Source organism: Balaenoptera ricei, chromosome 11 (assembly GCF_028023285.1).
Source record: "Balaenoptera ricei isolate mBalRic1 chromosome 11, mBalRic1.hap2, whole genome shotgun sequence".
NCBI lineage: Eukaryota > Metazoa > Chordata > Mammalia > Artiodactyla > Balaenopteridae > Balaenoptera > Balaenoptera ricei.
In genome coordinates, this window is record NC_082649.1 from 89,390,589 (window position 1) to 89,967,304 (window position 576,716).

Genomic DNA, 576,716 nt, shown 5'->3' on the forward strand with positions numbered 1-576,716 from the left:
CCTCTGCCCCCCAGCCCCTGGTAACCACTTAAGTTTCTGTCTCTATGAATTTGCCTATTCTAGATATTTTATATAACTTGAATGATACAATATCTGTCCCTTTTTGTCTGGCTTGTTTCACTTAATGTTTTAGGGGTTCATCCATGTTGTGATGTGTATCAGAACTTCATTGCTTTTTTTTTTTTTTTTTATAACTGAATAATATTCCACTGTATGTTTATACCACATTTTGTTTAGCTCTTGATGGATACTCATGTTGTTTCCATCTTTTGGCTGTTGGGAATAATGCTACTATGAACATTAGTTTACAAATATCTTTTCGGCTCCCTGCTTTCAATTCTTTTGGGTTTATGCCGGGAAGTGAAATTACTGGATTATACGGTGATTCTACATTTAATTTTTGAGAAGCCACCAAACTGTTTTCCAGAGCCGCTCTAGCATTTTTACATTTCCACCAACAATGTACAAGGGTTCCAGTTTCTCTCCTCCTTTCCAACACTTGTTATTTTCTGTTTTTCTGATAGCAGTCCTCTTAGTGGATGTGAGGTAGTTTCTCATTATGGTTTTGAATTGTATTTCCCTAATGATTACTGATGTTGAGCATCATTTCATGTGCATATTGGTCAGCTGTATATCTTCTGTGGAGAAATGTCACTTGAAGTCCTTTGCCCGTTTTTAAATTGGGTTATCTTTTTGTTGATGAGTTGGGTTAAGGTGGGCCCCTATCCAACATAAGTGGAGTTCTTTATGTATTATAGACAGTAAACATTTATCACATAGATGATTTGCACATCCTTTCTCCCATTCTGTAGGTTGTCTTTTCACTTTCTTAACAATGTCCTTTGGTGTACAAAGTTTTAAATTTTGATAAAGTCCAATTTGTCTATTTTTCTTTTGTTGTTCATGCATTTGGTATCATATCTGAGAATCCACTGCCAAGTCCAAGTTCATGAAGATGACCTGAGGTTTTTTGGACTAGGAGATCAAGTCAACATTTATCATGTCTTTGCTTAAGATAGTACTGATACAGTGGTCCTGTGAATCCCCTGAATTATATGCAAAATTTTCTGCTTTTTCTGGCACTTTACATGTGTCTCTTTGTTAAAAAATATATAACACTGAAGCATTTTGGTGTAATATGAGTTTCCGGCTGATTGCTACGGAGTTTTGATTGTGCACATCTCCCAAGGCATTACTTTGAGAGGCAGGTGTCCTGGCTTACCCTGTGGACCTTGAACATGCTCATTGGGTCTGGTAGTGGATCTATCATACTTGTAGGTCTTTTCTCTTTATATAGGATGAGGATTCACTGAGCTCTTGCGGGTTTTAAGAAACACAGTTAATATTTGGCCTTGTTACAAAATGTAAAACTACACACCAAAGTATATAGTTCTTTTGGAATTACGCTTGATGCTAAATGAAGGAATGACTTCCGAGATTGGCTTATAAATTGTGCTTGTTGCTCATAAGGAAAATGAGATCATGGTACATAAAGTAGGTATTAAAGATGTGCTTCTGGTAAGGAGGAGGGAAAAGCAAAAGGGTTAATGGAGTGGAAAATAGAAACAGGTCACATTCCTGGAAAGGCTGGGTCAACAAGAGCCAGAAGATTTAAAACTCAGCTAAAAATTGGTCACGTATAAGTCTCCCCTCGGAAGTACCGCTTAAAATGTTGGCTTGGAATCCGGCAAGCGGGCATGCCCATGTACTTAAGGAAACAAAGTCCATACGTACGGGCAACAGGGCTCAGGTCAGACTGAAGGGGGTGCTTAGAGGCTCATTTTTCCATCAGCCCCCAATACCCCTTGTGCCTAAGACTCAGCTCGAAAACCAAGTGGGCAGGTTTTGTTTGTTCATTCTGGGTAAATGTTAGGCATTTGCAAAGTCAACATTCCTTGCCTCAAACACCCTGCTTCTCAGAAAATGGAAAAGCTTAAATCGTATTTGATTAGGATTTATTCAGCCCCTCTATGCTCCCAGTTCATTGGCACCGAGAAACTTCTTTCTGGAGGTGGATGGGCCTTTGGGACCTTGCGTCCTCTGCTTACGGCACTTTGGAGATCATTTATGAAGGCAGGAAGAGCTGATTGGGTGGCAGCAGGGGTTGGAAAGCCTCCCTCTTTGACAGGAGTCATCGACATTAGTTTATACAGCAGGGGACCATTCAGGAGAGTGTTTCAGGAGCCTGCCTACTTAGAGAAGCTGTGTGGCCCTGAAACGAAATTTCCTTCTTCATTATGCATGTGATGAGACCATTTCATCAGATCAGGTCCTTCTCCTCTGGATGGTGGTAAAAACTGGTAGGAAAAGCTTTAGCTGGAAAGGAAGGGAGGAGGAAACTCACTTTTTGTCTAAGCTCCTGATCTGTGTGTGCATGACGGGTGATGGCAAATGGAGCCCTGGATGGAGAAACATGTTCTAGCCAGAAGCCAATTTGCACTTTGTAGAAGTGAATTGACTAAGCTTATTAAGCTTATCACCTGCCGTGGCATAGAAATGGGAAGCAACGTGGTTATAAAGAGATTTATCCTTGAGCTGGAAAAAGGCAGAGGATGAAAAGGTGGCAGGTTATCCAGACTCTTAAGGACGAAATGTTGTGTGCCCCCAAAGTCATGTGTTGAAGCCCTAACCCTCAAATGTGATGGTATTTGGAGGTGGGACCATGGGGAGTTAATTAGTTTTAGATGAGGTCATGAGAGTGGGGCCCCCATGATGGGATTAGTGTCTGTGAAAGAAGAGAGAGAGACCAGAGCTTTCTCTCTCTCTGCTGTGTGATGACCTAGCAAGAAGACAGCCATCTACAAGCCAGAAAGAGAGGGGCCACCACAACCCAGCCATACCGGCACCCTGACCTTAGACTTCCAGCCTCCAGACTGGAAGTGAGAAATAAATTGCTGTTGTTTAAGCCACTCAGCCTGTGGTATTTTGTTAGGGTAGCTTGAGCTAAGACACAGTCAATTAGGTATGAACCTCTCGCAGAGTGAAAATCCATGAGCCCCTGTCATGGAGATGCTACTTCCCAGCCCATTGATGAAGTGTGGGTAGAAAGAAGTGGTCTCACTTTGCCCCTTAGCCTGTACAGCTCTTTCACTTTGAGTGAGTTGCTTCCCTAAGTCTTTGTTTTCTTATCTGCAAAACAAGGATAATAAACCCACCCATCTCACAGGCTATTTAAGGTTAAGCAAGTTAGTACATGTAAAACATTTAGCGTAGTTTCTAGCACATATTAGGTGCTCCGTGTCGGCCATATTGAATAGGGATTTATGGTCAAGTGTTTGGTTCTCTCCTGTCTCCCCACTCTTACTACATACCATTCTCTCTTCCAGTGCTTTATGAGCTCAAGCCACACTGGCTGTCTTTTTGGTTTGTTTTAAATAAACCATGTCTCTCCCACCTCAGGGCCTTTGCACGTGCTATTTGTGTTGCCTGGAATATCACTTCTGTCTTTTCCTAGTTAACTCACATTCATCCACTGGCTCTCAGCTCAACCATAACTCTTGTGAGAGACCCTCCTTGAAATCCGTGGCACTAGCTCTCCTGTCCGTCCCCTCTCCCACTCTAACCTTGTTGACATTTTAAAAGTATTTGTGTGATGACTGGATTTTTATTTTCTTTCCCACTAGACTTAAGCTCCATGAGAGCTCATGGCCCTGAACACAGTGGGCACAAAAACTCCTGGCTGAACAAGTCCATGCTGGCTTCTGACACAGTGCCTAGAGCACAAAGGTGATCATGATTCTTCAGAGCTAAAACTGCTAAATCAAACCCATAACGTCTGGGCTGGCAGCTGAGGAGGAGGAATGAACGCACGAGTCAACGTAATCCTAATGTGTTTTCGAGAGACCCAGACGTCTAGGGAGTTTCATTGGGCTTTTGACAAGAATCACTGCATTGGTAAGCAAGTTTAAGTTTGCAATAGCCCCAATTCAAGTAAGGATCATTAATTCCTCATTTTTCATTTTAAAAAGATCCTGAGTGCATGAGGTCAGCGTTCCGCCATTGAAAGGCAAAACCACGTTCGTTATAGGCAAAGCACATGCTCCCACGGACCGTGCCCTTTTAGGATTAGTTGAAACTGGAAGCTAAAGGAAAATGGATCATGTAAGCAGAAAAACCCATCTGAATGAAACCCAAAGAACCACACTTTGTTTTCTAGCTGCTTTCGGGAATTCACATTTAATCAAAATTGAAGAGTACAGCGGTTGCCATGAGAATTCTTGCATCTCATCTCCGTTTTAATGATTTCTTTTTAATTAGTTGATGCTCCGCAGAAATCCTAGTGTGCTTAAAACAACTGGGAAACAGAACTAAAAGTGGGAATTGCAGTTGCTTCTGGCAGAATTGTGTTTGCTTCCTTGGTTCTGGGCAATCTTGCTAACAAGTAACCTGTAACCTACCACTAAGGCTACAACTAGATAATTATTTGGTTAATTTTCATACTTTAGTTTACAATCCTAATGAGTTCTCCGACTCGTATTCCCTAGGCAATGTAGAGTCCTACCTCGTCACATTTGTGGTTCTTGTTTTTGGAGTCTCCTGTTTTCATTTAAAAGATGAAAAGCTTAATTAGTGCCCCCAGTTCCTAGATTTTTATACGTTGTCGTATGCTTTTGCCAGGAGTGTTAGAATATTTTGTCATTTAAAACTCAAAAGGGAACTGAGTGAAATGCCTGTCACTTTGAAGTAGTTTCTTTTATCGTAATCATGACTAGGTTACAAAGAGTAGCATAACCTGAACGGACTTAAGAGTCACTGCTTGAGAAGCCCGTGGAGGCAGAATTGGGAAAGGTAAAGGGTTTGGCATCAGGCGGATGCAAATTCAAATCACATCTCTACACTCATCTGGATAAGGTTCTTAGTCTGAATGTGAACAGGTGATAAGGCCATTTGCCTGGCAGAACTGCCGTATGGATTTGGTGAGATCGTGAGGTCCCGTGTTTTGCACACCCATGCCTGATGGTCTCTGTATTGGTGCTATCCAATAGAAATAAAATGCGAGTCACATCTGTGATTTAAATGTTTCTAGTAGCCACGTTAAAAAGTAAAAAAGGTGAAATGAAGTATAATTATTTTATTTAATCCAAGATATGCAAAGTATTAACATTTCAACATGCATAGAATTCTTGAAATATTTTACGTCATCTCTTTTTTTGGAGCACTAAGTCTTTGAAATCCATTTTCTCAGAACAGTTCAATTTAGACTAACCATACTTTAAGTGTTTAATAGCCAGCTGTGGCCAGTGGCTACTGTACTGGAAAGTGTAGCACTGGATGATCAATAAATTTTCATTTCTTTCCCTTTATATTTTAGGAATAAAGTTGTCATCCATCCAGTGGCGTGGCTGTTACGGAGCCTCGGGACTCTTACGTCGTCGTAGTTCGGAAATCTATTTAATCATGGGAGAAACGACCATTAGCACAACTGGAAGAGTACAGGTATCAGTGGTTTGTTGAATTTTAATTGCCTTAATATGGGTCTAATGGGGGAAAATGTACTCCTTGATATTTAAAATGGTCACTGAAATCAAAGAGTGCTTATAAAATGCACCTAAAAATAGTGTGAAAAATATAGAGCTATCAAATTCAGTTGGTCTAAACTTGAGATTTTTGTACCTGTAGAAGAGGTCCATGAATGGACTTTGGGGGCACATAAAGCCTCCAAAATTACATGCAAATTTAGTTGTGTTGTGTATTATACGTATATTTTTCTGTGGGGAGAATCCATAGCTTCCGTCACATTCTTAAATGGGCCACAAGGAAATGAAACAGTGTAAGCAGCTGCGGTGGTAGAAATCCCTGTTGGCTACAGGCGACATTCTGTTTACGTGGGAACTACGGTTTCATATCTGGGAGGACAGAAATTGTACATCGTCTCTCGTCACCGTTAACCAGGAAAATCCCTCAACTCGCGCAGCAGCTTGGAAATGGCTGTGCTCGGAGGCACTTGGGGGGCTCAGACTCACTGAAAAATGGCAGATTCACGTCTCCTGGCTGAGGTTCACTCCAGGGCATCCACTGGTGAGCTGTGTTTATCTTTTGGTTGAGGGCACAGGACTGCATACGTTCAAGTTACCTGTGCACTTGACAGCGAACTTTCCCCCGTGGGAGTGGCCGTAAGGGCTATGGGAACGGGTGTTGGGTTCTGAATTCAAATCCCAGTTTGTTCCTTAAGCAGCCACATTTGTCTCCTTGAGTCTCCTGCTCATTGATCAAATGATTTCTCGGGTCTCTTCCGACTCCTTTTAGGAGTTGATTTGCTAAATTCGGTTTGGGAGACCTCGTATGACATTGCAAATTAGGACCAAGTGTATCCATATGAAAAAGTGATTGAAAAAATAAGTTGGAATTGAAGGGTCCGGAATTGGGATTAGAATGTATGTTACTTTTTATTTCCCTCCAGTTTTTCACACGGGGCACAGGCTGACCCCTAAATCCAGAGGCACTCAGGGAGCCCTGATTAGAAACCCCTCAACTTCAGTCTGATAGCACATGACTGTTTAGGTGGGAGCTCTTTGCTCTTGTGGCCACGTACACCCCTCTGGCCTTTAATGAGAACACACAAGGCAGGAAGGCTATTTCTCCAAAGAAACCCACGCACTTAGTCTTATACCCAAACTGTGTATGTCTTGCCGCAATTTGTAATTCATCTGACTGGTGTTGGTTCTCGGTGACACATTAACTAGCAAGAAAGGGTGTGAGGTTAAGAGAGCTGGATATGGGGCGCTGCTCCTGGGAGCCAAGGATCCAATGCTGTTGGAAGTTGAACTTGGAGAGTATTGGAAAACCACGGTGCTAACGGTCCACCTTTTGCAAACACTAAGGTAGCAGGTGTAATTATCTTCGCGATGCCTGGTCTGGAAGAGGTAATGAACAGATATCTTAATAGTGAGGAATAAATATATCGGTGTCGTATCTACATTAAGTTTGTTCTCATGGAAGTGTGACTACTAATGACTAATGACTAGTCTTAAGATTTTGGCCGCAAGGGAGGAATATGGGTTCAAACAGGGTGTGTTGGAGGAATCTAAGTCTCAGATACCTAAACACCTGGCCACTTCAATCCAAATTTCAGTGAGAAAACCAGATGTCTGGCATCATGGCAAATGAAAATGATACCCTTTGTAATCCCATTCATTCATTTGTGTATGGATGTACGTATGTCTTTTTAGTAGACATTATAGCTGAAATTTGTGTGAACACTATAATCGGGGAACAAGTTGTAGCAAATTCAGTATTTGGGATCCTGTGGGTTGTTGCGGTGTGAAAGGTGCCAGTTTTGAAGCCCACCCACTTTGGTGACCCTTGCTATTCTATGAAAATATTGTGGGTTTTGCAGATGCATCTTAGAAATGGAAAAAGTTGGGCCTAGCTACTCACTCAGAGATGTTGTTAGATATTACTGACAGGCAGTAATGGCGGCAGTAAACCAAAGGGGTTTCGTTGTGAACACGAGCTTGGTTGATAAACTTGCTGTTATTCCAGTTTATAGCATAGTGGGCCAAGTTGAGGCTTTCTGCAAGACAGACAGACAGTCATTCGAATGCTAGATTAAACGGTGAGTTTGATTGATTGCTTTTTTTTTTTTTTCTTTTTTCCTAACAGACCTGTCTTTGGATTCCGGGCAGAATGAAGGTAGTGGATGATCTGAAACGCTCAAATTCTTCTGAGGCAGCAGGTAATACAATGAAGGAAAAAAAAAAAAAACACACACACACTGCAAAAGGCTTTTATTTTATAGGCACCACTGCAAAATGAGGAATCACTTCAAAACATATCAAATAGAAAATAATAATAATTTATTTTAACTTCATTTTACTTACTGTTTATAACTAACCATGGTTCTCTGAATTTGCTCGTAAAAGTCTGTCCCTTCGAAGCTACAAAGCAAAGGTTTACTACAGTGAGCACTTAAAATTCCACAAACTGTCTCCATCCACAACTTTCCTGTACATGCAAAGTCCTCCAACGGGTTGCAGTATCTGCAAACATGCTTTAAACTTCCACGAAGCTGCGTTATAGTTTGCCTTCTGTTAAAAACCTTTACACTCTCTTGGGAACTTTAACCAGAAGAAGAATGTTTAAATGCGTATCCCAATTCTAAACAAACACTGCTGGTTTGGTTATGTGTAGTATACATCGTGAACCACAGAGTTTGGTGGTTTTTGGAGCTGAAGCTTTGACCTAAATAATAATGTTAAACGGTCACTCACATGAAACACATTCAGCAAAGTAACATTATAAGGTAGGGTTCCATTAAAAATACATACTGGCAGTCGTATCTGAGTTTTCGGCAGGAAAAAAAAAAAAGTTGTGTTTAACTTTCGTATATGAATATAGCGTGTAAACAAATTATTCTGTGTAGGTATGCTTAGTAAAAGATCTTTTTGAAATTTAAAAACTTCATGTAAAAGGTAACGAGTATAAAAAGTACCATTGCTATTTGAAAAAAAGCTCTGTGTTTTGTTAATATTGCCTTCCAAGACAGTTAAGGGTGGTTTCTGTCTGCTTAAAATAGAGCTAAGACACCCAGAGTGGGTAGGGCTCGCTGATTTCGACTATAAACATGATGACGCTATTTATCTTATATACAAAAGCTTGCCGCATTGAACGAGGCAGGAATTGCTACCTCAACGGTAGTGTTCTCTCTTATGTACATAACGCAGAAGTGAAAATTATACAGTAGTCACCGATAGGAACGAATTGTATACTCTAGTGCCGTCTGGAGATTTCGTGCCGTGGGTTAAGAGTTCTTGGATCGTCATCCAGTTATCAAATATCTTTTTATTCCTCTTCTTCATCATCTTTTTGTGGCTGAGTTCCAGGATGTTCATCTCCTTCCTGTCGTCGGCCCCCTGCTGCTCCTTCAGGCAGTCGAGCCGGCTCTGCATCATGAACTCGCGCCTCCGCCTCTGCTCCTTGGCCTTCACCACGTGCTGCTTCCTCTCCTCCTTGCTCCAGTACCGCCCCATCTTCAGCTCGCTCACCGCATCGTCGTCCGTGGTCATGCCGCTGCGCTCCTCGCGGATCTTGAGCGCGCGCTCCCGCAGCAGGCGATCCCGCACCGGCCGCTTGGTGATGTAGCGCGTCCCGTCGCTCCGGATCTTCACTTTCCACTCCATTCTCGGCTCCGACTGGTTGGCAGAGTTCAGGTCCTTGCACATGCTCACCAGGCTCATCTGGCTTTGCGCGTACTCCACGGCCGACTTCTGCTGGATCAGCTGCATGTAGCTCTGGTAGTGCTGCGCGTGCGCCGGGATGTGGGCGTGTTTGTAGGGGGAGTGCGGGAAGGGCGACAGGTACGAGCCGCCGCCCAGCTTCTGGCTGGGGGTGGGGCTCCCGCTGCCGTCGCTGGGTTTCCTCTCCTTGCCCTCCAGGGCCTGGCTGGGGTCCAGCTCTTCAGGGGAAGGGCTGTAGTCCGGGGAGCCCACTTCGGGATCTTCCGTGATGGAGAGCAGATTCTTTGGGGACGGCCCGTACGCCTCGGCGGTCCCCGCGGCGCCTTCGCTGCCGGGACCGCCGACGCCCTCGGCCGCTCTCCTCAGGGAGTTGTCGGGGGACATCTCCAAGGTGAGCGGGGTGCTCCGGCAGCTCTCGCCGGTGTTGTAGGCGCTCGAGCTGTCTTTGTCGGACTTCTCGGGGAGCTCGGTGATGTCCGAGAGCTCGCGCCTGCGCACGTCGACGCTGGTGTTGTAGTTGCGGAAGCCGCTGTTGTGCAGCATCCAGGGCTCGCGGTACTGCTCCTTGAGCTGCTGCATCTTGTGCGCGCGCACGATGCTGAGGCACTCCAGCTCGATGCTGCGCAGCTCCTCGTTGAGCAGCTCCAGCTCCTTGTCCACGCTCTCCGGGTCGCTCTTGCTGGCGTCCAGGGGGCTGCCCGGGTAGTACAGGCCGTAGGGGCTGGCACTCTTCACCTGGCACTTGAGCTCCAGCAGCTCGCGGAAGCGCTCGCACTCGTCCACCGGGATGCCCAGGTAGTCGGCGTCGGCGCAGTCGGCCGAGATGAAGGACTCGTTGCTGAAGGGCAGGTCGCCGCTGCCCAGGGTGTCCTGGCTGCACGTGAGCTTCCTCTGCCCGGCCAGCGGCGGGGAGGCCGCGGGGGCGTCGTCGCCGTTGTTCTCCTGCTCTGAGCTCTCGTCGTTGCGCGTGCTCTCGTCCGTCCGGCCCACGCCGCTGTCCTTCTCGTGCTGGTTGGACAGGATGGTGGCCGTGTCTGTGGTTCCCCCGTCTTCCTCGTGCTTCTTCTACACGACAGAAAACAAGAACACACGGGCACAGTGAGGGACGCCGGAGGTGCAGTTCCCAGGTGTGACTCTTCCTGTAGGAGGAGGGCCTGGGAATTAGCTACGGGTTAACTACCCGGTCAGCCTGACCGGGGGGAGCCACTTAACCTCCTTCTCGGCCTCAGTTTCCGCACCTGGGAAAGGAGGACGATAGTCACCTTACCTCTCCGAATGATTCCAGCCATTCGAGGACCCCCTGTGCACGCACGGGAAGCGGGAGGCACAGACGACGTCCTTTTAGCTCCTAAGGCCCTCGATTAGTAGTTAGTTAGTTAGGGTATCTCTGACAATGGTGGTGTTATAGAAGGGACGGAAAGGGTGCCAAGCAGCTCAGGTTAAACAGAGGGAACTGCTTTGCTTTTGAAAACATGACTTTTTGTTTCTCTGATCTAGCAATACATTAACGCCGGCACATGGGGTTTGCTTTCGAAACGAGTATCAGAAGGTCAGGGGTACCCGGGCATGACTGCTTTTGCTTTGTAAGCCACACAGCTCTCTCGTGGTCAGGGAAGCTATGGGCTTGCCTTTCACTCGGGCGAACAGAAAAGCAGTTAGTTACTTTCCTGGCCGTCTTCGCGGCGGCAGGCAGCCGGGTGGCTCGGGGTCTCCGGCATCCCGAGGGAGACGCGGGGGCGGGGTTTCCCCGCTGTGGGCGGGGCGGAGGGGCGGGCGGGGCGGTACCTGCTGCAGCGCGCCGGCCGTGAACCGCATGGCCTGCTGGTGCTGCTCCTCCAGCATGTCCATGTGCAGGTCGTCCAGAAAGTCGTTTCTGTCGTCGTCCATCCAGCCCTCGTCCAGCTGGGGAGAGGCAGCCGCCCACACATGCTTCAGCTGAGGCTCCTTTCGCGTTCATTTAATTTACTTATTTATTTTTAAGAGAGGACAGTGGCCCTGGGGAGAAATACCTCTGGGGCCCCCTCCAGGAGTCATCGAAATGCAGGCTGCCTGTCGTTTTGCTCTACGACACGACAGACAACTCCCCCACCCTCACGGTGCAGACAGCTCCCGCCCTACACGTCTGGGGGACGGGGCTGTGGTCTGCTGTTTCACTGCAGGAGGGTGAAACGCTTTCCCCCAGGTTAGCTCCTTTCAGCGAAGGAGGCCACTGAGTACAGGGGCGGCGTCAAGGAGCCCTAGCCCCGCCTGCTCTTCTGCGTGACGGCCCACGCACAAGTTTAGCAGGCCCCAAAGAGAAGGCACTTACTTACTTACAGTACGGAAAGAGTTCTTTCTGACAAAAGAAAAAAAAAAGGTAGCTCTACGAACCTAGCCGTTTGTTAGTCTTGGGCAAGGCCTAGCACTTTTATCAGGCCCTTCTCTCTCGTGCCCGTAAAAAAAGCAGACCACTCAGGGGTCTGACGTCTACCAGCCGTGGGCCAAATCTGGCGTGCGGCCTATTTTTGTTCGTTTCAAAACAGTGTAACTGGAACCCAGCCAAGCCCCTTTGTTTACGTATTGTCTGCGGCTGCTTCTGCACTGCAAGAGGCCAGCAACTGCACCAGAGACCATATATACAGCTCCCAAAGCCAATCATACTTCTTCTTTCGCCCTTTAAGGAAGAGTCTGCTGACCAAAGTTTCTTTCCTTTCTTTACAGTAAAAACTGTACTACCTGGCAGATGTACGTCACGATGATTTGATGTGCATATACGTAGTGAAATAATTACCAGTCAAGTAACTAACAAACAAACAATTACTATTTTTTTGGTGATGAGATATTAACTATAATAATCATGCTGTACGTTCCTTAACACTCTGCAGTTGTAAATGAGACCCACACAGATACTGGTCAGGTCCTGGGAAGTCAAACATGTTAACGGGCATGACCCTGGCTGTGTTTTCCATGCCGTTATGTTCCCTCCTCTTTTCCTTCATTACGCTCCCTGCGTTAACGAACGCGCGGGGCCCGCTGTGTAAATGCCAGGGTGGATGTCGGCACGCTCCTTAAAAGGTCAAAACGAGAAACAGATCGAAAGTCCGAGCAACTCAGATTACCTTTCCAGGGTACGGAGTACCTTCAAGTTCAGATTCGATACGTGGGCAGTGTCCTGCAGGGACAGGGACTTCGCTACTGATTTTAGAACTACAGACCCAGCTTCACGTGCCGGAAGCTGACTCACCTGGAGTTCGGGCCTTGCAATTAGCAAGGAAAAGTTCTTGTTGTCTTCACTGGTTAGAAGAGCCACGGCCTCTTCGCGGTTCTGTACCTCTATCCCGTTAATCTAAAAAGAGAAAGGTGGAGGGGTGGGCAAGTAGCGTGATTAAGTTGTGCAGAATCATCCTGCACTGTTGCAGGCCTGCGTCTGTCACCCACTCACAGCTGAAACACAGAACTTCCAGGCAGCTAGAAAAGAATACGCTGGTTTTCAGAAGGAAAGGCCTTGCTCCAACTGACGCAGTGTCTCTGGTCTACATGACGGCCTCCACGGGGGTAGTGCACAGGAGGAGGCTACGTGAACAGAAGTAGCTGGGACTCCAAAAGGCAGCCCTGAGAAAAATGACAGCATTGTGAAGAGGGAAAACATCTAAGCAATTTAATGACACATAATTAAATATACTCAGGCAGGAGTCTAAATGGAATATACTAAAGCATGACTACAGCTAATTTTCAGATAATGTCGGAGAAAAAAGCAGCAATGGGGGTTGTACGTGAACGTGCTGGAATTATGCAGAGTGTTCTCTGTTCCCAGTTTCACACTTTAATGTTTTAAGGTGGGACAGAAGGTCAAGCGGGAGGGAGTCTCTCACCATCACACCTGATCACTCTGGAAGGATTTTGGCTTCCTGTCCTGGCACCTTCGAGCTCTGCTGGTCTGGAGGTCTCAGCTCCAGGGTACATAGCAATGGTCCCACTGAGCTGGAAGGGGAGCCTGCCCTCTGACTCTCTACGCCAGTGAAGGAACGGGCAGCAAAGGGGGTGATGGATCTTGGTCAATGAGGGGATGTGGGGTTGTCTGGGAGGCACGGAGGGCCAGATAAGGAACTCAGTGCTTCCGTGGCCAATGGCAGATGCTAGTGGAAAACTAGAGCCACTGAAAAGGCCGTTACTCCTGAGGGTTCAGCCCCGTCAGGAATGACAGTCTGGGCTGAAGTCAGGGCAAGTGTAAGAATAAGCAGTGGAAAAAGGAAATGAAAATTACTTGCAGTGAGGTAGGCAGTGATAAGTATAAACACAGTGGATTCGAAATGAGAAGACAGGAATGAGCAGAGGTAGAAGCTAAGTCTTCTAACCATGAACCAAAGCCTCTCAATTTCCGTGAGATTAAAAAAGACTGTAATAGAATTACCATATGATCCAGCAGTGCCACTCCTGGGCATATATCCAGACAAAACTATAATTAATTCCAAAAGACACATGCACCCCAATGTTCACTGTAGCACACTGTTTGCTACAACAGCCAAGACATGGAAGCAACCTAAACGTCCATCGACAGATGAATGGATAAAGAAGGCGTGGTACATACAGACAATGGAATATTACTCAGCCATCAAAAAGAAAGAATGAGACAATGCCTTTTCCAGCAACGTGGATGCAACTAGAGATTATCATACTAAGTGAAGGAAGTCAGAGACAGACAACTATCTTATAATAGCACTCACATGTGGAACCTAAAATATGACACAAATAAACCTATTTATGAAGCAGAAACAGACTCACGGACACAGAGAACAGACTGGTCGTTGCCAAGGGGGACGAGGGTGGGAGAAGGTTGGATTGGGAGTCTGGGATTAGCAGAGGCAAACTGGCATATATAGAGAATGGATAAACAACAAGGTCCTACTGTGTGTAGCAGCAGGAACTCTACCCAATCTCCTGTGATTAAACCGTAATGGAAAATAATAGAATGTATACACATGTATAACTGAGTCACTTTACAGCTGTAATTAACGCAACATTGTAAATCAACTGTACTTCAATAAAAAATGTTACTTGTTAAAAAAAAATAATTAAAGCTTAAATTAAAAGACAAAGGGAAAAAAAGACTGGTCTCATTTTGACTCGAAAGAGCAACAGGTATCCTTTACAGATAAGGAAACTACTCTTAAAAGCCATCGCATAATACTAGTTAAATGCTGAGTCATGGAGTTTAAAAGATGGCTCAAACTTGAAATGATCGGTCCAAAATTAATCCTTCAGAGAAAGCTCAAATGAGCATTATTTTGGTTCACGAGAACTGTGGGCCTGATTTGGCCCCCATGTGTTGTCTGTGGCCCAAAGAGAAGGGAAAGGAAAGGAGGTGAGCTGGCTCGTGCTGTAAAGCGCTGGGGCAGCTTTCCTGTTCAGGTGGGCCATGCGTCCTCTCTCCAGTCTGTCTCACGCCTCACCACACCCTGTTGCCAGGTGTTTTCCATAGCTTGTACTTCAGCCATTACCTTCTCTGGCCTCACCACACACCTGATATTTGCGACCCCCTGTTTGTTAACTTCTGCATTTCCACCCCAAAGCTATTATGAGAACCAGTTTGCTCTTGAGTGATAAACAGAGGAAGCTGACCTACCTGGATGATGCGGTCTCCTTCTCGGATGCGCCCATCCTTGGCCGCGATGCTGTTAGGGTCGATCTGAAACACACAGCAGACATCTCAGCACTGAGTGGGTAACTGAAACACGCACGAAAATAAACAACAGCCCTTTCCAAAGTCTGCGTCTAACACATAATCGTGCTCGTCCCTCTGTTTTCGTTTTGCACCGAAATAAACAAGACTTAGGGTCATGCAGAGGGAGACGAACAGGGACTGATCTGTTTCCAAGCCCTTTCCAGGCTGTGTTCCTGGATCCTTGCACGGCAACCCTGCTACACAGCAGTGTGCACAGACCCTGGTGACCTGAGGGGATGAAGAGGCACAGCTGACTCCTGTTCCAATGCACAGGAATGAAAATCAAAAGTGTGCTGTAGAACAGGTTAAAGGGTACCCTTCATCATGTGGGCTGGGCTAGCAACCAGAGCTTAATTATTTTACCAAATGCGTCTATTAAATTTTGGAAAGTAACTTTAAAAATGAAATATAATTGAGACAAGTGGGACTGAGTTTGGGAGAGACACCCCTGAAATGCAGTAATGATGGGCCAACTTAAGCTTGGTGGGTGAAGTATACCCAAAGGGATAATTATTAAGCCTAGCAGACACATCCCTTGATTCATCCCATGGGGATGGATTTTATTTCCTGACAAAATGGGGTTTCTGTGCTTGCAAAGAGGGCAGTGCGTGGTCAGGTATCCATCCTGAAATCAGTTGCTTTGCATTGTCTTCTCTGGGAAGATCAAGAGAGATTCCATCTATGTACTTTGAAGTTACACTGAACTTACGTGAATTCAACTATACACACTGCACCAAAAGAAAAGAAAAAAGAGAAACAGACACAGAAATACTTTAAAAAGTGTAAATGATGCCCTCCCCCATCCCATTCAATGAACACGAGAAGGGAAATGTGAATCTGCTCTTCCCTCGGGGTTGAACACACAAAGCCATGTAAACGGCTCCATTTTATGGCCGATTTGCAGGCTTCTGAAGGGTAGTTTTGTCTTATGTGCCGACATTAGAACTTAACCCCTATGTAAAGATGTAACTCCATGGAGCGTGATAAAGGGGAGAAAGAAATCTGTCTGCGTCTTTCCAAGGACATCTCAGTGAGCCAGAGTTAAGGTTGGTTAACACATAAAAGGCAAAAAAAAAAAAAAAGAGAGACCAACTCTCTTGCTCTTGCTATGATAGTTATAAAAAATCAGCCTCGATACCTCGCTTATGTAAATCCCAATGTCATCTTCATCGTCCGTCCGGTAGCATACTGTGAGGCCCAGCTTGTCCTGGCTGTTCATTCTGTAGAGATCCACTTCCTAGACAAAGAAAGGGCATTCCCTGTGAGACCGCGGCAGGCAATGAGGGCTTGGGAGGACGTCAAATGCTTTAAAAAAACATTTTGTTTAAATGATGAACTGGATTTCTTTGCATTCGACGTGGGCAGAGCAGTTAACTTACTAAACAAAAAAGTGATTACGGTCATGGGATCAATGCCCAGGGCATTTCTGACCTTTCAGTCAATATAAAGTCATTTTGAAAATAGTTATTTTATTGATCCCCCCAAAGAAAAATTACCCATATTTCACTCAGCGTCAAGACTTCTGGGGTCGGGCTTCTAAAAAGCATTCTTTCAACGTCTGCCACAAACAAGAATATTTCCAAACCCTAAACCATCCAGCCATTTCAGTACAAATGTTTCCAATGTGTTTGGTGAGATTATTTCCCGTTGTGTTCCGTTAATATGCACAGTAACAGAACTCGCAAACAGACTACACGTAAATTGATCCAAGGAAGGAGGGTAACGTGATAGCACGCAATTAATGCTTTCCCCAACAGCTGTGATATTTACAGTCGAGAAATTAGTTTCCGCCGCTGTTACAGCAAATTAAGTAAGATAAAAGCAAAGCGAGCCCAAACGCGAGACACAAGGGCACAGGGAACGCCACTGTATTTGCCAATTAACCTGCGCTTCGGAATGAGGTCAGAACTTTGATAATTGTTGGGCCCTTGGAGGATGTGGCGTGGTTCTCTGAAAGCGTTCATGGGCCAAGTCTCCCTTTCCACCCATCCTGCCAACCACCCATGCGAGACGCGGCAGCACGAAGGGCCAAGGGCTGCCCGATGATAACTTCTCAGGCAGAGGCCCCGGTCTGGTGTTTAGTGTTAGCTGCTTGCCAACCAGCAGGAGCTCTGAGGTGGGGTCTGTCTCTGGAAATATCTTCTCTCTCCTGGCTCTTCTTGGTGAGGGCACAGTTGTTTTTGTGTTCAAAGCTCAACACAGTTACACAGCAGATACTTACGGAACCCTCCCCTGGGTGCCCAATATCATAGACACTTTCGAGACAGAAGAACAGGAGGTGCAAAGGCCCTGGGGCCAGGAGGGCTGAAGCCCTGTGAACGAGGAAGAGAGAGGCGGGCTGAGCATAGCCAGGCAGTGGGGCCAACGGGCCAGCGTCGGGGAGCTCGGATTTGATTTCAACATCACGGGAAGCCTTGGAAAACTTTTAAGTGAAGACTGCCATGATCTGCTCGATATTTTCAGCAGGCTTTCCGGCTGTTGTGTAGAGTAGAGCGTCGTGGTGTTGAAGAGTTGAGGCTCGGAAGACAGGCAGACCTGTGTGCAGATCCCAACTCTAGCTCTTTCTAGCAGCTTCATCACGGGGTTTCATGGGCTTGTTACTATATCTAAGCCTGCTTCCTCACTAGCGCATGTCACCCTGCCGCTTGGACAGGGTGAAGAGTCACTGAGACGAGACTGCCGAGCTCTCAGCACAGTGACTGGCCCAGAGACAGTCCACAGAAAACCGCAGTACAATACGTGCAGGCAGCTTCTTGCCTGAAGTCACAGCCGTTGTTTGCAGCTGAGTGCGTGTTTTTCTCACGCCCCCCAATAAGATAATTTTATTTTCTGAATATTGACATGTTAATTAATTCAATGACTTCCTCATTATAGCTTTAGCAACCTGGCATGCTTCCCTTAAATGAAATCCCATTAATTTCTGATAATTTAGTTGAGTTGGATGGAAATTTCTTTTCTCGTGTTTTGAGAAAAAGACTAAGCAATCAAAGAGGTAGCACGAGTTTAACCACGAGGGCGCATTCTTTCCAGGTACTTTGGAATAACCCACTTGCATACCACAAATATACTAGGCCCACATCATCCTCATGTTTCAAACGCATGCCCAAGTCTCTGTCTCAGGTTACACTTCATCTGGGTACAGGCAAAAGGGAAGACCTTCTCCGTTTCGGCGCTTCCTAAGAGGTAGTGTAAATCCGTGCAATTTCCTGATAACTCGTTTGGCTCCAGATGCACCACTGCAGCCCCACTGCTGCCACAGAGCCCTGGCTTCAAGGTGGAAGCCAGCTGGTTCTGGAACAAGTTCACGTGCAACCAAAGCAGAGAGAAGGATAACTGGAGAGGCTGTAAGAAGAAAACTTAGAAAGATAATAAACATTGTGATATGACTGTTACCAGGATAAAAATGATAATACAGGTTATAGTTTTCACTGAATGATTGGCCACCAAGGTGAATAGCTCTTAAGAAAGGTCAAAAGATACCAGAGCTCCACTGGGCTTCATTCTACTATGACTCAAAGTTTGCTTCAAGGTCACGGCGAGGAAGGTGCAGAAAATGAGGGCAGTGTTTCGAAATTTTACAGCACTTAGACACTGTCATGATCGCCAAGGATAGGATTAGCAGACTTGTCTCACTGACCACAGTGCAAGACTGCGTCAGGTACTACTGAGCTGAAGTGGCAAGGGGCGAACTATGGAGTCACTCATGGTAGAATCACGTATTGGGTCAGTGACATGTTAAAAATTAAACCAACCGGCTAACCTGGTCCCCCCGGTCTTTCACCACCGAGAGTCTGAGAAGCATGACTCTGTAATACACATGTAGAATTGAGGGCTCCGTTTAAGAACTCGGGAAAGTGAAAAGTCCGGAACTGATGTCTTGGGGGAAAAAACAGCATGATGTACTAGGAGTATTCAAGTAGGAAAAAGGAAGACTCATAAGGATTGTGATAGATTAAGGTCTGACACGTAAAAAAAGATTTCATGCATTTGGCCTAGTCCCAAAAATGTGTGCAGTCTGCTGTCTACAATCAATACGATTTTGATCAAAACCTAACTTGAAAAGCATTCCTACTCTATTTTTTGTCAATATTTTGACTGACAGAAATTTGAAGAACTACTATAACAAGAGACAACTTTCTTCGAACAAAACGGCAGGCTGGCATGGAAGATATCCTAAAACATTTGTTGCTTTAAAGTATTTTCACCTGAATCACTGATAATTAATCAAGAATAGTATCTTACGTTCTTCCTTACTTAAACCCTTTTTATATGCTGCCATTAACCCCATATGTGGTTCGAAAATTAGTCATAGATTCCTCATAAATGCTGTTTGGACTTATGTTACAAACAACACATGTTGGTGAAACATAACATTTTTGCCTGGTAGAGAAGAGGTTCTGATTACCAGGTCTGTTTGCAGTCACTGATATTCTGAAAACAATGCTTCCTCACTATAGCAGAATGATATACAGCCCAGCACTGCACTGAGCCTTTAAATCCCACTGCAAATTTTCCCAGGACAGGCTGTCATGGGGACACTCACATTCTCACTTTGGATGGACTTGACTTAAAAACTGCAAATTTACGTCCTTGCTGTGGAGGAGAAGCCCAGGCCTGGCTCCAGCCTGAGGCATATGCTGTGTGTCAGGGCAGTGCATGGGAGGAGCCAACTCCAATCTGAAACACTCGCCTGAGGATGTCCAAGCCCCACACCCCACCCCAATTCCAGCTGGCTGCGAAGCACAACTTTAGGACTTGATCCTTTAAACCAGACTCAAGAAGGGGAGTGCAATTCTACTTTAAGGGCGGTCCTCTAGGAGCTGCTTTCTATCTTGGAAATGGTCTGGTTCTAAAAAGGATGTGTGGTACTGGATAAACAGATGCTGGTAAAGCACATTTTCAGTAATAATAAAGCACAGTGGAACTTCCCTGGTGGCGCAGTGGTTAAGAATCTGCCTGGGGCTTCCCTGGTGGCGCAGTGGTTGAGAGTCTGCCTGCCAATGCAGGGGACATGGGTTCGAGCCCTGGTCTGGGAAGATCCCACATGCCGCGGAGCAACTGGGCCCGTGAGCCATAATTACTGAGCCTGCGCGTCTGGAGCGTGTGCTCCGCAGCAAGAGAGGCTGCGATAGTGAGAGGCCCGCGCACCGTGATGAGGAGTGGCCCCCGCTTGCCACAACTAGAGAAAGCCCTCGCACAGAAACCAAGACCCAACACAGCCATAAAATAATAAAATCAAAAAAAAAAAAAAAAAAAGAATCCGCCTGCCAATGCAGGGGACACGGGTTCAAGCCCTGGTCTGGGAAGATCCCACATGCCGCGGAGCAACTAAGCCCGTGCGCCACAACTACTGAGCCTGTGCTCTAGCGCCCGCAAGCCACAACCACTGAGCCCATGAGCCACAACCACTGAAGCCTGCGCTCCTAGAGCCCATGCTCCGCAATGAGAAGCCACAGCAATGAGAAGCCCACGCACCGCAATGAAGAGTAGCCTCTGCTCGCGGCAACTAGAAAAAGCCCGTGTGCAGCAACAAAGACCCAATGCAGCCAAAAGTAAATAAATAAATAAATTTATAAAACAAACAAGCAAACAAACAAAGCACAGGGTATTACTCTGGGGTTTACTCTAGGTGTGTACTTGACAGTGATGTTAAGATAGCATCGGCTATAATATTTCCTTGTGTTATCTGGACCTTCTTAGGAACTCTAAACAGAAGTTGGAAAAGTGTCACTTACAAGCCACACGAGGGCAGAGACAAGACAGTGGAGTAGAAGGATGTGAGCTCGCCACTTCTTACGAAAACATCCAAATCACAACTAACTGCTCAACAACCATGGACCAAAACACCCCTGGAAACTGCCAAAAGAAGATATACTACATCCAAAGACAAAGAAGCCACAACAAGATGGTAGGAGGGGGTGCAACTGCTATAAAGTCAAATCCCATACCCACCGGGGGGGCGACTCACAAGCTGGAAAATAATTACACCACAGAAGTTCTCCCACAGGAGTGAAAATTCTGAGTCCTACGTCAGGCTCCTCAGGCCTGGGGGTCTGGTTACAAGAGGAAGGAGCCCTCAGAGAGTCTGGCTTTGAAGGCCAGCAGGGTTTGATTGCAGTAATTCCACAGGACAGTAGGAAACAGAAACTCCACTCTTGGAGGGCACACACAGGGTCCTGTGTTTACTAGGAGCCAGGGAAAAAAGCAGTGACTTCATAAGACTCTGGGCAAGACCTACCTGCTAGTATTGGAGGGTCTCCTGCAGAGATGGGCATTGGCTGTGGCTCACTGAGGGTACAAAGACACTGGCAGCGGCAGTTCTGAGGAGTACTCATTGGCATGAGCCCTCCTGGAGGCTCCCATTTTCTTACCAAGTCCTGGCCCCACCCAACAGGCTGCAGGCTCCAGTGCTGGGATGCCTCAGGCTAAACAACCAGCAGGGCAGGAACACAGCCCCACCCCTCAGCAGATAGCCTGCATAAAGTCTTCCTGAGCCTACAGCCCTCTAGGCACGCCCCTTGGCATGGCCCCACCCGCCAGAGGACAAGACCCAGTTCCACCCACCAGTGGGCAGGAACCACTGCCTCCCACCGGGAAGCCTGCACAAGCCTCTCAGACAGCCTCCTCCCCCAGGGGGCAGACAGCAGAAGCAAGAAAAACTACAACCCTGCAGCCTGGAACAGAAACCGCCATCACAGAAAGTTTGACAAAATGAGATGGCAGAGGAATATGTCCCATATGAAGGAACAAGATAAAACCCCAGGAGAACAACTAAGTGAAGTGGAGATAGGCAATCTACCCGAAGAAGAATTTAGAGTAATGATAGTACAGATGATCCAAGATCTCAGAAAAAGAATGGAGGCACAGATCAAGAAGATGCAAGAAATGTTTAACAAAGACCTTGAAGAACTAAAGAACAAACAAACCGAGATGAACAATACAGTAACTGAAATGAAAAATACACTAGAAGGAACAAATAGCAGGATAACTGATGCAGAAGAACGGATAAGTGCACTGGAAGACAGAATGATGGAAATCACTGCCACGGAACAGAAGAAAGAAAAAAGAATGAAAAGAAATGAAGATAGTCTCAGAGACCTCTGGGACAACACTGAACACACCAACTTTCACATTACAGGGGTCCTGGAAGGAGGAGAGAGAGAGAAAGGACCTGAGGAAATACTGGAAGCATTAATAGCTGAAAACTTCCCTAACATGGGAAAGGAAGTAGTCACCCAAGTCCAGGAAGCACAGAGAGTCCCAGGCAGGATAAACGCAAGGAGGAACACACCAAGACACATAGCGATCAAACTGACAAAAATTAAGGACATAGAAAAAGATATTAAAAGCAACAAGGGAAAAGCAACAAATAACACACAAGGGAATTCCCATAAAGTTATCAGCTGATTTCTCAGCAGAAATTCTGCAGGCCAGAAGGGAGTGGCACGATATATTTAAAGTGACAAAAGGGAAGACACGACAACCAAGAATACTCTACCCATCAAGGCTCTCATTCAGATTTGATGGAGAAATCATAAGCTTTACAGACAAGCAAAAGCTAAAAGAATTCAGCACCACCAGACCAGCTTTGCAACAAATGCTAAAGCAACTTCCCTTGGTAGAAAAGTAAAGGCCACAACTAGAAACAAGAAAATTATGAATAGAAAAGCTCTTCAGTAAAGGCAAACATACAGTAAAGGTAGGAAATCATCCACACACAAATATGGTATCAAAACCAGCAATGGTGAGAAGAGAAGCACAAATGCAGGAGATTGGAAATGCATTTGAAATGAAAAGACCAGCAATGTAAAGCAATCTTGTATATATATAGACTGCTGTATCAAAACCTCATGGAAACCGCAAACTGAAAATCTACAATAGATACACACACACAAAAGACAAAGGAATCCAAATACAACACTAACATTAGTCATCCAATCACAAGAGAACAAAAAGAGGAAGGGAAGAAAAGAGACCCCCAAAAACAAATCCAAAACAGTTAACAAAATGGCAATAGGAACATACATATTGATAATTACTTTAAACGTAAATGGATTAAATGCTCCAACCAAAGACACAGGCTCACTGAATGGATATAAAAACAAGACCTGTATATATGCTATCTACAAGAGACCCACTTCAGATCTAGGGACATGTACAGACTGAAAGTGTGGGGATGCTAAAAGGTATTCCATGCAAATGGAAATCCAAAGAAAGCTGGAGTAGCAATACTCATATCAGACAAAATAGACTTTAAAATAAAGACCGTTACAAGAGACAAAGAAGGACATGACACAATGATCAAGGGATCAATCCAAAAAGAAGATATAACAATTGTAACTATATATATGCACCCAACGTAGGAGCACCTCAATATATAAGGGAAATACTAACAGCCATAAAAGGAGAAATCGAAAAGTAACACAATCATAGTGGGGGACTTTAACACCTCACTTTCACCAATGGACAGATCATCCAGACAGAAAATCAATAAGGAAACACAGGCCTTACATGACACGTTAGACCGGGTGGACTTAATTGATATTTACCGAGCATTCCATCCAAAAGCAGCAGAATGCACATTCTCCACAAGTGCTCATGGAACATTCTCCAGGACTGATCACATGCTGGGCCAACAAAGCGAGCCTCAGTAAATTTAAGAAAACTGAAATCACATCAAGCACCTTTTCCGATGACAACACTATGAGACTAGAAATCAACTACAAGAAAAAAAACTGTAAAACACTCAAACATGTGGAGGCTAAACAACAATATGCTACTACACAACCACTGGATCCCTGAAGAGATCAAAGAGGAAATCAAAAAATACCTGGAGACAAATGAAAATGAAAGCACAATGATCCAAAACCTATGGAATGCAGAAAAAGCAATTCTGAGAGTGTACTTTATAGCAATACAATCTCACCTCAGCAAACAAGAAGAATCTCAAATAAACCACCTAACCTTACACCTAAAGCAACTAGAGAAATCAGAACAAACAGAACCCAAAGTTTGTAGAAGGAAAGATATCATAAAGATCAGAGCACAAATAAATGAAATAGAGATGAGGAAAACAATAGCAAAGATAAATGAAACTAAAAGCTGGTTCTTTGAAAAGACAAACAAAATTGATAAACTTCTAGCCAGACTCATCAAGAAAAAAAACAGAGGGCTCAGATCAATAAAATTAGAAATGAAAAAGAAGTTACAACTGACACCCACCACAGAAATCCAAAGGATCATAAGAGACTGCTACAAGCAACCATATGCCAATAAAATGGACAACTTGGAAAAAATGGTCAAATTCTTAGAAAAGTACAACCTTCTAAGACTGAACTAGGAAGAAATAGAAAATATGAACAGACTAATCACAAGCAATGAAATTGAAACTGTGATTAAAAATCTTCCAACAAACAAAAGTCCAGGACCAGATGGCTTCACAGGTGAATTCTATCAAACATTTAGAGAAGACTTAACACCTACCCTTCTGAAACTGTTCCAAAAACGTGCAGAGGAAGGAACACACTCTCAAACCCACTCTATGAGGCCACCATCACCTTGATACCAAAACCAGACAAAGATACCACAAAAAAAGAAAATTACAGGCCAATATCACAGATGAACCCAGGCGCAAAAATCCTCAACAAAATATTAGCAATCCCAATCCACCAATACATTAAAAGCACCATGAGCAAGTGGGATTTATCCCAGGGATGCAAGGATTCTTCAATATCCACAAATCAATCAGTGTGATACACCACATCAACAAACTGAAAAATATAAACCACATGATCATCTCAAGCAATGCAGAAAAAGCTTTTGACAAAGTTCAACACCCACTCATGATAAAAACTCTCCAGAAAGTGGGCACAGAGGGAACCTACCTCAACATAATAAAGGCCATATATGACAAACCCACAGCAAACATCATTCTCAGTGGTGAAAAACTGAACGCATTTCCTCTAAGATCAGGAACAAGATAAGGATGTCCACTCTCACCACTTTTGTTCAGCATAGTTTTGGAAGTCCTAGCCACGGCAGTCAGAGAAGAAAAAGAAATAAAAGGAATCCAAACTGGAAAAGAAGAAGTAAAACTGACACTGTTTGCAGATGACATGATACTATACATACAAAATCCTAAAGTTGCCACCAGAAAACCACTAGAGCTCATTAATGAGTTTGGTAAAGTTGCAGGATACAAAATTAATACACAGCGATCTGTTGTGTTTCTATACACTAACAATGAAAGATCAGAAAGAGTAATTAAAGAAACAATCCCATTTACCATCACATCAAAAAGAATAAACTACCTAGGGAGAAACCTACCTAAGGAGGCAAAAGACCTGTACACTGAAAACTATAAGTCACTGATGAAAGAAATCGAAGATGACACACAGATGGAAAAGATATAGCATGTTCTTGGATTGGAAGAATCAATATTGTGAACATGACTATACCACCCAAGGCAATCTACAGATTCAATGCAATCCTCATCAAACTACCAATGGCATTTTTCACAGAACTAGAACAAAAAATCCTAAAATTTGTATGGAGACACAAAAGACCCTGAATAGCCAAAGCAATCTTGAGAAAGAAAACTGGAGCTGGAGGAATCAGGCTCCCTGACTTTAGACTATACTTCAAAGCTACAGTCATCAAAACAGGATGGTACTGGCACAAAAACAGAAATCTAGATCAATGGAACAGGATAGAAAGCCCAGAGATAAACCCATGCACCTATGGTCAACTAATCTGTGACCAAGGAGGCAAGACTATACACTGGAGAAAAGACAATCTCTTCAATAAATGGTGCTGGGAAAACTGGACAGCTACATGTAAAAGAATAAAATTAGAACACTATCCAACACCATACTCAAAAATAAACTCAAAATGGATTAAAGACCTAAATGTAAGACCAGATACTATAAACTCTTAGAGGAAAACATAGGCAGAACACTCTTTGCCATAAATCGCAGCAAGATCTTTTTTGATCTGTCTCCTAGAGTAATGGAAATAAAAACAAAAAATAGACAAATGGGACCTAATTAAACTCAGAAGCTTTTGCACATCAAAGGAAACCATAAACAAAACGAAAAGACAACCCACAGAATGGGAAAAAATATTTGCAAACGATGCGACTGACAAGGCATTAATCTCCAAAATTTACAAACAGCTCATGTGACTCAATATCAAAAAAACAAGCAACCAAATCAAAAAATGGGCAGAAGACCTAAATAGACGTTTCTCCAAAGGAGACATACAGATGGCCAAGAGGCACATGAAAAGATGCTCAACATCACTAATTAGAGAAATGCAATCAAAACTACAATGAGATATTACCTCACACCAGTCAGAATGGCCATCATCAAAAAGCCTACGAGCAATAAATGCTGGAGAGGGTGTGGAGAAAAGGGAACCCTCCTACACTGTTGGTGGGAATGTAAATTGGTGCAGCCACTATGGAGAACAGGATGGAGGTTCCTTAAAAAGCTAAAAACAGAGCTACCGTATGATCCAGCAATCCCACTCCTGGGCATATATACGGAGAATAACATGGTTTGAAAAGATACATGAACCCCAATGTTCACTGCAGGGCTGTTTACAATAGCTAAGACATGGAAGCAACCTAAATGTCCACTGACAGATGAATGGATAAAGAAGGTGCAGTACATATATACAATGGAATATTACTCAGCCATTAAAAAGAATGAAATAATGCCATTTGCAGCAACATGGATGGGCCTGGAGATTATCATACTAAGTGATGTAAGTCAGACGGAGAAAGACAAATATCATATGATACTGCTGATATGCGGAATCTAAAACGAATGATACAAATGAACTTATTTACAAAACGGAAACCGCCTCACAGATTTAGAGAATGAACTTATGGTTACCAGGGGGAGAGGGGCGGGGGAGGGATAGAGTGGGACTCTGAGATTGACACTTATGCACTGCTATATTTAAAATAGATAACCAACAAGGAGCTACTGTATAGCACAGAGAACTTGGCTCAGTATTCTGTAATTACCTAAATGGGAAAAGAATTTGAAAAAGAACAGACACATGTATCTGTATAACTGAATCCCTTTGCTGTGTCTACCTGAAACTAATACAACATTGTTAATCAACTGTACTCTAATGTAAAATAAAAATTTTTTAAAAATTAAAAAAAAGATTTAAAGTAGAAAAAATTAAATTCAGAAAAGTGCAAAGAAGGGAATGATCATTTATATTCTTATCACCCAGAATTAAACACGGTTAACCTCTTGACAGGAAAACAAAACAAAACAAAAAACAAAAAACCACCAAAAAAACCCTACTATGACTTAGCTGTGGTCACTCCATTTCCAGGGGATGGTTGCACATCATAGAGGAGAGCCTGGTTGCTAACAGTTAAGCAAAGAGTGAACCATAAGAGGTTTTCAGAAGCTCTGGAAATACAACACTGTAAGAGCCGATACCGTCTTGCGATCTGTATAGATTTAGGTTTTACCTTGGCTGCTCATAAAGATTACAGTAATGCAGTAGTAGTTGAATTGTGCACTAAAAACAGCGTCTAGCCTTATATACCATGCATGGTAGGTGCTCAATAAAACTGAATTAGCTTGAGATTCCAAGGCAGACTAAAGATCCAAATGAAAAATAAACTTGGCTCTGCCATTAGCAAGCCAGGCTGCCCTAGGAAAGTCACTTCACTTCTTTGAAACTTCTCGGCTCTTCTACCATCTTATCCCCAGAGACAATATTCTGGGGCTCAGTGGAAACTGCCGTTCCTCCAACTTATTGAGTGGTTAGTAAATTCTCAACATTTCATTCTCACTCCAAGCTAGAGGTAGAGCCTTACACAATTGAGTACATCATGGAAAGCACAGAGGGCATGAATACATATCTGTCTGTGATGATGGAGATAAGATGGCAAAGAAGACCATTAATCAAACTCGTGTGAATAATGTATTACCATTATCTGGATTACACCTCCCCCACCACTGGTGTCCTGTTGCTTACCGGTCTAGATGGACGGCTGGATAAAAATGAACAGCTAAGCCTGACATTTTAGATGAAATTGAAATGATAGCTCAATTGAGTAAAGTACGGGGGCCAGTCTACCTTGGTTGATTCAAGCTTTCTGTTTCAACGACAGCCACTTTAATCAGAGGGCGTCCCAGAGAGTAATTTCGATGGCTTCTGCACCTCTAGGAAGACTGGTTACTGAAGCATAACTCTAAGACCTTATCGATCCAGAACTGCTTGTGCATATTTCTGGAAATCATCTCCACACTTTCTCTATCTATGCGTGGCACTGTCGGGGACGTAGAGATGTCTCTAGAAAGACTGTACTTTCCTTCAAGGTCCTGAAAAGTGAGATTGGGTCACAAGGCATTTATTCCTTTATTCGACAGATGTTTCTTGGGTGCCTACCCTCTGCCGGGCACTGTCTGAGCAGGAAGAGTCTAAGTAGGAAATGGCCCTACTGGGGGAGGGGTGCTTTAGCCAGAGCGGTACGTAAGCTTCTCTGGAGATGAGCCACGCTGAGCTGGGCCAGGATCTGGGGGGATAAAATAAGAGCAGGGGGCAGGTTCTGATTGCAGGTGGCAGGAGAAGAAGGGTCAAGTGCTGATGAAATTGGGAGGGTGGTGAGGAGGCTGACTCAGTGAGGGTAGGGCCGACCAGGGAAGGTTCCCCGGAGGAGCCCTGGTGCTGTGCCTTAAAGGCTAAAGAAAAATGCATAGGTTGGCGGGGACAGCCTGCATTACCTCCAGGACGGTCTCGCTTCCCTTGAGATCTTATGACGTTACACTATGCAACCAGGTTTGGAGATCATTTTAGTCTCCCTGGTGAGAGCGTAGCTTTCTTTTCCTTTCTGGTTTCAAAATGACATCATCAAGACACAGCATAGGTGACGGCAGCTTCACAGCCTGGCTAGGATGCTACTGATGAATCAACTGGGAAATTAAAACAAGACTAAGGGAAAAGAAAAGCCTTCAGACGTCTATTTTTCCGTCTTAATTACCTACAGGAAGATCCAGAGCAGGTGTTCAGTACCTGAAAATTTACGGGTAATTATTTGGCGGCTCAACCCTTGAGTATACTGGGGTGTAATCCTTTTAATGCTAAGCAGTTTCACAATAACAGGGATTTGACACTTACCTAAATATGATCATTTTGTGTGCTTTAAAAGAGAGAACATCTGTTTTTCTCTGTGCATTTGCTTCCATAATATCCCCAAACACTCATATATTTTCCTCCTATATAATATCCACGGAACGGGTTATTTTTCGAAAGGGGCGGATGTTGATCTAATTCAGCTTAAGACGAGGAGCGGTGGGCTGAGATTGGCCCCCTTACTCACAGCAAGCCTGGGTGGGGGGACCCAACAGGCTGATGGGACCTAGCAGAGACAGACTGTTGACGGCTCTAAGAAATCTCGCGAGGAAGCGGGGATGATGGTACATGCCATTCCCCCAGAAAACTGGGTCTGCTTTAGGAACCACAGCTCTTGGCCGTGCTGCTGTTCATTAACCTTCTCGAACTGACCGGGTGATCTTCCAAAGACACGCCTCTGCAACAGAGCCTTCCTGGAAGTATACACACTGTTCGCTCCCGGAGATTCCCTCCTGGTGAGGAGCCGCGGAGAGAACCTACCTGCATCTTGACCTCAGAACTTGGGACGGGCCGCTCATCCAAAACCACCAGGTTCACTCAGTTAACAGAAATAACCTGGTGACATCCAAGCTGCTCTAAACAAAAGTCCAAATGTAAAAGCAGCCTTCCTGCCTGATACGGACTCATGGTACTTCGTGATAACTGCTCAAAGGGGCTGTAGATGGAGAATGGCCACAGTTTGGTTTTCTAGATGAAAAGCTCATGTCTAAGCTAATGGCTGATGAAGCAAAGGGACTTTGAGCTCCTGAACGGCAGGCAGGGTGATGACTCGCTGATTTTGCCTTTCTAGCACCAAAAAGGATATTCAACGTAACAGATGCTCAGTAAAAGCAGGCGAGCAGAAATGAACGTAAGCGTGCATGTAGAGTCTCTTTGTGCTTTTTCTATTTAACAAAAGGAAGAAGTCTGAACAAGTCTTGAATGTCCATGAGGGGCTTAGTCATCTCTAGTCCATGGGACTGCACTCTGCCCGGATGGTGTGGGTGGTATTCGAGGCTCGGAGGCACAGCTTCACACCACAGTGAAGGAAACGCACAAAGCCCCCATCGTGTGACCCATGACGAGGGCAAATGGAAGCCTGGGCTTCTTTACCTGGGCCTGTGGCCTCCAGGTCAGGGCCCCTGGGACTTGTGCACCAAAACACCTGGGGATCTTGGTAAAATGCAGATTCTGATTCTGTACGTCTGAGGGCCCAGATTCTGTATTTCTCACAATCCCCAACGTGCTGCTGTCCCAGTCTCTGCACCACACTTTGAATAACAAGGCTCCAGGAAGGCATTTCAGAGTGGCCTCCTCCCACCAAAAGCAAGATGCTCTCAGATAGTTCACGTGGAGAAAGTTACTTCCTTTAGGAAGAAAGCCTCAGTTTGGGCTAGTCTTACCACTTCTGTGATACTAGCCCATCTCCTTAGACAGAGAGAAAGGGAGCAGGAGGTAGTGGAGAGAACGGGCCCCAGGCACCCAGCCCTGGGCAGCTACCAGTGACAAGCAGCGGGATTTAATAACACTGCCTCGTGTCCGCTGTATTTATTGGACAGCACCTTCTATTCATGGCAAGGGATGCTGATTTTCTGACTGAGCTAGTGATACAGCATTTCCTTTAAAATTTTCCTTAGTTTACAACCCAATCAAAAAATGGGCAGAAGAGCTAAATAGACATTTCTCCAAAGAAGACATACAGATGGCCAAGAGGCACATGAAAAGATGCTCAGTGTTACTAATTATTAGAGAAATGCAAATCAAAACTACAATGAGGTATCACCTCACACCAGTTAGAATGGGCATCATCAGAAAATCTACAAACAACAAATGCTGGAGAGTGTGTGGAGAAAAGGGAACCCTCTTGCACTGTTGGTGGGAATGTAAATTGATACAGCCACTATGGAGAACAGTATGGACGTTCCTTAAAAAACTAAAAATAGAATTACCATATGACCCAGCAATCCCACTACTGGGCATATACCCAGAAAGACGCATAATTCAAAAGACACATGCACCCCAATGTTCACTGCAGCACTATTTACAATAGCCAGGTCATGGAAGCAACATAAATGCTCGACAGATGAATGGATAAAGAAGATGTGGTACATATATACAATGGAATATTAGCCCTAAAAAGAAACGCAATTGGCTCATTTGTATGAGACATGGATGGACCCAGGGACTCTCATACAGAGTGAAGTAAGTCAGAAAGAGAAAAACAAATATTGTATATTAACGCATATATGTGGAATCTAGAAAATTGGTACAGATGAACCGGTCTGCAGGGCAGAAATAGAGACACAGATGAAGAGAACAAACGTATGGACACCAAGGTGGGGGAAAGCAGGGGGTGGGGGGGGGCGGGGGAGACAGTGGTGGTGGGGGATGAATTGGGAGATTGGGGTTGATATATATACACTAATATGTATAAAATAGATAACTAATAAGAACCCGCTGTATCAAAAAAATAAAATTCAAAAAAGAAAAAAAAAATTTACCTTAGTTTAAAGGAGTTGGGTTAAGTTAAAGGGAAAGAGAAAGCAAACAGTGGTTCTGGTGTATCAGATATAACAAAACAACTGTAAGGCAGAGTGGGCCACATGCGGCAGATATTGTGGGAGCTCAGTGACCCTCCAGAAATCCCATGCAAACTCTTAGAGACAGGAGCATTTTTCCAGGGAGAGACCACAGCTTCCATCAGATTCTCAAAGGTGTTAGAAAGTAAGACGCAACTAAAGAACCCACTGCTGTAAAGTTAACGAAATATCAAAGACTTACAAAGTCTACATCCTACTCCAGAAATCTAGCTCCTGAGATATTTGGTAGCTTTTTAAAGACCTCTGCTTTGTCACGATGATCATCAAAAAGCAGTGTTGTCCTATGAAGGTTATTAAATAGCCCTTCTTCTTGCAAAGCAGTGTTCCAGAGAGGCCTCAACCCACTGAACGTGGTTCTTCTAAAAGAAATCCATGAGAGGTGGACATTGCATGAGCATCCATAATCTCAGTTCATGCTGATAGGGACTTATTAGCCTTAACAATGACTATTGAAACGAGACGAGGACGTTCTTCTTACCTCCAGCTCCAGCTCCTCCCTGTCTATCTCCTGATGGACGCCTTCAATGTAGTCATTTGGATCGTAGTATTCATGGGCTGAGGGATGCCTGGGAAAAGATGAAAGATCGTTAAGGCCCTGCTTCCAGTTCTAAGTATCTGTTCCCATCCCCCCATCACAAGGCCCATCAGTGCACAGGGGCTGTTCTCAGAGGCTGAGGTTCTTACTTAGTTCACTTCTCTCTGGTTGCGTTTCCCGGCACAGTCAGGACCTCCCTCACAATATTTCCACCATCTTCTCTAAAGCCCATTTCCTCCACAAGAAGGAGTTTAGATGCAGGTTGAGGGGGAGGGATGGAGTGGGAGATTGGGGTAAACACATATAAGCTAGTATACAGAGAATGGATAAACAACAAGTTCCCACTCTATAGCACAGGGAACTAGATTCAATATCCTATGATTAAACCATAATGGAAAAGAATATAAAAAAGAATGTATATATATGTATAATGAATCACTTTGCTGTACAGCAGAAATTAACACAACATTGTAAATCAACTATACTGCAATAAAAAACTTGTTAAAAAAAAAAAAGATGCACGGTGAGAGAGGGACTGGCTTTGTGGCTTGCAGTGATCATTCCCTGGCCCACTAGTCATTGAGTCAATGTGACTAACTTTTAACTCACTCTCTAGGTGGGAGACAAACTCTTATTTACTGCTCATGGCTTCATTCTTAGATTTTATCTCTGGGGAGAAAAAAGTTTAACTTCAGGCAACACTTAAAGGCATGTGCCGGCCTCTGAGATAGGTTCAAAGGGCTGTGAAACTGCAACTGCTATGCCGTCATCTAGGACAGTCTCTTTTCAAACTTTTTTGATTGTCTCGCAATGAGAAATACATTTGACATCACCCAGTGTACACGTATACGTATGTAGAACATGTGCATACATGCACGCATATAATGCATGTGTGTAAATATGCAGACCCGCATACATACACACGCCTAGGAGAACGGAAGCTTGCAAGCTTGCATTTCTCTAGGTTAACATGTGTACAGCACAATTCACAGAGCCCACCACCTCTTTGGAAACACCACGAATGGAACCTCTAGGACCCAAGGCAGTGGGAATTATAACATGCTCAGTCAGGTCTGTGGCTCTGAAAGGTGTCAGATGCGGATGGAGAGCTTCAGCCTGATTGTTGGCTGGGGACCCAAACCTCCGCGTTCTCAAAGGTCAACAGAGCAATCAGTGGGCTCTGGTCTTCTCACCCAGGCACTTAGTTTTGAAACAACAGACCAGACATGAGCGGTCATTCAAACGAGGGCTGGCTTTCAATTTTCTGCATCCATCAGGCAAATATGCTGCCTGCACTTAAGGGGCTGTTAGTACTGAGGATGCTGCTGGAAGGCCTGGGCTTTCAAGCCTCAAGGTAACACCCCCCCGCGCCCCCCATTCAGCCCTGATGCACACTCCTGCTGTCCTCTGACCTCGCAGCCAGAACCAGGAGAGCACTGACCTCCGCACTCTTCTGACATTTCTCAAATTGCCCCTTGGGGGAAGAGTCATGTCACGTTAACTAGACTTAAGAGGAAATTAAGGGTTTAGCTTCTAAAAAGCCTGTCACTGTGACGGTTCAACATCGAGAGTCAGGAGTAGCCTTAAAGGCCTCATCAATATGAAAGGCAGTTTGGATCTAAAACATCAAACAGCTGATTTGAATGATTGTAGTCACTGAATCATCCAGTTGTTTCCTAGCAACTGGCATGTATGGAGTATTGTGGTTAAGATCTGGAAGTTGAGGTGGGACAGACCTGCCTGTCAATCCAGCTGCCAACTTACATGCAGTAGCACTGCTGAGTCTGCAGTTCCTCGTGGCACAGAAGGGACAGTCGTGAGAAATGGGTGAGATGACAGTTCTCTGCATACTGCCTTGTGCACTCTGAGTGTCAGACGGGATCGGGGGCGGGGGGGGGGGGTACTCCCTCCTCTACCTTTACATGCTGCCCACCGCCCAATTCACTTTGTCGCGCCCGGGGAATTAGCCCTGGGTTCTGATGACAGCTAACCGTCAGAACCACGGGAGGGGAGGCCAGCCTCTGTCTGGAATCTGGCAGAACAACAGGAAACGTGTGCTCACTCCAGCTACTGAGCTACTAATAGGAATCCGACAGGTATCGCTCAGAGGATTTCCCTAGGAGAGGTGCAGATGCCCTTTGAAATAAGGCATCAAGGCAATGATCTGAACCAGGAGCAAGATGGGAGGAGGGCCTCTAACGTCAGCCAGAGAGGCTAAGAAAGGGAGGGGACACCTTGTCCAGAGGTGTGCAAAGTCACATCCGAAAAGCCACCTTAAAACGGACAGCTTTTAAGCCACTTGTCCACCTGAGAAAATTTCTTGCTCTTCATTTTTGTCCCTACATATTTGACATCAATCACTAAATTAACAGTGATCACCACTATCATTTATCCAGTGCTTACCATACGCCATGCTGAGAACTTGCCACGCATTATTTCATTTAATCCTTCAACAATCCTAAGAAATGGGTACTATTATTGTCATCCCATTTTAATAGAGGGGAAATAAGGCCCAGGGAAATAAACTACCCAAGTTACACAGCTAGAGATTAGGTTTGTCCAACTCGAAGCCTCTGAACTACCTGATATCTCTGGCAGTAAGTAAGGTAAGAGGAGAGTCGTGTGTAAAGTAATTTACGTGATGTGTTGGATCACAGCTGTTATTTAATCGGTAACTGCAGTGCTTATATGAGGCATGTGTGAATTTACTCCATGGATCCAGGTTTGAAATGAGACCCAAGAAACCAGAAGGCACAACCTCCTGGGCTCTCTATACCCTCACAACTTGCTTTGTTGTCTCTTTAAAAGAACCATCAGCATTCCCTCTAGTGATAACTACCAAACCTTACCACTGCCATTTGCAGTGATTAACTTTTATTCGGAAACAACTTTTATGACATTTGTAAGTAATTTTGTTCTTCGAATATAATTTGAATAACTCCGCTCCAGGGTTATAACAAAGTAATTAATATGTCGGAGCGGTTTTGAGCAGGATTCAATTTATTACCTCTATAAACAATAAAGTGAAACGTGGGCAACTTGGAGGAAAACTGTTAAGATGTGTTCATTGTTTTCACCACATGGAAGGGAAGAAACCAACTTCTCTGTACTTCTGTACCACACTTAACACATTTAAGATTCATTATCATGTGACTTACTCCTCGGGCAAGAGATAGGGATCCAGCACAGGTGGGGTGGGCGAGGACATCTTGGTGAGGGCCATGATGTGCTCAAAGGTGATGTCCGTTTGGGTTCCCGTGTCCACCATCTGTGACTCTGACGGAGGCGTGAACATTTTGGTCCGTGGCGTTCGCCTCAACACCTGGACCACGATGGGCTCCTTAGCTGTCTTGAAGGCTTCCACAGCTTGGTCATGAGTTGCTCTGGATAAGTCTTTGCCGTTGACCTGTCGAAAAATAGTAGAGGGGGAGAGGATTATAATTAAGCAGAAGCCAGAAAGACGGTTTTTGTGTGTAAGCAGCTAAAAGGAAAACGTGCGGGTGTCCGGGGACTTCACTGCTCTGTTTCAGGTTTCCCCAGTAATGCCTGGTGGGAAGGGGGTAGGTTTGGAGGTGTGCAGATCGGGCAGGAAATCATAAATCTCACGGCAGGGAAGGCTTGGCTTCCTACTGGAGTGTCTTTAACACAATTTCATCCCCTCCTCATCTTGCCTGTGAGAGAAATGAGCAGCCTCAGGCTCACAGCCTCTATCGGGCCATACCAGCTACCTGGAAATTAATTATATTGTTCTGTTTTAATGGTGTGTATTTTCCCAGTTCCTGTCAGGTGAGATTAGTCTCCCTTTTATGGAAGCGATATGACATTTCCTTCTTAAATGAATGCCTTTGCTTTTCCTTAAAAAGTCAATGAGAATATTGAGTAAGTGATAATACAGGTCACAGGTAGATATGGCAAGTATCAAGGAGGAACTCACATGACCTGACATTTTGGCCCATGTTTGGGAAACAGCAGCTAGCTTCATTGCTGTGTCGTTTCCCACTGTGCACAGTCCTTTGCTACTGCTGCATCCTCAATGTCTACACTTACCGAGCGCCCACTGTCTACCACATGACTTAAATGAAGATGCCTCTTAACACGTCCGTCATCACAGTCATGGGAAGCTGGCAAGACCAAAAGTATGTTCATTCCCCTCCCCTTATAGCCACAAATAAACTGCATGAGATGACCTTGCTAGTTACTGATGGGTCAGAGCTTTGGATGCTGCATCCAGGATTCTTTCCAATGACAGAATCCAAACTAACTGAACACGGCTATCTTTAGAACAGCTTACACAAGAGGAAATAGAAGCCAGAACCTTATGTCTAGAAAATGAAGTTATTCCAAGCAACATGGAAGCTCGACTATTTCCTTTACCCTCCCCGTCCCATTCCCCACAGCAAAGGACTACGACATTGTGTTCCGATAGCTAGGTGATGTCTAATGATTGCACTCACACGAGAGTTATCAGGCTCTGAAATACTTTGATATCATCCCCCAAGTGCTTGGTATACTGCTTAAAGGCAAATATAAAATGATGGTATAGGAATCATATTCGGCAGAACATATGTTTGCAGAAGTTCCTTGGCTTCTCAGATCTTCTCTGGACAGCACCGCTGACAAACTCATGTCATTTATTTGTAAATGCCAAAACCAACACCGAACCTTTTCTAGTCTGGCATCGACATGCCCCACCTTAGCATCGTGTACTTCACAGCACACTGACGATTAGGTCTGTCCTCTGAGGTAGAGCACTTCGGTTTCTCTTTGCCAAGCAGAACATGAATACCGATTATGCAGCAGTTTTTCTGGTTTTTTCCCTAAGCGCTTTCACTCTGGCCCTACAGGGGCAAGAACTCTAGGTTGGAGTGCCTTGCAAACAGCTGTTGGGCTGAGGGATAGATGTCAGATTCTTCCCTTGTAATGCAGCCCAAATGAATCGCCACTGGAGATGATTAATGATTTGGATCCAGTCCACTTAAGTAATTTACTATCATCATGAGCGAGTTTGGCAGAGCAGGAACTGTGGGCTGCAAAATGACTCCGGTGCACCAGTAAATAAGTGAATGCCTGAACCGTCAAACTCTTACCATCCCTCACCCTGGACGACTGGAAACCCCAGGATTTAACACCACGGCCGTCTTCACTCTTCCTCCTTGGAGGACAGAATGAAAGGACATGAAGGAATTCTCTCTAGCTTTGCAAGCCAGTTGAGCACCTCGACCCCTTCCCTGCTCGGAGCCTAGAACTCTGAGGGCTTGGGGATGAGGTGAGGGCGGAGGACTGAAGCCCAAGTTGGAGTGCTGTGAAATTCGCTCCAAGGCCGAACTGTCTGAGTCGTATTTTCCATTAATGCGTGACACCGGGAGTCAAATCATCTACGAATTTATGATGCAATAGTAAATTTCTTCCTGGATTAAATGAATGCCGTAGACAGCACCCTGAGGAGATATTGCTTTGGCCAATGCCAGCTCGCCATGCTGGGGATGGCTTGTGCTAAAGGTAGTTCTACCCACAGTGAACTCACAGTAAGACTTTTGAATGGGTCTGCAAGTTGGCCTTTTGCCAAACGGGACTGAGCATGGGACTTTCTTCTAAGGGAGTCTTCCGATTGTGTCTTAAAAAAAAAAAAAAAAAAAAAATCTGTCCTAGGAGTCTTTACGTTTTATCCACATAATTAGGTCTTGCAAATACCTCAGCGGAAAGGTCAGCTGCCTGATAAAAAGCATCCTTCCTTGTTCCTCCTGCTTCCTCTCTGCTGAAAGAGCTTGGACTTTGTTTCCTTTCCACCAGATCAGAGAGCACTCCCTCTGGGGGAGACTTGAGATGTGGGTTTAATTGGCTTTAGCCCATTGTGGAGGTCTGGTTCCTTTTGCTTAGACATGGAGCTGGGTCTCTGAGGCCAGGTTAACACACTAAGGGATGCAGAGCAGAGAAATAGAGAATTGGGGTCTCTTGATGATTATCACTGAGCAAATGAACCGACCAAGCTTAGAACCTCTTAACCCCAAACTTCTTGTCATATCTGATAACACAATCCTTATACTTTAGGCCATTTTCACTTGTATTTTAACTCCCTGCAGCCCAAAACACCCCAATAGGTATAGGTATTGCACAGGTGTACTGTAAAGTTAGACAGGAATGTAGTTATTTGTTCCTATAGACATTCCTCTGATGTGTATAAAACAATGAGTGAAGATGCTTTTCTGATTAGGAGTATATTTTACTCAGCTTATTTTTTTATTACAGAAAAGTGATGGCAACTATTGCTTTCTTGTATAGGTGTTCTAAACCAATGCTAGAACCACTAAGCAGATGCTTAAATGGTACCTAAAAAAATTAAAGGACGGACTTGTCTGCATCAGTCTAAGCTAAGAAGATTCTCGGGGGCAAAGAGCTGCCCTGTGTCTGGGCGCACATGATTACAAACGCAGGCAAGCTTTTCCGAATCTCTCTGACTTTGGGTATTATTAAACGGCATTGATGCAACAGCACCCATAACATCCCTAGGGCCTAAGATGCAGAGAGAGAGGAGGTGGCAAATCCCAAGGGAGGCTAGGAACTTGGTCGGCGACTGTGAAGCGCCCTCTCATCCCCCACCAGACCCGCTCACGGCTGGGTCCCACAGAAAGGCAGCTCTGACCATTGAACCTGAGGGAACAATTTCAGGAGCCCGGTGCCGTGTATATGTTAATCAAACACAGCTCAAATATGCCGCTCCACAAGCCAGGCGACCCACTCCTTTCTTACGGTTCAGGGCTGCAGTGCCCAGGGGCTGAAACTGTGGAATCAGACCGGGGTTAGAATCCGGACTGTCGCTTCGGACCATTTATTTCCCTCTGAGTCTCGGTTTCCTCATGTGCAAAATAAATGTAATTATAGTGTCATGCCTCTTAGGATTATTATAAAGTTTAATGAGATAATCTACTTTACAGCCTAGCATGCACATCATAAGAATTTACTAAGATACCAGTGCTAATGGGGATCCTACCCCAGAACAGTCACATTTTCCCAGGAGACAAGAGTCCGCAAATCAAAGAAGCAAAATGCAGTCTAGTTAGGTAGTCTTAAGAGACATTTGTATACTGAGAGGCTTCTTTATTTTTCAGGGAAGTTCCCAGCCCAAACGTTCCTGAGCTACCAACATACATATTGATGTTTTCAGTCCGCAGGTTGGGGTTCTCTGGAGCGGGCAGTGCAATGGATAAATCTTACAGGACTTGACCCCTGCCACACAAGCTTCTTGACAAGGTATTTTAGGCATCATTACATTCTCCTAAAAGATGATGAGACAAGGCAGGAACTTACTCTCCTAGACAATCCATTTTTGCGGCCAAATTTGTTTGGAATTACCTTGTGCACATAACACTTATTACCCTGTCATCTTGGAATCACATCACTGAGAGACTTAGCGAGGTGATGAGCCCAGTGCACGCCGTCAGCCAACCGAGAATGACAACCTTTATTCCCGGGATTAGCATTACATGTACATTACACAAGACGGCGGTGATGATGGCTGCAATTACAGGCGCAATGTTCATCCCGTGACGTTTGGCCCAGTCAAATTAAATATCATTAACTCGCCCAATTGAGCAGATTGCTTTTAAAACAGTTTATGCAGCTCTAAAACCAAGTAAATTGAATGTTTTGGAAGAAAAAATGCTGATGGCAAACTTTATTATAAATTAAATGCTTAAGTTATTCACCTAAGGCTCTGGATGGTCCCCTGGGATGTAGGTGCAATTAGGGTGAAAATCCAATTGCTTTATCTCAGGGCAAACATCACTGCTGCAAATATGACAGGACACTAAGGAACCTTCAAGAGGTCCTTTAGCATACGATCTCCAGGGACAAGATGCTGAGGGCATGGAAGGATTCCCTCCCGGTTGCATTTAAGCCTGGGTAGCATGACTGCGGCTCTTTGCGTGAGGTGCCCATGAGTATGTTTTCCACGGTCCTGAGAACGGACGCAAAGCTGGTAGGTTTTTCCACATGGGGGTACATTTCATTGATAACCCAGCTGTCCATCTTTCACTCATTCACCAAGTATTTTCTGAGGTTACTCAGGGAGACTTGTTCCCCTCTTGGCTGATGGGATACCACTTAGAAGAATTTCTTGGGGAAAAATGAGGCCACAGGATGTGCAAGCCACTTAAGAAATGGTCACATGAAATGCATTGTGGGTAGCATTTCACCGTGGCATCTAATGAGGGGTTGGATCTGGCCGAGGAAGACAGAATCTACACACGCTGGAACGCTAATTAAGCTCACGACCTAGAAAGAGTCTTGGTTTTCACGGTCTACCTAGAAATTCCATTGGTGAAACTACTGTCATACGCTTTTTAAAATCACCTTTCAAAACAGGAGCCAGAAAGCTTTCAAAGTTCCCTACAACATAATTGTAAGCATTTCGGGGTATTTTAAGATATATTTGGAAAAGACATAGCATATTCTCTCTAAATTAGACAATACGTTTCTATTTATGGGAAGACATTTGGTTTCTGAGGATCGGCTTATCACAATCACCTCGATTTCTATTACATGTGCAAACGACCCCAGTATAAAGTGCTAATGCAGTTTTCAATTCAGCCTACTATAAATTACGCCCCGGGCTAAAACCCCACTTTTATAGGGTTCATTTAATTAAATACAGGGGCAGTGATTGCATTCTGTAAAATATCACACCTATGTTGTCAAACTAATTAAAACTTAGATTCCACTGGAAGCAATAGATGATAATAAACTACATACAGAAAAGTAAAAGGTTTCAAGCTCTGATTTAGGTTGGATTAAAAAATTTTTTTCATTCAGGAAACTCCTGTCTGCCTTAATTTATTTCGAATTTATAGTCTGCTCTGGGGCTTGATAAAGGGAAGGCCAACTTATCTAAAATAGAGGTATTATGGCAGTTAAGAAGGAATATGGGTCTTAGTGAACAAATGGTGTTCAAATTAATATGTTTCTGTGCAAAGTACTCACTTTCAAGACGGTATGAACAAGGAGACTACACTCACAGAGACCTCAGTTCCGATGTAGTAGAACTTACATCTGTATGGGTGCATTTGGTTTGCAGTAAGGACTGCAGTGAGGTTTGTCCATGGTAATTTCTAAATGTGTCCTGATGTTATTTTCCTAGGTTTGGTATTTCTTCAACGGGAAGATCCCCTCATTATATTCTGAGCGCCCTGCGTGGATGAATGTATAGCCTGGGTAATTTTCCTATTAGAGGAGTCTTCCTTCTGTCAAACTTAAGCCTATCATGTTTCAAAATGCTTTACTGTTTTTTTTTCCCCCCTAAATATAGAATATACCTGGCTACCAGCCTCCGAGTGATAAAAGAGATGACACGTCTTAAAGAAAGAGGCTAAAAATCATAGATGTACTCAGATTAAAAAGTATTAGTCCCACACTATTACAAGATGCTTTCTTCTCAGGTCAAAATCCTATCTTCATCAAGAAAATCTTGCTTATCTCCTTTTGGAAGCCTTGATTTCATCACCCCGAGATCCCATTGTGAGCGATAGGTTACAGAGGTCCGTTAAACTACAGTGTACTTGAACCATTTTGCATCTTAAAATGAACATGCATACTTTAACCTCATCTTAAAGGTGGTAATTTAAAGAAGCAGCCCAACATATTATAGGAAAGCCCAGTGGTGAGTACTTGGAAACAAGGTGTTTCTACAGCTGAATCTCTCTACAGTCTAGGTCCCTTAAGTTCTTTGAAACTCGAGTGTCTTTTCCAGGTATGTATTTAATTCTTCTGGAGGAGGGATTGGTTTCATGTTACAAGTCAGTTAAATACGGTCCTTCACATTCCAAGGGTTCAGCGCTGTTCATCCCTGGGGGATGTGCTTGCAAATGTCTTCAACCATCCCTGCCCCTCTCTTATTCCTTCTGACTCATCTGAAAAGCCCTGGCCTATCTTTCCGGCCAACCACCTGCCTCCCCGTTTCTACCTGCGGACTAGTGATGCTGGAGGACATTCCCACAAGGAGATGTCGCTGAGTCAGATGGGATCACACCCTTCACAGCTGTTTTGAGATGTGTAATTACGTAGTTATTTGATTTTCGGTCGATTGCCGATATTTTCTCATGGGGCCCTAAGTTCCACAAGGGCAAGAACTGTGTGTTTTGTTCACTATAGGACACCCGGAGCTCAACACAGCAGCTGGCATGTAGCAGCCTCGCAAATAATTTATCACCTGAGTGACCTATTCACGCGTCTGTAGACTGTCATGTTCCTCTCGCGCACGTTTGTTGGCATTTCATGGTCTTTCCTACTCTGGAAACAAAAGCATTTTCTGCTCTGATCTTATGTTCATAGCTAAGATGAACACAAACCTGATTATGTGTCCATTTTTATAACTGGCAGATTCCAAACAAGAATAAAACGTGTGTTGTATTTGGTTACATACATACATATTTCGTGAGGAGCACTTTCAATCTTAAAATGTCTCCTGTTCCATTTCTTGATACGATCAAAGTGGTATCAAGGAAAGTACCCTCTGCTCTTTTGGAGAATGAAATACATGAGGCCCAGAGAGGTCTTGGAGTGTTTGTGAAGAAACAAGGCAGCCCTAGCTAAGCTCTCCTGAAGTCCCTGGGTTCTGAACTTGCAGGTGACAAAGTGGAGCCACTGGAAGTCAAAAAGGAACCTTGATCCCCAATGGAGAGGAAAGAAACAAGAAATACCAAATTGACAGACCTCATCGAAAAATCAGAAAATGGGTAATTGCTTCTTTCTCTTTCTCGGACCATGCTCTCTCCTCCCCATCCGTACTCCCCTTTCCAGCAGCGGCGCAGACTCAACCGTGAGCAACGTGCCCAGGCCGGGAGGCGAGGAGGATGGGTGGGCTACAGGTGTGTCCACCCAGGGGAAGGGGGGCCCTTGTCTAAGTCACAGTGAAAGCCAGAAGGGTTGGCCTTGGGCCCGCTCGGCCGCCCAGCTCTGGAGTCGGGTGTAGTGGAAGCGCGCGATGGCCTGGCCTACGGGCATTTACACTTGAGTCCTGGACACATGGAGGGGACTGCTGGGTGCTCAGCTACCTCACCCCTCGCCAGGAGGGTTGTCAACAGGGGTCCTCCCTGAGTGCATCCAGGTTGAGCACTCTGAGAAAGCTCTCTGTGCGGCATCGTTCACCTTGGTACCTAATGAGTGAACAGGATACGTGAGGCCAAATGCTGGAGTCTCTGACACGTCAATCGTGATACAGCCAACAGGGGGACGGCACCCTGCTGTGCCAGACGAAGACTTGGTCTAAGCACTTTGTATACGTTAACTCACATAGTCTTCCCACGAGGGAGGTGCTACTATCATCACCATTTAACGGGGATGAAATCAAGAGGCACAGAGAGTGTTTGTGCACCTGAAGACCTTCCGCTAAGGATGCTGGTGGCTTTCACCTTGAGTTGGGAGATGCACGCTTAGTTCAGAAGGGTTCACGCTTCTTCCTACACGTCAAGTTTACTGCATTTAACCATCCATATTGGCATGATCTCCTACGGTAACAGCAAATATAGCCACACGTAGAAGGAAGAAAGCGTGGCCAGGTTTTTGCAAGCATCACAGCAAGGCCTTATGAAAACCATTTTATGTCATTTCCATCTCCTTGGTATAAACTTCATATTGGTCTCATAAATCTCTTGTACAAACTTAAATTTGTTAGTTGATTTCCTCAAAGACTAGAGGGCTGGCTAGAATAAAATTCCTACCCTCAGGTCTCTGACCATTAGAGGAAGGGACGTGTAGGAAGATTCTTCCATCAACAGAATTGTTGTCACACAGGATTTACATCAATGTTTAGTGATGTTTTATGTCACCACAGTCATTTAAGTTTCAAGTGAGGAGGGTCTTCTAACGGATACTGCATGAAGACGGGCAAGAACAGGCAGGAGTTTTACATGTGATGAGGGTCCACGGTGAAGGTTGAAAGCTCCAGCCCTAGGGCTGATTGCCTCGGCTTCAATGTAGGCTGTGTCACTTACGTGCTGTAGCACCTTGGGCAAGTTAACCTCTCGGTGCCTCAGTTTTCTTACCACTAAAATGGGTTTACAGCAGGACCTATATCATTGGGCGGTGTTAGAATTAATTAGGCTGTGCAGAGAAAGTAATTAGGGTGTATGGCCCTGCACAGAGTGAGGGCTCAATAAACTTTAGCTATCTGTTGTCCTTGCTCATTTGTAGAATTACTGGGGAACCCAACATGTGCCAGGCACTGATAAAGTGGTACCCAAGGCCCAGTAACACTGGGTAAAGAATGAACACTGTCGGGGCTCTGGGGTGAGACACACAGGGGTCTGAATCCCTGCTCCGTTTACCAGACGTGTGACTTTGGGTAAATCATTCTACCCCTGTGCCTCAGTGTCCCCAGTTGGAAATGGGGGATATTAAAGTATTTTCCTCTTAGGGTTTTGAGACAAAGATCTTAGCACAGTGCCCAATGTTAGCTGTTGTTATAACCCTACAAACCTGGACAAACTACGTACCTCTCCCTGTGCCTTATCTATAAATGGAGTTGTAAAGATTTGTTGCAAAGGGCTTAGAAGGGAGTCTGGCTCGTAGTCACCACTTTTACAGGAGACACTGGTCCACATGTGGTTCCTAAAAATTCCAGCTGTCAAATTTCAGTAAAAACTTAACTGCAAATAAATCACATAAGAATACCCATAAAACAGATTTTACGTTTCACTCATTTATGTGGAAAGAAAGCCTTTTCTGGATCCTGGCATCCATCTCAAGGATGTGATACCCTGAACTCCAAGCACTCAGTGTTTGCCCTGTGCCAGGTGCTGTGCTGAGTGCTTCACGTGGACAATTTCATCCCATTTCACAGTGAGAAGGTCAATGGTGAGGTGAGTGGTATTACCTCTGCTTTTACAGACCAGGAAATAAAAGCCCGAGGAGTGCTGGCAGCTTCCTAAAAGATGTGCCTCTCATGAGCAGTAGAGATGGGATTTGAAGAAGGCCTGCCCAACTGCAAGTGCATGCTCTAACCACTGGGCAGCACAGCTGGAGTGCTATGACCCAACCTCAGCCCTGAAGCGAAGGGAAGTGTTAACGGCTGATTATACTGACCCCAAGAAGGGATGGTGGGATGAAACTGGGATGAAACAGCGTCATCAGAAAGAGAGAGGGGTGGGCCCTAGACAAGGAACATACGCTCAAGTGGGAAGAACAAAGATCCTCGTCAAAGGAGGACATTCACTGGACATGCCTTGGTGGGGATGGGTGGGCTCCTCCACGCCGAACCAGGTGGGCTCAGTCACCTCACCTTTCCCAGGAACTCATGGTGGTGATGGTACCCCATTTAATGATACTCACTAACCCATCCCTTCCCACTTAATTGCAGAGAAGCTCAGAGCAGAGGGGCATCTATCTTTTCTCTAAATTCTTTTCTCACTAAGTTGTCTCATCAGATTTTAGCATGTCTGTCCTACGAACGTCCATGTCCCAAGGCATGTTGTGAAGCTCTGGCAACGGAACACCATTTAAAACAGTCCAATTAGGGCAAACGTAGTCTTTTGTTAAAAAAGAACATTCTTGAGCAGTAATGAAATAAGTAGCCTCAGAGTTTCTGAACCCTTTGAATCTTAAAGAGGAGTCAGGCCAAGAGAGCTAATTTTGAAAAATGCTTACTGGCCTGAATGACCTGCACTTTATTTGCTGCTTTTTAACAAGATTATGAAATTTCCTAACTATCTCTAAAGAACACGAAGGTCAGGCAACAAACCAATGAACTCCAGAAAGAAAATCAAAGCTAAAGTTGATTCACTTGAAATAGAATTTCCGGGCTCTCAAGGATTTGTGTAACCTCAACAGTGATTTGGAATCTTGTTTGTTTGTTGTCGGTTTTCTATCCAAAGAAATAACATTATGATGTGTATCACTTAGATGGAAACTAATTTTGGCTCCTGCATCACCAACTAGTTCATTTAGTGGTCTACAGATCGATTAGTAAAACGTCTGTTAAAATGACTGTGGAGGATCCTTGAAGAAAATGCCGTAAAAATTAAATGTCGTCTTAGTGGTTGAAAAAAATCAGTTGAGAAGGGCCTGGTGTCAGTATGAAAATAAAACTACCCCTGAATGTTTAGAGAAGGGCTAGTTTTTCTTCTGTCCTCATATAGAAGTAATCATTAGTTGGCTTGTCCATAATCACCTTTCTAAATAAATTATGCTGTATCTTCTCAAATACCTCCAATTTCCTAAAAAGCATTTTTAAAAGTTCCACATCAGGGGAAAACTAGAAAGCAGGGCTGGAATTCGAAATGTCCTCCAAAGACCAAAGCTACTTGATTCTTTGAACAAATAATGTCTAACACTTCTGAGTATTTTCTATGTACCATACACGAGGCTTAGGCACTGTACATTCACTTATTCATGTGCAATCAGCGCATGAATAATAAAACCCGAGAATGACTATGTGCCCAATACCCCTACTGAAACCCCAGTGCATCAGTGGGCAAAACCAGAAATGGGAGCTGCCCCGAGCAGTTCATAGTCTGGGTAAGGAGACAGATGCTAATAATCCCATAACTGAGGGAAGGAAAGAGAACCTGGCAGGGTTAAGGGGGCAGGTGTTGGGAAGAGGGGGCTCCTCTGAGGAAGAGATGTTGAGGACAAATCAGAAGAATAACCAGGATTTATGTGGAGAGGAAGAGAGGAGAGATTATTGCAGACAGAGGGAGCAGCATGTGCAAAGGCCCTGAGGCTGGACGAAACCTGGTATAAGAGGATCAGGATAGGTGGAACAGAGATGCTTATGTGATGAGACTAGAGGGGTGGGCGGGGGCAGACTATGTTGACCCTCAGAGGCTACAGATAGGACTTTGGTCCTGAGATGATTTAAGTGGGGGTGGGGGGGGGGTGGGGGGGCAGTGGAGAGGTGACAGGACTCAAAGGCTACGTGTTCAGGTTTACTTCTTAGAAACATGATCGTAGCATCTGGCTGCTGTGTGAAGAATGGACTGTTAGAGGCTAGGAACGAGGTGACTGAGTGGCGCAAGCAGACCAAAGAGATATTTGGGAAGTGGAGCCCTCCCAACCACCAGGGGAGTTCTTTCCATTTTCACAGGAAGTTGAGACTCAAGAGGGTAAGTGACTTGCCTAAGGGTTCCATAGCTATTAAACAGGAGACCAAGTTCAAGCTCCCCCGAACTACTAACTCCAAATATAGCATTCTTTGCAAAAGTAAACTACCTGTTGAGGTGTGACCATCAAGCCAAAACAAACGCAAGCTCCAAATCTCAAAACCTTTGAGCTGAATAGGGACCTAGGCAGGTCCTGGGTTTCTTGATAATTTGGATGGTTCTGCTACTGGGTTACTTCCTGCCTACAGGCTCTCTGTAATGGGCGGGGTCCTAAGTCCCTGCTCCTTCTTGGGGTGCCTTCCTCACAAGTTCACGTGGACGATGACAGCGTCCTGCCCCGACCGAAGCTCCTAGTTATTGCTGGAGACTTTGCTCCCTGAGACTCTGGAATCCTGTATCTCCACCCTTTTGCCGGAAAACCATAAGGAGGTTAGATTAGAAGAGGAAGAACGGTTTATCTTGCTGATTGATTAAAAAAGCTACTCAATCTCGAATCTCAACAATTCTGTCTGCCAAACGGGACACATACTCCCCAGCTTCAAAAAGGGGAGCTCCACCCACTTGCTCCTAAAACTCTTGTTCCTTCACGTAAACTGTCCCACATTATTGGTGTTTTAGTATTAAAAATGCACACCGTGTCCACTGACAAGAATTTTTGGATTTTTAGTTTTGACCTTTACTGGACATCAGCAGTTCAAAGTGGTATTATGATAGCTAACTGTGGGCATTTTCATTATGAAAAATTTCCTAACCTTCCCACAGGGAGAACTAAGAAGGGAAGGAAAAATTGCAGAACTGAAGCCTGCAGTTTGGCAGGAGAGCCCTCGTTTTGGCTTTGGTTTTGGTTTTGTTCTGTTTTTTTGGGACAGCCCTTGTTGCGCAAGTGTTCTCAGAGTGGGGGACATGAGTCCATATTTTATGCGAACAGAATCATTTTGCAGAGTGATGCTGCGTAACTGCGGGAGGGGTGCCATTTCACTGCTTACCTAGTTGACATAATTACAGCACAAAAGCTAACCTTGTGTCTGTCCTCAACTTTGGAAAGATTCTATAGTTTTAATTGCAAATTACTGTTCAATTTGTTAAGGAAATTCAGGTTAGAGGAGAAAATATTTGCCTCTTTTCTGCTGGGTTGAGATGTATTTCTAAATTTGAATAACATTTCCAAAAGGAAAAACACTTCATCCTACCCAGCTCACATTTCATCTGTAATACGTATGACTACTCCATTTAGGAGTGTTTACATGCAGTCATGAATCCGGACACATCTTTCCTGGATTGCCAAAACAGTCATACTTTGCTGAGACCCCTCCCTGCAACCAGAGCCCAGGAACAACTTGACATCAATAGATTGTGTAAATCCTACGTTATCTCCACTGAGATATGCAATTACCTCGTGGCTGCTGTGAGAAATTAATGCAGATTTCTGGAAATATTGGCTGTGAAAGAAGAACCAATGAAAATGAGTGGGAATAACCAACTCTGGAGACATCTACGGTGGAAGAAACAGAAACTGGGAAGATTTAGAACCTTTATGAATCAAGAATAAACTTAAGTTGGTACTTCTTTCTCAAAGATTTATAAATGTGATTTACAAATGGCACGAAAAGAATAATGATCACATTCTAGGATATTTATCACCTCTGAAATAGGAAATAAAATGACTCTGCCTCTTGACTTCACAGGCACCGAAGCGCTTAAACTACGACCACATTATAATAATTGATCCTCGCTTTTTTGGTGATTAAACTCTGGGAAAGAAGAATGGCAGAATAATTGCATATTTCAACCGCACAGAACACCTAGCACATAGGAGGCCCATGATAAGTTTGTTGATCTGAACAAAAATAAAAAATAAAATTAAAGATATTTGTAGAAAATATGAACTGGGTTAAAAGTACTAAATCACATACGCATGAGTCTTGTCATTGATAAATGCTGGGAACCAAGAAGATAAAGTAAGCAAAATATTATACTTTTTGTCAAAAGAAACCACGGGTCCTTTCTGGGCCTCAGTTTCCTCACCTGTAAATGAGGGCATTACTCTAGGTGATGATGATGACTTTTAATGTAGGATGAATCTCAGTGGCCCCTGAGGGCCTCCTTGATTATTTCTGATTACCCAACACCTGGCCTATGCCTTACAGCCTTTCTAGACACAATCCCATAATCCCCTGCTCCAACAATTCAGTCACATCCTGGGAGCAAGACCTGTGTCCCTAAATCCTTTCACATCCTCCGGATACTCACTTAAAACCTCTTGATTTCATTTTCTTGCTCTCCATTTTGGTTATATGGAAGCATCCCATCAGGGTAGCAGGTCCTTTCAGTCATCCCCCTGACTCTCAGGTCCAGCAGGGGACAGAGAGGAGACGGACCCCTTGCCTGCAGCCACCTGGAGAAACTTTGTTTAGATGACAAAACAACCCTGAGTATGTTGCAGGGAAGCGAGCCATTCTGCAATCTCTCTTCTGCTATTGGATGGTTCGAGAGCTTTAATAATGAAGCTGAAGAGGATAATCTTGTGAGAGGAAGGAGAATAAAACCGCTTGCAGGGGTGCAGGACTCTAGTCTCTAGGACGGAGAAGAACCTGCAGCGTTTTCTAAGATGATTTATTAGACATGGGTAGAACTTGCTAGAAACCTACCAGGAGCAAATCATCTGGGAAGGAATTAATGAACCAAACAAAACACTTGACAATGCAATTAGAATATGAGGAAATGTAGGGGTTTTCCAGAGAGAGAGAGAGAGAGAGAGAGAGAGAGAGAGGCAAGTGTGTGTACATGATTCTGATTATGTCATACACAAGGCCGGAAAAAGAATGGAATAATATTTTTGAAGAGTAAAGTTATCACAGGGGAGAGGGAGATGGCTGGGGTTGATATTTGCAGTTTGGATGCTTCAGTATAGTTAGCAAGTGTGCCCAGATGGGTGGAAATTCACTTGCAGCTATGTTTCAGCAAAATGGTGCGTGGGTCGGAGGAAAAGAAATAAGACCGCTGGCGGCAAAAATATGATTCCCCAACACGCGCAGCGGTAGAGGGCAGCCGTGGAAACACTGTTTCTCTTTAGTTGCTTTAGGCAACAGCAGTTTTTTTTCCCTCTGCCTTGGTTTGGGTCAGGGATTTTTCCTTTTTAAAACCTTTTCTTAGTTGAGTTAGAAACCGAGAGTCTGAAGCTCTGGAAACTTCTCTTTGACCTCATTTCATCGTGCCTGTCGGATGAGCTCACTGAAAAACAAGCTTGGCAGTGGTAACATTCGCTGTGTGTGTCCAGAGGAAACTTCTGGCTGAATACCTGTGCTAACTGCTATCCTAGGCTTTGCATACAAACTCTATCTGGGAATAATATAGGCTCCTTTTTATTGATATGAATGTATAAGTCTAAATACATATTTAAAAAAATTTTTTTAATTGAAGTATAGTTAATTTACAATGTTGTGTTAGTTTCAAGTGTATGGCAAAGTGATTCAGTTATAGATGTATGTGTGTGTATATATATATTCTTTTTCATATTCTTTTTTTAATTTTAGGCAATAATTTTTTTTTAATTGAAGTATAGGTGATTTACCTTTTCATACTCTTTTCCATTATGGTTTATTACAGGATATTGAATATAGTTCCCTGTTTTCAAAATCTACAGTTGGACAACTTATGTTCCCTCATCCCCTTCGCTAGCAGGGAGATAGTTAATGTCAAAACATTTCTTCTTTTAAATATATGTCATACAGTCACACCACCACCTACACAGCCCTTTTATTCGTTCAAAAGTGTTTTCATCGGCTGTAGCTCAACGAGTAAGTGTCAAAGTTTGCATAGCATGCTGGAAACAAAGCCCTCTCTGGATACCGAAGCATATATGGGACATGTGCACATGAAAGTAATGATACGCTTCTCCTAGAATCCAGGACTCTTTCTGCCCCAGAGCCTCTGTCTGGGGACCCGTGACTATTCACAGGTCAGGAAGCCAGCCTGGCCACCATGATTGAGTCCTAATCCCCATTACAAGTGCCCCGAGTGCTTGGTAGTGGCCACCCACAGTGCTGGTCACAGGTGTGACTTCACCTGAGAGGCAACTTGGCGACGTCTCCCTCCCTCTCTGAGTGGTGAGAATGTGAGGACCGCAACCTGTTTAGTTACCTCTGCAACCACTGCAGCATCGTCGGTGGCTGTCCCGACGGGGCACACGGCAGGCGTTCAAAAAATAACCTATTGAACAAATGACCAAATCTGAGCATTTCCTCCAAACATACAGCGTCATTCCACCTCTGCATATTATTTTGGGGAAGACCTGGCCTTACAGACATCTCTTGAAAGCCCTCTTCTCCACTGTTGCTTTAACAGAAATGACTTAGCTACAGTGGTACCCAGTGATGGCCAGAAGCTGGCCTTTCTGGATCCATTCGCGGCGCTTTACGCACTCCCCCGGAGACTCACGACCCATAACGATGATCCTCTTTGACCCAATTTTGGAGACCTGGCTGCCCCCGTCTCCTCTAGAAATGCCAGTTTTCTCCCTCGGTCCCCACAGATCGGCTTGTTTTGACAATATATAACAGTGTTCAGTGCAATATCGGGCCGTACATACACTCGAACATATCAGAGCTCACTTGCACACTCCCAACACCCTAGGAAGAGGGGGAGTTTGTATTCCTGTGCTTCAGAGGAAGAGTCTAAGGTTCAGAGAGGCTCAGAGAACTTTCCACAGCACAAAGTTACTCCACGGCACGGCCCTGAGTTTCCCCCTTTTATACATCAACTCTGAGTAAAACGAGGTCTCTGGTTTGTCTTCTCAACTAGGCCATGAATGCTGTGAGCACAGGGGTTGTTTTCAGTCTTTCTCTCAGCATGTGGCCCAGAGAACACAGTAGGCACTCAATACATGCTGTCCGTAGGACCACTAGAAGGTGACTCTCAACTGGGGTAAGCTGCAGGTGGAATCCCTCTCCTGCCTTAATCAAACAATAAGATGAACTTCCACCTGAAGGCGGTATCACACTGATAACATCATATAACCTCCAAAGCTGTAGACCTACCTCCATTTAAAAGAGGACAAAACCATGCACAGGTTCTTGGTTAAGCCTTTCTACGATGCTTTTGTAGTTGACCCATATTCCTTTGCAGTTTACCTTACACTCACTGGTGTAAGATTTAATTTCGGACCCCCTCCCCCCTTCTCCCCACAAATGTCAGCCCCACAGGGCAGGGACTTTGCTTTCCATTGCAATGCCTGATATTTAGCACGTTACCAGGACCACGGAGGGACCTCTGAGTGTGTGTGGGAGGAAGGAGTGAGGGGATCTGCCCACAGTCAGGTCTCTGCTTGAGTCAGGCAGTCCTGCGCTAGGATAACTGCTCTCCCTCTCACCAGCCACGTGATCCCAGGCAAGTTAGTCAGCTTCCCTCACTAACTCTCAGTTGTCTCATCTGTAAAATGGAACTAACAATAGTACCTGGACTTTAAGGGGCTGTGTGAGAATTACACGTATATGACACATGTATATAAATCACGTGCACAGCAAATAACACTCAGTTATTTATCATTGCTATTATTATTATTTATTGTATGCTGATAAGCATAAACCCCCAAATCATGAGAATATATTGTCCTTGGGCCTTCACTAGTCATTCAAGGATAAATAATACGATGCTGGAATTGCTTCCTCCTTTGTCTGGACATTTCTTAACTTTGGTTGGATAGGGAATAGAATTGGTTCTGAAACCTCAGAGCCAACTGAGAAAAAAGAGATGCACTAACTCTCACACTGATTTGCCCCCCTTCCTTCAGTCTTAGGGGAACAGCCACAAGCTCCCAGGTTCCACTCCATGGCAGATCTTGAAGAGAAACTTCGTCGGGGTGGGAGAGATGAGACAGACATGCCAAACAACTCAAACTTCAATTCCTGCAAAGTTTCCAGAGACCTAGCCCTACCCTACAAATCTTAGGCTTACAAAGTTGCTAGATTGAGAACTAAAAAGGAGAAAATGCCAGTACGGGGGCAAGAGAGGCACCCCTTGCTAAGGAATTATTCCAAATGGGAACACATCAATATATGCAGGTAAGTGCAGCACAGGGTCGCTGGTATCTAACATGGAGAGGGTGTGCAACACAAGTTACTCATGCCGGGCATTTCGTAACTAGATAAAAAGGTACGGAATCCCGGATGTAAAAGACTACTATGATTCTGGGGGGGAAACATCCGCTGCTTTTCACCTCCTGATGCCACAAGGAATATTGTTATGAGGGATACTTATTTCTCTCTAGGTTTTTCCAACTCCCCAAATAGTGAGCAGCTGCCTGATAGAGGGAAATTGGTTCCTATCCTTTGGAGTTTTCTTTTATTAAAATGCACGTCACTTTGAATGTTATGTGCGACAACCACTGACACTTCGGGCAGGGGAGGGGAATAATTAATTGTCACATGGGGTAGAACAGGAACATGTCTGGTAATTCTATGGTAAACTGCTTAACACAGGGAGGAAACTGTTATCTTCCTAAATGTCTGACAAATTAACTGTTTTTGTTGGTTTAATGCTCTGAATAGTAGGTGTCTGCATTATTTAGTTTACGCATTGTTTGCTCACAAAAAAGACAACATTTTTGCCAAAGACTTCTTTACATAAAAACATGCAAACTCATAGGAAATGTGTTTATAAAGATGCCAGCTCTGACTGTAGTCTTATGGATGTCTTCTTTTCTGTTACAACAAATGTTATGGTTTGAGAGGATTCTTTTATGGAATGAAGAATGCTATATGTGAAGAAAAATATAAAGTAGTATTCTATACTTTTTAAAGATCTTATAGCTTATCAACTCCTCCCCACCCCCCCTTACTATTTGTGATTTACTTTCCTTCAGAATTGGGGGAAAGGGGAGGTTTTAAAATGAGTTATTTCTTCTTGGGTCTTTTATGAATATTTTTATTTTATTAAATATTGAATAAATTTAAAAATATCAAAGATATATGTAATTGAAAACACTGCTACAATGAAGACTTGTAAATCTCCCAGCCACTTTGAGAAAAAGAACACTACCCATATGTTACCCTGACAAGCTGAACATCCCAAGTTCACGAATGATAAGAGCGCCATGAACAGCCAAGAAGAATGCACCAAGGTGGCTCTGGGAAGGGCCCTGCTCTATCAGGGACCAAGAAATACTGCATAACTACAGCAGGATATAACAGATGCTCTAAGTGCAATACTGGTGCAGAGGGAAGAAAGGGAGCAGAACAGAAAGGCCAGAAACAGTCCTGACCACACAGGGAAGCTGGTATCGCCCCTTGATGGGGAAGAGATAGGCTTTTCTCCAAGTGGTACTGGAAAATCCATATTAAAAAAATGAAGTTGGACTCCAGCCTTCCACCATATATAAAAAGGTACTGTGAAAGGCAATATTTATATTAAATTTTTAGAAGAAAACAGGTGAGTAGTTCTGTGACTTCAAGGTAGAGATCATGTTTCCCAACAGAGACTAAAAGCACAAACTGTAAGAAAAGACTGATATATTTGACAACATTCAATTAAGGGATTCGGTTCATTGGAAGACATCCTAAAGAGACAGGAAAGATAAGTTACAAACTGGGGGAAAACGTGTATAACTACTGAGGGATTCGTATCCGGACTATGTTTTAAAAAATCCTACAAACCAGGTGAAAAAGATGCAAAATCCAACAGAGAACTGGGGAAAGCCTGAACAGGGACTTCATACACAGAAAAAGAAACTCAAATATGATGAATGTACATATGAAAAAAAATACAGTCATCTCCCTGTATTTGTGGGATTCACATCTAGGGGTACGAACAGCTGACTATATTCACTTTACTACACCATTTTATATAAGGGACTTCTGCCCCCTACGGATTTGGGTATCTGCAAGGGCTTCTGAAACTAGTCCCCTGAGGATACTGAGGGTATGTGCTCAACTTCATTAATGATTAGGGAAAAGCAAATTTAAACCATAGTGAGCTACCTCTCCATATAAATTACATTGGAAAAGTTAAGAATTCAGACAGTACCAAGTGTCGATAGGGACGTACAGCAACAAGAATCTCTCTGCCATGATGATGAAAAACAATTTGGCATTAGTGAAACTGAAAAGGTATATCCCCTAAATGCCCCCCTTTCCTTCACATCCTGTCCTTCCTTCCCCGCTTTCCTTCCATCCATCCAATCACTCACCCACCCACCTACATGTAATTACCTACGTAATCTCCTAGAGCAGTGGTTCTCAAAGGGTGGTACGCAGACCAGCAGCATCTAAAACCGAAGGGTGATGCACAGGACCTAGTGTTTGGACAAGCCTTCCAGGTGATTCTGATGCCTGTTCACATTCGAGAACCACTGTCCTAGAGGGATTTTTATACCTTGAGACTGGTGTCAGAATGAAAGTTACAAATGAGATTCCATTCTCCTCTCCCGCTGCTCTCTGCTATCAAATAGGCAAAAAGAAAAAAAGAGGAAAAAAAAAGTGAGACTCTTCTTAATACCCAGTGAGTATGGGAGTGGGGGTGAGGAGAGGTGTTGGGTGTTACACAGAGAGGCTTATTTGGGGGGTAATTTGGGAACACTTAATAAGAACCTCTAAAAATGCTGATCATCTGACAAAAGAACTAGAGATATGTCCTAAGAGAATTATTTACGATTGGCCAATGATGTCGTTTAATTGACAGATACTGTTAGATCAAGTCCTGCAGCCTGAATGTCCCCCAGAAGTGGGGTCTGTAAATCATGAACTGTCATTATGGTGACAGCTAAATGACTCATCTTCACAAAGAAGTCCCTGATCAAACCTACTTCCTCCAGATTTCTGAAAATCAGGATTCATTTGGGTAACAAGGTCCTTTCTAAAAACACATTTTCTTCTGGCAGGAGGACGCTGCCCATCATCATTCACATTATTCGGCATTACTTTAGATTACTTTCCCATTTACTACTGGGAAGGGAAGTGTTTGTAGAAGTAGGAGGGTCTGTGGCTAGGAGGACACAGGATAACTTCGGAGCCTGGGGTGACTCTGAGAAGGACAGTGGTTAAAAAAAAAAACAACTGAAGGTTACTGTAGTTTTATCTGTGAAAGATATACATACACACACACACACACACACGTGTGTGTGTGTGTGTTTATTTTATAGACAAAACTTCACTGACCTACAGTTTTTCGCTTGTCAACTAGAGAGTACACAACTGTTTCCTTGAAAACTCTGCTTAAGCAAAATAAAGTAACATTTTTGGTATTAACCAACAGATGGTTAAATTTTCGATCTGCATTTGAATGTCTGAGATAAGAGCTTGTCTTGATGCCTACTTATCTAGAGGAAGACTTAAGAAAATCTGCCAGAAAACTTAGGTAGCGAAAGAATCCTCTTCCAGTACTTTTGGTTTAACATAGAACAGAGGTTCTTGAACTTGAACGAGCACCAGACTCATCCAGAGCGCCTGTTAAACACAGACTGCCGGGCGCCATCACTTACAGAGATTCTGGCTTAGCACGTCTGGAGTGGGGCTGGAGAACCTGTGTTTCTAACAAGCTCTCAGGTGATGGCTGCCGGTCTAGGATCAACCATACTTTGAGAATGAACGACTTAGAAGAAATTTCTGGAGACTCTTCAAAAGTCAGAAAAGCTTTCCTGGATCCCTACTGTCACTCAAGACCCGTGTTCTCCACAATTGAACACTGGTGCCACTAATTTTCTTTCACTTCTGCACTATTTCAAATTATTTTTTATTACAAGCTGATGAGTATAATCAAATGTAGTTGAAAAAAATATTATCCTGCTAGTTAGGCGACCAGTAGACTGGGAATGAGACCGCTCCCCCAAAGTTCCCCTACAGACACACACAGTGCAATATGCCCTTGGTGAAGAAATAGGAGAGCAGGCCATTCGAAGTAGATGAATTCATTCTTGACAGTTTTGGGCTTGACTCTCTGCCGCATGGCCCGACTGCATCTCACTCGTATTATGACCCCTGCCATACCACTGAAGGTGACACTGCCAGGAACACGGCTTTGTGCGCTTCAGAGAGAGGATGCTACGTTCCTTGTTGAATCCCACACTGGCAGAGGGTGCGTGAGGGTTATCTTGGCTCTGGTGGGCCTTTACCCAGAGCTGCTGCCGGTATTCCTTTGTACCTCCCCAACTTAGCCATGGCCTCTCCCTGCATTATTGATGCGGGTAAGAAGTCATGTATAAAAACTGCATTTTTTTCTCACTGCTCCATATGGCAGGCTGGTGACAGGAATGTGGCGAGCAGGGCAGTCCCCTCCCCCGTGACCGCCTGCCTCATGGCAGTGTGCAAGCTATACCGATGGGAGCTATTAGAGGCCTGGGACCCGGGCTCACGTGTCACCGCGTAAACCTTCCCAGACCAAAGTGGGACCCACTTGAGCCATTCCTCATTCAGAAGTTAATTTGGTAAATATGTCCTGATTAGTTATTGGTTACGTGGCAGGCCCGGGGGTGCCACAGAGAACAAGGCAGTGTCCCTACCTTCACATTCTCCTGGGGGCTGGGGTCGGAGACAAACGGTAAGCAAGTTCATAAGTGCATGAGTTGTGATAAGTGCCAGAAAGGGAATAAACTCTGCAGAGAAAGGTCAACGCAGGTGCGGGTCGGGGGACTCTCAGATCAGGGGCGCTCTCTAGGGAGAGGGACGTTTAAGCTGAGCCCTCAAGGATCAGTGAACTACGCTGCAGGTGGAGGGGAACAGTCTGTTGGAAAGCCTTGGGAGGGAAGGAGGAAGGTGGGTTCTGGGTGCTGAATGGGCCCTGCGGGGAGCAGGGCAGATGAGGAGCAGGCAGGTGTGAGGCATGAGGCTTATGGAGCCGTAAGAGGAGACCAGATCACACAGCGCCCTGCAGCCTGAGTGAAATGGTTCCTTTCATTCTAAGGGCGCGGGGCAGCCAGTGAGCAAGGCACAGAGAAGCTCAGAGTGTGGCTGGCTGGTTGAACCTGTTGGCTGAATGAATGAAAAATAAAAGTCTTGTATCCCCTCTGCTCTCCCTCCTGGCCTCTTGGGTTCAAATCATGGTCATCTCCTCTCTTTCCGGGCTCCTAACTAGAGCCCTTGTTTCTTTTCTCGCTCCTCACCCCCCACAGACACATACAAAACCCCACATGGTCAACCAGCCATGTGCTGAGGGTACATGTGGTGATGAGACCTCCCAGGCGGTTCAATGAACAGAGAACATGGAAACCAAGTGGAAGGAAGTGCAGGGATAGAGTGATGTGCAGGGTATCATGGGAATACTGTGTGCAGGGCCTCATGGGAAGGCTCAGTGGAGGGAGCTAGGGGTGCGCAGGGCATCTTGGGAAGGCTCAGTGTAGAGATCCAGGGCTGTGCAGGGCATCATGGGAAGGCTCAGTGCAGAGATCCAGGGCTGTGCGGGGCATCATGGGAAGGCTCAGTGCAGAGATCCAGGGCTGTACGGGGCATCATGGGAAGGCTCAGTGGAGGGAGCCAGGGGTGCGCGGGGCATCATGGGAAGGCTCAGTGCAGAGATCCAGGGCTGTGCGGGGCATCATGGGAAGGCTCAGTGGAGGGAGCCAGGGGTGCGCGGGGCATCTTGGGAAGGCTCAGTGCAGAGATCCAGGGCTGTGCAGGGCATCATGGGAAGGCTCAGTGCAGAGATCCAGGGCTGTACGGGGCATCATGGGAAGGCTCAGTGGAGGGAGCCAGGGGTGCGCGGGGCATCATGGGAAGGCTCAGTGGAGGGAGCCAGGGGTGTGCAGGGCATCTTGGGAAGGCTCAGTGCAGGGATCCAGGGGTGCGCCCGGCCTCAGGGGAACACTTAGAAGGGTATCTAAGCTGGATGGCGGCTAAGTGGCCTCAGTTCTATGGGGAAAGCAGGACAACTCCCTTCTGGTTCCCCCACAGCTTTCTCCTTACAGAAGAGACAGGGAGAAAGAGGGGAGTAAGCCCTGGTCTAACCATAAGCTATACCTTTCCATTTCTTAACATAAAAGTGGCTTATGATCCACTGTTAGAAAACAATAGCTGGTGACAGTACCCCATGTTGAAACAGTGACTTTCTCAGCCATAGACAGGTGCCATACTCAACAAAGGGCCCCCAGTTTGTTAAGGCAGGAGGAGTCGGGCTTTCTTTTTCCATACCTGCTTTGCTTAAACTAATTCAGAATGGAAAGCCATTTCGGAAACAAAGCTTTTAGAATCTACGGATAGGTTGTTTAAGCGAACACACTCTTACTTGCAGGAAAACGATGCCAGGCTCAACACTGCTGTGTAGAGGTCAAGTTTATGTTCATCTAATTAACCACCATTAACTCTGTACCACGACTGGGCTGATTCTCAGCGGACTCACAGTTGCTTTGCTTTAAAGCAGTAAATTCATCTAATTGAGTACTGAATGTAGCTAATTGAATATGAAAGTAGGACTGTGTACACTCAAGTTTCCAGAATATTCCTTAAACTTGTTGCTTTGCATTAGCATTTCCTATAGAAATCTGTGTTTTCCTAGTCAACTGGCTTATTAATAGAGTGAGGGAGAAACGGTCACAAAGACATACATCTTTAGTTTTCTGGCAAGTCACAGTTATTGGGTGAAGTTTTGGCTTTTCAAAACCAACAACATTTATGGCAGAAAGAGGCACAAATCCTCTTATACGATATTTTTTTTGTAACTGAGAGGCAAAAGAACATAAGCTTTCTCAAATCATCCATTCTTAAAGCTGCCTGGGGCGTTAATGAGAACTCTCTGTTCCACTCCCCCTCCCATGCCCTGCCCCATGTGAAGGACCAGAGGCTCTACAGAAACCCCTCTCATTTGTAAGAAAACAGATCCACGTAACAGCACGCTGACAGAGGTGTTAAGCAGCACATGGCTTGAGTGAGACTGTGGTGTCCGCAAGAGAGCCCCACAAAGGCAAGAGCAAATTTTAAAAACGAACCCAAGTGTTCCATATAACATTGGTGACTTTGATGATAATGATTTATACAAGAGAAGAATGCACAAACTTTAGAATTATAGCACAGATGTGGCTCCTGGCCCCATTTAGAACTCCTTTGTGTTTCAGTTTCCTCATCTTTGAGATGGGGATAATAACACCACCTATCTCTTGGTGCTGCATTGAGGATTTGACGGGGAAATGCATGGTCGGCGCTTAGCACAGCACCAGCATGTAGTAAGTGCTCGATAAACACTACTATGGTTAGAGTTTGGGATTAACAGATACACAGTACTATATATAAAACAGGTAAACAACGAGGACCTACTATATAGCACAGGGAACTGTAATCAATACCTTATAATAACCTATAGTGGAAAAGAATGTGAAAAAGGATACATACGTACATATATATGTATAACTTAATCACTTTGCTGTACACCTAAAACACTGTAAATCAACTATACCTCAATAAAAGAATAAAAATTAAAAAAAATACTGTGGCTGCTAAAAGGAATATCACGACATTTATCAACACATTTTACTTGCCATCTTGAAAATGTGCATGCAGATTTTTAGAGAACGTGTTAGCTGTTATAATTTTTCATTTGAAGCCTAAGTCCCAACCAGAATTATTTCTCTGTTGTGTAATCAAACAGCAAAGGTCACTATGCTGAGTTTCTGGCTGACCTCAGAGGAGGTGGGAGGAATGAATGATACTGCCTAGTGTGTCACTCCTTTCCCCTCCCACAGGCCTCCGTTCGTGGGAAGAGCCTCCTCAAAGCGTCCCCTGGGTGGCTTTCCCTGGTCCTGGAGGGGCACAGCTGGGTGGAGGGCTGGTGCCTGGCCTACGATGGAGTCACCGGCATAAAGCCAGCTGAGCCGCAGACCTCCCCATCTCTGCACACATCCTTCCCGCACAACAGGTCATCAGCTTTAGCTGGATTCCAGCCACAGCCCTAGAGCTGCCAGGCTCCCTGTCCCATTACCCTGTGAACATGAGATCTCCCGGGCCAATTAATTTATCCAAGAAGAAGACTGCACCCCTTGATAACCTGAAAGCATCTTCCCTTCCCACTTCCCCAGCCTTTCACTTTAACAGTGCTTCTGAGTATTCTAAGTCACCCTAGGCAAGTGAAGGCTTTCCGAAGCATGAAGCAGCTGCTAAGTTAAATTTTAAATCTCTCATAGGCAGGGGCCCTGTCTTGACGCTCCACAGGATGCCACAGTCACCGTAAAAGCACAAAGAACTGCTGTAAGTCACCTGATCCTACAACCCCAGGGTGGGCAGCGGGCACATCTTATACTCTCCTTCGAAGAGCTCCAAATATCTCAACGCATCCCTTAACACACGGCGCAGATCACTGGGATGTGTGCACTCTGTGCAACGTCCTTTAACGACCAGGCGACTTCGTCTGTTGTTGGTGTTTTTCTATTGTGATTAAAGGTACAATAAGGTATGTTTGCAACAAGAGGCAAAGCCATTGTTCTGCATCATTAAGTTCACAGCAGCCCCTAAAAGAAACTGTGGGCAGCTTGCCAAAGGCCCTAATGAAGAGCATCTCTTTGAATTATCTCTGGATGAGGAAAGGATCAAGTCTGAGCCCCAGAATATTTGATCCTCTTTGTGCTGCTGTTACAAGCGCTTACTGAAGCCAGACACACCGGACCTTCTGGAACTGTAATTTATGGAAACCTTAATTTCTCTGCTCTAATAAGGCTTTGCATAATAAGAGTGGGAATGCAATTATTAATTCCTGCAAGTGTTTTGTGAATTCCTTTATGCTACGGTTCAGGACTTCCAAAGAATGGGAGAAAGGGGAAATTCACTTAGTTGGCACAAGGGTAATGGGTCTGAAAAGTAGTTTGAGTTTCCTGAAAATAAATCTGCATGGCTTCCCAAATTGCTGACAAAGTGTATTCCAGATGGAAGTCATTTATCAGCAATTTACTGCACGATGCTTTGGCCAGAAATATTTCCATATAAATTCACCTAGTAAAAAAACAAACAAACAAACAAAACCCAGGCTCCCTCTTTTTGGAGGCAGAGAGGGGAGGAGCCCAAATAACACAGACGAATAAAGCACAAGTTAATGCAGATTCGCAGGAAATGCGGTAGGGTCACCTTTTGGAGGGTGCCAGTTTAATTATTACATCTACAGCAACGTATGTGAAATAATACTTTCGTGCATTGATGGTTAAAAGAAAAAAAAGCAAGTTATTATAACTCCATTTTTACACAGAGTATTTATTTTATATGCAGCGGTGAGTGACTGTATACAACCACCTTGGTGATGGTTTTGTCGTTCTGCTTGTCTCACTTCTGAATGCCTGACTCACTGAACACCAGGGCTCACTGCACATGGTAACTTGGCAAATTTAGGATTACAGCGTTACCATATGATCACATAAGGGGTGGGGGCCAGATCCCCAGTGGCAATGGCACTTCTGCCCAGACCTCCAATGTGCCCTCGGACTGCTCTGAAAGGACGGGAACCCAGCAAAGCCCTGAGCATGAAGTCATACGTCAGAAGTATTATTTCCCAAACTTATTTAAGATGATTGTTTTTTGTAGGCTATGTGCTCTCCACACAGGAAGGTGGCGGAGGCGCCTAAGCCCCAAAAGATAAGATTTGTTTTGACCTGCTCTGTGCCTCAGTGCCGGCGCGTACGCGCGCGCGCACGCACACACACACACACACACACACACACACCCTTTTTATTCACCCAATTATTAGAATTTGTCCTTTGAGGCAGCCAACTCACAAGCACCAGTCTCGCTGTGTTTTTAATGCTAAGCGCCCTCTGCTGGCTGATGCAAAAATGGCACCCAATTGACGGCTAATCAAATTCTTTTTTAAGCTGAGTCTAGCCCCTCTAAAGACTGTATTAATATACCATGTATTGTCATAAATGAAACAGCAAGCGCCTTTTTTTCTCAGAATAACAACCTTCTTCTAATGTGCTAATGTTAACATTCCTTTGTAACAGAATTATGATTTTCTGATTACTGGAGAGAAATTTGAAGGAGTTAGAATGATTTAAGGGGAAAATCATTAACTGCCAGGTATAGCAGTGTGAAAACCTCCTAGGTGAGGATAAGACTGGAATATTAAAAAATAAAACACTCAGCATGAACATAAGATAAGTTCTCTGGGTCGTACCGTAAATACCCCATTTCAACTCCACTGAAATTTCCTGTCAGCGATGCTGCAGAAGTTTAGAGGACTCATCGGCTGTGGACGAAAGCACCCGAGATCAAGCCACTTGCTCTGGAAGTTCTTAAAGTTTTCACAGGAGGAGGTATAGAAATGGCAAGTGTGAAGCGTGAATCTGAACCACATGTTCTGGTACGAGAAGTTGCTGAGAGACTGAAGTGTGCAGTAGACGCCTGCGCTCCCCTGAAAAGAGCGCCTTACAACTATTCGTAAACAGAGACAAAACCGTGCCGGCGTTAATCATCCTCCACGTCTTCTGCAACTTGTTCAAAGGGTGCGTGACCACGCGTTGACCCTGCCTAGGACATCTGTCCGCCACTCCGGGGACAGCGGGCAATTGTAAAGGAGCTTTGTGACATTATAGCTTGAACCACACCTTACGGTCCTCAGCATCTATTGAAATATTCAAATACAGGCGCTTAGGTGCCACTGTAAAGGAAATCACCTAAGAGACTTAATAGAAAATATGCAGAAACGTCAGAGAGGCTGTCACATTCCAAGTACACACACACGCACAGAAATCCCCAATTCCTTCCCCAGAAGTTACGCTCAGCCAGGTGAGTGCCCGGCCACGCCCACAGGAAAAGATGCAGCGCGTTGTTACCTGACAAACTTCGTAGAGTAATTTGTACTGCTCCTCTGGCTTCTGCAGGCTGCACAAACTGCATCCCATGTTTAGAGAACCGGCAGAGGAAGGCTGCAGGACTCGCCGGCGCCCGGGAGGAGCAGCGCCTTCAGCATGCAGGCATGAAGGTGTCCTCGGAGAGCCTCAGGTGCCAGGTGCTGCGACACGACACTGCACGCTGGCGGTGCTCTCCTCAGAGGCTGCAAACAACTCTCTCCCCTTCCACGCTCCCTTCCCTGGCAGCAGCATGCACGCGCACACACAGACACACACGCACGCACACACACACGCACACACACCGCTCCCTCCTCTGAGTGACTCTGGCAGCTGGATTGTGGTCCAATGCACATGCTATATATACTGCCGCTCATGCATATTAATCAGCCCTCATTGACTATTCATAACAGACAATGATACAGAAGCTATAATTGCCAACCATGACAGTTGAAATTTCTCTAATTAACAAGCAAGTACTCCGGTGGCAGGGAATAATAAAAGACACTAACAGTTTTGCAAGCCATTTTCTGGCAGTTACAAATAAACATGACTGCATTTTGAGTCGGGTCTCTTAGGATAATCCTTAATGCATTTAAGCTAAGTAGAAATTCATTTTTAAATATACCGTAAAATTTCTGATGATATAAAATGTATTTAATGCTGTAGAAAATGACAGCACATAAACGGGTTTTATGGAATGGACATGTTTTGAATCACATTCATATAATATTTAGCGCTTTACTAAGCTGCAGGAATAATCCTCCACGTATGAATAAAATATAAAAATTTAAATTGCAAGATATATGTGTGAGTATGCAAAGTAACCAGGGGGGTGTATGTAGACAGGCTGCCCTAAAGGTGAGCAAGCAGATAATCATTGCCAAGGTGCATTTCCAATTCCCAAAGCAGAAAGTTATTTGTGAAAGGGCTTCCGGGCTAACTGGAAGAGAAGAGGCCAGTCTCGTGCATCCCCACAACCACGCAGCAGTGAGCTAAGTATCACTGGCTACTGCACATCTGTATCCAACGTTCTGTATCTGCCTAGACTTCTGTAGCTTTGCCCTGCCCTGAGTCTCAAAGAAGCAGGGACTTGCCATTGCCCACGGAAGGTGAGCACAGACAGGACTGAAGAAATTTGGTCTTTGCTGCATTGCTTCTTGCCCCCCTTTCATTCAGCCTCTGTACTATGTAAGTTGGATGGCTTTAAAAAATCTTAAAAAAAAAATTTATAAACAATCGTCCCACTACCAGAACGAAATGCACAGTTCCTTTTTTCTCAACCCGAGTGGTTGATGTTTAAAATTCTCACAATTGCTTCCACAGCCTTCACCCGCTTCAGTTTATAAAGGCTGAACTGTTTCTCAGGGGGACTCCCACGTCTCCTGTCAAGAGGCATCGCGGAACCTGAAGAATAAAGCTCCCTTTCTCTGGGAACCAAGACACACCTGCAATGTGAGTAAACCAGTCCCAGTAAACTTCGGCTTGGGCTGGTGGCCAGCAGGCACAGTTGGTCCCATTTCTCGGGCCCAGAAGATGAGGCACAGGGACGGGGCTGGGATCAGCTAATGGCCTTGCTCCCTGGAGGGGGGAGGAAGGGAGCCTTTGTCTCAGGTCCTCACCTGGTGTCACCATCTGGGCTGGAGCAGAGAGCTGAGGTGTGGCACCAGGGAAAGGAAGCCACAGACAGAGTTGGGCAGTGGCACTGACCTCTGACTTGCTTTGATGCTAGGAAGGGCCTTATGGATCCATGAGTAAGTCAGTGAGACCTCAGTTTCCTAATCTCCAAGTAGGTATAATGCGAATGACCTTGCAGAGTACTGTTGCCAAGATGTGAGAAAACACAGGTGGTTCAAACCCAAACCAGAGGCTATGTTTGTTCATCCCCCTGGCCTCCTCCCCAGAGCCTTCCGTCAGGAAGTCTGCTCTCTTCTACTCCACACTAGATCTCAGATCTGCCCACTTCTCTGTTGCCCAGGGCCCGCCATCCAGTCTCACCTGGATGACATCAGGAGCCTCCTGCCCCGCTCTCTGCATCCTCTCGTGCCTCCCCACTGACTACCCCTCCCCCAATCCACTCTCCACACGCCAGGTTGTTCTTTATGAAGCAGGTACCAGACCACCTCTTTCGTTTGCTTCGGGACCCTCCGATGACCTTTTGTCACACTTGGATTAAAATCAAACTCTCTGCCAGGGCCTCCAATGCCCCATAAAGTCAGATCCTTACCCATCGATTGCTCCGTTCCCATCATCCCCTGCACTCCGCCCCCCCCCCCCCCCCCCCCCCGTGCCAGGGCTCATCTCACTCCCACCAAGTCATGTCCTTTGTTGGGGCCTCTGCAAGTGCAGTTCCCTCTGCCAGAACGGCTCCTACCCTTCTCCTTACCCACCCAGCTCAAATGAAGCCTCCTTAGAAAAGCTTTTGCCAGGCACCTTGTATGAATTTATTTCTCATTCCTCCAAATTACTGTGTCATTTTAACCCATTTTCTTTGCGTCATTCTTCAAAATAATGAATGATCGTGTCCACGCATGCTGATTTGCCTACCGAGTCTCCCTGGCTAGGAATTTCAGCGTCCTGAGAGCAGGGACGGGATCTGAACTTCCACCACAGTCCAGCCCTGTGAAGGTGCTCGCAGAACACATATTCTGTGGCTCAATGAATAGATAAGGTTGGCCCAGCGGTCTCAATAACTTTCAGTTAGAGCGCAAACCACAAGTGCCACATGCAGAGGAGAACGGCGTGCTTGGGTCCCCACGAGGGAATCACGGTTACTTTTCCTCCCCCAATGCTGTGGGCCTCCGAATTATTTATTTTTTTTTGGCAAGGTTTTGTGTTTCTCAGTTAGCTTTTCTCGTCATTTCACTGTACATCCCCAAATCAGTGTAGAAATGGGCCCTGGCTAAGTGGATGGGGAACTTCTGCCAATCCTTCTCCTCTTGCTCAGAAAACTTTCACATCTCAACCACAAGCCAGGAGAGTTTTATTGCATAATGCCCTGTACTTCAGAGCGGTGTTTCTCAAACTTTGGGGGCTTACAAACCCTTCACACTCTTAAAATATCACTGACACCCTCCCCAAAGGGCCATTGTTTATGTGGGTTATGTCTACTGCAGTGTAGCATGTTAGAGGCAATGAGAAATTTTAAAATATTTATTCCCTAATTCATTTAAAAGAGCAATAACAAATCCATTACAGATTAATATAAACAACATTTTTGGAAAAGTTACCATGTTTTCCAAAACAAAAACATTTTTTGAGAAGAATGGCACTGTTTTACATTTTCACAAAACTCTTCATGTCTCGCTAGATTGAAGACAGCTGGCCTTTCACAGTGCTTTCTGCATTCAGTCCTTTCTGATACCGTGTCATAGAGGAGCTTCTAGAAAACTCCACAGTACTGTACACTCATAAAGGAATGAGAGTGAAAGAAAGAGGAAAATAATACCTTGGTATTCTTATGAAAATAGTTTGGACCTCAAGGACCCTCAGTGGTGCCTGGGTCACACTCTGAGAAGGTCGCTTTAGAAGGACACGTCCATGAGCTGGGTGTCTTAGACCTCTTGCTTGGGGGGAAGAGGAGGAGTAGAGAAATTACTCATGCAGATTCAATTCATGGTTGGTTTTCCACCCGCTTGTGATTAATTGGAATTATTTGGATTAATTAATTGGAATTAATTGGTATTATTTGGAATCAACAATGCAAAATACTCATGTACCCATTACGGTCAAAACAAGACTATCTTGTGATAATCTGCCTTAAAACTACCCTTTACTCTGGAAAATCATCTAGGGCATCAAGAATACGGTTTCGCTTTCAAAATGTTGCTTTCGCAGAGTATGTAAGAAATACTATTGTGTGAAGGGAGGTTCACCTATCTTGTGCCATACACAAGGCATTTCACGCCATGGATCCAAAAGGCGCAGAGAGTCTGTGAGCGACAGGAAGTCATTTACAACAGAACTGTTTTTGAGAGAACAGCTGTCCCAGTAAGAATGAAAACTACTGGCTGCCCAAAGGCGCACACGGTTTGCCGAAGATGCTGAACATCCTTTTCAAGTTAGTTATCAGACCATTGGAAAGCGCTTCGTAGGCTCACCAGCGCACATGGCACTCTCCCCTCTCTGCACCAACTGACGCCCGCTTCTTCCTGCCTTCATGGAAAGGAAAACTACAGTGCAAAGCAGGGTCACCGAGGAAAACACACTGAGACAGACGGACAGAAGAGACGCAAGCAGTGGGGGCTGACGGGGACCGGGGAATATCCTTTACAATCATCCTTTGAACTTCCGTAAGGCATCAGGGATGCTGCAAGAGTCAGCAGATGGAGACATCAACTCACGTTCACTTAATTGAGGACTCACCCAGCTAATTCAAGCATATCATTTTCAGCTCACAGACTGGGGCGTCTATTCGTCTGACACCTGTAAGATGGCCTTCTTGTTTTTCCCACTGTATGATAAGCCCGGGTCTCATCAAAGTACAGACTTTCAGCCGAACTCTATGTTCTTCTGGGAAGAGCCATGACAAAAAAGAGGAGGGACGACGGGGCCAAGGAGGAAAAAAGCCATATGGAGTGATGGAGCCCCTTCGGGGCCAGCCCCAGCTAGTGGAGGAATAAATCCCATCTCCCCCCCAGTCTCTGAGAGACCTGCCCACTGGCTCTGCCTTGCCTTGGGCTCTTTCCAGCTTTCTTCCAGATCATACGGATCCACTAACTTGGCTTCCTCCTGGTTTGAACCTCACTCTCACTTCAATTTCTACCATACACTGTGGCTAGGAAACTCGCGCGCACACACGCGCACGCGCGCACACACACAGCTGATAAACTCACTGCCCTCAAGACGCAGTCCAAGCCCCGCGTGTGTGGCTCTGGCCTTCTTGCTCTGCCCCAACTTCCTCTGTCTTCTCTGCTATCCAGCAGCACTTCCTGCATTAGGTTCCTTCACGCCTCTATGACTGTGCACCTGCTGGGTTCCTGGCCTGGACCGCCCAACTCCATCACCTTCAGTGTGCCCCTTAAATCTCCCCACCTCTCCCCACCAGCGACAGGGACCCTCCTCAGTGCTCACTGCATTTCTGCTGCCTCCTTATGGACGCTTCACCCTGCGTGGTCCTTCTGTGTCTGCAACCCCCTCTTCCTCCCTGGAGAGGGCTATTCCAGTGCAAGGCCCAGGCCTAATCCAGCTACATGTCTCCACCACCCTCCCCCAACCAGAGATGCTCAATAATGAATCAATACAGCATTGGGTATGTATGGAGCGCCCACTCTGTACCTGGCACTTTCCTGGGTTCTGACAATATAGCAGTGACCCAAATGGACAAAGAAGCCTGTTCTTACCCTCAAGATCAAGGCCATAAACCTGGAAAAAGCACTTTTTATGTCTGCTAGGGTCTGAATGTTTGTGTGCCCCCAAAAGTCATATGTTAAAATCCTAATGCCCGGCTTCCCTGGTGGCACAGTGGTTGAGAATCCACCTGCCAATGCAGGGGACAGAGGTTCGAGCCCTGGTCTGGGAAGAGCCCACATGCCGCGGAGCAACTGGGCCCGTGAGCCACAACTACTGAGCCTGCACGTCTGGAGCCTGTGCTCCGCAACAGGAGAGGCCGCGATAGTGAGAGGCCCGTGCACCGCAATGAAGAGTGGCCCCCACTTGCCGCAACTAGAGAAAGCCCTCGCACGGAAACGAAGACCCAACACAGCCATTAAAAAAAAAAAAAAAAAAAAAATCCTAACACCCCCCCCCCCCCCACCCTGTGACGGCATTGGGAGGTGGGGCTTTGGGGAGAGGCTTAGGTCATGAGGGCGGAGCCCTCCTGGATGGGATTAGTGCTCAGATAAAAGCCACTCCACAGAGCTCCCAGTCCCTTGCACCATGTGACGATACAACTCAAAGTCTGTGACCTAGAAGCAAGCCCTCACCCATCATGCTGGCACCCTGATCCTGGGCTTCCAGCCTCCAGAACCGTGAGCAATAAACGTCTGCTATTTATAAGCCACAGAGGCTATGCCGCTTTGTCACAGCAGCCCGAACGAACCAAGACAGCACCTTCAGGACAAAAACTGCTCCTACAAGCCCCCCTACTAGTCATGGCCAGAGATTCAAAATTACAATCTGTGGAGGAAACGGGTTAGTAAATTCTAGTTAACCCTCGTCTTTGTCAAGGTGACTTTTCTACAGCTTGTCTGAACCCCATTCAGTGACTTCTTGAACTGATTCTTGAACAAAAAGTAAGAATTGCTAGAAAGCCAAGTGTGGACGGAAACCACATCATCAGAGGAAAGAGAAAAAGCAACTTCAAAGATGTCAGAACACATAGAAAAATGTCAGATGAGTCAAAAGAATATATCAGAGCAGCTATGAGTGCCGTTTTATTTCTGAAAAGCTACCTAAACTCAGAACATCTGCTCAGGACCTCAAATCTTATTTTTAAAAAATGAAAGGATATTCTTCCCTTGCCAAATGGATTGAGGTGCTGCTGTCCTGGGCTCCAGGTACCTGATGAAGCATCCTGGGTGCTGGAGATGGACAGCTCGCTGTTTCTACTGGGAGCCATTTGGAGAGAAGGCGCACGCTGGGCCCCGCAGGGGTGGGGTGGGTGGAAGAGAAGGCGGGCTGAGGGCAGCCTGGCCATGGCTGCTGCTCAAACCCCATGTGGGTGTACGAGCATCGGTCTCCGAGAGCTGCTCAGTGAACCACGAAACAGGCCGCCGGACACGACTGCAGCAAGAGCAACAGGGATCAGCCCCTGGGAGGCTGGAACGTGGGCGTCCAGGATGAGGACAGCCAGTGGGAAACAGCTCCGATGGGCCGTGAGTTCAACAGAAGCCCCGGGGATGCCCCTGGAGATGCTTTTCTTCCTTGGAGCCCCAGAGCACGTTGTGTGTTTCTGGGGGGTGCCAGTGCCTCTATTTCCCCGAGGAGATTTGAAATTCCTATAGGGTGGATTCCTGAGTGAGTCATCTCTGTGACCCCAGAAATGCCTAGAAAGCATCTGACCCCAAGGAGGCTTCGCTCTGAAAGGCATGTGGAAGTGACGTATGTCGTAGCCCTGTGACTCCGCCCAGGCTCCCAGCGACCCTGGGGGTTATCCTGGCCTTGAGGAGACCCTGGTGGGTCTGCTCCAACCACTGGACGTGAGACCTGACAGCCAGAAAGAAGATTCGAGGCCGGGAATCCAGGCGGGAGAGATGGAGGTGACAAAGGGACATGTGGACATGGAGACAGAGGAGACAAGAAATGACCGGAGAGGGTGTCGGGACAGGATGTGGGAGAATGAAGGTGGGAGCCCTGCACACGCTTTAATGTCCCAGGCGGCTGAGCTGTGAAGAGAGACTTGGATGAGAGAGAAGGAAAGCAGGTGACAGTACAGACAGCCAGGACGAAGACACCACGGGAAGAGGAAAGTGGGGAGACATTCAGAATTGGAGCCGAGGGACACAAGGAAATGGCACCAGGCATGTTATCAGGGATTCAGAGGAAAGACTAGAATAACAGGCTGGAAGAAAAGTACACAAACAGACAAATAAACATTATAAAACCCTGGAGGGACAGAGGAGGAGATGTGACCTCATTAAGTTAAAAATCTAAGTCCGAGGTTACAGACTGCATGCTGGACCAGCACGGCATCTTCAACAGTTTGGATCAGGTGCTGATTCAGTGAGTCAGGTGTTTTCACCTAGATGTGTAGAGTTCCTGTTTGTTGTTCTTGTTGTTGTTTTTACATCTTTTGATACATTTTCTAGGTCTGGCACACAGGGCCTTGCATCCCCATGTGACAAACACGGGCAGGTGCAGAGTCCGGGCTGCCGCCTTGAGATGCGGGTGTGGTCCCCATTTCCCTCCCAGGCCTCCTCGCTGGCAGTTTAAGCTGGAGTTGCACCAAGGCGCCCAGGTCCCCGCGGTTGCTGGCTTAAAATATAAAACTTAAGAGTCTGGGTATAAGACCACAGGCGGAGACTACAGGCCGGGCTGCTGGGCGGCCCACCTCCCTCCTGCACCTGGGGAAGCGCTGTTCCCCCAGGCTGGCTCTCCCGGGGGAATGAGGCTGGTCTCAGCTCAGCAGCTCTAGCCCAGGGGTGGCGGGAGGAATGCACCTGCAGGACTCATTGCCATGCGTGGAAATAAAAGTCTCACCTCATACCTTCCACCTATTGACTCATTACCTCCTTACTAATCGCCTGCTGTGAGCCAGGCACTATGGTTGAGGGATAAACAAAACAGAAAAGCCCTGCCCTCATGGAACAGCCACCCTAGACTTGACCTGGGGCCTCCCCAGGACTACAGCTGCTCTAAATTCACCGATGGCTTCTCCACTGTCAAACTGCAACACTCCTTCAGCCCTTGGTCTGGGTAACTTTTCTGCAGCAACTTTCCACTCAGGGTCTTCCTGGGTCTACATCTGTATGTTCCAAACTTCCAGCCGTAAGGAGCTACCATGATTGTTGATATATTAGCCTCAACACTATTTACCTGATACTTTTCTTTAAAGCTACTCAATTGGTTTTATTTAAACACATGTATCTTAAAGTGAAACCTAATCCTGACTGTAAATGGGAAACCATTATCACTGGCTATGCACTGATATAAAAAATTACAGTAAACATTATCACATGAATTCCAAAATATAAAAGGGGTTCGTTCTCATACCACAAATTCTTCTGATGTCCCACCATGTTTACCACGTTGTGTGGAATGTACATCCACTTGGCACTCAGTTTCAGCCTCACTGTGACCTCGCCCACGTCTGTTTTGCCAACCTTCTCTATCTCCCCCTACCCTACCTGATGGACATCCCCAATCTCTTCACTCCATTTATGCTTTTATTGAGACTGTTAGCTCTAACGAAAATACCCTTCGACAAGCACAAACCTTTGCTTGTCGAAATGTGGACTCCATCCTTCAAATCCCATTCATATTAAGGCCAACCCCAATTTCCTCATCAAAATTCCTCTCCCGTTCCTCGGTGCTCTGCCAGAACCATGTGCTACAATCTGCACTGTGCTAGCTTCTTGGGGGCATGTCTGTCTGTCTGTCTTCCCAATCACTGAGCTCGAAGCTGGTGAACATTACCCTGAGGGTCTGGGACAGAATGGTGACCGTGACCAGCTTCTACCTTCTAAGAGGACAGCTACAAGGTCCTGGAGACAGACACTCTGCCATGTTTTATGACCAATAAATAGTGATTAATCAGGAAGCGAGCATTTAGTGAGCATCTGTGCTCCACACCGCACCAGCTGAGGGAGCATGGAAAAATGGTCAAACCTTGTCTCTGTACTCAGGGAGCTCAGCACCTCCTCTGGAAGACAGGACTGAACTGTGAAGGGGGGAAAGGGGAAGTCAGCACTACAGACAGGGACTGAGACACAATCCTCCTAATAACCCCATTGGGGCACCTACAGCAAAGCTCCTTGGGACCATGCTTCTGGGTTTGTTGTGATTCCTCCAGCCTCTGTGGGGCGGGCGTGATTTGAGCTGCTTGCTGCAAGATGGAGGGAATTGGGACCTAGGAAGAAACGATCCAGGCTGGAGACTGAATGCACTTCCTGCTGGAGGTGAAGCTGCGTGCCAGGAAAGGTAAGCCCATGGGAATGGTGGTCTGGAAAGCAAAGGGGTGCTGGGACAGAGTGACGTCTGAGAAAGTGGCCTGGGATGTGAAGGGGGAAAGGTATCAAATGGCAAGAGGGTAACACCAGGGTAGAGCTCACATCAGAATTCAGAACTGGGTGTCCCAACCGGCAAATTACTTTGTACTTTTCTTTGGCTGATGTCAGGTAGAACTGCAGCCATAAGTGGACCTGGGAAATGCAGCTTCTCTTTTTCGTTCCTGGCCAGATTCTAGGACTCAGGACATGCCCCTGCAGCAGACTGTCCTTTCCAATAGCCTGTAATTGAGCCACAGGCTACTGGACGGTTCGCATCTGAAGGAATTTGGAGGACAGGAGAAGCATGAGCTGGATGGATGACTTGGGCACTAAGCAGAAGCTCGTTCAATATTTTAAAATCACTCAGAAGATAAACAAGTCATTGTGACAAAGAGACTTACTTGAGGAAAAAAGAGCATTGCAAAGTGAGGCTTCATAATTCACCTGTGCCTATAAGGTTCATGTGCCATCAAGTCTGAAATTACTTATCAGGCTTCTATCCTGGATTTACTTTCTATATAAAATAGCACTTCAGAGAATAAGTAAACACTATTATGACCAATGGCTGGTTTTAAGAGAAAAATGCTCTCTCACCAATGGCAATACAATTTTTTTTTTTTTTTTAACATTCTAGGGGAAAATATAACAACGCAATATACTTGAGAACCGGGTAAGAACTATTGACGTTGTACTTAATCTTTAAAACTGATATACGTGTGTCCAAAAGCTAATAAAGTTCCCTCTAATATAAACGGCGGGGCCGGGGGTGAAGTAAAACACTAGATCACAGGCAGTACTCATGCTTCGGCTTCTGGTCTTATGGGCAGAGCCCAAGGGCAGAGAAAATTGAAGTGATTTAAAATAGTCCCTGATAGGATATATCTGATATTAGTGGGCTTGCTGAAGCGGAACAGTAATATCGGAGAAATACAAAGGTGTAAAACCCATTAATGTGCATCCAAATGTTTTGATGGCTGGACCTCAACATCTTTCAGAGATCTGCCCATGGGACGGGCAAACTTGTGCTGGGTAATATCAACGAGAAAGCCAGTGAGTGGGTGCTTTGAAACCACAATTTATTTTATGGGATGAAGCGAGGAACACCAACAGCTTCTTTCACTTTGCACCTTTCACTGTAGAGGTGTGCCCGTCAGCATTCTGAGTTCTGCCCATCTTGTTTCTGCATCCATCTACCATGACCTACCTTGGGGCGAGGTATTTTATTATAGGAAAAGGAACAAATACACTGTTATGTTAGCAGTGGGTGTTCTTTCAAAGCTTTGCTTGACCAAGCCATACTCCAGTCTCACTCACTTGCACACCAGCCAATCTTTGAATCGTGCCATGCACACTACAAACCGATACTTCTCCATCACTTGGAGTTCATGGACTGGTAAAATTAAAGGCGAAAAGATATCTGAAGACTAATAGAATGGCCAGATACATATCGTCTTGCAAGGACCTTAAAAAAACAAAAATCATCTGTTGGTACCTTAACTGAAAAAACAAACAAACATAAGAATCATTGGACTTAATCTAAGAATTTAAATAACAGAATGAATTTATATTTCCAAAATACCGCACTGTCATATTTGACTCTCTTTATAGGTTATTTGGTGGTTGTAGCTACAGACAGCCCACATTCCAGGGAAGCTGCAGAAGAACACGAAAGCCAGGCTGCTTCTGGTAATTTCCCTGACTTTAGGAAGGCGGGTAAACCAGGGCGCTCAGAAGAACAGACGATTGAGCATGTTTTCTGCTCACTTCCTTCTTTCCAATACTGAACTGTAATGCACCACGCTGATCAGCTTTCTGTATCTTACCGCCTTTTTTTTGTAAACTGAGGAATAGCTAATTTACCCTGTTGTGTTAGTTTCAAGTGTCCAGCAGTCATACATGTATAGGTATGTATTCCTTTCCAGATCTTTCCCATCATAGGTTATTATGGGATATTGAGTAGAGTTCCCTGTTCTATCCCATAGGTCCTTGTTGTTTGCCTATTTTGTATATAGTAGTGTGTGTATCCTGCCATCTGGACCAGCCTTCAGTGTCTCCCAGGTCAACGGTGCCAGGTGGGGTTGAGCCCCAGCTCCTGCCTCTCCCCGCTGCAGGGGTTCCCAGCCTGCTCTAAGTTCACCTCTGCTCCCAGTCACAAAACAGCACAGAAGGATTCCCGAGGGATTCGCACAGACATGGGCTGAACTTTCCCTGCTTCTTTCCAACCTCTTCAAATCCACATATTTTGCAATCCATGTATTTATCTCTGCTACCTCCTCTCCCCAAATTATTTGCATCGGTGGAGAAACAAACTGCGCACCTTCTTTTTTAAAAAAATTTTTTTATTGTGGTAGAAGTCACATAATATAAAACATGCTATTGTAACCATATTTAACTGTACCATTCAGGGCACCAAGTACCTTCCCACTGCTGCGCAACTCTCACCATCAGCCATCTTCCGAATGTTTCACCTTCCTCAACCGAAACTCTGTCCCCACTGAACATTAAAAGTCCCCATCCCTCCCATGCCCCGCCCCCCAGCCCCTGGCATCTACCAGTGTACTTTCTGACTCTATGAATTTGACTCTTCTAGGTACCTCGTATACGTGGCATCAAACAGTATTCTTCTGCACCTACCGCAGAAACCGCGTATCCTTCCACGTTCCTCTCCCCCAGCTTACGCCGGAAATGGAGGCCTCTCTGCTTCTGAACTCAGGCCCTCCGTGCTTGCAGCCGCGGCCTCCCAGACTGTGACCCCTCCCACCGTCTAGTATGGTCTGTCCAGTCTGGCCCCTGCTGCCTGTCTCTTCCCTCCCCAGGCCCAGGGAAGTGTCCCCATTTTAAAGGGGGGGACACGCTCGACTCCGCCCTGCCCCCTCCTCCTCCTCCTGGTCGCTGCGCGCTTCCTGACGGTGGCGTCCGCCTGCGCCCGCGCTCCTTCCTCACCTCAACACCGCGTGGGTTGGTCGGCACCTCACCCCTCCCTCCCACAGCCAAATGCGCTCCACTGTAACTGTCCCATCTCGGGTCACACTGCCCTCTCAATTGTCACAACTGAGGACCTTTTGCAAATCCTCGATCCAAACTATCTAAGCAGGAGGACCTAGAGATCCACGGTCCAAGACTCACCTCCATCCACTTTAGGGATAAGCTGCTGTCCAAAATGATTAGGGGCCGGTGGCCAAGGTCACCCAGCTACTCAGTGGCAGAACTGGGATGTGACCCCAGCCTTCTGGCCACTGTGTTAGGGTCCTTTTTCCTAGACACCACCACCTGCCTTGCCTTCTCCGGTAAGGTCTGACCCTGTGGACCATCCACTCCATCTTAATTCCTCCTTGGTCCTCCTGTTAGCATCTATTCCTCATCTCCATGGATCCCCCTCGTGCTGGTTTCCCTTCCTCCTCCTACCTTACAAATAAAGGTGGAACACCTAAGTCAATCAGAGAAAGAAGAACAAAAAAACCCCAAAGTTAGCAGAAGGAAAGAAATCATAAAGATCAGATCAGAAATAAATGAAAAAGAAATGAAGGAAACAATAGCAAAGATCAATAAAACTAAAAGCTGGTTCTTTGAGAAGATAAACAAAATTGATAAACCATTGGCCAGACTCATCAGGAAAAAAAGGGAGAAGACTCAAATCAACAGAATTAGAAATGAAAAAGGAGAAGTAACAACTGACACCGCAAAAATACAAAGCATCGTAAGAGACTATTACAAGCAACTATATGCCAATAAAATGGACAACCTGGAAAAAATGGACAAATTCTTAGAAAAGTACAACCTTCCAAGACTGAACCAGGAAGAAACAGAAGACATGAACAGACTAATCACAAGCACTGAAATTGAAACTGTGATTAAAAATCTTCCAACAAACAAAAGCCCAGGGCCAGATGGCTTCACAGGAGACTTCTATCAAACATTTAGAGAAGAGGTAACACCTATCCTTCTCAAACTCTTCCAAAATATAGCAGAGGGAGGAACACTCCCAAACTCATTCCAAGAGGCCACCATCACCCTGATACCAAAACCAGACAAAGATGTCACACATACACACAAAACAAATAGGGGCTTCTCTGGTGGTGCAGTGGTTAAGAATCTGCCTGCCAATGCAGGGGACATGGCTTCAAGCCCTGGTCCAGGAAGATCCCACATGCCACGGAGCAACTAAGCCTGTGTGCCACAACTAATGAGCCTGTGTGCCACAACTACTGAAGCCCGCACGCCTAGAGCCCATGCTCTGCAACAAGACAAGCCACTGCAATGAGAAGCCCATGCACCGCAATGAAGAGTAGGCCCCGCTAGCCACAACTAGAGAAAGCCCACGTGCAGCAACGAAGACCCAATGCAGCCAAAAATAAAAAAATAAATTTAAAAAACAAACAAACAAACAAAGAAAGGTGGATACACTCAAATGCCATAGCCTTTCCAGCTTGACGCTGGAACATCTAGCACAGATCTTAATTTCCTTCCTCCTGCCTTTCTATGTACTCCTGTCAATGGCAGTTCAACACAGCAGAAATGCCCTCTTCCATCTAAAAATACCCTTCCCTTTCATTACCTATAAACACGCAGCTACCATGTGAGGTTCAGCAGAGCAGAGTGAGGAGACGGGGCCCAGGGCTCTGACTACCACATTTCAAATCCCAGCTCCGCCTTTAATTTAGCACACGACTTTGGGACTTGGCAAGTTTCTTCCTAAGCCTCCGTTTCCTCATCTAAGCACACAGGACTGTTGTGAAGACTAAAGGGAAAGCTTTCATGAGTTACTCAGTAGAGTGACGGCCTCAAAGCATTCGTGGTAAGTTCTCAATAGATTTCTTCTTCTTCTTCTTTTTATCTGAATTTTCATTATTAATGTCTTCCAGAGATGATGCTAAACCCTAGTTCCTTCTCTTGAGTAGCTCAGTGTCTTGTGCCCACAGACGTGTCCACTAAATGGTGCCATCAACTTTGGATGTGCTCTGACAGATGTATGCAGAGGCGTGTGCGGGAAAAGGAGAGAAGAGTTCCTTCTGCTTAGGGCACCAGGAAAAGCTTCCCTTGAAGAGCTGAACACTGATCTGAGTCTTGTTTTCCCTCCTGGGAATTAAGCTCCTCTACGGACCACATGCAAACTTTACATAAAAGGAAGCTTTGCAAAAGAGCAATATCATGGCAAGGAAAATCTCCCAAAACATTTAGAACAGAATTACTCAGACTTTGGGGTGCATCAGAATCCCCCCCTCTAGGGAAGTGAGATGTTCGTGGTTGTTAAATGCAGATCCCTAACCCCTACCCATTCAGCAGACCTTGGCACCCTTGTATTTCATGTAGGTGGGCCCTGAATCCTACGATAAACACCCTGATTGTGGGGAAGGGTGGATGCAACGACAGAGACAAAGCAAAGTCACTTCTGATGATCATTACACGCTCTCATTTCTTTCTAGGAGTGACCTCCGTGGCCTGGGTAGCAAACCTGCTTATGGTTTCAGAAGGAAAAGGCTGCATTTCGCAAATGTCACGGCTTAGTAAATAGTTACCTAGTTTGAGGGTTCACCCCGCGAAATGGTTTGGCTTGTCTGCCAGTCTCGTCTTCAGAAGGAAACAAGTTCACGATTCTCTGCTTTGTTCTAGCCACCAGTGGCAGGCAAGAAACACAGGCCGGTATAATTCACGGCCACCCCCGGAGGCATTCACAATAGCTAATACCTCAAGCCAGAGAAGCCACGGAAACAACCTGGAAGGATACATCCACACCTGCAGCACCAAAGTCAGAACAGGGTCTTTCTATTTTAAAACAATCACCATGACGACCACGACCCGATTTCCAATGCTGTGAAGACCCGTGGTTTTCTCGCTGCGTTGTGGGTGGTGTGTGGTGTGCCTGGTCGGAAGGCTGATTTTCACGGGCCTTTGAACCTCGAATGTTTGTATGTTTCTTTGAGTTTCATTTAAAGCCTGGTCTTTGAGAGACTGGGGAAGAAATCACGGATAATTACAGCTGAGAATATTCTCATTTCATGGCGGGGCTAACAAGTGAAACTACAAGTAATGATGTAATCCAACTTGTCAAAAGGAAAATAAAAAGAGGAGACAGAAGGCAGGTCAGAGCCTTGGGACCCGGCATGCCGTGTCACCTTCTAATTAACTAACTGATCCTTTAAACTGTCAAACTCCGAGAGGAACTCCCTGGCTTGGCGTCTGATTAATATTCATATTTGGGCACGGGATGCTCTGATTTAGGTCCCAGTGGCTGTAGTTAAACGTGAGTCTTTAAAAAAGAGAGAAATGAAAACCTGTCTGGGCAGCCTCAGTCCCCAGGTCTTACATTCATAGGGAAATGAGGGAAGGCCACCCTGGAGTCTGTAACCCCTGGCGAGCACCGACCCTCCACGGATGCACATTGATTTCTGAATCATGATGAGGACTTGTGTACTGAAAAAATAATTATTTTGCTTCTTTCTCCTGGCAGCCACGTTGTTAATCACACTCCATGCCTCATGGTTAGATAAGGGAAGGATGCATGTAAAATTACATAGCATTCAGTAATATAATCAAGCATTTAATTTCAAACAAAAACAACTGAATATGTAATTTAATCAAAGCAAGCTAGAATCGATCATTTCGTTAAACTGTAATAAGTGGCAACCTGGACTTTTACTTGTATGGCACAGGCTGCAAAAGAATACATTCCCTTGTTACTACTGACTTCCCTTGACTAAAAGATGTTTCGACTGGGTTGAAACACCATTGAAAAATGGGTGGAAGACCTAAATAGACATTTCTCCAAAGAAGACATACAGATGGCCAAGAGGCACATGAAAATATGCTCATCATCACTAATTATTAGAGAAATGCAAATCAAAACTACAATGAGGTACCACCTCACACCAGTCAGAATGGCCATCATTAAAATGTCTACAAATAACAGATGCTAGAGAGGGTGTGGAGAAAAGGGAACCCTCTTATACTGTTGATGGGAATGTAAATTGGTGCAGCCACCATGGAGAACAGTATGGAGGCTCCTCAAAAAACTAGAAATAGATTTGCTATATGATCCAGCAATCCCACTCCTGGGCATATACCCAGACAAAACTATAACTCGAAAAGATACATGCACCCCTATGTTCATAGCAGCACTATTCATGATGCCAAGACAAGGAAACAACCTAAATGCCCATCAACCGATCAATGGATAAAGAAGATGTGGTACATATATACCATGGAATACTACTCAGCCATAGAAAAGAATGAAATAATGCGATTTGCAGCAACATGGATGGACCTAGAGATTATCATACTAAGCAAAGTTAAGTCAGAAAGAGAAAGACAAATATCATATGATATCACTTATACGTGGAATCTAAAATATGACACAAATGAACCTATCTAGGAAACAGAAACAGACTCACAGACATAGAGAACAGACTTGTGGTCGCCAAGGGGGAGGGAAGGATTGGGAGCTTGGGATTAGCAGATGCAAACTAGTATATATAGGATGGATAAACAACAAGGTCCTACTGTATAGCACAGGGTACTATATTCAATATCCTATATCCTGTATTCAATATCCTATATTCTATAATCAATATCCTATATTCTATCTTCTATCCTACTATATCTACCCATAATAGAAAGGAGTATGAAAAAGAATATATAAAAAATGTTTTAGCCCAGGGTGTAAGAAGTTCATGTTCTACCTACATGCTTTTTGTGGAAAAGGCAGTTGGCTTAAAAAAATAAAACCAGCATCCCAGACAGTGTCTGAGTTGGGTTCACACTCCCAGCCACCAAGAGCCACGCAGGACACCCTGTGGGTTGCTTCTTTGGAAGATGGTGACATGAAGAAGGGTCCTTCAGAGACACTGGACTGGCCAGGCTTTTTCTTTTACTCTCAATCCACAGTTTGTTAAAGGCCTCCAAAAGAAGAATATAATTCAACTCACTTCCAGAGCGAGTTCTAACAGCATTGGCTTTTAGAAAATATTTCCCAAATTCTAATTAGAGCCTTGCCTCTCAGGGTGTCATCCATCCTACATTACTCTATCCTGTATTGAGACGCCACGAATCCCGTAAGCCTTCTCCGTAGGCATTCTTCTTTATCCTTAGACCTTGTTAAACATTCTTCAGCCCTTGCTAAACTTACCACTAAGCTATTTCAGCTCCCATTAAACATGGGTGACACTGCTAATGAATGCACATATTGGGATCATGATTCACACGCATATGGAATACAAATGGCGTGGAACGGCTAGACTCAAGCTGATCCATTCGACCAACAGATATAGAGGCCTAGCATGTAATCAGACACAGTTCATTTCCTTTTTTGGGCGGGGGGAGGGGACGAGGACATGCCACCTATACAATGAATACATTTTAATAAAAGAATAGCCTCCTCCTAGTAAATAAATGTATACATTCCAAATGACTTGTAGGGTTTTCCAGATTGAGAAGAAACACATGGTCAAGCTGGTTTAGGACATAAGCTCACATTCCAGAAGGCATTCAGGTACTTCTGCTAACTAGGGTAGGAGAAGGATGAAAACCACCCCACAGCACCAAGATTGTTCTGGCTGGGTCACGCCCACCTGTGAAAGATGAGAACTAAAAAGCCAAAGAGGAAAGGCTGGCCCATCAGGACCCTCAGTTCTTTCAGCCCCTCTGGATGAGACCATCAAAATTAACGGTCAGAAATGTTCTTCCCCTTGATAATTATTTCTAAGATGACTTGGAACATTTCTCATGCTCTTGAAAAAACAACAACAAAAAAGCTGACACACTCCAGATTCACTCCCACCCATGTGGAGTTGAGACCATTGGGAAAACCCACCAGGACTGCCAAGCCTGACCTGTGAACTCCACACTGGAGAAATCCAGTATCAAGTCAGGGAAAGTCTTGACATCTCACTTCCAAAGTCAAGGCACAGTGTCAGTGGACTGTTTGCCAGGCGACATCCTGAGCTGTGTTCCCTGGAGCTGCAAATACTCCTTCTGGTGGGGGGCAGGCTCTAGGGACACCAAAACTGGCTCAATTCCATAGGCAGTAATTGATGGTATCTTTCAGGGCAAGTGCCGTAAAGAAAAAAAAATTGCTCTCAAATTTTGACTGCTAAGGAATGACTGGTACAGCCCATATTTGTGTTGTGGGGAGTAGCTATGTGAGAAAGAGAAGGACCTAGAAGGAGAGAAGCATCTTGGCTACAAATACCCAAACCAGCCCATCAGCCCGGTTAACAACTCTGAACCGCCAGATCACAAATGCTGAATATGCTGACTTTCAGTGTCTACGGGGAACACATGCCATGGATCAAAGAGCACACTGATTAATCCAACAGGGACTAAAGTCTGTCACTTCGGTCATGGTGCACGGATGTGCCAAACGGGGTCACTAAAGAGTAAATGAAGAGGAGGAAAACACCAAAGCAAAACTGGTTTCAGAAAGGGGCTCAACTGCCAACTCCCTGTCTATACGCAACTTAACGAGGTAGGTAAATAGCCTTGCTCCCCGGCACATCCGCCCACGTGTGTTAAAGCAGGGCTTCCCCTTTCTTAAAACAATAACCCGTCTGCTGACGCCAGGTACCTCTCACTCACACCATCATCTTTTAATATCACATGAGGTCATCCGCTTTCCCACTACTGAATCCCCCAGACCCACTAGCTTCTCGTCACACACACGGCCCTGTAAACAGAGATTTAAAGGTAACTCTGCTCACGTTGTTTATTGGGAAGTCAGTTCTCATAAGTAACAGGAATCCATTGCTATAATAAACAGTGAACACAGGGAGAAAACTGTGAGAGCCTAACACAATTGGATCTCTACTGGTGTATGTAAGAAATGAGCTGCCATGTGTTTACAGGCCAGCTGGCTTGGCTGGTTGGAACACGGCTGCAGCTGAGGCCACTATGGTGAGTCTGATTCCCATGTGAAAAGGACAAAGGGCCTCAGGGCTACAGAATGAATCCTTAATCTCCACCCATCATCCCACATATATACACTCTTGGGATGACGGTGGAACATAGGACTAAAACAAAGACATAGCCAATATGGTAGATTGGTAGTGGGGTCTCAAGCAGAGGCGTGGTAGGAGGTGGATTGATACCTAAGCAACAGACACTTTTCTTTTCTTTGCCAGCAATGTGGTGACAATCATTTGTTATTTTCCCCCAAGAGACCACAAAATGTCTGCCACACAGAGCTCTCCAGAACTGATATGGAAATATACACTTTGGGTAATTCTCTTTAAATTCACTTTCCTCTAATTTCACAGAGGGCAGAGCCATGTGCTGGGAACTCCGTGCTCACAGGGAACCGAAGGTAAGATCAAGTCAGTTCTGCCTGGGCGGGGCTTCTAGGACCATCCCAGAGCCCCCCCAACTGGTGGCGTTATTAAGGCACTCATCTCATACTTGGAATTCCAGAGTACATGCTCTCTTTTCGGGGCAACACATTTTATTTGGTTTCAAGTTTTGAGCTCCTCCAGTGCTATCCCCAACACCATGCTATAGACACTTGACTAAAAGCATACAGTAGAATGAATTTGTAAGTTATTCATGAAGTAACAACTGGTGCCGACAAAACAAGCTTTCCACAGGAAATTCTTTTTTACCGGCCACGTGTTTGTTTTTTTGAAAGTCCCCCGCAGTTGTCCTTAACGTGTTCCTCTGCCTAATTTATTGGGCAGCTGTCAAACATACATATTCTCTTGTCTCGTATCTGACATTTGTACAGAGAGGAATGACATCGGAAACGTGCCACGGACAGACAGACACTCTGAGACTGAATAATGAGAAAGAAAAAAGAGTGTAATGATGAGAGAAAACAGCTGGGAGAAAGCACGCTACTTTCTTACAGCCAGGCAGGCCTGTGAGTGCGTTCACGGTAATTCTGGAAGAGTCCACAGAACTGGACTTACTTCACAGAAACACTTACTTTGCACTGGCTTTTTTTTTTTTTTTTAAAGCACAATAATTTCCATGTACATGAAGTCGTTTTCTTCATGCTTGAAGTATATGAAAATCTATATATACATAGTTTTTTATAATCTTATACTTTTAGACGATATCTATACAATACATATACATAGTTTTTTATAATCTTACTTTTAGACAATGATTTTGTCTACAATCAATATTGTAGACAACAATCAACAGTCAACAGTGTTGATGTTATAATGAAAAACACAGTTTGAACGACTTTCTTAAACGTCTCAGAAGAGAACGCCTAATGCTTCCAAGTGGGCCAAACAATATGATTCTGAAAACCTCACACGCACAGACCACTGATCTCCGTGTAAGCCCACGAAGCACTGTGACTGAGCTAACACTCATTCTTTTTGATCTCCTTCCATTTCCTGCATTGTATTCAGTGTTTCTTATCCTCGTCCAACATCAACAGGTCATTTCACAGAGGGGTCAGTGTTGGCCAATATAAATAACCATTATAAAACCTCTAGCACGCTTTAAGTCAACAACCAAAGTGACCTACACTGTTTGAAGAATAAATTCCAAATATTTTCACGGCAGAGGGTAGCCAAGGCCTGTGAAAAGTACAGGTACAGATTACAGCTAAATAATCAGATGGCAGCAAGCTAACCTAGCACACGGTTCCCTATTTTTAAACCAGCTTGAAAACAAATAGCAATGGCAGCTTCCCTTGGGCAGGACTGTAAGCCTGGGCTCTGTACCACAGGCAGGTATGTTTCAGAAGACTTTCATGCACGTGGCTGAAATGCCCGCCACGTACATCAACACAAGGGGTCTCAGCCAAACCTACAAGAGCCAGCAAATTAGAGAGCCCAGAGAGACTCAGAGGCAATGATTCTCCTAGTTTCTAGGTGCCTCTTCCCCAAGCCCCTGCATGACCCATTAGCAATGACTCTTACCCACCCCACCTGAGCAAGGTGATGTGCTGCAACATCAATGTGGCACCAAACTCTCCCTTGACAGGGGTCAGAGAAAGGGGCCGATGTGAATAGTTCAAGAATTACGAATATCTGGCTTTGGGAAGCACTGCATGTATCCTGACTCCAGATTTACCTCTTCTGTCTGCTTTACCTCGGTTGTTACTGGAATTATGTGCATTACCTAAGAACACAGTCATTAAGCTGGGTGGAGTAGTATCTATAAACGCTAAAGACCAAGCAAGCCAAGGATAACACTGACTGACCATGAGTATGGTGAAGATCTACATTTATTGCTATGGAGAGATTGCTAGAACATGGTGCCGACTGAGAAATAGGAGGTTCTAGGACAAGCATGAACAGTGTGGAATTATTTTACATAGAGAACTAAATAGGTGGATTTAAAAAAAATGCATGCATAAATAAATGAATACATAACATCCAGAGGATGTTTATTAGATCTCATCTCTGTGTACTGGGATAACAGCTGATTTGAATCAGCTGTTATCCCAGTACATCATTATCATTATTTGTTATTTATTTATTTTTTTGCATTGACATTTTGGTTTGATTGACTTATCATCCCTAGGAAATATGTCTGAATTTCTATACTTTCTTGTGCACTGGCTGATTTCTCCTGGAGTTGCATCCAAGTTTGCACCTCCTGTTCTAAGCTGTTGGTTTAGGTATGTACATATATACCTACTGAACTGAACCCTTATCCTTAGTAAGTTTATAGTTTTCATAATTGGGAAAAAAAGCTGTTTTCGTATTAGAGAAAGAATCACCATGAGTAACGACCAAAGACTATTCCCAAATCATCATCATCAATACACTTTAAGAATTACTCTGCACCATGGCGTTATGTCATTTAGTCCTTATAGTAACTCCATGAGGTAAAAACTCTTGCCTAGAATATTCTTTCTAATTTATGGACAAGAAAGGTGAGGTCAAGAAGGTTAGGTAACCGACTCAGAATCACACAGTAAGTGCTGGAACCACAATTCAACCTCGGTTGATCCAACTGTAGAACTTTTGCTCTTATTGATCACATGATGCTGTGCTGACATTAAGAAATGGCTATATTACAATCCCCACATTGGTAGAAAAACACGTTTCAGATCCGAAGTCAAGACACTGGCTACTACGTGCCACCTATAGGAACCTATTTTCTTAGCCTGTAGAGACTTCCAGAAGTCAGGCATATATAATTTCTGAGCTTCTATTTTTCTCACCTGCAAAACAGGTATTACAGTAGATTTTGTTCTAAAGATGAAAAAGTCATATTTGTTTCCAAAATCCTCTGAGAGGGTGGAATGCATTATGTCAGTTTAAACGACGACACATCATTTTTTTCCAGTATTGAGCAAATAAAAGCATAAAACTGTGTTTAGGTTTTTCACACAGATTCAGACTAGTCAAAATGTCCATTTTCGGGCTTCCCTGGTGGCGCAGTGGTTGAGAATCTGCCTGCCAATGCAGGGGGCACGGGTTCAAGCCCTGGTCTGGGAGGATCCCACATGCCGCGGAGCAACTGGGCCCGTGAGCCACAACTACTGAGCCTGCGCGTCTGGAGCCTGTGCTCCGCAACAAGAGAGGCCGCGATAATGAGAGGCCCGCGCACCGCGATGAAGAGTGGCCCCCGCTTGCCGCAGCTAGAGGAAGCCCTTGCACAGAAACGAAGACCCAACACAGCCATAAATAATAAATAAATAAACCCAAAAGTTAAAAAAAAGCATGTCCATTTTCTTCACTTTCTTAATGAGGCCAACTGTCCTCCTCTGACCTGCTCATTTTCCTGATGCTATCTGAACAGACATGCTGATTTGGGTAGTTCCATGTCCATACTCAAAAATAATTGATGACATCAGCATAGTTATGGGGATTAGACTTATTAGTTAATTACAGAACCAGCAGAGGGAGCACAAAGCCTGCATAAATAATAACCATTTCTTCTGTGCTTCTTAAAAAACAGCAGTAAGGGCAGTAGTGAGAAACACATTTAAACTTCAGTGGTCAACAGTCAGAAGATGGTCCTTGCTTTATGGGAGCAGTGTTAGGTTAAAAATCCAATGTGTTATTCATACAGTTTAAGTACAAATGTTGGTTTCTTGGGTATCTAAGAGGAAGAAAGCTGTGTGTGTGTGTGTGTGTTTCCCTTGGTACCACAGTGATACCTTCCCCACTGGTGGTGGACTCATTAAGGTTAGATGACGAGACTTGCCTAGAGTTGGCAAATATTCCCTTCACCCTGATATCAGAGCATCTTTCATTTTAGCGTTGTTCCTCCGAACAAAGTCCTCAGTGTATAGGCCTGTATTATTCTTCTAAGATACAATCAAGGTTTACATTTATGGTTGAATAAAATTTTGACTCAAGTAAAACAAAATAATGCCTATTGGTAAAAAATATAATATTTCTAGAAATATCTGCCTTAATTGCTGCTAACATTTTTATTCATTCATTCATTCATTCTTGGCTGCGCTGGGTCTTCATTGCTGTGCGCGGGATTTCTCCAGTTGCGGCAAGTGGGAGCCACTCCTCGCCGTGGTGCGCAGGCCCCCCACTGCGGGGGCCTCTCCTGTTGCAGAGCGTGAGCTCCAGGCGCGTGGGCCTCAGCAGCTGTGGCGCGTGGGCTCCAGAGCACAGGCCTAGTTGCTCCGCGGCACGTGGGATCCTCCCGGATCAGGGCTCGAACCCGTGTCCCCTGCACTGCCAGGCGGACTCTCAACCACTGCGCCACCAGGGAAGCCCAATTACTGCTAACATTTTAAATAAAGGATCATATTTTCGAATGTGAAGCAAATGACTTTCATCTTTTCTTCTGGAATAATACTGATAAATAGTTAAGAGACACAGGCCTCGAACCAAAGTAACAGTTTCATGTATAATGGAAGTTAAGACAAAGGATGTCCACTTATCCATCCTTCGAGAGGTTAGGCCCATTGCTTTAAAGACAGCTATGATCACTACACCACCACCTAGCAAGATGTAAAATTTAGACACAGACATGAATAATATAACAAAGGACTTATTTTCTATGCTATGAATTCCTTTTGTCGATTTTGAGAAGATGGTCTCCCCACACTTGAAGTGGGAAAATTAAAAAGGAAATAATGGTACTTATATTGATTTATTAACATCTAAATTATAGAAATCCCAACAGTACACTAAAACACAATGTCTATTTTGAAGAAGTCTCTGCGGAGGGGGGTAGTGAGCAGAAATTGCGGCTTTAGCGCACATGCAGAGAACCATCCAGGCTCAGGAACAGAGAAATGGTGTTGGTGAAAAAATGGTCCATATTGGTGCAGAATGGGACCCATGTGGGCTTGTCTGGCTCTAGCTGGAAACAATTCAGGGCTGCTGGGGGCAGTCACACTGCTAGGGTGCCTGCTGTTCCCACGTATCCCCTTGGGTTTCTGCTGACCTCTTCTTCCACATCAAGCCCCTGTCTTGTGGGCACTGTTTCCCATCACCCTGCCAACCCAGTGCCTGCCACCCCAGGGACGTGCAAGGGCAGAGTCAGCAGCAATTCTGCTGTGGAAACTGGAGAGGCATTCAGGTGCAGAGACCTGGGGTTTGCATACCAATGGGGAAAACCACGCCGTGCCCTTGCTTTTCATCCCTTTTCTCGGTTGAAGGATCCTGAACACAGTGGACCCTCGAAATGTGGCCCTCATCAACTGGCTGCGGTTCACCTTGGGGTGCTTCACTTTCTTCATCAACATGATCAGAAAACAGGAGGCACCAAGGTGGTCCTAGTGGGTGGATTCACCTCTGTGTCCAGCAGGTGCCCATAACATCTGTCAACTGACTGCTCCCAAATCAGAAGCCAACACTGCTCCTTCAGAGACTGGCCACATCTGAGTGTTAGCTTCTTTCACTGCTTTGAAAAAATTCAAATGAGTTTACCTTACAGGGTCAGGTAACTCCCTGTCCTCTGTCTCACTGCAGATATTTGTGAATCTTGTCTCCATTTAAAGTAATTTTCCTCCAACTTTTGTGCATATCTGAGGTTTTAATGGCAATCTAGGATGTACTGGACACCTATTGTATACTAGCACAGTGCTAGGAACCTTAGCTGTGTGTTCTCACTTAGCCCTCAAAATAACTTTATGAGTTAAGCACTCTCTTTTATTCCAGCGTCATCGATGAGGAACCCAGGACCCAGAGCAGTTAGGTAACTTGCCCAAGGTCACCCTGCTGGGATGCGGTAATCAAAAGTCACATCCAGATGTCTGCCTGTGCAGTCCACACCTGCCTTTTCCACTAGAGCTCACTGCACCTCCCATTTCAAGTGAAGAAAGGTAGATGACAAGGTTGATGGGAGATGGGAAAATCTCTTATTGTTAGAATTCTCATACATACATCGTAGGGTTTTTGTTGTAGTGCTTTTATGCAACAGAAAGTTTGCTGGTTTTGAGAATTAACAGCCAAAGAATCCTGTGACTGAAAAAAATAGCAATTGGTGAGAGAATGACGATTGGGACAGTAATGACCGACGCTAACATTCTCTCTGGTAAGCCTGAGTGCCTGAGTTATGAGTTGTGTCCTCCATGGAAAGGAGCTTTTTTTTTTTTTGGCTGGTCGGCATGCGAGGTCTTAGTTCCCCAACCAGGGGATCGAACCCATGCCCCCTGCAGTGGAAGCGTGGAGTCTTAACCACTGGACTGCCAGGGAAGTCCCCAGGAAGGAGTTTTCTTTTCCGTCATGACGGCTGAAGATCACCACAGACCCGATCGGCAAGCCAACTATCCCCTCATCTGTCGGTGTCATTAAGACCAAAATAAATGGGACCAACATTCTGAAGCCTCAACTTCTGGTTTATCTGGACAATCCGCTGGAAACTATAGGTTTCCTATGAATTAAGAAATTTTTAAATTCTCCTCTGGGAGCATATTAGATTTCTGGCTAGTGTAACACAATCATTTTCTTTATTAACGATGCCACATTTTCTAAATGAAGAGTTTTAGCATTGAATGTGATGTGAGTGCACTCTTAGTAAGCTTCTGGAATCAATCAAGAACAAAGAAACAAGTTAACAAGGCTTATTTTCATCCAGTTAGTGAATTTAGCACAGCTCCCCTATGGATTAGGCATGAATACAGGGATTCGTGTTAATATTTACTATTACTCATTATAATTTGTGTCAAATGGGTCTCAAAATGAGTAAATCAACATACACTAGCACAGGGTCTCATCCAATCATGTTAGGAAATGGTTGAAAATCTAAACCCTATAATATTTTAGTGAAAATAGCCAGCCTTGAAAAGAGCTAACCATTCCATCAGGCCTATGTTACCTGTGTAAGTTTTTATTTCTAGTATCTCACACCCATTCTTAGCCAACTTTGCAGATAATTCAGGAAGCTATATAAACTTAGGATAAGTAGTATGCATTTGGAGGCCCCAGAAATATTATAATAAATCCTTTGGACACTACCTTCCCTACCCCCCCGTTAAGCAAATAAACACCAGTAAGATCTGTGTTAGTGGAACTCATCTCATGAACATATGAAGTGTTGATTACCGCAAATGTGTTTTTGTTAAAAATAGGTGGTTTTCTTCATTCATCTGTGTAGAGACACTGTCTCCCCACCAGCACCCTGCAAGCATCAAGTTTTCATGATAATCTGGAAAAGAAACCCCAAACTTTTCACCTAGGCTATGGATTTGCTCTTTCATAGAGAGATGTGGGAGACAGCATTAATTTTCTGGATGGTTCTGTAGCCAGTGGCTGTATCCTACCACAGTCACATCACACATGTGTGAAAAAGTACATGCCACAGCAACTGCCGAGTCACCCACAGCCCGAGGTTCCCCAAGGACAGGGGTTCAGCCATGGGGCGGCCAGAGAAAGAGCCATGATTCACGCTGGCAGGGCCAGGGCCTGGACAGAGTTGTCTTTAATTGCCTGGTTGTCATCCCTGAGATACTCCTGGGTGACATTGTGGCCAGAGTAATGAAGAAAATAAATACACAGCATCCCATATATTCCGGGGTCCTGAAATGCTCTATTTATTTGCTCAATATTCATTAACAAGGAAAAAAAAAAAACTAGACTTCGTCTTTCATGTTTCACATTGATACCATCTATCATCTTTTGCTCCAGCGTAATTTGGGATGTGTGTTCTTTCAATTATATAAAAAGCAAGGTGTCAAATAGATTACGCATTTGAAACGATGCTTTCTTTACCCTTCCATTTTTTTTTATTGTGCAGGCCTGTAGCTGGAAGGCTCAGAAAAACCTGAATGGTAAATTTGCTCTAGAGGTGTAAAAATCACAATTTTATCACTAAAATGTTCTAGGGCTTGTGAACCTTTAAAGAGAACCTGATTCCATTTAAGTTGTAGACGTTTTCTTCCTATTGCATAATGTAGCAAGAAGTCTAGCATTTAAGTTTGGGTACAAGGGCATGTCGAGGGAAAACCAACCAAGCCCTTTGATCCCTCTGCGTGGGCCGTTGGGGGCTGGCCCCATTCTCTCAATTAACTACAGCAGTGGCGGCTGCCACGTACGTATGACAAGTGGCCACGACCAGATACCAGGTCCCACGCTAAGCACTTTGCTCACATTATCACATTTCTCAACATCCTTTTTCCATAAGCAATACTGGTCACACTTTTACAAATGAGGATACAAAGTTTAGAGGGCTAAGTATTACGTCCAAAGTCGGGATGCACACCCAGGTCTGTCTTGCTTCCAAGCTTGTGTGCTTAACCACCGAAATATTCCACCATCTTTAGTGGCTCTGTTTGTTTTGTGACTACTCACTGTTGAGACCACCAAGGATGGAAAGGAAAAGGCAAAGAAAGATGCGAGGATAAACTTTTAGCCTTGCAAGAAAGGTCTGCAGACATTGCGAGGAGAGAAGGCAAGCTGCAAAAAGAAGTGGTCCTCTTATCGGGGGTGGGGGGAGGCGGGGTGTGGCAGAATCCCTGCTCTCCTGGGGCTCACTGCACTGTGACCTCAAGCAGGGCCCGTCCTTACTCTATCAGACTCGGGAAGGAAGGTCTAGCAAAATCAAGAAGCAGGCAGCTGAGACCCTCAGATGGAAGAGGCTGATCCTAGGACAGTATGTGGGAGCTACGTGGTTGCTCAGTGTGAAGACGACCCAGGATGCTAGTAGCATGGGAAGCCGTTTTATCATTTGCGTGATACTACTTATTCCAGCTGTTCCTCATTCCTTGGAAACTTTATATATAGACATTTACTCTAAGAGGATTTATAACTTAGAAAAAGGTGTCTCTTTTTAAAAATCTAGAACCAAACTCTGCTCTGCTAGGTTTTTGGGTGCCCCTGATCACATCTTTCAGTGGCTAAGTTGTTTCCAGGCTGATTACCTGTACTGTAATGAGTTTAATTATACTGGAAGAGAGTATGCATCCTCTCTTTCCCCCACCAGAATAGAAGCGCTCACTGGAAGAGTTGGTGCCTTATCCACTGCTTTACCCCCCAGAGCCTAGCCTGGTGCCTGGTATATGCTGGCCACTCGCTAAGTATTTGATGAAGGATGATGTGTACTTTCTTTTGTGTTTTTCAGTGTTTGCATCTTGACTCTCAGCCTCTCCCCTTTTTTTGTATATTTCCCTTCCTTCACCTCAGATCAATCACCCCTTTCTAAAACAAATCGCCTTCCTTAGTCATGGTGGCAGAAGATGTGGACTGAACATCCACCAAGTTGCTTGTTTCCAGGCTGCAAAATGCAAGGAGGACATTTGGAAAACAAAACCCCAAATGAAACAAAATATCCCTTTCTCATTTTTCAAGGAAAACCTCTGAAGGGGCCGGAGTTGATGAACAAGACCCCATTTCTATACAAGGATGAAGCCAACTGCTGAGGATCAGAAAACGGCTATTGGGAAGTCACAATTATTGTCACACATTATTTGTCTTTAGTGCCAGAGAAACAATTTTCCTTTTGCAATATCTCTGTCCCAGTAAAATTAAGAAAGTGCAGGATCCAAATTCCCCCCAAAGGAGTCAGCTTAAAAAAATTTACTAGCTCTACTGCCACAGGGATTTACGGTTTCTTTTTTAATAGTTGCAGTCTGATATACCTGTTTCTTGGGTCACAAGGTAGATTCATTTATCTTTCTTTTGAACATTTTAAGCAAATTCTGGCCCTGCAAATTGACTGAATTTTTACATCGAGGAATACGTTGTAGAACGGGGTTGGAATACGTCTCCAAAACAGGAAGACCTTAAAATAAAAACAGATACTGAAGTCTGTATTTTCCTGATTGTCAGTCAAGCTAATTATGCTCTACTCTAAAGCTCTATCAGGCAAGAAAGGAAAAGGCAATTGGGGGCTCTTTCCTCGCCTAGCCTGATGTCTGGGAATATAACACCAGTTTATTCACAGCAGGAGGCTGCTGTAATTGGCAGCTCTGTTTTCCCCGACTAGAGGGTAATTCTCCAGCGAAGAAAACACAATGTTAACAAGATTTTACAAATTTGACATATGGTATCCTATCTGAAATGACCAACAAAAGTTCCTTCTCTCCCCAAGCAAACAGTTATCTCTGGTTAGGACTACAAGACAGTGTGATAAAAGTAGGTAAAGGCCCCTGGAGTTCTTTTAGGGGGCCGGTAAATCTCTGATCATAAAAAAAAAAAAAAAGCCAATTAATAACGAAAGGTAAGATACTCAGGGCAGCTGGGTCGCTGAGAGGTGGATGAAATGACAGTAAAAACCTCACCTGGAACACTGGTCTACATTCCTGGTGTTCGATCATCCCTAAGGCATTTAAGGCAAGGATCTGGACCCAGGACAGAATCCTTCGTGAGTCTATTAAGGTGGGGCTGGGTGTGGGGAGTCTACCGTGGGAGTGAAAGCAGGAACCCTAAGAGATGCACTGGACCTAGAGACGGTCCTGGGTTTACCTTTATCCCCACCCTAAACATACAGAAACACTAGAACGAATTTTTAGGGAGGGACAAATTGCTTTGATGTGACTCCAAAAACTTCATGACAACAATTCTTGTTTAAAACCATAAACCCCCAGTGAGATCTCTGCATTCTCCTTTAACTAACAAAGGAATGGAAGAAAGAATATTCCAGTAGGTAAAATACTGGGCAGAAATATATAGAGAGTTTCCAGGAAAAGAGGAACAAGGATTTTTCCCTTCCCTCTTGCGCATGTGAAGGGATGCATCGTTTCATTCGTTCTTGCCAGGATGCTGGGTAGATTCCAAAGAGGGGAAAAAATGGGTCCCCAAGAAGTTATCCTGGATTCACTAAGATACCCACAGTTTAGTGCCTACGGCCGGAATGCAGGGACCGACTCTCGCCAGACCCCATCTCGTGTTCCATGTGACCCCCAGTGCAGAGATGGTGCTCAGACTGCAGATGCACTTGAAGGTTGGTGATCTCAAGGGGGTTACACGAAGGGATTAATGAGCAACTTCCAAGCACCAGGTACTCGGAGTAAAGACACAGAGTCAGGTCAAGTCCTAATTTGCATGGGGAATTAAACTGACTTTTCTCACCTCCTGGTGACACATAATTGACAATCAACTGGGATCTGCCCAGGTGAAGGAAAGAAGCATGGCAGAGCCCCTTTTTGGTTTCTCTACACCCAATGGCACAGACACTCCAAATACTCCAGGAACAATATCTGTTTCTTCACTGAGATCATCTGCTCATTCGCTGTACCTGCCCTTTTCCTCTTTCCTTTCTGGATGTTCTCCGGTGGTGATCGCCAGTAGCACCTGAACTATTTTTAAGTGGTACAAGGACAGTCCTTGAATGAACACTGAGTCACGTTAACAAGAGAGTTTTGCTTTCTCCAATATCTTTCTTTCCTCCAGAGTGTGAAAAAGTGAGAGTCTCAGTCTGGTACCTGATAGATCTTGCATCTCACTGATATCTGCCGATCTCAAAGGGAGGTAAGAACATCAGAGTGTCCAAGAGCCAGCAGAACCCAGCTAGCATCTAATAATGGGCTGTTTTCATTGTATTCATTTTTATGGCTATTCCTTCTCTTATGACAACCATGACTGATTTTCCATTTCTAGATGTTAGAGAAAAGTTTCATTTAAAATATAATATCTCAAACAAAGTGAAATAAGCCAGTCACAAAAAGACCAATACTGTATGATTCCACTTATATGAGGCCACTAAAGTAGTCCAATTCATAGAAATAAAACGTAGTATGGTGGTTGCCAAGGGCTGGGGCAAGGAGGGAATGGGGAGTGGTCTAGTGGGTACAGAGTTTCAGTTTTGCAAGATGAAAAAGTTCTGGAGATTGGTTTTAGAACAATGCGAATATACTTAACACTACTGAACTGCACTCTCAAAAATAGTTAAGATGGTAAATTTCACGTTATGTGTATTTTACTGCAACAGAAAAAAAAGTGGAAGACAAAGGTAGAGGAAGATGTGGCTACAGAAGACAGAGGTAACGTTGCTGATTCTGAACATGGAAGAAGGGGCCACGAGCCAAGGGAAGCAGGCAGCCTCTAGAAGCAGGAAAAGGCAAGGAAATAGATTCTCCTCTAGAGCCTCCAGAAAGGAATGCAGCCCTGCCAACACCTTGATTATACTCCAGAAAGACATATTTTAGACTTCTGCCTTCCAGAACTGTAAGATAATAAATCTGTGTTAAGTGCCCTTTCTCCTCCCCTCACCCTGAAAAATATAGTTACTCAACGTTTTTTCTTAGAGTCAGTTAGAACGCATTTGGAAATGATGGTGATGAGGTACCTGTCTAGGGGAAAATGGTGGTGTTTGGTGAACACATACCCTGTCTTCTGGGCTGTAAAGGGCAAACCAAGTTTTCCAAGATTTATTATACATAAGAGGCATCAGAGGAGAGGAACCAAGATGGCGGAGTAGAAGGACGTGCTCTCACTCCCTCTTGCGAGAACACCAGAATCACAACTAGCTGCTGGACAATCATCGACAGGAAGACACTGGAACTCACCAAAAAAGATACCCCACATCCAAAGACAAGGGAGAAGCCACGATGAGACGGTAGGAGGGGCGCAATCACAGTAAAATCAAATCCCATGACTGCTGGGTGGGTGACTCACAGACTGGAGAAAACTTACACCACAGAAGTCCACCCACTGGAGTGAAGGTTCTGAGCCCCACGTCAGGCTTCCCAACCTGGGGGTCTGGCAACGGGAGGAGGAATTCCTAGAGAATCAGACTTTGAAGCCTAGTGGGATTTGATTGCAGGACTTCGACAGGACTGGGGGAAACAGAGACTCCACTCTTGGAGGGCACACACAAAGTAGTGTGCGCATCGGGACCCAGGGGAAGGAGCAGTGACCCCAGGGGAGACTGAACCAGACCTACCAGCTAGTGTTGGAGGGTCTCCTGCAGAGGCGGGGGTGGCTGTGGCTCACTGTGGGGATAGGGACACTGGCAGCAGAAGTTCTGGGAAGTACTCCTTGGTGTGAGCCCTCCCAGAGTCTGCCATTAGCCCCACTGAAGAGCTCAGCTAGGCTCCAGTGTTGGGTTGCCTCAGGCCAAACAACCAACAGGGAGGGAACCCAGGCGCACCCATCAGCAGACAAGCAGATTAAAGTTTTACTGAGCTCTGCCCACCAGAGCAACAGTCAGCTCTGCCCACCACCAGTCCCTCCCATCAAGCCTCTTAGATAGCCTTATCCACCACAGGGCAGACAGCAGAAGCAAGAAGAACTACAATCCTGCAGCCTGTAGAATAAAAACCACATTCACAGAAAGACAGACAAGACGAAAAGGCAGAGGGCTATGTACCAGATGAAGGAACAAGATAAAACCCCAGAAAAACAACTAAATGAAGTGGAGATAGGCAACCTTCCAGAAAAAGAATTCAGAATAATATAGTGAAGATGATCCAGGACCTCAGAAAAAGAATGGAGGCAAAGATCGAGAAGATGCAAGAAATGTTTAACAAAGACCTAGAAGAATTAAAGAACAAACAAACAGAGATGAACAATACAATAACTGAAATGAAAACTACACTAGAAGGAATCAATAGCAGAATAACTGAGGCAGAAGAACGGATAAGTGACCTGGAAGACAGAATGGTGGAATTCACTGCTGTGGAACAGAATAAAGAAAAAAGAATGAAACGAAATGAAGACAGCCTAAGAGACCTCTGGGCCAATATTAAACGCAACAACATTCGCATTATAGGGGTCCCAGAAGGAGAAGAGAGAAAGGACCCGAGAAAATATTTGAAGAGATTATAGTCGAAAACTTCCCTAACATGGGAAAGGAAATAGCCACCGAAGTCCAGGAAGTGCAGCGAGTCCCATACAGGATAAACCCAAGGAGAAACACGCCGAGACACATAGTAATCAAATTGGCAAGAATTAAAGACAAAGAAAAATTATTGAAAGCAGCAAGGGAAAAACGACAAATAACATACAAGGGAACTCCCATAAGGTTAACAGCTGATTTCTCAGCAGAAACTCTACAAGCCAGAAGGGAGTGGCATGATATACCTAAAGTGATGAAAGGGAAGAATCTACAACCAAGATTACTCTACCCAGCAAGGATCTCATTCAGATTCGATGGAGAAATCATAAGCTTTACAGACAAACAAAAGCTAAGAGAATTCAGCACCATCAAACCAGCTCTACAACAAATGCTAAAGGAACTTCTCTAAGTGGGAAACACAAGAGAGGAAAAGGATCTACAAAAAAAACCCCAAAACAATTAAGAAAATGGTCATAGGAACATACATATCGATAATTACCTTAAACGTGAATGGATTAAATGCTCCAACCAAAAGACACAGGCTTGCTGAATGGATACAAAAACAAGACCCATCTATATGCTGTCTACAAGAGACCCAGTTCAGACCTAGGGACACACACAGACTGAAAGTGAGGGGATGGAAAAAGATATTCCATGCAAATGGAAATCAAAGGAAAGCTGGAGTAGCTATACTCATGTCAGATAAAATAGACTTTAAAATAAAGAATGTTATAAGAGACAAGGAAGGACACTACATAATGATCAAGGGAGCAATCCAAGAAGAAGATATAACAATTATAAATATATATGCACCCAACATAGGAGCACCTCAATACATAAGGCAACTGCTAACAGCTATAAAAGAGGAAATCAACAGTAACACAATAATAGTGGGGGACTTTAACACCTCACTTACACCAATGGACAGATCATCCAAAATGAAAATAAATAAGGAAACAGAAGCTTTAAATGACACAATAGACCAGATAGATTTAATTGATATTTATAGGACATTCCATCCAAAAATAGCAGATTACACTTTCTTCTCAAGTGTGCATGGAACATTCTCCAGGATAGATCACATCTTGGGTCACAAATCAAGCCTCAGTAAATTTAAGCAAATTGAAATCATATCAAGCATCTTTTCTGACCACAACGCTATGAGATTAGAAATGAATTACAGGGAAAAAAATGGAGCTGGAGGAATCAGACTCCCTGACTTCAGACTATACTACAAAGCTACAGTAATCAAGACAATATGGTACTGGCACAAAAACAGAAACATAGATCAATGGAACAAGATAGAAAGCCCAGAGATAAACCCATGCACCTATGGTCAACTAATCTATGACAAACAAGGCAAGGATATACAATGGAGAAAAGACAGTCTGTTCAATAAGTGGTGCTGGGAAAACTGGACAGCTACATGTAGAGGAATGAAATTAGAACACTCCTAACCCCATACACAAAAATAAACTCAAAATGGATTCGAGACCTAAATATAAGACTGGACACTATAAAACTCTTAGAGGAAAACATAGGAAGAACACTCTTTGACATAAATCACAGCAGATCTTTTTTGATCCACCTCCTAGAGTAATGGAAATAAAAACAAAAATAAACAAACGGGACCTAATGAAACTTAAAAGCTTTTGCACAGCAAAGGAAACTATAAACAAGACGAAAAGACAACCCTCACAATGGGAGAAAATATTCGCAAATGAATCAATGGACAAAGGATTAATCTCCAAAATATATAAACAGCTCATGCAGCTCAATATTAAAGAAACAAACAACCCAATCCAAAATTGGGCAGAAGACCTAAACAGACATTTCTCCAAAGAAGACTTATGGATGGCCAAGAAGCACGTGAAAAGCTGCTCGACATCACTAATTATTAGAGAAATGCAAATCAAAATGAGGTATCACCTCACACCAGTTAGAATGGGCATCATCAGAAAATCTACAAACAACAAATGCTGGACAGGGTGTGGAGAAAAGGGAACCCTCTTGCACTGTTGGTGGGAATGTAAATTGATACAGCCACTATGGAAAACAGTATGGAGGTTCCTCAAAAAACTAAAAACAGAATTACCATATGATCCAGCAATCCCACTACTGGGCATATACCCAGAGAAAACCGTAATTCAAAAAGACACATGCACCCCAATGTTCACTGCAGCACTATTTACAATAGCCAGGTCATGGAAGCAACCTAAATGCCCATCGACAGACGAATGGATAAAGAAGTTGTGGTACATATATACAATGGAATATTACTCAGCCATAAAAAAGAACGAAATTGAGTCATCTGTTGAGACGTGGATGTATCTAGAGACTGTCATACAGAGTGAAGTAAGTCAGAAAGAGAAAAACAAATATCGTATATTAACGCATGTATGTGGAACCTAGAAAAATGGTACAGATGAACCGGTTTGCAGGGCAGCAGTTGAAGAACAGATGTAGAGAACAAACGTATGGACGCCAAGGGGGAAAAACCGCGGTGGGGTGGGGATGGTGGTGTGCTGAATTGGGCGATTGGGATTGACATGTATACACTGATGTGTATAAAATTGATGACTAATAAGCACCTGCAGTATAAAAAAACAAAACAAAAACCTGGGCCCTGCAGTGAAAGCGCCAGGTCCTAATCTCTGGACCACCAGAGAATTCCCTATAACCTCTCATTTATTTATGGCAAATCAAGGTTTTTTTCTTCTTTTTCTTTATTTTAATTTTAAAAGTCCACTAAGTGTATACTCATAAAAGAAATCATTTCTGGAGTAATAAATGTTCTGAACAGCTAAAAATAAATAAATAAATAAATAAATAAATAGGCATCAGGACCATTGGGATGGATTGAAAACAGGCGTCTAACATGCTTCGCATACGACTCAACAACAGGCAGTAATCTCTAATTATTACAAGCGTCCCCTTCCCAAACTCTCCCATTGTGCTGACTGATGCGAATATGAAGTTAAGTAGCTCTGCCAACGTACCAACTGTGTAAACTTGGACTGGTCACCTAATCTCAGAGCCTCAGTTTGTGCAACAGTAAGATGGGATAATCACCACTTCCCTCAAAAGAGCTATGAGAATCGAGTAAGAGGATGCCTGTCAGCTTTTGGCTCAGGTCTGATTCCTATTATGATTATGATTACCACACATTATGAGCCTACCAAATATCTATTTTCTTTCTGGAAAAAAAAAAAAGGATTCAGCCCTTTAATATAAGTTAAGTCTGAGCAACTGGAGCCTTTCCATATTTTGAAGGTCCCATTATTTGCAGTCACGGTGACCCTGAATTCCTCCAACATGTCGAGGCAGGCGTGCTCTTGGGGATGGCTCTACCGTTTGGTCTGCTCTGAGTAAAATTCGCCAGTGCTGTTTGCTCGCTCACTGTGCAAGTGCAGTGAATGCAGGGGCCGTCCAAAAGCTTTAGCCGTTTGATGTTTAAAGCCTGGCCTGAGTGCCAGGTTCCTCCACGGCTGTCATTTATCAGCAACGCAAGACCACAGGGATATGTATTCATCAAATGCTTATCGACTTACGCTGCAGGGTGTTTGGTTTTTTTTTTTTCCCCTTTCATAACATTAGAAAATACTGCTTCTGATTTAAATAGTTTTCTTTGCAGGATGGAAATAAAAAACAAAGTGCTATTACATGGCACCCATTTTCTGATTGGATGCATTGATTGAAGGTGAGCACTTACTCATGGAAATATATTGGAGGCTTAAGGCAGGGTTCCTCAAGCGTAGCACTACTGACATCTTGGGATGGATAATTCTCTGTCGTAGCGGCTGTCCTGCGCTTTATGGGATGTTTAGCAGCACCTTTTGCCTCTACCTACTAGATGTCACTAGGACCACCCCCAGCTGTGACTACCAAAAATGCCTCCAGACATTAACAGATGTCCCCTGGTGGCAAAAATCACCTGCCATTGAGAACCACTGCATCAGAGGATGATATCAGTGCTGAGATTACTAACTGCAGCTGTTTGCTAAAAAAAAAAAAAAAAAAAAAAAAAAAAAAATTCAAATGTTTAACATTGGAAGATTCACAGTTATGGCTACCAGTTGTGAATAATTTAAAAGAAGCATTTCTATGTTTTTAACAGTGTCCATCCATCCAATAAATATAAATTAAATGTAATAATACGTGCAATGGCTTTGTAAACTGTAAAGTATGCTATTAATGATTATTAACATTATATCAGCATGCTCTGGGATTACACAAAGGATGGGTTGCTCAAGGAACTTTTTTTTTTTCCCCCTGGCCGTGCCGTGGGGCTTGCGGGATCCTAGTTCCTGGACCAGGGATCGAACCCGTGCCCCCTGCAGTGGAAGCGCAGACTCCTAACCACTGGACCGCCAGGGAATTCCCACAAGGAACTAACTTTTTATTAAGCCCATGCTGTGTGCTAAGTACTTTGCTCTTACCATCTTATTTGAACTTCATCCTCTGATTTTCATGGATGAGGGAACATGATGGAGGTCATCAGCAGTACTAGGACCAAGGTCGCTCAGCTGATAAGAGGTGTTGGCAGGATCTGAATATAGGTCTGTAGTTCCCTAAACTCATGCGCTCCTACTCCACCCACTGCCTGCCATGTGTGGTGGATACCATTCTCAAATGGGAGACAGATAACTCATATACTCTTTGACATGCTTTTCTAGAAACAATGGCATCTATATCTAGAAAAGGCAGCAGGGTTGGAGTGAAATCTACAACCTGGAGCTAAAGCCAGCTGAACTGGTTAACTTGGGCCTAAATTCAGGACCCAAGACCCATTGAACCAATCATCCAAACCAACTGCTCACAACCTGACATTCTGAGGATCAAGTGTTAATACCTGCCATCCTTTTTTTCTCCCTTAAATACCCAGAAAATTCAGCTTTGATGGAAATATCTGGGAGAAATAAATTCCAAATTGCCCTAGATAACAAGAAGAATTTAGATTCGTAATTTTTTAACTCTAATAGGTTGAAATGTGTCCCCTAAAAAAGATTAGGGTGAAGTCCTAATCCCAAGTCCCTAAGAATGTGACCTTATTTGGAAAGAGGGTCATCCCAGAGGTAATCCAGTTAAAATGAGGTCACTGGAGTGGGCCCTAATCCAATACGACTGGTGTCCTGATAAAAAGGGGAAATTTGAACGAAGAGGGAAGATAACGTGGAGAGACACAGGGAGAACACCTTGCAAAGACAGAAGATTGGAGTGATGCTTTCACAAGCCAAGGAACGCCGAAGACTGTGGGCCAACCATCAGAAACCAGGAAGAGCCAAGGAAGGATTCCCCTACAGATGTCTCAGAGGGAGCGTGGCCCTGCTAACACTTCGGTTTCTGACTAACAGCCTCCAGAACTTTGAGTCAATAAATTTCTCTTTTTTAAGTCACCCAGTTTGTGATTTAATGGGCAAAGGAAACAAATGTTATGGCAGCCCTTGGAAACTCAATAGAGTATCTATGTTTCGCAAATTAATCCACTGGCAGTTTTGGGGAAATGCATACGGTGTGTTTTCAGGGGGGTTCTAGAATACTGTATTCGTATGAGTGTAGAGCAGACTTGAGTTTCCTGGGGTGGCTTGTCACTGTGTTGTGCTGGCCATATGCACATGTTGGCCCACAGCCATGAAGTCACAGGGCCACTGTGCCAGCTGACAGCTGGGCCCCAGTCAGCGTTCCCCTCTGGTTTTGCTCTCAAGGAGGCTGGGACTTCCTTGCTGTCTGTCACTGGCTGCTCGCCGCTTCCTGACCTCTTCCATTCACATATTCAAGGTGCGTCTCTCCTAAGTCCCATGCAAAACAGCCTCCCGGCTTTCGCCCCAAAGATCTCAAAGGTTTATACACATGAATTCTAAGGGATCTGTAAAAATCACATCTTAGAGTAAAATTTCTATTGTAAGACAGCTATATAAATAGGTTCAGAGAAAAAGGAAGACTATTTACAAAACACAGAAACACAAGGGACATTCATGTTGTACACCCACCTGGAATGCAGACAAAAAATGGGGATAAGTTAGTGGGCTGCAGGGAAGAAAAAAGAACAAAAAAACTGTTCTCGAAATTTCTTGAAGTATAACGCTGATCTGCTGTCTTTAAGAGACGGCTGTAGAGAAAAATCTAGGTGGAAAGTTAAAAAGTGTCCATCTGGCAATAGGAAGCAATGCAGAAATCAACATAGCTCCTATGCGGTGGGCTAGGCTGGCGCTGCTATTGGATGATTTCAATTCTGCCTTTGTCAGAGCCGCAGGCGCAGGCTTTGTTTATAGGTGTCCTTTCCTTCAAATCCGCCTGCAGGGGCTCACCCACGTCATTTGTCAGGGGCTAAACAGCCCGAGGCCAAGAGTAGACATTTACTTACAGCATCTTCAGACTCTTTTAAATAGGCCTTTGGGATTTTGCCGCTGACCGCTCAGTAGTGCGAGGCCCTGGGATGCCCTGCCCTGGGTGTTTCTTTTAATTGACTAACCTCGATGGTGCTGTTCAAAACCGCTGTAACCCATGCGTGCCCTCAGTCTGAAGCTTCGAATGACCTTTCTCTGGCCCTCAACACATATGGCGGAGACAATGCAAACATCATTTGGAAGAGGAGTAAATTCAATAACTCAATTACAGCTGCACCAAAGCGCCATTTATCAAACTCAGACTACAGCACTCTGTCTCTCTTAGACCTCTGGTTTTCCACGGCCAGGCATTTGGGGAAAGTCACTAATCAATTTAGGAATGATTAAATTGGAATTTGTAACACTTTCCATTATTAAACCTTCAATCTTCATTACAGCAACTTAATGATTACATCATGGTGGAGAAAAGCAAATTATGGGGAGCTGGCATCGTTCAGAAAGCTGGAGTAGCAAGTAAATTGTCAAAAACACCAAAAGTCTAACACACGTGGCTGTATAAGTGATGATTTGATGTGTTTAAGGCACACCTAATTGCTATTCGCTTTAGATAAAAATTGAAACGTGACATACTAGACCTTTACTACATCACTGCTCTTTTTATACAGATTGAGTTGATTCACCTGGAGGGAATGGGTGGGAGCTGGGAAACTCATAAAATCCTATGCAAACTTGGATGTGTGCACATGAGCTTTATTCCAGGAAGAAGGTCCAAAGATCGTTATCAGATCCTTAAAGGGGTGTGTGAATGGAGGTGGTCTCTATTTAGTACGCGAGGGCATATTCTACAACTTTCCACTATTACTTTCTATGCCCCTTGTCCTCTTTTTCTCAAACTCCAGTATTAGTTTTTGGACCAAAAACTCTTGTAGAAAACTTTTTTCTCATTGTTTTAATGACCAGTGTTTTGTGCAGGTTCTCTGCAAATTCTTCCGTTATCCATATTCTCAAGGTTGTGGCAGCCAGCAAAGACTCAGCAGGGCTACCCATCTGACTTTAGGTACTGACGTTCTGGTGGGTTCTAATTGTGCGCAGCCAAAAAAGACAATGAAATTCAAAGAAGTGGGAGGATCATTCATGGCAAAGAATTAAAAAACCCCGGAGATTGGAGATATACAGGCCCATTTAAACACTGCAGAAATTTACAGAGTAGATATTGACAATGATGATGATGATAAAGATGACACGTAATATTGAGAGTTTATCGGGAGTCCAATGACGTACGAAGCATTTTCATTAAAATTCAATATTCACTATAACCCTTGGAAGTAAGTATTATTTTTCATTTTACAGAAGAAGAAATGGAGGCTCAGAGAAGTTAAGTAACTTGCCCGGTTGTGGTAGCCAAGGTCCCAACGGTCTCTGTGTGGTACTCACTCTCTTGCAGTTCTCTCCTACACTGCACCATGGCTGGCCTGTGTGACCAACAGAATGTGGCAGAAGTGGCTGGATGTCACCCCACGATTAGGGCACAGAAGATACTAAGGCTTCTGTCTTAGGCGTTCTCTCTTTCTCTTTCTTGGATTACCTGCTCTCAGGGAATCCGGCTATAATGTCACAAGCAGACGCATGTGGTAAAGAACTGAGGCTTCCTGCAGAGAGCCATGGCCATGAACTCAAGAGGTGGAACCTCCAGCCCCATCCAAGCCTCAGATGTCTGCTGCCCCCAACAACCTGCCTACAGCCTTGTGAGAGATCCTGAACCAGAGCTACTCAGAACCTAAGCCGCTCCGGGCTCCTGACATCCAGAAACTGTGTGACAGAACAAAGCTTGCTGTTTGAAGCTCCTAGGTTTTGAGGCAATTTGTTATAGGCCAGTTACACATCTACCAAGCACTAGAGCTTGGATTCAAACCCAAGCCTGCTTGGCTGTCGAGTTCATGTTCTTTATCACGATGCTACCCTGTTTCCTCAGCGTTTCCAAAGCACTGCCTTACGCACCTAGTACGTACCTCTTTTATGGGAAAACAAACTTTACTTGTGCTCCCCCTGCCACCTTACTAGGCACTTTTAGGCATGGCTACGGTCTTCCCCTGCCTGCTGATCAGCCAAGAAAAAGGTCAGAGGTAACACAGCTTACCACCCAGACAGATGGGAGAAATCCCAGCGCTTAGCAGGTGTGCGCTCTCTCCCTGGTTTTATCAGCTTTGGAAGTTTATTTTAGACACATGGGATTTCTAAGGCAGACTGCTGTCCAGGGTATTCAGTGGGAAAACACAATCACATCTCATAATTAAACCTTATTTATGAAAAAAGACAGAGCAGATTAAACTCACCAAATACCATCTTCCACAATGGGGTTTACACATGAAGGTAAATTTACTCAATAATAAGGTCATCCTCATGTGTTCCATCTTCACTGGAAAACCGCCTGCGTTAAAACACGGCAGGCCCATAATTTCTTTGCAGTCCAAACTTCATTGGTGGTGAGGGTGCAGAGCAAATGCTACTATTTGTGGCAACGGTGTACACTTTTAAGCTCAGAGAACAGAGAGGCATTAAACAAAAGAGGGCCAGCGGGAGACCCATCCATTTCAAGTCCTGGGAAAGGTCCCTCTCGCCAAGTGAAGGGGGGAAAATGAGCCGTGCGGCATTAAGAAAGGAGCAAGCTGTGAAATGAACCAAGGGGTAGACGGTGCGGTTCATGACCCTGCAGCCTCATAACACAGTCCTTCAGCCACGGGGTCGCTAATGAAGGGCGATGCCTGGAAATTAATGGAGCGATGTGGGGTGTGAGGGTGAAGATGGGAGCACGGCGATTTTTCCAGTCCTTTCTGCTCAGAGTCAGGGCAGAATGGTTATTAAAGCTTCCAGCACTTTGATAAGTTAATATTTCACCATTATGTTATTAGAATGAGCAAGTCCAGGCATCAAGTATCCAAGCATCTTCTTTTTGAGACACAGAAGGGATCACGAGCCCTAGCAAGAAGAAAGAGAATAAAGACATGCCCATCTGATTCCAAGCTCTGATGTTCTGATGAGGCAGGAGCCTTCCTCGCCTTTTGTTTTAATTTGAAAGGCCCCTTTAGCCAAGTGGACCCTGTGATAATCCTCTACCGAGAGCTCACACTCTCATCACATCCTTCCAAAGCCTCACAAATAGATATTTATGGCAAATACAAAACACCAAGCGTGCTGACTTATGAAAGGCGATTTGTTCCATCTGTGAATTGAGACCTGAAACCTTCCTACTTTCATGTGAGCTGTCATTTTTCTCCTACAAATGAAATGAATAATTCCTCCTCACGGCAGTCAATTTCAAATTCACAGGGTTTCCCCGCCCCTGAACCCATTATATTTTGTTGCATAAAACCCATCTCATAAAATAAACCTCTCAAAGTTGTAAATTAAAAAATAAACTTTCTTGAGAAAATGTCAAATGCAGGCCTGAGAGAAAGGCCAAAAAATCCGCTTAAAGGAATACTGCAGTGAATCTGTCCCCAGAAAATTGGGGGGAAATACTCTGGTGACTGAATATAAATTCACTGTCTTCAGCCAGTTTGCAGTGAAATGAACCTTTAGCTAGGGGTTGCTATATGCTTTTAGAACTGACTGTAAGATGGGCTGTCCCTGCAGTGGAGGGAGATCAAAAAAAACAAAATATGTAGCAGAATATTAAAATAGAAGCCAGGGCGAGCAAATGGCAGAGGGGCCAACACAAGTGTTTGGCACCATCTATGGGTATGCAAATAAAAAGTCACCGAAAATACTCCCCCCACATGCATGGTGGTTGCACTGGACTTATACAATGGAACCATATAATGACTGGTCAGGCTAGTACTCTTTCGGCAGCAAATCCTTAATTCTGGAGAAGTTTTCCTAGGGTCTCTGGTCAACTTCCCATCTTTATGGTCTGGCAAGTGATTCGATGTAGTACTTAGAAATGCACAAATACCACGGTGGTAGTCAGCCTCCAAGATGGCCCCAACGACCCCTGCCTCATGGTATGCACGCCCCTGGGTACTCCCGTCCCACATTGTGATGGAGTTGTTTTGTGTGCCTAACAGAACACGGTAGAAGTGATGGTATGTCACTTCCAAGACTGAGTTATAAAAGACACCGCCGTTTCCTTTTTGCTCACTCTCCCTCTTTCTCTCTCTTTCTGATCATTTGCTGTGGGGGAAGCCAGTTGGCAACTCCTGAGCAGCACTCTGGAGAAGCCCACATGCTGAGGAACCAAGGCCTCCTGCCCACAGCCAGTGAAGACCTGAGGAAGCCTCATCAACAGCCCTGTGAGTGAACCACCCTGGACACGGACTCTCTGCTGAGCCTTCAGATGACCACAATGCAGGTCGACATCCTGACTGCAACCTCGCGAGACACCCTGAACCCGAACCACTCAGCTAAGTTTCCCCCCGATTCTTGACCCTCAGAAACTGTGTGAGATAGTAAGCTTTTGGTTTTGGTTAAAGCACTAAATTTGGGGGCAATCTGTTACACAGCAATAGATAACTACTACAACCACCACTGACATCATGTATTTACTGAGTTCTTATAATGTACCAGACAGTATGTGAGATGCTTTTCATGAACTATCTCAATAGTACATCACACCCTATTATGCAGGTCCCATTTTATTATTCCCAGGTGCACCTTATGGGATTGCAATGAGGATTAAGTGACATGTAAAGCACTTAGAAGAGTGGCTGGCACATAGTAAGCACTTACTACATGTTGGCTATCAAGATGATTATCATTCCCATTAGACAGAGGAGGAAATCAAGGTCAGCAAGAGAAAGTGCTTTGTTCTAGGCTGTACGGCTGAGAAGTAGCAAATATGAGTCTCTCTCATTCCAAGGCCCATATTCTTAACCCAGGAAGCTTACTCTAACAGAGCAGTCTTCAATAAACAAAATAAAACGCTATTCTCCATGTCTGTGAGTCTGTTTCTGTTTCGTAGATATGTTTACTTGTGTCATATTTTAGGTTCCACATATAAGTGATATCATATGGTATTTGTCTTTCTGACTTTGCTTAGTATGATAATCTCTAGGTCCATCCATGTTGTAGCAAATGGCATTATTTCATGCTTTTTTATGGCCGAGTAAATCACAGACATAGAGAACAGACTTGTGGTTGTCAAGGGGGAGGGGAGGTGGGGGAGGGAAGGATTGGGAGTTTGGGATCAGCAGATGCAAACTAGTATATATAGGATGGATAAACAACAAGGTCCTACCGTAGAGCACAGGGAACTACATTCAATATTGTGTGAGAAACCAGAATGGAAAAGAATATGAAAAAGAACATATATATGTATAACTGATCATTTTGCTGTATAGCAGAAAGTAACACAACACTGTAAATCAACTATACTTCAGTAAAATTAAAAAAATAAAAGGGTACTGACTTTTAAAAGAAAATAAAGTAAAATACATGCTAAAAGCAAAGGCAAATAATTCCTGGATTGTCTACAATCTTGGATTAACCCTGATCTTGGATTCTTTACATTAAAACCCCCTTCATGTGGGCTGCTGACTGAGCCAATAGTATTTCCTAATGCTCTAAAAGTATTCTCAAACATTAAAAAAAAAAATGAAAGAAATGACTTATCAACAAAAGCCCATAACAAATCAAGGTTTTTATCTGGTGTAAAAATTTATCGAATATCAATGACACTTAGAGCACTGGCTAATTGGAATTAGCCATGGAATTGGCTAATTGCGGTGAGTGCATTGCGGTGAGTCACTAAATCATGGCTCTCTTTAAGATGAATTCAGAGCAGAGAGAGGTGTATGTGCATCACTCTGGCCGCATCCTGAACCTACAGAGAAACTGTAACCTAAGAGTTTCTGTTCCTGGGTTCGCCAGTAGTGGTAGGATTTTAAACAAAGAGAGGTCCAGCCCTCTGACCCAGGTGGCCTTTCTCCTTCAGTGCATCCCAGGTGGGGTTATAATCTAAGATTAATAGGGATTAACAGAAACTGCCTACTGATATTGTTTCAAAATCACACGTTGACCAAGTCTTACAGAATCGATTAATCGATGTATAGCTGTTATCCCCAGAGCAGAACCTTAGATTGTATATAATTCACCACTGAATGACCATTGGTTCACCAAGGAGACTCATTTACCATCAGCGTTTGTGCAACGGAAAAAGAAGAAATGTGGCCTGAATCCTATTCTACCTTCAAGAGTTCTCTGCTCCTTTGAGCTCAGGCAGCTTGAAAAAGACCCTGGCTTTTTCAGATCTCCTTTCTTTATGATACTATCATCGTCAATGAAAGTAACCCAGCAACTTCAAATAAAACTGCCACTCAGAGCATCCACGCTCTTTCAGCCCCCAAGGAGGAGAAGCTAAATCCCTTCCGTTTACTGGTGTTTTCGACTTGGGAAGGGAACAATTAGCAGAACCCTGCCCCCGAGCGAGAGCCTCTCTTTCGTGGAGGGGCTCCTTTTAGCCAGCATACACTTTCCCACAGTCAACCCAGTGAGTTCCCTTTCCACTGTTATTCCATTGCTGGGCTACATCCAACAGCTCGCCGAGAACTCCAAGGGGGAGTCGTCCCCGAGCCTGCTGTATGTAGCCCAGGGCAGGTACCTGGTGGAATCACTCAAACCCGAGATCCGTGTGTGGGCTCAGCCTGAGAGGCGGATCCCCATTTGTGTGGCCACCAGCGAGGGCTTCGAAACGGTCTCTGTGATGAGAGCTTGGACCAACAGGGCCAGCCCTTCCCTTCCCCTTCCTCGACCGGCATCACCAGATGGATGGAGTGACCCAAAGCGACCCTGTCTCCCCTCCTGCACCCTGCCAGTCTCCCGAGTCACTATGTGGGAAGCTCAACTCAATATTCACAAGTGTCGTGGGCTCTCACATATTCACTAAAAAAACAAGAGCTGCGATTCAAACCTGGCTGTGCGGGGTGTTATTTGGCAAAGTGAGAGGGACAGACTGAGCGGGAGGGGGAGATGATGGGAGGAAGCGAAGGAAATCAGATTAGGCGCAAGGGAGAGTGTAGTGCATGGAACACAATTTCCAACAGAGATGCTGGCACCAGGTGTTCCAATAAACCCTGTTGTTTGTAATGGGATTTTATTGGGGGCAATCCAATTACGGAGAAGTTCAAACCACCATCCTCACGGTAAGACCTGAGGCCAGGGACGCACTATTAATAACTCTATTAATACTCCTCCTCACCAGACAACACGTGTCTACCCTTGGCCCTGGTGACGGCCCGTCGGAGAGCACCCTGATCCCAAAACCACCGGGGCACGAAGTCCAGCCTAAGGTCTGGCAGGGCTGCAGCCACTGTGGTCAAAACTGTGGCCAACAGGCTCTGGAGTCTGGAAGGGTACAAGCCTCCCGGAGCTGAGCATCTGGGCAAGCCCTTCGTGATCCGCTGTTTCTTACTGTCCTGCAGCCCACTCGACCCTCCCTGTCCTGCCTCTGTTGAAACGTGTCAGTTCAAGCTGCAGGCAAAGCAGGCTCAAGCCTCTGGTCCTCGGCACACACAGGGCTCTCTGCTCAGAAAGGCTTCCCAGCGTTGCCTGATCTCTTTTTGTCTAGCTCTCCTCGAAATCATGCTGATGGCATACTCTCTATTCTTTCCGGGAACCTGCTTCTACTCAGCTTCTCAAGTCTGATTGGAAAGCTCTCCCCGGACCTTGTCCCTACCCTCTGACCCACGGTGCTGGCCTCTGTAAAGGCACTTGCTTCAGCGAGAAGGACGGCGATATTTCCATGTCTCTCCCCACGGCACTGTGTGCTCCTTCATAGGTGGGGTGGGGCGCTATTCCTTCCTCCATCTGCACCCCCGGCATCCAGCATAACCGGAAATGGATCACCCTAAACAAATGCTGTCCTACAGCAGGTCCTTGCTCCTAATTCAGGGTGTTTCTAGCGGCTGCTGCCCCTGGACACGTACTGCTTTCTTAACCCCACGCCCCACATTTTCTCCATCATCATGAAAAGAGGACAAGCAGCTTCTGTATCTCACTTTCTTGGGGTTACTGACTGCTTAATTACATGCGCTATCTCACCTCTAACACTCCTATGAATCAGGTACTTGTATTATTCTTTTTTTTTAATTGAAGTATAGTTAATTTACAATGTTGTGTTAGTTTCAAGCGTACAGCAAAGTGACTCAGTTATATGTATGCGTGTATATATATATATATATATATATATATATATATATATATACACACACACATATATCAATATATGTATTCTTTTTCAGATTCTTTTACATTATAGGTTATTACAACATATCGAATACAGTTCTCTGTGCTATACAGTACGTCCTTGTTGTTTACTTTATATATAGTAGTGTGTATTTGTTAATCCCCAATTCCTAACTTATCCCTTCCCCCCTTTTGGTAACCGTAAGTTTGTTTTCTACGTGTGAGAGTCTATTTGTTTGGTAAATAAGTTCATCTGTATCATTTTTTTTAAGATTCCACACATAAGCGATATCCTATGGTATTTGTTTTTCTCTGTCTGACTTACTTCTCTTAATATGATAATCTCTAGACTTGTATTATTCTTGATTTACACCTGGGTGATAGGGTTTGGGTAAGTGACTTGCCCAAGGTCACAACAGTCCAGTAAACGGCAGAGCTGGGATCTGGCCCCTGTCTGTCTTGACCTTGAAACCTGTGCTATTCACCACTATGCACAAAGTTCTTATTCCTACAGGGCTTCTAACGGGCTTCTGAACCCTCTGACACAGGACTGTGTGTAGTGATCAGATGTGCCAGAGGTTAAACAGAATACAATGCCCGTCCAGGAGTATATCACTTCGGAGAATAATCTCCTCCTCCTACCTTAAGAAAACAAAGAATAAAGAGAAGACAATTAATTCAACTTAATAAAAAGCTTTGACTGATAGGAGTCTGAGAGACAATTAATTCAACTTAATAAAAAGCTTTGATTGATAGGAGTCTGAGAGACAATTAATTCAACTTAATAAAAAGCTTTGATTGATAGGAGTCTATCTTCTACAAGACAAACAACTGGACACAAGGATACCCACTGAGCTCAGGAGCCACAAACTGCCCGTTCTTATTTCTTACCCTTGAAAAAAATGGAATAAAATATTCAAATTTATGAACAGGTTGTTCATAAAATTTAGAGTGTAATTTTAAAAAACTAAGGGATCTCAGAGATTATCCAACCCACCCCGCTTACTTTATAGAGGAGAACAGAAACGCCCATGATAAGTGTAAAAGACTTGACCAAAACCACAAAGCTAGCCAGCGGCAACCTCGGGACTATACACAGGTGTGCTGAATACCAGCCCAGTGTTCTTTCTATCATGCAAACATAGCAAAACATTTTCAATGTTAAGGGCATCTCTCACTGATTGGCCGTGACTGTAGGGGGCTCTGAGGAGAGGAAGGCAATGATTGATTAGTCACGCCTGGTGCAGGTGTCAGGTGAGAGTGCACAGGAGCAAGCTGTTCCCTTCTCAAGTTCCTTTTTCACAGAAATGTCTCCAGGTTTAATTGTAGTAAATTCATAATTTATCTCAAGAGCTATTGTATCAATACCATCCCAAGTCAAGTTCCTTAGATTGTTACAGCTCTATTTTTAAGAGAATACACATTTTGAGTTGCAACACAGGACCCCAGAACCCTAAAGCCATTCTTAGAGGCAAGCTGTCAGAAAGGGAGATGAAGCTGGAACTCACTGAAGATTAGTCCATTAGAGAGTCTCAACTCTTCATTCTCTTAAAAAAAGTAGGTGACAACTTTAGATGGATACACCCTTTCCAGGTTGCCTCAGTGGTGGTTATCACTTTTCTAGGCTGTGTCACAATGGCCAAATCACACATTTACCATCTAGTTCCTTAAAGCATTCGAGATGTTTTTAAATGACATCTCCGACAGTCTTCAACTTCTTTTTTCAAAACATTGTGCGCGGGCTTCCCTTGTGGCGCAGTGGTTAAGAATCCACCTGCCAACTGAGGGGACACGGGTTCGAGCCCTGGTCCAGGAAGATCCCACATGCCGCGGAGCAACTAAGCCTGTGCGCCACAACTACTGAGCCTGTGTGCCACAACTACTGAAGCCCGCACACCTAGAGCCCGTGCTCCGCAACAAGACAAGCCACCGCAATGAGAAGCCCGCGCACTGCAATGAAGAGTAGCCCCTGCTTGCTGCAACTAGAGAAAGCCCGCGCACAGCAACAAAGACCCAACACAGCCAAAAGTAAATAAAAATAAATTAATTAAAAAAATAACAATGTATAAAAAAAACAAAACAAAAACACTGTGCGCCCTAAAGTTCCCATGGAATGTACTAAGAGAAAGCTCATCAGTTTTGGGATTGCCCCTGAGCAAGCTCAATTAAGTACCTAAAGACACCCCAGGGAATGTGGTCGTGTCCTAGGATACCCACAGGGCTAGCCTGGGAAGCCCTTCAACAGTAAGAGTAAAGGATCCTGGGTTGCCACCAGGCACCATTCCATAGTAATACAGCATTTAAGGGGTCTTAAGCCTACACTGTTTCTGAGGATAGACTATATTCTGTCTTTCTGCAGGACAGATTCAGAAGCTATCCTACATGCCCGGGATCAGTGCAAAATAAGCATCATTCTTCAACTTTCCTCAGTACATTTGCATGATTTTTCTCTGGACACCACAAGGCTTAGCAAATTGCTATTGATGGTTTCATATTTGCGAGTAAATTAAGCTCTCCAGCATGAGAGAACAGAAAACAACTAACACGCACACCTTGCCCTTGCATCATACTCTAGAGTAAAGATGGAACTTTCTCTCTACTTCAGAGAAGGCCAACTAAAGAAGAAAAGATGGCTGTGACTGTCATAGAGATATCAGGCGTCTAAGTGGCTGATCAAAGCACTCCAAATGGAGAAAGTCACCAAGAAAAATCTACCAGAATTAAGGGAAGAGCTTCATTTTGAAGCAGTCCATAAGAAACCAGAGATGTGCTTTCTGGAACTCACTTTTTCCCCACTTGTACAGTCAACGTGATGAAGATGCGAAAAAGAGCAGTTAGCATAAAGTATTTCCGCTAGATGCACTTGTGCAAGCAGGATGCTCCACCTGATGTGTCTTCACCATCAACCGTGTCTTCACCATCAACCGTGTCTTCACCGTGCTGCCTTTTCTTTAAAAGGCAAATGTGGAGGTGATATAAGTTAATTGCACATGCTATAAAGTGAGGAGGATAAACTTGTTGATCATGTTATTCACAACACAGAGCCTTAGGGAAAAAACCATGTGGAAGAATTTAGCATGAAGCTACAAACATGACTTTGTCTACCAACCACTGGGGCGTCTACTGACTCGGAACAATGGTCCAATCAAGAATTTGGTGGAAAAGGTACTAGCAAATGGTATTTGCGAACTATGACCCACGTATGCTCCAGAGGTATCAGTGAAATCTCTCCACTTTTGCTCTTCCCTGATTTGTTTTTGGAGGATGGAGAGACGGTCCATTCTCTTAGTCCCTTTTCTAGAACTGAAAAGTGCAACGCCATCAGTTGAAAGATGAGCTGGATTTAACTGGCAAGGCTAGGAAGGGCATCCCAGACGGAGAAGACAGCGGATGCAAAGGCATGGAGGCAGGACGTTCCGGATGTACTTGGGCCACAGGATGGCTAGTGTGTAAGGTTCGGGTGAGAGCAGGCTAGAGAGGGAAGGGGGGCTATAGGAGAGGCTGGGAAGAGCCCCAGATGCCAGTCTAAGTAACTGGCACTATACAGCAACCAGCAGAGCCTTTCTTCACAAGGTAAAGATACGTCAGATAAGGGTTTTAGAAAAATTTTAGTGCTTGCAGGTAGTATTAAAAAAAGGATTGGAAGGAGAAAACAGAGGGGAGGGAGGAAATAAGGAAGGAGGTATAATAGTCACGGCAAAGGTGACGGGGGGCGGAGTTTAGGCTGGATATGCAGAGGAGGGGATGGACACGAGACACAATATGAAGTCAGAACTGGAAGGAATTGACAGGTAGGTGGGCAAGGAAAGCCCAGAACACCTTCAAGATTTGTAGCTTGAGAAGCTGGGTGGATGACGGTGATGTTAAGTAAGACTGGGGAGGTGAGGAAGAGGGGGAAGAGGAAAGAGCAGGAGGAGTATGGATTTACGTACCGTAGGTTTGAGATGCACTGACTTTGGAGCAGGGCTGTCCCAGAGATAGGCAGCAGTACAGATCTTGGTTCTGGAGGGGGGTGCGTGGTCGATGTGGGAGTTGCATTAAGTCATGACTGCTCAGAGCACGCACGAGAGAGGTGAGGTCAGAGGACCGTTTTCCAGCGAAGGGGAGAGGTTGGTCACATGCCCCAGAGGGCCCAGGGTAAGGTAAGCACTGACAGTACTTGCTGGATATGATGGCAGAAAGGCCCTACAATGTCCTTTGCCAGAAGAGCTTCAGCAGAAAGTTGGGGCAAGAAGCCAGGCTGCGACACAGAAAGTCAGGAAAGAAAGCAGGGACTGATTGTTCTTTCAAGATGACTGGTATTCAATGTGAGAGAGAGATGGAACAGGACTTCCAAGGGGAGGAAGGTGTGGTCTTGGATAGGAGGGAGACAGAGAACCTTGCTGTGTCAAGGGTGGTCCCTGTCAAGTGTGGTGATGAAGCAGCATCACCCATGAGCTTGTTAGAAACTCAGAATCTCAGGCCCCTGTCCAGGAGTACGTGAATCAGAATCTGCACTTTAGCAAGATCCTCAGCTGCTGTGTTCACATATCAAAGCCTAAGTAGCTGGTATAAGGGAGGCTTGGGCTTTCTCTTTAAGCAGAATGGGAGGCCCCTGGAAAGAGGGAGCATAAACGTTCTACTGGAGGAAGTGAGATGAGATTAAAATAGAAAGAGTGAAATTAACCTTAAAATGAAGCCAGATGGGACATATATTCTAACCTGGCTTCCTTTTCCCAATTTCCAACAAATATACATGGGTGATGAAAGTAAGCTTTTTATGGGGTCCCAGTTCCCTAACTTGTTAAACAAGGATAATGAAGAATTACTTAACTGAACAATCAAGACTTTAACTTCATCATCATGGAATGAGAAATACTTTCCTCAAACTCTCTTGACCTCTTTGCAGAATGAGTCTCCTGTGGAATTCAAACCAATGACACAAGGATTTTTCAGAGGTTCCAATACTGCTCTTCACTCAGATCCTTCAGGGGAGAAGTGGTTTTCCTACCACTACGTGGTTACTAAATGCCTGGCAGCTTCAAAGTCAAATACAGTTTGACGGCATCACAAAAAATTAAGCTCTACTGTTAGGATAGGTGGTAGTATTTTAATCTTCCAACAACTTCCTTAATGAGAGCTTTGTCAGGTCCAAACTTACTGGTAGCAGGAAATGTTTGTTCATTTTAAGCTGTAAGACCACAAAAAACGGTTTGTTTTTTTTTTAATGCAGGCACTCAAAGAAACATAGCCAGCATGCAAAGGATGACAATTAAATAAGTTAAGTCAATTTCAGGAAAACTGGCACGTAATCTGATGTCTGTTAACCTATCCCTCTCCACTTGTAATCTTCAGAAAGAAATTTGGAAAAACTTACAAGCAAGGCAAGGATGATAAAAACCTATAATTACAACCAAAAGGCAGCCCATGTAGCAACTCTATCAAGTAATTAACAACATGTCTGGCAATGATTGCACATGACTCACTGTTTCCAATTTCTTTAAGTGAATTTTAAAGCTATTACCAATGCCCTTGCCAACACACAGCATGGGATGCGGCTGAGCAGCTCTTGTGCAAAAAAAACTTTATCTTCATCAGCGGAAGGTAAGTGGATCAAGCTGACAGGAAGCTGGGAAACAGCACACTGCAAGGACAGAGGTGCGTGGTGAGGGAAATGGAAAAATAATAGGCACATTACCCGACAGTGGGGTCTGGGAGATGCCGGTGGCTGCGAATGGCTTGCTTTTAGGTCAACAGCTTGAATCTAACTCTGATGGGCAATAACTCCAAATTCTATAGCCTGTGTAAGAGCCCATGGATGGGAGGGGTGGGATTACAATCCAGGCCCAAGTATACAGATAGGGATTTCCACGGCTTTAGAGTTGGCGAGGCACTTGCACACTGGAGAGGAGCGTGAGGTGAGAGACAAAAGATCGTTTGGCTGACTGATAGGATTTTCCGAAAACACTATTAAACCAAGCAACAAAAAAGCCATCCGTTTACTTAGTGGTTACAGAGTTTCTGTTTGGGGTAATGAGACTGTTTGGGAAATAGTGATGATAGTTGTACAATACTGCGAGTGTAATTAATGCTACTGAGTTGTACATTTAAAAATCGTTAAAATGGTGACTGTTAAGTTATATTTTGCCACAGTAAAAAAAAGAAAGAAAGAAAAAGCCACACATTTAATTTATCCAGTCCATGAAAGTTTCCTCCATGTAGCACTGGCTCAGCTGGGGGGCAGAGCTGGGAGATACATTGTTTTGTGACTATTTGTGAAGTTGCCAGAAGCAGATTGGCATAAGTAACATCTAAGCATGATCATCAGACATGTTTTATTTCACATCAGGCAAGCTAAATATTTTGAAAGAAAGATATGAATAAATCAACCCTAAGAAATAGCCTCAAACCTATTATAGACTAAATGTGCCTTGTCTGGTTCATGTCTTTTGCTCCAAAGTTGGTGGTCATTGTTTTTTATACTACCGCCCTGCTCCCTGCCTCCCCGCCAATAAACTGGTTAAAACATATAAATATTCAAAATTTTTCCTCTGTGTGGGAATCACATGGATTTTCATAGTGAATATAATACAAAAATTCCACAATATTAATTGACTTTTAAAAGGTAGAGCTCTACATGTCACTGTGCTTTACTTTTTTCCAGTAACTTCTATGTCTCAAAATGTATAGAGATGTGTCTAAAGTGACAGTTTCAGATTTTGGAATTCAAGGCACATTGTCAAAAAAAATTTTTTTTAACCAAATTTAAGCAGTATTTTAATTCTGTCTTATTATTAGAAGGTCATGTTCTTCCATAAAAAGAAAACAAATGATTTTTTTTTAACCACTGGGAAAATAACACCAATACAATAAGTACTTAAATAATAAAATGTAGCAGAGGAACCTAAATTGTCATTTCATACATTCTCTGTACAACTCCCAGGAGAAGGCTGTCTTCCCTTTCTATGTTTTCTGAGAGGTGGACTAATCACTTCATTATACTCCGCAAGATGAAGATGTCACAATTACCTGATCCCAGCTAATTACTGCTGCGACTGTCCAGGCCATTTCAGAGCTCTGCTCTCTTGTGACCCTCAAGCTTTCTTCTACTTTTCTTTTTCTTTCTTTCTTTTTTTTTTTTTGCAAATCCAGAACAAATGCGCCCCATTAAGCAGCCAAAACATTCCCCATCTTGAATTTTGCAAGTGTCTAAAAGCAGCTTTTGTCTAAGCTGAGTAATTTGTGTCGCTGTTTAGGCAAGTGCACACAATTGTTGGAACCCATCTGACTTTCCCAACAACGTCACCCTCTCTGCCAGAAGTGGGGCCTTTTATTGCTCACAGCTTAAATCATTCACCTCTGAGGCCGTTTCACAACAGAGGCAAGGCCTCCCAGAAACTTCACCTAATGAGAACCCCAGAAACCATCTTCTCATCTGACAGCAATGTGCAGCAAAAAGCCACATCAGATATCTACTGCAGGCTGATTTTCCCCAATTTTAGATAAGCTCTTTTCAATAAGGTCGTGATGGAGGCCCTTGCCTTTTGTATTTCACGGGGGCAAATGAAAAGCACGAAGTGTGGTTTGATTTTTAGATTAATTGTCAACACATGTGCTGACAGGTACTCTAGCTACTAGATGAAATCCCCCTTTGAAGGAAACAAACTAAAATCTAAACTTTCCTCTTTAAGGCCTCCCTGGGGTGAAAAAGCTGAGCCTTTTAGGCAGGAATTAACCCAAGAGAATGAGGTGTACAAAGACACAGGTACTATTTAAGGAAAAGGGGGCTATGAGGAACAAAACTTATCTTGTCCCCAAATACTCCTTTAGATCTTTCCCACCTTCTCCCATGCTGCTCCCCTTGTCAATCCTCAAGCCCCAGCCACAGCATCTGCTTTCAGTTTCAACAACAAGCCAAGCAATTTCTGGCCTCAGGGCCTTTGCACATACCATTTTCTCTGCCTAGAACAACCTTCTTCCCCACTCTTCCCTTGGCTGCCACATTCTCACAGCTGGGTCTTAGTTTAAATGACCTGTTATCCAAGGTGCCACCTGCCTACCATCTCTAAGAGTCTGTCACCTTCTTGGTCTTTCTCTGCCCTGGCCTCCTTGTTTCTTTCTTACCTTAGTAGAAAATATATTCATTGGAAGGGAGGTGGGGTAGGTGTCTTCTTGACTATCTTTCTCTTTTACTCCTGTAGGGGCTGGCTTCATGCACTCAGATCGGTCCTATGCCTGCGGCTTAATATCCTGTGGTCACTGTCTTGAAACTTTCAATACTTCTATCTTTGAATCTGCATTGTGTAAGTGAAATCTGATGGGACATCAGACATGTGCCGGGAGCTTGGAGACTCGGCTCAGGAGCAGTCCCCGGGGCCCTGCGTGACCTCCTCCTCCCTGCCTCTGCTGCTGACCTCACCCTTGGTAGGGACTGGGCAAGGGGAGCAGTGGAGTCGTGTGTGTGTGCGCCTGTGGCATCTTGGGGCAGGGCAGGGCGGTGGCGGTCCCTGCCCCAGGCTGGCCATTCCACAGTATGTGTAGTGGGCCAAGCACATCCTGGCTTACTGGTTGTAATACTCTTGGAGTTCATCCATCAGCTGTGGATTAGGGCTGCAGGCCCATGCAACAGGGGGATACCTGGCTCAACTCCCCGCCCCCGGGTGAGACACAGTGCATTGGGCAGGTGACCGGCAGGAAGGGGACCCAGCAGCTGGTGGCTGTGTGTGTACCATGTTGCAGGGCGAGGCCCCCATAAGCCTATGAGGGTCTGCACTGCGCTTGCCCTGGGAGCAGCTCCATATCTGAGGGTGCATGGCATTCGATAGCAAATAAAAACACCATGACAGGTAGACAGAGAGACCATGGAAGAAAAGAAAGTGCTTTACGTTTTAGTTTTAATGACACTTTTCCATGGTTTTTCAAACAATGGGGCCCTACATTTCCTTCTGCACTGGTCCCCGTAAATTATGAGGCTGATCCTTTTTACCACGGTATCCCCAGCACCCAGCTCAGAGTAGATACTCAACTTCTGTTGAATAAAACGCTCTATCCCGTTCTGTTTCGGGGGTGAGAGAAGGGCTTTGGTGGAGTTGCACTACAGAAGACTAAATACAATCCCTGAGGTTGTAAATACAATATCTGAGGTGATCCTACCTGGGCTCAGGGGGCAGTTTCCAATTTTCCTCCAGGCACCTGAGGCGGTGGTGTTTCAGACTGTTTCCCAGGTATCTAAACCCACACATGTGATTACAAGGTAATGACCTGATTTCGTGAGTAGCTTGTACAATCAGCCACGTTACTTATAATCACATCTCTTCGTATGTGAACCTAGGGACTGACTAAAAATCCTCTGATGAACTGATTTTAATTTGACACTACCTGCCCTGCGAAACCTTAAAGACATTATTTTTTTTGCAAACAACTAATTTCATCTTCATGCCCCAGCACACCTGCAGCCCTGGTGGGGCACAGACCCCCTCCCCAAGGATGCATAAGCAGCAAAGCCTGCTTTCCTCCCTCGGGTTTAAAGGGCAAACTCCCCACAGAAGGCTCTGCACGGCTGCAATAACACTGCCTGGCCCACCTCACCGCTGCGCACAGAATCCTAGGACCCCTTCTACCCACCCAGAGAAGAGAAAACACAGAGCCTGGTTAGGATTCTTATTGTTCACATATAACCAGAACATCCTGAAGGCTTTCAGTTCCACGCTCAGCTCGGCTGAGAGAATCCGAGCCCCTCCCATCACTCCCTACAAGATCGGTTCTTGCTTCTTTTGGCACAAGTACCCGTACCCTCCGGTGGCAGGTGCAGGCAAAATCCTCACTGCCATATTTGCACCAGCGGCCGAACGAAGGTGTTTTTCTTCACCGGTTCTCTAGCTATAAATTCCAATGTGAGCAGAGTCCGCAAACACTGGGGATATGGGGTGACTTTTCTTGACTGCTGAATCAGCATGAAAGCCCACTTAAAGGGGAACAGGCTGAGGATATGGTACATTCAGACCAACATGACCTTTCCCGTGAAGGCCTGGTTCTTTGGCAGGTAAGCCACTGCAGAAGCCAGGCCTGCCTTCCTGAATAGGGAATGCCAGGTCTTCGGGTCTCTGGATCCTTGAACTTGAAAGGAATCCAAGGGGCTTGGTCCAGCTGGCTGCCAAAGGAAACAGTGACTGAGGACCCCCTGGCCAGAGGTGAGTGCGGTATGGCAGTCCTTAAATGCACTGGACCCCTCTTTTCCTGCCCCTCTCAGGCTTAAACTGTAATATCAGGAGTCAGTAAAAACCGGCCAGGCAAACTTTCCAAGTTCACGGTAAGTTCAGCGAGCCCCGGGAAAGCTGAAGAAGGCGGGTGCGATTCCCAACAGCCCGTTTGGCTCAGGCTCACTTACGTTGACCCTCCGGCCTCCTGGGAGGCAGGCTGCATAAGCCCCAGCACCACGCGGGCTCCTGCTCAGGTTACAGAAACTCTCTTGGGGCGCTGAGGAGGAATTCCCGCAACCCAAGTCATTCTCTACTTCAGGGGCTGCGCTAAAATTAGCCTATAAATGACTCAGTGGTTCACCAGGGGCTCCTTTTTCAGTCTCCCGCATGGAACAAGCAGCAAGGAGGGGGATCTTGACGTCTGACTGCATTTCACCCCATGCCTGGTGCTGAGCTGGTTCTTCCCCACCCTAAACTTGTGTCTTGGAGCCTATTCTTGAGGATGCAAATTTATACTGCCGGTTGGGCTTTGCACCACTTGCTCCAAAACAGATTTTAAACTGTGAGGGGGAGGTTGTGAGAGAAGGGGGTTGTGAATTCAGATGAGGAGGCTTCCCAGTCACTGGGAAGAACAAAAGAAGAGCCTCACAGGGAAGGTTCTTGATTGGACCAGAGGTCCAGCATGCCAAAGGTCTCCCGAGATGCGCTGCAGCTCCAGCAGCAGATGAATCTGGGAACCCCTGCATCCGCTCTGAGCTTGTGCAGACACCTTCCCCGCAAAAGAAACACACACAAACCACTGAACAGAGCGATCTGAAAAGACTGCAGTGACGAAATCTTCAACTGGTGTCTCTCATATTCACAAATCCTTGAATCTCCGTCCCAGGCCCTATCAGGCTCCTACGCCAATTTCAAGGGGGCTCTAATTTTTTTAATTGGTTTCCAATTACTAAATAATGGATATATTTCATCAGAAAAGCCCAGTTTTCTCTTTTCTCTTGCAGAAACCGAGAAGCACAAGCAGCCGCAGGCAGGCTTGCATCTCCTCGTGGCAGCGAACGGCTGGCTCTGACGGTGGCTTAAGGCCGAGGTCAGGCTGTGTGCCCACGAGCCGCCCACAGCGGCCCACCTCATGCCCTCAGTCCTGTGCCCCCCGGGGCCGCAGGAGGCAGATGTGTGTACGGCCCTTGTCTAATCGCGCTCTGGAAAATGTGGGATTTACCAAGTGTCCAAAGCACAAGTGAAGGATATTCATTGGGTGCCCATGGGCGGGAGTTGTTCTCGGTGATCTGGGACTCTAGAGGTAAGAACCCACCCCCCAAGGAGCTGAGAGCAAGGTGAAAAGATGAGGTGAACTCACAGAGCACTCAAGAGGCTGGGCGGTACTGAGGCTCTGACACCTGCGCTTGGCAAGCCACCTGGCTTTTCTGGGCCTCCTGACAGATAAGCGTTTCCTTTTCTTTTTTACTTAAACTTTGGAAAAACCTTCTCATGCACAATTTTACAAAGGATGACATCTGAAGAGGATGGCGAGGGTATGTCTGGGGCCTCCACATGTTTGGCTTTCATTTCTGACTTTAAACTTTTTCCTTGACCCCAGAGGGATCTCTATACTGGGATTCAAGGCTCCTTAAAGCCCACGTTGGGCCTCAGTGCCCGCATGATGCCTGAAGCCTCTTCATACTCTTATATTCTACCTGTCTTTCTGAGAAGCTTCATGGAAAAGGGAGGGTGGACGTGACATGGGAGAATTCCCTAGCACCTGATGGAAGAAAATAACTGGGAAGGTGAGACAGTGACAGCACTTGTGACCTCATATACACGGAGCATGTGACCCTGAACCTGTAACATGGAAGGTCAAGTACCATCTCTGCAGCATCTCCAAACCTGGTGGAGTGGAACTCATGATAGAGCATGACACCCCTCAAAAACAGCACCCTAGCAGATAACGACCACATGTGTTTATGTGTCTGTGTTCGTACCCAGACACACGCACATACGCACAAGAATACGAGCCCCTGGGGAAAAAACCCAGGACTCAGTATCTCTGAAAGGTGCATCTCTTGCTGCCTGCCTGTATCCACACTTGGTAACAGCTCCTTGTTTCCCCTTGGGTCACTACCCCTTCTTCTTCTCTCAGCATGGTTCACCTGAAGTTGACTCCATCACTAGTTCCAGTGCTGAGCATGTGCCTCAGGCCTGGCCAATCAGATTGCTACAAACCTCTGATATCAGTGATTGGTTAAGGGATGGCACATGACCTAAGTTGGGCCAATGAGAAACTGCCCTAAGACTTTTATGGAAATTATCAAGAAAAAAAACTTGCTTTTACCCTGGGGTTGCTGGGCTGATAAAATCAATCTTGGAGATGCTAGGGGCCACATTTACCACCTGGGGGAAAAACATGGCCCAAAACGAAGCCAACAGAGTTAGGCAAAGCTAAGAAACGGATGACAAGACTGGAATAGCTGGATCTAGCTGAGCCAAAAGCTAGATATGCCTGTATTTTTCCATTGCTTGAGCCAATGAACTGCCATTTGTTCTTTGTTTTGTTTATTGCTATGGCCAATTTGGGCTGGGGTTCTGACACATGCATTCCAAAGAATCCTGACTGAAGTAATCTTTCTTCACTGACCACCACAGTACTTTAACTTATATTAATACTTTAAATTCATACAAAGTCTTTCCTACTATAAAACCAAAAGATCAAATCAGAGAGTTAAAGACTAAAAGGCTGTTTTCATTCTCTCTAACATTACTTATGAGAAAACTAATTTTAACCATACCATTCCCTAAAATAACACACTTTCCTTGGTTAACTATGAAGCTCAGAGCAGGACAGTCCTGACACATTTACATAAAGCTACTCCTGGGAAGATGTGTGAATAAAATCTATGTTTGCCTTATGCAAGGTCATTTGCTGTCATGAAACACCAATAAAGGAACTCAAATAACTCATGAAACACTTACCAAGGGAAATATTTACAACCTATGACATAGCATTTGCAAAAAAATTTCAAGGCAACTGCTTATGAAACGTATTATTGAAATGTAATATTTAAGAACTGTTGGTTTTGGACATAATTCTTTAGCTTCTTTAAGAAGCTGAATTTATAAAGCAATTTTTGCCTCGCCATGACCTTTTTCTTCTGCACTATTTTAGGAACACTTATGTAACCTCATTTATTTACTTAGTTCCATGCACCATTCAATCTAAAAGGCAACATCTAAGGAGTATACCTTTTTTTTTTAAATGAAGAACACGATTTCAGGTTTCTTAATATGCCACAAAATAGAAGATATAGCTTACTTTTCAAAAACCAAATAGACAAAAATCCAGTATTATAAAACAAATAAAGCAAATCAATAAAATTTTTTTAAAAAACAAAGAAAACCAATCACTTTATAAAAATTATTTACTCAAGAAGTCTTTCCAATAGCAAGATGCACTTAGCAAGTGGCTTGCCTTTTACATAATTTTTAATTGCAGAATACCCAAATATATTATGCCTGTAAAAAAATTAAAGCATGCCCTATATAGCTAAAATTCCTCTGATCATCACCTTTTCCAAGAGGAAACCCCTGTCACCTGTCTGGGTAGGCCCTCCCAGATGTTTTTACTTATAGATCTATATTGTGTCATAGATATGTTTCTTTCCATAAATGCTATCAAACATTGTGTAGTATTTTGTAACTTCATTTTTTCTCTCATTAGTACATCTTAGAGATCTTTCCCTGTAGTGCACATATATTTGTCTCATTATTTTTAACTCCATACTTTAATCGTTCTGTTGTTGATGGGCATTCAGGGTGTTTCTGATTGTTACATACAACACTGCAATGTACATCCAAGTATAAACCTCTTTACACACATAGGCAAGGGCTTCTCTGGGGGTGATTTACACTCACTTCTTCAGGCAGAGAGCTGTTACGTGAAACAAGGTGGACTTTTAGGACAGTACTGGTAACCAAAAAAAAAAAAAAAAAACAACCACCCAGATCCAAAGAAAGACTATCATGAACCAAAGTTGGTGTTTTGTCTACTTTTTAAGGATCAGATCACTTTCCTTGCTTTTCAAGAATTCTTGCCGCTTTAAGGAAAGCTGCCCAATTCAGACAGAAGCCATAGTTGGTACTCGAAAGCAGTTTTTTATTTGATCAATTACTCTGCTCTGCCCCCTCCCAAGAATTTCAGCACTGTATATCTGCTTTTAATGTTGACTTGAAAGATTGTTGATTCATCAAAGTACAGTCCTAAAGACTTTTACTAAGTCACAGTGAAGATACATTTTTGAAAAAACAAAACTGTTCCATACAGCTGAGCTTCATTTCTAAAATGCAATGTATCGTACATACAAAACAACATGCTCACACACAGTGCCTGCAGTACAAAGAACAGTAAATTAAATAACCATGTCCCCACCATTTAGCTTAACAACAATCTTCAAACTGCTGATGCTTCTTGAGGGTTCCAACCCAATTTCTCTAGTCTACGTCTTCCCAGGGTAAACATTATTCTGATTTTTCTGTTGATCTTTTCCTTTGCTTTGTTATTGACATTTTATTGTGGAAATCTTCAACCATACTCAGAGAGACTAACTTAATGAACCCCCGTGTATGCAACACAAATTTGAACGAATATCAACTTTTTGCCACTCTTGTTTCATCTATCCCCACCCCTCCATTTTTTAATTTCCTGGGGTCTTTTAATGCAAATCCCAGAGAACATGTCATTTCATACATAAATACTGCATAATGTTATCTCTAAATAAAGAGGACTTCAAAAAAACCCTACCATGCCATTATCACACCCAATATAATGAATAATAACTCCTTAATTTCACCTAACATCCACCCATATTCACATTTTCTCAACACACAGATGCTTTTCACAGTTAGTAAAAAAAAGAAAAGTTAGGATCCAAACAAAAAATCCCCACATTATTTTGAAAATATTTTACTTCAAGCTATTAAATGGCCAATCTTTCCCTCAAATTAGCATGCAATAATGAGGTTTTACTATATAACTAAAAACTCATTGAGCATTACCAAGTATATTCAAGGAAGCTAAGCGAGGACACCATTTTCCCTTCCCCTCCCTTCCCATATCTGCCATAATATACAACAGAATCATTAATGTATGGGCGAAGCAATTGGTAAGAGTTTTAAGATTCACAAGTGCATTGATACGGTTAACTAAAGAACTAAATTATATGGTGACTACAGTGTTACAATGTGACTATTATACACTCTGGGCCTTATTTTCCAACCTTAAAAATAATTGGGTAGACACCACAGAGTATTTGGGCTAGGAGCTTGTTTATTTTGCTTTCTTTAAGGAAGCATATGATTATTAAACATGGCTATTCAGAAACATTTGCTTCCTTGTTCTGTTTGCTCTTCACACTCAGAGGAAAAAAAAAAATGTACGTTTGGGAAGCAGTAACATACATGCATTTGACAGGAACACTGTTAGGTAAATGATGAAACTGCTTCTGCAGGGTTTTGGTCCCGCCTTTCTTGGCATATTTATGAATAGTGAGGAAATACATGAAAACTCATCTTTAAGCTGAATGATCAGAATTCTGTGTGCTCAGCTACTTTTCGAAAGCAAAAGTCTCGTGATAATTGCTGATATTATAGGTGCATCTCGAGTTAAGAAAACTCAAAATCCAAAAGGCTCAAGAGTCAGAGGGTGATTACCGATGTTATAAAAATATTTCTTTATTATGGAAATTTTCAAACATATATAAAGGTAGAGAAGTGGTGTAATGAAATCCTATGCACCCATCACCCAGTGTAAACAGTTATCACCTCATTGTTAATCTTGTTTCAGCTACACCATCAATAGTTTTACAGTGGTGACATCACATGGGGATTGACTTGCCTCCATGAGTATCTTAGGAATATAAGGAAGTTAAGAAAAGTCACCTACAGCTGGGGCGTAGCCCCTCCTAAGCTCAGCACAAGGCTGGGCACATAACAGGGGCTCAAACGTTTGCTGAACCCATCAGGAACCTACAAGAACCCCCCAACCTTCACCAAGGGAGAAGTGACCTCGGTGCGATTTGTTGATTTCTGAAGGGAGACCTGTAAAATCGCTTTTCTCCTCTGCATTTTCCAGTTGTGGTAAATCACCAAGCCCTGTCACTCCACTGAAAATACAGTCATCCCTCGGTATCTGCAGAGAATTGGCTCCAGGACCCACTGTGCATACCAAATCCAAAGATGAGAGCAACCTGGATGGTAAACATAGTACACGATCCCGGGCTGGTTGAATCCAGGCATGTGGAACTGTGGATATGGAGAGCTGACTGCATTTATTGAAAAGAATCCGAGCATGAGTGGACTTACACAGTTCAAACCCGTGCTGTTCAGGGGTCAACTGTACCTCCCAGACCCGTCCCCCTTTCTGCATCCTCCTGACGCCACTCTTCCCTTCTTTAGGGTCCATCAATGGGTGACTCCATTTGTACCCTAACTTGAAAAGATCTTCATCTCTGTGGCTGGGATAAGTATAACATTCAGTGGTTAGTTTTATAAGGGCGGCTGTTCCAGAATTACTGCTGACATCTAAGTATCAAATGAGAACACAAGAGTTTAACACTGCTTTCATTCAAAATTAAAAAACAACAATAACAAAACCTAGCTACTTGAAAAAAGAGAGAGTAAATGTTTGAGTATTTTTTCCTAATTGCTACATCTGAAACAATGGATGACTTGCTATTCGCTGTAACCTAACCCTACCTTTTCACACCAGTAGTAGAAAGGGAGTAGGTAAAATGCTCCAAAGCTGTGATGAATCAGTAACAAGCTAACTTTTTTTTTAATAACACATACCGGGTAGGGCCACATGGTGGTCGTGTGACTCTCTGCTCACACTTGCTGTTGTTTCTGAGGTAAACGCCATGCATCCCGACGTCCTAGAAACCCTGCCCTTTTCCTGCCTGAGGATGACGAACTGCAATCAGGTGACTCCCAGTGGCCAGTGACACCACACGAAAGGGACAAATGGCCACATGGCTTGTTCTTACGCTCAGTAAGAATGTGACTGAGTTTCCTGGACCCCTTTAGCAACCTGCTGAGAGCATACCTGCTGCCTTTCCCCCTGCAGCACACGCCAGGTCCCAGGCACTGGTACAGAGCTGCGGAAAAGACCGATGGTCCCTGATCTCGTGCCATCTGCCTTCGAAACTGCAGAGCGTGAAGTAGGATCACCCACGACCATGACCAAGGCATGGATCTGGTCATGCCAGATTAAGCAGAGATGATGCTGGTTAACGCACAGCCACGAGCTACAGTCTCCACACCTGGAGGCTGACCACGAGCCGCCATCCTCCCAGGTTCTCAGGCCTGAACTGCAGTCACAGCCTCCCTGCTGAGACCTCACACCAGCCCAGCACCTACCCCACTTCAGAGGCATCTATTTCTATTAGTGTCAGGCTCTGGGGCGGGTGCTCTAGATAAGAATGACGGCAAGAACTGGATTTCCTGGAAATATCCTAATTCTAATGACTCCACAGATGTTAAGAAATCACTGAAATTACAACATCGTGGCATCCAACTAACAAGCTCCAAAATGCCCGTGCCTGGGAGGGGGGAAGACGAAGGGCAAAGAGACCTTCTGTTGAATTATAAAAGGAAGTAGGGGGTCTGGGGAGGCTTCCTGGCTCATACCTGGGTTAGCCACTTATTAGCTGCATCTTCTTGGGTGAATTACAGAGCCTTCCACGCCACAATTCCCTTGCCTGTGAGATGAGGATCATGACAATACCTACCTCTGTGTTGAGACAATTAAATGACTTAATACACATTCAGTACCTGGAAAGAACCAGCCATAGAGAAAGCTGGATGCATATTAACTAAAATTATGTTGTGGTTGTTACTGTTATTACTTGTCAGAGATTTACTGTTTGGAAAACCCAGTCCCCGTAGGATGGGGGGGGGGGGGGGTTACAAACAGTACCAGGGGAAGGCCTAGCTGTTTTCAAAGTCTGCTACTGATTGAACTTGAACTTGCCCTTTTAGACTTCTTTCCCTTCCCTCCCCTCCCCATTTCCACGTGAGGCGTGGCACATTTCACTTTGGTCCCTGACTGTCTCTGAGCTGAATTACTAGGACTGCTGAACGCTAATCGCCATGGCTCCAGCCTCGATCAGCATCACCGCCGGGCTAATCCCCCTAAAACACACACTTAACACGCTCTTCCCACCGACAATGCTTCCTTGTTATAGACTGGATTAAGGGCGAGCGCCTCCTTTTATTTTGGCATCTCATGAACTCAGCCCAGCCCACCTGCCAGCTCCCACCTCCACGCAAGTTGGGTCAGCCCCTTCAAACCACCTACATATATATTCCAGGCCATTTCTACCTTCGTCCTATCTTCCTGACACCTAATCCATCCACGGTAGCCCTTGTGAATCTCTCCATCAACTCTCTGCTCCTTTTGAGTGTTGTCATTGCTTCTTTTGTTCTGCTTGGTTGGGTTTGGCTTCTTCCATGCAAGTCTGGTCTCCCAAGACGGACTCCCAGTTTCTCAAGAGCAAGCGTGCTGTCACACCTTCTTCTTGTATCCCACTTTCCCTTTTCTTTTCCCACAGAAGTCCAGTCAGGTGACTCAGAAATCCTGTAATCCTCAGAACTATTTGGACATGTTATCATTACAAACTCTCCCTGAAATTTTGCTACGACTTCATGAACCTGATTCGAGTTGCAAAATCCAAACACGAAACCACAGCCGCCTTGGTTTCCTGTGGGGCTCTTAATAACTGAACTAATTTCTCCACTTGACTTCCACCTCTGATTAAAATCGTGCCCACTCCTGTCCTGAGCGAGGGGTATCTTTCCAAGTCCTTTCCACTCTCAACTGGGAAGTGGCTTTCAGAGATGGTGCACTCAAGGTCCCATCTACTCCTAGTAAGTATGTTTCTCTGGTTTGTTCCTAGGTTCTGTGCCACCTGCCTGCCAAACAGGGCACAGCCAGCCTGTCTCAACCTCCCCACCAATTCTCCGTACAGGGCATCATTATCCCCCACCTTGATGACTGCAAAGACTCTTAACTTTTCCCTCCACCTCCCGTCTCTCCCACTTCTAATCTATCAATAATTCACTCAACGAATATCTCTTTTGTGCCTACTATACAGAGAGCATAAACAACATTGGAAAGACAGGAAGCTACCACCCTAAGCTCACAGGGTGTCTAAAGGAAGCCTAGTTAAATCTGACCCTCCGGCTCCATCCACATTTGGTGGGAACAAGGTGGGTGACACTGTCATCTAAATTGTAAAACAAACCATCAGAAAACGAAGCTCCATGAGTTGTCGCCAGCTTTTAGATTCAATGAGACCCTTTTCTTAAAGCTGTGTTATTAAGCAAAGAGGAAAACACAACAGCAGACAATACCAGAGAAGATCAGGGACCAGTGGGGCAGGCGTCTTGATTCACTTGGCTCACGAGCACACAGAGGCAAGTGTAAAACCTTTTGTCTGAGGTAATTACTATGTTTTCCGTCAAAATTACAACTTGGTTGCAGCCCAAATGATAGGTTTTTATAGAGAAGATTCCATTTCCATAATGGTGTTCTTTACTGTCTAAATAAATGGCTTCCCATAAGAGAGAGATTGTCAGATGGATGTGAGAAGAGAAAAAGAAGATACTCAGTTCTTGATAAGTTTAGGCCCCTAACAAGTAAAATTATTTTCTTCAATATTCATCAATTCCATTTAATATTTATCTTTCTGAATGTTCTTTTATTGCAGTATTCTCCCAACCCCTGAACCCCCTCTCCCCCCGCCAACATACGTAAGGCTGCTTGATGAGAGTGCCTATTTTGTGGTATATTATGTTATTATGTTCCGGACCTGACACCACGAATCCAGGCAAGCGTAAGAAATGATAACTTTCAATGTACAGCTACGGAGAAAGCAGCTTGGTCAAGGAGTGGTCAGATGGAAGGCAAATCCCTCAGGGATCCAGGTATTTCTAAAGATAAGCTATGTGGCATCTTACAGAAAGTCCTGGACCGCGGTATGCAGTGTGCCTGTAGTCTGTCTCTTCTGCGGAAAGGAAGGATGCAGAGGTATGGTATCAGGGCGCCACCTTCTGGCAGAGCTATGACAATGTTTTACACACAACACTTCCTAAAGGACAGTTACTTTGATTTTATATAAAGAAAGAAAGAAAGAAAGAAAGAAAGAAAGAAAGAAAGAAAGAAAGAAAGGAAGAAAGAAAGAAAAAAGGAAACTCTTCCTCTGAGCAAAAGAGACAACACACAAAAACTCAGCTGTGGTTCTGCAGTATTGGGGCCGGGTATATGCATAGCATTGATCCAAGAACTTTACACTACCAGGGCTAGTTGTTCTGTCATTTTAGATAAGGCAATTTTATCTCAATGTTTCCTTGATCTCAACTTTAAAATTCTGACATTTTATTATAAATGTAAGATATCATCATGAAAAATTTCGGTAACTCAGTCTTATTAAAAGAAACTAAACAAGCTGTGTTTCCTTCATAGGCTAAATCTAGACTTATTTTAACGGTTCCTTCAAATTTTTTTCAATTAGGTGCTACTTTTACGAGCAAATGTTCAAGTGATCCATTATTTATCTAGAAGATTCTCCTGAGGTCATAAATCTGATGTGAGTTCCATTTACAAGTTAAACATCTGGGAATGCATAACCAAGTTATAACATTACACATGGATAATTATTTTTTAAACTTCAAGGAAGTATGATTTCATAGTTTAAATACCAGAATTGAAAAAAACAAGAAGGTAATTTCTTCATTTTAAATCAATCCTTTATCCGTAATGCTTTATTCTAAATATTATTCCCACTGCTGTCAACTCAGCCTCAGCTAACGAACGACGAAAAATCTTTCTTTTGCTTAGTTTGGTAGTTTTTGATCATAGAGGACATCATCTAATGCTTTTCCCCAAGCACTTTGCGAAGTCTTAAATGAGAGAATACATTTCCAAAAATATAACACAGCATTTATTGTGTCTGAACTCAACTGTCTCTGTGCAACCATGAATGTTTCTCAAGAAACTTGGTCAAAAAGCTTTGAACATCTTTGGGGCAGAAAGGCATCGCAGATGAATAAAAAACCTACAATTAAAGCTTTCACACAAAATTTATACATAGATCAAGTTGTGCTCTCTCAGACATAGGCAAGAAAGCAAGGCGGGTAGGGAGAGAGCCTGGACAGATGCGTTTTCGTATTACGTAGACGACCTCTACATCTGAAACATGACTCAGTGAAACAGAAATCCCAGCTATGTTATTCCTTTTCCAAGGAGAACAAGGATGCAGATATGTTTTCCCAAAGTTGCAGTGCACACGGCAGGTGTTCATTTATTCATACATCAAAAAGATATATGCACCCCGATGTTCACAGCGGCATTATTTACAATAGTCTCCTTTATTAAATGGAAATTAATATTCCACTATTGGCTGTGCATGTGTGTCTGTCTTTCGTGGGTACATTCTTCTTCTTCCCAGATGACCACCCAATGCCCCTCATTCTCACCATTAATTAAAACAGTTATATAGTTAAACACGTAGGAATATGGGGTTAGTTAGCAAGTGTTGTGTAACAAAGGAATTCATATAAAATTTACCTGTGATTTAATTAGCTGATAACGGGTCATTAATTGAGGGGCTAAAGAAAGGAAACATATTCTTTTGGACACATAAAGGCGCCATTCAGGAAGAATAGATTTGTTTTTGTTCAGCCCTTCTCAGCTAGGAGAACCACCTGTGCAAATACGGGACTCAGGACAGATAACAAGCAGGGTTTTTATGGTACCAGGAAGATTTCCATCTCCATGACAACTTTCCTGGTCCCAAACAGAGAACGTTATTTTTCTGGAGTCAACATCTCAGCCATACTAGCAGACACAATTCCGGCCCGGTTTGCATCTGAACACTCTTCCTTGGGCAGCCATCATGAGCCAGGGCTGCTTGTGCAAAGTCATTACTGATGGGTGATTACAGATACAGATCTGACATATTTTATAATGACTCCATCTTCTGAGTGCTTCATTTTCAAGGAATGAAGTAATGCTCTGACTCAATAACTCACTGGAACTACAAACCACTTTTTCCCACCTCCAAAGAATAGCACTTAGTATTTTTTTATTTTTAACATCTTTATTGGAGTATAATTGCTTTACAATGCTGTGTTAGTTTCTGCTGTATAACAAAGTGAATCAGCTATACATATCCCCATATCTCCTCCCTCTTGCGTCTCCCTCCCACCGTCCCTACTCCACCCCTTTAGGTGGTCACAAAGCACCGAGCTGATCTCCCTGTGCTATGTGGCTGCTTCCCACTAGCTATCTATTTTACATTTGGTAGTGTATATATGTCCATGCCACTCTCTCACTTCGTCCCAGCTTACTCTTCCCCCTCCCCGTGCCCTCAAGTCCATTCTCTACATCTGCATCTTTATTCCTGTCCTGCCCCTAGGTTCCTCAGAACTTTTTTTTTTTTTAGATTCCATATATATGTGTTACCATATGGTATTTGTTTTTCTCTTTCTGACTTACTTCACTCTGTATGACAGTCTCTAGATCCATCCACCTCACTATGAATAACTCAATTTCGTTTCTTTTTATGGTTGAGTAATATTCCATTGTATATATGTGCCACATCTTCTTTATCCATTCCTCTGTCGATGGACACTTAGGTTGCTTCCATGTCCTGGCTATTGTAAATAGTGCTGCAATGAACATTGTGGTACGTGACTCTTTTTGAATTATGGTTTTCTCAGGGTATATGCCCAGCAGTGGGACTGCTGGGTCGTATGGTAGTTCCATTTTTAGTTTTTTAAGGAACCTCCATACTGTTCTCCACAGTGGCTGTATCAATTTACATTCCCACCAACAGTGCGAGAGGGTTCCCTTTTCTCCACACCTTCTCCAGAATTTATTGTTTGTAGATTTTTTGATGATGGCCATTCTGACTGGTGTGAGGTAATATCTCATTGTAGTTTTGATTTGCATTTCTCTAATGATTAGTGATGTTGAGCATTCTTTCATGTGTTTGTTGGCAATCTGTGTATCTTCTTTGGAGAAATGTCTATTTAGGTCTTCTGCCCATTTTTGGATTGGGTTGTTTGTTTTTTTGATATTGAGCTGCATGAGCTGCTCGTATATTTTGGAGATTAATCCTTTGTCAGTTGCTTCATCTGGAAATATTTTCTTCCATTCTGAGGGTTGTCTTTTCGTCTTGTTTATGGTTTCCTTTGCTTTGTGCAAAAGCTTTTAAGTTTCATTAGGTCCCATTTGTTTATTTTTGTTTTTATTTCCATTTCTCTAGGAGGTGGGTCAAAAAGGATCATGCTGTGATTTACGTCACAGAGTAGCACTTAGTATTAAGTAGGTCTCTACCCATGTAAGTCATTAGATGTTATATATAAGGCTAACTGAGTTAGTATCACTTATGTGCATGCATATAGGTTAATTGTTCAGAAAGTAATTAACAACATGATTGATTGATATGTGGGGGAAATACACAAAACAAAGCATTTCTGAGAAATTCTTTCAAAGTAAGCATGGGAAAAACACAAAATCACCATGTTCTTATATGACCGTGCTTGTGATATGAAAAGGACAGTTTTTGCATCAACTCCAGCAAGTGCTCTTGGCTCTTTGGAAATGATAGTCTATCAAGTTTTTGATTTAGAGCCAAATCCCATTCCTATTCTAAGAGAGCCCCACTCCCCAGGGAGGTAGTTCAGAATAGAAGATTATGAGATCACAGAACTGCAGGCCAAGAGTTTGCTCTTTTACTTAAGAGCTAAACTATACTTCTTCCACACGTGATGCCATTTTAGGTACATGGTTTCCCATGAATCATCATTTTGGGCACTATTGGTAGGAAGTCCTTCTCTGACCACACTCTTCTAATAAACCCAGGTCCCTTAAACATCTAGACTTTCAGGATTCAAGGCACAGAATTTGGCTCAGAATTAAAAGTCATAGAATTTAATTCATGCAACTTTCTTCACTGTGTCAGGCATGTTGGTGGTGGGTTTTTTTTTTTAATTTACTTATTTTATTTATTTATGGCTGTGTTGGGTCTTCATTTCTGTGTGAGGGCTTTCTCTAGATGTGGCAAGCGGGGGCCACTCTTCATCGCGGTGCGCAGGCCTCTCCCTATCGCGGCCTCTCTTGTTGCAGAGCACAGGCTCCAGACGCGCAGGCTCAGTAATTGTGGTGCACAGGCCCAGTTGCTCCGCGGCATGTGGGATCTTCCCAGACCAGGGCTCGAACCCGTGTCCCCTGCATTGGCAGGCGGATTCTCAACCACTGCGCCACCAGGGAAGCCCGGTGGTGGTTTTAATAGAACTGGACTACGATGTACTGGGTAGGAATAATATCACCCAAAACCCTCCCAAACGAGATGGCAGAACACCGATTAACCAGATCAGAAAAAACATATTCCCCTGTATAAACCTGTAGACCTATCAGCCTAAATATTACAATTTTCAAACTGCCCAGCTTGTGAAAGATAGTCCATAACATTTATCAACTCTCTGAAGCCTAAAACCTTACATATTCTTTACTAATTTATTATTTATTAAATAAACAATTTGTTAATTAACTAAAGGTTGCTTATTTGGGTCTCTCAAATCTCAGGAAAAGGCAAACCAAACGAATGGGAATGAATGTTTGCAACAAAGATGCAAGTGTTGCTATCTCTAATATAAACGAAGCTCTTCTACATCAGTAAGATAAAAGATGAACACCCCAAGCAAAACCGAGGGAAGGCAACAAGCCTTGCACCAAAGAGGAAATACGACTGGCTAATGAATAAATGAAACGAGGTCCAACCCAATTAGGTATAAAAACAAGTACTAATTTAAATAACAAGGTGCTGGTTTTCACTTATCCCCTAGCAAACGTTAAAAATGACCCAGTACTAATGAAAGGGCAAGGAGAAGAACTGCTCAGATACTACCTGTGGGAAACCAGTAGCCCTCACCTTTCTAAGGATATATCCATAATGGCACAAACACTCCAAGTCTAGAAACTTTTAAGAAAAATATATAAATGGATGTAAGGTTTTATATATAAGAATCTTCAATATAGCACTGTTTATAACGGTAAAAATGACAACGATAATATGTAAAGGAAATCGCAGTATAGCCACATGTTGACAACTACACAGCCATTCAAAGCGCTGTAATGACAAAGGATATTGTTTATGATATGGTGCTAAAAAAAAAAAAAAAAAAAAAAAAAGCTACAGTACCCCAGGAAAAAGATGATCTCTTTCAAAAACTGTGTGTGTGTGCCTGAGTGTGTAAACATACATTTTTATTCTCACTTTCTAACATACTTATTCATACGTACACACCTACACAATAAACTACAAATAAGGCAGAAAGTAAAAGGGTAACAGCTTTTTTCCTGCATCGTCAGATGACAGATGACTTCTCACTCTCTGTTCTTCCCGGTGCTTTTAGCAACAAGACTGTATTACTTCAGTAACTGGAAGAAGTGATGGAGTTTCATCACGTCAGGTCTAATTAGAATCAGCCAAATGAGAAACCACTATCGGCAGGTGAACACTTGGCAATGGAAAGATGGATTGAAAGGAAGATTTAACCCATCTCTAAAACTGTATATAGCAAGGAGGTCTCAGGCATTAGCAATCGTAAGTCAGACTTCAACAAAATTTTGTAATTAAAACACAGCTACTGCCAGCCCCGTTCTCCATTCTTAACAACGGGTGTGGCTATCGATGAGAAGCTTGCTTGAAAAACACCTCTCTTTCTGCACAGCGTTGGACACGCCAGCTGAGCTGCAGTCACCTCCAAACCACCCCTCCCATCACACGGACTTGGATGAAGTACTTGCCAAGGAAGGCCTCCCTCTCTCTGGTCATCAGAGCCTCGTGCGTAAGATCAGTCTTGCATCATCTCTAGAAATCAGGGGACAGCAGCACAGAGGTAAAAGAAAAACCATGGGAATGAAAGAAGAAAAGCCAACCAGTTGCTCCACGCAGAATTATGTCACTGTGGTGGCCAGTTTCACCTCTGAGCAACCCAAGAGGCTGATGGTGGTGCTTCCACCAGGGACCAGATCTCCCAGTGCCTTTTGCACGAGACCATCAATAACCCATGGGACCACTAGGGGGCAATCTCGGCGTGAACAGTTTTCTATCCTTAAGACAGATGAGCAAGAAAGCCTCTAATTTCCAACCTTTAGTTATTTGAACGGAACTAGTTCCCAGGTAAGGTCTGTTTTAAATTGTTGATTATAAATATAAGCAAGGTCTTTCTTTTTAACATCTCTGGAAATGTAGACATAAACGGCTTTGTGCTAGAGATCTGAGAAAGCGTATGACACACAAAATTGATAAGTTTGAGAATAAGTATTTTTTCCCTCCTCTCTGTACTTCCATAGCCATCCCCAAGCTTTCCTCCTCCAAAAGACAAAATAAATAAGTAAACCCCTGGCAACAGAGCTTCTAGTGTCCCTCTGAGGTTCTATTTGTATATTATGACTGTGGTTTATACAGACAGACCTACACACGTTCTTTAGAGACAAAGATAATTCCACCTGCCCCCTGCCTCTCAGCATTTATCTGTAAGCCTCACGTGGCAATTAGTTACTTACTGCCTAGCGAGGGCCCTGCTACTGGCGTTTAATGCTCATAAGTTGCTTCAAATCCTTTGTGGAAGGAGGCAAGATATAAACAATAATTTAAAAAACAGGCAGGCTTACTCTGCTGTTTACATTTTGTATGTGTTTGACTTTTCCTTTCTTATTTCCCAAGACTCCTGCGAGGAAGTGACTTTGCCTTCACATTCACGCTGGAAACCAGCCACCCCGGGATGGAAGGCTCAGAGGATGACACGTTCGTTGAAGACCTACCACGTGGCTGGTGCTGGTGGGGTTCTGGAGGACACAGATCCAAGCGGTGGTCCCTGCCCTCGGAAGGCAGAGGAGCTGGCCCTCTGCAGTGCTGGTCCCCTAATTTCTTGAACATGTGTGAGCTAGTGTGACCGTCTCACTCCCCGGGCCTCAGTTTCCTCCTCTGTCACAACCAAGGGGTTGACCGAGATGATGACTAATGTCCCTTCTGGCTCTCCCAGTGCTATGGGCTCAAAGGGGCATCTGTCGATATCGATTAACTTACTGAGGAACGAGGCTTTGAGCCCTGGAGGGCAGAAGGGTCTTGTCGGGAGAGTCGTGACAAAACTTGATTTTCAACTGGGGTCTCAGGCTTTTCAGAGGAAAAAGAGCCTCTTCCCCCACCACCTCAGCAATTGCAAGCAGTCACTGTGGGCTCTGATTGAATCATCAAATTCTCGCCAGAAGATGCCTGAGTAAATACCAAACAGACAACTTCCTGCCTTGAGCCCCGGCTGGCGGCTCTTCCTTGTGACGTCCCTGAAAACCCACTGCAAATGTTTCCACCTGGGGAAACCAGGGGCCAGGGCCTCCGGCCACCCATTCCTTGAAATCAATAGCTGCAAATGTTTTGAAAACAACAGATTATCTTTAGAGCAGCGGCAGCAACAACAAAAAGCCATTTGTTTCTTCTACCAGGACTGATTCATTTGCTGTACACTTGGGGGTGCAGGGGCGAGGAGGAGAGGCCCTCAACCAAATGTTTCCTATCAGAGGCAAGTATTGTGACGATCAGGACACCACCAGATAGATGTGCCAGCAGCGCGGTAAATGACTGAGCCTGAGGATTCCATACCATCCCTACTGCAATCTTTCTGTCCCCTCCGTCCACTTTCCTGTCCGTTAATCCATTGCCCGGAAATCAAGCACAACTATTATAAATGGACTCAGCGGGAGCATGAGGTTAAGTGCTTTTGCCGGCCATGTTCAGAGTCTGGTCTTACCCAGGAACCAACAACTCCATTCCTAGGTCTCCACCACAGAAGAAACGCCAGCACATATGCACAAGGAAAAATGTGCGGGGAAGCTCACAGCAGCATTGCTTGGAAAAGCAAAAACACAAAACCAAAATGGCAAACAACCTCGATATCCAATAACAGGGGGATGGATAAAGTATGTGCTCTAGCCTGGGGAAGAGACCTGAACCAGAGGGCAATCTAACAGACCCAGAAGTAGAAAATACAGATGGAAGGAACACATATCACATTCACAGCAAGGATTGCCCTCTGCACCGGGGACGGGTCTAGCTTGGGAGTAGGGCTGAGGTTAGATTCAAGGAGGGTTTTAGATGTATATATAACATTCTGCAACTTTAATGTGAGAATATGAAGGAAACTATACTCAGATATTCTCAATGTATAAACAGAGGATGAAAAAAACTCTGAAAGCAGGTGTGGCAAATGGGGCTACTTTTAGGCAGCAGGAGTACAGGTGACTCAATTTCCCTTTTATGCTTTTCTCTATTTTTCACCCATCCCTCACCCTCATAAAAAAAAAAAACAAAAAACAAAAAGAAGCAAGACTTTCTCCTCTGTGGGCTCCTGGATGCCCAACATTTGGGAGAATGAAGTCCACGATGCAAAAAAGAAGAGCCAAAGCAGGAAGCAGGTACTATTCTCTCCTTCCTTCTTGTTCATGCCAGAAAAATGGTCCTCCTTTCCAAACCACCCCACTCCAGCCCTGGGTATCCCTGGATCCCCCTTTGGCAGCCAGGGGCCCCCAGAGCTGGCTTTCACAGTTGCGTGAATCTGGTTGGATCCCACGCTTGGTCTTTCTTATGTCTTTGGACAGCCTCTGTGGGGCAAGTTTTCCATTCTCCTGTTCCAAGCGCTCCTAAAGGCAATGGCTTTGCTGCACGTCTCATCATGAAATTCCGGGCCTGGGGCAGATCAGGGATGGAGGAAGAAAACAGCAGTGTTTCTCACCACCCTCAAGTCCCGTCTACAGCTTCAGCACACAAAGCAGGGCATGTTGTACAAAAGCAGTTCTGCTGGCACACGGAAAACAAATCTGTGTAGTATTTGGACCAAGGCTTGGCGGCCTCATCTAAAACAGACATCTCATTGTGCTTGGTTTTAAAAGGAGCCCTTCCGAAGCGGGGGCTTTTTGGGCTGACAGTTAAATCACAACGGCCGGTATTTACACGAACGGCTTCCAACTGTCTGGGCGAATACATAATATTTCTATTTCACAGAAACCAGGGATGGTTAACAACACAGAAGCTGGGGCCACCAGAAAGTAAACCTCTGATTAGTAAGAACGTGTTTCAAAACCAGACCTTAACATACTTACAGGAGTGAACCCACTCCTTTCGTAAACAAGTTTGTTGTTGTTTTTTTTGAAATCAAGTGACAAATGTAATAGATCAGAATACGCCCATCTATACGCGTCTCAAGACAGCTTTACGCTCGTTAAATCAAGCCTGTTCCTGGGAGCGCTTTCAGCCATCTAGGCATTAGCAGGGAAGCTGCGTGATTCTTAGCTTCTTATGAAAAGCTAGGAAAGCAGAGCATCAGCGAACCATTCCAAATGCAGACAGGAAACACCTGGAACTCTCTATGCCACTGGGCCCACACTTTACATTTCAAAACAGAGGATTCTGAATTGTTCATAAATATTTGTCTTGTTTCAATAAAACACTCTTCAACCAGTTTCATAAACCCTCGGTTCAGGAGGCTAAAACATACACGCTACTAGTCGTCCACATTCTTTTAACATTGCATATATTTCTGTGGGCAATATCCTGGAAGCATAAAACCCAAAGGAAGGCGTTTAATAGTGTCACGAGGGAATTTCAGATTTTTGGGGGGAGGACAACTCCTCCCCATCAAGAAAGCCCAAATCAGGCTTGTTTTAGAAAAAGATGAAAAAAATACTGAATTGAAATATAAATTACACCCATATTTCCCTAACTTGCCTATTACGATAAATAAGACCCAGACAAACCCTTCTAGAGACTTAGAAAAGCTTTAGTATAATTGATTATTAAACCTCCAGCCACAGGGTAGAATCATACCAAAGGCCCTGTAGCCAAACACTCATACTTGCATGTTGAACCCTTTAAAATGTTTTCAAAAGCTCTTTTTAGACACCGAAATGAAAATTAACTCAGCTTTCTTCTTGAAAATTAGATTTTTGAAAGCTATTTTCCTTTATTTTTAGACTCTTCCAGATTTTTCACCCTGTACGTAGACATGTATTGATTTCATTTGACTTTGATAATCAGAAAAATGAAAATGTCACACACACATTTAGACACACAAAGAGGGAAGGAGCAGGGAGGAAAGGAAGAAGATGGGCCTTATTCAGAGCAGTTTAGAGATGCTGTGTGTCCCTCCCCCCCCTCCCCACAGGAGAGACTGGAGCGCTGAGAGCATCTGTGAAAATTACAAGCGCTGGTTCCAGGGCAGGGACCCTGCCAGGAACTGAGCTGACACGGGGAGGAGAGGGGCACTGAGACGGGGCTCCGGGGTGGTGCCAGCCGGAGCCTCGAACCCAGCCTGCCTGCCAGGGCCCTCTGACTATTCCCACTAACCCAGTCCTCCAAAGTCAAAAAGAAAATGCAGAGGCCCAGGGTTATCAGGAGTTAAGTGGAAAAGTAGGTCATGAGAATATGAACTTTTAAGCATGGTCCAAAGACTGCAATGAGTGAGCTGCTATTCTTTCTTTCTTTTTTCCCCCTTTTCTTTCTCTTTTTAAGCAGTTGGGATTAAAAATTCTTCAACTGGCCATAAACTGCTTACTCTGGTCCAACTCAGAAATATCAGCACACTGCCTCCTCCCCCCTCAACCCCGAGTTAATGAAGGTTAGGCTTGGCGGTGATAAGAGATTTCATAGAAGCTCTTCGGAACCATAAAAGGCAGTAGTTAGAGGTAATGATAAACTAATTCTGAATACACGGGGCAGCAGACGCTCAGGCCCAGGTTAATGATTAACGTGCTGGACTCTGGCCAGTTAAGAAGTTGTTTAACCAGCGCCCCTGAGAAGCAAACCTGTTAACATTCGCGTGTCCGTAACGACGGCCACTGTTTTTCCCCTCCATCTGCACAGAACTGAACTGGAAGGAAGTTTTCACCTTTCCCTCATCAGACCACAACATTCAGCATCCAGGTCCTGAACTAAGACCCAAGAACGAGGCACCTGCAATCTTCTGGGATCCCCGAACATTGATTGAAACAATGCACCAAAGAAGTATGGGTCTCCCTCTAAAAGAAAATATTCTGACCCACTGTTGAATGGTAATTGCTAAGACAGCTTAGTCTGTTGTTCTTCAATGAACTAATTTTTAATTACTCTTGAAAATAGTAACATTTAGGCATGTTGATGAGATTATACTTAAAATAAAGGATGGAAAAGACGAATCCCATTAGTTTCTGTATCAAACCTTCTGTGACCTTCTTGTTGGGACCTTCACAGAGAGGCCAACCCATAATGAAGGGTCAGACGGCCTTTGTCAAACAGGAGGGAACCGGAACCGTTTAGGGACATTTAACCTAATTTTAGGAACAAGACATCTGAAGAGGGTGATTAGAAATGCAAATGAAAAATCACCTTTGATTAAGGATAAGCAGGACAAAGGATTCTTAGAAGCCCCGGTGCTGTCTTTTGGGGTAGGGAATGCTGCTTTGATCATGTTGAAAGGCAGATTTTAAAAAGACTGAAAAGCTGGGTCTCCAGGGTAGGAGGTCTGGGGTCTGTTTATCCTACTTAGTTCAAGTTGGAATTAATGCATTTAAAGGTTTGGAATGACCCTAAACTACTCTTCCTTGGGGCAGGCCTTAGCCAAGTGGTTGATCTAGGCAAATGGACTGTAATGAGTATCTGTGTATGTGTGTAACAATGAAATAGTGGTCGCTTGAAGATTCTGGTTGAAAGAAGATATGACAAAAGGGGGGAGGCTGGAAGACTGGAGTGGCAGGGGAGAAGGTGGAGTGGTACCTAGGAGTTTACTTAGGTCTTTTTATCTGGGCAAATTCTCTGGTCTTGACTTGGGCTATAAGGGCCATGAATACACAAATACACTTGCATCCCTCCACTTCCAGCAAGTCTCTGACCTAAGAAATTTCCACCAACAGGTTCGGATCTTGCCTATTTTGCACTTCACATCAGGTAACTAGCCAACCATTCTGAATTCTGATCCTCTGCTGGTTCTGCAACCCAATTAACGAACTGTCCGAATCCCAGGCCGATGACCTATCTGACCTAGTTTAGGCAGAACTGCACAAACTCGTGAGTTAAGGTTGTAGAGCTGTGGTTCAACAGTGATGACAGGTACCAACAATGGCTTGCCATGTGCTGCCACGAGCAGATTTTCACCTGCATCATCCCATTTAATGCTTAGCAGCTCTGTAAGCCAGTTATCCTTCACAAACCCATTTTACAGATAAGGAAACAAGCTCTGCTAGATGACAAAGTGAGACAGCAGTGGAAGCCGATTTACATCTGGTGTATCAGACTGTAAAGTGAAATCCCCTCATATGTTTCCCAACATGAAAAATCAACCCCTCAAAAGAGTTTACCCTTACATGCTCACTAGCAGTCTGGCACAGAAGGGCTCCAAAGATACAACAGTCTAGGTGTTCTTTTCTGACCAGATAATCTAGTGAGCTTCCCTTTCCACCAAAAATCAGCCCTGCATATAGCCTAGAACCAAATGTGCTTTCCTCCCACCCCAGGAAAGTTCCTATAAGGAAATGACCTCACCCACACATTCTGTTTCCAATATAACTCCACCCAAGACTTTTAAAAAAGATGGATTTCCATAGAAAAGCAGAGCCCAGGATCTATCCAGATCATAGTCAACTTTGGAAAACAGCTCTCAGCCCCCAAATAGATAACCCTGTATTTTTCCCTCCGCAAAGAATAGCTCTGGACAATTGTATTGCACAGATTAGATCAAGACTTAAAGCTAAATGTGGTTATCTATAACTGCTAGAACCATTCTCAAATGCATTTCAATCAAATTTTAAATTTTTTCAATAAATAGACTGCACTGGGGAACACTTCTTTCCCCACAAAGTATAAAATGTAAAAAGGAAAAACAAAAGCTTATCCACACCCCTAAAACAGCAGTCCCAAAACTTTAACCACTGGCAACAATTTCCTGGGTATCCTTCCAGGTAAAAGCATATACGTACAAACAGCCAGACCTCCATATCCACTGGTTTCACAACCACAGATTCTACCAGTCGTGGATTTTCTACAATGAAATTTCTATCTGTGGACACAAAGGGCCGACTGGATTTACTGTACCAGGCCACCTACATAAGGGACTTGAGTATCTGTGGATTTTGGTATCCAAAGGTGGCGGGGGGGGGGGGTGTTCCTGGAACCAATACCCCTGGGGATACCCAGGGATGACTGTACCAGTATATAGGTATCATTTTAAGGAATGATTTACACAGGTACTTGTTTCAATTGATAATGAAGCTCGAGAATCTGTCCAACTGAGCACTTTCAGATCTATTTCATTCTATTTTTAATAGTGATTGTCATTAATTTAACATTCAGCTTGTTTCTAATTTGGGAGGAACAGCTATTTTGTTGTGGTGTTGGTTTTCCATTGCATAATGTTACAAATAGCATCACTGCCTGTGTGTGTGTGTGTGTGTGTGTCTTGTGTATGCGCGTGCATGCACAGATCCTGGCATACTCTTTTGTGACTTTATCCACAGTGTAGATGCCTTATAATGGAATTTATGAGCCAGTCAGAATGCACATTTTAATAGATATTGACAAAAGCTGCACCAATTTTCTTGATTATGAATGATGTTGAGCACCTTTTCATACATGTACTGAAGGTACTATTGGCTCACTTTTCTATTGAATAGTTTGTCTTTTTCCTACGGACATGTAGGAGCACATCAGGAAAGCAGGAAATCAGCCCTTTGTCTGCTCTTGCCAGATTATTTTTTATTATATTTCTGCCACCATATGTCAGTTCTAAGTTTTATACAAATTATCCATCTTCTTCTTTATGGCTTCTGGGTAGACTGGGTAAAAAAAACCAGATTTAGATTCAGACCTATAAATAGGTACCCATGAAAAATGTAAAACCAAGCCTGGCCAAAATTATCCTAGAGTTCTGACATTTACAACAAACACTCCAGAAAGAGATCTACACTTGTTACAGTACAAAGAGTTCTGGACACCTGCCCAAACCTTCCGGAGCACAGCACTAAAAAATCCATTTATGGTCTTGATCTGCTGCTGGTTCTGTTCGTTTGCCTATAGACTTTGAGGATTCTTTCAGGTCAAGGCAAACAATAGAAAGCTGAGTTCAGGTTGCTGAGCGGAGCTGTTGCCACGGCCATGCTGGAGTTCAGGTGGATCTTCCATTAATCCTGGCTCCTCCAATTCCACCCCCATGGAAGAAATACAAAGGACTTATTGTATTTAATATTTGGCGAGAGTATTCATTGGCTACTACAAAGGAGGTGTGGAAGCAGTCCAGATATCTGAGGGGAGGGGTGTGTGTGTGTGTGTGTGTGTGTGTGTGTGTGTGTCCTATCACAGGTTGTACACGTAGAAGGAGAGAAATCGTGGATGCAGTGGAAAGACCAGGGTTTAAGTTCTGTAACCTCTGTTTACTAGCTCTGTGACTTTGGGTAACTTAGGTTACCTCTCTGAGTCTCAATTTCCTTGTCTAGTAAATGAGGATAATTCTACTATCTTTCAGGGTTATGAAAGTAATAATAAGACCAGATAGCTGGGTCTAATTGCTAAGTGCTTGGGCTATGGTAAGTACTAAATAACTGTTACTCGCTATTATTATGTAAAATAATTCACCTCTGACTAACTTTTGGGAAAGGTATAATACAATTCCAAACAAATGACAGTTTCTTTTAAATGTATAATCCTGGTATACCAACGATTTTTCCAAATAGGTCTTCTTCCTACATGAAAAGAACTCTCAACTTGACCATGGCATAACATGCTATTCCTACAAGCACCTAAAATTTAGTTATAGAAAAATAGGTATTAGATAAACAAGCAGAAACCCCCAAACTTAATATCACACCTAGGTTTAGGTCCAAAAGGATGCTGAGAGACTCTTTAAAAGGTTGGAGGCTGGACCACTGAGGCGTATACAAGAGGATACTTCCGAAACGACAGGGAGGAAACAGAATATTTGTAGAATCTGTAGCTATGGCAATCAAAATACTCAGTATGCCATATAATTGAATCCGTATCTGTAATTTACACAACTGCTTTGAAAATTGGCTTCATATTCCACCAGCAAGATGATGTAAAGTTTCTGCAATGCACTTTGCTAAAACTTTCTGTGGACCAAAATATCTGCCAGCATCAAAATGATAAATGGGTTAAGACAAAAGCAGTTGACCTCACAGACATGACTAAAGTAAGTTTCTTTGATGTGGGATATCATATAGATAGAGCAACTATAAGAGTGAGGTTTTCAGGTCAAAGCAACAGAAGATGAAAACAGCATAGTGGATCCTCAAAATATTAAAAATAGAATTGCCATATGATCTGGCAATTCCACTTCTGGCTATATACCCAAAAGAATTGAAAGCAGAGTCTTGAAAAGATGTTAGTAGATCCATGTTATAGGAGCATTATTCACAATAGCCAAAAGGCAGAAGCAAACCAAGTGTCCATTGGTGGGTGAACGCATAAACAAAATGTGGTATATACATACAATGGAATATTATTCAGCATTAAAAAAGAAGGAAATTGTGACCTGTCCTACAACATGGATGAAGCTTGAGGACATTATGCTAAGTGAAATAAGCCAGTCAGAAAAGGACAAACACTGTATGATTCCACTTCTGTAAGGTGCCTAAAGTAGTCAAATTCACAGAGACAGAAAGTAGAATGGTGGTTGCCAGGGGCTGGGGAACAGGGAGATTGGGAATTGTTGTTTAATGAGTAGAGTTTCCATCTGGGATGATGAAAACATTCTGGAGAAGGACACCGGTGACAGCTGTACAACAATGTGAAATGTACTTAATGCCACTGAATTGCACACTTAAAAATGGTTAAGATGGTACATGTTATGCTATGTATATTTTAAGACAATTTAAAAAAAAAAAGAGTGAGGTATACCTCTGCAGTGAGGTTCCCAGCAGGAAAAGGATGCCATACTTAAGACAAATCAGGTTGACTTGCAAAGTAGGTACCAGGGGACCACAAGGACCAAGAGCAGTGACTAGGACCAAAGGAGAGCACGTCCTACGCAATGTTCCTTGAGAGATGCGGGGCGCTTCCCTCCACAGCTGCAGCCAGCCGGACATAACCTCGCCGTGGGAGGGTGAGGAATGAGTCCCTAACCCCATTTTCCTTCCTCACTCTGATATCCTGCAGACCTCCCCATGGCCAAAGCCACCTAGGAGCCAGGGAGCTCTGGAACTGCTGAGAAGGTTCCCTGAGCACAGAGCAGCGGGGCGGAAAGAAGGGATGATGAGAGACAGCCGGGGCAGAGACGAGGGGCAGTCCAGGGGACTTCAGACTGATCTGTAATGTTTCCAGAATTCTCAAGAAGAATGTGGTCCTGTGCTGCTTGTACAGTTCAATGTTAATATGAAAATAGGTAAACGTCATCATTGAATTTGATTTTATAAAATGGAGAGACCTCTAGCTCTTACAAAACTGAATTAGGTAGCCCCCGCCCAGGCATGTCCTAGGAGCCCTAAGGGAGCAGTGTTACAACAGAAGAAGTCTCACATTATGTCAAGCTGTATCTGCATCAGTGGTTCCCCAAGTGTGGTCCCTGGATCAGCAGCATCACATCACCTGGGAACGTGAAAGAAACAGACTTGCAGGCCTGACCCCAGGCCTACGGAATCAGAAACTCTGGGGCTGGGTCTCAGGGAGAGGGTTGTACGGGATGTGGTAGGGCTGGAGTTCAAGGACAGATGTTGCCGGAGCCTGTGAGCCAGAGCTGCCATGTACAGGAGTACAGGCTGTACACTGTACAACTGAAGGAGATGCTATTCACGCAGCTAGGACGAGAAGAATGGTGCCTCCTAGGGGTGTGCCGTGCAAAACCTGCACACTACACCTGGCAGTCCTTAAAACGGTGGGAAACTCACAGAAGGGTTTTAACAGAGGGAAGACACGATCAGATTTGTCTGTGAAAAGGTACTGCTGGCACTGGGGTTACCTAGGAGAGGGGCAAGGAGGAACTACATCCAGCCACTCTGTCCCATGTATATCCTTGGGGTTGTTTATGAGCTGCATTAAGAGTGAACTAAAGCAAAGACATCTTAAATGGAATTCAAGTTGTCTTTATAGCCAAACCTCAAAATCAGACTACAAGATACTTGGGTCTAGGTAAGCAGACGGACAGGGGAAAGACAAAGGAAGACTATGAAAGACTTCAGTTTAATTTAGCACAGAGAGAGACACAAACACAAAGAGAGAGAGCAGGGAGGGGTGGGGAGAGAGGGAGGGAGGGAGAGAGAGAGAAACTGAGGGGTGAGAGATAGGAGGAGAGAGTTGGGGGGAGAGGGAAAGAGAGGGAGAAGGAGGGAGGGAGGAAGAGAGAGAGAGAGAGAGACAGAGAGAGAGAGAAAGAAATGGAGGCAGAGAAGAGGCAAGCAGGTCTTGGTGAGGACAACATGAGCTACTGGGCAGGCAGTTTGAAGAAGCCTGAAGCCAGAAGCCAGGGTGCAGGTCTAGCTGGGGATACTGATCTGAAAGCCGTCAGCACCTGGATAGTAGTGAAATTACAAGCACAGATAAGATGACTTGGAGGGAGTATGTAAACACTGGCAAATCTCTGCTGGGGACCGAGCCCTGGAGAACCTCTACCTTTAAGCAGAACGGGCTGGTGAAGGTGTGTGCTGCACCTAGCTTGGAAGCTAGGGGACCGGAACAAGCCAGCAGGGACACAACCAAAGAACTCTTGGTAGGGAAGAGTCAAGAACTTAATTCTAGAGAGACGTGTCAGCAAGAAGACAAAGAAGGAGACAAGCACGGGGCAGCGTTGCCCATGGACTTTGTCCCCCGGGAGTATCCTGTGGTCAGTGTGCCTGCAACCCCATCAGGCCCCCTCACCCCTGCTCAGCCTCAAGGAAGACTTCACACTTCTGGACCGCAGGCACAGCCGCCCCCATTCCCCATTATATTTCTCATTTCTGAGGAGCTAGAATCAGCTGAGGGAAGATTCGCCAAGCTTCAGAGCGTCACAATGTGCATCTGGGAGAGGTGGGCTGGCGGATGGCACCGGATTAAAAAGTCGCTGGGTTCGCTCACTGCTCTGCGGTCTCTGAATGGTCTCTAGCACGGCAGTGTGGAATCAGGAACTCCATCGCATGACCTAAAAACATGCGTGTCTCTCCGAAAAGACTTTGCACCTCCTACAAGGCACTGAGGGGGGATGTAGGGCAGTTCTAGAGGGTCTGGGACTCTAGAAAGCCTACCATTCACCAGGAGCTTGCTGGAATCAATGATCACATGCAAATCTGCTTTAGGTCTGAAGTATTTTTCATATTGCGAGGCCACTGTTCATGCAAAAGTTTCTACCACTTCCACCCTGCTACCTCACCCCTCTCTCCAACTAGACTGGAAACTCCTTGGAAACAAAGATCACCTTACTCATCTCTGTATCCTTACTGCCCAAGGCACAGCTGCCATGCAGCAGTAGACCCTCAAAAACATTTCTTAAATAAATGTGACGGGAAGAATGATTTGTACAAGGGTTGGTCAAATGTATACCTCTTCATTTATCTGAAGTTCTAAGACTTAAGTGTGTAAAGTAGGGTCGACAAACTCAGCCTGTAAGCCAACTCTGGCCCATGTGCAGTTTTTATAAAGCTTTCAAGCTTTTAAATGATTGGAAAAAAATATTTTGTGTGTGATGTATGAAATTACATGAAATTGAAATTTCTGTGTCCATCAATAAAATTTTATTGGAACCACAGCCATACCCATTTGGTAATGTCAACGGCTGCTTTGGGGCTATTTCAGTATTGTTGGGTAGTTGCTACAGAAATGGCACGGCCCCAAAAGCCTATAATATTTATTCCCTGGCCCTTTATCGGAAAAATTTGCTGACCCCTGATATCCAGCAATACTAAATGAGGAGATAAACATAATATATTCATCAGAATATGAACTTCCTGACAAGTAGAGTTCCTTTCACTTTGAGACTTTCCAGTCACTGGCATGAAAAGAAAAGACATCTGAACATGAGGCATGAACATCAAAACATCTCAGTAGTGCAGGGCAGCAGGCCCTGGGCTCAGAAGGGCATGCGTTTAATCAGTGTGCTATGGTAATGTTTAACAGGTTACTTACTTTCTAAACCTCAGTCTCCTCAGCAGTAAAACAGACACAAAGATAAGACCTCTTCTCAGGTAGTTGTTCGAAGAATCAAATAACACGGTGTATCTTTACCTGTTAACCTGGTATCTAACATCTACTAAACATGTGATAAAAGGAACTATAATACTTTTCCTCATTGTCTTTGGAGGAATGCTTCACTTTGTGGAAAATGTGCTCTTTGATATGTGTCTCTGACATGAATTATTCATATCAGACTGCAGTTTTTATGTTTAATGATCATAATATGAATTACTACTCTAGAACCTAGCTGCTAACTATGAATTCACTCAAACCTCAACCACGGGTGTCTATACGAACACTTAGATTCTTGTGATAGAGCAAGATGTTCTAGCCAATGAAATACGACAAGAAAAAAGCAATAAAAGGCAAGAGATATTTGAAAGAGAGAATTAATTCTCATTATTTAGACATGACATGATAGACTTCAAAAAAAAACCACCTTAGAATAAACCTTAAAACTGTTTAAGTAGTTATGAATTACAAAAGCTATATGTATGTGTGCATATATATGGATACATACACATATGCATGCATAAAGATATGCATATATACACATATATATATATATACACATACACAAATATAAAATATCAAACAGCAAATGAAACGTGTAGTGATTCTCTGCAGAAAAACACAATGTGTTACTGACATGTACAAAAGAATGTTATGCAAGAATATGAATTATAACACTTCAAATCAGTGAAAAAGGGCTTCCCTGGTGGCGCAGTGGTTGAGAGTCCGCCTGCTAATGCAGGGGACACGGGTTCGAGCCCTGGTCTGGGAGGATCCCACATGCCGTGGAGCGACTGGGCCCGTGAGCCACGACTGCTGAGCCTGCGCGTCTGGAGCTTGTGCTCTGCAAGAAGAGAGGCCGCGACAGTGAGAGGCCCGCGCACTGCGATGAAGAGTGGCCCCCGCTTGCCGCAGCTGGAAAGGGCCCTCGCGCAGAGACGAAGACCCAACACAGCCAAAAATAAATAAAAAGAAAAAAAAAAAAAAGATACCATCTTTAAAAAAAAAAAAAAATCAGTGAAAAATAAGACCACAGAAACAGAACAGTTGGTTAAAGGTCCAACGAGAAAACTCGTGGCATAACGACAGGGATGGAAGGGCTTAAAACAAACCTCAATCTCAGGATTACACAGCGGGAACAACACAGCCCTCCCATTGCTCAGATGTTGGCCGGTGCTTTCTTGAAGCTGCTTTCATTTAGGAGTGAGCAAATGCAACTGGCAGAAAGGAAGTATGAGGCTTTTCAAAAAGCAGCAGGAAATGAACAAGTAAGGAACACATTCACTGAGATCCTGGCAAAGGATCCAACGTGTTCTGTAAAAGGAGTTTGGAGCCTGTGAGTCGATTCATTGGACTTAAAACCCAGGACGGGATAGTTTCAGTATTGTGAACTATATCTTCCGGGCAGATACCAGAGGGCACGCTTACCCTTCACTGGAACCTTTCTGTTTACCAGACACTTTTATTCTGGGAGTCTGGGAAACATTTTTGGACTAGAAGGGCTGATTTTTAGTTTAATATAAAACACTGCAAAAAGAAGACAGGGCTAGATACCACCATCCCTTCTCATAGTCAAGGATGCAAATGTATCAAAAATGTTGGCGACTAGAAAACAGTCAAGCTGGGAGACCTAAAAAAAATGGAAATTTAAGTAAAAGTAGAAGTAGGTACATATTTTTCCTTCGTATAATACAGAACTCCTTTCTCCTACAGATATTCAAAATCAGTCTTTAAAAAGAGGCTTAAAAACTTCAGTGATGCGTATTACTGCCAGTAGCCTAAAAGGAATCACATGGAGATTCCAAGTTTTCTCTGATTAACAAATTAGCCCCTCTACACACACCAAGTTCTGAAAAAGCCGTGACCTCCGAAAGCAGGCTGTGACCTCCATGGGCCACTCATCACAGGCGGCCAGTGCTGGCTGCAGTGTGACCAGGTGTGCCCTTGGGGACCAGAAAACCTCTTTATTAAAAATGAAAGAGAACTTGGTCTTCTCTTGTTGCTTTGATGTGAGATCAGCAATTTCTAATAAAAGGGATTTTCTTTTTTTCTTCCTGAACAGGGCTACAGAACCAAAATCTGAATTTAGAAGGGTATGTTTTCACTGGCAAGCTCTAGTTTAATTAATTTCGATTTATAAAGGAATAGCAAAGGTTAGTGACACTGTTACCCAGGCATGCAAATTCAAGGTGAACATAATCCTAGTTTACATTTTGGGAAAATAGCCAGCGTGTCTCGGGAGGTGAAATGTACCAGAGAGGGACAAAAGATATGTGATTTCAATAATGTTTTTTTAAAGAAATGTTACCTCCTGTGGCAGATTCGAAAGGTATGGGTAGGCACGAAAGGTCTCTTCGTGAAACCTTTTTGGTGGTCTGCATGAGGTTGCTCCGTTAAAAGCAGAGCAAATAAATTAGCATTCATTAATTTTATGCATAGCGTATTTCAGCATTTACAATTGCGATGCTCTTTTGAGGGTTTCCTTGCTCAGAGTTATGACTCTGTTAAATCTTTTTTTTAAGAAAAATAATGTATATAAAGGCAGAGGAACATCATGTTTTATGAACACATGTCAGGTTCTAAGGAACCAAGCCCCATAAAAGACCACTAAGGAAATATTTGGAGGCAGAACTTCAAAACTTCTCCTTCCTTCTGTTTTCCCACATTTGGGAGTGGAGAGGGGTGGTGCAATGTGGTCAGTTATAGGCATTCATGAAAAGGCTGAATCTCTTTCATGTTTATACAATTGAACATATGTAATAAAATAGAGAAAACACTAAAGCCACAGAGGCAGCTGCAGAATCTTTATTCAACTGATCGTGAAGAGATTTTAAGCTCAAAGTAGTCTTTACCAATAACCTTGGTCACTCATTTTGAGCAGCTACTCTACGTGAGTCCCTCGTATCCAGATTTTTCCCACCTCTAGACTTAGGCGTGATGTTGCACCCCCGCTGAAGCCCTCTGCTCCCCACCTGTCACTTGGCTAACTGCAATGTATTTCTACATCTCAGCTTAAACATCACCCCCTCTGAGAGGCCCTCCCAGATTCGCCCCTCTCACTTGGGTCATCCTGTTTATTTCCTTCATAGCGCTTAGTGCAGCGTGCTGTCATTATGTTTGCTTATTTTCATCCTTTCTCTACTAGACTCTGAGCTTCCTGAGGGCAGAGACCCTCTATGCCAGTAGAGCACAGACATCATAATGTCATGGTTAAAAATGCAGGTTTTAGATGTGGACCGTTGGGTTCCAATCCCAACTCCACCATGCACTAGCTGTGTGACCTCGGCAAGTTACTTAACCTCTCTGGGCAATGATTTCTTCCTCTTACGTGGAGATAGGGTTAAGAGTACCTACCGCATGTTTTCCATGGTTAAAATCCAATGTGATGATGCAAGTAAAGCACTTAAAATGACCCCTGGCACATAATAAGCACTTCATAAATGAGCGCTATTATTATTTGCCACTGTATACCTAGTGCCAAGTATAGCTCTCATGCTAAAAGGTGCATCATAAATACGTACTAAACTGATACACTTTAATATAATTATATCAGAGTACTCTCACAACAATCCATGAAGTATTTCTACACCCACTTCACAAATAAGGGATTAGAAAGATTAGCAATGCCTTTCTCAAAGTCTCACAGCACTCTGGAAACTTCTATCTCCTGAGCCCCAGCCCCACCAGCATAAACTGAGGACATTATCTCCACTGTGTTTCTCCTGAGAGGATTTCACATCCACGTGAGGTGGGCAGGGGTGGTCAGAAACAAAGTACATACACAATAAGCCTAGTAAGAACCAATCTATACTCATGAAACAATGTTTATTTGATTACAAAAATGGTGTGATGTGGATGCTCTCCTGTCCTGTCCTACAAACCCTTTGAGCCTCAGTTTTTACCTTCTGTGAAATGGGGATAATAAAAGTGAAAGGAAATAATATATGGAGAAGCCTCTGCATAGGGTCTGGCATTAATCAGGTGCTCAAGAAAAGGCAGCTTCTGCTACTCACTTCCTTCTCCTTCCCAGAGGATGTGAACCAGTAAATGATTTCTAAGGCCATAAGTTACACTTTATCCTAGATCTCATTAATTCAATGTTGAGAAACCATCAGAAATAGCTATTGTGCTTTCAAAGAACAGGGCGGCTAGAATGCTGACGTCCTTGAATTTGCAATAGATACTAGATGAGGTTGGGCTATTCTTCCTAAGAGTTTCTAAGCTCTCTTAACATATAATATGAAGAATCAAAAATCCCAAATCTGGGGGCTTCCCTGGTGGCGCAGTGGTTGAGAGTCTGCCTGCCAATGCAGGGGACACGGGTTCGAGCCCTGGTTTGGGAAGATCCCACATGCCGCGGAGCAACTAGGCCTGTGAGCCACAACTACTGAGCCTGAGCGTCTGGAGCCTGTGCTCCACAACAAGAGAGGCCACGATAGTGAGAGGCCCGCGCACCGTGATGAAGAGTGGCCCCCGCTCACCGCAACTAGAGAAAGCTCTCGCACAGAAACGAAGACCCAACACAGCCAAAAGTAAATAAATAAATAAATTTAAAAAAAAATCCCAAATCTGGGGCATAAAAAAAAAATCATACATTCTGAGATATCCTTAGAATTCTTTGACTCATGAATAAAGTTGTTTCAGGGAAAGTGGCTGTCTTTCTTTGATCTATTTAAAGAATCTGCCCACTCCTAATATTAGAAAGATTTTTTTTTTTTTTTTTACCAGAACTCTAGTTAATGGGGACTCAGCACTGGTACAAGAAAGACAAGGAGAATCCTAAATAATCATGGTTCATGTCATGTCCCAGACCACACAAGAAGACCACTTGACCTAGAAACCCAATGACGGAAATAAACCCCCGTTTACCCGGGTCGGGCAAAATGCAAACAACAGACGACTCTCCTCCCATGATGAGCAGAGGGGTCAGGCTCCATTCATGAGCCATCCTCGCAGGCAGCGTCCACAGGCTTATGTCTGCACACAACTGACCCGGACAAATCACTCATGCTGACTCAGAGCTATGAAGGTCAAGGTCAAAGGGCAGCGGGCTCTGGGGTCAAGGACCACCCACCACAGACTAAAGAGGCCGCGGGCAAGACCACTCATTACTGCTGTGGTTGGTTGCCTTGGATCCCTCCTGGCCTAGACTTGCCTAAGAAGCAGGTATTCTTTAGCAGCAGATTTTAAAACCTGCTGGTTAGGGGCTTCCCTGGTGGTGCAGTGGTTGAGAATCTGCCTGCCAATGCAGGGGACACGGGTTCGAGCCCTGGTCTGGGAAGATCCCACATGCCGCAGAGCAACTAGGCCCGTGAGCCACAATTACTGAGCCTGCGCGTCTGGAGCCTGTGCTCCTCAGCAAGAGAGGCCGCGACAGTGAGAGGCCCGCGCACCGCGATGAAGAGTGGCCCCCGCTTGCCGCAACTAGAGAAAGCCCTCACACAGAAACAAAGACCCAACACAGCCATAAATAAATAATTAAAAAAAAAAATCACAACCCTAAGAGGTACAGAAAATATTAAAAAAAAAAAAAAAAAAAACCTGCTGGTTAGGGCTTCCCTGGTGGCGCAGTGGTTGGGAGTCTGCCTGCTAACGGCAGGGGACACGGGTTCGAGCCCTGGTCTGGGAAGATCCCACGTGCCGCGGAGCGACTGGGCCCGTGAGCCACAACTACTGAGCCTGCGCGTCTGGAGCCTGTGCTCCGCAACAAGAGAGGCCGCGACAGTGAGAGGCCCACGCACCGCGATGAGGAGTGGCCCCCGCTTGACGAGACTGGAGAAAGCCCTCGCACAGAAACGAAGACCCAACACTGCCATAAATAAATAATAAAAAAAAAAAAAAAAAAAAAAAAAAAAAACCTGCTGGTTAATTCTTCAAACACCCACTCCTGCTTTCTAGCCAGTGTATTGAGAAGGTGAAACTGAATGACCTCCCTTCTGAAGGTCAGGGAGGCTTGCTAAGGAGTTTGCAGACTACTGCTGAAGAGAAAAGCATTTCAGTGGGAATAATGGCCAACAGGGCAAGCAGCAAGCAATTATCAACAAGGATTAGATAAATGCAATACGCAGGAGAGCTCTTGTTAAAGTTAGACAGGATAACGTGGCCCCGATGTTACTCCAAGGAGGGGCAGAGATGCAGGAAGGACGCAGATGACTCAGAAAGCTGACCACCTTTCACATATAATCGTGAAGTAATGTGGACGATTCCAAATTCTGCTGATTTAAACCTTCAATGCCACTCCTCACTCTATTTCTGGCTGCACTCTTAATTTTATTCACAGCATAAGAGGGCCATGTAGCGGGGATCAAAACAAACAGCAGAAAGTAACAAAACGAAGCCATTTTCACAGACCAGTGAAATAGCATGGAACAGAATGAGGATTTCGCGTGGGACTGGGGACCGTAAAAGGGCTGTACGTCCTGCACACAATCTGACGCTGAGGTCATCAATGCCTTTTGGAATAGAGAGGAAGAGGGATGGCCGTGAGGAAAAGTGGATATTTTTAGTCTCAAGAACCTTTTTGAAACAAACAGCTGATAGGAATTGCTTTAAAACCTTGTAAGAAAGAAATAGCTAACCCAAAGGGAGAGAAAACTTTCTGACCAACCTATGTTCACTAAAAGAGCTCTAGCAAGAGTAATACACACTTAAAAATACGTAAGAGCTTTTTGTTTTGTTTTATGTCCCCACGGCTAGAAGGAGGGCTGCGGAATGAGCATTTGGACCTGGGGTCCATGAGTGCAAATACAAATTAAGCACCTCTGCTGGGATGAATTATACACAGTGACTTTCTACCTAAACTGGGCCTCATTCATTATCCTACTAAACGAGGACTTACAAACCTTACACACGTGACCTGAAGGGCTGCTGGGAGCTCTGACTCCTTGTTCAGGACCTGTAAGGCAGAGACCCTGGAAGGGCTCTGATGGTCGCCTCTGGCCCTCGCCACTGGCAGGTCAAAGCGCTCATCCAAGACATTAAGACAAAACTGAACTGAGGCCAGGGCACAGACCCATCCCTAGACGGGGATGCAGACAGGTGGCCTGTGGTCTCCGCTGCGTGCTCTTCACTACACTGAGTCCCCACCCTCCCTGTTATCTCACACCTCTGCTCGTCTGCACTGCCGCCTCTGGTGCCCGTCGCCCCTCACCTCACCCAATACAGCTCAGACTGTCCATTTCCAATTCAAGCCAGCAAATGCTGACTCTGTCCTCTGCAAAGCACCTTGTTAATAAGCAAGGGGGCTTTAGGGATCGGAAGTGGAAAAGGAAGATACAGAAACGGTATGACAGAGCCTGTCCTCAAGGGGATGGCAAGGCGTTGGCTGGGAAAATAAGAAACCTTTCTTTTTTAAAGATGCCTAGGTCTAACTATATATCATCGTGATGGTCTTACTCATTAATTCTCAATTTAAAAAAAAAAAAAGGAAAGGAAAAAACAAAGAGCAAAAGAAGAAAAGGGAGGAAAGTGAAAAGGAAAAAAGCAAGAAATGAAATGAAATAAATGGGGCCTGGTCCTGACTTTCCTTAGGGAACCTGGGCTGCTTTCTGGTGATCACATCACTCTTTTCACAAGCCAGCTGGTCTGCCTTCCTGTCTATATCACATTAAAAATGAGAAGCAGAAAGAGAGAGGAAGTGGAAGGGGGAGATTTGTACTCAAAATCCAACGGTATGGAGAAGACCGGAAAAAAACACAAAACATAAAATTGTAGATGTTTGAACTCCCAAGTACAGTTTTGGGCTCTAAAGAGTAAAAGAAAAGCACCTGATGCAGTGACCCCTCTCTGTTCTGCTGGGAGAGTCACGGACATTGGAAAAGATTTGCATTATAGCCACTATCTGTTCTTTAAGACAACAGGAAAGTAAAGTAATATACTTTATGAAGAGTTTGATCAAACTGGTACTATTCAGGGCACTCCTGGAGAAAGTTTTCATTCATCTCCTGACAGCACAAGATCAGAACTGCCATGCTGCCTCAAGAACTATTCAGGCCGGAGTGAATTAATCAACAGGTGAAAATAAATGTTTCTCTTTGTGTGTTTGTTTTCTCCAGACACAGGAGTTCAGAACATCAACCAAGCTGGGCTGTCTAAATCCTGCCACTTCACTAGATGCTCTAAATTGGGCATGTCATTTCATCTGTCTGTGCCTCAGGCTCCTTATGTGTAAATAGGGGAGAGTAGTAATACCCTCCTCATAGGATTGTTGTGAAAATGAAATGAATTCATGCCCTTACACCAAGGCCTGGCACATAAGCTCTGTAAGTGTTAGCTGTCAACATCATCATCATCATTATTAGCATGATTTTACTTCTCACCCTTTCACTTAAGCATAATTCCTTAAACGTCTGATAACCACCATAAAAGCCTAATGCAAAGCCACAGAACACAGAATCTCTTTACACTCTGGGGGTCAAATTTTGGCCTCACTGCAGTGGTTCTGTTCAACCATACTCCCTACCAGCCTGAAGTGAACTTGGAAATGCTGGAACAATGACCACAGAGATGTCTAGAGAGGTCTGGTTCTTTTACTGGGCACAGTGTAGACACTTTTTACGACTTAATACTCGTGCAATAAAAATTAAGTGGTTACATAAGACCTCTACCAAGTGACAAAAACATGATTATTTATTGGTTCACTACAAAATCCTTCAGAGAAATGGATGCTATAATTGAGAACTAGTTATTAAAAACCAATAACCTCAAGATCAATGCCAACACAGTCATGTTTTTATGAAAACTAAGGTAATTCTTAGTTCCTTGAGAATTAAGGAAGAAATCAAAATAATCGTCAAAGTGATCTTGTAAAAAGTCTTGATATACCAGATTATGCCAAATCTGGGTCTAATACAAGAACCAAATGGCCTGCAAAATTGTAGGTGTCATTTAAAGCAGCATGTAGACCCTTAAATTGTAGTGAGAAAAATATAGATTAAATGTCACTTTTTAAAGTAAATTTAAGCCAGAAGTCTTAAATTTATTTCTTGGGGAGAAAATCATGGATATCTTTGATTTATAATCATTTCTTATACACCTCAAAATGTAATCAATCAAAACTTTGGAATTTTAAGGAAGAAATGTCATGAATGCACTGACTGGACCAGTGTTATCGACTGACACCACTTTTGTCACTGTACTGTGAAAAATTTAGCAGGTTGTGATGAAGACCAGATAAGGGGTATCGCTTTGAAGAGAAACAAGTCAGGGAAATGCAAAATTTTATTACTGGACTATAATTTTTAATTGTCTTTACTTGATCAAGAGTGCTGATTCTGTCCCAAAATACGTTTGGTAATGAATTATCCTGTTTGTTTTGGACCAACTGAATCCTGCCTTTTCTCTTGATTTCTCCATTGTTAGCTTTATGCCCTATTCTATTCATGGTACTACTACAATGTTCCTCCATTCATAATCTCTGTCATTACCATGTCTGCCTTTGTTATCCTGAGGATGACTTGGATGTGTATCTATCCCCCCACCCACTCAGTGGATGACTGTAGGGGCTGAGGTTCTTGCCTGACCCAGTGTCCCAACCCCCTCCCAGAATGCCGTTTTTCATTATTGAGGACAAAGCTGCATTGTCAATCAAACAGATAGCCTCCCTGTAAGGAGGCACCCCTCTTCTTCAGTCAGGGGTGTGCAAGGGGTTACCTTTCCTTGCTAGAGCCAAACACATCTCAAGGCCCATATGTAGCCTCCAAACTTCTCAATGCCATACTGAGAAAATATACATGCTGGCTCAGTGAATCCAGTCAGCCTAATGTCTAGACTGGGTGTTGGAAACACTTGAGGTCCCCTCAGGGAGCAGGCAAGAACAAGGAGGAGAGAAAGGAGCTCAGTGCACACATTCTCCCTGAGTGAATCCACCACCCCTCAGCTCCTGCTGGCTGTTGGCCTTGCATGGAAGAGTGGGGCAGATACAATGTTTCCAGACAGTCTCAATTTTCAAATAAAGCCAGAAACCCAGACTTCTCTGTAAAAATCTCTTGATTTTTAAATGTTGGCAACAAATTCCAAACATTTTTAAACACAATGGTCAATAAGCCAAACACTTTTTTTAGCCACATCCAACCTACAGACTGCCAGTTATGGAGATGAGTGCCCCAAAAGGTCAGGCAACCTGAGTAATCATTTCCATCTGGACAGTATTTGCAAAGGACCAACAAATAATGAGCACCTACCATGTGCCAGGAACCATGCTAACTGCTTTCCATGAGTCATCTCATTTTGAACCTCATTACAAACTGACTGTAATATCGTTACCCAGGTTGAAGAGATAAAGGACGCTTAGGAAAGTTCAGACCTTGTCTGAGTTTTGATAGCCAGGCCGGGGCAGGGTTCGAACTTGAGTCTGCATGACTTTAATTTAATTAATTAATTTATTTATTTTTGGCTGTGTTGGGTCTCGTTTCTGTGCGAGGGCTTTCTCTAGTTGCGGTGAGCAGGGGCCACTCTTCATCGCAATGCGCGGGCCTCTAAGTCTGCATGACTTTAAACCCTACCTACCTCCCACTGACCCACAGGATCCACCTAGAAACAATAGTAGAATAAAGCAGACCTTGCAGGAGGGGCTTACTGTGCCCTGGGGACACAGCTGAGGTGGCATACGGATGTCTATGTTATTTGTTGGGTATACACTACCAAGCCTGCTGGTTGTGGGTCAGTGGTTTAACGCGGTCACCTAAATAGGGACAAGTAACAGTGTAATTGACCACGTTTCAAATTTATGATTCAGCCCTTCAGTGTGATGATTGCTGGCTGGTGTGCTTCTGGCCAGAGGAGGTCAGAAATCTGGCCCCTAACTAGATTTGGAAGCGAAATCACTCTTAATAATAACAATAGCAACAACAACAATAATTTTTACAAAGGCAAACCAGAAAAATTTTTTTAGAAGCCTTTACTCAATGACACTTCCTTATAGCTCGAGGTTTCACATTTAACAAGTTGATTTTAATCTCCTTATTTCAACATCAAAGAAAGAAAAAAGGTTCAACATCAAATGGATCAGAAATGAAGTATTTTACAAAAAAATTCCAGTAACCTCATGCAGCACTCTTTCCTAATTACATGAACTTAATCAAGTTTCCATATTCCTTAATGCTTACTTTTGGCAAAAATTAAAGCAAAAGCAACTGAGTCCAAAATTAGTGCACAAGCCAGCTGCGACTTGTATTTGCCTTAATTTGACTTGACAATAGAGCGATTGTGAAGGATATAGCTTCCTCCCAAATCTTCCACCTCCACCCTCTCACTCTAACCCTTTTCGAGAACTTAGTTATTTATATAGAGCTGCACAACTACAAGAGTGTTTCACCGTGTATCAATCTACTACCTATTTGCAACTCCAAGTGCAAAAAAAAAAAAAATTGAGAAAACATCTATCCGTGAGACATTATAAACTCAAAGGGCAATTTTTTTATTTAAAAAAAAAAAATAGCCTGGAATTGCATGTGGCTACATTCCCGAATGCTTTATGTAACGGGAGTGGCTTACTGGAACTGTCTAGGTGACACGTGCCACACAGCAGACAAAGTATCCACTAAATGTCCTTAGGAACCGCCGCTCTCTGTGAAAGGCATGGCTACCTCTGTAGGAGAAGAGGGAAGTTCTCACAGAGAACTTTCTTATACAACGTGAGAAGCCCAGGTGAGAGACAACCAAAGAAACCAGCTACGGAGCGTTCTGCTGGGTACCCCACCCTGCACCTTCTACTCCCTCACTCTGCAACATCCTTCGCCAACATCACCTCCATCTCCTCCGGCTTTCTGTTTCCACGTCACCTCTTCCACCAGGCCTCACCTGACCCAAGAGCACACTTAATGCCGACCCTCCACTCCCAAACTCCCGACCCCATTACCTTCACACTTTACCACAGCACTCAGCACCACCTCACATTTTGTCTATCAACTCATAGTTTATATCCTATTTATGCCCCCAGGAGAATCACATGTCTATGAGGGCCGGACCTTGGCCTGTTTTTGTTCACGGTCGAGTCCCCAGTATCATACTTAATATAACAGATATTTTTGTTTTTTTTCTTAATTTGGTCATGAGTTGTGCTCAAAGTCCTTTTTTTTTTTTTTTTTTTAATAAAGACAACTTTATTTATTTATTTATTTATTTATTTATTTATGGCTGTGTTGGGTCTTCGTTTCTGTGCGCGGGCTTTCTCTAGTTGCGGCAAGCGGGGGCCACTCTTCATCGCGGTGCGCGGGCCTCTCACTACCGCGGCCTCTCTTGTTGTGGAGCACAGGCTCCAGACGCGCAGGCTCAGTAGTTGTGGCTCACGGGCCTAGTTGCTCCGCGGCATGTGGGATCTTCCCAGACCAGGGCTCGAACCCGTTTCCCCTGAATTGGCAGGCAGATTCTCAACCACTGCGCCACCAGGGAAGCCCAAAACAGATATATTTTTAAATAAAGTAATGAATATACAAGCGATAGTTCATTAACAGTCACACCCACTAGAACGTGAGTGCCTCAAAAGCAGGGCTCCTGTGTGTTTCAGTACCTACAACAATGCCTGACAAACAGGAACCAATGCCTGAATCAGTGGGTCAGTGAAGGCCACTCGCTGGTGTACTGGGCAGCTAAGCCAATTCCACTGGCCAGGCTGCCGTATTCTTCCAAGTTCAGCCAAGTCTCCGGTGGACCTGCAAGATCCCTTTCTCCTCTTTTGGATCCTTGGAGGTGGATTCTGCGCCTAGTGAACCTCATCTTTAATGTGCTCATTTTATTTTAACTCTTAAAAGGGCACTGGTGAAGGGAACAGACTCATTCCAGTGGCCTCGTGAGACTGGATGTTGCTGGAGAGGAATATATTTATGGGAACCCAGGAGAGACAATGACCAGGTCTCAGGGGGTTCAGAAAATTATGGGTCAAGACTGACAAGGAGTCTGTGAACCTCAAAGCAGGGGCTCCTAGGCCTTGCCTGGGCAGCCCTGGAAGCTCTCGTTTTGCCACACTTGTCATGTATTTCCTATTTTTCTCCTCACTTCTTGTAGACGACACCTTTTGACACCAAGGATTCCTGGTCACTCTATGGCAACAAGGATCAGCACAGAGCGAGGAGTCCATGTCTGTCCCTCCCCTAGCACGTCCTTCAGTCTCCATCGGCCAGTATGAAACCTTTCTAGCTGACAAAGGGCAGCACTGAGGAAATCAATCTTGCCTCGCCGGGTGCAGCAGGCTCTACTACTGCTCAGAGTATCTGCTGCCCTTCCTTTTCCTGGTGATGGCAGACTCACTCATGTCACTCACTAGGGAGATGGACGGGGAAGGAGTGTCCCCTTCTGAGCAGAAGATTCAGGACCATCACCTGGCTCTGCACCGTGTCTTTCCCTTCTCCCTTGAGACCAGCAACGTCCCAGGTGGTAGTGGGGCACTCCTTCAGCCTGGGTCCTGGAAGGCTGATGACCTGGAAGAGAGCTGCTGTTGGCCGGAGAGGAATACATCACGAGAGCAAGAAATAGACCACTGTTGTTGTAAATTGCTGAGATTTTCAAAAGCTGTTACTGTAGCAAAGCTCAACCTGTGCAGAACTGTAGTAATTAATTTCCTCACACTCCAATCCCTTCTTAAGACATGTGAATAAGGTCTCGTTCGTGCCGTAACAGTAACCAAAGCTTCCTCTTTCTACATGGACTGGAGACTAACCAGAGCATCGGTAACGCAAGCGCCCAGCAACAGCAAAGGCCAACACAGTCCACGTATCCGTGCCCCCAACCCTACTCCTGATGCTTAAAATACGTTTGAAGTGAAAGCAAAAGCCCTCGGAAAAAAATGCAAACAGACATACATCCACAGAACTGGCTTCCTGGGGAGAAATTATCTCGTGAAAGTTTCACCTGACAATTCACATGGGCAGATGGTTCCCTATTGGTCCATAACTGGAGTGACTGCATGCTTATAATCTGCATTTCTTCGACTGTCTACTGTTGTTACCTACGGTGTAGCCCTCGCACCTAATGTGCACCTTGAAGGTGATTACAGAACAGGATTTATGATGCACCCACATGTGTGGGACACGGCACAAACAAGCAAAGCAGATTCCAGCTATGCTGTGGAGTAACTCAGCTCAGGACTTAACTGCGGGGACAGGGAGAATTTACAAGGATATGAACTGGGGGTTTCTCCGTAATTATATATTACGTAACATCACTATAAAAGGAAAAATGATATGATCTAGACAGACTCCCTTAAATACACACAATTTGATAAACGTGACTGAGAAATAAAAGCTACAGGTTTTTTTTGATGCTCATTTGACTTTAAAAAAATCCATGGAAGTACTGTGATTTCTTTCTCTGGGTCACTTTTGCTCATGGTAACCAATACAAATGTCTATGGCACTGCACTCCACAGTAAGCCATTTCTGACGTCACGGCATTTACTATCTTTCATGACTCGCAGGCACCAAGTGTGTACCCCAGAGATGTTTAAAGTTTCATTAAATCGGACTGATTAATAAAATCTCAAGATTCAGCACTCCCTATCAAATTCTCCTGGAGTCCTTTCCGCTTGCCTGCAAGCTGGGGTGCCCAGATGGCAATGGAGGAGAAGTGCCCACAATGGGACCCCAGAACTGAACTGTGTGGTGGTCCAGAGCCGCTCTGACAATCCAGGCATCACTTCTGCCCGGGGGACACTCCGAGGATGTGTTTTGCCAGCATGACAGATATGTGTGTCATTTAGGATCATCTGCCATGCCCACTGAAAAAATACTCAGACACATCTGAAACCTCTGTGCCTTCGCAAAGATTTCCAGCTGCTTCTAATCCTGAGCACTGAGCACTTATTTTAAGAGACAAAGGTTTCTTTAAGCCAATATCCATAATTTAGAGACTGGAAGGAGGGTCTGTGTCTAGAATGCCACACATGTTCTTCAGCTGTCCCTGTCCTTAAATCCCCCACGATGGCAGGTCTCTACACAAGGAAAACATGTTTTCCACACTCAGGAACCACTGCATCAGACACCAGAAAGGGGATGCAACCAGAGGGAAATAGGGCCATGTGGCCCTACTTCTGCTGGGTGGCAGGGGTTAGAGGACATGGGGGTCTTGATCGCTCCAGGAAACATCTTATGCTTACAGAGAATTTCTCCTATATGACAAGAATCATTTTCATTGCACAGCATCCCAGGGCCATTGGAGAAGCCTCCCATTGTTGGTGCTAAGACTGGCGACTACATCTGAGAATTCAAGGTGCAGTTACCACCCCCCCCCCCTTTAGTCCTCAAGCACAGAGCAAGAGCCCAGGCTGCCAGGGCTCACTGATGCTGACCATTCTCACAGCTCACTATTCCTTTCAGCGTCTCCTGCAGTTAACTGAGGTCATGTTCTGGCCCACAGAAGGTGAGCAGAAGCCACGAGCATCACTTCTGAGTCTGACCCAGATTCACCGCCCCTGCTGGATCCTCACTCACTTTCCAAGTGGAGAGATTCAGGAGTCCTACAGAAGGTGGGGCTGCAAGATGGGAGAAGCTGGGTTCCTAAACTGCTGCGAAGAACAGAGGCCCCAGCCCCTGCCAAACTGCATCTGGCGCTTGATTTGAATATGTAATAAATATTTATTGTGCTGAGCCTCTGAAGTTTTGGGGTCATTTGTTCCAACAGTCATCCACTCTAATACAGTGATAAATTTGCTTTAATTGGCCAGATGGCTTAAACCTATAATGCTGAACTGTCTAATACTTGGAAACGTGTTGATACTTGGCACCAACAAACCCTAGGCGATAGTCTCGACTCTCCATCTTTTATAGAGCGCTACAGAATCTGGACAGTACGAGTCAAAGGATGGCCAGTAAGCCCCAACTATTACCTTCTCTAAGAGATGACAGGAGGCCTTTCTTTCACGTTCTCCTTGTGTAGAGACCTGCCACCATGGGGGATTTAAGGAGAGGGGCAGCTGCAGAACACATGTGGCATTCCAGACACGGGACCCCCCTTCCAGTTCCTAAATGCTGGCTATAGGTTTAAAGAAACTTTGTCTTTTAAATTGTGTTCAACATCAGCACCCAATTCACTGTTCTAACAGGGGCTTCTGGACCAAAATGACTTCCTGATGCTCCCAAAAAACTCAAGGGAATGTGGTCATGGGATCCATGAGGCATGTTGACAACTGAAAATGCATCAACTTTGTTCAGTTGTCCCAGGCCTCGGCCGTCACCTGAAGATCTAGGACTCACAGAGATGCATCCTACTTTCATTTTCCACCTTCATTTAACACTTCAGACTTCCAGGAGTCTTGCATCTGTTTTCCAGCGGCCACAAAAGACATCCTCTAATTGCTTCTGGATGAAAAGCAGAGACTCTTAATTTCCTTGCACAGAATATGCACGTATTACACACACTCCTGGCACAGTGTGGGGTGTCTCCTTCTCTGTAAGTACTGTGCTTCGTCTCACTGGCAAAGAAGAACTTTTTCAAATCAAAATACTCCTCCTAAGAGAGGCAATCTAGTTTTCTGAAGGTCTTCAAAATGAGCTGTAGCTAGAACTCCAGGGACTCCAATTACACATATTTACCTGATGTACTTTTATAGGAAACATAATTCAAAAATTGCAGTCTGTCTTTTACACTGCATACTATGCATTTTAAAAATGTACTTATGACGTCAAGCCCTTTCTTCTGTGGTTTCTCGATGCTACCACTCATTCAGAGTACCTTCCTGGTCTTTCCTTATGTGAGACAATGCAGTTACTCTTCAGCAATATAAAGCACCTAAGGGTTTTGCAAGCCTTGTTTTGCATCCATTTTTCTCCCACACAGAACATTTCATTTTTCATCTGGTTTTAATCTTATACAATGATGTAGGTAAAGGCAAACTCCAAGACCTGGTAATTAAGCCCTCATGGCAGCCCAACAGATGCACATGAGATGTTTGTTAACTGTAGTGATGATGGCTCTACTCCTCTGAAGGGCTCCCCGTGTTTTACAATCTCTCGAAAGTTCCTTATCTTGTTGCTTCCACAAAGACACAAAAGGGCCAAACTGCTTCCTTGTAACAAAGCATATTCCCAAAGAAATGCTGTTTTTATAAAATACCTGCATATTTTGACAACAACCGTATACAGCTTTTCCCCCCACCCAGCCCCAATGGGAACACCACCATTCCCCCAAATCTGTCCCATTCTTCAAGGCTGACAACAGACTTGTGTTTGTCCCAGGGTCACTAACTTTACCATATTTACTGAAATAAAACATAAGGTGATTATTCCTCAGAGGAGGCATTCCCCTCACATTTGGGTCCTTAAAACGGTTTTCACATTACAAGTCATTCTCTTAATTACTTAGTTTTGAACCACAAAACAACGTTTAGGGAAGTTATGTTAGCACGAAACATTTTCAATGGAAGAAACTTTGGGATGTCTGTGGAGTCACTGGAGGGAATCAGTTAAAAATGGGGTTGTGATGGGTTAAAAATGGCCACAAATTCTCTGTTGCTCCTCTCACCAAGAGGTGGGACTCTACTTCCTCACTTCAAATCTGGGCTGGCCCTCGGACTAATTCTGACCAATGGCATGCAGGAGAGATGACACTGGACAACTTCCGAGTGAGCTTTCAAGGACCTCTTGACTTCTACTCTTCCCTCTTGATGCTCCAAGTCAAACATACCGAGAGCCCACATTAGCCTCCTGGAGCAGGAAAGCCTACTTTGAGAGAGGGGCCCAACCAATATCCAGCACCAAGAGCTAAACACATGGTTGGGACCATCTTAGACATATTAGACCCAGCTGTCACATGAGTGAACCCAAGTGAGACCAGTGGAAGAAGAGCTCACCTGATTTCAAGAATCATGAGGAATTATAAATCACTGTTCTAACAGCAAACTTGGAGATGGTTTGACACACAGCAAAAGATAACTAAAATCGAAGGGAAAAAATTGACAGACACGTATTATTTATTCCTGATGGATATATCTATATAATTCCAAGTGTGAGACGCCACTGGAAAGAAGGCTTTTAAAGATTAATTTGAAAGCGATCAGTAAGGGGTTAATTGTGGAGAGCACAAATATACTTTTATGGGATGATGGGAAAATACGTTGAAAGGCTGCACAGATGAGGATTTATGGCTCAGATGAAACTTCCTGTGACATATATGACACAAGAAGTGCTGGGCCTCTAATAAAAGTATGCTGTGCACTGAAAAACTGCTGGATTAAACAAGCAAGTGAAGTTTAAATAAAACTGTTTTTATGAAATACGACAGTAAAAAGGCCGTGTTTCTAATTTAGCACATTATTTTTATGTGATTTACCTCAAATCCTAAATATGTATAGCAGAAAAAAGTTATATTATTAGTTAACATTTGACTACTTTATCTGCATCTATCAAAGTTTATATATTGATGTCGGCCCCTTCCAAAACAAAACACGTTTTTGAATTTTCTCATTGGGGAAATGAGGGAATCGTCCTGTATTTGGGCAAATACGGTATTTTTAAAATGATAAAGCACAAAAGTATAATACATGATTGGAAACTACAATTTGACAAAAGTTACTCTAAGGAGGTACAAAAACTATATTTGTTTTCTGGAAACAATTACATTACCGACTGAGATGCCTGTGTATCCGATTCTTCAAACAGACTTTACCATTACAAGTGATAAAGGGAATGAAATAGTTTATCTAAATGTACACTAAAACTTCTTGAGAAGCAAATAGGTTCTGGGAGCTTGTGGGAAACTTTTAACTCCATTTATGGAGGTTAATGAGGAATGGGAGTTGAATGTTAGCAACAAATATTGCCTAACCTCATGAAAATATGTTCTAAATGGCTTTCCAGTCATCTAAATATGACTCACCTGTGGTATACACAGATTTAAAACCCTACTAAGAAACTCTAAAAATATTTTTCTTCTAACTATCAAACCAACACATGTTCACTGTAGAAGAGCAAGATACAATATCTCATCATCTCGCCATTCCAAACTGGCAAGTTAGCTAATACTTACTGAACATTCACTGCAGGCCAGACAGTGGTCTAAATTCTTTACATACATTAATTCATTTAATCCACCTAAGCCTCTCAGTTATGTACCAGAATTATCCCCGTTTTACAAATGAGGAAACTGAGGCAGAGAGAGATGTTAAGTGACTTTAGTTACATGGTCTGACAGCCAGTAAAAGGAAGATCTGGATGTTTGGGCTCAAGACTCAGGCTCTGAATCACCAGATATGCTGCTGCCACGGGGCTGTCATTCTACTACTTCCTTTCAGTCTTTTTTCTACATTACTTCTATGATGTACACATACTGGACTTATATTGAGATTGTGGTTGTTGTTGAGACACCTAATAACCATCAAGCAGAATCTTACCTTTGCCACAAAATCTTTCCAGCTGTCTCCAAACCCACACTAATGTCTCCTAAGTGGCTAATTCACCTATTTCAAATGTTTAGCATTTTACACTGTGGTGTTTAGTTCAGTGTGTTCCATAGGTCACGGAGTGCAGGAACCATATCTTATTTTATTCTCATCTCCCAACTCTCTGGTACTGTCTAAAATTTTGTAAATGCTGGAAACATTTGGGTGCCTGACATCTTTCCAGCAGAGAGGTATCCGAGAAGAGTAGTATTTGAGTAACTGATTTTCGAAAACCCTTTGGAACTATTCTAGACCCTAAACTACTAATGAAAGAGATGTCATCAGAAACGAATGTTCTGGGGAAAACAAAGAGAAGATAAGAATAATCCACAGTTTCTCTGGATCGGGAACTATTAACAATGGGGTCAGTGTTGGAACAGGTGTCCAAAGTTTTATAAATGACCTGGGGAAATAAGTATACAATAAAATTCCCGCTTTGATAGCATTATTAAATAATTACAGAGAAATGCAAAGCAAAAGAGAAATCAGCAAAATTATCGTACAGGTCTCCCTGGAAGAGCAGACAGCAGGGTGGTCAGTAGTGTCGGGGCAGGAACACGCTGGTGGATTTGTGTTGCTAAGAGCAAAAGCCCTGCCATCATATCATCACACCGCCTGGGTTTCAATGTCAGTGCAACCACACCGTATCAGTGGGTCTTCAGCAACCAATTTTTCTAGCAGATCTATAAGTTAAATGTAAACAAATCCTTCCTTAGATCAAAACACAATAAAGGGCATTCTAAGACCTCATTGCTGATGATCACTGCATGAAAACACACAAACACACTAACTTCATACAGTTATGCGGAATGTCATCACAATTGGTACTTCATGAACCCCAAGCACTCACGTGACTTTCAAAACAAAACTGAAGTCGGACAGAAAAAAATGATGCCTTCCTGCTGTGTCCTCCAAGTGTCTGGCACTTTTGGCCACACCGAGTTCTATTCTGGGATTTGTATTTTACCTGTACAAATGCAAATATGCCCAGTTCACATTCATGGACAGCTTTAAGAAGGTAAAGATGCTGTCCAGAAAGAATCCCCAAGGGCTCAGACCTGCTTTCTCGTTCCAGACATCTCTAGCAGCGGTGTGCCAGGACATCCAGAGCAGAGAGGACCAGGCATCCGATTTCAGCAGGGAGGCAAGTGCAGAACCCCGCACCTGGGAGGCCAGCACTCAGCCCGTGGCATCTCCCAGGAGCCCTCCTCAGAACCGGAAGGGCAATTTCTGCAGTGAGATGGGGCAGCACAGAGAGAGGAGGGAGTTCCTTCTTACACAAACCAGGCAAAATTGAATCTTGTATTGAAAAGAAAAAGGGCATTTCATCCAGCCTTTAAATTTATTCTTGCAAGTTTACAAATGCTATTTGGCTCTAGATAGATAGATAGTAGATACACACACACACACACATATATTTTCTGTCCTAACGGAAACTTAAAAATGGAGGCACTTCTGACAGACAAAAGATTCAGTCTTTCCTTCAGGCTTTTCACTTCTTCCACAGTTATTTCCAGGGAAAGTTCTCAAGGCAGCTGGCAATGACGGATGCCACAGGCATATTTCCTAAAAGCAGACCAACTATTTAACTGAGAAATGAAGTTCACTGTAGGGAACGGGTTCAGCACAGTGAATACTTGGGGCTATGACACAGGATATCTCATACTTTCACATCTGAAACAGACTCTTAAGACTGACTGCAGACCAACACGCACGCAGCAAGGGAAGAGCACTCTCCTGCCTAACTCAGATTCTGGACTTTCAGTTGTTATTATCAAAATAAATACCTTTTCATTATAAAAAAATTAAAGACTACAACACGTATAATGAACTGGCTAAAGTTCTCTACCCTCACCCAACTCGACCGCCAACCAGCAGTCAACCGTGTGCTTGTCCAAACTGCTGTTCTACCTCTATGTGTGTTATTATTATTTTACACAGATGAGACCACATGACACATTATGTTTTAAAACTTGCCCTTTTTTACTGCATCTGAAACTGTTATGCATATTCGAACTGTAAAGAAAACTGTAAAGAAAAACTCTCAAAGGCACCGTTCCTTCATCGTGCCACAATATTCCGTTTTACTGAAATTTTGCCACTGACTGTCTTGAATCTCCACCATCTGGACTTTTTCCTGAAACAACCGAGTCAAGAAGATGCCTTGGCATTTAGAAAAAGTGTAAGAAAATATGCTGTATCATCAGGTAGTTGGTTTTATTTTGCGAAGGAAGGAACTGTGTGTTGGAGTTACTGTCAGTAACATTTTCTGGGGAGCTTATTATGAGCCGGCATCAACCTGTGGTCTGTTTCCTTACAGATTTCAGAATGTGCATGAGATCTGATATGAAAACTGAACCCGATTCTGTAACCTTTTCATCAAAATCTCCACAGCTGCTTTCCCCATTTCCAAGTACTCGCACACATATCTACAAAATATCAACAACAAAACAACAGAAACAATTTGCAAGGGAAACAAAATGAAAGAAGAAACATCCACTTAGGTTATTCTGTTCATTTCCCAGCATGCCTTCCCACACTGGCGTTTAATAACAAGTAAAAAGCCAACTGCTAACTTTCACTGAGCCCAACTAGCACCTGTGTCTCGTGCCAGGGTATAAGTGGGGGCAGGTATGCCGGACCCGCCCACTTCCCTGCCCAGGGATGATGGTCCTCAACATACAGCATCTTTATCTATTATGCTTTATGTCCGGTGCCTTTGGAACCCCTTTCAGTAACGCCATAAGAGGTGGTGAGGAGGGCACCTTCTTCCTCCGTAAGGTCATAATCTGAGAATCTGAGTTTAAGAAACCCTTTGGAGAAGGGCAGATCGCCCTGTGAAAAGATCCTGTCAGCTACTGCTGTAAAGGTTACGAATACCAAGTTTTGATAAAACATTGTATCACTTTAGCTATCTACAGAAAAAACACAAAACGGACCAAAGTTTAGACTGCTCAGAAATGCCTGAGTGCCTGGGACATACATAGCAATTCTGCTTGCATTTAAGTACTTAAAAGAGGAAGGAAGTGTAGTGGACCAAGCCAGAAGGAACTGCCGATATTCACCCATTTTGACCTACAACAAAAGGACACTGCACATGGCTCACCCTAGCAGTTCTAGCCCTCGAGACATTCTCAACTAGAAATGACTCAAACATGCAGGCAAAAACCCCAGATCTCTAAACTTCTTGGCCACAGCAAAATTTTGATAAAAATGCTTTTTCCTCAAAGCCTTAGATTCTAATGTCGGGGTTTGGCTGCGTGCAATGGCAGAGTTTTTTTTACACATGGTAGTGGAAGGGCTGAGGGGAGTTAGCTACGGGGTGAGTCGGGAGGAAAGTCACCACTTTTTAAAAATATGTATTAAAATCTGTATTTAAACAAAAGACAAGTGAGCAGGGAGCTATTCGCCTTACTTAAGAAATATCTGATATAAGAAATAGTGCATTTTAAATGCTAATTTCCAAAAACTGTTCAAAACACAATTCAATTTGCAAATATTGAATTCAAATTCACCTATAGCGAGGCCTGAGGTACAGGGGCTTTGCACACAATTTAGGCTAATACGATTAAGGAGTAGTATATCAAATTGGGATTGATCACTCTGAATCAAATTCATCAGTCCTATTTACATGAGATGAGGCTGGTGCAATGAAAACCAAAACTTCCATGGGCCTGGGAAGAGTGAGAACTTCCCACTGCTATTCAAACTGGAAATTAACCAGCTGGTAGGTTACCAGTTCTGACTCTTGACCATGACTTGCTTGATGACTTTCAGTTCAGGGAAAGTCGTCACTTTTTGAACAAAACCAAAGGTCCAGGCTCACCACCTGGCTCTGACACTCTCCATGTGACCACTGGGATGGAAGCTCCGTCCACAAGAACAGAAGCTGTGTGAGGGCAGGGACTGCTTTTGTCTGGACGCTACTTCCCCAGCACCTAGAATAAGACCACACACAGGGAAGGCACTTCATACCTGTTCAATAAATGAGCAAATCAGTGAATGGATCACACTGGGCAAAATTCACTGGATGAACGTCAACTATGATTTCTCCACCTGGAATGACAGTACTGAGAGACCCAGGGAAATTAAACAGACTGTGTGTATAGCGTTGGTTTATCTGTAAACCTCAGATAAACAAATAGATTGTGTGTATAGTGTTTGTTTATCTTCCAAACCTTTTATGTCTGGAAAGTAAGGACCAGCTGGAAGCAGCACAGAATGAAGAAAATCTCACCTGTGCTCATGCAGCCAGTGGTCCTTACTATGTAGCAAAATTCAAGCCACTTGAAGGTACTTTGGCAATGGACTGACAGCGATCTGTCCTCAGATCACAAAAGTACTGGCTTATTCACTTTGAGAAATAACTAACCAAATAAACCCAGCACACTCAGGCCAGGTCCTTTCACCAGTGAGGAAAGAGCTTCAACACAAGCATCTTTGGTAAAGGTTTTCCCTGCTATGGGATTTCAGGTGAAGCTCAGATTTCAAGGTTTCACAAGCGGTAACTCAGACTCTTTACCAACTCGCCTAAACATTTTACAATTGCTGTTAAGTATTCTTAAAATTCTGCTAAGAATGGTTCCCCCACTTACACGTACACAAAATGTATACATATAATATTTAATTATATTGTCTTCATGTTGAAACTAAGCATGGACTTTATCAAATTCTTCATACTGGAAGATAAAGAGTGCTTCTGCAGAAATATCCTTGGAGTCCATGTAATTTATGAATAAGTGGATGGCTGGTACCACAGTGTATGCGTCCACAGGCAGAAATAAACGCACTGGAAAGAGCCTGAGTTCTGCAGCTGGGAGGAGCGGTAAGAACATTCAGGCCCAGCTCCGCTCCCCACTCCCTGCCTCTGCATTTCCACGTGCCCAGCTTCTGGCCCCCGAAAGGCCCAGCACCATCCTGACAGAGGAGGAGAAACAAGCCGAGACGTGCAGAGACAAGGGCGGAATTCCTTCCACCCCACTCATGCCAACAGCCCAAGCGAGGAATCCTAAGCTCTGCAACGGCTTTCCATTAATTCATCATCCTTAGGATTGAGGAGGAAAATCCCCCCCCACCTCTCACCAACCCACCTCTAGAAACAGGTTGACTCATTTCATGTCTGTGGTTTGACAGAGTAGAAGCTCTGCAGTCTTCGTGGCAGTAGGTAGTTTTTTTCCTTAAAGCTTATAAGCCTTTCTTTCTTTCTTTTTTTTAAATGTATATTGCACTGTCTGATCAAGCCTAGAGCTTTCTTTCTTTTTTTTTAATTAATTAATTAATTAATTTATGGCTGTGTTGGGTCTTTATTTCTGTGCGAGGGCTTTCTCTAGTTGCGGCGAGCGGGGGCCACTCTTCATCGCGGTGCGCAGGCTTCTCACTATCGCAGCCTCTCTTGTTGCGGAGCTCAGGCTCCAGACGCGCAGGCTCAGTAGTTGTGGCTCACGGGCCTAGTTGCTCTGCGGCATGTGGGATCTTCCCAGACCAGGGCTCGAACCCGTGTCCCCTGCATTGGCAGGCAGATTCTCAACCACTGCGCCACCAGGGAAGCCCATAAGCCTTTCTTGATGAAGAAAAATGAAGACAGACACAACACTCCAAAATGTCATAAAATGATGGCCACGCTACCCCGAAGCCCTGTTTACGGTTGTGGGTGCTTCAGCCACCACCCCAGCAAAAACACAGAAGTCACGGGTGCAAAGTAAACAGCTTGGTAAGAATCTGTGGCCACGCAAGTCTGAGAGAGAGAACTTGGGGACCGGTGAGTGGACAGAGGTGGGGCTGGCTGCAGAGATGCTCTCTGAGCTCTGCACCCGGCAGAGGCCCGCAGCTCCTCTGTCTGCTCTCAGCTCCCCGGCCAGAGGGAAGAGGCTTGGCTGCAAAACCACCGTGTGGAGGCAACTGGCTGCCTGCTCCAAGGGCAGCAGAGGGGAGACCGAACTCACTGCCATTTGGGGTGCAAGTGGCACGAGGGCCGCTTCCCTGGCACCCTCAAAAGGGGGCAGAGAGCCTTCTCTGTTGTTGCTGAAGTTGTGAGTCCACTGAAGTGTAGTGAATAAAACCCTGAAGCTTGGTTTTATTTATTCTTGGCAAGTCCCGACTTCCTGGTTCTAAGGGGATGGAGGAGTGGCGGGGAGGGGGGCTGGTTAAAAGTCTCATAAAAAGGCTCCAAATGCTTCTTGGACACCGAAGAGCTCTTACAAAACTACATTTTGATGAGCTACATGTAAATGAATCAAAAACATATGGATCTCATTTCCTCCATAATACACAGGGGTTTAGGAACGAAGAGGTAGGGGAGGACTTCGCGAGATGAGTCCGGGCTCTGGCGAAAATGTTAAAGGGCGGGGGGAGCTTCAGACATTTGCTAAACCTGGATTAAGATGAAGACTACAACCACACCCACCCCCTCCTCTATGGGCCTTTGGGATCCACCGGCCAACTTTAAATGCTAGTGAGAGACAAGCAGGACTACATACCCCAGAGTGACAAGCACGGGGGTCTGAGGCTTTCTCTGATGAGGCTGGGTGACTTGGAAGTGCTCTGGAACCAGCTGAAAATTACTGGATATTTTGGGGGCTGCTGGGAATCATGAAGCAGAAGAGTGGAAGGTTTTATGTCCCTAGGATTCCACTAAAGGGAACGGGGGCGGCATTACCGTAAGAGGTGTCCCACCGAGGTACCATAGCAAAGAAGGAATCCTACTTTTGAACACTCACCAACTGGAGATTCTTCGAAGCACCTCCTCTTGGAGGCTTGACTATCCCACCGAGAGCTTGGTCGGTCCCCTTAAATCCCCGGGATGCAGGCAGGGGAGGGGCGCGCGGGCGGGCATCCACACTACGTACAGCAGTGCTTTCGGCCGCGGCCTTTCACACATGCGTTTTATTAAGCTAATGAATTATGAGAGGGTAATAAAGAAGCGAGGAGTAAATGAGGTTTCTGGAGTGAGGGTCATTCACTCAACACCTGGTTTGGCCAAAACTTAAACGGACTGCTTTAATTTTACCTGTCAGAAAGCTAGTGGCACGTCCAAGTCGAGAAAAGCGATCTTGCCAAAGAAGAGACAAACAAATAAAACAAAAAGCAGGGAAACAGTTGCAGGCGAAAGAAGACCTACAGAGAAATGGCAAACAGGCAGATGGTACAAAAACAGTAGCGAGAACTGAGGAGAAAGAATGTTCAAACAGCCGGAAAAGAGAGAAAATGGTACGTAAAGTGGCACCTGCCCCGCCATCAGGCACGGAGCTGGCTGTCTGGGGAGAACATCAAACATCCCCAGAACCATTTTCTTTGATAGTTCACATGCTTGGTGGCTTATCTCTTCTCGCCTCTGAACACAAGTACAATCACTTTCTGATGATAATCATGTTCAGCTTAATTACACAGAGGTTGCACTTGGACATTTCCTTCCTTAAAGCTGAAGTGATGCCATTATTTTTCATTTAATTGCAGAATAAGGGGTGCTCTGTTCATGCAGTCCAGGAATTGCTAAGACAACAATGGTGAATAGCCATGGCCGTGCACAACTTCAATTTTCATGATTACTATTAATTAAGGGTCTGTTAAAGGGATAGAATGGGCTCTTTTCTTCTCTATCAGCCAGCATAGGGACTTTCCCCAAGAGAAGCTGCATGGCAGGAAGGAAGAGTGAGTCAGGCTGTGCCATGGCTTGGGTTCAAAGCCCAAGCCCACAGGCCCAAGATGGACACGGAACAGCCGCTTTTACAGGTTCGCTCTTCCATAAAGGTCGCGGGAAGATAAGTGGACGGTGAGGCAGGAAGCCACGCTCTAGGGACATGGCAGAGCTGGCATCCTCAAACATCAAATGTTTCGTCATAGGTGTTTCACTTAAGGACTGAGGGAAGTGTTTGCAAAAGGAAATAGGAAAAGTCCTAAGAGTTGGACAAAGAGAAATTTACGGAGTCCACTTAAATAAGAAATATACACGTCTAGTCACAGACTGTACATTCTGCAGCTAAAATGTTCTCTTTTGGGGGCCAAGGGCCATGTTTTGTATTCATCTTTGCACTTCTGTGCCATGTTTCATGTTCTCTAGAACATTAAAAGTGTTTCCATTTCATCTTTTCCCAAGCTACATGTCTCAGGAAAGCTGCACAATCTGTGGGTAATTTGCTAGCCTGAGCAATGATTCTATAGACCCTTGCAACATTTTCTACTTAAAAAACAAAGCAAAAAAACTTCTAATCTGCCTTGAATCCAGTTCCTTTCAGATTCTAGGTCTCGAGTTGCCTGCTAGTGAGGATACTGGTTTAAAGAAAAAACTAATGGTCCAACTCGCCTAGGAAAAGAGAAATGGATTTTTTTTGTTTTAATTATTTATTTTTGGCTGCATTGGGTCTTTGTTGCTGCGTGCGAGCTTTCTCTAGTTGCGGCGAGCGGGGGCTACTCTTCGTTGCGGTGCGCGGGCTTCTCATTGCGGTGTCTTCCTTGTTGTGGAGCACCGGCTCTAGGCACGCAGGCTTCAGTAGTTGCGGCTCGTGGGCTCAGTAGTTGTGGCTCACGGGCTCTAGAACGCAGGCTCAGTAGTTGTGGCGCACGGGCTTAGTTGCTCCGCGGCATGTGGGATCTTCCCGGACCAGGGATGTAACCCGTGCCCCCTGCATTGGCAGGCGGATTCTTAACCACTGTGCCACCAGGGAAGCCCAGAAATGTATTTTAATATTTGTGCCTAAAGTGGTTGTTCTACTAAAAGCAATGCTGGCTATTTGTATAGGCTTTTTTTTTTTTTTTTAATAGAATCATATAAAGCTATTGCAAAGCTCTCTCGAGGCGAGAGGTCAAAGCAGGTTCCCAGAACCAGCAGCATTAGCATCACCTGGGAACTCAGAAATGCAGAATCTGAGACCCCACCTCAGACCTACTGCACTAGGAATTCTGGGGGTGCGGCCTGGCGGTCTGTGTTTTCATTAGCTCTTCAGGAGATTCCGTGGCATGCTCAAGTTTCAGAATCACTGCTCCAGGGCACTAGTTCTCAATCCTGGCTGCGTATTATTAACGCCTGGAGAGCTTTAAAAACTACCAATAGCTGATCCCACTCCAGATCAATTAACCAGAACTCTCTGAAGGTGGGACACGGGCTTCAGTCTTTATTGAAAAGCTCCCCAATTGATTTAGTGCACAGTCAAAATCAAAAACCACTGTTGCTGGTGAGTAGACCTGCTCTGTGCAGTTTCAAGGTAAATCTCACCGCAGCAGACATTTTAGTGACCACAAAGCAACTTAATTATTGCAGATTAAGTACTACTTTCTAAAAATAAAGGGCTATTTATATACTGTGGCTTCGACCCAAAGAAGTCTTTCTCTAACATCAAGTTTGGGTATTAGAAAGAAATACAAGTGCCAGGGATCTGGGCAAGGAGAGGATGGATGAACGAATGTTCAAGAAAATAAATACTAATGAGAACCTACTGTATAGCACAGGGAACTCTACTCAGTGCTCTGTGGTGACTTAAATGGGAAGGAAATCGAAAAAAGAGGGGATATAGGTATACATATAACTGATTCACTTTGCTGTACAGCAGAAACTAACACAACATTGTAAAGCAACTATACTCCAATAAGAATTGATTTTAAAAATAAATAAACAATGTCGGCCTCTGGGCCTGCATCAGAAATCAGCAGATTTGTGGAGACAAGGGTCATACGGACAGTGATACTCCAAAGTGTCCCTGCCCTGCGGAAACAGGATGTTCTTTTTAATGTTTACAATGAGAGTACCAGAAAGAAAACTAGTTAAGGCTGAACAGTACAGAAAAGAGTTCTGGATGCTCTCAAGGAACCACGGTTTATTTTTCTGATTCTGTCATCCTCCCAGTCGATGTTTAAAGTGATAAACGGTAAAGTCATTCACTTAAGTTCAAGTGAAAGGAGATGACATGAAGATGGAAGCCAGTCCGACATCACTGTGTACGCAGGGTTTCCACCGGCTGCCGCTTCGGGAGAGACTGGTCCTGGCTCAGAGGCTCAGGCAATTGAGAGCAGACCTGCCGCCAACCCCAACATCTCCTTACAGGCGGCAACTGCCCATTTGCAGCATCTGAAACACGACCCACACTCATCACAACCCAGGAAGGCAGTGCTCTGGTCTGACTCAGTTTCTTCACCTGTAAACTGAGATGTTTACCTCACTTCCCACTCCCTTCAAAGGAGATCATGCTTGGGAAGCCCTGCTGTACACAGTAAAGTTTTTATCTTCAAATTCTTTAGAAATAGGTTCAAGTGTGTACTTCTGCATAGCAGCTCCTTTCCCTTATTTCCCACTGTTGATCTTTACCAATACCCCCCATATTGAATAGCCTACTCCAGTAAATATACTCTTTGTTCCTAGACTGCAGACTGTAAACTTGCCACTAGACGCTCTTCAGTTTAGGTTCCAGTATAGTTCATGTTCATCTCAATGTGATAGTTCACAAGGAATAGAAATAGTAAAGCACTGTACTTGCAACACAGACTCTGAGATCAGACCAACAGAGCCCCACACTGGCTGCTCCACTTACAAGCTGTGTTACCTTAGTAAGGATCATTTTGACTTGAAGCCTCAGTTTCTGCATCTGTAAATGGGGATAGTAATATTACCCACTTGAGGGCTACTGTAAGGAATGAAGGAATCCGTTTTTCCTACCTGATTCTTAATCTAAGAAAATGCCTGCCTTAATTCCAGAAATAGTCGTTAAAAATGCATAGAGACAGCAAAGTCAGACACCAGCTTTAGCGGAGGCCTTACATGTCTGGGGATGGAGGGGATGGGATCAGCCAGAGCTGGAAATTGGTTGACATCTTCCACCACAGTATTTCCCCCTTAAAAAACTTTCAAGACTATGGTAAAATGTCAACAATTACTAGACTACGCCCACATCAATGTTTTAGTCACTCTTTACAGAATTTGAGTATATTTAAATCTCGAGTATAATATCTTATGAAAAATAAATTTAAGGCAAGCAAAAACAGAAAAGCATGCACAAAACCTTTAGATTTGGTCACGTGCGAAAAAAATGAACACCAACTCATAAACTATACAGAAATTATGTTTTTACCTATTTTCCAAAGTTACAGTATTACCGATTTTCAGTTTAGGTTTAATTCTGTCACTTCTATATTGTCGCTACGTAAGGAAATGTGTATGTGTTTTGAGAGACGGATACTGAAGTACACTTCAGTACAGAAAGTGAAAAAAGAAGAAAGGAGGGAGGGAGGGAAGAAGGAAGCAAAGAAAAGCAAATGTTGCAAAAATCATGATCTGTATTGAATGCAAGTAACGGTTACAGTTGTTCAATGTTCCTTTGGCTACACTTGAAACACACATAATTATTTTTCCTAAGTCTAATATTAGAAGCCTACAGATAAAATCCTGAAAGCGGTAAAGGAACATATTCATTGGGCGCTACAACCTTGAAGCAGCAGACTAATAATCCTTTTGTTACACGTTATTTATTTTTTCACAGCATCACAACGGCCGTTATGTACCAGGGAAGAACCTGAGGCCCAGAGAGGGTTAGTAACTCACTTAAGGCCCATTGCTGGGAGGCAGCTGAGCTGAAATACCCCATCCGTGTCTCACTGTGATGCCCGTGGTTGTCCAGGTCCCTTCACTGTCGCTCCTTCCTTGTGGACCGTCCCCTCCACTTTAGTTCAGGGACAACTTCTGTCTGCAAAGGGAAATACCCCAGCCCCCTGGAGCACATTCACCTTCCAACTTCCTTCTCAAGCCCCCTTCTGTTCCCACAGTCACTCCTCTTCTCTGGACCTTGGTGTCCTTTCCTCAACATTTCCTCTTGGATTTCTTGAGGGAATTAAAGGAATAAATGTGTGCATGTATGCCTACAAGCCTTAGCACAGTCCCTGGATATCGGAAGTGCTAAATAAACAATCACTGCTGTACTGGTGATTAGGTACTAGTTAGCCCAGTAACTGCCTGCCACTCAAAAGCTTTTCCCTATGAAGTGTCTCAGTGACTAACTTTAATTGGAGAGTAATCGTATCTAGACAGGAGGTTTACCGAGGAATTCACACAACCACCTCATTTGTTCCTCATGACCCTAGAAAAGTAGGGTATTTTCTTCCCGAAGAAAAGCACGAACTATAAAAAGCAGATATTTCTGGTGTGTATGAGTTTTGTGTGTGTGTGTGTGTTTGTGTGCGCCCATGATAGTTTTCAAAAGGACATTTCATTTTTTTTTATCAACTAGATTCTGCAGAAACTAAGAGAAAGACTATATGAAAAATTACTGCTAAGACATCACTATTTGTGTAATTCAGTGAATTCTAACTGGACTGATCTAGATGTCTGCCTATGGAATATTTGCCCAGAGAAAATAGGTGCCACTGCTTGGGAGAAGTATGATGGATAAACTGTTTGGAATTTGAAGATACTCAGATGTGGTATTTGGAAAACAGCTCTTCAGAATTAAGGTAAATGTTTCTATTCTTGGATAAACAGAGCACATTCGTCCAGAGCAGAGTTGCTCAGCATGATGACTCATGCGTTCTCAGCAACGCAGCACTCGGGAACAAGCAAGTCTACTAACTGCTCACCGCTGTGGGCTGGGTCTCCGGTGGACTGATGACCTGAGGTGACCTGAGCTCCAATAACCTAAAGAGGCAAAACTGACGTGTAAAGTATAATAATTAAAGGCTAAGGCAGAGGCTACAAAGAGAGGAAAGCATTTTGAGAATGTAAATGGTAGTATAAAGATAATTAACATTCTTTAAAACATTATCTCATTTATTCTTCATGACTGAAGTAAGAAGTATTATCCCCATTTTATAGATGAGGAAGCTAAAGGTCAGCAAAGCTAAGTATCCCAGAGCCAGTATTGGAACCCAGGCCCTCTGACTGCACAGTTCCCATCCTGAAGCTTTCCAGTAGATGCTTTCAGAACACAGAATGAGAACCGTCAATACAGGCTGGAATGGCTGGTCGGCGAAGGTGACACAGAGAAGACTGTCTTCAGCTCCGGCAAAGCGATGGTAGGATACGGATACATGAGAAGGGCATGGACAGAGGTGAGGAGAGATGATGAAATACGCACGGCACAAGTATGACAAGGGTCCTCATCCCGGCCAGTGTCCGTACAAGGGGTATAAGGAAAACAAAAATGAGAAAGAATGGGCTTGGGGAGCAAGAAACCTACAACCGTACGCAAATGTCTCACTGGCAGCTGGAGATGTAAAGCAGAGGCAAATAAAGCCCAGAAACCTGGGCGGCACCAGCACAGAGCTACTATGTGGCTTTGAGATGGAAGAATAGAGGGCCAAAGTCTGGGTCTGAGTAATGGCCACCATTTAGGGCAGGAGGAAGAACTAGGGAAGAAGATTATGCATTTTAATGTATTTATATACCTATCAGGTTCTATCTGGATCAAATCCCAGTTAGGAAACTTACTAGCTCTGTTACTTTGGTCAAATTAGAAAACTTCTCTGGGTTCCATTTTACTCAAATATAAAATGGTGATAATAAGAATACTCTTCTCACAGGATTGTTGTGAGGATTGAAACACACACACACACACACACACACACACACACACACACACTCCAATGATAAAACTAATGCTGGGCGCACAGTAAGTACCTTCTAAGTGTCTGCTTGCTGTTGCTATTGCTGTCATCGTCATCATCACCACTGTTCATATAAGTATGGTCTACAGCACTGTGCGTAGTAGGGAACAATTAGAAACAATCCTAATGTACCTTCACAGAGCAACGGCTATCCCATGGAATGCCGTGTGGTAGTTTAAAACATTTGAGCAGAGTTCTATATATCCCAACCTGGAAAGGCCTTCAAGATATAAAGTAACAGAAATAAATAAGCTAGCTTCCAGAATTCTCATCCATATTCACTAATTCTGACAAAGGCAGTGATGATGATATCTGTCATACAAACATCTTAGTAATTTCTCAGTAGAATGAGTCTTTGCAGACCCCTACATGGAAGGGAGAGCAGTTTTCTATACGGATGTATTTAGCAGGGCCAAGCACATTGGGAGGACTGAGCCAAAGTCCTCAGTGGCAGGGAAAGAACCAGATTCCAAAAAGCCTGACTGGCTGCCGCCTGCCTTAATCACCAGACAAAGCAGATAAGTTGCACAGGGGATAGAAAAATTAAACATGTCTGTTTTACTTTTTAGAGGCAATTAGGGATTTATGGCCAAAGTGTTGTAATTTTTTGGATCAGAGCCAGTAATTATTTTTTTCTCTCAAGGAAGATGATTATGCCATAATCATCGACATTTTAAAGGAACATTTTAGAGCCACTACTTTACTCCCCTAGAACAAGCACTAGTTACTAAAACCCAGCCACGTCCCTTGGGACAACAAAGCACATTTTTGAGTATGAGGCCTTGGAGAAGTTCTGAGAAGGAGCACCTTTGTTCTCAGAGTAAAACAATAAAACAAAACAGCTGCAATGGTTATCAAAAGGCAGAGCCAAACTCTGAATCCACAAACCCATAGGGAGAACCCTAATTTTCAGCGATTCCTACAGTCCAGGATGTTTAGAAACAGTTCAATTCTCTTAAGTAATTAAAATTTTCCCACTGACATTTTTGTAGAAACAATTGTTCTCCTTGGCATTCCCTTTCCTTATGAAAAGTAAGCGTTGTCTTCAGACTCGCTCCAGCATGATGACCTCCCATTCCACATTACTTGAGTCTGAATCAATGCCACGTCTCAAGGTCCTAAACTTTGGCAAGATAAAACTGACAGAGATATGCACAGTGAATTTACAGGGTAGGAGAAGGGGAAACTCTATGAAAAGAACAAAGTTCAGGATATGGAGAGGTGACAGGGAGGGGCCAATGGTAACCCGGGTCGCTATGTCTGAATTTAAAGTAACTATTGTGTCAAACGTATAAATTAAAAAGAATAGGCTTAAACACAAGACTGTTTCTAGCTGAATCTACATCTTTCTTCCATGTCCTTATCCATAACTAAATACATACGTAAATTCAAATGAATACCAGTACTTAGCACAAGCAGGGTGCTATGCTAATCACTGAAGAGGGCAAAACGATCCTGAAGACAATAATTACAAAGTATGCTAAGGATTCAAAAGGGAAAATTCCCGAAAATGCCCACCTCCCCCTCCCCCAACTTTCTTTCCCAAATCCACCACTAATTTGAGAAATTCTCTCGACTTTCAAAATCCTCATCTTAAAAAGAGCGTAATTACTACAAACTCTCTACTCTCGGAAATTTTTAGAATGGCTTAAACATCAACGAAATCTCAAGCAAAAATCATTCATAATCTGTATTTTTCACTTAAGAAAACAATCTGCATTAAAAGGTAAGACCTCGCCAAAAACAATTTCAGGCATTAATAATATAAAACTTACATAAAATAACATAGCATTATTTTAGAATAATATAAAATTATATTAAAATATAATAAATAATCTAAGGCATACTGTAATTGTCTTTTTCCTGTTGGCAAATGTACTACTATGCCACCAAAAAAGAGCTTTTGAAATTTACATGACTATTTTCATCAAGAGATTTTAGATAGCTAAATTAACCAAAGAGAGGTAAAATAATATGTCAAGAAGTCTTTTTTTTTTCCTTCAGTGAATATTTACCCAGGGCTTTCAGTGGACCAGGAATGGTGCCTGGTGCTGGGGGATAAAACAGTGGACAAAATAGGGAGAGGAAGACATGAATCAAATAATCCTAATACCTAATAACTACAAACTGTGCTTGGAGATGATTTCGTGCCAGGGATCAAAAGGCAAACCCTGAAGAAATGAGATCCCGGCTCTCCAAAGGACACCGAGGTCACACAGCAGCTTTGCGGAAGCAGCCCAGGAACTGGGGAAGCTTCTAGCCCTGAAGGTCTTCCCCACTCGTCCCTATGGAGGATGCCGGGGGCAGTGATTCAAGTGCCATGCGCGGAATTCCTCCGGGAGCCTGAGTGATGAGTAGCTGACAGAGCACTGCCTCCGCCCTCTCCCCTCCCCCCGGAACTCTGCCTCCCGGTCTCCCTTCCCCTGCAAGTGCCTGGGGGACGGACGGGGTTGCTCTCATCCTGCCCCTGGCAGTCTGAGTACCTGGGGCAGGGTTTATGATGGTGAGACACAGCAGCAGGGCTGCCACGGGGGAAAGAATAACGGGACCCCTGCACAGGACGGTAGAAGCCTGCTCCCTCTCTCCACCCATCCCCCCAGCTCCTTCCCAAGGAAAACATCCAGGGCCTGGGGTTTCTGAGCTCACAAACAGCCCAACGATGGGAAGCCAGCTGCTTTCAAAAAGAAACAACACAAGTACTCTTTATTTTATACGACCTTTTCCATTTCCGGAAAAAAAAAAAAAAAGAAAAAGTAGCATACTACAGACAACAGCTGCTTCAAGTTAATAAAATCTAAATTCTCTTTGCTTGAAAACTGATCACTAGTTGTAAGTTAGGAAGCTGGATTTCTGTGATGATTGCTCATCTTGTGATTTAAGTCCTTCGTTCTTGTGGTGGTTAAAAAATTGAGTGTATGGTTATTCTTTATTCTTAATTTAGGTCAATAATGACATTTAAAATCTAAGGCTTCATATTAAAAACTATGCAAGCAAACTAGTGGGAGTAAATAAAAGTAATTACAAATGTGGAATGTATCTCAGCATTTTAATCCATCTCTTTGGCTATTTTCTTCCATTTAATATTTAAACGTCATATCTTATGTCTAAAGATTAACATTACGTTTCTGAAGAATATTTAAAGATACGAGGGACTATGCTGTCATGATGATTCGAAAAGGCAGGCAATTTAATAAGGCTTTAAAACACTGTTTCAAATCATTTAACTAACTCTATGAGCAGTGAGTTTTAGAACATAAATACCATTTAGTTCAACTTGTGTTTTACAAGGAGAGAAGCACAAACAAGAAAATTCACGAAGTTAAGTGGTTTAATCTCAGTGGTTTTTTTCCTATGCATAAAAATCAAAGAGTAGAAGACACACCAAAATATTAACAGCGGTTATCTCCAGTAGGTGGGATCTCACTCTGTCACATATTTTTCCGTATGTTCTATAAGATGAAAATACATTACTTTCATAATTTGAAAAAAGTTTATATCTTTAGTATGTGTTTTTTGTCTTTAGGACTAATGAAATCAAGCACAGAAACTCTGTTTTCAAAAACAGCTCTCTGTAATGTAACTGCTGTTTTTAAATAATAAAAATAAAATCCATGGCTAGCTGTATACAGAGGAGCAAAGTTCCCTGGGCATGTGAAAACACAACCAACCAACCCCCAAACCCTCCAGGAGCATATCTGGAAAGCTAGCGGGCAAATAATTTTTTTTAAAAAAGTAAGTACTAAATATTAGTTTAAATGTCCTAATTTTTGCACAGTATGAGAGTTCTTTGTTAAGATACAAATATCACAGCATGGTTCAAAAGTATCATTATTCTGAAAACTAAATTTTTTTGCTCTAACATAATAACCCTCCCCCTGCCAAAAAAAAATGATGATAAGCTTAGAGTATCCACTCCATCACAACAGAAAAGTAGGCAAAAATAAATGAGATGACTCATCCCTCACTGGCCTTTGCCCGATCTGCGGCACACCCAGCGCCCAGGCCCAGAAGTGTGAACATGCAAACTCTCCTTCCTACTCCTCTTCCCATCCGTCCAGCCTCCCTCCTGGTCAGGGGCTGTGACCCCAGGACTGATAAGGCGCGGTGAGAAGTAGGTGGTTCCAAACCTGAAGAGAGTCCATTCCAAGACCTCTGTCCATGCAAATGGCAGGGAGGGGTGGGCTAAAATTTTAATGACCTAAATATGCTGTGTCAGCTTCACATTAACCTCTTACGTCACGCACTCTCGTGAGTCTTTGACTTTCATCACTGCTCCCACAAGCCAGGAACACCAAAGAGCTGTACTGTGTGGCAGCATTTGCAAGAGGAGTACAAAAGCTTCCAAGGACACGGGACTGCCCTGCCTGGCAAGCTGCCAGATGCTCCAAGTTAGCCCAACGACTGATTACAGAATCTACTATACACATGGCACCCGGCTTCGAATACAAGTGAAATGCTACAGTAGTGTTCAAACAGCGGTCCTATCCTCAAGAAATGCCCAGGTGTACACCTAGCAATCAGGTCACCCCGGTAGCCTCACTTTCCCGGGGGCTGTACAAGGCCATTCTCCGGCTAATGTCTTTCAGTGGGTTTGGATTTATTACATTCTGCCTGGTTGGCAATGTCCTTCCCAACCTGATGGGCTAACTGAGAAAGAGTTACTCAAATCTGTGTTTCTTAAAAGTACAGTTGCAGCCCGGCAATGGGCTGAACTTTGTTTCCAGGGGAGGAGAAAATGGGAGCCCCTAATGATACCGGCATTAATAAGAGATTAGGTGATGGCATTAAATGGGGTCTAATTTATAAAATATGTTGACGCAGGAATCCAAACAAAAAACCCTCAGAACTTGTCTAAGGAGTTCGCATTAAGGAGAAACTCTCTGATGGGTGCTAACACATCTTAAACATCTCTCTCACCCACTTGATAATTTCCTTTTGCACAAGGGCTTCAGGCCTTAAACTTGGTGCCTTCAGCTGACCTGAAGACACTGTTTTCCCTGCACATTAAAGCACATTCTAGTTACTGCATGTGGCAGTTTTCCACTCAGGTAAGGAGAGCATTGTTTCCTTTTAAAATAAATTCACATTTTAGAAGAGTGAATTTAAATAAAAATATTAAATAAGTAACAGTATGGATCGCAGAAGAACTGGCGGTGGTATCTGGTTGACTGAAGTCTGGCCAAGGCTGCGTTGCAGTTTTAATGTGCATGCAATTAAATACAGCAAGACAAAAACCTAAACAAGGAGAAAATGTCCTACCACAATATTATTTCAGTTCTTCCTGAGAATCAATATTTACACTTACAGAGGACATGGGAGCACACAATTCATTTACAAATCCCAGATAATACATTCTGTCAAAGGCAGATGCGGCAGACCTGCCCGCTGTCCCTAACATGATCGAACTAGCAAAGGCAATGTCAAAACTTCTATCTGCATGGGACATCTCCCCAGAGTGTGCACCAGACCCTGCCTGCTCTCAAGGTAAACAACACTTGGGACTTCCCTGGTGGTCCAGTGGTAAAGAATCCACCTTCCAATGCAGGGGACGCGGGTTCGATTCCTGGTCAGGGAACTAAGATCCCACATGCCGTGGGGCAACTAACCCCACGCCCCACAACTACTGAGCTCGCGCGCCTCAACGAGAGAGCCCACGCGCCCTGGAGCCTGTGCACCACAACTAGAGAGAAACCTGAACAGACCACACGCCATAATGAAAAGATCCCGCACGCCTCAACAAAGATCCCATGTGCTGCAACTAAGACCCGATGCAGCCAATCAATCAATCAATCAATCAATAAGGTAACCAACACTCTGTAGATATCAACGTGGCTTTAATCCAAGAAGGCTTACAATCTCGTTCCTCAAAGCCTTGGAAACCTTTCCCTTAAAGCCTCAAGAGAGCCTCTTTCATGTGCCAAGAGCTACACTAGGCAATTTACACATATTCCTCCTAGTTCGATTATCACGAGGATCCTACACTTAGCAGTAGTAATGTAGCCATTTCACAGATGAAACAACAGAGGCTAAGAAAGATAGTGACTGGAATCATCTTGAAGCTGAGTATTCTTCCCCCACCCCTACCATACAAGGGTGTGTTTGAGAATACAATCTCTGGATCCCAATTTACATACACATACTGACAAACAGGACCTTCCATAAGAAAACCTGCACTACTGTATACATGGGAGAAGAATTGGGAAATTATTTAAACACATCAACTCAATGGCATGTCAGATACATTTCGCTCCATATCTGGAAATACTCAACCTACTCATTCAAAGGTGCTTAAACAAACCTTTGTAAACTCTGCCAATTTTATCTGCTCCTTTTCTCATCATGCTGGGATGGTGCCTTGGCCTTTGGCAGATGGACCTCTTTGCGTCAGCATCATATTAATTAAACAGAGATGGAGGTGTTGGAATAGGGATATTTCCGTGTTAATACCGCCAGGACTAAGCCTCACTCACTTAATAATGCAGGAGAACTGCATTATGAAGATCAAGATCCTTTAATATAGAAAACCTCCTGGCTCCTGGAGACCATCACCAAGGGTCATGGTTCATGTGCATGAAGTGGGTTTGGCATTTTTGGACCCTGAAATCTCTTCGCTAGGTCTAAATGAGGCTTGTCAGAGACAAACTGGGAAAGACAGAGGGAAAAGGGAAAGGGAGGAGGACAAGCAATCATGTAAACAGCATATGTGGGGAAACCATTTGAAAAACAAGCGGATTTGTCTATTAGCAGAAGACAACCAAATAAAGGGATCCAGGAAGTAAACTTTATACGACTTTCCTACCTTCAGGGAGGAACTCTTTACTTCTCACTGATCAACTGGATACTGGACTAAAATATGTGTTTTGTCTGAGATTTGACTGATCTGTGAGCAGGGTAATGTTTAGTTCTTACATCTGCTCAACTACTCTTGCGGAGCTGTTTTAAGAGAAGTAGCAAACATTCTGAAAGCTTTCAACCTCTCCACCATTAGGGCTCCTTCCCCACTTAGATGAGCTCCTGCACCCTCTGCCTGCTTCATAATTGCTGTGACCACAGCGCGCTGCTGCCCGCCTGTCCACTGGCTGGGATGGAGTGAGTGTCCCAGCTCCGATTACTCAGTATTCCCAGAAGGAAAGGCTGCGGCACCACAGGGCACCACAGGGCAAGGGCTTCCCCGACCACAGACACTGTTTCTACTCACTAACGGAGACCCCCCAAGTGTGTTCTAAACATGTGGGTGCTGAGTGCGCAAGCTTCCTTTCTCAGCAGCTGACACGGCTAATCCGCTCAGTTGCCCAGGATGCCAGTATTCTCGGGGAAACATTGAACTGCACTAGTGCTGAAAAATACTACTGGGTCCACATGATGGGCGCGGGCAAGGATGCTGGTGGGGTCAGTCTTCACACGCAGATCCTTATACACTTTCCACCATGGATGAGGCCCGTGTGTGGGAAATGTCAGCCCGAACTCAAATCCAGTGTTTCCATTTCTGAACAAGCAAACTTTAAAAAGAAGTTCTTTTTCCTCATTTCTTGGTATGATTTTAAACAAATAATCACACCTTGGTACAGGTAATATCTCATAGCAACCCAAATTATCTTTTCTGTTGGAAAAGCTCTTTTTTTTTTTCATTAGGAATCCATCTGAGCTTGCTGGATTTCAAGAAGATATATTCTGCTTGCCAAACTCCACTGCCAACATCCTCTGGGAGATTTATAAAGTTTGGCCAAAAAACATCATCTGATCTGAGTCAATTTCTAATCTCCAAAGCAGCACAGAAAAGCCTGAGTCATCGTGACTTACACATTCACAGGGATAAATGGACCGACATCCCCATGGTCCCTCTTACCTCTAAATACTGCACATAGTAGGAGCTGACTGACACTTAATAAATTAATGTCCAACATATAAAAAAAAGCAATGAGAACGTCATTACAATCATCAGAGTTAAGCCAATAAAAGAAGTCTAATAGGTGATGTGATGCAGAGTGTATGTGAATACAGGACACCCTGTTACATGATGACCATGAGATGCAATTCTTATAAAACACTGATCCAAGAAAGCCCTGATGTTAGGAGGTGTTTCATTAGATTGAAATTAGACATGGTTTCCAGAGTCTCTTTGAAAAAATAAACAAAAAGGCCCCATTCCTTGTAAAGCACGGACAAAATATGTCATTACTCAGACCTCAACTTGCTTTTGGAGAGCCATGTTACAAAACCGTCCTCCAGCCCCACAAAGCCCTACTTACCAAGGTTGGCCCCATCTGAGGCACACCATGTACTTTTTTCTGCCTTCATTTAGTGCAAGAGCATCTAAAATTTACAAAATTGGGGGCATAATGAATACATATTGCCATTTTTCCCCCAAATCAGAGCTCGAATAGACAGCACCATTGAACAGCTTTTTGCACTTTCTTTACTGTTCTTCCCTTTTTAATTTGAGGAGAGGGGAACAGAACTCTTTACCAAAGGTTCCTAGATACACGCCTCAGTTACTTGTCACCTTCAGAATGAAGTGCATCTTCTCAGCATTTCCAAATCAGCTTAATCCCTTTTTCTATACACAGAAAACACATTTTCGGACTTGAGGGCGATCCTTACTTAACCATGGGCTGCGACTTGTTAAATTATATTTCTGTTTTTAAAAAATGGTAGATGAGCTGGATAGATCAAAAGCAGGGTTGAGGAGAAAGTTGAGCAGACTTGCAGAGAGGACATGCCTCTTACAATCACACTTACACAGACTGAAACCCTGTATTTAAAAAAGTTATCTGTTTTTTGCATTTGACTGTGTTAACAATTTGGAATCTGAAGCTGAACATTTACGGCTACCATTTTATGTGATTTCATTCATAAGCCAAGGGCCACTTGCCTACTGTGGGATTGTCTGCCAATTTTCTATGACAGATAATAGATTTTCAAGTGCCTGAGTTTTCCACCAACTTACAGGAGAGGGGAACAGTCTTGACAAAGACCATATGGTCCCCAAGGGCAAAAATATCCACCACCTGTCCCTTTTAGAAAGGTTTGCCAACTCCTGCTCTAAATCTCATTGAACTCTTCCAGCACTCTATGAGGTATTATTCTTATCCCAATTTTTACAGAAGATGCACCCGAGGCCCAGAGAGGGAAAGCAATCTGTTAGAAGTAACACAGCGTGAGGATGCAAAAGCTAGGACGTGAAGCAGTCGGCCTCCAGAGCCCAGGCTCATCACCGTGGTGCAACCTGTTACTGGTGTTACGGGAATTCTGATCATCCACATGCACTGTGTGGGACACACACGTTCTTCCCTGGCCTCCTGGGCTTCCATGAGCGTGGTTGCAGCCTTATAGGTTGAACCTCTTCAGTCTTTGGTGTACTGCCTTCTTCCTGCCTCTTGTCCTTCTCGCTTCCTGAGCCAGCCCTTCTAGAACCAAACCTATATAACTCTACATCCAAGATCTCAAATCCAGGGCCTGACAAGCCCAGCTGAATGACTTAGAGCTGTAGACTTGGGGCTGTCACTTAAAGTCTCCAAAATTCTGTTTGCCCACCTGAAACAGCTCTTTATAATCCTGGGACTCACCGCCTGCCTTGCAGGGCTCTTCAGACTTTAGCTGGTGTCTCCCCCTAGGACACCCGTCCATGTGTCCCAGGCCCACCTTTTACTTAAGCATCTGGTCTACTCTCACTAGCAGCCCTATGGCTTCAATCCAGGGTGTGTGTCACAGGGAGCTGGGATCTCAACCCCAGCCCCGTCCAAGTCCCATCAGCTCCCTCCAGCACCTGTAGCCGACTTCTCATTTCAAAGCTTGAACCCCTGGTTGAGGTTTCCTCTCTCACCGGGTCTTCCTCTGGTGGGGCGAAAGGAAGTTATACTTTTCACCTGATATATACAGTACCCTATGCCCACTGGGTGATCCAGTCCTTCCTAGGGCTGGTCATGCCTGATGTCACTCAGGACCTTTCCTTCTCAGGGTCACAACCTCCCCCCTGCCCACCACGGTTAATGGCAAGCCTCTTCATTAAGAACCCAGGCTCTGAAATCAGCCAAACATGGGGCTGGAATCCCAGCTCTGCCACTCACCAGCTGTGGGACCCTGGGCTAGTTTAACCTACAAACTTCACTCTTTTCATTTGTAAATGGGGAATGATACAGTTACTGCTAGGCTGAAGTGAGAGCATGCCAGTAAAGCTCTAGTCATGCTGCCTGTCACACAGTAAGTGCTCGATAAATGTTAGGTTGCTGTTCCGTTGACTTCTATTATTCTCATCGTCACTATTACCACCATTCCCAATTGCTACTTTTACAACAAATATCAACGTTACCTAAGTAGAAATTTGTTAAAGTGACTGTATATACAACGCTATACAATACTGTATGTGCCGTGTGTTCTCTGGGGCTATAAGAAAATAGTATATCCCCCCAAATTAATAGATGTGAACAAGTCCGTTAATCTCTTTAAGCCTACGTTTCCTCATCTGAAAAGGAGAAAAGTTGGATGAACTGACAGATAATGTTCCTTAATGCTGTCTCTAAGAAAAAGGCTGATAAACCTTTATGCTGATTTCAACCTCCATAATACCCTGTAAAGACGGGACCAATCCGACAGGTTTCCAAACTGGCACTGTTTGTTGGAAATTATGTTTCTAGTGAAAAGCATCCCTGTTCTCATAAAAGCCAGGTTGGTCTTCATTCCTCAACCCATTTCCTGAAGCTTATCTTGTGAGATAACGATTTTTATGTCAAAGAAATGAGTGACATCTGGGAAAAGTAAAAATAAACTCGATACCTTTTCTCAACTTCAGAAAAGTCAAACATCGGAAAGCCTAAACATTCCAAGTATTAACATAATTAGGGGAAAAGGCAAGGTAGTGCAAACTTGAAATTTCCAGAGACCACATGATGATTGTTTGACAATTTTGAGTTATATTTCTATTTTCTATCGCAAGAGAGACAGAGGGTGGGTTTGATTTTGCAACTTTGCAGTCAGACTTACTTGAACCAATTTCCTTTCGTAGTTTGCACAAAATGACATCTCTTCTAGTACAAGAAAACCTCAGCTGGTAAACAGGCGTGCTCACTTAGCACATCTGGATTAAACACTATTTTAAAATCTTATCCAAAGAGTCTTATGACCTGTGAGCACAGCATTCATCTCATAAGAGAAAATACTGCAGGAGGAGCTTTCATCACAGAATTCCCAGGACGAAAATCTGACTTGATGGTGGGAACCATCCACCCAAAGAACTGTCACTTTGTTCCAATTTGGTCAAATGTTCATTATCAGACAGTGATTGACACACATCCGTGAAGAGGACTTCCAGTAGGATAAACCTGGAACGGCAGGGACTTCCCTGGTGGTCCAGTGGTTAAGAATCTGCCTTCCAATGCAGGGGACACAAGTTCAATCCTTGGTCGGGGAACTAAGATCCCACGTGCTGTGGGCAACTAAGCCTGCATGCTGCAACTACTGAGCCTGCGCGCTCTAGAGCCCATGCACCACAACTAGAGAGCCCGCGCGCTGTAACTACTGAGGCTGTGTGCTCTGGAGCCTGCGTGCCACAACTAGAGAGAAGCCCGCGCACCACAACGAAGAGCCCGTGTGCTGCAACTGAGACCTGATGCAGCCAAATTAAAAAAAAAAAAAAATCCTGTTAAAAAGCCCCAAAAAAACCTAGAATGGCAGAGACCACTTACTGCCTGCTCATCTCTTTTTCACCTTTTCTTTGACAAAACAATCCACGTTTTAGTCACCCTCAGAGAAAGTGAATAGATCCCAAGCGGTCCAAGCCAATCATGGTAATTCAGGTCCCATAACTCGATGAGGGGTGTGACCCCCTCTGCCTAGCAAGACACTATTAAGGTGCAGTCTCTTCTAGGGCTTCTAAGGAAGCGTCTTTTACACTAATACACAGACAAGGAGATTATGCCTTGCTGCTGTCTCTGGAGGCTGTCATGTCTAGATGTGATGCCAGGATCTTTGGCATCCATCTTTGGACCACGAAGAGACCAAGCGAACATGCTAAGGATGACCAAGGAGAACCTGAGTCCTTGACAAGAATACTGAGCAGCTCAACTCACGAACCTGGGAATCACCTAGTCTTTATCCCTAAGACAACATATTTAAGCTGTTTTGATTTGAAAGTTCTACCACCTATAGCTGAAGATACCTCAAGTAATAGAGTTGGACCAGTGGAAAAATATAAGAGAAAAATCTACTTGTTCATTAGACACGTTCTCCAACAGTCATTCAGAACTGGACTGTCCTGCCTCACCCAAATGGTGAGATGTAAAAAGAACAAGTTTTAAGAATCGTGTAGTTTGAACAACTTGGACACCTATCACTGAGGAGGGAGCTTTTTCAACTGACCTGGATACTTCCACAGCAAGCCTTCTAAACTACATGCAGATATGCTAAGAGTCAAAAAACAATTCCTAACTACACAATCTGCTAAGAAAAAAAAAAAATAAAAGCCAGGTATGACTATTATTAGAAATAAAAGTTCAAGATCATGGCCTGGGTGTCCAAAGTTTAAAAATTCCTCAAGTGTTTAAAGCAAAACAGATCATTAACAGATTTTTATCAATTCTACTCAAGTACAACAAGCACTGAAATGTCTTCTAATTCAAAATCAGCTGTATTAAAAAAAAAAAAAATCCCCCAAAGCAAGTCTTACTTATCTGCCAGACATTATTCAGAAAACTATACATATTAAAGCATAAACCTATTTCATTGTTGGAAATGTGTTTTCATAAAAATGTTTATACCTCAGTCAACCCTCCTTCAGTCTGCTTTCTGCCTTCTGAACATAAACATTCAATGAACAGCTTAGCCTTTAAAACCTCAACTACTACCCCCCTTGCTTAAATATTAACAAAGGGCCTCACAGGTGTCAGGCACTGCACCAGGGCAACAGCTACAAAGAAGGAGCCCTGGCCTTTAGGGAGTACATGTTCTTACAGTAGAGACAGACTCATAAATAAAATTAAATAATAAACACTAACAGCAAGCTATCATAAAGAAAATTAAAGCTCCTGACTAATGCTAATAAGGGAATAAGTGGCAAAAGGAAACAACGGGTGGGGAAAGCAGTTTTACTTTCAATGAAAATGAAGCAAGGCCCCTTTGACAGTCAGCATCCAAGCTGCGATGTTAGGGATAAGAAGAAACCCACCAAGGGGAGAGCCATGTGAAGCCAGGCATCAAGGAGAAATGGATGCTGGAAGCCACAAACCTCAGTGCTCTAATCTGTAAAATGGTGCAGATCATCACTAACTTGTTTATCTCCCAGGAGCTGGCTATAATTACAGAAAAAAAAAAAAAAGTCATCTTTTTTAAAATTCAAGGTTAAAGGTGCTACAAGCAATAAATGTCCTTATTATTAATCTTCCCTTGGAAACGCAGGAGTCTTTGGTTGCTCCAAAAATACACACCCATTGCTGTCTTGGGTTTCATATTGCATCTCTGAAGCAGTAAATTCAAACCAGTTTCGACTGGAGCAGTTTTATAGCCTTTGAGATACCTGGAGATCCACAGGGCTCTCTCCAGGCAGAGCTGAAAATGACTCTCCTACAGAATTTTGGTAAGTGCATGTCATTACTATAAAGACCAACACAATGACACTGCAAAACTACCTTCGACACAGTCACCCAAGTGAGAAAGAGCCATCAGTGGCAGGTGGAGTATCCCGGGCGCAACTCATTTGATATGGTAACACGTGGCAGCAAAGGCAGCTAAGAATTTGCTGGCCGACGACCAAACCCTGTTTGTGGCATACTCTTTTTACAGCCCTACCTCCTTATGCATGATATTTGCCACACAATATGTCAAAATTAAATAATCAGCCACAGCGCTAAGAGAAAGTAAAATCCTGTGATTAAAACGAGTGACAAACCTATTAACAAGCACAGGGCATTACGCTGAAACTGTTTCTATTTCATTGGGGTAAGCCAGACCTGCAGTTTTTCAAAGAGATTTGCACTGCAACAGGGGGCAGGTCACAGAAATTAAGAGAGCGCGGCTAAAATTCCTGTTCAGCCCCGGATCCCTGAGGAGGGAGGTATCATTACTCCCACTTCCAGATGAAAAACTGAGGTTCTAAGGAGTAAAAAGACTTGTCCAAGGTAAGTGCTGCCGCTGAAATCTGAATCAAGCTCATCTGATCCCAAATCACGTGCCCTTTTTCTTCATCACACGGCCTCGCCTGGTGAATTGTGTTCTGGTCTTTATTCCTTGATTCAACAGGAGTCCTAAGACTTTTTTTTGCAGGTCCTTCATAAGACTGTCAGTCCCTCAAGATGAACAAGAGGAACCTGGAGACTGTCTTATGAGATGAAGTCTGAGCTTCTCTCCAAACAGCCTCCGGGGAACCTCAGCACAAGCAGGTCACTGATCCTTCGTGGTGGGGGTGGGTGTGGAGGGCACCTCATCCTTGCATGATGGGACATATTCCTGCCTCTTGGGTGCCACGTTTTTCCAAGCCTCTAGGCTTCTACACTGATAAGTCCCACTGCTGGAAATGCCCTTTTCTTCTCTGCTCTCTCTACCAAGGCTGCTCCCTCCTCGGTGAAGCCCTCCGAGAAGTTCCACCCACTCCCCACGCCACCACACTTGGGGACAGACCCCACCTGGCCCTGCACCGCAGGGCCTGCGGGGCTCAGCTGGGACACTCCGAGCACGGCGGCAGAGCGTCCCAGGGGCCTTCCTCATTGGACTGGGACTTCTCCAGGCAGGACCTGAGTTTACATTTCTTTCCCTTCCCAGTACGGAGCACAGTGCCTTCAAGTATCAAGTCTAAACAGATACTCATTGAGCCCCATGCCAGGTGCTGGGCTGGGGGTGGCAGTGGTGGAGATAAGGGACTCTCAGGAGGTTGAGAAAAGGGTTTCTGGGTGACCCGACATCTACCCTCTGAGTCACCTTGCCTGTCTCTTAAACATTGCGCCCTGCTTTCTTCATCTGTAAATGGGGAGGACAGTCCTGGTCAGCCCCCCCAGAGCTGCTGTCAGGATGACAGGCAGAGAAGGCCAGGAGTCACTGACACCTGGAGAGGCTGAGAACACAATGGATGCTAGCTTAATCTCCCATCACTTTCTGTTCCCCACCACCGCCACTTCATTTACTTCCAGGCTCTTAAGACCCAGCTGACACACTTTATATCTGACTTTGCTTACTGCCACGCTCTGACCTACTAGGATGTAAGCCCCCTGAGGACAGGACTCTTGTTTTCGTTGCTGCTGGGTGCTGGCACTGAGGATGGTAACTAGCAGGTAGAAGGCCTCAAGTATTTCTTGAATGGATGAACGAGCAAATGAATAAGTGAATGAACAACTAAACAAACAAATACTGGCTGACCAACTCATGGAGCATACAGCACCTGGAAGAGACCAGGAACGTTAACAAAATGGAAGACTCCAACTTGATATTTTATGGCAATAATTACAGGGATATTTCCTTTTTTATGCTAGTCACAGAGTAAAGGTCGCACACGCATTAAATTCTTGGTAAAGAAGTGATAGTTGATTTCACGCTAGGTGGCACAGGAGTGCTCACATCTGTACCTGACCTGTCCCCAGACTCCAGTATGTAATGAATGCTGCGTGAACCCACACGCTCACTGCCGACAGATCTCTGCTTTATTAACAAAGCCCTCCGGAAAAGGATGAGTCCTCTGGAAGGAAATCTTTCACTCCAGCTGGCCAGCTGCCTAGATTCGGGTTTCCTCAAAGGCTAGTCTTTGATTGACCAGAGCCTTCCTATCCACAAGGAGGCATCGGTGGAGGCCAGCAGGAGACTCCACCCATCCAAGTGGCAATGGAATGAAGTGAAGAGGAAGAGGAAGTAGAGGGGAGGAAGGTCCCAGGAAAGAAGACCTCAAGCTTCATAATCCCTCTCTGGACTCACACCTTCCGAGACATTCCTAAAAAGTCTCTTAAGGTGCTTGCTTTGTTCTCACCCTTAACATCTTATAAGTGCATTTGTGCCTGTTTTCTCAGATCCACCCGGCTGTGGGCAGTAAGAAAACTTATGCAGAGTCCAAGATACAGGTCCTGATTTTTATCATCATCATAGTCACCTCTTCTACTTGCACGAAAACCCTAAATTAAAAAGCATCACTTACTGCATCCAAGGTATGGACTGAGTTTTTCAAGATTCCATTTTCTCCAAGCAGATCTTAACTATCACTTTACTCAAAATGAAATTAAGATATTTCACGTAAGTGTACACATACCCACAATCCCAGTTCTCTAGCAAACTTTCTGCACTATATCACATATAAACCAAAATGCTCTGGAGTGCTTTTACTTTTCCTACGGCTAAAAAGTCTTTGTATCCCTTTCTTCTCGATATCCAGTGGTGAGAAAAGTGATTTATCACCTGCCACGGTAGCTACGCAGTATTCCCACCATAAATCGTCCTCTGTGACAAAACACTTATCTTCAAAAACAGATAGCATCGACCATTACTGCTTTTTATGTCAATGTCCCTTTTATTTAAGAATGACTCTGTTTTCCTTATAAATCCTTAAACATATTAGTAGAAGACTCATTCGTAGCAAATGCCTTCAGTGAGGGGCAATCCAGCTGAAGCTGCGTTCTCACTTCTAAGCAAAGGCAAAATCCCTAAGCAAACAAGTGCCACAGGGGCTCGGCCCGAAGTGCATTTTTCAAAGACCAGTGCCACTGGGTTGAAGTCAGCTCCAGAGGGCCGCATACCTTTTCAATCAAAGCCACAGCTGCCCCAGCGAGAGCCCTGCCCTGGGAGAAGGGCCGGAGACCTCTATCTCTAAGAGCAGGTGGTCCCCCACCTCATCAACAGACTCTGCCCGCAGAGTTCATCTCAACTGAGTTCAACTCAGTTGCTCAGAACCCAGAGAGCAGAGGCAGCGCCGTGAAAGCTGATAGGGACACACACACTTCCCGAATAGACAGGGACGTACCATCCCCATCCTGCACTGAGACAGGGCAGGACGAGGAATGGAACAGGGGCTTAGGTTTGGGGAAAGTGTCCCAGGCAATTTGGTACCTAACGTGAGCCAGGGACAATGGGATGGTTTTCGGAAAATTAAGCAGGTTTGTGTCAACAGAATTTTGACTCATACCAAAAAAAGATCTCAAGAATCGCTTCATTTAGCATCTTCCTTACACAGAGAGGCGAGCTGGAGTCAGGTCTCCAAAGGAAGTCTCTCTTTTCAAACCCGATAATCACAACAATAAAGACAACACATCCAATCTGTTTGCTCACAGCTGTGTGTTTTCTAACTTTTGACCGATTTCACGGGTGGTCACGTGGATTGTCTTCCTCGACCTCTTATCCCTCTTTCAAAAATTTTAATCAGTTCTTCCCGAGGATCAAAATCCATGTGGTCAAACTGCGAGTTTTGCTAACTCTTAACTCCGCTGGGTGGAAATCCAATGCTACGTTTTATTCTAGGAGACTCTGGTTGATTAGAGAAGAGAAAAGAAGTCCTGGATCAATTCACCACAGCGCTTAGAAATATCATGAACTTCCCTCTGTTCCTTGGAGTGTGTCTCCAGACCTCACATGGATGGCAGGGAATCAAGCTATCTGCTGATCTCTATGTCAACAACCCCCATAAATCACACTGTACATTCCGGCTGTCATAGTGCATATAATTCAGCCACAGCTGAATTATTGCGCCCCAGTTACAGGCACACCGGAGTCACTGCAAACAGTAGGACAGAAGTATTAAAAGGAGCCACTCATCAGGAACTAATAAAAATAATCACACCAATCCAAGAGCGGTCGGGCAAAGAGGGAGATGCTTGATTTTGCAAAACCCCCTCCACAGCTTTCTGATAAAAATGCAGATTCCTTCCTGCATTTGAGAAAACACTACATATATTCTGCTTGGATTTCAACAGTTTAAGCAGAAACGTGGAAAAACTTCTGGAGTTTTGAAAGGACAGTTACGAAAGCTTTCATGCTGGAGACCTCGGATAAACCAAAAAAATGCCACGAGCTCTTGAGCAAAAGGGAGGTTTTCATCTCTCCTTTGGTGCCCCACAGTGTGTCCCTGGAACTGTGGCTTATCTCAAAGTCTACAGCAAAATACAGAGCTTGCTGATCCGTTGGCTGGAAACCAGCGGCGGCTTGTACAAATGCGGAGCCGTCTTCCTCAACCCCAAAAGTCTCTTTGAGGTCTGAAGGTGACCATCTCCTGCAGTACAAGAACCCAGAGCAGACAGCTAGGCATGATCTCCAGGGCCTTCAGTGGCCAGGGAAGGACACGAGTGTGTACGATGCGCCCCAGGACTGGTCACTTTTATTACAAGGTGTAGCAAGTGACAATCTGGAATGCTGGAGCCCCGGAGCACCAGGAGAGAACGTAAGGGACAGACTGGTCTCTGAGATGAAATCTAGCCACAAGCCAGACCTCCAAATCAGAAGCAGTACTTTCTACCAGAGGTGAGCACACCACAGCCTGCAAGCCAAACCTGGCCCACCACCTGTTGGTTTTGTTTTGTTTCAACAAAGTTTCACTGGAACCTAGCCACATGCATCTGTTTACACACTGTCTGTGGCTGTTTAAACACTAAGATATTGTTGTGTTGATTAGTTTCAAGGGACTTTATGGCCCCCAAAGCCGAAAACATTTACTATCTGGCCCTTTACACAGCGTAAACCCCTGTTCAATGAGAAAATGTCAATGTTATGGGCCATCTTCAGTCTTCCAAATCTACACAAGCCCTCCAAAATTACCTTTTATAAGGCTTTTTAATAAGCCAAAAAATATACAGTTTACCCCTCCCAGCCATGGGTCGTTACCACACTAGGCCCTCAAATTCACCCATGCTGTGACACTTTTAAAAAAATCACAGCAAATAGTGAAGGGTGTTTCCACCCCACTCAAGACAAGCTGTTCACTCCTGCCTTGGCATGAATGCACACTTCTGGCTGCCAGGAAGAGTGTGTAGCTGGACTCAGCACAACCTCTGCACGTGAGCAGTTTGCAGGAGGCAAGAAGGCCTGGAATTAACAGGGCAAATACCCGTTACTCTACCATCACAAGAGAAGTAACAGTTGTCAGGATTAACGAGCTGGTTCTAGCCCTGTCCGATATCTCGATATCTGACACTCAGCCTCTAAAGGAAAAAAAATGTCCAACATTAATTACCTTCTAGGGCTAAAGGCCGTCCTCTAAGTACATGCTAACCCCCATACTCAGAACCTCTTCACTGCTAATCTCCCCATGGAGAAAACCTGCCCCAGGGTAGAAGTGCCTTCTTGGCTAAAGCTGGATAAAGCTTCTAAAACCCAAGAGAGTATGCACTTGACCATGTTAATTAGGCAGCGGGAGGTTGTGGAGCTGAGAAATCCTTCTCAACTCAGCCTCCTTCCCCAACGCTTCTTCCAAAACAGAAAGAAAGTCAATGAGTTCAGTCAAACAAGCACATTGATGACTGCAAAACAACCAGAAGGGAGAAACCAACATTGACTCAACGTAAGAGACAGGAAGGCGATTTTTAAAACGAATTCGGGTTTCTTTCTTTTTTTTTTTTTTTTCAGTTTAGTATTTTTCTTTAATCGATGATATTCTGTGTGTGAGACAGTCCAGTAATACAGTTCAGAGCATGTTTTTTTCTCTATGGCTGAAGTGCCTTCTTTGGACCTTGACTTTGCATTTTATGTGGCACGAACCTCTTTCATTTCTTCCCACACGTCTTAGATTTTATGGTCTTCAAGCATGACTTTCTCCACACTGGGTCCAAGAGTTGAAAATGTCATTTTTAGCAAACAAATTTTCAAGGTTTCCCGTTTCTCCTTCCCACACCTAGCCCGTTTCTATCTCTGGCAGTTCAGTCCTCGCTGAACAATGGCTTCATTTACAACACAAGTCCTACTGGGACAGCTGTCAAATACAACTGAGTTTTCTACCTCTCAGCTTCCCAAAGAGCTAAATTGTCACTCTTTTGAAGTGTGGGACAAGAGAGCAAAGTGATGGTTTTTTAAAGAAAGGGGGAAAAAAGTTAATAAGTTAACACACAGAAAATCTCCAAGCTCTGAAGGATTTCTTCTTTATCGCAAAAACCAGTCCTTCTGTAATTCGACATGATCGCCTATAAAAACAATGAACACAATCAGCATTATACTGTACTTAAAAGGAAGAACGGGGTTTATAATTACACACGTAATTCTTGAGATGGCTCACAAACAACTACAGAGCAAATACAATATGTGTGCTGTTCACAGATCACAAAGGTGCCTAGAACCTTCTGGAAAAGCCATCCTTGCAAGACCAACTCGAGTGTGACACCTTATACCGCCAAGAGTGCTTCAAGATCCCATTTCTAAGGCAAGTCCTCTTTCCCAACTAACGTCGGTGACAAGCTCAAGGAAGAGCCACACAAGAAGAAGTTGCTCCTAGAATGTTCGTCTCACCTTTTTCTCCCAGAAATCTAACACAGTGACTTTCTCAAGGAGACACTTGAGAAATGGCACTCAGGTCTAATGGAAAACTAACCATCAAACTTGATCACGTTGACAGGTGGGCCAAAACTGGGACGTGTGTTTAAAAGACAAAGTGTTTATAGAAGCACAAGAACTTTATAAGAAGAAGTTCAGAATGAAGAAACAGAAAAGCATGTGACAAAAGACACAGTGTTGCATTTGTGCACCTTGACAGTAAAGCCTGGTTCCAGCCCGGCTCTGCCACCCATCAGAGAGTGGGACGGGGAGCAGGTCCTTCAGCGCGACGTGGTTCCATTTTCTCACTACACAAGAAGGAGACTGAATGAACTGGTCTCTAAGGATCATCCTACTGTTTCTACAGTTCTCTATGTATGTTGATCAAAATCAGTTTCTGTATCATAACTCTGCAGCAACGCTCTTAAATGTATGTTTGACTGCCAAGAACACTTAAAGAGTGATGTAATCTGAAAGTTAGGGTGAAATATTAGAGAGAGAGAGAGAGAGAGAGAGAGAGAAGAAGGGCATCAGGATGAAGAAGGAATGGAGGGAAGAAAAGGAGAGAAAACCCCAGCTAAGTCACCTTTAGGTATCTTGCTATCATTCTGCAAGGAATAACTGTATGTCCTTTAGAAGAAATTACACGTGTGTGTATACCCTCGCACATACATAGGTGCACACATTGGGGTAGGGAGCCACCTATTTCCTGCCAAAATCATTTCTTTACCGCACCCTGCCACCCACCCCAAACTGGGGAATTGAGCTCTATCAGGTGTTAAGGACAGATGAACCAAGTCCAAACTGAGACTGATTAAAATAATGCAGTTGACATACCTGACGAGAGGTGTTAGCAAAGCCACTGAAAAATAAAGCTGATTATTTATATATATATATAAAATATATATTTTATATATATATATATTATATATATATATATATATATATATATATATATAAAAGGACAGTCCCCTACCTAAATAATTGATACAGGCTGAGCCAAACTGCATCCTCCAGATCTGAGCTGCATTTTGCCCCCATCACCAATCTACAAGTCAAGACTGCTGCATATCTTTTCCGGATGCAGTGTGCCAAACAACGATGCCACAGCCCTGGCTCTTAGCGGGAACTTTCCATGCGCCTTTCTCTGAATGTAAAAATAAATTAGTGATCCAAACTACAAAAATGCAGAGAAACAAGTTTTCAGGAAGATGCAAGGAGAATTCTAAGGCTCCAAAATACTAACAAATTATCTTTTCAAGATAATTTGTCAGAATACAAGCATCAACACCAAACATAAATTCCCTGAAAAGCCTGCTGAGATCATCGACCTTTAGCCTTTTATTATTTTGTGCGTTTAAGCTCACTGACTAGATATACTTGTTGATAGAAATCAAGACCTGTTTACCCCGGTTCCTGCAAAAGTGGACTTTACAGAATTGATATCTTGTTGGTGTGGGTTACTATCCGTTTAGAGTGGTAGTTAAGAGCTGCAAATAAAGAAGTCAAGGTCCTAGAGATAAGCACAATTTCTAGAGAAAGCACCCCGAAACTGAATTATGAGCAAAAAAAAAAAAAAAAAAAAAAAAAATCAGGAGCGGGGAGAGACAGTATAGCGGTGGAGGAGTAAGAGGTACAAACTATTAGGTATAAAATAAGCTACAAGGATATATTGTATAGAACGGGGAATATAGCCAATATTTTATAATAACTATAAATGGAGTATAACCTCTAAAATTTGTGAATCACCCTAATATACACCTTATATAACATGTAATATTGTATAACAACTATACTTCAATAAAAATATTTTTTTAAAAAGGGAAAAAGAAACAGGATAAACCAAGCACAACACGCATTTTCAAGACACCTATCTTCCGACGTGTCTATGAGTGAAGATTGCAAGGTTATCAAGACGTTCATTTTGCTGGCCTCACTTTAATCTGAAATGTGATGTGATATTTTGGGACATTAACTCAAGTAATAGTTTCCTTAAACGGGAGCACTCGCTCATGCATCGCTGACGTCTCATTCGATAGAAGGTCAATTTCCATTCATTCCTTCTGGCAAACACGGTTTCCCTGCTCTCAAAGCCCAATTGAGAGCTTAGTGTAACGTCTTTCCAAAAGCATCCTTGCAGAATGAAAAATCTGGAGGAGCGCGTGACTGGCCCAGGGGGGTAGAAACTGTTACATGATGAACTTCTGCATTGAGTAGGTCTCTAGGGAACATTCTGTTCATTGACTCTTTAGATGGTAAATGGAAAGAATGCGTGCAAACCCTACATGTAATTAATCAGAGATGCAGGTGTTTACGACTACTAGGATTAATAAACAAAAACAGGAAAACGATGTTTACAGAGCCCTTGGTGCTGGGGGAATCCATGTTATAAGTGTGTTGGGTGCTGGACCCCATTAACTCCACCTGCCAGAGAGGCTGCCTTTTCCCACCCTGCTCTTTGTTCCCAGGGAGGACCCCCTTTACAGAACAGGCTAATGGGCCCCTCTGCTCAGCTGGCTTCTAGCTGGCTTCAGTCACAGCAGAGGAGACGAAGAAGACAAAGGGGAAAGAGGACCTGGGTATTTGCCCTCCTTGTGGAGTGGCTTCTCAGCTGTAGCATCTTTCCAGAGACCAGCGCGCCTGCCTGTGCAGCCCGCTCCGCGGCGCCCTCGCCTCCTGGCTTCTGCACCTCCTTCCTGCCCTTCAAGCCAAAGCGGGTCACAGCACTGCTCCTAGCCCAGGTTTCTGCCCCATCACCTAAGAGTCCCTGGCACTAGGGGGTCAACAAGCAATGGCCCATGAGCCAGACCCAGCCCAAAGCCTGTTCTTGTTAATAAGGTTTTATTGGAAGCTACATCCCTTCAGGTGTGTGCGGTCCATGGCTGCTCTCACACCAGAACGGCGGAGTTAAGGAGCTCAAACAGAGGCAATGCGGCCCCAAAGCTGAAAATATTTACTACCTGGCCCTTTATGGAAAAAGTGTGCTAACCCCTGCCCTGCACTCTTCCCATACCCTCGAAAAGATTCGTCTTACTAACCTCTCCTGATTTACCCCACTGCAGATGTGCCGTCTGTTTGCTCCTGGGACTCTGAATGACACTCAACTACTCCTGTGGAGTACCTTTAGTTACTATAATGATTCCCATTTCACAGAGGACAAGGAAATTTAAGATTCCTTCAGGAGGAAATATTTAGGTGAAAGGAAAAGAGACTGAGAATGAGTTACCAAAAAAAAAAAAAAAAATGGCCAGCCAAAAAGAAATTTAAGGGGGGCGGGGGGAGAGAATGACTGACCGATTGGTGAAGTGTTAAAAATCCAATACGTTAAGCATCTGGAGGATTTTCCTCCCTTACTTAAAAGATAAATTAAGAGCAGCCAAGAATCCAAGCTGCTTTGGCGACTGATGAGAAGCCTGCATCCCTTGCCATTTCTTGCTCTTTCCTGTTGGATATGAGAACCATTCATACTTCAGTGAGCATAAAATAGAAAGATTCTGCTACAGAATTTTCTTCATTCATGAACGGTGGGAAAAACAATTGCATGGGTTCTTGGCGAACAGAGAGCTACACGGTTAAACACGGTCCCTCTTGGCCAGTCCCTACTCCCTAGATTTTGCAAACTAACTCAGTAGTTTGCCCCATCCCTCGGTAACATGTGAGTCATCTCTGAAGACCCAAATCTTCCAGGGCACACTGATTCTGGAAGGCCCCACTCCATGCGGCCTGAGACCAATCAACAGCTACTAGATAATAATAAATGGTCATCGATTCCATTTACCAGTTACCAGTTATTTAGCACTTTAGACGTGCCAAGGCCTATGCAAACACTTCATGTTCTTTTTTTTTTTTTTTTTCATTTACTGACCCAACAAACTTATTTTTAAAAACACTACTGTGACTTTTATTTTTTTGGAAGAGAAAATAAAGGTGAACAGGTATTGAAGACTGGCCCAAATTTATACAGAGCCTAAACTTTAACTAGCCTTTCTGAATGAGGCACGTCGAAAATTGTCCCTGCATGAGAGGTGCTGTCACTCCTAAGAAATGAGCAACCTGCCACTGACATTCCGACTATAACAACAGTACAACTCAGAGGTCACTTCATAAATCACGGCACCATCATTCCTGGAGCTCCCGGTGGTTGGAAACTATTAATGTGATCCCAACCCTAAATGGACAGGTGGAATGTTTGCTCCGTGGGATCTACTATTAGGTTCAGAATGTTGGGGGGGGGGGCATGTTTACATCATAATATTAGACTAAGCTCCTTCAGACCCGTAGAGAAAAAGTTATGGGTCAGACCTCACTGGAGAAGCAATAACTCCAGATAAACTTATCCCAGGAAAGGAAGGTCCTTTCCAGCACTCCAAGTCACCATCTATCATTTTCCATGGTGTTTGATACCTCCTACGTTCAAGTCCTTATTTTGGGCAGTGCTCCTGTGGATGTTCCTTTATCCAGTTGGAAAACGGAAAGGCTGTTTTAGGACTGAGTTGATCTTGGCTGAAGGAGAATAATGATTTTCAGAGCTTTGTCTAGACACTGCAAACAAGAATCTTTAACAGGGGGCTCAAGGATGGGTTCCGAACAGTCTGTGTGTCCCATGAAATTGTGTGTGTGTGTGTGTGTGTGTGTGTGTGCGTGCGTGAGGGAGAGAGAGGGAACGGGAGAAGACGAGAGTATGCATTTTTTGGCAAGAAGACCCAGAGCTCTCATCAGATCCTTTCAGGGGAGGGCGTCCTCCAGAGGAGCTCTCTCCTCTACATGCCATCGGCTCACACAGCCAGGTAGGCCCAGGTAGAGAGGCCAGCAGGTCACCCTGTAGCCTGTTCCTCTCCCTAACAAGTCTACAGCACTTCTCATCACTCTTTGAATGATGCCTTATTCATCAGTGACTCAAAATGACCCTGTGATGTCACTATTCCCCACAGAGTGGAATCCGACACAAAGAGGAGAGGCCTGGATTGGACTCCATCCAAATGGTGTAGCTACTCAAGTAACATGGGGCCTCTTCTGCGGCCATTTCACCTATAAGGCAACTTCTTGACATCCAGCCTAAGACACAAAATAGGGTTTTTCTTTCATCTTGACTTCAGTATGATGAAAGAAAATGAAAGAAAGTATGCATATGGACCTCTTCACATACCATCTCTGTGGTTTGGTAATTCTCCATAAATGACTACGTTTTGTTACTCTTGTTATTTTTCCAGAGACTGGCTTGAATTATATCTTGCTTCGTAACAATAAAATTTACCTCAAATGAATTCTGAAATACAATACATCCACCTTTGCAGTATTCAGTCCAAAGCTTCCACACAACACATCAGAAGCAACCAGCAACTGTTTTTATTTTAGTAAAATGCCGTTTTTTTGTGGAGGGGGTACGAATTCTGGGGTTTGAGGTTTACCCAAGTATAAAATTTCAAAGTTCATACATACTCTCGTATACAGAAGAACAGGCCTATGCAAAAGCATAAGCAACATTCCTTCGGGATTCTTCTTCGTACAAAGAACCGTGTGTGTATGCGAATGAGTATGTGCGCAAGCAAGTGTGTGAGTGTGAGTGCAAGCGCGTGTGTGCGCGCGGCTTTCTCCCAGGCAGCTGAGTAGGCAAAGAGAACTGATGGTTTGCTCACTACGTTTACTAATTTCTCCCCTTTTTAAAACAAAAACACTCCCTGTGCCATGACCATATGTCCTTAAATATTATCTTTTACTACAGAACCCCACAATATCACTAATGAACACCCAACTATGTTACTTTAGCCTTTGAATTAATGTGACTCTGCTTTTGGAAGCTACGTCTTTCCATACCAAGCCTTGGGGTTTGTGTGGTGCGTCTGTGCGGGGGTCCGAACGTGTGATCACCTGATTCTATATATTTTATGGGAAATTTTATCTCTGATTACAAAGAAACATTTACTCATTGTGGAAAATAAAATCTCAATAGTCATATGAATATATACAGCACACAATCAGCTTTTTGAAGTCCAAGGACCAGGTCCAAAGGGAACATCCACAGGGATGTTATGACGGCAATGTTGGCAGGTCCAAAAAATGCAAAATAACTGAAGGACGTATCAATACATGTGGCATCGAATAAGCTGGGGTCACATCCGTGTGATGAAACAGTATGCATTATTAAAGCTGATGAGCTATCTGTGCATCTGTCGGAGGCCTGTGCATGACACACACTTAAAGAAAGCAAGCCCACGAATGAGTACAGTAGGGTTCCACTGTGTAAAGACAACGACCTAAAGAAGAAAAGAAACGTCTAACAACCCGTGTGTGTGCGTGTGTTTCTTTTTCTCTCTATTCGCAGAGAAGAACATGTCCCGGGCTGAAACACAACCTACCTCAAACACAGGAGGAGGTAGAGGAGAGGAAGGTAGGTGGAGATCTGCCTTTTTGTTTTAAAACTTCTACTGTCTCAGTGATTGTAGCAACAACACATAACTTTACGACCTGGGCAGTGGTAATTCAATAAAAGATGTTAGTTAAGAAGAGAACTGTATGCTTTAATAAATATTGATAAAAAGGTCTCAGAACCTATCCCCTCCTACCCTTCAAGTGAGGCCACTGCCGGCAACTCGCTGTGTGCAAATTCCCATTATTCTCTGTGCCTACATTAACTAAAATAACTTTTTAAAACAAAATAAATTATATATATACAAACATACACATATATAGTTCTGTTGTATGCTTGTTCACTTAATGAGGCTTCGACCCACTTTCCATGGACGTGGGATCTGGCTGGGCAGAAACGTGACATCAAGGTGAGCACACAGAGTCAGATGGGGATTTGCATCCTGTCATCCTCAGCTGCCAGCTGTGAGACCCCAGATAAAGCCCTTAACCTGAGTCTCAGTGGTGTAAATTCTATAATGGGAACAAGACTACCTGCTACTGCAGGGCTGTGGAGAGAATTAAATGAAATGACACATTAGGATAATGAAGTTCCCTGCTTGATATATAGTAGGTACTCAACAAATGCCAACCACCACTAAGAACGATGTAGTATTAAAAATGTCACTGAATACTTGCTGTGTACTAAAAACTCTTCAAAGAGCTTCTAAAACCTTGAGACATATTAACTCATTTAATCTGCACAAAATTAATGAGATAGGCACCACAGTCCTCATTTCTCGGACCACAAAACCAAAGTCCAGCTGTATAGCCCGAGGCTACACAGCTAATTGTATGAGAGCTGGGCTCCCAACTCAAGCAGCTAGCTTACCCTTATCTACCCCACACACTGCTGCTTAATGCTGAGATTGTGGCAGGAGTTTACGGAAGTAAGTTCTTCTACAGGAGCATCTGTGGGGACCGCGTCACAACAAATGAACCACACTAGCTAAAGCAGCCTCAGGCTAGCGGGTGATTTTCTCAGCACTGGTTCCCAGACCTTTTCACTTGGGTACACAGGTGTGCACTTACCCAGACATCCCAAACTAGCCCACCTGGAACATGCAGCACTCTCCCCCCATCTCTCCCCGTGTGCCCAACCAATTACACTCTACAAAGGAGACCCATCAGCCAGGGGGTTCTCCTTCCCCCATAAGCACTTCCAGCATCCCAAACTAAATTGAACCAAATGGAGGGGAAAAAATGCCCCATGTAAAATAGGACAAGGTGGCCTCAAGTCCGCACCCACCTGAAACACAGCCCTTCACTGGATCACCGCAGGAGTCTGCATCCCAAGGGGGCAGCCCTTGACAGTGGCCAGCCCTAGCCCAGACAAGCTAGCCCATCACTAGCTTATGATGGAATGAAAGGTCTCACGGACCCTGATCAGGAGAATCCTATGACCAGCTTATTACACATATAGGCGACCCCAATGTCATACAAAAATAACTTATTTCTAATCTGCACATTTAGCCATGGGTCTACCTCTTCCAGGACTCCCTTAAATTAAAATCAAAGTGGCATTTCTGTCTCCTTAAAGGTCAAAAAGACCTCAAGTTCGACCTCTGTCTCATAGGTGGTCTGTAACATTAAACCATCAATTAGCTTTATACTTTCACTTCCAAGGCCACAGCAGTTCTTTTGTCTCTCTGACAAGGTCAGGACATTCCCTCTGTTTGGTGTGGTAAAAAGAAAAGAAAGAAAAGAAAAAGAAAGAAAGAAAGAAAGGAAGGAAGGAAGAAAGGGAGGGAGGGAGACAGAAAGAAAGACAGAAAGAAAGAAAGACAGACAGACAGAAAGAAAGAAAGAAAGGAAGGAAGGAAGGAAGGAAGGAAGGAAGGAAGGAAGGAAGAGAGACAGAGAGGGAGGGAGGGAGGGAGGAAGAAAGAAAAAGAGAGAGGGAGGGAGGGAAGGAGGAAGGAAGGAAGGAAGGGAGGGAGGGAGGGAGAGAGAGAGACAGAGAGACAGAGAGGGAGGGAGGGAGGGAGGGAGGGAGGAAGAAAGAAAGAGGGAGGCAGGGAGGGAGGAAGAAAGAAAAAGAGAGAGAGAGGGAGAGAGGGAGGGAGGGAGGGAGGGAGGGAGGGAGGAAGGAAGGAAGGAAGGAAGGAAGGAAGAAAAAGCAGGCCATTTATAACCCAAGAGTTTGCTTCAATGCTTTTAATGAGCAGAACCTGGCATCCTTGTTACAGAAGCATCTTCTGTGATCGCTACTGAACCTCAGGTATCTCGGGGGGCGGGGGGGGGGGGGGGGGTGAAGTGAGGAAGGAGGGAAAAAAAGAAGGAAAAAAGAGCCACTTCTGCCCAGGAAACAGGATAATGGCAGATAGACCCATTTTAATTAGGAGTTGAACTTGAGTGCCAACAACACATTTTCCTCAATTAATACAATGGCTACATTTTCAGCAGAAGTTACCAATTTTTTAGTTACCAATTTTTATTACTTAATTGGATGCTCCACTGAATGGGTGTGTGTGTGTGTGTGTGTGTGTGTGTGTGTGTGTGTGTGTAAGAAAATAAATAAAAACTGATATAGGAAAAGAAGAAAAAATTATTGCTATGAAAACAATCTAGTTTTTAAAAACTTTTCTTAAAGGTCCTTGAAATATCTATTTCGAGACCTCTAGAGTTATTTTGGCTTGGATTCTAGTGTTACTTACAGGATGTCCTTAAAGAACATTTCATGGCAGTTCCTCTAAAGCAAATACAGATACTGTTTTGCATTCTCTCACTAATATTGTGCATTCTTGTTTGGGCACCAAGCTAAGCAAAATGTTACATTAGATGCGTTCAAACATCACTGACATATGTTAACAAAAGCGGCTAATTATGCACAGAGCTGCCCATGATCCTTTCAATTGGTGCAAGAGCGATATCACTTATATTTTAAAACGTCCATTGAGTGAATTCTGCCATCCCACATCCTGAAAGGTGAGAGAAACTGCATGATTCTTCGTTTTATCTCCTCCTTTTGAAACCTTTAACAAAAAATTATTTTTTCAAAATAAACTCTTTTTAATGTGAGTCCAGGCTGTGTCCACCTTTGAGAGAGAACATTTCACTTTTAAGTTGGCTGGCATAGCAACACACAAGCAAATGCCCGACTCTAAACCAGTCTGGTTTCCTTTCTTGGCTCAAGGGTTTAAAGGAAAAATTAAGAGAGTTGCTCTGTATTAGTCTTAGCAGTTTAGAGCTTAGGAATTCACGTTTTAAAGTTTCTGCTAGCAAACGGTATTAGAAAACAGAGCAGGAACTGTCTATGAAGCCATTTCTACCTGATTTCTTCATTTTTATTCACGTTTGCATTGTTTTTAGCTTAATGTTAATTCTATGAGGACATTCATCTTTTTTAATATTTTAATTTTATTGGAGTATAGTTGATTTACAATGCTATGTTAGTTTCAGGTGTACAGCAAAGTGATTCAGTTATACATATATTCATTTTTTTAAGATTCTTTTCTCGTATAGGGTATCAAAGAATATTGAGCAGAGTTCCCTGCACCACACAGTAGGTCCTTTGTTGGTTATCTAAATATCTTATGTATAGTAGTGTGTGTATGTTCATCCCAAGCTCATTCATCTATTTTCGGCTTGTCATCTTTTCTCACTAATACAGCACAGAACACAAATCTCAAACATTTTAGCAGAAAGATAACAGTGAAAGGGTAAAATACATCTGTTTACTACGCTGGGCTGTAAACATCATCTCACTCATAATCCTGGGTGGGATCTGGGGGCAAGAAGCAATGAAGGCCTTTCCCAAGGCCTCTGTTTAGTGGTCTAATGTGCATTTCCCTCCAAAGGAGCCCTCGGAAAGTTCTACCACGAATTACGGCTTCACTGACTACTTGGTTTGATAAACAACAGAATTATTTCCTGGAACGGGCATAAAAATTCCATGGCCACAACAGTGGCTAAACTTTCATCTAAAAACATGACACACTCAAAATAAAAGGGGGTGAAGGCATCTTCCAGAACTTAATTGCTCTTGATTTTATGTTGTTAAACTTGGGTCCTACAGGTGCGAAGACCGAAGTCAATGAGAGGACAGAGGTGACCAATGTCAAATATCTTCCAAATACGGTGGCAAAGCCTGCAGCTTCATAAGCAAAGACCACAACTGTTAAACGAAACTCATACTCTATCTCACAGAAACTGAGTTAACCAGAGAAGACACAACTTCCTATATCTTACTGCTAGACATGACTAAAAACAATGTTTTCTTAAAATCTAAAGTCTGGAATTCATAAATGTAGATTTTTTTTTTAAGTTTAGTTTATAAAACCCAATGTGGTATAACAAAAATTGAACTCTTGATTTTCTTAGGATCTCATTATATTTATATTGCTTCCCAATAAAGGAACTCTCCTCCTGACTTCCCCCTGGCACGAGGAGATACGTCTGTTTTAAGCTGATACTATTCCTGTATGGACAGCTGGCCGGGTCCACTTGTCCAAGGAGGTGTTGTCAAAGTCTCAAATGTCCCCGAGACCTCATGACATACTGCCACCTGCCTTGAAGGCTTCTAATGTTAGACTTCCTGCAGTTTTACCCTCAGAAGCCGGTCATGTGACTTGAAAATCTATTTCCAAGTCACCAGGCATCGGGCCAGGCCCCAAGAACACTGCAAATCCAGGGCTCCACCGATGTGTCCCTGCTCTCAGGACCTGACACTCAAGCAGGACCCGCCTTAGTCCCTCCATAAGGAAGTAAATTTCCCAGGGGCCCCTCCTCCTCAGGAGAGGCCAACAGAGGCTGAATTCAGAAGCCATAGTGGGTATAGCTTACAAACTGCCCCACAGACTCTGAAAGTCAGTCACCGCACGTGGCACAAAAAGCACCCACATCAAACACCAGGCAGATACACATTTCCTCAATGTGTATTGAGGGGAAATCACCCTGCACACCAAAGCTTCGCACAGAGAAGCAAGTTAGGCTTCCAAAGGCTGGACCTAGGTCCCCTTTGTAGTTAGTCCAATAGGACGCCAGTGACCGCTAACGAATGCCCTCCATCTGTTGGTGGCCTGCAGAGTCCATGAACTTTGCCTCAGGCAGGAAGTTCATAAGTGGAAAGTTGACAGGTAGTGGAGCTTAGTTTTTGTCAATACAGTCATATATCCTAATAGATCTGACTCCATTCTTTGGCAAGAGGCTGGGGCTTACATGTGCCATCAACAGATCATGTGCCATCAACAGGGTATAATGTCAGAAAAAAACATCTGCTGCCAACATGGAACATGCAGTTCTTTCCTCCACAGGAATGTTCCCAAACTGCTGGCCACTGCCTTTTAGTGAGCCATGAAATCAACTCAGTGGGTGGCAGACAGCATTAAAAGAGAAAGAATAAAATAGAAATACCAGACAGCTCTGCATGTCCTAAGGATAAGTATCTCTCATGAACTTTTTCTCAATTTTTAGACACATATACCAGGACCTGCTCACATTAGTGAGTGCTGCACTGGGTTGTATATAAAGCATATTTCTTACCAAAAAAAAGTTTGCAAAATGCCCTTTCAAAGAGCAGGGTAGCAGGAGAGGCTGCTGGGCCAGGACTTACATATCTATGGGCTGCATCAATTGACAAATGGGCACACTATACATAGCTACAATTGGAATGCATAAAGATAGTATAGATTTTCAAAAATTTATAAAAACAAAACTGTATCAAAGACAGATTCCCTGATGTCTGGCCTATTACACTATCATTCACCTTTCTGCCTCTGAAATTCTTTACCAGTGATGAAATTATTCCTCCCTGTGGTGGACTCAAACTTCTAAGAGCTCCTTCATCCCTCCACCAACCAAACTCAAGTGCCTGCACAAAGTGTAGCTCAGACTGGCACATGGCAGCAGTGGGCAAGGTGAAGTCTGGACTCTTTGACCTTATTGGACGTGGCATAAAAGGACCCGAAGACAGGATGAGCAAGGCATTCCATTGTCAATCTCCAACCTGTCTGATTGCCTCTAGGGGACAGAGTCAATCTGGGCCTAAGTGTTTCCAACACCATTTGGTAAAATAAGTGTTATCTACATGTAACATATCTACACAAAGTGTACATCTTGATGCGTATTCACAGGCTGAGCACATTCATTGACCATTACCCAGACGAAGAACAGGACGGGACCAGCACTCCAGAAGCTCTCCTGGGGCCTCTGCTCCCATTCACCATCCTCACTTCTAACCCCACAGGATAATTTTGCTCTTAATCAAAGAGAAAGCAAGGCTCAGGCTCAGAGTCTTTCCCAAGCAACAGTATCTAGATGAAACTGACCAACTCTACACTTTTATGGTACTTATTTTTACTGTTACCGTCTGTTTACAGCACATGAAATGGCTTTCCACTTGCAATCATGACATAAGTTTCCTTTTAAAATAAATCTAGGCGAAACAAAAGCTTTAAGAAGAATGTGAAGTGCTGAACAAAACAGGTGGTGTATAAAAGGCAAAAAATGACCAGGTGGTATACAACCGACTCGAGTTTGCGAAACGCTGGTTCAGTTTTGCTGATCAGCGTGAAATGCTAAACTGGCTTAACTGACTATACCGTACCCTGATTTTCCAAGGAGGATGGTGGAGTCTCTCTCCTGTCCCAGGGTCTACCAGAAGGACTAATTTCCTCTCTTACATAGTCTTTTTTTTTTTTTTTTTTTTAATTTATTTATTTATTTATTTATGGCTGTGTTGGGTCTTCGTTTCTGTTCGAGGGCTTTCTCTAGTTGTGGCAAGCGGGGGCCACTCTTCATCGCGGTGCGCAGGCCTCTCACCGTCACGGCCTCTTTTGTTGTGGAGCACAGGCTCCAGACGCGCAGGCTCAGCAATCGTGGCTCATGGGCCCAGTTGCTCCGCGGCATGTGGGATCTTCCCAGACCAGGGCTCGAACCCGTGTGCCCTGCACTGGCAGGCAGACTCCCAACCACTGCGCCACCAGGGAAGCCTCTTACATAGTCTTAAAACAGTTTAAGATCAGCACTCCCTGCAGATGATACGATGCCATTTTTATAACCCTTCTGACTTGTACTTCTCACACGCATCACGCTTAAAAAAAAAAAAAACAAAAAAACCCCGACTGGACTAAGCTGATTCCGAATGAAAAGAAACGTATCAATTTTTCTCTTCTTAAATCTCTACTATTTTAAGTTTTAAAAGATCACTTAGAACTGGGATCAATTATAACAAAAGGCCACAAACAGATCACATTGAATGCCTTTAGTGTTCTAATAATGGCAAAAAATAACAAACCCTTACATGAACTTAACTTTCAAACAAACTGAAGAAGAAAGGAAAAGTATCATTTCAATGGAAAAAGCAACTTCCTTCCTTGGCCTCTTCTCTCTGAATTAGTGTAATTCCCTGTACGTTCTGTTAAATCTAGTAAATTTAAGCAGAGGAGACTCTCTGAATTTCACTTGTAAGACGTACTTAACGTGTCAGGCAAATAACCTAATCTTACCTATGAACAGGCTTTGCAGGTAATTAAATAACCTTGTCAAAACAAAGATTTCCTTGCCTGCACTTTACATAATACCACCTGCCCAAAGGATTCTCCTTTCATTTCTCACAAAGTGTAAACAGAGGTTATTAAACAGGGACTACATTTGAAACAGCTTAAAACTTCATCCGATTTGTGCTGGGTTTCCAATGAGCAGCTGATACAAAATAAAGACGAAATCTCACAAGTAACTCATGTGAAGTCAATGTATTCAGGCATATACACTTACTCACAGATTCATATATACGTATACTCATACATGGAGTCATATATATACATACGGTTTTTCACAAGCTCTTGAAGCAGTCCTACAAAAAATCTTATTTGTCAAAACACGGTCTATTAAAGGTTTGTGGCTAATAAAAGTTAAAGTGTGGTTTAGAACGTGATGAAAACGCAGATACCAAGGTTAAGGTAACATTTCTCTGAAAATGATTCAGCCCAATGCGGCATTTAATGTCCTTCCTCTATCTGATCGTGTTTCCCTCTGCCGCTTCGTATACCAAAGCAATCAGTCCTTCAGATACCAAGATGCTGATCAGGGCAGCTGAACGGAGAAACTATAAACTTCACCAACTTTGTTACCACCATCATTAGTCCTTTAAAAGGAAAGGGGAGGGGCTTCCCTGCTGGCGCAGTGGTTGAGAATCTGCCTGCCAATGCAGGAGACACGGGTTCCGGCCCTGGTCTGGGAAGATCCCACATGCCGCGGAGCAACTGGGCCCGTGAGCCACAATTACTGAGCCTGCGCGTCTGGAGCCTGTGCTCCGTAACAAGAGGCCGTGATAGTGAGAGGCCCGCGCACCGCGATGAAGAGTGGCCCCCACTTGCCGCAACTGGAGAAAGCCCTCGCACAGAAACGAAGACCCAACACAGCCAAGAATAAATAAATAAATAAATAAATAAATAAATAAAATTTAAAAAAAAAATAAATAAATAAAAGGAAAGGGGAAAGTAGGTCTTTTTGCTAGCTTTCAATCTTACCTTTTAGTCACCAAAGAAAATTAAGATGTTCCTCCATTGATAGTGAGTTTCCAGCTTTCAGTAAAAATATGACACATTTTTTTCTTGCTTGATTCCCTCTTGTAAAGTTCCTTTATCACCAGCAATTCTATTCCAAGCCCCCAACATATGTTAATATTACCCCACCCCGAGGTTCCTATAAGCACACCGACTCTTTCAGATATTTCAGAGAATGATACAAAGTATCTGAAATCCACTAACATTGCTGTAAAAAATCATACATCATCCTGTTTTACTTGTGCTCCTACCATTTCATTTAAGCTAGAGTTTAGAGCAAGTAATATTATGCGCTCCATATGCAATTTCCATGTCTCATCAGATTCTGACAAGTAGGCCATTGTACCCTGTGATTAAGCAAACCGATTAAAGTTTTTTCAAGACACTGCTTACCATCAGTAAGGTTTTCTATTTTCATCTTTACTCTTTACCATATTTCTCAATTTTTCTACGTTGGTGTATTGCATTGACATCAATTTATAAATGTTACCCTAAAAAGAAGTTGATGTGAGTTGCCATCTTAAGGGAAGATTTTGTTCAAAGAAATACAAACTCCAGAATTTCAAGAAAATCCCAATATTCCTCATGAGTCAATATAAAAATGGAAATCTTAATCAGTTCAGGCACTTTAAAAATAGCTGATATTAAACATGCAATTGTTTTACTTTATTTTTAGAACACTGAAGTCAGCACATATGCAATGAATTACCAGGTTCACACTAACATGTGAACTAAGAATTATTCCTGATTGATCAATTACCATGATTTATATGGCCTTAGGAAGTGATAGCTGTTTCTCCATCCAGATTCAAAGGGTCACTAATTAAAGAAAAGAAATCTAAAACAAATTAAAATGATCTATTCACAACTGTAATTTTGGGTTTATGAAACTGTGCCATAAAACCGTCATCAAAGCACTGGCTTTTTAGAAGGTCCTTCCAGCCCAGCCTCTACAGAATGACAAGAAACAACACCAGCAAAGCTAACCACCTGGGGAGTGTTTATTCTGGAGCCAAATTTACAGTTTTCAGACACATGCATTATATTCGTTATTGTAGCAACTTTATGATACACGTACAGGCAGACCTCGTTTTATTGCGCTTCACCTTTATTGCGCTTCGAAGATTATCGCATTTCTTACAAATGGAAGATCTGTGGCAACGCTGCGTCAGGCAAGTCTATTGGCACCCTTTTCAATAGCATTTGCCTGTTTTGTGTCTGTCACATTTTGATAATCTGCAATATTTCAAACTTTTTCTTGCTTATATTTCTTATGGTGATCTGTGACCAGTGATGTTTGGCATTTTTTAACAATAAAGTATTTTTAAATGAAGGTCTGTTACATTTTTTTTTAGACAGAATGTTATTGTACACAATAGACTACAGTATAGTACAAACATCGCTTTTATATGCACTGGCAAACCAAAAAAAATTCATGTGACGCCTTTTATTGTGATATTTGCTGTACTGCAGTGGTCTGAAACTGGACCCACAGTATCTCCAAGGTGTGCCTAAATGGTGTCCATAATTTACAGAAGAAAGCAATGCTCAGAGATGAGGAGAAACTTGTCCAAGGTCGCAAGGCTAGCGATGGTAGAATTAAAATTCAAAACCTGGTGTGATTCCAGAGTCCATGACTCCTAACCACTCTATACAACTGACTGCCTTTCTCAGGGCCTGAGTATCAGCTACCTTCCTCTGTCCATCGGTCTGACATGGAAACTCCCCAGAGCCAGGGACCACCTATGAGCTCTCTATGCATCTTGGCCTATCTCAGTCTTAGGGAGAATACAACTCGCCTCCAACAAGTAGAACACACGCCTGCTGATGGTTTCTCTTCCACTGTGAGCCTGAGAACCCACACAACATGAAGATTTTCAACAAGCCACGACCAGAGATCACTCTATACAATTCATCCCCCTCCCGGTTTTTAAAATAAACACCGCATAGGAGTTGTATGTGTCTGGCTAACAAATTCTCAAATCGACGTGTGTAGAAACATGAATGTCCTATAGCAACAATCATTCCAGGAAAAGAACAAAAACTGCCTTCTTTGGATAGTGACTGCCAGCAACTTCTAACCCACCCCAGAGTTTCTCCAGAGAGTGAAAAATAAAACATACATATATTTAGCTCACTTTAAAAAAAACAGACTGGCACGTCTCTTTGGGGAGGTGGGCGAGTGGCTAAGCAAGCAAACACTCTTAGGCTTTCAGTTCTCCTGGTCCCCGAGAGCTGTCAAGTGACTCATGAGGAGTAGCAGGAAAAGAGGAAGTGATGAAAGATGGAAATTAAGAGACTCAAAAGAGCCAAAAAGGAAGCGGGGAGTGCTACCCTCAGGAGAAGAGGGATGGGACCCAGACTCTCTGCAGTTCAAATGACTGTCAAAATAGACACAGACAAATAGACAAAACAGAAGAGCCAAAGGTCTTCTCGGAGCAATGTGGCATCTGTGTGGCCGAGAACCCCATCCCAGCTGCCCTCTCCCCGAGGCTCATGGGAATCATTCATCATCATTAGACGAAATCGTGCCGTTGCAGCTTCCCACCCTGGGGTACTGGGAGTTTTCAGTGAAAGTGGCATAAGTGCAAAACCAGCGCTTGCAGCCGCCAATTCCACGCGGCTGAGTCTTCCAATTGTCATTGTCCCAGTGACAATTCCTAATCTAACTCTCCCTGCTCCTGTTCCCAGCCCCCTCATCTATAGGCCCCGTGCTTCGTTTTTGTTTCCAAAATGATGTGGACCTACTGCTTTCAAAGGTTCTCCCAGAGTCTCTCCTACACAGCTTATTTTACATATACTTCATAGTTGATAATTTAAGTCAGAGCATTCCAAACATACCTTTCAAGTCCGATAAAAGTGCACCTAGCTCTTTGTGTCTTACACCAACAGACAAAGACGAAAACTTAATTTTTAAAAAAAATGATGTGGGTTCTTGTTCTCAAAACCCCCATACTTAAAGATAAGGGTCTAGATATGGTGTACAAAGAAGACAACTGAATATAAACTGTATCTTATCTGTACTGTTGTCAAGGGTTTGTTGTTTTGCTGTTGTCTGGGAATTACCAAAAATTTAATTTTTCAACCTAATCTTTATTCAAAAAATTTAATGGGGATGCCAGTCACTTCTGATTTATTCTTGATTTTAAAGTGCTTTGTGGATGATCTAAGTAACTCTTTGTACTAAGGGTTGACCATGAGGGGATAGATTTAAAACTTCTGGGGAGCCACAACTCCCACAAAAGTACACAGTGTCAAGAGGAAGTGAACTCTGATCATCTGGGCAGAGAATGGGAGGGAGGGACTTCCAACAGCCTGGTTCCAGACTCCCAGCATGAGCTGCCCACCCATCTCATACCTGAGGCCACCTGCTAGGAGCTTCTGGAAAAGAGAACGACAAGTAATGTACAAAAGGAAACACACAAGCAGGAGTCAGCTTTGTGATACTTAAAACTCAAAGGAAACTTCTAACTCACCATTTTTCCTCTTCACTGTTTTCTGGATTATAAAAAAGAATATTCACTTCTCTGGAGAAGTCCAACATTATAGAAAGGTGACTTAAAAAATGTTAAAGTTCCCCCATAATCCCACTCTACAACATTATATATAACTTTAGAATGTTTTATTACCTCAGAGTGCTTTTTCCTATGAAAAGACTAATATACATAAATGTCTTTAAAACAAACAAATTGCATCACGCCATATGTTTTATTCTTCACCTAACGTTTATCTGGCTGGTGTGCAGTGATGTCTGTTACAAAGATGTTCACGGAAAACCTAGTTTTTTTTCTGTTTTTTTTTTTAAAGTTAGTTTTAATAGCAAAACTAATAAGAAAATAACAACAATAATAAATATTACCAAGTCAATACATCAGTATAGTCATTAGAAAAAAATTAATACAAAATGTTATTTTTTTAAAGGCAACTGGGAGTAAAGAGGAAATACTTGGTGTTAATTGGTCACAATGTTAATTCTAAAAAGTATGTCTGCCTGAAACAGTTCAAGGTTTCCTCAATAATCCTGCAGCAGCACTACATTCTGGCTAAAACACACAAGAGGAAAACAGATCGCAGAAGTATTTTGCTGACTTCTGTAACTGGCTTTGGTATTAAGTTCTTGTATCAGATACTAAAATTTTAATTTGAAAAAAACCCCAAACAATTCTTCATATTGGCACTTAAGAGCAAAAATCCTTTGACCTATGTTATCTCCTTGCTCTACCCAGACAGCATGACAGGTAGGGGAGACAGAGAGTAATACTCTTCCCACTTTAGAGATGAGGAACTCGAAGCTCAGCATTTAGGATACTAAGACCACAGAGCGAATAACCTGGTAGAAACCTAAACCTGGGGTCCTCATTTAAATCTCAGGGCTCTTTCCACTTCCACATGTGCCTGCTAATACTAAGGAAATCAGCTGCTTTAATTTTGCCAGAACTTCCATTGCTATGGTATAGGCTATAAGAGTAAGATGAAAGTGAAAAGCTTGTTTAAACAGGGGGAGGAGGGAATAAAAACCGAGATGCAACAAAGGTGTCCACTTTATTTTACATCTGAAGACCAAAAAGAATGACTGATACATTATTATGAAACACACACCATCCCAATGAAAGGAGAGTCATTACTTCCAAATGATAATGTAGTCATTCCAAAAACACCGTATGAGTCCAGCCAGAGATAACAAATCCAGAGTCAAACTGTCACCCCTCCTCTCTTGTGTCCATGGCAAACATCACTAAATGATCACCACACTCATCCCCACTCAATCCAGACATGGTCTCAGAATCCTTCCACATAGTAATCCAGGGTACAACACTGTCAACCAATCGAAATTGGTAACTAAGATGAAACTCTAGTCTCTGCCTCTGGAAATGGAGAGTTGGGGTCCATTACTAATAAGGGGTCTCTAAAACCTGCTTATTTTTGCAGCTTAAAAAGAATCTCCTCAACATAGCTTGAATTATACCACATCTCTTTCATCAAAACAGATTATTTGTGTAACTGAGGTAACAGAGATTTCAAATTGACACGAATAGGTTTTACTTCTCAGGAGGATAATTGCCACAGAATTTTTTCCTCTCCTCTGCTGAGTGTGGTCCATGGCTATCAGTCACTACAGAGGACAACAGCATAGCCCCACGTATTTATTTTTAATATTACCCCCAAATGGCTTGGGCATCTCTCTGCCTGTTTAGCAATAATAAGTTTCCTGCATAGAGTTACACAAGAAATACCGAGCCTTTCTTACCCCATAATGAAAGAAAAATATAATTACAAAATCACCTACTTTAGAGCATATTTTTCCTCCCAAAATCAAACCAAAAATAATATGGAAATATTTTAAACAATTTTCATCAACAACTTTTAATTCACTGATAACATCTAAGCAAAGATCAGAGATTTGATTCAAAAGAAAAGAGTACATTCATCACTATTTCAAAAGGGATTCCTCTAGGAGTTGCAAATCTTCAAAGGAGGAGGAGAAACTTAACCATGCAGACTTGGACTGGAATTAGACGTACTGATACAGGCATAGTTTTCAAAGTATATAAAAGGATGAATAGAGAAATAGAAGGAGAGATGTGTGTTGTTGTTGATGATGATAATATTGTGTGTGTATGTGCGTATTTACATTTTCTACCTCTGATGAGACTGCCTAGAAACAATGAAACCTCAATTATAACCTCATATAATTATATATGATCACCCTAGCACCCATATGTTGGTTTCTAAACGCCACTCACTCTTCACTCAATGGAGTTAGAGCTACTCAGTGGAGTTAGAGCTACTTGGAAAAAGAGCTGATTCTAGGGCTGGGGCAAGCAAAGTACAAGATGAGCCTGGGACATCTCGTGGTGCCACAAAGTAAGGAAGTGCTCAAAAACTGATGGAAACATGAGAAAAGGACAGAGGTACTAGCTTGAAAAAGCTCCTCCTGGCCAAAACTGGCCAAGGTGACCACCAAATTATAAGAATCCATGAGTCCATACTGAAATAGACAGACAGACAGACAGATGGAGATAGGTAGAAAAAAACAGGGAGGAAAGGAACACTTCTTCTTACAACTCATAAACATAGAAGGAATGTACTTAGTAAATCACCATTCGTCAACCATTATAATAATAATCAAGTCAAGTAAAATCCATAAGTGGGTGCGAAAACCAGTGTATGAGAGTTTGAGTCGCAGCAGGATATTTCCACAGCCTCAAAGTATCCTCCACTCTCCCCGAAAGGATACAAGACAAAGGAGGAAACAGTACCTTTACAGCAGACAGACCTGGCAGATAAAGACTTTAACCAAGCAGTCTAAGTTAACATCACTAATAAAGGGACAAAGTGACATCGTGTGACCCCCGACAGGATGCGCTGAGAAGGACATTCTATCACTTCTTTGGTATTCCTGCCCAAAATGTATGGCCTGGATCCATACTCATGAGGAAACATCAGACAAACCCAAATTGGGAGACATTATACAAAAGACTTAGTTTGTGTTCTTCGAAAACATCAGTAGCATGCAAGACAAAAAACTTAAGCCACTGCTCTAAAGGAAAGGAAATCAAGAACTATGACAACTCAATAAAACCTATGATCTGCGGTTTTCTCTTGCTATCAAGGACACTGTACAGATTATTAGAAATCTGACTAAATTCTGTAGATGAAACAATAGGGCCCTACCAATATTAATTTCCTGATTTAGATAAATGGATTGTAGTTATGTAAGAGGTCTTATTCCTAAAAAAAAAAAAAATACACACTGATGTATTTAGGAATAGGGGTAGAGAGAGAAAGGGATAAAGTAAATGTAGCAGATGGTAATGCTGGGGGAATCTGGGTAAAGACTGTACAGGAATTCATTAATGGAAGTCTGAAATTATGTCAAAATAAAAAGTTAACAGAAAAAAAAGAGCGTCTTCCTTTTTCTAAAACTAAATGCTTTTTCAGGTGAATTCACATGCCACCCTGCAATTTTAGTTGGTGGGAGAACATTATCTTCACTAACAAATAGTAAAATCTCGCTTTACCAAGTAGCCTAGCTCGGGAAGGGAAGGCAGTGTTAATCTGTTCTAGTCAACCCTGTAACCCAGCCTTTTGAGCAATGACAGACTAACCAAACCTACAGCAAACAAAACAGAGAATGACTGATTTACACAAAAGCCACTGAGCTTACACACATTCTGTGACCACATGCTTGGGTCTTCAAATCATAACACTCCCAAGATGAACACGTATTTACAGAGGATTGTACAAAATAAAGGTTAGTGGCAACAGAGGGCTTCACTCCCTGCCTTCACTGCACTCGGAGAATTGCATTTACTATCTCAAAGCAGAAGAGGACATTGCATTTAGCCCAGACAACTGTCACAGAAATTCACTTACCGCCAAATGAGAGACGAGCAGAATGCAAGAACGAGCTTCTGAGCAACGCACCTTGCATCATAAGGTTTGGGAACAAGACAAATCTCTACCCCAGTCATTCTCCCTGGGGTCCCTATCATAACCCGAGGTAGTGCTGGAAACCTATGGAAGCATTTTTCATTGTCACAAGGATTGGGGTGGGGACCAAGCATGCTAGAAGCCCTAAACGCACAGAGTCTCGGGCAATGAAGAAGTATTGGGCTTCCTGAATAACCTTCCCGTATCCTGCCAGACATTAGTAAAGGTAAAGTAACAAACGTTTTATAATTACCTGAGGGTACACCCTAACTCTGTTTTACATATAAACACTGAGGGTTTTTTTGTTTTGTTTTGTTTTTGCAATTTAAATGCATACAGATTACACACCCATGTTCACAGCAGTATTATTCACCACAATGTAAAGATGGAGGCAAGCTAAATGTCCATCGATGGATGAATGGATAAACAAAATGTGGTATATACTTCTATACATACAATGGAATAGTGTTCAGCTTTAAAAAAGATGGAATTCTGACACATGTTACAAGTCCACAGAGGACTGTGGAGGCCACCACGCTAAGTGAAATGAGCCAGACACAGAAAGATAAATACTGTAGCATTCCACTTATGTGAGGTACCTAGAGTAGTCAAATGCATAGAAACAGAAAACAGAAGGGTGGCAGCCAGGAGCTGGGGGAAGGGGAGGAGGGGTGGGTTAATGGCTACAGTTTCAGTTTGGGAAGACAAAAAAGTTCTGGAGATGGATGGTGGTGATGGTTGCACGATCAAGTACTTAATGCCCCAGAAAAGTACACTTACAAATGGTTAAAATGGTAAATTTTATGTTATGTATATTTTACCACAATTTTTAAAACACACACACACACACACACAAAGACGTGTGTAAATCAAAGGAAGACTGTATTTAATTGTGCCGTATCTTAACCACAATCTGTTCACCACCGTGGAAAATCCAATCGTGGACGGCGATGCCGCTCGTGGTGCCAAACTCCGCAGCACCGCCTTCCTGGACCAGCAACTTCTGTCGCCGGTGCACCGTGCCGAGCCCACAAGGAGATGCCAGCGTCTGGCAGCAAACATCACAGTGGCTTCTAATGCGGCCGTGCCCGAGCATTTACACACCGATATATACATTTTACTATAAATGATCTTCCTGTTATTTTTCTATTAATGACAGTATATAGGTTCTACCATTAGGTGTGCATGTATATAAATATTATCGATGAATTTCGTTTCATGAGAGTATTGATGGCATTTCACAATATTTCCGATAAAACACAAGGCGAGCGTGCTTGGTTCTGATGTGGGTGAGAACTACAGCTCTGGTCTCAGGGAACAAAGAGCGGTAGGAACAGAGTAACCGTTAACAACTCTGCAGTGAGGACGAGATTTAGTCAGTCTCTATGGATTTAATATAAACGTCCTTTTGCCAGGATGAAAGTTCTTATGGTGAAAATCTAGTGGGAGTTTGCTCACTCCTCTGAAAAGGAAGAAATATGGAGGAAAACTAGAAAGCCCCTGACTCTTCTTAGTGAACCCACAGGCACACTTAAAATAATCAAATTCATGCCTGGTAATAAACTCAGACACAGACAAGGTGAACAGGAGAACATCGTTTTCAGGCATGCGAATCACTGTATCATGTCAAAAGAGATTAGGATTTGATGGAGAAGGGCACGGGGTGTCAATTGCAATTACACATATGTTGTTTCTCTATTGTGATCATCCTTCTTTCCATCTCAACACTGGGACATGATTAATATTTTACATACTATCCAAAAGGGGAATGTGACTTACCAGAAACAGTACTAAATGTTTCAAACACAGATCACCCTTTGCCAAGAGAAAATCCTGCCCAGCTGTACATTTCTCATTTGCAAAACATACGAGCAATGAAATTCCATTACTTACAGAAACTGGCTGTTCCACCAAACCCTTGGCAATGGAAGCTGTACTTATCTTTTGGAACAACAGTCCAGAAAATGTATTCTCTCTTTCTTTTAAAAAAAGACAGTAAGGACACATTTGAGCTCTTGAAAAAGCGTCTTGCCCAAGCAAATTCCTGGTAGGGAAAAATCCACTCCCCTGACCGGGGAAATATGAAGATTGACCCTAAAACATGCAGCAAAAAGATCTCCAAGCTTAAGAACCCTTCAAAAAGTCAAGGGGGATGTAGCAGTGCTAATGATGTCCTTAAAACAAAATCAAGTATCCTTTTAATACGTCAATTGTCACACTGCACCCACTCCTTCAGAAAAGTAACTCTTACACCCTAACTCGTTCAGTTCGCTTTCTTGGGGAGATATAACCGTCTGTCTCCCTAAGGATATAAACTGACCTGAAGTGTACTGCTTTGCACATTGCAGAATTCATCCAAACGAGACCAGAAAAGCAAGACTCTGTCGTCCTCTCCCCAACGCTCCCTTCCCCGGAAGCACATGGCCACATTACGGTGGGTTACAGGAACTTCCCTCGTGGCTTATCACATGGTCAGAGTTCCCACTCGGTACAAGGTTTGAAACAGACCACAAATATACTCAAGAAATACAGATGCTATGCAAATGTGTGTTTGGAACATAAAACATGCAGTGGTCACAGTACCATTTTTCCAGTTTCCTGTTTAATGTGCTGTATTATGGCTACGGCCCATGGGGGAGTTTCTTATGGGCTTCAACAACTCATCCTGGATTCTCCTATTTAATTTTTTCCTCATAGGAGAGCCAACAAATTGAGCCCATGTGTATGTATATATATATATATATATATATATATATATATATATATATATATATATATATTTATCCATTAAAAGAGCAATCAAAATAGCCAAAACCACCAGCAAAATATAGTCATTTGTATCAAACTTTGCAACAGGAGCCCACACAAGCAGGCCCTGAATCACTCTTTCCCTTTCAGCAACTCGGAGCATGCTAGGACACTGTGTGACCCTATTCCAAAGTGTCCTGTGGCAGGGCGGAGGGAGCTACCTACCTCCCCCGGAGAAAATCTATAAAGCCCCTAAGTAAAAGTTTAAAATGATGAGTGAAAATTGAAAATGAGGAAGTGGGTGATGAGATGAGTGACCGTCCTGAATATCAACCTTTGCCTGCACGTCCCCGGACAGTCAACTAGTACAAGTGACAACAGGCAAAAAAGACACGCATAAAAGAGGGATATGTAGAAATGATTGTGTGTCATGAGCCCTGAGGACGTTAGAGTGATTCCACAGCCGACACAATGACCCCTCCCTGGTCACCGATCTGAACAGAGCCACCATTTGCACCACAGGGACTGCTCACCTGGTTCTAACTAACACACGACTCCCCAGTGGTTTTCACACGAAGCTCTAACTGAAGCACGCAAAACAGATGCGCGGCCGCGTGACAAGAGCCAAATCGTCAACAAGCCACTCATAATCTGGCTTCTCTGCACTGAACATGAACAAAAGCTTAAGAGCAAGGCAATCAGCACGCAGTCTGGTCCCACACCATCGGAGAGGTCTGACTCCTGCCTCAAGAGTCACCAGCTGAGGCCTCCCTGCCCCACCGAACACCCTGCCTTGAGCCGGATGAAGACGGGATGCCATTCGGCCTATAGAAGACCCTGGCAGTGTCCACATACCTCGATAATCCTGTCGTGAATTTGCAGGCCTCCGTCCTTGGCTGCAGGTCCACTGTCAACTATTTTGGATACAAAGATTCCTTCACTGGATGATCCATCTTGGTTGTCCTTTGGGTTAAAAAAAAAACACACACATGAATGCTAGGCATTAAGTTGATCATGAAAATCAAGCTTACACTCTTAAAACAGTAATGGGTTCTTGCTGGTGGCACAAGTGGCAACGGGGTAAAAGCCAGCTGTTTCCCCTGATATCTGTTTTAAACTAAAATTAACATGTGATAAAATAAGTCAAGCCATACCAAAAGGTATAAAATGATAAGCCCCTGCCATCTCTAACCCACTGTCCTTCTACCCCTTCACTGCATCGAGTAGCACTTTATCCATCCTTTCCAAAACATTTTCATGTATCACCTTCCTAAACATGTATTTCTTTCTTTCTTACACACAGAAACGGGATTATGCTCCCCACGTTCTTGGGTGCCTGGCCTCTTTCACTTAACTTTAAAAATGTTGGAGATTCTTCACCATCAGGCCCACTGTCTACCTCACTCCCTTAAGTGACTGGACAGTATCCCCACAAAGGGATAATTAGCACTGTTTACAGCTGTTGCTGTTAGAGACTGTGTCACCTCTAATTCCTTTCTATCTGTATTTTGAAATATCTTTGCTAGTATATATCGGGGCAAATCCCTAGCAATGGAACTGCTGGGTCAAAGGGTATGTATATTTGATAGATGTTGCCAAACTACCCTTCAGAGAGCTTGTACTTACAGCTCATTAGACAGTGTATTCTCATATCCCCACAAGCACAGAGTATTATAAAACTTTTAAATATCCAATAATCTGATGGTGAAAATAGGCGTTTTATCTTTGTTCTGATTTGCATCAGAAAAGCCCACCACGACCCCTCCCCCTTCCTAAAAAATTCTGATCTCCAATCTTCTAGAATCCCTTTATATCTTTCAAAGTCCAGACTGAAACTTTCTGGGAAAGAAGACGGCTCGCTGCTCAAAGTCCTCCCTTTATTTAAAATCAAAAAGCTCCAACAAACTCATAAAAAAAAAAACCCTCACAGCTTGTTCATGAACTTCTTTCCAAATAGCACTGGGATGAATGCTCTCCAAGTGTGTGGATTAAATTTCTCGTGATTAACAGATGGATTTATAAATGCAATGGCAAAAGCATGTGTTGTTTCCAAACAAAAGCATTTGGGAAGTAAGTTCAGGATGTTCCACAAAAACTCCAAAATCTACCATCGTGGTAATTTCCCTGACATAACGCCATAAGAAGATCCACTTCAGTACTAATTTCTCTACACGCAAATACATCAAAATTCCATTTGTTAAAAAATAATTATGAAAATACAACATTTTCCTCTTTAAGCTGCAAAACAACAACAACAAAAACAAACCTATATTCTAAAGAAAGAGAGAGATGGCTTTGAAGTGGTTCAATCTACCCCTTGAAGTGTAACAGCAGTAACCAAGGGTGGGAAAATGCACATTCTCCATCTCTTCTGTCCCCTCCCTCCCCCGCTTCTCACAAAGACACACACACACTATATAATGTTATAAATATGATTCAAAAGACACCAAAATCACAAGCAAAAATGAACATTAAGTGTTTTTCCCAACACTTATCCCCACAAGACAAAGATAAGTCTCTCACTGCCATCTGGATTCTATCAACACTCTTCCAAGAGAGAAGGGTCTGCAAGTCTGTGGGTGTTGTGCTGGATCAGCCGGCCCCCAAAGGCACCCCTGGCCAGCATCACAGCACTCCGCTCAGGCCTTCACTGTCTGAATTTCTATGAGCCTCCTTTCTCTCTCACAGCCACTACTAATGATGCACGCGTCCCAAGGCATCTGCGTAGCTCCCTACGTGCCTGTATCAGATACAGATACAGAGCAGTGCAACAGCTTCTATTTACTGACACACACTAGGTACCAGGTACATAGTGAGTGTACTCTGTCCACCACTTAATCCTCATAATAACCAAAACTGATATGTACTGCATCATGCAATGAAAAGCCTTATGTCAGAGCCCCCTGGCTGGGCTTATGCCACAACCCAACCAAGCATCCAACACAGGAATTCCTTGGGAAACACACACGTCATGTGCACGGTGTTCTACTTCCAGTAACTGACAATGAGTGCGCATTGTAGCTCATCCTGGCTTTTTAGCCTGTTCTCAATGACCTGCCAGATTTCCAGGCAACAGTGAAGAATCCATTTAGGTTTCCCTTTACTGTTTCTGCTAATCAGCACAAGTTTTTAAAAACACAACGGCAAACACATGCATATGGAATTCAATTTTCCTCCCCAGGGCCATGCATGGAGTTCTTGCAAAAAGACCACATAAACTGAGAACACTTTTGAACGCTACAACATTGAGTCTGGTTTGTGCTTAAATCACTTTTTTTAAAGGAAAAAGAAAATGACCTAAAACATGTTCTTTGGTAAGTCTGAGGAAAAAAACAACAACTGCATTCTAGTGAGGCTGGAAGCATCCTTTCACCCCTGGGGATGTGCAGAAACTAAACACCATCTTTTCGGGCTTTCCCATAGTTGGCTGCCCAACAGTTGTCAAGCCCTAGGCTTGCCTCTCCATTTCAGGCATTTTGCAAACATCAGGCTCCCTTCTTCTATGTACGCTTTGGTGTGTGCAGAAGAGATCTTCCTAGTTTGGGCGCTTTTGGCTGCAGAAACTTCTGAAACATCTAAAAGTGAAATGCATCTTCGTTTACGGTAGTTGTTTCTTAAAACTGGTAATGATGGGTATGGAGAGGAGGAATAAAAATTATGAACAAAAACCAAGCACAGCCAACTCTCTGTTATTTGTGCCAAACGACAAAACACATTCTTGACGGTAAGTTGGAGAACTTGGGTCCATCCGGTCCTGGTGTTTCCTAGGGACAATTACTGAGCCAGTCAAGCCCCAGTTGGCTCCCTCAGCCCCTCCCAGAGCTGGAGAGCCTAACCCCTGGCAGCAAGAACTGAATCAGAGCAGCACCGTGACATGCCGCCTAGGATCTCTCAGTCAACTGGAAAAAGGAGAAAGCGAAAAGTCCCAGCCTGACACAATGTTAGTTTCCTTTTTTTTTTTTTTTTTTTTTTTTTTTAATGGGTGTCAGGAGAACCCTGCTGGGATTTTTGTGTTTTTTTGTTTGTTTGTTTTTTATAAATTTATTTTATTTATTTATTTTTGGCTGTGTTGGGTCTTTGTTGCTGGGCGCAGGCTTTCTCTCATTGCAGTGAGTGGGGGCTACTCTTCGTTGCGGTGCGCGGGCTTCTCACTGCGGTGGCTTCTCCTGTTTCGGAGCACGGGCTTTAGGCGCGTGGGCCTCAGTAGTTGTGGTGCATGGGCTTAGTTGCTGTGCGGCATGTGGGATCCTCCCGGACCAGGGCTCGAACCCGCGTCCCCTGCATTGGCAGGCGGATTCCTAACCACTGAGCCACCAGGGAAGCCCACAGTGTTAGTTTCTTATGAAACACCCCGAGACGATGGGAGGAACACAAGGGTGTGTGCACAGTGCTGGGGCCCAGCCAAGTGGGACCGGCCCCTACCCCCGCCCACCTTCATTCTCCTCATTGTCTAGAAGTGTTCTTTTTTAAGTATGTTTTATAAGGCAGATAATGTATTAGTTTATCATTTTAATGACTACGTATCACGTACAACTAAGCCGTCATTTCTTACAATCAACGGTGTGGAAGTTTCTTGCAAGAAACTGTAGCCTTGGCTAAAAGCAAAGGGAATTTAATCATAACCCGCCTCTGCTTCTCCAGCCTCCTCTGACCACTTCCTGCCACCCCTCAACTCTGTTCCTGTCCTTGTCTGGGCTTCCCTGGGTCTGCCCACTTTCTTTTAGCTCAGTGGTCTTCAAAGATGGGTATTTGCAATGCAACACACTGGAATGACAAAAAAGCATTTTAAAAATCATATTCATATTTTAATTTCATAATTTAAAATGACTCTTTTGCATGTAACTTTTATAAGACAGGTAACATTAGTTCAGTAGTAAATATATTTATAATCTGTAGCTAACTAAATATGCTCTTTTTTTTTTACAGTTAAGACTGCTCAACTAAATGTATTATATATGGACCCTCTGATCTAGCAAACTCCAACTCATCCTTCAGAACCCAGCTCCAATGGCCCTGCCCCAGGATGCCTCCTTCCCTACGGTTAACGGCCCCCCCCCCACTCCACCGCCCCCACGCATCTTTAGCTGGACCCAGGCACAGCGTATATCAATGAGAACAGTGTTTTCCTCTCCTAACTCATCAGTTCCTCCATCTGGACTTGAGCTCCATGAAGGTGGGGGCAAACATTAACCACAGCTGGATAGCTGACATCTTCTTATCCTTTAGGATTTGCCTTAATATCCCTTCCTCTCTTTCCTGATTACTCTAGCCAATGGTGGCCCTTGCTCCTCGGTGGCTACCACATGCCATCCTCCCACTTTTTACCCTTCATTGTACTTCTCCCATCTGTAATTACTGTATTTGCTTGTTTCTTGCCCAATATCACCCAGGACATACACTCAATGACCACAGGGACCCAGTCTCCCTGGCCAGTATCTCCAAGCCCCTAGCGAACAGCCTGTGTTCAATACTTATTTGTTGAATGAGTGAATCTGATTTTCTTTTCCCTTCCCTTGACTATTTTCCTTCAAAGCTAACAAACAAGGAAAGGGTCAGCCCAAGAAAAGAGCAAGAGATGACATATACTCGGGCAATCCAGCATGAAAGGTGAGATCCCAAAACACATCCTCTGCCACCCCCCAGAGCCCTCTGAGCAGACATTCTCTTTGCAATTAAATTGACAGATTTGAACTCAGTCTCTCTTTTCTGGAGGAGGGGATCATGATGAATGGGGTGAACAGCTCCAGAGGGAAGAAAGAGCATGGGATGCACTATCCCACAAATGGGGGAATTGCCCCTGACTGATGAAGGGCAGACAGAGCAGAAGCCCCGACCACATGGCCAGTCTCAGAGCCCCCAGTCTAGCAAAGTCACTCCGTGCAACTGCACACGTCTCATGCCCCCGTGCCTCAGCTCAACTGCTACCCAACCAGACACGCATCCCCAAAGCTAAACAGCTAAGATGAGTTATTGTATGACTAGGACAACGCTACATTAGGAGACCACGATGAAATAAAAATCCCCCAAACTGAATCACTTCGCTGTACAGCTGAAACTAACACAACACTGTAAATCAACTATGCTTCAATAAAAAAATAAGATAATAAAAATCCCTGAGCGTGAAGATGTCAGATACACAATGAACTCTAATTAGAGCAGAATGAAGTGAGCAAGGTTTCCTACCCCTCACCCCCCAAACCCTGACCCCTCTTCCAGCTGCATTAGGGACAAGAAAAACCCATTTCAGCAATTAACATACCACACACGGCCGGCCACCGATAATATTGAATCCCAGGGAGCCCGAGTCCCGATGCAGGACAAGAGTCAGGCTTTTTGTTTCTTCACCCTGCAGGGAACAAATGAGTTCAAAATTTTATTTACAAACAGCGAAAAAAATGGGAGGAATTTTCTCTCTATGTAAGTGGACTTGGGCTGCTGAGCATTAAAAATCCTATGTCTCTAGAGAAGTTTAACCAGGGAAAACTTTGGGGGCCCATGATGAAACTCTGTCCTGCGCTGAAGAGGTTACAAACATTTCTTGATACCATCTAACCCTGGAGCAATCACTTAAGAACGTTTGGAGATGTCCAGACACGTGTAACGAATATTTTCTCTCAGTGACACCTTGGTCTGCAAACGCATCTTTCCTATGGCCAGCCCAGCACAAGCTGGTTGTCTAGATGGCTACTGTCTGTCTGTTTCTCAACCATTGTTAACAGCAGCATTCACGTTATGTCATGAAAGGTTCCAATAGCAATCCCCTCGGAAGTCTGTGTGCACGTATGGCCCATCAGTAGTCATCTGTGTTTGGGAGACTTGGGGGGAAAATGGCTCTTGAAAAGTCAGATGCAAACATGGGTGGGAAAAAGAAAAATCCTGAATCTTACTGAAAAGGGGGGAGGGGGCATTTTCACAAAGTAATGACTGTCCAGTCCTGAGGGGATGCAGAGTGTGCAACAGAAAACACTCTGTTTAAGGTATGGGGGGTCCACGTGAGCCCCTTTAAATCAAACAAGCAGAAATGGCCCCAGCAGGTCTCAGAGGCGCAATGTTCAACAGTCAAACAGGATGGAGATGCCAGGGCACCCCAACTAACACTCTCAAGTAACAGACAGATAAATAAAAATAGATTTAACCTTCTGCACAAACTATCACTTAATAGGCTTAGACATAAATATTAAACTTGCTGATACACCTCTGAAACAGTTCCAACTACCTGAATGATATGCAAAACTCCACATGTACTGGCTATAAGTTTACAATTGCTTCACTCATGTTTTCTGTTTAAACAGGGTATCATTTAAATGCGGTAATTTTTTTTACGCTTCTCAAAAACAGCACTGGCAGCTTATCACAAAGAGGTTTTATTCTGATATTTATTGCGTCCTGATGAAATCTGCGCTTTCTACTTCTGCTGGGGAAATAAGTGGCAACATTTGAATGACATGAATGCAAATATCTTATTCGACCTCCACGGTGGCAACGAAAACCACTCTTGCCAACTGTGCAGTGCCCAGTGGTTTTCCTGGAGCACTGCTTCATTTATTGCTATAGTTGTCAATGTAAAACCCTGTTCCATATTTGGCCGGGAAAACTGTATGTAACACAGCCACACACACACTAAAGACTAATGGGTCTCAGGGACTTCCCTGGCGGTCCAGTGGTCAAGAATCCATGCTCCCAATGCAGGGGGCACAGGTTCAACCCCTGCTCAGGGAACTAAGATCCCACATGCTGCGCAGGGCGCGACCTAAGACATTAAATAAATAAATAAATAATAAATAAATAAAGATTAAAGTTTCTAAAACAAAAAAAAACTAACGGGTCTTAATGTGTAAAAGTATCTCCGAGCGCTTAAAGTTCTTAGCAACAACGGCTGTTTCTCATGACTAGTTAGTGTATAGCAGAATTCAAAATATTTTCAAAAATGTCATAGAAGCCTTAGCATCAATTACTAAAACCCTGTAAAAACAAAAATGATTATTTATTAGTAGAAAAAAGCAGTTTCTGATGAAAGAACTAGGTGTCCTATAAGAACAACACAACAAAATCTTCATTTCTTCAGCGTCATTTACTCAATGCAGAAAATACAGTAGGTAAGTAAAAAAGAGAAGCGAGTCTCTATCAAGCTACTGTACTTTAACAAAAAAACAGCAGCGCCTCAGTAATGACAACCTACTTATAAACTTAAAAAAAAAAAAAAGTCCTAGGGCTTCCCTGGTGGCGCAGTGGTTGAGAGTCTGCCTGCCAATGCAGGGGACACGGGTTCGAGCCCTGGTCTGGGAGGATCCCACATGCTGCGGAGCAACTAAGCCCGTGAGCCACAACTACTGAGCCTGCGCGTCTGGAGCCTGTGCTCCGCAACAAGAGAGGCCGCGATAGTGAGAGGCCCACGCACCGCGATGAAGAGTGGCCCCCGCTTGCTGCAACTAGAGAAAGCCCTCGCACGGAAATGAAGACCCAACACAGCCAAAAATAAATAAATAAATAAGTAAATAAATTTAAATTATTAAAAAAAAAAAAAAAGTCCTATTCATAGCACCACCATCCAGAGCGTCTATCAACGCTATCTTTACTGTTCATCTGACCTGCAACAAGAGAACAGGCAACAATATTCACTGCTGTAAGAGAATAAACGTTCAGAATCACCCTAATAGTTTTGAGATGTAAATACAATGATGTGCAAACTGGAAGAGTTTATATCCTTCTGCCTTGGAAACAGAAAATGTTGCTAAGTCCATTTCTTGCTTTGTTATCTTAGAGAGGTGAAAAAGTTAGAAATACATGGGAATTTGAGAGTTATCATACATATCTTACATTTCTGGCTTTCATAACTAATCAAGAATAGACACTGTACAGTCACACAGTAATCCAAGGCAGATGTCTCTGGTTGGACAAGCTCAAATGATGCACAAAGGAGAATGCACAGCCATATGATTAAAACAGACCAGTTTTAAATCTACTGTGTGACAACTATTTATTCTTCTAAAAAATGAAAGAAAAATAAAGAAATCTCATTGCATTGCATTGCATTAACAATGATAACAGCTAACATTTACTGGCTCTTTATCATGTGCCAGAAATTATATTGAGCACTTAAGTGCTTTATTTTATTTAATAATCCAACCAATGTTATCAACTGGCACTATTACCACCCTCATGATACAGGTGGGAAGACTGAGCGAGAACAAGTAAGAAAGCTGTCCCTTGTCAAAGAGCTAGTAAGAGGTCAAGCTGGGATTTAAACCCATGATCTCCCATTTTAGACCTTCATTACTGTCTATGCTAACTCCCTTTTCGTGTGGAACACAGAAAAGAGTGCCATGTAGACTAGCAGCATATTTGGTCCCACGCAAGATCGTTCCCTTGTTGGAGTTCCAAAAAGTTCCACAAAGGAACTCATCATAGGAGGTCTTACCCAGGAAATCAGTATCAGAACAAAACTCCAAACTCTTTAGTGAACTATTTATCTCCAGAAGACCCAACCTGAGATGCCCAAAGACACCTAGGTCTGGTCCCAAACTCAAAGATCTCTCTTCAGGGACAATGGAGACCAACTGAGACGATGCCTGAAACAAGATTCCTCAGTCAAATAGCAATGTGCAAAGAACAATCAAGTTAACTGTCTACACCTCCTTCCCAGATGCAATCAATCCCAGGGAAGAAAGAAAGTGGGTTCTCATTTTCTAGAAGTGTCTTGACCTAGTCTGTTGTCCAGGACGGATAGACACTGGTTTTAGGTGACATTGCCTATTTTAGGACTAATTAACAGGACTGAGCCATCATGTGGAAGATTCAACACATGATACTGGGAGCAATGACAGAGAAGAGAAAAGCTCTGTCTGAGCCGAATTCCTTTCATTTCTCCATCTAACGACCAAAGGTCATTTCCTTTTCTCCGACACCCCGAGCTTGATCCTGATTTTTCCTTTCCACTCCCCTTCCCACAAGCAACCTTAACTATCAATACTTTCATTTAATTTCTGATTCTTCAGAAGAAATAATAGAGAATTTAAAAACTAGGCTTCACACAACACCATGTTTAACAGGTTAACCTTACTTCCTGCTTAATTATTTAACCTGTTCCTGGGTTCAAAATACATCAGATCCAGGGCATTTAAATGATTCTCATTCAATTATATCCCACTGAGTGAAGAGATGTACAAATGGAATAAGGACAAAGGCTCTCATCAATACTGTGTTCCCGGCTGTTCACAGACATTATGTTAATACGTGACACTGTTCATCTAAAGGAAAATTTAACCTATATTGCTCTGTTTTGGTAGTTTATCAGAACCCATGCTTTGAAACTTTCTCAGTGGCTTGGTATAGTAAAAGAAGGGAAAGAGGACTTCCCTGGTGGCGCAGTGGTTGAGAATCCGCCTACCAATGCAGGGGAAGTGTGCTCGAGCCCTGGTCCGGGAAGATCCCACATGCCATGGAGCAACTAACCCCATGCACCACAACTACTGAACCTGCGCTCTAGAGCCCGCGAGCCACAACTACTGAAGCCCGCGTGCCACAACTACTGAAGCCCGTGCACCTAGAGCCCGTGCTCCGCAACAAGGGAAGCCACTGCAATGAGAAGCCCACGCACCACAACGAAGAGTAGCCCCTGCTCGCCACAACTAGAGAAAGCCCGCGTGCAGCAACGAAGACCCAACATGGCCAAATATAAATAAATAAATAAAATAAATGTTTAAAAATATATATACCAATTAAAAATTAAAAAAAAGAAAGAGCTCTGTTTCACAAAAACAACTGAATAACCGAAACATCAGCCTTGGGAGGCACGTATTATATCAATGCTCTACACCTGAGAAACTGAGGCTCGAGAAATGCATACACTTGCTGAAGATCACGTGGCTCCAAGAGGGCGGGGCAGGGTTGGAACCCAGGTCCACAGGACTCCAACACCCATGCTGTTTCTCCTGGGCTGGTAAATGTGTGCACCCTACCCTAAATTCCTTTGCCTCAAAAGACACGGCTTTCACATTACAATGTCATGAAGGACTAGACATCTAATTAGCTTTGTAATTAGAGTTTTAAGCAGGGCTTCTTTGGACTATGCAATAACAGTGGCAAAGATTAGAGTATCTATTATGTAATTAGAGTTTTAAGCAAGGCTTCTTTGGACTATGCAATAACAGTGGCAAAGATGAGAGTATCTATTATACCCTGAAGGGTGTCATAAGAATACTATACCTTTGACAGGAACAGGGTGATGGTTAAGATCTTGGACTTCATAGTCAGAACCTGAGTTGAGTTTCCTCATTCTTAGAATGAGGATAATAATGGTTTCTTCTTGAAACATGAATGAGATAGACTATCACTGCCTAGTGCCCCCGTACAGGGCCTGGCCAATAGCAAGGGTTCCAAACACGAGCAGAGCACAGCGTGGGCCGGACACTAGCACATCTCAGCACTGAGGCCATGGTGCTGTTTAACCACATAAATGACTCTGCTACAAAATTCTGGAAATGAAGAATGTCTAATCCTAAGTTAACTTACTCAGTCTACAGCAAGTTTGGGAGAGCTGAGGCCTGAAGTTAAGGAAATAAAGACAGTTGTACATTCATCCCAACATCTGGCCATCTGATGGGAGCTATTACATCCACGTACCCGTTCCTCCTTTTCCCAAGTCTGGAAAAAGAGCGGCACATTCTTAAGAGGACTGCACAAGTGCCAGGAGACAGATTTTATCCTGGAGGTAGTGGGGGAGAGACATGATAAAGAAGACAAGGTGAGCAGCTCGGCCTGGACCTTCAGGGGCACAGAGATGGGACGGGCAAAGGGTACTGATCAGATGGCTGTGAGGCACAAGGAAGGGAAATTGGACATAGGACATCCCCAGGCCTGGAGGGAGATGGCCCTGGGAGCAAAAGGGGTGGGGGAACAGATGGTGTTTCCCAACAGGACAGTAGAGACATCAAGTCCCAGAAAGTGTGGGCTTGGATATGGACAGTGGAGGGAGGAGTGGGGGGCACAGGATACCCAGTTATTGCTGAGACACTTGGACACCCTCCAGTTCTATCGGATGAGTGAGTCTTGATGGGCTGGTAAGAAAACAAAACGTGAAGAATAGGGGGGGGGGGCGGGAAGAAACAACAAAAATGGAAATGAGATAGCACCTCCTTGGCAGCTTTTCCTAGAGCCACCCTCTTCCTGAATGGCAGGGTCTCTTCCCTTCCGGAGCCAGGACTCAGGAGGGAGAGGCGCTCTCACCAAGAGCCCGGGGTGGGGGATGGAGAAGGAAGATGCCTTCATATTCTGGAGTCCAGTGCCAGCACTGCCTCCTTGGGTGAAGGGGCACGAAGCTCTAACAGATGCTCAGCACCCTGTCTCCACCCCAGAATCCAAATCAAGTGGACAGTCAGGCTCCTAGTGAAGTGTAGGGTCTCCTTGGGAGATGCTTAGGTCTTTAGGATTGAGAAAGGGCAGAGAGAGAGTAACCCTGGAGAAGGGAGTGTGGCATGAGCCATCCACAGCCAGTAAGTTACAAGCAGAAATAGAAGCTCCAAGTCCAGGAACATACACTAGATTCTGCTTCAAATAAGCTTGGCTATCATATTCAAACATGTAACTGCCGATCAGTGTTAAAATCACCCAATTTGTAATCTGCTCCATTCAAGGTCTAACTGAACAAGAATTTGGGGGGCGGGGGGCGAGGAATAAAAGCCACAGCGAAAAAGCAGAAGTCAAATGTACTTTGTCAAAAAGACACCTTATGGTGGCTGTTTTTCTTTTAAGTCCAAGAATGCAAACTGTCTTCTGTGGTAGAGTCCCTCTTCCTTTCAGTGTCACTCTGTCACCGTTCTCCTCCAAACAACCCAGCCTCAGAAGCTTGGACGCCAGCCATCTCCTAAGCGGTGTGGCAGCCCCCGAAGTCCATCATGCCGCTGTTGATGTGGATTCTTTCTAAAAACTCCTTTCCGCCCAGTGACGGGTGTTCCTTCCTTGATTATTGCTGTTGTGGGACTTGTAGCCGAGAACGGGCTAGACTGGAAAGCTGCCCGGCGGGTTGTGAGAACCGTAATTGACTGACCGCTAGTCTGTGTATCTGGGGTGACACAACACCTCTCAGCCTCAGATTATGCAAAGCTCCCAGAGACTCGCACAGCTGGGAAACAGCTCTGTCTGTTGACTAGTGACAAGAGAGCGCAAAAATGTGGAGGGGCGGGGCTGGGGGGGACCAGGAGGCAGAGATGGCTGCCAGAAATTCTGTCCTAAAGAGAATGGGGATGCCTTCTCTCCCTGCACCAAGATGTTTCTGTCATCTTCGTTGGTCAAACTATGTTTTTAATGAGGAAGCAGCTTGGACCAAGCCCTCCCTGTAATTCCAAGTCAGTTCTAAAAGAAGGGATTCTTGGAGGAAGAACAGAAGGGGAAAACTGTTCAAGCCTAAGACTGAAGGTAGTCGTGGGAATGATGCTTGAAAATGAATTGGAAACGGATGAGACAGTCAACTGAAGTATTAGCAGCGTTTATCTGTCACCAGAATAGGTGCAGAGAGGATGAAAAGAGACAAAGGGCAAGGGAAAACAGGCAGAAAGGAGCAAAGATATAGCTTTTATGGAGCCATAATATCTACAGAACAGAATATATTCATCCACAGCCAAAGAAGATGTTTCTGAAAAATAACCTAAGACATTAAGTAAAGATTGTCAGTGCTGCCCTAGGCCAAAAATATACACATATTTTAATCTGCTGCTATATTTAGATAACCTAAGAAATCCCTAAGTCTACTTCTTTATTTCCATGAGTTTGATTTCAAGTCTGTATCTCTCATGTTTATCATCCGCTCATCTGCTTTTCTGGTGAACGCCCACAAGTGACGCTTTCACCAACATACAGACAACAATAAACCGAATTAAGGTGCTGCAGCATTTTCACATTTCCACTTGATGGACTACAAGGTGATTTCAATTTTTGAAAAGTGATCATCCAATTACCCAACCTGGAGCATTTTCTTGTCCAAATCAGCAACAAAGCAAAGGCTACCCAGCTGCAAAGTCCTACCTTCTCACTTACAGGCAGGTGGGAGCTTGGCATGGTCCATCCCTCTTTAGCTTTGTTAACTGCAGTTGGACGAACATAAATACAAGTAAACACCCAGTACCCTCACCTTATTCGTGCCTTTAGCCTCCTCCTTTACACCTTAGCTCAGAGTTGCTACCCAGATGCGGTGAAATTGACTTGAATATCCCTCTTTCACAAAGTTTCCAGCACTGACAAGCAGTCAGAGAAGAGAAAGCCAGAGATTCTGGTCACCCAAGGGCATTCCATGGCTTACAATGAGCCTGTAATCCTTTGAGTAAAAATCCTTTTCCTTCTTCTCTATTAAACCATCTCCAATTTCTAATGTTTCTTCAGTGATTTACTTGAAGCACATCCCTAAACCTATAGGTACTTAATAAACATTCACTTAATAAATGTTCAACAAATGCTTGGTAAGCCTTACTATGCACATTATGTTCATCATCTCATTGAACCCTAATGCCAGTCCTATCAGCATTACCCCCTTTTGGAGATGAGGCAATTAAGGCTTAGAGGAGGTTAGAAGATCCTCCCAGAGATCCTCAACAACAAGGCAGAAGGAGCACAGGAGCCCGGATATCGCCAACTCCAGGGTCTGATACTAATCACATGACAGCTCAGTTCAGGGTACCCTGGAGCTGCTGGTGACACATCCAGCCCTGACCCACCACCTTAAGGCGACTTCACCCCCTTCCTGATCCACGTGCAGCAAAGACAGAGGGCACCTGAAAACAGCCCCTAGCAATATTCTAGGGCTGACCCCTCTGCCCAGGACTCATTTCTGCACACCCGTCGCCCTCTGCCAGGGTAAAAGCTCATCCAACCACCCCTCCTGGAGAAGGGGCTGCTGCAGGGCCCACGTGCACACAGGCTGCACGTGGCTCCGCCCCTTAGGCTCCCTGTAAATAGACATACGGGATAGGGGAGAAAGATGGACGCTCGGGTCCATCTGTTAGTTATTTTCTTTACAAGGGTAATCATTATGTTACACCACTTCCCTTTCTTATTGGAACAGGCTTATTAGAACACCATTAGTCTGGGGGGACAGAGGTGACCCACGGCTAAAAGGCTTGGCTGAGCAAAGAACAGCAAGACGTGTTGTTTTCAAAGGCACAAGTGGGCGTCTGATTGATCCAGGGGTGAAAGCCGCTCAAGTTCCCCTTTGCACCCGGCGGTGCCTATCCCAGCGCCTGAAACGCAGTGTATAAGCATGTGAGGAGCTGGACTGAAAGAACACATTTGGAAGAATTTCATTTACTTCCTACCATCGACCACTCTTTAACTTACTAGGTTCGAAATTAAGGAGATGAGGCATGATTCCATCCAGGACACCACCTCTTTTCTCTCCTTTTTCTTCCCTTCCCTTCCCTTCCCTTCCCTTTCCCTTCCTTCCTTCCTTCCTCCCTCCCTCCTTCCCTCCCTTCTTTCCTTCCTCCCTCCCTCCCTCCCTTCCTTTCTTCCTTCCTCCCTTCCTTCCTCTCTCTCTCCCTCTAACTCTCTTTTACAGGCAGGACCTGTTTTGTTTTCTATTGCATGTGCTCCCCACCAGACCTCTGAAAACAGGAATCACAGTGTGGGGTGAACACACCTCATCACCATGGACCAGAAGCCATCACACCAACTAAACAGAGCCAGAAAACGATGCTGGGGAAGCTGTTTAATCTCTGGAGTCTCTCTTTTTCCATCTGCAATAGGAAGGGTAATGGGCTGTGGGTACTAACCTCACAGAGTCTTCCTGAAGATACACCCACATCTCTAACCCGCACAGCACTTGCACGTATAGTAACAGTCCTTTGGAAACCCTGTATGAGACTTTGGAGGGGACACTGCCTCAGGAGAAAATACTGTTCTTATTTTGGTAACAGCCTGGAGTCGGGTGCTGAGTTCAAATCTCAGCTCTACACTTAGAATCTGTGTAACTTCTGGCCTTAACCTAGCTGTTTTATAATCTGTTTTACAATCCCCCTCTCTTACCAAAAAAGAAAGGGGTCTACCAAATGAACAAGATGTGTGTACATACACAATGTACCCTAAGTGTATGGCACCCAGTTAAACTCAATGAATGTTATTTCCTTTCCTTTTAAGCTCCTTAGTCTACAGCCAACACAAAACCACCTTATAAATAGATTCTCTCTCATCAAATAGTTTTACAGAGAAGCAAACATCATTTGTGAACTCAGAAAGAATCACTTACAGATAAACGGCAACAGAATTCCCAATTCAAATTATTCAGTTATGATCATTCAAGCCAGTGTAGCTGGGTAACATATTTGTAAGCCAAATCCTTATTTTCTTTATAAATCACTGAAATGAAATGGATGCAACAGCCCACAATTCCTTTCGCGGAACTGGGCTGTTCTGTAAGACACACCATGGAATGGCCACTTGCTGACACTTTTCAGAAACAGAAAAGACACTGAACTGTGAACATTCTAACAGATACATTTCAAACTGTTTGGACATCTGGAACACCTTTTCATACAATTGTCTATTAGATTCACTTATCTCCAGGAGTTCTGAAATGGACAAAATCGTTTCTGGGATTTGGGAGTTTACACAAATTGATCTGGGTGGATCTGGAGAAACAAAAGCATGCCTCCCACAAACCTGGAAACAATTTTGTTAACTTGCAGGTCACGGAAAAACTCATTCTTTTTTAAGAGTGAGCTAACAAGCTCACTCTTGGTTAGCAATCTGAAAAGTTTCGATGGCTGACAAGACAGCCCTTTCGATCTTGAATTTATTCACGGAACAAAAACATATCGAGAGTTCACAGGGTACATGGTAATCGAACTGGTGCCGGGATACGCAGCCCTGAAGAACACACACGTGGTCCTTCCTTTATTGTCCTTCACAGACAATAAACAGATCTTCCCAGTATTCAGTTACAGCTGTGATGAAGGCCATGCAGGCGGAGCACCAAGGTGAGAGTCTCAGGGCACCAGACCTAGTCTGTGAGGTCAGAGAGGGCTTCCCACAGGCAGTGATGCTTGAGCTGGGATGGGAAGGATAGAAAGGTTATCTAGTCATGAGCAAACCCTAAGTGCTGACAGAAACGCAGGGGCTAGAAGGGGAGAGCTGGAAAACTTGCCAGTTACCTAGCAATGAGCAACTGGAAAGACTATTCCAAGGAGAAAAAAGAGCAAGTGCAAAGGCCCAGGGGCAGGAAGGAGCTCAGGGACATATTCACGGACCTGCCAGAAGACAGTGAACCTGGGAAGAGAGACTAAAGGGGAGAAGAGTACAGGCAGGTGGAGGCCAGCAGGACCCAGAGTGTGCTTGACCTTATATCCACCCAAGAGAAACTCAAGGCACAGCAGGGTTGAAGGAAGAGTGACATCAGATTTACATTTCTAAGAAATGATTCCCAGCTCGAGGTAACTGGAGGGGAGCAGGAAGATACATAGAGGGAGCAGCTGTGACCTAGGCAAGAGGTTATGGGGGTTGAGACCAAGGCTGATTTTTGTCCCACAGGGAACAATGGCAGTTTCTGGAGCTATCTGTGACTGTCACGACGTGAGGCATGCTTCTGGCATCTAGTAGGTAGAAGCCAGGGATGCCGCTACACGTCCCATAATGCACACAACACCTTCCCCACAACACACACACAACCAAGAATTATTCACCCCAAGATTCTAATAGTGCTGAGGTCAGGAAACCCTGGTTTGGACCAAGGTCATCATCTGATGGGATTGGAGAGCAATGAACAGATTCAAGAAGTGTTTAGGAGGTAAAATCAACCTGATTCAATGACACACTGGAAGTAGGGATACAAGAGCAGAAGCTATCAAGGCTGGGTCTCAAGTTTCTCAACAATTCCAAGCAAAGTTACGCCCAGAACTTTCTCCTTCCCAGAAAGCCAAACAAGTTTTTTTGCTGTGGAATGCCTCTGTTCTTAGAATCAGGGGGACAAGTCAGGGTAGGAAACTGAGGCTGGGAGCCCAACTCTTTAACATCCTCAAGTATAGCATCACCAAGTCTGCTGTAGCCCGGATGAGGCTTCAGATTGGTTCAGGAAGCCTTTCTGGACCGTGTTACCTATCATATAACTGCTAGGCAGTCTGGGTTTTAGAACTTCACCCTGGTCTTTCAAAAAACGTTCAGGAAGGGATGTTCAGACGATCATCAGTAAAATCATAACCGTGTGGAAAGACCAACATGTGTTGATCTACATCTGTACTTGAGCCTAAACTCTTTGTCTAGCTGAGTAGCTACCTAAAATGTGAGAGGTGGCCCAGCATGAGCTGGTAGCTTGTTAGAAACGCAGAACCTCACGCCCCATACCAGCCCTGATGGATCAGAATCTCTCAGGGTAAGAATCTGCGCTTTAACAAGCTTTCCAGGTGATTCCAATCATGTGAAGGTTTGAGAAGACCTGTTTCAGCTCACCTTGTAGGGCAGGAGAAACAATGCCTAGGTAGGTCCAAACCCTAAATGCTCAGCTGGTATCAAAAGTCCGAAACCTTATATTATTTAAATAATGCCAGATCATTTTATGGAACAAGTTCTAGGCCTTGAAGAAAGGGTATGGAAAAATCTTCTGAGTCTTTCTTATCTACTTCAGCTTGTAACAGAGAGGTAAATGATAGGACTTTAAAAAAAAAATAATAAAACTGTTGTGCATGCGAGTTTCCAAGCAATATAAATCCTTCTGCTTTTTAGAAGAGAATAAACAGTACCCAGCAGGAGCAGAGAGTCTGGCCAATGAAATAAACAAGTTCTTAAACAGCTTGCAGTGGGAGGGGTCTGTCTGGCAGACGCTGGAACAGCAAAAGCTTTCCACAAGGGCCACTGAGGGTTAACCTCAAGGCAAAAGGAGCGAGCTTCCCCTAAGGCCTGGGCTGGGACCAGCCAGGGTCTGAAGCCAGAAAAATGAACTAGTGCAGCTTTCAGGCCAGGCCATTCTTGGCTGTCTTCAGGCCCAGCAATGAGGTCCATAAAAGTCCCAAGCAGCACTCCAACTCCAGAAGGAAACTTTCTCTGTAAGCTCAAAAAGCAACATCTTGTCCCCAAACTTAATGCCCCTGATTAGCCTACTGACTCACCCAACAGAGCTTCAAGAACTTCCACAGTTTTGATTCAAGTATCATATTTTTGATTCCGAGAGGGAGTTTACCCAAACACTCCAGAAAGAAAACAGAAAGGCAAGAAGAAATAATAAACTAGCTTCACAATGAATGATGTATAAACTCTGGGGGAGTGAATGGCTTATTTATAAATAAGCATCACTTAAAACTATGCAGGAAGTCCAGATGACAGCATAAACAGGAGAAACTCCGGAAACTCCTTCACCCCAAACCCGGCGCCTGCTTGAAGACCCAGCTTTGCCCCTTACTTTGGTGACTCGCAGGCTCAAGCCAGTCTTTTGTACGCCTGTGCGGTCCTGGGTGAGCCTCAGAGTTGTAAATATTTGCCCTTCGCCCAGAGCCGGCCAGCTGCTGAGGCTGCTGCTGACAGACAGGCCGGGGGCCAGGATGGGGTGGAGGCGGGGAGGGGGGAGTCGGAAAACTGGCAGGCCGGGTGTGCGCTGTGGAAGAGGGGGCTGGGAGAGGGCAGGGAGAGGCAAAGCACACAAGCAGACACAGGCCCCTGGGGGCCCCTCAGGCAAATACATTCCCCTCCGCTGCAACAGGCAGCCCGAGGGGCAGCGGCGTGGCCCACGCCCCTCCCCAGTTGGTGAAAATGTGGCCTTTGCAATCAGGGAGCTCTTGGTTCTCATCTGGTGACCGTGCCCCACTCAGAGAACAGGTGACAACACATGGAGACATTTCTGGTTGTCACCACTGGGCAGGGGGCGGTGCTACTGGTATCCAGTGGGTAGAAGCTACGGATGCCGCTCAATATTTGACAATGCACGGGACGGCCTTCCATAACAAAGAATTTTGGGGCCCAAAATGTCAAAACACCCCAAGGTGGACAACTGAGGTAGAACCTGAATCCCAGCTCTCGACGAGTTCTATGACCTGAACCTGCTTTCTCATCTCAGAGGATTAAATACAGAATGCCTCCGAAGTGCTTTGCCACAGTCGCTGGTACATAATAAACCCTCAGTAAATGGCACTTGTGGTTACACTGGGCGACAACACGAGAGTGGTCGCGAGTTTGGGCACCTGTGGGTTCAGAACCCAGTTCTGGCACCTAGAAGCTGTGACTCAGACATCTGACTGCCTCTCACTGGTCCTGAGTTTTCCTCACCCACAAAACGAGAAGCAACGTGCCTCCCTTACTTGATTACAAAGGAAACAGCTGAGAAGCAGAAGTGCTTAGCACGGGGCCTGGAGCAAAGCAAGCCTCCAGTAGTGGTGGCTGTTATAATTACACCAACTCCCAGCACAAGGGGATGGCTTACAAGAGGAGGAGGTTGAAGATAACTGCAGGCGACGCTTGCTGAGCGTTGACTTTCCACCAGGCACCATGCTAGATCCTTTTCACATGTTCTCTCCCTGAAGGGGGTAAAGAAGCTATTTTACATTTAGGGAAACGGAGGCACCTGGAGGTTAAGCCACAACATCACTCAGCTGTTTAGCCAAGAGCCCAGATTCGAGAACAGTTCTAATTCCAGAGGCCTCACTGTCAATTATTACTTTGTATTTGGTGGCGGTCCCTTTACTTCTTTCTGGAATTCTTTCAATCCCTGGAGGAATACTACAGAAGGGGCCTGTGTGTGTTTCACCCCCTGTGTCACATCTCTAGGGCCATACTTTCCAACTCGAGAGAGCTTAAGCTGCTTGCTCAAGGTCAGCCAGCTAGTTGGCAGCAAAGCCCACGTCGGAATCCAGCTTTTACTCCCGAGGCCTCTCCTCTGGCAGCCTTCTTAACTTAATCTACACGGGCTGTGGGTTCCTTTTATTCTTTCTGGAACTCCTGAGGGTGCATGGATATAGTTCACGCCGTGTGTCAGTATCTTATCCTGCGTGTCACGTGTATAGGAACCATGTTTCCCAATCTCCAAAGAGGCTAAGCGACTTCCCCAAGATCTCCCAGCTGGTCTGCAGCAAAGCCTTTGCACACTTCTGACACTGGAGCCACACTCATTCTTACTCTGCGCTGGTCGCGGATTCCTTTGAGTCTTTCCAGAACCCCTGAAGCTGCTGGAGCTATACTTCACCCTGAGTCTAATCTGTCAAAGGACCACAGTTCCCAAGTTTAGGCCGATTCCCCGGCCTTGCTCACGGCGACCCATCTGGCAAGCAGTGTCAGAAGAGGGAGGCAGAGATGCTCCCGGGCAGCTCCCGGGACCCCCGTGCCCAAAGGGACTGGGAGGCGCCCCGGGGACCCAGGAGCCCGGCAGGGGGTCGGGGCGGGCGGCGGCTGCCTACCTTGCCGCCGGGCGGCGTGGCCACGCAGCGGCTGAGCGAGTCGAGGCGCGCGCTGTACTCGGTGAACTTCTTCTGGTAGCGCAGAGCGGTCATCTGCAGCTCCAGCTGTGCGGCGGCCAGCTGCGCCACCAGCGACTTCTCGCGCTTGCCCGCGCGCAGCGCCTCCTTCTTGAGCGCCTTGTGCAGCGCGCCCAGGCGGGCCTGCAGCGCGCCGTTGTGCGCCCGCAGGGCCCGCGCGCAGCAGTGGCCGCCGGCGCGCTGCTCGCCGTGCGTCAGGGGCAGCCCGCAGCCCTCCTGGCAGCGGCCCACCGGCCGCGCGTCGCACGCGTCGCGCATGTGCGCCTCCACGTCGCGCCGCAGCAGCACCTGGCCGCAGCCCGCGTGGCGGCAGCGAGCGGGCGCGAAGTCGCAGCGCTCGAGGTGCTCGGGCAGCTGTTGCAGCTTGACCACCCGGCCGCAGCCGCGCGCCGCGTGCGCGCACTTGATGTCGAGCTTGAGGATGAGGCGCTTGAGCGGCAGGACATGGTTGAGCTCCTTGGCCGAGAGGCGACCGCGGCAGCGCGCCGGGCAGCTGCCCTCCTGCACCACCCAGGGCAGCACGCAGCCGGCGCAGAAGACGTGGCCGCACGGCGTGGTCAGCGGGTCCTCCAGGACCTTGTGGCACAGCGCGCACTTCAGGTCCGGGTCCACGTCGCCGTCGAAGCGGTCCAGCTCGAAGCCCATGGTGGCGGCCGGGGCCCGGGGTCGCCGCCGGGCGGCCGGCCGCCCCCTCCCTCCCTGCGAGGCAGCCCAGACGCGCCGGCTGCGCCGCCCGCTCTCTCGCTGGCTCTCCCCGGACTGAGCCTAATTGCTCCAGACTTCCTCGGAAAATGCCCGAGGAACAGAACTCCTCAGCCGTATTTGCGGGAGCGCGTGCGCACGCACATCCTGCCTCGGCTGCCTCCCGCCCGCCCCCTGCAAAAGGGAGGAGGACGGGTGGCGAAGGAGGGTAGGAAGACCCAGAGGCTCGCCAAGGGGACTGGCCCGCCCAGGACGCCAGCCTGAGCCCTCCTCTCCGGAAACTCCACTCCGCTCTCTTGCAGTTTTCGCTATGGGAGACAAAATGCCAGCCGAGAAAAGCTCACTAAGTTAGGCGCTGAGGGTGCTGCTGTCGCCCAGACGAGTTTTCCTGGAGCCCCTTCCGGGCCGGATCGCGACTTTTCACTCCCCTCCCCTGCCTCCTCTTTTCGTGGCTGATTACACAGAGAGCGAAAAATATCGCGGGGCCCGCTATCTCAGCACTTACGGTCTTTATTTATTTATTTCATTCCGGGGAAAGTTACAGAGCCTGCGGGACGCTCCTGCAACTACAGGTCCCACCAGAGGTTCAGCGGACCCCGAGGTTTGCCAGGCCAAGGTTTCCAGAAGCAGAGGGCGAATCTACGAGGGCCAGTTTTCGGGGACGAGAGCTGCTCGCCGGCTGCCAGGGTGGGAGAGGCTGCCGGGCTGGCTCCGTTCACGTCACCTAACACCTCTGAAGTGTCTGCACTAAAGCGTGGCTTGCATTGTGCTGGGCCCTGAGAAATCGGTCCCTTTAAAAATCATCAGTACAATACTGTGAGAGCGCGTCGTACTTAAAAATTATTTTCCCCCATTACAAAAGAAGTAACGCTGGTCTTACAGCGTTAAAAACCGCACAAGTGTAGAACTTGGAGAAGTTCCCCATAATCACCCCCGCAATCGTGTGAACTGCGTTCCTTCAGTTTTGTTTTGTTTTTTTCCTATGTATGCACTTTGTTATATTTCCATTTTCCAGTTGAGGAAATTCAGGCTGAGAGAAGGTAAAAAATAAAATAACTCTTGAAGGCCCTGTAGAGCAGTCTTTTTCAAATTTTAATGTGGATGCAGATTCTGATCCGGTAGGTCTGGGGTGGAGTCTGAGAATCTCCTTGTCAAAAGGGCCTCCAAGTGGTGCTGATGCTATTACTCAATGGATTTCCACCTGATTGGGAAGCGGCCATCCACGAATCTGGACTTTTTTCTTCTGCTGGGGGGTAGCTTCAAGCAGAGCAGTTTTCAGCAACAGTTCTGAGTGTTGAAGAAATACTTTGGGATTTCAACCCAGGTGATCAATTCATAGCATCATCCATGGATTTCCTGTTTTGTTTTTTGGTTTTTTCCTCTCCCCAGGCTCTAGACGGCTAAGAAACATCCAGCCAGCATTGGTAAGAAAGAAAAATCAAGCTATGGCATTCTCATTTGGAGTGTGCTGCCAGATCCTGAATAATGAAGTGGAAAAGTTGCATCTCTGTGTTTAGTGTGGCTCTGGGGTCTGGAAAGTGGGATGACAGCATCCATTTTGTCTAATTGCTTTTACTTCTCTCCTTTATGTGGCTGCGAGAGCCCCATGACCTTCATTACTTAACTGTTTCACCAGAGTGAAAGGGTTGTGTTGATGTCCACAAGGATTACTTGTTTTGAACCGACCTTTAAAAAGCTGTCACTGATTAGATTTCTCAGTGCCTTGCTGAGGTCACTGGACAGTGTTCTTTCATCAGTGTTGGTGGCATTTGTTGTCTATTTGTGGTAGGGGCTTTCTTTTAATTGCTTAAATCGATTAATGCATTCCTTTGCAAGTTCTTGAGGTGGGATATAATTGGCCTTTGTTCAGATAAGCATGTACCAGAAATCCTCCTTCAGTGTATTTATTAAGCTGCTCACAGGTTCTCAGATAATGGGTAAGAAACACATTCTTTCACCAAAGGCGTGTGCGCCTGTCAGTTTCACAAGGTGGGCTAGTGTCAACAGGGTGATAATCTTCAAACCAAACTGGTTTTGAGAAACAACGAAAGCGCGTCATACACCATAAATGGGAAATTACTGCTTACTTTGGGTGTAGGCTTCTCTGCAGACTTGTGTCCCCCCCCATCCCCACCCTGTTGCCAACTGAGAGGCTGTTGATGAAATGCTACAGCTGAGGCCACAGAAAAGCTATAGCAGACTGTGGATTGGCCTCTTTCGGCAAAAGAAAAAGAAAAGTCTGTCTAAACCACTCCTCGCTGGTTAATTTTAGAAGCAAAATTCTTGGAGGTCAGAAAAAAAAAAAAAACCTCCTAGAATGTCAGAGTTGGCAGATCATGCATACTATTTAGTGGCTGAATTTAATAGACAGGGGAATTGAGAACCAGAGAGGTTAAAAGAAAGAACAGTTTAAGGACAAGTTTTCTCAGTTTCTGCTTTCAGTCAAGTAATTTTTTGTCCTGTGCGTTGTAGGATGTTTAGCAGTATCTCTGGTTAGATGCCGGTGGTTACCTTCCCCACCCCCTGCAGTGGTGTCAACCAGACATTGCCAGTGTCCTCGGGAGGTGAAACTGCACTGGGTTGAGGCTGAGAACCACTGGTTTGGGGCAGCCTTTCATTCACTGCTAGCATTAGACAGTGCTGGTAGCCCGTGTCCTCTGCTGGCTGTGGAATGACCTAGTGAATGCAGCATAGTGAGAGAGGTGTTAACTTGAAAAGTTGGGGCACCACATTAATACACATGAATACAAATGGTAGGAAGCTGAACGTTTGGTGTGGCGAGTCATCTGAGAAAAGTAGCTGGTTGTTCTGACATGGATTAGATACTTACTCAAGTGTCTCAGAAGCAGCCAAATGTTTATGAAGGGATGATTCCTTGTGGACAAGAGCATCGGTCCCTTTGCAAAGGATTCTTATGGCTTCCGCCATCTCTGCCATCACCGCTTCCTTTTACGGTCCGATTCTGCACTTTCTAACCAAGGCGTGGTCCCAAGCCTAACAAAAATGCAATATTCCCCGTCACTCTGATTTAGATTCTGTTCTTAACTCTCCGTTCCATCAACCTGTTTGTTCAGAAGATGATGATAATAATGTCTACCATTTTTGAGCTGCTACTCAGTGCCGAGCATTGTACTCACCAGTTGACCTTCATTATTTCATTACTTCTCACAGCACATCAAGAGGGAGATGTCTTGTTGGCCCATTTTACAGATGAAGAAACTGAGGTTTACAGAGCTCATGTCAGTTATCAAAATGGCAGTCAGTAACGTAGACAGAAGGATTCCAGCACCCTCACTCTTAATGTCTGTGAGCACATGCTTCCTCCTCCACAACCCCTAACTGGGGACTTATTATCTTACAAATGGTACAGATAATCACTCCACACCTCCAACATTACTCATCTCCCCTTTCCCTCTATCAGTCCTCAGTTTCCCCTGGGCTTTAGATAACTTGCGGGTTCAGTACTGGAGAAAGCAAAAAAAAAAGCGAGTTTTTTTCTTCTTGGTTTTGGTGGCTTCCCTAGGCTTAAATATTTGTACTCCACTAGCTGAAATAGCACCAGACAATTAGATTAATAAGCATCTTTTTTTTAACCAAATAAAAGTACCACCAGAGAGTAGTAAGGTATAGCTGTCATCCACAAACAAGTGTGAAACGTCTCAATCAGATTGCCTGCCTCCTACCGTAGCCAATGTCAGCCATTCTGGGGCCCAGGAGATTCATTTAGCCTTGAGTAGGGAGAAGAATAGGTAATTTTTGACCCTGGAGACTTTGGAAGACTTGGGTTAGTCAGGATGACCTATCACAGTGGACGCATTGGACAGAGAACAGGAAGAGTTGGGAAAATGCTTCCTACAAATTTGTGCAAAAGTCTAATGCTGCACATTGGCAAGGCCTCCATCGCGGTCTCTCCAGATGGGATTAGCTTCTACAGCACCATGTACATTCCTTGGTGTAACACTCATCACACTTGAAATCTCTGAATTTATCTAGTAGTTATTTATTTAGTAGATACTATATGCTAGGCAGGTGCTGTTCTGGCACAGCGGTGACAGGGGTAAACACGATGGGCGATGGTGCCTTCCTGAGCCCTTGTTCCAGGCTGGGGAGAGGCAAGCGTCCAGAAACAAAGAGCTTCCTGAGACAACAGTGGGATGGGCTACGTTCTCTAGAGCAGGGCTGCTCAAAGTGTAGTCAGAGGCACAGGCATAACCCGGGAGCTTGTTAGAAATGCACAATCTCAGGCTTCACCCAGGACCTACTGAGTCAGGACCTGCATTGTAACAATATCCCCAAGAGATTGGTGTGCACTTGAAATCTGAGAAACACTGCTATAAAGACCATAAACCAAGCCGACATGCTGGAGAGAAATTAGAGGAGACCGTTCCCAATAGAAAAGTCTGCTGAGAGGAAATGAGATGTTGCTTGAAAGATGAGATGGGCCAGCAATAGTCAGCAGAAGATTCCAGGCAGAGAAGCAACAGAAAGTGCAGTGGTCCACAGGGGGTCAAGCTCTTGGTTTACTGAAGTTGGACAGAGCATGCCTGGAACTTACAACAGGCTGAGAAGGGGGGAGAATGAAATCAGATAAGGGTAGAAAAGTCGGCAGGAGCCAAACATCCAGGGGGTTGCAGGACATACATAGTAAGGAGTGTGAATTGCTTTTAGGAGTGCTGGACAGACGGCACTGAAGGGTTTTGGGTGGTGGAGGAGCACATTTGGTCAAAGTCTAGTTCTCACGCAACGTTCTATTAGAGAGTCGGGGCCTCGTGTCCACATTCTATCTCACGTATGTAACACTTAATTCATGTTGAATTCAGAGACTTAATTCGTGTTGAACAAATAAGTGTTCCCACTCCCTGCTCCATGTGAGTTCCTACTCCTAGGATCCTAAGCACAGGCTGATGCCAACAGCATGAGCATCTGTGTCACAGGATGGGTTAAACAGGCCTCTGTGGCCTCTTTGGAGTATGTATCGTCACTCAGAACATTGTTCCCAGAACAAAATTTATCCTGATATTGGGAACAACCAAATCCCATAGGAACATCTGGATCATAGTCTGGTTGTGAATTGGCAGGCTTTGCACAGAAAAAGTGTGTGTATGACAAATATGATTCTACGTGGCACTGTAGACATTTGGAGCTGGAAGAGACCTTCTCTTTTATTCCACAAATACTTATGGAACAGCTATCATGTAGAGAACTTAGAAGGAAAGAATATGAAAAAGGACACAGGACCTAACTCCTACCTTTAGAGCGCTTACAAGGCCCCCAAGGTGGCCAACTGAGTGAAAGTACAAATAGTTCTAACACAAAAACAAATGTATTAAGTATCTTATCCGGCCCCAACTACTCATTATCCGATGAGGAAACGGAAGTTCAAAGAGGTTAGATGACTTTCTAAACATTTATGATGAAACATAATGTCGTTGCAGATACCCTGCACCCCAGTTCAGTGGAGAGAGAATTGAACTAAGTGTCAGGAGACGTGTGTGACACTGATCAGTGCGTGGCCTGGGATCAGTTATGTGAGTTTATGTAAATATGAATGTGTATGTATAGGCAATTGAATTAGGATAAGCAAACTCCAAATTCTCAGACACCTCACGCTGAAGAATTTTTTTTTCACTCTTGTCCCCTGGTGTGGATATCCATGTGGTCACTCAGAGCCCCAGGCCCCTTCCATCTCATGGCTCCGCCCTCCTCAAGTCCTCTCCTCAAAGTCATCTCCACTGAGTCAGCAGATGGGGAGAAAGAATGAAAGACTTCCATTGACCAGGCCTGGGAATGGCGTACATTACTTCCACCACATTCTACTGGCTATAATCCAGTCACAGGGCCACAATAATAGCAAGGAAATCTGGGAAATGTACTCTAGCTATGTTCCCAGGAAAAAGAAGAATTAGGCTTCGTGAGCATCCAGCCAATATATCCATATGTGTGTATATGTATATGTGTGTACATACTTATGTGTATATATACACACACACACACACACACACACACACATATATAAACGCAGGAAAAAAGAGGATTATGTTGAGCTAATGCAATAGAACATCCAAATAGCCAGGGAATAAACAAGCTGGGATTTTATTTCTCTCTCAAGTAAAACCATATGATTCATACTTTGGAGCCCAAGGCTGATGTAGTGGCTTCCAAGTCACAAGGACTCAGGATTCTTTTATCTTCCTGCTCTAACACCTATACGACCTGGTCTCTACGCTCACTTCATGCACCAGGAGGCCTGCTGCAGAGCCAACAATCCCAGGGCAGAAAAATGGAGGAAGAAAGGAAAGGCCAAAAATGACGACCCCTTACTTAGCCAGCCTTCTTTCAGAGGTTTTCTGGAAGCCCCATCCAACTATGTTCTCTTACAGCTTAACAGCAACCCCTAAATGCAAAGAAGGGAATTTGTGAAATGTAGTCTTTTATGAGGGCACATTGCTTCATGGAATATTAAGAGGGTTTTACCACAAGCTATCACTTCACACTCACTAGGATGGCTAATGTCAAAAAGACAGATAATAACAAGGGCTGGCAAGGATATGGAGAAATCGGAACCCTCATGCAGTGCTAGTAGGACTGTAAAATGGTGCAGCCACTTTGGAAAACAGTTTGGCAGCTCCTGCGAATGTTAGACATTGAGTGACCATCTGACCCAGCAATTCCACTCCTAGGTATATTCCCAAGAGAACTGAAAATATATATCAACACAAGAACGTATACACGAATGTTTACAGCAGCATTATTCGTGAGAGCCAAAAAGTTTAAACAACCCAAATATCCATCAACTGACAAACATATAAACAAAGTCTGGTGTATCTACGCAACAGAATATCGTTTGCCATAAAAAGGAAGGAAGTACTGATTCATGCTATAACATGGATGGACATTGAAAACATTATTCTAAGTGAAAGAAGCCAAACAGGAAAGGCCACATATCGTATGATTCCATTTATATGAAACCTATAGAGACAGAAATTAGATTAGTGCTTGTCACAAGCTAGGGGGAGGGAGAAGTCGGGGGGTTGCCCGTAATGGATATGGGATTTCTTTCTGAGGTGATGAAAATATTATAAAATTAATCGTGCTGATGGTTACATAACTCTGTGAATATACTAAAAGCTACTGAATCGTACACTTTAAAAGGGTGAATTTTATGGTTTGTGAATTATATCTCAATAAAGCTATTATAAAAACACAAAAATATTAATAGGGTTCTGTTATTCAGAAAGAAGGGAATTGTGGATATTAGATATGCAGGTAGTACTCTGCATGTGTCCGTATTCATGCATAAGCTTTTTTTTTCAAAATTATATCTATTAAACTAGGGTTTATTTTCTTATTCATACCAAAGGCTATATTTTTTTTAAATTACTGATTTGAATTGCATTAGAACTCTTTTTACCTACAAGTTTTTAACATCCAATTCACAGTGACTCAGGCACTGGAAAAAAAAAAAAAAAAACAAGAATAGGCCACATCACTGAAAAGCCCAGGAGGTAAGAATGGCTTCAGGTATGGCTAAATCCAGGTGTTCACAAGAACACATTACAAATCTGCCCTGCTTTCCTTTTGGTTGGCTTGCTTCGCAAGCAGGCTCTCCCCACATAGTTACGCAGCCCCTGCAATCCAGGTTTGCATCTCACCAGCTTATCAACCCCAGCAGAAAGAGCGTCTCTTTCCTAACAGTTTGAATAAATGTCCTAGGCATTGTTGGCCTGCCTCAGGTCATGTGCCCATTCCTGAACCAGGGAGTGGGGGACAATCACACCCAGACCACAAGAAATGAAGGTAGGGGAGGGGGTGGTTTCCCAAAGAGATGCCAAAAAGCCAAAAAATGGGTGCCTACTACAATCTTATTACAGAATTCATCACTAGTCCTAAAGGGGGAAGAAGCATCACCTGTAAAATATATGTACACCCGTTGTCTACGAATATAATTGTAAAAATCCATCAGCCTCCCTAACTGCTATACCCTGATTTGAAGCAATCATCTGTGAAGGGAAAACAAATACACATAATAAGGCAATGTAATGCTCTTTTTTTCAAATTTGTCTTTTAAAAACACAAAGTTTAATCTCTTACAGTTCTAGAGGTCAACAATCCAAAAAAGAGTCCTATGCGGCTAAAATCAAGGTTTTGGGAGGACTGCATTCCTTGTAGAGGCTGTAGGGGAGAATTCTTTTCCCGACCTTTTTCAGCTTTTAGAAGCACCTCACATTCTTTGGCTCACAGCCCCTTCCTCTATCTTCAAAACCAGCAGTATAACATCTTCAAATCTCTCTCTCTTTTTAATAAATACTTTCAAAATGACTTTTTTTTTTTTTTTTTTGGCAGCAATAGACCCTCTTCCTTCAGCTAAATTACATGAAGATACAGTTTCTAAAGTCAAATTTAAACTATTAAAGTTTAAAAGATACCTGTCTTGTCGGTCAGTGCCGGATCCCTAGGCCCTGGGACAGTGTTTGGTTTACAGTGGACACTAAACATATAGATTGCATGTGTAACTTATTCAAATATTCACTTGTCCAAAAAAAAAAAAAAATTCTGGTTTCTAAAACCTCTCAGATCTTTGATTATTCCTAAAGAGAAAATATTCAAGGAATGCAATTTGAAGAGTGAGAGTTATAATCACATGGAATCCCCCATCAAAAATAAGACCCTCACAGATATATGGGAAGATATAAAATCATACAAAGAAATACTCATAAATGAAAAACAGAATCCCAGCACTGGTTTCATTGATAAATAGGACATTTTTTTAAATTTGGAAAACCTGCTTTTCCGATATTTAAGTTTCACTTTAAGAAAGCGTGTTCTTTAAAATAAACAAGCTCTTTAAAATCCTTGCAGCTCGGGCCTGTGATCTAGGAGCTCATTCATTTTAATTTTTCTCCTGGTACCGTCTCCATCATTCTCATTTACTCTGTCTGTAAAATTATGATAATAATAATCCATGCTTACCTAAGCTATAGTAATAATTACTAATTAACTAATTTTTATAAGTAGAAACCCTTGAAGAATGTACATACACAGTTGCTAAATATAATCATTTTAAGCTGATGGGGAAGATAGCACTTTCTGTTTTCAAAAATGCTGTCCGGGCTTCCCTGGTGGCGCAGTGGTTGAGAATCTGCCTGCTAATGCAGGGGACACGGGTTCGAGCCCTGGTCTGGGAAGATCCCACATGCCGCGGAGCAACTAGGCCCATGAGCCACAATTACTGAGCCTGCGTGTCTGGAGCCTGTGCTCCACAACAAGAGAGGCCACGATAGTGAGAGGCCTGCGCACCGTGATGAAGAGTGGCCCCCGCTTGCTGCAACTAGAGAAAGCCCTCGCACAGAAACGAAGACCCAACAAAGCCAAAAATAAATAAATAAAAATTAATTAATTAAAAAAAACAAAAAAAAGAATGCTGTCCCCTCCACAGGGATTGAATTTCATACACTGCTTCCATGTATCTTCCATTACTGATGGATTTGACAAGCCAAACCCTGCAGAGTGATATCACTTTCTCTTGTCACCTAGGACCTCAAATAGCCAGAGCTGTGCCTGGTGTTTCCTCTTTACAGCAAGATACAAACCACTTTGGCGCTGGCAGCAACAGAGGTCTGAGCTCAAATAATGTAGAACGGCAGCTCTCAAACTAGTAGATTTCCAGAGCACCTCCCTACCGCCTCCATAAAGTATAACACAATTGCTTTCATTTAAATCTCATTGCATTAAAAAGAGGCTTACCCATGTTTGTGGGGTTTTTTTGTTTGTTTTTTGCCTTGCCTTTTCTTTTTATAATTTTTACAATCAAAGAATAACTTCTTTTCTTCTGGGAGGGCTTCAGGCAAAACATTTTTGAGATGTCAGCCAACCAAGAGAAATGTAACGTCGCCGTTCTTTGAAATCTTGTCCATAAACTGTGGTTTTGGTACCCAAATCAAGCGGGCACTTGGCAATGAAAAAGCTAAAACATAACATGAACGAGAATAGTGCTATGATGGTATGGGGTTTCTAGGATAATCGTTTGTTATATTTTAACAAACAAAAGTCACTTTAACCTTTCGTTCTCTTTTCATCACTGTACAGGAACAGACACAAAGCTGGCCCTGTGATTCTTTTTACAGGGGCAAAAAGCAATCATGGAAAAAAACCTCAGCAATGATAACATTCTTTGATACAGGTAAAGATTGAAAATATGTCCCAATGCTGGTGTACTGTCTGTAATTTTGGCAAATAGCATGCTCCATCTTGACAGAATATAAAGAAGCTTAGACGTGGAATCCAGAGAGACGAAAGGACTTGGAGAACAGTGAGTCAGTTTGTCGTTGGTGGAAATCTTTGTCATAACTTATAATTTATCTGTGGGTTGTATAAGCTTCAAGATGAAGATAAAGCTGGAATCAGAGAGCTCATACTGGTTTTCTTTCTATTCCAGAATGGCAGAGTTTCTGATGGTTCTTTCAGTTGTAGGAGATATGTGAAAGTGTGTTTCTAACTTGTGTATTATATGCTTTGCTTTTGTTTTTGTTTTCCAGTAGGGCAGTAGCTGACTAGCCGGGTTAGAGACTACCCAGTTTGTAAACGGAATCAAGGGGTGATGTTCTCAGAACTGCACACGACTCCAGAAGGTAGCAAAAACTTAGGGGTGCCTTTTGGAAAAAGTCAAAAGAAGTTTCACATTTCACACGTTAATTGGGAATGGTGCATTTTCTTCTCTATCCAGAAATCCCCCATGGATGGACTTATGGCCTTTTTCTTTGGAGGGGGGGGCGGGGTGAGTGGCATTTGATAAAAATGTATTGAATGGAACAAATAATGTACACATATAAATTTAACAGTTAAACTGACCCTAAGCCTTGAATACCACCAGTCTGTTCATTAGAAAGAATTTAATCAAAGAAACAACATATATGATTGTGCTCTATATCAGGGTTTGGTAAACTTTTTTTGTAAAGAAACACGTAGTAAATATTTCATCTTTGTGACAGCTTTCTGGGCTCTCTGTCACAACTACTCATCTCTAATGGTATAGCAAAAAAGCAGCCATAGACAATATGCAAACGAATGACTGCAGCTGTGTTCCAATACAGCTTTGCTTTCAAAAGGGCTGGATTTGGCCCACGGGCTTTAGTTTGATGACTCTTGTCATCTGTAAATACACTGCCTTTGTGATGAGACAAAACCAACTAAACTTGAGACCATTAAGACCATCATAGTGAGATAGAGGGATATGGACTTTATGAGAAATACATGCTCAATAAATAATAATACTTTGAACAAAGGAGATAGTGTAGTATCATGAACTTGGGAGTCAGAAAAACCTACCTTCAATTCCTGGATCTACCACTTATTGGCTGTGCAACATTTGCAAATTTCCTCAGTTTGCAAAAGGCACAGGTTATTAGCGCTTACTTCATAGAGTTGATGTAGACTCAATAGGATAACATTTAAAGTAGGAAACCCATGGGAAGTGAAGTGCTTGGCACTACCGAGCTGAATAATATAAAGACTGAGTTATTGGCCGTGGAGAGGGTGAGGATTCTAGTGAACTGGCGTTGCTCATGCTTTCTGAAGTTATTGCCTACAAATGAAGCCCAGATTCTCTGCCCTACAGCCCTGGAATTCCAGGATCCTAATGCATGTGGATACGGAGCCACAGATACAGTGATACTGAGAGGCAATTTACTGGCACCCTTTACCAGAAAGGAATTAGAGGAAGAAGAGGCCCTAACAGAGCCACGTATGAATCATCTCTCTCTTCTGAAGTTATTTATTATTCTGCAAATTAGCTGGTTAGTCACTGTCACAATGTTGACAACCCCAAAAACAAATGAAGAGAGGAAGAATGCGATGTCCTCTCTTTTTAGAAAAAATGGTGCCAATAGCCGTTGAGGCAATTCCTTGAAAGTGAATTACTGAGTGGTATTGTCTTTCAAGGTCAAATGTGTCCACCATGCTAAGTATAACAACCAAAGGATCTTTTCAGGAGTTCTATAACTCAGATTGCCAAGACGCCTTCATTCCTGGAAACCCATTTTAAACCAATTAGGGAAATATTTATTCATCCTTCATTTACAGGCACTGGAGGCAGAAACCAGAGAGCTATTTCATGGAGGAAGTCACAAGGTCATGTCTTATTCACCTCTATGTCCCTGATATTGAGCATTTACTAAGCACCTACCTATACGCTAGGTGCTTAGTAGATGCCCACAGCAGTACTGATTGAAATAAGAGAAGGTGCCATGGCTTTCTCAGGCTTCCGATGGCACAGACACACAGGTCTGGAACATTCTACGATTCAAAGCCCTTGCACTGCACCACAGGGCATATGGGAGACAGAAACCGATTGCATCATATTACATGCTTGGCATAATTATACTGTAGGCTTTTGTCTCCTTTGGTGCCAGTAAGACTCAAAACACACGCTTCGCTTATGTCAAGCGCTGGGGTTGCCCACTCATTACATGTGGGACTTGTGAACTCTGTGTCCACATCCTGGGTGACTTCAGCCCAGAGTCTTATGCTTGGGAGAACCAGGATGGGTTTTTTTCCCAGAAAAGATGTTGAACAATAGGCACGTTGAGTCCTGGAGGAAAAACAGGAAAGTAGCAGACAAGGACCAGCTGGGGCTGCATCAGATGCCCAATGTGGACGACAGTGATCAAGTCTTTTCTGTTTAAAAAAATTATTAATAATGAAGCTGTGTTCTCTTAATTCCTCAAAAGGGAGTTTAATCTACAGGATGTTACAGATCCTCCCCTCTAAATCTCTCTCCCATCCATGTACTTCATGTCTTTAACACCATCCTCATTCAAGCCACCATCTCTCTTACCCGGACGGCGGCAATATTTTCCAAAGTTGTCTGCCCACATCCCTGCAAGGCCCTTCCACACTGCTGCCAGAGTGATCTTTTTAAAATGGAAAAATGGCTCCGAAACACTGCTGCTTAAGAGATTCCCATTTCTCTTAAGAGAAAAATTGTAACCCTACACTTCATTTCATCTGTAAGGCTGGCATGATCTCACCCTGCCTCTCTTCCCAGCCTCATTTTGTGCTTTTCTCTTAGCTTCAATTCAGCAATTGAGGACATTGCCAATTGTCCCCCGGTATCCATTCTCCCTTGTGCATAAAAAAACAAAAAAAGCTGAGTTTCCCCTGGGCCCACGACTGCCCAGCCAAGAACTACTTCGCCAGGCTTTCGAGTTCTGGACAGTAGGATGTGAGCAGAAGTCATGTTGTCCCTCAAAAGGATATACGCCTCCCCCTCCCACTGGTCAACATGCAGACCAAGCCCACGTGACCAGGCAGGGGACCAAACTACATCCTGTGGGCTAAACCCGGTCTATCATGTTTACCTCAATAAAGTTTGATTCGAACAGAGCCACACCCATTCACTTAGGCGTTATCTGTGGCTGCTTTCACAGGACAGTATCAGAGTTGAAAAAACCTGTGATCAAGACTATATGACCTACAAAGCCAAAGTATTTCCAATCTGGTCCTTCACAGAGAAGTTTGCCAACCTGTGCCCTAGAGGACACAGAGCAACAAGGTAGAAGGAGGCTGGGTTCCTGGCACTAGAGAGCTGGTCATCTCAGCCAAATCAGTCCATTTGGGCTGTTAAACATATTTTTAAAAACCCTATCTTGTTTAATCCTCTGTGTTTGGGCTTCCTGTTGAACAGTTCCTCAACCTTGATACTGATGACTTTTTTGGGTGAGATGATTCTTTGTTTAAGGGGGCTGTGCTGTGCACTGTAGCAGCTTTCCTAGCATCTACCCATTAGATGTTCAGGAGCGTCCATCCCCCAAGGTGTGACAACTAAAAATATCTCCAGACACTGCCAAATATCCCTTGGCGGCTAGAATCACTCCTGGTTGAGAACCGCTGTGTTAGAGCAGCTTAATCAGCTGTTCTAAGCATCTCTCTCCCCTTCACTGTGCCCAAATCTCTCCCTCACTACTAGGGACACTCCCGTGCTGTTCTCTCTTGCTCTCACCCCACCCTCACTTAGTTATCTCCTATTTAACTGCCGTGTGTCAGCTGGCACGTCACCTCCTCGGGGGAACCTCCACGGGTCCTCCCACCAAATAAATGCTCTCATAGTCACCTGTAGTTTCCCTGTGGAGCAATAGTGTGATTATTGAGGTTGTTCACCATTCATAGACACACAGAAGGCCACTCAATAAACAGTTGCCGACTGGCTTAGTGATGTGACATTGCAATTTTGAGGGGAAAGCAAGAGACTAGTAATGGTAAAGGAGGTGAACACGAGTCTTGCCACAGTCCTGACTGAGGGAGAGGGATTCATATTGCTGATTATAGGAGGGAGAAGTGGCCCGTGAGAAATGGGGTCTCCTTACCCCACAGCCCCAGAATTCCCATAAACCAAGAAACCTGCCTTCCTTCCATAGCAGCCAAAACATCTGCTAAAGTGGGTGCATTTCAGTATTTCAGAGCAACATATGGATTTCTACTTTGCCTTTGGTTTTGACATTGGTTGCATTTTAACCCTGTACTATTCAGGCTAAATTATATATGATATGATTTATTAACCCTGCAATACCCTTTTTAAAGTAAAGTTAAAAATAATCCCTACAATCACATCTTAAATTCACACATAGATACATATGTGCACCCTACATTCCCCAGCCCCACCATTATCCGAATTAAAAGGCTAAACATTCAGAGGGGTCTAGATGCTTCTTCGGCACGAGGCCTTAAAGGGAGATGTGTGTGGTCTCCTGAATGCCTTTAGATTTTTCTCTCTAGTCAATGAGTCAGTCTTCTCTCTCAATCCCTCTCTTTAGGTTTCTGTGCCTTTAAAGCCCAAACCTCTTTTTTCAAGATTCTTAGCATTCTAAAAGTGAACCTCTATATGTTTATAATGAAGGCACCCTTCTCATCTTCCCTTAGTAGAACACTCACTAGGTGATCTACTAATGGTTGCAAGAGATATGTTACCAACAGACCCAAAGCATGCATTTTGCAGTCAGATCTGCTCTTAAGACTTATTTCAACCAATTAGTCAGGATGCTACGAAGACTGGGAGCAACTGCATAATCTCCCTGAGCCTTAGTTTGTTCATCTTTTTAATGGGACTAATAATGCTTACCTCAAGGTGACGCTGTGTGGATTGAATAATACAACACGTTGCATAAAAAAGGCATCTGATGAATGCTTCTGTGATCCATTCACCCAGTCCTTCCTAGAGCCCCTGAGACAGCCACAGACCTCCTTGAAGTGACCAGCTGGTGCCTGGGACAGACAGTGGCCGTGCTCTGCTAACCAGACCATAGGGGACTTCCCCCACTTCTCCTCCACCCAACCGTGTGAGGTAGCTCCCAGCAGACATTGTAAAGGACAGGTATTTTTCTCACACTAATTCTAGGACACACGTGGTGGGCAGGACCCGCATGGCCTGACTCTTGCACGTATGCAGAGCTCCACCGTATGCACACTTGCATTCGTGAGCATGCGGTTGTATGCACACAAAAATACCACCCGCACACATACCTCCAGAGCCTTCATAACCTACTCAAGACATCTTTATCCTATGACTTTTCCGGGAAAAACACTGTGCTAAGCTCTGTCTGTTTTTAAAGAAGCTGCAGTCATTTGCCCAGTTTCACAACCTGGCTCCTCTACCTCTCCTTCTCACCCTCTCCCCCTCCCCTAAAGCTGGGTAGAGTCATGGATCCGTGGTTGGAGGGTGTTCCTAACTTAGGGAAGCCTTGGAATGAGGAGAAGGCAGGATGCAGTATGAAGTCCCATCAGGGGGAGGATGGGCTGGGAAGACAGGAATAAGAACAAAATGTCAAGACGTATCAGGCTGTAATTCTCAAGCGGAGTAGAGCTTAGCATCCAGACATTATATCCTGAGTTGGGTAATAATACTTATAACTGTCATTTACTTTGCACTTACTCTATGACAAAAGCTTAGCAAAGAAGATACAAATTACTTCCTTTAACCCTCACAACAATCCTAATGTGGTAGATACTCTTCCCTGCATTTGACAGATGAGGAAAATGAGGCCCATAGTTGCCAAGACTTCCTGCAGACCTGTGAGCGACCCAGCAGAATGTCAGGCTCCTGGGTGCTTGATGCCAGACCCTGAACTCACTATGCCACAGAGTGGGGTCCCAGGGATTCCACATAGCGGGAAGGCTGAAGATTTCTGTGGCGGAGGATGCTAGCGGCCGCACCCAATCCCTTCTCCCCACCTACGGCATGAGGCTGTTGCTTGGACGTGCCTGCCCTGGCAGGCCTGACACTTGTACACCTTGCACAGAGGTGGGACTTGTCACTCACATTCAGTAACAGAGTGTGACAAGGAGAGATCTGTGCCATGGCAGAACCAACATTCTTAAGAGTCAGGCGTGCCTCTTCCATGTTGTTTTGCCCTTTCCACTAGCTCGATTCACAAGACCACCAAGAACCAAACTATGACTGAATGTGGAGATGGAAGGAACTTGGGTCTCTGAATCACTGCGTGGTTGTGAGTAAGGCTGATTAGCAACACTCTCTGGGGACACTTCCATGAGGAAGAAATGAACTTTTAATGGGTTTTTTGCCATCATAATTTTTAGGCCTTCTTTGTCACAGTCATCAGACTATCCTAACTAATACAACTTCTCACTCTGCTTTAAGGAACAAAAATGGCCCCCAACTAGTCTAACCAGCTAAAAAGAAGCCCCCAGACAGCATAAGTAAATGGAAAATGAATTACAGCTCCATAACATAAACATCTCCATAATATGGAAATAAAATTAATTCAAACATGACTTATTAGACATGGCTATTATTAAAACTGTTTATACCCCATCTTCTTCCCTTCAAATAAAGCAAGGCAGCAGTATGATAGAGAAAATGTGAGAAGACAGCAGACGATGCTAATAATACTTCAAACACTGGAAGGTGTTCTGACCATTAAGTTATTTCAGATTAATAACAGGAGAAGAGAATGAAGCATTTGCTTTTTAAAAAAATTATTAGCTTCTTTTTCCTTTGGCTTGGAATTATTTTTCCTCTTTTTCTTCAGTCACACTTTTTCCAGTTGAGTGTCTGGCTTTCTGAGCCAGCTTGTCTTTTATGAGTTTTCCAGGTGCTTTGAAACCCTGAGTAATTAAGTGACTTCTGCAGGGTTACAAAGAGCTGTCAGATCTGCATCCTTCTCTCCTCACCTCCAGCTACCCACTCTGTATATTCCTCTCCACCTCCATGCACAAAACCTGACAGCAATGAGTCATATTTCTTAAGAAAGGAGCATAAAACCTCTTTTAACCTTAAAATTAAACGTACCTACTTACCATTTCTAAACCATTGCATTTTAAGTTTGGGAATTCATATTTGAAATGCCAAATCTTGAAAGCATAAAGATTCAGAACTACCTTTGCTAAGGCTGATGCCTGATGTGTATTCCCAGACAACTGGAAACCAACTCTGCTTTTCTCTCATGGAGAAAGGGAAAGCACATGGAATTAAAACACAGACGTGACACCCTGTTACAACCCCCTGTGGTTCTGGCTTTTTGCTTTTATATGACAGGCTCAGAACAGGGACAATAGTTAGTACATGAACCTAATTACTCTGTGTGCGCAACTTGAGAGCTGCAGTCTGGACTTTGGTTTGATTTAGCGTTTTTGAATAGAACATAGAGAGTACAGCTAAGACTCATTACCGCAGTTGCGGTTTCTAAGCTGTCACACCCACGCAGAAATTTTGGGTCAGGCTCCATTTCTAAAAGCTACACATATTTCACCTTGCTCAATACCCTTTCCCGCCAAGTTTAGAAATGGGCCTGTAAGCTCTGTCTTATAAACGTATCCCTTAGGGTATTTGCGTTCAGAGTTTTCTTATTAGGACGCAGGCCCCTGACCCTGATAGAATTCTCAGATATTGGCCTTGGGGCAAGGGAAGACTGTAAAGGTTGCTTTACCCGACACAATGTCACCCACTCCTGTTAGAATTCTGAGTGTGGCCACTTCCATAAGCAGCCACTCTCATCTCTCTGACTTTCCCCATATCTGTCCATTTGTATTCTTACTCTTGAGGGTAGGAATCTGACCTCTTTCTTTTTTGACCTCTTACTTTGGGAGCCATCCTGCAACAGCCCACCCCAAAGCCACCCACAGCTACCTCCAGTGTTCCGTACATAATGCCCACCCACTAAAGGTAAGGCAACTTTTATATCCATTGCCTGATGGGACAAACGGAAATTTCAGATGCTTCTATATAGTCAGTGTATTTTAGAGACACAAGTGAGCTCTAAGCATGGCTGTTGCTTTTCCTGGTCCAGCGCCAACATCCTCTTCTTCTAGAAAGGGCATTCTGCTTTTTCCTTTGAGGCATTATACATACACCCCCTGCTTTCAGGCCAAGTCGCTGTCCGTATCTCTTGGATCTAGGAATGGGCATGGGACCCAGCCTGGCCAAACAGCATATGCTGGGCACAGTGATTGGCATCAGGTTAGATACATGACCCAAGTGCCATGGACTGAATGTGTGTGTCCCCCACCAAATTCATGTTCAATACTAATATCCAATGTGATAGTATTAGGAGGTAGATCTTTGAGAAGGTGATTAGGTCATAAGGGCAGAGGCCTCATGAATGGGATTGGTGCCCTTCCTTATCAAAGAGGCCCCAGAGAGCTCCCTTGCCCCTTCTGCCGCATGAGGTTACGGCCAAAAGACGGTCATCTAGGAAGCAGGTCCTCGTCAGACACCCAATTTGCCAGTGCCCTGACCTTGGACTTCCCAGCCTCTAGACCTGTGAGAAATAAGTTTTTTGTTATAAGCCACCCAGCTTGTGGTACTTTGTTGCAGCAGCCCAAACAGACTAAGACATCAAGGTAGTACAATTAGAAGAAATCCACAATTTTTTCTAGAACTACTGGAATGGAAAGCTCTCTTTAACTTTGAGTTTGCTCATAGAAGAATGTAAATCTGTTCCTGTGACATGCCACGCAGAGAGAGCTGGCCTGGAATGAAGCTAACAGAGAGGAAAAGAAAGCCAAGAAATAGTGAGTGACTGTGTCGTGGTAACATATAAGATCTCCTGGATCGATCTGTGCCTGAAGGCATATTGACTCTTGGTCTTACCAGTGTCTGAACAAATAATTACCTTTCTTGCTTAATATAACTTGATGGGGGTTTCTGTCATGGGTCACCAAAAGAGTTGATTACAATAAGGCCAATGTAACTATATTCAATGATTTTCAACATGTGGACCGTGGAGAGACTTAAAACTGCTAAGCCTCCTTCCTTCAGTCTTTCTATTGCCTCATTCATTCGTATGACTTTAAATATCTTTTGTATTACACTGACTCCAACATTTATATGCGCTGCCTAGATTTCTCCTTGGTGCCCAGGTTATCTCTCAATAAATTGTTTTCTAGTGCGTTTGCCAGGATGCTCAGAAACACCCCAAATGTTACTTTTCTAGAACTGAACTCTTGATTTCTCCTCCCAAACACATTCTTTCCTCAGTCACTCTCATGTCAGTGAGGGCCATCACCATCTGTTCAGTTGTCCAAGCTAGAAACTGGAGACACAGCTTTCATTCCACCCTCTCCTTCACCACCCACGTTCAAGCCATAAACATGTCCTGTCTGTTCTACCTCCTAAATATATCTCAGATCTGCAGACTTCTCGCCATCTTTACTGTCTCTGCTCTAGTCCAAGAATGACCAGTTCCCTCCAGGATTATAGCCTAAGTCTATTGTCTGATTCTTTTACAGTCACTTTCGAATACATTCTCTACACTACAGCCATTAAAAATGGATTTAATTGGATCATGGCATACCCCTGCCTGAAGCACTTTGCTTCATGTTGGATGTAGAATTAACTTCTCACCGTGGCCTAAAGGGGCTCTGTTTCTCTGACTACATCTGCATCTCTGATATTTTGTACCAACTCACTGACCACGTATCCAGCCCCACAGGCTTTGCTTGCTGTCTAGGACATCCGCAGGCCACTTTAGGGGAAGCTCCTGGTGGTGTTCCCTCAACTGGGCATGTTCACCCATCCCCTCCAGCTCTTCACATGACTTTGACCTTTTTGTCCTTCAGGAGGCCAGCTTTATGGGCACGTCATTCTCCATTTCAAACTCCATTCATTTCCTTCACATACTTGCACATTTTGAAACCACTTATTTATCGGTTTACCTATTTACTATCTGTCTCACCACTAGACCAAACTCCTTGAGGGCATGTGGGCACGTGGTGAGCACCTGATAAATACAACTGAGTGAAAATGAGTTCTGTGAAACTCAGACAGAGAAAGAAATATTGTATGATATTGCTTATAATGTGGAATCGAAAAAGAATTGGCACAAATGAACTTATTTACAAAATGGAAACAGACTCACAGACTTAGAGAACAAACTTATGGTTACCTCGGGAGAAGGGATGGTTAGGGAGTGTGGGATTGACATGTACACACTGTTATATTGAAAATGGAGAACCAACAAGGATCTACTGTGAAGCACAGGGAACTCTGCTCAATATTATGTAACAATCTAAATGGGAAAAGAATTTGAAAAAGAATAGATACATGTATGTGTATAACTGAATCACTTTGCTGTACACCTGAAACTATCACAACATTGTTAATCAACTATACTCCAATATAAAATAAAAAGTTAAAAAAAAAAAAGAAAAGGAATTCTGTGAATCCATGTGTAGATGTTTTCCACAGACACAATAAATAACATGATGCCCATACACAAGCTCTTTGTCAAATGTTTGCAAATGCTATTGTGTGTACCAAAACACAAGTTCATTTACAATGTTAATGAATTCATACTGTCTTTTTGTCTTTAGGTATTTTCTTAATCCAGGGTTTCTTTACATGAGATTTCCCCCAGTTCCACGTCCTGACCACCAGGCCCTGGTAATCTGTACAGGCCTAGACCCTAGCATTCCCCCATCCCTCTTTCAATTTTAAAAATTGGTCCTCATTAGGGTCTTCATGTTGAGAAACTCTAATTTGGATTTTTCAAAAATGAGGGAGATGTATCCTCAGGAAATTTTTAAAAATATAGATTTGATGAGAGAGTATAATAGATCATAAACCTGAGTGGAGGCTACAGGATGTTTCAACAGTAATGCAGTTATATCACTCCCCACTGCCTTCAGCAAGTTGTGTGACTTATTCAAAGATTTTAATAAGAAAAGGATCAACCTGAAGCTTATGTATAAAAACTGGAAAAATATAAAGAAGAAAAGTTGTATATTATCTCTCTCTCAAGATAACAAGAAGAAATACACAAAATATAATGGAAACCATTTCAAAGGAATTATATGCAATATAATCTCACTAAGAAAATATTTTAAATAAGAGATGTAAAGATTCAAAGAAGAGGCTATAAATCAATAGAAGATGATAAACGTGAGTTGGCAAAGTTTGGGGAAGAACAGAAAAAGAAAAAACCACAGTGAATTTCCTAATAGATGAAACAAAAATGTCATAACTCCAAACTGATGATAGACTTAAAGAAATCCTGCAAAATAAAATGAAAAATACTAAAGATATAAAAATGGCTGTAGAAAAGATGATAGGTATGGACGGTAGACAAAGGAGATACAACTGATGTATAAATGGGGTTGCTAAAGAAGAGTGGCAACAAATGCAGTAGAAGAATATATTCCAAGATAAAATGGAGGAGAGTTTCTTGAAATGCACACTTTAATTTGAAGAGAGAGGCCCACACCACATTCTTGGAAAAAGTAACATATAACAATGAGCAAAGGATATATCCTGGAAGAAGTTAATGCCATTTTATTTAAAAAACAAACAAACAAAAAAACCCCAAAAGATTATTTTGAATGTTCTTCAGAAAGAATGTTCTTGCCTTTTTTTAAACGAGAAGAATGGGACATTGGAAGGTGGCGGGGGCGGGGGGGGGGGGGGTGGGTGGTGGCGGTGGGGGGAGGGGGCGGTGGATAATCAAATAACCTATAAAGTGGGAAGATGTTTCAGCTGGGTTGTTCCTGCTCCTAAGAAACTCTGAGTCAAACTGGCTTACAACCTCCCTGCTCCAGATGTGAGCCCTTAGCAGCCGGATTGCCTCACCTGGGAGCCTGTTCGACATGCAGAGTCTCAGGACTTATCCCAGATTTACTGAACCAGAACCTTCATTTTAACAAGATCCCCTAGTGATTCACATGTACATTACAGTGTGAGAGACACTGGCTTAAATGATACAAGATTTACTGTCAGCAGTGTTCTCAATGTGGTAACACATTAGAATCTCCTTAGTAGCTTTAAGCAGTCTTGCCATAGAGGCTACACCCCATACCGATTCAACTGAAAAATCGTGGATACAGGCAGGCTACTACATCTTATTGTATTTTTTAACAGTCGAGGAAATTCCAGTGTAAAGCTGTAGTTGAGAACTACTGTATTAGAAGTCTAGAAGTAGGTGGGATTTTAGGGTTGGCTAATTCCACAGTTCAGTAGAATCATGAGAGATCCAGGATTTTTCCACATCTCTGCTTTGCCATCTTCAGGATTGACTTTTAATTCATAATGTGTCTTCCTTCTTTTGTCTTATTTTCCATCCCTCCTTCCCACCTTCAGTTTTGATTTTCTCCATTTTCCCTGTCTTTCTGCTTTCCTGTCTGCTTTCCTTCTTATACACTTAAAGTAATATTGCCTGTAATTATCACCAAATATTAAGATGGTTATTTCTTGGAATTTTGAGTGATCTGAGGTATAAATTTAAAAACTTATATAACTATATTATAGTCTTCAACATTATCTTTTTTAAATGTGGGTTGGGTCCCCATCATTAAAAATATTGAAAACCATTGGCTTGGTCCAACACTCTCACCTTACAGATGAGGAAAGAGGCCCTAGAGCATACCATTAGATACAGCATGGAGGGGAGGGAAATTGAGGAGCGTCCTTGTGCTACTTGGTATGGCCCAGAACCATCAATAATATCCATGGTGTTACAGATGCCTCTTGGGATTAAGTGGTTCCCGCAAACTTCTAAGCATTTGGAGTCAGGTGAGGAAAAGGGGTGAGGAGGAAAGGATGGGATCTAGAGCAGGATTTAGCCAATGATTGGTGCCTTGGAGAGGCAGAGCTCCTGAGAGATTGACAGAAAGAAAAAGAGAGGCTTCTGTATTGATGGCATCTTGAGCTGGCAACAGTTAGCAAGAAAAAAAACCACACCGCTGAAATTAGAAATGACAGGGAAGAAGACAGCTGTGTTCCAAGCCACGCAGAGCTGTGTCAGTGTGGGGTGGTCACCTCTCTGACGAGGTGACCTTGGAGGAGAGATGTGAATGAGGGGAAGAGATGAATTTAAGGGTCCATTTCAGCCAAGTTATACCAAAGACTCAAGAGCTTTTATTTGTTGGGGTGTTTGTTCGTAAATCTTGGTGGGTGAAAGAAAGACAAACTTTTCCACTATTAGAGAAAGAACAGAATTGCTTCCTATGTTCACAGTTTACATAACTGATATTTTCTGCTCTTGATCATTTTGCTATGTTTCTAATAATTGCAATTTTTTCCTCTATAGAGTTGGGAACGGGTAAACCCTGCCCCACGAACTACCCTGACCCTGTAATTTCAGTCACACAGAATATATTGTTATTATCTAGGACTATGCTGTCCAACATGGTGGTCACTGGCCACACACAACTATGAAGCACTTGAAATGTGTCTAGTCTGCAATTAGTTGTGCTATAAATACAAAATGCACACTGGGCATAAAAAAACTCAGCAATAATTTCCTTTATATTGATTACATGTCAAAAGGATAATATTTGGGATATATCAGGTTAAAGAAAAAATGATGTACATTAATTTCACCCAGTTTTACTTTTTAAAATATGACTACTAGAAAATTTTAACTTCCATATGTGGCTTGCATTGCCTGGCTATTGACCAGTGCTGTTCTGTTCTGGATACATTTCCAAAGCTCAAGTCACTTCCTGAAAGCAATAGGTGATCATTGGTGTGTTAGATGGGTATGAGATTATGAGATTATGGTTCACCCTTGAGGGCCTGGTTTATTACCAGAATGATTGACGTATAGGCAGAGGCCATGATACTCATAATATCAATGCTCACTAGTGTGACTGTTGCTATGACGACTGCTACTCTCCCTCTACAGTTCTTGCTACTGTTACTACTTCTACTCCAGCCGAAGCTCTCATTTTGAGGGTTCCAGGTACTGAGCCAGGTCCTTTTTACATACGTTCTTTCTCATCCTCACAAGCAGCCTGCTAGGGTACTTGGTCTTCTCACCATTAATAGAAGGGGCAACAGAGGTCCAGAGGGATGAGCTCCTTTCCCCAGGACACAGAGGATTCGATGGCACAACAGGGAGTCAGACCTGCGGTCGCCACTCTCCGCCCTTCTCACACTCACAGCCGCCTCCCCGATACCTGGATGTGGGCCAACCACAGCCTTCCATTGTTGAGGGTGGTTTGGCCAGTGTTAGTCTAACAGGCGGGCCCCTCTCCAGTTAACAGCAGATGTGGAGCCAAAGTAAACCAACTGAGCTTCTCCAGAGGGTGGTTCAAGAGTAAGACACATGCTGGATATTTCAGTCAAAAGCCCAGGCCAGCAGGGTGGTGGATATCTCTGCCCAACCTCCTGTTGACAGCCCTGAAATTCTACCTCCAAGATGACCATCTGCTCTGCTTACAAATAAGTGTAATCCTAGAGCCAACAAGAAAACCAAATTTCTGAATTCTCCCTTTTTCAGTGAAGGGTGGGCTTCAGATCCTCATTTTTGGAGCACATTCTCTGAGCTCTCGGCTTTCTTCCTCCACCACCCCAACCTTATCCTTAGTTCTCACATTAAATGTCCTCCCCCTCCCCATCGGCAGATCTTCTCTGCTCTAAAGAGAACCCCTTCGGAGTTTCCCTTTCTCAGTTCCTTGCTTATTTTATTCAAAGCAATTATGGCCATTACAAAGTTGTTGTTTTTTTTTTTTTTCTTTCTCTTGTTCATCCTCCTGTTAAAAGTTAAGTCCCATATAAATCTCACTGTCATATCTATAGCCTTTATCCCAGCATCTGAAACGAAGTCGGGGCTCAATAAATATTTGTGGTATGAATAAACGATTCCAACATATTTTCTTTTTTTAGAAAATTTTCCTTTGCCCTAAAAGAGAGACTACACTTTCATTTGAGAAAATATCCTATGACAATTTAGTTTCAAATAATGACCGTCAACCCACAGGTGCAGGAGGCTCAAGCTCTGTCCATTCTCATCTGTGTGACCTCGGGCAAGTGGTTTACTCTCTCTGAGCCTCAGTTTCCTCCCCAGTACGATGGAGGTAGTTGTATCAGTTTGAAGGATTATTCAGATGCTGCTCTAGAAGCCTTTGGAAAACTCTTCAGAGCTGCACAAAGTAATGGGTTTCTATTGCAACATGCTGTGTACCAGAAGGCAGAACTTTAAGAAGCTTGTTGTAACCCCATGGCTTAGGTGGGTCCCCAGTAGTAGAGCCCAAAATGAAGATTTGTGTGAGAGCGATTTATTAAGAAGTAATCCTGGGGAAAATGAGCGGAAGAGTAGGAGTGTGAACCAGGGAATAGAAGGAGATCAAGCAAGGATGAACCATCTTACTGAAGGTGACTCATTCCCACCGGGGTGGGGGTGGGGGGTGGTCTGGCCACAGCCAGGCTCATGCCTCAGTTGTCCCAATTGGGAGCGAAGGAGCAAGAATATTCAGAGCCCTACACCCATCAGTCATTGGTCAAGAGCTGCCCCCAAGGGTGGGAGTGCCTGGACTACCACGTCCTTCTATTCAAGGGGGCAAAGCCGGCTCCGGTAGCCCGAGGGCAGCTCTCCAACAGAGAACCAGTGTGCTGGCTGTTGGGCATGACAGTACTCCAGAAAGGGCGTGCACAGAAATGGGAAAGGGATTAAAGAGACACAGAAGCAAGGAGAGAGCGTACATCAGGAAATTCCTGTCTCAATCAGGGACTATCATACTTGGCAATAGGGTTCAAGTTATGAGTTAAGAGTAGACTTGAGTTCACTACTACCTTGTATTTATGTAGCATTTCTCTTTTCTCTTTGAAGTGCTTCTCCACATAACTCACGTGAAAGGATTGATGAGAGCAGGCTTGGTTGGATCACGTGCGAACCATAAAAAAGTACATTTTCAAGGGCAATAGGTTAAATAAAGGAAAGAGGTTCACTGGTTTTATAGCCATGAGTGGTTTGTATTTTTCAATAAGTCAAACCCCTTAGAAGACACGGTTGAATAGGCAAAGAGCCCTCTCGGGGAAATTCATGATTTTACAATGTGATTTTCTTTGGGGTAAAGGGGAAAATGCAAGCCATTGGCTCAAAACTATTCATTTCATCATGATCTTGAAAAAAAAAAAGGTGTGGCATTTTTTGTGACATAGAGGGAGTTTTCTAAAACATGCTCTAAAAGTATTACGTTTAGATCTTAAGCGTTGCTTTTCACAATCAACGCTTTCTTTCCATCCACCAGAGCGCTCCACCTTTACTTGCTGTCAAGAGCTGACCCTTAGGGATACCACAGGCCAGGACGGAGCTATCATCCTATTAGACTCTGGCTTGTCACTGGTGTGGGAGAGCCCTTCTCTTTCTCCTCTCTCTGTGTGGAAGCTTCCAAGGCTCAGTGGCAAGAGATCTGGTTTGGAATCAGACACTATTTGGTGACATGACCTTGGCCAAGGGTTGGCAAACAGTGACCTGTGGATAAATCCTGCCTGCCACCTGCTTTTGCCTCACTCGTGAGCTAAGAATACATTTTACAAGAAGTCAAAAGAAGTGCAATCTGTGTCAAATGAAAATTATATGAAATTCACACTTTGGTGTCTATACATTAGGTTTTATTGGAACACAGCCATGTCCATTCATTGATGTTTTCCTATGACTGCCTTGGTGCTACAAGAGCAAAGTTGCATAGTGATACAAAGACTTAAGGCCACAAAGGCAAAGATGCTGACTATCTAGCCCTTTATAGGAAGTCTGTTGACTTGAACCAGGGCAACTCCCTTATCTGACCCTCACTTTCCTCACCTGTAAAATGGGATAATAATGGCACCTCCCTCCCAGGCTGGCAGCTTAATGAGGCAATATAATACACAGGCGAGAGCAGACGTTCTAAGGCTTACTAACTACGTAACTTTGGGAAAGTAACTTAATCTCTCAGTGCCTCAGTTTCTGTTTCTAATGAGGATAAGAGCGCCTCTGCCTCCTCATTATGAGTTCATTGTACGTGCATCATCTGGAACGGTGCCTGGCACAGATTAAGTGCTAAGTGATGTTAGCTACTGCTACCCTTCCAGGGTTGCGGTGAAGAGAAACACTCATGCTTATTAAAAATAGGAAAGTTGAGATCATGTTCTATGTTCAAAATGCCCAGCAGGGGCTCCTCTCACAGCAAAGACCCTCACCACGCTGCACAGAGAGCAACGACTCTGCTGCCAGACTGCCTGAGTGTAAACCCAGGCTCCTTCACTCACTAGCCATGTGACCTCGAGCACGTGACTCAACCTCTTTGAGCCTCGGGTTTATCATCTGTAAAATATGGGTAATAATAATAATAATAATAATCCCCTCTTTGGATTTCTGTGAGGATTAAATGAGGTTGAATGTGTGAAAAGGACTTAGAACAGTGCCCACCACAGAGTAAGTTAATTTTACTTTTCATATTTCTGAACACCATTATAATAAATGCAATAAATGCATAATGATGAAAACAAAGACTACACAACCATGACCTAAAAATCATTTCTCATGCACTAACAGGTAGATATACCATGATCTGGGAAACATGGACCGGCTGACAGATAGATGGAAGAAATATATGGAAGGCAAAGGGGAGCAGGTAGTAGCTTGTGTCTACCCTTCTAATCGTCAGGATCTATCCCAAAATACCCGCAAACAGGAGAAGCATGAGACATGAGTGTGGGTTACCTGCCTCCAGATTTGGGGCTACATTACACCCCTACCCACTGTCCCCTGATCATGTCTTCCTTGGTTGTTTGGCCTGACTGCAAACCACTTCTGCTCCCAGGTCTCAGCTACTGTCAATGCCACCTCAGTCACCATTTTGGGGAAGCTTCTCTGGCTCCCATTCTGCCCTTTCTCACACACAGTCCTGGCCCGGCACCCAGCCTGCTGGCCAGGCGGAATGGACCTCTGACATTCTGGCTGTATGACATCTGAATATTCTATCTGGGGAGATCCCAAGATCAGAGCAAAACAAAGCCCACCTCTCACTACAAAAGCTAAGAGGGTGGGATGCGTATTCTCTCTCCTGCTTCCTGGCCCCATAGTCTATCAGGTGCGGAAGCCCAGGTCTCTGAATGTCAGTGGAGTGACGGAAAGGCACAGGATCAGATAGAAAGTATATGCTGTAGCACTGAGAGCCCAAGGCCATGGGAGGAGGCGTCGGTGGCAATGGCTCCGTGGTAGTGACAATGGCCCTGGGGGAGCACACGAAGGGGATCATTCCTGTGGCTAGACTTGGCTTTGCAGTGCCTGCCCTGGTTCCTGCCTGCTACGAGCTACCTGATATCCTTCCAATAAATTTCATCTCTGAATAAGCCAACCAGAGATGCTTCCATTGTTTGTAACCAAAACCCTGGCCAGAGCACCAGGGTTGGGGGACGGGGCTGTAGTTGAAAATCTATATTTACACTTAAGCCCAGCCTGGTGGCTCTCCCATCACTGAGCCAGAATCTCTACTGGGGAGCTCCCGGAGGAGCACAGACAAGGACCTACATTTGTACCTTAACTGTCTTATTTTTTTAGCGTCATTATTGCCACATTCATCATTTTCTGCTAGCTGCCATGCTGTTCTTGCCTTCCACGTTCCTTTCTGACCATATACCATTCATCTGGTTTAAAAAATCTAAAAATGTTGGAAGCCTAGGAATAAACCAGCAAGAAAGGGGAAAAATTTTTATTAAAAATGTAAGTCAAACTTCTTCACATGAAGCCAAGTAACATTACTGGGAAAGAATTCTCTCCCATTTTCTTTACTGGATTTTCAGTGATTTGGTAGCACTGTGTCATCTATTCCACACAGGGTTTTTAACTTTTAATTTCCACTATTGTCTTGGGTTTTTTAAATGGCATGCAGAGAGCACATCCTTTTGGGCTCCTGGGAGTGATATTTAAAGAAGAAATGAGGATAAGCTCTTCTCTCATGAAATACTGGAGCAACATCAAGAAAATGTACAATATACACAGATCAACTTCCTCACACAAAGTAGTGTCTATTATCCGTTTAATTCCAAAGGACAGAAGTGCATTCCAATGTCACCCAATAACTTAAATTTCTTTCTTTCCAGTGGTTTCTCCTATTGGATGTATTTATAGCCTAATTTATGTCCCTTTTCGACACAGATATTTGCTTAACAAATATTTACCATGAACCCATCTTCTTCTAGGCACATAAAGGAATGAAGAGAAAATATTTTTCCTTTTTATTTTTGTTTTTCCAGATCAAGAGCTCACTGAAAACAAATCCATAGCCCATGTCTTATTCATCCATGCATGACTAGAGCCTATCCCTGTGCCTGGTATATAGCACGTGCTAAATAAATGTTCATTGAATGAATGAATCTCACTCTCCAAGAACTCATGATATGGTGGCATGGGCAAATACGTACAGGTGTAAATGCTGCATGAGGGGATTGGTGTTATTAATAGAGGTACAAAAATAAAGTAGGATAGGGTGGGTACCCAAGAGAGGGAAGATACCAGTCTGTTTAGGGAGGTCAGTATGCAATATCTTATTATCCTTTGCATCCCAATGTAATGTGATCATTCTACCACTTTCAAGTCTCCCTTTTAAAGTAAATTAAAAGGGGGGATCATATTGATGCTCACAGCGGCTGCTGGGGCAGTCCTGCCGTCTCTCTGTGCAGCCTCAGCTTTATCTCTGTGTAGCTTCTGGTCTTGTCTTTCGGCACTGCTACCCTCTCTCACCACCTCCATCCTGGACCAGACTCCTTTTTCTTCCTTCCCCCCAAAGCACTTTAACCAGAAATGTCATGAGGAGCAGTAGACTTTGACTGACTTTTTGGGTAATCACAGACCATAGCCGATAATGATACCAGATGCAGTGTTTGACATCCCTGGTCCGACAATCTGATTGACCACTCCTCATCCCCGCGACTTTTCTTGCTGGTCATAATCACACACCTGCCCCCCCCAGCAGCCTACACACCCACCTCCCCCCATCACCAAATACCCAGCTGCTCATAAATTCTGGTGAGTGTTTCACGATGAGCAGGTAAGCTCTCCTCCACCTACTCTTACTCGTGTCTGGACTTGCCCTTGCTTTTCCAAGACGTGTTGGTGGTGCCCTGCTACTCAAAGGACCATCAACGCTGGCATCCAGCCTTGGCACGACCGAGAGCTGCAAGGAGCTTCAGACTTAGAGATCTCACAGTTAGGCTGGAATCCCTTCTCCACTGACCGGAACTAGAGTGCTGGGTGGGGATGGAGAGGCATCTTTCCTGTTACATGCTTAGCACACAGTCAGACAGAGGCTCATGTTTAATAAGAGCATGAATGGAATGGGAGGGAGACAGAAAGAGCAGCTGGCTGGGGAGGCAAGTTCCCATAGGAGTCAAGCACAGATAGATACAGGCTCTCAGGTTAGTCCTGGCAAGGAAAGGGGGATGTTCTTTCTTAGAAACGAGCCAAGAAAGACAGGATGGGCAGGATAAAAAATTAAATAAATCATGGTGTGCTTCCCCTTTGATTTCTTCTGCACTAGATATGAATGGGAAAGGATTGGCGGAGTATTTTCCACTCTGAGATTTGTCCCAGGCCTCCTTGGCTGGGAGTGGGAACTGTAGCGTGTCTAGAAAGGGAACGCTAAACTTGGGAAAACCAGTCTAGGGAAACCAAGAGTTTGGATTTGTGGAATCAGCTTTAAATGTGCCTTACGGAACTCCAGGTGCCCTTCAGTTGAATTTATAGGAGTTATTTCTCTTTTAAAAAATAAAAAGTCAGCAAGCCTGGCTCTTCTTTCTTCTCTTTGGTTTGTCTGGGGTCCCCTATATAATGTGTCAGTTCCAAGGATGGCTAACACAGGGAATGAAGTGTAACTGGATCCCAGCCACTGCTTTTATAGTCTGCTACCTTACCAGACTACATAGATGCATAGACTTTTCCAGCTTTACACTGAGAAGAGAAAAGGAAAGAGAAACAATAAGAAACCACACCCTGTTGTTTTCCCAGGGTGTTCTGATTTTGCAAAGGGACTGTCTTACGCTGAAGTAATGAACTGAGTCATGGGCTGTAGAAACCAATGTCGCCTTCCCTAATTTGCCCAAGTTTGAAACCAGCAAAATACAATTTGACTGTGTATTTTTATTCCCTTCTACCTGCATGAACGGTAATGGGTAATGAGTTACTTATCAATTCTGTAGACCTCATAGTTGACGAAAGTTCATGATTGGAAGGATGCTTGCAGTCGCCTAGTTCCACCCCTTATTGGCAATTGAGCCCCTTTACAAAGCCTCTGCCAAACACTTGTCCTCCTTACCTGTGCCAGCCTCCTGTGTGGGAAACTCATCATCTTTAAATCACTTCATTCTTTCCTTTGCCAGATATGACTGCTGGAAAGTCCTAATTTACATAACATCCCAGTCCGTCTACCATCAGTCCTATTTCTACCCTATAAGGCCACACAGTAGATAGAACCTTCACTCATCCAATGGCTCAGGTCCAAAATCGGAGAGTCATTCTTTACTCTTTTCTGTCTCTTACACTCGTTATTCAATCCACTGGCAAACACCATCAGATCCACCCTCAAATTTGTACCAAGATTCATCACTTTTCATCTTTACTCTGACCACCCTAGTATGAGCCCCATCATTCTCCAGCCTGGTACCATAATTTGCTCACTGCTTACTATGCTCTCATATTTGCCTGCCTTCATCTGCTGTCTCTATATCACCCAAGGGGGATGCTTTTCAAAAATACATTCTGCTATTCACAATAGCCAAGACATGGAAGCAACCTAAATGTCCATTGACAGATAAATGGATAAAGAAGATGTGGTACATATATACACAATGGAATATTACTCAGCCATAAAAAGCATGAAATAATGTCATTTGCAGCAACATGGATGGACCTAGAGCTTATCATACTAAGCGAAGTATGTCAGACAGAGAAAGACAAATATCTTATGATATAACTCATAGGTAGAATCTAGTTAAAAAATGATACGAATGAATTTATTTACAAAACGGAAACAGACTTATGGATATAGAAAACAAACTTATGGTTACCAAAGGGGAAATGTGGCGGGGAGGAGAGATAAATCAGGAGCTTGGGATGAACATGTACACATTACTATGTATAAGACAGATAACCAACAAGGACCTACTGCAGAGCACAGGAAACACTACTCAATATTCTGTGATAACCTGTATGAGAAAACAATCTGAAAAAGAGTGGATATGTATATATATCTGTATAACTGAATCTCTTTGCTGTACACCCGAAACTAACACAACATTGTAAATCAACTATAATCTAATAAAATTTTTTTAAAAATGTATTTTGCTCCCCCCGCCGCCCCGATACATTTTATCATGTTACTGCCTTGGTCAAAACTTTCTGGCAGCTCTACAAAGCCTCTATACTGTAGCCATACAAGGCTTGATGTGAACTGACCCTTGGCTCTTTTTCTCTGAACTATTCTCTTCCCACTCACCACTCTCTACCCATTCCTGGACATCCCTTGAAAAAAACAAAGCCTTTGCATTGGCTGTTCCCTCTGCCTGGAATGTTCTTCCTTCAGGGAGCCCTGAGGTTGGCTCCTTCACTTCATACTGGTTCTTGCTCGTGTTACCACCAAATATCAAATATCACCACCACTCTTCATAGCACTTACCATCTCCTGTCATTTGCTAAATTCATTTCTAAAATGTGTTCCTTGTCCATTATCTCTAACTAGATTGCAAGCTCCATGAGAACACAGATATTGTGTTTATTCACTTCTGTAACCCCAGCGCCTGACACATTTCAATAAAATTGTGTTGTGAAAGAGTGAATGAATAAATGACTATAGCTCATCCATCTTTCACCTTTCTTCCAAATAACTGTCCTTCAGTCATTTGAAGATGCTTACTTATCTCCATGTCAATCTTTCTCCAGAAAAAAACAATCTCATTCCATCACTGGTCTACACATGATTTCCAATCCCCTTCCCTCCTGGTTCTCCCTTTTCTCTCCTCCATGTAGTTTGCCAGCTCTCCTCTCACAGGGCCTGGTGCTTGACCAGAGCAGCAGTTAACTATGTGGGTTCTGGAGTGAGCCTGAACGGTTTGAATGACTTGTTTACCTTGATGCAAGTCACTTGATGTTCTTTATAATAAGCAATAGTACCTGGCTGAATTAAACAATTAAAAAGTGTACTTATTAGAAGTATATGGACTGGCTCAGAGATCTGATTAAAAAAAAATCAGGCCCTGGAAAACTGAGTAACAAGCAAAGCTTGGGGACCAAAGCAGTAGGGCCATTCTTTCAGAGCACTGATGTTGGGTGTTATCAGCTCTATTCTTTTCTGTCCTCGTTATACTCCATTCACGGCTCAAATACCTGGAAAAGGTAATGCTATGGGTTTGGTTTGATTCACATTCTCACCCTTTGGTCTGGAATATGACTGATGTTCAACCAAGCCCGTACATAATGTTGGAGAAGTAGTTACCCAAAGAAAGAGGATGGAATGAATATTGGGCAGGCCAACAGGCAGATGCCCACTGCACTCTCTAACCTGCCATTTGCTGCCTTACTGATTATCTGAGGCTTAAACAAGATAATATGCATAAAGGCTTCGGCGTATGGCCTGGCACATAACAAGCATAGCAGGCCTACATCAAGTAGGGGACCCAGATTGGAATTCAATACTCTGGGGATGGTAGAGCGAGCTGACATTTTTCTCATTTCAGACCCTAGTAACAGAGGCTTCCACTTTAGTGGAAGGCACACTTTCACCAGCCACAGTAATGAGTGACTCTAACTGAGCTTTTTATCAACCAGTACCCCTGAGTTGCTACCGTCAGCGCTTCTGCCAGGTCTTGAATCTCCCTTTCACATGAACACAGTTGCCTGTGTGGTCCTTACACTTACCCCACAGCACTTAATCTTGTTAGATAACGACCCTCCTGGAGTCTATCTGTTACCGAAACCTTTTAGTTTTGTGTCACCTGCACATTTATTACCAGATTAACTGAAATTATAAGAGAAAGTTCATATGAAATTCTTTGCACATATGCAGCACAGCAAAAATTAAAGGTGTTATTTTAGTCATCATTTCGGTCTTCCCAAGTGGTGGTGGATGGAAACTGCCTAGTACAGGTTCCATCTTCCTGGCATATGCCCAATTCCTTTTTTTTTTCTAGTTTTAGTTCCACTAGGTGAAAAACTGCCGTGCGCCTTCCCAGGGCAAGCAAATTTAACTACCTTACAAGCAAGAATATGTGGGGTTTTTCCACTAGCATCCGTCTTCTAGAGCGCTTCATGGAATTTAGGTTTTCAGCAGATAGCAATCTAGTTCTTAAGCCATATGGGCATATGTTCTCCATCTTGTAAGTCTGACCTTGGCTGGCTTCAAAAGCAACAGCCAGTGCTATTTCAGAGCAAATGTAATTTATATTATCTGATTGTCAACAATGCAATATCTCTACGCTACATGGTCATGGTCAGGGAGATAGCTACAATAAGGACTTTATATGAATAGCTCTGGTTAGGGATTTAGGGTAATGTTATTTACATAACTTCAGGGTCTTCCGTGGAAACAATGCAGAGCACTGATACTCTGTGAAGAATATACTAATGATGTATGCCTGCTGCCTGCACGTCCTTCACCTTTTTACAAATTTACTTAGATGCCAAACAAAACTCCTTAGCACTACTGTTCTTTTGACAGGAAGTAAATTCACTTCACCATACTAAAACAAAGGTGTCTTAGCGTACAAAGAAATTATGTATCCATGTGTTTTAAGCCATGGTCCATACACCTAGGTGCCTAATGTGTTGTCTGATACTGGCGTTATCATTCTATATTTCTATTTCCTGTGCCATTATAATGTTCATGTCTTTCCCATTAATCTTTCTTATTGACATTTATTATGTTTATATATTTGGGGAAAATAAACGCCTTTCTTGTTCTGTGCAAAAATGAACATTTTCAAGTTACCAAACTCATTGGATTATAGTTTTTTTGGCTTTCCAAATAAGGCATCTTTAAAGCATGCTACGAGACCTTTGAAAAGTGATTATAGGCCTTTGTCCCCCCCAGACCAGCCCTTGGTCTTCAAAGGAAAACGATGATAGCCATAATTGAGGTTTAATGGAATCAAGCAGAGTGAATAGCTGAAAGGAAGAACGAGGGCTTAGGCCCAATGCTGACCATTAGCAGATAACTTTTCTTCTGTCTTTGAGGATTCTCCGTTCTGTAAGTCTGGTCAGGCTAAATTTCTGCTATTCTTAAACAGTCCCTGGATCCTTCGAGGGCGCTCTGGTTTCAATCCTCTTGGAGATAAGAAATGCTCAGTTGTGATAAGAGGCATTTGCAGGCCAGAGCGTGTAAGTGGCTGGGGAGGCTGAATTGTGGCAAACGGACTCTAAACAAAGACCTCCGAAAGTGAGAGTCCCCCGCGGAGAGACATGCTGTATCCACGTGAGTCCCCCCTCCTCAGGCCTGGAAGGGATTCCACACCTTCTCAGAGCTTTGATGTTCCGAATGCTAATTGGAAAATGTAAACCTGATAATGCTTCTCTCTCGTCTATTTATTATTTGTACTTGGATGAATTCTGACCTCACAAGGCAAACTCCTGATCTCTGGTGTAAGATTCTTTATCCGGGCAATGTTTTTACTTTTCCTCCATGCTATTTTTTAAACATCCCGGGGCCAGATTCCATTATTTCATCTTTCTTTTCTGCCTTGAGAAGGCAGCTGATGATTCCAGTAACTGGCCTCCTCCTTTCTTTTTTTTTTTTTTTAACTAGTAAGAGGTAAACAAAACCTGTGTCAGTTTTCCTAGAAGATGAGACCCAAGAGAACCTACAGGATGAATATATGTGTGAAATGGTGTAACTAAGTAAAACAGAAGGCACTTTCAGTAACATGACATCATGACTTGGTATTTGGAAAGTAAGTATAGGCTGGAATTTAACGACAAAGTATGAATGTGGTGGAGGAAAATATAGGCTAAGGGGTTACATAATAAGACTGCAATCTCCTTTAGTGGCAGGATCTCAGAACGGATTCAAGCTCAGGGTAATTTACGGAATTTCGTGCTGATCATGCAGTCTCGCCAATGGCCCTTAGGTCAGAGGATGGCTCTTATCTCAGGGCCTGTTTTGTATCATCCTCTCTGTTTCACTCTTCTGTGCAGCTGACGATCGTCAGAGCCCTAGGCTGCACTGTGGAATGTCACATGTATTATAACAAATGACCGGCCAGGCATGGAGGCAGATGCAATGTGCACATCGTAGCATTAGGGACCCTGCTTTACATATCTCGTTTCATATCATGTGCGGGAAAATGATCTGCTTCAGGTTTTGTTGTATGGGATTATTGAACTTTGTTTACTGTGTGTCTGGTGGCATTGCAGAGCCTACTGGCATTTAAAACACGCTACGCCATGCCAAGGTCTATCGCATCATTTAGCTGAAGTGGAAGAAGTGCCAGGGCACTCAGAAGGCACCTCCAGACAGCGTGGAAGGGTCCTTAAGAAAACAGATCAGTAAAGAGGAAAATACTTGGAGCAGCAAGGCTCAAATCACTGTGCGTAAGATTACCAGGGACTTGCTCCCCCCCAACACCCCTGCCACACATTCTAGGCCACAACCATGGAGAATCAAAGTCTCTAGGTTTTAGGCAAGGCTCTCTGTATTTTTAACAAGCTCCACGTGATCTGGAGGCAAGTCGTCCATTGACCACACTTTCAGAAACACATCTGCAAGGGGCTCCATGGTATAGGGAAGAACTCAGGCACAGGAGCCCAGCTGGCATGGGTTTGGCCGCAGTGTTGCTCACTGGTCAGATTTCTTAACTTCTTTAAACTTTACTTTGCTCATCTATAAAATCGGTACAACAGTATCCCCCCAAAGTGTACTGATGTCAGTAAAACACCTAGTACACTGCTGGGTATATGATAGGAGCTCACTAAAGCACAATATTATTCTTATTACTACTATTATTTCAAAAAATCATGTTCAAGGAAGTGCTAAAGTGACTTCAACACCAGACAAACCCCACAAAGCAGGGAATGGGGCAGTAGGGCCAAGCCAAGGAAAAGGCTTTGGATAACTGGTAGATACCCTGCTATCGACTTCTTACGCTGGCCAGGCCATCCTTCTGTATTTGCAGTTTCCTTGTTTTTATTCTCTGTGGCATCTTGCTGTTTTCTTACTGAAAGGTAACCATCACAAAATTTGCTTTCTTACCATTGATTATATTTTCTTGTGGATATACCAGTAAAACTATGGAGTGAAGTATTCCTAATTTTCTTGATTTTCCCCATGGCCGTATGAGGCGATAGCCAATACCACTGGGACTGTTCTATTATTCTAAAGAAGTACTTGAAGACACAGTGACTACGGTAAAGGGAAAATGCTAGGAAGGCATGTTCTGAAACCCAGCTACGCTCTACAGTGATGGGAACTGTGTGTGCGTACAACTCCATTTTCCAAAATAGGATTCAGTGCTCCAACATACTGGCTGCAAAATGGATAAAATATGTCAGAGGGTTGGTGATGGTGCTGGTGGAGACTGGGCTGGTTTCACGGTTGGGTCACCCTCAAAGTGGCACAGGGTCCCATGATTACAAGGACCCCACATTTGTTTTAATACTCTCCTGTTGCCATCTTGAAATTTGCAATAATATTGAACAAAGTCCCCATACTTTCATTTGGCTCTGGGCTCCATATTTTATAGCTGGTGCTGGGTCTAGATGAAGGTAAATATTAGGAAAGGCATTGAAGCTTATTGTGAGGGACATATCAGAAAGTTTAAACACAAATGTGCTCTGATTTATGCTCTAAAGAGATCATTTTTGTTTTTTCTGCTGAGTAAGAATAGATCACAGGTGAATGGGAAGAAGAATGAAAGCAAAAAGACCAGTAAGAAAGGAGATCATTTTAGTACCTGAGTGAGAGATAATAGTGATCATGGATTGGGGTAGACTGTGGAAGTATTATACCCCACATCCCGGAAGGAATAGAGATGAGATATATTTTTTGTGGCAAAGCCAACGAGGCTAAAGTTTAACAACAACAACAAGAACAAGATACTGATGTTATAAACTTCTCTCATCAGCAAGATGGCTTCTTGTTAAGCCAGGGGAATGCTCACAGAACCACAGTGGTGGGAACAGTAAGTTGTACATGAGATTTTTGGCCCTGACCCTGACAGCTTTCAGGCCTGGGGTCTAAAGACCAAGCCGAATGAGAGCTCTACAGAGCAGGTTTCAGGCTGACCAAGGTCAACCACAGCCAGCCTTGTGGATGGGGTCAGAGGAAGATCCCAACTTGCAGCTGTGGCCCAAAGCCACCTATGACAGCAATTATTGATGGCTGTTCTTTGTTCCAACTTGGTGGCAGTCAGGCGACAATGAACATAAGCAGAATGAAGAGGCTGATGTTGGACTGACTATGTGAGTACAAGCTTGTTAAGAGAAAACAGCAGACAAACCACCCAAACATTAGTTAAATGGTTCCTTTTAGAGCTCCAATGTTGTCTAGACTAGAGGGGCCCGTCTTTAAATATTTACATGACTTCTGTTTATTACATTTTATTTTACTTGGCCTTTGGAAAATATCACAAAGGTTAATTGTATTATTGTTACTGATGATTAAGTTCCATAATTTATTTTAAACTCAACATGACCTACTGCTACTTCTTTAATATAACTACTAAGACTCCTTGGAATTTACATTAACCAAGTAATCAACATGGCTGTGGAGAAGACACTAGGGCTGCAACCTCTCATAGCCATAAGGTTGAAAGTCCATTCAAATTTTTTTTTTTTTTTAAAGACCACTTCATTTTTGAGTTTTGGCTATCTTTTTTTTTTTTAATTAATTATTTATTTATTTATTCATGGCTGTGTTGGGTCTTCGTTTCTGTGCAAGGGCTTTCTCTAGTTGCGGCAAGTGGGGGCCACTCTTCATCGTGGTGCGTGGGCCTCTCACTGTCGCGGCCTCTCTTGTTGCAGAGCACAAGCTCCAGACGCGCAGGCTCAGTAGTTGTGGCTCATGGGCCTAGTTGCTCCGCGGCATGTGGGATCTTCCCAGACCAGGGCTCGAACCCGTGTCCCCTGCACTGGCAGGCAGATTCTCAACCACTGCGCCACCAGGGAAGCCCTGAAAGTCCATTCAAATTTAGAAACCTCAGAGACCCAAGCTTATTTTTTCCCCACCTCCAGTGTCTTTAATCATGCTTATAAAGTGCGTTGAGCTACCATTATTTTTCTTTAATTTATTTAGCTTATTCTGATCATGGAGCCGAGGATGTCATATGGTTTTGAGATAACGAGCTTCTTTTGTAGTGGGCCCATGGCAGGCTTTTGTGCTTGCTCCCTTCAAATGGAAAAAGAAAGCTAGGTTGGCCATTCCTAAATGAAAAATGAGGCTCCAAATCTGTGTGACACTGTGAGTTAACAAGTCTACAATCCCGTGCTCAAATGCAGATGGAATCCTACAAATGCTCACTGACCACCCATCCTTTTTTCTTCAAAAACAACTGAAACACAACTTGAAGGTTTTCAAATCACTTCTGCCTTGCACCTCGTTCCGTTGTGTTGGGTTTTTGCTGATGTAGTATCATCGTTTGACGAAATGAATGGAAAAGGCAGGGAGGAGCATAAATTCCTTCAAAAACAAGATGACAGAATCGAATGAAACCTTACTTCCTCAGACTTAAAACGTTTAGCCTGTTTTCATGTGTAAAGCACAACTAGGGCCTCAGAGAGGCATTGGCCAGCAGACATATATATTTGTTTTAATTTGTATATTCAATTGGTCTTAGAATCCACTTTAAAAATACATAAATATTTTCCTTGCAAGTGCAGATACTTCCTGCATTTATGAAGGGAAAAATAAATGAAAGCTCTGTTTGTTTTGCATGACCAGATGTGGGCTGGATACAATGTGGGATGGAGCAAAAAAGAACTGGGCTGGCTTGGGGCCCACACTATCAGCAACTGTGACTTGGGTAAGTCCCATGCACCCTTCCCCCAGCCTCAGTGACATCTGTAAAATATCAATCAAATAGTGATGTGAATGCTAAACTTTCTTTTAGTTCTCCAATTTGTCACCACTAGCAGCCATTTCCTTTTCTTCTTTCATTTCTGCACTTTCAATAATTGCAGGGACTTTTTAAAACTTGAAACTCTGTTTAGTATTTTTTCCATATTCTCACCTTCTCCCCCACGAATTTTTTTTTTTTTTCCTTTACCCTCTGGTGAACCTCAAGGCAAACCAAAATGTCTGTTCAGAGGGATTTGATGAGAAGTTTATTGATTTTCCTCACATTGGTCCATAGTCCTTTGGTTGTTTATAAACACACAAACTTGTATTTAGGTGTTTACAGGCAGAGATTACGTAAATAATTTTTGGAGAGTCAAGAAAACGTATAATCACAGAATGAGTTGGTTGTTGATACATTTTAAAATATTTGATTTTTCTCTTGGAAGAAAAAAAGGGATGAAGAAATGTGAACAGCCCACGGCCTGCATGTATATTATGTAAACTTAGATCTAATCTAGTCCATCCATCCATCCACCCATCTTTCTTCCTAGCAGGAAACACTTATGTATGTTGTATAGTGGCAACATCACTCATCTTGGGAATGATTTGAACTTCAGTACTATAAATGTTAGAGTTGCCATATAATTTCATTGTTTGATAAAGTAATGCTACTTTCCTATAACAAGCCAGTACACATATTCCAAGCATTAAGACACAATTATGAACGGCCCAACGAGCTACATATTTGACAGAAGTATCCCAGGGCTCAGGAGTGATTTCAAATCCCTCGTAAATTATTCTAATATCACCTTCTATTTCCTTGAGAGCTGCTAGCATTTTTCTGAATTTAACTTAATTTTTCACCTAGGAAAAAGAAGCTTCACAGAAATTGACCACTGCCAAATGTTTATCAAAGTACAACTTTCCCTTTCTTCTGTATAATGAATGTCCTGTTGGAAACAAGATGGGATAAAACTTTGAAATATATTACTGGAACATACAATTTAAACTTTGACAGACATAAAATGACAAATATTGCATGATTCCGCTTATATGAGGTATCTACATCAGTCAAATTCATAGAGACAGAAATTAGAATGGTGATTGTCAGAGGCTGGAGGAGGGGAAAATTAGGAGTTAGTGTTTAATGGGTATAAACTTGCAGTTTGGGAAGATGAAAAGTTCTGGAGATGGATGGTGGTGATGGTTGTACAACAATGTGAATGTACTTAATGCTACAGAACTGTACCCTTAAAAACGATTAAAATGGAAAATTTTATGTTATGTGTATTTTGCAACAATTTTAAAGACAAACAATTGCACCAAATAGAATGAAATACCCAGGAATAAATTTAACCAAGTTGGTGAAAGACCTGTACAATGAAAACTATAAGACACTGATGAAAGAAATTGAAAAAGACACAAGTAAATAAATAGATAAATAAAAAGATATTCTGTGCTCCTGAATTGGAAGAATTAATATTGTTAAAATGTCAACACTACCCCAAGAAAACTACAGATTCAACGCAATCCCTATCGAAGTTCCAATGACATTTTTTGCAGAAATATAACACACAATCCTAAAATTCCTATGAAATCTCAAAAGATCTCTAATAGCCAGAGCACTCTTGAGAAAGATGCACAAAGCTGGAGGCATCACACTCCCTAATTTCAAACTATATTACAAAGGTATAGTAATCAAAACAGTGTGATACTGGCATAAAAGCAGACACATAGATCAATAGAACAGAATAGAGAGCCTAGAAATAAACCCATGCATATACAGTCACTTAATTTACGTCAAAGGAGGCAAGAATATACACTGGGGAAAGGACAGTCTCTTCAATAAATGATCTTGGGAAAATTCGACAGCCACATACACAAGAATGAACTAGACTACTATCTTATACCATGCACAAAAATTAACTTAAAATGGGATTGAAGACTTGCATATAAGACCTGAAAGCATAAAACTCCTGGAAAAAAACATAGGTAGTAAACTCCTTGACGTCAGCCTTAGCAATATTTTTTTTTGATCTGACTCCAGAAGCAATGGCAACAGAAAACAAATGGGACTACACCAAACTAAAAAGCTTCTGCACAGCAGAGGGGACCAGCAACAAAATAAAAAAGCAACTACTGAAGGGGAGAAGATATTTACAAATCATATATTCGATAAGGGGTTAATATCCAAAATACATAAAGAACTCATACAACTCAGTAACAACTACAACAACAAAAACAATCTGTTTTAAAAAATGGCAGAGGATCTGAATAAACATTTTTCCAAAGAAGACATACAGATGGCCAACAGGTTCATGAAAAGACACTCACACTGCTAATTATCAGGGAAATGCAAATCAAAACCACAATGAGATATCACTTCACAACTGTTAGAATGTCTATCATCAAAAAGACAAGAAATAACAGTGTTGGCAAGGATGTGAAGAGAGGGGAACTCTTGTGTGCCGTTAGGAATATAAACTGGCACAGCCACTATGTAACACAGTATGGAGGCTCCTCAAAAAATTAAAAATAGAACTACCATATGATCCAGCAATTCCACTTCTATGCTATGATTTCTATTCATTAAAGTTTTTTAAGGTGTGCTATATGGCCCAGAATGTGATCCATCTTGGTGAATGTTCCATGTAAGTTTGAGAAAAATGTCTATAAATGTCCATTATATACAGCTGATACAAATAAACTTTTGAAGCTTCAAATTTAGCTTGTTCATATGTAGTGTGATATTGGTGCAAAATATAAATCATTCTGCCATTTTTTGTTTTGATTATTAAATATTTGACAAGCATTCATTTTCTTCAAGAAGATCTTGGACTGGAGTTAAATCTTTATAAAACTCTTGCATGACTCAACTGACGTGTATTGGCAAAGTATACAACATCATTAAAATCACTGTCTTCTAGTCTCTTCAAGAGTTCTATAAACTGGTGATGATTTCTAGCATTTGCACACATATTAAACAATTTTTAACAATTGCACACATGATACTTTTCATAGAGTTCACTTTAGTAAACTGAGCACAGAGAGCTTCAATTTGAATCTTACAGTGAAGCAAAGCATTAAAGGAATCACCCGTCTTTTGTTTTAAAGATCCATTAGCTTTAGATTTTTAATCCAACATACCTGGAATACTGTCCATCACGATAGAAACTAATTTTTCATGTCTAACTGAAATTCTTCTTTGACAGATACAAGTTGAAAAATATCTACATAACTTTGATTTTTTTCTTTTTTTTTTTTTTTTTTGGTTTGATTTCACATTTCTTAGTAAATTTGGAAGCCCTTTAAGACAAAACATACCCAGAGTACTAACTGGGCTGTGTATCATATGTCATACAATTCATTGAAAGCTAAAGTAAAGTACTTGCAATGTTTTCATAGTTTCATCATTTGTTCTTTGATATTGTTAGAAAAGTCTTGCATTCTATGGTCAATGGTTTTCCAGCTCTGTTGAAGATCTTTCATTTTTCATATATTATTTTGTCTTTTCCTCATGATTTTCTAGCACAATTTTCATAATGGGATTAATTTATTTGACCATATCTCTGTCTTTAAAATGGCTTTCTTTTTTCTGTGCAAGAATCCAAGATGTTTATAGCTGGTCAAAATTAGAAGCCCAGACTCTGTAAAAAACAACAAACAAACAAACAAAAAACTTTAAGTTTATTTTTGGGCATTTAATTTGGATTTCAGATGACTATTTCAGTGATTCCTTTTTGAATTTTGAGAGGAAACCTATTACCAATAGGTAATATTGGAAATATTATGGAATAATATTTTGAAATAGACTTTTACAGAATGAAAACAGAAATATTCAACTAAATCATTCTTTTTTTAAAAAATTTGTTTGTTTATTTTTGGCTGTAATGGGTCTTCATTGCTGTGCGTGGGGTTTCTCTAGTTGTGGTGAGCCGGGGCTGCTCTTTGCTGTGGTGCACAGGCTTCTCATTGTGGTGGTTTCTCTTGTCGCGGAGCACGGGCTCTAGGTGTGCGGGCTTCAGTAGTTGTGGCACGTGGGCTTCAGTAGTTGTGGCACACAGGCTTAGTTGCTCCGTGGCATGTGGGATCTTCCTGGCCCAGGGCTCGAACCCGTGTCCCCTGCGTTGGCAGGTGGATTCTTAACCACTGTGCCACCAGGGAAGCCTGACTAAATCATTCTTTTTTTTTTTTTTTTTTAAGAAATTCACGTTCTTTTATTTATTTATTTATTTATTTATGACTGTGTTGGGTCTTCGTTTCTGTGCGAGGGCTTTCTCTAGTTGTGGCAAGCGGGGGCCACTCTTCATCGCGGTGCGCGGGCCTCTCACCATCGCGGCCTCTCTTGTTGCGGAGCACAGGCTCCAGACGCGCAGGCTCAGTAATTGTGGCTCACGGGCCCAGTTGCTCCGTGGCATGTGGGATCTTCCCAGACCAGGGCTCGAACCCGTGTCCCCTGCATTGGCGGGCAGATTCTCAACCACTGCGCCACCAGGGAAGCCCCTGACTAAATCATTCTTAACTCATAATGATGAAAGTGACTTTTCCGATCTTAATGCAGGAAGAATTTAGATGCTAAATCCAGTGTTCATGGTAAATGTTCCTGGTTCAATCAGCCATATCTGTCTTGGGCATGGAGTGGGAGTTGTAGCAAATATACTACCATCTGTTTGGAAAAATCTGGGATTATGAAGTCTAGCTGTTTATATATGACCTTGGGTAAAAATTGCTTACATTTTCTGTTTTTAAAACTATGGAATATAACTACTAAACGAGAAACTAAAATAGCTCCATGAGCCGGCTATGACCATTCTCTAATAAACTCTGTCTTTCTCTATTTGCTGCAAATTCCTTTATCTACCAAAAACCTTTCCTGCTTTTTCAAAAATTCTGCTGTTTTATAACATGGCTTCTGCTTGCTGTGGCACCAGTTCTACTCTGTAGCCCCTTCATGGCACAGTTTCACTTCCTTCTACCAATTCTAAACATGGCTTAAGTGCTCCATGTTTCCCAGGTGGAATTGCTAAGAGCAGTGATGTGACTCACCAGCTCAGCTTCTTCACATTTCACTGGCCAGCCTACTAGGCGGATATCCATCCCTGAGCCAATCAGCTATGGAAGCAAGGTCACTTGGGAGGAAACAGGACCATGTGGGCAGCAGTGGCTCTACACAGGGTGGTTGCCCTTAGGAAGAGGTGTGGGCAGGCAGGCAGGAATTAGTTGACACTGGAAATCCTCAGGATTGGCACAGAAAAACACTATAGCTCCTATTCTGACATACTGTAAACCAAATCATTGGAAAGATTTAGAAGAAATTTCTGAAGATGCAGAGAGATTTGTGAAAGAAAATTCTTTATCCCAGTATAATAGAAGAAAACTAGGACATCAATATTATCAGTTCTCCTCAAACTAATTATGTCTCAATTTGATCTTACCCTTCTGCAATTTTCCATCCATAGCACTGCTGTATGCACCATCTTTCACCTTGTACAGATTCCTTCTCTGCTAGTAAGCTTCTGGCTGGCCTCCCTACAGCCAACTCCCTGTCTTTTGATTTGGTTTACGCACAAGAAGAGTATATTATATTACTTAAATGTGTGCTTGATTTTCACTTCCCAGAACTGAGTTGTTGCTTCTAATTAATTCCATTTGATAAGTAAATATTGAACATATACTATGCTAGATGTTTTGGGGAATATAATCATGAACAGGATATCTATCCTGCCCTTAAGGATTGTATAATCTAGAAGAAATTTTAGGACTTATAACCAATGATCTGCAATGCAAAGGAGAGCATGGTGTCCTAAGAGAGGTATAGATTTTTAAAAAAATCATAAGCATTGAAAAGAAGTCTAAAAGCAACGTCATGCTGGTAAATACTTAACACCTAACTCTGGGTTGTGCGCTTAGAGAAAGCACTGATTTGTAGTGACTGCTGATTTCCATAATGTAAATATTCCCATTATGGCCATTTTCAAGCTGCCAGTCTAAAATCACTGAACACCCAGTTGGGAAGAGACATGTATTAGCTCACCATCATATAGTATTTCCATCATCCAGACAGGATACACAGAATGATGGGGAAAAAAAAAAAAAGGTGAAAACAAAACTAAAATGAATGATATTCCAGATGTGGCAAGACTAGTCATTCTGTGTTTATTTGGAAATCCATTTATTTTGGTAAAATTCGCCTGTGCTCAAGTTGGAGGAAATGTCTACTTAGGGAGAAGCAGTTTCTACGGCTCAAGTTTAAAATTTGCTTTTTACAGTGGTAAGCCATATTGGGAGTGTATACCCTTATAGGAAGTGATGAGCACCAGACTTTACCCCTATGGCCTTCCTCCCAAAAACCTATAAGGTCAGTGTATTCATAAGAAAAACATAAGAGAAATCCCAGTTGAGCGGCATTCTAACAAAATACCTTACCAGTGCTCCATAAATTTGTCAAGGTCATCCAAACCAAAGAAAGTTTGAGAAAGAGTCTCAGCCAAGAGGAGCCTGAGAAGACATGACAACTAAATGTTACGTGGTATCCTGGATGGGATTCTAGACCATAAGAAGGACACTGGGTAAAAAATAAGAAATCTACATAAAGTATGAACTTCAGTTATAATAAGGTACCAATACTGGTCATTAATTGTGGCAAATATACCATACAATATAAGATGTTAAGAGAAAGGGAAACTAAGTGTGGGATATTCAGGAACTCCCTACTATCTTCCCAATTTTTCTGTAAAACTAACATTATCCTAGAATAAAAAGCTGATTTTTAAAAAGTTAAAAAAAATTTGTTTTTTAAGGAGAGATGAAATGTATAATTGGAAGGGAGGGGAGAGCACACGTGAGGACACTCGTAAGGATTACCTATCATGCTTCTCACAGGAACCAACGTTAATTGAGAAACTCTATAGCTTGAGAGGCTCCAGAGAAACAAAAGAACTTGTTAATTACATAGGTAAAATGTGCGTGAGCGTGTGTGTGCGTGTGTAAGCGTGTGTGCATGCGTGTGTGTGTGCCTGTGTGCGTGTGTGTGTGTGTGTGTGTGTGTGTCTGGGCAGGGAAGGGGGATTAACCAAATGCTTTCTTAGAATTTATTTGGCTTGTATCTACAAAACACTCAAAAGGCGGATAGTCTTTCTGCTCTCCAGTAACATATGCTGAGTTACATCAACATTATTTTCACGTTAAAGATAAGCCCAGTTGTTGGCTGAGGGTAACATGAGGTATAGGGCTTTAGAATCACCACCCCAAGACTTGCCAATAAACAACTTTAGTGAACTCAATTTTCTCTAATTTATAGTCAGTCTGTTTAAATTACTGTTATTTGACCAGGATTATTTCATAGGGATTTAATTGTGCCTGTAAGTCGAGTTTCTTTCACATTCATCTCTTTATTCACTTTATTTCCCTCCCCCATGTCCCATTTTACATATGCTCCAAAACATATCAATAATTTATGCCACAAAGCCTTGTTTTCGCCTTTGTAACAACACACATGTTCTGCATTGTGTAGTGATGTCAAAGGAAATGTGTATATTTTGAAAAGGTCTTGAATTTTTCATGAAAGCTGGTGGGGGCCAAATGGCTGTTTGCAGCTCTTTGGGAGAAGGACAAATCTAGATTTTGAAAGGGTTTCAGAATTGAGTCAAAACAACAAAGATAATATTTTCTGAGCCTGTATATATATATTTTTTATCCAAAACAAATTTAAGCATATACACACACTAACTAATCCTTATAACCACATTGCAAGGGAGGTGTTTCTTGTTATCTCCATTTTACAGACCAGGAAACTGAGGCTCAGTCATAAGAAGTCACTAGCTCAACATCACACGGCCAAAGAGTGACAGAATTTAACTCAGGCCTTTTAGACCTCAAAGCCCAAGTGGTCTTCTTACAAAGTCACATATGTAACTTTCTCATATTTGGGCCACAATAGTTCAGACAGATTGGTGTTGCTTTAGTTCTAGGTAGAAAACTCGAAGCCCCAACTCTCCTCCTTTCCTTTAAAAAAGGAAGATTGTTTTTCATCTTGTCTGTCCTACTTTCTTCTGGCTGCCTCTTAACTGACCATCAAATCAAGTGAACAAAGCCTGATGGAATTTTCAGCAGAAGTCAAATAGAATGACATCACTCTGTATGGTACAGACAGTTTGAGATCATCCTGAGCTGATTTTAAGTTGATGCAGAATATTCATTCACTTAGCATTTATTAAACTCTATCTGCTAGAGCAGGGGTCAGCAAATTGTGGCCCATGAAACATATATGTCCTGCTTCCCGACATCACAAGCAAAGTTTTACTGGAACACAGCCATGCCCATTCAATACATACGGTCTATGGCTACTTTTGTGTGACAATAACACTGAGTAGTTGCGACAGACACCACGTGTCCTGCAACGATGAGAATATTTACTATCTTGCCCTTTTCAGAAAACGTTGGTTGACCCTGTGCTAGACAATGATCAAAACAGACACAACCTCTATCTTTATGAAGTCTATAATCTCACGAGATATTTATCAAATAATCACTATATTATTAAAAACTGTGATACATGCTACGAAAACAAAGTATAGCAGAGTGGGCAGTGGGTTTTACTGTGCTCATCACTTGCCATTGGTCCTTGATATTCAATCATTTGGGCCTTATTCTTTTACGTTAAAAAGTACTTCTCGCCTGGGCTGGCAAAAATATCATTCATTTATTCAAATTCAATGAATGTGCCCTGAGCACCCACCACGTACCGAACACTGTCTTAGGCACTTAGATTTTGGAATGAACAAAAGGTGAGAGTTGGTCTTCCCTTTGGCCTTAATTCTCAATTGGTTCAGAACCCAGGAAATGAAGTGATGTCTATTTGTTGGATGCCATCAGCCTCTCGTCCATGGTAAGATCTGGCTCATTCTTATCCCTGAATTCTCTGAAGTGGCCTTGTGTCCTTATAGCACATCCTCTTTTTAAATTGAAACTAGTTTGAGTGGGTTTCTGCTACCCAGAACCCCCAACATGTGGGGTTTAGAGACTAAATCAGCTGGGTGAGCATTCGGCCTCATGGACTCGATGGTGGCAGGAAGCAATGGAACACGGCGTTGGCATGGCCTTTATGTAGATAGCCATGTCTGCCCCAGTTCTGTCCCTGGCTTTCTAATCTTCCTTTCCCTATGTGTTCTTCTCCTTCATCTCAGCCTTGAGGACTTGAACTACCACTACTCTCCTAGTGTCTTCCAGGCCATAGCTCTGTCTCAAGTCCTCATTCCCAGGTGTCTGCTGCTCAAGTAGACTTGAATGTCCCGCGGGTGCCTCAGACATAACAGCACACATCAATTTCCTCCATCCGTCTCAACTTGGTTCTTGTCTTGATTACACCCTTGGAGATAAATATGGATCACAGAAACAGCTGAAGCCGCAAGCCTACGTCACACCCCAGTGGGGAAAGAGATGCAGGCTTCGGTGGAGGTCACGCTGGTAGGAACATCCAGCTGGATCCTGACTCCCTGTCCTTAGCCAGGCCCCGTTCATCATCTTGTAAACATGCCTTTCCTGTCCCTCCTCACCCTGACCTCTGTCCCTCCTGAATCTTGACATGAATCTTGGATTCTGAGCTCTTGAACTTAATTTTGTATTTTCTAATTCTGCGTCATCCTCGACCTTTGGATACTTACTGGCTATTCAGTGTGTTATGTAGGTTACCTAATACAGTCCTTGAAACAAACTTGTGAGAAAGGTAGAATTATTATTAAAATCTATTCCCGGATGAGGGGCGAGAAACCAACAGGTTTAAGTGACGTGTCCAAGGTTACACAGATGAATGTATTTACAGCTAGGATTCCAACCATGTCTGTGTAGCTCCAAAGTACATGCTATTCTAATTCCTTCTTCCTATTACTGGGAATTGATTTCTGTTTCCTTCTTCCTTAATTGTACTACTTTGGGGGTCCCGATCTTATAACTTACTTTAACATCTATACCAGGGGTTAGCAAACTTTTTCCGTAAAGGTCCAGGCAGTAAATATTATTGGCTCTGCAGGACATACGGTCTTTGTCACAACTACTTAGCTTTGCCACAGACAAAGACATAGACAACGACACACTGAGTGTGGCCATAGATAATACATAAATGATGGGTGTGGCCCTGTGCCAATAAAACCTTATTTTGGACACTGAAGTCTGAATTTCATATAATTTTCACGTCACTAATTGTTATTCTTTTTCAAAAACTGTAAAACTATTCTTAGCTTGCGAGCCATACAAAGTAGGCAGTGGACCACTTTACGCTCCTGAGCCACAGTTTGCCAACTCCTGTTCTATATCCCATTATCTGGATTTACAATTTTTCTGAAACCCTAATCCATTAGCAACCATTTATGGTGAGCTTACTATACACCAGGGTTCTGGGTATTTTACAAATATTCACTAATGTGGTCCTCACAGCCACCCTATGAGGAAGATGCTATTATCATCTCAAGTTTACAGATGAAGAAAAGGAGCCACAGAGAGACAAACTAATTTGCCCAAGGTTGTACTAAGCTAGGAAATAGTGCACTTGAGATTGGAACCCAGGCAGTCCCACGCCAGAGCTGGCATCTTAAGCTCGAAACTATGCCTCCTCTCTGGTTTCTCTGAGATAATGTACCTTAAAGTGTTTTGAACTATAAAGGGTTCTATAAATATAAGTTAATAGCTATCATAATTATTAGTGGTACATCTCTATCTAGGTTTCTGAAGGGATTAGAAAGCAATCAAATTGATGTTAATCAAAACAGAAACACCCAGGCGTGCCGTGGGATGGTATCTATTTTTCTGTCCATCTTAGCAATAAACATTTTTGAGCATTGAATTTCCATCTCCAATAAACAACGGAGGAGACTTCTTCCTGTGTAGAGTTCACTCCTTGCTCCCTTTTCCCCTGAACTTGGCATGATGCCTCAATTCTGATTAAAACCAAAATAAAGCTGTATATATGAAAGAAGTTACATATCAATAAGAGCTGTGATTAAGTGTTTTTTTCCCCCCACTATTTCACTTCTTTCGGGTTCTTAAATTAGACAGCAAGAGAGACATGACTTAATTATGGAGAATACTTTGGAGCCAAATGGAAAATTATACTACTACTTACTCGGATGCCAGGGTAATTAGAGGCCAATTATCGCTCTCATTTGGCACTAATGAATAAAGATCAATTAAAAAAATAATGTAACTGTGAATTGCTTTTATTGAGCAGAGGACTCTGAGCAGCTGTAATTGTCTGCTCTTTCAGTAACTGAAAATACTAAACGGAGGCAACCCAGAATGTGATCGTCTCCATGTAATTTTAGAGCAGTTTGATATTCAAAATCCATGCAGATGGCCAGAGCCCTGGATTAGAATCATTTCCTGGGTACAGCACACTGTTCTTTCTTCCATAAGGAGAGTCAAAACATGGCTCAAGCAATTCCTATTTCTCTAGTAATAACATCAGATTTGTTGGCAGGACTTTATTGTTGCTTCTGGGCCCGTCGTGCTTGCGCTAAGATGGAATGTCTGATTTCCTTGGCTATTTTGTGTTTCTCCTGATTAGTATATCCATTTCATCAAATGTATTCTGAAAACAACATTTATTGTACTGTAAAAATCTGATTGAAAAAGTCATCTCCTTGATTAAAGTTTGAGATCCAGTTTATGTGGATATGGACTTACCTGCTGAAAGATCACTTGGAGTTCAGTTAGCCTTTTAACACAATGGTTAAACAGCCTACACTTAAAAAACCAAGCTTAAGCTATTTTATTTTACTTTATCTAGCATATAGTTTGTCTTTTTTTTTTTTTGAGGGGGTGGTGTAAGAATTTCATTTCTCTCAGTTTGTTTGTGGTCTGAGTAAACATTCACATGAAGGAGTCAGAGGGTCGTCTTAGGACCTGCATCTATGGATAAAGTAATGGCGCCATTTATAACAATGGGATTCTGCTTGTATAAGGTCAATTATATATAAAGGCGGCTAGTCAGTTCTCTACTTCTCACCCCAACACACACTTCATACACTCTCTAAAGAACTTTGCAATTCATGAGGTGTTTACCTCTATTATTTCATTACCCCTTCAAACAACTTTAGGAAATCAATCAGGCAGGTTTTACCTTCAATTTACGAAGGAAAAAGGTGAAGCTTCAGAGAGTTTAAAGGGCACCAACACATCATAACCAGAGCTGCTGAGTCCCACTGTGGTCTCCATGAATGGTGACCCCCAGAGTTGCGCAGTGTTCAACCTGCACAGTCATACTGGAACCCTAGTTTTAACCCCCTAATTTAGCTTTAAAGAAAATGCAAAAGAAAAGCAAAAGAAAATCCTGCAAGGCATGAGTCACAGTGAAGGCAAAGCTTAGAACATTCATTCTGTTAGCATTTCCCCAAAGAAAAAGGACTGGGCGTGACCAAAGTCTGAATCAGCTTTGGTCACTGGGGCTTGGCTATGTGGCTGAGCAAGTGGGAACTCAGAAGAATAAATCCCCTTTATGTGGAGATGCAATCAATGCATCTGTGCCATGTTCTGATTGTTCAGTGACACTGATACAGGATGGGGATTCTGAACTCAACAGTTAAGGTTTGGCTCTTGCCTTTCCAGCCCTCGGCACATCCCCAGGCCATGCACTTCTTAGTTAATTAAGTTCCTTCAACGCTGTCAAGGCCTCTCACAAGGTGGGAAGCAAATGAAGAAGAGCCGTTTACCTTTCAGCGACCAGGGGCCCCAAATTACGACTGCCAGATGAGGCCATGCCTATGGTCCCAGAAGGGTAGTGACAGGATTAGAAGAAGATGCCATTCTTTTGTGTCTTGTAACTGCATTTCCCCACCTGGAGTTCATTATGAATTACCACTGTCTTCTAAAAAATCCCATTATCACCTTGTAAATAGTACTCATAGCTCATTGTGGTTTCGGCGTGTCTTGTAGGTTAGAAGTGTAACTGTGCTAAGTGAACACACTTAAACTATTCCACAAATTTTTCACCCGATTTTGGCATGTCTTCCTTAAACACAAGACAAACCGTATCAACAGCTTAAAAAATAGGAAATAACCTTTTTTCCCCCCAGCTCTGGGAAGCTTGTTCAGTGCATCAGAGATGAAGACAGGATGCAGATGGGGAAGAGTGTAACTCTGAGGTCAGCATGCTTGGGATCAAGTTTGGCTATTCACATCTAAGCCTTGTACAAGGCAGTTCTTTTTAAATCTTAGTTTCCTCATCATTAAAATGGGGACAATTAAAATTAACTTCCTCATAGCATTGTTCTGAGAATTAAAGAGAATCTTGCAGGTCAAGGGCTTGGCATATAACACCTACCATATGGAAATGCTCACTAAATGTGAGACCTAATGATTTTGTTCAACTAAGATGAACACATCTATCTGTAGGGCAATTCCAGGTGAGTGGCGTGTTTTCCCAAAGGCACGGAAGACGGAGGGGGAAATGGGAGCTCTGAGGCTGCTGGGGCTAAAGCTGATGCTATGGTTGTTAACTAATTAATTCAACAAATGCTTATCAAGTTCTGCTAAGAAGAGACCCATACAAGGCATGGGAGATACAGTGGCAAACAAAACAACTGTCTGCCTGCCTGGAGCTGGCAATCTAGTGAGGAAAACAGATAAATAGATCTTAAACACATAGTATATGCTATGAACAAGTGTGAATCAAGGTAATGGTGGGGATAGGGAATAATTAGGTTTGTGCACATTAGGTGTAACTTCGGGGGGGGTGTGCTATTTTAATAGTGCGGACAAAGAACTCCTCTCTGATGAGGTGACATCTGAACAAAGCCCTGGAGAAAGGGAGGAATTCGGCTGCCTGAGCGGGGAGTTGATTTCTGGGAAAAGGGAAGAATATGGGCAAAGGCCCTGAGGCGGAAATGAACTTGGCCTGTTCAAGCAATAAGACCTCTGAATGTCTAGAGCAGAGGCTGTGTGTTGGGTGTAGGCACTGGTAGGGTTGAGGTCAAGAAGAGAATCAGGCAGGGTACATAGATCTATACGGACCAGGTTCATGACTTTGGATTTTATTCTGGATATATGGTGAAAAGCAGACAGATTAGACACAAGAGAGAAATCACCTGATGTGCCTTTTTCAAAGGTCATTTTGATTTCTGGGAGGAGGATTGACTCTAGGGGGCAAGAGAGGAAGCAAATAAGATAGGAGACTATTGTAGTTGTAAGAAATGACAGTGGTTTGGAATAGAGTAGCTGCCATGAAGGGCACAAGGAGTGGATTGATCAAGGATACTCTTGGAAGGTTCCATGGAAGGACTTGCTGTTGGACTGGATGGGGTGTAAGGGAAAAAGAAGAGTCGAAGATTTACAACTTCAAGATTTCTGGCCTGAACAAACAGGTGAATAATAGCGTTCTTTACCAATGTGGGGAAGACTGAAACACAAGTGGGTTTGGGAGACGAAATCAAGAATTCTGCTTGAGATGCCTATTCAAATGATGTCAAGTAGGCAGTTGGATACATGAGTCTGAAGATCAGAGAGAATTGGACCTGGTGATATGAATTTGGGAGTCATTAGCTTACAGTTGGTATTCAAGATTCCATAATATATCTTAATATTTATTAACTCAAACATGAAGGTTCATCGTGAGTCTCTTCTCTCATATGTTCAGCCATAGGGTCTTAAATGTTGCTGTGGTTTTCCATAGTTCAAAATCATCTAGAAGAGTTTATCGAAAATGCAACTGTTCAAAGTTGTATTTCTTAGAAAATTATACCTGCTTTATGACTTTATTAGTTGCTGTTCTGTATAATAAAGGTACACATATGTCTACTATTCCATTCTCTTCCTTGGAAGCTCTTCCAACATTTGAGAAAAGGACTTGTAATAACCATGGCTATCAATACTGAGCACACTCCAAAGGCCAGCCCTTGATTCTCAGAACAAGAAGGAGAATTTCAGGGGTGCAGAGAGTGCAAGGGATCTGGTCACCAGCCCTAGCAAGAAGAGCAATGATGGTGATTTTTGTCCTGAGGTGGGTAATCGGAGAGTGTACTGTCTGTATCTGAGATGTTGCAAAAAGTCTACCGACCCCCTTCTGTGATATACATGTGCTCTAGTGCTAACTTACTTGGAAATGCTCAGGGGAACACAGGAAGACAGAGTCGGGTAGAGATAGTGAGTACTTTCAGTCTTTCATGTGAAACTGTGACTTGAGCTTGAAATTGTGGCTTGGGAAGGCTCAGGTCTACATTGCTTGCAAGTGACATGGCTCGTGCAAACTGACTAAAGCAAAAAAGGGAAATTAACTGGCGCACAGAGCAGAAAAGTTAAACAATTAACTTCAGACAGGGCTGACTCCAAGGGCTAAGATGAAGTTGTCAGGAACATCTACTTTTTGAGATGTGGATTGAGAAGTGAGCAGTGTTACTCTGCAAACAAGAATCAAGTTTCCATTACCTGAAAGAAGGGGAAGGAATAATAGAGAGAGAAAAGCAACACACGTCCACTACAGGCAGGAAAGGAGAAGGGAAAAGGGACCCTGGTTTCAACAGGTTATTTGAAAAGTGAGATTTGTGGGTTTTAATTCGTATTTGAAACAAAATAAAACCCAGGATGACGGGCTTGCAGTAAAAAGGGTAAATATGACCAAGACTTGGACTTAGAAAGTTCTCTTCATCCTTAGGGGAGGAGAAGGAACAGGTGATCAGGATGGCGAAGGGTTTGCTCAGACCATTTGGGCTCTAGTCCAGTTCGACCACACACAACCTGTTAAAGAGTTAACAGAAGACTTAGTTTTCATAATACACCTAATTTATTTTTGGGCTTCCAATCCTATCATTTCTGCAAAGACGGTGTTGACAGCTTGGTGCTGTAGAAAGGGGATGCATCTCACAGTCAGTCTGATATGGTTTCAAGTCAGAGTTTGGCCACTTCTCATGTGACTCAGGAAACGTTTCTTTACCACTCTAAGCCTCAGTTTTCTCATCTGCCCAATGGGAGTGCTACTGGAGTCTGCTTCTGAGGGCTCTGATAAGGACGCAATGAATCCTGTATGCATCGTGCCTAGCACAGCACTCTGTACATGGTAATCACTCAATAAAGGCGACAATGCCTCCTTTTCTTCATCCTTATCGATATCGCTCTTATTTTGGCTAAACGGGATTCGTAGTGAGTGATAAAACGCACATAAGGCCGACAAGACATTTTACTCTCTGCTTAGGCTCAAAAGATTGTGTTTTGTCTAGAAACAACAATTTTTTGAGTGGCTAACAGTTTGGCTTTGGATACAGAAAGACTAAGATGCTTTATCTGGGACCAGGCAATCCTAGTAGTTAACCCCTCCAAGCCTCAGTTTCCCCACACGATAACCCTCACAGGCCTGTGAGAATAGCAGGAATCATTCATCTATTGTACTTAGCGTAGGGTCTGTAAGGTTTCAATAAATAAATAAATAACAATAAGTCTTAATATCTATTATCATCCTATAGCGATTTCTGCCAGGCTGCCTTGGGCCTTGTGAAAAGAAGGGTTCTGGAAGAAAGACAGAGTTTCCCTTGAGGAGGATGTTTCTGTGACCTGATAAAGCTTCTCCACCATATGGCTCGCCTTAGTCATCCTCGTTCTAGTTGGTAGGAATGTGACATCAGAGTTGATTTGCCTGCTGGGTGCCCCTTGAGGAGGGGCACCTTGATTCCAGTCCTCGGATGATTTATTTAGTCACGCCTGGGAGCTGAGAGACACAGAACGTTCTGAGCAGTCAATGTGTTCACTTTGTCCCAGGGTGATTTCACGACTGTTCATTTGCTGTTTACAGGCTTAATGCTTTAATTTATAGACTCTGAAAACACCGGTGAAAGCAACAAACTTGCTTTTGGATCGCCTAATATAGTTTATAGTGCAACCATAAATTTGGAACCATTTATGGAACATTATGACTTGCAAACATCTCCCCCAGTTTTATTACTCAGGCAAAAATGTGTGCAGCTCACAATTGCTCTAACAACTGTAAAAGCATTAAAAAAAAAAATTCAAACGGCACTCACAGACGACACAGGGCAGGATGCTAGCTTTTATCTTGAGTAGTATACGGAAAGCCCAAGTTTTTACTAAAATGTCGGCTCGTTTCAAAAAACACGAGATGACTGGCTTGGAATCCCTACTGAAAAGAACTTATCTTTCCTCTTTTCTCTTTCAAAAAAAAAGAAAGAGAGAAAAAACAGAAAAAACTGCACTATGCTTAAGGAGGAATTTAGCAATTAGATGATTGCTGTAAAATGGCAATTGACATCAGCCCTATTTTTTCTACCATCAAAGAAGTTCAATTTGAATAAAAGCTTTCTCCTCCACAATCTGACATTCTCCCTGAGTTTTATCTTACTTTAAATCATGATCTTACAATTAGGTCTGAACTTAGGGGTAAAGCAACAATAAGACAGACCAGGAACTTCCACAACAGAGAGCTTACTTGGGCTGTTTTGTGGTGTCTGATGTTATCTGGGTTGAGCTGCCTTTTATCCCCCTGGTGTTTAAAGGGAAAGGTCTCTTCTATTGCCTTCTACCCCTGCCCCCCAAGCTATTATTCTTTTCAGCTGAACCTGCTGAGTAGACCCAGGCCTGTGTGTGTCAGGCCGAGATATTGTTATCATAAAAATGAATGTGGAGGTCACGCGTTTATCTTTGTCTCTTTGTCTCCCCGGCAGGATCCAGAGAAAGAAAAATTATAGATGAGGTGCTTTTGTCCAAGCCAAGTTCAGATGGAGATAACTCGCTGGGGTGGCGAGCAAAGAGAAACAGAACTGGGCAGGGAGAGTCCTGGGGGCGAAGATTCGGTTCTACTGAGTCCTGTATTTGGCATTACAGAAGGGACCTTCGAAATAATCTAGTGTGACTCCGTGAGGGCACAGAAGAGATGCAGCATGGGAGATGTGGGAAAGTGCGAATTCCTTCTGTACTGTTATTACATTAGGAGCTTAAGGGCCCAGGAGAGTACAGGTTACGTGTATGGGGTTTAGGGTCAGACAGTTTGGTTTGAATCTTGCCTTTTTGTCACTTTTCGGTTGTGTATGGGCAGGGCAAGAAATATAACTTCTCTAAGCCATGGTGCCCCAGCTGTCAAATGGGAAAGAATGTGCATCATGCATTACTGAGTGTATTACCTAAAGAAATGGACGCAAGTTAGAGCATGCTGTGCCTGACAGAGTAAGCGCCCTTCCTTCCTCCTTCCTTCTTTTCTCCTTTCCTCCCTTCCTTTCATTTTTCTTCCTTCTTTCCTTCCTCCCTTCCTTCCTTTGATCATTTATTCACTCAGTAAACAATTATTGAATATTTATAATGTGCTCATTCTGTTCTTGGCACCGGGGATAAAATGATACACAGGACAGGGTTCCCAATCTCATAAAGTTTACTAAAATGTTAACTACTATTATTATAATAAATGAGGAAAACTGAGATTCTAAGAAGTTGAGTTATGCAGCTAATTAGTAAAAGGACTCGAAACAGAGCAGGGTCTTCAGGTTCCCATGCTTCTCCTTCATCCCCGCCCTATACTGTGCTGCTTCTACTCAGTTTGTCACCTGCAAAGTTCTTTGTTAAAAATGGATTTTTTTTAAACAAAATTTATTTTTAAGCATGGTTTTAGATTTATAAAAAATCGTGAAGACCGTACAGAGCATTCTCATATGCCTCACACTCAGTTTCTCCTATTACATCTTACATTAGTATGGTACATTTGATATAATTAATGAACCAATACCGATACACTATAAAGTCCATACTTTATTCAAATTTCCGCAGCTTGTTTTTCTTAAACCTAATGTTCTTTTTTCCATTCTAGGATTCTATCCAGGATACCACATTACATTTAATCATCCTGTCTCCTTAGCCTCCTCTGGGCTGTGTTAGTGTTTCCGTCTTTCCTTGTTTTTGATGACCTTGACAGTTTTGAAGAGTACTGGTTAGGTACTTTGTAGAACAGCCCTCAATTGGGATTTGCCTGATGTTTTCTCAAGATTAAACTGGAGTTATAGGTTTTTGAGAGGAAGACCACAGAGGTAAAGTGTCATTTTCATCACATTATATCAAGGGTACATATTACCACTTGGTATGTCACTGTTGATGTTGACCTTGATCTCCTAGACAAGCAGATTTGTCAGGTTTCTCTGTTTTTTATCACTTTCCATATTAAACTCTTTGGAAGAAAATCACTATGTGCAGCCCACAATTAAGTGGAGAATTATGCTTCACCTCCTTGAGAGTAGAGTATTTACGTGAAATACTTGAAATTCTTCTGCACAGGAGACTTCATTCCCATTAAAAAATTATTTAATCATTTACTTATATCGATATGGATTCATGGATATGCATTTTATACTTTGGGTTATAATCCAGCACTTGAATTGCCTCTGTTTCGTTGTCAAAGATCAATTGACTATATTTGTGTGAATCTATTTCTGGGCTTTCTATTCTGTTCCATTGATTTATATGTCTATTGTTTCCTCAGGACCATGCTTTCTGATCACTTATAGCTTTATAGTAAGCCTTGAAATTTGGTAGTGTGTCTTACAGCTTTGGTTTTATTCTTCAGTATTGTGCTGGAGATATTCTAGGTCTTTGCCTTCATATATATATTCTAGTATCAGTTTATCAATATATACAAAGTAGTGGGCTGGGCTCTTGATTGAGGTTTATTGAAATCTTAGATCAAGTTGGTATGAATAGACATCTTAACAATGCGTCTTTCCATTCCATGAACATAGAATATTTCTTCAGTCATTTATATATCTTCTTTGATTTTTATCAGTTTTATTGTTTTCCACATATAGATCCTATATATATTTTGTTAGATTTATACCCATTTTTTTTTGATGCTATTATAAATGGTAATTAAAAAAATTTCTAATTTCAACTGTTCATTGCTGTTATATAGGCAACAACTGACTGTTGTATATTAACCTTGTACCCTGCAACCTTGTTATGCTCACTTACGTGTTCCACAAGGGTTTCTTGTTGTTGTTGGCTTTTTTGGTTTCTTTTGTTTGTTTTCTTCAATTCTTTGGAATTTCTAAATAGACATTTATATCAGCTGTGGACAAAGTCAGTTTTATTTCTTCCTTCCAAAACTGTATCCTTTCTTTCCTTCCCTTTCCTCCCTTTACTTTCCTTTTATTGTTCCTTTTCTTATTGTACCAGCTAAGGCTTCTAGAATGCTGTGAACAAGGGTAGTGAAAAGAGACATCCTCGACACGTTCCTAAACTTAGGGAGAAAGTAACTATTTCTCACCATTAAGAATGATGTCAGCTCTACTGTTTTTTGGTAGATGTTCTTTATTTAATGGGGTAAGTTCCCGCTAGTCTTAGTTTGCTGAGAGTTTTCATCATGAATGAGTGTTGGATTTTGTCAAATATTTTTTCTGCATAAATCAATATGATCATATGATTTCTCTTCTTTAAATTACAGATGTAGTGGATTATACTGATTGCTTTTAGAATTGAACCAACCTTGCATACCTGGAATACATCCCATTTGGTTATTGTATATAATTCTAACTGTTGTTGGATTTTATTTGTAATATTTGGTTGAGGATATTGCTCTGTGATTTTCCTTTGTTGTGATGACTTTATCTGTTTTTGGAGTTAGAGTAATACAGGCTCCACTGAAATGATGTGCATAATTAAATGCATTTCCCTCTAAGCACTGCTTTCACTGCATCCCACAAGTTTTGATTAGTCATATTTTTATTTTCATTTAGTGAAGACATTTTAAAATTTCTTTGTGAGACTTCTTCTTTGACCAGAGGTTATTCAGAAGTGCATTTTTTTTTTTTTAATTTCCAAGTATTGGGGGATTTTGTTATTCATTTCTGGTTTAATTCCATTGTGATCTGAGAACATCGTTTTCATAATTTATATTCTTTTAAATTTGTTAAGATTTGTTTTCATGGCCCAGAATGTGGTCTCCCTTGATAAATGTTCCATGAGAACTTGAGAAAAATGTGTATTCCTCTGTTGTTTGGTGGAGTGTTCTGTAGGTGTCAATTAGATCAAGTTGACTGATAACTCTGGTCAAGTCAACTGTATCTTAAAACTTTTTTGCTTGCTTAATTTAATTACTGAAAGAGGGGTATTGAATATCCATCTAGAATAGTCAGTGTGTCTATTCATCTTTGTAGTTCAATCAGTTTTGGCCTCACATGCTTGACAGTGTTGTTAGGTACGTACATGTTTTGTCTTCTTAGAGAACTGACCTCTTTATCATTATGAAATGCCTCTATTTATCCCAGATAATTTTCTTTCTCTGATGTTAGCTTCCAATTTTTTATGTAGGAGGTGATCGCAAGAATCAAGAGTGAGGGAGTGAGGAGGGTAAAACAGGGAAGGAGCAAAAGCCCAAATAGTAATTATTGAGGCTGTCACTCTGGGAAGTGGGGACCTGATTGTGCTGGGACAGCTGAGAAACATGTGGAATGCTTCCCAGAATTGTCCATTCCAAAGATGGGAGGCTGGAACATTTATCTACTAGCTCCCAACCCCCTCTGGATGAGGGTAGCTCCTGGGGGCATGAACTTTCTCACACTTAGGGGCTGGGCTTGCTCTGAGTCCAGTAGACTCCAGCAGTGCCACAGAAAAAGCTAAGGCAGGATGTAAGGTGTGGCCATGCCCCTGAGGTGAGTGTCACTTACCAGTGCAAGGTGGATGGAACTGTCCACTGCAGCTGTGAGTAGAACAGGGAGCAGGCCAAGCTAAAAGCATGCAGAGCAAAAAAAAAAAAAAAAAAAAAAAAAGGCATCTGATATGATGGGTTCCTATTGTAATCTTTAGCATGGAAAATTGTTCTAAAATACCCCAGTCTACTTTCCTACCTCAGCAGTATACCTGGATAATGCCAAGGGGTGTTACTTATGTGTCCTCGCCACGCTAAAGGCCACCCCAAGTAAACGTACTAAGTAAAACCAGCATGCTTCCTACGGTCTGCAGCTTTAAAACAATTTCTTTGGCTGTTCACTTCCACTTAGATGGCTGCTCCTAGATAAAAATCCTGAAACCTCCAGAGGTAGCAAGGCACACAGAATGATGTTGATTCCTTGTTTGAACACTGAAAAATTAGCAGGTCATCTCTGAACACCTCTTCTTCTCAAATCCCATTATATCCTGTACGCATTTATTTCTCATGCTTCGTCTGCAGATTAAGTGTGGCAAAGGGGTACAGTTATCTGAAAGGATCTGTTAGTTAAAGTGTATGCAGACAACTCAGTTGTCTAACTGAGGTGTGGTACTTGCATATTCTTATGACAACAGGCCAGAAGGCAAAGGAAAGAATTACTGTGATAGTGAGGGTAACGGACTCTAATTATGATGGGGGCAGTGATAAGTAAGCCTGAAACCCAGGACATTCATTAGGGGTGTCTCTTTCTGTTTCCATGCCTGTTGATAATGGTAAATGGAGAAAGGCAACTAGTCCCACAATGGCAAGGAAACTAAGGACTCAGACCTCCTGAAGGTGAATATTTGAGTCATTACCAGGCAAGCATCCCAGCTGAAGTCCTAACCAAGAGAGAAAGGTATCTAGAATGGCTGGCAGTAGAGACATCTATTGAATATCCGTTATAGCCTCAGGGCTGGCTGCAGTCACTTAGCCTGGTTCACTAACCCCCTTGCATCAAGTCTTTATACACATTGTGGTGGCTGCCACTTTAAACATACTGTGTAATTGTTTGGACTGAGAGACCAAAACACAGCCAAGTGGATCAAAGGGGAGACTGTATCAGACACACCTTGGGTACCACCTCAGAGCCTCTTACCTGTCTTATCTTCACCTCTTATTCCAGCCAATCTGAGATAACCCGTTCCACTCATTCTTCAGCCAGCTTCATGCAGGTGAAACTGACAGTGCTTTACCTTGAGATTCCACTGCACGTCTCCTGCTTTCTGCCCTAGGATTTCTTTCATGGTATACAGTGTGGGATGCCCTTGGGAATCCATTTGGCACTTGTTCAGATGCAGTCTGTGGAGCAACAACTGATCCACAGAAAATAGGAGCCAGTGATAAAAGCTTCCTCCCTTCATTCCTCTGGGGTGGATGGACCTGAGAAGCATTTCATGTAACTTCTCTGAAAGTCCCATGGCATTAAGTATCCAGTCTACCCTAGCACTTGTCAACTCAAAGTTGCATCCGTATATTTGGTCTCAATCATCCCCTGTGTTTATCTGTCCATCTGACACTCCCAAATAAGTTACTTGCACTAAGTCTTTTTCTTAAGGGCTGCTTTCAGGGAAATCTAACACTAATCAAAACTAAAGCCGATGATAGGAAAAATAATTTTTATATGGACAGTGAACGCTTTCTCAATTTGATGTGAATTAAAAATAAAAGCATTTTAGGAATCTTTGCCATTTTAACTATCACATACAATGTTATTAAAAGCATCAAGAGTTGTATGCAGATATAGTACCGAGACAAGTCCTCTTCCAACCAGCCTATAACCCCTGTAAAGAACTGTTGAGTTGCCAGTGAATCAGAAATTCTGACACTGGGGGAAGCAAGAATAAAAAGTGTTGCCATTTTTTAGCCATTGAGAGTGGGGCTGAAGGAAGGTGGAGTTTGTGCCGTTGGATGGTGCGTGTGGTTGCCATGTCTGAAAGTGCATTAGCATTTTCCTACTCTATTTGTCTCATGTTCTCACCACTGATGTTGCAATTAACTACTGAAGAGAAAGGCCCTTGCGCTTCCTCTGACCTCTTTTCACCATGCTCTGAACTTCATTAAAGATAATTCACTAGAGATACTTCATTAAAAACCTGTAGCTTTTTAAGAATGTGTATGTTCCAATTATCTATTTATCTATAAGGAACCACCCCAAATATAGTGGCTTGAAACAACAAAATCATCTGGCTCCCGAATCTGCAACCTAGGCAGGGTATAGCGGGAACATCTTTTCTCTTCTCTACCTAGTATTAGCTGTGGTGACTCAAAGGCTGGAGTCTTCAGAAGGTTCCCGTGTCTTGAGTTTAATGCTCATCTGCGGCTGTGGAGAGAGCTGTCGGCCAGAGCATCTACACGTGGCTTTTTCATGGGGCTTGAGCTTCCTCACAGCATGGTGGCTGGATTCCAAAGGTGAGCATTTCAAGACAGAGAGAGAGCCAAGCAGAAGCTCTATCACCTTTTCTAACACAGCCTTCAGGAATCTCACAGCTCACTTCCATCTCATTTTATTCAATAGAAGCGAGTCACTGATAGCCCATATTCAAGAAAAGGGGAATTAGATTCCACATTTTGATGGTCAAAGTGTTTATGACATGTTTTAAAATCACCATAGGACTTCCCTGGCGGCGCAGTGGTTAGGAATCTGCCTGCCAACGCAGGGGACACGAGTTCGAGCCCTGGTCTGGGAAGATCCCACATGCCGTGGAGCAACTAAGCCTGTGCGCCACAACTACTGAGCCTGCGCTTTAGAGCCCGCGAGCCACACCTACTGAAGCCTGTGTGCCTAGAGCTCATGCACCGCAATGAAGAGTAGCCCCTGCTCGCCGCAACTAGGGAAAGTCCATACACAGCAATGAAGAACCAACGCAGCCAAAAATTAAAAAAAAAAAATCACCATAGTGTGCATGAGAATAACAGCTCTCCTACTAATCATCTAGCTATGTCACTATTCTTCATGTGACTCATTTGTTCCATGATGCTTGAGGTTATTTTGTGCAGCAATACTGTCCAATAGAACTTTCTGTGATGATGTAGATGATCTACATCTGCTCTGTCCAGTACAATAGTTCACTAGCCACATGAGGCTGCTGAGCACTGGTAATATGGCTAATGAGAGTAAATTTTAAATTGTACTAAATTTTAATTAATTTAAATGTAAAGAGGTGCCTGTGTATAGCAGCTACTACGTTGGGCAGCTCAGTTCTAGAAAAGCAAGTAAAGGAATAAGAGTTCAAATTCCAGCCATGATGTAAGTACTGGGCAGGCTTTCTAGTACAATGCTACAACATTCCAATTACAAGCAAAATGCTTCCACGCCTGACTGCATTCAAAGGCACAAATGGAGATGATTTGGCCTAGGATGTCCTAGAGAGGAGAAATTTCCTGAAGTGTGGGTGTGGAAAAGTAATCACTGGTGAGAAGAGGCAGGACAACTCCTCAGGTGGACAAGATGCTAGAACCATTTAGACATGCAGAGCCTTGCTCAACAATCCATCTCTTCACACGGAGAAGCTAGCCAACTTATTTTGGCGTGAAGTGTGAGCGCTGTTCAAGGTTGGATCTCACAGGAGGATGACTTCTGAAATTCCTGTGTGCGTCTGTCTCCCATGCCCGCTTCCTTTAGCCCTTCTGCCTCCTTCCCCTCATCCTTCCTGATTCTTCGTCTTGAAACTTGTGATTTTGAACACACAATGTTGGAAAGATCATGGCTATCCCATCCAAATAATGAGCAATCATCCAAAAAGATTTCTTAATCCTCTCCTGTGTATAAGGCTCTACACTAGGTATGTCAAGAAGAATTAATCTCTACCCTTGGAATGCCATCCTTTCATTGGTGAGATTTAATAGAAAAACTGATATTTATAGAGAGCTTACAATGTGCCAAATACCACGCTAATATTCTTACGAATATAATCTCATGTGTCCTTTTAAAACCCTATGACACTGCAACTTCTTAAGCCATGCTTTACAGATGAAGAAACTGATGTCTAGTGAGTTTAAAATAGCTCACCCAAAGTAAAACATCTATTGAGGTGGTTGGGTGGATTTGAACTTAGGGTGAGTAAACGCCAATGCCTGTGCTCATAACCACTCAACTACGCTTACACCCCATTATACTGAACGGCATTTCCCACTTGTTTGGGGACTGATGTTTGACAAAGTTAAGTCATTAAGAGTTGGGGAGATTTAGCAGAGTTCCTGAAGGACAGCAAGATATTGGTCTTCGGGGTACACCAAAGAGTGAGGGTAGTAAAACTTGCTCATCTATTCCAAAGACATGGTAGGAGGTTGAGGAAGGAGTTAGCCAGAGAGGCTGTGAGAAAACTTTGCTTTTAGCATTACCCATTGGAAGAAAACATTTTTAAAACAGCAACGAGTTAACTGGAAGGGATAAGTGGTAAATGACAGGCTTTTTTTGAGAGTCACAGCCCTTCTATGAAAGCTTGAGTCCTGCCAACTTACTCTACCTGGGAAGGAATGTTACATTAGCTGTGCATGTTTCAACTTACTTAGCTCATCAGAAAGCCTTGAGGAATTGCATTCAAATGCCAGTAAAATCCTCCCTGAGACAGGGGGAAATCCATATCGTTATGAAATCCAATTTGAAGGGTTTGATTAGCTATAGGGAGGGGGAACTATCTCTGCTGAGGGCACACAGAAAGAGAAAGAATTCAATGGAATGATCACTTGTCTAAAACTAAGTACGGGATAGAGATTAATTGCTCAAGCCCTGAATTCAGAGACTTTGATTCAAATCCCGGCTCTGTTATTTACTAGCTAAGTAACTCTGGATAATATACTAAACTTCTTTCTGTAGTCCTTGTTAGAAAAGTAGGGACAATAATAAGAATGATATTGGGACTTCCCTGGTGGCACAGTGGTTAAGAATCTGCCTGCCAATGCAGGGGGACACGGGTTGAATCCCTGGTCCGGGAAGATCTCACATGCCGCGGAGCAACTAAGCCCGTGCGCCACAACTACTGAGCCTGCGCTCTACAGCCTGCGAGCCACAACTACTGAAGCCCACACACCTAGAGCCCGTGCTCCTCAACAAGAGAAGCCACTGCAATGAGAAGTTCGTGCACCACAAAGAAGAGTAGCTCCCGCTCGCCGCAACTAGAGAAAAGCCTGTGCGCAGCAACGAAGACCCAATGCAGCCAAAAATAAATAAATAATATAAATAAATTAAAAAAAAAAAAAGAATGATCTTGCAGGTTAGTTGCGAGGATTAGATGAAATAATTCATGTAAAATTCCTTGTGCAGTGCCTGGCACATACTAAATGTTCATTAAAGGGTAGCTGCTCTTAGCTTTAAAAGGTCTGTAGAGAACAGAATCCAGTATGGTTTCTGGAGCTGCACCACTTGGGTGTGAATCCCAATTCTACTGTCACATAATAAATATGTAAACTTGGGCAGGTTATTTTATCTCTCTGTGCCTCAGCTTCTTCACTTACAAAGTAGAAATAAAAATAGCCCCTCCCACCTCACAACCATTAAGATGGCTATTATAAAAAAACAGAAAATAAGTATTGGCAAGGATGTGGAGAAATTGGAAATCTTGTGCTCTGATGGTAGGAATGTAAAATGGTGCAGCCTCTATGGAAAACATAATAGTGGTTCTTTAAAATATTACACACAGAATTACTATATGATCCATCAGTCCTACTTCTCAGTATATGCTCAAAATAATTAAAATCCAGGACTTGAAAAGATATTTTCACAAAAAACCCATGTTCGTAGCAGCAGTATTCACAATAGGCAAAAAGTGAAAGCAACCCAAGCATCCATTGATAGATGAATGGTTAAACAAAATGTATATATATACAGTATAATGTTCTTTGGCCTTAAAAATCGAGTGAATTCTGGCACATGCTACAACATGTATGAACCTTGAGGACATTATGCTAAATGAAATAAGCCAGTCATAAGGGACAAATATGGTATGATTGCTCTTATATGAGGTTCCTAGTGTAGGCAGATTTGTGGAGTCAGAAAGTAGAATGGTAGTAGCCAGGAGGTGAGGGGGAGGGACGATGGGGAGTTAGGGTTTAATGGGTACAGGGTTTTAGTGTGAGAAGGTGAAAAAGTTCTGAAGATTGATGGAGCTGATGGTTGCACAACATTGTGAATATGCTCAGTGCCATGGAACTGTACACTTAAAAGTGGCTAAGATGATGAATTTTATATTATGTGCTTTTCTATCACAATAAAGAAGAGTTAATATGCATGAAGTGTTTAGAGTGTTAGCGGGCACTCAGTATAAAGCTTTGCTGTGATGATGATGTTATCAGTATTATTTATATTACATCTTTGTGCACTAGCCTTGTGTAATGCTGTGTAAATTAATATTCTCTTTCCGTCTCCATATGACAAGGATGATTATCAGCCAAGAGCTAAACAGAAGATTAGCGCTTAGCCTAACCTACCTGACAGATTCTTCAGAACACGGATTTTTTTTAGTGTATGAGAAAAAAAACGAATATTAATGACTTTCAATTTCTCTCTCTTATCTTCATGACCAACCTTATAGCATCAATATAAAGAGGATAGGGATGTAGGAAGATTAAATTGACGGCTTTTATTTCAGTAACAACTTTTTAAAAATTCAGTTGTCCAACTAGTCACCGAGTCTAGGAGGAAATTTGAAAACAAATGAAATATGTCATCCCATCATTAGTTAAAAGATTAAGAACAAATTCTGCGAACCATGAGGCTGGAAGAAATTGCTCACATGCTAAAACTAATAATGGTAATTTTCAAATGCCAAACTAGTTGAACTGTCAACTTCTGGGAAACTGTGTGCTCCCAGTGACAGTAATTCCTAATGCTGAGGAGAGAAAGGAAATTAACTGACAGGCTTGTTCAACTTTGCTAAATGCCAAGGCTGAGGCTTGTTTCTAGGTTGCATCTGAGAACCCGGGGCCCTGTGACCAAAGCTACAGATTGAGACAGCAGACTCTGGCACTGGACCTGAATATGGGTTATGTGTATGGACGGCCCTGTGACGGAGGTGAGGAAGTGGAGGGCAGGGATAAAGTGCAAGGCCTGAGGTGTGAGACTGTCTGGTCCAAATTGTGGCTTGGCCACTGATTAGCCATGAGATCTTGGACAAATCAGTCGCCGAGACTCAGTTTCCTCACCCAAAAGTGACTAACAGCTCTTTCCCCAGAATTACTGTGATATTAGATAATAGTAGATAATTGATAATTAGATAATAATTTTGATTATTAAAAAATTATTAGACAATAAATTATATAAGGATTGATAAATACAAAATTAGATAATAAGGAAATAAGATAATACATGTAAATGTTCAATAAACATTAGTGGCAGTGGTGGTGATAATGATGCTGATGGTGATGATGCCAAAGGAGCCTGGCACCTCTCACCTCACTCCAGTTCTGTCACAAACTCTCTGGGGTATGCTGGGTAGATCACTAAACCTTACTGTACTAGAAATGCTATTAGCAACTAGTAAGAGAAACTTAAAGTGCCCTACAAAATAAGTAAAGGTTTATGAAGGAAGAGTACTGCTCACAGCGGCTCAGAGCCTCAATGATCTAAGGGCTAACCTACCTGTGAGTTCCTTGGCCCTTTTTCATTCTGGTTGCCTCATGGTCAAAAGAGGGTTGCTGTAGCCCCACACACCATGTCTGAATGCAAGTGAGAACAACGGGCGATGGATGGCACAAGATATGTTTGTCCTCTCTCATCAGGAAAGCAACATTTACCCAGAAACCCTAGCAGAATTGTGCTTACAGCCTATTGGGCAGAACTGTGCCAAAGGCGACTTCTTGCAACAAGTAAACTTAGGAAACAACTATTTACCTGGGCACACTGCTGCTGTGAACAAACTGGGGTGATGACAACAAGGAAGAAGGAGGAAGCAGCCTTAACTACCGCACTTACACTTGCCCTCATGTTTTCCCTTTAAAAATGGTGTGAGATGCTGGATGCTAATTTACAGGCCTTTAAAAAAAATTTCATTCATTTTTAAATTTTATTTTACCTTTTAAAATTAAACCTTTAGCCAGACTCACCAAGAAAAAAGGGAGAAGACTCAAATCAATAAAATTAGAAATGAAAAAGGAGAAGTTACAACTGACATTGCAGAAAAACAGAAGATCATAATAGCCTGCTACCAGCAACTCTATGCCAATAAAATGGACAACCTGGAAGAAATGGACAAATTCTTAGAAAAGTACAACCTTCCACGACTGAACCAGGAAGGAATAGAAAATATGAACAGACCAATCACAAGTAATGAAATTGAAACTGTGATTAAAAATCTTCCATAAAACAAAAGTCCAGGACCAGATGGCTTCACAGGTAAATTCTATCAAACATTTAGAGAAGAGCTAACACCCATCCTTCTCAAACTCTTCCAAAAAACTGCAGAGGGAGGAACATCCCAAATTCATTCTATGAGGCCACCATTACCCTGATACCAAAACCAGACAAAGATACTACAAAAAAAAGAAAGTTACAGACCAATAACACTGATGAACATAGACATAAAAATCCTCAACAAAATACTAGTAAACCAAATCCAACAATACATTAAAAGCATCATACACCATGATCAAGTGGGACTTACCCCAGGGGTGCAAGGATTCTTCAACATACGCAAATCAATCAATGTGATACACCATATTAACAAACTGAAGAATAAAAACCACATGATCATCTCAATTTACAGGCTTCTTCTGTGAGAATTATGTCAGAAAGCAGACAATAACGACACCACAGCCCTCAAATTCAGCATGCATGATGCTGAAGTTGTTATTTTGTCAGTCTTCTGGATCAGGGCTGGCAACTTACGTCACATGGGCCAAATCTGACCCTTGGCCTGTTTTTGTAAGGCCACTGAGTTAAGAATGGTAAATTTCACATCTCTAAAGGGTTGTAAAAACAAGCAAGCAAGCAACCAAATGACAAGACACGTATGCAACAAAGACGCTAAATTACCCATGAAGCTTAAAACTATTTACTTTCTGGCCCTTTATGGAAAACCGCTATTGACCCTTTCTGGTCTGTGGACAGCCTGAGAGCACTGCTGTCATTCTCTTTATCTTGGGGTCTCTCTGACAGGGTCTGGCACATCCTAGGTGCTCAGTGAAAGTGTGATCCATGAATGTAGAAAGAGTGTCACGAATGACTGAATAAATTGTGCACCCATACACTATAAGGTGTTTTAGATTAATAAAGAGTTTCCAGTTAATCTCCCTTAATCTTCGTAATAACGCTGCCTGTTGAGGCCCACGTTTCTTCAGCTAATGAAGCCTGCCCAGGACTTGCAGCTCCAAGCATCCTGCAGGCATCCAACCTGGAAATATCTTGCTTACTTATTTCCTTTGTTTACTCTCTATGAGCGCAGGGCTCCTGTCTGTCTTGTTCACTGACTACTGAATCCCCAGGTCTCAAAAAATATTTGCCCAATAAATGAGAGAATGAATTTGAGCCTTCCCACATTAGAAAATGTGGGGTCAGGGGACCTTCAAGATGGCAGCGAAGTAAGACGTGGAGATCACCTTCCTCCCACAAATATATCAAAAATACATCTACATGTGGAACAACTCCTACAGAACACCTACTGAACGCTGGCAGAAGACCTCAGACCTCCCAAAAGGCAAGAAACTCCCCACGTACCTGGGTAGGGCAAAAGAAAAAAGAAAAACCAGAGACCAAAGAATAGGGACGGGACCTGCACCAGTGGGAGGGAGCTGTGAAGGAGGAAAGGTCTCCACACACTAGGAAGCCCCTTCGCGGGTGGAGACTGCGGGGGGCGGAGGGGGAAGCTTCGGAGCCACGGAGGAGAGCGCAGCCACAGGGGTGCGGAGGGCAAAGCGGAGAGATTCCCGCACGGAGGATCAGTGCCGACCAGCACTCGCCAGCCCGAGAGGCTTGTCTGCTCCCCCGCCGGGGCGGGCGGGGGCTGGGAGCTGAGGCTCGGGCTTCGGTCGGATCCCAGGGAGAGGACTGGGGTTGGCGGCGTGAACACAGCCTGAAGGGGTTAGTGCACCACAGCTAGCCGGGAGGGAGTCCGGGAAAAGCTCTGGAACTGCCAAAGAGGCAAGAGACCATTGTTTCGGGGTGCGTGAGCAGAGGGGATTCAGAGCACCAGCTAAACAAGCTCAAGAGATGGGTATGAGCCGCGGCTATCAGCGTGGACCCCAAAGACAGGCATGAAAGGCTAAGGCTGCTGCTGCCGCCACCAAGAAACCTGTGTGAGAGCACAGGTCACTATCCACACCTCCCCTCCCGGGAGCCTGTGCAGCCCGCCACTGCCAGGGTCCCGTGATCCAGGGACAACTTCCCCAGGAGAACACATGGCGTGCCTCAGGGTGGTGCAATGTCACGCCGGGTCTGCCGCCGCAGGCTCGCCCTGTACCCATACCCTTCCCTCCCACCAGCTCGAGTGAGCCAGAGCCCCCGAAACAGCCGCCGCTTTAACCCCCTTCTGTCTGGGCAAAGAACAGATGCCAGAGGGTGACCTACATGCAGAGGCAGGGCCAAATCCAAAGCTGAACCCCAGGAGCTGTGCAAACAAAGAAGAGAAAGGGAAATTTCTCCCAGCAGCCTCAGGAGCAGTGGATTAAATCTCCACAGTCAATGTGATGTACTCTGCATCTGTGCAATACCTGAAAAGACAACGAATCATCCCAAAATTGAGGCGGTAGACTGTGGAAGCAAGTGTACACTTGGGGATTGCTGTATGCAACTGACTAGTTTCTGATTTATATGGTTATCTTAGTTTAGTTCTTAGTGCATGTTATCATTGGTGGATTTGTTTATTGGTTTGGTTGCTCTCCTTTTTAAAAATTTTTTTTAATTTTAATAATATATTTTTAATTTTTTATGTTAATAACTTTATTTTATTTTATTTTTCTTTCTTTCTTGTTTTCCTCCCTTTTCTTCTGAGCCATGTGGCTGACAGTGTCTTGGTGGTCCAGCCGGGTGTCAGGCCTGAACCTCTGAGATGGGAGAGCTGAGTTCAGGACATTGGACCACCAGAAACCTCCTGGCTCCATGTAACATCAATCAGGGAGAGCTCTCCCAGATATCTCTGTCTCAATGCTGAGACCCAGCTCCACTCAATGACCAGCAATTCCAGTGCTGGACACCCAATGCCAAACAACTAGCAAGACAGGAACACAACCCCACCCATTAGCAGAGAGGCTGCCTAAACTAATACTAAGTTCACAGAGGCCCAAAACACACCACCAGAGCGGTACTGCCCACCAGAAAGACATGATCAAGCTTCATCCACCAGAACATAGGCACCAGTCCCCTCCACCAGGAAGCCTACACTACCCACAGAACAAACCTTACCCACCGGGTTCAGACACCAAAAACAACAGGAACTACAAACCTGCAGCCTGCAAAAAGGAGACCCCAAACACAGTATGTTAAAGAAAATGAGAAGACAAAGAAATACACAGCAGATGAAGGAGCAAGGTAAAAACCCATCAGACCAAACAAATGAAGTGGAAAAAGGGTGTCTACCTGAAAAAGAATTCAGAGTAATGATAGTAAAGATGATCCAAAATCTTGGAAGTAGAATGGAGAAAATACAAGAAACGTTCAACAAGGACCTAGAAGAACTAAAGAGCAAACAGACAATGATGAACAACAAAATAAATGAAATTAACATTTCTCTAGAAGAAATCAATAGCAGAATAAATGAGGCAGAAGAATGGATAAGTGACCTGGAAGATAAAATAGGGGAAATAACTACCACAGAGCAGAATAAAGAAAAAAGAATGAAAAGAATTGAGGGCAATTTTAGAGATTTCTGGGACAACATTAAACGCACTAACATTCGAATCATAGGGGTACCAGAAGAAGAAGAGAAAAAGAAAGGGACTGAGAAAATATTTGAAGAGATTGTAGTTGAAAAGTTCCCTAATATGGGAAACAAAATAGTCAATCAAGTCCAGGAAGCACAGAGAGTCCCATACAGGATAAATCCAAGGAGAACACACGCCAAGACACATATTAATCAAACTATCAAAAATTAACTACAAGGAAAAAATATTAAAAGCAGCAAGGGAAAAGCAACAAATAACATACAAGAGAATCCCCATAAAGTTAACAGCTGATCTTTCAGCAGAAACTCTGCGAGCCAGAAAAGAGTGGCAGGACATACTTAAAGTGATGAAAGGGAAAAACCTACAACCAAGATTACTCTAAACAGCAAGGATCTCATTCAGATTCGACGGAGAAATTAAAACCTTTACAGACAAGCAAAAGCTAAGGGAATTCAGCACCACCAAACTAGCTTTACAACAAATGCTAAAGGAACTTGTCTAGGCAGGAAACACAAGAGAAGGAAAAGACCTACAATAACAAACCCAAAACAATTAAGAAAATGGTAATAGGAACATACATATCGATAATTACCTTAAATGTAAATGGATTAAATGCTCCAATGAAAAGACACAGACTGGCTGAATGGATACAAAAACAAAACCTATATATATGCTGTCTACAAGAGACCCACTTCAGACCGAGGGACACATGCAGACTGAAAGTGAGGGGATGGAAAAAGATATTCCATGCAAATAGAAATCAAAAGAAAGCTGGAGTAGCAACTCTCATATCAGACAAAATAGACTTTAAAATAAAGACTATTACAAGAGAAAAGAAGGACACTAGATAATGATCAAGGGATGAATCCAAGAAGAAGATATAAGAATTGTAAATATTTATGCACCCAACATAGGAGCACCTCAATACATAAGGCAAATGCTAACAGCCATAAAAGGGGAAATCAACAGTAACACAATCATAGTAGGAGGAGTTTAACACCCCACTATCACCAATGAACAGATCAACCAAAATGAAAATAAATAAGGAAACACAAGCTTTAAATGATACATTAAACAAGATGGACTTAATTGATATTGATACGACATTCCATCCAAAAACAACAGAATACACTTTCTTCTCAAGTGCTCATGGAACATTCTCCAGGATAGAACATATTTTGGGTCACAAATCAAGCCTTGGTAAATTTAAGAAAATTGAAATCGCATCAAGTATCTTTTCTGAAGACAATGTTATGAGACTAGATATCAATTACAGGAAAAAAACTCTAAAAATACAAACACATGAAGGCTAAAAAATACACTACTAAATAACCAAGAGGTCACTGAAGAAATCAAAGAGGAAATAAAAAAATACCTAAAAACAAATGACAATGAAAACACGACGACCCAAAACCTATGGGATGCAGCAAAAGTAGTTCTAAGAGGGAAGTTTATAGCAATACAATCCTACCTCAAGAAACAAGAAAAATCTCAAATAAACAACCTAACATTACACCTAAAGCAATTAGAGAAAGAAGAACAACAAAACACCAAAGTTAGCAGAAGCAAAGAAATCATAAAGATCAGATCAGAAATAAATGAAAAAGAAATGAAGGAAACAATAGCAAAGGTCAATAAAACTAAAAGCTGGTTCTTTGGGAAGATAAACAAAATTGAGAAACCATTAGCCAGATTCATCAAGAAAATATAGGAGAAGACTCAGATCAACAGAATTAGAAATGAAAAAGTAGTAACAACTGACACTGCAGAAATACAAAGGATCATGAGAGATTACTACAAGCAACTCTATGCCAATAAAATGGACAACCTGGAAGAAATGGACAAGTTCTTAGAAAAGCACAACCCTCCGGGACTGAACCAGGAAGAAACAGAAAATATGAACAGACCAATCACAAGCACTGAAATTGAAACTGTGATTAAAAATCTTCCAACAAACAAAAGCCCAGGACCAGATGGCTTCACAGGCAAATTCGATCAAACATTTAGAGAGGAGCTAACACCTATCCTTCTCAAACTCTTCCAAAATATAGCAGAGGGAGGAACACTCCCAAACTCATTCTACGAGGCCATCATCACCCTGACACCAGAACCAGACGAAGATGTTACAAAATAAGAAAACTACAGGCCAATATCACTGATGAACATAGATGCAAAAATCCTCAACAAAATACTAGCAAACAGAATTCAGCAGCACATTAAAAGGATCATACACCATGAACAAGTGGGGTTTATCCCAGGAATGCAAGTATTCTTCAGTATACGCAAATCAATCAATGTGATACACCATATTAACAAACTGAATGATTAAAACTATATGATCATCTCAGTAGATGCAGAAAAAGCTTTCAACAAAATTCAACACCCATTTATGATAAAAACTGTCCAGAAAGTAGGCATAGAGGGAACCTACCTCAACATAATAAAGGCCATATATGACAAACCCACAGCCAACATCGTTCTCAATGGTGAAAAACTGAAACCATTTCCACTAAGATCAGGAACAAGACAGGGTTGTCCACCTGTCCGTTTGTCTCACCATTATTATTCAACATATTTTTGGAAGTTTTAGCCACAGCAATCAGAGAAGAAAAAGAAATAAAAGGAATTCATATTGTAAAAGAAGAAGTAAAACTGTCACTGTTTGCAGATGACGTGATATTATACATAGAGCATCCTAAGGATGCTACCAGAAAACTACTAGAGCTAATCAATGAATTTGGTAAAGTAGCAGGATACAAAATTAACACACAGAAATCTCTTGTATTCTTATACACTAATGATGAAAAATCTGAAAGAGAAATTAAGGCAACACTCCCATTTACCATTGCAAAAAAAAAGAGTAAAATACCTAGGAATAAACCTACCTATGGAGAAAAAAAGACCTGTATGCAGAAAACTATAAGACACTGATGAAAGAAATTAAAGATGATACAAACAAATGGAGAATATACCATGATCTTGGATGGGAAGAATCAACACTGTTGAAAATGACTATACTACTCAAAGCAATCTACAGATTCAGTGCAATCCCTATCAAACTACCAATGGCATTTTTCACAGAACTAGCACAAAAAATTTCACAATTTGTATGGAAACACAAAAGATCCCAAATAGCCAAAGCAACCTTGAGGAAGAAAAATGGAGCTGGGGGAATCACGCTCCCTGACTTCAGACTATACTACAAAGCTACAGTAACCAAGACAATATGGTACTGCACAAAAAAAAAGTATAGATCAGTGGAACAGGATAGAAAGCCCAGAGATAAAACGATGCACATATGGTCACCTTATCTTTGATAAAGGAGGCAAGAATATACAATGGAGAAAAGACTGCATCTTCAGTAAGTGGTGCTAGGAAAACTGAACAGCTACCTGTAAAAGAATGAAATTAGAACACTCCCTAACACCATACACAAAAGTAACCTCAAAATGGAATAAAGACCTAAATATAAGGCCAGACAGTATAAAACTCTTAGAGGAAAACATAGGCAGAACACTCTATGACATAAATCACAGCAAGATCCTCTTTGACCCACCTGCTAGAGAAATGGAAATAAAAACAAAAATAAACAAATAGGACCTAATGAAACATAAAAGCTTTTGCACAGCAAAGGAAACCATAAACAAGATGAAAAGACAGCCCTCAGAATGGGAGAAAATATTTGCAAATGAAACAACTGACAAAGGATTAATCTCCAAAATATATAAGCAGCTCACGCAGCTCAGTATCAATAAAACAAATAACCTAATCCAAAATTGGGCAGAAGACCTAAATAGACATTTCTTCAAAGAAGATATACAGATTGCCATCAAACACATGAAAGGATGGCCAACATCACTAATCATTAGAGAAATGCAAATCGAAACTACAATGAGGTATCACCTCACAGTATTCAGAATGGCCATCATCAAAAAATCTACAAACAATAAATGCTGGAGAGGGTGTGGAGAGGGTGTGCACTGTTGGTGGGAATGTAAATTGATCCAGCCACTATGGAGAACAGTATGGAGGTTCCTTAAAAATCTAAAAATAGAACTACCATACAACCCAGCAATCCCACTACTGGACATATACACTGAGAAAATCATTATTCAAAAAGAGTCATGATTGACATATATATAGTAGTATGCATAAAATGGATAACTAATAAGAACCTGCTGTATAAAATAAATAAATAAAATAAAATTATATCCATTAAAAAAAAAAGAGTCATGTACCACAATGTTCATTGCAGTTCTCGTTACAATAGCGAGGACATGGAAGCAGCCTAAGTGTCCATCGACAGATGAATGGATAAAGAAGATGTGGCACATATATACAATGGAATACTACTCAACTATAAAAAGAAATGAAATTATTTGTAGTGAGGTGGATGGACCTAGAGACTGTCATACAGAGTGAAGTAAATCAGAAAGAGAAAAATAAATACCGTATGCTAACACATATATATGGAATCAAAAAAAAAAACAAAAAAGGTTCTGAAGAACCTAGGGGCAGGACAGGAATAAAGACACAGACGTAGAGAATGGACTTGAGGACATGGGGAGGGGGAAGGGTAAGCTGGGACAAAGTGAGAGAGTGGCATACACTACCTAGTGTAAAATAGATAGCTAGTGGGAAGCAGTCGCATAGCACAGGGAGATCAGCTCAGTGCTATGTGACCACCTAGAGGGGTGGGATAGGGAGGGTGGGAGAGAGACGCAAGAGGGAGGAGATATGGGGAAATATGTATATGTATAGCTGATTATCTTTGTTATTACAGCAGAAACGAACACACTATTGTAAAGCAATTTTACTCCAATAAAGATGTTAAAAAAAAAAAAAAGGAAATGTGGGGTCATGTTTTAACATGTAGGTCATGCTCTTTGTCTTCATTGTGTCGGGGACTGGTGTGAACTCTGTTTACCTGGTTTGTTTTCCTAAGGAAAGAATTATTGCTCATATTCATTGTACTTCGTGGGCTCATTCAGCTCTGAATTCACATTCATGACTCAGGTCACTGGGAACTTTCCCATATTCTTATGGGAAATATACATGTGTGCACAAGAGCTCTGCTCTCACTGCATATACAGCGGTATCCAATTTTTTCTTTACATCCTCCAAGACTCGTCTCATATAAATGCCAGCTAGTTAATTCACAAACTCACCCATCATCAAGCAACGTTTGAGCCTCCTCGGCATCTGGCAAGGTGCTGGGTTTCATTGGTTCCTGCTCTAGAAAGATGCACAACCTAGATGGGGGACAGGTGACAGGCAACTAAGTACCAAGTGGTTCTACATATACAGACTATGAGGTGACATTTTGAGGCTGAGTTTTGTTTGTGTGTTTCTTTTGAATGGTACCGTGTGTAAGGATGTGGTATCCACAGGGAGCCAGTTCTTTACTGAAGAAGCTGATTATGATAAAAGAATTGGTTAACAAACCAACCATCACCTCTTAGGAGTGTCAACCACAGGGCAATTTATTGCTTTGCTATTGGTCTTGTTTATGGTTTCCTTTGCTGTGCAAAAGCTTTTAAGTTTCATTAGGTCCCATGTGTTTATTTTTGTTTTTATTTCCATTTCTCTAGGAGCTGGGTCAAAAAGGATCTTGCTGTGATTTATGTCATAGAGTGTTCTGCCTATGTTTTCCTCTAAGAGTTTGATAGTGTCTGGCCTTACATTTAGGTCTTTAATCCATTTTGAGTTTATTTTTGTGTATGGTGTTAGGGAGTGTTCTAATTTCATACTTTTACATGTACTTGTCCAGTTTTCCCAGCACCACTTATTGAAGAGGCTGTCTTTTCTCCACTGTATATACTTTGCTAATTGGCTTTGTTTTCCTGGTTAGACACCCGCTAGGTCTTGGTACCTAAGCATAGGCAATGGAGATGGGAAGAGTGCAGTATTAGCTCTCAGAGTTATCTGAGCCCTAGTCTGTACACACAAGTAACAGCATCATTAAACTCATGTGGTTTAACGTGGGTGATGTTCTTCAATTTTTAAAATCAACTTCTTGAGATAATGTTAGATTCACAGAAAAGCTGCAAAAACAGTAAAAAGAATTCTGTAATCCTTTACCCTATTTCTTCTAATGTTATCATGTGACACATTTGTCAAAACTAGGAAATTAACATTAGTGCACTACTATTAACTAAACTTCAGATTGTGTTCAGATTTCACCAGTTTTCCTACTAATGTCTTTTTTTTCCATTCCAGAACTAAATATTGTACTTAGTGTCATTCATTTTGGGGATAAAGAACTGTAGATAGAAGTGCTTTTTTCTTTTAAAGTCTATAAGTACATGAGGTTACCTTTTGAAACTGCTTTGTTGCTATATAAATTTGTATAAAAAAGTAGTAAGATATAGCCACTAATTTAAAATTTGCTTAATTTGAACGCATGCTTGTCAAAATAATTCACCATATTTAACATAGAGACTGACAAAGACATATTATTTAGAAGAATTAAAAGCACAAACTTCTTTGGTAACAATCAGTAAAGAAGTTGAAGCATATGCCAATAAAATATTCCAGCAAAGGGTAATGTTTGCCTCCTAAAATATGCGTCTAAAATACGACAGGTGCCCTATGGAGACTACTGTTAAGTGATAAACATTTATTCAGAAAAAAACTCTTCTAACTCTGATGCATGAAACTCTCTGTTCTGTAAATTCCCCAACATTATATATAATTAGGATTGCCTGTAAAAACATCTCCCACCTAACAGTCTGAGATTTTTCTCTGCTAGTTTTAGCCAATAAATAATTTTTATGGGCACACCAGAGAGATACTGACAGATTTGTGATGTCTGAATGGTGTCTCTCTACTGAATTATATTTAAGTGTACTAAACCTATGTGGTCACGTCACCTCCCTACGCTTCAGCTACTTTACATCTGAAAGCTGCTCCTTCATGGAAAGGAAGTTCCCCTTACCTTGCACACATTCCAGAAGTTTAATTACTTTCAAACAAGCTGAAACAGGTTTCCATCCTGTACTTGGCCCTAAGATTCGCATGGGATTAACATGGAATATTTGAAACTATGAGAAGAGATGCATTTGGTATTTATAAAGATGTTAGACATCATGTATTTGTGCTTTGACTTTAGCCATAAAGTAGCCTGAGTCTATTCGGTGTTTATCAAAGTCTGTTTCTCACGAATAGTGAGTAGAGTGGAGGGCTGAGAATATGGGTGTTGGAATCAGGCAATGTTTTAAGTCTGAGCTCGGCCACTAGCTGTGTGGCCATGAACCAAATTACTTAACGTTTCTGAACCTCAGTTTACCACTCTGTGAAATGAGCATAGTAATAACGACCTCCTATGGCTACCGGGGGAATTAGTCGATGTTTAAAGCCTGTAGCACAGTGCCTGGAATGTACTTAGCATTCCACAAATGTTAACTGCTATTATTATTATTAGCCTGTAGTATGTTAATAGGTCTTCCTAGAGAAAAGTTTGGGAAGCAGTGGGCTTCAAAGAGTTAGAAATGGTTCTTTAGTGCAATATGTCTCACGGTATAGTATGGGGGATTTCCCAAACATTTAATCAAGACATCTGTTTTCTATAAGCTAGTTGTATTTGTTTTCTGTTGCTGCTGTAATAAGTTACCACAAACTTAGTGTCTCAAAACAACACAAATTTTTTCTCCTACAGTTCTGGAAGTCAGAGTCTGTAATGAGTCTTACTAGTCACATTATCAAGGTGTTTGTGATGTTTCATTCCTTCTGGCAGCCCTGGGGGAACATCTTCCCTTTCCAACTTCTACATGCTGCTGCATTCCTCGGCTCCCGGTCCCTTTCTCCATCTACAGTGCCAGCAGCGTAACGTCTTCAAATCTCTCTCTCCTTCTCTCCCACCTCTGCTTTCCTTGTCATATTTCCTTCTCAGAGTTTGACCCTCTGGCCCTCCTTTAATAAGGACACTTGTGATTAGATTAAGCCCATGGGGGAGGGTCCAGATCTCTCCATGGCAAGATCTTTGAGGTCGAAAAAGTCTCGTTTGCCGTGAAAAGTAACATATTTCCAGGTGCTGGGGATTAGGATGTGGACATCTTTGTGAGACCATTATTCTGTCTACCATACCTGAACTAAGAGGTCTAGGGGTCCTGAGGAAATAATTATGAAAAACAGGGGACTGCATTGTTCAACAATTTAGGGGATGGGAAGCAGGCCAGGAAGGGTAAGAAAAGAATTTAACTGAGACATTTTATTTACACTTAACTTTAAACTAATATGGATGGTATTCGCGTCAGGGTCCCAAAAGACAATGGATAACACAACAGGGGGTTATAATGAGTCAAGGAAGTAAAAATAAAGAGACTTAAAGGTGTGTGCCAGGGACAGAGGAACCACCAGAAGAGTCCCAATCTTTCAATCTTCCCTCCATTTGATCTCCTGCTAGCGCTACCTGTTGACTGAACCCAACCACAAAGCCAAAGAACAGGAGGGCCTTCGATGTAGACTAGCGGTTTTCACACTTGAGCATCGTCAGAAACACCTGGAAGTCTTCCTAAAACACAGACTGCTGAGGCCTCTCCCCAGTGTCTCTGATTCCGCAGGTTCCCAGGTGAGTCTGACCCTGTGGTCCTGGGTTACACTTTGAGAACCTCTGGGGGAGACCGAACAGGTCAGCCTGCAGGGGCACAGAGCATGGTGGAGAAGGGTGAAGAATGGATTTGGAGGGATAAACTGAAGATATCTGGCACAGTAGGCAAAGAGACAACAAGTTCTGAACTCAAGAGTGTTGACTGCAAGTACGATGGGGGTCCTAGCACAGCTGAAGTCCAAAAGGGCTGGAGGAATTGAGGAAGGTTTTCATGGAGGAGGTGGAATTTTATTGAAGAGATTATAAAGATTTCAAAAGGAGGGACAGAGAGAGCACTCAGGTGGTAAGAAGTACGTGGCCTAGAGTACATCAGCGTGGTCCCTTTTAGGAGATGTAATTGCCTAAAGAAAGCAGTCTTGCTCAGTGAGAAAGGCAATATTTAGGAGCATTTGGAAAATATTTATGTAAGACAGGGGCACAAAGATGGATAATGGCATCTGGGATTAGTAGGGGTGGCAATAGGGAGCCAGCGCAGGTTCTTGAGTGAGGGAGTAATATTACGAATGACCAGGATGATTGGAAGGGAAAAGGGGACTGACTTGGTGATACCACTTAAGAAAGCTGTTAAAACACTTGCACTGTAGTAAAAACAAACAAACAATCTTCACTAGGTTTGGGAACGACAGACTATTTCTAGTTCAGGCTCTGTTATTAACTAGCTGGGTAAGTTTGGTCCAACACTGAACCACTCTGAACGGAGTGGTTTTATTTTATTACAAGAGTGAGTTGGTTGCTCGAAGAGAAGCGAGTACATAGGAGAGACATTTCAAATGCTACCCACATCCACACCAAGAAAACAGCAACCTCTGACAACCAGGGCGTAAACTTTGTCAGTCTCTGGTAACAACAAATTAATCCTTGCTGGTGGTGACTTGTGGCTGACCGTGAAAGGATGACGGTTTATACTTCAAGGAGACAAAATATATCAGTAATTTGAAAAAGAAAAAGAAAACATTTACACCACTGAAGTTAATTTACTTTAATTGATTGACTAATTTCATTAATATAACTGATAACTGAATTGCTGCCATACATGAGAACAGCAAACCTTGAAGACTTTGAGATTGTGCCTTAGTGTATAATAGCTCTTGCTGAAGAAATTTACTCTCTTCAAAGTAATAAACATGGAACCCACATTAGGCATCTGCCCTCCTGTGATGTTGGAGGTTTTGTATATGCACCAGACACGGTGTCTACACTGTTCAAAAGGAAAGAAAAAAAAAAAAAGGAGTATTGTTTTCATGACAGAGTTTTTATTTCTGTTCAAATACATTTTTTTCCCCAGATTTATTTGTTTCTGCTTTATATTCTATGCTTTTCTTCCTTGGAATGTTTGGGAAACACAGAGTTGTTTAAGATAATCCAGGTTTAAAAGTTAATCAAGGTTCTGATACATTTCAGAATCACACACACACACAAAAGCATCAAAATGGAATTTTTTCCCCTGAAAAGACTGGCAATGCCGGGTCCAAAAAGTATATGAGGTTTGCCCTCAGTGATATGATCTCTAATAACTTAAACCCATAGAGTGTTTACTATGTACCAAGTAAGATATTTCATGAAAAGTCTGTCTTTTCATCTACACAACAACTGTAAGAAGTAGTTACTATTATTTTGAGAACACAGAAAAAAAAAAAGAAGGAACAGAAGCTTAGAGATGTTAAGTGTTTACCCGAGGTCACACAGCACTGATATGTGTGTGTGTGTGTGTGTGTGTGTGTGTGTGTGTGTGTGTTATGAGTTTCAAATTCATGTCTGATTTATTTTATTTAATTAATTAATTAATTTATTTTAAATATAAGTTTACATTTGTTCTGGGACCCGGACAAAGAACTGTCCAGCTCCCTTAAATTTATTTATTTATTTATTTATTTATTTATTTATGTCTGTGTTGCGTCTTCGTTTCTGTGCGAGGGCTTTCTCTAGTTGCGGTGAGCGGGGGCCACTCTTCATTGCGGTGCACGGGCCTCTCACTGTCGTGGCTTCTCTTGTTGCGGAGCGCAGGCTCAGTAGTTGTGGCTCACGGGCTTAGTTGCTCCGCGGCATGTGGGATCTTCCCAGACCAGGGCTCGAACCCGTGTCCCCTGCATTGGCAGGCAGATTCTCAACCACTGCACCACCAGGGAAGCCCCATGTCTGATTTATTTTAAAAGTCCAAGCTCTTTACCATTATGCTATTCTTTTCCAACACCCACACATATACTGTTCTCTCTCTCTCTCTCTCTCCTGTTTTTTGTACTGGTGGTTTATACTCAATGCCTCTATCTTTCCTACTGTATAAGTTATTGAATGCTGCACAACAAATTACCCTAAAGCTTACTGGGTTAAAACAACAAATATTTATTATCTCTCAGCTTCTCTGGGTCAGGAATTCAGGAGTGGCTTAGCTGGGTGATTCTGCTCCAGGGTCTCTCGTGTCAGCTGGGGCTACAGTCGTCTAAAGACTTGCCTGGGGCTGCAGGATCCACACTCGAGTTGGCTCACTCGTTTGACTTTGCCAGGAGGACTCGGTTCCCTTGCCACATGGACCTCTCATAGTGCTTCTTGAGTGGCCTCACGTCAGGGCAGCTAGTTTTGCCCAGAGTGAGTGATCTAACAGAGAGCAAGACAGAAGCCAGAGTGCCCTTATGACCTAGCCTTCGAAGTTACACCCATTATTTCAGCAATATCCTGTCGGTTGCGTAGGCCAGCACCATCCAGCCTGGGAGGGAGCCACATGAGGGTGGGCATACCAGAAGATGAGAATACTTAGAGCCCGGCTACCCCGCCTACCACTGGGGAAGCTCGCTACCACACCTACTATTCGCTTCTTTCTTAACTCTCAGTACTTTAATTTTTCTTCTTCTTGCCTGGGATTTTAGAAGACTTCTTCCCAACAGATTTTATGGAGGATTTTATTATTAATTATAATATTTTAAAATTTGGGGGCTGGATTTAACAAGCCCTTATCATCCCCTGCTTCTTTTCTTGGTTTTCATTCAGATCTAGTGCTTAGCACAATCCAGGGCACATACGGCGGCCGCTTAACGTACTCTTGTTACATGAATGAACAACACTCGCTGAATGAACTTTTGATTTCCCTCCTCTGCTGCTCTTCTGTAGGGCTTACTCTTCACTTAGGGCTCAGTTGTCATCTGGGCATATTTGGACCAACTGATGTGTTTTATTTGGTCCACACACAATTTAAAAAATTGAGCCAGCATTTGAAAGTTAGGAGGTTTCACACCAAAATATGAGTTCCTGCTTTTCTTGAAAATTCAGAAGCTCTGGCATGGAAACGGTTACTGGAGCTAAGAAATGAGCTCCCCTTAGAGATGGCAGGTGCCCTTCCATTCACCATGGTCCCCAGCATTCCTTCTTCTCTCTCCCTGACACCAAGGCTCTGGCAGCCTGCCATTTATTACTGTGCTTACAATGTTATCTTCTTAGAGTACAGGAAGGTCCCTAAAACTTATGTCTCTATCAAAGTGGGAAAACAAAAGATAACCCAGGCGTCGTGTGATTTTTCTTATACCTGCCCGGCTGAAGTAGGGAATAGCGTTTATGACCTGTATTCTCTGCTCCCTAGGTCAGGAAAGTGATCTCATCCTGTAGTTTTTCGGTGGGACTTCGGTATCCTTATCTTTGATATCTTTTCTTTCTTATCAGTCCAGATTTGAAATGGAGAGTGAAGTCCATGCTCAAATGCAAGAGAGATTAACTTTTCTATTAGTATGTGGTAGATACAAACCTTCACAGAAAGAAACTACTGCCTCATCTTCCAGTAAAAACACATCTGCACGTGGACAAACCATTGTGTTTTGTTCTAGAAATGCATGTGGCCAAGGCTTCACTTCTACTGTTGGAAACTGTTCTCCAATTTCTACTCATCTCCCTACTTAACGCATCCAAGCATGTCTAGATCAGAGCCTGTTTCTAAGTGTGTATGTGTGGAGCAATGGAAAAATGGGTGCCTTATTCAATGGGCAGAGTTGTAGGTAATTGAAGGATGCTCATCTCCCCAAAGGCAAAGTGAAGTCTAGGCTAAAGAGAAGAAACAATTTGTCATCACAGAGGTATGTGAGGAAAAAGGAGACAAACTAGTTACAGTTGTACTAGTGTCTGTTGGCAGGTCAACACGAAAGTGAGAGAAAATTCAGAAGATCTTCAAGTTTACTTATTTGAGATATTAGTTAGGTTCTGTTTTTTTGCTCTTAGTAACAGACACCCAACAGAGTGGCTAAATCAATTTGGAAATAATTTTCTCTCATTTAAAAGAACATTGACGGTAGTTATCCAAAATTGCTATGGAGTCTCCCTAGAATCCTTGTAGGTCCAGCTTTCCACTGTCTTTTTGCTCTGCCAGCCTCAACGCATGGCTTCCATCCTTAGGTCACAAGATGGCTGCTGGGGTTCCAGGCATAATGTCAGCTTGCTGAGTGGAAGGAAGGAGAAGAACAAGGGCTCTCCCATAAATGCCAAGCCCAATATTTGTGTCTATATCACACCGGCCATCCCTATGTGTAAGGGAGGGAGGAAATGTAGTTGTTCCGCTGGACACATTGCTTAGGATTCTGGTAATAGGGACCAAAGGATGAATAAATTTAACAAACTATGCCAAATCTATTACGAAAAGTAATTATCATTTACTGATTATTTAATATGTGCTGACCCCATGCCATAGCTAATCTTATTAGATAGTCAAACAACCATATTGAATAAGAAGTAGTATGTCATTTTGTATTATAGATAAGGAAACTGAGGCTCAGAGAGGTTAAGTAACTTGCCTAAGGTCACGTAGTAAGTAGGTCAGCATTTCCAAAAGCTGTTGATTTGACCTTGGAAATTTATAAGAGATGAGATATCCTTTCTTGGTAAACTCTTAGACTTTCTCATTTTTCTTAGTGTGGTAAAATCCTGCAGACCAATAAGAACTTCTACCATGAATTCTCCTGATCTTTATTATTGAGGTTTAAGGCCATGATAAAACAGCAGTTAAAAGCCTTTGAGAACTTTAGGAAAATGATAAATGATCATTAGATTTTCTCCTTTGCTAGAGGTTTAACTTAGCAGTCATTGAGGCCCTACAATGGACAAGGTGTTTTCCTTGAAGCTGTGTTCCTCTATGTGTACTTTGCTCATGAACATCAAGACTTGCCTCCCAGGTGAATATTCCTTGCTCTTGTTTATGCATTTTGTCATCTCAGGATGAGAAGTAAGTTGTACTTAATTCTACTCAAACCAGGTATGAGTTTTGTCCTACAAACTAGGACAAAATTGTGAATTGCCTACTGTCAAAATCAGAGCATAATTCTGTTACGCTAATACGGCAGTTCATTGTTATTCATAAAGTTAAGCTCAGTGATTTAGGAGTGAGTTTTTCAAAGGAAGCTTATTAACTCATAGAATCCATGATGCGAAATTTGGAAGGCTAGCTAGACTAAGCATGGTGTCATGGGCTTTGTTCTCTATAGAGAACAAAAGAGGAGATTTTCTCAAACCCAGGAAGGAAACAAGTCACACCTAGGAGGCTGAGCTGTGAATCACATGTTGAAAGCTTGGATCACATAAGTCATTGTCCTCTCCACCACACTCCCGGTGCTGAGTTAAAAAAGATGTATTATTGCTAATCCCTGCAATGTCTTTCATAGGCTCTTCCAGAAAGAAAATTCAAAGCATGCTGTGTTAGCATATCTTTTGAGGATCCTGAATGCTGGTGTGCAGAAAATACTAGGACTGAAGCTTTCCAAGGAAAGCGATCATGTTTTCCTTGTTCGCTGTGTATCTGCCGCACCAAGCACACAGTAGGCACTCACAAATTTACTCAATGAGTGGGTGAAAGAAAGTAAGATTTCTTAGTTCCTTTTATAGTTTGGGGATCTTATTAGGATCATGCCTGCAGCTTCCATACCTAGAAGCTACCTCCACTGCCACCTCACCACTTCTCCTTACCCCTTTGTTATCTGAACTCCACCTACTTTGGTCTAATGAAATGGTCTTGCAAATCAGCCTTGTGTTGCTCACCAACTCCTCTGACCTTCTCTCAATCCTTTTTCTACCTGGTCTGACAGCAGCATTAGTCAAGGTTGGCTTGACCTCGTAGCGGTCTCCTCTCTTAGTTTCTGTGATGCTACATGATCTTAACTCTCCTTCTCTCTCTGTGACCTTATCTCTGTCATTCCCTGAATTTTCTCCCCTTGTTATATGGAAAGTCACTGATATTCAATCGTCCACTGAGGTCTCCTACCACCTTACTAAATCCACTCCTTGGGGGCAGGAAGGGGGGGATGGGATGAATTGGGAGATTGGGATTGACATATATACACTATTATGTATAAAAGAGATAACTAATGAGAACCTGTACTGTATAGCACAGGGAACTCTACTCAATGCTCTGTGGTGACCTAAATGGGAAGGAAATCCAAGAAAGAGGGGCTATATATGCTGATTCACTTTGCTGTAAAGCAGAACTAACACAACACTGTAAAGCAACTATACTCCAATAAAGATCAATTAAAAAAAAAAAAAGATACAAGGCCCCAGCTCCCAATACTGAAGGACAAATGTTAATGGACATTAAGGAACTAACTTCTGTGGGAAGTAACAAGAGATGTGAATGTGGCCCAGATGCTTATTTTGGACACATTTTTTTCCTGTCACTTTAGCTTGTCAGTAAACAAAAAGTCTACAGGCTAAAAACAGAAATACATACATACATACATAAATAAATAAGTAAATAGATAAATAGATAAATAAATCTCCTTGGGGATCTTGTCTCTACATATGTCCTCAAATATCCTCTGTGGTTTTCTCCTAACCTCACTTCTCTGCCTGCTTTTTCTGTATTCTCACCTCACACTTCCGTTATCCAGCTGCTGGAGGGCTTTGGCACACGTCTAGAGGGGAAGTGATTACCTCATCTCCTACACACACACACACACACACACAGTCACACATCTGCACTGTCACACACACTCACAAATATACACTCACTGCGATGGTTAATTTTGTGTGACAACTTGACAGAGGCATGAGGTCCCCAGATATCTGGTTAAACATTATTCTGGGGTTGTTTGTGAGGGTGTTTCTGGTTGGGATTAACATGACTCGGTAGATGGTGTAAAGCAAAGTGCCCTCCACAGTCTGGCTGGGTATAATTCAATCCCCTGAAGGCCTAAATAGAATAAAAGGTTGAGTTAGAAAGAATTCTTTCTCTCTACCTGATGGTCTTTGAGCTGGGACATAAGTCATCTCCTGCCTTTGGACTTGAACTCAGACAGAGATGTACACCATCAGCTTTGCTGGCTCTCAGGTCTTCAGTCTTGGACTGGAAACTGTATCACTGGATCTCCTGGGTTTGGGTTCCTCAGCATCCTAATCAACTGAACCAACTCTTTGTAACCTCTCTCTCTGTGTATAGATAAAGATATATAGATATAGGTATCCTGACATGTATCAATAGGATTTATATATCCTATTGTATCCTATTTGTTTTGTTTCTCTGGGGAACCATGACTAACACACTCACACAGCCACCCCTAATCACACCCCACACTCACACTCACATAAATAGCTCCTCACTAATGGACTTCCCAATTCTGGATCCTGCATCGCAACGACAAGGAACAAGCTTCAAGGTAGCTTTGATTCCCCCTACTCCTTCATCCTTTAAAGCCAGCCAGCCAGTCATGAAGTCCTGTGGGTGCCTCTTTTTTGTGATGCCTTTCAAAGACAATTAAAAAAATTATTTAAAAAAGTACTTTTAGTCTTATAGAAAAGCTGCAAAATAATACACAGCATCCCCATACACCCATCAGCCATCTTCCCTTAATATTAACACCTTATGCAACCACTGTGCAATTATCAAAGCTAGGCAATTAACATTAGTACAATATCATTCACTCAACTACAGGCTTTATTCAACTTTCAGGACCCCATATTGCACTTTGTTATCCTATTTTGTTAGTTGCCTCCAATCTGTGACAAGGGCAATGTTCATCTTTAATCACTTGGATAATATGATGTCTTCTGGGTTTCTCTACTGTAAACTTACTACCCTTTGTAATTAATAAATGTCTTGGAGGAGATACTTCGAGAGTATGCAGATACACAATTTCTCCCCAGTAATTTCAGCATTCATTGTTGGGTCTTGCCTGCAATAATTATTGCTGTAGTGTTCTAATGATGATTTTCTACTTTCTTCATTCTTTTGATCTTTATTCATTCCTTCCATTCCACTTGAAATTAAAAATATTAACAATAGTCACTAATAGTGTTTTGGGTATTTACTTTGTGCCAGGTATTGGTCTAAGCGTTTAATATTCACTGTGTCGTTTAAGGCCACAGTAACCCCTTGAATTAGGTACAGTTATCCCCATTTTACGTTTCACCTTGACCTTGGCAAACAGGATGGGACCAGGATCCACCTATGTTGATGTAATGCTAAAATCTATTCGAGTCCCTACATAATGCTGCTACTACTTCGGTTCACACACTCATTTCATTAGAACTTCTGTAAGAGAACTCCCTGAAGCAAGAATCTTACCCACCAACAGGTCCCATTCACTTCCCTAAACCGTAATTCTATCATGGCATTCCTCTCCTCAATATATTTCAATGTCTCTCATTCAAGATAAGATGAGATCTGAAATTCCTAACCCACGTGGGCAGCCTCTAACATCTGACCCCAAACCCACCCTCTATTCCCTCCTTATAACCATTCTCCACTCCAATCAAATTTCCTCCTTACAGTGGCCTGCCCACTCATTGTGTTTTCTCTCTCTCTGCTCTGCTGTATGTTTCATTTAGTTTGCAATGAATGCTCTTCGTCTTTCTCTGCCTGCTGACCCTGCCCATTTCTTAAAGCTCATGCGCAGGGGAAGTGGAAATGCCATTGGCTCTGTCTTCCAAACCTATTCAGAATCTGGCTCAATCCCCCTCCCACTGCTAATCCCCAGTTCCAAGCCTCCATCCTCTCACTGCTGGAGTTCTGCAGGAACCTCCTATCTGTGTCACCCTCTACCCTTCTCCCGGCTACAGCCTATCCTCCACACAGCAGCCAGAATGATCTTTTAAAATGTACATTAGAAGAAGGTCACTCGGGCTTCCCTGGTGGCGCAGTGGTTGAGAATCCGCCTGCCAATGCAGGGGACATGGGTTTGAGCCCTGGTCTGGGAAGATCCCACATGGCGCGGAGCAGCTGGGCCCGTGAGCCACAACTACTGAGCCTGCGCGTCTGGAGCCTGTGCTCCGCAACAAGAGAGGCCGCGATAGTGAGAGGCCCGCGCACCGCGATGAAGAGTGGACCCCGCTTGCCGCAACTAGAGAAAGCCCTCGCACACAAGTGAAGACCCAACACAGCCATAAATAAATAAATTAAAAACAAAAACAAAAACGAAAAAACTTCAATGCTATGAAGGAAAAAAATTATTAAAAAAAAAAAAAAAAAAAAAAAGAAGAAGGTCACTCCTCTCCCAGACCCTGCAATGACTCTGTTTCACGAAGGTTATAAATCAAAGTGCGTGGGAAGCACCCAACTGGATCTGCTCCCCATCCCCACTTCCCCACCTTTCCCTCTCCAGCCTGACCTCTTTCTACTCTCACCTTTGCTCATTCCATTCCAGCCACACTGACCTCTGTGCTGTTGCTAGAATATTCCAGGTACAGTGAGGCTGCAGGGCCTTAGCCTTGGCTGGATCCTTTGCCAGGAATGCTCTTCCCCCAGATATTCACACGGTTAATTTGTTCAGCCCCTTCACGTGTTTACCCAAATGTTACCTTCTCAATGAAGCCCAATCTTACCTTGAAAATTTCCAGCCTCCCTTATCTTACTCTGTTTTCCCTATTTCCACAGTACCCATCACCCTCTAATAAACTCTAGGCTTTACTTGTGTTTATGTCTATGGTATATTGTCTGTCTGGAATGGGAGCGCCAGGGAGATGGGTATCTTTGTCTGTTCTGCTCACTGACGTATTCTAAGCACTAAGCACAGAACTTTGTAGACAGAAGGGCTTCAGGAAATATTTCTTGAATGACTGCAGTGTCTCATTCACAATGAACTCCCACTCCTATGTCATCCTATGACATGTACGATGTCCCAACCATTCTTCTGGCTCATATCAGGTAGGCACTGCCTCACTTCATTTCTGTACCTAAGTCCTGTCTCCTCAGACAGGATTAGACTCTAAGGACTTAGATTCTAAGTCTGGAGATGTGACATCTGTAGCTGTGTCCCACTGAGGATCCAGTCCAACTTCTTTGGCTCAGCACTGTATATTCCTTTGTGAAAGCTATCTTTCCCCAACTCTCAATCTATGTGGTTCTGGTTGGGCTAATATGACTCCACACCCCAGGGATGGATGTGTGACCCATACCCATCTAAAGAAAACATGGCATTGCCCAGTAACAAAGATTGGTTTGAGGATGGCTATTCAGTCAAGCCAGGTACTGCTGGGGAAACATTTCAGGTACTATTTCTGTTGAGATGGCCAGAAGCTACTGGTATTTCTCTTTGCCACTGTTTTTTGAGCTCCTGACTAGAAATAAAGCCTATACAGAGGAAAGCAGAGCCCAGAGATGGAGAGTGGTAGATTTGTGCCATCATTCCCTAAGCATCTAGATCTAGTGGTCCCTGAAGTCCATCACTAGAGATTCTAGAGATTCCCAGTTACAAGGGCCAAAATATCCTTTTTTTTTTTTTTTTTTTACTAAAACCAACTTTACTTAAGTCAATAGTACAGTGCCCTATACTATTTACTTATTCTCAACCTTGTTTCACAGAGGATTTAAAGAGGCTTACAAAGGTACAAACAATTGTACGATTAAAAATATTTCAAGGAAATAAGACAAAAAAGCAAACAAACCCATAAAAGAGGAAACAAAAGGGAAACATGGAAGAGCTTAGTCCACAAACGTCTACCAGGAAGTCCTGTACATTTTTAGTAGTTGTTCACACGTTTAGCTCTGATCTTTGTAGAGCCAAGGTATAAAGGAAAATACAGTTGATTATAACAGTCACAGGGGACATAAGTTAAAAGACATGAGATTGTGAGATTTCAGAGTTGAGGGGCTGGTCTTACTTATCACCTGTTTCTGAAATTCTGTAAGTTTATTAAAAGGATTGAACAAATGAATGCGAACAAGTTGTACAGAGGTGCCCAACTATTCCTGCTGTTGAGGCTACAGGGAATTATCTGTAATGGTGTATCTAATACTTGGTTCTATATAATTATTCAGAATCACACAAATCAGTCATCAAGGCCCCTTCTAGGGTTGTCAACATTATACATATACAAATGTTTATGGATATTTTTTGACCCAAAGTGAAAAGAACCCTCCAATTTTCATTCATTTTTATGGGTATGTTTTGTTCTGTTCAAAAAGTGTGCTGTTTACAAAGCAGCTTCTGTTTACCCTCATAAACTATTTTTATGCCCTGACATTTATATGCTCCTTGAGGCAAGGAGATTAACCTTATTTGTTTACTTGTTTTGTACACAGCTTTGAAACTGTAGGTGGTTACTAGTTATACACTGACTGATAACCTCGCATTACTCTGAGTACGTTGTCCTCTTCAGCTTGCATCCATCAGCTCCACGACGCAGCCAACACACGGGCCTCTCTGTTCACTGACCTCATCACTCCCTCAAATCTTTCTTGCTATCTTACCTCAGTCAACCCACTCTGAGTCCAACGCTAGACTTTTCTCATCATCACCAAGAACTGTACTTCCTCCACTTCTTCCAGGCCATTTCCCCAGGGCAACAACCCACCCATCCCTTCCAGACTTCCAAGCACTGATTCTGCCACTCTATCTCCCACTGAGAAACCTCTCATGCCCTCCTTTCCTTCTCACCCTGGTGAACGTCCATGGTCTGTCACTGTCAGTACTCCCTTGCATATATCCTCAAACTCCTCGTCCCTCACCAGGCACATGTCATTCCTGGTTATATCCCAAGCCTGACCCTCTCCCTCCATCATGCTCGGTTCATACCTTATAGCCAATTTAACAGCAATTGCAGTTGGATCTACTTTCAAAATATATCTCAGATCTCACCACTTCTTATCTCACTTACCATCAACATCTTAGTCTAAATTATCATCACTATGGGTACGGATTATTGTATCAATAGTAGCCTCTACCTGCTCTCCTCACTTCCATTATTTCCTCCAATACGATCTTTAAAACAAAAGCACACAATAACGCTTTCCCAATCAAAACCTTGCATGGTCCTCCCATCACACTCGGGATAAAATCCAAACTTCCTACCACTCTCTGAAGGCTCTGCAGGAGCTTTCCGGTTAGCTCTCTGTTCTTACCGTCTACCATTCTCCCTTTAAATCACTTCCTTCTAGCTACCCAGGAGTTCTTGCTCTATCTTGAAAATGCCAAGCCTATCCCTGCCTCAGGACCTTTGTACTTACCGTTCTCTCTACATGAAATCCTTCTCAAAATCTTCACATGACTTGTTCACTTATTTCATTCACTCTTGCTCAGAGACACCTCCCCTGACACTCTACCTACAGTTACCTCCTACCCCCATCACTCTCCATCCTTCTGTCCATCATTTTACAAATGTGCTTCTTCCACAACTGCCCAACTAGAATGGAAACTCTCTGAGCACATGAAAGTTCCCTGTCTTATTCACTGCGAATCCCTAGTGTCTAGAACAGTTTTGAATGCAGTAGGTACTGAATAAATAGTAGTTGAATGAATGGAGAGAGTTTATCATTTATTGGAAGATGTCTTTTTACCAGACACAGGACAAGGTGTTCTAAAGGGATGAGTAAGCCAGTCCCTGCCCTCAAGAAGCTCCCAGTCTTGCACAGTGAGTACTTCTTGATGTGTCTTCCTTAGACCGGCAGCATCCACACCACCTGGGAACTTATGAGAAAGGCAGATTCTCAGGCCCCACCTGGAGCCACTGAATTAGCAGCGCTGGGGGTGGGACAGCCGTCTGTGCTTTAACAAGCCCTCCTGGCAATTCTTATGCTCTGTGGACTTTGAGAACCACGGTTCTAGTGGGGAACTCAGACCTAAACAAGCAATTAGAGTTTAGGGGGGGCCAGTGCCATTGGCAAACGCTTGACATTTTAAAGAAATTCTTTGTTAAAAGTCAGACGGCTGTGCCAGTACAAATAAATCCCTCCAATCTACTTGTCATTTTCCATTTTCTTATCCTTTTCACTTTTCTAAAGGGAGTGAACTTATATTTCAAACAGAGAGGAAACAAAAACAAAAACAAAAACAACAAAACACAAACAGCAGGTCCAAGACCAGGGAGCTGTAGCCTTGTTTAACCAGTTTTCTAAATCCTGTTAAACTAGGCTATAACTCTTGAGGCTGGCCCACGCTCTGCGTTGTGTAAACTACAGAATCTCCACGCGAATGGGAACAAGAGGCCCAGTGTTGTCTGGTGTGAGCTGGCAGCACACCTAGACAATAGGAGTCCCTCTCAAAACGAGGACCGAATACAGAGTGAGGAATCCAAACCTCAGCGGAAAGTTAGCCTCTGTCCAAGAAAGCAGGCCAGCCTGATTTCGGACCCCCTCTATCTGTGCTGCCCACCTGGAGCGTCTCTGCTCAAGGTTTCTGTCTGTCCACGAGCTGTTGTCAGCCTAGTTTTTAGTGAACGCCAGTGGGCTGTTTCCCTCCCACCCTGATGACAAACACCAATCGGCCTTTGCAGCTCCCTCTGATTTTAGCTCCAGATAAAAGAAGACCCCCTGGACATTTGCACTTCACATCTACCTACTGAGCAAAACTTGGTGAGCCAGTTTAATTGGCCTGAATACCTCAGACTTGCTATCAGCTGATAAATCAGCAGGAGGCACTTAGAAAATTAGGTTGGCCTTAATCTTATTTTAAAACTTGGAGTTGTAGCCAAAAAAAAAAAAAAAGAAAGAAAGAAAAGAAGAAGGAAAAAAGAAAAAGAGTTTTGACTGGGTTTTGAAGCAGTGAAGTGATTGGCCATTTCAGATTTTCTAAGATGTCAGCTGAAGCCCATATGAAAACAGTTAAATGTTATTCTAAGAGATTCCAATATGCTAGGAATATGATAGGGGACGTTGAATGGAAAACTCTGTAATTACTGTGTTCATGTTTCATGGTAAAATATATTCAAGATTAACTGTATTCTAATGGAATGGTACATGTATCCAAAACATCTGGGAGCAGCCTTGTTGGGTGGGAAGGAGGAATAATTTAATTAGGCCACAGATAGAGTTTTCATAGAATTCCTGGTCGTACAGCACTAGGTTTGAATTTCCTCTTTCACAACTTTGAGCCACTGGTCATGAGATCAGCATTGTTAGGAAACAAAGCTGGGGCGCAGTCTGATCTTTTCTGTGCTACCCACGTGGGGCTGTATTTGACCCAGTGGGAGCGGTGAGGGTCAGGACAGACGCTCAACGTATTGCTCGTATACATAAAGCCCTGTGTGGGTTTCACAGGCATCCACTGACTTTGGAAACCAGTCAGTTTCTCTGAAAATATACACAACGTTAAACCACAGGCTGAGTTTTCAATATGTTGTAAACATTCTCACAGCGAGAGCAAAAATAGCCCACTTTGATGCATGGCCTGCCAGCGCTTGCTCCTAAGAGTGGCCGAGAGGAGGAGAGAAGCTGGGAAAGAACAAAGTAAAAAGAGAAAGAGACACAGAAAGAGAGAGAGACAAGAGAGAGAACAGAGGGAGCACAGGACTGAGAGAGAGTAAAAGACAGAGAGAGAGAGATACAAAGAGAGAGAGAGAAAAGAGATTTCAAAGTAAACCAGCATCCCTAAGTAACCTGGAATTTTCAACTTCCTAAAAAATTCAGTGGGACAATGCAAGGGCAAGGCTTACTTGGAGGCTCCTTGGGTAATAATAAGACTCCTTGGTTGTGTGAGGGTGACGGGCATTGGCAGAGCTGCTGGCTGGCTGCCTGCCTTGTTCCATGACTTTAGAACTTCACTTGGATTTGGATTCACGCAAATATGAGCATCAGGGAGGAAACAGTCCCCGCTGACCTCCAGAATGAATTTCTCAGCAGGGTTCATCAGTACATCATTACTGTGAAGCAAGGAGGGGTTTTCTGGGGTTTCCCAATTCTCTAATTCTGCACTTAGAGACAAAATAATAACTGGAGTCCATTCACAGACTGCAGAGAGACGGGGAAAATGCAAGGACAGATGGTGTTCATGATACTTAGAGTGTGTACATATAAGAGAAAAAGATATTCAAAGGAAATAATGCTGATTATGTTAACATTTTAATTTTAAAGGTTTTTATTAAAAAAATTTAGTTAATGGTATTTTTGTTTTATTGTTCTCTGTAGTTTTCACTGCCAATTTACCAAGTTTAACAGTCATGTTTTTTATAGGGGTGTTTTTAACTGAGTTTTAAAAACCTTAATACTTGTTTAAAGCCATCTCACTTTCACGTCATTCAAAGGAGTTGGCTCCTGGATCTCACAGACTCAATTTTAGAACTGATGCTCACTGTTTCAGCCTACCATATTTGCTCGATTGAATGATATATGTGATTCCAAGGCCTTTGCAGATTGCCAAGAAAGCTCTGGGTTTTTGCTTCAGCCAGGTGCTTGGGTTCAAATCCCAGGTTCACAGTTTGTTAACTTTGGAAGAGTTAAATATTTTCTCAGTAATTCAGTGTCCTCATCTGTAAATTGGAGATAATAATAATACCTAGCTCATAGGGTTCTTGTGGAGGTTAAATGAAATTATACAAATTAAGCACTTTGAATAATACTCAAAATATGGTAAGTGCCATAGACACATTAGCTGTTATTCTGAGTCAATTATTCATTCCTACATCCAATTTTTACTGATCAACTACTCTGTGCCACATTTCCTCTGACCCACAGGGTCTTTGCCACTATAGTTCCCTTTGCCTGGAATGTTTTTCTCCTTTATATTTGATTAAATTATATCTCTCTTTCAGGTCTTAGCTCAAATGTCAATTTCTATTGAAAATTTTCCCTGAACCTCCAGAAGAGATCAGATTCTTAATGTCCTGAGTTCCTTTCCTTCATAGCATTGATCAGAGTTTGTAATATGCATTTGGCTTTTATTATTTGATTCCTGTATGCCCCTCACTAGACCTTCACCATGTACTCCATAAGAGCATGGACCATGCAGGTTTTTGTTCATCATTATGTTCTCAGGACTAGCAGAGGGTAGATGCTCGCTAAAAAATGGTGGCATGAACCAGTGGGTAAGGGTGCTGTCACTGTGCTGAGCATTAATGATGAAAAGATCATCAGTCCCTGCCCTCAAGGAGCTCATAGTCAACTAGAGGTTGGAGGTCAGTCTGGAATCAATCTCAACTGTCCAAGTGAATAATGAGAGGCCCGAATGAAGGCAGCAACAATGTACTTGCTCACTCAGCTCACTGGCCTAGTCACCTGCTGTGGCAGCTCCAGAGCAGCTGAGGGCACGGTCCCAGGACCAATGAGAATCTCTGTACTTAAGCAGGATAATAGGCCCCCTCACAAAGTTGCATTTGGGAATCCTCAATTCATATTTAACTCTCTGGTCAATTGTTAGCTGGAAACTCCAGGAAGTTTCTCTTTGTTTTTGTGTCAGATAACGTATTCAGGCTGTTCCTAGCCGTACTTCTACAAAACTTTCCTCTTGCAAAATAATTTTACATTTTTGTTGTGAGTTCAGTGCTATTTGTGATTCTCTGAGGTCTACGCTCTCTGGAATTTGGCCTAAATCTACTGTTCTGTGCATAACATTTGACTGCATCATCAAATCTTTCTTGTTGTTTCACTTCCGGGCACACTCAATCCACTTATGTAGTATAGAGGAAAGTGGAGATTGGAGGATTTCATCTCAAAACTTAAATCAACGGAGCCTGTGTCTTTATTTCTACTTTTTTTTTAGCTTGTAAGAACAAAAGCATTACAGTGATGACCATTATCAACATGTATTTACTAACTACTTACTATCTTAGTGGGTTCTGAAATTTAGGTCTTTAGGTTATAGGACTTTAAGATCTCTGCCACCAGCTGACTACATGACTTAGGGTTAATTAACTTCTTAATGTATTGTACCCTAGCCTTTTCTCTGAATTATGGGGATAATTGTAACACCTGCACCCTCAGGCTTCTATGAAGTTTAAGTGTGATAATTTATATGGCACACTTAGAATCATGCATGTGTAGAATAAGGGCACAATAATGGTAGGAATAAAGATGCTGATGTTGACAATATTCTCCCAAATTGTGAAGTCCATTATTTTCTCAGTCCAGGAATTTAAAGTTGCCCTGGACTGACAGTGTATCTAGTTATGTGGTAGAAGCAACTCAAATTATCTCTGGAGAGAGGAACTTCAACTTAAAACAAATACAATCCCTATGAACACTTTTTAAGGACGATGACCAACATACCATTAAAAATGATCAAGCACATAAGGAAACAAGGCACCAAGACTGAGAACCAGCAGAAAGAATAAAGAGCAAAAGCAAAATTATAAAGACTTCAGATATTGGACTCATGAATAAAATATTATAAAATGACAATTTTAGAATGTTTAAATAAATAAAAGGCAAGCTCCGGAATACCTACAAGTTATTACCCAACTCCAGAAATGGCAGAGATGAACGGTGAGTTACCCTTGTAGCTGAAAATCTTTTCTTTCTCTTCTCTATTCACCTTGGTCCTCTAATTGGCCTGTTCTCCCAAGCTCTACTTTTAGGTCTAGGCCTGGTCTTGAAAGCTAATCCTTATGGATTGGGGTCCGAAAACATGCTCTTTGGTATTTCCCTGCCCTTGAGGAGGAGGGTTGATTCTACGTCCTGCACTTCCTGGGCAGAGTTGGAAATCTTCCCATGAAGGGACAGATGTTCTGGGATCTCAGCTTGTCATAGGGTAGTAGCAAATCTAATTCCCTGACTTCAGTCCACGTTGGTTCCTATTTCACAGAAAACAAGCCTCCAGCTAGTTAAAAAATAAGGAAATGTTTAAAAGTTAGGCTGGGATTTAGGGTGGGTTAATTAGCAGTTCAGCAATAGACCCAGATTTTTTCTTTCTGCCTGTCTATCCACACCACTGGCTTCACTCTACAGCTAGTTCTACTCATCTTCTCAAGGTGGCTGTCAGGGGCAATTAGACATATGTGTGTCCTTACTCAAGCCCAGTCAGAGACAGTGAAAGGGGCTCTTTCCTAAGCCAGTGGATAAAAGTCTTTCATACAATCTGGTTGGGCCAACACAGGTCATGTGCACACTATGGTCTAAAAGATTTACTGATTGGCTTAAGCCTGAATTCCTGAACCAATCACTAGCAAGGAAGAATTCATTTATGTAACTTGTTAAACAAGTGGCTCATCGTTCTCCAAGTGGCTGAAACTAGCCTTGTGAGGAAATTAAAGGGGCTGTTATTGTCCTCACAATGATTTGGGGGTAACAAGTAGACAAGAAGCTAAAGGTCTTACAAAGCATACAGAGGACTGCAGGAGAGAGTAAGGCAGTGTTGAGACCATTGGCACTGAATATGTGACTGAAACCATGTTAAAGCCTCTATATAAACTTTTAAGATTCTGGTGGACAGATGCGGAGAACTACTCATTTTAACAGCTGCAGGAGACAAGACTCGTATGTTCACAGGCCAGGAACATGCAACAATCAACAGCAAATGTATTTCCACCCGTGTGGCTGGCAGGGTCTTGGTGCTCTGGCCTGGTGTCAGGCCTGAGCCTCTGAGGTGGGAGAGGTGAGTTCATGACACTGGACCACCAGAGACCTCCCAGCCCCATGTAATATCAATCGGTGAAAGCTCCCCCAGAGATCTCCATCTCAACACTAAGATCCAGCTCCACCCAACGGCCAGCACTCCAGCGCTGGATGACCCACGCCAAACAACCAGCAAGGCAGGAACACAATCGCACCCATTAGCAGAGGCTTCCTAAAATCATACTAAGTTCACAGACACCCCAAAACACACCACTGGACGTGGTCCTCCCCACCAGAAAGACTAGATCCAGTCCCTCCTACCAGAACACAGGCACCAGTCCCCTCCACCAGGAAGCCTACACAAGCCACTGAACCAACCTCACCCACTGAGGGCAGACACTAAAAACAATGGGAACTACGAGCCTGCAGCCTGTGAAAAGGAGACCCCAAACACAGAAAGTTAAACAAAATGAGAAGATAGAGAAATATGCAGCAGAGGAAGGAGCAAGGTAAAAACCCACCAGACCAAACAAATGAGGAGGAAAAAGGAAGTCTACCTGAAAAAGAATCAGAGTAATGATAGTAAAGATGATCCAAAATCTTGGAAATAGAATGGAGAAAATACAAGAAAAGTTTAACAAGGACCTAGAAGAACTAAAGCGCAAACAGACAATGATGAACAACACAATAAATGAAATTTGAAATTCTCTAGAAGGAATCAATAGCAGAATTACTGAGGCAGAAGAATGGATAAGTGACCTGGAAGATAAAATAGGGGAAATAACTACCACAGAGCAGAATAAAGAAAAAAAGAATAAAAAGAATCGAGGACAATCTCAAAGACCTCTGGGACAACATTAAATGCACCAACATTCGAATTATATGGGTCCCAGAAGAAGAAGAGAAAAAGAAAGGGACTGAGAAAATATTTGAAGAGATTATAGTTGAAAACTTCCCTAACATGGGAAAGGAAATATTCAATCAAGTCCAGGAAGCGCAGAGAGTCCAATACAGGATAAATCCAAGGAGAAACATGCCAAGACACATATTAATCAAACTATCAAAAATCAAATACAAAGAAAAAATATTAAAAGCAGCAAGGGAAAAACAACAAATTACATACAAGGGAATCCCCATAAGGTTAACAGCTGATCTTTCAGCAGAAACTCTGCAAGCCAGAAGGCAGTGGCAGGACGTATTTAAAGTGATGAAAGGGAAAAACCTACAACCAAGATTACTCTACCCAGCAAGGATCTCATTCAGATTAGATGGAGAAATTAAAAGCTTTACAGACAAGCAAAAGCTAAGAGAATTCAGCACCACCAAACCAGCTTTACAACAAATGCTAAAGGAACTTGTCTAGGCAGGAAACACAGGAGAAGGAAAAGACCTACAAAAACAAAACCAAAACAATTAAGAAAATGGTAATAGGAACATATATATTGATAATTACCTTAAAAGTAAGTGGATTAAATGCTCCAAGCAAATGACATAGATTGGCTGAATGGATACAAAAACAAGAACCATATATATGCTGTCTACATGAGACCCACTTCAGACCTAGGGACACATAAAGAGTGAAAGTGAGGGGATGGAAAAAAATATTCCATGCAAATGGAAATCTGAAGGAAGCTGGCATAGCAATTCTCATATCAGACAAAATAGACTTTAAAACAAAAACTATTACAAAAGACAAAGAAGGACACTACATAATGATCAAAGGATCAATCCCAGAAGAAGATATAACAATTTTAAATATTTATGCACCCAACATAGGAGCACCTCAATACATAAGGCAAATGCTAACAGCCATAAAAGTGGAAATTGACAGTAACACAGTACTAGTAAGGGAGTTTAACACCCCACTTTCACCAATGGACAGATCATCCAAAATGAAAATAAAAAAGGGAACACAAGCTTTAAATGACACATTAGACTAGATGGACTTAATTGATATTGATAGGAACTTCCAACCAAAAACAACAGAATACACTTTCTTCTCAAGTGCTCATGAAACATTCTCCAGGATAGATCATATTTTGGGTCACAAATCAAGCCTTGGTAAATTTAAGAAAATTGAAATCATATCAAGTATCTTTTCTGACCACAACACTATAAGACTAGATATCAATTACAGGAAAAAAACTTTGAAAAATACAAACAGGGGCTTCCCTGGTGGTGCAGTGGTTGAGAATCTGCCTGCCAATGCAGGGAACACGGGTTCGAGCCCTGGTCTGGGAAGATCACACATGCCGTGTAGCAACTAAGCCCGTGCGCCACAACTACTGAGCCTGCGCATCTGGAGCCTGTGCTCCGCAAAAAGAGAGGCCACGATTTTGAGAGGCCCGCGCACCGTGATGAAGAGTGGCCCCCGCTTGCCGCAACTAAAGAAAGCCCTCGCACAGAAACAAAGACCCAACACAGCCAAAAATAAATAAATAAATAAATAAATACAAACACATGGAGGCTAAACAATACGCTACTACATAACCAAGAGATCACTGAAGAAATCAAAGAGGAAATCAAAAAATACCTAGAAATAAATGACAATTAAAACACGATGGCCCAAAACCTATGGGATGCAGCAAAAGCAGTTCTAAGAGGGAAGTTTATAGCAATACAATCCTACCTCAAGAAACAAGAAAAATCTCAAATAAACAACCTAACCTTACACCTAAAGAAATTAGAGAAAGAAGAATAAAAAAGCCCACAAAGTTAGCAGAAGGAAAGAAATCATAAATATCAGATCAGAATAAATGAAAAAGAAATGAAGGAAATGATAGCAAAGATCAATAAAACTAAAGGCTTGTTCTTTGAGAAGATCAACAAAATTGATAAACCATTAGCCAGATTTATCAAGAAAAAAGTGAGAAGACTTAAATCAATAGAATTGGAAATGAAAAAGGAGAAGTAAAAACTGACACTGCAGAAATACAAAGAATCATGAGAGATTACTATAGGCAACTATATGCCAATAAAATGGACAACCTGGAAGAAATGGACAGATTCTTAGAAAAGAACAACCTTCCAAGACTGAACCAGGAAGAAATAGAAAATATAAACAGACCAATCACAAGCACTGAAATTGAAACTGTGATTAAAAATCTTCCAACAAACAAAAGCCCAGGACAAGATGGCTTCACAGGCGAATTCTATCAAACATTTAGAGAAGAGCTAACACCTATCCTTCTCAAACTCTTCCAAAATATAGCAGAGAGAGGAACACTCCCAAACTCCTTCTACGAGGCCACCATCACCCTGATACCAAAACCAGACAAAGATGTCACAAAGAAAGAAAACTACAGGCCAATATCACCGATGAACATAGATGCAAAAATCCTCAACAAAATACAAGCAAACAGAATCTAACAGCACATTAAAGGGGTCATGCACCTTGATCAAGTGGGGTTTATCCCAGGAATGCAAGGATTCTTCAATATATGCAAATCAATCAAAGTGATACACCACATTAACAAATTGAAGGATAAAAACCATATGATCATCTCAATAGATGCAGAAAAAGCTTTAGAGAAAATTCAACACCCATTTATGATAAAAACCCTCCAGAAAGCAGGCAGAGAGGGAACCTACCTCAACATAATAAAGGCCATATATGACAAACCCACAGCCAACATCATTCTCAATGGTGAAAAACTGAAACCATTTCCTCTAAGATCAGAAGCAAGACAAGGTTGCCCACTCTCACTGCTATTATTCAACCTAGTTTTGGAAGTTTTAGCCACAGCAATCAGAGAAGAAAAAGAAATACAAATCGGAAAAGAAGAAGTAAAACTGACACGGTTTGCAAATGACATGATACTATACAGAGAATCCTAAAGATGCTACCAGAAAACTACTAGAGCTATTCAATGAATTTGGTAAAGTAGCAGGATACAAAATTAATGCACAGCAAACTCTTGCATTCCTATACACTAATGATGAAGAATCTGAAAGAGAGATTAAGGAAACACTCCCATTTACCATTGTAACAAAAAGAGTAAAATAGCTAGGAATAAACCTACCTAAGGAGACAAGAGACCTGTATGCAGAAAACTATAAGACACTAATGAAAGAAATTAAAGATGATACAAATAGATGGAGAGATATACCATGATCTTGGACGGGAAAAGCAACATTGTGAAAATGAATATACTACCCAAAGCAATCTACAGATTCAGTGCAATCCTTATCAAACTACCAATGGCAGTTTTCACAGAACTAGAACAAAACATTTCACAATTTGTATGGAAACACAAAAGACCCCGAATAACCAAAGCAATCTTGAGAAAGTAAAATGGAGCTGGAGGAATCAGGGTCCCTGACTTCAGATTATACTACAAAGCTACAGTAATCAAGACAGGATGGTACTGGCACAAAAACAGAAGTATAGATCAATGGAACAGGATAGAAATCCCAGAGAAAATCCCATGCATATATGGTCACCTTATCTTTGACAAAGGAGGCAAGAATATATACTGGAGAAAAGACAACCTCTTCAATAAGTGGTGCTGGGAGAACTGGATAGCTACATGGAAAAGAATGAAATTAGAACACTCTGTAACACCATACACAAAAATAAACTCAAAATGGACTAAAGACCTAAATGTAAGGCCAGACAGTATAAAACTCTTAGAGGAAAACAAACATAGGCAGAACACTCTTTGACATAAATCACAGCAAGATCCTTTTTGACCCACCTCCTAGAGAAATGGAAATAAAAACAAAAATAAACAAAGGGGACCTAATGAAACTTAAAAGCTTTTGCCTAGCAAAGGAAACCATAAACAAGACGAAAAGACAACCCTCAGAATGGAAGAAAATAGTTGCAAATGAAGCAGCTGACAAAGGATTAAACTCCAAAATTTACAAGCAGCTCATGCAGCTCAATATCAAAAAAACAAACAACCCAATCCAAAAATGGGCAGAAGACCTAAATAGACATTTCTCCAAAGAAGATATACCAATTGCCAACAAACACATGAAAGGATGGTCAACATCACTAATCATCAGAGAAATGCAAATTGAAACTACAATGAGGTATCACCCCATACCAGTCAGAATGGCCATCATCAAATAATCTACAAACAATAAATGCTGGAGAGGGTGTGGAGACAAGGGAACCCTCTTGCACCGTTTGTGGGAAAGTAAGTTAATACAGTCACTATGGAGAACAGTATGGAGGTTCCTTAAAAAACTAAAAATAGAACTACCATATGACCCAGCAGTCCCACTACTGGGCATATACCCTGAGAAAACCATAATTCAAAAATAGTCATGTACGACAATGTTCATTGCAGCACTATTTACAATAGCCAGGACATGGAAGCAACGTAAGTGTCCATCGACAGATGAATGGATAAAGAAGATGTGGCACATATATACAATGGAATATTACTCAACCATAATAAGAAATGAAATTGAGTTATTGGTAGTGAGGTGGATGGACTTAGAGACTGTCATACAGAGTGAAGTAAGTCAGAAAGAGAAAAATACCATATGCTAACACATATATATGGAATCTAAAAAAAAAGAAAAAAACAGTTCTGAAGAACCTAGGAGCAGGACAGGACTAAACACACAGACTTAGAGAATGGACTTGAGGACACGGGGAGGGGGAAGGGTAAGCTGGGACAAAGTGAGAGAGTGGCATGGACATATATACACTACCAGATGTAAAATAGATAGCTAGTGCGAAACAGCTACGTTGCACAGGGAGATCCGCTCAGTGCTTTGTGACCACCTAGAGGGGTGGGATAGGGAGAGTGGGAGGGAGATGAAAGAGGGAGGGGATATGGGGATATATGTATATGTATAGCTGATTCACTTTGTTATACATCAGAAACTAACACAGCATCATAAAGCAATTATACTCCAATAAAGATGTTAAAAAAAACAGGTCTGCAATATAGTTTCATACAATAGTGAATTGTCCTCTGATCGGCAGGACATTAAAAAAATAATAGCTTTATTGAGATATAATTCGTATACCACAGAATTCACCTATTTAATGTATAGGATCCTTTTTTTTTTTTTAAAGATTATTCAAAGTTGTGCAACTATGATCACAACCAATTTTAGAACATTTTCATCATTCCTCTCCATGGCAAATAAGCCCCCAAAGCAATTACTCAGCCTGACCTGCAGCTCCCCAACACACACATCCTAGAAACCTAATCTATCTTGTGTCTCAAAAGATTTGCCTGTTCAGGATATTTCATATAAATGGAATAAAACAATATGCGGCCTTTGGTGACTGGCTTCTCTCACTTAGTATATTGTTTTCAAAATTCATCCATGCCATAGCATACATTAACACTTCATTATTTGAAGTGCAAAAAATACTCCATTGTATGGATCTACCACATTTTATTTATCTATTTGTCAGCTGATGGACATTTGGGTTGTTTCCACTTTTGAGCTGTCATTGATAATGCTGCTTTGGGCATTCAAGTACAAGTTTCTGTGAGGATACATGTTTACATTTCTCTTGGGTATTTACCTAGGAATGGAATTGCTGGGTCATATGCTAACTCTATGTTTAAACTTTTGAAAGACTGCCAGATCATCCAAAACATTTTCTATTCTTACTTGATCTGCAGATGGAAATAACCCCTGTTTCTAATTACTGGAGTGCATTATATGACTCTCATTTACACATAAACATGAAGCATTGTTTTGCAAGTTACTTCTGCACATTGAATTTTCTAAGAAGGCAGCCATTGTGTTCAAGAGAGGGAAGACTTCAGTATGTTTGTTGGGAACTTGACTACCAGTTGGTCATCGTTTCAGAAAAATCACATCACTGACAATCACACTGTTTGTTATATTTGAGTTGCCAACAAAACACACCTTTTGTCAGTCTACACCAGTGGTTCTTAACCAGAGGTGATCTTGCCCACTGCCCCAGGGCTCGCTGGCAATGACTGGAGACGTTTTTGGTTGTCTGGGAGGTGGGTAAGAGATGATACTGGCATCTAGGACGCAGAGCCCAGGGATGGTGCTAAACATCCTTCAGTGCTTAATAAGGTGGCCCCTACAGCAACGAATTATCCAGACTCAAATGTCAATAGTGCTGAGGTTGAGAAACCCTGGTGTACACACATAGTTCTCGAATTCACAGGGCACCTTCCCTCAAGCACTATCACCCCACTATTTATTATGTGCTCTAGTGGAGCCATGCTGGGGCATTTTCTGATTGAAATGCGTATAATTTTATTATATGAAACTTTTATTTATTCTTTGTATGGCAGTTACGGAATTATATTGATTTCACAAAATATGTATCTCTGAATTTCATTTCACGATAATACAGGCATGCTACAAATTACATAAATCTGCTAGAATGGAAGCCAGTGGTTTGGGCCTCACTGGGAGCTGGGCTGGGCTTCCTCTGTAACCACTGGGCCCTGGAGGGGAGAGCTGAACACCAAGGGGAACTGGGACTCTAGGAGGAAGAAGAAAGGAAGTTCTAGGAAAACAGTCAGCCGTGGGCACTACAATTTCCAGTGTTTGCCAAGACCCTGGTTTTTGATCCCTGGGAAGACTGAATGTATTTCCTACCTTGAATGACCACCTTATACCCTGATCACCTTACACCCCCCTTTCTTTTCTTGCTTAAATTGATTTCAGTAGATTCCATTATTTGCACCCTAAAAAAAGGCTGGAAGTAAAACAAAGGCAGGTGGGAAAACACAGTATGGCATTCTCAGAAGCTTAAAGAGGGACTGCCCTTGATATGACTTGAACCTGGTTTTCCCAGTGGTTCTTATCAGCAGTGGATGTTGTTGTGGAATGTCTCCATCTAAGAAGATGACAACAGATGGAGAAATGGAACTTTCCTATTGAGAAGGGTGCAAAGCTGGCATGTGGACCGCAGAGACCCCACAACAAAAGATCTGTCATGGGACGAATAAGAGCTGAAAATATTTCCTCCCCCTGGGAAGTGGGTGTTATGAAACTTTCTTCTACTCAGCAATCAAGCAATGCATGTCTTGGCTGGTCTGTAAGGAAAGAGGTAGCTCTATAGTTTACTCAACCTTTTCCTTGCAGTTAAAAAATTGAGTGTGCATGAGATTCTCAGTGTGGGTGTGCATGCCCACATGTGCTTGTTTTGGTTAAAATTCAGATTCCTAGATTCTGCCCTGAAGGATGACTATCTCAGTAGGTATGGTGGGTCCTTGGGAACCTGTATCTTAAACAAGATGCTTCTCCACCCCGTCCGCTCCTCCCTTGACTCCCTTTGATTCCAGCTCTGAGAATCCTGCTTTAGACATAATGATTCTGGTCTTTGTTCCTGACTGAGGCAAGAGTTGAGAAAGAAAACACTGCCAGAGTTTTCCCTGCTGTAGAAAGCTTACTCATATCCGTGTGTCAGCTTGGCTTTCTGGCTGCTTAGAGAGGGCTACAGAAGTTGGCTCTTCCAGAGCTGGCTGACATTCCCTCGGCAATGGAATTTCCTTTGCTGCAGAACCTGTGGCTTGCCTCATGCTGTGCACAGATTTTGTTGCTACTCAGGAAGATTTCCTTGAAGTGGCCTCAGTCGACCAATGGTTAGGAATGGGGCGTGTGGGCCCTGGGATCACATGATCTGTAGTATGGCCGTCACACACAATTTGGCCACTGAGGGGACAATACCTATTGTCACCCCTCAAAGGGTTGGGCCACTGATTATGTCAGCTGCCTTATAGGATATGCTTCTCATGCCCTTGTAAACGAGTTACTCTTGATAAAGACCAGGGTTAGAGGAATTGATAGATGTATTTATGTATGTATATAACCCCTGATGGGTTGAGGTTTGGGTGTTTCCAAGGGACTTTGATGTGGAGGAGAAAATACATTTCAACAAGAAATCCCTGTTGGAGAGAAGGCTTGGGTGCCCTCCCCCACCCTCCAAAGGCTTCTGAACCAGATAGAAAGCAGGTCCCGGGGAGATGAAAAGTTGAAGTGCTGTGGAAAACAGTAATTTCAGCCAGGATTGCTGGTGGGTGTGGAGAGATGACTTGGATTCATGAAAAAGAATCAGAGAAGCTGGAAAGGAGAAATGTATCGCATATGGTTGTTATGCCTTTTTCTTTCTGGGAACAGGTGCAGGAGCTTCAGGAACAGGGAACATAGGACAAACAGCAGTGTTTAGGAAAACCAGAGAGGTAAATGCTTCCTGCCAAGGCCAGGTGTGTCCTCAAAAAGAATTACAGACCATTTTGCTGGCAGAAATGGTTCCAGCTCTTCAAGGATAGAAAATACCAGGCACTCATGTCCCACTGCCAATGGATCACTGCACACTTTCTCACTCTGGGCAGCCATTAGCAGTTGATCAGAGTTAGCACTCAAGATGACATAGAGGATAATTAAATATTCCCCAGGCAAGATCTGAGAGAATATCTCGGACTAGATAAGATGTACGAACAAGACTAATATCAAGGTTCCAAAGCCTCATGAATCTTGGGGGAAACCTCTGATTCCTTTCTAAGGACTGTGGGGAACCTGGGATAGTTTATATCAGTGATAATAAAAGCAACTATTATTTATTAAACCTTCTCAACGTACACTGAATTATTTTTGTGTCGTTTCATCCTCACATCAGTGCAGCGAGGGGCTGGCATTCTCATTTTGTAGAGGGAACTGAGGCTCAGAGAAGTTAAGAAACTTGGGTGAAGTCACACAGCTAGGGAATGGCTGAGCTGATATTCAGACCCAAGAAGCTTGAGTGCAGAGTATCAACTTTCAGCTCAGAGGCCTTGGGCGCAAGATGATCTCCCTCAGTCTGGGTGAACACGGGACGTTATAAAGGCACAGCCCAAGACAGACTTTTGGCCAGCTCCCTCAGATGCGTTTATCCCCTAAATTGCCTCTGTAGAGATTTCTGCCATCCACCATCTCCCTTCTCTGTTTGCAGAGGGTGGGCTCTGTCGGAAGGAGAAGCATGCAAAGATTGTAAGCTGACACCTTGCCCTGGTCATTTTCATGACTTATGAGCACATATCAGACATACAGTTGCCAAACACCCTTGCATGATACTCATTTTCCTCGGGTCCCAGCTGCCTGTGAGTCCAGAAAGAAAGCTGAGGCCAGCTCCAGGGTCAGCTCAGTGAACAGATGGGGATGAGCAGAAGTGACACCCGATCACTCCTCGGCATCTGCTGGGCCTGTCGCGGCTGCTTCGGCTGGCCGATGCCTTGACCTGGCTAATCTTGTTGGTCATCCTGACGCCGGCTGTGTTGTGTCACTCATCCCAGCCCCTGGGGTGACTCCTAATTCCAGAGGGTTTCCTTCAGAAAGTCAGGATGATAGCGCTGTGACTGGTTGCTCTAATTTTGACCTTGGGTTGGCCTTCAGCAAACAAACCCTATACATGGGGTAAAGGAGGATCTAAGACGCCTGATTCTAGGGAGTTTACTGAAAACACTGGTCTATCTCCAGGTACTTCCTTTCTTGACATTTGTCATCTGACACCAACAATACTCATATACCTGCTATGGTTAGCTAGATTTTCTCGAATATCATGCTAAAAGAATAAGGAAACAGGCTTAGTTGGGTGCACGGCCACAGATCTCATTTACCATCTACCTCTCTGATAGTTACTGAGCACCTATTATGTGTCAGTCAACCTTAATGGGGCACCGTCAAACCAACGATGAAAAATTCAACTTCATTACTGCCACTTGGAGCTCCCAGTCTACTGGAAGAGGTTGCAAAATAAGCTGGTTAGAAACAGATCAGTATAATTATAATTTGAGCAAAGCTATAAAGGAAAAGAGCCTTTCCAGGACTGATGTGTGAAGACCCAGAAGCAGAAAAGTTTGGCTTGTTCCAGAAACTGAAAGGTGGCCACGGGGGCTGGAGTGTAGTGGGCCGTGGGGATGGGGCAGGAGATTGGGAGGAAGAGGCAAGCACAGGTTAGATGGTGCAGGGTCAGGCTAGAGAGCTTAGATTTTATGTGAGGTTCACTGGAACTCGTTGAAGGGTTTTAAGCAGGAAAATGGCATAAGGTAGGCAATGTTTTAAAATATAATGTTTTTTTGTAATGTGGAGAATATTTTGGACAAAGCTAGAGTGGAAAAAGTAACACAAGTTAAGAGACTATCACAATACTAAAAAAAAACAAAAAGAAACTAAAATGGCTACAATGGGGACAGAGAAAAGTCAGAGATCTCTCATAATTCTTCTTTCTGATAATGTGGGAACAAAATGACAACAGGTGGATGACCTCGGTGATTTAATTTCTCCACTGTGAGTAAAAAAATTCTAAGATAACATCTAATTAAAAATTACACTTCTAGTAATGTCTTATGTGGACGAAAACAAGTGAACACAGGTTTACTACAAGAATGTTCACTACCACAATGTTTATAGTAGCAAAAAATTATAGTCTGAATGTCCCAAATATTCAACCTAGGAACTTGTTTAACATATCACAATTCATCTATATAATTTATGAAACAATTTTCATGAAACAATTATCGCATATATAAATCTATTTGATGATACGGACAGTTATCCATAATGAAAAAATGGAGTGAACAAGGCATATTTAAGATCAATATGGACAATACAATACGCTTTGGGGGTTACATTTGCAAAGAAAAATAAAAATCCCTCAAATGACGTCCAAGCAAATATTAACAATGGTGAACACTAGGTGCTAGACGTTAGGGGTCATTATAAATCCTTTTTATTCTCACGTCTATTTTCTGTTTATTTTACTATATACTAGAGTATCATTTTATATAATTTTATGAAGTTAATTTAAACAATTTCCTATATGTATGTAGTGGACTGGTAGTAATAAACTTCATAAACAAGCTACATATATACCTTTCTGTGTTATTGTTAAACACACAGCTTTACTCACTGAGCCTTGTCATGTGCCTTATATCTTTTCTCTTTGATCTTGCTTATCATCTTTGTTTACTGCCTTCTGCAATATCCTTCCTACTCTCCCTTCCTCCTATCTAAATTCACTCTTCCATAGTAGGTTGACCACATAATTTCTCATGCAAACTATGACACTTTTGAGAATGAAAAGGGCCAATATTACACCATTAAGTATGAACTAGTGTTGGCTCAGCCAAATCAGTACATCTGGTCAACCTCTTACAATCCCTTGTTCATTTTGCATCTCCTCTGTAATACTCTTTGCCATTTTGAACTCTAATCATTTACTCCATCCTCTGGCAAAAGCTGTAAACACACCATTTGTTTTATGTTCTTTTCCATATAGTTCTTTACATCTTTGACTGTTATTGACCATTTCTTCTGCTTGTGTCTTCTTTGTTGACTGGACACCAAGCTCAGTGATGGCAGGCACTGTATTGTCCACCCACCCTCCTTCACTTCAATGCTACATGTCTCTTACCTAACAAATGCTCAGTAAATATTTTCTTTATTTAGTAGTAAAATTATTACATCGTTCCAGGCAAATGAAAAAAAAATTTACGCAGGTCAGCAAGAGAGTTAAGGCAAGCCTCCTGGGAAGGTGCAGCTAGCAGAAAATCTGCCAAATCAAGCCAGGTTTCCAGTTTTCCAAGAGTCAGGGAGCACTTTGGATGTACTCTAACCCAAACTGTGGAAATTGGGAACAAATGCTTTTGGAAACCTCATGTTTGGGGGTGGGGGATGCTTTGCAGGCTTGTAGGCTACAGGGCAGTTTCAAGTTTTGGTACACAAGGCTTGGGAGTGAAAGTCAGATGTGATTAAAAATACACATCTTACAGATGTCTGGATGCTGTTCAAATCCCCAAAAGTGTGATAGAAAACCCAGTTGCTTTCCAGATTTTTAGGGCAGAAAAAAAGGCCACCATGGCCCCTTTGTCTCTTTATTGAATGGGTATGTTCAAGTGACGTTTTAAATTTGTAGTGTTATCTCAGCTGCTTGTTTAGCACCCCTTCTCACTGCCCTGAAACCGAAAGCAGGGTAACTGGAGGAAGATGTGACATGTCCCAAGAGATGAAAAGTCCTTATTATTTTTAGCATATGCTAAGTAAGCTTAGGTAAGTGCAACACACATATAAACATAAATTATGGGAATGAAAAAAATATAAAATCCTGGATACTGTCTCCTTGATACCAAAATAGAACAAAATTATTTTCTTTCAACATTTTCCTATGTTCTCATTTTTAAAAAGAGAATTTAAATTTTATTTATTTAACTTATTTTTTAAAAAACATTCTCTAACCATATCCAGCTGTCTGGCTTTGTTTATAATAAACTGTTTACTCCTCATCAATTTAAACATACAATCTGAACATCTGTCTCCTTCAACCCCAGCTTATTTGCTTTAAGTTTTCATTTTAGCTTGAACTTGAAGTCAATGTTTTTTTCTTTGGGGCTCAAAGGAGTGGCAGAGACCCCAGAGATGTTTCCTTGCAATGGGCTTGAGAGGTATGTCTAATTTAAAAATTCACAACTCACCCCCCGAAAAAAGAAGGAAAAAAAAATTGGTCTCTGTTACACAGGCAGAGAACAAAATGGGAAAGAAAGGCACTTTGTTTTGCCAGACAAAGACAGGCTATCAATTTTCATAAATCTGCATTCCCAAGACAACTGCTCTCATCTGGTAAGAGGTCTATTTCTTTGAACTTACATACCAGAAAGTATTTTCTCCCTTGTCTTAGAAACTGAAGAATAGTTAATAACAGTAAAACTTAATATAACACAGATAATTTTGTCAATTTCAACAATTCTATTTTATAAAGATGGGAGTCCTGGGGGTGGGAAAGTGGTCCACAGTCAAATAGGGAAGGTAATAAACAGAACTTATGCAAATATGCTTTCTGGTTTTCTAGAAAACATTATTTGCAACCATAATATGTGTGTGTGTTTATGTATCAGTTTGCTAATTATAAGATGGACATTTAAATATATTAAATAAACACCAAGAACCTAGCACATCTCAAACAAGACTGACAACCTGTTATTAAAATTATTTTGCTTCAGAGTCAAATATTACCAACTTTTGCCGGTTCTCAAGTTTTATGGTTCTTCCTGTTCTTTTTCATCTTCCCCTCCAGTTTTAACCACTGACAAACTAATATTCTTCTACAAGTAAAACCCTAGCCATACATATCAATACACACCAACACCAAGCATGCATATGTACAGTATCTGTCAGGCTTAATCCGTTTTTTAGTGAAGTTTCAGAGCTGGGTCTTTGAGACAAACAGGGCCTATGTAACAAGGACTGCCTAATATACACATACTTCGTTATATAATGAGGTCCCATGAATCACTAAGTATAAATGGCATAGATCAGTTGAAACAACATACTGAAATAGGCCAAGACTTCGATCTTAAGAATTGCTAGTGATTCCCGTATATTCATAGTATTAGAGAGTCCCAGGGTTGAATTTTTAGGGTCATCTAGACTAGGGATTCCCACCTGGCTGGTGATCTGTCACTTCATATGCCTGACAGTCATTTAATTCTCCTGACCTCTCTTCTAGAGATTTTGACTCAGCAGGGTGGGGTGGTTCCTACAGGGGCATTTTTCACAGGTGCTTCAGATAATCCTTGTGATGGGACAATATGGACAACGACACTCTAGACCCCCTGCTGCTCAGAGTATGGTCCATGGGACGGCAGCATCAGCATCACCTGGAAGCTGGTGAGAAGCACAGAATTTCAGGCCCCACCCCAGGCTCACCAAGTGAGAATCTGAACTTGAGCAACATGATGTAGATGATTCACACACACAGTAATGTTTCAAAAGTGTGGTGTAATGACTGCCACTGTTTTTGTTACATATCTGCAGCCCCAAACTCCGTTTTATTTTATCTTACTTTTGGGCAGCTAAATATATTCTACAACTTTGTGTTCTGAATCTCAGTTCAAGGGACTGAGATTTCATGAGGCTGAACTTACTGGTTGAAGTAATTAGTCTGGTCAAATGTGTGGTTACTCCTGCGGGGGAAGAAACACGCTCTCACAAAACCCCCAAACCATCAGCCAAGACAATTATCCAATATAGTGTCAACCAAAATACCTACTTGTGTGATGGAATTACTCCTGTTGCAAAGCCTCGTTCTGATGGGAAGCTGGGTTGACTTGAGGTGACTTAACAGCAGGATGAACCTTGTATGTCTTCACTGAAGCCATGGTGTGTTGGGTAAAAGCCTGAGTTTTGGAAAGGAAAAGAACTGGGTTTTTTGAGGCCTGGTTCTTCCACTTATAACCAGCGTGCTCTTGCGCATTTTTTCTTTACTCTTTGAACCTCAGTTTCCTCATGTGTTAAATGAAAATATTAAGAGTCCCTGTTTATTGTGCATCTCATCCCCACATTGTGAAGCCCATCACTGAAATGGCTTTAAGGAGTACAGTAGTTGTTTTTCGTTTTGTTTATAACTGAGGTATAACTCATCTACTATAGAATTCACTTTTTAAAAGTGTGTAGGGAATAGCTTTGGGGCTGATTTTGTTGGATTTGGGGGATTGTGTTAGTGTTTTAAAGGCCAGGAAGTTTTATCAATGGGTAGTCTATGTACATATAAGCCAATTAAGGAGACTTGAGTGGATCTCATTTAATTTCCAGATCTTGGTGGTCCTGTTAGAGAGACCCAGGACATTACCCACACATATGTGTTTTGTTTAGAATGAATCCTCTTTGCTTGAACTCTGAAGCTAGTTCTTGTCACAGGTATCTGTGACTTCATTTAATATTTATTATTGAGCTTGTCAGATCCATAGGACTTTTGAGTGACACTGGCTTTCTTTGAGAACCATTTGTTGAACAAGGCCAGTCCAAGGGGGATTGGAGTAGGTGGTAGATCATAGTGTAGGTGGCTTTGCTTCCAGCCCAACATATGAATTCAGTGATTTCAAGTTAAAATAAAATTTCAGGGCAAGGGATATAAAAGTCACCAAAAGCAAAACACATGGCCTGGAGTTTGGCAGTGGGTTGAAGGAACAAGGATGGTTCTTTTGGTGACTGCTTATCTATGCACATGAGTCTTATATCCTGTTCAGTATCACCCATCTTACTTCTTCACCTATTGCTCCCAGAGGCACTGCCCACTGCAGGGTCTCCTCAATATTGGACAGAATCCCATTGGTATCTTCTCAAGCACTGATCTGCTAATTATATACAAGCCAATTCACAGAAAATACTTGGGGTTTCAAAATTATTTTTCCTCCAGTAATAATTTGCCTTAGCAATAAAAGAAATACAACTGATAACAGTAACATTTTATTCACTTACCCAATGAGTAAACATTTTTTTTTTGGAATGACTATATTCAATCTTGGGTAAGTTACTATCAATCACTTGTTCTTAATCATTGGTGATGAGACTTGAAGTAAATATGACAATATATAGTGAGAATCTTCAAAAGTTTTATTTTTTGGAACATTGTATTTGGACTATCAACCCTTAGGATGAATACAAAGAAATTATTAAGAAATATTCACCTCTACCTTAACAGGCTTTCTTTTTCCCACAGAGTTATGGGTTAGCAATTATGAAACTTACTTTCAGTGTAAACTAGGATTGAGCAAATCAGTAAATAGATTGTGGATAGTAGTAGCCATGTTTTAGATTATTTGAGAATGGGGTTACATATATGAAAAGGTTTGAAGTTAGAAGAAATCTTATTCTGTTGAATTAGATGTGGAAGTCATTCCAACTGGATGTCATAAAACATGCATTATTTTTAATATATATAGCCATGGATGCAGTTATAGATATGGATACAGATAGAGATGGGTGTGGGTGTGTACACACACATGTACATATGAGAGTATGTTTATACATATTTGTATTTTCTAGCTCTGTCGGTTGAAAAGATCTAGAAGCAGTAACACCTTGGTAGCCACATGCACATCTATCTCAGTTTGAAAATACCATTTCCCGCTAAAAGCAAGGATGGCTCTTTGGAGAAATAGCTGACTCCAGGGGAGAAGCAAAAAAATAAACAAACAAACAAAAACAAAAACAAAAACAAAACCAAGATGGACCTGAAACTTCACATTATTCAGGGAAGTACGAAGTTGTCAAAGAATTAGGGGTCATGCCAAGAGGACACAGGAGCCAACTCGAAGGATCCCCCCCTGGCTATATTTGAGCATCAGAATAGTGAAAATAACAGATTAAGACCTACTGAGTAAAATAGGAAACCATAAGTCCATATTGATATAAGTAAATTAAGGAGTCAAAGAAAAGGAAAGTTTCTCCTTACAGGAGAATGCGCCTAATAAATGAAAAATGAATGATGGAATCAGAAAATCACCATTTGGCAAACATCACAATAACAATTCATTCAAGCTAAAATAAATAGTGAATAGACACTAACACCAGTGGGTCAAAGTTTGAAGATACTAACACCGGTGGGTCAAAGGATATTTACATAGCTTCACAAAATGCATATCAATTATAAAGGGGAAAAAGGTATCTTTAGAGTTGAGAGTCCTGGCAGACACCACCTTAACCGAGTGATCAAAGTAATGGGACAAATCAACATCATGGATCTTATGAGGAAAACAATATCACCTCTAGATTATTCCTGCCCCAAATGAATAACCTGAAACTACTCATGAGAAAATATCCAAGAAACCCTAAGTGAAGGACATTTTACACCATAACTGGCCAAAGATGTCAATATCATGAAAGACAAAGAACAGATGAGGATTGTCCTAATTTACAGAAAACCAGAGACATATGACAACTGAAAACAACATATGATCCCGAATTTTCTTTTGCTATAAATATTATTATTTGGACAATTGGAGGAACCTGCATAAATTCTGTAGATTAGATAATAGATACTGTCAATGTTAATTTTCTATCTTAATTCTTATACATGGTTGCGTAGGAGAATATCCTTAATTGTATGAAATATACACTGAAGTATTTAAGGGTAAAGATGTATCATGTCTGCAAGGAACTCTAAAATGGGAGAGGGAGAGGGAGGGAAGGAGGGAAGGAGAGAGTTTCATAAAGCAAATGTGTTAAAATGTTACAATTTGGGAAATCTGAGTGAAGGCGTATATGATAATTTTTTATACTATCCTTCCAACTTGTCTGTATGTTTAAAACTAGGTCGAAATAAAAAGTTAAAAAAAAAAGTACCAAGGCTGGATAATTTCACTTCGAAAAGTCTCCCTTAGGGATATAAGAGGACAGATAACTATTTATGTACAAATATGTTTATCAAAGCATTATTTACAATAATGAAAAACTAGAAACAATGTACCTGCTGAATAATAAGAGAATGGTTAACTGATTATACATAGCAGTTAAAAAAGGTAGCCAGTAAAATGAAAATTTTCAAGTAGATATAATTAACTGGGAAATGCTATAATAGTAATTATAAATATGAACTCAATTATGCAAATTATATATAAAGAGGAAGTACCTTAACATGTTGATGGATTATTTCTTTAAAGAGAAGCAAAGAACTAAAGATTACACTTCTTAAGTTTGTGTTGATTTTCACAGTTTGTTCACAATTAATGTATTTCTAATGAGAAAGAAAAGACTTTTTATTATTTTTATACCTTCTAATTTGAGATTCTCCTTAATTTGTGCAAGGGCTAGGTTTTCAATAAGAGGATTTCTTAGTCAAAAAGTAGAGAAATCATTTTAACCACAAAATTATTTCAAATGTTGGGCACTTCAGAGATCTCAATTTATAAATACTAAGTATGCTAATTACGAATTGCAACTTGTTAACACTTTGGTGGCTTAGTTATTTTTTTACTGCATGTATTACATAGTAATATGATTACACTTAATGTCCTGGAATACGTGTTTCTTATATTTCAGATTTGCCTTCCCTCTAATAAATGCAAATTCTATACATTATATATCCTTCTGAAATGTGAGTTCCAAAGATGGGAGGTGGCTTCTGGTAAAGTTGCAGATACTCTCTATAGAGAATAGAAGACATCACCATAGGGGTTGGAGCAATGATTCCTCCTCATTTAAAGAGTTTATAAAATGTTGGCAAAGAGAGAACTTGACTGAAGATGACATAAGAATATTTTAAACAGTTGCTAGTCACGACTAGATGTATATATATTTTTTAATATAAAAATCTCCAGGGTTATATAAGTGACTAGAGAAGATCCATTTGTAATTTGCAACCTTAACAATGATAGTGGTGAAGGATGTCATGCCAATGTTTCCATGGCTGAGAGTCTTCTCTGGAATCAGACACACATGGTGTTCATTGAGGATTTCTTCTTTGGAGGTGGTTGGTTTAGGGACCTTGACATTTTTGGAAAAAAAAAATATTATGCAGAATGTCCCATCTTACTGAAAGAAGGGATCTGGAGAAGAATTCACAAGGGGAACATTTGTCAAGCAAAATAAAAAATGTCTTGAAGTTGGGGTTTACCAAAACCTACCTGGTAAATGAAAGCCAATAATAACAACAAAATGAACATTTATTGAGCATCTTCTGTTTGCTCATTGTTTTGCCCGCCTCATCCCCTTATTGCTAGTTTCTAAACTGGGAAGCCTGGAAAAGATAAAAATAAAAATTGCCTTGCAATGACTTAGCATCGTCTTCTATGCTTAGCGCCCAAATGGCTCAAGGAAGACAGTCTGGCTGACTTATTTACGAGAGACAGAAATTGAGTTTGAGGAAGAAATCCCGGAAGCTGGGCTTCAGGTAAACTGGAGGGCTTGGCAAAGGAAGGCATGAGGCAATGTTTCCATTAGGGGTGATTGGGGGAAAAAAAAAGAGGTTGGAAAGGAAATACCCATGGGCTCTTGCATTGCCAAGAAGAACATGACTCACCAATGAGAGATTTGTTATCTGAGCCTCTAAGTCCCTTCTTGAAAAGTGATACTTTTCCTGAGGTGGATTGGACTCAGGAAGAATGAGATGTGGGAACCTGGATGGGTTCCATTCTTTGGGGGAGTGACAGGAGACTGCACTCTGCCGCCAGTACCTTAGAAGCAAGGTATTGAGTTTCCCCCGGACTGTGTTACAGATGTACAAGCCTGATGGGCAGTTGGAGCACAGAAGCCCGACCAACTCAAACTAGCAAATCTCTTGCACTGAGCCCTTACTCACTCCTGCAATCTGTCTTTTCTTCCTTCTCTTCCTCCTCCACATTTTCTCCCACATGTCGAAATCCTGCTTTACTTTAAAGGTTAAGCCACAAATACAGTCTCCACTGAGGAATCTTCCCTGACCCTTTTCCGTAGGAACTAGTTGCTCCCTTCTTGTTGCTTTCATAGAACTGTGCTTATTCTTCTCTTTGTCAAATCACATCTTACGTTGGTATAGCATGTCTTCTACTGAAACAACTGGTACAGATGTAGGTCTTCTCTGCTATTGCGAAATGTCTTTGAGGGCAGGAACCCAAGTCTTATCTTGTTGCCCCTAGACTATCATTCAATGCCTTGCCCAGATAAAAGATCAATGAGTATTTAATTTTGGAGTTGAATGGAAGAGGTCCATCTGTGTGATACACATTTATATAGTGAAGATGGTGAGAAGCAGCTAAGAGGTATAAGCAGGTGGGAGGGTGTAGGTGGATATGATGCTGGAGAGAGTAGATCTAGAGTAGTCAAAAAAAAAGTCAGCTATATCCTTTCCTCTTTCCTCTCAAATGAATCTGTGAGTTGATCTTAAGTTGGTAATGATACTTAAGTCACTGAAAATTAAAGTGAGGGCAGCATGATACTGCTGGAAGTACACTGGATTAAAACTCTGAATGTCTTTCCATCTGACTTTAAGAGGCCATTTAACTTCCATGCAACATAGTCTCCACCCCTTCAAAATAGAGACAAAGCACTTGCCGCCCTTTCCACTGGTCTGTTGTCAAGATCCATGAGGTCACTGTGAAAATGACTATAAGCTCTAAGGACTCCTTATGATTGTTGGACCAGTATCATTGGCATCCCCTGGGAGCTGGTTGGAAATGGAGAATCTCAGGCCCCACCAGAGAACTCCTGAACCAGAATTTACAGTTTCATAAGGTCTTCAGGCAATCTGCATGCATGTAAACAGTTTCAGAAGTACACCTCTAAACAGCTATCAAACATAAGGTGCAATTGTTGTTTACAAGGTTCATGTGTGTTGGGGAAAATAAACATGGGCTCAGTCCTGAGGACTCAGTATTGGAAGGGGAATCAGACTGGAGAGTGAAAGGATACTGAAACCCATGTGTCCTACCAGTAAGGTAGGAAACAAAGGTCCTATTCTGTTGCATTTAAAGTGGTGGACATGCCAGTCCTTCAGATATGTGTTGCTCTGATGCCACCTTTGCTTAGAACTTTTCCCTCTCCTTTTCCCTCATCAAAACTCATCTGTCCTGTGTTCCTTGTAAGAATCCTTGCCACATAAACACCAGGAATAAAGTACTGACTCAGTGTTAATAGGTGCTAAGTTGGTATCTCAGACATTTATATCATGTTAGAGATGTTCCCAACACAGCACCTTCATCCCAAAGAGTTAAGAAGGTGGTGAAAAATCTGGAGTGTCAAGCAGGACTCAAGGGGCTCATTAAACAGCACCATGTAGATAATCATGGCTATTAATTACCATAACTTTGCATATCCCAGAGTGGCAGGGCTATTGAGGGACTGTAGGGGTTGCATTCATCTATGCACAGTAAGAAACTTGAGAAGAGTCTCGAAGGAGGGTGGAAATAGTAATGAGAGCTATATTAAGCACCTACTGTGTGCTGGACATCACGCTGGCATTTTACCTTTGCAGATATCATTCCATTCATTCCACACTTGATAATTATGCCTATTTTATTAGCACAGCAGCTAAGGTTATGAAACTTGCCCAAGGTCACACAGCTGAGAAGAATGCAAGGGCTTCCCTGGTGGCGCAGTGGTTGAGAATCTGCCTGCCAATGCAGGGGACACGGGTTCGAGCCCTGGTCTGGGAAGATCCCACATGCCACGGAGCGGCTGGGCCCGTGAGCCACAACTACTGAGCCTGCACGTCTGGAGCCTGTGCTCCGCAACAAGAGAGGCCGCGACAGTGAAAGGCCCGTGAAAGGCCCGCGCACTGCGATGAAGAGTGGCCCCTGCTTGCCGCAACTGGAGAAAGCCCTCGCACAGAAACGAAGACCCAGCACAGCCAAAAGTAAAATTAATTAATTAATTAATTAATTAATTAAAAATTTAAAAAAAAGAATGCAAGAAACAGGGCTCTCAAAAGAAGTACCTGTGGATATCTTAAACTTAATGCCATAAAAACAGATGTAATAAAATTTAGGGGAACTTATTAGGACACACAAAAACCTTTTCCCTCTTCCACATGAGATAATATGTGGAAGAGGAAAATTCTTTTTTTATTTATTTGTGCATGACATAATATGTTATACTGGAAGTCAAGACTTTGGATAGTAACTAGAACAGTCTTTAAACTTTGTCGTCGATTTTGTACTTGGAAAATAAAACCAAAAATACTCCCCACTTTAATTATACCTTCATTTTGTTTTTTTGCTGAATTGCAAACTGTTCTAAATATGAAGACATGATGAGGGTTAATTGAATTTGACCTGGAAGGAAATCTCCACATGTTTACTTGTGCCCATAAAGTCTATCTTCAAGAACAAACTATATATTCTTCCTTTATATTTTTTTAACCATAGATTCTAAAGAACAAATAATTTCGAAGATACTTTTGAGCTTACATTGTTAAGAAAGGATAGAGTATTAGTATACTCTTTCTATTAATTTTTTAAGAAAATTATAATTTTGTGCTCTTGTCTAGGGAAATAGTCACCTGCGATTAGGGCCCCCCTTTACCCCCCATACCAAAATCTGCAGATGCTCAAGTCCCTTACAGATAGAATAATATTTTTGATCCACATTTGGTTGAATCTGCAGATGCGGAACAAGTAAATACAGAGGGCTGTGTATATGTTCTACCAGATGTGTAATACCACAATTTTAATTTCAGAAAACTGGGACTTTGGAATGATATAATATTAATATATTTCATAATAACAGTCCTTGAAATTATCCTACTTCTTTTCTATTAGTTACAGTGTTAGGGGCTGAAACACGTTTGACGATGTTCTTCCCAACCATTTGGGAACACAGATGTTTAACTGCTTACTAATAGGAGTCATCAAAAAAAAATAGCCAGGCCACAACAACAAAAAATCTTTTTGCAAACATCTAACATTAGTGCATCTGTTCTAAGAATGTCACGTAATTCTCTCTAGCTCTATGCTAAAAGGGAAGCAAAGAAGATTTAAATTTATAGGGGAAGCAGGAGTGTGTCAAAGGGTTAGGAGTACGGATTTGATGTCAGCCATGGCTTCAAGTGCAGCCTCTACCACTTCCTGTGGGGATTTCAACAGGTTATTTAACCCCTAGTTCACATTTTGCTAATAAAATGATGACACAAGCAGTATGTGTATGATGTAGACAGGATTCTTGGGAGAATTGGATGAGATAATCCATGTTAAACTTTAGCATTGGACCTGGTCTACTGCAGTTAAGAGAAAGCTATTGTTATTGAAAGTCACAAATGTTACCTCTGATTATTTCCAAAAAAGAAAAGAAATTCTGACTTCAGTTATACATGGGAGCTCTGGATGAAATTGGGGTGAATAAGAATTGGAATTGTTGGAATTTGCTGTAGAACTTGGCCATCCCGACCCCTTCCTGGCTTCTGCCCAATTGGCAAGAACTGTGGTTTTGCACTGGGTCCTGTGAGTCCTTAAGTATCAGAAGATGACAGTTGGGGCTCCTTAAGAAAATGGAGTCCTGCTGGATATATTTATTTGTGTTTGTGCCAGGACCTTTAAGATGCCCTAAAAGTGTGCCAAGAATTGGATTTTCAGTGTCCTACCAAATCTGAGAATTTGAAAACCAATGTCTAGAGCATGCTGGGAAATTTGATAACTAGACCAATATGCAGTGGATAATATTCCCCAAAGAGCAGCAAAACATCTTAGCTCAGGCTGTGGCTGATACTTCTGTTCTTAATTGAAATGTTTTTGCTTTAAAAGCTAGCGATGGTCTATGCTAGGGAATGATAGAGTATTATATGGGAAAACGATAAATTGCACATGAACTTTTTCATCTTTTGATAATTATGGTTTCAATTTTATTGTTTATGTGTAACAATATGGATGAAATTATGTCTTCTCAGCAGCTGGTTTGAGGATTTTTTTTAACTGAGGAAATGTGGCCTTTGCTGAGGAGTTGTATTCCACCAGCTGTGGGGAAGGAGAAAGTGTGGGGCTGGGACAAGTTTTTATGTACAGGAAGGAAGGTTGGGAGGGAGGAAGGAAGGAAGGATGGGAGGGAGGGAGGGAGGGAGGGAGAGAGGGAGGAAGGAAGGAAGGATGGGAGGGAGAGAGGGAGAGAGGGAGGAAGGAAGGATGGGAGGGAGGGAGGAAGGAAGGAAGGGAAGGAGGGAGGGAAGGAAGGAAGGAAGGAAGGATGGGAGGGAGGGAAGGAGGAAGGAAGGAAGGAAGAATGGGAGGGTGAGAGGGAGGATGGCAGGAAGGGAGGGAGGAAGGAAGGAAGGGAAGGAGGGAGGGAAGGAAGGAAGGATGGGAGGAAGGGATGGAGGATGGGAGGGAGGGAGGGAGGAAGGAAGGATGGGAGGGAGGGAGAGAGGGAGGGAGGGAGAGAGGGAGGAAGGAAGGAAGGATGGGAGGGAAGAAGGGAGGGAGGGTGGAAGGAAAGAAGGATGGGAGGGAAGAAGGGAGAGAGGGAGGAAGGAAGGATGGGAGGGAGGAAGGGAGGGAGAGAGGGAGGAAGGAAGGAAGGATGGGAGGGAGGGAGAGAGAGAGGGAGGAAGGAAGGAAGGATGGGAGTGAGGGAGTGAGGGAGGGAGCGAGGGAGGAAGGGAGGAAGGAAGGAAGGATGGGATGGAGGGAGGGAGGGAGAGAGGGAGGAAGGAAGGAAGGATGGGAGGGAGGGAGGAAGGAAGGGAAGGAGGGAAGGAGGGAAGGATGGGAGGAAGGAAGGGAAGGAGGGAGGGAAGGAAGGAAGGATGGGAGGGAGGGAAGGAGGAAGGGAAGGAGGGAGTGAGGGAAGGAAGGGACTTTACATTTATAAGCGTCAGAAGCTGGAGTGGACACAAGGAGCCAAGGGAGACTGAGAGGGCAAAGGGTAACAGATGAGAGAAAGGAAAAGCCACTGGTTACTTGGAAAAGAGCCCTGATCCAAGAGAAGGTCTAGTGGGGACCTTTCTGAGATAAACACCATGGGCTCTGAGAAAAAAGCATTCTCTCTCTCACTTAAAACTTCCATAGAATTTACATTGCTCATCAGAGCTCATAGTTTCAGATTCTTTTTGGAAAAGGAAGAAAGGAGCTGAGGCTGCCTCAAACTAGGCGTGAGGAAAAAGCAGCGCCTGCATGGGAGGAAACCAACATATGGTACACACAAGTGGCACATGCTAATTTTGGAAAAGTGAGAAAATCTGGGTGAGCACAAGGAAGGAAAGAATCCATCCAGACTTACGCCACCCCAAGATAGCTATTGTTAATGTGCTGATGCCTTCTGGCCCTTCTTCTAGATTATTGTGCACATTTGTGTTGGTCCATTATACTTTTCTTTAAAAAGAAAGTAGGATCCATGTAGTACACACTGTTTTATAACTTTTTTCATTGGTTTAATCACACGCTGGGGCCATCTCTCTATGTTTAAGTTGTCATAGGTAGAGGCTATGTAGAATATTGATAATAAAAGTACTGATTCCCTGGATTTTGCTATCATAATTACTGGTCTGATAAATATCCTGACAGCTCAATCTTGCAGACTTACCTGGTTATTTCCTTCAGATACATTTTCCCTCCTCCCTTTTTTCCTCCCTATTACCCTTTGTCAACAAACAGCTGCTGTCTTAGTTAGCTTGGGCTGCTATAACAAAATATAGTACGGACTGCGTGGCTTAAACAACAAATATTTATTCCAAAGTTCTGGAGACTGGGAAGTCCAAAATCAAGATGATGGCAGATCCACTTTTGGGGGAGAGTTCTCTTCCAGATTTGCAGATAAGCACCTTCTCTCTATGTCCTTACATGGCAGAGAGAGAGAGAGAGAGAGAGAGAGAGAGAGAGAGAGAGAGCGAGCGAGAGAGAGAGAGAAAGAGAGAGGGAAGGAGGGAAGGAGAGAGAGAGAGAGAGAAAAAAAGCTGTCTTTCCTCTCCTTATCAGGACACTAATCCCATCATGGGGGTCCCACTTTCACGACCTCATCAAACTTAATCAACTCCCAGAGGACTCACCTCCAAATACCATCACATTGGGGGGAGGGGTAGAGTTTTAACGTATGAATTTTGGGAGGCACACGAAACATTCAGTCCATAGCAGTTGCTGAATGCTTCCTCAGTGTTGGGGGCCCTGGGTGAAGTTCTGGAGATACAGATCTGTTAACCTTCACTTGAAAGACACAGGCATTAATCAAACAGCCCTGAAGAAAAAATACTAAAGAGCTACTGAAACAAGTGCTATACCAAGGAGATTTATGGTCCCATGGGGACCTAGAGGGAGGATTTGACTAATTTAGGGAAGTCATGGAAGACTTCTTTGAAGAGGTAACACTTGAGCTGGGATGTGAAGGATGAATGGGAATTAATTAGGGCAAGAGAGAAGGAAAGAGGATCACAGGGGGAAGGAAGAGCAGCTGCAGAGGCTTGAGGGCAGGAAGGAACATGCTAGAACAAAGGACTAAATGAAGATCAGTATTATGAAAGTAGACTTACCCAGGAAGTAGCAAGGAACTGCTACTTGCAAAGAATATAGTATGTCCAAGCCTTATTTTAAGTAAAATTACCCTTCAGATATGTTGTATCACATTTAATTGTATTGTTTTAAATAGCCCACTGAGTGTCAAACTACCCCAATGAGAAAATTTAAATAAGAATCTATTGGATGATGGACATGGTGTTGAGAAGGCTGAGTAAACCTAAGCGAACCTGAAAAAAATCATTTAAGAAATACCACCTTCATTGTGTTTGTGACTCCTTTCAACAGCCCACACTTAAAAGCTCACACTTAAAAGCCCACACTTAAAAGCTCATCTGAGATGGGCTTAGAGAAGACACATATATCACCAGTGCACAAATCAGCAGAATACCTAGATGGCCTCAGTCACACTTGGTAGGCTCCGTCAAAGGACAATTTCCACAGTCACTAATCCTGAGCCCTGTCTTTTCTCAGCTAGCAAAATATGCTATCTACAGAGCAAAACAGTGTGGACCCAAGGCAAGAAGGCTATCATTCAGCTGATAGAACTCCATGATATTCTTGGACAAGGTACAGAATTAGAACATAATTTCATGAAAATGTCCATGTTTTTTGATATGTCTATGTGTTGACAACACTGGTGAGGCCTGTAAGGAAAATACTGTTTATTACTCAAACGTAATATTTGGCAATCACTTCAGATTCACTTGCTCCTTCATCTGGGTACCTATGTGTCAGGTGCAATCAACAAGACCACGCCAGTGGCCCGCTTTGTCTTACGCTCATTTTGATGTAAGACAAGGCTATCAGGTTGCTTGCCTCACTTTTAGTTCAGTGATTTTTCACAGGAACAGTGAAAAATGAAAAAAAAAAAAAAAAAAAAAAGAAGGAAAGCAAGGTTTGAAAGCCACCTCTTCTTTCCCTATCTTTTATCCAATATGTAACCTGGTCTTATTTTCATATTGATGAAAATTAAGATCATATTGCACAACTAATGTCTTAGCTTCACAGGGAAACTCAGAAAATTTGATCCATTTTAGTTATAAATGATTAAGTTCATTTTAAAGTTATAAGTGATTAAGTTCATTTTAAAGTTATAAGTGATTAAGTTCATTTTAAAGTCTGTTCTTTTCTGAAAATGTTCCCTTACTCTATGCTAGAAGTATAACTTTTCTTTGCAGAAGCTTTTCGGGCTTTTTCTTTCTCTTTGTTGGTGGTCTAGAAGGACCCCAGTTTAAAGCTCTTTATCTATGCTTTCAGAAAGACCAAGCTGACAGCAGTCAAAAGTAAACAGGCTTAGTTTTAAAGCAAGTTTCTTCATTTAAGAAACAATTGATTTAATTGCCAAAGAACTGAGGGGAAAACAAAGAAAATGGATTGCTGGGAAAACAAAGAAAATGGATTGCTAGGAAAACTCTCCAGTCAAACCAGTGCACTCCGTGAAAATGATCACAGCGCTCCCCCCTTATTCACTGGAGATATTTTCCAAGACCCCTCCCCGCCGGCAGTGGATGCCTGAAACCATGAGAAGTACCAAATTCTACATATACCACCTTTTTCTCCTATACATACATACGTATGATCAAGTTTAATTATAAATTAGGCACAGTAAGAGATTAACAACGATAACGAATAATAAAAATAGAACAATTATAACAGTATACTGTAAGAAAAGTTATGTGAACACAATCTCTTCCTCTCAAAATATCTTATTGTACAAAATTAATGTCTTTTCCACCTTAACTAAGCACTTGTGATGCACTGTGGCTGCAACTTTTGCAGTTTGAGATGCAACAGCAAAGCTAGCATGAGTTTATTTTGCCTCCTTCACAATTTCATGGAGAGAAGATGCACCTTACCCTAGATCTAAACAACCTCAGCAGACGATTTTTTTCTTTCCTGATTAAGTCGAGGACTCTCACCTTTTCACTTCAAAGAAGCACTTTAAAGCTTCTCTTTGGCACACCCGACTGGTCAGTGTCACAACTCTTATGCTTTGGGGGTCATTATTAAGTAAACTAAGGGTCACTTGAACACAAGCGCTGTGATACCCTGACAGTGGATCTGATAACCCAGATGGCTACTAAGTGGCTAGTACGCCGGATATGCTGGACAAAGGGATGATTCCCGTTCTGGGTGGAATCAAGTGGGATGGCAGGAGATTTCATCACGCTACTCAGAAAGGCGCACAACTTAAAACGTATCAATTGTTTATTTCCGGAATTTTCCATGTAATATTTTCAGACCACAGTTGCCTGCGGGTAAATGAAACTGTGGGAAGTGAAACTTCGGATGAGGGGGGACTCCAGTAAGGGCAATAGAGGAAAACCGTGTGCTGCATTGAATCTCTCATCTTGTGTTCCTGAACTGTCCTTTTCAAGTATATAGTCAGTGTGCCAAATACTGGCTCTATTTAGGCCAACCATTACATACAGCCTGGCACCAAATTTTTAACAGTTTTTAATACAACACAACTAACTGGTTCTGTGTAATTGGAATATGTGGATATGATTTCGAAAAATCTCCTACAAATACAGTTCCATGGAAGCGCGATCCACCCAAGGGTTTCTTTTGAGCTCTTAAATGTTACTTGAATCATTTTTTAGCAACTGAAGTTTCTATTCATCTTCTCTGTATAACACTGTCTTTTCCACTTAGAGGAAACCCGATCTTTTTCTCTCAAATCTGTTTTCAAGATGAGCAAAATGAGATTTCTCTCTCACAATGCGCCAAGCTTTGTTGGGAATAAAAACAAAGGGAGAAAGAAAGAAAAATAAATACAGCAACAATTATTCAAAGCACGATAAACGATGATATAAGAAGCAAACTGTAAGTGTGTCAGAGGCGTTGAGACTGGCACACCACCAGGGTAGCTCTGAAGTGTCACAGAAAATTGGGGTTCCTCAATAATTTCACCCCACAAATACATGATCTCCTATCTTGTTCTGGAAATTGTGATTATGAGGCCACACCGAGAGGATATTCTACCACTAAGAGCTGCTTTATGTAAATTTTTCTTTTTCTAGTTTAGTGGCAAGTAAAGCAGGTAGGATAAGGAAATTTGGGTTTTCGTCCCAGCTCTGCCATTAACTTGTATTTTAGTCAGCTACTGTCTTAATTATGCTGCAAAACAAAACGTCCCAAATCTCAGTGGTGCACAACAATAAATATTTATTGGTTGCTCGCCGGACTGTCAGTTGGCATGTACTTCTCTGCTTCTGGCTGTGAGTCTATGGGTCATTACCAATCTACTCCAGGCTGCCAATCAAGGTCAGGCCTACTTCAAGGGTCTCTCATGCCTGGGTCAGACTGAAGGGGCAGTGGCTACCTGGGGCATATTCTTCTCATGGAGGAGGTCAGAGGGCAAATGGAAACATGTAATTCCTCTGAAGACCTATGAGTGCAACTGGTACACTGTTACATCCACCCTCAGTGACCTGCCTTCCTTATCTGGCCAAATGAAGTCAGCTGACCAAACCTAAGGTCAAAGAAGTGGGGCAGGGATGAGGGAAGAATCCTCCTCCCTTGGAGGGGGGTGAGGAGTGGATATTGGCTGCACAGTAATAGAATTTGCCATAATCGAATTTCCAGTAACAACTGTATTTCTGTTTTTTAAATTTGTAAAATAAGGCTTTGGATCACATAGGCAGAGAGAAATCTACCCTGCCAAAGATCAAGTCAGGTGACAAGGGTTATTAACTACCCTTTTTGAAAGTCAAAATTAAATAAACTTAATGATTTCCATAAAAATCATAATTTAGGTTGAGTATATTTAAGCGTCGGAAGGTCAATGAGAAAGTTGCTGTTGCTTTTCAGCCTCTTGAATTTTTCTATTCCAGCCTCTTGGAGAAGGCACACTCAGACAAGTAAACAAAGCTAGCCAGGTTGCATATGGCAATCTGCCACCTCCACCCCAGGGGTTTTGTTACTGGGTTAAATCAGGGGTTAAAAACTATGGCCTATAGGCCAAATCTGGCCCACTGCCTGTTTCTGTATAGCCTGTGACTTAAGGATGGTCATTTTTATATTTATAAATGGTTGTAAAAAAACAAAAGAAAATAATATTTTATAACTGCGAAAAAATACGAAATTCAAATTTCAGTGGCCACGAGAAAGCTTTATTGGAACATAGGCATGCCCATCTGTTTACGTATTATATCTGAAGGCTTTTGGTGCTATAGCAGCAGAGTCAAGTAGTTGCCATGGAGACACATGGCCTGAAAAGCTGGAAATATTTGCTGTAGCTTTACTGGCCTACTGCAAGAAACATTTGCCAACCTCTGGACTAAGTGATTTACTCAAATACAAAATACCATAATTCTATATGGTTCTCAAACAGTTTGAAGCCTAGTCTTACATAGGTTTGAAGCCTGACAGTTTACCATGAAACAGAGAGGTGAGCCCAAGATCTGATGAGTCCATTTGCACCCTTGAGTATACATCACTTTGAGAAAGCAGGAAACCCAGATATAGTGGCCCCTGGCTCTCCCCTAATATTCTCCACAGACTGCAACTTAGAGTCACCATTTTCTGTAAAGATGGAAGCAGTACCACCCCTCTGTTGCTTAGGTAAAATTCCACATTCCTCCCCCTAGGTGTGTGTGTCTTAGCACTGGCCAGAGGTAAATATTCAGCTCCTCAAGGGCTGATTGCACATGCGTCCACGTCATCTCGATTTATGTTTCATACTGCATCTTGAGTAATGCCAAACGCAGCCCCTCCGTTAACAATGATTTACATTTCATGGTGGCTTACGCAACAATTTGTTTTCTGCCCATTGCTTTCCATACACATTTGTTTTTTAAACCTTCGTAAGCTTAGCTATTGATTTAATTTTTGTTTTACAAAAACAAATGTCATCTCACAAGGGGAGATGGCTCTTGTTATAAACACAAGCGCGTAAGACTGTAAAACTTAATGAAATTCACAACCAAACGTTATAATAAAATGGCCTCAGGACAGAAACAATCTAATCAGCCTCCAGTGAGTCACAGATGATTGGCTGGAATCATACACAGGTGGCTGAGTTGCCTCACAACACACGGGGGACGAGGGGACGTACATTTTATGACCCAACTCTGCGTGCCCTGTCGCGCTTTATTGTTTGCATATTTCTGTCCAAACCTGTCCTGGCAATGTAGCTGCACAGAAATTATAGTCTGCAAACCACCCTCATTAGGAGAAGTTAACAAATATTTCACCTCCTGAGAAAGGACCAGTTCCTTTCGGAGCAGCCTCCAGATGAAACTCAAGCTTTGGGGGCCCTGGCTGAGGTCTGCAGCTTTGAAAAGGAGCACAAAGGGATAACTTCCCCCTCCTCCCTATTTGTTTTGAAGGCTTCTTTTGGTAATTCTGTGGAGGAATAGAAAATATGTTCTTACAACTTGTACTACATGCTTTACAGAGTTGAACAGAATCATTGGGAAAGTTGACATGACTTTCAGTTAATGCAATATAAATATCTGAGCATCTTGGAGGAGTAGCAGTATGAAGACAGCTTTCCAAACTTTCACTCCAAAATTAAACTGTGAGCTTTACCACGAAACTTGGTAGGTGCTGGGAGGTCACTGAAATTACTCAGGGAGCCATTTGCTGCACTTGGTTGCCTGCTGGTGCTGAGCAAGGCAGGTGGGTAGCACGAGCACATTTTAAGAAAGATAATGCTAGCCTTGTCATGGCATTGACTGATGCTAACAAGGGAAAATGTATGGGATCATCTAACTACATGAGGCTACTGGTGACTTAGGAAAAAATCTATCCAACTTGAAAATAAATGAGTAAACAGTATTTCATTATTTTGAGCACAAAGCAAATACCTCCATTTTGGGAATCACACTAGCCTTGGCACCATCACTACCAGTGACCACTTCCAAGGGTATCTGCAGTCCTTTTTTGATGGCATTTAGGTAGCAGACTGGTCAAGGGCAGACTCTGAAACCAGACCACCAGGGACTGAGTCTTGGTCTGCCATGTACAAGCTCTGTGACTTTCAGCAACTTAGTCAGTATCTCTGTGCCTCCGTCTCCCTTCCAGAAAGACCAGGATAATACTAGTAGCTACTCATAGGGTGATTGTGTTGATGCTATGAGTTAATCCATGAAAAGAGCACAGCACCTGGCACACAGTCAGTGCTTCATTGATATCAGTTATTATTAATGTAATTATTTGGTATATATGTTCATATATCCACGCAGGACACTACAATCACAGTTATTTACAAAGAAAGATGCAGGAGAACTAACATTTATTGCATACCATGGGCTACGTCTTAGCTGACTACTCTCTATTTATTATCTATTTAATTCTTCTAATAATCTTATAGTGGAAGACACTACCTCCACGAATGAGAAAAAAAACTCCCAAAAGGCAAACAAATCAGAAAGTGCCCATCAGCTATGGTAGAGCTAGTGTCAGCAAGTTACTTATAAATCTACACCTGGTTAAAGAGCTGGCACTTTGGATTTAATTGCTGCCTCTATCTCTTACTAATTGTGATCTTTTTAACCTCTTTAAATCTCATTTTTCTCCCTGCAAACAGTACCCAATAACAGAAACTACTTCATGGGTACAGCAGAAACTTTAAATGATATATTAATACCTATGAATGTTTAGCACAGTACTCAATAGTTGAAAGAGAGTGATCAGTAGCCATAAGTCATTATAACATAAGATCCGTGTGTACCCATGGCTCTCTGTTGCCCCCTTCACAGCATTTATTGTGTTGTTAACCCACCCATCACCACTGTCAAAGAGTGAGCTGTGTGATAGTGGTTTCTCCCCCCTCTGTGGATCACTGTGTGTCTTTTGCTTCTGGGACAAAGATTTTGGCACACCTCTGGTCATCAGCAAATACAATAAATAGTTGTTGAATGGCTAAATAAGTCCATTTTTATATTTAAGTCATCCATTCTTGTGTTTTCACTGCAAGTATAAAAAGAAGATACTACACGTACAGTGGAATATTATTCATCCTTAAAAAAGAAGGAAATCCTGCCACATGAGACAACAGGGATGACCTCGGGGACATAATGCTAAGCCAGTCACAGAAGGACAAGTACTGCATGATACCACTTATATGAGGTATCTAACACAGTCAAGCACAGGAGCAGAGAGTAGAATGGTGGTTGTCAGGGGGAAGTGGGAGTGGCTGTTCAAGGGGTATAAAGTTTTAGTTATGCGAGGTGGTCAAGTTCTGGAGATCCACTGTACAACACTGTGCCTATAGTTAATAATTATAGTGCACACTTAAAAACGTTTGTTAGGAGGGTGGATCTCATGTATTCTTAACACAATATTGAGAGAGAGAACATCAGAACTCAAATTCTTCAAATAGTTCCCATCTTAATTTCAAGGGAACTTTGCCCAAGAAACCTGTTCTGATTTTTCTTTTATTTTGGCTTGAAGAAACTGATATCTTATGAATGACCCTAATGGGCCCTTTTGTTCTTTAAAGAAAGAGAAATAGCAATGGAAACAAGAAGTGATCATGGCCACCTAGGACTTGAAAGACGCTGCTTAGTGATATGGCACCATCACCATCAAACTGCTACTAACTTTAGCTCTTTCTCTGTGCAGTGAACTGTACCAAGACCTTTTAAATGATATCTTATTCAGCCTTCCCATCAAATCGATGAATGCAAATTTTCAGTCCTATTTTCTCAGTGAAAAAAAGATGTCCAGAGAAGTTAAGTGACTTGCCCAAGGTCACACAGCAGCCATGTGTCAGGTCCAGGGCTGAAACATGGCTCAATCTGAACCCAGAGCCACACCCTTGCTGTCTCCCTTTATTCACCTAGCCTGTCAATATTCATCAAGCATCTACCATTAAGTGAGTAAATATTTTTAAAGAGTTTAGAACAGTGTCAGATACAAAATAAGTGCTGTGTGTGTTTGACAAAAATAAATAAATTCTTGGCTTGAATAGAATCGATCAGTGAACAAAGCACACTATAATCCCTGCTCTTGTGAAGCTTACACGAGGGGACATATAACAGAGGGGACACGTGATAAACAATGTGTATAGTTAACAAGTAGTAGAGTCTGGCAGAAGGTCATAAATGCATGGAAAAATAGATCAGGGCAACAAAGATGGGGCAGGAATATTCATAGGGGTGGTAGGTTACATTGCAACGTGGTGGTCAGGGCAGGACTTACAGAGAAGCTAAACTCTCAGTGAAAAGTGGTGGCTCTCTCAGGGAAGGGGACTCCTGACAGGGGACAGCCAGAGCAAGGGGCCGAGGGTGACTGAGGTACAGCACAGCACGCAGGACATGTGTCGGGACTGCAGTGACCAAGGGCCAGAGAGGCAGGAAGGGAGGTCGGAGAGGTGATGGGGTGAGGGGTGGTGGTGGATTCTGTGTAGGATACCCTCTCAAGCTGCTGGAGTAGGACCCCACACCCTGACTCCTAGAGGCTGGCCCATTATTTGGAATTCCTGCTTGCGGACATATAGAAGGTCTGAGCAACCCCTTCCAATGCTGACATTTTGGCGTCGCGAGAGTTAAGATAGAATATTCAGGCGCCAACTGGTCAGCAGGGTCTGGTCATTCCATGAACATTAGATCATGCAAAGGGCAAAGGTTATTTGAGTGACTGCAAACCTACAACATCTGTCAGCCATGCACAGATGATAAAGGGGCCACGAATAATTTGGAAAAAAAATGAGTATGCGGGGTTCCCTGGTGGCGCAGTGGTTAAGAATCCGCCTGCCAATGCAGGGGACACGGGTTCGAGCCCTGGTCTGGGAAGATCCCACATGCCGCGGAGCGACTAAGCCAGTGCGCCACAACTACTGAGCCTGCATGCCTAGAGCCCATGCTCCGCAACAAGAGAAGCCACCGCAATGAGAAGCCCGCGCACCGCAACCAAGAGTAGCCCCCGCTCGCCGCAAGTAGAGAAAGCCCACGTGCAGCAACGAAGACCCAACGCAGCCAAAAATAAATAAATAAATAAATAATAAATAGATTAAATAAAAAAAAAAAAGAGGATGCAGCTGAGGGATGGGCACTCTGGGGAGAATAAAGGACTGAGCAACCACAAGAAATCTTAAGGATTTTGTACATATATATGCATATGTGTGTACATGCATGTGCATACATGCATCTGTGTATGAATCTATGTACAAATATTTATATATGTGTGTGTATATGTATTTAATTCAATTAAATCACTATGTAATAACTGCCTACTATGTTCAAGTCACAGTGAAGAAGTCACGAGATTCTTATGACATGGAGTGAATTTTCAGGCACCTTGAAATACTGGAAAGAGCACTGATATTTAGAAGTCAAGAGCAGGGGCTGGCAGACTTTTTCTGTGAAGGGCCAGAGAGTAAATATTTTAGACTTTGTGGGTCACAGAATCTGTGCTGTAACTACTCAACTCTGCTGCTGAAAGCCTTGGAGACATCATGTAAAGAAACGGGCGTGGCTATGTCCCAATTAAACTTTATTTACACACACGGGGATTTGGCTCATGGGCAGTAATTTGCCATCTCCTCAGCTAGAGACTTGTATTTCTATTAGATCTGCAGAAGTAGCTATCTACTGAGTGTCCCTACTCACCGCCAGGACCATGCTAGGCGCTTCTCCTACTAATCCTAACATAACTATTATAGCATATGTGTTATTATCCCTATTTTGCAGATGAAGGAATAGAGGCTCTGCTCAGAGAGGGTAAGTAAATTGCTTAGGGTCAAACAGTGATTAAGTTGCAAAACTGAGCAGCAAATTGTGGAACACAATTCCACATGGCATGTTCTTTCTATCACAACACGGTGAAGCTCACAGAAGAGAAATGCAGAAAATAAGCAGATATTGATCCCTTTGCCCAAAGTACGAAAAACCAAATGGAATTAAACTGAGATGTTAGTCACCATACATTCTTACATTTACAATGTCCATTTCAGCTTTGGGGCAGGTATGTAGATTTCTCTCCAGAGATTTCAACGCTGCCAGATCCTCGGTTTCTGCATCTCTCTCGGAAAAAATCTCTGCTTTATGAATGATGGTGGGGCTTTTAGGCTGTGGGGAATAAATTAACGTCACCCTCTGGTTCTGTGCGGTGGGTTGGCAAACTCAAGGATGAAGTGAGCAGAGTGAAATGCAAAAATACTTTTTGAGTCACGTGCAAACTTAGAAGATGTACAGAAATAAGGCCCCACCACGCCATGCTCCTCCATTCCTCCGTGCCCTCTTCCCATGGGGGCTCCGACCAGCTCAGCCTTCTCTCCTCAAGGAGAAATGCCAACCTCAGTCCTGACTCACGGGCCTTGTACCTGCCCCCTTTGCCTGGAATGCTCTGCCCCTGGATTCTCACAGGCCTGGTGCCTCTTGTTATTCAGGTCTGAATTCAGTCCTCCTCTTTTTTACAGGAATTTCTCCTAGGAATTCCTAGTCTAAATTTTCCAAGTGCAGGTCTTTCTCTATCACATTAAGCTCTGCTCATGTTTGGCATCAAACACTTCCTATCTTGTTCATTTATTCCTTTACTTTTGATCTTTTGTTTCCTCTGATTAGCTCATGCGCTCCATGGAAGCAAAGAACTTGTCTATTTTGTTCATCACTGCCCGTGGTGCTCAGGAGAGTGCCTAGCACAGAAAAGGCATTCAGAGAATGTCTGTTGAAAGAATGCATGATCAACAGCAGCAGAAAAACACCTATACTGAGTGCTTATTATCTGCCAGGCACTGGGCTGAGCCTTTATATACACTCCCTCACTCATCAGTTGAACAGCTCGACTTCTTCAAGGAACGCTGATTATCCCCTCTTTACAGACGACACAGTGGAGGCTTGGAATGGTCAGCCCCACAAGGGCACTGCTGCACAAGTGATATGCTATTCCCACCCCAATCCATCTGACTTAAAGCTGCTGTTTGCAAGATATGGGGGAAGTGGAAGATTGAACTGCACATTTATCACCCTGAAGGATAAAGAAAATGTTCTAACCAAGGGGCCAAGAGCCAGGTCAAGAAAGGAGACAGAAGTATTCCAGCCTCGCTTTCTCAGAATGCCCACACAGTGGTGAAGGAATTGTCATCTGCGTCCAACTCAAGGCAGTACTGAAGAAGGGGCAGCGGGCAGGCCATCCGCACGTGTTCATGGACATCCAGTAAGAGCGTGAGGCCACGCCTCGCGCTGGCATCCCCGCGGATGCAGCTCTTTCGTCATGTGTCTTTGCCGCATTTTCAAGGTGTGTTATTAAAGAAACCACCTTAGGGGACATTGGTGATCTCAGTGGGGAGCCCTCGTCTCTGCCCAGGCTGGCGTGCCTGACTTCTGCTCTGGGTGTGATAGTCGTCACCTCTGCTCATTTCGTGGGCTGGATTAAGAAGTGACACTTCATAAAGCCTTCTCCAATTCAGCCCCTTCCATTTGCGGGCTTTTGGCACATTTGCTTTGAGTTTCCGCTTTGATGTTGGCCCTTATTCAGCTGCTCTGGGCCTTGGGGGCGGTGGGGGTGGGGAGCTCCAGCAAGCAGGAGGAAGGCTTCGAGCTTGAACTGGCGCAGTGATCGATTAACCCTTTCTATAACTTATCTGATGAAAAAGAGACGGCTCCACCAAGCAGGCTCCAGATGGCCACAGGATGCAGGCCACACGTCCTGAGATGCTGATTTCAGGGGTTCTAATACCCTGGAAGGGACTGAGTTTGACATGTGGCCATACTAACATGTGAACCCTGGGAAGACTGAGTGTCACGAGTGCCTCTAAGGAGTTTGCAAGTGGAGATTTCATTCTCTGAGCAAATTTTAATCTCAGGATGGCCCTCGTCACTGCATGGGAAGAAACCAATCCAAACAGAGGGGACAAAAATAAACTCAAAATTAAGCTTGTTTAAAACTTATTTTGGCTTTGTTTTTTGTTTTGTATTTTGTAAACTCCTCTGTTAACTCCCAAGCTTTCAGTACAATTGGGTAACAGGAAAATGAGAAAGAAAAAAAGCAAGGAAGAAAGGAAAGAAGGGAGGGAGGGAGGAAGGAAACTACAATACTAACTGTAAGTAACTGACCTTCTATAGAAGTTTATAAACACAACCCTGTTGCTCCAACATTCAGTAAGTAAAGCAATATTTTCATTTCTAGAACATCCCTTAATATTTTAAAGCAAGAGATACTTACTTTCCTTTTCCATTTATTCCATTATTCCAAACAAACTTATTTTGGGATGAAGTCAAAATAAGCCAGCTCTGTTCTCTTGCTTATGTGAAAAAGAAGGGAGTGTTTACAAACATGTTTTTAATCAGACTTTCAAATTTTTATTTATTTTGCCATTTAGCAAACATGTTGCTAGTTCTTTCAAGGAAGAGAAAGTACCTTGTGAAACATGACTCAGTTCTCTCCGCGGCTCTACCCACAGGCCCAGCCTTTTCAGTTACTGTTCCTGATGGCGGGAGAGTCATGAGTTCACTGTGTAACTTAGGGACAGATTACAGCATCTGGGCCAACCTCCTCACACAACCTCAGAAACCAAACCAAAAATCAGAACAAATACGCCCCGCTCCATTTCTTAAGTATGTTTGCAGTGGGAAACTGGATGCAAATGCACAAAATGGTTCAATATTGATTTGGGCATGTGCTAAAAACCAAACAAACAAAAAATACAGTAAGACAAGGCACCAGTTGTAACTGGTAACAGTAACTCAAGGCATGCCATTGGACCAAAGCTACCTTCAGACTCAGTTATCAGATGTGTGTTTTAGCTGCATCTCACTTCCTCTGATTAGTGCCATAGAGAAATTGTTATGTACATTAGGCCTGGGCAAACTGGCTTTGATGCTGTTGGAATGGGGCCAGCCAATGTGCAGACTTAAGCTGCCCTTCTTCCATATCTCACCCAGGGCAGACATCACTAATCGATTACAGCACTCTTTCCCACTGAGTCCATGAGGCCTCAGAATCTCGTCCAAAAGAGGCGCCAGGTAGTCAATCCTTCAGTGTTGGAATTGTCATCACTGTGAAAACTTATTGGGGCTGTCTCCACGTGACACAGAAGTATTCCTACCATTGCAAGCCCCCTCCTGGTATTTGTACCCTCATGTAATTCCCTCTCTGTGAGTGTGGGCTGGACCTAGCCATTCACTTCTGGTGAATAAAATATGCAAAAGTGATGATGGGCTGTCACTCCTGAGACTAGGTTACAAAACACTGTGACTTTTATCTCATTGGTACTTGCTCTTGCCGTCTCACTCTGAAAAAACCTGCTGCCATGCTGTGAGCTGCTCCATGGAGAAGCCACCTGGCAAGGATCTGAGGGGTGGCCTCTGGTCAATAGCTTGTGAGGAACTAAGGCCCTCAATCCAAGAGAAAGCCAGTGACTGAACTCTGCCAACAACCAGGTGAGTGACCTTGGAAGGGGATCATTCCCCAGCCAGGCCCTGAGATAACTGCAGCCCTGGCCAATATCTTCATTGCAGCCCTGGGAGACACCTCGAGCCAGAAGACTTCCAACTCACAGTAACTATGCGATAATAAATACCATTGCTTTAAGGCCACTAAGCATTGGGATAATTTGTTACGCAGTGAGAGATAACATAGCAAGATTTTAGCAGACTCCATGAAAGGAAAGAGGCAGGGAGAGAGGAGACATGTTAGAATAAGGAGACAGTATCTGAAAGGGAATTCAAATTTCCTCTGGGATGAAAAAAAACTTTAAATAAAGTCACAGTTCTGGGCTGGGCTACTTGGTTTGGGGATTTTATCATTCTTATCAAACATTTATTATGTATTTAACCTAAGTATGGCCCCCTGTGAGACCTTGGAGATACAAAGAGGCAAGACCTGGTCTCTATCCTTAGGTTTCACAGGGTTAGGAAATAGATGCTATAAGCTAAGGACATGAGGTAAAATAAATGTAGTGGACATTGTTTTCATTTGCACAGCAACCATCTGCATTCTTTTTCAGTTTCACCAGGCTGACTTTTCTTGAGGAAAACACCTGGATGTCTCCTAGGCCCATTTGGTCTAAGTGGAACTAACCCCATCTTAGGTCAGGTCTGATACCGAGCTTGCTAATTTGGCAGAATATAAGCTTGGGGATGTGGGTGACCATCGTTACCTCTACTTGGAGTGAACTGATTTGAATTCTACCAAAGAGAGGAAAGAAAAGCCAAGAGAAGGAAAGAAGCACATTCCTGACAAACTCTTTCCAGCACCTTTCTCCAAGTGCTCTTTTACTGGGATTTTCAGTTCTATTAGCCAAGAAATCCACCCCCCCCCCTTTTTTTTTCCTTTCCCCTTGTTAACCCTACACCTGTTTGAATTGGGTTTCTGTAACTTGCAACTGAAATAATCCAGAATAATGCAACAGGAAAGATGTGAAAATATAGGAATTTTAAAAAGCTAGCACCTCATCAAGTTGGTCTTGAGATGGGCCTGGATCAATAGGAGGAGAGGGTCACAAACAGGTTTCTAGGTTGTTAAAGTTCTCTGGAGACAACTCAGATAGAAACAGGGGCATCACTTCTGATGTGAATTCTGTGGGTGACTCTCAGTCTGCCTGGACACATGTGAGAAAATGAGCCAGGATGTCAATAATGTTCATTCATTCAGAAAATATTTATTATGTACCAGCTATGTGTTAGGAACTGTTTGGCGGGGGGATGCTGAGGACACAAGAACAAAACAAAATGTCTGTGCTCCTGTGCTCAGGGGGTACAGAAGAGTCTAGTCTGTTTAGGAAGGTAGATGATAAAAAAGTCTATCAGTATATCTATCAGTGTATGATAAGGCTGGTGGTGATAAACGCCAGGAGAGACAAAGCAAGTAAGGGCTGGATAGTGATGCTGGGGGCTAAAGAGGATGGGTACCATTTAGATATGGTGGCCAGGAAGGGCTTGTGGTAGAGTGAAAATGTGAGCAGAGATATGACTGAAACGTGGGATGATTCGTGCAGATATCTGGAGAAAGTCTTCTAGGCAGAGGCAAGGGTGAGTACAAAGGCCTTCAGTTGAAATGGAATACTCACTTTAGGATTCTCTATGTATAGTATCATGTCATCTGCAACCAGTGACAGCTTTACTTCTTCTTTTCCAATTTGGATTCCTTTTATTTCTTTTTCTTCTCTGATTGATGTGGCTAAAACTTCCTAAACTATGTTGAATAACAGTGGTGAGAGTGGGCAACCTTGTCTTGTTCCTGATCTTAGTGGAAATGATTTCAGTTTTTCACCATTGAGAACGATGTTGGCTGTGGGTTTGTCATAAGGGTCTTTATTATGTTGAGGTAAGTTCCCTCTATGCCTACTTTCTGGAGGGTTTTTTATCATAAATGGGTGTTGAATTTTGTCAAAAGCTTTTTCTGCATCTATTGAGATGACCATATGGTTTTTCTCCTTCAGTTTGTTAATATGGTTTATCACATTGATTGATTTCCATATACTGAAGAATCCTTGCATTCCTGGGATAATCCCCACTTGATCGTGGTGTATGATCCTTTCAGTGTGCTGCTGGATTCTGTTTGCTAGCATTTTGTTGAGGGTTTTTGCATCTATGTTCTTCAGTAATATTGGCCTGTAGTTTTCTTTTTTTGTGACATCTTTGTCTGGTTTTGGTATCAGGGTGATGGTGGCCTCATAGAATGGGTTTGGGAGTGTTCCTCTCTCTGCTATATTTTGGAAGAGGTTGAGAAGGATAGGTGTTAGCTCTTCTCTAAGTGTTTGATAGAATTTGCCTGTGAAGCCATTTGGTCCTGGGCTTTTGTTTGTTGGGAGACTTTTAATCACAGTTGCAACTTCAGGGCTTGTGATTGGTCTGTTTATATTTTCTATTTCTTCCTGGTTCCATCTTGGAAGGTTTTGCTTTTCTAAGAATTTGTCCATTTCTTCCAGGTTGTCCATTTTATTGACATATAGCTGCTTGTAGTAATCTCTCATGAGCCTGTGTATTTCTGCAGTGTCAGTTGTTACTTCTCCTTTTTCATTTCTAATTCTATTGATTTGAGTCTTCTCCCTTTTTTTCTTGATGAGTCTGGCTAATGGTTTCTCAATTTTGTTTATCTTCTCAAAGAACCAGCTTTTAGTTTTAGTCATGTTTGCTATCGTTTCCTTCATTTCTTTTTCATTTATTTCTAATCTGATGTTTTTGATTTCTTTCCTTCTGCTAACTTTGGGGTTTTTTTGTTCTTCTTTCTCTAATTACTTTAGGTGTAAGGTTAGGTTGTTTATTTGAGATGTTTCTTGGTTCTTGAGGTAGGACTGTACTGCTATAAAGTGCCCTCTTAGAACTACTTTTGCTGCATCCCATGGGTTTTGGGTCGTCGTGTTTTCATTGTCATTTGTTTCTATGTATATTATGATTTCCTCTTTGATTTCTTCAGTGATCTCTTGGTTATTTAGTAGCGTATTGTTTAGCCTCTATGAGTTTGTATTTTTTTACAGATTTTTTCCTGTAGTTGATGTCTAGTCTCATAGCATTGTGGTCAGAAAAGATACTTGATATGATTTCAATTTTCTTAAATTTACCAAGGCTTGATTTGTGACCCCAAGATATGATCTATCCTGGAGAATGTTTCATGAGCACTTGAGAAGAAAGTGTAATCTGCTGTTTTTGGATGGAATGTCCTATAATTATCAATTAAGTCCATCTTGTTTAATGTATCATTTAAAGCTTGTGTTTCCTTATTTATTTTCATTTTGGATGATCTGTCCATTGGTGAAAGTGGGGTGTTAAACTCCCTTACTAGTACCGTGTTACTGTCGATTTCCCCTTTTATGGCTGTTAGCATTTGCCTTATGTATTGAGGTGCTCCTATGTTGGGTGCATAAATATTTACAATTGTTATATCTTCTTCTTGGATTGATCCCTTGATCATTTTGTAGTGTCCTTCTTTGTCTCTTGTAATAGTCTTTGTTTTAAAGTCTAGTTTGTCTGATATGAGAATTGCTATGCCAGCTTTCTTCTGATTTCCATTTGCATGGAATATTTTTTTCCATCCCCTCACTTTCAGTCTGTATGTGTCCCTAGGTCTGACATGGGTCTCTTGTAGACGGCATATGTCTGGGTCTTATTTTTGTATCCATTCAGCCAGTCTATGTTTTTTGGTTGGAACATTTAATCCATTTACATTTAATGTAGTTGTCAATATGTATGTTCCTATTACCATTTTCTTAATTGTTTTGGGTTTGTTATTGTAAGTCTTCTCCTTCTCTTGTGTTTCCTGCCTAGAGAAGTTCCTTTAGGATTTGTTGTAGCACTGGTTTGTGGGGCTGAATTCTCTTAGCTTTTGCTTGTCTGTAAAGCTTTTAATTTCTCCATCGAATGTGAATGAGATCCTTGCTGGGTAGAGTAATCTTAGTTGTAGGTTTTTCCCTTTCATCACTTTAAATATGTCCTGCCACTCCCTTCTGGCTTGCAGCATTTCTGCTGAAAGATCAGCTGTTAACCTTATGGGGATTCCCTTGTATGTTAATTGTTCCTTTTCCCTTTCTGCTTTTAATATTTTTTCTTTGTATTTAATTTTTGAAAGTTTCATTAATATGTGTTTTGGTGTGTTTCTCCTTGGATTTACCCTGTATGGGACTCTCTGTGCTTCCTGGACTTGATTGACTATTTCCTTTCCCATATTAAGGAAGTTTTCAACTATAATCTCTTCAAATATTTTCTCAGTCCCTTTGCTTTCCTCTTCTTCTTCTGAGACCCCTATAATTTGAATGTTAGCGTGTTTACTATTGTCCCAGAGGTCTCTGAGACTGTCCTCAATTCTTTTCATTCTTTTTTCTTTATTCTGCTCTGTGGTAGTTATTTCCACTGTTTTATCTTCCAGGTCACTTATCTGTTTTTCTGCCTCAGTTACTCTGCTATTGATTCCTTCTAGAGAATTTTTAATTTCATTTATTGTGTTGTTCAGCATTGTATGTTTGCTCTTTAGTTCTTCTAGGTCCTTGTTAAACATTTCTTGTATTTTCTCCATTCTATTTCCAAGATTTTGGATCATCTTTACTGTCATTACTCTCAATTCTTTTTCAGGTAGACTGCCTATTTCCTCTTCATTTGTTTGGTTTGGTGGGTTTTTACCTTGCTCTTTCATCTGCTGTGTGTTTCTCTGTCTTCTCATTTTGCTTAACTTACTGTGTTTGGGGTCTCTGTTTCGCAGGTGGCAAGTTTGTAGTTCCCATTGTTTTTGGTGTCTGCTCTCTGTGGGTAAGGTTGGTTCAGTGGGTTGTGTAGGCTTCCTGGTAGAGGGGACTGGTGCCTGTGTTCTGGTGGATGAGGCTGGATCTTGTCTTTCTGGTGGGCAGGACCACGTCCGGTGGTGTGTTTTGGGGTGTCTGTGAACTTATTAAGATTTTAGGCAGCCCCTCTGCTAATGGGTGGGTTTGTGTTCCTGTCTTGCTAGTTGTTTGGCAAAGGGTGTCCAGCACTGTAGCTTGCTGGTCGTTGAGTGAAGCTGGGTCTTGGCTTTGAGATGGAGATCTCTGGGAAAGCTTTCACCATTCGATATTATGTGGGGCTGGGAGGTCTCTGGTGGACCAATGTCCTGAACTCAGCTCTCCCACCTCAGAGGCTCAGGCCTGACACCCAGCCAGAGCACCAAGACCCTGTCAGCCACAAGGCTCAGAAGAAAAGGGAGAAAAGAAAGAAAGAAAGAAAAATAAATAAATAAAGTAAAATAAAGTTAGTAAAATAGAAAATATTCATTAAAAATAATAAAGTAATAAAAAAAAGAAAGAGAGAAAGAAATAAGAGAGCAACCAAACCAAGAAAGAAATCCACCAATGATAACAAGAGCTAAAAACTATACTAAAAACAAACAAGCAAACAAAAACAACAAAAAAACAAAAAACGGATAGTCAGAACCCTAGGACAAATGGCAAAAGCAAAGCTATACAGACAAAATCACACAAAGAAGCACACACATACACACTCACAAAAAGAGAAAAAGGAAAATAATATATACATAAAATTTAAAAAAGAAGAGAGCAACCAAATCAATCAACAAATCTACCAATGATAATAAGCTCTAAATACTAAACTAAGATAAACATAAAACCAGAAACAAATTAGATGCAGAAAGCAAACCCCACGTCTACAGTTGCTCCCAAAGTCCACTGCTTCAATTTTGGGTTGATTTGTTGTCTGTTCAGGTCTTCCACAGATGCAGGGTACATCAAGTTCATTGTGGAGATTTAATCCGCTGCTCCTGAGGCTGCTGGGAGAGCTTTCCCTTTCTCTTCTTTGCTCACACAGCTCCTGGGGTTCAGCTCTGGATCTGGCCCCCCTTCTACGTGTAGGTCCCCTGAGGGTGTCTTTTGGGAAGCGTGAGGTCTTCTGCCAGCATTCAGTAGGTGTTCTGTAGGAGTTGTTCCACATGTAGATGTAGTTCTGATGTATTTGTGGGGAGGAAGGTGATCTCCATGTCTTACTCCTCTGCCATCTTGAAGGCGCGCCCCTCCTTTAGCCCAGGTATCTTTGTGAATTAGAGTTTTCCCTGGATATATGCCCAGGAGTGGGATTGGTGGATCAGGATGTGAGCTTTTACACTGAGAGCAATGGGCAGCCAGAGGGGTGCCATGATCTGACTTGTTAGGCTCTCTCTGGCTGCTCTATTGAAAATAATTTTCAGGGGACAGGGGTGGAACAGAAGACCACCTGAGAGGCAATTGCAGCAGTCCTGGCAAGAACTGATGGTTAACAGCTGGGGTTGGATTCTGGATATAATATGAATGTAAAACTTCTAAGATTTGCTGACTCATTGCCTACAGTGCATGAGAGAAAGTATGGTTGTCTTGGAGGAGTAGATGGAAGGCTAGGTCTGCCTTTAACCAAATGAGGAAGACTAGGGAGGAGAATTTGGCTTGGACTGCTCGATGTATTATGACTATCAGACACTTGAGTGATGGATCAGTTGGATGGCTTGATGTGAATCCTGAGTACAAGGGAGAGGTCTGGGTTGGAGATACACATTTGGGAGACAGTGGGCAAAGCTATTTAAAGCTGAGATGGTGAGATCACTTAAGAAGTGAGTAAAGGCAGGACACAGAAGAAGTTCAGTAGAATCCTAAGACACTCCATCATTTAGAGGTTGTTGGAAGAAGAGGAGGAAGTTGCTGGAAAAGAAACTGAGATGAAAAGTTTGACCCACAGTGCTTTATAACCAGGTATAAAACAAAAGCAATAATCTTTCTGCTTCTGTTTTTCTCTGTTTTACCTAATATCACTTCCCTTTCACTTAGTACAGTACATTCTCATTAAATACTAGGAAAGCTGGTTTCTAAGTATACAGAATCACTATACCAGAGTTTTCTTGCTCAGAGATAAATTTAAATCAAGACATAGGATACTGGCCTTAAAGAAGATACAGAGTCTCTGCTGCAGTGAATGGTGAATGCAGGATGAAGGGCATGTGCTAGGGAAATAAGGCAAGTTTCAAGGAATCTGGTGGGTACTGGAGTCACATGAGAAGTCAAAACCATGAAGGCCAACAAAGCTGAAATAAGCAGCTACCCAGTGAGGGGTCAGAGGAAACAATGGGCAAGAACTGTATTAGATAAGGGTCCAGCAGGGTTGAGACCTTGAAAAAGAAGGTGGGAGGTTCAAATCCAGGTCCAATACCCAGACCATGGGCTTCAGAGCCAGCTGATTTTTAAACTTTTAAAAAATGGCTTGAACACCTTTTATTCTGCATTTTGGGGCCTCCTTGCCCCCATGGAACTGCCAAATTTTAAAGCTTGGCTGTATCACTCACTCACCTAGAATGCCAATTTCCTCACCCATGAACAAGGACAAAGCCCACTGTGAATAATAATAATAACAATAACAACTAGCACATCAAAGTGCCTTCTGTGTGTCAGGCACTGGTCTGAAGCCTCAGACCTTTCATACTTCCCATTCCCATTTTATATCTTCCCATTTTGCAGATGAAGAAATTGAGACTTAGCAGTTAAGTAATGTGCCGAAGTTCCCACAGCTAGTGAGTAAGAAAGATACAATTCAAACCTAGAGCTTTGCAACACAATCCTGGCAGTGTCAGAGGCATGTGGGTTTGGGGTAAGTAAGTGCTAGGTGAAGTGGAGCTAGATGAACATGAGTTTGAATGAGGGGCTGTTTGGCCATGGGGACCAAATTAGGTGTTGAGCAAAAGTGATGGCAGGGATCATTTGGAACACACCCCAGGAATGTGTACCAAGGTCTGCCATCTTGGATCAGAATATCTGCCAAGCAAAAAAAGTATCCTGGTGATTTAGATGAGTACAGGGAACTAGGATATTGTGCTCCTTCCAGGGTCTGTGATCAAGAGCCTTATCCCCCTAGAGAAGGAAGGTGGGGAACACACATTTACGGAGAATCTGTTTAGCTAAGTGGCCAAGGAGCTAGGCACTTCTCCATGTATGATTTTAGTACCTTCTTAGAACATTTCAGTAGGGAGGTATAACTTCCCCTATGTTATAGATGAAGAAACTAAGACTCAGGTGAGTGACCTACATAGGCTTATCCAGTAGGGAAAGGGAGGAGGCCGGTTGCTCTTTCTTATACTCCTGGGGAAAAGGTATTCTTTCCTGTCTCCAAAACAAGTACAAAACCAGATGTGTCTTTTATTGCCACTTCAATCTTTTTGTAACAGTTTTGCCCCAATCCCACAAACAGTTCTGGGGAACTATGAGTAGCTAGACCAATAGTCCTTTCTTTCCCTCCTGTTTCCTCTCCTCTTGAAGTCTCTTCAGCACGTTTGAAACTTTGTCTTCATCCCCTTCCCCCAAAGTGAAAGTTGCTGTCTTTTGGTTAACTCAGAACTGCAGGGATACATTCTTGGGAAAATCATGTGCTTTTTATTATTATGTTGTTTATTCATGTACTTGAAACACATTTATATTGGTAGGCTATTCATGGAATAAAACATTCAGATGAAAAAAAAAAAAAAACAAACCAGCGAGTTTGGTAGTCATCTTGAGGAAACAAAGAGAAGCCTCCTATAGAGAAGCATGTTTAACTCTTCCTGTCTCATTTCCTAATGTGGGAACCCTGTTGACCACCACCATGCTTGAGAGCAATCCCAGCTTCTCCACGTGAAAGTCATCATGACAGAGACTTGGCGCTTGTTGTTATCAGTCCAAAGGCAACAAGTTGTCCAGAGCTTACTGGAATCCCAGGCAAAGTAAACAGTCAGTGCCTACAGCTTACCTGCCTCCAACTTTCCATGTCAAACTCCATGGCGGGGTTATATGTTTTTATGGAGGGCGGGGGGGGGATTAATGTCTATTAAGCACTGTGAGTAAGCATTCTGCAGCCTTGCTACTCCAAGTGTGGTCTGGGGACCAGTAGCATTGGCATACGTGGGGATGTGTTAGAAATGCACAATCCCAGACCCCATCCCAACCCTACTCAATCAGAATCTACATTTTCACAAGATTCTTGGGAAAATTTTCCCAGGTATTCAAGTTTGAGAAGCACTGCTGTGCTAGGCATTTTATTTAGGCATTTCATACGTTTAGAGAACAGGTATTTATGTCCATGTTACTTAAATGAGAAAACAACAGATCAGAATGGTTAAGGAGCGTGGCCCAATTCCTGCCTAGTCTGTGGTAGGGCCAGTATTTGAACCCTGTTGTGTCTGACCTCAAAGCTTGTCTATTTTCTACTGTTTCGCATTACTTTCATTTTTTTCCATAAAGGTTAGGTTGCAGTGAGCTGCTTTCATTTCAATGAGAGGAAACATGAGACTGGAATTTCCACAAGGAGAGACTTAGTGAAGCAAGAATTAGAGGCCCCAGTGATGGTGGACCAAGGGAAGCACTGGGCAAGTCAAATGAAGACAGACTCTCATAGGTAGGGGTGAGAAGGGCACAGCCTGGGGATCTGGGCTGCTCTCTGTATGTACTCAGGCCAGGGCAGTATTGCCTGGAAATACATCTGTGTGTGCCGGAACCTTGCAACCATGTCTGGCCCTTTCCTTCCTCCCCTGCCTTTGAATGAGTGGTAGACAAATCAGCAATTTTCCCCCCACTAAGTTCTCTAAATTAAATTCGATAAAGAATGACCTTGAGGGCTTAATTCATCCCACAGATGGGCATTATTTGGCCTACATGATGCTGGCCCAAATAATGTGGTAAAATTCTCCTAAAATGCCAACACATTTACAAACTTTTTCATGAAAGTATAACATACATACAAAAAAGTGCATATATAAGCATCCAGCTCCATAACTTTTCACAAAAAGACACGACTGCGTAATTAGCACCAAGATCAAGAAACAGAACCAGCACCCCAAAATTCTACTTGTACTTTCTACATAAGGGTTGTCAATATCCTGACTTCTAATTGTATCGATTACTTTACTTGCCAACATTAAAACATTAGAAGATTTAACAGAAAAATCTGAGACTTCTGGCTTCTCCTGAAAACATGAAGCATCTAGCAACACTGGGCTCATGTTCTCACAGAGCAACCATCAGCTGGACTTGAGAAAGGACCACTCTCTTTAATAAGGCATGCCCTCTCCAGTCTGCCACAGTCCCCAGCACTCCCTACTACCCAATACTTAGAGCTAGTGGCAATGGTCTTTAATCAGTGCACTTGCACTTAAAATAGAATTAAGTAAAACTTTTCTTATATTCTCTTGCTTCCCTAATTTACATTATATTTACATTATATGCCTGGCCCCTATAGGCATTTGAGTTTGAAATCCCTGCTCCAAACTTGAGGATTCTTTATATAATTGTGAACCTCACAGAGTATCTCAAATATTTCTTTTTTTTTAACGTTTTTATTGGAGTATAATTGCTTTACAATGGTGTGTTAGTTTCTGCTTTATAACAAAGTGAATCAGTTGTACATATACACCCATATCTCTTCCCTCTCGCATCTCCCTCCCTCCCACCTTCCCTATCCCACCCTTCTAGCTGGTCACAAAGCACCGAGCTGATCTCCCTGTGCTATGTGGCTGCTTCCCACTAGCTATCTATTTTACATTTGGTAGTGTATATATGTCCATATATACACTACCACTCTCTCATTTTCTTCCAGCTTACCCTTCCCTCTCCCCATGTCCTCAAGTCCATTCTCTAGTAGGTCTGCATCTTTATTCCCATCTTGCCCCTAGGTTCTTCATGACCATTTTCTTTTTTTTTTTTTAGAGTCCATATATATGTGTTAGCATGCAGTATTTGTTTTTCTCTTTCTGACTTACTTCACTCTGTATGACAGACTCTAGATCCATCCACCTCACTAAAAATAACTCAATTTCATTTCTTTTTATGGCTGAGTAATATTCCATTGTATATATGTGCCACATCTTCTTTATCCATTCATCTGTTGATGGACACTCAGCTTGCTTCCATGTCCTGGCTATTGTAAATAGAGCTGCAATGAACATTGTGGTACATGACTCTTTTTGCATTATGGTTTTCTCAGGGTATATGCCCAGTAGTGGGATTGCTGGGTCATATGGTAGTTCTGTTTTTAGTTTTTTAAGGAACCTCCATACTGTTCTCCATAGTGGCTGTATCAATTTACATTCCCACCAACAGTGTAGGAGGGTTCCCTTTTCTCCACACCCTCTCCAGCATTTATTGTTGTAGATTTTTTGATGATGGCCATTCTGACCGGTGTGAGATGATATTGCATTGTAGTTTTGATTTGCATTTCTCTAATGATTAATGATATTCAAATATTTCTTAAGAACAGATGTTACAACAATCCTTTCTTATCCTCACAGTTTGGTTTTGGGGGTGCTAAGTTAAGTAGTTAATTATACTTCTCAAAGTTCATGCAAAGGAAAGAAGATTCAACTTCTTCACAGATTATTTCCCTTTTCCTCTGTCTGGCATTGCTAGGTGTTTTTGTAGAGGGTTGGGAAGTAGAACCACCAAACCCAGGAAGGAAGCTGAGCCTATAGCCCGGGCAGATACTCAGGAATGACCACATCCAGACCTGAGTTCTGAGGCTGTTCTTTTGATGTGCTGAAATAGTCATCCACTCTCGCTTAATTTGCCCCAAGTTGTAAATTGGTGAAAAAATTGTTCTCATGGAATAGGTGTTGCTCCAGAAAATTTCAGAAGAAAGGAAAGTAAACCAGGAACTGGGCTGAAGCTTTCCAAATGAGGAAGGAATAAAAACAACAACAGCAGCTGTACCATTTCCAAGTTGGAAGGGTGGGGTCTCAGGAGGGCAAAGCCAAGCCAGGATGAATGTACAGCCCCTTTCTCAAGGCCCTACATCCTCTGTGGAGAGAAGTTCCATCACACCTTAAGAAAACCACTTTGATTCAATGAATCTGGTGAAAAGAAGTGCACATTCCCTGTCAAGTAACACAGGTATGAAAAGATTCCCTGAGTTAATATTGGTTGAAAATAAGTTTAAGAAAGGTTTTGATGAATGATTCTAGGCTAATAAAGGGAAGTTATGGGCCAAAGTTTTCAGCCTTGAGGTTGATGTCAAAGAGGACAGGCTTTCCCTCCCTTAAAGTCCCAGGTATAGAGAGATTAAATTTGGGGCTGGATCATCTTTAACAAATAGTGTTGGGAAAACTGGATACCCACATGCGAAAAAATGAAATTGGAACCTTAACCTACACTACGTGCAAAAATCAACTAAAAATGGATAAAAGATTTAAATATAAGACTTGGAACTGTAAAACTACTAGAAGAAAACATAGGGGATAAGCTTCATGATATCAGTCTTGGCAATAATTTCTTAGATATGACACCAAAAGTACAGGCAACAAAAGCAAAAACAGACAAGTGGGACTATATCTAACTAAAAAGCTTGATGGAAAGAATAAAGTGAAAAGGCAAAGGAAACAATTAATAGTGTAAAGGCAAACCTCATCCCTGATGAGTTAATATACCAAACATATAAGGAACTCAAACAACTCATTAGCAAAAAACCAAATAGCCTGATTAAAAACTGGGCAAAGACTTGAATCAACATTTCTCCAAAGAAGACGTACAGATGGCCAACATATATATGATAAGGTGGTCAACATCACTGATCATCAGGGAAATGCAAATCCAAGGCACAATGAGATATCACCTCACACCTGTTAGGATGGTTATTATAAAACAGAACAAAACCCAAAGATAACATGTGTTGGCAAGGATATGGAGAAACCGAAACTCTTGTACGCTGTTAATGGGAATGTCAAATGGTGGAGCCAGTGTGGAAAACAGTATGGAGATGCCTCAAAAAGTTAAAAATAGAATTACCATATGATCCAGTAATCCCACTACTGGATATTTATCCACAAGAATAGAAATCAGGATCTTGAAGAGATATTTGCATACTTGTGTTCACTCACAAGATACAGAAACAACCTAAGTGTCCACTGGTGGATGAATAGATAAAGGATTTGTCATGTGTACATACAGTGGAATATTATCCAGCCTTAAAAAAGAAAGGCTATCGTTCCATGTGCAACAGCATGGCTGAATCTTGAGGACATGATGCTAAGTGAAATAAGCCAATCACAGAAGGACAAATCCTGCCTGATACCACTTGTGTGAGGAATATAAAATAATCAAATGCAGAGAGTAAAATGGTGGTTTCCAGAGGCCAGAGGGAGGAGAAACAGGGAGTTGCAACTCAACTGGTATAAAGTTTCAGTTATGCAAGATGATTAAGTTCTAGAGGTCTGCATTGTGCCTACAGTTGACAATACTACACTGTATACTTTACAATTTCTTAAGAAGGAAAAACTCATGGGTATGTGTTCTTTCCACAAGAAAAACAATTGGGAGACCTGGATACACCATTTGTTCTTAAGAAAATTGAAAATAAACCCCTTGGTGAGAGGAGTCTGACCATCCCTCAGGTTCTGCAATATGCTAATCAGTTTGTGTGACCTCATAACAGCAAAGGCCATAACCAACCTTAATCAAATGCTTCTTGCATGTGTCAAGCTCTTTATTAGGCACCCAGCTGACATAGCTCATATAATTTCAAAACTGACCCTATGAGGTAAACGTGATGCAATTTCACATTTTACAGCTGAGAAAGATGAGGCGAAGAGGAGTCAAGTCCTATGTCCAAGCTGCCAAGCTCGGGCTCTAAAGCAGGTTGTCTAACACCAAAACCTTTTGCTTTTAAAAATCGCACCTACTGTCTCATCACCACTAAAGCAAGGGTTTACAGTTGACCCCTGGTGCCATCACCCCTCCCCCAACTTTCTAACTGGGATGATAAAGAGCTAAAGGGTCGAGTGGATGAGCATTTAGTGGGCTCAGCTTCTCCTCTGTCAAATGGCATCACATGCAAAGTATGAGGTGTTGTCACAGGAATAATTGGCCACCGGGGAAAGAGGAGGAGAGCCATTTGCTTGTGAAAATCCAGGAGGGCTCTTCTAGATTCTCCTGGTAACTCTTTACGAGGAAGTGTCTTGAGTACATTTTCTATTCCAGAAAGATTGCCACTCAAATGATCTGGGTTAGGAATGTGACAGAGCTCCGGCCCCCCGAGCATTTGGTATGGAAATAAACAGCAGAGCTGATTATCTCTGTTCAAGCTTAAATGAAACCGTATGAAGAGCTCAGCCGATCCCTCCTCCACCATCCCCACCTCATCTCTTAGGAAAGACGGATGATTTTTGAAACATCTATTACAACAGAGCTTTTTCTTTCTCCCCTCCCCCAAAACGGGGCCCTTTCCTCTTCGTCGCTGTGCCCTGGCAATCAGCAATACCTCCAGTCTTTCCCAAATATCTAGAGGCTAAAGAAACCCCAAAGCTATCTGCCAAACCTCCTTCTCCTGAAATTTTAAAAGATTACATTTTCAGAAATGTAATCGGGATGAGTAGGATTCATTGGCGCTTTGTTCATTAAAGTTGCATTTTGCAAGAGCCATGTGATGTCAAGCTAGTTTTTTTTAAGGCTTCTCCCCGCTCCCACCCCCAAGTCTTTTATCTTAGAACCAGGAAGTCATATTTTGCCAGCCAGCTATGAACTTAACCACAGAAAAGTTGGAGATGGGTTCAAAGCTTAGGACTCACGAGGCTTGACTCCGTTTTAATGTTGGCAGAAGGAATTCCTCACGCATTTGGGGGGGAATGCACATCCACGGGGGCTGATGGGGCAGCTGTGTTATTGGTGACATGGTTGGTGGGTTGTTCTCACAGTCTGAGGAATGTGTGAGCAAAACAGCCTTGTTCTGGGAGGTGCTGTACAGGCTGAAGGGGTTAGTTTCATTTTCCACTTGGACGCAGTTGTGGAAAGAATCCGTCAGGAACCTCTCCCTCTTTCTGGGCTCCCTCTCTCTGAGCACAGCTGTAAAAAGGGTGACCATTGGTTCTCTTACACTGGGGAAAGAAAAGCTAAGCCGTCGTGAGGGTTCACTCTAACACTCAAAATCTCGCGGGCGATTTTCTCTCCTTAGTTGCACCTCCTTCCGTCTAACCTTCCTTGCCTCTCAGTCTCTATCCTTCCACAATATAGAACAGCTCGGGTTCCCTGAGCGGAACTTGTGTGGTTTTCTGTCTTCCTTAAAGCCTTTGCACAGAGGTGCCTCTTCAGAGACATTTCTCCTTCCCTCAGGTCTCCCTGAAAGCACCCTGATACTCCCCAGACTACTTCTTGAGTATCATCTTTTGCGTCAAGGCTTCCATTAAAACGACCTCTGTCTCTAAATTTTCTGGGACACCGCAGGGAAGAGTTCATCACTCCCTGCTGTTTGTTTGTTTCACCTCCCGGTTCCGTATATTGGTCTTCGAAAGCGCTTTTGAAACTGATTATCAACTTCTATGAGTCTGTCTTAGCCTTCCAGACCAGTGCTGTCCAATAGAATTGTCTGCAGTGACGGCAATGTGCCCTATCTGCATTATGTGATATGGTACCTACGAGTCACATAAGGCTATCAAGCACTTGAAGTGTGGCCAGTGCACTCCAGGAACGGGATTTTTAATCGGACTTAATTTTGCTTAATTTAAATTTAAATAGCTGCACATGGCAAGAGGATGCCGTATTGGACAGCTCAGCTGTAAACTGTGACCTTCTTTAGGATAAAGTCAATGTAGTGCCTGTTCCCCGGGCTTGACACAATGCCTGGTGCATAGTCAGAGCTCAGTCAACATTTAGTGAATTCAACTATTGTATATACTTATGACAATAATCCTATCAGGCAGATATTACTAAATCTAGTCATTTCATCTTTATATACATAAACAAACAAAAACAAAATGTGACTCATAGAGGAGTCAAGTGATGAAGCCAGGATCTGAAACATAAGCTGTTTAAAATCAATCCCCCATCCTTTCTGTTTCCACTGGCAGTGCTTTGGTACTTGGTGAGTAAATGTGTAGGTAAGTGGTTACACATCCGAGATAGGTAGAAGCAACAATTTACAGAACAGTTAGTTGTCTTTACACAGTTAGACACTCAAAGACTGGCTTGTATAAAAGCCAAGAGAGGGCTTCCCTGGTGGCGCAGTGGTTGAGAATCTGCCTGCCAATGCAGGGGACACGGGTTCGAGCCCTGGTCTGGGAGGATCCCACATGCCGCGGAGCAACTAGGCCCGTGAGCCACAATTACTGAGCCTGCGCGTCTGGAGCCTGTGCTCCGCAACAAGAGAGGCCGCGATAGTGAGAGGCCCGCGCACCACGATGAAGAGTGGCCCCCGCTTGCCACAACTGGGGAGAGCCCTCGCACAGAAACGAAGACCCAACACAGCCATAAATAAATAAATAAATAAATAAATAAATAATAAAAAAAAAAAAAAGCCAAGAGAAAGAACGAAAAAAGAAAAAAGGCAGGTTGGCACACTGCTTATGCATCTTCAGTACTGTGCACAAATTTGAAGGATATATTGGTTAAATGGATCTCTTTGAAAAGAGGAGTGTATCATAAAAGAAAAGTTACAACAGCCAACAAATTGGGCAGCTGGTATGCAATTTGTGACTGTTAACTTTCAAAAGATGATAGCCTTAGAGTTTGGCAGATAAAGATCAAAATGGTGGAGGTTATGCTGCCACCTACTGGTCATCATTCACAGTGAACTCGTGCTTCAAGATCTTAAAAAGAAAAAAAAAAAAAAAAAATTCCGGATGCTTGGGTAATCACAGTTACCTATTCTTTTAATTTGCTATTACCTAGCCTTACACATGAAAAACAGTTTTGAAGTTATTCCAAATTTGAAGAAAACTATTACCATGCTTCAAAATTTCCTTGTTTTTTTTTTTTTTTTGCAAATAAATATAACCATCTGGAGTTTTTAACTCCTCCTCTCCCTTCCCCGCCTCCCCCCTCCTCCCCACTTCCTCCTCATGTAGCTGAATTGCTTACTGAAATCTGACAATAGTTTTAGTTGGCTTTTCTTTGTTTCACATTCTATCTCCTGTCAAATGATTGCATCAGGCTGTATTATGATGGGACTAAACATAATCCTGGACCCTAATCAGGTCCCGAGTTTCTTCCTCCCTACATCACATCTGTTTCTAGATCAGTGTTGAGGGCTGCAGCTGAAGATATACAGTTAGGCCAAACTTTGGGATTTGGTGATAGTGCTGAGTCAGATACTCCTAGTCTTAAGAAATCTTAAAGAAAGTTCCAGTCATAACCTTTGGGGGTACATTAATCAATACTATCTGCCAGAAATCAGAACTTATGCTGCCATCTGGACCAGCCATAAATGCTCCAAAGACAATACGGGACATGAGATTTGATATTCTATGACTTGGGCTCTCTGCAAAGGGATCCAAACAATAGCTGGTGATTTTACAGGGGTATGAATTACATTGCATACCCCTCTGCCCCTACATGTTCAGGCAGCTGGGAGTAAGGCAAGCAATGTGAGCCTTGTGAAGTAGATGAAGAAGCAAAAAGAAGCATTTCTACTTTGGTTCATAGAGAGACTGTTTATACAGATATGAGGTTCAGTGGACTTTTACTGACTGATGGTAGAAAGCCCATTATGCGACCTCCCCCCCTCCAGGATCTCGCTGCCTAGCCGGGTCACTGTTCAACCTTCAAGCATCTGTGCTCAAAACAGCTTCTTGGATATAGCTTACTCGAAATGAATTACATTAACACATATCCATTAACTCATTGATTTAATTATTCACTCAACGAACATAACTGAATACATACTAACTATCTGATATATTGCTAGGGACACAAAACAGAATGAGAAATGACACCAGTCTTCAAAGGATCCATTGCTCTATTTTTGAAGAACTCTTACTGTGTGCCAGATACGATGTTAAACAATTTTATAACTATTATATCTGTTATTCATTTGTTCAACAGCGTTCAACTCAGGGCCTACTCTGCGTTAGGCACTGTGCTGAGTGTAAAGATGAACTGGTACACAAACTGGACATGGTTCCTGGCCTCATAGATATTGCTGCCATTTGGGAAAGGCAGACAAGTAAACAAAGAAACACGGCGTGTTTAACTTCTGCAATTTATTTTAGACACTTAGCATTTGATTTGCTTTCTATACTGAAAAATTTCTTATTGAGATGGAGCAGAGACCTCTTCCAGCTATGAAGGCTGAAGATACTGGGTTCATTTTCCTAGCATCCCTTGCAGCTATGTCATAGGCATGTGAAATAGGTTGTGCCAATCAGCTAACACCTTGCTAGACTCTGAATAGGTTCTATTGTCTCAAGGAAGGGACAAGGCCCTTTATTTCTCTGATGGTGGCTGTGATGGGGATAGCATTTTCTTCACCAAAATCTCTCCAAAGCATGATTTTAGCTATTTTTTCCTGACTTTAAGCTGAATTCTCCAGCCTTCCCAGTGATGCTGGGGGCCTCTTATTACTCTTTTGAAAGTTCCTTTTCTTTTTGGTCAGCCTGAGTCACTTTTTGCTGAAATGAGGTACCCTGATGAGACCCACTGTGACATGGAAAGGACAGGGATGTGGTATCATCAATGCATAGCAGTCACTGTCCTCCTAGAGCAAGTGACATCAACACTTGCATCTTAATATACACAGATGGTCAACAGGCACATGAAAAGATGCTCAGCATTGCTAATTATTAGAGAAATGCAAATCAAAACTACACTGAGTTGCCACCTCACACTGGTCAGATTGGCCATCATTAAAAAGTCTACAAATAACAAATGCTGGAGAGGGTGTGGAGAAAAGGGAACCTTCCTACACTGTTGGTGGGAATAAAAATTGGTGCAGCCACTATGGAGAACAGTATGGAGGGTTCCTCAAAAAACTGAAAATAGAGTCGCCTTATGATCCTGCAATCCTACTCCTGAGCATATATCCGGAGAAAACTCTAATTTGAAAAGACACATGCACCCCAATGTTCATTGCAGCACTATGTACAATAGCCAAGACATGGAAGCAACCTAAATGTCCATCAACAGACAAATGGATAAAGAAGATGCGGTACATATATATGATGAAATACTACTCAGCCATAAAAAAGAATGAAATAATGCCATTTGCAGCAACGTGGATGGACCTAGAGATTATCATACTAAGTGAAGTAAGTCAGAAAGACAAATATCATGTGATATCACTTATATGTGAAATCTAAAATATGACACAAATGAACCCATCTATGAAAAGAAACAGACGCACAGACATAGAGAAGAGACTTGTGTTTGCCAAGGGGGAGGGGGTGTGGGGGGAGGGATGGAGTGGGAGTTTGGGATTAGCAAATGCAAACTATTATATATAGCATGGATAAACAACAAGGTCTTACGTAGAGCACAGGAAACTATATTCAATATCCTGTGATAGACCAAAATGGAAAAGAATATTTTTAAAAAGAATGTATATATATGTATAACTGAATCACCTTGCTGTACAGCAGAAATTACCACAGCATTGTAAATCAACTATACTTCAATAAAATAAATTTTAAAAAACCCACTTGTATGTTAAAGACTAGTAAAAATTATCCAGCTTAAACGAGTTGGAAGAAGGGGCCAGAAAAAGGATAACAGGCAGAGGAGCAGCACAATTGCAAGCCCAAGGTAATCCTTTTAGGTACAAATTCTTAGGTCTTTACATATTAGGACACTGAGACGGATGAACAACAAATCCAGGTCTGATTGTAGATTTCCAATTCACCGTGGCTCTTTGACAGTTGAGGACTGGAAATATATTTATTCCAGTGGTCTCTGGTGGTATTTTTCCTTAAATCTTTATTTTGAAGTGTCCATATACAGAAAAATGTCCAACCTATAAATGTACAGCTTAAATTACAGAGCCCTCATTTAACTACCACTGAGATCAAGGACTTAGAACACCAGATCCCCCAGAAGAGTCCCCTCTAGCCCCTTCCAATCAATACCCTTCCTTCCTCCCCAGAGGTGACCACCACCCTGGCTTCTAACACCATAGGGCTTATGCGTGTTTTTCTACTTTGTATAAATAGAATAATACATAACGTATTCTTTGGTTTCTGGCCTCCCTCACTGAACATTAATTTCCTAAGATTCATGTATGTCATTTGTAGCTTGTTCATTTGCATTGCTGTACAGTATTAATTGCATAGATTTACTTATATTTTATAGGTGATGGGCATTTGATTATTTTCAGTTTATAGAAAGTATAAATCATGTTGCTAAAGACATTCTCGTACATGTTTCTAGTACGTGTGAATACATTTGTTAGACATATACATAAGGGTGGAATTGGAGGTCACAGAGTGTGTGTGTGTGTGTGTATATATATATATGTATATATATGTATGTGTGTGTGTGTATATATATATATACACACACATATATATATACTTTAGTGGATAATACCAAATAGTTTTCCAAAATTGCTAAAGCAGTTTAAGTTCCCACCTGCAGTTTATGAAAGTTCCAATTTCTCCATCCTCTGAAATATGTGGTATGGTTAATCTTTTTAACTTGAGCCATTCTGGTAAGTGTAATGCTATTCCATGGTGATTTTAATTTGCATTTCCCTGATGACTAATGATGTTGAGCAACTTTTCATATGTTTATTGGCTGTAGCCCAAGTACTATTTATCAGATGGCCTCTTCTTGGCACGTATGTTAGGGTTAAGTGCCTTAAGGATGAATGCATAGGATTTCCAAAGAGAGTGAAGTCTTTTTTTTTTTTTTTTGATTCTCCAAGTTCATGGTTTTCATCATGTCTCTTAAGATAGATACACTCTAGATTTGTGAGGTTCTGTTCTTTCTCAGGAAGTGGCTCTCTTGGGGGCAAACTTTCTGTATGTAGAGTTGGCTCAATAAATGTAGAAAAATCAAGGACAGAGTGAGGCTAAAGTGGCTGAGGCCCTTGGCTGGGTCACTAATGGTTTCTTGGATGTTGTTTGGTGAACACTGACCTTGACAATATTTGTATTTTCCCCCACATCCACTGGTAAAAGTCACGATGGACATGTTACTGTGAATTTACGATGCTCTTTGAGGGGTTTGGGTTAGTTCTGTAATAAAAATTCTGGCATATGGAGACATACGTCTGGTTCCCACACATTTAAGGCTAGAGACAGCAGAGCTACATTTTCCTAGGTCAGCTTACTGATGTCTCCAGAGATAAAAGGCACCTCCTGATTCAAGGCTTGCTCTGAAAATATTTCTGGCAAAGGATTTCCAAGTTCCATTCTCCTGGGATGATCAAATTGAGTTCTGTTTTGTCTGTTGTTCTGACAAACACACTTTGGCAGGGGAAAGGGTTTATTGCAGGCCTTTCTGCTTTGATTTCAAGATTTTTATAATCAGAGGCAAGAAGACAATTGTAATCATGAAAACCATTCACTCAAAATACAGAGTAGTGTACAGATATACAGTAACAAAAATTGCAGCCTTACTTTGGGGTTTTGCCAAAGGTTCATTACACTTAGAGGTTTTCAATCAGGTTAAGTCCATAACCCCTACTATCTTTAGCTTTATCCCATGATACATAAATAAGATTCTAGCCTATTGTACCAATGTCATTATGTCCCCAGTCTCCCAAATATATGGATATCAACTACCAACAACCCTTTGAACAAAGCCCCTTTGTTTTAGCCAGGATTTTGGTTGTAAGCAACAGGCTCTGACTACAGTTATCCTAAGGAAGGGGGAATTCATCTAAAGAATATCAGAAACTTAAAGACTCAGCGGGAAGCTGGGGACTAGACTTGAAAAATAGACCAGAATCCAGAGGGCTGCAGAGGGCTGGCATCAAAGACCACAGCAGTGGTCACGTGGCAGGAGGTACAGCCCGTCACGAGCTAGACACATTGAAATCTCTCTTCCGGGAAAACGCATCTCAAGTAGACACATGAAAATGGGTCTTGGAGTTGATTCATCTCATGGCAGCACCTATGTGAATAAACTCTCCTTAACTTCTACAAAGTAAAGGCTGGAGCTTTTCTGATTCCCACCTTTCCCTGTGCATAGTTGCTCATCGCTTCCATGGATTCAGTGGATTACCCGGTACTCTTCCAATAAATGATTTCTATGGCTGTTGCCCAGAGTATTCTCTTACTTGCAACCCAAGAAATCTAACAGAGATGTTAAAGATGGTAGACGTGGCCCAGGCTTGTGTTCGGCTATAAGAAGGATGAGGGAGAAAATATCTTTAACCTTTCAGTAAAGCCAGAAGGCTCATGTCTCTCCAAGGAGAGGTTCTGCAATTGGCCTACTTCTGTATCCATCACATGAATCCCTCCTTGATTTCACATATGAAGACCCTGGATTCTGGTCAAAGGAACGTGAATGGAAGTGGTGTGTGCAACTTCTGGGAAGTACCTTTAAGGAAGCGTCATGACCTTTTCCTTTATCTCTTCCAGTGGCCTAGAATGAAGCCATGACAGCAAGAACCAAAGCAGATATCTTGAATCATGATGTGAGCTTGAGAACAGAAGGCAACAATGGTAGAGAGCAAGATAGTAGGAGTCTAAGTTGCTGGAAAAGTAGAATCCCATTCCAGCTCTGAATTACCTACACAGAATTTCTCATAAAAAAGAAATAGATGTCTACATTTTGAACAACTGTTATTCTGTTTTTTGGTAAACTTGCAGCTAAAAGCACAGAGCATTTCAGGCCCAGAAAAGAGAATTCTTTAGAGTTATGACTTTCAGACTTTAGCACTCAAAAAAAAAATCACCTGGAGAGCTTGTTAAAACATAAACCTCTGGATCCCACCCCCAGGGGTAGAACCTGAGAATATGCATTTCTTACCACCTCCCAGATGATACAGAAGACCCGTGGACCACACTTGGAGAAACACTGTTCTAGGGTTTTGAGGCAGAAGAAAGTATGGCACATTCAAGGAACTGAATCAAGGTTAGTTTGAGAGGATACTGGGAGGCATGGAATGAGGATGGAGAGGTAGGCAGAGAGACAGATCATGAAGGGCTCTGTAAGCCAGGAAAAGGAATGACAGTCTTCTAAGTGCAGAGGGAAACCATTGAAGAATATTGAAGAACCACTGAAGAATATTTCATTCTCTACTACAGGAGAATGGATGGCAAAGGACTAGGATGCCACATCAGCTGGCAAGGCCAGAGAGGCCGGTGGTTTGGTCCAGAGTGGTAACAGTGGAGATCGAGTCAAGATATATTTTGGAAGCAAGAATAACAAGTACTTTGCTGACAGATTCAATGCCTGGAATAAAGGAGGAGGAATCAAGGATGATTCCCAGGTTCTTGCCTTGAGCAAATGGGTGGAACCTTTGCAAGATACAGTAAGCAGATTCCTATGTGACCAACCACAAAGCAGAATTTTTTTTCAGGGATGGTAGTTCACCACTCCCATTTGTAGTCCACCTTTTGGATTACCCCTCCACCCCAGCCTATACACTGCAAATGCCCAATAACCCTCTGGGTGGGTCAACCCCACCCACTTGACATCTCTTCTAAGCACTGTGCCTTAGATGTGGTTTAGAATTATTTTGCCTATTTTCCAGAGATGATCTCCAAGGTTTTGTTTTTGTGTGTTTGTGTATGTTTGTCTTCCATTTGGCAGGATACACTGTGATTCTTCAGTCTCAGGGCACAGTGAGTTCTCAGAATCCTACAATTCTGGAGATGTCTGGGTATCTTGGCCAATGTGTACAAATGGTCTGTCTTCCAGATCATTCCAATTATAATTGACCTCATTATGGAATGAATATTACAAGAAGAGTTGTTAAACTTTCTTTGGTCTTACCTCCTGTAACTTCCTGTTGCACATAGGATAATGTCCTAAGTCCTTACCAAGACCCTGTATCATCTGACTCCTAGCTACTCCTTGAGGTTCATCTTGGCTACCTCTTTCCCCAGTTTCTTTCCACTTTAGCTTCTCAGTTTATACACTCAATCTGCTTTCTCCTGCCTTGGGGCCTTTGTACAAGCTATTCGCTGTTTGTAGAAAGCCTTTCCCCACTGGTAACCCAGCCAACTCCCAACTATGCATGATCAAGCTTGAATAAATGACACTTCCTCAGGGTTACTTTCTGTGTCTTCCCCATCCCCTTTCTCATCCCCCTAGATTGGACAGACTTCCTTATTAAATTCTCCTGAGGCTTCCTTAACAGTATTTTGCAAGTGTACCGTAGTTTAGCCAGTTATCTATAGGTACTTGTCTTATTATTACTTAGTACTTGTTTTCTCAAGCGGACTATAAATGCTGTGAAGACAGGGAATACACCTGCCTGGCTTCCCTTGGTATGTCCTCAGAGCCGGACATACAGTAGGCTCTCACTAAGTATTTATTAATTCATTGACTGATTTTACTTATTCTTTACCTCTAGGAATAACCATCATAGGCTTTTAACAGCTCAGATTGTTTTCAACTCCAAAATCATGCACTGACCTTATTTGCAGTCCAGTGCATTTGATGAGCAATGCAAGACAGCTTCCCAAATGTCCATAACGCTGCTTTTGTCTTCTGCTTCCAACAGCGTCAAACTTAGGTTTCCCTTAAAAAAATCTGTCTGTAGGCAAATTAATTCTCTGTTCTGATTATTAATCAATTTCAATAGAGGGTTCTTTTCTGTTAAAAATTTCTTCCCCTGATTGCTATTTCTCCTTCCCTTTACCATGAGTACTTTTGGGAACTTAATTTGGATTTTCCTCTATAGTCAAACATCATCAGTTCTCAAATAGCGTCCCCTACTTCAAAGGAACAAGAAGGAACGTTCTCTCCAAAATATCCACCCAATCTGTGGTTGTTTTTCAGTTTCCTAGATTAAAGTTAACTGCCTCTATCTTCAGATGGTAAAATTTCTCTAGCTGGGAGGTTTTCTGCTCTGTGCACTTTTATGACATTTTGTAAGCATTAATGATATGCTACAGCATTTTTGTAGAGTACTATAACAGAGAATTATATATTAGAGAAAAATTAAGGCCATCAAGCCTGTAATCAGGCCTTAGGAGAACTGCTGAATATCTCAAATGCGTTTTGGATTCCTATAAAATTTGGCTTGGCATTTATATGGGGTTCCAAGCACTTTTTATCTTTCTCATTTTCATGATCACCCCAACTCATGTATTGTGGTTTTCCATTTTGCAGAATAAATCAGCAAAAGGGATTTATAGATCAAGTAAGAACTGGTAAAGGCAAAAGTAGACTTTTCAATTTCTGGGTCTATTTTTAAAGTGAAGAGAAATACCTTTAGTTACCCAATCTTCCCAAATGCTGGACTAGATTAAAATGTAAATATCAATTAATATCCCAAACACAAGACAAAGAAAGACCTAAAAGACATTAATCTATTAAAAGGCTAGCAAGTGACAAGTCCTCTGATGGGCTCTTAATACGTGTTTTTAATTAATGCTCACAATATTTGTGAAGAAGAGAGAGAAGCTCTGTGTAGAAGGTAAGAAAACAGGTTCCGCAATTAGGTAACTTGCTCCAGGTCTTCCAGTTAGAAAACAGTGAGGCTGAGATATAAACCTAGATCTGAATGTTTCATCGTTTGTGTTCTTAATAAGACATGAGTAATTCAGACCAGGTGTCTGCCCTCATGGAACTTACATTCTGAGGGGTCTGAAAGGAAACCAATTCACTGACAAGATGATTGGAGAGATCTAAGGTGCTGGGAAAAACATCAAATGGGACCAAGCAAAGTAGAGTGACCTAGTGTAGGTTGTGAGGCTGGCGGTGGGGGGGGGCACTATTTTATATTCACTTTAAAAAATTACTTTAAAATTTCTTTGTCAGGAAAAAATTCAAATACACAAAGTAGGAAGAATAGTAAAATGAACCCCCATGTAACCCTAGCCCCCTTCAACAATGAGCAATCTTATGTCCTCTCTATCTCCACCAACTCTGCCTGATTACTTCATTTATAAATATTTCATGATGTATTTCCAAAAGATAACTACCCATTTTTTTCTTTGTATGCAATAGCAGACCACCATTATTACACCTGAGGAGAAGTTAACAATTTGTGATATGAGTTTAGATGTTAGGTTTGAGGGGAGGCCCACTGGGGGAGGCGCATTTTGATGAGATCCAAGCGTGAATAGGAGCCAGCACTAAGAAGATATGGGGATAGCACCAAGCTTTTATTTATTTTTATTGTTGTTTTTTAAACAGATTTAAAGTTAGCTAGGGAAAAAGGATTCCTCAAAATCAATTTTTGTTGTTCCTGGTCAAACATGAAGTGTACAGAAAATTTCCTACTCAAGAACAGAAAATCTACGCTTTTGGTATAAGATATGGTGGGCTTGTTTCCTTCTTTACATGACAGATAGGTGTAGCTGAATTAATGAAGGAGTGCGACATCAACACAGAAGCCACATAACCAATACTGAATCAAGGCCAGCTGTGAGCCCTGATGCATCTTTGGTGTAGAATCCTATGTCCGAAATAGTAACAAGGTCTTTCTGCCACCTCCTTGGTCCATAGCTGGCCAGACTGTAGATGCTGCCGCCTCACTTTTTCATTATTTCTCCTTTGAACACCCACTTAACTGAACCTTTCTGGAACCAAGAGACCAAAATACTCTTTTTAAAAAATCAGATTTCCTCCTACCACTTTCAGAAGCATCTCTGTGCTTACTTGTTCTTTCCCTGGGTGAAGATCAGCCCAATACAGAAGCAGCATTAACGTTCCCTTGCTGGCAGCTCCACCCAACATCTCTGGGCAGGCATTTCGCCAAGCCCTCCTCTGCCGATGTGAAATTCAAATCCCTTGAATAAGCCTCAGGGCCACCTTTGTCCAAAAACCTCAAGAGCCCCAGTCCATGTTGATCTGCCTTGAAATTATAAAGGGGCATATTACTGTGGAGGAAGATAAACCGTGTTGAAATAACATCCAGAGTGGTTGTTAAATAAATTCAGGAAAACCAAGACATTCACTGTTAAGCCGAAACTCTGTCCTCAACTCACCTCGAAGGCAAGAAGTAGGCAGAGAAACCACATGCTGGGGGCTGACGTTCCTGAACTACAGACAGATTTTAAGGTCTTCAGCGGCTCTTTCACTTAAAAATAATGTAGCTTACCAACGTCTAGTAGTCTCTGAGCTACTGTTTCAGGCATCTAAAGAGGTGTACTTCGAGCTTTAGCTTAAGAAAATTTTACTTAAGATGGGAGAAACTTGGGTTTGTTTCCTAGTTCAGTGATTTTATTGCTGTACGACCCTGGGAAATCACAGAACTATCTGGAACTTTATTCTCCATATCCATAAAATGGGAATATTAAGATCTGGATTATATGGTTGCTTTGAAGATCAAATAAGAGGCACGGGAGCGTGCTTTGAGAATGAAAAGTTCAATGCAATGTAAGCTTTGAAAAACAGAAATACTCTGAGGAGTGATGCAGCTGTCCTTTGTGACTGACGAGGATTTGTTTGAAGCCTGGGGACCAATTTGATTTAAAAGGGATTTATCAGGTACCTACTGTGCATTTAGGATGCTTTCCATGTTGCCAAAGAACTTGTGAGGGTGGCGCTGGGGGTGGAGATAAGAAACACACACACACACACAATGAATTAAATAGCAACACATCACACCACACATCCTCAAGCAAGGTTAACCTAAGTCCGAGTTTCCTTAATAACAAAATGGCGACAACAAGAAGACCCACCTCATTCAATTCTCGTGACGTTTAAAAAGGAGAAAATGAGCAAGGCATTTAGCACGGTGTCTGGCACACAGAAAGCTCCACAATTTTTATCTTCGTTTCAAGACTAAATTTCTTTTCCTCAATAAAGGCAGTAAAATCTTGATATTCTCCCCTCTCTATCAGCTTTAAGAAGGGTGGATGTTTTTCTTTTTTCTTTTTCATGTTTGTAATAGGAGCCATGAAGGTTTCTGAATAGGAGTAGCTTTGCAAGATGAACCTGGCAACAGGTGTGTGAGGAAATGGGATGAGGTAAGGCAACAGCTAGGAGGCTATTAAAATGTTATTTTCATGATTTCCGAGAGAGAGGCATGGCAAAATGTGACAGAGAAGGAGGATAAATGGTGGAGTCAGGGCTCAGAGGAGGCAGGAAGAGCCAGGTCCAAGAACTTGGACTTGGTGGTATCCATCGACCACCCTTTCTGTCCGGCTCCTTTCTGTGGATCAGGGCAGACAGCGGCATTTGGTCGTGGGCAGTCTTTCCCACTGAGCAAGCGCAGGATGAGCCACCCCATTGGCTCACACTTGACAAACCCACGTGCTCTCTTTGAGAGGTAGGCGTTAGTTTCAGAAGGGAAGACTTTTCCAGGAGGAGGAGCTAAGGAAGGGAGAGAGGGTGAATACAGCCAGCAATCTCATGATGGAAATGGCCGGATAACCTCAACCGCCTGTTCCATGTCGGAACCTGGCTCGTGATCTGAGCTCACCGGAGAGCAATGGGGTGAGGACCGTGGGGAATAAGGAGCAGAGAAAAGATTTAGACCAGCCTGCAGAATAATGATAAATAGTTGTTTCTGGGTTTTTTTGTTTTTTGTTTTTTTGAGCAAACATTATGAGTTAGGCATTCTGTTAAGTGCTTTGCATGTCTTTTCTCATTTATTCCTTCCAATGTCTCAATGAAGTTAGTCATATGATGTTCTCCATGCTATAGATGAGGAAACTGAGGTGAAGTAGCCAAAATTAATTAGCTGGTAAGGGGCAAAACTAATATTGGAAGTCAGGCAGAATGACTCCGAAGCCCAAGCACTATGTTAAACTGAGTATTTTCAGTGTATTAAGGAAACAAGAAGACACTGCTAGAACCCCATGAGTGAGAAGGTGCAGTGGATTTCGCATTCATACCTAGGACTTAGTATTTATTTATTTCGTAGCAGAAATAGGTTTTTATGGCAATCAAAACTGAGGAAAACTGAATCGGCTTCTTTGACACACAACTAGGGACAAAGGCTTTAAAGCTCTCCTTGTCTGGTAAGGAAAAAGAATACTTCTGGGTGTGTTTAAGGGAGTACTGATTGTAAAGGCTACGACGAAAAGGTTTTTAAAATAAAAAGTTTTTGCAATGACAATAACCTCCTTAAAGTTACTTGCTGATTGTTGACATGGGGTAAGGCCAATAGACTCCAGTTGTGTTTATGTATATGGAAACCTGTCTGTATTATGTGGTTTAGTCATTCTGCTAAAAACAGCTGGAAATTACAGGAGAATCATCTCACCAGAAAGCAGCTAAGCAATTGCTTAGAAAAGTTTGCTTGTCATATCATATTCCTTTGATTCATCCTTATTTTTTGCTTTCACGTTTCATTCTAATGACCCATTTAGTGGTGCTTCATAGTGGAGCTTATTTATTTCTCATAAAATAGGAGGACTTTGTAATCAGATGTGATTTTGTAATGTATGAATGTATCAGATGTCTAAAAGAAACACACTGCTAGGGCAATATCACTCTACACCCACATCTCTGAGAGAGAGGGCAGCTTTCAAAAGCATCCCCTTTCCCATTCAACAGTGCATAACATTCGTGCAGTCAAATGCTTATTTGTTATATAATTCATGCCTTCGAGGATTCATTTTTTGTTTCATGTTTCTTATCACTATTGGTTGTAATCAATTACTGGTATAAAATGAAGGAAGACCTAATTTATGACATGATGACACACAGTAGATACAGCATTTCTATTTAGAATTGAACAAAACCCTTGTATTAGTTTTCTCTGAGTGCCAAGGAAAGGCTCTGGGGATAGAACCAAGATGAATAAAGCTTATTTTCTTTTTCTTAGCCTCCTTTCCTAACTAGTTCAACTTTTAGAAATAACACTGGCTAGCCAATCAAAACACTTCTTTGATAAAGGCTAAGAATTTAAGATAAAAAACAGCTGGGCAGGGTTTTTTTTTTTTTTTTATACACAAAAGGAAACAACTTTGAACTACATAGACAGTGTCGTCTAAACCCAAACAGATGTGGTTTAATCTTGTTTTTGATCCTCTTGTAGATTTTTCTCAAACTGCCTGCATATGCATAGAAATGATGACTTTCAGATGTTTGAACATAATTTGTCTCTGTTAGAATATCACCTTGGTACATAGATCATGTACACCAAATACTCCCAGTCTTTGAACACGGACAGCAGGGTATCAGGGAAAATTTATATTGGTCTTTTGGTTTTGCCCACCAATTCTGTAAGAAACCGAAAGGGGAGGAAAAAAGCCATGGGATCCGTATGCTGTCATTTTCAAAACAAGAGTCACATGTGTTCTCCATGACTTCAGTAAATCATGGCGATGGTTTCAGATCCTAACACTTAGAAATGCTTTTAAGATGAATCATATCACGTGAACACTCTAAAAATAACACACACAGTTGATTTGTGCACCACCCGTGTCCCCGCTGATTATTATCCAGTTATCATATGATATCCTCATGTATTAAGGTTTTCCCATCCATTGCTAGGAGAAGAAACCACAGGAGCAAAACTATTTTACAACATGAAATGTCATCAGTCAGACTGTAAAGGCACCAACTGAAATATACTCAACTCCACTTTTAACTTCAAAGGCCATTAGAGTTGTCACCCTAGGCATTAGCCAAAAGATTGAAGGAAGGGCTATACAGACAGACATTTTATAGTTTTCTCTTTCTCTTCGCGCTTCCTGCCCCGACTTGAATGAATATACGTAGTGGTGAAGGGGTTGAGGGGGTGTGGTCTGTGAAACACATGGAGAGACTTAAAATTCCTAGTAGGAATCAAAAGGAAAGAGAACTCTGGGGGCAGAGGGCACCCAGTAATTAACACGCAGCACCATCCAGTGGCCTTGGGGAAGTACAGTGACAGCTCTGCTCCAATTCAGCCTTTCCTTCAAGGTGCCTCCTCCTTGGTTTTTACGGTTTTGGCCACAGGCATAGCCCTTGAGAGTATTGAAAAGACCATAACGGGAGAAAGAGGAAATGAGATGCATACATTTGTTGGCAAAATTTTGAAAGGCCCATTGAGTGTGTGTCTGTGGGAGAGATACCTGTGGGGAGAGTGAACAGCGGGAGAGATCGGGGTGAGGTGGCCTCATGGTGGTGGAGGATGTGAGCTTGAGGGCTGGGAAACTAGCCCAATGGCTCTAAGCAAATCATACAAGAAGGGTCCGATTTCTAAGTGGTCCAACATTTTCTAGAACTCTGGTGGCTTTCTGGCCACAAACTGTTGTTCTGCGTAATGTCTCACATCATCAAAACCCTTCTCGGGGCGTAAGTGCAATGTGAGGTCATTGTGAGAGCCACGATCTGATCTACACCAGTAATCTTGCATTTACATGTGAACGCTTATTATTTTTAAAATGTAGCTCTGTTTATCCTGTTAGAGTCTCTGAGTCCCCCTCATTATCCATTCGTGCTGTCTGCCTGAATGTGTTTCCTGATCTTTGTGTGAGAAAGTTGCCCCGGCTCAACATGACTTAAAGAAAACATCAGACTCTGATGCCCTGTGCTGTCATGTTTGCCATAGGGGCTTCATGAATGATGTTTCCCACCAGGAATTACAGTAGCTGCCAAGGGATGGAGGAGGTGGGCAGTGGCCTGACTACAGAGCAGTGAGTCAGTGTTCCAGAGGCTTCTTGGAAATCCATCTGACTCCTGGGGGGGGGGTGCGGTTTGGGCGGGGGGTGGGTGAGGCAAGAGACTGGAGAGGGAACAGAGGAAGCACGCCACCTTCTTCAAAGGATGCTGAGACCCCGAGCCAAGAGGGAGAGGAGCTCAAGGCAGCTGCACTGCTCTGGGGAGAATGGTTTTAGGAGTGGAAGACGGAGAAAGGTGAGTGAAAGTGTCACAGGTGACACAATAGAAGGCAGATGAACAAGATGGAAAAGTCAATGGATTAGAAAGCCTCACAAGTGGGTTCTGTTGCTAGAACTTGACTGTGTGCTTTTAGACAAGACACAACTTCTTACATACCTTGTGTAAAATGACAAAGTTTGGATAAGGTGTCTTCAGAAGATCCTTCCAACTAGAAAATGTTCTGAGCGCGACAGTTTTTGTCACTGCTCATGATTCTATAAATGCACACATCTAACTCTATACGCGGCAAAAAGAAAAGGGGTGGAGGGAACGGCAAGGGAGAGAGAGACAAAGATCAAGACAGAAGAAACGCAGAAATGAAACAGTGACGGTCAATCTGGCCAGCCTTCCAGTCTAGAAGGGCACGTCTAGAGTGACTTACAAGAGACGTGGATCTTCATCTACATTTGGTCTCAGACCCCAGGAGCCTCCCATCCCGTGAAAATCTCACTCTGCTGAGAAGTATTCTGATGTTTAGATAGACTAGTGTTAAACATAACGACTTAACTTTTTATTATTGTTTTTGGTACAGTATAGGCTCTAACACAAGCCTAATACTCCATCTGATGTTCAACCAAAGAATTGTTGATCTGTTGTGATGCTGGAGGAAAACCGGGCTGGGATGGCCTTGCAGTCCTCCTAAGGAATCTTCAAGGGAATTTCAAACTATACGTGATTTTTCACCTTATGTGCTGAGTTTAGAACAGTTGAAAGGCTATACCACCTGCGTACGCCTCTCCGTGTTGTGGGAACGTCTATTGTAACTGGGGAAGCATATCAAGGAGATTCACCAAGAGGCAAAGAAATGGGTGAGGTCATTAGGTCACCCATCATCTTAGCATCTTTGGGTGGAAGGTACTGACAACGGTACAAATAACTAGTTTGTACTGAGGCCCTTCCAAGTGCCAGGTGTCCTGTGGAACACTTTACTTTACCCATATTCTTTTCTTTTTCACAAGAATTTCACGATTCACTCATCAGCTGACTCATTTTATTGCCCACCAGATGAATGCCAAAAACTCTCCTGGACTCCAGGGGGACAGCAGCAAACAGAACCAAAGAAAGATTCTACTCTCATGAGGTTGAATTCTGGGTGGGCAGAGAGACTATAAACAAAGAAATACATATGCTGTCAGGTGGTGATAAGAACAATGGCGAAAAAGAAAGCAGAGTAAAGGGATACGGGGTGCCAGGCCAGGGGGATGCTATTAAACAGGATGGTCAGAAAGGCCTCTCTGGTGATGTCAGGGAAGCCAAGGGGAGAACCTAGTGCTGGAGCAGAGGAAGTAGTCCTTCTGCCCCTTCTACAGATGGGGAAACTGAGCTTCCCACACTCTCGTATTCAATAAGCTGCGATGATCCCACCAGATCCCAACACAGCATCTGCTTCCCATTATAAAAGGGTGCAAGTTAGAAGAGCGCTGTGACTACACAAGGCCAGCAAGTCTGGCACTAAAAACTGCACGAGGCTCTTAACAACACACCACTGCTTTGTCCCTGTAATGGGTAATCTGGCTGCTCTCTTCCTACATTACTGAGTTAACAGAATTGGCAAACTGCACTGGTATTACATACAAAAGGCATATGTTCTCCTGGACGTTTTTTCCCCTTCTCTTTCCTACTCTCGAACCTCAGGCCATGAACAAAGAGTCGGTGAAGCATGGTTTTCAGACAGTGTCCACAGAGTGACAGGGAGCTCCTCAAAGAGGCCTCAGGGACTTCTGGGCAAGATGACAGGAAGGGTCAGTAGTCAGAGCTCCAGGCGGTCAAGCCCCGCTTTAACCAGAGCAGCAGTGATTTCATCTGTCTCATGTATTGGGGCGCTGAAAATGAGATTTCTGGAACTAGCACAAAGGTTGAAAAAAAATAGGAAATGGGTGACTACTGGCAAATAGAAAATAAAGATGTTCTTTGAGCCATCTTAAAAATTTGGCATTAAATGCAAAGTTTCTTGAGAAGTTCTCAGTGGAATTAAAGCCCTAGGGGGTAGCTTTAAAGTTTTGAGAACTAAATGGTGTGGGCAAGTATTCCATTGGAGTAGGACGCCCGCAGACCCAGCGAACTGTTATGCAACTCTGATCAAAGATTTGGAGAATCCATGGCGGGGGAGATCACGGTGTAACTATACTTTTTTCTCTCTTTCCTATGGTACATACTCTATATACACACGTGCACACACACACAGGTATGGCATGAGGTTTAGTCTCCTTTTATGACAGTTTTCTTTTTTTAAGATAAAAATCCCATGAGGAGGGACTTCCACTCCAAACATTTCAGAAAATGTATAATTTCCATGCTGATAAAGTGAGAAGTCCCACCTATCTGGTGAAGGAAGAACTGGAAAGAGATTGGGAAAGTCAGAGTTTGGTTTCTAATCTACATCTGATGGGAAGATCATTTCCTCATGATTTCACTGTGTGTAGCTATTGGGTTCAAAATATAAGAAACATCCAGGGCTTATAAATAGGTGCCTCTGGCTCGGGTGGTTGTGGTGGCGTGTTTGTGAGTGTTTGCTTGTGTGTGTGTGTGTGTGCGTGTGTGTGTATGTGTGCGTGTATGTGTGTGTGTATATGTGTGTGTGTGTGTGTTTGCGCACGCGTGTGCGGTCTCTGAGAAGAGAGACCTTTCTGTCTCCTGGTATCTTGCGAAAGACTGGCTGGGGCAGGGAACAGTGACTGTTCTCCAGTGTGCATGCACTCTTGCCTCCTTTTCGTAATGGCATCTCACTGATTCTTAGCAGCTCACATGGCTGCCAATCAGAAATGTTAGCAAAGCTACTAGCAGCTGGGTGAGGCCCTGTGACTAAGTTAGCACCAGCGGAGTTAGAGCAGAAGTAGTGGGTGTACCTTCGAGACACCTGCTTCAATGCAACTGGTTTCCTCCACACTTTCCCTCTTTCCCCCCTCCTGTGGACTGGACCTGGGACGTGTACGGCGAGCCACCTTCATCCAGGTGGGTGAGAAATCACACTAGAGGATGGTAGGCCATATGCAGAAGGAAGACGAAGGCTGGATGCTTGGATGGTTTCTCAGAAAGGAGCTCCCTGCAACCTGGACCATGTGCCTGCCTCTGGAATATTTCAGGAAAGATAAATAAACCTCTGTTTTGTTTGAGCTACTGTATTTTTGTTGCTGTTACTGCTTTGTTTATTTGTTTCAGCTGTTTCTCGTATACCCCAACCAAAAACCTCTTGGCTATAAGACTACAAGTTGACTTGGATTTAGATTACTGAATTTTTGAATCTTACCCTCAACTGGCCACCTCTATCCTTTTAGATCCACAGGGAATTACACTGTAAATGAGGGTTTGGCCTCAAACCTTAGTCCTCTACTGAGCTTGGCTGGATCATGCAGAATAGACATTACAAACTCAGTTGCCAACAGGGGTCAGGCAGGTAAATGCAAAGAAGCAAAACACTGCATAAACATAGGCAAGGTGGGCAATGTGTGATCCATGGAAAGGACTGTCATTCAGAAACATGGGCTTAGTATTTCTTGATATTTTTATCTGTTTAAAAGAATATGGATTTTTAAAAGGTGAAATCTATGGATTTTAATTAATAGGCTCATTTAAAAAAAATTTAAAGAGAAAAAATACTGTGTGCACCAAGAAAAATATTTCCGTAGGACAGGGTCCTAAGGCCTAAGAGAAATTCCCGGTTGCCTGGGCTAAAAGTTAGTCTGGGGTCTAGAACGAAATCTTTGTGATTTGGTGGACTTTCTGGAGTCATCCTCTGAAGTCTCACACCAAAACCCCCTGGAAATCTAACCAGATAACTATTGGCAAACTCACTGTAACATATTTAGGCAGCAAAAGGATGGGAGCCCAAAAGCAAGAGATGGAGCCTAAAATCTTGAGTGGGTATTTTGTGGGCCGTTGGATCAAACATTTTGGGGTTAAGCTAGTAGGTCTGGAGCCTGCTTTCTTTTGCCAGTGAATCAGTTAAGTTTCCTCAGTTCCAAGCAAAATAACTATTGCTAACAAACAAAATTAGTAATGTATTAGAATGTCATAATTAAACAAATGGGAGGTTGGAAAAGGCAGAAACTAATGAAACTCCTAGAATCTTGGTTTTGTCAAAGTGTGGACACAACATCTAGTATTTTAACTCCCTCTGACATCTTCACTGAAGCTCCATACCCACAACTAACGACCACTAAGTGGCTCTGAATAAGGGACCAGTTACCCACATCATGGTACCCACAGTCAACGATGAAACTGCAGACATTAGAAAGAATGTGGTAGATCTGTTTGCTACAAGGGGAAATGAGGCGCCATGCTTGATAGCGAGAGAGTGGGCCAGGGAAGTTCCACAACCGAAAATCAGGGTGCTGCTTCAAAAAAGGAAGGGAAAATATTGCTGGTTAGGCCAAAACAATAAATAGCTATTAGAATAACTGCTTCCATGTGGAGATTCCTTCCTGACATTTCTTGGGAAAGTTATATTTTTCTGAATCTCACATCCTGAGAAAGATGAATTTTAGAAATCAGGAATAATGGGAAAAAGTATTATAATTCTCCAGTAAGAACAAAAGATTAACTTTCAACATAGAAACATTACTCTTCAAAGGAATCCAGTGATGTCAAGAACAAAGCAAGAGCAGGAAAAGCAGACATGCAGAGTTGAAGGTCAAAGTCAAGATTTCTGATAACTGGGATGGGGCAAAGAGAAGAGAAGCAGTCACCGTCTAACCATTTTTGCTTGTAGCTGTGGTCACGTTATAAATACTTGTTCATGACCCTGTCAGCTGCTAATGATGAGTTCGTCTTACAAATAAAGTGAATGTTAAGGTTATTAACATTCACATGGTACGCTCTATACTAAATCAATGAGTGATATTCCAAAAAATAACAAGTTTTGAAAGAAAAATAAGTTCTCAAATTGGCAATTTCTACACACACTTCTGTTTAGAGCAGTTAGTCTTACTAGGACATTACATTATTTAAAACCCACCCAATTATGTCCCCAGATGTTTTCCAGTATTTATGTATTTGATCGAGACTACAGTTCTTTGTGACTATTTCTAAACTCATGTATGTTTCTTATTAAATATTTTTTTTGGAAAATCCTAAGAATGAGTTAACTGTAGGAAGAACATTGTGGGTATATTGGGGGTATTTTAATAACAATTTATGATTTGGGGTATTTCAGAGAATTCTGATCTTTTTTTTTACTATTCCCTAACATTAGTATCTGTCTGGAGTTTGGAAACTAATTATACCTGCCACTGGGAAGAGGGGTTGTCCAAACACAGAGTGAAGGAGGGAAGCAGAGAGAAGGAGAGGTGCTAAGGCTTCCTGAGAGGCAGAGCTGAGGTGGGTCTTATGCTGTCACAGCCCCAAGAAGCAGAGAGATTTTGGGGAGGGAAAACCAAAGGGGAGCAGATCAAGCTCCTCCTCTACGGGGGCCTGAGGGAGGGACAGGCTGAGAGAGAGAGAGAGAGAGAGAGAGTGTGTGTCAGAGACAGAGAGACAGAGAGATCGGAGAGAATAGGAGGGAAGGAAAAAAGCAGAAATGAGCTCTTCCTAGGGGTCAAGACAATCCATTAGAATCTGAACATTTTTTGAGAGTTTAAGATTGGAGGACTGTGCAGATGGGGCTCTGGGACAAGAACCAGCTGGATACAAGGGCCCGCCTTTCACCCACGGGGACGGGGTACATCTGTACATGGTTTCTCACGGGGCCAGGGGATCCCTTCCGTCAGGAGAGGCTGTAGGTTCCACTGGCCCCAAGGTCTCCGGGAGGTACACAGCTGGTGTCCCCCAGCAACTACTGCAGACAAGGGGAATATGCTGTAAAATCTACCCCCCAACTCCAGTGGAGACCCCAAAGGACCCACCCAGAAGGAAAGGAGCAGCTGAATGAGGGCTTAGAAAGAGGTCTGCTCTCTCAGTGACTTACAAGCTACGCTTAACCTATGAGGGGCACGAGGCTGGCAGGGAGAGAGAGCACGCGGCCACATAGCTAGAATGCAGATGGAATTCGATGGGCTGAAACAATGAACCAAATCTCGTGATGTCGAACCTCTTAAATACAAGTGTCAAGTCCTGGCCTTGGGGCGAAACACTAGCTGTGCAAGTGCAAGAAGCAAAAAGGCTTCAAAATTTAAACAGACAGGTAACTCAGGGTGAATGACGAGTGGACAGGCTGTCAAAAATCAAATATTACATGTGGTGAAGGAATATAGCATCTGCTGTGAACAGTAAATAAGATACTGCATGCAGTGCCAGGAATATACTACGTGCTTAATAAATGTTAGTTATTGTTATTGCTATGGCTACTCTTTGACTTGGATCGGGAACCAACTTTAAACCATTCCTACGTTTCAGGCCCATGTCAAAAGCTTTATAGGAATTATGTGCTTGAATCATACCAACACCCCCCCAAAGTTAGAAATGATAGTTTCCCCATGTCCCAGATAACAAACTGAGGCTCAGAAAGTGACTTCAGCCATGTTATAGAGCGAATAGTAGGCAGAACTGGGATTTAAACCTGTATCTTTACACTTTTCTAGATGGCTTTTTTTTTTTTTAACCAGCGTTATATGAGAAACTTTATTTTGACAGATAAGTACAGTATAAAAAATTTGACCCGAAAAGTTAAAAAAAAAAAAAAACAGGTAAAAATAAGTATGTTTACAAATTACTGTAGAAATAATGCAAAAGAGCGTTAAAATTCTCATTGAGGAAAAACCAAAACGTGTCCAATTGTATGAGGGCTCTTACCATGCAAGAGACGGGAATAAAGCTGAAGACACAGTTTGGTTTCACTGCAAATGTCCTGAATAACTTAGAAAAACCAGTCGAGGTCAAATGTTGTACCTGCCTACTCTTGATCTGGGGAAAGAAGATAACTGCAGAGCAAGGCAGAGGTGATGGTAGGACAGCCAAGAGTTCTCCATCTGGGAATCCATCCTACATCTACCTTTAAGTAAAAGCTGAAGAAAAGCAAGCCCTCAGGGAAGTCTGAGTTCTGTGTTTGGTGACTCTAGGCCTCACTCGTAGCAGCTACAGTTTTCTGGGTCTGAGCAGGGATGGTGGGAAGTTGGGGGTGGAAATGGTGGTCATGGAAGGGTTCCGGGGGTTTCCGGGTGGGAAGAGGAAAGGAAGGGGATTAAATAAGCCATGAATATGTCTACATCACATTTTCAAACGATTCAAAATGTCTGTTTCCCTCAGGGTGGCTCAACAAAAGTATCTTTGCCTTTAATTCCAAAAAAGTGGCTGGCGTTTGTATTTCTAATCTTCCCACAGCCTCTGATGGGTCAGATGAAATCCTTCCAATTTGGAGTGACCTTACAAGGAAAATTGAGTTGGGAGGTTCTTATTTTCCTTTCCACTCAACCCAGGCAAAGCTATCATACTCAATTTAGGATTAAAAAAGGAGTTTATAGGAAGAAAAAACTTTGCCTTTGGAGATAAAAATAGCATCTGCTTCTTCTGAGAGTGAGTCAGCAGCTGGAGGAAATTATTTATAGCTTCTCTCTGACCCTTTTCAAAGTTTGTTGGTCACCTTTCTGTTTAATTACTTTTGCCCTTATGATTTAAAACTCTCATGATTTTAGCATCCATTATTTCAGAAGCATCTGCATATATGGATTATTTGGCTCAGCTTTGAGGTTTTCCCAAGTTACACTGAATAGTAATTTTAGGAGCTCTCCAGCCCTCTTCTCAACCCTTTACCCTGAAAACGATAGGTATAATTTTAGAAGAAAAAGTTCCCAAATAGTCAATGACTTCACTTACATCACACAATTTCAACAAATTCTCTGAGTCTGAATGAAGCTACCAGTTCCCAAGACCATGTGGAAAAACAATCAAGTCTGGAGTGCTATCTTTGTTTTCTCTTCAAATATTATATTTTATCATAAATTATATTTCGGGGGCATGGGGAAGAATATATATTTTAAATGTGATTTCTTTTTTCCAAGTACAGAAAATTTTTTCTGGTACCCACTGGACTTGGGGTAGGCAGAAACCTTATTATTAACTAAAATTTGAGAACTCTGTAGTGTGGTAACTTTGAAGTGGCTCTTTGTTGTGGTTTGAATTCTAGGATGGGAGCAAAAGCTGTCAGCAACCTTGGGGAATTACTTCACTTTTCCTGCATTTGCTCCTCACCAACTGAGGAAACTGCTCTCCTCAGTGTAAAGCGTAGTAAAGCACACTTGAAAAATAAAGCCTGGATAGTTTTTCTCTCCTTCTGAATTCTCTTAGCCTTGGGAAGAAGGAACCAGCTTCCAAACAAAACTTCGTCTCTGTATCCTTGGAGACTGAAAAGTATTGATGCCGGGGAGAAAACAGGCAAGAAGGGATGATAAACAGTGGAAAGGGAAATTGGAAAAAGTCTGCTTCTCACCATCAGCACATTCACATCAGAAGCCTAACAATTATTTATGAGGTGACCAAGTTGTGAATTATTAACTATAGGGCTATGGCTCTTCTAGTGGTAGTATTTTATCAGTGCTATGTTTATGTTAGCAAAGACTTGCTTCTTAGACTATATTGAGTGAACATTTACCAGAACTTTACCAAAGTATTTTTGTCAGTGTGTTTGTCATTTAGAATTTGAGAAGAAAAAGAGAGTGTTGTCCTCATGCAATGAAAACTCTCACTTGCAGCCTGGAGGAAGCCAAGAGGTAGGGCAGGGTCCATATCAGCACTCGGGTTGGGGGGCATGCGGGTGGGCAGGGGCAGAATGGGTGGGTGTCTGCTTTGTAGGACCAGCAGCCCTGTGAGAACCTCATAGCTAGGAACAAATCGGAACAGAGCAGCTTTGCACCTTTCTGGGCTGTTTAATTTCTAATTGCCTTGAGGGAACTGAAAACCAGTCTCACGGACAAGAGACTGGAATTTAGACAGAAAGCATCTCACAAGGTCAACCTGGCCAGCTAGCTGCCTTTGGGCAGGATGTACACAAAGGACACAGGAAAGCTAATGTCTCACGGCAGACACATCTCCCTTGAAAAGGCAATATTTAACTTTAATGAAATAACAGTCCAGGGCTGAACCTATATTTAAGTTGACAAATGTAACTTTGAATCTCTCATTAATGTTGTCTAATTTTTGTGTTAGAATTAAACAAAATAATTCTGTGAATCCACTTTCAGCTCATAATATAAAAACCAAAAATTATGAAATTCTGAGTTGTATTTCACCTTTTAGATCTAAAATTCAATGACATAGTTCCAAAATACATGTTTTTAAAATTTTGTTGTTTTCCTTCTCCGTTGACCAGCTAAGAGTAAAAGCATGCTTCTGAGGCCAAAAGAGTTCCACATTTGGCACTCCATATAACTCTTTCAACCTTGTGGCTTTAATTAACTTTTCAAAATATGTGATTATTAGATTTTTTTTTCTTTTTTTTGCCCGCATCGTGCAGCATGTGGGATCTTAGTTCCCGGACCAGGGATCGAACCCAGGCCCTCTGCAGTGAAAGGGCAGAGTCTTAAGCACTGGACCGCCAGGGAAGTCCCTACTTGATCACTAGAATCAATACTCTTGCTACCCATTTTGTACTCATTTGAAAATAAAAGTTTAATATCTAAATTCATTAAAGCATTTAAAGTATTTAATAAGCTCTACTTTATAGGCAAAGTTGGTGATGCTATATTTCTATGAACCAAAAAGTAGGGCAAACAGAATACGTGAAACATTTGTTCAGTAAACACATCAAAGTATATATTTGGCTCTTGGGTGCTCTAAGGTAATCAATGTGTGAATGTACTGATTGTATGTTTGGGGACCAGTTGCATGCAATAAGACCCTATATTTATACAATAGTTGCACTTTTTGGATACAGTGATAGACTTTTACAAAAGTACTATATCTCTGTGAGAAGATACATTTGAAAGAACATGCATCTATCAAAGGACAAAATGAGGTTAATGAAATACCTTTGATAACGGCAATAACTGTGGCATCAGAAGCTGGCGTCTGAATTTCTGCTTTGAATTGGAGAAAATTAATTTTCTTTGAAATGCTGTGTTTACACATTTCAGGCGACAGCAGCTTCATTTTCAAATTTCTATATATATATATATTTTTATAAAACTACTTAACAACTTGGTGACAACTTGACTTAAAAGCACTTGGAAGATAATTTTTTCTCTTTTAAATTTCACATATAACAAAATAGGCTAAACACAATTTAAAAAGTGTTTGAAGAAGTGCCCTTGCTCTGTAATGGCTATGAATGGGAACTCTGATTTGGGCAGGCCTGAGCTGGTTCCCTACCCTCTATCACTTACTAGCTGTGTGACTGTGGGCAAGCCACAAAAATTCTGTGCCTCAGTCTCTTCATCTGTAAAATGGGAGGTAGCAGTACTTCTACACAGTTACTGGGAGTTAAATAACTGGATACATGTAAATATTTTGGAGCAGGGCCTGGCTCAGATAATACGTTAATATTTTATTGAATTCATACATATTAGCAGTTAGTTACTATTATTTTTTCCTTATCAGTCATTATTTTACTTACCTATCACTGGATTTTATTTATCTTATATATACTCTGACTACTTTACGGATAACTTCAGTCATAAACCCACGCACCCATGGGCAATTCATCTATGACAAAGGAGGCAAGAATACAACATGGAGAACAGAGTCTTCAAGAAGTGGTGCTGGGAAAGCTAGACAGCTCCATGGGAAAGAATGAGATTAGAGTACTTCCTCACACCATGTACAAAAATAAACTCAAAATGGATGAAAGACCTAAATGTAAGGCCTGAAACCATAAAACTCCTAGACGAAAACATGGGCAGAATACTTTTTGACATAAATTGTAGCAATATCTTTTTGGATCTGTCTCCTAAGGCAAGAGAAATAAAAACAAAAATAAGCATATGCAACCTAATTAAACTTAAAAGCTTTTGCACAACAAAGGGAACCATCAACAAAATGGAAAGACAACCTATGTACTGGGAGAAAACATTTGCAAATGATATGACGGACCAGGGGTTAATATCCCAAATATAGAAACAGCTCACACAATTCAATATCCAAAAAACAACCCAATCCAAAAACTGGGCAGAAGTACCTGAAGAGTTTTCCAAAGAAGACATACAGATGGCTAACAGACACATGAAAAGATGTTCAACATCTCTATGTTAGAGAAATGCAAATCAAAACAGCAATGAAATACCACCTCATACCTGTCAGCATGGCTATGATCAAAGTGTCTACAAATAACAAATGTTGGCAAGGATGTAGAGCAAAGGGAACCCTCTTGCACTGTTGTCGGGAATGTAAATTGGTGCAGCCACTATGGAAAACAGTGTGGAGGTTCCTCAAAAAACCAAAATAGAAGTACCGTATGATGCAGCAATTCCACTTCTGGGTATTTAACTGGAAAAAATTAAAACACTAATTCAAAAAGATACATGTACCCCATTGTTCATGCAGCACTATTTACAAGAGCCAAGATATGGAAGCAACCCAAGTATCCATCAGCAGACGAATGGATAAAGAAGATTTGGTATATACACAATGGCATATTACTCAGCCATAAAAAAAGAGTGAAATTCTGCCATTTGCAACTATGTGGATGGACCTAGAGAATATTATGCTTAGTGAGGTAAGTCAGACGGAGAAAGACAAAATATTGTATGATATCACTTATATGCACAATCTAAAAAATAAAACAAATGGATGTATATAGCAAGAATAACTGCAGTCAGTTCAAAACAAAATAATAGACATGATAAGAAAAATCAATTAATATATCGTAAAAGACAAAAATCTGAAAGAGAAATTCATAAATTCTAATAAGAATTCCTGGTTGAAGAGTGACACAGCAATGAACACAAAACTTAGATTGAGATTCCTAGCAGCCAGAGAAGGGAGGGAAACACAATGGACTGAACATTGGATTACATCGCCAACTAGAAGAAAGCAATCTGATTTGCTTCAGTAACCAACAGCTGCATAACCAACCACCCTAAAACTTGTGGCTTAAACCATGGGGATTTATAATTTTTCAGGATTCTGTGGTCTGGCTCAGTGACTCTTCTGCTGATCTTGCTTGGGGTCACACATGAATCTACATGTAGCTGGAAGATGACTAGAAACTGGGATTGGTTGGGGCTGTTCTTTAGAGTATCTTGGTTTACCTCCACCTGGTCAACTTGAGCTTCCTCCCAGCATGGCAGTCTCAAGGTAGCAGATCAAAAAAGAGTTCCAATAGGATAAGCCCTAGTATGCAAGTGCATATCAAGTCTCCACCTGTGTCATGTTTGCTAATGTCCCATTGATGCAATCAAGTCGTACGCTCAAACCCAGAGTAACATAAGGTTGGAATGCCAGGAGGCATGTTCACGGGGTCCGCAGTCTACCAGAGTTTCTTAGGAGAGTCCAAGTTAGAAATCTGGGAATCACTGTCACCCATAACTTAAAAAAAAGCTATCTTCATGGTTCATAGTCTTTTGACTATTAAATCTTGCTTCCATGTGTTACATTCTTTTTTCATTTTGTCCCTACAGTGAGACCACCAGTCTAGGACTTATCAGCTCCTATCAGTTGAACTACAAAGACTTTATTAGCCTTCTGCCTCTGGAAACCCTGGAATCATTTTCTGTGCCATTTTGCTGATGACACCCCTGCCTTTCTTTGCTAAAACAAATTCAGCAATAGTCCTGCACATGTTGTCCATGGATTCAACTGCTTCAGCAGATCTCCTGTGAGCTGTGATGAATCACTGGAAAAAGTGTTATTGTTGTAGGAGGTGTGAATTAGATCAACTAGGGGAACATCCAAAATGCAGACTTCTGGGCCTACCCAAACTTAATCTACAGAGAGCTGAGAGCATATGGGCACACAAAAAATCTGCCTTCTGAACTATACTCTCCTGCCCTTCTTCTACCTCTGAAAATCATTTTTCTTTCAGTAATTTAATGGCTTGTCCTAGGCATTTTTTTACTTCTGTGTATAGGAGAAGGGGTCAGAGACTGAGAGCTACAACCGGGCAGCCTTGGGTTTAATTCTCCTTTCCATCTCTTTTGATAACTGTGTGACTTTGGATAAATCACTTCACTTCTCTGAACCTCTTTTTCTTCATGGGTTAAATGGAGATAATATTTCCTACCTTATATTATCATTGTAAAGACTAAATGAGACAATATAGGTAAAGTGCAGTGCCTGAAGCAAAATAAGAATTCCATTTTCATTGTTGTTTTTGCTATTATTATTATTACCACTATGATTACTATTATTATTATTACCACTACTACTACTTCCTGTAGTGCTTTAGATTGTGCTTAAGAGTAAAACCAATGCAGAGGAAAACAGAGTTGACAGATGAGGGAACTACTAAATCTCTAATGACATTGCTTGAGCACCTGGATCCAGCTGTGCCTGAAGCCATCACCTTGTTGGACTTTTCAGTTCCTAGAGTCAACTGGTTCCCTTTTTGCTTTAAGCCAGATGGAATTAGATGTCTGTCACTTGCAATGGTGAGGTCCTGACTGATATAGGACCCAAACCTACTCTGTATCAGTTTCATCTAATGAATGTGGTTAAAATACAGACTCTTGTCCCTACCCCTGGAGATTCTACATTTGTCTGCCTGGAGTAGGTCCTGGGAGTCTGTAATTTTAGAGCACTTTAAATGACTCAGACGTCACCAGACTACACATCAGCTTTAGGGAACTACTTCCTTAAATTGTGAGTTCCTTATTTGGCAGTCCCTACAGGACCTTGTAAGTTGCCTTACGCATAGAAGCCCCACTAATATTTGTTGAATTGAACACACATTCCGAGAACATGAGTAATTAGGCAGGACAGATTGTCTCGATAGACCGATTGTATGAAGTTGGCGGGATAGTTAAAAAGAATCAGATTACTTCCAGAAATTTCTAGCATCTTGGGGTAGCTACCTTGCTCGAATTAATTTAATACCAATTTTAAATGCTATTTGGTTTTCTCTTTCTAGCTTTAATGTTTTCATTTTGTGACCAATTCATCATGTGACCTTGGACCTGTTTCCTGACATAATTTAATACTGCATCCTGGGGGGGTTTTTTGTTTCAAATTAAGATCTCTTTGTTGCATATAAAGATTTCATGTTAGAGTTGCCCTTTATGATAAATTTTATTTCAGCTGAATGATTGTCTAAAGAAGTTTCAGTCTTACTCCAACCACATCAAGGGGTCCCCAGAGAAAACGGTTTCGTATATTTAGGATTCTGACAAATGGGGTGGGAATCCTCCTTTATGCAAGACAGGCAGTAAAAGGTGCTACTGACGAAAGCATTAACAGCACACGCTGTCAAAGTGGGGAAGAAATCAGAGCCCACCTGGAGGAGAAGTCTGCTTCCTTCCTGTGATGCACACTTCAGCGATTTCATGCTCTTCACCCCACAAATATTACAATGGCTCCTTTGGAAAAATGCATCCCAAGGCCTGTCTGGATGGATTTTTAAGAGTTAAAGACTAGAGTTGACAACGTGACCACAGAAAAAGACTTATTCCAAAGATTTCCAATGGAAACCACCCATCATCTGCCCTGAGAGGGAGTCAGTTGGGAGGCGAGGTCTGAAAGATTATTTTTCAAAGCAGCATTGCATTGATGGTTTGGATTATAAAGCTGAAGGAGGCCAAAGATAACTAAATTCAAACCATTGGAATTACATTATAACCTAGAAATTCATAAGCCAGAAAAACAATGCGTGCACTAACATATCAGGTCTCCCTCTGATTAGATACACTATAAAGTGTCAGGGTGAGAGACCTCGCCCCACTTTAAACATTATGACAAAATCAATACCCAAGAGATATCATTCTAAGTGATCACCCTCAATTACTACGTCAGAGCTGTTGGCTCCCTAAGAGGAAGAAGAAACACTGAGGTTTTCAACAGGGAGAAAAATACCCCATTCCTCCTGCTGAAATGAGACATGTTTTTGGATGGAAGAAAGCCTTGACATCATGTAGCCTGATATCCTTAGCTTTGATTTCAAGAATCCATTGATATTACAGGGAGAGAGGGTCAGTGGTTGAGGTCTACAGCATCACTGGAAACTGTGAAACCCATAAGATTTGGGGTCTATGTGTTTATGAGATTCTGGGGAGCAGAAGTACCTGAGAAAGATTAAGAATCACCAATTTTCTCCCACTTACCCCATTTTACAGATGGGAATACTAAGGACATCGCTGACATGCCCAATTGTCACACAACAAGACTCAAAGAACTAGCTCTAAATCTTTGGGTTAACAGCAGACAGATGGGAACCTGATCGTGAACTTGAGGCAGGAGTTGCAAAGCGAAAACCCTGGAGTGAACTTAACCCAGAGTCCAGCTTTCTTTCACCTGCACAGTGTTTTAATCCATTAGGAAAAGTCCCAGATACCCAGCTGCTTCGGAAAAGTTGCCAGATTTGGCAAGATGGAGCCCACATTTCTTTGGCAGGCGCCCAGCAGTTTGCCCCGTCCCGTCCGCTCTCTGCTATTGTAGGCTCACTTCTGCTTCGCTTATTCACCCTGCCCTGCCTGGTCCTGTAACACTTGAGTTCGTGATTCTGGGTGTAGAGTTTCCTAACACCTGCTGGGTCCCTTGGGAGGTCTATAAACCTCCTTTGGGGCTGCTTCTGTATCAGTCATGGCGGTTGTGGTTTATTAAAACAAACAAACAAAAACTCAAATTACAATGGCTGAGAATCACAAATATTTCCTTCTTGCTCAGGCTACATGTCCATCAGGGTTGGGACAAGAGGTCATTCAGGGATACAAACTGAGCAGCTACTGCCGCAAACATCACCAGCAAGAGTTTGGGATGTTCTCACAATGACAATGAAGTGCTTCAGCCTGAAAGTGACACAGGTGCCATCGGCATAAATTCATGGGTCAGCACTAGTCACACAGCCTCACCCTACCTCAAGGAGCTTGGAGATGTAATCCTATAATGTGCGCAGATCACAGAGGCTGAAGAACGTTGAGTAAACACTACTGGTCCCTCCCATCAGTCTAGCTGTGGCAACCTGCCCTGGGTCGTGAACTGCGGTGTGTAATTCCAAGAAGTGCTAGATGGCTTTGGGTTTCCCGTGGATACCTTTTCCACAGTGACAAAGCACTCTGTCTTGTGAGAAACAGGCAGGCAGCAAAATCTATTCGAGGTTTAGGAGGTTGTATGGAGACAGTTGTCACTTTTGCCCTCGATTCAGTTCCCAGATTTTTTTTTTTACTGTATGTTATTGGTTACATCTGCTATTTATCTGAGCCTCAGTTTCCTTATCTGTAACTGGAGTAAGAACACCATCCTACAGGTTTGTGGAGATAATTACATTAAGTGAAGTCAGACAGTATGTGTAAAGTCCAACGTCTCCGTCAATGGTAGCTCCTCCTTTTGGAGGTGGTACATCTTAGTGCTTCTAAGAATGGGCTTGCAAGTAGCTGTGTGACTTTGGGAAAGTCACCAACCCTTCCCGAGCCTCAATGTCCTTGTCTTAAAAACAGGAACTCACTTTGCCTGCTCCTGGGATGACTCAATAAGGTTATGTATGAAAAGCACCTCATACAAATTAAGCACTCAAGAAATATGCTAGTGTAACTGTATAGCGCAGGGAACTATAGCCAATGTCCTGGGATAAACCATAATGGAAAAGAGTATAAAAAAGAATGTATATATGTGTATAACCGAGTCACTTTTGCTGTACAGCAGAAACTAACACATTGTAAATCAACTATACTTCAAAATAATTAATTAATTACTTAATAAAATATGGTAGCTTAGTATTTTTAAAATGGATTACCATGTGAATGCCCAAAGTCTTCATTCCTTTTTTAAAAAAATGAAAAAACCACACTAACTCTTGCCCTGCTGATCAATATCACTGTCACTTGATTTGAGCCTGTTTTTGGCATAAATATTCCTACTTTATGACCTTCTTGGATATAAAACACTCTCTGGTTGGGGCTCCAGGCCTCCTTGGTGTTTCCTGATGAAGATGAACTCCATTCCAAGTATCTGGCAGCTCTGCTGATCTTTGATCCGTGTGGTACATTTGTGTAGCAATCAAAAAATTATAATGTGGTCCAGAGAGCTGCCACCAGTACTGATCAGTGTCGAATTGCTTAGACAAAATTATGGGGAACTTTTAGTCTTATCTGCTTAAATCCTCCCCTAAGAACCCAATGAACAAATTGATGTCAGGAAATCAAGCACATTGCTTTTGCTACAGATCTTGCGAGTATCCCAGACAAGTATAGGGAAAATATAAGATATTTGACACAAACAAACAAAAAAATCAAGAAATCCAGAGAGGGTTGTCTGCACCCCAGACTTGAACCCTGGTTTCCCAAATGTCAGGGGAACAGACACAGAAGGATGAGAAAGCACATCTTCTGGGGGACTCCCAAGTGCTTTATTATTTTATTTAATTCTCAAGACAATGACTTGCAAGGTGATTCTACTTGTTCCCATTTTATAGATGGGGAAACTGAGGCCCAGAGAGGTTAAGCAACTGTTCAAGGTCACACAGGACACATGGTAGATTTCAAATCTGAACCACACACCTGACTAGCTCTTTCTACCTTAGCAGGCAATTTCTCCTGCCAGGGAAAAGTTAGCTCCAAAATGTCAGCTTTAGAGTTCCTTCAAAATGTGGCCTGAAGAGGTTAATGAGTTTCCCAGAGAGATCAAATAATCTGCTGAAGATCTCACAGCTGGTTAACGGGCAGAGTTGGCTCCAAAGCCTGTGTTCTCTCCCAGATTCCACACAGCCTCCCAAACCAGGCAGATGCTCGGTCCAAACGCTGATTCTCTGGGTTCCCTCAGGTTTCCCCAGTCACCAAGAATCTTAAAGATCACTCAGGAATCTTCCCAACTGGATTTAGAATAAAAGAGGTTCTTCAGATAAACGTGAAGCCTGGCCAGTTTCTGCTGGCTTTGGAATAAAGGGCTGCGGTGGAGACCCGCGTGACCATCTCTCACGTGGGGACCATGTAAAACTGATCTAAGATGCCAAGCATTTTGAACCGATCTGTCAGCTAAAGATCACTTTAATTTTTCATCTGCCTTTTACAGGCAACTTCCACTTCCCAGCTCTGATTGACACAAGATAGGACACCGGCCCTGCCCAGGCAAGCTGCTTCAAGAGAACTCGAGGGGAGCAGCCCTGGATTCTGGGCCAAGGGGAGGGAGATGAGGTCAGCAGATCAGGTTTCAGCCCCTAGATTTCTTTACAGAGGAGGGAAGGATGAGCTCTTTAAGAGGACACTGTCAAGGGTGCCCCCAAAGATCCCGTCTCTCCCCCTACCCTGGGCGTGTCCGAGTCCTTCAGCATCAAGCTGGCTGAGGCTCTGAGATCTTCTGTGGACGGACTGAGCAGATTTCCCACATGATGGGGAATTTGTTTCGGAGGTATGAAGAGATCTAAACCAGGCCTGACACTTTAAACCCCAGCTGGTTCTCAACTGGAGGTAGTGGGAGTGGGAGTGGGGGCCAGGGGCGGAGACACGAATTGGTGCTCCCCAGGGTAGAGGAAGCATGCAGTTGGTAGAACAGAGGATTATACAGGGTCCTGGCTAAGTCTTGGGCAGAGCCTCCAGATTGAAGTCTCCTGAGCGTCCATTTCACAGACTACATTTTTAAGGGCCCAGATAACAAGTACAAACAGCGCTGCTTCATCAGTAAGAAAAATGACGGTGATGCTGAGGAGAGGAGGCTGTTGGGAGGTGAAATGATCCTTCCTGACTCTTGACAGCCCCTTCTGGTGCGGGACGCGTAACTGACAGGCAGCACTCGTTCTGCGCTCTGCCCCTCGACGGCCTTTCCTCCAGCGACATGGAGAAGCTCATCTGATTGGAAAATTGGGGAAGACTAAATTCCTCTTCCTTTTTGTCTTTCCAAGTGTGAACCTGTCAGCAGCACTGTGAGTTCCTCCCACCCAGCTGCTCCGTGCTGTAAATCTTGCCCGACATCACTGCCCGGGCTGGTTGTATTCATCTACCTGTCAGAGGCAGGTGGGGTGAGTGTTCCTAATTCCGTTGTACACACTTACTTGCAAATATAAACCACAGCTTCCATCCTAGCCTTTGCCTGTCATAGGAGTTATGGTTAGATTTTCCAACCTACAACTCTTTTGTCTTATTTCTCTATTTGTTCAGAATCCAGGTGGAGAAGGCGGTCATATTTATTGGGTCCCTGGGTTGGTTAATTTTATCTGTCAAGTTGGCTAGGCAATGGTGCCCTGGTGATTAGTCAAACATCAGTCTAGATGTTGCTGTGAAGATATTTGTTTTAGATGAGATTAATATTTAGATCAGTGACTTTAAGTAAAGCAGATTTGCCTCCAGAGTGTAGGTGGGCCTCATCTAATCAGTTGATGGCCTTAGAAGCAAAGACTGAGTTTTCCAGAAGAAGCAATTCTACCTCAAGACTGCAACACAGAAACCCTCTTTGAATTTTCAGTCTTCAGACTCCAGGCTGCAACACCAGATCTTATCTGAATTTCCAGTCTGCCAGTTTGCCCTACAGATTTCGTACGTATTTGCTAGCCACCACAACTGCATGAGCTAATTTCTTAAAATAATTATCCTTCTCTCTCTCATTGTCTCTATCTTACTGCCTTTCCCTCTCTGCCTCGCTACATATCCTATCAGTTGTGTTTTTCTAGTGAACTTTAACTAATACATTCCCCTTAAATTCCAACAAATTATAACAGTGAGTCCTCACTCAATCCTCATGATTACTTACAAGGTAGGCAACTGCATTCTTCCCATTTTAAAGATGGGAAAACTGAGGTTTAGGGCAGTTAAGTAACTTGCTCAAGGCTATGCAGCTAGCCAGTGGAAAGGCAGTACTGGAATTCAAACATTTCTGAAACAATAGCTGATGTTTGTAATCATTGTACCACACTGGCTCCAGACCAGGAAAGAAAGGCATACTCAAAGTTATGATAAGGTACAGAACTAAGGGTAAGTTGGATATACCCATTTGATCACAGTCAATTGAGGAAAATCTTTATCTCTTGTCTCGTGCTGAGTGGTTATATTTTGACGCTCTCTCTGCTGTATTGCTGGATGAAATAATTGTAAGTTCAAGCTGATACTAATAGCCCAGGGGCTGTGTCCCTGGTCAGCCATCCTGGTGCTTTCAAGGCCTACTTTGTCATGTAACCTGTGGTTCTGAGGGTCCCTTTTATATTTGTTACCCTAACATTCACCATAATCAGTAACTCCCCAGACTGGCTATAATAGAGCACACCTTCTCCTTTTTCAGTTACGTCTGCAATTTGCTATTATAAAGCTTTCCAGTACTAGCAAGAACAACATCAAGAAATAATGGAATCTTTACTGATAAAACTCACCTGAGGATTTATTCATATGTTCACTTACTCATCCATTTATCCAATGGTCAGCCAGAAAGATTTACTGAGAATTATGCTGTGCTTGTATTTTACTTCATTCACTCAAAAATGATTGTGAAACTCTGACTACTCGCTCTGTCTTCCTAGGTGGATTCTCTCAAATTTCTCCCTCTTTTTCACATGAACTCATGTCCAGTGATACTTAATTTGATAAACTAATACAGAGAAATGGATTCATGAGTATTGAATGGCGTGATGGTTACTACTTCCGGGTAAGGTATATTCATTGTTAGAAAGATCTTTTAGAAGCACATCATCTTGATGCTGAAGGAATGGCTTTCATGATAGATGTTTCAGGCAATGTATTATGGGTGTTTTGGTTCCATGAGTCTTCTCAGTGTTCTCTCAAATCTCACTATCCGTGTTGAGGGTAACACTGTCATTTTATGAGAAATCAGCCATATGTCATCTTGTATGACATCATTTTACCCATTAAGGGGATGATTTTATGATAAAATAAAAAGAACCAAATAATTATTTGCATTATGAAAAATCATTCGTGATATATTTATATAAGGTAATGGTTAAAAGAAGCCAATAGTCTTCAAAGTGTCTCCCCTCCAGTTTCATGAAAATATTACTTCACCCGCAAGACAGACTGAAGCTGCTTAATCAATATCCACTCTCCTTGTATTTTTGGTAACTGAGCCAGTATTTTGGTTGGGATGGCAAAAAGATGTCTAGCTAAAAGACTGCATTTGCCAGCCTCCATGCATCTAGCTAGCAGTGTGTTTACTGGTTACTGTAACCAGTAGTGTATTTCTCCTAGGAATGTTCATCAAGTAAAGCTGACTCAAGTAGGAGGTGTTTGCCTTTTGCTTTCCCTGCTTTCTCCTGCCTGGAAGACAGACATAAAGGCTGTAGCTCTAGCAACCATTTTGGAACATGAGGCAACATTGTGAACTGAAGCCATGTGATAACATTGTGGAACATAAAGATAAGAGCACTTGGGTGAGCAGGGAATTCTCCTCTCAGTATTGGACTACTTCCCTCCAGATTCCATTATGTAAGGAAGATAAAATTTCTACCTCATCTCAATGACTCAAATTTGGTGTGTGTGTGTGTGTGTGTATGTTTTATGTAACTAAACCTAACTGTAATGAAAACATCCTTTAATTAAACCTAATTAAAATATAGGTTTATTAATAAAACCTATAAACATTATTATTCCAATAATGTTTCACTCATGGAGCCAATCTACAATCTTGAGTTTATTCACGGCTGAATGTTCCAGCCAGTTTGTATAAGTAGAAACCAAGTTCCCAAACATTCGGGTCCTGGCTCCTGGTCTCTTGTCTTGAACACAGAGCCTCGATTTTCTTTGGCCCATTGCTATTGCTATTCATGGATTGTCCAGCATACTTTTAAAGAAATCATTGTTCAGAGAATGTAACTTTCACTTAAAGATAAAAGCTGCTTCCACTCTTCTTTTTCCCTCTGAGTTTGGGTAAAATTATGCCTGGTGTAATTTACTGTAGTTCCTCCCCTGCCCTTTTTTTTTTTTTCTAAGTATCTGTCTTGGCGATTTTAAGACCTGTAAAATGTTGGTTGCTCTCACTTGTCCTAATCAGAGATTGAATAAAAAGACATTTCGAAATCTTGGAAAGATTGAGGGCTTCTGAACTTGAGCTGATCTGTTAAACCAGTTAGTTGAGCAAGGCCGGATGAGCCCTCAGGAAAAATCATGAAAACTAAATTGAACCGAACAGAAAAAAGCAATTTGCCAGCAGCGAACCCAATTCACAATTGGCCTCCTCCGGAGAAGAGTATCCTGCCTTGGTCGCATGCCAACAAGAGCTCCCTGCGATTATCTGTAGGATTGCACAATTCCTCTTAGGACAGTTATGAAAGGAAAAATAACATTTGTTCTGCCAAAGCGTGTGGACTTGCTGACATTTGCTGAAATACAGATATCATCCGAGTGAAAAGTGAACAGGATGTTATCCTTAAGGTACTTTAGAGAGCAAGTATGTGACACATCTTTTCCACACATACATAAGGCAGCTTGAATTTCTGGTAATTGTGAGGGCTTGACTCTTGCAACTATTTCCAACAGACCCCTGGTGGCTTTGGGGCTTTGGGAAGATCATCCCATGATATCTCAACCTGCTGAGAAACTGTTCTTTGTGATGTTCAGTAATGTTTGTCTATTTCTTCCCTTCTTGGAATGGTGATTTAAGGGGATAGAATCTGGCCTTGCTGGTCGGGAGGAGAGTCAGCACAGTTTAAATCAATCGTATCTGTCATATGAATTCCCTGATTCTAGACTGAACAAAAGAAGTATGCTGGGAAAAGATGAGGAAAAAGATGCCATATATTATATACTCTGATGGAGAAAGCGGGGGAGGATTTTAAATGATGGAGATTATCAACAATTCATATTGGATGGCTTTCATGGTGGAAGGCTCTGGGGACAGATTTGTGGAGGGCAAACTAAAAGAAATTCGACAGCTAGTGGCTTATCTGGAGAGCCTTGATTAAATGATATTTAAACTATTTATATTTAAGGTATTCAAGTATTTCCTTTATTTCTGGGCATTTCACTGTTGAAAGATTCAGATACAAAGCAGGCTTGGACGTATGAAACAAAACTGGTTTCTGGCTAAAGAACACAGCAGAAATTGAATATAATCAAAGTTAAACACAGATGATTAGCACTCTCATATGGTAAAGCAGCTCAGGACGAAATATGGAGAGCGCAGAGGAAGAAAATATAAGTAGTAATGGACAAGCTGTTCAGTAACAGAGTCAAAGAGGACTTGGCCAACAGTCATCAAAATATTAGAGGCTTGAAAAATAATTCACAGGAATTAGGCGATGTGTTTCAATAATATCTATCCTCATACATTGTGGGGATCATAGATACACGTGTGTGTGTGCATGTGTATTCTATATACATGGAAACTTATGTTTGGGAATATAACTGCAGAAGATTTCAGGTTGACACAGATTAGATTTGATAGCTTCAAAATCATTTTTAAAATTCTTGTATTCACTAGTAAATAAAAGAACCCAGTTTAGACTGCTGATCTGCAGTCGTGAAAATGGTAGCCTTCTCTAATGTGGCAACTAGGGTTTGAAGATCATTTATACCTGGGAGTGGGGTCATTTGGAGGCTACAGAACCATTACTAAGTGAATACGTCATGTTATAAAGGGTCTTTGATATCACAACGATATAAAATGCTATGGTTAAGCTGGAATGTTGCAGTTATACAGCACATTTTGGGTAGGTGGAGTGGTTAATGAGAGTGAAGATATAGTTGTCAATAAATCCAATGCAGTTTAATTCACATCAGTAAAAACCTATACAGTGCCCACAGTCTGCCAGGTACCGTGCCAGTTGCTGTGAATCCCAAAATGAATAAATTAGAGCACTTGACTCTAAAAAAAAACTTACAGTTCACTGAAGGATACAAAGAAGACATAGCAATAGGCTGGAAGGTGATGTGATGGAATGTATGTAATGAGATATACACAATTCCAGGACATGTACAAGGAACAGAAATAATAATATAAGGGAACAGATAGCAATGTTTTGCGGGCAAGACTTCTTCTTGGTGTGACGGGAGGTGGGGAAAATGCAAAGTTTTAGGGAGAAATTTCTACCTGAGCTTTTAAAGATAAGGAGGAGCAAGTCAGAGACATTCAAGGATGGAGGACAGGAGATAATTTGGGAGCAATGATGTGAACATTTGTTGTTTTGAAAGAAGGGAAATAGACCCAGATCATCCATTAGTATTGCCTCCAGACCCAGTGTCCAAAATCTAGAATTTCATGACTATGATTCAGATTTTACGTTTGCATATTCATCTCATTAATTTTTATAAAGATTTTTGATAGAACTGAACTGAAAAATTCACCTCATGCTTAAAGTTTGAAGGAACCTGGAGATCATCTTTGGTTTCCCCATATCACTTATTCATTCAATTCAACAAATATTCATTGAGAATCTACTATGTGCCAGACTGTCAAGCACTATTCTCAACACTTAGAATACATCAATAAATAAAAGGGATGGATACCCTTGGCCTCATGGAGCTTATGTTCGAAGAGGGAGAGGCAGACCATAACTAATACACGTAATAAATATGTAAATATTATAGTCTGCCGAAAGGCAGTAAATGCTACAGGGGAAAATCAGAGCAGGTTGGGTGAATGTCTCTGTTTGCCCAAGGCAGCCTGTTTATTCCTGTGGTCCCAACATAATTATTCACAGCAACTCCTTACCTCTAAAAGATGTCCTAGTTTGGGTCAGACACTATATACACTTCTCAGCACAGTTAAAGGGAATCAGGAATGTGTGTGCATTTGCGTGTGCACGTGTGCGCACATGCAGGGCCACATTACTATATTTAAAGTGGTAATCCAGGTAAGCCTCACGGAGAAGGGGGCTTCTGAGCAAAGAACTAAAGAAGTGAGAGAGTGAGCCTCCCAGATATCTTTGCGAAGAATATTCCAGGGCAAAGGCCCTAAGATTTCCAAAGAATGCGAGGAGGCCAGGGCCCTGAAGGGGAATGAATGGAGGGGAGAGCAATTGGAGATGCCAGCAGGCAGGAAAGGAGAAGGGAGCTGGAGAGGGTGGGGCCCTAGGCCACTGAAAGGGAGTTGAGCTCTCCTCTGAGTCCAGTGGAACGCCACTGGGGGATCCTATGTAGGAAGGACATAATCTGACTCATATTTGAAGATCATTACTCTGGCAATTCTTTGTGGAGTCGATTCCTTGAAAAGACTATACTCTAGGGGGTAAAAGTAAAGGCAAGCTGTCTAGATAGGAGGCTCCTATAGTGAACGCAGTGAGAGATGGTCATGGCTTGGAACAGGATGGTGGCAGTGGATATGGCGACAAGTGCTCAGATACTGAATGTGTTATGAACCAACCAGATTTCCTGCAGACAAGAGATGAGGGGATGAGTTTCTCATATCTTGCAGTAGTAACAAAGGATTCCTTAAAGAACTAGTTTAACAACTCGTGGGTTTTAGTCTTCACTGAGCTCTTAAAAAACAAATTACTTCTCCCACTTTGCTTCAAAGCTTTGCCTTCCCTTTCAAAGCATTTTCAAAATGGTAAATCCCATCAAAGTTTAGTTGTACAAGTAAAAGCTTCTGTCTGGTAACTATTAAAGATGGTTCCAATATGGCTGGTTCTGATTAATTGCAATGTGGTGTATGCACCATGTTGAAAGAGAGTGTTTTGTCAAACATGGGGCCTTCCAAACTGTAGCAAATAGGTAATCAATATGTTGAGTGTTAAGTTTACATTTTGAAATGATGAATAGTGTTGATGGTAGGACACCAAGTGGTGATGGATTATCGTGAGTGGTGGAGCAGAGAGAGTCAGGAGCTCTGCCTGTGACACCAGCTATGACTGTCACCACACCCCTAAACCTCACTGAGACGAATGCCCTTGGTTGTAAATGGAACACCTTGCTGTGATTACAGCTCTGGATTTTGGTAGTCACTGTGTTTTCATCTCTGAATGTAACTCTGTAAATACTTAGAAATCAGATAATAGGAATAAGGTTATAAATAGACAATCAGGATTCTGAGCTCTCATCAGTTTTTAATATTTTATGGTTATCTCAGGCCTCTTATTTGTGTATGTGTGCAACTTGAGGTCAAGGGCTGATATCTTTTCTAACAATGTATTATGCTCATGGGCCATGATTTAGAGAGGCACATAGCATGATGATGAAGAATACAGGTATGTTTATAAATTGGAAAAAATAGTAATTACATCTTAGGAGCATTGGGCTATTATACAAAAATTAGGGTGAAAATAACCATCAACTATTAAAACCAATGTTAACTGAAACTTTACTATGAGTAAGGCAGTATATTAAATATTTTATGAACTCTTTTACTTAATTCTAAATGAAAGCTCAAGATTCTGTGTAGGTACTCTTTTCATACCCATTTGAGAGAGAGAGAGAGAGAAGCAAAGCCACAGAAACCTGAATAATTTCTGCAAAGTTATTCAAACCTAGGCAGCTGGCCTCCAGATCTTGCACCATCTTAACCACAATACCCAAGTCTCTCCACAATATACAGAGAAGGTCAGCAGTTTCTGGCAATAATGAGAACTCAATAAAAGGAAGCTATGATGATGATGGTTATTATAGCAGTGGGAATTCAATACCTGCTAGGTAACTGAATGAATCCATGAGTCATCTACACTGAGGCATTGAGGTGATAGTTGAAATCAGGAAGAAATGAGCTCATCCAAGGGGAGAGAGCAGAGAAGGGCTGAGAACTGAAATGAGGAGGACGGATAACCAAATGCCTTAATGCCCACTTGGATGGTGTTGAACCCAGAAGTGACCATTCTCATGACCTACAGCAGAAATGAATGTTTCCTCCAGGACTGATTGAGTGACTCTGGGATTTTGGTTCTAACTCTTTAAAATTGTTTCTCTCACTTTGTTCAAAGCCTTGTCTTCCTTTTCAAAACATTTGCAGAATGGTAAATCCCACCTCCAAAGAGTCCATCAAAGTTTAGTCACAAACATAACTGCTCCTGTCTGGTAAAGATTAATGATGTTTCTGATAGGGATATTTTTGATTAACTGCTGTTGAAACTCTTGAGCTGAATGTCAAAGCTGGAAAATGAACTTTTAAATGGACTCAAAAGACAAGAGGCCCCTGTGTCCTTGAACATAATCCAATCAAAGAGATTGCAAAGGAAAACACAAGAGACAGTATTAAATTTTGTGATGACATGAAAGATCCTTGTTCCATTTGTGAAAAAAAAAAAGACACACCAGGTCATCATTCTTTAAGAGACTCTCCTTTGATATTGACCTGCCTAAAATGTTAAAAAAAGAAAAAAAAAAAAGTGTTTCTAAAACACAGCTCTTGACTTCACTTGTAAAACATCTATCTGTCCTCCAAAACTTCTGGTTTGCAAGTCTTGATGTTCCAAGTCATATTAAAAGAACAAAATAAAAGAAAATGCAGTCAAGAAAATAGGAGCATTTAATTGTATGTAATGTAGACAATTAAGGAAAGTAATGGCTGGTAACATCTCCTGGCAAGCTGTCATCCTATTAAGGCTGAGAGTTCAATTTTATTAAAGTTGTCCCAAAGGAACACGGGGGTCCCAATCCCAGATACCTCTACGTGAGTATTATCAGATGGTAATATCATAATCAGGCAAAACTAAAGTACATCAGTTGTTCATAAAGCTTCATTGGGATTACACTGAATGGTGTTATGAGCATGTTACTTTAAAAAAAACATCTACCAACACCATTAGCTTTTTTTCATCCTGACCTACTACTACGTCACCAGTTACCAGTGATAGTGGTGCAGGGAGTAGATGAAGTTTTTCTCATAGGACTAGTGATAGATATTCAATTTTAAATGCTTCCCACAGATTCTTCCAGCTCCTCTTTGCCCTCCACAATGTTAGGTAAAATTGGGTTCATACTGCACCAGAATCACCTGGGAATCTAATGAAAATGTAAATTTCTGGACCCCACACCAGAAAAATTGAGTTAGAATCTCTGGAAGGTAGGGATAAGAATCTCATTTTTAACAAAATCTTCTGTTGATTCTCAGGCATACAAAGTTTGAAAGGCAGTGTGCAGAGACGTGTGTTCAAGTTCAGCCTGTGCCTCTACATAGCTCTGTAACCCTGGATAAGTCACTTAAAGTTTCAAAGTCTCATTTCACTCTTGTATAAAATGAGGATATTAACACCAGTCCTGCTTACAGCAAAGTTGTGTACAAGTTGAAATGAGGTGACAGATGTGAAACTGCTTTTTAAACTACAAAGTATGGTGCATGGGTAATATATTACTGTTGTGGTTGTTATATAGCCATTCCCCTCCCCCTCATCCATTCATTTGGCTTATGATGCCATGGGTAGCAATTATGTATGAAACATGGGGCAGAGAATTACAGAGGTTCTTGATGTCTTGACTCTAGAAGTCTGTTTTAAGCTCATAATTGTAGATTACTAAAAGGGATGCATCTGTCTTCAACCCTCTCTATGTGTGTTGGCTTATAAAATTTTTCTTTATGATGTAGTCCATGTTTTGAATCTGCTCTATTTATTTATCTACTGTGTGGAAAATGAGACATAAGACTTTAGATGAAAATTCATCTGGTCTCATCCAGCCAGGATGAATTACAGTCAGTAGCAATAGCTCTTTTAAAAACAGGAAAATATATCTGCTTCATGTATACATGACTTAGAACTGATAAATAAAATGGGCATTTCTTGATTTTAAAATAATATTGATTGATAAACACATTTGGTTCAATAACATATCTTAGGGAAAATTATATATATTTCATATAGATGCATCTTGATTTTAAAAAAAGTGGGTATAGAGGGAATGTACCTCAATATAATGAAGGCCATATATGACAATCCCACAGCTTACATCACACTCAACAGTGAAAAACTGAAAGCTTTTCCTCTAAGATCAAGAATAAGACAAGGATACCCACTCTCATTACATTTATTCAGCATATTACTGGATGCCTAGAAAGAGCAATTAGGCAAAAAAAAAAGAAAAGTCATCCAAATCAGAACAGAAGAATGAAAACTATCTCTATTTGCAGAGGGCAGGATATTACATATAGAAAACCTTAAAGACTTCAACAAAAAGCTGTTAGAACTAATAAATACATTTAGTATAGTTGCAGGATACAAAATCAATATATAAAAATCAGTTGCATATTATAAAATAATAAACTATCAAAAAGAAATTAAGAAAACATTCCCATTTACAGTTACATCAAAATGATAAAATGCTTAGGAATACATTTAGCTAAGGAGATGAAAGACCTGAACACTGTAAACTATAAAATAGTAATAAAAGAAATTGAAGAAGACACAAATAAATGGAAAGATATTCCATGCTCATGGTTTGGAAGAATTAATACTGTTAAAATGTCCATACTACCCAAAGCAATCTGCAGACTCAATGTAATCCCTATCGAAATTCCAAAGGCATTTTTCACAGAAAAAAAAAATATTTAAATTTGTGTGGAACCACGAAAGACCCCAAATAACCAAAGCAATCTTGAGAAAGAAGAACAAAGTTGGAGGCATCCTGCTTCCTGATTTCAAACTGTTACAAAGCTATAGCAACCAAAACAGTATGGTGGTGGCATAAAAATAGACATATGGATCAATGAAACAGACAATGGAGAACCCAGAAATAAACCTATATATATATGGTCAATTAATTTATAACAAAGGAGCCAAGAGTGTACAATGGGGATGGATAGTCTCTTCAATAAGTGTCGTTGGGAAAACTGGATATCCATGTGAAAGAATGAAACTGGACATTTATCTTACACCATACAGAAAAATTAATTCAAAATGGATTAAATACTTAAATATAAAACCTGAAACCATAAAACTCTTAGAAGAAAATATGGGTAGTAATCTCCTTGACTTTGGTCTTAGCAATGGTTTTTTTGGATTTGACACCAAAAGCAAAAATAAACATATGGGACTATATCAAACTAAAAAGCTTCTATACAGCAAAGGAAACTATCAACAAAATGAAAAGGCACCCTATGGAATGGGAGAAAATATTTGCAAATCATATATCTGATAAGAAGTTAATATCTAAAATATATTTTAAAAAACTCATACAACTCAGTAGAAAGAAACCCAACAATCTAACCAGAACATGGGCAGAGTATCTGCATGGACAATTTTCCAAAAAGGACATACAGATGGCCAACATACAGATGGCCAACAGATGGGAAAAGGAACCCAATACACTGATCATCAGGGAAACACAAATCAAAACCACAAGGAGATATCACTTCACACCTGTTAGGATGGCTATTATCAAAAAGAGGAGAAATAACAAGTGTTGGCAAGGATGTGGAGAAAAGGGAGACCTTGTGCACTGTTGGTGGGAATGTAAACTGATGTAGCCACTAAGGAAAATAGCATGGAAGCTCCTCAAGAAATTAAAAATAGAACTAGCCTATGATCCAGCAGTTCAATTCTGGGTATTTATACAAAGGAAATGAAATCACTGTCTTGAAAAGATATTTGCACCCCTGTGTTTTCTGCAGCATTATTTACAATAACCAAGACATGGAAACAACCTAAGTGTCCATCAGCGGATGAATGAAATGTGTATATACATATATTCACCTTCCTTCCTTCTTCCTTCCTTCCTTCCTTCCTGCCTTCCTGCCATAAAAAAAGGAAATCCTGCCATTTGGAACAACATGCATCGACCATGAGGACGTTATGCTAAGTGAAATAAGTCAGACAGAAAAAGGCAATTACCACGTGATATCACTTATAGGTGGGATCTGAAAGAGAAAAAACAAACTGATGGTTTCTAGAGATGCGGGTTGGGAGTCAGCAAATTACGTGAAGGTGGACAAAAGATATAAACTTCCAGTTATAAGTTCTGGGATGTAACGTACGCCATGGTGAATATAGTCAACAACGTAGTTACCTCTATTGTATATTTGAAAGTCCCTAAAAGAGTAAATCTTAAAAGTTCTCATCACAAGAAAAAAAACTGTATGTGTGGTGATGGATGGTAACTAAACTTATTGTGGTGATCATTTTGCAGTACGTACATATCTCAAATTATTACGTTGTACGTCTAAAACTCATTCAATGTTATATGTCTATTTTATCTCAATTAAAAGGAATAAAGAATTACAAAATGATTTAACTAAAAAAAAGGAAACGAGGAGAAAATGTGATATAGTAGATATAACCACAGTGTAACTGAAAAAGAAAAAAGGGAATAGGAAACAGTGCCAAGTTCTTGTTAGAGAAGAAGCAATTTAATCAGATAATCTCATGTGAACAGAGATAAGATAATTTCTAAATAATGGTTGGAAGAAGATGATACAAGAAAAATGTAATGGTTAGGAAATACCGTGTGTGTGGTAGATTGTAGTATTTGTTTAAAATATTCACTGTTTCTCCTTTTGACCCATTTCTCATTGGCCACCCCCCATGGCCTTCTCTTGCTGGAGGATACTTATGACCCTGTTGATATCAGCCTTGGTCGTCAGACTTGCTTTGGCCAAAGAAATAGAAGAAGTGACCTCCACTATTTTGGAGCAGAAGCTTTAAGAGTTATTACCTTATTCTGCAATCACTTTTACTCTACTGCTAAAAGAGGGGTCCTGCCTTAGATAAGGGATACTCCTTCAGCTGGGATCACAAAGGAAGACAGCGTGGAGGAGAGCTGATGTTGACTGCCATTGCCATGTCACATGTGTGAGATATAAGCCTTAATTTTTCTGAACCACTAAGATTTGGGGGTTATTTATTATTGTAGCATAACCTAGTGAGACCTAACTCACACAACTTGTTTATTCTATTCCCCTCTCCCCTGTTTTATCTAAAATCAACACTTATAAATAAATACTGACAGGACAGTTTGGCCAAAAGATCATGCTAGTCTTGATGCATCTGACCATGAAATTTATGGCTGAGGGGCTGGGAAAGAGGAACGCTCTTTCACATGTTCAGCATAAAAACATTTCTTTACCAGGTTGAAATAAATGGAGCCCATCAGGCGGACGGTGGATTAGGGATTGTGAATTCATACTTTGGCAAAAAGGGATAAAATTTTACATTCCTTTGCGGTGTATTTATAGTTAATCCTGCCATTTTCTGTTGGCTTTGTTTTTAGGTATACGGAAATAATTTTTCTCTTATATAATTCTTATACAGTCTTTACACATTCTTCTATAAGATTATACATTCTTATATAATTATACATTCTTATATAATTCTTTCAGTGGTTATATTTCAGTATGCATCCTTGACTTATGACATTTTTCTTCAAATTAGTACTCTCATCACGTCCCAACTGATGTGAGAAATGTAAAAGTTTAATTCCTTTTATCCTCCTCCTGCCCTGTGTGCTATGGGTGCCATGTGTTTTACATCCTCACTGCCTATAACTACACAAGATACTATTAGTATTAACATTACAACAGTCAATATTATTTGACTTTTATCCCTGTTTTCCCTACGTGGTGTGCTTCCTTCCTCTTGCAGTTCTGTGCTTTCATCTGGAACTATTCTCTTCAGCCAAAGAACTTCCTTTATAATTTCTTGCAGTGGAATTCTTCTGGTGACAAATTCTAGATCTTTTGTGTGTCTAAAAATATCCTAATATTAGTATCTGAAGGATATTCTTCTTGGAACTGGAAGTCTAGGCTGATTTTTCTCTCTTTCAGCACTTTAAAGATGCTATTCCATTTTCTTCTAGATTGCATGGTTTCTCTTGACAATTCAGCTTTTGGACTTACTGCTTTTCTTTTGAAAATAGTGACTTTTTTTCTCTGGATGTGTTTAAGATTTTCTCTTTCCCTTTAGTTTTCAAAAGTTTGACCATTATGTGTCCTGATGTGATTTTCTTTATTTAACTTGCATGGCAATCACTAAGCCTGTGGAATCCTTGAATTAGTGTCTTTAGTATAAGGTCAGTATAAACACTTTGTAACTGTCTCTGAGACTAATGTTCCCATGAAAACAATAAGCCAATCTCAGAAATTGATGATTATTTAAAAAAATGATAAACAGAGTTAATCAAGAGTGAACATTTCTACTCTTCAGAGGACACCTTGAAAACATGAAAAGGGAAACCACAGACTGGGATAAAATATTCCCAATACATATACCTGACAAAGGATTCATATCTGAGATGTATAAAGAACTCACACAACTCAAGAGTAAGAAGAGAAAAACCCAACTTAAAAAAATGAGGAGACATTTTAGATGGATATATAAATGACCAGTAAGCACATGAACAAGTGCTCTATGTCATTATTTATCATTGGAAATGAAACTTAAAACCACAGTGAGATACTACGACACGTTCACCAGAATGGTTAAAATCTAAAAGTCTAACACCACCCAATGTTGGCCATGGTATAGAGCCACTTGAAGTCTCATACACAGTTGGTGGGAGCGTAAAGTAGTACCCCACTTTGGAAAAAAGTGCGGTGGTTTCTTATATGTGTAAACTAAGTACTCGAGGATGCTATATGAATAGTGATAAAGGCATATCAAACAACTAACATAATTGTTTTTAAAATGGTGTATCTCATTTATTCATTCACCTGTACATGGTTGTTTGTGTTGCTTCCAGCTTGGGGCCATTATGTATAAAACTGCTATGAACATTTGTGTACTAGTTATGTGTCAACATATGGTAAGGATATTGAGAAATGGAAACTGCATGAAATATGGAGGAAAGATGGGAAGGGAGATAACAGGGAGATGAGAATTGCTGGGGATGCGGAAGAGCACAATGATTTCCCAGAGGAAGTGACGATCAGGCTGACACCTGAAGAATGAGTGAGAGGTGGTCTTAGCTGGAATCTAAGCTTATTGACACTCCCTTAGTAGCCACAAGAGCCTACAAATGGAGCACATTGATATATATCTTTATATCCACAGATAAAATACCTTAATATAGAAAACCAGGGTCCAAGACAAGTTGGTCTTATTTTGGACCCCATACTATAGAGGGGTTCTCCTAGATTAATGATGACCACTATTTCTGGCTTCATTGCTCCCCTGTGGGAGTTTAAGGCTTATTGAAGAGACACAGATGCTCATAAATGATCAAAGCAATTTAGCTCTATAGCCTGGGGATGTTATTGTCAAAATACACTTCAAAAAAGTTTAAGAGCAATCCTCTTCCACGTCTATCGTATGATTGGTGCTCTCTTCTCCCTATTTGGCTACCTGCCCTCACCTTCCACCACTCAATCCTCTCAAACAATGTAGTTCCTTTGGGCTTAAAAGAAATGGAAGCAATCATTAATTCTGAAATAGGAGGAGTTGAAAAGTCCTTAGTAGGCTAAAATAAAGTATTTATTAAAGAATGTATCAGTGTATCTTTACATTATTGTTTTAAAGGTAACGTATGTATAGGTTAATGAAAAAGAGCCAAGAAAACTCGTTGCTGAAAGTTTGGGAATTCCTAACACATTGGTGTTTCTGGGTAATATGAGAACAGAGGAAATGAGTTGACCATTTGTGATGATGTCAGTTGGCGAATGGTTCATGTGACCCTGTAATTAATTTTAAGGTGACACTTCTAATTACCTTACGGATCAGCCAGGTCATCCTCTCAGAACTGACCTACTTTGATAGGGCAGAGTGAGCCCTCATTCAGTTTTAGTGGTTCTTAAATCTTTAATTGCTTCCTGTCAGGTACTCTGGACCTTGACTTATTTCTCACTGTGCTCTGTTTTAGTTTGGGTGCTTTTGAGATGCCGAGGTTAAGCCTCTGTGATCCCCCGCAGTAGGACCAGCCATTCTGCATGACACTATACAGTGTCTATGTATCAGAGTTCATTAAGATAAAATTCAAACAATATTTTATAAATACTGTGGAAATAAACAAAGACCACCTAGATGAGAACAAGCAAAGGCTAGTTATTCAGAGCTTGCTATAGCAAAGGAGTTGGCCACCATCACTTGTGTTTAGGCAGAGATTCAAAGGCAGGCAGAGGAGTGGGAAAGCTTTATAGGGGACGGAGGGAAGGCTTCAGGTTTGCCTGGATTGTAGGCTGGTGGCATGGGAAGCAGTAGCCAGGAAAACCAGAAGCAGGGCATCCTGTGTGATTGGTTAGGGGTGAATATTTGACTTTCTCTGGTTGGTCCTAACTTGGAAGAAGGAATAAACGCTAGGGAAACTGTCAATAAAAATTGCTGTCATCAAGTCTTGACCGTTTGGAGATCACTGTTATAGCAGTTATTGTTTGGCTTTCTGGATTGTTACTGGTGATAGCAGTCTGATTACTACAAGTCTAACTTATAAATAGCCAGCTGACTTCCTGGGCTGGTGGCTGCAGATTGTGGGGTTGAGAATCTTATTCTTATATATGGCATAGCCACTTTATGTTTGTATATTCAATCTTTCAATATATTTACTGTGGTCTGTTTGTTTTGTGAGTTTTGCATCTCAGATTCTCTGTGTGTGTGTGTGTGTGTGTGTGAGTGTTTTCTGTATACAATCTAAACGCTAGGATTTATTATACCTCTGGCTTTTCCAAATTTCCTCTATACCTTCTTATCATATGATTTAGGGTATTTTAAGAGGTGCTATAAGAATGTTTGCACTATGAAACTCAATTATTTACTCATATTTGGGCACAGGCAGGCATAGCTAACTAAACTACAGCAGAGTATATACTAGGATGGGTAAGACAGAAACCCTGAAACTTAACTGGGCACAGCGTGGCCCAGGCCATGCCAAGGGTAAGAAGGAATAGAAAGAAAATTCAGGAATCCAACTCTGATCAAGATGTGGGATAAAGTCTAGTCTTAAAGCAAAGAAAAAAAATCAATGGTTACATTTATTTGCTAACATTAAATATGCTTCTACTTCATGCTAAGTGCTATGTAAAGCATCTTTCTTTCGCTGTTCAGTTTATTCGTTTTTAAAATTCTATAAAGTCAGTTGTTAGACTATCCCTTTCTACAGATGGGAAAATTAAGGCTCAGGAAAAGGAATTGCTTTGCCCAAGTCCCTGCAGCCAGTGAGGAGTAGAGCTGGTACTGGGGACCAGCAGGCTGACTCCAGAGTCCGAGTCAAGTTCAACTCCTTTCCACTGCCCCCTTCACTCCGACTCCCAGGGGCCCACCCCACATCCTTGAGCTGCGTAAGTCTCTTGGCTGGCAGGCAGCCCTTTTGCGTGACAATAGCTAAGTGGCTCAAATTGTGAAGATTAAATGATATGCCATCTTTCCCCCCAAATTTCTCTCTTGAGCAGAATGAACAGAAATAAATTTCAAGTCCATTGTCTAAGCAAATATCCAACCAGAATAAGAAATTCTGATCTGCCCCTCACTTCATACATTCCTCCTCTATATGAGCAGATGTCTCAAAATCTTCTTTCTCACTTGCATGGAAATGGGGTGTGAAGAAGTTTCTGGGGAGAAGAACACGGGAAAGGATTGGACTGTTGGAGAAAGTCTATGGCATCTGAGTTCACTTTCTTTTCTACCTCCTTCCTGGTAGGACTTAGTTAAATGGACATTTGTTAAGTGGAGCAAAGGGCGCCGGATGATGAGCTGTGGTTCAACAACAGGTCACAAGAGAAAGTGAAATAGAGAAGTTTATCACTCACAAGTCCTGGAGGAAGTACACAGCATGCTTCCAGGGGCTATATAGGGAGATCAAGGCAGAATGTAGAGAGAGTCAGAGGACAGGCAGGACCTGGGGCACATTCCCTTAACAGGATCCATGGGTGGAGTGCTTTGGGGTTCCCAGGCTAGGGCCAGATTTGTCCACTCAAACCAAAAGAACAGAAAATCTTGGTGAGCCCCCAGGGGTCTTACCTAAGGGGTGAATGAGGCCGACAGATGCAGGGATCCAGGGGAGACTGCTGACCATAAGGGCTGTTGGTGAGGTCATATCAGAAACTTACGTTTGCTTGTTATTCTGCAGGCTGACATCTAGGACATGTGCTTGCATGAGGGGACTAGTGTTAGTTTAAGGTCTCTGCAGGCCATTTTGCAAAACAAAGTGGATGCCGAGGCAGCAATACCACGGAGTAGCTTAGCTCAGCTCAACATTTCCCCTCTTTAGTAATCAGTTTCTGTGAGTGGGGAACAGCAGGTGGAGTTGACTGATGGTGGTAGGGACTTTTCAGCCAACTATTGGGAAGCATGCGGTGTAAGTTGTTGGCCCCAAGTGTTGGAAGCTTTCTTTACATTGTGGAGTACTTTGTGTCTGTTTTCAACTCTTTTAATAGAATGATAGAATGCAGTTGAGCACATAGAGGTACATAAAGGTGGGCAGAGAGAAATGGTAGCCTCTTTAATTTGGAAGCCTTGGTAATGAGATGATACCTGCACCAAGTCTTATGAAGTATACTTCAGCAGAAAAAGAAGGTTGGAGAAAAGCATGTGCAGTGCAAACAAGGGAATAAGCAAAAGCATGGAGGACTGAATAAGCACAGGGATTGCCCAGGAGAGAGGATTATAAGCCATCTGATATTACTGGAGTCAAAAACATGAGGTGGATGGTAATATCAGACTAGAGGTCCTTAAACACCCCATACTTAGTTCAGAATTATGTAAGGAAAAAGGGATGTTCAGAATGCAGAGAAAGTCAAATGGTCCCAAGGAAGAAGCAGAGATTAGTATCAAAACTCCAAGCTTCTCAGTGGCATCAGGTTTCTCCCTAAAGCAGCAAACACTCATCTAGGCAAACATTTTCTTTTTAACATCTTTATTGGAGTATAATTGCTTTAAAATGATGTGTTAGTTTCTGCTTTATAACAAAGTGAATCAGCTATACATATACATATAGCCCCATATCCCCTCCCTCTTGCATCTCCCGCCCACCCTCACTATCCCACCCCTCTAGGTGGTCACAAAGCACCAAGCTGATCTCCCTGTGCTATGCAGCTGCTTCCCACTAGCTATCTATTTTACATTTGGGAATGTATACATGTCCACGTGACTATCTCACTTTGTCCCAGCTTACCCTTCCCCCTCCCCGTATCCTCAAGTCCATTCTCTACGTCTGTGTCTTTATTCCTGTCCGGCCCCTAGGTTCTTCATGACCTTTTTTTTTTTTTTTTGATTCCATATATATGTGTTAGCATATGGTATTTGTTTTTCTCTTTCTGACTTACTTCACTCTGTATGACAGTCTCTAGGTCCATTCACCTCACTACAAATAACTCAATTTCGTTTCTTTTTACGGCTGAGTAATATTCCATTGTATATATGTCCCACATCTTCTTTATCCACTCATCTGTCGATGGACAGTTAGGTTGCTTCCATGTTCTGGCTATTGTAAATAGTGCTGCAATGAACACTGTGGTACATGACTCTTTTTGAATTATGGTTTTCTCAGGGTATATGCCCAGTAGTGGGATTGCTGGGTCGTATGGTAGTTCTATTTTTAGTTTTTAAGGAACCTCCATACTGTTCTCCATAGTGGCTGTATCAATTTACATTCCCACCAACAGTGCAAGAGGGTTCCCTTTTCTCCACACCCACTCCAGCATTTATTGTTTGTAGATTTTTTGATGATGGCCATTCTGACCAGTGCGAGGTGACACCTCATTGTAGTTTTGATTTGCATTTCTCTAATGATTAGTGATGTTGAGCATCCTTTCATGTGTTTGTTGGCAATCTGTATATCTTCTTTGGAGAAATGTCTATTTAGGTCTTCTGCCCATTTTTGGATTGGATTGTTTGTTTTTTTGATATTGAGCTGCATGAGCTGCTTGTAAATTTTGGAGATTAATCCTTTGTCAGTTGCTTTGTATGCAAATATTTTCTCCCATTCTGAGGGTTGTCTTTTCGTCTAATTTATGGTTTCCTTTGCTGTGCAAAAGCTTTTAAGTTTCGTTAGGGCTCATTTGTTTTTTTTTGTTTTTATTTCCATTTCTCTAGGAGGTGGGTCAAAAAGGATCTTGCTGTGATTTATGTCATAGAGTGTTCCGCCTATGTTTTCCTCTAAGAGTTTTATAGTGTCAGGCCTTACATTTAGGTCTTTACTCCATTTTGAGTTTATTTTTGTGCATGGTGTTAGGAAGTGTTGTAATTTCATTCTTTTACATGTAGCTGTCCAGTTTTCCCAGTACCACTCACTGAAGAGGCTGTCTTTTCTCCATTGTATATTCTTGCCTCCTTTATCAAAGATAAGGTGACCATACGTGCATGAGTTTACCTCTAGACTTTCTATCCTGTTCCATTGATCTATACTTCTGTTTTTGTGCCAGTACCATACTGTCTTGATTACTGTAGCTTTGTAGTATAGTCTGAAGTCTGGGAGCCTGATTCCTCCAGCTCTGTTTTTCTTCCTCAAGGTTGCTTTGGCTATTCGGGGTCTTTTGTGTTTCCATACAAGTTGTGAAATTTTTTGTTCTAGTTCTGTGAAAAATGCCATTGGTAGTTTGATAGGGATTGCATTTAATCTGTAGATTGCTTTGGGTAGTAAAGTCATTTTCACAATGTTGATTCTTCCAGTCCAAGAACATGGTATATCTCTCCATCTCTTTGTACTGTCTTTAATTTCTTTCTCAGTGTCTTATAGTTTTCTGCATACAGGTCTTTTGTCTCCTTAGGTAGGTTTATTCCTAGGTATTTTACTCTTTTTTTGCAATGGTAAATGGGAGTGTTTCCTTAATTTCTCTTTCAGATTTTTCATTAGTGTACAAGAATGCAAGAGATTTCTGTGCATTAATTTTGTATCCTGCTACATTACCAAATTCAATGATTAGCTCTAGTAGTCTTCTGGTAGCATCTTTAGGATTCTCTATGTATAATATCATGTCATCTGCAAACAGTGACAGTTTTACTTCTTCTTTTCCAATTTGGATTCCTTTTATTTCTTTTTCTTCTCTGATTGCTGTGGCTAAAACTTCCAAAAATATGTTGAATAATAGTGGTGAGAGTGGACAACCCTGTCTTGTTCCTGATCTTAGTGGAAATGGTTTCAGTTTTTCACCATTGAGAACGATGTTGCCTGTGGGTTTGTCATATATGGCCTCTATTATGTTGAGGAAAGTTCCCTCTATGCCTACTTTCTGGACAGTTTTTATCATAAATGGGTGTTGAATTTTGTTGAAAGCTTTTTCTGCATCTACTGAGATGATCATATGGTTTTTATCCTTCACTTTGTTAATATGGTGTATCACATTGATTGATTTGCGTATATTGAAGAATCCTTGCATTCCTGAGATAATCCCCACTTGATTATGTTGTATGATCCTTTTAATGTGCTGCTGGATTCTGGTTGCTAGCATTCTGTTGAGGATTTTTGCATCTATATTCATCAGTGATATTGGCCTGTAGTTTTCTTATTTTGTAACATCTTTGTCTGGTTATGCTATCAGGGTGATGGTGGCCTCATAGAATGGGTTTGGGAGCATTCCGCCCTCTGCTATATTTTGGAAGAGTTTGAGAAGGATGATAGGTGTTAGGTCTTCTCTAAATGTTTGATTGAATTAGCCTGTGAAGCCATCTGGTCCTGGGCTTTTGTTTGTTGGAAGATTTTTAATCACAGTTTCAATTTCAATGCTTGTGATTGGTCTGTTCATATTTTCTATTTCTTCCTGGTTCAGTCTCAGAAGGTTGTGCTTTGCTAAGAATTTGTCCATTTCTTCCAGGTTGTCCATTTTATTGGCATATAGTTCCTTGTAGTAATCTCTCATGATCCTTTGTATTTCTGCAGTGTCAGTTGTTACTTCTCTTTTTTCATTTCTAATTCTGTTGATTTGAGTCTTCTCCCTTTTTTTCTTGATGAGTTTGGCTAATGGTTTCTCAATTTTGTTTATCTTCTCAAAGAACCAGCTTTTAGTTTTATTGATCTTTGCTATCATTTCCTTCATTTATTTTTCATTTATTTCTGATCTGATCTTTATGATTTCTTTCCTTCTGCTAACTTTGGGGTTTTTTTGTTCTTCTTTCTCTAATTGCTTTAGGTGGAAGGTTAGGTTGTTTATTTGAGTTGTTTCTTGTTTCTTGAGGTAGGATTGCTTTGCTATAAAGTGCCCTCTTAGAACTGCTTTTGTTGCATCCCATAGGTTTTGTGTTGTTGTGTTTTCATTGTCATTTGTTTCTAGGTATTTTTTGATTTCCTCTTTGTTTTCTTCAGTGATCTCTTGGTTATTTAGTAGCATATTGTTTAGCCTCCATGTGTTTGTATTTTTTACAGTTTTTTTCCTGTAATTGATATCTAGTCTTATAGTATTGTGGGCAGAGAAGATACTTGATACAATTTCAATTTTCTTAAATTTACCAAGGCTTGATTTGTGACCCAAGATATGATCTATCCTAGAGAATGTTCCATGAGTACTTGAGAAGAAAGTGTATTCTGTTGTTTTTAGATGGAATGTCCTATAAATATCAATTAAGTCCATCTTGTTTAATATATCATTTAAAGCTTGTGTTTCCTTATTATTTTCATTTTGGTTGATCTGTTCATTGGTGGTAGTGGGGTGTTAAAGTCCCCTACTATTATTGTGTCACTGTCGATTTCCTCTTTTATGGCTGTTCGCATTTGCCTTATGTATTGAGGTGCTCCTATGTTGGGTGCATAAATATTTACAATTGTTTTATCTTCTTCTTGGATTGATCTCTTGATCATTATGTAGTGTCCTTCTTTGTCTCTTGTAATAGTCTTTATTTTAAAGTCTCTTTTGTCTGATATGAGAATTGCTACTCCAGCTTTCTTTTGATTTCCATTTGCATGGAATATCTTTTTCCATCCCCTCACTTTCAGTCTGTATGTGTCCCTAGGTCTGAAGTCAGTCTCTTGTAGACAGCATATATATGGGTTTTGTTTTTGTATCCATTAAGCCAGTCTATGTCTTTTGGTTGGAGTATTTAATCCATTTACATTTAAGGTAATTATCGATATGTATGTTCCTATTACCATTTTCTTAATTGTTTTGGGTTTGTTATGGTAGGTCTTTTCCTTCTCTTGTGTTTCCTGCCTAGAGAAGTTCCTTTAGCATTTGTTGTAAAGTTGGTTTGGTAGTGCTGAATTCTCTTAGCTTTTGCTTGTCTGTAAAGGTTTTAATTTCTCTGTCGAATCTGAATGAGATCCTTGCTGGGTAGAGTAATCTTGGTTGTAGGTTTTTCCCCTTCATCACTTTAAATATGTCCTGCCACTCCCTTCTGGCTTGCAGAGTTTCTGCTGACAGATCAGCTGTTAACCTTATGGGGAGTCCCTTGTATGTTATTTGTTGCTTTTCCATGGCTGCTTTTAATATTTGTTCTTTGTATTTAATTTTTGATAGTTTGATTAATATGTGTCTTGGCGTGTTTCTCCTTGGATTTATCCTGTATGGGACTTTCAGAACTTCCTGGACTTGATTGACTATTTACTTTCCCATATTAGGGAAGTTTTCAACTATAATCTCTTCAAATATTTTCTCAGTCCCTTTCTTTTTCTCTTCTTCTTCTGGGACCTGCATAATTAGAATGTTAGTGTGTTTAATGTTGTCCCAGTGGTCTCTGAAACTGTCCTCATTTCTTTTCATTCTTTTTTCTTTATTCTGCTCTGTGGTAGTTACTTCCACTATTTTATCTCCTAGGTCACTTATCCATTCTTCTACCTCAGTTATTCTACTATTGATTCCTTCTAGAGAAGCTTTAATTTCATTTATAGTGTTGTTCATCATTGTTTGTTTGCTCTTTAGTTCTTCCAGGTCCTTGTAAAATGTTTTTGTATTTTCTCCATTCTATTTCCAAGATTTTGGATCATCTTTACTATCATTACTCTGAATTCTTTTTCGGGTAGCCTACCTATTTCCTCTTCATTTGTCTGGTCTCGTGGGTTTCTACCTTGCTCCTTCATCTGCTGCGTATATCTCTGTCTTCTCATTTTGCTTAACTTACTGTGTTTGGGGTCTCCTTTTCACAGGCGGCAGGTTCGTAGTTTCTGTTGTTTTTGGTGTCTGCCCCCAAGTGGGTAAGGTTGGTTTAGTGGATTGTGTAAGCTTCCTGGTGGAGGAGACTGGCGCCTGTGTTCTGGTGGTTGAGGCTGGATCTTGTCTTTCTGGTGGGCAGGACTGCATCTGGTGGTGTGTTTTGGGGTATCTGTGAACTTAATATGATTTTAGTTCGCCTCTCTGCTAATGGGTGGGGTCGACTTCCTGTCTTGCTAGTTGTTTGGCATTGGGTGTTCAGCACTGGAGCTTGCTGGTCATTGAGTGGAGCTGGGTCTTTGCATTGAGATGGAGATCTCTGGGAGAGCTCTCGCTGATTAATATTATGTGGGGCCAGCAGGTCTTTGGTGGACCAATGTCCTGAAGTCAGCTCTCCCATTTCAGAGGCTCAGGCCTGACACCTGGCTGGATCACCAAGACCCTGTCAGCCACATGCCTCAATAGAAAAGGGGGAAAAAAAAAAGAAAGAAAGAAAAGCAAAATAAAATAAAACGTTATTAATATAAAAAAATTTTAAAAAAAGAGACCAACGAAACCAATAAACAAAGCCACCAATGATAACACGTGCTAAAAACTAAACTAAGATAACTATACAAATCAGAAACTAGTCAGCTGCATACAGCAAACCCCAGTGTACAGTTGCTCCCAAAGTCCACGGCCTCAATTTTGCGATGATTCATTGTCTATTCAGGTATTCCACAGATGCAGGTACATCAAGTTGATTGTGGAGATTTAATCTGCTGCTCCTGAGGCTGCTGGGAGAGATTTCCCTTTCTCTTCTTTGTTCACACAGCTCCTGGGGTTCAGCTTTGGATTTGGCCCCGCCTCTGCATGTAGGTCACCCTCTGGCATCTGTTCTTTTCCCAGACAGAAGGGGGTTAAAGAAGCAGTTGATTTGGGGGCTCTAGCTCACTCAGGCCGGGGGGAGGAAGGGGTACAGAATGCGGGGCAAGCCTGCGCCGGCAGAGGCCCAAGTGACATTGCAACAGCCTGAGGTGCGTCGTGTGTTCTCCTGGGGAAATTGTCCCTGGATCATGGGACCCTGACAGTGGTGGGCTGCACAGGCTTCTGGGAGGGGAGGTGTGGAGAGTGACCTGTGCTTGCACACAGGATTCTTGGTGGCTGTAGCAGCTGCTTTAGCATCTCATGCCTGTCTCTGAGGCCGGCGCTGATAGCCACAGCTCGTGCTAATCTCTGCAGCTTGTTTAGGCAGTGCTCTGAATCCCCTCTCCTCATGCACCCCAAAACAATGGTCTCTTGCCTCTTAGGCAGGTCCAGACTTTTTCCTGGACTCCCTCCCAGCTAGCTGTGGTGCACTAGCCCCCTTCAGGCTGTTTTCATGCAGCCAACCCCAGTCTCCTCCCTGGGATCTCCCCTCCGAAGCCTGAGCCTCAGCTCCCAGCCCCTACCTGCTCTGGCAGGTGAGTAGACAAGCCTCTCGGGCTGGTGAGTGCTGGTCGGCACCGATCCTCTGTGCGGGTATCTCTCCGCTTTGCCCTCTGCGCCCGTTGCTGTGCTCTCCTCTGTGGCTCCGAAGCTTCCCCTCCCCAGCCCACCCCCCGTCTCCACCAGTGAAGGGGCTTCCCAGGTGTGTGGAAACCTTTCATCCTTCACAGCTCCCTCCCAGAGGTGCAGGTCCCATCCTGTCCCTATTCTTTTGTCTCTGTTTTTTCTTTTTTCTTTTGCCCTACCCAGGTACGTGGGGAGTTTCTTGTCTTTTGGGAAGTCTGCAGTCTTCTCCTAGCATTCAGTAGGTGTTCTGTAGGAGTTGTTCCACATGTAGATGTATTTTTGATGTATTTGTGGGGAGGAAGGTTATCTCCACATCTTACTCCTCCGCCATCTTGAAGGTCTCCTCCTAGGCAAACTTCTTAAATCAAACTTATTTCCAGGTGCTTCATCAAGATTAATGATCACTATCTTCCTTGCTAAGATACTTTTTTTTTGTCTTTGTAAACTCAGATTTTTTTTTTTTGTCATTTGATTAAAAGTGAAGACAGTAACCATGTCCAACTTGTTCATCATTGTATTTCCAACCATTGCCAAGAATAATGCCTGGAATATTGGACATTTACAGGAAAATGTTGAATGAGTGCATAAAGACTCTGTTTCTCCAGAGGAAAAATTTTTGTTCATGTCATCTGATTAATAATAAAATTATTTTTAAAAATCTAACATGTAGCTCTTTTTAAAAGGGTATAATCATTTATTTATTCAACCCATTATGGCACTTGTGTTGTTTCCAATTTGAGGCCATTAGGAATAAAGCTTCTATGAACATTCACGCATAAGTTTTGCGTGAACATGTTTTCATTTCTCTTGGGTAAATTCCTAGCAGTAAAATTATGCAGTCCTAGGGCAGTCTTATTTTACTTTTAAAAGAAATTTCCGAACCTTTTCCCAAAGTAGCTGTACTATCTTACACTCCTACCAATTATATATGAGTTCAAGTGACTCCATATTATCATCACTCTGTGGTGTTAGTCTTATAATTTAGTCATTCTGGTGGGCATGTAACGGTAACACATTGTAGTTTTTACTTGGATTTCCATGATGAATAATGACATTGAACACTTGTTCACGTGCTTACTGGTCATTCAAATATCTGCCCAAAAACTTTCGCCATTTAAAAAGAAGTGTGGTTGTTTGCCTTCATATATTTAATATAAATTCTGGATATGAATTTTTTGTCAGGTATATTTAGTGGGAATATTTTTCCCAGTCTGGTTTCTTTTCATTTTTTTCAGAGTCTTTTGAAGAGCAGAAGTTTTAAAGTTTTGATTATAGACCAATTTATCAATGTTTTTCTTTTATAATTCCCAATTTTTGAGATTGACTTACAGCGTTGAAGGTGGGGGTAGTCTCAGAGACAGTTGCAAAGTATTTACCCTAAATTTCTGGCCCCTCAAGTTTTAGGCAATGAAGTGAATGCTTTTTACTTCCAGCCTGGCCATAGAAACACAAAGCAGGCCAACACTTTCACTCCAAGAACCAGAAAAGCCAGGCAAGTTACCAAAGACATGTTTGAAGATACTGGCAATCTATAGAAATTACGAGGACTAGGTAAGCTGGAACTCAGAGCAGAACTGAGGGGACTTCAAATGTGAGCTGAGAATAACCAGTTGGGTTTTTGTTTTCTCCTGGGTTATTTACTGATTTGGGCTGCAGACAGGTTAAGGCTTGATCCAAACAGAGAACCTCTATTCAAGGAAAGAGAAAACTTGAAAATTTTTTGTGGGGACTTGATCCTGGCTGATGGACTGGGAATTTGAGGAGGCCCAAATGCAACTGGTTTTCTCCACAAGACATTTCGTAAGTTCTGGGGTATATGTGGGAAGCTGGGAGCCTAGACAAGAGAATCTTAAAGCCAGAGTGAAATTTCCAGTAATCCTGACATGCTCGCAAGACAAATTGGAGAAATGGGGCTTTCTTGAAACACATACCTGCTTTCTCTTTTAAAACATTTGCTAAACTTTGAATCTTTGGAAATGGAATGTTAAAGAGCTAAGCTCAAAATCTCCCAAGAACAGCAATGAATCTGTCATTTTTTAGGCCTAAAAAGTCAGGCTTGCAAACAAACATCAGAAGGGCCGTGCCTAAGCAACAAGCATGAAGCAGAGAAGGATCAGAGCTTACTGAGAGTACAATTTAGCCCTGGGCTAGATCAGTCTCTGCTTGGACTGAGAAAATAGACTTCTCCCCTTATTTCCAAACAGAAGAAAGGGGAACTCTCTCTGGGGAAAAGAAAATCACTTGTAACTTCTAGGGTTCTCTAAATACAATGTCTGATACACATTCAAGAAGTACGAGACATACAATGTGGAATAAAATTGTGACTGGTCATCAAAAAAGAAACACCCAGTAGAAACAGACCCACAGATGGTCCAGATATGGGAGTTACAAAACAACGATTTTAAAATAGCCATGATGAATAGAGAGAAAAAGATTAAGAATTTCAATAGAAAATTTGAATCTATAAAAATCAGCAAATATCCTAGAAATTAAAACATTTGAAATTACACATAAATTCAATAGGTTTAACAGCGTACTGTAGATAGCAAACAATAGGAAGAGTGAACTTGAAGATGACTCAATAAACTAGCCAAACTGAAACAGACAGAAAAGAGAATTTAAAAAATGTAAGAGACATGAGGGACACAGCCAAGTCTAAACATACATTTATTTGGAGTATTAGGGGGAGAGACAAGAATGGGTCACAAACAACAGCTGAAGAGATAATGACCAAGAATTTTCAAAACTGGTAAGAAAAAAAAAACCTCATGTCACAGATTCTATGAGCTCAGTGATTTCCATAAAGGATAAACAACAAAGATTACATTGGGACCTATTACCATCAAGTTACTGAAAACCAAAGGAAAAGAGAAAACTTCAAAGCATCCAGAAAAAAACCCCACAACAGTACTTTCAAAAGACAAGCAATAAAACTAAGAACTAACTTTTCAATAGAAACTAGGGAATCTTTAAGAAATAAGGGGGAGAAAATGGTAGAACCCCACTGATCTGCAATATTTCCAATTTGGCAACATTTCTCAAGTTAAAAGATGTTCATACTTTTTCACTGACCAGTCTAATCTCATATATGTATATGAGATGAATATGTATATGTTTTAACATATCAGACTAGTTTATAATATTTATCAATAAAAATATTTAGTAAAATTGTAAAAACATACATGGATCAGAGAGGATTTCACAGTGAGGACTCAATTATATCTTGTTTAATTCTTTAAAGTAATGAAGAAATGAAGTAACTTGAAAATGCTTGTTTCACGACGTAAGTCAAATCATTATTTCATCCACCTTAAACTTATACAGTGCTGTCTGTCAATTATATATTAACAAAACTGGAAGAAAAAAAAAATAATCAAAAAAAATAACCAAAAGTCCTTAAGACTTGGAGGCAATTAAATATGCAGGGTTTCCAGGGATTTTTTTTTTTTTTTTTTTTTTTAAATTTCTTGTGGTGGAAGGGAATGGTGCGATTTAGGGCATTTCTAGTTATTCTCAATGGCATCCTAAGCTCAGAGTCCTGTCTGTTCTGTGACGCTATCCATACAAGTGGATTTGACTGCAAAAATGGAAAACAGTATTTCTGTTTCCACTTGATCTAGAGAGTCAGCAGAACTTGTGAAATGCCTAGCTGACAAGAAAAAAAAATCTACCCAAAGATGCCCCTTGAAAACCTACGGTTTATTTATTTATTCATTTACTTCCTTCCTGAATCGAGTTTGCTTTTTCCTTTGGGGTCTTTGTTCTGGAAGGAATTGCTTCTCTTAGTACCTGGTGACATTTCTGCAAAGCTTATCAGCCGCCGATGCCGTTTTCGCTCAGAAACTTTTAGGTATTACGAGAAAAGAAGGCTGCTTGCTGGGTGTCATAAAACCTATTTTCAGATGTGCTGTTTCCAGATGCCTTAGCTTAATCTGACTGCCTGGGAATGCTCAGCATGATGGACAGCGCCGTCTAACATCTGCAGGCGGCAATGATTACCGACAGTTACGGTCAAAACCAAAGCCCGTGCCAAAAAAATGAGTAACTTGTATTCATGAAAGTGGTTTTACTTCTTGCACAAATGGCCAACAAGCTGTTAAAGGGTTTGTGTATCAACTCATCAAGGGGAAAAGGTCACTTGAAAAAAAAAGCCACTAACTAAAAAATATAAGGGAGGAGCAAGAATTGAAATACATTCTAAATCAAGCAGCTTGTGAATTTACATTCCATGCTAATGACTTCTACATGCTCCTTTTATTAAGAGGGTTTCCAAAGTTTAAATGATTACTTATCAAAGTTTTAAGTAAGAGGGTAGCTAGATCCCCTGTTTTAAATGGACACAGAGAAGTTTGAGCACTCATTTGTGATTTTACAGTGACTGAGATTAGATAAAGATTTTAATGATTTAAACAGGGGAATCAGATTAGATGATGCAGCATTTATCACACCTCGCAACAAAAACAGACGGGAGGCACTAACTTTTCTTTCCTCATCTTTTTCTCTGCCTGGGAAGAAAATTTTATAGTGAAAATTTATGGGTAAAGACATAAAGCTGCAACCTAAGCAGATGGTGTGGTAGTCTGACCTTAACTTTCATTTTAAATCAGGTTCAAACCACTTGAATTCCAAAAAATAGTAAACTGGATCTTTTTCTGCTCTTCACACCAAGTCACACATACATCTTGGAATACTATCATTTCCTTGGGACACAAGTACAAGTATGTACTGTTTCCTTCTTGATTTGGGATCCATATGGATTGCATTCTCTGTTATTATGGAAAGATCCACACAAAATGTCACCAGAAATCCATTAGAGAGGCACTCTTTACCCCACTGGGCCAGCCAAACAGTTCTTCCCATTAACAAATAATAGTTGTGCAATAAACACAGGGAAAAGAACCAGTGGACTTTATCAAACCAAAGGTAGAGTATATCAAAGCAAGAATGGGCCCCTTAAATGATACCTTCAATTGATGATACCATATGGGGCAAAGAGGAAGGAAAAATCTTTTAGCAATCACTGCTAAAAGATACAAAATTACAAGTAAAAGATTTGCTACAGGGACTTGAAATATGCCTATGTAAGTAAAGGGCTCTGAAATGTAAGCTCTATGATAACATCCACTTCTGCTCAAAACCTTAAAATGTGGATACCCTTTGACTCAGCAACCTAATTCTTGACTATATTAAAAATAACTGTTTTAATAAATGTGCAAAGCTATACATTGAAAGATCACTTTCACAGCATTGATTATGATACTGAAAGATTTGGACCAACCTTAATATCTACCAACAGGAAATGAGTTAAATGATTGCACAGCCATCCAATAGAATATCAGAGTTATAAAGATAATCATGTAGATCTGCATTTTAATAAGGTCCATTATTAACTGCTAAGTGCATAAAAACTAGGTCACCAAATATAAAGTATGAAAACAAGTAAAATATAATTCCTGTTTTTAAAATATTTATCCACTGATGGGAAGAATGATTTGACTTAAATAGTTCAGGGGACAAAGAGTCTAAGTAACTACAAAACAAAAAATCAACTCTAGATTGATTGTGGATCTAAATGTTAAAGAGAAAACAATTAAGCTTTTAGAAAAATAAAATAGGAGTATATCTTCTTGGCCTGGGGTAAAGATTTTTTAAGCAGAACACACAAAAAAATGCTCTTAGAAAAGGTAGTGTGCATTACACTTAAAGAACTTCTGTTTATCAAAAAATACCATTTAGAGGGTGAAAGTGCAACTCAAAAAGTGGAGGAAGATATTTACAGAAGATAATTAAGAGAAAGGACTAGGAACCAGAACAAACAAAGGCATTCAACAAATCAAGAAGGGAAAAAGCAACAACCTAAGAGAAAATTGGGCAAAAACTTGGACAAAAAAGAAAAAAAAAAAGATATCCAAACATAAGAAACGGTGCTCAGCTTCATCAGTCATCAAGGAAATGCAGTTAAATCCTACTGAGATTATTTTACACCACCAGAAGGGCTAAACTAAAAAGAGAGATAATACTACATATTGATAAGGATATATAATAACTGAAACTTTCACGTACTGTTGGGAGGAGTGCAAATAAGTACAATCACTTTGAAAACTCTTTGTCATTATTTACTGAAGGTCAACACAAGCCCATCCTATGACCTAGTGATCCACTTCTAGCCATGCAACCAAAAGAAATGTGTAAACTTGTGCATGAAAAGACTTGTGCTAACTGTTCCTAGCAGCACTATTCATAATAGCTCTAAACTGGAAGCTATCCAAATGTCCATTAATAGAATGGACACACAGCGCCATAGCTGTACAACGGCACCCTAGAAAGCAATGAGATGAAAACAATGTAACGGCACGGGAAAAATCTCAACTTAATGTTGCGCAAGAGAAGCCAGACCCAAAAGAACACAAATCGTAGGCGTCTGTTTATGAGGAGTTCACAAACAGGTCAAACAGATCTCTGGTGTTACAAGTCCCTGCTTACCCATTGGAGGACAGCCGCCTTAAATAAGCTTGATCAGGCTTATTCTGCTGCTGGTAATGTCTTATTTTTGGATCTGTGAGCTGGTTACATGGCTATATCTACTGTGTTTAAAAAAAAAAAATCGGACTTCCCTGGTGGCGCAGTGGTTAAGAATCCGCCTGCCAATGCAGGGTTCGAGCTCTGGTCCAGGAAGATCCCACATGTCACGGAGCAACTAAGCCCATGCACCACAACTACTGAGCCTGCGCTCTAGAGCCCATGAGCCAGAACTACTGAGCCCATACACCACAACTACTGAAGCCCGTGCGCCTAGAGCCCGTGCTCCACGAGAAGCCACCGCAACGAGAAGCCCGCACACCACAACGAAGAGTAGCCCCCGCTCTCTGCAACTAGAGAAAGCCTGCGCGGAGCAACGAAAACGCAATGCAGCCATAAATAAATAAATAAATTTATTTAAAAAAAAAAATTGAGCCCTATACTTCAGTTGTGTACACTTTTCTGTTGTGTATGCTATACCCCTACAAAATGTTTATTTTAATAATTGGGTGTAAGACATTGAAATACTGCACTGAAATATTGCTTCTACAAACTAAAGTATTGCTAGTCTTTAAATAGTAGATGAGATAGCTTCCACGTTAAGACAAATTAATTCAAAGAAAGCAAATGCATCTCCTAAAAAAAGCAGAGAAATGTTTCTACTCTAAATTCTTCCTATTGAGTTTGTCTACAACGGGATCTAATAGATGTTCTCATCCTTGCCTTTTGTCAGCTGGGAGCTCATGTGAATGTTTTTCAGCTTTCCACCTTATTTATTTTTCCCCAATAGATCTTTCTCTTTTCAAGGAAATATTTGACTACATTTAAGATGACTTCATAAGTTGGGGAATATCGGAGAACAAAGAATTACCAAAAAAGTAGAAAGAGATGAATGGATCTCACCACATCCTGTATTTCTTTACAGTTTTTAAGGGTGATGTCCCGTATCCCAGAGGCAGTGCCTGAAACCAGATGCTCTACTCAATGATTAGCTGAATTAATTATTGGCGTGTGTCAATATACCAATGGGCACCAGAGGAGCCATTATGGTCCATCACATGATGGGTCTAAGTGCTGAGGTGTCTGAGAATGCAATTATGCAGTATAATTCCATCCAGTGGAGATGGCCAATGACCTCTAATTCCACATATAATAAACTGCAGACAGGGATCTGCGGTTTGCCAAAATGAATAAATAATATTACATTTCCCAAAATGACCAAATTTAGCCGTGTGGAGAAAGTGGTGATGCTGATCGCAGACATTTCAAATCATCTCTTCTTCCTTATGCAACATCTTTGGCTGTGAGCAATCAGCCAATAGGCTGGTCATTCAAACTAATATGTTTTGGAGTAGCCAATTAGAAACATCTAGCTGGGTAAATGGTTCATAAGAAGCAAAGTGGTATTTCAGGAGTCTGCTGGTCTGGCCAACATTTTAAAGCAATGACTTCCTTTTTGACAGGAATTATCATAAGTGAGGAAAAAAAAAGATAAAACTTCAAGTAAACCCAGACTCGTGCTAAAGTTGTTATTTTTTTTTTTAATTAACAGTCAGCAACTAAGTCCTTCATGTAGCCGGTATCTCATGTGCCTCTGATACAAAGGCCTGTAACATATACAGGAATGTATTCAGAGTTTTCAAGGTCCAGATAGATGGCTACGCCACGAGGGTACTTACAATCGCTATTTTTAAAAGCATCTACTATGGTCCAGTTTCTTTATATATAGATGCCACTTAATTCTCAAACAACCCTGAAACTAACAACAGGACCAGGAGCAGCTTTAAGATGAGTTCCCCATTCCTAAGTGCTTATGGTTTCCCAGGCACTGCACTGAGGTTATAACTTAATATACTCTCAAGGTGTGATATCTGTTTTTCAGAGGAAAATATATTGGAATTTCATCATGAATGTATCTAACGGCCACAAATTAAACCACAGGCCCTTGGCAAACTGAGAGGAAGAAAGAGAAGCCGAGAGAAGGAGGGCGGGGTTGCTTCTCACGCTGTGGGTGGGTTTGTTCTGATTCCAGGAGTTGGTGTGAAGAGGGAGATGCAGACTGTCTTCTCGTTCTTCTCAATGGGTGGGAATCACACGGGGGTGAGGATAAATCAGGTGTTTAAAGAAGCACTTTTTTTCCACACACATGATCACTGAAAACAAAAAGTCTTAACTTCCAACTAAAAAAAGCAGAAATCTTGCAATGCTAGGCAATCGAAATGATGTTCCTTTTCAAGAGTAATTTTCAATACCACTGATTTCTGTTTTATGTTCTTACTTTAAAACTTCCCCTTCACCATCACTCCACCCACCAAACCTGCCCCTACTCTCTTAGCACGAAGACTCTACTGCATTCACTGGACTGAGTTTAGATGTCCAAATGTAGAAAGTTGCTAAATGGCGGCGTTGAGATTCTAAACAAAATCCGTTGACTTCAAACCCTGAATGTACCACACACTACATCTTTAATATGAACTCCTACTTTGGCAGTGACATAGCCAAGGGCAACAGGAAGGCAGTGATTCTCCAGATTTGTGCACGGCCTGGACGCTTATTAAAGAGACATATACCTGATTCAGTTCTGGGAGGTGGCGGGGGGAAGGGCGTCTTAATAAGCGCTGAGGTGAAGCTGGTGTATGGGATTAAACGGCTGTACTTTGAAGAACATGCAATTAAAGGAAGACTCCAAAAGAAAGTTTCTTAAACAAAAACAAAGTACCTCATTACCTAAGAAATACGAAATTATAATTTTGAGTATATTCTTTCAAATTGGATTTGCACCACACTCCAGGAAGAGTCTGATTTTTTCTCTTCACCTCCTGGGGGCAATGTCTGATCAGAATCTGTGTTCTACAGTCTGTTTTTCCTGGTAGACTTATAACAAAACATCTTCCTATTAATCTAGTGAAACCGTAATTTTGTGACACTGTCACTAAGGCAACGGAGCTAAGGAAAAATTCCTTCTCATTTGTTAAGTTCTCCTTCATTAAAAGGATGTGAGCCATTAAATAAAGCCATTAAACGTGTCTCTGTTTTTTACCTTTTATTTACCGTGATACATTGAGAGGTACTTAAAGGTGGTGGATAGATTGAAGTTTGGAGTCAGGCAATGTGATGTGGTGCCTCTGAACTGCCCTCTACTTGCTGTGTGACCTGGAGAACTTACTCAACCTCTCTCTGCATTTTTGGCTGCATCACTCCAATCTCTGCCTCTGTCTTAAATGGTCTCCCCTCTTCTCTGTGGGTATCTCTAGTAAGGACACTTGCCATTGGATTTAGGGCCTGCTGGGATAATCCCAGATGAGCTCATTTTGAGATCCTTAATGTAATTACAGCTGCAAAAATCTTTTTTTTTTTTTTTTTCCCAAATAAAGTCACATTCATGGGTTCTGAATATTGGGATGTGAACATATTTTGGGGGACCACATTTCAACTCACTACACAGTATATCTTTGTATGGCCTTGCTCTTTTAAAAAATAAATAACTTTCATGTATATTTGAAATGGAGGGGGACCCCATGGATCTTCCCCTCCATGTCCTCTGCCTGCCTTTTGTCTGTAGAAAAACTTTAGTCAAAGAATAAGTTTAATCATGGCACTTCCCTGGCAGTCCAGTGGTTAAGACTCCGTGCTCCCAATGCAGGGGGCCCAGGTTCCATCCCTGGTCAGGGAACTAGATCCCACATGCCGCAACTAAAGATCCCACATGCTGCAACTAAAGATCCTGTATGCCTCAACTAAGACCTGGTGCAGCCAAATAAATAAATAAATTTTTTAAAAAAGCACAGAAACTGAAAGGCCAAACTTTGAAACGAAAAAAAAACAGTAAGTTTAATCAGAGAAGCGGGAAAATGCAGAAACAAAGGAAAACAGTCAAACAAGACCGAACGATAATAGTTTAGTCATTAAACAAAGTCAAGGACCTTTAGTTCCTCCTCAAGGGCTATAGATAATGTTCTGAGCCCTCTCCTCTGAGCTGTCTGATAGATACTGAAAGCCCCACCAGGTGGAAGAAGTTAACTACATGATGAACAGACTGTAGCCATACACAAGCTGCCACAATTCCAAGAAGTGGCCTCGAAGAAATGGGGAAAACAACGACCCTGGAACTGAAGACTAACTGTACTTCATCAAAATGACGCTGATCAGACAACTGCATGACCGATTTCAAGACAACTGTCAGAGCTGACTGTGTTGTTTCTACATGTAGCTCCCTCCGTCCTCCTATAAAAGCTCTTGCGCCCTGACTGTCAGTGGTTGGGGAGGGAGTCGGCGTTTGGACAGAGCCCCACTCCCCCGTCACGTTGCCAGCCTCTGAAATAAAGCAAACTTTTCTTTCCACCAACCTTGTCTCTTTATTGGCTTTGCAGTAGTGAGCAGCCAGACCCCGCTTTCAGTAACATATTGTCTTGTTTAAAACTGTGATTATCACAACATCTCTGTAAATGAGGAACATGAGTACACAAACGCCAGCAATCCAAGACTATGAAACTACTATGAGAGAAGTGGAGAGGAGTAGAAAGATATGGGAGAGATTGCTTCATATATGGGAGTACTGAGAAATGCTTCACGGAACAAGCCTGAACCAAACTTGAAGGATGAGTAGAATTTTGAACCTCAGATTTGTTTTGTATTTAACAGTGAAAATAATTAACATTACAGGCTTGCTCTGAGCAGAAAGAAACAGATTTCATATAAAGCAATTAATATACAGCCTGTTATATGGTGTTTAAAACATATTTATAGTAATTATTATTAAAGGTCGCTTTTTCAAGACCTGCCAAATGAATTACCCAAATTGCTAATAACATTCGTTTTCCTGTGCGAAATATTGTACCCGCTATACTTTAAAATATCTTCCTTTGTTTTTCTTTAACACACAAAGTGATTTTCATATATCCTTCTGAAAGTTGTCAATCATTTCACAAGATAAACAGAAAATGACATTTATCCTAGAATATTCTGCCACCTGCAGGTAACCAAGGGGTGCTACAATTCTCACAAAAATAGCTGCATCTGTTAGTACTGATTAAATGGCTTTTGAGACGGGGGCCCTTGTGCAGAATCTGGGAGGGCTCAATAAACACTTGTTGCTTTTTTGTTAATATATTATTGTCAGCAGATGTTAGTCAAAAACACTCCTTTAGATAAGACAGTAAAAGATACTTGTGCTTTACGACCATGGTCCTGAATTTTGAACTTCAGAAAAGATACACAGCCTCAGCTGTTAATAGTACGTTTGATCATCGCAAATCAGTGGTTTCCAATGTATTATTCCTGGATCAGCAAAGCTACCCGGCATCTTGTTAGAAATGCAGATACTTGGGGCTCCACCCCAGAACTATCATCAGAAACTCTACAGGACGGGTTCAGAAATCTGTGTTCTCCCAGGATTACCAGGTGGTTCTGTTGCATGCTCAAGTTTGAGAACCGGGGATCTGGACTCTTGGAAGTGGGGGGATTTCTATCGAGTGGGTGAAATGGGGAATAGATTGACGCCGGTGCTTATAGAAGGGAAGGGAGGAGGGGAAGGCAATGAGAACAGCCCGGCCCACCTGCATGGCATCATAAATGAGCCAACAAAATATATTTCTTTTTGATAAAAATACATCTCATGTATTGCCAATATTGTAACTTGAATACTTCTTTTTTTCTAGCTAGAGAGTTAGATTTTTTTTTTTCTATCAAGATTTGAAAATAAAGGAAATGTTGGCTTAGATTTTCTGTTTTCTCGTACTTTAAAATCATTTGAGATTAAACTAAATCCCTTAAGTAAAATTTTATTCACCCTCATAGCTAAAACGCAAACTGCAAACTCTTTAGAGTAAAAACACATACTATTCCACCTTGCTTCATTTAAAGTCAGCGAAAAATAATCATAAAAGTAGGCTGTTATGATCAAATACCTTAGGATGGGAGAATACTGTTATTTGCAAACATGCATTTGAAATCAAGTCATGTCCTCTTTTAATTATGTCAGGGTCTCTGGACTGTTTCATAATACGCAATAATATATTTGGGTTTTTAAGTCTCTTGAGGTAAAAAGCATCAGAGAGAGGGTAAAATGCCGTAAGCATACACAAAGAGCTACCAAAAGAAACATGAAGTGGTCGCAATAGGAAAAGAAAATGGAGCATCCAAAGGACATTCTCTTACCTGGCACCATGTCGTGCGGGGTGAAGAGTGCCGGCACGCAGTTTAGTGACGGTGACTTGCTTCCTCCTAAAGGAGGCAGGTGAGGACAGCGGGCCTCCGGGGTCAGCTGCTCAGGCTGGACGTGCATCCTCACCACTGACCTTTGCTCACTGAGGGACTGGAGCACACGCTCCACCTCCCTTAACCTCAGTTTCCTCATCTGCAAAATGCGGCAACCGCAAACCTACCTCACGAGGAGGGAGTGAAGCTTCCCAAACTAATGCTGCAGCTGGCACTGTTTCTCAACCTGGGCGGTGCAACGGCATCGCCTGGGGATCTCTAAAAACGACTACCAGAAGATGTTACGAGGAAAGCGCTTAGCGCAATGCCTGCTCTATGAGAAGAGCGGGATTCCCATTAGCAATGATTGCTGCTGCCTGTGAGACATTACTCTCCGTGGGACTGCAAGCTTGGGCGAACATTAAAATCACCTGGAAAACCCTGACCACCCATTTTCCTCCCCCACCCGCCCCCAGGCCCCGCTGGAAGCCTTCTGATCTACTTGATCTGGCTTGGGCACCTGAGCATTTTTTTCAAACTCCCTCAGTGACTGCAGTGTGGAACCCAGGTGGAGAACAGAATTGTCTCACTATTTATTGAAAGATGGATAAAAGAGGACTCTTCTTAACGCTTCCACAATCTCATAAAGGAGACAGACAAACCACAATGGATTGTTATGACAATCATCTAAGACTTTAGCACTTAATTAGGGGCTAGATGTCACGTCTCTTTAGGGTAACACCATGAGGTGGGGACTATTATTATCACTGGTACAAAAATGTTAATTTCTCCATTACTTCCTAAGAAGCAGAAAGTCCCTTGTTTCACAGAAATGGGAGGTAAGTTCAGAATTTTGTGGAAGGACACAGGAATCAGAGAGTAAGCGTCTCTGCATAATGGAGCCTGGGGCATTTAAAATGCCTGAAGAGACAGAGAAGAAATCAGAAACAGAGGGGCTAAGGTGCTGAGTGGGGGAGGGGAGAGGAATTGGGGGGAGGGGACGACGGCTTCAGCAAGGGGGAGAACTTTGAAACAGGTGTACATATATATATATATACACATACATATATTCACACGCACAAATTCAAGTAAAACAGATGTTCAATAAAAAGTATGAACAGAAAATATATGGTGTGAGTGGATTACTTGCAAAAACCAATTTGTGAACTAGTAAATGTGGCCTGTCAACTCCTGTGGACAAGGGGACATAGGACAGGTGAGGAAGCTGAGGTTTAACAGGTTAAAGAAATTGCCTAGTGTAAAGCACCAGTTAATGGCAGAACTGACTCCCAGGCCTGAATTCTTACCCATTGCACCCTATCAGGTAGATTGTGGCAGGGCCTGTTTTAAAACGTTATGGATGGATATCTTCTCCCAGGGGAACGGGGAAGGGCTGAAAAAGAAGACATTTGAGAGCGAAGGATGACCGGCTTTAGACAAGAAGGGGTAGGAGAGAGCAGCCTGCTTGGAGGTGGCGAGGGGCAAAGATGCAGCGCTGGGAAGCACAGAGCACGCGTAGGCAACAAGAAGTAATCTTACGGGGCTGAAAGCTAGAACTAATGTCAGAGGATGCTGGGAAATCAGGGGCAAAACAGATGCTTGAGTCAAATTTCAGAGTTCAGCATTTTTTGAAGCTTGGACTTAATTTGCAGAACAGTGGGGGAGCCGTGATGGATTTTTGAGCAGGGAAACAACACAGTGATGGAAAGGACTGCATTTTAAAAAGATGTCTTAGCAGTGGTGAGTTTTCTTACTAAAAATCCAACCATAGAATTTTTGAACTTAAAGAGACTCTAAAGTTTTAGTCCATCCGTTTCAAGCTGCCGACCCGTGGACCAGACACAGTCCCACAGCCCAAACGTGTATTTTGTTTGGTTTGGTCCCCATAGTGTGTCTTACTTTTTTTTTTTTTTTTTCTTTTACTTTTTAGCCAGAACATGCACCCTCAGATTCATAGTTTCTTCTCATAGTGGGTCAGTTGAACTTTGTGGATGGGCCGGGCGGAGCTAGGAGAAAAGACTCCTTTGCGAAATAAAGTTCTGACCAAAAGAAAAGTGTTATTGGGTGTGTTTCATCCCATTCCAAGTCTTATTTCAAAGGTAGCTTTTTTTTTTTTTTTTAACTGCCATGAATCTTGCATAACTATGGTCAGTGAGAAACCCCACTCTGAGAACATGCACACCAACTCAGAACCATCTTCAAAATCAGATGATTTGAGTCTTGGAAACTGACAGTGTGTCTTTGAGCCAGACTTTGGCCATTTATAACTGACCATCCTTTGCCGATGATGCACTTTCAACAGGAGATGCATAGATTCTGAGGCCACTTGGTAAGGAGGGTGATTGATTAATATTGGCAAGTTCTCATTCCCCAAGAAGGGGCTGACTTTCCCAGGAGAATTTCCTCTGTTTATGAAGATGTAAAGCATAGAAGAATTGGCATAAATATAATGAAATACACTTTTTTTTTTGCTCGTCTCCTTTCCTGAGTCCTTGTCACACCCTGTCCTCTTCCTGTTCTTAACTGAGCCACAGACTAATTGGCCAGTATTTGCATATAACCCTTCACTTCAGAGCACAAAGTACTTTGAAGGGGGAAAAATAATCGTCCACGTTTTTAAATTGAAAGCACCATCTTAATGATTTTTCCATGGTCAGGAATTGAAAACCCACAATTTACACGTGTGGAGCAATTTTTTTTTTTTTTTAAAGTTTTATATAAGGTTTCTCAGCCTCAGCACTATTATCATTCTCGGCCAGCAGATGACTCAGTTGCGGAGACTGTCCTGTGCATTGTAGGATGTTTAGGAGCATAATGCTCTCTACACACTGGGTGCCAGTAGCACCAACACTCCCACTCTTGACACCCAGAAATGTCTCCAGTCATTGCCAAATGTCGCCGTGGGTGGGCAAATCTCCCTCAAGTGGAAAACACTGGTTTATAGCAACCTTAATTTTGCTTTCCTGTTTTTTGCCCCAAACTCTCTAGATAGCACAGTTAATAGAAACATTAAATTCGGCAATAGGCGAATTAAAATGATAAAATCAAACACATTTTAGTCTTTTAAACTTAAAATTTTAAGAGCATTAAGATAAACTGTCCAAAAGTTGTAAATAGATAAAGAAATTTATTAAAAGGAGCCCTACAAAATCAGAGGAGCTGAAAGGAAAAAGGAAGGCTAAAGAAAATATTTTAAAACTTGGAAAATATGTCCCTCTCTAAAGGTTATTTTTAATGTTACTTTGGTATTAATACAATATGGGGTGTGTGAGTAATAGCACATTTTTTCTTCCTTGCCTAGAGTAATTACAACGGGACATCTAAACATAAATCTAGAAGAGGTTTTGAAGCCTGATGTAGGAACTAATAACTAATAAGATGCAAAAAGGAAATCTAAAAGTGACAAAGCCTATGTATACTTTTTCTTTTAAAATGATTCTTTTTGGAATAAGCAAAATGAAATTCATCTCCAAGTTCTCCAAGGCTGTTAGAGAGAAGGCACAGAAAGGAATAGCTTAGGTTCTCATTTGCTGTATTTCATCATGGTTTAACGTGTAGTAGTTGTACTTTGAACACATAATTTTCATATAGTAGCTGTCTACCCATTCAGGCTAGAGCAATGTAAAAGTTCAGGATTTCAGAAGGAGGAGACTCTCACACTGACAGAACCTTAGGGAATAGTTTGTCCAGCAGGTCTTAACCCTGGTTGTGGATTTCAAATACCTGAAGAGTTTTAAATATATATATAGGTGTCCAGGCTCCATGGACAGTTATACTGACTTAATTGGTATGGGAGGAGGCGTCCCTATTATTTTTAAAAACTCCCTAGGTGATGCTAATGTTAAGAACCACTGGTCTAATCCATGGGTTGTAAACCTAAATGGTTACAGGGACCAGGAAATTAATGCACATTAATTAGGTGGTCTCAGTGTAAGACAATAGGGCATGCTGGGGACTGTGGTGAACTGGACAGTGGACGCCCTGTCTAAAAACCTTCTGCTGCTCAGTTATGGCCATCTGGAAATGCTGCCCTGATTTTTATTAGAAACCAGACATCTAGATAGTTTAGAGAAATTTCTCTAATTTTTTGGAACATTGTTAAGGGGCCAAATGAAGCACATCTGTAGGCTGCCAGCTTGCAACCCTTAATCCAGTCCAATTGTTTATTTCACCAATGAGGAAATGGAGAACAAGAAATTATACGGCTGCCCACAATGACATAATTAGTGGCAGAGTGGAGATTGGATTCAGAGCCTGGTTCCTATTGCAGTATTTATTTGATTTTTCCAATTATCCCACATTGCTATGCTACAACTGTTCATGATAATGAGAACATTTATTAAGTCCCAACAGGATGCCAGGCACTGTGCTAAGTGAAACATACATACTGTCTTTTTTAAACCTCTTAGGGAATCCATGGAATAGAGATGAATATTCTCCCCATTTTACAGATGAGGAAAGTGAGGCTGAGAGTCGTTGACCCACAGAGGTCCAGTAGAGCCTGGCATTGAATTCAACTTACTGAATTGCAAAGCTTGTTCTGTTAACTCTTGGTTACACTGCTTTCCTGGATGTTTCTTTCCATGTTGTGTAAGGAGTCTCTCTTGATTCCATTTGGAAGAAATGCATATAGCTCTAGTCCTTGGTGCATAAATCCAGGTCCAGCCCAGCGGCGCTCTTCCTTTGTCCATCTTTGGTGTTTATTATTAAAGCTGACCCTGCTTGAGGTATGAGGTCAACCTTTCACCAGGTCTGCTGGAAGCCCATGAAAAATGACAGCCCTAATGAAATGCACTCTCAGTGAGACCCTGTCAAGGATGGCTGTGGCTACGCACGATTTGCCTGTTTCAGAAGAGATGGAATAAATTGAACGTGGGCCTCTATGTCCCTCCCAGGACTCTCAGTCAGATTGCACACGAAGACAAAAGCTTCCCCTGAAAGGCCATCCTAAGGGCAAGCTTGCTTTGCAAAGGAAAAAATGTGCTTAAGAAGAATGTGGAAAGTAGATGAAGACCGTTTACCATTCGATGCTAGTCAGAATCGATGAGCATGTTTGCATTACTGACTCAGCATTTGCTGCTCTCTCTTCTTTTTGATCTCAAGCTAACATTATTTCAACAACTGGTGATCCCAAAGTGTACAAATATCCTTCAGACTTTTCTCCAAATTTTAGATGAGGACTAAAAAATTCATCATGTTCACTTCAAAGCACAGGTGTTTGAATTAAAAACAGAAACTGAGACTTCATTCATTTGGTATCTAGTTCTTACTCTTCAGAGCCCTGCGCTCAAGCGTGAGGAGCTGACTCCTAAGGGCATGACCTGACCCCCAAGGAACTTGGGGTGAATCAGAGGTATATATTGAGTGGTAAAGCAAGAGTGGTCACAATTACTGCTGTGAGTTCAGAATTGCTCTCTTTTACATTGTTTTTATTTTACCAGGTACACAGTTTAGTTATAGGAAACAAACAGAAACAATAGAAATAAAAAGCTCAACAATTCTCCAGCATCCCTCCACTCCAGAAATACCCACCATTATCCACTGGTGTGTCTCTTCTGTATTTTTTTCATACACATATAAATGGCCTTCTTTTTTTTAATGCAAGTAGGATCACACAGTGAACAGGACTTCAGAATTTGCCTTATTCTCCATTAGCACAGTGTAAAGAAAGGAGGTGCAGAGGAACACAAGATGCTCCCTTGCCTGTGACTAATTCATAAGGAAGAGGTTGCATTAACAGCCGTTTTTTTCGGGTTGGAGCTGTAAGTACCCACAGCGCCATGCGTGCAGACCGTAGTAGAGCTGGAGTGATGGGGGAACAGGGACGCTGGGTTCTGGACACAACACAGAATGGAGCAGTAACTAACATGTGTCGTCCCCCTGCCACCTCCCTCCCACCCCGCCGCTTCTCACTTTAGTGGAGATGTAGGAAATTTAGACTAAACTCACCATTGTATTTTAGATTCCGAATTCCAGTTAAATCAATAACTGAACGATATCTAACCTGACAAACAGCAGCCAACTTGGCTCTTGTTATTGTCTTTTACTCTGATTATCCTAGACCCCTCTCAGGTAAACAAGTCTGCAGTGCCTTCGTGCCTAGCTTTCGTCACTTACAGGTCCATCCACCCACGGGTCCAGCCACATCCATTCATCCATTTACCTCCACATTCAACAGACCGTATAGAGTATCAACAGTACACTAGGCACTGGTGAGATTACAGAAAACAGGAGACTATCTTTGGCTTCAAGAAAGCTTAGTCCAAGGTTGGGAGAAAGACAAGGCAGCAACTGTTGTACAGAAGGATTGGAATTATCATTAAGAGAAGGAAGTGGATGCGATGGGAGAAGGAAGGAGGGGAGCTAAGACAGCGTTAGGCACTTAGGGAAGCCTTTGGGGAGGAGCGATGCCTAGCTGTGATTAGGAGGAACCTCATTTGAGTTCAGCCATGTATAAGATACCTTGAAAGAGACCCTAACAGAGTGTTTAAAAAGCAAGGCCTTGGAGTCAGACATGAATTCAGGTCACACTTCTAAAGAGTTGAAACCTCACGTTGCTACTGGATCACGCCTCTAAGTCCATTTTGCAATTTGTAATAGGACCACCTTATCCTTGTACTGTATCTGCCTGAGTACAGTATATTTCGAGTACAGTTTCCCTTCGCCTCCTCCTCCCACCATTTTCCCAACACACTCAATATTATTTCCACCCTCAGATTCTCGGGCTGCCTACTGCACTTCTGACTCCTACTTCCTGCTTTCTTTCTCTTGCATAAAATCATTCCCATTATGCAGGTCATCCCCACGGGTCTCAGTAAACTTGCAGGAATTCCTTTCCAGTGCTATAGTGCCTGAGATGCTGCAGTCACTAAATAAACATTTATTGATTGCACAGGCAGATCACTGGAAGAACATCCTTTACCAGTCTCCTGAGCTGAAAGGCTTTTGAGTTTCATTTTTTCCTCAAAAAAGATTCCTTGAAATTCCAGCATTACCATTTATTACTGCTAGATTGCTCATGAAATGGCATCTCCCCAAAGGCAGACTCTTGGTATTTTTCTTGCCTGCCCCTAGAGAAATTAAATAATGCAAACTTGTACTAGTGAAAGCCTCTGAATATCTTAACAGACTGTGGAAATATTTGCTTCTTAACATACCTCCAATTTTATAATTTTTAGCCCTAGAAGAGGTTCGCATTCAAGGCATCAGTTCACTCGTCCTAAAATTCTCTTCTTGATTATTTCGTGGGTATGTCCCTGAAGAAATCATCTCTAGTTAAAACATGAGTGCAGAAGCACAGAACAAAAAGGACATAGAGGGAGGACAAAGGAAGAGAAACCTAATCAGGTAGCTGGGACTTGTGGAGAAAAGCTAAAGATTCAGAACTATAGGAGTTTCTTTGTTTTTTTAAGGCAGGTTAGAGTTCAAACTGATGTGTAGCAGAGACTTTTGAAAGCAAAAGGGAGAGAAATCTTGGCTTACTACGATGGTGGGTCCCACTGGAATGGTCTCAAAGTTCTCTGCTTCTGAAGGATATCTAGCATATGTAATACTCTAAATTAGTCACAGAAGAGTACATACCTTGACAAGGTATGAGTTGACTGAATGGAATGATATGCTAAGTATTTTAAATATATTATTTTATTTATTATCCATGGGGCAATAATATTTTAAGATTTGTACATAAGAAAACTAAGACTTAAAAGGATTAATTACCCAAGGACCCAAGGTTAGTAAGAGAAAGAACCAGGATTCAAATGTAAATCCGCATTTAAATCTTATTTCAACTTTCATCTGAGAGCTTTCAGATACAGTTTGCAAAAATAAAAAAATTAGTTTACCATTTAGAGAGCTTGTGTTTTAGCTTTAGCATTTAATCCTAACCACTGCACAATTTTAATTTCCATTTTAAAGTTAGGGAAACTGATGGTTGGGAACCTTGAGATGCCAAAGGTCTCACAAGCTTCAAAGAGGACAGCCGAGTACCCATCCAGATATGTCTGACCTTGTTTTCCAGGTATGCTCAAGCTCTTAATCTGCTCATTTTTGCTGCACATTTTTTCCTGCGTGTTCTCCCTGGTTCTCTTTTGAGCTTGGAGCTTATACTCTAAATCCTAAGTATCAGTGAGACAGCTGTTGCCCCAAGGAAGTTAATAAAAGGTGAAACTCAGGCGCCACTGCTTACAAGCACTTCTAGAATTTAAATTAGGAGAGAATCTTACAAAAACTTTTACAGATTTTCTTTTTTCTTTTATGCTTTTCATCTGGGTATTTCTTTGATAAATGCAACTTTGGGTGGGGCTGTTTGCCAAGAGCCTTAGTTGGGAATAAGAAACGTTAATGTTCTTGAAAGGGGAAGAGCAGAGCCTAGAAACAGAATTTGTATGAGTCACATACCACAGATACCCCAGGGAAGCTGGCCTATGCCAACCCACATCGACTGAAATAATGGCATCTTGAAGGTCAATATCTCACAAAGTTTCAGAATAGACAGTTGATTAAGCAAAGCTATGTGTATTAGTCCTACTGTCGTGAGGGAGACACCACTATGGCAGAGCCGAGTACTGTTTCAGAATGGGGAAGTTAGGGAAGGGTATTAATAAGGTTTTAGGGCCCAGTATGGATGCTTTTGAGGTGTGTCTTGCAAGATGGGGAATGGTTGGAATTGGGCATATTTTATGACATATTAGCTGTCATTGGTAGACACAGAGAGGTTAGGTCTTAAATTTAGTCTTAGTGAACAAGCTCTAAGTCTTGATAAATAAGCTATTTTAATTGGTAGGCATTCCTCCCCTCCATGAGGAAGTATTTCCTTCCAGGAACAGGTAGGTATTTATTCTCACCTGTTCAGAGTATTAATATATGCATGGGAAAATATGCCCAGTCCCAGAATTTTTTAACCAGGGACAGGAAATTAGCTTGGTTTCAGTTCTTAGACAAAAGGTACCAGGACTGTTGTGAAGGAGGCCAAGGCTCGATTGGCCTGTATCAGCCACAGTCCTCTTTACAGGGCCAACATAAGCAAGAGTCCCTCTTTCAATAATTATCTGATGATTAGGTAAGTCCCCATGGGCTTTACTTTTCCCAAGGGCTTCTCTTATAGTGTTAGAACTTCTAAGCGAAAGAGAGAACAAAACTGAAAGTGATCCTCATCCTCTCCTACAAGCACTTACTCTCAAACTTTGGTTTGCACAAGAATCCATCAGGGGATCTCTTATACATGAAAATCCTGGACCCCACCCAGGTATGGTTCTGAAGTAGGACCCAAGACTCCAAATTCTAAATGAGCATCTCCCCTCCCATCCCCAACTACTACTACCATTATCAAATGACGCTTGTGTTGTGGTCCCAGGACCATGCTTTGAGAAACACTGAGAACTTTGAGTTTTCCTGGGTAGCGTAGGGTCTGGAATTGTCACCTGCAGTTGGTAGGTGATCTCTGTTCTCTCTGTAGTTTCCTGTTGGTCCATTTGACATCTCTAAGCATTTCAACATGGCCATGGGTTAAGGAATTAATTGGATTTACCTTAAATCTCTGGTAGATTATATAAGAGATTGGTGTCCCAGAATCTACAGAATTTGTTTCGAAAGGCAATTCACTTTGTTCATTCTATTAATTATCTTATACCTTGTCAACTCACTTCTGATGCTTCAGTGAAAGATGATCACACTGTGGGTGATGTTTAATGGGAATTTTTTTCATTTGCTCATTTGGAGGAATACAATCTCCCTTCTGTTTTTAAATAAATTTGTTTATTGGTTTTTTTTTTTTTTACAGAGAAGTATAAAGAAGCACATAAGAAACACCTAAAATTCTACCATTTAGTTGTCTTAACATTTGTGCTAAGTCTTTGAGACTTTTTTCGCTGCAAACACAAAAGTTCTATAATACTTGGATTATGCTATAATACCTTTTCTTGCTTCTTTGAAGAAACTATGTCATGAACATTGTTTAACTTAATAAATTTAGTAGAATACTTACATAGTTGTCATTTTTTTTGTTATGAGGAATCTGCTCCAGGGAATATTCTTGTGCACATATTTTGGTACAATTGTTCTAATAATTGCTTATGTTAAATTACTACAAGTACAATTGCTGGATCATGCTTAAGATTTAAACACATAATATCCAACTGTCCTCTGGGAAAGCTTACAGTTGTGTGTCTTCCACACTCTCAAATGTTGACCACTCAGAGAAGAATCCCATGGTGGTCTCATTCTAAATAAAACTGCATCACCTCCACCCCAATGCTCTTCATCCTATTACGTTGTTCATTGCACTTATCACCACTTGACATATATTTCTTTGTTTATATTCTCGCTCTCCTAGTGAACTGTATGCCCCGTGAGGGGAGGGACTTTGTTTCTTTTGTGCACTGTTGTACCTCCACCTCTTAGAAGAGTGCCTGGCAGAGAGTAGGTGCTCAATAAATTTTTGTTGACTAAACTAATGATCTGTTTCTAACGTGAGATATTATCTTTTTTAGTCTCCTTTGTAAAGAGCCATCTCCCAATTGAATAGGAATGTAAAGTACAGTCATATGAGGGTAGCTTAGCCAATTAGTGTGTTCTGCTATACCTGCTCTCATCTGTTCAGCCAGCTCTTCTTCAAAAGTCCCAGATTTGCTTACTTCAACTATGAAAACATTGTTATTATCAGGATGACAACATTTTTATCTCACCCATGTAGTGGATATACCCTTAGATCTGGGGTTGGCAAACTTTATTATGAAGAGGCAGATAATAAATATTTGAGGCTTTCTTGGGGCCATCTGATCTATGTCACAACACTAAACTCTGGTAGGAGCGTGAAAACAGCCATAGACAATAGGTGAACAAATGAGTGTGACTGTGTTCCAGTAACACTTGATTTACCAAAACAGGTGGCAGCTGGGTTTGGCTTCCAGGCTACAGTTTGTTGTCCCCTACTTTAGAATCAAACTCTTAATTAGTTTTCATTGATTCCATGTTATACAGAGTCTAGCTCTATCCAATAAAAATGTAACGTGAGCCACAGATGTGAGCCAAATACGTAATTTTAAATTCTCTAGCAGCCACATGACCAAAAGTAAAAACAAAGAGGTGAAATTAATTTTAATAATACATTTTGTTTAGCCAAATATATTCAAAATATTGTTTCACCATGTAGATACATTGATGCGATAGTTTACATTTTTATACGAAGTTCTGCAGATCTGGTGTGTATTTGACACTGACAGCACATCTCAGGTCAGTGTAGCCACATTGCAAGAGCTCAACAGCCATACTGGCTCGTGACCACTGTGCTGGACAGTGCAGATCTGGAGCAGCTTCTCTTAACCTTGGCACTGTTGACATTTTGAACAGAAACATTCAACTTGCTTCTGGAGGGCCTGTAACAATACATGATAGGAAATCATCCCTTTCCTCTCTACCCACTAGATTCCAGTAGTGCCTTTTCAATTGTGACAATCAAAAATGTCTCCAGACATCACTCAGTGTTACTGGAAGGGCAAAATCACTCCAGTTGAAAATCACTGTTCTGGAGTAAACATTCTAAAATGAAGTCAATGAATGCCCTGGACCTGCACGTGACATTTAGTGCCTATGTGCTTAGGTACATTTTCGGGTGTAAGTCATAAAGGGGGAAGGAGAGGGTTTATAGCTTTCTATAGTTTCCCAAAGGTGTCTGTGATCCAAAAGAGATTTTAAATCACTGATTTAGTGGAAAGAGATGTTAAATTATACAATTAGGTGCATATCACCAATAAATTCATACTACAAATCCGAACATTTGCTTTCAAAATGAAATCAATTCCCATGATGAACCTAAATATTTCACTCTCCTTAAGCTGTTCCATTGCTTTGCCCTCTTGATCCTTTACTGTTGCAATACTGATTTTGAACATTTCATTTCTAGCATTAAACAGTGAGGAAATCCATGAAGAAGTAGATGCTGATCAAAATACTACAACAATGGAATGGGATTATAATGCAACATTTTAGCAACCAGAGAATCATTGTTAAGGAAACTTCAAATAGCAAAACGGAAAGGTGGAGAGATTAGAAGTTAAATTTATATGCTCTAAACATCTATGTGACCTGTTGAGGCTGAGTGGGACTGGGCCACATGCTTTCTTAGATTGTATGAGAAGAAAACGACATAATTGATGCAGAGGGTATTAAGGTTATTGTCTCCTTAAACAGAAGTTCTGACTTACACTCCAAACTCTGCTTGACTGCTTACATCTACCTGCAAACTTGGAGTGAAGTTTGCCTACGATGACAAGGCTAATGAAGGTAAACTATAATGAGCTTTTCCCATTTCCTCCAGATGCTATAAAATATTAGGACGAGTTGATAACATCATTAGAATATGAACAATCCCTACCGGAGATGGGTATCCAAAAAGAGAGCTCCTCAACCATCAGCTTCCATTCTGAGTTGATTATTGTCCCTATAAATTTACCCTCCCTCCCTAAATCTGTGGTGCAGGGGGAGGTGGACCCAAGTGCTTCTTGTGCAGTTAAAATTTGTGTTTTGAATATGAATTGACTGAGGTTTGCGTGGGTGGCTGTTACTAAGAGATTTTCTAATTCTTTTCTCTAATTGAAATACTTTCCTCAATTCCTACTTGTTTTTGTGCCTAAACTCACTTCCGTGTTTAGTTGCATAGAAACACTCTACTTTTCACGCACTCTCTTGGAAAAAAGGCTGAGCCATTTACTTGGTCCACACTTCCCATTTAGGAAAGGCTTACATTTTTGATGTTGCATCATTTTAGACTTTTGATGCTACCATATTTTCTCTCAATGAATTAATACTTATTGTTAGAGAGATGTACTGACAGGGCTGAAGGAGGATGGTATTCTTTATACACCTTTAAATTTATGAGCTTGTACTAGATCACCCTTTTCATAGTTTACTTGGAGCCAAATTTTTAAAAGTATTACCTGTAATCATCTTACAGGTAATACAATTATACTGAAAACAGCTCGTTTGCTCCTTTCCTGTTTGCCCATTTCTGTTCCCCTCTAACCTTAAAAGAACCTAATTATAGGAATGAGATCACTAGGTAATTTAACCTACTTCCTGACTTCTGCTCTCCTGAATGCACACCGTGCCTTGTCTAACCTGTTGATTCTTTTCCTAGATAAAAAGAAGTAAGAATAAAGATTTAAGCAATTAAGAAAATGACTAGCTCTCTGCCCTCAACAGCCCCCTAAGCAATCCTGCAGGCAGATCACATGGGCAAGACACCATCTGAAGAAAGCGTCAGATAGTCTGCAGGCAACAGAGGATGATGCCGAACCCAACCTCCTGCCTTGATGATGATTCACTGAGATTCTTCCCACCCATCCCCCCATTTTTCCCTTCAAAACTGTCATGGCTGAGAAGACTCTTCTGAGTCCACCATCCCCCCAGATTGCTGGCTTTTCGGATTAAAGCACCTTTCCTTTCTACTGACAATTGCCTCTCTAATTATTGGCTACTGAGTTGCGAGCAGCCGAACCTGGATTTGGTAATAATATTGCATTGGTGTTAAAATTAGTAACAGAAAAAGGTATTCCAGTTTTGGAACCACAAAATATATTACAACTCTGCTAAATCTATCTTGGCATTTCTTTATGTTTTAATATACCAAGATGCTCAAGAATATAGGTGCCTCAGGCCTCCCTTGATGTCTGACAGGCTTATCCAGTCCCTCAGCTCCAAAGGAAAGTGAAGACAAGGACACTTGCTAAAAGGAAGACCCCGGAGGAAGGTGAGGGGAGACTGTGGGAGATCAGATGGGAACAGACAGGACCCAGAGACATCGTGAGGTGGTCAAGGCAGACTTTAAAATAAGAAGGGAAATAAATACCCTGAGAAAACCATAATTCAAAAAGAGTCATGTACCACAATGTTCATTGCAGCTCTATTTACAATAGCCAGGACATGGAAGCAACCTAAGTGTCCACTGACAGATGCCTGGATAAAGAAGATGTGGCACATATATACAATGGAATATTATTCAGCCATAAAAAGGAATGAAATTGAGTTATTTGTGGTGAGGTGGATGGACCTAGAGTCTGTCATACAGAGTGAAGTAAGTCAGAAAGAGAAAAACAAATACCGTATGCTAACACATACATATGGAATCTAAAAAAAAAAAAAAAATGGTTCTGAAGAACCAGGATTTCCTAGGGGCAGGACAGGAATAAAGACACAGACGTAGAGAATGGACTTGAGGACCCGGGGAGAGGGAAGGGTAAGCTGGGACGAAGTGAGAGAGTGGCATGGACATATATATACTACCAAATGTAAAATAGATAGCTAGTGGGAAGCAGCCGCATAGCACAGGGAGACCAGCTCGGTGCTTTGTGACCACCTAGAGGGGTGGGATAGGGAGGGTGGAAGAGAGACCCAAGAGGGAGGGGATAGGGGGATATATGTATACGTATAGCTGATTCACTTTGTTATACAGCAAAAACTAACACAGCACTGTAAAGCAATTATACTCCAATAAAGATGTTAAAAAAGAAAAAAAAAAGAAGGGAACTAAATGACCCAGAGTATGACTAGGACGCCCAAAGCTAGACACTTGTCACGTGAATGCACGGCCATCAGCTTCTTCACCAAACACCCACATCAGCGGGCAGGATGGCTGTGCTTCCAACAAGAAGCAAAGGCCTTGCACCTCCATGTGAGGACCTGCTCCTTCCAGAGGGGGATTCCTTCAAGCACAAAGGGGTGTCACAAAGGAATGTGATAAAAGTGAGATCATTGAGCCTGAGGACTCAAAAATACCTCCCCCACCTCTTCCTGCTAAGTTGATTGAAATTGAAATTGACACTGAGCACCTGTGGCTCTCAGCCTTTTGCCCTCCGGAGATGACTTTAAAGGCAAACAGCCTCCTTCACCAGCATCTTACAACGACTGTACAATGTAAAACAAAGCTCGATCTAAAGACTTTGTGGATTTATTCTTAACTATCGGGATCTCAAAAGATTTGGGTCCATCTGTTCAAAAAACCTGAGACTTGAAATAGAAGACACTTTGAATTTTACTTGACTAGAAAGTGCTTCAAATTCCGCCACTGGAGGGCACCTGTTGACAATATTACTCTCCCACCATTATTCTGTCTTATTTGCTTTGCTAACTTGAGCAAAGGCTGTAAATTAAAGTCCTGTTTCACAGATTAAATCAGAACCGCTTTATCCTTCATAATTCAGGATTTCCAAGACCAATTTCTTAGAATAATTGTAAATTACAACATTTCATACTCATTTCTGGAATCAGTATTTTTAGCCCACTTCGCATTAACCTAGGAGGGTCACTCTCTAAAGAAATGACAGGGAAATGTTTACTCATAATCATTCAGTAATTATTGTTTCTCATAGGAGTAGATTTGCATGATCTAAGCACTGAAAATGTCCAGCTTAGTAACATTTAAAGAATGACCACATCCAGTATAAATAAAGTTCATTTAAAAAATATTATTTTCAGCTTGTTTCAGAAATACTTTGAGAGACCTTGAACCAGATATTTGAATAGAAGTTTCCCCCTCAATATTACCATCCTATTGCGTCATTCATGTGTACTAATGTTCTTATAGGAATAATCATCAATGAATAACCTGTCTCTACAGCATATACCATGGTTCTCTCTTACGCTACCAAGGCTAATGTGTGTGAACCAAGGAAAAATAACTTCCGTGGGGAAAGCTGTCTTTAGGAATCCTACTTTGAACCAGAAGAATCTATTCTCTTGAGACCATCTGCTGTAGAGAAGGTGGTCTTACCAGCCCCCTTTTGAAGTTCAAATTATATAGATTTGACTTTATTCTTATCTTATTTTGCACCCCACCCCATTTGTCAGATACTTATCTGCTTGTCTGCTTTAATCATAAGCATCATTTGTTCTGCTTATTATTTCTGTTTACTAGTCTTCTTGGATAATGCTAGTTTTCACTACTCACCCCAGTCTGAACTCATATAAAACTTGAAACTGCGCACTGAGATCATTTCATTCTCATGAGTTTGCCAATATTTGGGTATTAACTGGCAAAGGTGGCCGAAGACAGAGATTTGGGTATCACTGGCAGAGCTGTCTTTGTGTGTACTGTTTGCGAAGCTTTTCCGAAAACTGTAGCTCCGATATAACTCAATATCCTCCTATGTGAAATACTTCTTTGGATCAACACTCAAGAATTTTGTCTTCAAAGAAAAAAATGTTAACATGTCTCAAACACCTCGTAGGGATGTTTGACATTAAATGAATTATGGTAAATAATCAGTGCCAGCACAGTGCCACACACAGAGAGGCTTAATAAATATGAGTTTCAACTCTGCTTTCCTACTTCCATTTCCTTTTTTTTCCTCCCCCACTTCGGTTTCTTTTTTTTTTTTTAATTTTTAAATTTTATTTTATTTTTTTATACAGCAGTTTCGTATTAGTCATCCATTTTACACACATCAGTGTATACATGTCAATCCCAGTTGCCCAATTCATCACACCACCACCCCCTTTTCCTCTTAGAGCCTCGAGCCAGATTTTATATCAGTCAGAGCAACTGGATTGACCAATTTGGTAACTGATTTGCTTTCCTCCTCTTTTCTCAAGCTTGCTCTTTTGCTATAGAGACATACCTTGTTTTATTGCACTTTGAAGATACTACATCTGCAGTTTTTACAAATTGAAGGTTGGTGGCAACCCTGCATTGAGCAAGTCTATCAAGCGTCATTTTCCCAACAGCATTTGCTCTCTTCGTGTCTCTGTGTCACATTTTAGTAGTTCTCACAATATTTCAAACTTTTTCATTATTATGATGTTTTATGGTGATCTGTGACCAGTGATCTTTGATGTTACTATTGTCATTGTTTTGGAGGCCCACAAACCGCATCCCTGTAAGATGGTGAACTTAATCAGTGAACGTTGTGTGTGCTCTAACTGCTTCCAATGACCAGTCCCCTGTCCTTCTCCCTCTTCCTGGGCCTCCCTATTCCCTGAGACACAACAATGTGGAAATTAAGTCAATTAATAATGCTACAATGGCTTCTATATGTTCAAGTGAAAGGAAAAGTCAAGGGATGCGGCAAACTTCTTTGTTGTCTTATTTTAAGAAATTGCCACAGTGAACCAAACTTTCAACAGTCACCCTGATCAGTGAGCAGCCATCAACCTGGAGGCAAGACCCTCCACCAGCAAAAAGAGTATGACTCACTGACGTCTCAGATGATGGTTAGCATTTTTCTTAGCAATAAAGCATTTTTAAATTAAGGTATGTACATTGTTTATTTGGACATAATGCTATTACACACTTAATGGACTAGTACAGTATAAATATAATTTTTATATGCACTGGGAAACAAAATATTCACATGACTCACTTTATGGCAGTGGTCTGGAACCAAATCTGCAATATCTCCGAGGTGTGCCTGTATATTTCTTTCTTTTCAAATTTTTTTTTTTTTTAATGAGGTGGGCCTAAATTTTTTAAAAAGTTATCTAAATGATTTGGGGCAGAAATGAGTATCTGAGGAAGGAATGCAGTAGTTCCTCCTGGGTTGTGATATTTCTGAATAGTCCCCAACATCAGAGATGTTTAATCAGAGATTGGGTTATCACTTATTCTTCTAGGGGGATCTATGCTTTTGAATTAAGGTAGAGCCAGAATATTGTGGTTGAAAATATATGAGCTCGTAGTAGCACAGAACTGAGTTCATATTCTTGCTCCGGCATTTACAAGTTGGGTAAATTTGGGTAGGAGAGAATTAAGAATTCTGTAACTCCTTTCTCTCAGCTATAAAACCGAGAATGATAATCCTTAGCTAATGGTATTGCTATGAAGATTAAATGAGATAATGAAAATAAATGTGTTTGATATCACTTTTTCAAAATTTTTTTGCTATTGTTACTCCACTAGATGGTTCCTAAAAGATCCTCTGATTCTGGAGATTTTAGAAATTGGGTTGCATAAAATGATAGGTTTCTGCCTGTTATGCTTTACACAGTCCCTCTGCTTCACCCAGCGGCTCATCTCCCTGGCCATCCACACACTCCACCCTCTCTGACACTGCACTTCAGTTCACACCTGTCCTTTTCCTCAAAACTGGCCCCACCATCACCCCCCCCCATTTACTTATCTTTCAAGGTCCAACTCACATCACATGTCAATGAAGCATCCTTGGTACAGACCAAGAGGACCTGATTTCTCCCTCCTCCAAATACTTCTCATTCTTATTATTTCCTTCTTGTTGGGTACAGCTTCCCTGGTTTTCTAAAAGCCAGGTTGGTTATTTTACTGGTTGTTGTACTTGACTCCAGTGAAGCACTTGTCACAAGACTGAACTCCTTGAGGGTAGAGTCTCTGTATCCCAAACACCTAACTTGATGCCTAGTACAGAGTAGTCCCTCAACAAACACTGCAGGAATGAGTTAAAGGAACCACTAATTTAGTATTGTTGTTATATCTTTGTATATATTTATTTTATGCTCTCATAAGAGACTTAAAATTCTTTGAGGTCAAGGACCTACACAGGACACTGATGTTGAAAAACAAATCTGGGGGTGAGAAAAAAAAAACCCAGACATCATGTATCTCGAGATGGAAGAACACACCACCACCTCTGAAGGATTCTTGTCAAAAGAACTGAACCTGAATCTGATAAAGCCCTTAGATCCAACCACTATTTATAGGAAATACAAAGAGTAGATGAACATGTTGATGACACCACAAGCCTGCAATAAACAAAATCCAGACAGTGAGATGTTCTATCATAGTAATCAGCAAACCACAGCTTGTTATTTGCCTGGGTGGGTACACCCTCAAGGTAAGAATGGTTTTACACTTTAAAAGAGCTGAAAAAAAATAAACAAAGAAGAAAATGTGACATAGATGCCTGCTCTAGATGAATAATGACCCAGTTTTCTTCCCAAAAAATAAATTGCAAATAAAAAGAGAAATTAAAAGAGACTGAAGTCATAAATGAACTGTTTGCCATGAATTGATTTTGATTCTGATTTAAACAAGCTATAAAACAGCAAAAGAAACATTATTAACAATTATGATACAACTGGTATTTAATATTTTTAGATATTACTGACAATATTTTTAAGTTGTGATAACGGCTAAGTTTTTTTTAAAACACTCCTTATCTTTTGGATATACACCCTGAAACATTGCTGGATGACGTTGTGTGGGATTTGCTGCACAGTAATAAGTGTAGGAGGAAGAGGACTGAGTTATGGATAAAACAAGATTGTCCATGGTTTGTAATTGGTGTAACTGGGCAACTGATTCATGAGAATTATTATACTCTTCTTTTTTTAAATATGATTGAAATTTTGTGTAATAAAAAGTTAAAGAACAACAAGGTCCTACTGTAGAGCACAGGGAACTATATTCAGTATCCTGTCATAAACCATAATTGAAAAGAATATGAAAAAAAAGTTAAAGAAAAAAGTAAAGAGATTTTGGTGTTCTATCAGGAACTGATTTGTCTAATGACCTCTCTCAAAGTACTTAGACCAAGTCAGATTTCAGTTTTCTTATCTGTAAAATGGAGATTAAAGTAATGCCTACTTCATGGGGTTATGGTGAGAATTATGTGACCTAATGCACATCCAGAGCTTAATGAATGCCTTGCACATAATGAAGCATTCAATTATTGCCGGAGAGTATTGCTGCTGCTGTTGTTATTTTACCCCTCATTATCATTAATATTGGTGGGCATTGGTTGATGAGATGGAAGATAGACTACTGAGTTGGTACAGGAACCAGGTGGGCCTGGAGGAGAGCAGCAGCCGTGGAGGACGGTGGGGACCACAGAGTCCCCAGTAACCTGTAGGTAGAAATGGCGACTCTGGGCTGAGTTATGTTAGACCTTGTAATAATGTGGCGAAGGACAGGCTCTCCAGCTGGGCACTGAGATTTTCCACTTGGGAATATTATCTTGGAACTTGAAGGTCAGGGAGCAAGCAATACAATCCACCCTCAAACTAAATCTAAAAGCCATTTCTGAAGCCCTACTTTACCATCATCTTGTCACTGATGGGCTATGTTTTGCCAGAATAAACACTGCTTAACACAGGCTTAAGAGGAAAAACAACTCTCAAACTATTGATTTGCCAAATCCCCACTGAACATCACCATTGCGTGGAGGCCATAGAGCACCTTGATCTAGAGCATGCCTGTCACACAGGGCGGTCTTTGAAGAGATAAAGAGCTTGCCCCACAATGAAAAGCCACACACTGCTTTTTTCATTGAAAAAGTCTTGCTATGGAAAAAAAAAAAAAGTCATTGGATATAAACAGTATGCTTAGTGACATAGTTAATTCACATTCTGGCCCAATTATGTTGGCTGTCTGTTAACTTGTGCAAAGTCCACATTTTTGAGTAAGACAAGTTGAGTACTGGATCTTAATTGGGGGCACTTTTGCCTCCCAGGGGCATTTGCTCATGTCTGGAGACAGTTTTAGTGGTCACACCTGAGATGGGGGGTGCTACTGGCATCTTGTGGGTAGAAACCAGGGATGCTGTTAAATATCCCACAGTGTACAACACAGTCCCTGCAACAAAGACGTTATCCAGATCCAAATGACAGTAGTGTCAAGACTGAGAAACTTTTTTAGAACACGGCTTTAGAATCAGTCAGAGCTGGGAATCAAAGCCCTGCTCTGCCACTTAATAAAAGGGTGACTGGGAGCAAAATTTTTTGTCTCTGTAAGCACCAGTTTCCTCTACTGCCAAGTGTTGAACTGGCAGGGTTGTTTGCAAATGAGGTGAGCAGATGCAGACTGACTCTTTTTTTCTTCCATTTTATTGAGATGTAATTGCCATACGGCACTGTGTAAGTTTAAGGTGTAAGGCATAATGATGTGACTTACATACATTATGATACGATTATCACAGTAAGTTTAGTGAATATCCATCATCTCCTATAGATTCAAAATAAAAGAAAAAGAAATATTTCTTTTCCTTGATGAGAACTCTTAGGCTTTACTCTCAACAACTTTCCCACATAACATACAGCAGTGTTCGTTAGATTGGCTCTACCATAAAAGAAAGTGCGCAACGTAGAGCAGATATTATTATTATATTTTTAGATATAGCTCTTATTCTGGTGGCCCATGAATTATCCAAGGACTCACTAAATTAAGGGCAAAGACAGTTATTTCCCTCCCTCCCTCCCTTCCTTCTTTCTTTCCTTCCCTTCTTTCCTTCCTCCCTGCCTTTCTTCCTTTCGTAGATAACAAATTGCAACGACTTAATTGCAGTCTTTTACTCTGAAGACCTAAAATGTAAATTCATTTCATGTCTCATTGAAGAGGAATGCAAAACAAAATAAAACGAAACCCTTGATTCCTTAAGAGATAAACTCTATTGTCAGAAAGAGCCACTCCATGGGCAGAACTGGGAAATTCATTTTTTAATTCCTCTTTTGCCCCTTAGGATGAAGTATGATGCATGCCTGGGAGCTTAATGGTTTACAAGTTGGGACTCCCACTGTGTCGTTTTTTGCTGGTGATTTTATGATTCTCCTACACACAACATGATGGATTCTTGAGTATCCTGAGCTTTTAATCTGTTCTTTTTTTGCAGCTTGAGTGAAACCCTTCAGGCAGCACTGTGAAGATGTGGTTCTTAAATAAAATATTTTTCTACTGTGCTGATAATTCACACATTCTCCACATCTCTCTTCTATACTCAGGGTCAGTGGGATACATCCATTTTTCTTAATTCTATCTGGCCTGTTTTTCTCTGGCTTCCAACAGCTTTTTATGAAAGCACAGCATGGCTTATTCCAGGTGTTGGTATTTGGGGAGGGTGGCAGATTCTGGAGGGGGTGGGGACACTTTGTTCTTCTTTTCCCATCACTCTATTAACAATGAACTTTTAATAATTTGAAAACTCTTTGTAAGTGACCTAATGTGAAATATCACATTACAAACCCACATAGGAGACACAATTCAAACATTAAAGCAGTAAGACAATTTCATCCTGCTGCTAAGTTTTAATGGAGTGTATTTTATTGAGAGCCAGCATACTTTTTTCCCCATCTGAGAAGCCATTTACTTGCTGGATTGCTAAATCTCTGTAGAGTTGACATTCTTCCTTTGAAAAGCTGGATGTTTAGATTTCTGGGTCAGATGGAAAGATTGCAGTGTTAGAAGTGGAAAATGTCACAAATTTCAAGTGTGAGCATATGACCTCACTTATGTACATATGTCACCATGGCTACTGAGACAGGATGGGCAGTCAGTAAACAGTTACGCCTACTTAAGGCTCCTGCTTTCCCTAAGACCTTTGGACAATATGATGTTCCCCACCTAATATTATTTTTTGACCAAAATACAAAAATTGCATTTGAGTAAATGAGTAACTAAACAGTACAAAATTGGCATATTTAAAGAAAGTTACTTTAGAGATTTCAGGCATGCAAGATCTTTAAACATGATCTAAAGCCTATTTTCCTCGGCATATGTGTTGTTTCTTAAAAATCTGACCTTAAAACCATAGGGAGTTGGAAGAATTCTGTGTTCTTCCTTCTGTATGCTCATCTACTGTGGTGAGTAATTTAGTTCAGCTCTTACAGTCCAGGTTTCTGAGTGTCTTTTGGGAGGGAAGACCCTTCTCCTTTTCTTCCTGTGTTTCTGCCCACTGTGTTGGAACCTCACCAGGGCCAGACTCTCCAACCTACCAGGGAGGCCCCGGCTCCTCCAGCTGCCACATCTGTGACTAGCTGGGTACAGTCAATTTCAAACATGTTGTTGTAGGAAGACTCATTTTGGCCTTGGATCCAAATGACATTTTCTAATCCAGTTTTACCACTAATAAAGGTAATCACTCAAATTTCATTTCTGGGTCAGTTTCTTTCTTTCTTTTTTTTTTTTTTAATAGATCTTTATTGGAGTATAATTGCTTCACATTACTGTGTTAGTTTCTGTTGTACACCAAAGTGAATCAGCCGTATGCATACATATGTCCCCATATCCCCTCCCTCTTGAGCCTCCCTCCCATCCTCCCTATCCCATCCCTCTAGGTCATCGTAAAGCACCGAGCTGATCTCCCTGTACTATGTTGCTGCTTCCCACTAACTATCTATTTTACACTCAGTAGTGTATTTATGTCGATGCTACTCTCAGTTTGCCCCAGCTTCCCCCTCCCAGCCCGTGTCCTCAAGTCCATTCTCTATGTCTCTACATCTTTATTCCTGCCCTGCAACTAGGTTCATCAGTACCATTTTTTTTTAATTCCATATATGTGTGTTAGCATACGGTATTTGTTTTTCTCTTTCTGACTTACTTCACTCTGTAAGACAGACTCTAGGTCCATCCACATCACTACAAATAACTCAATTTCATTTCTTTTTATGGTTGAGTAATATTCCATTTATATATGTGCCACATCTTCTTTATCCATTCATCTGTTAATGGACATTTAGGTTGCTTCCATGTCCTGGCTATTGTAAATAGTGCTGCGATAAACATTGTGGTACATGTCTCTTTTTGAATTATGGTTTTTTCAGGGTATATGCCCAGTAGTGGGATTGCTGGGTCATATGGTAGTTCTATTTTTAGTTTTTTAAGGAACCTCCATACTGTTTTCCATAGTGGTTGTATAAATTTACATTCCCACCAACACTGCAGGAGGGCTGCCTTTTCACCACACCCTTTCCAGCATTTATGGTTTCTAGATTTTTTGATAATGGCCATTCTGACTGGCGTGAGGTGATACCTTATTGTACTTTTGATTTGCTTTTCTCTAATAATTAGTGATGTTGAGCATCTTTTCACGTACCTCTTGGCCATCTGTATGTCTTCCTTGGTGAAATGCCTATTTAGATCTTCTGCCCATTTTTAAACTGGATTGTTTGGGGGTTTTTTTTGATATTGAGCTCCATGGAGCTATTTGTATATTTTGGAGATTAATCCTTTGTCTGTTGTTTCATTTGTAAATATTTTCTCCCATTCTGAGGGTTGTCTTTTTATCTTGTTTATGGTTTCCATTGCTGTGCAAAAGCTTTTAAGTTTAATTAAGTCCCATTTGTTTATTTTTGCTTTTATTTCCATTACTCTAGGAGGTGGGTCAAAAAAGATCTTGCTGTGGTTTATGTCAAAGAGTCCTTTTCCTATGTTTTCCTCTATGAGTTTTATAGTGTCTGGCCTTACATTTAACTATTTAATCCTTCTGGAGTTTATTTCTGTGTATGGTGTTAGGGAGTGTTCTTATTTCATTCTTTTACATGTAGCTGTCCAGTTTTCCCAGCACCACTTATTGAAGAGGCTGTCTTTTCTCCATTGTATGTTCTTGCCTCCTTTGTCGTAAATTAGGTGCCCATATGTGCATGGGTTTATCTCTGGGCATTCTATCCTGTACCATTGATCTATATTTCTGTTTTTGTGCCAGTTCCATACTGTCTTGATTACTGTAGCTTTGTGGTATAGTTTGAAGTCGGGGAGCCTGATTCCTCCAACTCCGTTGTTCTGTCTCAAGATTGCTTTGGCTCTTTGGGGTCTTTTGTGTTTCCATACGAATTGTAAAACTTTTTGTTCTAATTCTGTGAAGAATGCCATTGGTAGTTTGATAGGGATTGCACTGAATCTGTAGATTGCTTTGGGCAGTATAGTTATTTTCACAATATTGATTCTTCTCATCCAAGAACATGGTATATTTCTGCATCTGTTTATGTCATCATTGATTTTTGCATGTTTTATAGTTTTCTGAGTACAAGTCTTTTGCTTCCTTAGGCAGGTTTATTCCTAGGTATTTTATTATTTTTGTTGCAGTGGTAAATGGGAGTGTTTCCTTAATTTCTCTTTCTGATTTTTCGTTGTTGGTGTATAGGAATGCCCGAGATTCCTGTGCATTAATTTTGTATCCTGCAACCTTACCAAATTCATTGATTAGTTCTAGTAGTTTTCTGGTGGCATCTTGAGGATTTTCTATGTATAGTATCATGTCATCTGCAAATGGTGACAGTTTTACTTCTTCTTTTCCAAGTTGTATTCCCTTTATTTCTTTTTCTTCTCTGATTGCTGGGGCTAGCACTTCCAAAACTATGTTGAATAAGAGTGGTGAAAGTGGACATCCTTGTCTTGTTCCTGATCTTAGTGGAAATGCTTTCAGTTTTTCACCACTAATTATGATGCTTGTTGTGGGTTTGTCATCTATGGCTTTTATTTATGTTGAGGTACTCCCCTCTATGTCTATTATCTGGAGAGATTTTATCATAAATGGGTGTTGAATTTTGTCAAAAGCTTTTTCTGCATCTACTGAGATGATCATATGGTTTTTATTCCTTAATTTGTTAATGTGGTGCATCACATTGACTGATTTGCATATATTGAAGAATCCTTCCATCCCTGGGATAAATCTCACTTGATCATGGTGTATGATCTTTTTAATGTGTTGTTGGATTCCGTTTGCTACTATTTTATTCAGGATTTTTGCATCTATGTTCATCAGTGATATTGGTCTATAATTTTCTTTTTTTGTGATATCTTTTTCTGGTTTTGGTACCAGGGTGATGGTGGTTTCTTGGAATGAATCTGGGAGTGTTTCTCCCTCTGCAATTTTTTGGAAGAGTTTGAGAATGGTGGGTGTTAGCTCTTCTCTAAATGTTTGATTGAATTCACCTGTGAAGCCATCTGGTCCTGGACTTTTGTTTGTTGGAAGATTTTTAGTTACAGTTTCAATTTCATTACTTGTGATAGGCCTGTTTATATTTTCTAATTCTTCCTGGTTCAGTCTTGGAAAATTGTACCTTTCCAAGAACTTGTCCATTTCTTCACGGTTGTCCATTCTATTGGCATATACTTGTTTGTAGTAGTCTCTTATAATCCTTTGTATTTCTGTGGTGTCAGTTGTGATTTCTACTTTTTCATTTCTAATTTTATTGATTTGCATCCTCTCCCTTTTTTTCTTGGTGAGTCTGGCTAAGGGTATATCAATTTTGTTTATCTTCTCAAAGAACCAGCTTTTAGTTTTATTGATCTTTACTATTGTTTTCCTCATTTCTATTTCATTTATTTCTGCCCTGATCTTTATGACTTCTTTCCCTCTACTGATTTTGGGTTTTCTTTGTTCTTCTTTCTCTAGTTGTTTTCAGTGTAGGGTTAGACTGTTCATTTGAGATTTTTCTTGTTTCTTGAGGTGAGATTGAATTGCTATAAATTTCCCTCTTAGAACTGCTTTTACTGCATCCCATAGGTTTTGGGTCATCGTGTTTTCGTTGTCATTTGTTTCTATGAATTTTTAAATTTCTTCTTTGATTTTTTCAGTGACCTCTTGGTTATTTAGTAGCACACTGTTTAGCCTCCATGTATTTGGGGTTTTTTTACAGTTTTTATCCTGTAATTGATTTCCAATCTCAAAACGTTGTGGTCAGAAAAGATGCTTGACATGATTTCAGTTTTCTTAAATTTTCTGAGGCTTGATTTGTGACCCAAGATGTGATCTATCCTGGAGAAAGTTCCATGTGTGCTTGAGAACAAAGTGTATTCTGCCACTTTTGGGTGGAATGTTCTATAAATATCAATTAAATCTATCTGGTCTATTGTGTCATTTAACGCTTGTTTTTCCTTATTTATTTTCTGTTTCGATGATCTGTCCATTGGTGTAAGTGGTGTGTTAAAGTCCCCTACTATTATTGTGTTACTGTTGATTTCTCCTTTCATGGTTGTTAGCATTCACCTTATGTATTGAGGTCCTCCTATTTTGGGTGCATAAACATTTATAATTGTTATATTTTCTTCCTGTATCGATCCTTTGATCATTATTGGCATCCCTCCTTATCTCTTGTAACAGTCTTTATTTTAAAGTCTATTTTATCTGATACGAGTATTGCTCCTCCAGCTTTCTTTTGATTTCCATTTGCATGGAATATCTTTTTCCATCCCTTCATTTTCAGTCTGTATGTGTCCCTAGGTCTGAAGTGGGTCTCTTGTAGATATCATATGTATGGGTCTAGTTTTTGTATCCATTCAGCCAGTCTGTGTGTTTTGGTTGGGCATTTAATCCATTTACATTCAATGTTATTATCGATATGTAAGTTCCTATGACCATGTTCTTAATTATGTACTGAACACTCTTTATACGCCAGATGCTGTACTCTGCACTTCTGAGATAGGTAATATTATTTTCCCTATTTTACAAATGAGAGCATCTTTGAAATGATGGCTGTAGAATAGACTAAACAGTCAAGAACTGACAAAGGTGATGATGAATAATACAATGCAGTGTGGTTAAGGGACCTAAGAGGAGTCTGAGCTTAAGATTAAGAGAAGTTAAGAGGATGAGGGTTTTATTCACTGAAGAAAATTTCATAATTGGAGAGTTTGGGAGTTAGGCACTTAGTCAAACGTAGAGAGTACAAGGTTCTTCATGGATTCCTATAGTCTCCTTATCCTACTCTATAGAACAATAACACATAAAGACCAAAAATGCATGAAGAAGAAAGAAAACAGGTCAGAATGTTTACTTACAGGCTAACCCTCTACTCATATATTCATTCATTCATTCAACAAATATTTATTAAATACTTACCATTCATCATAAACTGTTCTAGGTTCTAGGGATACAGCAGTAAGAAACACACACACACAAACAAACAAAAACCAAACACCTTTGTCCCTGCCCTTATAAAGATTGCATTCTGTGGGGAGAAAAAGATAATAGAAGACAATAAAAAGGTATAAATATACAAATACAGACTATGGCTCATATCGTCCCATAGAGGACACACACCACAGCCCTAAGACTTAGCATCCTCCTTAATCTTGTGTATACGAATGAGCTCTTGTCTTAGTAAAGCCATAGATTTTGAGAAATTTTTGTGCAATTCTTCTCTGTGTCCAGAGAGAGTTAAAATATAGCTGACACAACAATGAATAAATTGATCAAGAAATCATTTGGAAATATACCTGTACATAGAGGTGAGAGATTAAGAGAAAGCAAAGACAGGATCTTGGAAATATTATTTGTATGATATGGTAAGGTATGGTAAGGTATGGCATGGTATGGTATGGTATGGTATGGTGTACTTTAATCCTTTGCATCTTTGGTCAAATTTCTTTGGATGGAATCAGAGCATTAAAACAGCAACAGATGTATTTGAGCGTAATAAATAATTGTCTTTCTTTTCGGCCAATTGACACCTGCCAAATGACACTTCCTGTGTTTTGGGGGGAACTTCCCTACTGTGAATCCTGGGGGGCAGCAGATACTGAATCAAATCAAGATACTGCAAACTCCCTTGCAGCTAGGGCACTGGCATGTGACATAGCCTCAACCAGATGCAACATGCATGATTTGATGGTCATTTCAACATCAAATTCTGAGAGCAGAAGTGGCAGCAATACAAATGTAGTGTCATAGTTAGTGGTGGTACCAGTTCTCGCCTCTGACCTATTTCCAGTGTGGATTGGGTACCCCCCAGATTACTTGGCCTGAGGCCTAGTTCCTTCATGCACTCAATAGTTCTAGGACTTCCCATATATTAACCTTTTAAAGTAAATTCTTTTTCTATTTCAATCTGTCCACTGTCAGCTGCAGTTACTTATATCTAAGAAAACTAACTGATATATTGAGTTTCTGCAGATATTTTTCAGTTTTTGTTTTTTTTTTTTAGTTTTTTATTCATTCAGATACTTATTGAGTACTTACTATATACTAGGTACTTTGGTGAAAATTGAGGATATAATGGTAAATAAGCCATACCTAGTCTCCACCTTCTGTTTGGGGCAGAAGGCAGACAGGTAAGCAAACAATTGCAATAAGATGAACTACATGAAGTGATAGGACAAGAGAGCACAGAAGGTACTCTGCTTGTTTTCATCCTAATCCATATTTGGTGGTTAAGAGGGAGGGGATCCCAATTAGATGCTTAGGGTTAGAGAAATCAGGGTCCATACCCTGAAGAAAAGAGAACTGTCAAGAACTACATAGAAGGGGAAGTGTCTTAACCTAGCAAAGAATTGAAGTAGGGTTCCAAACCACATTGGAACCCAAGAAGATAGGTACCTCACAGGGATCCAGACCAGTGGATGTCGGGACATAGACAAATTCCAGATCCTTTTTCTGGTGGGACAGAAACTCCTAATTTCCCATCAGAGGTGGGTCTTATTAGTGCTGGGATTAAGTGAAACTGAGTCAGTTTAAGCAAAACTGGTAGTCTGTTTTCATCCTGACTTTTGAGTTTATCAGTTACTACGCTTATGAATAATGTGGGCTTATATGTATTGAACACTAACCACGTGCCAGGCACAAATATGTGGGATTTAATTTAACCATCTGAGGATTTTTGAGATAGGTACTATTACAACTGTGGTTGAGATTTCTAATTTTCCATCTTAATCTCTCTTCCATATTCCTGGGCCCATGCAAGAATACATTTCCCAACCTTCCTTGCAGTTAGTTGTGGTCATGTGGCTGTGACTACTATAATGGAACATGAGTAGAAGTTAATATGTGCTAGGTCAAGCCTAGTGCTGTAAGACCACAGGCAAGTTTCCTTGATGTTGTGTATTCCTTTCAGTAAGCCAGACCTGTGGAAACCCAGCCTGGAATTCTAGTGATAAAAACAAAGTTCTAGGGAATAGTAGAGCAACATGAATGAAGACCAAGGAAACCATATACAAAACGAAAGGACAACCCTCAGAATGGGAGAAACTATTTGCAAATGAAGCAACCGACAAGGGATTAATCTCCAAAATATATAAACAGCTCATGCAGTTCACTATCAAAAAAACAAACAACCCAATCAAAAAATGGGCAGAAGATCTAAACAGACATTTCTCCAAAGAAGACATACAGGTGGTTAAAAAGCACATGAAAAGATGCTCAACATCACAAATTATCAGAGAAATGCAAATCAAAACTAAAATGAGGTATCACCTCACACTGGCCAGAACGGCCATCATCAAAAACATCTACAAACAATAAATGCTGGAGAGGGTGTGGAGAAAAGGGAACCCTCCTACACTGTTGGTGGGAATGTAAACTGGTACAGCCACTATGGAGAACAGTATGGAGGTTCCTTAAAAAACTAAAAATAGAGCTACCATATGATCTAGCAATCCCACTCCTGGGCATATATCTGGAGAAATCCATAATTCGAAAAGATACATGCACCCCCGATGTTCACTGCAGTACTATTTACAATAGCCAGGATGTGGAAGCAACTTAAATGTCCATCAACAGAGGAGTGGATAAAGGAGATGTAGAGCATATATACAATGGAATATTACTAAGCCATAAAAAAGAACGAAAAATGGCATTTGCAGCAACATGGATGGACCTAGAGATTGTCATACTGAGTGAAGTAAGTCAGACAGAGAAAGGCAAATATATGATATCACTTATATGTGGAATCTAAAAAAATGGTTAGAAATGAACTTATCTACAAAACAGAAATAGAGTTACAGATGTAGAAAATAAACTTATGGTTACCAGGGGGTAAGGCAGGGGAGGGATAAATTGGAAGATTAGGATTGACATATACACACTACTATATATAAGATAGATAACTAATAAGGACCTACTATATAGCCAGGGAACTCTACTCAGTACTCTGTAAGGGCCTATATGGGAAAAGAATCTGAAAAAGAGTGGATATATGTATACGTATTACAGATTCACTTTGCTGTACACCTGAAACTAACATTGTAAATGAACTATACTCCAATAAAAATTTTTTTAAAAAAAGACCTCTGAGTGATTGTGTTGAATAGGGTCATCCACCAATCTAGAATGTGTCCTTCAGACTCTGATGTGTGGAAGATAGAAACTTCTATAATAATTAAGCCACGGACTAATGTCAGGCCTCTTTGTTACAGTAGCCTAGACTCAGGCTAAATGAATATCCTCCTGCATTCTGTATTTGCCAGGTGTCGCCATCGCTCTGTTGGAGATGAGGACCCTGAGCTCCAAGAGAGATGGAGGAACCGTCTTGTGTGACCACACATGGAAAAGACATAAGAGTCACATCTGCGTGACTGCAGACAGTGCACTCTCAAACACTCTTCCCCTTGCCCTAGGACTGGCTGGGACCAACTGGAGAGACTAAATGTTACAGTGTTTGCTATTGAGAAAAGTGCCAAGGAGGCCAGAGACAAACTTTCCCCACAATATTGCTCACCTGGAGAAAACCTATAGTCATGCAGTTAGGCTCTGGTCAAGAGGCTAAGTAAAATGAAAAGATGTCTGAAAATCTTCCTGTGAAAACTGGAAGAGGGCTCATTAATAAGAACATGTGCCATTTATTGAGCAGAACAAACAAACAGATTTTTGGCAAAGAGATTTACTTCCAAGAAGAAAAGAAGTGCCTGCAGTGGTGGGGTGTGGGGAAGACTGCTGACACACAGATGTGAGAACAAGATGCTTGCACCAGCTGCGCACTAAAGAAAGTTATCGCGACTATCAATTTTCTATTTTTGTTTTAGTAATTTATCAGTTAGACTTATCACACTGAGAGAGCCTCATAATAAGGGACTGCAGTTTTGAAAATGCAAGAACCAGAGTTAGCAACTGTTCCTAATACACGCACGGGCTCATACGCAATCTGTGGAGAGAAGCTATACAAAGGACAAAAGTCAGCTCTGTGTGCTGTGTGCATTGTGGGCCCCCATTACCTCGGCTTCGAATTATGCTTGTTCATGAAGAACAGGTGTTTGAAATAAAATCAAGGGGAAACCACTATGAGTTCAGCCCCTCCAAAGTCATTGCAAGCATTTCTAAAATTACTCTTCTTAGACAAATTGCTCCCACAAGCCCGGATGATTTTTTATCTTGAGGGTGTACAGGGGATACTAAATCTTCCTGTTGATGCAAACTTGTTTTCAGACAAGCCAGAGATCCCATTCATCATGCATGCAGGGCTCAAGGTGCTTGTGCCACATTAAAGGTTAAAGCTGGGAAAGTCAAGGAGGTTCTGCCCTAGACTGGGGTGGAGAGGCCGTGTCCATAGACACTGGGGGGCTTTTCCTTCCGGCAGCACACAAGGATGAGTAAGCTCATTATTGGCGTAAATAAGAAAAGGCCCAGGATTCAAATGAAAACACTTAAACTCATTTGGGTAAACAGGATCTTTCAAGATGAAGAAATTAAACGATTTCAGCACTAGTGAGCTCCAAAGGAGTGGAATGTGTGCGTGTGTGTGTGTGTGTGTGTGTGTGTGTGTGTGTGTCTGTATTATTTATATATTTATATAATTTTTTAAAATGAGAGATAGGCAAACGATTTAGATAATCCAAAATTGTAGAAACATTTTTCAATGGCTTCTCAACCAAACCTATAATTCAATAAATATATTTCTTAGTGCCAGATACCAGTGGCTAGCATCTGCTTAGGCTGAAATCAAGTTTACGTTGGAGAATGGAATTTTCTTTGGCGTCAAAAGAATTCTCTCTGAAAGAGTATCTTTCCCAGTTCTTCAAAAACATGGCAACAGAGTTTTCTGTTGGACCAAGGAGAACAGAGTAAGGCAGACATCAAAGAAGAAAGCCAAGTTCACTCATTAGCAACTTCATAAACAGTTTGTGTAACTGGCAAATTAATAGCTGATGTTGTATCACAAACATTTTAGAAGTGTGTACTTTTCCAACAATTAGAGCCTGTGTCATTGGTCTTAGCTTTCAGAGGATCAGATGGGAGAATGTAATCAACGGCTCAAACCTGGCTTTAGTCAAATCTAGACAAAATAAATTAGGGGATAAAGACATCATCTTAGATTACCTTTCAAAAATTGACAATCAAGACAGGAAAGATTAGAATTTTATCTACCAAATTAGTTGCATTCATCTCTTGAACTGATGCTGCCAAAGTGTCAGAAATCAAACTGATCACAGCCAAGAAATATTGAAAGAAGTAAAACCTGAGGGGAAATGAAAATGCATTCAGGCAAAGAAGCGAATACAAATAATAATGGAAACAGACATCTTTTAGTGATTTCCTAATAGGAAATTGCTTCTTTGCTGGGGTGCTAGGTACTTCCATAGTTGTGTCAAGTCTGAACAGCTTAAAAATTTTGAAATCAGGGCTACTGAATCCTTAGTCCACGTGGTGTGGACAAAATGGACTTTTAATGCAGGGTCAGAATCCGTAAGTGGTGGTTCATCTGTTACTTCCACTCAAGTGGAAGGCCCTGGAGATAGTTACAGTTTTTATCCTATACTAAGAAGTAAACAGGAAAGGCATTTAGAACTCAAGAAAATAGATGAACGGTTTACCACCCGGTTTCCACCTAAATCAAGCCAGCCAAATCCAGGAGAATACAAACTATTCCTCAACTCTTAATTTTAATTCTTATACATGAAGCTAATTTTAAAAGATTGAGACATTGTACCACTGTAAAGTATTAATTATATCATGATGATGATGTCAAACCTTTTGCTTATTTCTTGCCACAAAAACCAATGAATTTCACTTACTTTATTGTCCTTCTTGCCTGAATTGAAGCCACTTCATTGGGTAGAGATAGGGATGGCCTGGCCACAAAAACTGATGACTATAGTGAACTCTACTGGCCACAGTTCAGGGCGGGCTAGAGCAAGGTTTTGGTGACTCTGGCCCATTTCCTAAAGGATGCCCACAGACATGGCAAAGAGAAAGTGCTGGGAGGAAGGGGAGTGACGTGATAAAAGTGTGAGACCAAAGGTGAACATGTGGGAAATAAACTAGGTTTACTGACCTATGGGATTAGTCTCCTAGGGCTTCTGTAACAGTGTACCGTAAAGTAAGTGGCTTAAACAACAGAAATTTATCGCCTCACAGTTCTGGAGTCGAGAAGTCCAAGATAAAGGTGTTGACGGAGTTCGTTCCTCCTGAGGGCTGTGAGAGAAGGATCTGTTGCACTCCTCTCTCTTGGCTTGTCGGTGGCCACCTTCTCCCTGTGACTCTTCACGTTGTTTTTCCTCTATGCGAATCTCTGGGTCCAAATTTTCCATCTTTATAAGGACTCCAGTCATGTTGGATTAGCACCCTCCGACCCCCAACGACTGCACGTTAACTTGATTACTTCTGTAAAGATTCTCTTTCCAAATAAGGTCACCTTCTAAGGAACTGGGGTTAGGACTTCCACATAGGAATTTTGAGGTGACACAATTCAACACATAAGCCTATTATATACGTGTCTAGTTTTTGTAGTTTTTTTTCCTCGCACACGGTCTCAAGTCCTCAGAACAATTCTGCAAAGCTGGTACCATTACCTTCTTTTTCGTCTTTGTTTAAGGCTCAGAAAGCAAAAGAAAATTCCTCCAGGTTACTGAGCTAATAAGTGGAAGAATTAGAATTAGAAGCCAGGTCTCAGTGATTCTAAGACCACAGTCTTTCCACCCTTTGATGTTGTTCAAGCAACGTTCATTGAGCACCGGTGAGTGTCAGGCACCACAATAAGCACAAAAGAATTCAGAGATCATGAAAATCCTTCTTACCTGTGAGGACCACATAAAAGCTCAAGGAGTAATGTAATTCCTCCATCAAGGATGTAATCATAAAGCATGCATGCAAAAAACACAGGATATTTTTGGTGGGCCAAGATGTCTGATGTTTTTAACGTCGCCCTCATTGCTAAGAAGTGTTTAAAAAGAGTAGAAACCCACTGGAACAAGTAGACCTTCCAGGGCAGATTGCAGGACTGGCAAAAATGGCAGGCCTTTGTTGTAAGACCCTTACAAAACGAGCACCTGAGCAAAGGTAAACGTTTAGTTTTGACAAATCTATCAAAAATTTTACAATGTTACAATAAGAAAATCTGGAATTAATTTATTTTTAATTTCAACATATAGGAATGCTTTGTGTTTATGGTGTAGTATTTTTTAATGTATTGGTTTTGTGTTCATGGCCTCAAATGCTCAGTCAAAAGCTATGGAGAACTCCTTCTCTCCTTCCATTTCTATTTCCAAATGTCCCAGTTGTGGAGGCTCAGTGAGGATTGTTTTTATGAATAGATGCAGTGAATTAGAAACAATGAATTGAGAACAGTGACTTACATCTAGTGACTTTTTCATTCTTTTCTTTCATGAAATAAACCACTGTGTATAGTATCACCCTTATTCTTTCATGTTATTAAATTTCTTGTCAAAATCTTCCTTAAACCACAGAGACAAAGATGAATTCTCCCTCTGTGAGTCTGAGCAGTTAAATTTACTTCTCTGACACACTGCAAGTTGATTTAGGGCTAATCTGTCTGCTTTTTATTGGCTTTGTATAAAACATTGTTTTTCCTGGTTTCTTTTCTTTCACTCTGCATTGTCTTGTAGAAATACGTAATTTCAATTTATACCATAAGAAATCAGTGTCTCTGAGAAAAATCCAGGAAGACTTTTATAACAAAAGAAAAACATACATTACTCATATGCTTTTGGATCCCACCCCCAACCCCGTGTAACCAAAGGCTGGAAGGTCAACAACCTGAGGGGAGCGACGGGTGATAATCAATACCTGGAAAGTAACACTAATGAAAAGGACAAACCATGATCCAGACACAGTTAGCAACATGACAAACTGTTGCTTCTACTATTTATCCGAGCTAAAGTCTGATCTTCCATTCCACCAAAGGCTAAGAATATTTGACTTAGATTCATGATACCACATTCAATCCCCCTTTTTATTTTATTAATGAACAGATAAGTTGCGGACATTTAGGACTAGAAGAAAAGAGGCACATCAGTAATCTTAGAAAACCAATATCGATTTACTGAGAACCAGTCCCAGAAATGAATCTCATTTTCTGATATTTGCTAAGGTAGAGATGTGGGCAAATGAGAGCGTATTTCAGTGAAAGTTCAGCCTTAGGCTTCTAGGATACCCTTTTGCAGAAATTTGGATTGGGTGACAGGACAGTTAGGGAGACTGACATCTATGTGGACGATTGTATTTATAAATTTATTTATTTATTTATTTTTGGCTGCATTGGGACCTTGTTGCTGCGCGCAGGCTTCCTCTAGTTGCGGTGAGCAGGGGCTACTCTTTGATGCGGGGTGCGCGGGCTTCTCATCGCGGCGGCTTCTCTTTGTTGCGGAGCATGGGCTCTAGGTGCATGGGCTTCAGTAGTTGTGGCATGCGGGTTTAGTTGCTCCGTGGCATGTAGGATCTTCCCAGACTAGGGCTTGAACCCGTGTCCCCTGCAATGGCAGGCGGATTCTTAACCACTGCTCCACCAGGGAAGTCCCTGGATGATTGTATTTAAACTTGATTGATGAATTAATGTCAACTTAGAAGAAGTGTACTGGTGAGATCACAGAATCTGAAGATGGTTTTTTTTTTTCTTATTCAACATTTTTTCATTCAATAATATTTACTGATTGCCTTCTATGTGCTTGGTGCTTGGGCTACACAGATGTCACAGGTATCAAGACATGGTCTGGTATTCAAGGTACTTGCAGTTTTTTGGGGAAACCCAAGGAAGAAGAGAACACTAACAGTAGGGAGTGATACCTCCTGCACATACTATAAATACTGTGATAGGATTAGGGTTCTATATGGTGCTGGAGGGGTGCCAGAGAGAGAGAGAGTATAATAGCATCTTAGGGAAAGCATTATGGGGGAAATGCCATCTTGAATGACACCTGAAAGATAACTAAAACTGAACCAAGTAAAATGCAAGGGTGAGTGTGGAAGAACGTCTTCAGAAAAACATGTTCCAGGAAGAAGGAAAAGCGTATACAAATGTCTTGAGTCTCATCAATGACTTGCGTAAGGATTGAAGAGGCCAGTATAGTGGTTGCTGGTGTTGTCTCCCTAATGTTCATCGTATACCAATTCCACCGTGAAAGGCTAAGGGGTTTATACTCTGACCACATTTTGAGGAGTTGGACTTGATTAATTAAATCAATCCTTGCCCGCCCATATTCTTTGCCAATGATTGGTTTGGAGTCCCGGCTTAAGACAGCCATGGTGCTTTCTGACATGAGGGGTTGGGAAAAGGGGAGCCAGTCTGGTACAATGAGACATTTTCTGGGGGATTTCCAGGAGATCGTCTGTGGAACAGAAGGAGTATCCTGTTGTGTATGTGACGGTGGTAGCACGAAGCCCAGAATGCTCTGGCAGGCATCTTATGATTACAAGGAGGAACGTTAAGCTGTAGGATGAAGCTGACACTATTGCTGAGTGAAGAGTGGAAAGCCCCTGAGTCCTTGACAACGTAACATGGCTGAAACTTCCAACTCCACAGCATGGTTTACCTCTGCACTTCTGTTACATGAGGCAATAGTCTCCTGTGTGGTTTAAACAAGTTTGACTTAGACTTCTGTTTCTCTTTTTTATTGGAGTATAGTTGATTTATAATATTATATTAGTCTCAGGTGTATAGCATAGCGATTCAGTATTTTTATATACTCCATTGAAACTAATTACAAAATATTGGCTATAATTCCCTACGCTGTATAATACATCCTTGTTGCCTATCTGTTTCATACCTAGTAGTTTGTATCTCTTAATCCCATACCTCTGTCTTGTCCCTCCCCCCTTTACTTTCCCCACTGGTAAACACTAGTTTGCTTTCTATATCTGTAAGTCTGTTTCTGTTTTGCTATATACATTCATTTGTTTTATTTTTTAGTTTCCACATATAAGTGATATCCCCAGTATTTGTATTTCTCTGTCCGACTTACTTCACTAAGCATAATATTCTCCAGGTCCATCCACATTGCTGCAAATGGCAGAATTTCATTCTTTTTTAATGGCTGAGTAATATTCCATTGCCTAAACAGATCCAAAAAACTAATGCTTGATTTATGTCAAAGAGTGTTCTGCCTATGCTCTCTTCTAGGAGTTTCATGGTTTCAGGTCTTACATTTAGATCTTTAATTTGTGGCTTTTCTACACACCAAAAATGCACTATCAGAAAGATAAAGTAAAAAAAAAATCCCATTTAAAATCCCATCAAAAAGAATACAATACCTAGGCATAAACTTAACCAAGGAGGTGAAAGACCTATATTCTGAAAACTATAAACACTGATGAAGGAAATTAAAGATGATACCAAAAAATCAAACATATCCCATGCTCTTGGTTTGTAATAACTAATGTTGTTAAAATGGCCACACTACCCAAAACAATCTATAGATTTAATGCAATCCCTATCAAAATACCTTTGACATTTTTCACAGAACTACAAAAAATAATCCCAAAATTTATATGGAACCACAAAAGACCCTGAATTGCCAAAGCAATCTTGAGAAAAAAGAAATAAGCTAGAGGTATCACCCTCCCTGTCTGCAGACTATACTACAAAGCTATAGTAATCAAAACAGTGTGGTACTGGCACAAAAAGAGACACACAGATCAACAGAAGAGAATAGAAAGCCCAGAAATAAGCCCATGCACTTATGGTCAATTAATCTATGACAAAGGAGGCAAGAATATACAATGGAGAAAAGACAGTCTCTTCAACAAGTGGTGATGGGAAAACTGGACAGCTACATGTAAAAGAATGATTAGAACATTTCCTCACACCATATACAAAAATAAACTCAAAATTGATTATAGACTTCTGTTTGCAGCTGAAGCATTTTAAATAATAATGACTGATAATCATATTGACAGATGATGAGAGATTAGGAAAGATAGCAAATAACTTAGATGAAAATAATAGAATTCAAAGAGTTATTAACAGGGTAGGTGATGAGCTTGGGTAAACAAGAGGAGATTTAACATGGATAAGTATAAAACTTGGTGATTATATATAATATATATAAATAATATAAAATATACAATAATAAGAAATATATAATGTATATTTTAATCATAGAAAACAATGGCATGGAGGAAATACAGATGCTATCTGTGATTTGTGTGAAGAATCTCCAGGGATGTTGTGGTACTACAAGTTGGACAGATTAAGTGTATGACATGGATGCCAATATATGCAACTGAGGTTGAATTAGCATAATGATTTCCAGAAGTCACAGTCCCATTTTTTTTTCCCATGAGATGTTTCTACTTCATATAGACTCCATGTTCTTGGAACCATATTTCAAAAGGTTCAGTGATACCGTGGGGAAGTAGAGAAAAGGCAGGTCTAGAAATGAAGTCGTTGAAGGGACTGGAAATGAGGAGCACAGGAATTACAAATGATGGTATATATGCAACCCTTCCCCTCCTTTGCCTTCATGGCAGACATAAGTCTTCAATCACAGGGCTCTTTCCTGCTGAACCTGCTTATCTCTTTGACATTTTTCATAAGGCAGTTCCCCAGGCACAAAGTCTCAGATAGAACCCAAGCTGGCATACAAGATAAACTTATTTACAATCCCTAATTTTCCTAGAAAAGACATGACTTGAACAGAGGGTTGCAAACTAAAATGACTTTGGAAGCCAGGCAGGGACCCAAATGAAGGAAGTCGTTGCAAAAAGCTACAGTGTGTTAGAAACTGGGACAGAGAATGCTCGGAAGCATGGAAGCTCAAAATTAAAAAACACCACCAACAACTAAACAGTTCAGCCTAAATAACACCTGTCTGCAGACCTAATCTAGTCTTTAAGTAGTTGTGTTCCCTCTGAATTAAGGAACCGTAAAAGCATTCTTCAAATATTTGAAGTATGGACATAATGAAAGAGTATTATGTGTCTCTTTCAAGAAGAGAAAGGACCAATGGTTGAAGTTATTGGTAGACTAGAGTATAAATAATTTTATAATGATTGAAACTGTCAAATAATAATTTATTTTCTCTTATGAAAGCTGCCAGTGACAAATCCAGATAGTCAACTCTCAGAGTTGTTGTAGACTGGAATTTTTAAAGCTAGATGCACAAAATCTTTGAAATTATATACGAAAGATGTGATCACATACATTTCTTCCTGGGAAAAGTTATATGGCTTTTTCTAGGTTATTTAAAAGTTCAGTTCCAATTGTGTAAGTATTGATAGCTGTGGTAGAAACAATGGCATGTGTTTACCAAAATCTGCTTCCATTTCCTTCTGGACACAGAAGATGACTGAATTTCTTCCTCTCCTTTGCAGTTAAGCGGGGTCATGTGACTGAGTTCTAGATAGTGGGTCAAGTCAAGACCTATTCCCTAAAACTTCCCACTCTTTTCACCGTGCTCCCTCTTTTCCCTTGTTTTGGAGAAAAATAATAAATCGTTTCCTGAGCCTCTGAGATTAGGGCTTGTTTGTTACAGAAGTTAGCCTCTCCTGACCAACTCAGAAGTTCTATTTGGACAGCAAGTTTAAGTAGGTAATTCATCAAGTTTGCAATTTTACTGCGCAAATCAAAACACGTAAAGTATTTTGAAACAAATCCGGTTTTAAATAGAAATTCTTTAACATATGTATTTCAAAATTGGCATGCACATATTTTGGGCTTTTAAGGTCTTCAAGATTTATGACATTAAGACTACAAATAACAATATACTATTACATTTTTGCAAATAATTTCTAAAGAGATGTTCAAGTTTCAAATTTTCATGGGTTCAAGTTCCATACATTAAGGACATATTTACACGAGTCTTCCGTAAAAGTCATTTCTTTGACAAGGCCATTTGCCTCCCTATTTATGTTGCGAATAAATCTATGAACGGTATGCTGTATTAATGGTTTGCTCTAACATCTCCAGTTCTCTCCAATAAAGTTCAGATACACTTCTCTGAGCCCTGACTGCGCTTTAGAATCACTTGAAGAAAAATTTAAAAACAGATATTTAATCCTACACCTAGAAATTCTAATTAATCTGGCCATTAATATTTTTGAAAAGTCCCCCAAATGATTCTCATGTGTAGCCCAGCAGAGAACAGTGGTCCATAGTATCAAGCTTAATCTCCTTAGCATGGTATTCACTGCTTTTCCAAACAGGGTCAACTCAATTTAGTTTCAGAACTCACCACATTCCACCAATCTTATCCTATTTATCTTATGCTCAGTTGTTATTTTTAAAAATCCTTTTGTTTTTCCTGATGACATCTTGAGTAATTCTCATGGTATCCTTTTACATTCTGAAATAGGAACAAACTAAAAGTATAGCAGTTTGCTCCAAAGTCTTTCACACTCCTATTCATCTGTGTTTGCTGGTAATATACAGAAAAGCAAGCCAAAATATTCTATTTCATGACTCTGATGGAGTTTTGAAATGGCCAGGTTATATAATTTTTGCTAATGAGGTAAAAATTCCAGGGAGGATTTTCTTTCTTGAAATAAAGGCAAAATGCGGACTGAGGGGGAAAAAAAAATAACCTATGTCTCTTTGCACTGCTCCTTCCTGCCTGAACAAAGATGTGAAGCCTAGTAGTACTGTAGCCATCTTGTGACCATGAGGTAAACAACATGAAGATGAAGGCCTACAGATTAAAGTTGGAAAAACAGAAGAGCCTATATCCCTGTTGATATCAATGAACTGCTATGTCACTCCTGAACCACCAACTAACCACTTTACCAAAGCATGTTTTTTAAGCCTCTAAAGTAAGTTTTTCTGTCATGTGCAGCAAAATGTGCTCCTAAATAAAATTACTATGATTATATTTTGAATTATTTGATTCATAAGATTACTGAAAAATAAATCCAATCACTTTAAAACATAGGGACTTTTCAAGGCAACTTTAGTGTCAGAATTGAAGAAAAACAATATACTACAACATAACGATTAACTTCATAACGAGCAGAAGTTATACTTAACTGGGTAGGAGAAATATTGGGACCATAATTTGGGGATGTCCAGAAAAATGTTGTTTGCTTGTGTGTTTTTTAAATGGTTTTGAAATGTGTTTTTTCTTAGGTTTCTGTATTTTTAAAATTTTTGCCTCAGCTCTATCAATCCCTTTATTCATTCATTTATGAAATCAATATAGCACATCAGATCTACAAAATGGATGGTGGTTGTATCTAAATAATTCATTCTGGATTAATAAGCCTTTTGAATGAACATGATTTTGGTTATTCATGGATTGCATAAATTCATAATGGAGTACAAGGTCTTTCTTGCAAAGGATGCACACTGCATTTGTCATTCAAGAATATTCCTTTGATGAATTCAGTTAAAATTTACTCAGCTGTCAGGGCCTACTGAATAATGAAAAAAATTGATCCCAGAAAATTTAGATATTTGGTGTGGAATACTGTATATTTAAAATGTATCCTTTATTATGCATATCCACTTTAAAATCAAATGGCTGGATTCTATTATCAAATGGATTTTGGAGCCCAAGTATGCTCTTTTTGGGGTAATGAAAATGGTCTATAAAGCATTTATGACAAAGTTCAAAATCTAAGGTTAATACAAAAGAGTTTGAAAGCAGTCACCAGGTAAGTAGAAATTTAGCACAGGAAATGAAAGGCAAAGACGGGGAAATAAAATGGAGAGAAGCAGTGGCAGAAGGGGATTTGAAAGGAACATTAATACTGCGTATAATGAAAAAGAATATAGGTAGATGATAGTGAATATGGTAATGGTGAGGAATAACGGATGGAGTTACTTCAGTCTACACTAGAGGAAATTGATAATAAATAAAAGTCAGTTGGCTGATCTGTGGGTGTTCTGAACTTTTAAAAGATGAATAAATCAAGGGCTTGTAATGAAACTTTCAGGATGAGAAAAACACGTGGGGCCTGCACCTAATTTCCCAGGCTTCAGGAAAATGCATGTCATGTCTATTGCCAAACAAAAACAAATCCAGGAGAGCTATTTAACATACACCAGTGAAAATAAAGATCAACAGAAATTGCCTTCTAAAAATATTTTTAGAGGAATTTAAAAGCGAGGAGGTCCTCATTATTTCCATTTCTCTACAGATTGCCAGGGTACCTCTATTATTTTATGCTCTTCTCCTTTCAGTAAATGCTAATGAGAAAATGATATGCATATGCATAATCTGGGCACAGCTACATATGTGAGATGATGTTCTGTGGATTAATTTGCCAGCTTCATTTCTGTCAGCCTTACATATTTGAAGAGCTGGAAGAAAGTTCTGGAGGAGGAGATTTTACCCAATCACTATGAATACTCAAGAAGTCAGGTCATTTTTCAAGATAATTACTACCACAAAATGATGGAACTGGCTGGGACTCTGAAAACCTGTTCATTCTTCTCTTACTAATCCTTCCACTCTCAACAACGAACATTGTTTTGGTCAGGTCTTTGTATGACAGCTGGATTGCATGTTCTATCATTATCTCCAAGACTTAACGTCTGTTCATTCCACACATAAAAAACGAACACCCTGAGTAACAATTTCCAATGAATCAATGTGATAAAATCCATGAAGGAGAGAAGAAAGAAGTACCTGAGACATCACTGGATAAACAGTTTTGGTAAATAAGTTTGGCCAAAATTCTATGGAATAAAACACCAAATGTTATTTCATTTTTGAAGAGTTACCCAGTATTCATAAAATTTGATATTAATTAATTTTTAAAATTCTTTGCATGCATTATTTTTGCAAGTGGTTAAATTCCTTGGACAACCTGGGTCCAAATCTTAGATCTACCATGTACTAGACAACTGGACCTTGGGCAAGTGAATTAACCAACAGTTTTCTCTTTTTGTGAAATGGAGGTAACGGTAGCACCTAGTTCAAAGCATTGCTGTACTATATGAATGAGTTAATGAACGTACACCTCTTGTACTCTGATGTTTTCCAGTACACCAGATCACTTACTTTTAGGTCATAAAATACAGATTAGGTGATTGGTAAGAAAAGATAGCCTGTACCCGTTAACGATAGGACAGAATATATTAGATTTCTTCTCTATTATATTTAGCCTCATTGACTCGTATAATGTTGGAATCAGGTACAGGTGAAGTTATGCCTTAAAACAGATGTCCAGTAGTGACTAGTTCATGAGGAGAGAATCCATGCGATCCTGAAGGGGGAAGAGCACAGGACCGTAAGAGTTTAGGGAGAATCTAAGACTATGGGCCCTCAAGGATATTTGATTATTTAGGTAATGTCAGTTTTCATTTTTCACTTGTTTTTGCTACTTTTCCAGCATACTGAAAGTGATAAAGACAGTGAAGTTTTGTGGTTCAGGACAAGGCATTGCTTAATTCCCAAATAACTGTCCCAGTAAAATGTGTTTTTCTATCACTTGATAGGTCACTTGGACTGTCCCAGATACAAAATTGGCTTAAGACCTTTAACGGCTTCAGCTAAAAGGGTATTGAGGAAATTTAGGCAAGGTTTAGAAAAATCAGTCTGGAATCTGATAGGTTCTGCTCTAGTTATTTTTGCCAAAGTGTGAAGAGTCTTTTGTCCATAGAGTTTCTGGAACCATCGCTAACCCCATAGGTGTTTTTGGAATTGTACACAATGTAGGTCTATTAATATCCATATCAGATATAATTTCAATGGACTTGAGGACACGGGGTGGGAGGGGGAAGCTGGGGCGAAGTGAGAGTAGCATCAACATATATACATTACCGAATGTAAAATATTAGCTAGTGGGAAGCAGCAGCATAGCACAGAGAGATCAGCTCGATGTTTTGCGATGACCTAGAGGGGTGGGATAGGGAGAATGGGAGGGAGGCTCAAGAGGGAGGGGATATGGGGACATGTGTATGCATATGGCTGATTCACTTTGTTTTACAACAGAAATTAACACAGTATTGTGAAGCATTTATACTCCAATAAAGATCTATTTTTAAAAAAAAAGAATTTTTGGCAACTTCTAACGATAATCTTTCTGCAGTATGTTTTATCTGGCAGTTACATTTGCTAAGTAGATTCTTACCTATAAAATTTGAGGAAGCTGTGTCACAGAAGAGAAAGGAGTATACTTCTAATAATAGTCTCAAAGTAACAATCTGAAGTTGGGACCATGGAAGGGATTTAGGATTGTTTACCACTGTTTGAGTGGTTTTAGTGCTCTGAGTGACCTAATCTGCTGTGGCAATGGAACTGAAAGTGTGTAGAGTGGCACTGTATTAACAAGTAAAGTGTACTGCTGTTCATGTTTATTTGTAAATAATTCACTTCAAGAGTTTAAAGAAAGGACCAGAGCTACTGGGTTCTAATATTTCTCTTGCGGCAGCATCATTGAACAGATTTTGGACAGCTGTCCTTTTGTTTTTCAACCAATAAGTGATGTTGGCTCTTCCAATGACTTTTGTTTGTACTATCTACAAGTATCCTTATTTACAGATTTTTGATTCTTAAAAAACATAGAACTCTCTGTTCATGTTTTTATTTGGGGGGGCAGTTATTTTATCTGTACAGTTAGATGTTTGTTTTCATTTCTAGCTTGTTTAATTTCTAGAATATTTTGAATATATTTAGTCACATCTTGGAGATCTTCTAAATCAGTAGTTTCCACTCCAATTATTTCTTTTGTACTGTGTCCCCATTTCAAGCCCCTATTTTCAGTCCACTACAAAAGAGAGAACAAAAATTCTTTGACTTCTACTATTGAATCTACCCCAGAATACTGTTACCTAAAGTCTATTTTTAAAGTCTCCTATTTGCTCATCTTTATATTTGTTTACAATTTGGAATCTTTGACCAATCTACTCTTAAGGGAAAGGCTTTGGGGGCTTACATAGGGCATTTTCTATTTTTCTTGCCATTTTAAGGCCAATTTTCAACTTGTGTACATTTGGAGTATTTAAATATTCTCCTGGTCTTTCCTCCTCCTGCTGTTTTCAACCCTTTTCCCTGACTTGGGAGCTTACAATTTAGTGAATGGGTTTGTTCAGATACAGTAGTTCAGGATAGTAAATATCCTGAAATATCTTGAATTCCATGATAATTTTTACTTCTGTCTTCCTGAGGTATAGAAATTATGACCCTTAACTCAGCTCTGAACTGGGGTTTAAATTCTACTTATATAGATCTGCATTCTGGTTTAGCAAGTTTAAAGGAATATTGTACAATGTGGTTGCTTTTTTGAAGTCCATATTCCTTCTTCTTTCATGGGCTGTTTAGTTGTTATTTCTTCTAGAATCCTCAGGAGAATTTACACATCCTTTGTAGGATTGTAGTCACAATCCTTCTATGGTGAGTTAGTGTCTAGGATGTGAGGATTAGTGACATTTTCCCTAAAGTATATTCTTATTTCCTTGAACATTCATTAATTCTCTATCTCTTGGCAAACTTGAATTATCTCAAATTCTGTCAGTTTAAAAAGATAAAAATGATCTGTTAATGAACTGAGTTAGCTTTTCTAATTTCAGAATTTTACACCCAACCATCAGCCCTTATTCAAGAGGCATTATCTGTTTCTCTTCCTGGAGTACAAGAGTGTAAGGGGTTGAGGGCAAATCAATTTTCTTCTCCACGTATCTCAACTGATGATCTCTTTTCTGGAAAGATTTCCAGGCTAATATTGAGGATGGGCAATAGGAGTGAAAAAATTTTTTCTTTAAAAAAACTGTACACTGTAAATCTTTGTGAAAAATCAATAAAATTAATCTAAAGTATATGTCAAGGTTCTAAATAATTGTTAAAATATACAATCATAAAAGTGGTTAAATCTGCTGGCCACTCTCCCCTCCAGACCTCTTGATACCTTCCAGAGAGGTGGGAATAAAAACTGTTGACTTGAGCTAAATCACCTCAAGGGGGCTTCAAGTTTGAAAGCATTTGACTTATGATATTAGGGCTCTAATGTTTAATAATAGTTTTTAGGAAAAAGGGTTTTACTCATAGATGCCTTCTAGGGATTTATGACTCCTGAAATCAGCATTAGTGTGTACATAACTTTTCAGTTTCATTTCTTCTCCGCTTCCCCTTTCTCTTTCAGTGATACAGCCATTCAGAATTTGGAATTCCTCAGACACAACTTCCTCCATCTAAGATTTCAAATGTATTGTTCCCCTTTTTTGAATATATTCCCTTCCTTTCCCCCTATCTTTTACCCCATTGGCCTGATTGATGTAATTAAATGGTCAGGTCTCATCTTAAACAGTTACTTCCCCCATTTAATACACTTTTCTCTACTAAAACTGTAGCGAGCTCATTGGGCTTGTTCTCTGCTATCTTTGCAGTGATAAACCAGCACATTGTACATAAAGAACACTTAAAAAATATGTGCTTAATAAACAGCTAATACTCTAGGCAATGGGTTCTAAGGCAGTAAAGGGAAATTGGAAGATTAGCTATGGATATTGAAATATTAAAATTTTTGTCAGAGAGGGTTCAAGATGGCAGCATATGAAGATACTAAATTCACTTCCTCCCATGACATAACATGTCTAAAGCTATATATGAAGCAATTCCCTTGGAAAGGGAACGGAAAACTAGATGGACAGAGCCTCCACAACAAAGAGTAAAAGGACAGCATCAAGATGGGTAGGCACGGCAGAGAGATGGGTTTGCCAAGGAAAAACCCACACCCTAGCTGCTGAGATCCGCAATGGGGAAGAACTGCAAGGTATGAATCTTTTCCCTGAGAAGCAAGGGGGCCAACCTCCACAGTGGGCACCCAAACGCCTAGATACTGCACTGGAGAGACCAGCCTCCAAAACACCTGGCTTTGAAAATCAAGAGGAAATATGACCAGAAAAACTATTTAAGTGCAGGAAAAGGAAAATTCACTCTTAAACGACTCATGTGTAAATTCACTCAGCCTGAAAAGCAGCGCAAAAATACCAGATTAAAAAGCACATGGGCCACAGGTGAAAGAGGACCCACTTACTCATCTTGAAGCATCTGCCAGAGAGGCAGGAACCAGTTGGGACACTCTCCAGTGACCAAGTGTTCTGTGGAAGGAGACATTTATGTGATCTCAGGCTACTGGTGCTAGTGGGAGCCATTTTGGAATTCTCCATCTTAGCACTGATGTGCACTCGCCACTGAGAGCCCCATCCCTCCTTGCACCTCAACCAGGCCTCACAGCCAGCCAAGCAATAGCCCCACTCACTAGCACCTTGTGGTGGCTGCCACCAAGCCCTGCAGCCTGTCCAGAGGGCCATCCCCACCCACCAGAACATTATGGCAGCCACAGCCCTGACACAACAGAAGGGCACATGCAACCCACAGAGGGGATACCCCTTGAGTACCTGGCTCTGGTGGCAGGTGGGATTATGCTTCTGAGCCCCACAGGACACTTCCTAAATAAGACCACTCCTTCAAGACTGGGAGAGACAGCTGGTATACCTAACACATTAAGAAAAAAAAAAAAAGGAAAATTGGGCAAGATGAGAAAAGAGAGGAATATGTTCCAACAGAAAGAACAAGCTAAAACCTCAGAAAACAAAAAGGAGATAAGCAATGTACCTGATAAAGAGTTAAAGTAATGGTCGTAAAGATGCTCACCAAACTTGGGTGAAAAATGGATAAACACAGTGAGAACTTCAACATCAAACAGAGATGTGACAACTGAAAAATATACTAGAGGGTTTCCACAGCAGACTGGATGAGGTAGAGGAATGAATCAGTGAGCTAGAAGACAAAATAATGGAACTTATCCAGAGCAGAGGAATGAAAGAATAATTTTAAATAGTGAAGATACCTTAAGGGATATTTGGGACAACATCAAATGGAATAACATTTACATTATAGGGGTCCCAGAAGGAGATGAGAGAGAAAAAGAGCCAGAAAAATTATTTGAAGAAATAGTGGCTGAAAACATCCTTAATCTGAGGAAGGAAACAGACATCTAGGTCCAGGAAGCCAAGAGAGTTCCAAATAAGATGAACCCAAAGAGACACATACCAAGACACATCATAATTAAAATGGTAAAAGTAAAGGATAAAGAGATAATCTTAAAAGCATCAAGAGACAAACTTGTTATGTACAAGGGAAACCCCATAAGGCAATTAGCAGATTTTCTAAGAGAAATTTTATAGGCAAGAGGGGAGTGGCATGATACATACAAAGTGCTGAAAGGAAAAACTTCCAACCAAGAATTCCCTACCCAGCAAGGTTATCATTCATAATTGAAGAAGAGATCAAGTTTCCCAGACAAACGAAAGCTAAAAAAGTTTGTCGTCATTAACCTGGCCCTACAAGAAATGTTAAAGGACTTCTAGAAGCTGAAAAGTAATGATACTAATTAATAGTAAGAAAACATAAAAATAAAAATCTCAATGGAAAATGTAAATACATAGAAAAGGCAGTGGATCAATCACTTGTAAAGCAAGCATGGAATTAGTTAAAAGACAAAAGTAGTGAAAATGACTAAAATTACAAAAATTAGTTAAGGATGTATAAAATTATAATATGTAAAATGTATCATCAAAAGCATGAAACATGGGGAGGGGTAAAAAGATAAATCTTTGGAGTGTGTTCAAATTTAAGTTTAAGTTGGTGCCAACTTAAAACATCCTTAAAACTTACACGGGATATCATGTATGAACCTCACATAACATATAAACATGTAGTAAATAAATAAACATGTAGTAAATACACAAATAAAATGAGAAAGGAATCTAAATATAACACTAAAGAAAACCACCAAAACACAAGGAAAGAGGGAAAGAGAAGAAGAAAGGAACAGAGAGGAATTTACAGAACAGCCAGAAAACAATGAACAAAATGGTAATAAGTACAGACCTATCAATAACTACTTTAAATGTAAAGGAAGTAAATTTGCCAATCAAAAGACATAGAGTGGCTAAATGGATGAACCAAGAACAATCTATATTATGCTCTCTCCTACAAGAGATTCACTTCAGAAGAAAAGACACACAGCATGAAATAGAAGGGATGACAAAAGATATTCCATACAAACTGAAATGAAAAGAAGGCTGGTGTAGTTGTACTCATAGTGAACAAAATAGACTTTAAAACAAAAACTATAACAAAAGACAAAGAAGGGTGTTACATAATGATAAGTCAATCCAGCAAGAATATATATAACATTTATAAATGTATATGTACCCAACAGAGGAGCATCATGATGTATAAAGAAAATATTATTGGGCTTAAAGGGAGAAATTGAAAGTAATAACAATAATAGTAGAAGAATTTAACACCCACTACATCAAAGGATAGATCATCCAGACCAAAAAAAAAAAAAAATAAGGAAACATCAGCCTTAAATAATACATTAGATCAATTGATTTAATAGATAGATACAGAACACTCCATCCAATAGCAGCAGAATACAGTGTTCTCAAATGCACATGGAACATTATCCAGGATAAATCAGTGTTAGTCACAAAACAAGTCTCAACAAATTCAAGAAGACTGAAATCATATTAAGCACCTCCATGACCACAATGGGATAAAACTAGAAATGAACCAGAAGAAAAAAATGGGGAAAACCACAAAAGCATTGAGATTAAACAAATGCCACTGAACAACAAATGAGTCACCAAAGAGATCAAATGAGAAATTAAAAAATACCTAGAGACAAATGAAAACAGAAATACTAAACACCAAAATTTATGGGCTGCCGTAAAAGTGGTTCTAAGATGGAAGTTCACAGTAATACCAGCCTACCTCAAGAAACAAAAAAGTATTTCCAAGTAAACAATCTAATTCCATATATAAAGGAACTAGAAGAAGAACAAACAAGCACAAAATTAGTAGAATGAAGGAAATGATAAAGATAAGAGTGGAAATAAATGAAATAGAGATTATAAATAATTAGAAAAACATCAGTATTACTAAGAGCTGGTTCTTTGAAAACATAAACTAAATTGACAAGCCTTTAGGTAGACTAACAAAGAAAATAAGAGAGAGCTCAAATAAACAAAATCAGAAATGAAAGAGACGTTACAACTTATACCACAGAAATATGAAGGATCATAAGAGATTACTATGAATAATTATATGCCAAAAGTTTCTTCCTAGAAGAAATGGATAAATTCCTAGAAACATACAATCTTCCAAGACTGAATCATGAAGAAATAGAAAATCTGAATACACCAGTTATTCATAAGGAGATTGAAACAGCAATAAAAAATTTCCCAACAAATAAAAGGCAAGGACCAGAAAGCTTTACTTGTGAATTCTACAAAATATTCAAAGATTTAATACCTCTCCTTCTCAAACTCTTCCAAAATATCGAAGAGGATGGAAACTTTCACACACATTTTACAAAGCCAGCATTACCCTGATACTCAAACCAGACAAGGACACCCCAAAAAAGAAAACTACAGGTAAATGTATCTTGATGAACATAGATGTAAAAATCCTCAGCAAAACATTAACAAACCAAATACAAAAATACTTTTAAAAACTCAGACATTGCAATCAAGTGGGATTTATTCCAGGGATGCAAGGATGGTTCAACAGTCACAAATCAATCAATATGAAACATCATAGTAACAAAATGAAAGATAAAAATCTTATGATCATCTCAAAAGATGGAGTAAAGGCATTTGACAAAATTCAACATACTTTCAAGGGAAAAACTCTCAATAAATTGAGTATGGAGGGAATTTACCTCAACACAATAAAAGCTATATATGACAAACCCAGAGCAAACATCATATTCAATAATGAAAAGGTGAAAGCTTTTCCTCTAAGATCAACAACAAGATAAGGATGCCCACTATCACTACTTTTATTCAACGTAATATTGGAAGTATTAGCCACAGCAATTAGGCACACACACAAAAAAAGGAAATAGAACGCATCAAAATTGGAAAGGAGAAAGTAAAACTGTCACTATTTTCAGATGACATGATACTATTTATAGAAAACTCTAAAACTCCACCAAAATACTGTGAGAACCAATAAAGTCACAGGATATAAAATCAATGTAAAGACATCAAAGGTATCTCTATAAAGTATTAATGAACTATCAGGCACAGAAATTAAGAAAACAATTCCATCTAGAATTGCATCAAAAATAATAACATAACTAGGAACAATTTTAACCAAGGAGGTGAAAGACCTGCACACTGACAATGGTAAGGCACTGATGAAAGAAATTGAAGAAGATACAAATAAATGGAAAGATCATCTATGTTCATGAATTGGAAGACTTAATGCTGTTAAAATGTCCATACTACCCAAAGCAATCAACAGATTCAATGCAATCCCTATCAGAATTCCATATTTCACAGAACTAGAAGAAATAATTCTAAGTTTGAATGGAACCACAGAAGATTGTGAACAGCCAAAAAAAATCTTTGGAAAGAAGAAGAAAGTTGGAAGTACACTCCCTCATTTTAAATTATACTAGAAAGCTATAGTAATCAAAACAGTATGATACTTACAAAACAGACACAGAGATCAACGGAACAGAATCAAGAGCACAGAAATCAACTCACACAAATATGGATCATTAATTTACAGCAAAGAATATACAATGGATAAAGGATAGTCCCTTCAATAAGTGGTGTTGGGAAAACTGGACAGCCACATGTAAAAGAATGAATCTCTACCACTATTTTACACTACACACAAAAATTAACTCAAAATGTATCAATGACTTGAATGTAAGACCTGAAACCATAAAATTCCTAGAAGAAAACATAGGTAGTAACTTCATTGACATTGATCTTAACAATGTTTTTCTGTATCTGACTCCAAAGGCAAGGAAACAAAAGGAAAAATAAACAAATAGGACTACACCAAACTAAAAAGGTTCTGCACTCTGAAGGAAACCGTCATCTAAATGAAAAGGCAACTTATTAAATGGGAAAGATATTTGTAAATCATATATTTGATAAGGGTTAATATCCAAAATATATAAGGCACTCATACAACTCAAAACAACAACCCAATTAAAAATGGGCAGAGGATTTAAATAGACATTTTTTTCAAAGAAGACATACAGATGGCCAACAGGCACAGGAAAAGATGTTTAACATTGTTAATCATTAGAGATATGCAAATCAAAACCACAGTGAGATATCACCTTGCATCTGTTAGCATGGCTATTATCAAAAAGACAAGAAATAACAAATGTTGAAAATGTTGTGGAAAAAGAGAACACTCTTACACTGTTCGTGGGACTGTAAATTGGTGCAGTCACTGTGGAGAACAGTGTAAAGATTCCTTACAAAAATAAGACTAGCATATAACCCAGCTATTCTACTTCTGGGTATTTATCCAAAGAACAGAAAAACACTCCTTTGAAAAGATATATGTACCCCTATGTTCATTGCAGCATTACTTACAATAGCCACGCTATGGAAACGACCTAACCTGTCCATTGATGAATAAATGGATAAAGACATATACACACACACTCACACACACACACATTCACATCTACACATATACACACAATGGAGTACTACTCAGCCATAAAAAAGAAATAAATCCTGTTATTTGCAACAATATGAGTGAAACCTGAAGGTATTATGCTAAGTGAAATAAGTCATATGGAGAAAGACAAATACTGTATGATCTCACTCACATGTGGAATCTAAAAAAAAACAACAAATGATCAAAATTAAATTAAAAACCCTCATAGATACAGAGAACAGATTAATGGTTACCAGAGGGCAAAGGTGTTTGGGGGTGAGGGAAATGCATGAAGCGTGTCCAATGTATGATGATGGATGGCAAATAGGACTTGTGGGTGGTGATTATTTAGCAGTGTATACAGATGTCAAATTATAATGCCATACACCTAAAACTTATATAATAATTTGTCAACTGCAAAATACCACTCAAATAGCTTTGAAAGGAAGAGTGTCACCCAATACTGTCACCAAATTTAATAGCATATTACAATGGAATGTGTATACTCAAGGGATTGAATTAGTATACAGGTTAGGGGATGTGTGTAGGAACTTTAAGTAGTTTCCCCAACTACTTTAAGTGTTTTCTTAAAACAGGAGGGGATATTTTTTAAATTAACCTATAATTACTTATGGAGCATAATTTATCTATATAATACCACAAGTCAATAATATTTACACATATTTGAGTGTTCACTATGTACCAGACATTATGTAAAGACTGGAGACAGAATGGTGGATAGTTGACTGCAATGAATAATTCAGCAGCTAGTTTTGATTTAAACATTTTAAACTCTACCACCCTCCAACATCTACTCATTGTTTTGGGCACCAAGTATAAGTCATAGCCCACAAACCAAGAAATGTAAGAATTGGGAATATTTTTAGTTTCTAGAACTTAATGTCTGTTATAAGATTTTGTTTTTCTAAGAGGTAAAATATTAATTTCAATGAGCTCAGGGATCTGCTCTTCCCCTCCTTTCTCTCTACATTTGTGTCTAAATTCTAGTGGGTTTATGTAATGTCAGGGCATATTAGCTTAGAGTGGGGGTGAACGCAAGCTTCTTTGGGTCAACACTACCTATCGACATGGGTATTTGCTGATAAGTTGTCATTCCTACCTGGACCTGGACATCAGTCCATCTGGCTACTGCAATTCACCCTTCTTCCCAACTGCCAGACATTTTCAGATCCATCGGCTCTCTGTCATGTGGGGGAACATGGGAAATCACCTCCCATTCCTGCACTAGGCTGAATGGTAGGCATCTACTGCCATGCTTCTTGTGCCTCCCAAGCTCTGCTGGAGCCAGGGAAACTCCCTGAGGAAGTCTCAGTCTCATCTGCCTACACATATCTTGCAGAAATGTATTCTATAGTCCCCACCACGCTGCGTGGGGAAACCAATAACTGGCCATATGTTGGGATTTATCTAGTATATTAGGATACTAACTGAGCTATTTTATCAGACATCAAAATAATGTCACTCAAATAAGATAGAAGATTATTTCTTCCTTATGGAAAAATATGGGAAGGTGGTTCTATGCCACTACGAGGCTTTAAGTGTGTCATTATCCAGGCTTCTTTCACCTCATTGCTCTATCTCAACCTGTGGTCCAGTTTTCACCACTCTTTTTCATTATAGTCAAGGAAAAAAGAGCATACTTAGTCACATGATCAAAACTAGCTGGACAGAAGGCCAAGAAAAACAGCCTTTTGCCTGGGAGGACAGGTGGCAATTAAATCTTGCAAGTTCTACCACTAAAGAAAAGAGGAAATAGATATGGTATATATGTGGGGTAACCAGAAAAATCTGCTATTCTGGGGACATGTCTCTCTCATCCTGTTCTAGGTTTTCCATTGTTTCCACCTTGAGACTAAATCTAAGGGTTCAGGGCTCTTTCTGCCCACTCACGTCCAAGTTCTTTTCTTCCCCCCAGTCCTCCTTCCTTTTCAGCAACCCATGGTATTATTATTATTGTGATGGGAGTTAGGGAGAGGGACAGACGGGGTCAGGAAGGCTTCTCTCATGAAGCAATCACCATTTGCCATAACAACAATTATGCTTCTTAAAAATCAGAAGCCAAAAATGGATTGTTTTGTGTTCTTCTCAGTCATCATTTTTCTGAGGTTTTGAGCATAAAATATTTAAGTAGGTGCCTTAATGGGGGAGGGCCATGAGGTAATGATAAATGCTTTGAACTAAAAACATATTGGTTAAGATATCAAAACATTATCTGATTAAATATGAATAAACTGGATTCTCATTTAAAATAATCTGAATTTAATTTTTAGTTCTGTTGCTCTCAATTAACTTTGACAAAATTCTGAGTTTCACTACTTTCTTAGATAATTGTATAAACAAAGGACATGAGGACTACTTTTTTAAAAATGGCTAAGCATGCTTTATGAGGGCAGAACAAACTATAGAAAAGAAATTTCTTGCAAAGAGCTAACAGGGAGAGACATTTTTCCGCTGTGGACTGACAGTCTTTTCTTCAGAATATAGACAATGCTGATCTCCGGATTAAAATTTAAACTTTCATAATAGGTATATAATTTGAAACACCTCTATTAGTTTACATATTAAGATGTCCCAGAGAAATTTTTCTTACACATATTTTAGCAATTATCCTAGAGTAGATAGAATATATATAGCATTTTATGTGTAACTGAAGTATGGTTTTATCACTACACTATGGGCCTGGTAGGGTTAAGTTTTCAGTGCTTGTAGAAAATAATCAGAAATCATACTTTTTTCTATTCCTTTTGTATTTATTGTGAATGGAATTTCAAATATGCCCAATAAATCATTCAAACGTATAAAAATGTTGTAGTTATTTTTCTAACAGGTCCTCAAATTAAACCCTTGGCCATGAATGGTAGCTGGTTTTTTAATTGAAAATGATTATAAGGGCTAATCTCACAGACAACAGGCTTTTGACTCAAGGGTAATTTAATAAAGGTATTTCTCTATTTGTCGACTATGCAGTGAATTGTGCCTGAGATGTTAGTCCTATCTTTTTATTTAAGAATTGCTGCCAAGGGACAACTCATAAAAATAGAATCTCATTAGTATTAATCTTAATAATTCACTCAGCAAGCTCATATCCCCACTTCTGTCTGGCTATTCTCCATGTCACAAAAATGGCTTCCTAGCTCTGATTTTCATAATAAAGCTTTAACCAAATCATCTCCTAGTTAGATTATTCTGCATACAGAATGAGATTTAATGTATTTAGAATGAGAATGATACTACCTGAAGGTGCACCGACTGGTTTTACAGATGATGAAACAGAATTTATGTCACTAGTTCAAGGTTATACAGCTATGCTATGTGTGCTTCAAATTCAATTAAAATGAGAATAAGAAGCTATGTGTCAATAAGTACTAAAGTTCAAAGCTTAGATGTAGAAAAATCTCATAAATATGATAGAGTTGCATCTCCCTTGGGTGTTATAACAAAAAGACACTAGGTAAGATGAAATTACCATTTAATGACCATTTAACAGTAATGGTCAAATTACCATTACCGTGGGCTTGACTTTTCAACATTGTACTCAGTGGAGTGCTTCATACTATGGCTTGTTTCTGTTCTATATATTCTTGGTAGCATAGATGCAAGAGATTTGCTGTGGCCACATTTATGCATCACAATGGAAACTGATAAGGAATTTCTCAACAAGTTCAACATAGCTAGTTTTCCTCCAACACTAAAAAACCTTGATTTCTTCAGTCAAGGACCAATGGATACTACCAAACATTCAAAGAATGAATACCAATCCATTTCAAATTCTTCCAAAAAATTGAAGAGTGGGGAACATTTCCAAACTCATTTTACCAAAGCCAGACAAGGGCATTACAAAAAAAAAAAATTCAGGCTAATATATCTGATGAATATAGATGCAAAATCCTCAGCAACATACTAGCAGATGAGACTCAACATCCCATTAAAAGGATCATACACCATGATCAACTGGGATTTATCCCTGAGATGCAAAGATGTTTCAACAAACACAAATCAATAAATGTAATAAACCACATTAACAGAATGGAGAATTAAAATCATATGATCATCTCAAAAGATGCAGAAAAGGCACTCGACAAAATTCAACATCTCTCATGATAAAAAAAAAAACACAAACCAACAGATTAGATATAGAAGGAACATACCTCAACAGAATGAAGACCATTTATGTCAAGCTCACACTGAGAATCATATCCAATGGTGAAAAACAAAAAGCTTTTCCTCTAAGATCAGGAAACAAATCCTGTGTTCATGAACTGTAATAATACTGTGAATATGGCCATACTACCCAAAGTGACCTAAAGATTCAGTGCAATCCCTATCAAAATTCCAATGGCATTTTTCACATAAATAGAAAAAAACCAATTCTATAATTCATACAGAATCACAAAAGACTCTAAATATCTAAAACAATCTTAAGAAGAATAAAGTTACTAATAAGAACCTACTGTATAGCACAGGGAACTCTACTCAGTGCTCTTTGGTGACCTAAATGGGAAAGAAATCTAAAAAAGAGGGGATTATGTACTTGTATAACTGATTCACTTTGCTGTACAGGAGAAACTAACACAACACTGTAAAGCAACTATACTCCAACAAAAATTAATTTAAAAAAAAAGAAGAATAAAGTTGGAGGCATCATACTACCTGATTTCAAAATACACTACAAATCTACAGTAGTTAAGACAGTACGGTACTGGCATAAAAACATATAGATAATGGAACAGGATAGAGGCCCCAAAAATAAATCTGTGCATTTATAGTCAATGGATCACCTACAAAGGTGCCAAGGACACACAATGGGGAAAGGCCAGACTCTTCATTAAAGGGTGTTAGGAAAACTAGATACGCACAAGTTGAAGAATGATATTGAACCCTTATCTCATACCATATACAAAAATCTATTTAAAATATATTCAGGACTTAAACATAATACCTAAAACTGTAAAACTACTAGAAGGAAACATAGAGGAAAACTTCCTGATATTGGTCTGGGCAATGATTTTCTTGGATATGACCCCAAAAGCACAGGCAACAAAAGAAAAAATAGACAAATGGAATTTGCATCAAATCACAAAGCTTATGTATAGCAAATGAAGCTGTCAAGAGTGAAGAGACAACCTATGGAATGAGAGAAAGTAATTGCAAACCATAATCTGATAAGGGGTTAATATCTAAAATATATAAGCTTAAACAACTTAATAAGCTTAAACAACTCAATAGCAAGAAAACAAATAACCTGATTTGAAAATGGTCAAGTGAATTGAATAGACATATCTCAAAAGAAGACATACAGGTGGCCAACAAGTATATGAAAATATGCTCAATATCACCAATTATCAGGGAAATCTGAGTCAAAGCCACAATGAGCTATCACCTGACACCTGTTAGAATGACTATTATCAAAAAGACAAAAGATAACAAGTGTTGATGAGGACACAGTGAAAAGATGACCCTTGTACACTGTGGGTGGGAATGTTAATTGGTATAAGTATTATAAACATTGATATGGAGATTCTTCAAAAATTAAAAATAGAACTATCATGTGATCCAGCAATCTCACTTCTGGGTATATATCCAAAGAAAATGAAATGGTATCTCAAAGAGACGTCTTCACTCCCATGTTCATTGCAGTGTTATTCACAATAGTCAAGATGTGGAAACAACTCAAGTGTCTGTCCGTAGATGAATGTATAAAGAAAATGTGATATATACATAATGGAATATTATTCAGCCTTAAAAAATAAGGAAATCCTGCCATTTGTGACAACATGGATGAACTTGGAAGACTTCATGCTACGTGAAATAAGCAAGGCAAGAAAGATAAGTGCTGCATGACCTCACTCATATATGGAATCTGAAAAGGTCGAACTCAAACTCATAGAAGCAGAGAGTAGAACCGTGGTCGCCAGGAGGTAGGGGAGATATTGATCAAAGAGTACGAAGTTTCAGCACAGAGCAGCTAGAACTGATTTTTGAACAAGCCTGTCACATTTATATTTTTCGACATGATCCCTGGGGAAAAAAGTTCAAAGGAAATGAATGGATTCCTGCTCATCTGATCATGTGGGGGATGTCAATGTGAGCCATCTCAAGCTATTGAAAAGGGATACCTTACAACAGCCAGGACATGGAAGCAACCTAAGTGTCCATCGACAGATGAATGGATAAAGAAGATGTGGCACATGTATACAATGGAATATTAATCAGCCATAAAAAGAAACGAAATTGAGTTATTTGTAGTGAGGTGGATGGACCTAGAGTCTGTCATACAGAGTGAAGTAAATCAGAAAGAGAAAAACAAATACCATATGCTAACACATATATATGGAATCTAAAAAAAAAAAAAAAAAAGGGTCATGAAGAACCTAGGGGCAAGATAGGAATAAAGACGCAGACCTACTAGAGAATGGACTTGAGGACATGGGGAAGGGGAAGGGTAAGCTGGCACGAAGTGAGAGAGTAGCATTGACATATATACACTACCAAACGTAAAATAGATAGCTAGTGGGAAGCAGCCGCATAGCACAGGGAGATCAGCTCAGTGCTTTGTGACCACCTAGAGGGGTAGGATAGGGAGGGTAGGATAGGGAGGGTGGGAGGGAGACGCAAGAGGGAGGGCATATGGGGATATATGTATACGTATAGCTGATTCTCTTTGTTATACAGCAGAAACTAACACAACATTGTAAAGCAAGTATACTCCAATAAAGATGTTTTAAAAAAAAAAGCTATGCTAGTCTTCCCTTTCTAGTTTGAGGGGATAGTTCATTTTTACTTTAAAAAAAATAAAAAAGAAAAGGGATACCTTGGTTATGTTTTTTATTGAGAAGATATTTATGGTGCTTGTCCAGCTCTTTAGACTGAAAGCTTGTGAGGGCAGGGGTTGTGTCTGTCTTAATTCCCCAGCATCCATTCTGGTTCTAGGTAGGCAGTAGATAGGCATTGGATAATCTTTTGAGGAATGTGTAAATGACAGAATGACTGTATGCTTGATTCCACAACTAGACTTTGAAGTCTTAAATTCAGAAACAGTGGCTGATGCTTCTTTTCTGTGATGTATTATCTCCCTTGGCGCAAAGTTGAGCACATGGTAGACCCCCAGTAAAGGCACCTTAGATGGGTTAGTGGAGGTTAACACACCTCCCCTTTGAAAATTCAACTGTTTTTCTCTTTCTCCTTTTTGTTCTACAATATCTTTAGGTCAATAAGAATTTCTCTTCTACTTTTCATCTACTTTTTTTTTCTTGAGCTGACCTCCAAATATTTTTGACTTTATCTCTTGCCTTATCATTGCCTAGTGGCTCTCAGAAAACTCCCAATCTCTAGTTCCATTAACAACTTAATGAGGCCCCATCTCACTCAGTCCCCACAATTCAAGTAGTAGATTCATATATCTTTTGTTTGGAAAGAGAAGCAACTTACAGAAAATGATGTTCAAATGTAATATTTTCCTATTGTTAAAGCATCCTATTACATCTCTAGCTCACAACTCTTTAGCAATAACATAAGGTCTGAAAAAAGGTGATGATTTTTCAGCAAAAGGATAGTTCATCTCTCTAGAGAATAAAACTGTCATAGAGCTTTATGACAAATTGAATCTCAGGGTCTGAAAATATAGACCTTGTTTTCCTTCTTTTATTTTATTTTTTTCATTATAAGGATGACCTTGCCTCTACTGTAAATCAAAAGCAACTAGGGTTTTGTGGTTTCTCTAAAGTTACAAGGGACAAAAATGGTCCATGGCACTGGTCTGTTACTATGCACCTCATCTGGGAGACTTCATAGGTACATCCTTTAGTTTCTACATGTTGAGATTTACTCTTCAGCCTCCTGGTTAAAGAGAGGGGACACATAAACTAATTGCCTCCATTGTGAGGGAACAATTCTTTCAGGAAAATTTCATGGCTGTAAAGGACAGAAACAAAAAGCAGTAGTAATAGCTCAATCAAACGTCAATTTTTCTTTTAATGTAACAAGGATCTCAAAAGACAAGGGAAAAAAGTACCAGATTTAATTTCCATTTGCCTTAAACAAGCAAGGTGAACAACATACTAACATTTTACTTTCTGACTTTTAACTATATTTTTCCATTTTAAGGGTAGAAATTAAAGGTGGAAGAGAATACAGTTGACCCTTGAACAACATGGGTTTGAACTGCATGGGTCCACTTACATTTGGAATTTTTTCGATAAATACATACTACAGTACTACATGATCTGTGGTTGACTGAATTTGCAGAGGCAGACCTGCAGATACTGAGTGCACACTGTAAAGTTATACTCAGATTTGTGACTGCACGGAGGGTCAACGCCCCTAAATCCTGCATTGTTCAAGGGTCAACTGTAGGTATGCGTTCAATCCTACACAAGAGGTATTTATTGGGCAGTGTGCCTCAAGAAGCTTACAGGACAAATCCACCAGTAAATCAAACTCTGAATGTGGCAAGAAAAAAACAATGCTACTAGAATGTGGAAGAGGGGGAACTTAATTTTAATTAAACAATCGCAGACCACCTAATACAGATGACAGCATCCAAAAGATAAGGGTACTTGAACATGCATAAAAAGGGGAAATGACGTTAGAAGTGAGGGAATGGCATAAGTGAAACACTAAAGTAATAAAATCCAGGGCGTGTTCACAGACCATGAGATGTACAGCTCTATATTGCAGGAGGACTGTAGGAGACACAGCTGGGAAGATAGCAAAGCATCCTAGCGTGGACAGTATTGGGTGACAGATTAAGAGGCTTGATATCAATTCTGCAGGCAATAAAGCATAGGGGCTATAGGTGTGGGAGTCTGAAATCTGGAAAAATTGAGTTCAAGACCTGGTGCCAACATTTACTAGCTGTGTGGCCTTATGTAGTTTACTAGGTCTCTCTCTGAGAGTGATTAGCAATGCGGGTATAATAGTAGTTCCTACCTCATTTGAATGATGAGAGGGGCAAATGATCTAATGCATGTAAACGTTTAGCACTGTTCCAGGACTAAATCAGTGTGGAGAAAGTGTTAGCTATTACTATTAAGGGCAATGGGATCGAAAGTTTTTGAATTGGGGATACCGTCACATGTATAACACAAGAAGAGAGGTGAAGGAAGTGTGAAGTGTGGGTTTGGTGTATGTTAGCATTAGGACAGGAGGCTCATTTGAGAGATGATTGCAAGAGACTATGAAAATCTAGAGCAATAGGGAGCAAGGCCAGTTGTTGGAGACAATGTGTGGAAGAGGATTATGAATTTGACTAGGCTTGAGACAAACTGGAAAGTTTTCAGTTCTTCACAGTTAGGATGTGCAAAAGGACACCAACCAAGAATACACAAAATTATATGCTGATGACCCAAACAATATTTACCCTTTTAAAAACCAACATAGCAGATAGAGAGTGCAACTATTCTAGAGATGGAATTAATGACCATCTTCTAGAATGTTGCAATTGAAGTGGCGTTTAGTTACATTAGACTGATTTGGTACATACCCCAGAATATGCCAATTATGTTTCAGTGAAGATTACAAAACTTCTTAACCTTCTAAGTTTTTTTTCAATAACGAAGAGATAACAAACCATATACATATTCACAGTAAAATTAATAAAAGTCAACCACTCTGAGGGCCCATTAATTCAAGTAAGTCTTCGTCTAGCAAGCATGTTAAAGCAATACTTTGAGATAACCTCACTTCTGATCAACCTGCTTACCTAAAGTATTGTACTTTTAAAGTCAGTGGGTTACACCGCAAATCTTCAGAAAAAAAACACAAAATTTGTAGTATATTTGGGGCAACTGGGATTTTTAGGTAGATACTGAGTGACCTCCGACATCAAGGTTGGTGTGAACCGGAACAGAATCATGAGACCTTGCATGAGACCATCAGTTGAAAATGTTTACCTGTTGAAACTAGTTTAAATTTAAGTATATATTAACATTTTAAATTTGCCAATTAAAATATTTTATAAAATTCAGGGTTTCTTTTTTTTTTTAATATTTACTTATTTATTTGGTTGTACCAGGTCTTAGTTGTGGCATGTGAACTGTTAGCTGTAGCGTGCATGTGGGATCTAGTTCCCTGACCCGAGCCCCCAGCATTGGGAGTGCGGAGTCTTAACCACTGCGCCACCAGGTAAGTCCCCAGGGTTTCTTTAAATGAAAAATTCCAACTACTGTAATAACAGTTTTCATGTTAGTTTCTGTATTTAAGAATACTGCTTTATGCACTTGAGGTCATCAATACACATAGTTTAGTGTCCTGAAAAAAGTCATAGATTTAAATAATAAATAACTTAGACGTGATGGAACATAAAAATAAATAAATTAAAAAAAATGAGACCAGTGGGTTATGAGAGCACATGGGCCAGGACTGAGTTTCACGTGTTAGTGTGAAGCAACCCTGCTTTGGTTGTACCTTTGATCATAGTAGGATACAACACAACTAAGCTAGCATTGCAATAATCAGTCTGAGATCCAATAAAGCTTGGACTGGTATCCAGGATTTATGAGAACTGGCTACTCTTGGCTCAAAGAGATCTGACTTCGCTAATTGGAAGAGAGAGAAGAGAGAGACTTCAAAAGCAAGGCCTGAAATCAATCACTCCCTCATGACCATCTTGCTTCCCTGAAAACCTTTTCCTATTGAGGTGATTAAAGGAAAAAGGAAAGTTCTTCTAGAGCAGAAGGAAGGAAAGGGGAAGAGACACACAATATTTCCTTAGGAAGAATGTATACTTTTACAAGTAAACAACTTTACTGGCTGTTACTATTTATTGAATGCTAGGTCTGCTTTTTTCTGAGAGCTATATTTCTGATGTATACTATCTTATTAAATCTTCAGTGTGCCCAGAAGTGGTGAGGATTATTATCTGCATGCTATAGAGAAGAAACTAGTGATAAGAGAGGGGGGGAAGCAAGTTGGCCAAGACCACAAAACCAGTACGTGGTGGCACAGAGACTGCAAACCCTGTCAGATGGGCTCCAAGACCAATGCTCTTCATCACTACTCTATACTGCCTTCTCCCTCAAGTATCTCCACAGCATTTACTTAACATTCAGAAATAAAACAATCTAATAAAAACATGTATTTTGACTTTGAAGAATTTTCTGCATAGGGCTGTAAATTCATTAATACTACTTTATATTCTATTACAGAAAGTGGTGCTGGTTGCCACCTTGGATTTTCTTTAAACTATACTTTTTGTGTGTGTAAATTTCATAAGTAAAAGGAGAAACTGAAAGCTGAGTTCAACAAGATTAAACCATGATCATTTCTAAACTCTTTAGTGTTTCGTTTTCTCTCTGGGGGGAAAATAACACATGATGGGTGGTTAAGGAGGCTAATTATGAAAGGCTTCTTGGGGGTAAAACTTTAAAAAAAAAAGTAATCAAAAAAAACCACTTATGCTTTAATGGAAGTGAGTCAGACCCCCATACAGCAGGAAGAACTTTATTTTCAGGTGCAACTTTTGTCAATACGATGATATTTCTGCTTAAAAGATCCATGTCTGCATAAAGTCTCACTCAGAATGAAAGACAGTAGAATACATAGGTGAAAAGTCAATATTTGAGGACCAAACAAAACTGTATTTGAGACTCAGATCTACCACTTACCAGCTACTGGGTTTTGTTACTTAAAATTGAAATAAAGTAGTATCTACCAAATAGGGTAATCGTGAGTATTTAACAGGATAATGCATGTGAAGTGCTTAGCACAGTTTCTGGCATCTGCTTACACTCAATAAATAGTAAGAGTTGGTGGTAGTGGTGGTATTGGGGGAAAACAATGGACGTTACCTTTTAGAGTAGACCTTCACAAACTTTAACGTGTTTACAAATCACCTGGAGGTCTTGTTAAAATACAGATTCTAATTCAATGCATCTGGGGTGGGGCCCAAGATTGTTCACCTCATATTCTGAGGTGATGATGATACTGTTGGTCTGGGAATCATACCTGAAGTAAAGGTCTAGATTAGGGATGCTGTATGTAGATCATACATGTAAAAACTAATAGAAAATACCATTAAGATCATTCCTCCAATGAAGTAAAGAGAGTATAGGGAGTTTTGTAGTAATCATATTCTTTGACAATGATTTTTGCTTTCCAATCTTGTGCTTTGACCGTTGGACTACTAAATTTAGCTCAGTAAGGTCTTTTGAGCAGTTGCTGACCTCCACAGCAGCGGACAGGTATGCAGATGTGGGTCCTTCTTGTGGGGAATTTACAGTTTACCTACAGTGACAAGACTCACATGAATAATACATTTAGACAGTAATACAAGGATGAATAAAATAAAGTGCAAAAATGTACAGAATGAGAAATCGATGCTTCTACAGGAAGGAAAGGGGGGAGAAGTTGCTTTCAGTCGCCCGTGGTGATTATTTCAGAGGCTTTTTGAAAAAGCTTCTCACAGAAAGGCCACTATACAGATAACGGCCCATCTCAAGAGCCACCATGAGCAACTCTTCCTAACAATGCTGGGAATTAGGAGACCCCCCCCCGCCAAGATACGGAAACTTGAAATTTTATAGGAAGAATCACAAAAGATCCCCGGTGAAGATGGAAACAAAGTTGAGGATAAAGGAAAACACTGCCCTTGGTGGTAGTCTAGGCACCCCACACTCAGCATCTCTCAGTAGGGTGGGAAAGCTAACATCAGTGGTCATCAGAATATGAATTGGGCTCTGGGGTGTTTCCAAGCTCAAAATTGTAGCTCTATCCAAGCCCCGAATAGTAAGCTATTCTTAATAGTTTGGGCTATGGTTTTCTCAGGGTATATGCCCAGTAGTGGAATTGCTGGGTCGTATGGTAGTTCTATTTGTAGTTTTTTAAGGAACCTCCATACTGTTCTCCATAGTGGCTGTATCAATTTACATTCCCACCAACAGTGCAAGAGTGTTCCCTTTCCTCCACACCCTCTCCAGCATTTATTGTTTCTAGATTTTTTGATGATGGCCATTCTGACCGGTGTGAGATGATATCTCATTGTAGTTTTGATTTGCATTTCTCTAATGATTAATGATGTTGAGCATTCTTTCATGTGTCTGTAGGCCATCTGTATATCTTCTTTGGAGAAATGTCTATTTAGGTCTTCTGCCCATTTTTGGATTGGGTTGTTCGTTTTTTTGTTATTGAGCTGCATGAGCTGCTTGTAAATCTTGGAGATTAATCCTTTGTCAGTTGCTTCATTTGCAAATATTTTCTCCCATTCTAAGGGTTGTCTTTTGGTCTTGTTTATGGTTTCCTTTGCTGTGCAAAAGCTAATAGTTTGGGGATGGTCTGATGGTGAGAGAGGTTACAAAGCGTCTTAGAAATTCTTAGCCCTCAAATACTTAGGGTTTCAAGAAAAGTAACATTGAAAACATGGCTAAAGACACACCTCAAATCAGAAGATGAAAACCGTATGGTGAAAATATTTATATCATGTACAACATATATTTTGTTCACTTCTTTTTTCAAGATCGTTAGTGGGCAAAGTCAATGGAATAGTAGCACTTACAGAGGCACACCCAGCTGTGAATACATACAACACAAACTCACACACGAACTTTGACAAAGGCCCAAAGGCAGAAATGCTTTATCATTTCACAAAAATTAATTAAAGCAAGTGAAGAATGGAATCAATTAGAGGCAAAGTGCTGTGTAATATAAAGTACTTTCTAATCATTGCATCTAATTAAAAGGAAGAAAAACTCATGACTTTTAAAGGACCTTAATTATTACAGAAGAAGAAAATTAATTAGCAGAAATTCTCAGCTGGACATTCAGGGATGTTTTTGGACAAAAGGAATATCCGACTAAGGAGACGTGGCAGGCCAAAAGAGATCAATGGAATTTCTGAGAAAAGAAGCTGTTGAGAACTCTGAATAATAAAAGCTTGTTTGCTAATCGGTAGCATGCTCCCTATATATACGAGGACCCCAGAAGAAGATACACTACAAACTTGCTGGAACAGGCTATGGGGACCTCTAGTAAATCAGCCAGCCTTGTTTCTACCTGGGGTATGAGAAGTGAACTAGTTTTCAAAGAATTAGCTTCATGAATCAATCTACATTCAACAATTCGAAGGTGCTTCCACACCTTCCAGTGGCCTCAGGGTTTGCATTATAAACATGAATTATTTCCTCCAATGATGGACTCCAATCTGTTGGTCATTATTTTTCTGGTTAATAACATGATGGATATCAGCTTTGCCTCTATTAATTCAAATTTCTCAATCTCCTATTCTTTGTTTTAGGATGATATCTTCCTTCTTAGGACACTGATTTTATTTTCTAATTATACAAATAACACATGCTCATCGAAGATGTTGTAGAAAAATAAGTGCTCAAAACACACAAAGGAAAACTAGGTTATTTTATTTCAGTACAACTATGGCAAAAAGCCTAGTGTTGGTACCATGAGATTTGAGAGTACCACAGTGGTTTCCTGTGCCCGATGGGATTGTGGTAATCAACTTCGACATTACTCTTTCTCATTTCTGTTGAATATTACCCTTAACAGATGTTATTTTGCTATTACTTTAAAAAAATTAGATGGAGAAAATATTTGTGTGACCAGTTTGTTGAACAAGCCACGATCTGTAGAATGTGCGCAGAAAGTAGTGCCTCTGCTCACCCATTCTCACTGACTCGTGCCTCTTTGCCTCTTGGATAAAATCTCAGGCTAGTCTCACAGATTTTATGACTTCATGTAAATAGCCCAGATTCTCAACAGCTTAAACCTTTTTTCCTCCTCTGGCTCAGACCAGCTTTGGGCTTACAAGCCTGACATAGGGATGGAACGGGGATGTGGGGCAAGTCCCAACCCGCTCCTTCATAATTTGTACACCTTATGTTTTATTTCCAACTCCTAATTTCCTATGTTTTTTCTAGTTTCTCCAGGACAGGAGCAGAAAGAAAGAGAGAAGGAAGGGTCAGTAAATATCTCACCAGGCTGGTTAGTTACCATCTGGCTTTGGGGTCCATTTGGTATATCCAATGTCCAAAATGGATTTTGTATTTCCTGGGTAATTTTGTGAATTCTTCAGAGACGTTGCAAATTCCCCTGATGAAAGCATCATCAACTGTAGCTATGACCACCACCTTAGCACCTAGTGTCTGGAAGACTACTGTTCCTTGGGGTTCACCTCTTCCCTCCAGGAAGTTTTCTTGGAAGAATGGCTCTTAAAACAACCCCATTTCTCTGGTCTACATCTGTGAGTGCTTTGTGCCCTCCCAACTTCAGTAGGGCAAGATGTTCTCCAGGCAACCCAGACTCTGCTGTCCTTGCAGGCAGACCTCCCTGGCATGTGTGAGGAACCATTCCTGCATTCTCAAATCCCAGTTGCACACTGCAAGCTCTCAGAATAGTTTTCTCAGAAGCAGACTCTGAGACAAAGTTTTCAGTACAAGTAATTTATAAGAGAAGCGGTTCCAGGAAGCATCACTAGGGAAGTGAGACAGGGAGGCAGAGGAAGCCAGTAACGGGGATATTTTCAGGCAATTTAGGACACTGCAGGCAACTGGGCCTCATTCCCACTGGGAGCCCTGGGAGGCAGTGGTGAACGTGCTTGAGAGTCACCCCTTTGTGGAAAGATGATCTGGGGCATTAAAATACCAATTCCTTTTGGCCTTTCTCTGAGCTTTGCTTCCAGGGGATATTCTATTCCCTGAACTTCTGCCTGACCTGTATACAGACCAAGTGAGTTCAAGGGACTTGAGATAGCCTCAGGCAAAGAGTTCTGAATGCTGGCCTTTGGAATTTGTTGGGTCAGCTCAAGTCGGGGGGAGGAGGGAGCCATCTGTTTCTTTTATTACCAGCATTTTGTATTTTAAAATCTCATATGTTCGTATGCATGTATGTACGTACATATGTATGTATGCAGTCACATTGTGAAAAAATACACATAACATGAAATTTACCATTCTAATCATTTTTAGGTATACAATTTAGGGGCATTGAGTACATTCCTGCTGTGGTACAACCATCACCCTATCCATTTCCAGAACTTTTTCATTGTCCCAAACAGAATTCTATGCCTGTTAAACAACAGCTCCCTATGTCTCCTCCCCTTTTGCCCACCCCTCCGCAGCCCCTGGTAATTTCTATTCTACCTTCTGTCTCTATACATTTGCCTATTCTAAGTACCGCATATAAGTGGAATCATACAATATTTGTCCTTTTTGTGTCTGCAAGCACCTTTTTTGTGATATCTTCATAGTGGATGATAAGCTAAGATTTCACAAAACTAGTTTCACAAACTTTTTTATCGCGACCTGCTATGGTGGCTTGGCACTTCTTATGGTGTTCTTGGCTTCAAGGGCTCAGCCAAAAGGAAGGAGGAGTTCCATTTTGACAGCCTCTCCACATCTGTATCAGCTCATGATAATCTAAATAGTGTGAGTTCCACTGAGGGAAAGCAAATATATGATTTTGCCCATTAGCATTACGCCTTTTCATATTACACTTGGGTGGACCTTGATGCATGAAAGAACAGTATGATTATGAGTTTCAGTTGGCAATAGTCTGCTTTTAAGGTTGCGAAATACTCTGCAACGCTGGAGGGAGATAAACATAACTTCTTTAAATACATACTTACACTCTAGGATTAAATGTTTATATACTTTTTAGTCCTCTAAAAAGGAAAATGATATTATTAATAAAGAGCAAAAAAATTCCAGACTTTACTGGATTTTAAGGTCAAGAAATGATGATGAAAAGAGAAAGTTTGCTTCTGGAATGCCAGTTCGGTCATTTACTTATTCAACATCTTTCTTGTTTCATTTATATCTAGTGTTGTTTCAAGAAAGATTTGAGATTGGTTTCAAATGTCTTGGCAGTGTTAATGAAGACGGTATACTGACAACTTATTTTAGCTCTGTTGAGAAAAAAAGATACTCTAGACAGAAATTCATCATATCCTGGTAGCTTCTGCTTTATAGAAATGAATATGGAGAGCATCAAGTTAAACTAAAGGTTGGCAGATTTCACCATCTCTATTCTTAAAAAAGTAAGGAGAAAGCCACCTGAAGGCAGTACGTGGCTATTCCTGCTTTTAACTTAGAGACCGAATTACATATGATGCATATGTAATTTTAAAGACAATGCAAAGTGGTAGTCGTGGGGGAAGTATGTGGGAATGGCCTCCTTGGGGATGACAATACTAAGAATCTTGTTATTTTCTAATAGAAATCCAGGACAGTTTTAGATTGAGGCTTTGGAGTGAAACTGAGTATGGGGAGAAAGGGTAAGTATTAAACTGACTGAGTATCAGAGAGCATTGTAGTAACCTTTTTAAAAAAGAAAAAAAAAAAAAAGGAAAACCTTCTAACATAAAGATAAGCTTACCTTAATTTTGATTTACCTATCCATTTATTAGGAAATAGGGAAAGAAGATAAGTGAAATGTGCAGGAGTGAGAAATTTTAAGGTTACTTGGAGGCAAATAAGGGTTAAGTTGGATCAAACTGGCCACATTTCCAAGCCAGCTTGGCCCTTACATTTTTTTTTTTTCATTTATTGCAACTGCTATTGCAGTCTTAACAATTAAGGAGATTTGTACATTTATACATGTCAAAGTAGATCAAGTAACATTTATTAAGCAAGTACAGTATTAGGGAAATGACGACTAAGGCAGATTTGGATTGGAAGCAGAAGAAACAAAAGTCATCATTCCTGCCTGTGAGGATTACATGTGCTCAATGCTTTTAAACTGTTCCAAGACTAAATTTCATTTTCAAAAATATTTTGTAGCAGTTCAAGCACATTCATGAGGAACACACAGCCGCGTCCAATTAATCTGTACATGACTGATTTGAAATGTGTATGTAGGAGTTGGACTGGAGTTTGCTTTTATCTTCAGTTTTGGCAAAGAAAGAGGGTAATAAGTGGAACCAGTTTATTGAACAGTGAACCAGACAGGGTACCAGCATAAAATCGTCTAACTTTTTCCAATAACTGCCTTCTACCCTACACTGTCAAATTATATCCTGTCCTTTAGGGACATCGTCAACGGAATTTATAGCATCTCCCTGTCAATGACCTCTGCCCAAGGACCACCAGAACATTCTTGTGGTTGACAAGTTGGGTTCATTACTGGGTTCTGTGAGGGAGAACGTGGGCCGTGGGGAACTGTGGCACATCTCCACTGGAGAGTTATAGAATGGACTGTTTACAGGATTTGGACTTGTTTCATGTGATTTCAGGAAGGGTTTAAGGTTTTGGGAAGGGTTCGGGAAGTGGGGCTTTGCTCTGGATTGGGTGCTATCAGCGGGTGGAGGAAACTCTATGATGGGGGATTTTCCTGAATCTCTCTAGAGGGAGCGCACACTAGGGCTGAGCGGAAGCTGTCACTGGTAGAGAAGCAGCGGTCACTCCTGTTCACCAAGCAGAGGGGTGTCTGGAACGCTGTGGTTTGCACAGGGACCTTGTTTTTTGGCTCTGCTTAGCCAAAATTATGCAGTGGCTTTGTTTTGTCTCACTTCAGGATTGTAGAGCGGCCTTGTCTGATGCTGACGGTCTACGAAATCTTCTATGTGCAAGAGGAGAATCTCAAGCCCTCGTTGGGAGGGACAGGGCAGTTTCTAACAACACCCGGGCCTAGCTGTAAAACAAGGCCAGCTCTTGGCTGTCAGCAAAGGTTTCTCTCTTTCTCACTCATCACCTTTAGCTATGATCAAGTCTAGTCTGTATAATGCACCTCCTTCCCTTTCGAGCTCAGGCTTGATGTGTCCTTTGAGGACCCACAGTGGAAACGGGGCCTTGCCCAGGGCTGGCACACCCCTGGAGTATTTGTATTAGACAGCTGGGGGCCCTGCGAATCTCGCTCAAGTTTTAATTCCCTGACGCAGATTAAATTCCTGCTAGAACTCTTTCACCATCGCCTTTCTCCACCCCCTGCCCCCCCCCCCACCCCCCACATTGGCTCACCTCATGCACTGGGATCCCTTTTCTCTATTACATCCTTTCCCTTTGATTCTCTTCTTTTCTGTCTACATAAGCCCAGGGCAGGTCAGCAAATCCTTGGCCTAATCAGAAGCTCAAGGGAGATTTCTCCTCTTCTTGCAGCCCTCTTGATTTCTATGCACGGTTCCCCTGCAAGGCAAAGAGCAGCCCCATTCTCCCACAGTTATGGAGGGACGACGTGCAGCATCTTCCACTGGGTTAAAGTTTCACCACTCCCTGTCAAATTGAGTGATTATATGGACCACTGGAGGTAAGGGTGGCTAGATTTTTGGGGGGCTACCGTATCCTATTTAGCTGCTGTCTTATAAGTCCTGGAGGTGGCATCCATTCTTACTTTTGGCTGAAACCTTCAGAATTATGCTTTTTTTTTGGTCCCAGCTTTGGGTCCTAGTCTATAAACCAGACCAGTGAGAAAAGTCATGCTCAGAATCTCATTCTAGAGAATTGCAAGGAAGAGTTCTAAATCTCTTCAAAGATTTACCTACTGAGATTCACTCATAATTGCATCTTTATGTTAATTATAAATATTTCCCCCAAACTGATAAAGGCATTTCCACCTGACATAGCATGGAATCTAATCTTTGGGAATGCCTCCCTCACATACACTTTTGATAAAGATTCAAATGCTTGGGAAAGAGTGCCATGATTGATTAACAATGTCTGTCATGGGTATGGCAGAGGAGACTGGAGGTATGCTTGCTAAGCATATGCGATCCTATAGTATGCAATATATGTTTACACTAGCAGGAATATTATATGTTGTTGAAAACAACAAACTATTGCAGAACATTTTTATAATTTTGACATTTTTATTAATCTAATTTGAATTTCTCTGCCAATAGAAGTGAACTGGGAAATATGTTTATATAGGCAAATAAAAATAATAAGGTACATAGTAATAGAAAAATGAATGAAAATACAGAAATAATATATAAGCTTCAGTTACAACTAGACATTCTATACACCAATTTTTAGTCACAAAATATGCTTGACCTCCTGCAAGGGTTTATTCAGGTTATTTATGCAAATTGGCCTTAAAAATTGTTATTAAACAAGGACTCAGAGGCAATAAATATACAAATCAATTTTCACTGCAAAGTAAAGGAGCTGTTACAGTGGAGGATTACTGGACTAAATGTCAATATTATGACATAGAAAAATATATATATATATATATGTGTCATCTTGGGCATGTTACTTAACTTCTTGTCTCATATGTAAAATGGGATAGTAGTAGTATTGTTGGGAAATTATGTGAGATAGTATATGTAATGTAGAGCACTTAGAATGGTATATGGTTCAACCAAAGACTATATATGTGTTTGCTTTCTTCATGGTATTTAATTGTGTATATGCAATATAATTAATTTAGCTAGTTTCCCATTGGAAAAAAAAAAGTTATTATTTGTATGAAGTCAAAATCTATCTCCCTGAACTTCCACTTGGTAAACCTAGTTCTATACCCAAAAAAAAAATATGCCAACTCCTTCTTTTGTGTGAGAGTATTTTGATGTTTAATCACTCCTCAAGTTTTCTCTGTTTCAGATTAATCCTTAGTTCCCTCAATTAATTATTTTCTAGAGCAGCTGTGTCAATCACTTTGAACTTTCTGGTCAATTAAAACCTTAGGTCTTCTTTTTTCCTTCTAGCAATATCAAGGGAAACATTTCCACCCATCTTTTATTGGAGCAATGCTTTTTTTTTCCTCTGAATTCGTGACCTATCCCATTTATCATTGTAAAATTTAATCATATTGGTTTTTACCCATCTTTCTACCTTATTGAGAATTTTTTAAATGCTTATTTTGTCAACAATGTTGTTGCCGTAGTGTTATATCTTTGAAGATTTGATCAATAAAGTTGGTAACAGGAAAAAGAATTGTTTTTAAGTATATCATCTTTTGGGACTTCCCTGGTGGCACAGTGGTTAAGAATCCGCCTGCCAATGCAGGGGACATGGGTTTGAGCCTTGGTCTGGGAAGATCCCACATGTCATGTAGCAACTAAGTCCGTGTGCCATAACTATTGAGCCTGTGCTCTAGAGCCCACGAGCCACAACTACTGAGCTCACGCGCCGCAACTACTGAAGCCTGTGCACCTAGAGCCCGTGCTCTGCAACAAGAGAAGCCACTGCAAGGAGAAGCCCACGCACTGCCACGAAGAGTAGCCCCCGCTCACCACAACTAGAGAAAGCCTGAGCACAGCAATGAAGAGCCAACGCAGCCAAAAATAAATAAATAAATATTTTTAAAAAAGTGACTGAAATATTTTTCTTATAGTGACTGAAAGAAGTAAGCCTAACTCAGCAGTGAATTCAATGAACAAGCAGAGATACAGAACTGACACTCAAGAAGCAATTAGACGAGGGAATCTGGGAATTTAAATGGCACACGCAACAATGAAAATGGCTCAAAAAATATGATAAACAAAAATCCCTTTCTCTGTTAGGAAGAGAAATTTATCAGTGCAATAAGCACCAAGAGAAAATTATTCTGAGAGCTAAATCTAGTCAATGTAAAAATGGAGAAGGAATGTACTATCATCAGCACTTTCACTCATGTTATTTTAACATCATAAATCCTCCTGTCTTATTGATCAATGGGGAATAATCAGTATGTTTAGGAAATTGTTGTCTTTTATCCACATAGACTTTTGCAAAAACCAAAAGAAGCACTGACATTTACAGTATGTTAGCTGACAAAAACAAATCAATGGAAACTTCAAAAAGGGTATTCATAACTAGAATTAATCTATTAGCCATTCCGGGTCAGTAAAGTGGTTGCAAATGGCGGGCATGTAAAGAGAATGTTATCAGAAGATGAGCCTATAAATACATATGTAACATTGTCAATTTAAGAATAAAACTGATATGAAATGAAATTTCATGGTGCTCTGTCACCGAAATCATTTAAATTCAAATTATAGCAAACAAATCCAAGAAAACCCATTTAAAATCCAAAGGGTTATCATTGAACAATAGCGGAATACTTCATATTTCAGACGTGGAACTTTGGACTTCATTGTAGCTAACTCTGTGTAGAGGAAGGTGAATGAATAAATCTACTCATTTTCAATTAGACCCAGAACTGAGGTTGGGACATTCTTGAATTTTTGGGTCAGGTCTTTTTGCCCAAGTAACCAAACACATAGCTTCAATTCTTTGCTTTGTTCTCATGAAGTGGATGACCAAATGCAATATTAATCAGCAAATTATACTTGCTTTCATTTTTTTTTCCACCTGTAAAATTTCACTTGAAAATATGCAATGAGCAGTTTAGAAGTGAAGTGCATATAATTTGGAGGCAAGGTGACTTGAGTTTCTGTCTGTGCAATATCAACATCTGTGTGATTGATCTGGAGCAACCTCATAATCTTTCCATGTCATAGATTCCTTATCTGTACAATGGGAATAATAATGCTACCTAAGAATAGAATTTATGGGAGATAATTGGGATCATACCTATGAAACATGAAGCATAGTTTGTAGCACATGGTAGGCACCCAATTAATATTAGCTGCTCCACTAAATCATCAAAATTTTTACTTTTTTGATACACCTGGTTAATAAAGCAATAGAATATGACATGTACACAATGCATTCCAATTTTTTATACTGTGGTACTACCAGTCTGGTCCATAGTAAATCTTCCACAGTATTTGTTTTTAATAATAACAAAGTTACATTAGCCATTAGGAAAATGCAAATCAAAATCACAAATTCCACTTCATAGCTACTAGGATGACTTTAATCAGAAGATAATATGAAGAAATTGGACAACCCAAATTTGCATCACCTGATGAATGGATAAATAACATGTGTTATAGCTAGACGATGGAGTATTGTTCAGCAATGGAAATGGAATAATACAGTGATACATGCTACAACATGAATGAACACTGAAAACATTACAATAAGTATAGTGAAGCCATAAGTGAAAGAAGCCAGACACAGAAGACCACATATTGTATGATTCCATTGATATGAAATGCCCAGAATAGGCCAATCTATTGAGAAAGAAAGTAGATGAATAGTTGTCCAGCGCTGTAGGGTTAGGGTGGGGTATTTAGGCATGACTGCTAATGGGTATGTGGTTTCTTTCTGAAATGATTAAAATGTTCTGAAATTGATTGTGATGATCGTTACACAACTGTGTGAATATACTCGAGTCATTTAATTGTACACTTAAAAAATAATAGTAAAATTAGCAATACCAGAAATTCTGGCACTACGTGGGTATAGAGTTAATAGACCTGATCATGCCTTCACTATAAGCTGTTGCCAACACCCAGAATTAGAGAATGCTTAATTCCCATTACAGGATTCAATCCTCTCAAAATGCAAATAGCCCTGCTGTGGATAACAGATTAAATGTCACTAAATATTAACCCCTTCATGGAAGGTAGTTATCTCTTTGGAGGTTGACAAACTGTAAGCATAATTTGTTGAGAAGAAGGCAAAGAAAAATGAAACATCTTTTGATTACCAAATAATTGATAAGTTAGTACTGGCATTGCTCCTGAAATACAAGTATTCCTTCTAACGTAAGTCTCCTCTCGGGTATTGGAGGAATCCAGTCATTCATCAGTCTGAATTCATCATCAGAATCAGATCCAAAATCAAAGTCAGCATTCATCTCGGTTGCAAGAACATGTGAGTATTGAGGCAAAATTCTTAAACTTATTAGTGCATTAAACCCATTTTTGAAATAACTAATCCATTTTGTATGAGTCAGAGAACTTAGTCAAGAGGACAGCCATCCTGATCTCCTATTTTAGGTCAGAGAGAAGATGTATAGTCGAGGCCACAACTAGTCTGCCTGAAGGACAGATTGGGATCCCAAAGAAATGGTTAGCTGGGACTGCACAGTGGTTTTTGAATGATTTTTTTTTCAATATCTTAGGTAGACCATAGACTCCATACTTCTATACGATTCCACTACATCCCTAATGGCTTAATCTTATGCTCAGCCCACTTTATTTACTTTCTTGGTCTCTACAAGTATTTGAGTTTGTGACTGCTGGTCTAAAATTTTAAATATAAGTAAAGACTTATGCTAAAGTTCAGGTTTCTTGTGGACATCTTAAAACTCTTTAGAAAATCTGGCACATGCAGATCTTAACTTCATGCGCCCTGTTGAGCTACCATCTAAGCACCATTGGGAAGTACGTGCCTCGGGGTTTAGACGATTGATTCTCAAACTTGATTGTGCATTAGCAACACCTGGTGGGCTTGTTAAAACGCAGATTTCTCGGCTCTTCTCCCAAGGTTTCTAATTCACTGGGACATGGCTAGGGCTCAATAATTTATATTTCTAAAAAAAAAAAAAAAAAGTTCTCATGACAAGAAAAAAAATAATAATAATTTGCTTTTCTCATGAACTCCCAGGTGATACTATGCTACTGGTCTTGGGGTCACACTTTGAGAAGCACTGATCTAGACAAATCTAAGAGCAAATATAAGTTTTCTTTGTCATTCATCCTGTAGCCCCAAAGTGCAATTAAAAAGTTAAAATAACGACAGTTGCCAAGTGAGTTCCTGAACCCAAGGCAGGGCAGGTCAGGCTCATTTTGGCCAAGGGGACTAGAACATTTGGAAGGTTTTCTAGGCTCACGGGCATATCAGTTGATAAAGGAAGTTCTTAGGGACCATCACTTGGGTGAATGGAGCTAAGAGATAATGGGGCAGCATGAGGCTGAAGCCTTGACTCATGAAAGGGCTGGGCAGTGTTCCTCTGCCGGCTATACATTACAGTCACCTGGGGATTTAAAAATATGGATGAGGACCCATGCGTGGAGATCCGAATGTGCTCACGCACCCCCAGGATAGGGGACATCTGCTTGGTTAGAGCTGGGTGGTTCCATGCAATCTACACTCAGCACTCACTAGATTCACCCAGGGCTGGAGGGCATGAAAAACCAGAAGTCCTAAAGGGGGAAAATAATTTGACTTGGGAGACTTTGGTCACTCTTCAAGGAATTTATTATTCCCCAAGGACCTGGGGAAATGCACACAATATAGAGAAAGCTCAGTCTCCTGTGCTTTCCAGAAGCTGCCTAGCCGGGACCAAGACCCACAGTACAGGGTACAGCACACTTCCATTTCTCACTGAGCTCCGGCCACCTGGCCAGACCAGAAAATGGGCCAGCCTGCCATCTCTGCCCCTTCTACTGAGTCAAAGAAAGGGATATTCCAAAAGTGGTCTATCTGTGGCATCTTCCTCTCTCATGGTATAGCACTATTCTCTTCCTTTGCTAGGGCTATTTTAGTACTTCTGCATTAACTCATTTCCAACAGCATGGCGCAGCTATAAAACTTCCTTCAGGGGTTTAATTAAATGTTGCAACTCTCCAGAGCAATTAAAGGAGAAGGAGAGAGAGGCAATTTGCACTAGTCTTGTGAAATCAGCTTTCTTGTGGTTTCTTTTACTCTTCTTGGAATATATGCAGGTAGGACTAGCTTCCCCAAAGCCTAACCTGGGCCCTGCTTGGGTGTGTGACATGAGCAAACGCACCTGATCTTTCAAGGGCACACATGGATTAAGCTTTTTATTACAGGCCTAAGAATATTGTGGCAAAATTTATAAAAATATTTAATCGGTTATCTCTAGTAGATTATTTATATGCGCATCTAGCTCCTTTTCACGCCTATCATTCTTGTCCCTTTTTCTTGACAAAATGATTAGAAAGCTTTCTGTTTCTGTACCTTTCATTTATCTTCAGTGTCTCTCATAAATGTTGAATTAAGCAGGTTTTATGAAATTTATCATAAATTGTAGTTTTCATCGAAAGTGACTGTGACAGAGGAGATTTCTATACTCTCAGCTTCAATTACAATAACTCATGGTTTCCAGGCTTTAAACCGGAAAGTTCCCAAACCATAGAAATTGTGTATTTAGTCCTACGAGTAGAGCTGTTGGGGTATCTTCATTCCTGCTTCTCAAATTCAACAGAACTGAGCAACCTTGAGGGGACAGTCAGGAAACAAGTGGGTTTTTTAAATGAATCAGAACTAGTAATAATAATCATTTTTCCTACTAAAGGGATAAAGACACTGTGCTATTCCTAAAACTAACACGATACCGTAAATCACCTGTACTCCAATTTAAAAAACAAGATACTGTGTTCCTTGTCAAAAGGCACTTTTGAAAATTAACACTTATTGGGAACTTACCATGTGTCAGTTACTTCAAAGGTTTCATGTCATTTAATCCTAAAGATAACCCTAAGGAGTAGTTACTATCATTATTCCCATTTTATAGATGGGAAACTAAGGGAAGGTTAAACTTAATTGTCCCATATCAAGTAAATGGAAGAAATGCTATTTCAAACTAAGATAGCTTAATTAAAATTATACACACACACACATATATAGTCATATGAATGCATATATATATTTATATATATATATACACACACACACAGACACATATCTATACACACACATACATGCACCCATATATTTTAATGTAACAATGTATTTGATTGTGGAAAACCAAGAACTAAAATTAGTACCTCTCTCCTATTTTACCTCCACCACCTCCACGACTTCTTCCATCATCATTGTTTCTACTTTTATTATGTGCTGTGCACTTGACATACACTATATCATTTAAATATCTCCAACCCCTATGACTTAGGCACTATTAACGCCTCATCTTACAGGTTAGGAAACCAAGTCTAGGTAACTTTCTCAAGGTCACACAGCAGGTGAGTTAGAGCATGTCTGACTCCAGAACTGAAACTCTACTGAACCACACCACCGTGCAATGCCAAACATGAAGAAGAGTCTCTTCCAGTAGGCAATGAGGAGGCATAGAAGGTTTTGAAGCAGGCACTTAACAAGATCCAAGGATGCCGAGTGGGCATGGGCAAGTACATTCTGGAAACCATTAACTGAATTGTTGAAAATGTTCTGTTCCCTGTTTCAATATTTCTCACGGCTGACAACTGGTGTCCGCATTATGCGGTTGTTAATACATCACTGAACCTGGCAAAATGCTGGTCCCCTGTTGGATGGAAGCCAGTTGAAGTTCTGCCATTATATGTATGGCAGGCAGTTAGTTACTTAGGTATCTGCTTTTTCCAGCCAATAGTGAACGATTTGACACAGGGACCTCTCCTTATCTATGTCTGCGTGCCAGCCCTCACTAATACCAGGCACAGTTAGGTGCTCTGTAAATTTGCAGATATTAAAGAAAAAAAAAAAAAAGGATGCAGAATTCATTCTTGAGTGACAAGAGGAGGGAAGAACATTTTATGAGCATCTGTTGGTAATTTGGTCATATGGACATGTCTTCTCAATAGCAGCACTACCTACATGCCATGCTGGCAGATTTTTCATTTGCTCTAGAATCCTAGGAAATAGGACTCGCTTCTCTTCTTTTCCAGCCTCACTGTAGAAATAATACAATTCTCTGATGAAATGGGTGGAGATTTTTTTCTTAGAATAATGTAAGAAGACCTGATTTACGTCAGGCCACCTCTTACAGATGCATCAAAGTCACTGCCTCCTTAAATAACCAAATGAAATGGCTGGAAAAGGGCAATCAAGGTGGCTGTCACATTCCAGTGAGTGGAAGTCAGCACAACATCTGTTTTGCCTGCTGTTTTAGAAGTCACTGGAATATTCTACACTCTGGGAATTAAATTTCTACTTTTTTATCCCTTATCAGTGGAGACTGTGTATAAGAATTGCAATTACTTTGCAAGGATGTTCATTCATAAGTTAATGTGGAAAGAGAAGAATAGTGACTGGCACATAGCAAACCTTCAAAAAATGTGATTGCTGTCATTGTCATGAGTTAAAGCATATCCATATTTTTGCATTGGCCAAAAATAAAGTTACAAAACTCAAAAGCCAAGACCATACTTGTATTTTTTACGTTAACTTGCATTTTCTTCACCCTTCCCTCCTCCTTAACTTCTCCCCATTTCGTATCACTTCTGTTTTCTTGAACAATGGGCAACTGTTAAACACTTTTATTTACTTTTATTTCTTAGGATCCAAAAGGATCAATAACTTATTCCATCAATGTTCACTGAATATCTATTTTGTGTCAAGTTCTAAGGTAGCCATTAGACATACAACAATTAAAGTGGACCCTGAAGGAGTTCACAGTCAAATGGAGAGGGGAGACTTGGAAATAAGTAGTAACAAGAGGTCGTTGCAGTGCCGGAAAACTGATTTTGTTTATTTTTTAATTATTATTAAGGAAAGGGAGAGAACACTCTGGGTCACTGGGAGAGATTTCCCAAAGGAGGTAAAAAAAAAAAAAATTATTCTAGGCTTTAAATGCTGAGTGGTATTTGAGTAGACTGCGATGGGGCATTTCAGGCAAAAATAATTGTATAAGCAAGAGTATGGTATGTGGTATGATCATAGGTGCTCAGGAACTACGCTTATTTGAGAGTGGCTAAGGCAGGGCTTCCCCAACTATATTCTGGGGAATTCTAGCATTAATTAGCATTCTTGGGGAGAAGAATTTCCATGGTTAGGTCACAGTGGGAAACGCTAGGCAAAAGAAATCAAACAGGCTTTTAACCAGAAGAACCTCGCCAATATGATAATGTACTCCCAAGGAGGAGAACACACAAGATGTAAAGCTCACCGACCTCTTTCTTGTACAGAAAGGATAATATTAATCTTTACATTCCTGGGTTGTGCATATGAAGACAGTTAATGCAGTGAAAGTGCCTGTTTGGCACAGTTCATGGTACACTCAAGTATTCAATAAATATTCTCCATTATTTTTCATTTCACAACAAAATTATCTTAAAATAACATAAAACTTAAAGTAGATTTATACATTCGGATAACATGAACCGTTCTCGTCAAAGTAGATCAGTGGGGTTTGATACTCTGTATCAAATTTTGCACCATAAATCATCCTTTCTTCTTTGAAGAGAAAAAAGACACGCTAGCTACAAATCGGATATGGTAGACCAAAGGACAATTCAGTTCATAAAGCATCATCCCCCCAACCCCTGACACATTTGACCTTACTTTTTAGAGAAAAATTTTAAAATATTAGAAAAGTTTTTAAAAATTGAGTTCATCATAATCACAACAGTAAATAATGAAAGTTGAGAAAAACTTTCTATGAAACGAAGTCTATATGAAGGCATTCAAGACAATCCAAGAGAGTGCAGAGAGAAATTCACTGAAACTGCTGGGTTCAAATTTGGGGAGACCTTTCAGCATCACCTCTTTGGATGAATAGTATGATGTCAAAGAATTATGGCAATAATTTCCTCTACAACGAGACCTTTCAAATCCTAGCACGTGGGTTGCGCTGTAAAGTCACTAACCCTTGCAATATCTCAGAGGTGGGGAGTGATGACAATTTACAGTTCCCTCTGCATAGATCACTGTGCGAAAGGTCAGCGGCTGAACCTGGAAGAGAACCCTAAGCTATCTCACGCTGTGCCAGGCCCGAAGCTCGCGATCACTTATCTGAAGCAAGATTATGACAAGACCTCGGTTCTTTGGGGACATTCTTAATTTTTCTCCCTTCTGTAGTTCTTTATGCCATGTCTCACTTTCAATAAAACCAATTTACAAAATTCAGCCTGCAAAGGTCAAGGCTGATTCTCCTTATTTGACAGGAGGTGCTCCTCTGAAAATTGCCAATTTAACACAGTAGGAAGCAACAGGAAAGGGAAAAAAAATCTTTCCACCAGGTCTATGGGACATGAAATGAGGGCCAGTTGACAGATTCCTGCTTAGTTAAAAATGATTTGATTAAATGATAGAAACTGATTATTGAAAGCTGTTTGACAGGACACTAGAATTTGGACTCTGATTCCCACGGCTGCTGCCCCATCACATTATGAATACAAAAATACCACTGTGATGTTCTAGAAAGGGAGAGAAACCAGCATGCTCACTTCTATTTAACTAACCTGCATAATCACTAGGCTATGTTTTTACAGCCTGCCTGTGGCGTAATTTTGACAAGGTCATAAGGGCCACCCTTGACGCCCCAATCTCTGCCTTCTTCTCTGTCCCTCTGCCCTAATGACTGCTGTGTCATGAATACCCATCTTTAAAATCTCTGTGTTTTAGAGAATTTGCTAGGTTTAAGTAAACCCCAGTTAATGGCCAATCTGGGCAGTTGACCAAGGTGCCAATTTCAAGGAAGTGATAAAACTATCACTGGAAAAGTAAAGGCATGGAAAAAAATCTGTATTTACTAGAACTTCTCCGGGGGAAGTTCTAAATGTCAGGATTGCAAACGTTAAGTATATCTCCAGGAGCAGTGAGGTCATGGAGAACAGAGATGCAGATGGGCAGTGGGTGAGCAGATGCAGGCTTGGTTACGGGGACCTTTAAGGAGGTGATTACGGTTAAATGAGGTCTCAGTGGTGGGACCTGATCTGATAGGACTGGTGTCCATTTAAGAAGTGGAAGAGACACCAGAAGTGCATGCATGCAGAGGAAATGGCATGTGAGGACACAGCGAGAAAGTGAGTATCTGCAAGCCAGGAAGAGAGGGTCTCCCTGAAACCAACCCTGCTGGCACCTTGAAGTGGGACTTCCAGCCTCCAGAATTATGAGAAAAATACACTTTGTTGCTTACGCCAGCCAGTCTGTGATATTCTGTTGTGGCGACCAGAGCAGACTAATATATGTAATATATGTTCTTTGTCTTTTTTTTCTTTCCTGAAGTAAACATTTTGGTAGAGGGATATTAGGTCATATTTTATGTCTGTTTGAATCACTGATTATGAGTCTCTGTCATAGCTTTATTGCTGCCCGTGTCTAAACAGGGGTTTTAACCTGAGGTCCACACCTCTACAAGCTCACGGTGAGAATTCAGTGTCTGTACACTTAGCTAGGCAAAAACGGCCTTGCCACGCCCACTAACTTTTAACTGAAATGCAGCATCTCTTTGTTGACAACAAACCACAGTAAGATAGGCAGTAACCGTGACTTTGTCACTAATGGAAATCGCAATCTTTTTCCAATCATATTACAATTGTTGCAAATATCTCAAATAATCATTTATGTCCAACACTATTTTGAAATGATGGTAATTACCGCATCCACAGCTAGTTCTCATTATGTTATTCATTAAGAAGAAGCACATATTATATACAAATGTATTTTTCATATTTTGATAACCTTATTTTTACTATAACTGGATCCCTTTACAGTTTTATGCATTTTATTTTAGTCATTTCAAAACATTATTCTAAGGGGGCTTCACAGGCATTACTGTGCTGCAAAGCACACATGGCACAGAAAATTTAAAGAGCTCTTGGGTCTAAATTCTTCTCTCCAGGTTACTGTGAATGGCCTGACCTCTGTCACAGAGTAAACTGAACTCTATCCTCCAAGCACAAGGTCTCGTAATGAATAAATTAATCCGAGCTGCCTGAGCAAGTTTGACAATCCGGTGTCGCCAACTCTAGCCGATGGCACAGTGCCCCTGGTGGGCCCAGATCCTACCAGGACAGTCACCAAGCCAGCGTGTTTTCCAGTCCCAGTAACTCACCACGCCCTGAGCCATCCCTTCTCTGACATGTGCGAAAGTCTCCCAGCTAAGTCAGCCTCCCCTTGGTAACCAGCATTGCTTATTCAACTTTTCCCGGCTGGATCGTCAGCTCCAAGGCAAAAATGAGGCTGCCTTGTGCGCAGCAGCAGATCCACACTGCACGGCAGAGATCCTGGAACTCAGCAGGTGCTTAGGAAACGTGCACGTGCGGGCGAGGACACGGAAAAGCACAGCACAACCCAGCAGAGCACGTCGCTTGTCTGAGCCCTGTTCATCCTGAGCGCACGGCCACGTCTCTGTTTCCTCAGCCAGCAACGTGACTGTCTGCTTTTCCCTGCCTCTCCTGTCTGATTACACTTCAGATTTGTTTCTAGGCCACAACCTGCTTCTTACCACAATGACAGTATATTTTTATTTTACCAAAAAATGTGTTGCTCATTACTTGTCAAGCCCTGTGCTAACGTCTTGCCTAGAATACCTCAACGGATCCTCCTAATAAACCTGTGAAGTAAGTATTATGAATATAGCCATTTTCCAGAGGAGAAAACTGCGACTTAAAAGACTACCTAATGTGCTCAAATCTAGCAAACTGCAGAAAGAAGAATCTACCCTAGTTCTCTCCAACTCCAGGGCCCATGCCCTCTACTCCCCACTGGGCATATGTCCAATTTTGAATCTTGAATTCATCACCTACTAGATGAGGAATGCTAGATGTCTCATCAGGTAATATTCAATAGTCTATAGCCTTCTAATGGGGAGAGACGTTATATTTTGAAGAAACTTCCATATGTAAGTACTTTTAGAGTATTTTTTGTTTGTTTAAAACTTGTAACAATGTGATGAGCTGGATGTGAGGTGGGGAAGTGGGTTCAGAAAGGTCAAGTGACTTGCCCAAGGTTGTACAGCTTGTAAGCAAAAGAATTCAAATCCTCACCCAGCTCTGTCTAACTTTAATCTGCTATACTTGGGTTCCTTTATGGTTCCATCAGCCTCCCTTGGCAAGACCAGGCATAGGATTGATGCAAATAAGCAAATGAACGAAAGGAGATTTTTCCAGTTTGCCCCCTATTTCCTGCTTCACTTTAGCAGTGGAAAACCAGCCTTGTGGGGCTAATGTTCCTAACTTTAGGAGAATGGAGTGGTTTCCCCATCATCTGCTATACTGGAGTACTGTTTGCTCCAAATCTGTCCTGTGCAGATTCTCCCAGAGGAAGGCACATGTACACAATCAGTAACCGACTCAGTTTTCCGTCCCATACTTCACTACTTGTGTTCTCAGGAGTACCATCTGGTTAAAGCAACTCTTTAATGAAAGCGTGCCTTCTAAGTCTGCCCCAGGACTTGGTCCCCTGGCTTTTATCTGGCATGTCCCTAGTTGGAATAAACTGACCACCACCTGTGTGGGTTGGAACCACTGCTGTAGTGCAGCCTCTGAGTCTCCTCTGAGGACGTCTAGATTTTATTAGTTTTTTCCATCTAGCAAAACAACAAAGGGATGAAAACATTTTGATTGTGTTCTTTATTAAGGGATCTTTGAAAACCCACAGTAATTATCATTTTTAAAAGCTATCTAATTCCAGCAGGATTTTATCCATAAGATTTAACCGCACCAGAATAGAAGTTAAACAATCTCAGTCATTATTTTGGAGGGAAGAGGAGGGTAAGGAAATGCTTTATTTTCTTGAGGTTGGCAGGCTTTTGAGAAAGAATTTCTCTCTCGTCTGTCACTTCTTTTAAAAAATCTATAAAAATCTTGTCAGGGAGAGCATTTCGCATCTTTTTTGGCTATATTCATGGTTTGAAGTGGTGGGTAGGGATTTACATGCAAAATTCCCCCAGATTTTAAGGCAAGATCTTTCAGCTACACTGTGAGAATTGCTTGCAAACCTGGTGTCGGATAACTGTGAAATAAAGGGCATTGTTTTCCAGTGTCATTCCCTCTTGTCACTTTAATTAAAACAAATAACAGGCACGTTCCAAAAAATGAAATGCAATTGGCAGCTTCACCCATTTTATATGCCTCCCAATTTCTCAAAGGCATTTGAAAGGAAAGAAACTTGAAAATGACATTCTGTGATCCAGGCACTGCTCTTTGTGGATTTCTCCTGCGCTCTCATGAGATCCTTGCAGCACAGAAAAGCAACTCACTCATCTCCCTTTTTCTCTGATTTCTCATACAATGTGGCCTTAGGGTGAGGTGGAAAGAGGTGAGCAGGAAGTTTGGAACTGAAAATGACCTTAGTCCTCAGGCAGATACTGAGGCTGTGTTCTGGGGTCTTTTTAACAGCGGATCAAGGGAGGTCTTTCCTGGAATTGAAAAGGGGTCCCGCGTACAGTAGGCAGTCTAACTCTAGCTACCCAAGGCTGAGTGTGTGAATAGAAGATGCACATTCATTACTGCAGTGTAGACTACTGATTAACACCTGGCACTGGGACCAGGCAGATCCAGCCTCCAAATTCTGCTCTGTCACTAACAAGCTGTGTGACCTTAGGCGAAGCCCCGGATGACTATAGTTCTCGGGGTCTTCATCTGTTTTGCCGAGATAGTTATAGCCCCTCCCTGAAAGTCTTGTTGTGCAGAACATAAGCTCCATAAAATCAATGAACATTGTCTGTTTTGTTTACTGCTGTATCCTGGTGCCTAGCACAGGGTTGTGGCACATGGCACTCAGTAAATATTTATTTAGAACAGTAAATAAATAATTTTATATCAGTTTTAGTTAATTCATAAAATAATATTTAATCACTATCATTGAATCAAAATATTACAATATTATGGACAATGTTTAATTAATATTTATATTTAATAATGAATAAATATTTAGAATGAATGAATAAATAAATATCTATTATTTAGAATAAATGAGAGATGATAAAGTTTTTAGTACAGTTGCCAGTCTATTAAGGCCCAATAAATAGTTGCTACTATTATTATTTTCCCCCCTAGGTGTTTCAAATTGGCCTCATACAGACTAAACAGGCTGTTTAGAAGGAAAGGGGTGATTGACACTCCTTTCCTTCATTTACGTGGAGCTTTATTCTCTGTATTTCAAGACTTTGTAAGTTATGTTTCAGCGACAAATATTACATACTTGTTGAGCACAATCATTATGTTCAATGTCAGCAGTTATATAAAAAAAATTCATGAAAAAATGTATTTCTATTTTAAATGGGAAAAATAGATGCTGACACTTTTCACCTTGCAAAGCTTTAATGATTCAAATCATTTCTTTACTTGGGTTTTAACAACTAACATGATGGGGGGGCTTTAAGAATTCTTTGAATAAATTTCCTCCTCCGATTTCACTAATTTTCTAATATTGTTTCATTTAGTTCCTACTTAATGTATTTCTATAAGGTTTGCAAAACTTTGCTGAAATTTAAGGGAGCTTCCCCCGCTATTTAATTAGCTACAAGTCAGATCTTTACAGAGTTTTCATACTCTCTGTTTCTATGTGTTATTTAAGTTCTACTTCTCGCTCACAAAGAACGATTCTGTACTGAAATAAGGTTAACTATCAGTGACCAGAAGTGAGCTGAGGGCAAGATGAGTGTTGGAAGAAGGTTTGAGGTTTAGGAAAGCGTGGGGGCAGAGAGACAAGAGGAGAGACTGTTTTCAGTCTGGCCCTCTCCAGAGAGATGCGACAGGACTGGATCAAGTTTAGCACACCAGGGCTCTGCTTCTTCAAGTGTAATAGGATGAGTCCTCACATCAAGTACCTATTAAAACTGCAGATATGTGGACCATAAAACAGACATTTTGGGAGAGAGGACAAACATCTGTATTTTTAAAGTAAGTCTTGGAAATTCCCTGGCAGTCCCGTGGTTAGGATTCCATGCTTTCACTGCCGAGGGCCCGGGTTCAATCCCTGGTCAGGGAACTAAGATCCCGTAAGCTACACGGCGCAGCCAAAAAGGAAATAAATAAATAAATAAAGCTCACGTGGACACCCCCAGCACCAAAGCACACAAACCCAGGGCAACCTAGATGAGCAATGAGAACTAGGATTTGCAGCCATCAGACCCCAGACCCTTTTTAGAAGTAATATTTTGTAAGACTTCCTTGAGCCTCTTAGATCATTAAGAGAAAATGTAACCTACCTACGCACATCGTGACAAAAAAATCCATACACTTTCCTAAATATAATAAAAACTAGAAATGAAACAAAAGTAATTTATAATAAATCTATATTTTGATATGTAAGTGTTCATATCCAACTACCCCAGAAGACAATGAAACAGTTCATGCTTGCTCTCAGACATGACAGTACCACGAATAGAACAGCGATAAAAAATGTTGGTTCAGGTGTTTTGTGCCGGCAACTCAAAAACTAAGGCATCACTGCCATTAGTGATAGAATTTTCCAAAATGGCGAACTACTCTTGAATAAAAGACCACCTTCCCTTAAATTGCATCGTGGTTGCATTCTTGGCAAAATCAATGACGTATACAAACAGTGCCAGGAAGACTTTGTCTTTGTAGATCATATGGAGTTAGTTTCTTAGCTCAAATAATTACAAACAGGCTTTCCAGCTACAAAAAAACATTGGTTAGGGAGATTTTCAAACCTCATGCCAAATGCAGGATTGAGAACAGTTCATGGTGCGGTTTCTCCCTTCTGTGCAGGAATTCCAACACCCCGACTCCCAACCTCTAAATGCGAGGAGGATTCCCTTCATAAACCAATTTCTGTAACAACTAAAAACAGTCCTTGGCCCAATTTGTACTCTTCCGCCATTTAGAACCACTGAACTAGAAAGTTAGGAACCAGGGAGAGACGTGAGAAAGCAGAGAGCAAAGAAGACCTGTCAGGAGGTCCCTGAGCCGTGACTGACCAGCCTCCGCTCAGGGTCTGTGAACTGCCAGAGATTCAGGGTGCTCAGTTCTTTACACCCAGTAAGTCATGTCTTTGTCAGACAAGCCCTTTGAAGTACATTTAAAGCCCTCACTTTATATAGAAAGAAACTGATGTTTGGGGTTAAGTGGCCTGTCCAAGGTCCCTGAGTGGCACGGTTGACACCTGCACTAAAGTGCCTGACGTCCAAGGCACAGTCTTCCCACGGCACCTGCCACCGCCCAGAACGAGGGAACGGTGCTTCGCATCAGCAGGGCCAGTCTACGGTGCAAGAGCCCAGGGGAAAGAGGGAAAAGGGTGTAACTTATAGCCATGAATTTAATAGCAATTAAAGTTGGAAATGGATATACTCCTTTTCACTAAAACCTCCATTTGTGGGGTCGAATCCAGTGGGACAGGAGTGCACTTGAGTTTAAGGTTTGCTTTTGCCGTGGTCGCCCTTACGTGGCCAAGTGTCCATACTGCTGCAGCATTGCACGGGGTTCCGGGTGGGTGTTGTTTGGCCAGAGGGTCTTAGTATCTGCTCCATTCCCAGCTTGAGAGGTTCTTTGCCCCTGTGCCTCAGAGGTTTCTCTCTCTCTGCTCTAGTTCTTGCTCTAACTGCAGACTCTTACTTGCTACTTGACACTTGCTAACCTGATGGCGGGGGCAGAGGAAGGGCATATCCTGTCTTTCGGGTTCAGCATCAGACTAAACAGATGCTGTGTCTCTGGGTCATAGGACTGGGACCTTTTTTGTTACCTTGCCCCTATTTTTACGGATCTCTAATGATCTGGGCCCAGAGTGTACTCCTGCCTTTTGTTTTCTCTCCTGCTGTCTTCCCCAGCTTCAGTGAGTCTTCACCTACGCATCAAGGGTGTCAAGTTTTGTTGCCTTTTCCCCCAGCAGCTTCAGGCTTTTGTTCCATCAGGAGACAGAGCTAAGGCTCAGGGGGAGGGGGGGCTTCGTACGTTTCCACACAGGCTGCTGTCCCCTTTTCCCAGGGCTCGCCCAGGAGGGAGGCTTTTCCCAGCCTCTTGCCCTGCCTTCAGTCTTTGCTGTAAGCACGCTGCAGTGTCCGTGGAGATTCTGCAAGTTGGTGCAAGATCCCCTGTGGATCCCTGGGATTCTAGACTTTTCTGCTAGTCTACAGTTGGTCTTTGCTGACTTCTTATTAATGGTTTGCTGGCTTTCCACATTTGCCACAGTGCTCAGATCCCACATCTTCTTGAAAATGCTTATTTGTCTTCAGATTTCAGATAAGTTACAGCTCTCTGATGTGTTCAAGAAAAGTTATGAATTGGGAGAGTACTGGTGTTTTTTGGTATAGTTGTAAAGATGGAAGGGGCACTGTTTTCAGCTCTTTCTACACCCTCAGTGGAGGCTCAAAATTGCTTTACCAAAAAACACTAAAGATTTCAAATGATCACATGCACACGGTTAGAACTTGAAATGGTACCTAAGGACTTAGTGTGAGAAAAAAATAGTCCTTTGGGTCACCCTTTATCATCCACTCTCTATAACCCAGAAGGAATTATTTTTATTTATTTTAACTCTTTCTGGTATTATTACTTCTGTTATTTAACTAGTTTTATTGCTAAATATGTGTATACACAGCTACTTCTTGATTAATCAATTTTAGACCTTATCTATTGATTACCTGATATGACAGATGAGGACTTAGCTCAAGAATACATCCTCCTACCTCCCTTCCCTGGAATATAATCATATTTTTATGTCTAGAAATATAGAATATTTAGTTTCTATCTTGGTAACATTTGTAATTGTAAGCTTTGTATTTTCATCCCATCTTTATTTATCATTTCATTCACTACAAATTGCACTGGATCCCCCTGTTTCCATTCAAGGTCTGATCACCTCTACTATTTCCTTCCACTTGCCTCCAATCCTTCTATTTTCCTAATTTTCTATACCCATTTAAACTTGTTTTAGTGTGTGTTTTTCAGAACCTTAATGAAGACGTTCCTGCTACACAGGTAGCATGAATCTAATAATTGTAAATCAACGAGCAGGGATGACATTATTACGCTGCTGCAAATATTGACTACATAGCCAAGTAGTGTGCTATATTTCATTTCTTTTAGAGGTTTTGATTTTTCCTATTTGTCTTTCTTTTTTTCATGCATCATCTGCTTTTAATGCATTCTTATGTGCCTCCAGCATCATTTGGGTGGTATCAAGTCAATGGCGGCCTTCCTCCTGGATTTCCTGAATCTTTGGCTTCATGGCTGGCTCTCCAGGCCAGTTTCTGACTGCTTCCTGGGTTTCTACCTTTACTCTTCTAGGTTGGAACCATTCTAGGCAGGATTCTACTTCCTCTTTCTTGACTTATTCTCCCATTTTGTTAGAGCACATCCTCAAATAGTATCCTGAGTCTAGGGGTTGCTGCCACAACAAACCACCACAAACAGCAGCAATTTATTTTCTCAAGTGTGGGGACCACAAGTCCGAGATCAAGGTGCTGGAAGGGCTGTGCTCCCTCTAAAGGCTCTGGGGAGGACGCTTCCTTGCCTCTTCCAGTTTCTGGTAGCTCCAGGCATTTCTAGGCTTTCTCGGCTGCATCACGGAAATCTCTGCTTCCGTGGTCACCTTGCCTCCTCTTCCAATGTGCCTTTCCCTCTTTTGACTTCTAAGGACATTTGTCATTATATTTAGGGCCCACCACTCAGATAACTGAGGATGATCTCATCTTTAGATCTTTAACTTTATGCCTGCAAACACCTTTTTTTTCCAAATAAGATCACATTCACAGTTCCTAGGGGTTAGGCCATGGACATATCTTTTTGGAGACCACCATTCAACCCACTTCGCGAGGGAAATTAAATTCTATATGTCTGAAAATATCTTTTTTTTTTCTACCTTTGTTTGATAGTTTTTCAGAGTACAGAATTCTAGATGTAAAATAACTTTCCCTTGGACTGTTGAAGGCACGGCTTATGTCTCCCAGTGATGTTGATGAGGAGTCTGGTGTCACTATGATACATAGTCCTTATGTATAATTTCTTGAAGCCACTGAGATTTCACCATTATCTGTGGTATTCTTACATTTCACGGTCATCTGTCTAGTTAGGTATATTTTACTCACAAAGTTGAGTATTTGTGGGCTCTTTATTTACTTATTTTTTTATATTTCCAGTCCTTGTATAAATTATCTTAAACTTTGGAAATTATTTTTATTTTATAAGGATTCCTTATTATTTTCTGACTGTTCCTTCTCAGTTGTACTCTGTTCTTGCTTTGTGGTTACAATAGCCTCATGATTCCCTTGACAGAAGTAAGGAATTTCTAAGCTTCTTTTTTTTTTTTTTTTCTGGTGTTATCCCAGTTTTCTCTGTTTATCTTGATTTTCCCTTTCAGGTTGCAAGCTCTCACCAACTGTCTCAAGTTTCTGGATATTCTATTCCAAATCTAAGGATGAGGCAGTAAATCAGCCAATGTGAAGCTTTATGTTCATATGCGGGCTTCTGACCAGAAGGCTTTCCTATAGACTGAGCAGACAAGGAGCCAGACTCTATTGTGGCGTTCCCAAGTGCCAGAATGCAGAGATAACCACACCTGTATTGACGGATCTAGTTCTCTTCAGATCTTTTTGAGAGTGAGTCTCCACTTTCTGAAAAGGAAATAAATCCCTGGCTAGCAGGCATTTCTCTTGCAGAGGCAGAGGTGGTCTGGCTCAGTCTATTTTTAGCCTCTTACTTCCATAGTCTTGTAACTACCACTTCTGAGTTTGCATCTTCTCCGGCGTTCTCCAGGTTAACTGCCTCATTCGGCAGTCATAGGCCCTTTTCACGTCTCTACATTTCTTCCAACCTGTATTCCTCCTCCCTTCTCTTCTCATCACTGTTTTTTTACCCTCCAGAAATGTGCCCAAGTATCTGGTCTATTTGTGAGTCTTTTAATGGTCTCATCATTGCAGGGAGTTTGTGCACTTTGAATTTCTTGACCACAATTTTAATGGAGTCTTGGGAAGGAGAATATAGAAATGCATGGAGTCAGTCATTATACTGAATCATGTACTATGGTACTGTTTCATGAGGTTGTCTGGTCTGCATCCCAAGGGAAGAGCAGGAAAGTGTTTGTGTTGAGAGCAAGGGGCGATCTGAAACTGTGTGCTATCAATTAGGCAAAGATACACGTGACAAGCCTGGTAGGATATAAAGAAACGTTGTTTCTTAACTTTAGTTTGAGGTCTCAAAAGACTGCACCTATTGCTCACACAAGAAGACATAGACTGCTCGCTGGTAGAGTCTTGAAGAAGACCAAGAGGTGTATGTACCATGCAATCTAGATGCAACGAGCTAGTGGAAATGAGAAAATGCCCATAAACAGGGAGCACGCAGTTCACCATCAAACCTAACCATCCCATCAGAATTGATGAGGCAAATCTCGATAGCAGAAAGATAATATTTTGCATAAAGTTTTATGTTGAATTGGATGACAAATGTATAAGCCCTTCTCATCTCAACTATACGTGGTTCCTTAGCTCATCTATTGCCATTAGTGGTCACTGGAAGCAAATGGATCCCTTAAGAAAAGCAGGTGAGTAGAAAAGACTTACCAGCAAAGGGGACATGAAGGGTTACCCTGTGGAGCTCATTCTTTCCTTTGACATTCAGAAGATATTACTGAACAACTACTTTGTTCTCTACCACATCCTATTAGGAGAGCCTTCAGCAAGTTAACTTCTCGTTGAGTGCCTAACTGCTTTTCTGTGAAATGAGGATAAAAATAGTATCTACTTCACAGAATTGATATGTGAATTAAGTAAATTAATGCACATGAAGTGCGCAGTAAAGTGTCTGAAATGACTAAATGCTTAGCTAATTTTATTATCAAGATTAACCAAAATATCTGTCCTTGAGGATCTCAAGTAGGAGAGAAATATAGATGTAAACTAATATTGACATTCGAATATAAAATAGGTTTTAGGAACCTAAAACAGATGAGTTAGATAGAAAACAATAGTAATATGGCAGATATAAGCCTAAATACACAAATAATTATTATTAAATATAATAATTAAAAGATAAAGATTGCCCAACTGGATTATATTTCTCAAATATGTAATGCTTACAAGAGAAAACCTGAAATATAAAGAATGCAGAAAGGCTGAAAATAAGAGGCTGCAAGAAGATATACCATAAAAACACTAACAAAAAGAAAGCTTGTGGTCAAATTAGTATTTCTTCTTCACACATAGTTTTACAAAGGTGAGTGCTAAGGAGCTCTCATGAGCCCCATTTCCAAGCTGGATTTTCCAGTTGTCACCATTTCCCAACCATGGGAAGGAAGGAAGAGTGTGAGACGTGCACACCCAACATTTTCAGGTACATGGCTCAGAACACCCATTCCTTCAGCTCAAATCCCACTGGCCACCCTTTCATCATATGGCTACGGCTCATTGCTAGGAAGACCACAAGATCTAGTCACACTATCAGCAGTCATGGGCCAGGATGAACTTGTGGTGAGGGGCAAATCTCTTAGAAAATAAAGACCTCATTTTCCCTCTTGAATATAGGAAGAAGGAGAATGGATATTTCAATGTCCGATTTTATAGGAGAAGAAATGGGTTTTCAGAAAAGTTCATCTTAGCCACTCTCACATAGCT

At 41.8% G+C, this 576,716-nt stretch overlaps 1 protein-coding gene across 2 annotated transcripts; it reads right to left on the reverse strand.

Annotated features, from left to right (window-relative positions):
• Positions 1-7,710: 7,710 nt before the first annotated feature.
• PDZRN3 (PDZ domain containing ring finger 3) lies at positions 7,711-252,314 on the reverse strand. 2 transcript variants are annotated; one of them, XM_059940196.1, is made up of 11 exons: positions 251,474-251,548; positions 250,504-250,597; positions 236,377-236,463; positions 230,973-231,080; positions 35,316-35,563; positions 32,101-32,188; positions 16,016-16,114; positions 14,779-14,841; positions 12,400-12,501; positions 10,962-11,078; positions 7,711-10,241 (listed from the first exon to the last, which is right to left on the reverse strand). In XM_059940196.1, exons 5-11 carry the CDS (start codon positions 35,450-35,452, stop codon positions 8,673-8,675), a joined length of 2,175 nt encoding a protein of 724 aa, XP_059796179.1. In that variant the 5' UTR covers positions 35,453-35,563; positions 230,973-231,080; positions 236,377-236,463; positions 250,504-250,597; positions 251,474-251,548; the 3' UTR covers positions 7,711-8,672. The 2 variants fall into 2 exon arrangements, with proteins under 2 accessions (XP_059796179.1, XP_059796178.1); XM_059940195.1 differs by lacking the exon at positions 250,504-250,597 and having other exon boundaries at positions 251,474-252,314.
• Positions 252,315-576,716: the final 324,402 nt, after the last annotated feature.

Excerpts from the sequence above, each read along its gene's own strand:
- PDZRN3 (XM_059940195.1), bottom strand. The coding sequence starts at position 252,196 with ATGGGCTTCGAGCTGGACCGCTTCGACGGCGACGTGGACCCGGACCTG. Across the intron at positions 231,081-236,376 it reads TCGGTGGCCGGCCGTGTGTG|GACAACCAAGATGGATCATC; the intron begins GTATGTTAATTG and ends TTTAACCCAAAG. Across the intron at positions 12,502-14,778 it reads AAGGAGACCGCATCATCCAG|ATTAACGGGATAGAGGTACA; the intron begins GTAGGTCAGCTT and ends TTCTCTTTTTAG.